Below are 576,716 nucleotides of genomic sequence, written 5' to 3' on the forward strand. Positions count from 1 at the left end.
GCTAAGGGGTACATTCATGTGATAGAAATGAGGGAAAAATTAATAGAAATTGAGCTCATGTTAAATGTTTGTAAAATTGTAAATGCCAAAATGTATTTTCTGTATCTACCTTTTGCCTGACACGTGTCAGGAAGTTACTAGACAGAGGGGGGAATGTACCAGTATTGGGAAAGGCCTAGAAGATTTGATAAAGCTATGATTATTAATATATTTCAAAAATTGGGTGAGGGGCAAATCTGTGCAAGGACTTGGTTTCTGTCTAAAAGCAGGCAACTATTCCAATGTAAATTAAACTAGCTAAAAGTAATTAAAAATTCAATAGGAGAGGAGAACTAGGCCTTTCTCTGTCTAAAGACAGATCTACATGATTAGATAAGCTAGCTAAGATGGTAGGAGGCATCTACCTTCATTAAAGGAGGCACCTTGCCACACCTTGCTGGGGGAGGTACCTTACAGGGACATTCAGTACATTGGAATTACATAAACAAGATGGAGGTCATAGGTATAAAAAGTCCAGTCCATGTGCTGTATCTTGGGGGGTGGTGAATTGGCTCAGACCACCCTCCCCCCCGCATGCCATTCTGGCTGTAACTATTTTCTGTATTTCTATCTTTTTAATAAACTTCTTTAAATCGTCAATAAAATAAAATAAAGTATACTACAGCCAGGTGTGGTGGCCTACGCTTGTAATTCACCAGGCTTGGGAGGCGGAGACAGGAGGATTGAGAAGGTTCGAAGCCAGCCTCTCTGGCTTAAGAGACCCTGTTTCCAAATAAAAACCTAAAAATAGGTCTGGGAGTGTAGCCTGGAGGTAGAAGGGTTCCACCCCAAGTACCACCACCACCAAAAAGAAAAAAAAAAAATACAAAAACAAATGCAGGGCGTGGTGGCGCATGCTTGTAATTCCTGTGCTTGGGAGGCAGAGACAGGAGGATCCCGCAGGTTCAAAGCCAGCCTTGCTGGCTTTAGAGACCCTATTGCCAAATAAAAATATAAAAAAATTGGTGTCTGGGACTAAAGCCCGGAGGTAGAAGGGTTTCCAGGAACCCCAGTCCCACCACCAAAAAAAAAGTATACTACAAAGCCATAGTAATAAAAACAGCTTGGTACTGGCACAAAAACAGATACATAGACCAATGGAGAAGAATAGACTCAAAAACAATTCCACATACTTACAGCTGATTGATTTTTGACAAAGTGACCAAAAACATACACTGGAAAAAAAGATACCCTGTTCAACAAATGGTGTTGGAAAAACTGATTAACCATATGCAGAAAAATGGAAATATATTCTCTCACCCTCTACAAGAATCAATTCAAGATGGATCAAAGACTTGGAAATTGGACCAGAGACCCTGAGGCTCCTTGAAGAGGGCATAGGTCCAACAGTAACACACAGACACAGGTTAAAAACTTTATCAACAAAACCCCAAAGGCACAAGAAACTAAAAGGTGACTCAATATGTGGGATTGCATGAAACTGAAGAGCTTCTGTACCGCAAAGGAAAGTATCAAGAACCTCAACTGAGAGCCAACAGAATGGGAGAAGATTTTCACCACCTACTCCTCCGATAGAGGATTAATATCTAGAATATACAGAGAACTGAAGAAACTCAGCACTAAGAAAACAAATAACCCAATTAAAAAAATGGGCAAGTAAAATAGACACTTCATGAAAGAAGAAATTCAAATGTCTAATAAATGCATGAAAAAATGCTCAACATCATTAGCAATCAGAGAGATGCAAATCAAAACTACCCTGAGATTTCACCTAAGTCTAACTAGGATGGCCATCATTCAAAACATAAAAATAAATGCTGATGAGGAGGTCGAGAAGTGGAAACTCTAATACATTGTTGGTGGGATTGTAAATTAGTGCAAACACTTTCGAAAACAGTATGGAGGATCCTCAGAAGAATGGGAACAAATTTACAATATGATTTGGCAATACCACTTCTGGGTATTTACCCAAAAGAAAGGAAACTAAACTACCAAACTAATGCATGCATATCTATGTTCATAGCTGCACAATTACAAAACTATAGGATATGTACACAATGGAATTTTAGTCAGCCATAAAAAAATCAATTACATCATTTACAGGGAAATGGATGGAATTGGAGGACATTATACTAGGTGAGATTAGTTAGTCACAAGAAATAAGAAATTTGATGCTCTCTCTAATATGTGAAAGCTAGGGAGAAAATGGGACATAGGAGGAACTCTAGATGAAGAAGGTGATTCTGTAGATGAGCAAATAAGGTGACCTAACAATATATGTATGTATGTATGTATGTATGTATATATATATGTATGTATATGTATATATATGTATATATGTATATATGTATATGCGTATATATGTATATGCGTATATATGTATATGCGTATATATAATATACAGTATGTATATATATATGTATATATATATATATATATATATATATATATATACATATATATATATATATATATTTGGGAATCCCAAGTAAGGAACTAGAAATGAAATGAAAAGGATCATATAAAATTATCTCCACAAAGTGTAGAGCATTGGCAAGCTGCAGATTCTGCGGGAAGTGGGCAGTTGGATAGCAGCAGGGACTCCATAGGAGGAAAGGAACAAGCTTTGCTAGGAAGTCATGTTATAGGGACCTTGCCTGGAGGATATCTTGTGGGAGAGGGCCTTTCTGTAGCTCCTCATGCCCCCTGCTTATGTCTGTGGCATGGGTTTTATCCCCTAAATATCTCAATAATGAGTTAATCCCAATTTCTTTAAAAGAATAAAAAGAAGCTGGACGTGGTGGTGCATGCTTGTAATCCCTGCGCTTGGGCGGCAGAGACAGGAGGATCGCGCAGGTTCAAAGCCAGCCACACTGGCTTAAGAGACCCTGTTTCCAAATAAGAAGCAGAGAAAATCATAAATCTACTGGGGATTGAACCCAGAGGCATTTTACCTCCAAGGCTACAGCCCCAGCCCTTTTTATTTTTTATTTTGAAACAGGGTCTCCTTGAGTTCCTTAGAGACTTGTTAAGGCTGGCCTCAAACCTGTGATCCTCTTGTCTCAGTCTCCTAAGCCCTGGGTTTACATAAATGTGCCACTGTGCCCCATATATTAAAACAAATTTCTCTCCCTCCCTCATCTCCCAGCAACTTACTTCCCTTCCTTGGTCATATCCGCCATTATCAGCTTTTTAATAAATGTTCATGGATTTGTGAATTTTCTCACTCACTCAAATCTGTGCCAGAGTCAGTTCTCCAGGTCCTAACACTGTCATGAAGAAACATCCTGAACAGGGAAAACCTTTGAGTTGCCCGATGGGCACATTCCTAGCTGAGGGGAGTAAGTGACATTCTGTCTTCATTTCAGCCCTCCTGCTCTAAACAAGTATCCTTTATGTGGTTTGTTTAGTTTCATATATTACACAGTTTTATAATTTTTGTTCGTGTTTTGCTATTTAAAATGTCTCCTAAGCTCAGTGTTGAAGTTCTGTCCAGATTTCCTTAGGTCCTGGAGGTTTTGAGATTCCAACTGAGAAAGCACTTGTGTTAGAAGCTCCATTCAGGGTTGAGTAACAGTGCCATTTTCTGTGAGCTCAGTGTTAACACAGTAACAGTATCTATTAAATAAAGTGAGTTTAAACAGAAACACGGAGACTTCCGGGAAGATGGTGACCGAGAAAAGCGGGGCTTAAGAGCCCCGCTAACAACAAATCTCCATTACCACAAAATCAGCACCTTTCATAGCCAGAAAAACACCATCACCAGTGAAACAAAAAATCACCAGGCTCCAGAGAGAAAGAGGACTGAGAACAGAGCCACAGAGGAGATAACCGGCCTCGCGCCCGAGGACGCGGCAGACGCAGCAGCAGCGCAATACTGCCGGCGGCACCGGCGAATTCACGGGACGGCTACAGCAAGCCGAGGTGAGCCACTGCAGAACAGCCAGGCAGAGAGCGTCTAAAGCTCCCAGTGGCTGAGCTCAGCACACGCTGCAGGGATTCAGAGTCGAAATCAAAACCAAGAAGAAAACGCCAGCCCCATAGCCGAGGGTGTAGCAGCGGCGCCATATTGCCACCGGCGGCAGCAGCAGCAAATTCAGCGAGGCCAGTACAGCTACATCTGCGTACTCAAGAACAGTGAGTCAAATTGCGGGACACAGAGGAGAAATCCCAGTACTGTACGCCCTGGGACTTGACCCAGTGGGGGAGGGGCGGTGGCAGAGATATCACACCATAGGAGAACGTGCAACCTGGCACCCCCCACAGTCTAAAGCAGCCTCTATCGACTCTCTGGGTCGGAGACTCTGTGATAAAAACCAGTAAAGGAGTAGTGGGGTCCGAGATACTACTGACTCAAGATCCAGAACACCTTAAGGGAAGTCATAGTGACCCAAGGGAAGAACCCAGAGAAGGCACAAACATCGGAAATCATGGGAAAGAGGAATAATACTGGAGCAATGAATGCACACAACCCCACAACATCAGAACCCGATAAAACTGAAAATCAGAGATTTCTAGAAGATCAAATCAGGAAAATAACTGTAGAAATAATAGAGGTGCTTCGAAAAGAACTCAGAGAGAGCCAAAAAGAGATAAAGGATGCAATTAATGAAGTAAAGGCCTCAATTCAAAGCACAAACAACCGATTAGAACACATGGAGAACAGAATCTCACTCTTAGAAGATGAGCAATCCAAAATGAACGCATAGTTTCTAATCTAGAAAAAAATATCCGACAGCAGGAATCTGACATTGAAGAAATATGGGCCCATTTTAAGAGAGCTAACCTAAGAATAATTGGAATAGAGGAGGGAAAAGAAAGTGAAACCAAAGGGATCAACAATCTCTTCAAGGAAGTAATAGCAGAAAATTTTCCAGAAATAGAGCAAGAGGCCGATACACAGGTCCAGGAAACTTATAGAACTCCCTTTAGACAGGATCGGAGAAGAGGATCCCCACGCCACATAATTGTCAAAATGACCAATGTGGAAGCCAAGCAGAGAATCTTAAAGGCAACAAAAGCAAAGGGCCAAGTGACATTCAGAGGCAAACCAATTAGAATCACTCCAGACTTCCCAAACCAAGTTATGAGAGCCAGAAGGGCTTGGAGTAACATATTCCCAATTCTGAAAGAAAACAACTTCCAGCCAAAAATTTCCTACCCAGCAAAACTTTTTATCAAATTAGATGGAGAAATAAGAAGCTTCCATGACAAACAGAAACTGAAGGAATTTATGTCTTCAAAACCAGCGCTAGAGAAAATACTCAAAGAGATTAACTACAAAGAAGAAATAGGTAACACACATCAGAACTAGAGAAACAAGATTTTCCATCCAACAGACAACTAAGATTGGTTATCTGTGGAGATTCATTATTTATGTTAGTCTTTTACCTATCTCTAAAGGGTATTGTTTGCCTTTATTGTTGTTAATTTTTAGGATTGCTAGTTGGAATATTAATATACCTTCAGATATAGCAATTGGAAATATTTTATCCCATTCTATTAGTAACTGTTAACTCTGTTTACATTGTCTTTGGATATACAATTTTTTTTATTTTTTAGGGAGTTTGTATACGCTTCTGTTGCCTGTGCCATTGAAATCATAACCAAGAAATCACTGCCAATTTCAATGTTGTGAGGTTTAATGACCCAGATTTTCTCCTAAAAGCTTATAGTCTTAAGATTTATATTTAGGTCTATTATCTATTTTGAGTTAATATTTGTATATGGGATTAGGTAAGGGTCCAATTTTATTCTTTTCAATGTAATTATTATTATTATTATTATTATTATTATTGTTATTTTTTTTTTGGTGGTGGTACCGGGGTTCCTGGAAGCCCTTCTTCCTCCGGGCTACACTCCCAGACCTATTTTATATTTTTGAAACAGGGTCTCTTACGCCAGCAAGGCTGGCTTCGAACCTGCGTGATCCTCCTGTCTCCGCCTCCCAAGCGCGGGGATTACAAGTGTGCGCCACCATGCCCGGCAGTGTAATTATTATTTTTTAACAGTATTTAGTTAAAAGATTAATATTTCCACCACCAAATGTTCGTGGAAACCTTGTCAAAAATAACTTGACAATATAGGGAAGAATTTAGCTCTAGGCTTTTATTTAACTCCAATGGTTTATATATCTGCCTTTAGAATAGTACTACACTGTTTCAATTATTGTAGCTTTATATGGTTTGAAATCAGAAAATATATATCTTCTAGCTTTGTTCTTTTTCAAGATCGTTTTGGGTACCTAGAGTCCATATTCCATATTAGGATAGATTTTTTTCTGAAAAATAAATATATAAATATATGATAGTTTCACCTAAAAAATAGAAAAAACATATTCTCTGGTAAGAAAGAAAGTAAAAAGAAATATTGAAATGTCATCTTTAAGTCATCAAAAGCTTGGTATCAGACAAATGAAACTGTTATGTGAGATTACCATTTTTAATTTTAGCTAAATTGCCATAATACTAGATGTCAACTACTAAGCCAAGCATGGGAGGGAGGGATAGGGAGAGAATGGGGTGGGGATTGGGTGGGGGCTGACTGGGAAAAGTGTGCAAGTATGTCTACAAAAGTATGTATCCTACTATGATGTATGAATACAGTGCACCAATAAAAAAAAACAGAAAAACATAAATAAAAAAAATAAACAGAAACACACTTGAAACAAGGTTATGTATTTATCAGTGGACCAAAAGGTGACGTGGGTAATTAATTTCATTGTTATTCTCCAAATGTGGACCTCCTAGGAAGGTAATTCCATCTTTTCTTTAGAATATTGCTTCATTGTTTTCTAATTCAGTTGTCACAGTGATTTTGTAGAATATTACTGCAAAAAATGAGAATCTATTGTATACATGTTATTTGTATTTCCTCCCTCCCTCCCTTCCTTCCTTTTCATATTGGCAGGTGATCCCAGGGCTATTCTGAGCTACACCCTCAATCCTGAAACAGGATCTCAGTAAGTTGCTGACTGTCTAACCAGGTTGCTGAGGCTGGCTTCCAACCTTTGATCCTCCTGTCTCAGCCTCCCAAGTACTGAGATTACAGGCATGCATTACCACACTCAAGTTCTTCCTAATTTTAAAGGAAATACTTTCAATTTTTCTTTATCCTGTAGGATGTGAGGTTAGTTTTACATCATAATGTTGCTTTTATGATGTTGTAGTAAGTTCCTCTTACTCCTAATTTCTTCATTGTTTTTAATATAAATAGGACTTGGATTTTGTCAAATTCTTTTTCTGCATGTATTGCGCTGATCATATGATTTTTGTCCTTGGTTCTTCAGTGTGGTATTACATGCAAATTGTTAATATTTCTTTTCACTTATGTTCATCAGGGATATCAGTCTGTAATGTTTTTGAGGTATCTTTATTTGGTTTTGGTACTAAGGTGATACTGGTTTCAAATGATGAGTTTGAAAGTATTAATCTCTAGCTCATGGAATAATTTCAGGCGCATTGGACTAACGCCCCTGAAAACACCCCTTTAAAGTGCTTGTAGCATTCACCTGGGATTCATCTGGTCCTGGACTTTTTTTTGTGGGAAGATTATTTATTGTTTCTTCTATCACTTTGCTTTTTATTTATTTGTCTCGGTTTTCAGTATCCTCTTGGTTCAATGTATATAGTTTATATGAGTCTAGAAATTAGTTGATTTTTTTCTAAGTTTTCCAGTTTATTGAAATACAAGTTTTTGTTTGTTTGTTTTGGTGGTACTGTGGTTCCTGGAAACCCTTCTACCTTCAGGCTACACTCCCAGACCCATTTTATATTTTTATTTGGAAACAGGGTCTCTTAAGCCAGCAAGGCTGGCTTCTAACCAGCGAGATCCTCCTGTCTCCACCTCCCAAGCTAGGGGATTACAAGCTTGCGCCACCACGCCCAGCTGAAGTACAAGTTTTTAAAATAGTTTCTAATGATTCTCTGGTTTTTCTATACCATCCATAGTGGTATCTTCTTTTTCATATCTTGTTTTAGTAATTTGAGTCAGTTCTTTCTATTTTGGTTAGTTTGGCTAAGGAATTATAAATCTTGTTTTATATTTCCCAAAACAGCTTTTTTTTAAAAAAAAATTGATCCTTTGTGTTGTTTTATTTTTTGTTCCATTGATTTCTCCTTTCATTTTAATTATTTCCTGACTTCTACATTGATCTTCTCCTCAAGTACATTAAGAAAGAAGGCGATGGCTCAGTTCTCCCTGAGAAGAGTATGATGGCTAAGACATATTTTCGTTTAAATTCTTTATACTGATTGTAGCCATATATCTTAATGGGGTAAAGATGGTAGAGGCATACATGCACACATCACTCATTTAGCCCTTCCCCAATTCCCACCCCATTCCCTCCTCCTACCTCCTTCTCATGTCTGGCTTACTAATTGACTTTGATATGTTTATGAATATACATCATGTACATTAGGAAATTTCCCTTTTTCTCCCTCTCATTCCCCTCAGTTTGGTCACTTTTTTTCCTCATCTATTGTTATTCCTTCTTCCTCTAAATTTCTGACCCTTTTCTCCCTATCTTCTGCATATTAGGGAGAGCATCCGATTTCTTATTGTGACTGATTAATCTTAGCATAATGTTCTCCAGTTCCATCCATTTCCCTGCAAATGGTGTAATTTTGTTCCTCTTTATGGCCCAGAAAAATTCCGTTGTGTACATATCCCATAGTTTTGTAATTCATTCATCTGTTGATGGACATCTTGTCTGGTTCCATAGTTTGGCAATGGTGAATTGTTCGACTATGAACATAGATTCACATGCATTAGTTTTGTATCCATTCTTTTGGGTAGATATGCAGAGGTGGAATTGCTGGATCATATGGTAGGTTTGTTCCCATTCTTCTGAGGATCCTGTATACTGTTTTTCAAGGTGGTTACACTAATTTTCAATCCCACCAAAAAGTAAAAACTTTGTTAACAAGACCTCAAAGGCACAAGAAATTAAAAGGAGGATCAATACATGAGATTTCATTAAACGGAAGAGCTTCTGTTCAGCAAAGGAAACTATTAAGAACCTCAACAGAGAGCTGACAGAATGGGAGAACATTTTTGCCACCTACTCCCTCATAGAGGACTAGTATCTAGTATATAGAGAACTCAAGAAACTCACTGATAAGAAAACAAATAACCAATAAAAAAATGGGTAATTGAACTAAATAGACACTTCACAAAAGAAGAAATTTAAATGACCAATAAATGTATGAAAAAATGTCATTAGCAGTCAGAGAGATGCAAATCAAAACTACCCTGAGATCTCACCTACCTCCAACTAGAATGGCAATCATTAAAAACAAAACAGTAAATGCTGGTGAGGATGTGGGGTAGGAACTCTTAAGGCATGTTTTTTATAAAGGAAAAAACAACTCGATTTATGAATTATATCAATGGGAAGATGTTCAGTTTGAAAAGAAATTTTCAAAAAATCTTTAGGGTTTTTTTATTTTATTTTATTGAAAGACACAGTGTGGGCTGAGTCATGTGTGGTAGCATATACTTATAATCCAAATTCTTGGGAGGCTGAGACAAGAGGATAGCAAGTTCCAGGTCACCTTCTAGAAAATGAAGATACCCTGTTCCAAAATAAAATAAATAAATAAATAAATAAAAATGGCCTGGAGTGTAGCTCAGTGTAGAATGCTCCCTGGCTTTAATGTCCACTACCACCAACAAATAAAACAAACAAAATAATGGAGGCTGGTAGTTGCAAAGAGAGGGCAGGCAATGAAAATGGCAGAGTGGATGGGAACCAGGAAAGAGTCGGGACTGGATTCTGACACTGCTGTCAATAGAAAAGACTTTGGATAAATTATTTTATTTCTTTCATTAAATTGTTTTGAAGTTTAAATGAAAAAAGTAGTTCCCAAAAAGGAATAAAGCAAGAGTTTCATAGAGAAGATGTGACATTATCATTTGTAGGTTGAGAACTCTATCAGGGTGGTAGCCTCTAGTTAATAATTGTGGGCCTAAAACCTGCAGAGCCTCTGTGTACTGCAATTTATTTTTTCCTGCTTTGTAGTCAAGGCCCTGCGACTTTATTGGAAGAATCTAAGGCAAAACCAGTATATTTAGAATACTTAAGAGGAAATAATTTTTAAACCTGGAGGCTTTTTCTTTCTATAGAACAGTAATATCCCTAATTGCCTAAAATAGTTTTAATATGCAGTTAGTGAGTTGATTTAAAATAATTTTTAATTTATTCTCCATTATCATTCTGTTTTCTAAATTATTTCTGGATGAAATCTTAATTTTTTTCATTAGCTAAATTATTTTTAAAATGTTAAGTATATGTACATTAGTAAAATTACTAAATAATTCTTGTGTTATTGTTGGGGAATTGGAATTGAACCCCGAGGCATTTTACCTTCCAATCTACCAACCCTTTAAAAAAAAATTTTTATTTTTTTTTAAACGTTCTTGCTAGGCTGCTAAAAGTCTCACTAAATTGTTAAGGCTGATCTGGCACCTGCGATCCTCCTGACTCAGCCTCCTAATTAATGGGATTACAGACATGTGCCACCATGCCTGGTTTATAGAATTCCTTGACATTTAGCTGAATTTTGTGGATTAATTACATGGTCCTTTCCTAAATATGGAATACAAAGGACTACACTTTAGTTAACACTTTCCATTAAAAACAAAATTACATAATTTATAGGGAAATGGATGGAACTGGAGAACATTATGCTAAGTGAGATTAGTCAGTCACAAAAAATAAGAAATTGGATGTTCTCCCTAATATGCGGTAGCTAGGGCAAAAGTGGCTCATAGGAGGAACTCATAGATGAACTCTAGATGGAGGAGGAGGAACTATAGATGAGTAAATAAGGTGACCTACATGAGGGGAAAGGGAGGAAAAGGAGGGAAATTCCCTAATGTACGTTCACAATCATATCAAAGTCAATTACTAAGCCACACATGAGAAGAAGGGAGGGGAGAGGGAATGGGGTGGGAATTAGGTAAGGACTAATTGAGTGATGTGCATTGTATGTCTCCACCATTTGTATTCCATTAAGATGCACATTGTACCAATAAAAAAATGATTACTAATAGGTTTGTTTAAGATGATGTTAACTAGCATTTTTGATATTTCATTTGACTTTCTTGAGACGCTAAAGAACATGCAGAATTTCAGTATTTTTACTTTACAGTATCTATTTTATTTTTTTCATGCACTTACATGAATTTTTTTATATTTAGGTAAGAATTCATACTGGGAAAGCATTCATATTAATAGGTATTCATGACATGAACTTACTTTTAGGTGATAATACTTTCTAAAGTGAAAAAAATAGTGAAAGAGTGCTAGGGAATCATTTCACTTTTCAAATATAGTGATATTTTTACACACTTTTTATTTATTTATTTATTTACTTATTTATTATTTATTTATTTTTTTGTGTGTGGTACTGGGGATGGAATCCAGGGGCATTCTACCTCCAAGCTACTCCCCCAATCCTATTTTTTATTCTTTATTTGGAAACATGATCTCACTGAGTTGCAAAGGGCCTCACTACGTAGTAGCTGAGGCTGTCTGTGAACCTTGATCCTCCTGTCTCAGCCTCCCATATGGTGGGATTACAATTGTGGGCCACTACTTGGCCAGTAGTCTCTAAGTTTTGTAGAGTCTGTAGTTATTTCTAATGCTATAGGTTTTAACCTTTTGACTCATCACAAAACTGATTTCTCTTGAAACTACCATTAATTTCTGTTTAAGGGAAGCAAAAACATCTTTCAAAAGTTGTGTTTTTTTCATTTGTTTTCACATCCATCACAAGATATTTTTCTCATGGGTACTTCTCTATTCCTGAATAATTAAGTAGTTCTCAGTGTAACAATACCTTCAACTTTCTCATTGTAGAAAATCTGGTATTTACTGACGTTGATAGTGATTTCTCAACTGAATTACAGCAATGAAATAGCTTTAGAATGGAAAGATGGCATTGTATATCCGCATAATAGTTATTTTAAGAATTACATTTCCCACTGCTTTTCCCCCCTTAGACTTAATTTTTTAAAGAAAGACATTATGTACATAAAAGATAACTATTACAAAAGACTAAAATGTCAGGGGATTTCTCTGTCTCTCTGATCCATATCCTGGCACTTTATCTCAGAGGCTTGTCTGCTTTGTGCCACTGCCAAGTTCATGCATAATTGTCTTGACAAATGGCATACTCATTAATATTGTACCTTGTATTTGCCAACCATATAAGCCATGTGCTCCAGGCAGTGAAGTCCAGAACCAATTTCTTGCTGATGGTTATAAACCATTCCTTAAAGATGTTGTTTTGACCAATGGTGGGTCAAAAATATGAATATTTAAGCTAACAATTACTTGCATCTTGGCAAGCCAAGTATACTTGTGAATTGTAAGTGGCTGTTGGTATTTCTGATGTGTGTACCCTTTTGTGTGCTGGGCCAGCAGTTTCCTGCTTTGGGGACTCCTCTTTTGTCAACTCTGTGCTCCAGAATCAATTAGAAATACACATTGTGATGATTGTTCTAGAAAAGAGTTTGTTTACTTTCTGTTCTTAAAGGTTATTAAAGTGCCCAGAGTAGAAGCAGGATTATTGTTCATCAGAATCTGCAACCATTTGTAGGAATTAGGTGCATCCAATTCAGTGAAAAGTAATAACTGGGTCTCAGTTGGCAGAACTCAAGGAAAGGGTATGGGATTCTGTCAGTTCAACTTTGTGTTAAAGGTCCTTCCTGGCATTTCATGTTACTGCAAGTTAATGATTGCAAAACACACTGTTCCTTTTAAGGTGTGTGGTTGCATTGCCCTACTGTGCAACTTTCTTTAACTGGAGCTCACCGTAACAGTTGTTGAGCACTTTGGTCTGAGAACTATTCATTCATTCATTTGTGGAGCCATCGCTTCTTTTGTGCAGGTTCTTTGTGTGCCTGACCATATCATTTCAGAGAGTTATTTTCTAGTGGACAGTTACATATGCCACAGGTAGTTGGTATCGGGATCATTTGACATTAGAAATGTAAATATTTTTGTTTTAAAAAGCAGATTATTTTTATCGATTTCACTCAAGCCAGCAGGAGATGAGTTTCCATCATGTCCAGATAGTTTCAGAATTTGTAGATCCAACATAAATTGTTCTTCTGCACATCCATACTGGCCTCTTGGTTATCTTATTTTTTTATGCCTTAGACAAAGTTTCTACCAGAATAAACTGTTATTTTCCAAGGTAGATATTTCATTATCAGTTAGTTGACTTAATTTGCATGTTTTTTTTTTTTTTCTGTATAGCTTTTCTCTCAGAAAGAATCTCTGACTAGGGTGACCAGGAGCAGGGCTTATATGGTTTAAACTTTAATCCCTTTGCCCTATTTGGTCTAGTTTCAACTGTGTTCTTGGCTTCTCTACCTCCTTTGGCTTGGGTAATTGAAGCATTCTGTGAGCTTGATCTTGTCACTTTCTCTAAAAATGGGTTGGATTACTGACATTGCATCTCCCTAATGTAGAACATGCTCCTTCTATTAACATGACCTGAAACTTCTCCCCTCCATTATATTGAGTCACATTTCCCTTTCAGTTAATGCCATTATCAGATTGCTGAGGTGAAAACACTTTCATTAAGGCCTATTACTATTTTCCTGCATTATTAAAAGTCTAATACAGCTGTTGACATACCTATGTTGGTTCATCAGAACTAGAGAAAATACCATTTATAAAATAACTCAAAATCTTGAGCTTATTCCCAACACATAGTTACTGCAGAGTGATACTGGTGTACTTTGGGAAAGAATCCAAGAAGGTGCAAGAAAGGCAGTTTGGGGTTGGGGTATAAGAAAATCTAGACTTAATTTGGGGGCTGCTAAGGGTTTCCTAGCAGGGAAGTGATCTGGTCATATGTGTGTTTTTGAAGGTCATTTTGGAGTGTCCAGAGTGGAATGGAGGTGATAGTCAAAAAGCTGCAAAAAGGGGCCAGATGACATGAAATAGTGGAATTACAGTCTCTTATTTGCAATTTTCAAATCTGAAAAAAAAGCACTGAGAACATTTTTATATTAATATGGTGCCAAGTCTAAGTTAATAGAAAATCTGAACTGATTTGACTTGTGAGTGTTGGTCCTGATCATGCTTATCTCCACTGTTTTCTGATATTTTTGTTTCTTTTTTGCATACAACTTTGAATTTAATTACATTATGAAAATGTTAAAAAAAACTAGAGACAACCTGTGCATAAAATTATTAAAATGTAAAAAAAAAAAAACCCCTAGAGCCGTGCATGGTGGCACACGCTTGTAATCCCCGCACTTGGGAGGCAGAGACAGGAGGATCGCGCAGGTTAGAAGACAGCCACGCGCGCTGGCTTAGGAGACCGTTTCCAAATACAAATGTAAAAATAGGTCTGGGAGTGTAGCCCGGAGGTAGAAGGGCTTCCAGGAACCCCAGTACCCCAAAAAATAAATAAATAAAATAAAATAAAAAAGCCCCTAGAAACAACCTGTGCATAAATTGGCAAGATGTATTATTATCAGTACTACAGAAAATAATTTATATAAACCTGATCATGATATAGCTCCTAGGTATCTTAATATAGGTGAATTCTACCATAGATACCCTAGTGATATCTATAGCAGGTTGTGTTGTGGAATTTTTATAGTGACAGAAATGACAAAGAGCTAATGAAAAATAGAAAAACGTTGCATAGCCAAAATTGTAAAAGTGTTGAGTGTACATTAATAGAGTGAATTGTTTAGTAAAGATCTAAAAGTGAGTCAGTGAATGGTTTATTGTTTATGATGTAATGAAGAATATACCATATATACTGGGTGTCAAAGGTAAATAGTGAATATTCTGGGATTGCAGAAATTTAAGAAGCTTCAGAATATAAGGATTCAAAAAGTCCTTGGTGTGAAAAGCTTTGTTCATCAGAAGCTATCTGAAAATTTCATAGATGAATTCACAGTATTTACTTGAAATTTTAGTCCTGAATAAATTTCCTGTGTTGATAAAATAGTATTGTAGCAGTGCTAGATTTTATTTATTTATTTATTTATTTATTTATTTATTTATTTATTTATTTATTTATTTATGGTGGTACTGGGGTTCCTGGAAGCCCTTCTACCTCCGGGCTACACTCTCAGACCTATTTTATATTTATCTTGTTTGAAAACAGGGTCTCTCTGAAGCCAGCATGGCTGGCTTTGAACCTGCATGATCCTCCTGTCTCTGCCTCCCAAGCGCGGGGATTACAAGCGTGCGCCACCACGCCCGGCTAGCAGTGCTAGATTTAAAAAAAAAATTAATAATGAGTGATAAAGAAGCATCAATCAGCCGGGCGTGGTGGCGCACGCTTGTAATCCCCGCGCTTGGGAGGCGGAGACAGGAGGATCGCGCAGGTTCAAAGCCGGCCTCGCTGGCTTAAGAGACCCTGTTTCCAAATAAAAATATAAAAATAGGTCTGGGAGTGTAGCCCGGAGGTAAAAGGGTTTCCAGGAACCCCAGTACTACCAAAAAAAAAAAAAAAAAAAAAAAAAAAAAAAAACCAAAAAAAACCCCCATCAAACACCAATCAGTTTTAAGGATGCTCACCAAAGAATAAGTGTTCTTGCATATGTTGGTGTTATAGGCATAAAGATAAAGTTGGCAGAAGGTGGGACAAAAAACCTACCTCAAGATGTTTGAAAGGGGCATGCAATTTCTTTAGTCTTATTACTAATGTAAGAAAGAATATTGCTAGAGGAATATTTTCTAGGCAGTTCAGGACTATTTTGTACCAGCATCAAAGCTCACTAAAGAGAAACTGGACTGGAAGAAAAGTTAAATTTGTTATTCTTAGGCAGTTGTTCCATGCAGCCTACATTTCAACTCCCTGTGTAAAGTAATGTTTTTGATATTTGATTTTACAATACTGTGACATCTCTAATACATCCTGATGACCAAAAAGTTTTATGCTTCTCCCTCCCCTTATAAAGCAACCTGAGTATGATAGTTCACACTTGTAATTCCAGGTGCACACCTGTAATTGTAGCTACTGCCTGTAATCTCAAATACTCAGGAGGCTGAGGCAAGAGGACTGCAAGTTCCAGGCCAGCCTTGGTAACTTAGAGAAATGTCTGATATCAGCTGAGTTTGAATTAACTTTTTCATTTGGTGCTGAGGATTGAACTCAGAGGCATTCTACCTCTGAGATATACCCCAACATATTTATTTATTTATTTATTTATTTATTTATTTATTTATTTATATTGGGCTCAGATGGAAACCACTGGCATCTCTGAGCTATACTCCCAGTACCATTATATTTTATTTTTTGGTTGAAACAGGGTCTCACTAAGTTGCTGAGAGTCTGGCTAAGTTGTTGAGGATGGTCTTGAAACTGTAATCCTTCTGTCTTAGCCTCCCAAGTACTGGGATTACAGTCGTGCACCATTATGCCCAGCTCTGTTTTTTTTTTTTTTAATTCTGAAATGATCTTGCTAAATTTCCCAGTGCCTCAGTATGATCCTGAGGCTGGTTTAGAACATGCAGTCTCCCTGTCTCATCTTACCAAGTACAGGAATTATAGGAGTATTATACCACATCTGGCATGAACTAAGTTATAATGAATGTTTTTTTAGAAATGGTTTCTTCTGACAAAAGTTTAACAGTATTTTGTTATTATTATCTTGGTACTTGGGATTGAATGCAGGGACATTCTAACTTCCAAAGACACTTCCCAGTCCTTTTATATTTTGAAGCAAATTTTTGCTATGTTGCTGAGTCTTGCTGTGTTGCAGAGGCTGTCCTCAACTTTTGGTCCTCCTTTCTTAGCTCCCTAAGTACTGGGATTATAGTACTTAATTATAAGTACTATGATAATTATGGCTACAGTATGGCTTTATTTTATTTTTAAATTTTTTTATTGGTGCATTGTAATTATCCTCACATCGAGGTTCAAAGTAATATAAACATACATGCGCATATCACTTAGTTTGTTTCCACATTCCACTTTCTCATGCTTCTTCCTTGTACATATTAGTGAGATTGACCGTGGTGCCTTCATGTGTAGATAGTTGAAGGGGACTAGGGGAGGGGGGTGGGGAAGAGAAAACAAAGGACTCAGGAAAGAAACAGTTTAACATAGCATAACATTTTAGCTTTAAATGTATTAAAGATTTCTTTCATGGGTACAACCGAGAAACTTATATTTGGAATAGAATCAGGCATTACCAATTTTCTAGGAAATATAAATGTCTTTGGAACCTGGCATTGAGTGATTGGCACTGTGCTTATGACAGTTGATTTGTAGCTAGGGGAAAAAATTGGAAAGGCTAAGAAGTTTTGTATGGCATGATTCCACCTCCATTTTTATGAAAAAAAAATTGGGTAGCTGGTCTCTGAACACAATTAATTAAACTGTGTTTTGGCAACGTTATATTTACTCTGGTATTTGTTCTTGATATAAGTGGGTTTAATTCAGGTCATTAGAATGTCTAGAGCTCAACCTGATGGTTATTTCTAATCTTTTTCTTATGAAGATGATTCATTTTTTGCTAAAATAAAAATTTCAAGATATAATAGACGTCAACTTTGAAAATTTAGATAAAAGTGTAAAGATAAAAGATAGTACCAGGAATGATTTCTATTTGCATTGTTCTATAGCATGCATGTGCTTAGAGGTAAATACTTTTTTTTTTTTTTTGGTATCAGGGATGCAACCCAGGGTCATTGTATTGCCTAGCTATAACCCCAGCCCTAGTTTTTAGTCTGTTTGTTTATTTATTTATTTATTTATTTATTTGCAGACTAGGGATGGAAACTAGGGGCATTTTACCTCTGAGCTTTCCCCTCAGCCCTATTTTTTAATTCTTTATTTTGAAACAGGGTCTCACTGAGTTGCAAAGGGCCTTGCTAAGTGTCTGAGGCTGTCTGCGAACCATGATCCTCTGTTCTCCGCCTCTTTAATGCTGGGATTATAAGCGTGCGCCACCACGCCCGCTGGTAGATGCATATTTAAGTAGTTAATTATATATAAAATTTTATATCTTAATTATCATAAGTCTATAGTTATATCATTAAAACTCATTGCAACTGTTCTATTTAATGACTATGACATTTTATTGTATGAGTCTGCTATAATTTGCTTAATCATCCCCTTGTCTTATGACATATATGATGTTTAGTATTACAAATAATAAAGTGAAGCTTCTTCATGGCTAACATCTGTCTTTGTTTACATTATTTTCTTGTGATAAATTTCTAGAAAAGTCATTACCTTGACAAAGAGTGTGGAAAATTTTAAGTCATTTGTTAGTGCTGAATTGCTACCTGGAAAGGTTGTGCCAGTAACCCTCTCATTGTACTTTAGGAAAGTGCTTGCTTCCTGACAGATTCTTTGTATTTAGTTAGCAGGAATAAAAACATAGATTTGCCCTTTTATGAGTAAAAGTTACCGGAAGCTGGCCATTTACTCACCATTATATATTTATTCATTTGTTTGTTTGTTTGTCTGTTTTTGGTGGTACTGGGGTTCCCGGAAGCCCTTCTATCTCCGTCTACACTCCCAGACCTATTTTATATTTTTATTTGGAAACAGGGTCTCTTAAGCCAGTATGGCTGCTTCGAACCTGCGCGATCCTCCTGTCTCCGCCTCCCAAGCGCGAGGATTACAAGAGTGTGCCACCACACCTGGCATGCTCACCATTTTTTAGTAGTATAAAACATATAGGTGTGCACTGACTCTTTTTTTTCTTGGTAGGTGTTATTTAAGTACCGCATCTGAGTTTGGGGATGTGCTTGATCATGCTTGTGTATTGGTGACCTTAGCTGGGTCCTGACCACTTTACACTGACCCTGTTCATTAAGGTAATTGTGCTTTGGAGAAACTCTTGGTGCAGGAGTGTTTGTGTGCTACTTTGATTTTCCTTTATCCACAAGAGTAATGCAGGTTGAGAGGACACTAAAATATATATATATAATTAATTAATTCTAATAACATTTATTCACTATTTTACCAGCTCTAGTCTTATTCTAGAGTCATAGTTGTAAAGAAAGTTTAACAGCATTCACAGTGTGGTTTAAATCAGAAATGTCCAAACAAACCTAAATATAATCCATGACCATAAAATAGAGACATCAGATACTATTTGAAGTTTTAATTTTTTTTTTTTGTGTGTGTGTGGTACCAGGGATTGAACTCAGGGGCATTCTACCATCTAGCTATATTCTCTCCAGTTCTATTATTTATTTATTTATTTATTTATTTATTTTCAGTACTGGAAATGGAACCCAGGGGCACTCTACCTTCCAGCGACACCCTCAGCACTATTTTTTATTCTTTATTTTGAAACACTGTCTCAGTAGGTTATGGGGAGCCTCACTAAGTAGCTGAGGCTGGTGGCAAACCTTTGATCCTCCTGTCTCAGCCTCCCAAGTACACATTAGAAGCATGTGCCATCACACCCTGCTGAAGTATTAAATCTCAAAACACCCTTGTAGAGAGGTGGACTGGACCACCACATCCACTGTTTGGACGTTCTAGGCTGCTGACTCCCAATAGTACTAATAAAAAATTATAGCTGTTATTTATCAAGGACCTATCTTGTTCCTTAATTTTTGTACTCCTCTTACCAAGGCAGGATAAATGTTATTTTTATGTTGATAAGTCGAGGGATATAAGGTAGAGAGAGCAGGCAGTTTACAGAACAACACAGCGTATGATAGATGAGATGGGGTTCGACACGAGTGTGGTGAACTCCAAAACAGATGCCCTTTCTACTTTATCACTCAGATCTTTGCATGATGGGTGTGAAGAATGATAAAAACAGTAGAGGCTTGGGAGGGTGGTAATAATAATGCTGACAAAATTCATCTGTCATTGTTAAAGCATGGAAGCTGATAGAACATTGCTCACCTCACTGTGGAGGCGATGGGTAGCATCCTCTTCATGGTGGTGGATAGCAGGGTTGTCTTTCGATGCACCTCGTTGTCCTTAGCCTTTCCTGTAGGAGGACATTCAGGGAATAAATATCCAATGTATTTGAACAAGCTTAGTAGCAACTGTAGCTGTCACTTATGAAGTGACTGCGTGTCAGGTGCTATTCAAGGGGCTTATGTTTATGAACTCACTTTATCATCAGTGGCACACTGAACTTGTTTGAACATGGTAATACCAAGGTTGTGACTCAGGAAGATTGAGAACAGTAACTTGAAACTGAAAGAACATATACTAGAGTCAGGAAACAGGAATCTGTTATCACCTCTGACTATGATTGGCTACATATCCTTAAGATTAATAGTTCATTTCTGACTTGGTTTCTGTTGTTTGTTTTTAGTACTTTTCTTGGTATATTGCATTTATACATCATACTGAGTGATAGTAATAAACAGGCAAATAACAGTTGGTGTGTTTCCCTCCAGATCCCAGCCCCCTCCTTTCTTTTCCCTGTACTTAAAATTGAGATTGGTATTGATAATTTTATACATAGCTGTTACCTTCAACTGTTACAATTTTTTATATCTTTATCTCCCTACTCCCTTATTTTAATCCCCTTAATTCATTGGAGTCTTTCCTTTTCTAGTCTTTATTCTGAGAATTGTCTCCCATTTTGTAGGCTCTCTGAAGACTCTGGATGGTTTCTTTTGCTGCTCTGAAATTTAAATTTAATGCTATCCATTTATTCTTGTTTTAATTTCCTGAGCTTTCAGGGTCTTATTGAAGAAATTTCTACCAGTACTTATATGTTATAATGATGGTCCTATGCCCTTGTTAAGCAGTTTCAAAATTTCTATTCTAATTTTTAGGTGTTTGGTCCATTTTGAGTTGACTCAAATTGTGCAGGGTGAGATTTAATTTTAATTTTATTCTTCTACATACGGTTAACCTTTTTTTTTTTTTGGTGGTACTGGGGTTCCTGGAAACCCTTATTACCTCCGGGGTACACTTCCGGGCCTATTTTTATACTTTTTTATTTGGAAACAGGGTCTCTTAAGCCAGCACGGCTGGCTTCGAACCTGCACGATCCTCCTGTCTCTGCCTCCCAAGCGTGTTCCACCACGCCTGGCTGGTTAACCACTTTTTCCAACACCATTTGCTGAAAAAGACTCTTTTCTCTGGCATATGCCTTTGGCACCTTCCTTATGTATAAAATATGGACTTTGGGATAAAATGATACCTGAGATCATTTCTCTTTTTATTTTATTATTTTGAAGACTGAGTATCTCTTCTTTTTATATAAAGGTTGCAATCCTGTTTTAGAAATTAGTGTGTATATTAAAACAATCTCAGAATAGTTTTGTTTAGGTACAGAATTTTCTACATGACATACATTCTCATCAACAGTGTACAGGGGATCTCTTTTCTCTATATCCTCTTGAACTTGTGTTTTTTTTATCTTTTTGATAATAACCATTATAATAGATGTGAAGTGATACCTCATTTTGGGTTTAATTGCATTCTTTCAAATGACTAGTGATTTTGAGTGGTTTTTTATATATCTGTTGTCCAGCTATATGTCTTCTTCTTTTTTTTTTTTTTTTTTTGGTGGTACTGGGGTTCCTAGAAGCCCTTCTACCTCCGGGCTACACTCCCAGACCTATTTTTACATTTTTATTTGGAAACAGGGTCTCCTAAGCCAGCGCGCGCGGCTGGCTTCGAACCTGCGCGATCCTCCTGTCTCTGCCTCCCAAGCGCGGGGATTACAAGCGTGCGCCACCACGCCCGGCTATATGTCTTCTTTTGAGAAATGTATATTCAGATTTTTTCCTTTTTTCCAAATTGGGATATTTGTTTTCTTACTCTTAGGTTGAGTTCCTTATCTATTTTGGTTTTCCCCATTCTATAGATTGATATGATATATGGTTTTCCCCATTCTATAGATTGACTCTTTCCTTCATCGATTTTTTGAAACATTTTATTGATGCATTATAATTATTACATAATAAAGAGGTTTCAAAGTCATACAAACAAATATACGTATAGGTTTTGGTGAATTTCTCTTCGAGTCTCACCCCACTATCTACCCTTCCTTGCACACAGTGGTGAGGTTGGTAGCAATACCTTTATATATGGATATACTATCATTTGTACTGTTCCCTTTCCTTCCTCATGCTTCCCCTTCCCCCTTTCCTCCTCTCTCCCCCAGTTTCCTTCCACTATGCTCCTTGTTTTTCTCTTCATTTGACTCACCTTCTTTTGTTTTCCATTTTCATTTTAGCTTCCACATATGAGAGAACATTTATATGGCTTTTGACTTTCTGAGCCTGGCTGGTCTCACTTAGTATAATTTTCTCTAGTTTCATCTATTTCCTGCAAATAGAACAAGTTTGTTCTTCTTAAAAGCTGAATAAAATTACATTGTGTGTATATATATACCATATTTCCTTTGTCCATTTATTTGTTAATGCACACCTAGATTGGTTCCATAATTTGGCTATTGTGAATTGTGCTGCTATTAAAAAGGGTATGCATGAATCACCATAATATGCTAACTTTAGTTCCTTTGGAAAGATACCGAGGAGTGGTATAGCTGGGTCGTGTGGTGCCTCCTTTCCTAGTCCTTTGAGGAACCTCCATATTGGTCTCCGTAGTGGTTGTGTTAATTTATACTTCTACCAACTGTGTGTTGGTGTTCCTATTTCTCTACATCCTCTCCAGTTTTTACTGTTTGTATTCTTGATTATTGCCATTCTAATTGGAGTTAGATGGAATGTCAGTGTAGTTTTAGTTTGCCTTTCTCTGATTGCTAATGATGTTGGAAATTTTTAATGTATTTTTTTCACCGTTTGTATTTCTTCTTTTGAGAAGTGTCCGTTCAGTTCAATTGCCCCTTTTTTATTGGATTCTTATATAACTTTATGATATTAACTTCCATACAAATTACTGTTAAGGTTTGCATTTTGAGAACTCATCTCTATTTTCAAAGCATACCTTTTATTTTTTCATGGAAGTTACCGCATCGTTTAGCTATCTCATTTATATTTAGCTTCCTAATGTCCAATCCCTCTGCCATCAAAAAAACACAGAAAATCATCTAAACAAAATATCTAGTTTGAATTTACCATTTCAGTGAACAGCTTTGCTGTTTTTTTTTTTGTTTTGTTTTGTTTTTTGTTAGTGTTGTTACCTCATCTCTAGAACTCTCTGGGTCACATTTGTCTCTTAATTCAACTCATCTTTCACACAGTGGGTAATGAGTTTAGCATCTTATGAAAAGGATCTAGTTTAATCTATTTACTATGAGATAGGTATTACTTGTTTATTCTTCAGGTAAGAAACTCGTTTTACAGAATGGTGAAATAATGTGTCCACATGGTGCTGAAGAAGTGGACTTCGTATAAGAGCCATATGAGTATCTCTGCAAAGATCTCGCCCCTTGCCCAGTGTGTTGTGTTGACTTCTCTTATTGTTAGTTTTCTGTTATGTCTTTTTGAACCAATGCCAAAATACAGAATATCTTTATTCTTACTTTTGCTACATTTTGTGGCTCCACAATCTATATGTACTTGTGACTAGGAAGATTTTATGAAGAGGGTGGAAGAACTTTTCAGTGCGTCAATCTAAAACAGACTTTAGAAGACATTTTTCGAAAAGCACTGGATAGAATGTATGTTAGACCATAGTGTGATCTCTCTGGTAATTTCTCAATCCTCTCCGTATTAAAAAAGTTACCTTGGATGATATCTAAAGAAATGGCCTTTTTTGTATTCTAACATACTTTATTTATGAAAATAGATTTGGCTCTTGGGTTAGATATTTATTTGTTTAAGTATGTTTTTCATTTCTAACATATAAGCTAGAGAATTTGGGTTTATTTATTCAAACATTCATGTATTTATTTATTTATTTATGTACTGGGGATGGACTCCTATTCCTTTTTTAAACTTTGAAACATGTTCTCTGTCCCGCTAATTTGTTGAGGATCTCCCTATGTTCCTGAGGCTGGTTTCAAATCTGTGATCCTCCTTATTCAGCCTCCTAAATTCTACAATTACAGGTGTTTATTACCATGCCCAGATTCATGATTGTATTTTAAAAGCATTGATGTTAGGTCTAAGTTATTCAGATAAAAAATAGAAGTTAAGGAAAGAGACTGAAAAGATATAATTTGACTTGAACTTTCTTGGGCCTTTTTAATTGAAAAGTTCTTGAATTGCTCAGGATTGAGAACTTGGTCAAATGGATACTCATCATAATTTATGCAAATTTCGTGATCTCTAATTTCTTTGGTAAAATGGTTAGGAATAATACCTACCTTGCCAGGCATGGTGGTACATGCTTGTAATCCCAGTACTTGGGAGGTGGAGAGGATTGTGCAGGTTCAAAGCCAGCCTCAGCTACTTAGTGAAACCCTGTTTCCAAATAAAATATAAAATAGGTCTGGGAGTGTAGTCCGGGAAAGCTCCAGAGTTCCATCCCCACTACTACAAAAAGAAAAAGAATAATACCTTACAGCATAGTTGAAGGAATGATATGAAAGAGCACTGTACAATAATAGTATGACTGTGTTTTGAATTGGTATCATATATATATATGGGGATGGAACCCAGTAGCATTCTTCTACCTCCGTGCTACACCTCCAGCCCTACATTTTATTCTTTATTTTGGAACAGGGTCTCACTGAATTGCAAAGGCCTCACAAAGTAGCTGAGGCAGTCTGAGAATTGCTCTCCTCCTGTCTCAGCCTCCCAAATGCTGGGATTACACGTGTGCGCCACCGCACCCGGCTTCTCCTATATTTTACATAAAAACATTTTTCTTTTCATAGAGAAATATGATAGAAGCAAGAGGAAGGACTTCACTTCTCAGATAAAAAGTGGGAAAACTATCTTAGCCATTGATCTTCCCTTGTAAGAAATGATAATAGAACTGAAAATTGTTTGGGTAAGGAGAATGTCAGTGAGAAATACAGACAAGGCCTAAGCAGCTTGGAGGGAATGGAAAGCATTTTTCCTCGTTGTTCTGGAGATGACTTTAGTACAAGCTCCCTCAGTGAGGTAAGATCAGAGCTGAGTTACCTTGAAGCCCTTCCTTGGGCTTAGAGAGGTGTGCCTTAGCCAGTCCAACGGCGAATCCTGTCCAGGTGTAGGGCCACAAGTTTTTCTTTGTGACTTTTAAGCTGTGGATCATAGGTGCCCATCTGCTCCACTAAATAGCCATTCCTGGGAAACTTATAAGCAGCCGGAATTCAGTAAAAGGGCTTGTTGGTGCAGCCCCCCCGGAACAAGGCAGATGTTTAAATGGCTCTCATCATAGGCCTTGCAGCAGAAGGCAGCTATGGAGAAGTAACTGTTAGGGCACAAGAATAAAGGGCACAGAGGCATAAGGAGGTAGAGGTACAATTTCCTTTCATTGAAATATCCTCTCTTCCCATCTAATCAATATTTATAACATAATTTTCGTGAAACTCCACCTAATCACTCCAGCCAGAAATGACCTCCTCCTCATCCCTGAATCTACGCCCACACAGGTTTGCCATCTATAAACTCTGGGACCTTGTCTTAGCCTTAGCTGCCTCTGTAAACTGCAGGTTTCAAAGAGGATTAAGTGGGGGAATTCTTGGAGATTATCATTGCAAGCCATGTGGCTTACCTGGGCTTGGCCACCTCTAGCCTGCCTAGAAACATGACTCCAGGGCTCCACCTGGCCCCGGAAGCCCTGGCCCACGTCACCAGTGTCCACTGCCCTCAATATGTCCCAGGCTGCGAGGAATCACTGAGTTGAATCATGGTGTGTCCTGTGATCCTCGGATCATCCCACTGCTCACTTGGCCCAAGAACACCACATGAGACTCAACAGTGACAGGGGAGAGCCAGCACAGAAAGAACTTGGCTGGTCCAGAATCCTTCCTATTGTTTTAACTCTTTTGCCAGCAGCTGTAACGTTTGGCCAGCTATATTTGGATCTTTGTTACCTCAACTGAGAGGTGAACAGCTTATAGCCTATATACTAGATGATTGCTGGGGTAGCTTTCAACTGTGAAGTATTGCAATCTTGTTAAATCCCAGGCAACTTTCTTTCTTTTCTCCTCTGTCCCTCCTTCTTTGGTTCTACTCTGTCTTTTGGTAGCTCTAATGTTCCATCTCTAGTGAGTTCGGACCTGTGTGTAGTTTATTGTAGATGTGTAGTAGAAATTTTTCTTTTATAACATAAAGATGTAATTGATGGGTTGCTAGAAAATTACTAAGTTTAAATGGCATACAAAGATAGTGAAATTTTGCATTTATAAAAACAGTTTCAGCTTTTTATTGGCATAGTCTTATCACATTGTATAACATTTCTTTTTGCTTTCTTATATTTTGAGGTACTGGGGATTGAACCCAGGTGCATTCTACCTCTGAGATACACTCACTAGCCCAATTTTTTTTTTTTCTTTATTTTGAAACAGGGTCTTGCTAAATTGCAGAGGGACTCACTGGGTGTGGTGGCGCATGCTTGTAATCCTAGTACTTGGTAGGCTGAGACAGGAGGATCAGAAGTTTACAGCTAGCCTCTGCTACTTAGTGAGGTCCTCTACAACTTATTGAGATCCTGTTTCAAATTACAGAATAAAAATATAGGCCTGGGGTTGTAGCTTGGAGGTAGAGAGGTAAAATGCCCCTGGAGTCAATCCCCAGTACTGCCAAAAAAAAAAAAAAAAAAAAAAAAAAAAAAAAAAATCTAAAAATGACTTCCAGATTTTTTTGTGCCACAAATATTAAGCCTCTGTCTCAGTCTGTTTTCTTTTTTTTTCTTTTTTTAAAATTTATTTTTTATTGGTACAATGTATTCATACATAATGGTATAAAGAAAATACTTTTGTAGACATACATGCACACATTGCCCAGTTAGCCCCTACCTGATACCCACCCCGTTTCCTCCCCATTCCTCCTTCCCATGCTTGGCTTAGTGGTTGACATCTAGTTTTATAGCAATTTATCCAATATTAACGATGATAATCTCCATAACAGTTTCATTTGTCTGATACCAAGCTTTTGATGACTTAAAGATAACATTTCAATATTTCTTTTTGCTTTCTTTCTTACCAGAGAATATTTTTTTCTTTTTTTTTAGGTGTAACTATCACACATTTATTTATTTATTTTTCAGAAAAAATCTATTCTGATATGGAATATGGACTCTAGATACACAAAACAATCTCGAAGAAGAACAAAGCTAGAAGATGTATATTTTCTGATTTCAAACCATATAAAGCTACAATAATTGAAACAGTGTAGTACTGTTCTAAAGGCAGATATATAAACCATTGGAGTTAAATAAAAGCCTAGAGCTAAATTGTTCCATATATTGTCAAGTTATTTTTGACAAGGTTTCCACGAACATTTGGTGGAGGAAATACTAATCTTTTAACTAAATATTGTTGAAAAATAATAATTACATGAAAAAGAATAAAATTGGACCCTTACCTAACACATATACAAATATTAACTCAAAATAGATAAAAGACCTAAATATATATCTTAATACTATAAACTTTTAGAAGAAAATTCAGTCTGTTTTCTGATGCTGTATCAGAATACCATAGACTGAGTTACTTATTAAAAAAAAAGACACTTTTTCTTTATGGTTCTGGAGTCTAGGATGTCTAAAGTCCAGGAGGTGCTGTCTTTGGAGAGAGCTTTCCTTAGAAATCATCCAGTGGAGGAGGAGAGTGGATAGGGTCTGATCTTATCCTATTATCAGGATCCTACTCCCACCATAATCAGTTTATTCTGTGTTAACAGAATTAATCTATTCACGAGGAAGAGCCTTCCTGACCTAATCACTTTTAAATGTCTCACTCCCTCTTTTTTTTTTTTTTTTTTTTTGCGGGTCTGGGGATGGAACCTACGGACATTCGATCTCCAAGCTATATCCCCTGCCCTATTTTTTATTCTTTATTTTGAAACAGGGTCTCACTAAGTTGTGGAGGGCCTCACTAAGTAGCTGAGGCTGGCCACGAACCATGATCCTCTGGTCTCAACCTCCCCCGAATGCTGGGATTACAAGCATGCGTCACCACGCCCGGCTTTGTCTCACCTCTTAATACTGCTGCAATAGCAAATGAATTTCAACCTGAGTTTTGGAGGGGACGTTCAAAACCAGAGCAGCCTCTGTCGACATATTTTCTTAATTGATCTACCTGCTGTGTGGGGGTGACAATGGGGATACATTTAGTAGGAAAGTGGGGAGCTGGTGGCAGATACAAAGGACACACTGCTCTCCATAGGGTAAGAGTTGACTTGTGCTTTGCATATTTGCTTCTTACAGAATCTGTGAGAAGGGGTGTCTATGATGGTTTGCTCAGCTCTCAGGAAAGCTACGCATCTGTTCCCGTGCCTGGTGAGGAAGGTCGGTGCTGTCTGCAGAGCCCATCATTATCAGGCCTGGGGCTCGAGGCCAGCTGCATCAGAATTGGTTGCCCAAGGAGCTCCAGGTAGTGTGATAGAGCTGCTGGGAAAATCCTACCCTCGGGATGACCACACCAACCTCACCCGGAAGGTCCTCTCTAGGGTGGGCCGGAACTTGCACAACCAGCAACACCACCCTCTGTGGCTGATGAAGGAGAGGGTGAAAGAGCACTTCTACAAGCAGTATGTGGGCCGCTTTGGGACCCCGCTGTTCTCAGTCTATGACAACCTCTGTCCAGTGGTCACAACCTGGCAGAACTTTGACAGCCTGCTCATTCCAGCTGACCACCCCAGCAGGAAGAAGGGGGACAACTATTACCTGAACCGGACTCACATGCTGAGAGCGCACACTTCGGCGCACCAGTGGGACTTGCTGCATGCGGGGCTGGATGCCTTCTTGGTGGTGGGTGATGTCTATAGGCGGGACCAGATCGACTGCCAGCACTACCCAGTTTTCCACCAGCTGGAAGGCGTCCGGCTCTTCTCTAAGCACGAGGTGAGTTTTGAGATGTTTCTCATTGCTTAAGGCATTGTGGACATTTTGTGTTCATGTCACTGAAGAGTGTCTCAATGAAAGTAGAGTCTTCTCTATTGGTTTTGGTGCATCATCCGCCATAATGGTGCACTTTGTCCATACCGTCCAACACCCATGTGTTTGAAAATTTGTTGTGCTAGTAACTACAGAAATTGATAGACCTTTGTTTTTACTTGTCTGAACTTATTCTTTCTCTGAATACCCGCCTTCTTTTTTCTGGATTTCTTCTTGTGAGTGGATAGTCTTTGGCTCAAATTCACCCTTAATCCAAGATCATAAAGATGCAACCCTGAAAGCTGTGGTAAAGTTATTTCAGTTCTCAGAAGAAGTTAATTATGTTTTTATGCTGTTAGAGACTAATATACTTCTGTACGTTAGGGGCTTGGATTGTAAACTGTGTTCTTGTCCCAGAGCTTTCTTTTGTCTTCTCCTGCTTTGTATGATGTGCAGTGTCCTAATCACTGCCTCTCTTGAAATGTGTGTTGGGTGTTATGCTACTAGATTGTATGCATTTTTTGCCAGTTATAAAAATACTGCAACACCATTTATCGTGTGTGTGTGTGTGTGTGTGTGTGTGTGTGTGTGTGTGTTTGTGTAAAATTTATTTTTTGGTACTAGGAATTAAACCCAGTGGTGTTCTACCTCTGGGCTTTACTTCCAACTTTATTTCATTTTTTACTTTGTAAAAGGAAAAGGAAAAAAAAGAGGGCCTCACTAAGTTGCGGAGGGCCTGACTATGTTGCTGAAACTGGTCTCAAATCTGTCATCGTCCTAGTAATGAGATAACAGTATGGTGCTCTAACTCAGCTCACACATGTATATATATTATCTTTTTATTAGCGCATTGAAACTATACACCATAGTGAGGTTCTACCTGATACAAGCATACATGTACACGCCTGGTGTGTTTTCCTCCAGATCCCATCCTGCTCCCCTCTTCCTTCTCATACATGTTAATGAGATGGGTAGTGATACCTTCATATATAGACATAGCATTATCTGAACTGTTTCTTTTATCATTTCTTATTTTCCCATACCCATCATTCTCCCTCATTTCCCTTCCCCTAATCTATTTGTTTTTCTCATTAAACTGAAGGCTTCTTATTTTATTTTATTTTATTTTTTTATTCTTCTGTGTGGGATGATTTGTTTTGAGCCTACGGGGAACAAGCAGGCCCCTGACTTCTTCAAGTCCACATTTCTTTGCCTCCAGTTCTTCCGTATCCAAAGATAGGGAACCAAAGACACGCCTTTGTTGGAGGATTGAAGGCTTCTTTGTTTCCCATTTTCTTCCTAGTTTCTATATATGAGATTCCACTCTTGAGTTTCTGAGACTGGCTCATCTTACTTAGTGTAATATTCTCTAGTTCCATTTTTCTTCAAATGACTTGCACATTATGTCTATATTTGAAAAAAATCTCCATTTTTATTTTAAGAAACAAATGTATTGTGCGTATTACGGCTCATACCTGTAATCCCAGTCCTTTGGAGGCTGAGACAAGTGGATTATAGATTTGAAGCCAGTTTCAGCAACTTGGTGAGACTCTGTTTCAAAATAAAAAAGTGCTGAGGAATAGCTTTTGCTGGTTTTGGAAAATTGCTTTGGTATTTATTTCCAAAAGGTAAAAAGTAGTCAGAGCCTGGGTGCTGTGCAGGCGCACTCAGGCACGGAGGGGCTGCAGCTATTACAATGCAGAGTTCTCTCTGCCCTTTGTTCTAATGATTAACCTATAGTAAAAGCCTTTGGCCCTAAAATATATATAGAGGCAGTCAGTGCCTCTGTTTACTCCTCTTCTTTGTGACCTGGCCTGGATATAGGAAAGATAAACTTTGTGGGCTGCTTTCAAGCACCCATAGTTGATGAGCATCCAGTACTGCCCAATACAGTAGAGGGAAAAGCCACGTAGATTATTGACCCCTGCACTTACGTACTGCACTGTCTGGAGACAAAGCGGTACCACCTGCCCAAGAACTAAGTTACTAGCACATTGCTTTGGTAACACTATAAGAAGATACCTATACAAAATCTGTCCAAAGGCTAGGGGTGGAAATGGGGTCAGAGTTCCATTTTCGGCCTCTCTGGCATGTGTGCCAGCAAGCTGCTTTTTTCTTCTCTTCTCTTCTCTTCCCTGTGTGTGTGTGTGTGTGTGTGTGTGTGTGTGTGTGTGGTGGTACGGGGTTCCTGGAAACCCTCTATCTCCGGGCTATACTCCCAGACCTATTTTTTTATATTTTTTACTTGGAAACAGGGTCTCTTAAGCCAGTGAAGTTGGCTTCGAACCAGTGTGATCCTCTTGTCTCTGCCTCCCAAGCGCAGGGATTACAAGCGTGTGCCACCATGCCCAGCTTCTATTTTTTTTTTTTTTTTACTGATTTTGTAATCAAGATTTGTTAAAGATGCACCACTCTGCCTATTAGTTTTAATTTTTCTGTTCAACAAACTTTAGTTGAATAAGAAAAAGAGCCTATAGCACCATTTAAACCATAATGTAGCTCAGAGGTAGAAGACCCATGGGTTTAATCCTCAGTACCAAAAACAAAACAAAACAAAAATAGAAAGAAATAGTTGTATGATAAAGGCAACAATTCAAAAAATACTATGTACATATAGGAAATTATCAATACCAATGTCCATGACATGTGGGAGGGGAGGGAGTGTGCTGGGACCTGTGGGGACACACACCCAGGTGCTCTGTGCCTGTATGTTCCTATCACTCTCTACCTCATTATCATGTGTAGTTATAATGTACCAATAAAAGTATTTTTTAAAGGAAACAAATGGAATTAAAGTAGGCTTACAAAGTATTTTACCTATTCTTGTAGCAATTTTCCTTCCAAACACTGTTCATTGGAACAGGAGGAATTATTTTGGTCCCCATATTCCCTCTTGATAATATAAGCTAATAAGGCTGTTAATATGAAAACAAATAGTATAGGGTCCTTAGGCTAATGAATAATTGTTGTTTTATTGAGTAAAATAAGTCATTTAGCAGGAGACAACTCAATGAGACAGTCCTCTGTTCACTCCTTTCCTTTCAGCTTGCCTTAGGACATGCTATTATCCTATGAATGTATGATAATGTAACAATAGCTTAGTCTTGACACAAGGCCTTCAAAGTTGGATCTCAGGGGAGCTTAGATGAACATTTTTGTTTTTACTACTTGAAATAGAAGAATATTTTCTAGGGTAGAAATAAAAACTATTAAGGATATATTAGGAAGCTAAAAGGATATTAAAGACAGGCCAGAGTCTGGGAAATTTGGTCAAGTGATAGAATGTCACTTATAATTGATCTTCAAGAGGAGCTGCAATTCCAGCAATACACCAGAAGGTCATGGCATTGGGCAGGTGATCAGTCCAGCTTACTGCATTAAAGAAATCATAAAGGATTGTGCACACTGACGTGTAGACCTGTATGCAATGAGAGAGGTATTGGAGGCTGTGATATGTATACTAGCATTTTAATGGAGGGAAAATCCAGGCTACAACAGAATCTGGAATAGGAAGTGGACAGGGAATTTGTTCTTGCCTTGGTCCGTATTTGTTTTGGATTCCATCTAATATGGCAAATAGCAAGCATGGCTAATATTATCTGTTAATGTTACTGTATGTTCTGATTTATAGTTAAAAATTAGGCACTCACATGTATGAATCCGTTCTCCTTATAGTTTGATAACGGTGCTTTTATGTTCAATGTTTTATTTACTCCTCTTACTAAAATCCTAGTGAGGTAAGTAAGTCTCTAATATAAGGAGTCTGAGGTCTAGGAAGGTTTAATGACCTGTCTGAAGTTGCGCAGTCACTGGTAAAGCTGAAACAGGTACAGGTCTTCTGGATTTCTTAATCTGCTGGCTGTCAAAGAACTGCTTTGTGAGCAGAACCTGCTTGTTACCCCAGGGATGCTTTGATTCAAGAATGGTTAGTGGGGTGTAGAAGGGCGGTAGTTTCTGAATTTCTGCCTTCTGTTGAAGTGTTAGTACTAAGCCTGATCTAATCTTACCTACCTCTAGAGAATATTTTTGTCCTTTCTATTTGTTCCCCCATAAGTAGGAATTTTTAGACACTTGCAATCATGTGTTCATGTAATATTAAACTTATATTATTATCTTTTAAAGTCTTATTATTTATTTATTTATTTTTGGTGGTACTGGGGTTCCTGGAAGCCCTTGTACCTCGGGCTACACTCCCAGACCTATTTTATACTTTTTTATTTTGGAAACAGGGTCTCTTAAGCCAGCACAGCTGGTTTCGAACCTGAGCGATCCTCCTGTCTCCGCCTCCCAAGCGCGGGGATTACAAGTGTGCGCCACCACGCCCAGCCTAAAAGTCTTATTATTTAATACTTCTTGTATTCATGTTTCTTTAACACAAATTTCAACAAAAAGAAAAGTGATTGTAGAATTAGAGAGTAAAAGAAACAGTGATAAGAACAGGAAAGATATAAACAATTACAGTATTTTCGTTTAACTTCAGTTGTTGGGAAAATCCTTTTGTGCTTTGCAAAAAAAATGTCATGAAAACTACAAATGGCTAAGAAATTGGAAGGATCAAACACTAGATAAATATGCTAGGATTTTATATCTATGGAAAGGATAGAAATATTGAGTAACTCAAACTTTGTTGAAAAAGTTACACTGAAGGATCATCTATACTTTGTAAAATGATAAGAGTGAAAAAGAAGGAATATATAAATGTTCTCCAGTTAAGAAAATTCAGCATAAAGTAAAAAAAAAAATACGGTGAATAGAAAAACTAAATTAAGAATATAAACATAAGTTCAAATATATCAGCATTCACAAATTAAAATGGTTAGTTAAGCTTAGCAGTTAAAGAAACTCATCAAATTGGACATGGAAAGTAAAATGAGAAAGATATATCCAGTAAATACATATCAAAGAAAGTTGGTGCAGCAGTATTAATATTAGATAGCATAGAATTTATGGAAAAGGTAAATAGGAATAAAGGCTACAATATATCACATAGGAAGCTTAATGACATGAAATATAGCAATACTGTTTATTAATAACTACAAACACCACACAAATACATGTATATGTATCCTAATGGAAGGACACAAAATTAATAAATATACTTCCCAAAATACTATAAATATACTTTAAAAAAAGTTGGACTTGAATCTCAACAAGTTCTAATCCAACTACTATATTGATAGGAAATACAAGAGATAGAGAAACATGTGGAATTACACCATGTAATAAACCAAATCTAGACTGTGGGAAATTTTACAGTAAAGTTAAGATGTGATCTACTGAATTAAATAGAAATCAAAAGTAAGAAGCCGGGCGTGGTGGCGCACACTTGTAATCCCAGCATTCGTGAGGCTGAGACCTGGAGGATCATGGTTCGTGGACAGCCTCAGCTACTTAGTGAGGTTCTCTGCAACTCAGTGAGACCCGGTTTCAAAATAAAAAATAAAAAATAGGGCAGCGGGTGTAGCTCAGAGGTCAGTGCCCCTGGATTCCATCCTCAGACCCACAAATAAATAAATAAATAATAAATAAATAAATAAATAAAATAAAAACAGATGCTTACATTAGTTAAAAAAATCAAAAGTAAGTACTTAGAAATATTTAAGCACTGTCAGTATTTAATAATGTTTAGGCCATTCTATTCTAGCATGTTGTCAGTGGACTACTTTTTTGAACACAGAAAGAAGAGAAAAAAGAGAGATATACCATCTTTATAATTTCAGAGGTAGGAAAACAATATCCTGAAGATAGTTTAGCAATGGCAGAAGGTTAATCAAATAAAAAAACTTTAAAACAGTTCTCATAGTTGGGAATTTATAGTAAAACATAAGTGATATTACATAAGCAAGAAGATAATGGCTTCTACATTAATTGTTCCAGGAAGAAATTATACTTGGCCTGAAAGTAAATGCAAAATTCATTTCTGGATGAATTAATCCATTTGACAAAAGGAAGTCTTTCAGCTGGGTATGGTGGAATGTACTTGTAATCCAAGTCAATCAGAAGGCTGAGGCATGAGTAAGTTCCAGGCCAGCCTGGGCTACTCAGTAAGACTCTGGCAGAAAAAAAAAGAAAAGAAAAAAAATTAAAAAGAAGGCGAGAGGTGTAGCATGGTCATAGAGTGCCCTGGGGGTTCAATCCTCAGCACTGAAGGAAAAAAAAAAGTCTAAAGTTTTGGAAAATATGCAGGTGATTTTTTATTATCATCTTGGTAGGACACAGTATCTAAAACACAAGGGGAGAAAAGTGTTAAAGTAAACTACATTAAAGTAAATTTTTTGTGCAATAAAAGATTCCATTAATGAAGTTAGAGAGGAAGAGAGACGCTACTTGCTGAGTAGTGATGTTTATATAATTGACAGAAGATTGGCATTAATCATATTTAATATTTCAGCCTAAAAAGTAGAATTTAGTACAAAATGTTCTATAATTCCAAATTTTGGTAAATATATGAAGCCATGGAATGCCTTGGTCCCACACCTAATGTCCTACTCTTACTTATATACTATGATATCATTCTTTCTTTAAATTTAATTAATTAATTTCTTTATTTTTGTGGTACTGGGGATGGAACCCAGGGGTATTCTACCTCTGAACTATACCCTCAGCCATATTTTTTATTCTTTATTTTGAAACAGAGTCTCACTTAGTTGCATAAGACCTCACTAAATAGCTGAGGCTGTCCATGAACCATGATCCTCCTGTCTTAGCCTCCCAAATGCTGGGATTACAAGCGTGCTCCACCATGCCTGACCTTTTTTTTTAAAATCTGTGGTACAGGCGATTGAACCCAGGAGCAATCTACTTCTGAGCTATACCCCCAGCTCTTTTTTATTTTATTTTATTTATTTATTTTTGTTTTGGAACGGAATTTTAATAGATTACTGAGAGTCTCACTACATTGCTGAAGCTGATCTCTAACCTGTGATCCTCCTCTGTGAACCTCCCCAATACTGGGATTACAGGTGTTCACCACTGCACCTGTTTTGTAGATATTCTGGAGTGTGTCTTGCCCATCTGGAAATAGATGAGAATGTTTGTAATATTACTAATGTTAGTTCCATACTGGAACAACCCAAATTTATACCAAGAGTATTAAAGAGAATATTAAAGAGAAATAAATTGTGGAATATTTATGTAGTAGTAAGCAGTGTCATTTATCTATGGAAATGAATAAATCACAGCTCTATGCATAAACATGGGTGAATTTGTAATGTGAATATGTAAAGTGAAAGTAAATATTTTGTAGTATTTCAATCAGAGGTATAATACTTATCAGGAAGAAATTTAGTGTGTGTGTGTGCATGCATCTGTGCACGGGTTACTGGAGATTGAACCTAGGAGCATTCTACCTCTCAGCTACACCCTCCCTCGACCTTATTTTGTTTATTTTGAGACAGTGTCTCACCAGGTTGATGAGAATCTTACTACTCACTGAAGCTGTACTTAAACCTGTGATTATCCTCACCTCCCAAGCACTGTGATTACTAAAGCTTTTGAGGATAAGTTTTCAATACAGTGTTGAGGGAGTCAAATAAGTTCAATGGTGGTAAACTATGGCATCTTTTTTATATAGATATTCCAAATTTGCCCAACAGCAAAATATGTCTAACATTGCAAGTTCCTGTGTATTTACTTGTGTTCTCTGTCCTTTTATTTATATGCACAGGCCTCCATTTTTTCAATTAGATAAATATATAGTTAGGCGTGAAAAAATACATAGGTGTAATGAGCATTAAAATCAGCATAATGATTACTTATTATGGGGAAGAAGGGTGAGTGTGATACAGCATCATATTTTTTGAAAATTTACAAAGTATTATTATTGTTACAAGTATTATAGAAGGATTTGGACTAAATTATTTAAGAACCACTTTTCTCTAGCTTCAAAACTAACTTTAATTAAAAAAAAAATTTTTTTTTTTAAGCCTGGTGTGGTGGCACACACTTGTAATCCCAGTACTTGGGAGGCCAAGACAGTAGGATTGCAGGTTTGTAGCCAACCTTAGCTACTTAGGCCCTTTGCAAATTAGACCCTATTTCAAAATAAAGAATAAAATAATGGGTCTAGGGTGTAGCTCGATGGTAGAATGCCCGTAGGTTCAATCTCTAGTATGAGGTAGAAAAAAAAACTAACTTTTTTACAAAACATTTTTTATAAAACATTTATTAAGATATTTATTTTACAAGAGTTGCAGACTTTATTGTATTTGGCAGATATACAAGAAGGAGCCCATACAAATCCTGTTTCTATTTAATCTTATTAAAAATTATTACTTAAAAAAGTGCATACCAAGCTGGGCATGATGGCTCACGCTTGAAATTTCAGTACTTCTTCTTCTTCTTCTTTTTTTTTTTTTTTTTTTTTTTTGGTGGTACTGGAGTTCCTGGAAGCCCTTCTACCTCTGGGCTATACTCCTAGACCTTTTTTTTTTTTTTTTTAATTTGGAAACAGGGTCTCCTAAGCCAGCGCAGCTGGGCTGGCCTCAAACCTGCGTGATCCTCCTGTCTCTGCCTCCCAAGCGCGGGGATTACAAGCGTGCCCCACAGAGGCTGAGACAGGAGGATCACCGTTTTTGGACAGCCTCAGCTACTTAGTGAGGTCCTCTGCAACTTAGTGAGACGCTGTTTCAAAATAAATAATAAGCCAGGCTTGCAATCCCAGCATTTGGGAGGTAGAGACCAGAGGATCTTAGTTCTATACAGCCTCAGCTACTTAGTGAGGCTCCTTGCAACTCACTGTGACCCTGTTTCAAAATAGAGAATAGAAAATTAGGGTTGGTGTGTCGCTCAAGAGATAGAATGCCCCTGGGTTCCAACCCCAGACCTGCAAAAAAAAAAAAAAAAAAAAAAAAAGTACATACCTGAATTAGTACTCCAAGAAGTCTGTTTTCCTACTGTGCTGAAGTTGCTTTGTCCAATTTCACTAGTTTCACTCATTCATGATCTCTTTAGATGACATAAAGAGTTGTATAGGAATTACATGTTCTGTAGTTTATTTTTCAATTTTGACAGATTTTTTTACTCCCTCCCTTTCTTCCTTTCTCCCTCCCTCCCTCCCTTGCTCCCTCCATCCCTCCCTCCCTCCTTCCCTCCCACTCTTCCTTCTTTACCTTCCTTTTTGTCTTTTCTTGGCTTACAACCTCTGGATCAGTTTCAACTACTTCCTCCTGAAGTTAAGGTGACTTGTGAAGAGCCTTTTCTTTGTTTCTGTCTTTATTTTTTATTTATTGTTTTGAGGGTCTTGGGATGGAACCCAGGGGCATTTGACCTCTGAGCTATACCTCTTGCCCCATTTTTTATTCTTTATCTTGAAACAGGGTCTCACTAAGTTGCAGAGGGCCTCACTAAGTAGCTGAGGTTGACCGTGAACCATGGTCCTCTGGTCTCAGCCTCCTGAATGCTAGGGTTATAAGCATGTTCCACCACGCCTGGCTTGTCTTTATTATTTTTAATGCATTTTGTAAATGCTGCTTCTTTTTAAGAAAGTTTAAGAATATGTGCATCTATTTTGTTTCTAGGTCTCCTGGTTAGTAGTTCTAAAACTTGATTGCATTACTTAGTCCTGATTCATAACCAGATTTTATTTTACAGGAATACTAAAAATAGAAGAATTGTGTAGCAAATTTTATGAAGGCAAAGGACTTCCAGATGATTTTCTTGCTACTTTCTTGGGTCTTACAATATTCCTTTCTTCATGAAGTGAAGGAAAGAGTATTTTCATTACAGGACTGTCCTGGGCAAAGTAAAACATTGCTTATTCATTAATAAAGAATTGTTTATCTGAAGTCCTCGAATTTTGTGAAAATTTTAACAATCTGTGAAATGTAACGCTTTAGCTTTTTTCCTTAATGAACATAGTTATGGGGAAGTTATAAATATTCCTTGTAGAGTGGATATCTTTCATTTCGAGCAACCTCTTTGGCATTTTATTTGTAGTTTCCTTGTCAGAAACTTGCTCTTATTCCTCATTTGAAAATTTTACTTTTGCTCCCTTTGATATTCCCCCATACTTTCCTGATGGTTTTTTAGAACCCTCCTGTTCCTGGGCTTCTCTTTCCAGGCTTCCCTACTGTTCTTGTTGTGAGCAAAAGGTAGTCTCTTTATTCTTGCTTTCTGCCCTGAATCACTTTTCTGTCTTTTTGTGAATGACAGTTTTATTCTCCTCCATGTGGTTATTGGGTTTTCTTAATAGCCTCATGTGGAGGGACTTTATTGAAGGCATTTGAATTTGCCCTTGATAGATTATAGTCACCATGTTTTTCTAATCTCTTTTTTAAAAATCTTTTAGGCAGGACTCCCCCTGTCAAAGACACATTTACATTGAAACAGCTTTTCTCTAATTTTTTCCCCCTTTGCCTAAATGTTTGCTTAGTGGTAGCTCTTGACAGTGAAGTAAAAGGCACTTGGTTACAGCAGGAGTCCATGGTCCACTGAATTTGAGTAATACCCCATTACTGGAGGACAAAAGAGGCATTAGAGGACCTTTTGGAGAGAACATCTTTTCTGTGGCACAGAGATATAGCAAGCAATTAATTCTTGTTTATGATAAGATAGTTTCTGTTAGTCTGAGACCTGTCACTGCCCTGTAGTATTATTGCCCCTGACCTTTGCCCTAGCTTTCTGCAACTCAGGCTTGAGGTGTTAAATCATGTGTCTCTGATGTCTTTAACTGATTAGTCAACTCTTCAAGGTGCCATGCTGTTTTTGTCTACATCTAACCTAGAATCCTGCACAGAGTAAACAGTTCTTAAATGTGGACACTAAAGAGTGTCTCCCTTGTTCTGGACTGACAGCTTGCACTTTGCAAAAATTGACAGCTGTCACATGTAACAACATGACAATTCACTCCTCTGCGTTTGTAGCCAGCCATTCTTAGAGCTGTTCCTTATGCTCCAGCCTTCCAGAAGAAGTTGTATCAGTAAGGACCAGGTTATAAGAGAGAAACCAAATTGTACCTGGAACAGGGAAAGTATAAAGTTTAGAATTATTGCCTATGATACATTATGTCAATGAAGGATTGGCTAATGTAATGTAAGTAGAACTCTAAACAGTATAGGACTAGTAGCAACTGCTACCCCTAGGACTGATAAGGAGCACTCAGGAAGAGCCCTTATCTTGTTCTCTCAGCTGTGGCTCAGCACTGGCTCATAATTAGTAGTAGTGCCATGCTGTGGAATTGCTGGATAACCACACCCTGAAATTTGCTGAATATATTCCTTCTAGGGTGCTGGCAAAGGCTGTTTTGGGAGAGTTGTCTTATAGGAAGCAGTGTGCTATGAAACTGACGGAAAGTGAGCAGCTGTCCCTGTGGGAACCACTGGGTGAGCTGAGTGCTGGCCCTAGCCCTGCAGGTTGGGCACTAGAACCCAGGGGACCTGCCAGAATTCCTTTGTTTGCAGTCTTTCCTGTGACTTCTACTGACAGAGCTCAACATTGTGTCAGCTAATAAAGGAGTATATTCAATATTTCAAGGGCCTCACTTTGTTTTCATAAAGCAGGCAATGAAGTATTGGTTTGTGGCATAGAGTCAATAGATTGATAATGGACAAAATTGGTTTGCTCCCTTTTCTGAATGTCCAGAAACCTTTATGGAATAAAACCTCTATTTATCTAATGTATGGGTTGCTAGGGTAAGTCACATTTAAGGAGGCCAGAATATTTGTTCTTAATTCTAATTTAATATTTCTGAATATGCTTAGGTAGTGGGGAAGCTCTTTATTATTTCTCAGTACATGGAATACATAAAGGATAAAGGATGTTCTGAAGGGTAAAAGCCTATGCTTCTGAACCAGTAATAGCATCCACAGAAAAATAGATGAATATTTTTTATATCCCTTTCTTCCCCAAACCTCAGAAAATCATTGCCATTTACATTCTACATTTACTGTTGAAGGCTAAGAGGGTCTCATTAGGCTTTACTGAATCCACAAAATTATATTAACAATGTCTTTTTACCAGCCTAAGTGATGTGTGAAAATAGCAAACATATTTTTACAGTGATACTGTGCTCTTTGCCAGTAGACTTTACACCTTGCCTGGGACTGCATTTCTTTACCTGGTACACATTACCAAATGCTACTTATATGGATGGAAGGGCATGATTTCACATTTTAAGCTTGGTCTGTGCAGGGCAGTAGGTGAGAGGCTTTACTAGCCACCCTCACAGTCACCTAGCCGTGCTGGTATTGGAAAATTGCTCTCACATTAATATCCAAAATGTAAAAAGCACTTGGAGCCTGGGTGCTGAGTGTCTACTCAGGCAGGGAGGGACTGCAGCTGTTACACTGCAGAGCTTCCTGCTCTCTCCGCCTTTTGTTCTAATGACTAACCTATACTAAGAATGTATAGGAAATTAAGTCCTTTAACCTTAAAAGCCCTAGCGAGAATTGAAGCTTTTAGCCCTAAGAATAAGCAGAGGCAATCTGTGCCTCTGTTTACCTTCTCTCCTTTGTGACCTGGCCTGGGTATAGGAAAGGTAAACTGTGTGCTGCTTCAAAGCACCCATAGTTGATGAGCTACCAATACTGCCTAATATTAGAGGCAGAAGCCAGGTAGATTATTGACCCCTGTGCTTAGTAAGTGAACTGCCTGGAGATAGAGAGGCACCACCTGGGGAAAAAAAAAGTTACTAGTCATTGCCTTGGTAACACTGATATGAATATACCAATACAAAATCTATTTAAAGGCTGGGGTGGAGAGTGGGATAGGGTTCCACTTTCAGGCTCTCCAGTGTGTCGAAGGTACACTGCTTTTCTGCTCTTCCCTTTCTAATTCCTACTGATTTTGTAATAAAATTTTGTTCAAGTGCACCAAGCTGTCTATTAGTTTTAATTTCCCTATTCAACAAATTCTAGTTGAATAGAGGAAAAAGAGCTCACAGCACCATTACAACCCTAACACTAGCAACCTGTGACACTGACATCCTTTTGAATTGTATGATCAAATCCTTGAGTCTACTCCTAGGTGTAAGAGAGAGCACTCTTGAAAGCAGCTATTTGCTGCCTTTCCCACATCTTTTCTGTGTCCCCTGTCTGAGTTCCTGTCCTAGAACAGACTGTGTGTGTGTGTGTGTGTGTGTGTGTGTGTGTGTGTGTGTGTGTTATATACTGGGGATTGAACCCAGGGGCATTCTTCATCTGAGCCATACCTCCAGCCTTTTTACGTGTGTGTGTGTGTGTGTGTGTGTGTGTGTGTGTGTGTGTGTGTGTAAAACGATGCATACATGTACCTAGTACTAGGTAAACCTCCCACCAACTCCCACCCTCTCCCTTCCTGCTTTCCCTGAGCATTGTTGAGATTGGTACTAATACTTGATGTGTGTACATCTTGTTCATTGAAGTGTTTCCTTCACCAAATTTTCCTCCCCCACCTACCTCCCTTTTTTAGGCCTCCTCCATCACTCCTTTGTCTAGAGTTAATTTTTTTTTTTTTTTTTTTTTTTGTGGTGCTAGAAATTGAGCCCAGGCATACTCTACCTCTGAGCTATACTCCCAGCCTGATTTTTTTTTTTTTTTTAAACATGGTCTTACTAAGTTGCAGAGGGCCTCACTAAGTAGCTGAGGCTGGCCATGAACCAGGATCCTTCTGTCTCCGCCACCCAAGTACTAGGATTACAAGCATGTGCCACCATGCCCAGCTCTGTCTGGAGTTCATTTTGTATTCCAATTTTTCCCTAGTTTCCACATATGAGGGAAAACATTTGAACTTTAATATTTTGTGACCTAATCTCATTTTTTCATAATATTCTCCAGTTCCATCCATTTTCCTGCAAATAACATAATTTTGTTCCTTATGGCTGTATAGAATTTCTTTGTATGTAGATCCCATAATTTTATCATCCATTTATCTGTTGATGGACATCTATGCTGGTTCCATAATTTGGCTAGTAAATTGTGCTGTTATAAACATAGGTACTCATGGATTACTGTATTTGTTTGGTTTCAGTCCCTTTGGGTAGTTACCTAGGAGGGGTATGGCTCTATCATATAGTAGTTCCATTCTTAGTCTTCAGAGAAAACTCCACACTGATCTATGAAGTAGTTGCACTAATCTGAAATTCCACTAACAATATAGCATAGTTCCTATTTCTCCTCATCTTTGCAAGGTTTGAATTTTGTTGGTATTTTTGATGGTTGTCATTCTAATTGGAGTTAGTTGAAATCTTAGTGTCATTTTGATTTGCATCTCTCTGCTAATGATGTTGAACATTTTTTCATATATTTTTTGCCATTTGTATTTTTTCTTTTGTGAAGCTTCTGTTTTCATTTGGATTACTATTACTTCTTTTAGTGCTAAGTGTCTTGCGTTATTTGTATATTCTAGATATTATTCCTCTATTGGAGGAGTGGCTGAAAAAGATCTCTCATTCTGTCAGATCTCTATTAAAGCTGTCGATGGTTTCCTTTGCTGCACAGAAGCTCCTCAATTTAATGCAATCCCACTTATTATCCTGATTTTAGTTTCTTGTGTTTTTGGAATCTTATTGAGGAAGTTTCTACTAGTACATCTGTGTTGAAATGTTCATCCTATGTCCTCCTCCGGTAATTGCAATATATCTTGAATTGACTCTTGTGTTGGGTGAGATTGGATTTATTTCCATTTATCTATACATAGATAGTTTTACCCACACTATTTGTTGAAAAGGCTATCTTTTCTTCAGCACATGTTTTTGTCCTCTTTGTCAAAAATCAGTTGTGTAGATTTGTTTTTACATCTTTGATTTTTATGTTAAAACCGTGTTGTTTATAATCCAATAGCTCTGTGGTATTGAAACAGGGGTTTCTTGAGAGGAAACCCGGTGAGTTCTTGTCTACGGTGAGCGAAGAATGACACCCACAGACCTCAGGAAGTGGAGTAAAAGGTTTATTAGAAGCAGCAGGGAATGGGGGGAGAGTGGCTGAACATCCCCAAAGGGGCTGGAACTCTGGGTCCAGCAGCTGCCTTCAGGACAATACTTGCGAGTAGCCCAAGCCAAATTGCCTTCAGGTGCAGGCTGCTTTCTTCCAGAGTCCAAGCGATCTGTCAGAAGGGAATAGAGAAAAGTGGCCGAACACCCCAAAGGGGCGGTCGGAACTCTGGGGTCCAGTAGCTGCCTTCAGGGTCACTACCCGAGTGTTGCCTGAGCCAAGTGCCCGTCAGTTGCAAACTACTTTCTCCCAGAGTCCACGCGATCTGCCAGAAAAGAGGTACAGGTCACCCATAGGGGCCTGGCCAGCCATGATGCCCAGCAGAGGCCTTCAGGTCACTACTCGAGAGTCGCCCGAGCCACGTGCCCTCAGATGCACTCTGCCTTCTCTCAGGGCCAACACGACCTGCGAGAGAGAGAGAACAGCTCCCCAAAAGGGGAGGGGATCCCGAGAGGGAAAGTCCCCCCATTTGTCATCCGATCAATCAGAGGCCTGACCGCTTGAAAGTTCGCTTTTGGTTAGGGTGACTTTTGGGATTTCTGGGAAGCAGCTCTCAGGATTTGCATAGGGTATTTGCAAGTCCTTTGAAGGGTCTCATCTCCTTTCATTCAGTAGGAGTGTCCGACTTGCTCTGTGCTGGCTTCTGGGTTTGTTGATTAGTAAACAGATGTCTTTTGTGAAGTTCTGGCCTTCTTATCTCTGAGCCTTTGGAATTTTAGGCATTTGTCGCCCCTCAAGAAACTCAGGAAATTAACTTTCTCTAACAGAGGCCTTTTCCCTATCTGCCTATTTCCTTTCTATCTTCTCAGTATAATTTGAAGTTAGGTATTGTAATGCATCTTGCATGATTCTTATTGCTGAAAATTACATTAGCTATTCTGGGTATTTTGTTTTTCCTTTGAAATTTAGGAGTGATTTCTCTTAATCTGTGAGGAATGACATATGTAATTTGATAGGCATTTCACTTAGTCTGTAGATCCCTTTTGGTAGACTGGTCATTTTAATGATATGCTTTTTGCTTTTTTTCTATCTCCCCCAAAACATGAGGGATCTTTCCATCTTCTAAGGTCTTCTTTCTTTAGTGTTTTGTATTTTTTAGTGTAAACATCTTTTACCTCCTTGGTTAGGTTTACTCCTAGATATTTTATTTTTTTTGGAGGTGATTGTTAACAGGATTATTTTCTGGGTTTTTATCTCAGAAAATTCATGGTTGATGTATTTTGTGTCCTGATTTTGTGTCCTGCTACGTGCCTAAATTTGTCTATCATCTCCAGAAGTTTTTTGGTTGCATTCTAGGCTCTTCTAGGTGACATTCTAGAATCATGTCATCTGTAAATAGATGATCCCAGTTCTTTTTTCTTACTTGTATTTTTTTATTTCCTTCTTTTACCTTACTGTTCTGGCTAGTTTCTAGTATTATATTGAAAAGTAATGATGATATTGAGCAATATTGTCCTTTATTTTAAAGGGAATTCTTGTGGGGTTTTTTCTTCCCCTTTCAGTATGATGTTGGCTTTTGGCTTTCTATGATTATTTTCTGTAGTTGTGGTTTTTTTTTTTTTTTTTTCTCTTTTAAACAAGAATGGGTTTGGGATTTTCTCAATTTTTTTCCCCAGCAGCTGTTGATTTGATCATGTTATTTTTATTCTTAGCTCTATTTATGTGGTGAATTATATTTATTGTACTATATATGTTGAACCAGCCTTGCATTCCTGAAATAGAACCCACTCTGTCGTAGCATTTTTTGTTGACATCGTTTCACATATGTCTTGTTAGTACTTTGCTTTGGAGCTTTGCATCTAAGTTTGTCAATAATATTGGTCTATAATTTTCTTTGCTTGAGCTTTCTTTATTCAGTTGTGCTATTATGGTGATACTGGCTTCATAGAATGAATGTTGGAGAATTCTCTCTTTTTGTATTTTATGCAATAGTTTGAGAAGCATTGGGCTTAGATCTTTTATAAAAGTTTTATGAAATATGGCCAGCAATCCATCCAGACCTGGGCTTTTTGTTGATGGAAAAGTATTTATTCCTATTTATTTCACTTTCTTTGCTTGCTATTGGTTGGTTTAAGTTTTCTATATCATTCTGATTCAATTTAGGTAGGTTGTATGTGTCTAGAAATTTGTCAATTTCTTCTAGCTTTCTGATTTATTGGAATATAATTTTTCAAAATAGTTTCTGATGATCCTCTGGTGGTTTCCATGCTGTCTGTGGCGATATCTTTTTCATCTCTCTCTCTCTTTTGTGGTACTGGGGGTGGAACTCAGGGACATTCTACCTCTGAGCTACCCCCCAGCCTGACACTTATTCTTTATTTTGAAACAGGATCTTACTGAGTTGCAAAGGTGCTCCACTAAGTAGTAGCTGAAATTTTCCATGAACTGTAATCATCCTGTCTCAGCCTCCCAAATGCTGGAATTACAAGCATGTGTCACCACACTGTGTTTTATCTCTTAATTTATTAATTTGTATTTTTTTTTTTTTTGGTTAAGCTGGCTAAGCGTTTATCAGTCTTGTTTATCTTTTCTAGGATCCAGATTTTTGATTGCTGATAGTTTGTATTGTTGTTGTTAATTATTTTTATTTCTGCACTGATTTTAATGATTTTCTGTCTTCTACTGGTTTTGGATTTGAATGTTCCTGGTTTTTGACCTCTATGTTAGTCATTTTGATTATTATGTGACATGGAGAGACTTTTCTCTGATCTTATTTAACTGGGGTTCTCAATGTCTCATGAACATGTGTGTCTACTTTGTTTTCAGTGTTTGAGAGGTTCTCATTTATTATTCTTCTCGAGAGAGTTTTAATTCTTTTTGTGCTTCTAATCCTTCTTCTGTGTTTATTATTCTTTTTTCTTTTTTTTTTTTTTGTGGGTTTGGAGATGGAATCCAGGGGCATTTGACCTCTGAGCTACACCCCCTGCCCTATTTTTTTTTATTCTTTATTTTGAAACTGTGTCTCACTAAGTTGCAGAGGGCCTCACTCAGTAGGTGAGGCTGTAGGCGAACCACGATCCTCTGGTCTCGGCCTCCTGAATGCTGGAATTACTCCACCATGCCTGGCTCTATGCTTATTATTCTTAGTTTTGCTTTTTTTTTTTTTTTTTTTTTTTTAATGGTACTAGGGTGGAACCCAGGGGCTTTTCTACCCCTGGGCTATACTCCCAGACCTATTTTGTATTTTATGTGGAAACAGGGTCTCACTAAGTTGCTGAGAGCCTCAATAAGCAGCTGAGGCTGGCTTTGAGCCTATGCGATCCTCCTGTCTCAGCCTCCCAAGCGCTGGGATTACTAGGGTATGCCACCATGCCTGGCTTAGGTTTGCTATTTTAAAATATCTCAGATCTCTTGGTCATGTAGTCATATTGCCTTTTCTGTTGTTGATTGCATGTTTGTTTTGTCTTCTCTATGTTGCTGACTGCATGTTTAATTTCAATTGGGTTGTCTTCTAATAGTGAGACTTTTTCTAGTGATCTAGTCTTATGATTATTTTTTTTGTACCAGGGATGGAATCCTGGGATATTGTACCTCCCTTTCTTTCTTTCTTTCTTTCTTTGTTTCTTTGTTTCTTTCTTTCTTTCTTTCTTTCTTTCTTTCTTTCTTCTCTTTCTTTCTTTCCTTCCTTCCTTCCTTCCTTTTTTTTTTTTTTTGCAGTACTAGCCAAGGAACCCAGGGACATACTACCTCCGAGCTATACCCCAAGTCCTAATGTTTTAATCTTTTTATTTTTTTTAAACAGGGTCCCATTGAGTTGCAAAGGACCTTTCTAAGTAGCTGAGGCTGTCTGTGAACCTCAATCCTCTGGTCTCTGCCTCCTGAATTCTGAGATTACAAGTATGATCCACCATGCCTGGCAACCCCCCCTCCCCCTTTATTTGTGGTTCTGGGGATGGAACACAGAGGCATTCGACCTCCAAGCTACACCCCTTGCCCTATTTTTTTTTTCTTTATTTTGAAACAGGGTCTCACTGAGTTGTGAAAGGCCTCACTCAGTAGCTGAGGCTGTCGGCGAACCACGATCCTCTGGTCTCAGCCTCCTGAATGCTGGGATTACAAGTGTGAGTCACCACGCCTAGTCTTGTTATTGGTTTCTTTTGAAGTTTTTATCTATTTTCTTTCATAGCTTCTTTCTGATTCCTTTTGAGGATATCATTTTCTTTATTGTTTCTATTTCATTTTTAAGTTTTCGATCATATCTTTAATTAAAATGTTTGAATTATTCATCTGCCATTCTCTATGCCTCTGAATTGGTGACTTCATTGTTGTGCAGTTGTGGAACTCATTGTTTCCTTGCTAGTCTTTGTCTTGTTAGGATTCTCAAATTTGTATTTTTATTGTATTTGCTGCCTATATCTAATCTATTTCTCTTTTTGATACATTGTGTTCTGGAGGTAAATATTTAATTCATGTGTTTTCTTAAGGGGCTCTGGTGTAGGTAGCCAGTTACTGTGCACTGGCCTCTGTCCTCATAGCGCCCGGATAGAGTTGGCTAGAGGTTTTTGTGATTTGAGCTTGTTTAGATGTCTGCCTAGGTTGTATTCCCCAGGAAGATCCTACCCTTCAATTGCTCTCATTACTGGAGCTGCCTGAGGTCACAGGAGATCCTGTGCTTCACAGGTTTCATGTTTTGCTTAGAGTTTATTATCCCAGTGATTCCCCCTGTTGTCCTTCTAATGGTGGTCGCTTGAGATCCCATAGGCTGCCTGCTTCTGGGACTCAAGAGTCCACCTGCTTAAGTTGTGCTGTTCTTTTTTTCATCCCCTGCTGTTCTGCCTGCATTTTGCCAGGGGCACAGTGTTGCAGTGTTCAGTGCGAGTTCCACCTGCTGCCATCCAAACTCAGTGTTACAGGTGATCACAACATTTAGCCAAGCTTTATCACCCTGAGAGACCTCAGCTGCAATGTGTGTCCTGTTTTACCACCCCATTCCCCTGTTGATTTGCCAGCAGTCCACAAGCACAAGATTGCAGGCCTTCCGATTCTCAGTGGGGAAAACTGACACTTTCAGCCATTTCTGATGGCATTACTAGTAGATTGTCAATGTCCAAGGTATGGTTTGTCACGACACAAATAGGGTATAATCTCAGATGTAGGGGTAATCATTTTTTGTTAAGTCTTTATCACCCTGAGAGATCTCTGCAGTCTGTGTCCTGTGTGTGTCTAACCCTCTGTGAGGAAAGGGGAGGCTCTGCCTATCAGTGTATAGACATCTTCTCACTGGCACGCTCTCAGGCCAGTGGTATGAGTGTTCATCATTTTCCACTGTGTTTTATTGCCGTAGGATATGGTTATTAGGGCTGCAACTCCAGATTTCTGTGTGGCCTCATGCCACTGGTACCATTAGGGACTGTCAGGAAATTCTCACTTCCAATATGTCTGACTTTAATGTTTCAGGGTCTGCAGGGATCCTCTGCACTCTCTGACCCTGCAAATTCATTATTTTCCAGAGATACCCCCCATAATCACACAGCTAGAGTAACAATGATTTACTATTAACGTGTTCTTTCAGTATTTGAAATCTATAACCAAACAGGGTATCACTGAAGATCAGGTCTTGTCCTTCTGAAGAATAATGGTGATTCCAACTTTCAACTGTGTTCTAGGATTTAGCAGCTTTTTTTATATGTTCTGATTATATTAGGGCTCTCCAGGGCAACACACTAGCAGGATATGTGAGTGATCTGTTATAAAGAAATGGCTCTTGTGGAGGCTGTAGTTCTAGCTTCAGCCTGAAGAATTGTCTAAACGTGGAGCCTATTGTGTGAATTCCAGCCTAAGTCTAAGAACCAGGAGAGCCTGTGTTATACATTCCAGTTAAAATCCAAGCCTGGCCAGGCGTGGTGGCGCACGCTTGTAATCCTCACGCTTGAGAGGCAGAGACCGGAGGATCGCGCAGGTTCGAAGCCAGTCTCGCTGGCTTAAGAGACCCAGTTTCCAAATAAAAAATATAAAAATAGGTCTGGGAGTGTATTCCGGTGGTAGAAGGGTTCCATCCCCGGTACCACCCCACCCAAATCTAAGCCTGAATTCATGAGAAGACCAATGCCCCAATTTAGAAACAGAAAATTATCTCTTGCTATACCCTTATTTGCACTTAGGTGTTGAGTGGATATCTAGATTAAATGAGGCCCACCTCATTGGGGAAGATAATCTACTTTACTCAGTCTAGCAATTCAAGTTTTATCTAGAAACACCCTCAACAGAAATACTTAGAATAATAGTTGGCCAAATATCTGGGCATCCTGAGGGCCAATCATTTTGACATGAATTAATTATCACACCATTACTTGGCATTCAGATTTTATAGTGGAACACTGAGCATCCCCAGCCAATTCCTGTAACTGCTTAATTTTATTCCATAGATGCCACATTTTAGTAACTCTCCTGGTATACCACTTAGTTCATAGCAATTTATCTTTCTTTGTACATAAAAATGTAAAAATAGTGAATGAAACTTTTTGCTCTTTATGGCTGAATTAAATAATTTTTAATTTTGAAACAGGGTCCCATTGCATTGCAATGTTCCTCATTAAGTAGCTGAGGCTGTTTATGAACCGCGATCCTCCTGTCTCACTCTCCCAGTTGAATTTTCAATCTTATCTTAGAGCTTCTCTGTAGGCCTTCACAACATATCTGGAAAATTTCTGTTTCTTGTTCCAGTGATTGTGATTCTGGAAAAAATATCACCATTTGAGCTAGTGGGTGGGGTATCAAATCCTGGTTCTGCAACTCACAATCTCATGACCCCTCAATTAACTGACAACTTTGAGCCTCAATTTCCTTAAGTAAAATGAAGACAATGTCTGACCAGTAGTAAGAGACCCCATTACCATGCTGCCTTCTGGGCAGCAAATGTTAGCTGCCCAACCTATCCTTTTCCTTCTTTCTGAATTAAGTAGGTATCTACTTGAATCTTGTCATTCATTCTGATATCTAATCTTGTCTTTTTTAAGCCACCAATATCTTCCTGTGCCTTCCCATGGCTGAAAGATTTTCAGTATCTTTTCTGTGCTCTTCTTTTGGAGTAGGTGATAAAATTTAGATGGGGCCTTGGTCCTGTTATATTTCACTCACTGGCATCATGAATAAACGGTTTAGCCCCCTGAAGAAGAAAGCACAGTCTTTTCTGTTTTATCTGTCATTATAGCCCCGTGAAAGGATGATGAGAGATATTTATTTATTTATTTATTTATTCATTTATAGGTGGTATTGCAGTTCCTGGGAGCCCTTCTACCTCCGGGCTACACTCCCAGACCTATTTTTATGTTTTTATTTGGAAACGGTCTCTTAAGCCAGCGTGGCTGGCTTTGAACCTATGCAATCCTCCTGTCTCTGCCTCCCAAGCGTGGGGATTACAAGTGTGTGCCATCATGCCCAGTGTAGAGATTATAATTTAAAGTAGACAACAGAACAGGTCACTTTGTCTTCTAAGTGGTGATTGTCGTGAGAACCTGTACACACCAAGATAGTGTGTTTTTTGTTGTTGCCATTTTTTTTTACCTCACCATGACCAGACATTTAATCTCTCCTGTATTTTGTATATAATTCCATGTAACTTCCTTGTTTTAATGGATCAAAATTTTGATGTTTTCTTTGTTTAGATCAGAACTTGGCAGAATATTGCTTTACTTCTTTCTCCTGTTGGTATCCTAGGAAAAACTTATTAAAAGAGTACTTAAAAGTATACTTGTTATGGTTTGTCAGGGTTATTAAAAGCAGACAAAACACTTCACCAGATTTCTTAAGTGCCCAGAAGCATTTGGCAGTATCTTTGGGGAGCTAAAGGTTCAGGTAACTGTTCAGTGATGTTTCATTGACAGTGCTGTGGAGTGTGACATCAGCTGACACCAAGAAAACAAGTGCAAGGAGTCATTGGAATGGAACTTGCCTCCACAGATTTTTGTTGACCCGGGTCTGTCGAGAAATGTATTTGGGTCATGAAACAAGGAATTGGTATTCTCTGTAATGTGTTCAACTTGAATTTCTGCCTTGAGTGTTGAAAGACTTGCACAGGCCATGTAGTCTAGTAAGGACCTCTTTGAGTTTGAGAATGAAGGTCATGTTAAGTGAAAGGAGCATTCTCTGAGAAAGCTTAGAGCAAGGGACATGTCTATCAGAAGCTTGGGCACTCTGACAGTCTGGAGTTTGGTCAGCTGCCGGCAGTCGCTGCTTCTCAGCCACAAGTATATTTTCATAGTATCTTGCACCACAGAGCACTGACTGTCTCAGATCTCTTCCCAGTACTCCACTGGCACGAAGTCTCATTGCAAGGAGAGGAAATGAGACAAGCAGCAGGGAGAAAATTGTCTGCTTGTTGCAGTCCACAACTTTGATGCATTCCCTCCCCTGTGCTAATCTCTGTAACTTGATTAATTGGCATGTGGTGCATTACAGAATATCCAGAGAATGACAAAGCTGGTTCAATATCAATTAGCTAAAACAGGAATGGACTTCCCACAGAGGCCCTAGGACAGAGTTGTATTTAACTGGGCCTTTTCAAACACCAGTCTTCCCAAGTGATGAGCAGCAGAAGATCCCACTTAGGGCCCAGTTGTTTAAAGAAATTAAAAACTGTGGAAATTAGCAGCTGAAATCCACTTGGATGAGTCTACTCTCCCTTTAATATGTCTGTCTATTCATCTCACTAAGACATCCCAATCCTTCCTCCAAAGTGGTTTGAATACTTAATATTTGTTGAAATGATTTAGTTGGATTTGAATAACGTAATTGAATTTGCTTGCTGTGTTCATGGGAAATGAAGGCTTGGGAGTTCCCCTGGTAAAGTATGTGGATATGCTTATGTTTTGAACAGATTCTTATTTCTCTGTCTCTGAACCAAGTATTAATAAGCAAGGGGCCTGCCAAGTATGTGAAGCAGTATTCCTCAGAGTTACCGGCTGTATCTGTCACACTGTAGATGATTGGCTTCTCCTGGGGCTCAGAGGTCATAAGCTTGATGACAAGCTTTGGTTGAGCTGGGTTGGCTATAGATTGCCTTTGTGTTTGGATGCCATGTGTTTTTGGGAACCTCATCCTAGACTGGGTTGGTATAAACCATCTTACATGCTGTTCCCCTTTTTTTACAGCCTAGTGAGAGAGACAGATAGATAAGTTATAAACTCTGCACTGCACGGTCAGTATAGTGAGACAAAGATGGCCAAAACAAAAAAAGAGAAGTCTCTACTCCTAGGTAGTAAAAGGTGTCCTAAGCCATTATGGGTATACAGGGAGAGATGAGGGATACTGTGCTTTAGGTGGAGGGAGTAGCAGTTTTGAGGATACCAAGATCTGAAAGTGACAAGTCCCTGGAACATGTATTGCTGAGTAACTGAAACTTGGTGAGGTAATAGGAGATGAAGGTAGAGAGGGAGGCACAAACTGCTTTGTGCAGGGCTGGCTTCCTGTGTAAACTTTTTGGCATTTGGACTTTATTTTGAAAAGAATGAGGAGTGTTTAATCATTTTTAAGCTTAAGAGGGATTCAATGAGATTGTCATTTTAGAATAAAAAATCTGCAGAACAGCATGAGGAATGAGCATGCAATGCAAGATTGGAGCTGGAAAGACTAGTCAGGAGGCAGTTGTCATCACTCGAGAGAGATCAGTGAGGGCCAAGCCAGCGCATGGCAAGAGGAGAGATCAAAAGCCCGTGGAGGAGGTAGAATTCACTGAACTTCATCTCCGCATGCAGGGAAGTGAGGGAAAGGAAACGCTGTTTACTTGAGACCTGAGCTTGATTTCTAGGTACCATTCCCCAAGTTAGGGATTGCAGGAGGGGAAGTATGTTTGGTGATGGGGCACCAGAGAGAGTTGAGTCTGGGGTATATTTAGGTGGAGGATTTGCACATGGAGATTCCCAGTAGGTTGGTGCATATATGTCTTTGTGCCCCAGCACAGCTGTCTAGGTGGAGATGGGCACTCAGGATCCATCACTGTATAGGTGATGGCTACAGCTATGAGTTTAAGTGCCTTCATCTAGGGGGCAGTATGCAGAGTAAGGAGTATCAAGGGCTAAAAATGAGGTTTGTGGATTACAGATTTTTAGTTACAGAGGGTAGAAATAGAACCTCTATAAGACCAAAAAGGAGTGACTAACATAGCTGTGAACACGAAAGGCCACTGTAGATAGTATCATCTGGGTTTTGAGTTTACGGTTATTTGGTGGGCTATTTCTGTTAAGGGAAGAATTGAATGTGTTCATTAAGGAGTCAGAGTCAGAAGAAAGATTACAAGTTCAGGAGAGAAAGGAAGACTCTGAGGGATTGGACAGGTGTATCTCGGACATGGGAGAGGGTTACTAAGATTTAGAGCTTGATCACAGCAAGTTGTGCGTTTTTTTTTTTTTTTTTTTTTTTTTTTTTTTTTTTTTGTTGGTACTGGGGTTCCTGCAAGCCCTTCTACTTCCGGGCTACACTCCCAGACCTATTTTATTTTTGGAAACAGGGTCTCTTGAGCCAGCCCAGCTGGCTTCAAACCTGCATGATCCTCCTGTCTCTGTCTCCCAAGTGCGGGGATTACAAGCGTGCGCCACCATGCCCGGCAAGTTGTGCTTTTTTTTAAGTGAAAGATTGAAGCCCAGTTGTAGCAAAGGCAAACATGTTTATGAAAAGGAACTAACAACTAGACTTTGGAGATTTTTTATGTATGGATTCTCTGTTCTCAGTAAATGGAGGCAAACCTGTGTTTTACCTAAGTGAAAGTAAGGCAGGTGGGAATAGGTATTTTAAGGAGTGAGATTCATTATTAGTGTTGCCTCTGAAGTTAATTGGAGAGAACAGATAATACTTCCTACTTTGAAATTTGGCTCTTGACTCAGCATGTGCTTATTGAGACAGTTCTAAATTAATCAAGTAATTAGGAAGGATAGCATGAAGTGTTTCTAATGTTGAAGGTACTGTGCTGATGATACTGCTCCAGAGGTCATGCTGGTCCAGAGCACTTTCCTAGTGCTCTTACAGTGGTTGGATGGAAGTCATGGTTATCCACCTTTCCTTACAATAAGAGCTGAGCCTGATCTTGGGGCTTCAGTCTTCCTTTAGCATGCTAACTTCTGCCAGAAGAGTATACAGTCTACATATCCAATTTTGTAACATATATTTTATTTTAGAATAGTTTTAGGTCTACAGAGAAATTGCAAAGACAGTAGAGAATTCTCAAATACACCCCCCACATTTTCCTCTATTATTAAGATCTTGTATTAGTATGTTACATTTGTTAGTTAATGTGCTCTATTACTGTAACCCATCTGTGAGCTAGATCAGCTTTTGAGGAAAGTTTTCTTTTTGCTCACAGTTTGAAAGTTTTCAGTCTATGGTTGCTTGATCCCATTGTCCTTGGGCCTGTGGCAAGGTCATACATCATTGGGGTAGCATGTGTTGGAGGAAGGATGCTGCTCACCTCATGCTGCAAGAAGCAGAGAGAGGAGGGGCTGGTCCCACTGTCCACTTCAACAAGACACCTCCAGTGGCCTAACTTCTGTTCACCAGTATAGAAGGTCTACTCACCGTCTAAGGGTTCTACTCTCTTCCAGTATTGCCACAGGCTGTTGACCAAGCCTTATTGGAGTACATTTCAGATCCAAACCATAGCAATGAACTCCTGGCATGCACCATCAATAGTGGCTTGAATCAATTTCTCTATGTTGTTATCTATATTCATTTTTATTTATTCCCAAACCTTCTCCCTATTGCCTTTTCAATTATTTTGGCAGTGTGAGGTGCAAGAAGTTGATCATTTTAGAAAGCAGGGTTAAACCAGAATATCATGGGCTTTTTTCTTTCTGGTGCCTTTGGGATTGTCTAATCTAAAGTCTTATTTGTCCCTTTTAGAATTCTCACAATTGAGAAATTAGGTGCAGAAAAAAATAAAAATCAACTAGGATTTTATTAAGTTTATATGACCCTGGTGTCAGTTATATGTGTTCTTAATTTAAAAGGTATTATTGTCTAATAAGTATGGATAAATTATGAAAAGAGTGGCTTATTTTGGCAATAAATTCTTGACTGTGGCCAGTGATAATGGAGCCCTCTCTTCTTTGCCTCTAGATGGCACTGATTTTATACTTCAACTGTATACTTTAAAGCTAAAGAGTTCACAATTATAAAATATTTTCGACTAACAATATGTCTGCTCACTTGCACACTGTTTTCACTTCTTTCTGTAGAATACAGAGCTCGGGCCAGGTGTGGTGGCGTACGTTTGTAATCCCTGCACTTGGGAGGCTGAGACTGGAGGATCGCACAGGTTCAAAACCAGCCATGATGGCTTAAGAGACCCTGTTCCTAAAATAAAAAAACTATAAGAAATAGGTCTAGGAGTGTAGCCCGGAGGTAGAAGGGTTTCTAGGAACCACAGTACTACCCCCCCCCAAAAAAAAAAAAAGAAAGAAAGAAAGAAAGAAAAGAAAAGATTACAGAGCTCGGAACCTGTATCCAGTCATTGTAAAACCATGAAGAAGTGATGAATTGCTTATAGAATTTGTCTGTAATTTTGTAAGATGAATGGAGACTTTGTATCACCAAATCTGCAGTGAAATCATTCTGGACAATATGCAATACATAATGAATCTGTCTGTTGTAACCAAGTCCTTTTTTTTTTTTGGTTATGAGTGGACAGTTGTTCTAAGCCATTCTTCCGGGTAAAATATAGTTCTTTGGCATCTACTTCCTAAGAAAAGAAAATTCTAAAATCTTTAAGAAATCTTATTATGTGTATTTTCCCTTTTTACTACTGGGGATTGAACCAAGCGGCATTCTACCTCCTAGCTACATTCTCAGCCTTTTTATTTTTTATTTTGAAACAGGGTCTTGCTAGGTTGCTGAGAGTCTTATTAAATTGCAGTGGCTGGTGGTGAAACTACAATCCTCCTGTCTTAGCCTCCCAAGTAGTGAGATTACATGCATGTGCCACCCTGCCTGACTCATATGCAACTATTTAGCAAGTATCTCATATCTCCTAGGCACCTTATTTTGACTCTCAAACACATCAGTTTGTTATTATTTCTTATAATAAAAATCCCTTTGTGCCCTCAACTGCCAAAGAACACTCTTTACTTGTTTATCAGAGAATTACTTGTCTTTCTTACCTAATTAAGCTACTGACCTTTTCTGTCAAATCCTTTCTGAAAGGAAAATAGCTTGCAGATATATTTTATGACCTGAGCAGAGCACATCAGGTGGCCACAATTCATTTGCATACTAGGGTGGAGTTTTTAAAAATGCTCTTCCTCCCAACTCCCCTTAGAAAATGCTTGTTTGCACAACCTGAATTCATAGTTATGGCCTCATTTCTTCCATGTACTCAATTGCTCTCCTTAAAACTACCTTGTTCATCACCCAGCCATTAGCATTACCTCGCATCCTCTCCTCATTACTCAAGACTCTTTTGCGTGCCTTTGATTCTGTGCACAGCAGTGGTGTTATATGGCCTGTCCTGTGGGCGCTGGCCTTTTTTGCTGTATTACCTCAGACAAAGATTGTTTTATGAATCTCGGTTAACTAAGTTGGTGATATAAGAGTGGATGGCCAACTTAGCAACTCTTGTAAGATTTCAAATCTGATTAAAATGATTTTTTTATATTTGTTTTCATGTTATAATGCAGATATCTCTTATAGGTTGAAAGCATTATTCCTCTCTCTTATTTTCCTCTCCCCAACATTGTCTTAACTCTTTTGCTACCACAGTTTCTTTTTCCAGTACCCACCTGGCTTATGTAATTTGCTTATAACATACTAATACTTGTTTTCTTGTGAGGTTATGCTCCCCTAACCCTGTGCATGGGCCTGGACACCGCATGCAGTTAAGGCAGGTGGTGTTTCATCAACCCACTGCATCTAATGTAGAATGTAGTGAATAGGGATTCTTGTGCATCTCAGATGCTTAAAATGTCCCCATAGAATCCATGAAGGACCCTTCCTTCTCATGAGTCTCCATAAACATCTTAGCTTATGGTTTATTTTAAATATTTTTTATGACACAGCATCTTTCTGAGATTTTCTTTTCCTTTTCTTTTCTTTTCCTTTCCTCTCCCCTCCCTCTTTTCCTTCCTTCCTTCCTTCCTTCCTTCCTTCCTTCCTTCCTTCCTTCCTTCCTCCTTCCTTCCTTCCTTCCTTCCTTCCTCTCTCCCTCCCTCCCTCCCTCCTTCCCTCCCTCCCACCTCTCTCCCCCTCCCTCCCTCCTCCCTCCCTCACCCCCCCCCCCCCTTGTACTGGGGATTGAACTCAGAGGCATTCTACCCTCAAGCTACATCCCCAGCCTGATTTTGTTTCTTACATGGAAACAGGTTCTTACTAGGTTGCTGAGAGCCTTCCTAAGTTGCAGAAACTGGCTTTGAACCTGTGGTAATTCTATTTCAGCCTGTGAAGTACTGTGATTACAAGATGTATCACCATACCTGACTATCTTCCAGAGTTTTATCAAGTGAATAACAGTATCACAAACCCATATATTTTTCTTCTGAAGGGTTTCTTCTGATCAATTCTCATGTTTGAGAGATAGTTATTTTTAATATACTTTTTACTGGTGCGTTGTAATTATCCATTATACTGAGGTTTAAATGGGTAAAAACATATATTCATACAACACTTGGTGTGTTTCCCTCCACATCTCTCCCTTTTCCCCTGTTCATATTACTGAAATTAGAACAACACCTTTAGTATGTACATAACATTCTTTGAAATGTTTGCTTCATCTGGCTCGTTTCCCCTCCCCATTTCACTTCTCCTTTCCACTATTTTACTGGCCTATCTCATTTATCTGAAGTCCCTCTTGCTTCTTATTTTCTCTCTAGCTTCCACATATGAAAGCAAACATTCTATCCTTGACTTTCTGAGATTGGCTGATGTCACTTAGCATAATATTTTATGGTTTCATCCATTTTCTTGCAAATGACATAATTTTGTTTTTTTATAGCTGAGTAAAATTTCATTGTGAATATATATCTTATTTTGTTTTCCATTCATCTGCTGACAGATACCTGGGTTGGTTTCATAATTTAGCTTTTGTGAATTATGCTGTTATACTTGTGGGTATACATGTATCAACATAGCATTCTGACTTTAATTCTACTGGAAAGATACTGAGGAGTAATATACATGGGTCATATGGTAGAGTTCCATTCCTAACTTTTTTTTTTTTTTTTTTTTGGTGGTACTGGGGCAGAACCCAGAGGCTTTCTACTTCCGGGCTATTCTCCCAGACCTATTTTATACTTTTTTGGAAACAGGGTCTCACTAAGTTGTTGAGAGGTAACCTCACTAAGTAGCTGAGGCTGGCTTCGAACCTGTTTGATCCTCCTGTCCCAGCCTCCCAAGCGCGGGGATTACAAGTGTGCGCCACCACGCCCGGCCTCATTCCTAACGTTTTGAAGAACCTCCATCATACTGATCTCTATAGAGGCTGTATTAATTTGCCATCCCAGCAAGTTTCTCCCATTTAGTATTGTTGGTATTCCTGGTGATTGGTATTCTAATTGAGTTAGATGGAATCTTAGTGTAATTTTGATTTGTATTTCTTTATGTTTCCCTGATTGCTCATAATGTTGTATATTTTTCATAAATTTATTGGCCATTTGCATTTCTTCTTTGAGAAATGTATATCTTTTCTTATCCTTTATCATTTGTGAGGATTATTTATTTGTTCAACTCACACATTTTCTTCCTGTATCGCTTCTCTTTTACCTAGGTTCTCTTCTGTTTCTTTAGTTTAGGAGGAAAGGGCTGAGATAATCAGTGTCAAGTGCTAGAGTAACAATGGGGACCCCAGGAATACCAGCCTCTCCATAATCTGCATTGCCACGGGATTCATGTGATTTCTGAACATGCAGTGCCTTCGTGTGAATATTGAATAATGAGCTTTGCCATGCCTTACAGGTGTGTGTAAAGAGTCTTCCTTGAATAACCCAGAAATTGTTCACATTGATGCACAGTACAGATGCTTAGTACACTCTATGGAAAAATCCTTTTTTTTTTTTTTTTTTTACGAGTCTGGAGTGGAATCCAGGGGCATTTGACCTCTGAGCTATACCCATGCCCTATTTTTTACTTTTTATTTTGAAACAGGGTCTCACTAAGTTGCAGAGGGCCTCACTAAGTACCTGAGGCTGTCTGCAAACCATGATCCTCCAATCTGAGCCTCCCTAATATTGGGATTACAAGCATACACCACCACACCTGGCTTCTATAGCAAATCTTAAGTGATCATTTTTTGAGGAATTTAGAGTTCCTTGTTCAATAAACATGATTAATTCAGGTGGACTTTCACTGTATTATGTAGACTGCCTAAACCAATATACGTGTGAGATGCCACTGTAGCTCAAATCTGTTCGTTTTATGTCTAGCTCTTAATTCTATCTTATTCTTTTATATTAAAGCTGAAGAGTGATAATGTATATGCCACCATGGAAGTACCCATGGTGTTTGGAAGGTGGCATCCCAAGGCAGAGGTTTTGGGTTGAATCCAGGCTCTGCCACTCACTATGTAACGGTGCACTTTGCGTAACCTCTCTAACCCTCAGGGTTCTTATTTGGGAAATGGGGAAATAATAAGGATTGTGAAGATCACGTGAAACCATATTATAGGTACGATGAGCACCCAATAAAGTGGCAGAGATCTCTTGTGGTTAGACAGTAGAACTGTAAGCAGCAACAAAGGTTGTTATAGGGCGATTGTGTTCATCACAGGGATCAGAGAGAGGCAGGACAGGTAAATATTTAACATCTATATTTAAGCACACTGTATGGATGAAACCAGTGATCAGTGGCTATTTTTACATGGTCAAATAGAAAAACCAAGCTTCTACATGAGTCCAAAGTAACACTTTGTAATTATGTTGTCATCTAAACCTCATTTTTCTTTCAGATGCCTAGGACTTATACATAGATGTATATTATTTTGACCATTTGCCTTTTTAAATTTGCTCTTTCAATAAAAGAATCCTTTTGGCTTTCTAACTTTTACATTTAATTAGCTTTTTAAATCCATTTTTTACATATAAGCTTGATTAAAATTAGTGTCTTGCACCTCTTTTCTCCTTTCTGTTTTGCATCTCTTGGCTTCTATAATCAGGGTAGAATTTGTGTTCTGTGTCATTTGGGGTTGTTTAAGAGCATTTAAGAAAATGTCAGAAATAGGAAAAGTTCTAGTGTAAAAGTAAATGACAGCCTATTGTGTGCAGTTGCTGGAAATTTAATGTCCCCAACACTGTGGTATCTGTCTCTCAGATGTAAAACTACGTGAGAGACCCCCGGAGAGTCCCTGAAACCAGCAGCCAGCTCATTGGGTTAGTCCTGGCTGGATATTTATTTGGCTAAATGATCTTAACTTCTTGATATCTTCACCTCTTTGGATTTTAATTTCCTTATTTGGGGTTGGCTTAGTTGATCTTTAAAGTTCTTTCTAGCTTCAATATCACATTTCCATTAGAAATAATGGCTTACTCATTAGAGGTCTTACTATGCAGGTGGTTACATAAATTACTGCCTTTCTTTATTTCAGAGTTTTCCAAACATTTGTATTTAATGTAAGTTATAGATATGTTTTGCTCATATTTATATACTGCATGCATTAGTAGATTTTAGTGGATTTTAATAAATAGTCGTAAAGTGACTGATTATTTTACATTACATTGTTGTAAGCTATTGTATCTATGGAGTTAGGAGTTTGATATGGTAGTTACATATTTTCCTAGTGCACATTGATATTAATGCATAACTGTTAAAGTGCCCTAAGTCGTTATCTTATTTATTTATTTTTTGGCGTCTGGGGGATTGAACTTAGAGGCATTCTACTTCCTCGCTACACACCTCCCAACTCTTTTTTACTTATTTATATTTTTGAAACAGGGTCTCTTTAAATTTGAGGCTGGCCTCTAACCTGCGATCCTCCTAGCTCAGCCTTCCAAGTACTGGGATTACATCCACTGTATGCAGCCCCTAAATCTTCTTAATAGAATGCGTGTCACATTTTGAGAAATATTGGTTTGTTTAGGCTTATTGCTTCAGCTATCTCCATATCCCCTGATGTTTTTGTTATGTTTTATGTAGCTACATGGATATACCAGCCCTTCTGCTTTGTTGAAACTAGCTTGGATGCAATCCATAATTGAATTCTGTAGTGCACGGTGTACTTCCAGGATTATTAGGGGCCAACTATGGGATCTTGGAAAAGATTCACACACTCTGAGAAATGTAGAATGCATCTCTGTGCAGTGGTGATGGTGTGGGGGCAGCTGCAGCAGTGGTAGGGTCTGGGTGGATGCAGGAAGGGTCATGTAGAAAGTAGAAAGTGCTTTTTAAGCAACAGTGCACTTTATGTTATTGTGAGGTATAGTTAATGTTATTAAGCAAGTGCATCATGTTGGAGAAAGGCACCATGGATGCCCGTGGGTTCCGCAGCTGTTTCTCTTGTTTAAGGCCTGAGAACTGCCTGGATGCTCACTTGCCATCTCTGCTTTGCCGTGTTGATCTGAGAGGGGCAGAATGAAGGCGGCTTCCTTGAGCATTGGCATTCCTTTAGAGGGAAAGTGTTGGCTTTGGTTTTGTTGCCAAGAGTGGCGCTCACCCTTGGTTTTAGCTCATGAACACCAGGGAAACAATCACATTAGGTGAAAGCTTAAGGCTCTGGCTTCTTAAAGATTAAATGTGTCTTTCTGTCTTAAGTTGAAATTTGAGAGAGGATCCTGTTTTTCTCTGCTAACAATGCAATGGCATTGGTGCTTCAGAATGCAGAGGATCATAGACCTAATTTTGGACTGTATATGTTTATGTGTGTAAAATCATAAAGGTTTTACTGCTTTCATGGGATGTTAGAGTCTTAAGTGTCTAGTTAGGAAATATCTAGTTAGATGTCATCTGATGGAAATCTGTTTTTCATGTGCTTTGTGTAAGTGACGTGGAGTAGGGGTGTTTGTTTTCATACCAAGTGTCACTTTGAAATAGCCATGTTGTTAATTCATGTCCGTGTGTGGTTAACATTCAGTATCCTTACATAATAGCCATGTAGAAAAATTCTCTTCCTTTTTTTGTGCTTTTTTTTTTTTTTTTTTTGGTGGTACTGGGGGTGGAACCCAGAGGCTTTCTGCCTCCGGGCTATACTCCCAGACCCATTTTATATTTTATTTGGAAACAGGGTCTTACTCAGTAGCTGAGAGCCTCACTAAGTAGCTGAGGCTGGCTTCGAACGTGCGTGATCCTCCTGTCTCAGCCTCCCAAGTGCAGGGATTACAAGTGTGCGCCACCACACCCGGCATTTTTTGTGCTTTTTAAACTTTCCTCATGATGCTCACTTTGACATTTAAAGTGGTACAAATACTGTATTTCATTGTCTGGAACTCAATGATCTACTTCTTCTGAAATAGAGTGCACCTTTTGCCCTATGTTTTTTTTTTTTTTTTTGTGGTGGTACTGGGAATGGAACCCTTCTATCTCTGGGATACACTCCCAGACCTATTTTTTTAAATATTATTTTTAGGCCGGGCGTGGTGGCGCACGGCTTGTAATCCCTGCACTTGGGAGGCAGAGACAGGAGGATCGCGAAGCCGTGGCCGCTAGCTTAGGAGACCCTGTTTCCAAATAAAAATGTAAAAATAGGTCTGGTAGTGTAGCCCGGAGGTAGAAGGGCTTTCAGAAATCCCAGTACCACACACACAAAAATAAATAGCCGGGCGTGGTGGCGCACGCTTGTAATCCCCGCTTGGGAGGCGGAGACAGGATGATCGCCCAGGTTCAAAGCCAGCCGCGCTGGCGTAAGAGACCCTGTTTCAAAAAATATAAAATAGGTCTGGGAGTGTAGCCCGGAGGTAGAAGGGCTTCCAGGAACCCCAGTACCACAAATAAATGAATAAATAAATAAATAAATATAAATAAATATTATTTTTATTTGGAAACAAGGTCTCTTACGCCAGCAAGGCTGGCTTTAAACCTGCGTGATCCTCCTGTCCCCGCCTCCCAAGCGCAGGGATTACAAGCTTGTGCCACCATGCTCGGCACTGCCCTATGTTTTTAAAACCCAGGTTATGCCGGGCGTGGTGGCGCACGCTTGTAATCCCCGTGCTTGGGAGGCGGAGACAGGAGGATCGCGCAGGTTCGAAGCCAGCCGTGCTGGCGTAAGAGACCCTGTTTCAAAAATATAAAATAGGTCTGGGAGTGTAGCCCGGAGGAAGAAGGGCTTCCAGGAACCCCAGTACCACCAAAAAAAAAAAAAAAAAAAAAAACCCAGGTTATTTTTACAAGATCCCATACTAGTATGCTTTTCTAGATGAATGACCTTTACCATTGTTCTGATTGTTCTTTTAATGTTCTTTTAATTATGAGAGGATTTTTTAAAATAGTTGAACCAGATCATGTAACAAGACTTTGAATTTTCCTGCATTACAAAGCATATCTCTTGGAATCTGGGCCTTTATGACACTGACCAGATATTTTGTTTGTGTGAGTTGACATTTCCCACCTAGATTTACATTTTAACTATTAGCACCTCATCCTTCTTTTATTGATCCAACTTGTAATAAAATGTTCATTTGTTTCATTGTTTTAGTTCACCTCTCTTTATTTCCCACTAATGAACTTGTCCTGGGAGGAAAAATCAGCTTCATTTTTATCTGTAGGAATATCCAAATACCATGTGCTAAAACAAAAGAATGTTGGCCACTGTATTTTTTTTTTTTTTGCATTAGGAGATACTGACATTTGAATTATTTCCCATTCCCCCTTTTTTTCCATTCAAATTACTTCTGTTATTTTCTTTATAACTTGAAATGTAATCTTGCTCATTGAGGAAATCTATAAAATATATAAAACAATGAGCAGAATAAAAATTATGAGTAATCCTTATGCCTAAAGTTGATATAATCTTCCAATGTTATTGTTTGGTTTTAAATCTTGCATTTTAATGTTATTGCTATGACCCAATAATACTCTTATAATAAAATAATGTCATTTCATGTGTAATTTTTATAAAGGAAAATTAGTATTGTTTGCTAATTTAATTATTGTATTTACTAAATTCATTGGAATTAATGAAGAATAATGTTCATGAAAACTAGATTCATACAGCCTCTTTTCCATAATTATGTTTAAAAGACATGTTGTTGTTGTTGTTGTTGTTGTTGTTATTGCTGAGATTGTTTGTGTTTTTGCTATGGAGAATTGAACCCAGGGGCATTATACCTCCCAGGTTCACCTCTGAAGTCTTTTTGATTTTTTTTAAAAATAGGTTCTTACTAAGTTGCTGAGGTTAGCCTTGAAACTGTGCTTCTCTTGTCTCAGCCACCCAAGTGCTGGAATTAAAGGCATACACCACCATGTATAGTTCGCTGTTATTTTTTTAAACTGATTTTTAAAAGACTATTATAATCTTTCAATTAACTTCCTCAAGAGAGATTAATTCCAGCTCTAGTAACTCAAAATATTTCTAGATTTATCTTCTATTCCATCATTATAGATTGTCAATGATACATAAACTCCCTTGCTTTGAGTGATTTGGCTTTTGGACACAATAAAAAAATCATTTGGATATAAGGCTAGAATTTGAATGATCAATTGGGGGGGAACTTTTTTTTTTTTTTTGAACTGGAAATTGAACCCGGAGGCATTCTACTTCTAAGCTATACCCCCAGCCTGATTTTATTTCTTACCTGGAAATAGGGTTTTACTAGGTTGCTAAGGCTAGTTTTGAACCTGTGATCCTCCTAGCTCAGCCTCCCAAGTACTGGGATTACAATGTGCGTTACCATGCTTGGCTGGGAGCAGTGTGTGTGTGTGTGTGTGGGGGGGGGGTATTGGTGATAGAACCTCCGGGCTATACTCCCAGACCTATTTTTATGTTTTATTTGGAAACGGGTCCTCACTAAGTTGCTAAGAGCCTCACTAAGTAGCTGAGGATGGCTTTGAACCTGCGTGATCCTCCTGTCTCTGCCTCCCAAATGCTGGGATTACAAGCATGCGCCATCACGCCTGGCTCTGGGTAATATTTTTTAAAAATTAAGAACTAGCTCAGCTGCGTACAGTGGTACATGCCTGCCATCTAGTCCTTGGGAGGCTAAAATGGGGTTTGCAAATTTAAGGCCATCGTCAACAACTTAGAAGACCCTGTTTCAAAATAAAAAATAAAAACGGCTCAGTATATAGCTGAGAAGAACAATGCCTCTGCGTTCAACAACAACAATAACAACAAAAAAGAACTAGCAGTGCTTGTGAGGCTGTGGCAGGAGGATGGCAGGTTCACGGCTAGTGCCTGGGAACTTAGTGAGATCATTTTTCCAAAGAAAAAATAAAATAGGGATGGGAATGTGGCTCAGAAGTGGGACACTCGTGGGTTCAATCCCCAGTAGCACAAAGAGAGAGAGAGAAAAAAAAGGAACTAGGTGTATCATGTTCAAAACCCTGGATTTGATTCTCAACAACACACACACAGACACACACACCCATACACATACACACCTTCCTTCAAAAGTACAATGTAAAAAATATAAAGAGGATGCCCTGAGGGGGCATCCACCATGCCCTGAGGAATTTATAACATGATTCTGAAAGCAGTTTATAAAGCTAAGTCCTAGAAATTTCTTTATCAGGGGCAACTATATAACACAAATAATTTTGTTACAATTTTTAGTCATAAAGAAAGTGAGAGGTTTCCCTAGGGGAAGAAAAAGTAGACTGAACTTCATGCTGGGAGCAGGAAGCACACATGGGATTGTGAGAGTTTCTTGGGCATTTTCACTCCTCAGAGTTTCTGCCCAGAGACCTGACTCTGTAGTAGTGATAGTGGCATGATGGGAAAGTTAGATTCAGGACTCTTGTGCTTCGGGAAGTGAGAACATTGTTCTTATTACTTGTAGGGCTCTGACTACAGTCTTTGAAAGCACCCTCAGTCTGGGCCCTTGGGCGTCCCACCAGTTTACATCAACCAATGGAGATTACCACACACCTAGTAACACATAAGAAAACAGGCAGATTACTCATTACTGTGTATGAATTTCAGCAGGTACAATGCTCAGTTGCTTCAGTGCTTGAAATTCCTGGGCATGCAGTATAAAATAACTGAAATGTTTAAAAAAGTGAAATGTGAACTTTCAAAAATGTATAAATTAAAAAAAATATTCAAAAAAGATCACACATTAGATGGGAATTTTTTTTTGTACTAGGGATTAAACCCAGGGATATTTTATTCTCAAGCTAACCCTCAGCCCTTTTTATTTATTTATTTTGAATTTTGAAACGAGATCTCACTAAGTTGCCAAGGCTCACCTCAAACCTACAGTCTTCCTGTCTCAGCCTCTTAACTATTGGGATTACAAGTATGTCCTGCCACGCCAGGCTGACGTGGGGCATCTTAAATGGGTTTACTAAGTGAAAGTGGCCAATAAGAAAAAGTTGCATACTGTGATTCTAACTCTATGACATCTTGGAAAAGTCAAAACTATGGAGACAGGCAAAGATCAGTGGTTGGCAGGGCGATCATGTTAGAGGGCAGTTGAATAGGCAGAACATGGATACTTTTTATGGCAGTAAAAGTGCTCTGCACAGCAGTGTAATGGTGCATACATGTCATTATACATCTGTCAAAACTTGCAGAATGTACAACTCTAAGCAAGCATGAACCTTAATGTAAGCTATTGGCTAAGAGCGGCATGCTGTGCTGTGGTAGAGTCGTTGATTGTATCAAGTGTTACTCCTCTTGGGGGGGGGCGGTGAATAGGCAAAGCTATGTATCTGTAGGGGCACAGGGTATATGGATATCTCTGTACTTCTCTCTCAGTGTTACTGTCAACCCAAAACTGCTGAAGAAATTAAGTTTTTTTTTTAAAAAAATGAGTATTCGGATTTGAAATAGGACTAAATAGAACATGTAATATTGAAAAATGTGTTTGCTGAAATTAAAAACATGCCCCCCTATTGGAATTCAATCCAGAATTACACACTGTATTTAATTGTCATGACTTTATCTCTTTTATTAAACCAGGACAGTTTCTTAATCTTTCTTTGCCTATCATGACTTTGACACTTTAAAGAGTACTGACCAGGTATCTTATAGGATGTCCCTTAATTTGATATTATCAGATTTAGATTATGCATTTTGGCAACAATAGTATGGTAGTTATACTCTACCATCATTTGTACATTATTTCATGCACATAGTATTGATATGTGTTGTTTTGGTTATATTAACTTTAATTACTTGATAATCAAATCTAACATCTTTTAGCTTTCTGTGCCATAAAGTTGTAAGTTTTCCTTTAGTAAGTAGTAAAGTTTTTGAAAGAAGCTGCTTTGATACTATGTAAATATTCTGCTTCTCATCAGTATTTTTCCCTATTAATTTTAGAATCCTTTGATAATTATTATCTAAAATTACTATGATTTTTGCCAAATGGTTATTTCTTTATTATTTCTTTTTGCTATCGATATTTTTCTTTTTTATTGGTGCATTGTAGTCATACATGTTAATGTTATTATTTCTTCTAAACATTAGAGTTTAATTGTAAGAAAGACTTGTGTTTCCATGTTTATTCAATATTTGTTTATGAATATTTATTTATATGGCCCGAAATCAAATGCCAGCCTTGCTGTGTTGCTCAGTGGCCCAGGTCTGGCCATCGGAGCCCCTTCAGCATTCTCATGTGTCCTCTGACATGTGCCTGGCTTGATAGTCCAGATTCAGTGTTTACTTGCCCTGTCCCAGGCCTGGTGTTGGTTATTTCACCAAGGAGTTAGTTAAAATATTCTTTAAATTTATTCTTTACTCTTCAAATTTACATTGGCTAATTCTTCACTCTGGTCAGTGTGTCATTTATTTAATTATTGTGTTGTTTTTACTGGTTGTATTTCACTTTGGGTTCTCCCCAGCTCGGGTGGATTTGATTTTCATTGTTGTGAGGCAATAGAATAGTCACATGATTCTAAAAGTCAGGGCACTGCAGAAAGGCTCACATAGAGAATTTTTATTTTCCCAACCTGCTATTCTTTATTCTTCATTTCAATTCACTTATTTTTCATCCAGTTTCTACCCACTTTGCTGTCATTTTTTAACTTCTTTTTTTTGTTTAGCACTGATGTATATTTTAGTGTTTAACTTTATATGTTACCTGAAAGGCATATATGCTATTTTGTACTTTGCTTTTTTCACTTTCTATTATTTCTTGGATTTCATTGCATATGAGCTCATAGAGATCTTCCTCATTGTTTTTTGGGGGGGGATATGGGGCATTGAACCCAGGGGCATTCTCCCTCTGAGCTATACCTCAGCCCTATTTTTTTATTATTTCCCTTTAAACAGGGTTTCACTAAGTAGCTGAGGCTGTCTGTGAACCCAGGATCCTCCTGTCTTAGCCTCCCAAGTACTGGGATTTCCATGTGTGCCCCCACACCCAGCTTCCTTATTCTTTATTACATCTACGGTGCTCTTGCCGTATTGGGGGTGGAACCCAAGGGCATTCTACCCTCGAGCTACATCCCCAGCCATATATATCCATATATATGGATATGTATAACGTATATATACACTTTATTTTGAAACAGGGTCTCACTGAGTTACAAAGGGCCTCAGTAAGTAGCTGTCAGCGAAGTGCGATCCTCTGTTTCATCCTCACAAATGCTGGGATTACAAACTTGTGCCACCGATCTCTTTAATATGAGACTTTGTTTCTAATTTTTCAGGTTCAACATATACTACAAAAATAATTTGCCAATGTATTACCTTAGGATGTATATTTTTTTGGTAAAGAGCTGTGAAGAGGAAGACCGGGTCAGGAGGTGAACACAAGTGTTCTTTAGTGAAGTGCCAAATCCACCTCCAAAGTGGTTCTGCCTATTTCCATTACACCAACTATGTATGAAAGTATATTTTCTGAAGTCTCACCAAAAGAATATCTTTTCTAGCATCTTAATTTTTGTCAAGGTGGTAAGTTGGAAGTAATATATCAGTGTTGTTTTAGTTTGTATTTCTCTAACCTTGTTTTTTTATGTGTGTATTTAAGGGTCATTTTCGTGTGTGTGTGTGTGTGTGTGTGTGTGTGTGTGTGTGTGCGTGTGTGTGTGCGCGCACACACACGTGCACATTGCTTGTTTCTGTATTTTTTTCTTTTTTTAATTAAGTTTTCTGTCTTTGCCATCTTTTAAAATTTTCTAACACATTAGGGCATTAGAAATAGGAATAATATCTCTGTGTAGTGTGTGTTGCCTGAAACTTTTTTCTTTGTTTGAATTTCCAGGTGTAGAAGCTTTGTGTTTTATTTTGTTGTTGTGGTTGTTTAATGTGTGTGTGTGTGTGTGTGTGTGTGTGTGTGTGTATTCTGCTTGATTTCAGAATTGCTATGCTTGCAGTTTTACTGTTTTCATTTGATGTTCTACTCTGCCCACTCCTTTGTTTTTAGCATTATTTTAGGTATATCTATTGAAAAGTTATGTTGTTGGGTCATACTTTGTGACCAAATTTAATTGTTTTTTTCCCATCTAAGAAATTAAGTATATTCATATTTATTGATATGGCTAGTAAGTTTGATTTCAACTCTGTCATAATATTTTATAGCTATGTATTATTTAATATTAATTGTGCTTTTTCTATAAGATATGGAGTAATTTGTTCTTCAATTAAATTCTTCTTGCTCTTTACAAGGGTTATATTTTTTTTTTAGTGGTTGCATTAATACTTGTACCTTTTAAATGTCCTCATCTCAGTATTTTCCTATTTAATTTTTACTATCTAATTTGTCTTAAAGATATTCTTTTACTATAGCCTCTACAATAATCATTGATACTATTTCACTTTGATTTTTGATACATTATTTTTACTTTGTCAGACATATTGTTATATTTAACATATATGTTAAATGCTTAACATATGTGTCAACTTAATTCCCAGCTTCATTTTAGTCATACCTACAATTTTGTTGTATTTGTATTTGTGTGCTCTGCATTAAGTTTTTTTTTTTTTTTGCTGAGATTTTCTTCATTACTTGTTGCTTGTATAAAGGTGTTTCTTTGATAAACTTTTCAGGGGCTCATTGGTAAGGTGATACTCCTTGTGTTCATATGTGTTTCAGTCTTTTCCTGTGGACTTGATACTTAAAGGAAAACATTGATGGATATTGCTGTATGTATTTAAGACTTGAAGTGTTGCTCCACACGTTTAAATACTGAATATGTGGCTCCATTGTTGCCTTGTTTCATATGTTGTTTTAAAGAGCCTCCTGCCAGTGTGATTGACTGCCTGCACTTCATAATTATTTAATTTTTTTTTTGCCTAGAGGCCATGTGGATTTTTTTTTCTCTGTGTTCTTCGAAGTTTAATAGTTTTACTAGACCATGTCTTGTATTTTGTCCTTCCAGCTTCATTTTCTCAGGCATCAATTTTATTTTGTGCCCATTATTTGTATTTTATTGTTTAGTTTTTATCTTTGGAGAACTCAAATTACAAAAGTGCTATTTCTTATTTATCTGTCTTCCTATTTTGCCACTGCCTCTTTGACTTTTTTAATCACATTATCCTTTTCGCTATTATTTCACTGCTTTTTTTCAACGTCCCTTATCAAACCTTTGTGTTTAGTAACTCTTGTATACTTTGTAGTTAAGACTTTAATTTTGACAATTTTATTTTTCTTCATGATTCAAACAGTTGTCCACAGGCCTGTAATCCCAGTCCAGGGGAGGTTGAGACAGAAGGATCACAGGTTCAAAGCAGCCTTAGCAACTTCCTGAGGATGTCAGCAATTTAGCAGTACATTGTTTCAAATTAAAAAATAAAATAGGGCTGTGGGTGTAGCTTGGTGGTAAAATGCCTCTGGGTTCAATCCCCAGCCCTCCCTACACACAAACACAGACACAGAGAAAAATTCTCTTTTCATTTTTTTAACTCATATTTGTGTCTCAAGTAATTATTTGTATCCCTACAAGTTTGTTAGAGCATGTTCAATTTAGTTTTCAATATTATTTTTGTCTATTTATGTTTTAATTTTCTCTTGAGGAGAAAGAGGGTGGATTTTCATCAGATGAACAGTATAAATTTGCTTTGTGATTTTGGGATCATTCTCTATACTTTTACCAAATTTTCTATTTATTTTTATTGATTTTTGATTGTGTAGAAAACTTCTTAGTTCTCTGGTGCCCCCTTCTGTTAGTGCAGCAAAACACATATTTCACGTATATGTGCTGGGGGAAGGGTTGGGGATGGTTTTATAAGTCCTCTAATGTTCTTAGGGGTGTGTGTGTGTGTGTGTGTGTGTGTGTGTGTGTGTGTGTGTTTAAGATTTTTCTTTCCAACCTTTACTATGTAATTTCAAACATTGGCTTTCACTTTTTTTCATCCTTTTCTCTTCCATTGCAATCAAGCCCTTTATGGTCATTACTTTGAATTAGTATAGTCATTTTTTTTTTTTCTCTTTGCTCTTCACATGTCTCTTGGGACACTGTTGTGGAGTAGCGTGACCTACTCTGAGAACAGGTGTTTGTTTGAATCAAATTTAGCACCTCACTCCTTTTATTCTTCTCTCTTTCCTTCAGTTTTTCTGGGCTTGTCTTTATTTTATTTATTTATTTATTTATTTATTTATTTATTTATTTACTTATTTATTTTTGGCAGCACTGGGGATGGAACCCAGGGGCATTCTACCTCTGAGATACACCACTAGTCCTATTTTTTATTCTTTATTTTGAAACAGGGTCTCACTGAGTTGAAAAGGGCCTCACTAAGTAGCTGAGGCTGTCCATGAACCGCAATCCTCCTGTCTCAGCCTCCCAAATGGTGGGATTATGAGCGTGCGTCACCACGCCCAGCTTTGGGCTTTTTTTTACTTACTTTCAAGGCTTACTGTGTGGTGGGAATGTAATAGCATTCTCCCTGGGCCTGTCTTTTTACGTAGTTATTTTCATGTTTCATCATTCTGTTTCTCAAGTTATGCTGAGGGCATGGTATTTAACAGTTTTATTTGTAGAATCTTCTGTTGCTCTAAATTATTGTCAGAGGACATATAGGAAGACAGACCTTGGCAGCTCTTCTCGTTTCCAGCTCTCATAAGAATAATTGGAAGCTAAGGTGGCAGGTTTACTTCTGCAAAGACCTGTTTGATTTTGCTGGACACTTAGAGAACTCAGCCTGGGATTGCCTTAGTGCCTTTTCAGAGCCTGACGCTCTCCCTACTGCCCAGGAAGTGTGACGTCAGGCTGCAGGTATATGTGAGGACATGCTTGTTTTCATCCTTATAAGGTTAAGTCCTTTAGAGCTGTTTCTTAGACTATCTTGGTCAGATACTGAGTTTTCCTTTTGTCCCACTTGCTGTCCTAAGTTGTCACAACCAATGTTCAGTTTTTCAGTTGATTTTTTGGTAGGAACATATTCCCTGGGACTTTGGGCCACCTTTTTTCTGGCTTCATGCTTTTTTAAAGTTTTTTTTAAAAAAGTAATTCCTTTCTATTTCGTGTGTGTGTGTGTGTGTGTGTGTGTGTGTGTGTGTGCGCATGCGTGTGTTGCTGGAGTTGAACCCCATGGACATTTGATGCCTTTGCTACACCCCCAGTCCTATTTTATGTATTTAGAAACAGGGTGTCACTAAGTTGCCAAGAAAGTTGCTATGTTGCTGACCTCAAACCTGCACTTCTTATCTCAGCCTCCCTGGGACTGTTATTACAGGCTTGTGCCACCACCCATGGCTTATTTTGTTACTTCTTTGATGCTCTTAACTATTTTTGTATTTTAGTAGCATTTATCAGGAGGTTTGGTTCTAATCTTCCAACTTAACATTATTTGAAATGTCAGTTGATTCAGAGTGTGTGTGTGTGTGTGTGTGTGTGTGTGTGTGTGTGTGTGTGTTACTGGGAATTGAAACCAGGGTTGTTTTACCTCTGAGCTATACTCTCAGTCCTTATTTTTCATTTTGAAACCTGGTTTTGCTACATCACCAAGTGATGGTTTCTATCATCCTCCCAAGTACTTTGATAACAGACCTGTGCCACCATGCTCAGGTGATTAATTTTTTAAATAAAACTTTAATTTTTTTACTTCATGAACTTTCAATTGGAAAGGATGATAGATTAATTTGCTTAATTCTCTCTTGACCAAGTCTGCTAGCAGATAAAGTGATCTGTATTACCAAGAATGTAGATGCTTTATTTTAATAGAGCAGCCTATAACTAAAATCTGTGATTAATAATGATAATAAAGATGATAATGAAGAAACTTTATTTAGTCATTGAAGTATACCAAGTATTCTACTTTTTGTTATTTTGTTTATCATAAATGAGTTAATGTAGTATTACGTTATTATATCGGTCATTACCTGAGGCTTATATTATTTCCCTAAGTTTACATGGGTAACAAGTGTCAGAAATACATATCAATTCTGTCTTGGCCTTTGGAAGTAGAGAACTAGCAAATTCCAGTGGGTCTCCTGCCATAATGGACTTCATAGGATTTGCTTCTTAGATGATACTTTCTTGCCTCATCTCAGGTCACACTGGAAGATCACTGTGCTGTGGTTAGGGATATAATTTTTGAGAATGAAAAGCTGATTCACTTTTGTTTCCAACAGAATTGAGGATAATGTCTGATAGAAAATGACCGTAGCATCATACAGAGGTAACACAGAGGTATCTTTGCCAAGATCACAACAGTGTCTTTTTTTCCTTCGGGGCTCTCCATAGCCTGTAACATAGAGTTTTTCTCAGAGTTGCTTCTAAATGGATGTTAATTTCAATATGCTTATTGAGTATAAAATATAATACTTATTGTCACATTATAATTTAGATTAATGTGTATTTTGTGTAGAATTTCCATGTTGCATTAGATTGACCAAGGTATGGTTTTATGTATTTATTTATTCCTCTTGGTTTACAGTTATTTGGTGGTATAAAGGATGGAGACTGTCTACAACTCTTTGAACAGAGTTCTCGCTCTGCTCATAAACAAGAGACACATACTATGGAGGCCACGAAGCTCATCGAGTTTGACCTTAAGCAAACACTTTCCAGGCTTGTGACACATCTTTTTGGAGATGGTAGGTATCACATAACTTTGTTGTTGGAGGCTTAGATGTCCAACAGTTACCATCTTCTAAGTCACTGAGATTGTATCTTGATGTTTTTGATCTACATTGCTGCATAATTGTTTTGGTTATAGTGAGATAGAATCCACATAATTTTTGGTTAGTTTCATTTGAGGAGCAGGAGTGCATTCCCTAAGGAGAAAAATGATTGGGTCTTTGATAAGGATGATAATGAGTTAGGATCAGTGCCATTAGTGGGGTAGAAGAGAATATACTTGCTAATGAATGTTACTGTATGACTCTATTATTATTAGCGGTTCAAGATTCTTCTCTGTGAATGAGTGCAGTGGAAAATTTTACATATCAACATGCTGATCGCTGTTATCAAAAGCAAAAATATGAAAAATGAGTAATTTCCAGTTCCTGTAGTGACTTTCCTAGAGGAGAAACAGTATTGTTATGGTCTGGACTCTAGCTTCAGTCACATGCCTTCAGTTGTTCTTCCAAGAAGAATCTTTGTTGGTGATATCTCCTTCCCTTCCAATTACTTACAGTTTAATTCGAGATAATATTTTGTTTGTTTTAAGAAAGATGTGGAGAAGTTTCACGGAATTCCATAATTTTGACCTCCATTTAAGAAACGCTTGGGGACTGTGTATGTAGTTCAGTGGTAGAATTCTTGCCTAGTACACATGAGGCCCTGGGTCTTATCCTCAGCTCTGCAAAACAAAACAACAGCAACAAACCCAGATTTCTAGAGGTATAATTGACACCAAATATAAACCATACATGTTTAAAGTGTAGACATTGATGAGTTGACATTTAAATGAACAACTTCGTACACTTGTTTTGACAATTTTGGAATTACCAATTAAATCAAAATAATGAACATATTCCTTACCCCTGCCTTTCTAATGTCTCACTCAGCTTACAGGTGATACACTTTCTGTTGATAGCAGTTAGCTTGCATTTTCTAGTTAATGTGAGTGAAATTTTATATTATACACTCTTGTCTGAACCGTTTTACTTAGCATAATTATTGAGATTTATCTATGTTATTATGTATGTCAGTAGTTTATTTATTCTTTTTTTTTTTTTTTTGGTGGTAATGGGGTTCCTGGAAGCCCTTCTACCTCTGGGCCACACTCCCAGACCTATTTTTTAATACTTTTTATTTGGAAACAGGGTCTCTTAAGCCATTGTGGCTAGCTTCAAACCTGTGTGATCCTCCTGTCTCTGCTTCCCAAGCACGGGGATTACAAGCGTGCGCCACCACGCTCTGCTGAGTTTATTCCTTTTTATTGTTAAGCAGTATTCCATCTCACAGTTTATTTCCTCATTGGTAGACATTTAGGTTGTTTTTGATTACTACAAATAAAGCTTATTTATATGTATTTATACATTCATATACGAATATTTATGTGGACATACACTTTTATTTCTCATGGATAAACCCCTAGAAGTGATATAACTAGATATGTTACATTTATGTTCACTTTGTCAAGAAATTACCAAGCTTTTTTCTGAAGTGGTTGTACCATTTTACATTCTCACCTATAGTGTATGAAAATTCCAATTGCTCTGCATCTTCAGCAGTACTTACTATAGTTAGTCATTTCACTTTTAGTCATTCTAAAAGCAGTGTAGTGGTCTCTCAGAAAAGCATTCAGCAAGCATACAGAAGTTCAAAAAAACAAGCAAAACAAGAGTAAAATGGCTCAATATGGTAACACATGCTATATCTAGAATTACCATTAAGTAGATGAAAAATACTTAGGAACCAAGGGAGAACCAGTGAAAACCACTGTGGGATATCCTTTATAGTTTTTCACAAGTAAAATCATTGAAAAAAAAAAACCCTGACATTTTTATGCATTGGCAAGGAAACAGAGAAATAAGGCATAATATAAAAAATTCTGGCCTCATGCAGGAGTGGTAGTCACCATCCCCTAGCTCCGATTTCAGTACCCGCTGATCTTGCTTCACCTCTATTTTTTCATTCCACCGGATTTCCGTATTTGTATTGTCCATAAATAAAAGGGAGGCAGAAAATTACAATGTCCCAGATGCCCTATTTCTGTTTATGAAATACTAGCCAAGTCAAGGGAACAGTGAGTGCAAGCCTGGGGCAGAATGTCCTGATACACATTAACTTGAAAGATACTGGCTTTCTCTTACGCACAATGGGAACTGGAGCAGCCTGGTGTTATTTGTAGAGTTATTTTCTTGTATGTACACCAGAACAGGTACTCCTTGGGATGCTGGTCATAAAAGCAGACTAAGCAAGCTGATGCTGATGATGTTACTGCTTCTGAAGTCTGACATATAAAATTCCTTCCTCAGTGGCAGTGGTCAAGGAACCGAGGGCACCGTGGAAAGGACACATATTTCTAGTCCAGTCAGCTACTACTGCATAAAATACTGTGAGTGATAGGAGGCTTTGCTTGGCAAAGCACTTTGAGGGAAGAGGTACTTTGTGTTCAGACTGCCAGCACTAAACTCTTCTTGGAGCCATTGCTGATCTCTTGTAAGCTTTCTCCAATAAATCATGTGTCTCACACATTGTCTCTGGGCACTTTTTTTTAGCCTTTACACAACCTACCCCATTCCCCTGGCACAACTTGGTCATGTTTGTGACAGCTCTTTACATGTGAACTCAGCTATGTTTTTAAATTAAAAAGATCTCAGCCGGGCGTGGTAACACACTTGTAATCCCAGCATTTGGGAGGCTGAGACCGGAAGATCGCGGTTCACGGACAGCCTCAAGCTACTTAGTGAGGCCCTCTGAAACTCAGTGAGACCCGGTTTCAAAATGAAGAATAAAAAATAGGGCAGGGGTGTAGCTAGGAGGTCGAATGCCCTTGAGTTTCATCCTCAGACCCGAAAAAAAAAAAAAAAAGATCTCATTGTAATTTATGAAGACCTGCTACTCTGTTATAACTAGGTTTGTTAGAATAACTTGACTACCATATTGTCTAGTTTGTAGTTCATGCAATATTTAAGAAAACAATAAATAATTCTCTATATTCTTTACATATATGCTTTTTTCTTATTTTGTGTGTGGTACTGGGGCTTGAACCCAGGAACATTCTACTTCTGAGTGACACCCCCAGCTCTATTTTATTTATTTTGAAACAGGGTCTCATTAAGTTGTGGTGGGCCTCATTTTAAGTTGCTAAGGCTGGCTATGAACCTGTGATCCTCCTGTCTCAGTATCCCAAGTGGATTACAAGTATACAGCACCATGCCCAGCTGATACATACATTTATAAAAAGAGCATATCAACTTCTATATTTTATCTAGGAGTTAGGGGAAAGTATTAGGGAGGGGATAGAAACCAGGCTTCAATTTTGTTCATAATGTTTTATTTTAAGAAGTTATTTTAGATATGACAAAATGTTATAATTTGATAAACTGAATAAATGGGTATATGAGTGGTTACTATTTTCCATTTCTAGATAACGTATAATGTAATAGTGAAACAGGTTTCAGATAGAGATTGCTGATGCGACAGTCCTATTGAATAAGCCAGCTTCTCTCTACTTTCATGATAAAAGAAAGGAATTGGGATATTTTTAGCCACAATGTAATCTATTTAACACTGAAATAGAGAGAGATGAATTTATGTTCTCACTGTTTTAGAAACAGGGCAGATAGAACGAATTCTGATATTTTTAAGGAGATAGTGTTTTGTCTCACCTTTACAGTGTCAGGCTCATCTGAAATTTTCCCTTTTCACACTGTGGACAGAGAGCATTGTGTTTAGAGTCCTATCCATTTCTGTAATCAGATGATTTCATGTTTGTGAGATTTAAAAACGGGATTCCCACTGGATTTCTTGGATCACAGTACAGAATAAGCTAGACATAATCTCTGTCTTTAAGGAGTCACGGGTCTTAAACCTCTCCTAGGAAACATTGAGAGTTCTGGGAGCACACAGGAGGGGTGCATCCTCTGAGCAAGGGCTCCAGGAGCTTCTAGGGGAGGGGATAAGTAAGAATTGGCCAGTGAAGAGGCTGGGGACTAAACCAGGGGAGGTGGGGGAAGAAAAAAAGGAAATGATAGTAGGTGAGAGACAAATGCTGGTCATTGAAAACAAGCATAACATGGTATATCATTAAGGAAAGAAAAAAAATAGAAGGAAAGCAAAACGCCCATTGAGAAATGGTAGTGTGGAATAAAAAATGTTACAACGAAATTCTTCTATCTAATTATTCTGAAATATTGAACATTTAGCATTTCATCCCCAAATTTTCTAACTTTTAGAAGTTGAATTGGCGCTGTTTTATATGAGAATGAAATAACAAGTGAAATGTGCCTCCTAAGTTAAAGAAGTTTACAAGTAAGAAGAGTGCTAGTTATGGCTACTTTGTCTTGATTATGTCTGATGGACTGAGATGTTCTTTTATCCCAGACTATGGCCGAGTTGTCATGCTGGTGTTGAGGGTGGCTTTCACATCCTCACTGAGCCTCAGCGGATATTTTAAAAAGAGTGCACTATGCTAGACCTTGTGTCACTTGGGGATATACATTTCACTGAATGTTGCCCTTTCGTTTGTGTTATTTTTAATATTCGAAAATTTCCAGATCACAGATTTCCTTATAAAAATGATTCCTGTGGTTCGTGACTTTTCTTAATATAGTGCCCGTTTTGACACAGTCCCATGCTCGTAAGAATTGGGAATCTTAAGTTTTGGAATAGCAATGACATAGCTTCTCTTTTCTAGGCATATATTTGCTTTAGTGTTTTAAAAGTTTGTTGACCTAGATTTTTCAGTTTCTGGTTTTATTTCATATCAGTGTTGCTCTTTTCATAAATCTTCATATTCACTCATTTTTCTATAAGATCAAGTTAAAATAGTTGAGGAATTATAGTAAAACATTCGCCTGAAAAGACATGTTCACATGCACTAACGTCTTACTTGTAGAAAAAGCCTATGTGCGTGTGTGCGTGTGTGAGTGTGTGTGTGTTTCCAGACATGATTGTTTTTTTTATCTCCATTCACACAGTAACTAAACACCCTGAAAATGCTGAAAGGCACATTGCCCACATATCTGTGCTGTGCCCCAGGGCCTCGTTGCCATGTATACTGCTGATAGCCTTGGTCAGAAGAGATGTGTGAGCCTGTCCCTGGGTGATTTGTCAAGCTTATCCTACCTGCTGTGCTGCTGCTTTGTTTTTGTATGTGTGACTTGCCTAGGACCCTTGAATCTGAATGCCATTTAGATTAATAATATTAATGATGATAATGAGGATGGCAGCAATAGAGATAGTAGTTAAGTAGTAGTTAAGTATTTATTTATTTATTTATTTATTTATTTATTTATTTATTTATTTTTGTGTCACTGGGGTTCCTGGAAGCTCTTCTACCTCCGGGCTACACTCCCAGAACTATTTTATACTTTTTTATTTTGGGAAACAGGGTCTCTTAAGCTAGCGCGGCTGGCTTCGAACCTGCACGATCCTTCTGTCTCCGCCTCCCAAGCGCGGGGATTACAAGCGTGTGCCCCCATGCTGGGCAAGTGTTTTAAACTCTTTGCTGAACACCTTTACAATTTTTTTTTTCTTTTGACCTGCTTCTATGATGTAAGTATTATAATCTCCCTTTTTCAGGTAAGTGAACCATGATACAAGACATTCATGTGCCATTTGATGATCATACATCTGAGAAGTATCAGAGCCATGTGGTCCAGTTTCTTGTTAGAGATTAGCTCTTAAAAAGATGGGAAGAACTCATTTTAATAATACTTCTGAGATTGTGGGGCCTGTGATAACTATGATGTCAAAATAATCAAACACACAAAAACTGGCCCCTCTCTTGTTATCCCCTTCTCAGTCTTTCTTTCCCTGTCTTTCTTGCTCTCTGGCTCCTCCTGGCCAGGTTTCTGGTAAAGTTTCTGTTGACTATGTCATATCCATTTACGTTTTGGGTGGCAAACATTGCTTAAAAACTTCAGCTTCACTCCTTCTATTTAGGTAATGAATGGGAACTTTGTTGCGGGCCTTAGAAATTGTCAGTGATTCTTTTTATATTTATTTTTATGGTCTAGGCATCTCACTTATTATTATTATTATTGGATTCTTTTCTTCTTGAAAAGAAAAATTAAAAATTAGAACATGCTATTTCCTTGTGGCAATTTGTTATTATTACAGCTGCTTTAGTTTCAGGGTTTGGTTTTTTTCTCTCCTTCTAACTGTGGTTTATTATTTTCTGCTAACATTTCAATTGTATCAGCATCCTAAGGCTGTTATAAGAGAGGTTATCATTTTAGAATTAGAAAGGAATGAAGCAATCCTTTAGACTACTTATATGCTCATGTAGTTCATTGTTGTTTTTCATATTTCTCAATTGTTTTCTGTATATTTTGTGTCATGTTTGGCAGATCATTTCTTTTGGAGGAACTAAGGTAGGGATTTAGGATTATTAACCTTTTAATTTCTCTTTTTATCCTTTAGGGTTTACAGACCTTTTTGCTACAGTCTCTGCTGAACCTTGGAACTTCCCTACATAGTGCATTGGCCTTGTAGCCCCGTTTTGTTTAGTCTGAAGGAAAGATGAATTGTGCTTCTCTGCTGCTAGCTAGATAAGTCTCCTCGGGGTGTCATCAAGCTCCCTCTTTAAAAGTAAAAATGCCTCTGCTGGTCATTGAAATGCACCTCCCTGCTGGGTGTGGTGGAGCACACATGTATTCCATTACTTGGGAGGCTGAGACAGGAGAATCACAAGTTCGAAGCTAGCCTCAGCAACTTAGGCCCTCAGCAATTTAGCAAGACTCTGTTTTCAAATATAAAATTAAATAAGGCTGGAGGTATAGCCTGGAGGTAGAAGCCCCTGGTTTTAATCCCCAGCCCCACCCAAACCAAACCAACCAACAAACAAAACAAAAGAAATGCACCTTATCCCCTGTAAGGATGGGAGTGCAGAAAGCCTCTAGCTCTCACCTTCTTGGTGGACTCATTTGCTGCTGAGAGCCTCTGTGCCTTAGGACATACCCATCCCAGGGCTGCCCGCATCCAAAGGCAGAGTGTGACAGGAGAATACAGGCCTTCCAAGGGACAGTTCTGATGTGCTGTCTGCTCTGTATTTCTGGCAAGGATAAAGATTTATCGGGCCTGATTTCAGTTGCTGGAGGATGGGATTAACCACAAATGAAATGCTGGTCCCTGTATCCATCCTGTTCATACCACCCTCTGTCCAGAGGTGTTGACCCTCTGCCACTAAAATAACCTGCCTGCCAACCCAACCTGCATAGGGACCTCTTCATCTTCCCACCCACCAGAACATTCTAGGATACTGTGTTGTGAATGATGTCCTGCTCAGGAGTGAGGTTCTGGGATAGGGTAACGAGGATCTCCTGTGTTCCATAGCTTTCTGTATTTTTTTCCATCCATTCATCTTTGTTAATATAAATGAAGTGAAAATGATGGACGATTAGGTTTATAATTGTTATTTCTACTTCATTTCTAAAATTGAATCAAGTTTAGAAATGCTTTTAAAATTCTCATTTGACTTTACTGTTTGAACCGTCTCTTTTGGGCTGGCTGGTGTTATCTCTTTAGGAGAGGGTGGTCTTTCTCAGAGGACTCGTAGACAGGGATGCGGCAGCTCAGGCACTGCATTCAAGTGGTGTTGAGTTTCCTGTGCTTACTGTTCATCTTTGGCTCTAGGGATCATTATGCCATGGGGATGTGAATGAGGTGTCTTGTATTGTGCTAGTACAGGTGCTCAGTAGAAATGGGATATACCTTAGCAATCAAGGCAGAGAATGACTCATAATTTTTTCACTCTGCCTTATGGGATCCAGTTACATGTCTATTTAGCCACTTGAAACTTCTTATTTTTTTTTCTCACAAATGCCCTGTTCTTTTTTATTTTAGTGTTTTTCTAACTTGCTATTTATTTTGGATAGGTTCTATTGCTGTATCTTCAGGTTCACCATTCTTTCATTGTGCAGTGTTTCATTTGTGGTTAATCCTGTCCTCCAGATTTATCTACATATGTGCTTCAGTTGGCTCTTTTTATATTTCCTCTGTTTTTATGTAACATTTTCAGTCTTTCTTTTAGCTCTTTGAGAATATCAAGTATCATTGTAATATGTATTTTAATGTCTTTCTATTAAGTCTGTCATCTGTCATTTCTTGGTAAATTGCTATTGAATTTTTCCTACTTAATTCACTTCCTTCTTCCTGTTTTCTTTCCTTACATTTTCTACTGAAGGTTGAACCCAGAAGCTTTCTACCTCCAAGCTATACCCCATCCATATTTTATTTTTTATTTTGAAATAGGTCTAGGTAAGATGCCGAGGGACCTCTCAAAGTTGCTGAGACTGACCTGAAACCTGCAATCCTCCTTTCTCAGCCTCCCAGGTACTGGGATTACAGGGTTACACCACCATACCTAGCTTAATATTTCTTTTCTTCTTTGCAGGCTTAATAATTATCTGTAGGATGCTAACATTGCTGCTTTTACCTTTAATGCACTGAGAATTTTTGCTTCCCTAATAGTATTTGTGAGTTTTGCTCTAGCGGCCTTTAGAGCACTTTGATCCTTTTGGGTCTTTGTTTTAAGCCTTGTTAGGCAGGATGTAGTGTTTAGTATGGGATTAGTTTTATTGATGTGATATCTTCCATAGTATTAACACAAATGTCTTGTCAATTATGGTTTCCTGCTTGGCTGTTGGGAACTGGCAATATTCTTGGTCATGTGATTTCCTGGTATTATTCCTTCTGATCCTTTCTGGTAATTTATGTCCTTGCCACAGGTAGTTTCTCCCATACACAGGCACAGGTAGTTTCTCCCATACACCGCACAAACTACTAAAGGGAATCTTCTGCAGATGTACGAGTTTATGCGCCTTCTGTCTTTATTCTAGTCGGTGTGACTTGTCCACTCTGCCAGCTCTGTCTCTTCGACTTTGGGAGATTGTTGGGCTCTTCTTATATTTTCCTTTCTTCCTGGAACAATTTATTTCTCACCACTCAGGTATCAGCATCCTTGGCTACCTGGTGTCTAGTGTCTTGAGTGGCCTTATTTCATATACTTTTGACCCTCCATTTTCATGGGCTTCTGAGTGATGGATCCAATCAACTGTGAATAAAAATATTTTAAAAAAATGTATGTGCCAGGCGTGGTGGCGCACGCTTGTAATCCCCACGCTTGGGAGGCAGAGACAGGAGGATCGCGCAGGTTCGAAGCCAGCCGCGTGCGCTGGCTTAGGAGACCCTGTTTCCAAATAAAAATATATTAAAAAATAGGTCTGGGAGTGTAGCCCAGAGGTAGAAGGGCTTCCAGGAACCCCAGTACCACCAAAAAACAAAACAAAACAAAACAAAATGTATGTGCTGAATACTTACAGACTTTTTCTTGCTAGTATTCTGTAAACAATATAACAACTATTGATATGATTTTTTTAGGTTGTATAAATAATCTAGAAATGATTTAAAGTACATTGGAGAATGTGCATGGGTTATATACAAATACAATACCATTTTATATAAGGGACTTGAGATATAGCAGAAGGTTTAATGGCGATCTGTTAGATTTACTAACCATCACTAATATGGGGGCTGTAGCTGATACAACTTGTATGGCTTCAGTTATTTAGAGCTATAGCCCGGCTGCATTGGTGTGATAATTTTTATCATTCTTTCTACTTCAGCCTGAAGCTCATCCCAGTCTAGTTTCTAGCCTGAAGATTTCAACCATCCTTAGGTCCAAGGCCAGCAGTATGTTATCCTGAAGAGGGCAAACTCCTAATTCTTCTCTCTGGTTGTGTCCCAGAGCCCAGGAAACCCATTGAATCCTCTTACTGCACTGCACTTTTGTTCTGTTTTTGTGCCTGTGGAGGTGTTTTTCTTACCTTTGCACTTGGACTATGCCCTTTTTCCCCCTTATTCTTTTTATTCTGTCTGTCTGTTACTGTTGTGTACGTTAGAACAAAGGGACTAAGCCAGGTGTGGTGGTGCACACTTGTAATCCCAGTACTTGGGAGGCTGAGACAGGAGGATCACAGTTTTGTAGCCAACTCAGCTTCTTAGTGAGGCCTTCCACAACTTAGTGAGACCTTGTTTCAAAATAAAAGAATGAAAAATAGGGCTGAGGGTATAGCTCGGAAGTAAAATGTCCCTGGGTTTAATCCCCAGTTCTGAAAGGGGGAAAAAAAAAAAGGTCCTGACACCTGACGTTGCATTCTGCATGAAATGCCAGTTACCTTGGAAAACAATTTACAATGTTTATTGTTTGTTTTAATATTTCATAAAAAGTAGGGGTTCTCAAGATTATTATCTAATTTTTATGTCGTTTAATTTTAAAAAATTGCCCACTGAGTATTTATTGTCAAGGCACTACACCTGTATGCTACCTTTTCTGCATACTTTTCTATGCTGAATTGTCACAGTAAATTTGTGAGGTAAGTATTATTCTTATCTCAAACAAAATATAGGCAGTGAGATATACACTACATTGTCTGAGATCACTCCACCAAAAAGTGATAGAGTTGGGATTTGATTCTAGACTTGTGGTAGCTTTTTGCTCCCTGGATGCCCCACCCATCCTAATCTTTATGACTGGATTTATGAAGACTGGGTAAGCCTGTAAGACCTCTCTGTGTAGCTGCAGGAGTTTGAAGGTAATTTCTTTGAGCATGCACTTGGGAAGAGGATTGTCTCAAAAGGCTTGTGTTATGGCTCAGTATGAAGCTGGGATGCTGTTAGCTGTCCCCTTTGCTGTTTGATACATACCAGGGAGTGTCACTTGTCCTCATGCTTTGACCCCATATTCAGATTTTAGGATGAATGGTCAATGAGTTGTGTTCTACTGCATTCCTAACCTCATTGTAAGGTAGAGAAATGATAGAACAATCTTCAGATCCAAGCCCAACCAAAAGGATTCCTTTGTAGAAGGGTCCCTGGGCAATAGCTTGAAACACTTCAGAACACTGGCTTTTCTGCCAAGATTAGATTTACAGTTTGGGGATCAGTTATACCATCGCTAATAGTAGGAGAAATTGCTAACCTTTTATTTTCCCCCTATTACTCTGTATATGTCTTAGCAGAGGGAATCGTTGTGGCTGAAATACTTCTGATATCTTCTACTGTGTGCTTGGGAGGGCCCACGCCAGAGGAGTTTATTGCCCTCTGTGAGAGGGAAAAGGTGGGGTTTACTATTGACTTTGTAGTGGGAATGATTTTATTCCACTTAGCAGTGTACAGCACTGAACTCCAGTGTATTTGACTATGTGGACCTCTAGTATTTATATGGCACCCAAAAGAGTCACAGTGGTGGCTTGCCAGGTTTGTAAGACCCAAGATGGAGATGAAGTGTAAGCCATGGGTGACTTTGTGCTGTTTGTGAGGTGGGCTTTGGAAATGGAATCAGTATTCATATTCCCACATGGATGCTTCAAGCCTTAATGTGTCTCTTCTTCCTCATAACTGCCAGCCACGTGGCTGCTAGATCCACAAGACACTCTTCTTTTGTTAAGAGAGAGAGAAGAGATGCAAGTAAACTGCAAGGAGTGAGGAAAGCAGCAGGAAATAGGGAACTTGTCTGTGGGTACTCAGCTGCAGCCTCAGCTAAGTGGCAACTGCCTCAGAGGGCCAAGTGGGGGTCTTCAGCTGGGCCCTGAGCTCTAGTTTGACTCTTTCACTAATTAGGTCTGTACCTTGGCCTCTGTGAAAAATATTGAGCTGATGCTAGCGCCAGTGTTGTATCACACCTGTAAGAGAGCAATTTAGCAATACTTATTATAATTTTAAGAGAATCGACTCTTTGGCCCAACTGGGTATTTTGTTGCAGCTTTACATTCAACAACATAACACTGGAAAAGCTCCAAGTATACAGCCATCAGGGACCTCTTATATAAATGTGAGAGAGCCAATGGTGGAACATGTTGCAGGAGTAAGAAGACAAATGTAGTGCTCCCTGCTTTCACACGAAGAGCCCCAGACATGCCATTAGGAGAAGTAAGCGTGGTATGGAGTGGTGCACAGTGTTTGTTATGTGATTAAATGGAATATAGACATGGGTATTTTGAATCTTCTTGTATCTGACAATAAGAAGGAAACCTGCCTTTACTGTGATGGTTCAGGAGGGTGGAGGGAGACAAGGGCAGGGATGCATGTGAGGCTTCTCACTGGTGCCTTACAGAGTAGTAAGCTTTGTCCTGTTAAAATGATTTCAAACCTCTGAACATATGACATATTTGGTTTATCTTAAGAAAGCCTTTAGAATAGAGCAATATTAAGAAATCAGGGAAGAAAAGTGGCCTGTACCACATACTCAGTTTAAAGGGCTAGGCGCCCCAAACACAATCTGAATTGCTGGGATTACCAAGTGCACTTGATTCCAGGAGGTGGGTAATTGGCCTCATTAACTTCTGCTCTTCTAGGATAAAGCCAGTTTTTCAAGAATTTTTTTTTCCAGCCAGAGTTTACCATCCTTTTTCTGTCTACCTTCCTTGGATACATACTGTATTCTGTTTAGCAATCACGAGGACGAGCCCTGGCTCCAGATTGCTGCATTTTACTCTTCCTCTGCTACCAACTAAGGGGAAAACCTATTGAAAATTTAATGCCAAACAGTGGTGATTAATTGCATATTTGTGTAGTCCGTTTTAAAAATTATTTGCTTCAGTGGAGTGTAGCCTTGGATGGAATAGAATATACTAGTATATGCTCTAGTTTAGGCCATCCGCTTTCCAAGGTTTAGATTGTTCTGCCTGTGGAAGGCAGTTCTGAAGGCAGCATCCCATCTCTAAATACGAGGAGTCTGAGAAACAGTCTTTAATTAGCCTTGCACCAGGAGAATATGAAGGTGGGTTGGATTTTTTTTATATTTGCTCTTTAGAGTATTTGCTCTTTAGAGTATGTCATACAGACTGTTCAGGTATTCTAGCATTGAACAGGAGGCCAAGATGGGTGGGAAATGACCACACACATACACACACGCGCCCACTCTGCATTTTGACTCCAAGTAGTCTTGCCAAGGGTGCAAGACTGAGAGACTGGTAAAGGAGTGTGCAAGGTACAAAGCAGCCTTCCTCCTGAAGGCTCTGGCAGGGAGGGGCTTGCGCCGTTCTGCAGCATTGAGAAGGAGCTGCCTTAGGGTTCTTGGACGTGCTCATACCACTGTACTGACAGAATTTCCACGTACGTACCATTTAGGAGGCCACTCTTGAAGGACTTTTAGGATTCCATCCTTCCTCATATATAAACAAACTCAGCTTCTCATTATGAAAAAAACAACAACAACAACAAAAAAACCAGTCCTTATCCAGATCTCTGAGGAGGATCTCTGCCTTTTAGAAAAAATTATGTCCCTGCAGGGTCTTTTCTTTAAAACAACTTAGTGAATAGCTACCATTATACATGATGTGGGGGTGAGACAGCTAGAATCCAGAGGTAAATTAATGTGCTCCTAGTACAGGACCAAAGGTAGAAATCTGGGACCCAAACTCAGATTTGGCTTAATGTTTTTTTACTTGGCTCTAGGTTGAAAATTAAAGTATATATTTCTTTTTAAATTTTTATTGGTGCATTGTAGTCATTCATCTTAGTGGGGTACAAGAGAGTAGAGACCCTGTTTCAAAATGAAAAAAAAAAAAAAAAAAAAAAAAACGTGTTGAGGGTGTAGCTTAGAGGTAGAATGCCCCTGGGTTCTACCCCCAGTACCACACACACAAAAAAAGAATAAGAATAAGAATAAAGTATATATTTCTTATAAGTTGCTATAATCTTATGGAGTTCTGAAACCATTTTAAAAAGCTCTGAAGTTGGACATGGCCATACTTGTCATCCTTGTACTTGGGATGCTGAGGCAGGAGGATTACCGGTTTGAGGCCAGTGCACAGTAACTTAATGAGATCCTGTTTCAAAATAAAAAAATAAAAAAGGCTGAGGGTAGGTGTAGCTCAGTGTTAGAACACCCCTGAATTCAATCTCCAGAACCACAGAAAAAGCCCTGTCTGAGCTTCATTTATAATGTGACTAAGAGCCAGACAAGGCAGCACATGCCTGTACTCCCAATACTTGGGAGGCAGAGACAAGGTGGATCTCAGGTGTGAAGTCAGCCTCAGCTACTTAACTTAGCAAGGCTCTCATCAACTTTGTGAGACCATTTTTACAAATAAAAAATAAAGAGCTGGGCGTGTTAGCTTATGTTTGTAATCCAGCTACTTGGGAGTTTGTTCATGTGTCAATGTAATTTAAATTTAAATACTTAGAAAATATTAAAATATAGTATTTTTATCAAAATTCCACATTATTGAATATAATTTACTTTCAGATATTTCCTTTTTGTTTGAAATAGTGCCGTTGGCTTCTCAAAAAATGGGGTTTGGTGGATTTCAGCTTTGTCTCTTTATGTAAAGGAGGTAAAATGTATAACCAAAGAAATCCTCTTTAAGAACAAAAAAAATGGATGGCATATGGATTTGGCAGTTTTTTGCCAGATCATATGGATTTTATGAGGAGCCTTGGCAAAAAATCTGAGTGGGAGAAAAGCAACAAAAACTGCCCGATCTCATCAGATGCATCCTTAACAATTTGTATTTTTCTTTCTAGGTTTTACGTTACTATGAGGGGGATCTGGTCCACAGATCATTAATATTTATCATCTTCGTGGGTTCTGAAAGTCTGCCTAGCTGGCTTGCTTTCTCATGTTTTGCTGTGGGTAGTTTTCAGTGTGGAGCAATTTATTGCTACCAAAGGAGATACCTATAGGATGACTGAGCAGAGAGAGACCAAGGGTAAGGTCTTAATCCACAAGCACTAGGGTCGGCACAACATAGAGGCATTTTATCTTTAGAATTTGTTTGATATTACAGAAAGTTCTAGTCCAAAGCTATATATATATTTTTTTCATTATGGAAGCAGTAAAGCAAAAGCCCCTTAAAAAAGGCATTAAATAAAAAGAGGTTCCTGTGGAGAGGGAGGCCCCCCCCCCCCCCCGTCACTTTCTGGTTCCATCCTTGATCTGGCCGGCACCAGCAGCACTGCTGCAGATGGGTGTGTATACCTGGGCTCCTGTCTCTTCTGGAGCCTGCTGTCCCATAGATTCTATGGAGTAGGAAGTTTGGGCTTATACACATTATCCATGGGATGATTTTAACCATGGTTATTTTGAGTGATCTAGGGGTAACTAAGATGTTATAGGTATAAAACATACAGCTACATGAAGTAAACTTTTTTTATTTTTTGTGGGTCTAGGGATGGAACCCAGGGGCATTCTACCTCCAAGCTATATTCCCTGCACTATAATTTATTCTTTATTTTAAAACCGGGTCTCACTGAGTTGCAGAGAGCCACACTAAGTAGCTGAAGCTGTCCGCGAACCATGACCCTCTGGTCTCAGCCTCCCAAATGCTAGGATTACAAGTGTGTGCCACCACGCCCGCCTTTGAAGTAAACTCTTTTATCTAGCCTGTCCCAAAGAATTTGTGTGTGTGTGTGTGTGTGTGTGAGTAGTAGTAGTAGTAGTAGTAGTAGGTATTAAACCTAGGGACATTTACCTCCAAGCTACACCCCTAGCCTTATTATTTTTATTTTGAACCTGAGCCTTACTAGGTTGATGAGAGTTTCACTACTCGATGAAGCTGTCCTCCAGTCTGTGACCTTCTTGTCTCAGCCTCCCAAATACTAGGATTACAGGTGTAGACCACCAAGCCCGACCAAAAGAAATTTTAAAACAGTCATACAGGAAAATCAACTTGTGCAGAATTCACTGAATATGTGCAGAGAACTTAGGTATTTATTTATATAATGATGAGAACATCACCTTGATCCCGAGGCTCTGTTTTTGTTAAAATTCAAGCAAAGTATAGAAGTCTTGTAGACAAAATTTATTTTCCTAAACTGTCATCATGAAATTATTTGTGTTTACCTGCCAAGAGTTGACAAAAAGAATATACAAAACGGTTTTCTCTGCAGGTCTTTCTGCCTTCAGCTTCAGGTCCCAAGGATTCACACATTTTTGTTTGCTAGCGTGATTGTCTCTGGTGCTTTTTATAAAAATATTGATATGGGACCGTAGGTTTCAAAGAAGGGTAAGCACACAGGTGTACAAGTATCTTCTCAGTATAGTTGTAATTAAGCAACTGCTCTGCACAGATGAGCTTCACACAGACTACTCAGGTGACTTGTAGACATTTCCCCAATGCTCAGCAACACAGCTAGCTTTTTTTCTAGTTAGAAAAAGTGTTGGTGAGATCCACTCAGAATTAAAAGGGTGACTATGTGCAACAACATGGATGAATCTTAAAATATGTTGAGTAGAAGATAATAGGCAAGAGAGTCCATTCTGTATGATGCCATTTTCATGAAATTTTAGAGAATAAAAAATCAGTTATAGCAAAGGAATAGATCAGGTTGCCTGGGCATATGAGAGGCCAGGAGAAGTGGAAGGGCTATGGGCAGGTGGGGAAGATTACAGGGGGCACAAAGAAACCTTTGGTGTGACAGGCATGCTCATTATTTTGATTGAGGTGAAAGTTTCCTGAATGTATATATACATTTTTGACATTTATCAAGTTGTTTACTTTCTACATGTACAGTTTAATATTTGTTAATTATACATACATATATATATATATATATATATTATGAGGAAATACTGTTGCAAACAAAAATCAGTTCACACTTTCCATAGAGAGCATGTAACTAGGAAAAGAAAACTCAACTACAACAAAACAGAAAAAGGTACCTTTTCCTTTGGAATTTGGGGCACAGGAAAGACCCTTTGTTTCATAATTTTGCTCCTATCTGGTATTTAATTGATGTGTATGGAATAATTTTTATTGTCAAGGTCAGGATTCTGGACTTTTATTGTCAAAATCCTGGGTTTGGCACAGTTATCTGCTGTGTGAATTTTGGTAAAACACCTGAACTCTAGTCCCCCCCACTTCCTTTCTGTGAAGTGGTGTGTTTGAGACATAGGTGCTCAATAGAAAGAAGGAATTTTTGTTACTAGTTTTAATGATGTTGCATTCAGGTTTCCACAAGATTTAAAATGCAGATAGTTTTAAGTAAGAACATACATTATTTTGAGATGTTACCATTGAAAATCAAGTCTTCTATCAAGGCTGTAGTATTATCTGAAAGAGGAGAAAGGCCTTCTCATGAGGGGAAGGGAACACTGTCAAGGGCCTGCTATTTCCTGACGGGTATGGAGCTGCCAGGGGACCTCTCATTTGGTGTCTCTGCTTTTGAGTGACCCATTGCTCTTTTCAGGCTTCCACACATGCGCGCGCGCGTGTGTGTGTGTGTGTGTGTGTGTGTGTGTGTGTGTGTGTTAGTTACTGAGATTTAACCCAGGGACATTCTACTTCCTCTGAGCTATACCCTCACCCCACTTTCTTTTTCTTACTTTGAGATAGCATCTTCCCAGCTTCCTGCCTGTCACACTAAGTTACTGAGGCTTGTCTAGAACCTGAGATCTTTCTATCTCTGCCTTTCAGGTTCTTAGGTTACAGGTATGGACAACTACTCCCAAATGAGAATTACCTACTTTTTTTTTTTTTAATAATCTTGGCCTAATTTTTTCTTCTGCCAGGTGGTTGCAAGGAATTGAAAGACGATTGATTTGGTTTCAGAGGGCCCTGAACTACACACAGTGGTTTTTATATTGGGAAAGACATGCCCAGTTTTTCACAAGTAATAAGATTTATTGCCTCATGCTAACATGTTGTAAATTAGTTTATTTGCTGTTTATTTTACTCAGAATTTAGTAATTGGTGTCATTAGGGGAAGGGCAAATTTGATCACAAAAAGGGCAGACTGGTTTGTAATACTGTTTGCTTTTCTCTGGCATCTCTGCAGGATTGGAGATAAGATGGGTGAACTGCTACTTTCCTTTCACTCATCCTTCCTTCGAAATGGAGATCAACTTCCATGGAGAATGGCTGGAAGTTCTTGGCTGTGGGGTGATGGAGCAGCAACTGGTCAATTCAGGTAGAAAAGAATCTCGTATTTAATTTTCAGGCTCTTACGTAAACACGCTCTCCTCATGTCCATACTTCTCCAGCAATAGCCTCACAGTCTTTCTGTCTTCAGTCACTCACTACATTCATCTCCGACACTGAACTCTGGAAGAATTCCCTTTTCACATTTCATTTTGCAAAGGGGTCTTTGGAGATCTTGCTTGTTGGTGCTCGGATACTAGATTCGTACTTTGTGATTTTATATCTGTTCATATGTTGCTATGTAATTGCCCTGATAGCATTTGATGTAGGTCACGTGAGTATAGCTTTGTCTTCCAAACTATTTCAGAACAATACTATCACGTAATCATTCTTTGTTCTCATTGCATTCTGTAGATTATACCAAATTATTTCATAAATACATGAAAACATATAAAAACACTGAGGTCCATTATACTCTGTCCCTCACCACCCTTGGCATGGATAGTGCTGTTTGCTGAGGGAGAGTGAAAGATGAGGGTTCTGATCCACCATAAGTATAGGATATATGATGAGAAAGCTCTTTCCAGATCCTTTCTGCAGGACCTTTGCTTAATAAATGATTGCTTCTAAACATAATTTCAGAGATGGGAGGTTTTTCTTAAATCACTGTCTGAATTTTATTTAAAAAATTGTAGTATAAATTCTCTAGGGAAATTTAAGGTATTTTAAAACCCCTGCATTAACAGTGAACACTAAAAAGAGAGGAACTTTGTCCTGTTCTTATATAGGTGCATGTACTGTGTGGCCTTGGGGACAGTTCTGGCTTCTGGTAGGTTGCAGGGCTTTCTGCAGCAGAATAAATAAGAAAGACCTTCTGGGTGCCTAAAAACATGTGCATAACTGGGCATGGAAGGACACACCTGTAATCCTGGCTCCTAGGAGGTTGAGCCAGGAGGTTGGCAGGTTCCAGGAGAGCCTTAGTAATGTACTGAGACTCTCAGCAACATGCAAGACCCTGTTTGAAAACAAAAAATCAAACATTTCAGCTGAGAATATAGCTCAGAGGTAGAATGTCCCTGGATTAAATTTCTGTGCCACAAAACAAAGTAAAACAAAACAAATAAACCACGTGTCCATAGCCGGTGTGGTGGATGTTAATACTTGAGAGACTGAGACAGGAGGATCATAAGTTTCAAGCTATCCTCAACAACTTAGTAGGACATTCAGCAACTTTGTAAGACCTTGTCTTAAAATAAAATAAATAGATAATAAGACTTGGGATATAGCTCAGTGGTAGAGCACTTCAAGGTTCCATCACCGTATCACAAAACAAACAGGCAAACAACAACAGGTCATGGATGACAGGTCATGGTCATGGAGTCGGGGAATGAGGATGAGGTGAGACTGAAGAGACAGAGTGACAGGAAGTATAGAAGCTTTTGATATTGGGAGACTGGATGTCTGGCCTTGTCTTCTTCCTGTCACCAAGTGAAGCCCATGGTGCTGGGTGACACAGTGTCAATCATTGAAACAACTCATTTGGCAAGACAGAAAATTTATTCACAAAGCACAAGTACCAAGGGGGCAGGAGCTCAATTTCAGCTCTACTTCCATGAGGATAGGGTTTAGGGGTATTTGTAGGAGAAAGAATAGGATGGTTTGAGGTCTGGGGGAAAGTGATTAGAGACATCCTTGGACTTCATGGCTTTTCATAGGTTGTGTGTTCAGAAAACTGCAGTGTTACCATGATCTGAGGGTGGAATTTTTGCCTTCTGAGGTCAGACAGCTGACAGGCCCAAATGAAGGGTTGTTGGTTTCAGTTGGTTTGAGAAAGACAAAATCAGCTTTCAAATTCCTGGAAAATTCTTAAACCGTTCTTACACAGTGGCTGTACATGAGAGATATTTCTGATAGCAAAGCTAATGGGAATATATTGCTTAGATATGTGACCTCTAAAATTGGTGATCAAAGCAAGTAACTAAAAGTGAGTTGGGCTGGAGGGTTCATTAAGCTTTTCAGTGGCTTCATGCCTCCTGCAGTCTTCTGCACTTAGGCCAGCCCACAGATTCCTTCCCATTCTGCTGAGGGCATTGGGGGAAAGCCCCAAACAATGCATATGCCCACTGGCAGTTTTCAAATATTTGAAGGGCTTGCCAAGAAGAGAGGGACCAGCAGAAGTCAATATTAGGGCCCGTGAAGGTTGTGAGAGTTGCAAACTGGTACCTAAAGCCCAGATTTTAAAAAAAAAAAAAATCTCTGTTAATAGCTGTCTTCAGGCAAGTTGCTTATTTCCTGTGATCCTTGGTTTTCTCATAGTTGAAATTGGCCAAGAATGCCCTCTTCATTTCATTAGGGAGACTGAGGTAATGCATATGAAGTGCTTTGCAAGGAAAAACATTTTGCACATGGTAAACATTCAGTAGAATTTAATTGCTGATAGTGTAAAATTTAAAATTCTTCTAGTGGGTAGAGCCATTTATCAACAGAAGCCTCCCTTAACAGGAAGTATTTTAACAAAGACTATACTGCACATTACAGAATCAATTTCTAACTTAAGTGGAACTAGTAACTTCTTTGATCTATAGACATCTCAATTTGTGAATCAAGATCGAGTGATTGGTTTCAGAGGGAACTAAAAGGAGGAAAAAATGAAAGGGGAAATCTGCTATAGAGGTACATGCATTTCAATAGAATAGTGGGAACACATGTAAGATTTGATGTATCTTTGAGTAGGAGTTGACTTCAGTTACTCCTGTGGTCTTTTGTTTGTTTTGTTTTGTTTAGACAAAAGATTTGAATGAATTCAGACTTTTTTCAGGAAGTACCTGGTGTCAGGGGGCCAGAGCTAAGAAAACAAATACTGGTTATCAACTTACATGTCACTTGGAAGTTTGTGCTCTTTTACATTTTCCAGTGTCTTCCATGTTTTTTATGAGTTTTATTCACATAATACTTGGCTAGATAAAGGGATCTGAAACCCATTTCCAAGTCATTATTGCACGTTAAGGAGACTGCTGTTCTATAATTACATCAGCCATATCAGTCATTCTTGAAGGGAATGGCAAAGGAAACAAAAAGATCTAAGATGCAAATATGTCTCATTGATTCATAGTGATTGTAGGAGGTGCTTCAGGGTTTTGGGAAACTGTATGCATACAATTTAAACTAAATATCTTGCTAGGGAAGGAGACTAAAGGAATAAGAGACAATTTCACAAAAGAAATTCTTTGTAAGTTTTGCTATTTTAACTTGAAATTATTATGACAAACTTATGCTCTATGTTCTTAGACTTGAATGTGTTTTGACTTTTGTAGTTGAATTTTAAACTGCATGCCTGGCAGTCTCAACCACAGACTATTTGCAAATGCAGTTGATTGTTTGCTGAATTCCTGCGGCCTGGGAAAAGATTGGCTACATATACATCTACAATCTAATACAGCTACCTGTACATCAAAATCAGTTTTGCCATTCTTTCTGCCTTTTCTCTTAAATTTTCTTCCTTATTTCCCCTCTTCTTTCCTCCCACTCCCCCTGCTCCTTCCCATTCCATTCTTTTGCTTTAAGAGAACTTATAAGAAACAATGCCACTGATGGTTATAGTTTCTTTAAGGTTCTTATAGAGGTTCAGGTCAAGTGTTGAACTGTGCAGCCACAAAGAAGCTGCTGGTGGTGCAATGATGGTAGCAGACATCCTTTGAGCCCCTACTGTATGTCCACCTCTCAGAAAGCATGCTTTTTCTGCCTTTTTCTATTTAACCTTGATAACAAAGCCCTGAAGTAGTTTCTGTCATCTACATTTCACTGAGCCTGAGAAAGGTGATCTGGATCTAATGGCCAGTTCTTTCTGGTAAGAACCAACTAGTATGTAATGATACCCAAATAGTAAATTGTATGATTTTGAAATGACTGACATTGATTTTTCTTTTTTGTTGTGTGTGTGTGTGGCCAGGGGCATTCAACCTCTGAGCTATACACCCTGCCCTATTATTTTATTCCTTATTTTGATCCAGCAATACCACTTCTGGATATTTACCCACAAGAATGGAAACCAAACTACCAAACTAATGCATGCATATCTATGTTCATAGCTGCACAATTCACCATTGCGAAACTATGGAACCAGCGAAGATGTCCATCAACAGACGAATGGATTACAAAATTGTGGGATATGTACACATGGAATTTTACTCAGCCATAAAGAAAAACATAATTACATCATGTTAGGGTCCGAGATGCGCCCCCTTGCCCAAATAACGAAGAACTCACCAAGGATGTAACACACAGGCAGAGTTTTATTGTGCTGCAGCTCTTTGTACTGGCTAGCCAGTGGTCGGAGCTCTCTTACAAGCCCGCCTGTGGTTTGAGGAACTGTCCAGGTGGCTACCAGGGAGTGCCCTGGCCGAGCCAATGTCCAGCCTCACCAACAGAGAGCAAGTGGTCAGAGTCGACCCTGAGCACACTTCAGGCTCTATATTTATAGCCCCTGGAGGGGTGGTTACACACGTCACAGCCCGCCAAAAAGTAGGATACAACCAATCAAATAAAAAGGTAAACAAGTACAACCAATGATTTCAAAAGAAAGCACACACACACTTGAATCACAGCAAATAGTTTTAAAGGACAGCCTTTCTACGTCACCGCCCGCAGAGGAGTGACTTTCTCTTTTATGTTTGGTTACTATGGTAACCTTCAGCTCGGCCCATGAGTACCAGGTGTTTTCTTTAGATAAGGCTGTGGCGGGCTTGGGACTCACTTCCAAGAAAAATAGCTTCACTCTCTAAACTTACTTTATACTATTTTAAAATATCTCAAACTTTAAAGAAACAACTCTTAGCATCAAGAATTTTGAAAGACAAGTCTATCCTTAAAATAATTTCTAATAGTAACCTAGGTTTTTAAATTAAAACAACTTTTAACATTAAGGTAGCTGGGGCATAACCAAGCAGTTTCACAGAAGCCAGAACTCAGGCAGTTATCATAAGCAGGAACTTACAAGTTGTACTTAGACCTAACTTTATATTGGCAAGTGGGGATACCGAAGCAGAAACTTGCAGTTTTATTCTAAGTTAATTCTATATCTTTATATTTTAATTTTATAAGGAGAGGGGAATGTCTCCTCACAGCACTCTTACATGTTTTTGTTACTCTCTTACTTCTACAAGGGTCCTACTTTAATTCTAATATCCTACTTTCTTATTTCTAATAGATTCCATATACTAATATTGTCAATATCTTAGATTCCTCTTCCTGCATTCCTTCAATCATTTACAGGGAAATGAATGGAACTGGAGGACATTATGCTAAGTGAGATTAGTCAGTCACAAAAAATAAGAAATCAGACTCTCTCTCTAATACTTGGAAATTAGGAAGAAAATGGATTATAGGAGGAACTCTAGAAGAAAAGGAGATTCTATAGATGATCAAAGAAGGCAACATGAGGGGATGGGAGGGGGAAAAGAGTGAAATTCTTTAATGCACATGATGTACTTTAACAAACAAATCAATGTCAATCACTAAACCAAACTTGAGAAGGAGGGAGGGAGAGGGAATGGGTTGGGAACTGGGTAAGAACTAATTGGGTGATGTGTGCATGTATGTCTCTACCAACTTGTATCCCATTAAGGTGTATGAATACAGTGCACCAATAAAAATATTAAGAAAAAAAGAGGTTGAACCTAGTGGAAGGAAGTTAGGTCATTGGAGGCTTTCCTTTGAAGGGAATATTGGGACTGTAGCTCCTCCTTGTTTGTCTGTGTTAGTTTTCTGGTCATTATGAAATGGAGGCTCTTTCTGTACCAAGTGATTCCTACATGAAGTAGTGCTTTGCCACAGGCCCAAGGGCCCTTGTCAACTGCCCATGGCTTGCAATGTAGAAAATACATTTTTAATTTTTTTATAATACTAGAAATTGAACCCAGGGTCATTCTTCCTCAAATCTGTACCACAGCTCCTGTTTTTCTATTTTTTATTTTTAAAAGGGTCTTAATTAGGTTGATAATAGTCTCAATACTTGTTGAGGCTATACTCGAACCTGCAATCATCTTAATCTCAGCCTCTCAAATATTGGTATTAAAGGTGTGCACTACTACCAGGCTTAAATTTTTCATTTTTATTATTTGACTATCTCAGATATTTTGTGACAATAATGGCAACCTGACTAACTTAGGTAGATAAGATTATAACATCAGAGCATGGCCTTACATATAGTACCATTTGTGATAGCAAGCTTTGTGGTATGAAAAGAGGGAGGTATATCTCAGTTGTTTGAGTGGGGGCTTCATAAAAGTCATTGAACTGAGTCTTGAGCAGTGATTCTCAGATGTGTCATTAGTCATCACTTAGCTTATTTAATATGTCTACTCAGAGAGCATCAGAGTCTGTAGGCTTGCCAAAGGGTGGGGGAAATATGGTTTAAATAAACACGCTAGATAATTCATGTAAAGGACTCATATTCAGACCTTTTTTTTGGGCATTACTGGGGATGGAACCCAGGGGCATTCTACCTTTAAGCTACACTCTTAGCCATATTTTTATTCTTTATTTTGAAACAGGGTCTCACTGAGTTGCAAAGGGCCTCACTAAGTAGCTAAGGAGGTGGTCTTTAAACCGCAATCCTTCTGTCTCAGCTTCCCAAATGATGGGATTACAAGCATGCATCACCGTGCCTGGCTTCAGACTATGCTTTCAAAACTCTGCCTTTAAGGTAGGTCAGTTAGTTTCTCCAATTTTATATGTGTACAATTAAAGTTTAATGAAATGTACAATTTAAAAGTATGCCATTTAACTCATTCTTCACGTAAGTATATGTCTGTGAAACCATCACCACAATTAAGATAATAAACATTTCATCACCAACCAATGTTAACTTCTGCCTTTCTTGTAATATGCCCTTCTCTCCAACTTCAGCTTGTCTTCAGGCAACTACTGTAACTGCTATCCTTTTAGATTAGTTCACCTTTCCTGGTATATTATATAAATGGAATCCTTATATCAGCTCATTTTTAATTATGTTTTGTAGCGCTTCATTGGATAGACATACCTCCATTTGTTTACCCATTCTTTGTTAATGGAAATTTGGATCGTTTCCATTGTGTACATTAAATATGGAAGTGCTGTAAATGTTTCTGTAAAAGCCTTTGTGTAGACATGTCTTCATTTCTCTTGAGGAGAAACCAGAGTCCAGTGTTCTGTAAATGTCAGTTATATCAAAGTAATTGCCTAGTGTTTCTCAACTGCTTTATGCCTACTTATTTTTTCTCTTTATATTCTATCAATAGCTTAGAAAACTGTTTCCTACTAATATTATGAAGTTGTCTGTTTTGCCCTTTTATTCTGTCAAATTTTTTTCATTTTTTAAAGTTGTGTTATTAGGTGCATGCATTTTTAGAGCTGTTACGTTTTCTGGAGGAATTGTTCTTTTTATCATCATGAATTATCATCTATCTTTATGTCTTATGATTTTCTTTTTCTTGATGAGTGTTTCATTTATATTAAAACATCCATAGTAGCCTTATCTTCTTCCCTCCCTAGTTTTCTTTAGATTGTTATAGTTGCATATATTATGTCCATATACATTGAAAACCTAATCAATCCTTACATTTCTTCCTTTAAACAGTCACATGCAATTTAATGAACTTTAGACTAAAACACTATTCTTGGTGTTTATTTAGCTATTTACTATTTTTATTGTTCTTCATTCACTTTAGAGCATTCATATTTTTCTTCTAGTATTTTTCCCCACCTCAGTATAAACAATGTTTTTGGTATTTCTATGTTATTTTCCTTTTGGTATCAGAATTGAACCTGGGAACATTCTACCTCTGAGCACCCCTACACCTATTGTATTATGTATTTTGAAGCAGGGTCTTGCTTAATTGCTGATGTTTGTTCTTGACTTGCAGTCCTCCTGTTTTAGCCTTCCGAATATTGGGATTACATTCATGTGCCACCACGCCTGGCTACCTTGGTGTTTCTTACATACCATATCTGCTGCTGATGAATTTCTTAATGTTCCTTTAACTGATCTTGTCTTTATTTTTCTTTATCAGGAAGGCTTTTTTTTTTTTTTTTTTGGTACTGGGGGTTGAACTCAGGGACAGTCTACCTCCGAGCTATACCCCCAGACTGATTTTTTATTCTTTATTTTGAAACAAGGTCTCACTAAGTTGCTGGGGGCCTCACTAAGTAGCTGAGGCTGTCTGCAAACCCGTGAACCTCCTGTCTCTGACTCCCAAGTACTGGGATTCCAAGCCTGCGCATTTTTATTGACTATGGAGTTATGAGTTGAAGGATATTTTATATCTGAGCAATTTAAAAATGCTGTTTTATCATCTTTTGCCTCTATAGTTTCTTTTTGTTTTTGTGTATGTGGTGCTGAGGATTGAACCCTGGTGCAATTCTACCTTGAGCTACACTTCCATCCATTTATTTATTTACTTATTTATTTATTTTGGAACACCATCTCATTTATTGCAGAGGACCTTACTAAATTGACGAGACTGGCCAAGAACCTGTGATCTCCTTGTTTTAGCCTCCCAAGTACTGGGATTGGAACATGTTCCACTGTTCCTGGCTTGTCTCTGTTGTTTCTGAGGAAGAAAAACAACTATTTCAATCACTGTTCAACTGCATATACTGTCTTGTCTTTTCTCTAGCTACTCTCAAGATTTTTTCCTTTATCCTTGGTTTTCAGCAGTGACCATTTGATATTTCTAGGTATAGTTTTCTTTGAGTTTAATACTCACAATAAGTTTTTTTCTTCTTCAGTTTTATGCCAGGAGATGCAGATCTGCTCCCCTCCCCCATCTTTTGCTCTCTATTTTTTTAGAATGGGTAATTTTGATTTACCTGTGCTCATGTTTGCTGCCTCTATTCTGTTATCTTCATTCTGCTGTCTTGATCCTTTAAAACGATTTTTTAAATTTTACGTTTTTGTGTGTTTTTAAAACGGCATAATGGCATTTGGTTTTGATTCTAACTTTATTGGTTATCACCAAACTGATTCCCAAGGGGTTTGCGTGGTCTACACTCCCTTGAGTCTCTGCCTGCAGGTTCTTATTCTACTTCCTTTTGAACCGTTGACCTTAATCTATGTATTTTGCCTGCCAATGACTTTAAATTAGTACTTCACCTTGTTTTTGTTCTGTGCTTACCTCATTTTTCCTAAGGTCGAAACATACTTTTATATATTTTTTGACATTTATAGTTTTTAATGTTGTTTATTTTCTACTGGGGCTCATTTTTACATTTCTCTCTATTTTTAATGTGTTTGGTAGGAATCCCACATTTATGCTGGATATTAATCATTTGTCATTTCCATATATTACAATTATATTTTCCAGATTGTGGATTTTCTTTTTTTTTTGAGTTGTTCTTTCATAAAAGGAATATATATTTCCCTCTTGAGTAGCTTTAGGTTTATTTTATATCATATCATTCTCCAAAAGAGTCACTTCATCAGCAACTGTGAGTGGGTGTAAGTTGACATGTTCCGTGAAGATATGTCTTCTACTTGTCATGCCTTATTCTGGTAGTTTAAGTCTCTGATGTTATCTCTATATCATTCATATTTTCAGCTTTGGGATTCTAAATATTTAATGACTTTCAAGCATCTACCTTCTCTTTCCCAGTGCTCTGTCAAACTTGGTCCCACCCTATGTGACAGTTTCTCTTGGCTGAAAAGATATGTTTTAGGATGCACTTGTTTGACTACAAAATACAGCTCTGAGCTTGCCTGAGGACCCCATTCATACCATTTCATAGAAGTGGATTTGTTTCCTGGTATAATTTTTAGGTCTTCCTAATCCTGCTTTTAATCCATGTCACCCCTCAGTTATTTCTCTTCCTGTAATAAAAGTAAAGTCTTTAGCAGCTAGATTCCAGTTTTGGGATATGTCTACTCTTGTGATGTTTTATAGCTAGTATGATATGCTTTGCATACTGCCATTGGTGTAATGTTTACATATAGAAAAGTTTTGGAACTTAAAGTGATTCTTTCCTCTACGAATGTTCTTTGTAAAGATAAAAGTTTGTTGTTGTGCTTTGTTTTGTTTGTTTTTCTTTTTTTAGCTAGCTATTGTGGCGCACACCAGTGATTCCAATGCTTGTGAGACTGAGAGAGGAGGAATGCAGGCTGGAGGCCAGTCTTGGGAACTTAGCAAGAACCTCAGCAATTTTTGAGACCCTGTTTCAAAATAAAATATAAATAGCTGGGCGTGGTGGCGCACGCTTGTAATCCCCGCGCTTGGGAGGCTGAGATAGAAGGATCGCACAGGTTCGAAGCCAGCCTCAGCTACTTAGTGAGGCTCTCAGCAACTTAGACCCTGTTTCCAAATAAAATAGAAAATAGGTCTGGGAGTGTAGCCCGGAGGTAGAGAGTCTCTGGGTTCCACCCCCAGTACCACCAAAAATCAATCAACCAATCAGTCAATCAATAAATAAAATATAAATAAATAAAACATTCTAGGAGTATAGCTCAGGGTTAGAATGTCCCCTGGGTCCAATCCCTGGTACCAAATTTAAAAGAAAAAATTTTTTGTATTTTTGGAAACTATAATTTCTATTTAATTCCCCAGTCCTTCTCCCTCCATATGGGCTGAATTCTCCATTTCCCACTACTGTCCTTCTTCTTTTACATCTCCCATACCTGAAGCTGTAATCTGAATGACACTTCTTATCTATCCATTCTCTTTGGACACTTTGAAGTTGATGAGGGAGATTGTGAATATCCAAATAAGAGTTGTGTAGATTTGGCCAGTTTGCACTGTTGAAAAATGGCCATTTCTTTCCTCAGGTTCTATTATTGTTCCTGATTCATTACTTCTCCCTGTATCCATGCACTTTGCTTATGACTTTAAAGCACTTTCCATTGTGGGAAGAGGATACTTCTCTGTCCTATAGATCTGGGGCTTGATCCCGATACTGCTTTGGCTAATGAGATATTAGCAGATGTGATATACAGAGAGACTTGAAATGTATGTGGCCATGATTTTTGCCCTTTTTTTTTTTTTTTTTTGGTCTCTTTTCTGAAATGCTCTGTATAGTCGGCTGGTTCCAAAACCATGAAAAAAATGAGGAGTACTCTTGGACCCATTGCCCAGGCCTCAGCCCAGCCAGACTCAACCAACTGGCCCCAGCTCCACAGATGCCCAGTGGTGTAGCATGCCATTCACATGTTCTCGGGACTCGTCAATCAGCTGCCGCTGACTGATGGAATGAATGTTGTGGTTGTCTCGTATGTTTGTTCTCAGCTTTAAGAAGGGCTCATGGTTCTCTCCTCCAACATCACTACACAGAGAATTCAGGACAATTATGGATTTCTTTCAAGCATTTTCTCTACACTCCCCTTTCTAACTTGTGGGAAAGTTGGTTGAAAAGAAGTTGACTTTTTCTACTTCCCTCCCTCAACAGAGACACCATTGAAATAGTTTCTCTGTATTTTAGTGTGGTGTTGTGGTGGCTCTATAAACCAGGCGGAAATTAGGAGTGATGTTTGTCTATAAAGTCCACCTCATGGGAAATTTTGAAATGTTTCTTACATATGGAAAATATTGTGTGTGTGTGTGTGTGTGTGTGTGTGTGTGTGTGTTTCCCTGCACATGGATATGTGTGGGGTGCTAGGGTTTGGGGTCCGTTGCCCCCCAAAGGCTCATGTATTTAAAGCTTGGTTCCCGGCCCATGGTGCATTTGAGAGGTGGAGGAACCTGTATGAGATGGGACCTAGTAGAAGGTTTTTTAACCCCTGGGGGGCATGTTTTTTGAGCTTATCTTGGCACCGAGCCCCCTCCTGTCTTTATTTTTCCTTTCTGGCTGCCCGGACGTGAACAGCTTCCTCTGCCTCATGCTCTTCACCATCATGTGCTGCATTGCCACAGGGCCCAAAGCAAAGGGGCCAACCATTCATGGACCGAAACCTCCAAATTGTGAGCCAAAATAAGGCTTTCTTCTTTTTAAGTTGATTATTCAAGGTATTTGTTCAGTAATGGAAAGGTGACTAATATAGTGTGTTTCTAATATAAGGTTTTTTAAATTTTAATGCCTGCTGTCTGAATATAACCAGTCTCACGTAGAAAAGATTCTGGAATCACTAAAATGTCAGCTTCATGGGCACAGGCTTTTTTTTTTTTCCTGTACTGGGGATGGAACCTAGGGGTATTCTACCTTCTAGCTACACTCTCAGCCCTATTATTTTTATTCTTTGTTTTGAAACAGGGTCTCACTGAGTTGCAAAGGGCCTCCCTAAGTAGCTGAGGCTGTTCACAAACCGCCATCCTCCTGTCTCAGCCTCTCGAATGCTGGAATTACAAGCATGTGCCACCAAGCCCAGCTGTTTTGTTTTGTTCTGATCATTGTTGTGTTCACAGTTCCTAAAACACTGTTTAGCACACATAGGCACCAATATACCTATATAAAATGAATGGTTGGCTTTATGTGTAGGGTCCTTCCTTCTCTCCAGTGTCGTTCATTCTTTTTCCAGTCTTATAGAAACTCTAAAATATGAAGGAAAATTGACCTATTCCAGCCCTGCCCTTAGCTCTTTCTGCTCTTAGCTGTTCTGTGCAATTCCTGGTTAACAGCGCTGGTTCTATGAGAAGCACAGGGCTCTGAGTTCTGCTCTGGCTCCATTTGTATCTGGCCGAGCAGGAGATCTGGGTGAGTCCTGTGTATCTCAGTTTCTTTGTCTGTAAGTGAGGTGGCTGAAAACACAATTCCCAGATTTTATTTTAACTCTAAAATCCAGAGATTTGGCCTTCTAAACAAACCAGATATTTTTTAATATTAATCAAACCCACAGGGAATAGTGTTTTGTTTTATAGCACCACATGGAAAATTGCATACCAGTAGGACTTTGCTGTCTTGTATATGGTTGGTTAATTTGGTTTTCCCCCTCTTAGAGAAATTCTCAGATACACACATACACACTGCTCATATAATTAAATTTTATTTAAACTATTTATGAAACTCTTACTTTATGGGGTCACTGTAACTTTGCAGGCAGATTGTGATGGGTTCCCAGTGGCTCAATTTTATTTTCTCCCTTGCAAAAAGGCAATTTAGAAGTTTAGGAATTATTTATGGTACTGTGGGGATAAACACAATCTACTAAATTATTTTTCTTGCATCATTTTTTCTCAAAATTCATTTCTGTATTTTAGGCTCGTAGCAACATCTTCATGAAATGCCCATGGAAAAAGTGAAATAGCACCATTTGTCATTTTATTTCAGATTTTAAAAGTGAAATTAACTACTTTTGTTTTGTCTTTGGTAGTAAAGGTTGAACTCAGGCATTTTGCCTTTAAGCTATACTCTAGCCCTATTTCATTTTTTATTTTGAAACAAGGTCTTGCTAAGTTGCTGAGGTTGGCCTTGAATCTGTGTTGGGAATACATGGTCTGCACCACCATGCCTGAAAAATTGTGATTTTAATTAGTATGTTTCGGGAGTTGAATACTACAAGATACCCCCCCCCCCACACACACACACAATTTTATAGTCAGGTAAGTATGTAAAATGATAGGTTGAAAATTTGAACATATTCTTTGCTAAAGAGCGTCTGAGTTAGGAAAAAGTAGATGAAAGTGAGAGGTGAAATACTGCATAGTTTCCAAACTTATTTGTCCACAAATTTCTTTTCCCATAAAGGCCTTTTTGTTGAAGATGTCTCCAAATAATTACAAAAATGCTCATGTGTTGACTGCTGGGGTTGACAGTACACTAGGATGCTAATAGATATCTGTTTGGGGAAAAGAAAGGAGCCACTTTTTTTTTTTTTTTTTTTTTGGGTGGTACTGAGGTGGAACCCAGAGGCTTTCTAACTCCGGGCTATACTCCCAGACCTATTTTATACTTTATTTGGAAACTAAGTTGCTGAGAGCCTCACTAAGTAGCTGAGGCTGGCTTCGAACCTATGTGATCCTCCTGTCTCAGCCTCCCAAGCGCAGGGATTACAAGCATGCACCACCACGCCCGGCGGTATACTACCTTTAAATACATGGGATTCCAAAAGATCTGGAGTGTTTGAGAATAGAGAACTTCATCAAAGTTTGGCAAGGTGGAGTCGTTTAGAGCATGATGTTAGTGGGTAGAGCCAGAAATGCCTGGAGTGTGAAGAGCTGTCCATGTAAAGGTAAGGAGTGTGGGCTCGCTGCTATGGGTATTGAGACAGAAGGGTTTACTTGGGAATGACAGAGTAGAAGGAGGTGGCCCTTATATTTATTGTGTATATTTCTAGGGTGTGTATGTGTGTGTATGTGTCTGTCTGTCTGCCTGTGTGTGTCTGTATGTATATGTGTGCGGGCTCTCCTTTCTCTTTTTTTGCTCTGCTGAAATTTTTACTTTTTGTATCTTTCATGTTTTTTTTTTAATACAAATATAAACATACTTTTCTTTCTTCTTAAAAGCAAAGGTCAGTGTACTGTCGTCTTTTGTATTTTTTTCTCTCGGTTATTTCAGAGCTATTTGAGTGTTGGAAGGCATAGCATGTTCGTTCCTATTCACTGGTCATGTTTCCTCATTGTCTCTATGAGCCCTGATGTAGTTAATCAGTGCCCAAGTGATAGATGTTTTGTGCTGTTTCTAATCTTTTGCTATCAAACAATGTTTCTCTGAATACACTGTTTACATGTCACATATGTTCACGTGTAGGAGCATCTATGGCACTCACTTCTTGTTTATATTTTTGTGGTGCATTTTAACTGCACATCATAATGGGGTTAAAATTCATTCCAACAAGCACACAGGTCTTGGTGTGTTTTCCTTCAGCTCTCCCCCTGTTCCCCCTCCTCCCAGTATACAATAGTGAGACGGTAGTCATTCCTTCCTACATGAGAATAGTTTCTTTCATCAGTTCTTCTTTTTCTCCTTACCACTTTCCTTCCAATATTCACTTCTGCTGTTCCCTTGCTCTCTCTCTCAATTATCTAAAGTCTCTTTTGTTTTCCATTTTTCCTCTAGCTTCCACATATGAGAGAAAATGTTCCACTGTTGACTTTCCAAAACTAGCTGATCTCATACACTTGATATTCTCTAGTTCATTTCATTTCCCTGTTAATGCCCTATTTGTTGTTGTTGTTGTTCTTTGTGGCTGAGGAAAATTCCATTGTGGCTCTTGTGAATTGTGCCACACGAATATCCACATATCACGAGAGTATTCTATTACAGCTATTCTACTTCACAGTATCTTGACAAATGAATTGAAGTCAAAATACTGTGGTATTCATTTCTTGAAGTATAACTGCTAGGCCATACAGCACATACATTTATACATTTTAGAGACGTCATGCCTATCAAGGAGAGCTGAGGTGAGGCAGCCATATTGGATAGGTAGGTTGAAGGGGAAGCAAAAGGGAGGAGGGAGGGCTGCACTACACGTAGCCTGGGGACTCAGGCTGTCACTTCACAAGATCGACAGAGAAGGCTATGTAGGGTACTTTGCACTTCATATGTCTGAGTACTTGTAAGACTGTCTCGGTAGAATTATCTAGAAGATAGTTGGACCTGAAACATTAGAGAGGTCTTTGGGAGATTTTGGAGTCAACAATGTACTTAAAAGCCATACAGTTAAGGTAATGTATAAAAAAAATCATTATTAAAAAAAAAGACAGGATTAGGAGTATAAAGCTCCAGAAAAAAATTCTCTGGGGTTCCTTTTTCTGTTGAATTGACTGGAATTTATTGGCGTAATAGAGCGTTCTACATGGTTCAGGTCTTTACTTCACTCATCAGCATTTACTGAACACCTGATACTACCAGCTAGTGACAGAAATAGAAGTCGAAAAGGGTCCCTGCCCTCCTGGCACTCACAGTCAGGTGGGGGCCTGGACCGACAGCATGGTGCAGTGCCTTCTGTGAGGAGGGCAGTTCTCTATGCTGTGCAAATAGTAGGAGGTGGCATCTGGGGTCTGCAGAAAGCCCTCCAGGCTTGAGACTTGAAGACAGGTGGGATGCAAGATGAGTGAGGGCAAGTGAAGGAATGGGGGACATTGTGTTCTGGGTCAGCCATACCCAAACTTGTTTGGCCCGGGGCTGATGCCCTTGCATTGAGGCTGGGCCCTGGCCTCTGCTGCAAGGACTCCACTAAGCCTTTGGGTGCAGAGTAGCAATAGTCATAGGTGACCAGAGAAGTGTTCCGGAATTCCAGTGACTACTTATAGACTTGGAGAATTTTATGTGATTTCCATGTGCTATGAAGCATTCTCTCTCCTTTTGATATTTTTCAACCATATAAAAATGTTAAATTCATTCTTAGCTTACAGGCAATATAGAAATAGAGGGGTCAGGGACCACATTTGTCCCGTGGGCAATAGTTTGCTGATTCCTATTCTGGATGAGAGGACAGCAAGTCAAGATGGTGAGGCAAGATAAAGCACACACTACTTCTGTAATACCCTCTTCTTAGTGGTCTCTTTGACTGCAGGGTCTTTGTATGCCCATCTATCCTACAAGCAATCCGATCTTCCTGAGCTATCTATTTTTGTTCTTCTCTCTTTTTTATTTATGTATATGTATATGTGTATATCCCCCTTCTTATCTTATACTTGGGATTGAACCCAGGTGTATTCTACTTCTGAACCTCACCCCCAGACCTTTATTTATTTATTATCTTTAAGTTTTGAAACAAGGTCTCCACCAAGTTGTGGAGGGCCTCACTAATTTGCTGAGGATGGCCTTAAACTTGCTATCCTTTTGTCTCAGCCTCCTAAGTACTGGGATTCCAGGTGTGAGCCACCATGCCTAGCTTTCTTGTGCAGAGAATACCCTCTGATGATTTCCTAAGAACGCTTTCAAGGTCCCCAGCATCGTTCCCCTCTACCTCCAACTTCCCTTCAGGAGGATCTCAAAAAAGTTTTGCTATACTGATGATAACATAGTATTTAGATATGACTGGAGGTAGTATAAACACTTTAGGGCTTTCTAGGCCACTGCCCATTTTTCTTTATGCATATATAGTTTGTTTTCATTCTGAGCTTCTTGTATGTTTCCTGGAAGAGTTACTTTGGGATTAATTTACATTTAAAAGTCCTATATTTTCATTTTATTTTTATACCTGCCACTTCAGGTATAGGGAAATAAATGAAAAAGTCATCAGATGTTGACTTCCAAGGCTTTATTACCTCAGACAGCTTCATTATATTTGTGGAAATCTAGTGTGCTTTGAAGGAATTTATCTAGCTTTACTTGCAATCTGTGTATGTTTACATAGAATGAACAAACATTGCATTACGTTCCCTGAAAATTCAATTATTCCTGTCTCTAAGAAACATGTTCTGCTTAGCATTTAATTCTCAAGTAAGTCAGTATGATGGTTCTTGAACTATCCTCAGATTTAGGGATCTTGAGCTCACAGCATGCTTTTACAATTAATGGAGAAATGGCCAGCAAGACTTAATGATGTCCTTGGCCTTGTACTTATGCTTTTGGAGGAATTCTGTCTCATTGTCATCAGGCTAATATAAAATCTCTTTTAGATTTTATTTTATTTTCTTAAGAATTAAGAGACAATGTTAAGGATAAAGTTCTACAGGATTAGCATTTTATTTTAGAATTTACTATGCTACTTCATGGTTTATTTTTTTCAGGGAGCAAGTTCTTGATTATCTATTTTGGACAAAGTACAATAAGAGATATAAATGGTAACAATGTGGGACTGGTATTTATTGTCTTTTTTTATTGGTTGGACTTTATATAACCAGCAGAGATTTGTTTAAATGTTACCTTTCTTCTGCATTTCTGCATTTACCAGCTCTGTATATAACTCCAACAAATGTTCTTTACCATATATTGTTCTTTATCATTATATTGTTATTGTAATTAGGTGATCTCTCTCTCTCTCTCTCTCTCTCTCTCTCTCTCTCTCTCTCTCTCCTCTATCTCTCTCTCCCTCCCTCTCCCTCGCTCTCTTTTTGTCCTTCTAGGGATTGAACCCAGGGGTATTCTACCTCTGAGCTAACCCCCCACCTATTTTATTTTTTTATTTTGAAATAGGGTCTCATTAGGTGTGGAGAGCCTCACCAAGTTGCTGTGGCTGGCTTTAAATCTGTGATCCTAGCCGGGCGTGGTGGCGCACGCTTGTAATCCCCGCGCTTGGGAGGCAGAGACAGGAGGATCGCGCAGGTTCGAAGCCAGCCGCACGCGCGCTGGTTTAGGAGACCCTGTTTCCAAATAAAAATGTAAAAATAGGTCTGGGAGTGTAGTCCGGAGATAGAAGGGCTTCCAGGAACCCCAGTACCACCAAAAAAAAAAAAAAAAAAATAATAATAATAAATAAAATAAAAAAATAAATCTGTGATCCTCCTGTCTCAGTTTCCTAAGTACCAACACACCTGGTCTTAAGTAGTCATGTTACAGAAAGTCCTATCACATGTCTCTGCCTCATAGTTATATGATAGTTGAGTACTTAACTTCCCCTTTTCTTTTACAAGGTTTTACTCTCCATGAACCGACTTAGTGGTTATGATATTAAATATACTGTAGGAAGCATGTCTTAGAGTTTAGATTTCAGAAATGAAGATGGATGAGATGGGGTGGGGTGGGACGGGGGCCCACAGTGCCAAGGGGAGTACTTTGAGGCAGGCTGAGGGCACTTCACATGGGGTCCTTGTAGAATGAGGAACAGTGGGCATGGCTCTGTAGTAGGAATTGAGAATGTCTTGGAAACATAGATGGGGACCTGGATCAGGAGACATGGAGGCCATGCTTGAGAATTTGGAACACAGCACCGTGGACAGTTTCTAAAAAGAAGGCACGTGGTGAGGTCAGCGTGGCCTGTCTGGTCCCGCTCGCCTTGGCCTTGGCCTCTCCCTTTCTCTCCACTCTTGCCTGGCAGTCACTCGTCCTCAGAGGAGCTGCTGCATGTGTCATGCATGCCCTATTAGTGTTTCCGCACTGGCCCTTGGCCTTCCTAATGCTCATTTTTTCGACTGTGCTGTCATTTGTTTCTTGCTTTGCTTTTTCAGTATTCAAATGCCCTTTAAGGGAGATTAGGCTTCTGTATTTCTTTATCATCAGGGTTTCACATGTACCTAACCTTTAGTAGGTACTCAGAAGATATTTATTGAATATGTGGATGGATGGATGCATTTATTTGCATGGAATAGAGCTGGGAGGCAGAGAGATTGGGCAGGAACCTCCTCCAAGAGCCTGGGTGAGGAATTTGAGAGCTTGGATTGTAGCTGTGGCAGGAAAGGGGCTATAGATCCTGAAGACCTGCAGAAGTAGAACTGAGAAGGCCCAGTGATTATAAGATGAAGTGGCAGGAAGGAAGCAGAAAGTTGAGGATGGCTCCTGAAGGCCCCTGATCATGTCATCTCTAGAAGCTTTTTTGGGGGTGAGGGGAAGTCATGCTAAGGAGCTCTGATTAAAAATCATCTTAACTGAGGATTGCCTTGGTTTGCAAAACTCGACAGCCAAAGGTTGTACAGCAGAGTAAATAGTGAGCTCTAAACATCCTTCACTTAACTTATTTACAAATTTATAATAGCTCAACAAACACTATAAGATAATGACATTTATTGACAAAATGAAGGGCTAAAGATAAAGTGAAACTAAGAATAGAAAAATAATAAAGCTAGGATACAGTTGCAACAAAGAAACATACATTTCTTTTAATTGCTAGAAAGAGATATAAATTTGACTCTCAGCTCCCTAATGGTTAAAGGAAAGAGGGAAACAGAATTAATTAGTAGTACCTACAGTGTTTGCAAAATAAAAATATAAATGCATTTCTTTCAAGAAACACCATATTCTTGACACAGAAAGCTGATAGATAATTTCACCTTATTTGTGAGGCAGAGCATTTAAAAAAAAAAACAATTGAATTTCAAAATACTCTTTTTGACATCCTTTAGTCCCTTCTTACTAGTGTGATAGGTTTAGAGTTGATCAAGTTAATTGTGAAGCATCTCTATAACAATGATCTGCTTATTATTTCCAAACCGCATTAGCTTTTACAACTTGCTCCCTTGTTGAGTCAGTACACCATGAGTCCTGTGTGCGTGGCAGGTTGCCGGGTGCCCTGGATGACACAAAGGTCTGTAGAAATTTTAGAAGGAACCCACAGTCCTGGTGGATGGTCTGGGGATAAACACATGGAGACTATGTTAAGTGTCAGAATTGAATAATTAGATAACTATACAGTAGTGCTAGCAAAATTCCTGATTCACTGCTACATATGTACTTAGACATTAAATGGTATCTGAATCCAGAAGATAGTAAAACCAGTATGCGCTCGAAGAGCTCCGGGAGGCTTGAAAAAGTAGGAATGATAGGTATGCTTAATGCTAGCATCAATATTTTTATTAATTAATTTATATGTTAAGTTAGAAATTGAGTCATTACGTGATTCTTTTAATAAATTTTGAATTAATACAGTTATTTGGAGTATTATAAGTATTATGTTCTTTTTTTTTATAAAAAAGTGTCCTGAACAATTATATCAGTTCATTTGGGTTTACTAAAGATACCCTTCATTCTTTGGATCTATGGATGTGCTTTTTTTTCTATTGTTCTAGATGCTCAACTATCAAAATTCCCTAATGTACATGATGTACATTTACAAACATATAAAAGTCAGTCACTAAGCCAAACATGAGAAGGAGGGAGGGGTAGGGAATGGGGTGGGAATTGGGTAAGGGCTAATTGACGAATGTGTGCATGTATGCCTCCATCATCTTGTACCCCATTAAGATGTATGACTATAATCACTAATAAAAAGTAAAAAATAAAGTAAAATTCAAAATAAAAAATAGTTCTTACATCTTAATTTACTTTCTTTTATTTCAAGCTCTTCAGACTCTTCTGAGAATGTATGCATGTGGTTTTCAAGGTATCATCTGTAATGGTCATCTGTCCTGATAAGCTCTGTATTATCTTTGCTCAGATGATTCTCATTGCTCAGAGGGTAAAGTCCAAAATCCTTAGATAAGGTGCCCCTGGAGGCTGTTTCTGTTATGCTGTGGTCCTGACCACCTCTTAAACCACACAGGCCCACTAACTTCCTGGTGTTTGGCATTCCTGCTGTGCAGGCCTTTTAGTCCTCCCTTCCTTCTAGGATTTCTGGAATGAGTGACGCGATGGGCACGTGTGCCTCGTATCTCCTCTGTAGTGAGGATATATAGTGAGGATATGTAGTGAGGATATGGTCATAGCAACTGACCATGAGTATGACTTCTTATAGTGCCTAATAATAGCCTCCTTTCCCTAGATTGTACATGGCATGAGGATAAGACCTTGGGGGTGATCACAGAGTCTTGTGTTTGAAAAATGTTATCATTGCAAGGAGGTTCCCTTTTCCTGTCTTCATTCAGAACTGCCTTATTATTGCTTATTTTTTATTTGCTTCTTACTCTGCATATGGTTACCAGGCAGCTTTTTGATTTTTAAATCGTTGTAGAAGGTTCCAAACATCCATTCCAAAGATGACACAGACCTCTATTTATTGCCTTTCAAAATATATACACTTTTAGTGCCAAGGGAAGATTTTTGAAGCTTGGGTATGTGTTAGTCTTCAGGGAACCAGCAGGCAAGGCCAGGCTGTTAGAGTGTTAGACGAGCAATGTCTGATGTAGTGTGCTGAGCATTTTCAAAGCAGAGTAATGGAGGCAATCTCAGAAATTCTAAGCAGCAGCATTGTAAAAGCACAGAAAAAGTGTGGCTTTCATTTCATTGACCTGAAATCAGGTTGTTTTCTCTATCCTTCTCCAAATTGGTTTTTAGTACCTTACTACTCTATGTCATGTAGGTTCTAAATATTTTTATAATGCAATTCCTTGGAGATCTATAAGCTTTCTAAATTTCATTGCTCTTAATTATAAGACACTGAAAATGAAAAAGAACATAGGGGATGTGAAATGGTAGAAGTTTTATATGCAGCATCAGGAAATATTGGACAATAGTCTTTTACTATGGTGAACCCTGAAGGAATGTTTGACCTCTCCAAGGCTCAGGGTCTCATTTCTAGAAGGAAACAATTAGAAATGCTATTTAAGTTTGTTTGTGCATTCAGCTTACACTTGCTTCTGTGTGTCAATCTTTTTCCATTTGTCAAGTATTTTTTGCATGTCTACTGTGGACTAGGTACTCTCCTATGTCCTTGGGGTACAGAAGAGTGAAAAAAAATGAGTATTCTTGCCTTCTATTGCTTTAACAAAAATACTTTAAAACAATTAAAGGGGGGGGGAGTTAATTTTGGCTCATGGTTTCAGGATTTTCAATTCCCGGTCAGATGGATCCATGTCTTTGGGTCTGAGGTGATGTAGAACAGCAGGGGTGCAGGATATGGCTAAAAAACCTGTTTAGCTCATGGCAGCCAAGAAGCAGATACAGGGAGAGGAAGGTACCAGGGACAAAATAGACTCCCCAAAGGGATATCCCCAGTGACATACTTCCTCCAACCATGCCTGCTGTCCCAGTGGTCCAGTCAGCTATCAGTGGATTATCCACAAAGCTCCAACTCTTGATGGGGCTGCCCTGGGAATCAAGACTTGACGCATGAGCTTTGGGGGGGCATTCCAACATCTAAATCATAACATTTCATCTCTGGCCTGCAGCAGCTCATGCCCACCCCACAATGCAAAGTTAAGTCCATCCGCAAGAATCCTATTGTTTAAATAGTTTCAGCAATGTTCAGAAGTCTCTTCTGAGACTCAAGGCAAACTTAGGGGCAAGCCCCTAAAAAAATCAAGTTAAACACTTACAGTACACAGTGATACAGAGTAAACATTTCCATTCTATAAGGGAGGAATAAGATGGTAGAAGGAAAGGACGGGCCCAGAGCAAGATGAAAACCCTGTAGCTACACCTCTGGTATTCATGACACCTTACAATGGATCCCAGAGAGCATGGGCAGCCCTGTCCTATGACCTCTCCAGATGCAGCCCACATGTCCTTTCTCTCGCACTCACTCTGCTTCTCAAAGCCTTTAGCTTTTCTTAGCAGACTTTCCATGTAGCTGACATCTTTAATTTCTTGGGGTCTTTATCATCACTTTAGTCTCACTAACAGCTTCTTGCATCACCCTCTCAGAAGCTGTCTTATCTAACCTTATCTAACCCTGACACAATATTTCCTGGCCTCTCAAGGTGTTTTTTTTTTTTTTTTTTTTTTTAATCTGGGTTCAAGCCTCTATGTCCTTGTAACTTCAGGATTTGCATTCCTGCAAAATTAGCACCACATAGAATATGACATGATCTACCACCAGCTGAAGTAGTACCTGAGCTCCCTTGGACCATGGTTGTGGCAGTTTCTGATTACCTGAGCATTCAATCCCAGTGAAACAAATCCTGCAGAAACAACTTTGTAGGCAGTCCTGTGGGGTTAGAGCATTCTAGTACTCTCTTCTCAAAGCAGTCTTTTAAGCAACTCTTCACTTTTACATCCTTGAGTTTGTGATGGGTGGAGTCTTGTTGATTCCTGACATGCCCTCAAAGCATCTTTCCTACCGGTCTCAGTGTGCAGTACTTGGATTCTCTTTAATGGTGCTAATCTCTTCAGCAACCACACGGTCCTTCATCCCATTTAAACACATTCTTTTTCTGGCCAAACTTCAAGTTTTAAAAATATTTACTCTGCTCTGTGCTCCCAGTTTTCAACGTAAGCTTGGATATAGGCAACGAGCAAAACTCTGAATGCCACTGCCTGAATACTATTGTGCCTTGAATTTTTTCTGCATAGTCTATCGCCTTTGAATTTGAGCCTTGTTTAAAATCTCAGGACAAGGATAACATGTAGGCAACTTCTTTGTTAGAATGTAACACATGAAGGGCTGGGTGAGCTCAGTGGTAGAGGCCTTGCCTAGCATGCCTGAGGCCCTGGGTTCAAACCCTAGCACCGCCAAAAACAAACAAACAAAAAAACAAAAACAAAAGAAAAAAAAAAACAAATGTAATACAAAAGAATGGAACCTCTAGTCCAGTTCCCAGTAGAGTTCTCATTCCCATATGGAACCTCATGTGCACAGTCTTCACTGTCTGCATTCCTGTCCGCATTCTTCTGAAATTACAACAGAATTTCCATTAAGCTTCCTTTACAACATCCTAAAGCTTCTCTAGTCTGCACATCCATACTTTTCCAAACTTCTTATACAAACCATCTGTGAAGGCTTCTGACCCATACAGTCCCACATAGTCACAACAGCAACTCCACTTTTGGTACCAATTTTCTGTGTTAGCTTTTTGTCACTGTGACCCAAATATCTGCCATAACATCATAAAGGAGCAACAGCTTGCCAGGTGTGGTGGTGCATGTTTACAGCCCCAGTACTTGGGATGGTGATAAAGGAGGATCAAATGTTTGATGCCAGCCCAAGCAATTTAATGAGACTTAACAAATTAGAAAGACCCTGTTTACAAATAAAACAGTGGTGGGGGTTTAATTTAAAGGTAGAAAGCCCCTGGGTTTAATTTCCAGCATGAGGAAGGGAGGAAGGAAAGGGAAGGGGAAGGAGAAGGAAAAAGAAACTAGGGAAAAGTCTGTTTGGCTCGCAGCTTCAGAGCTTCCATCCATGCTCAGCTGGCTCTATTACTTTGTGCTTGAGGTGAGGCAGAAGAGCATGCAGGAAGGCTATGGTAGGACAGTGTTTATCTCATGGTAGCTGGAAAGCAGACAGGAAGAGCCAGGGACAAGATACAGTCCCTAAGAGACACCGTCAGTGACCGGCTCCTCCAACCACACCTCACCTGCCTACAGTGTTCACCCGTCTCAGTAGCCCCTTCAGCTTTTGATGGATTCTTAGCCCTCATGATTTGATTTATTCCCCCAAACTCCACCTGTTAACATGTTGCATTGGAACATTTCATATCTAAATCATAGCACTACCCCCTTCTAGCTTTCATTTTCGGAGCATTTGAGGGGTCATTACCAGTTTTTGGAGGTTCTGTGTGGTTAAAGAGGGGTGCCTAGAGAATATGATGAGTGAAGAGATGGGTAGAAATATTAGCAGGCTGAACTGCAAAGTGAATGGCTCCCAAGGCATTTCTCACAGTCCTGAAGTGTTGACAGGAGGACAGGCTGCTGCTCATCCCTATCCTGCCTCCACCTGTTCCCATTTCTTAGTGTGTGTGTTACCAACACAAAAGCAGCAAAAGGGAAACTGAGCTAGCCTACCTACCTGGGCTTGGTAAAGAGTCTTACTGCTATTAGATTCCTCTTCTAGTTATGGCAATCCAAGTGCTCTCTATCCTACCTATCTTCAAGACAGTTCAGTCATACCTATTTTTCTCACAAGGCTCTCTTCCACCTTCCTCCTTTTCTCCTACATGAATCTTCAGCAGTGGTCTGACCAGCAGCTCAGTGTCCCAGCACACAAAGAGCATGCTTTCCCTCCTGCAGGCTGTTATGTGTGTGTTCTGAGCTCAGAGGCTGGCTCATTAGCTCTTACTGAATGGCACTGCAATCAGAGCTGAATGGACTCCTCTCCCAAGGCTTGGCCACTAGGATCAGAGATTGCTTCTCCTCCTTGAACCTCCTCAGTCTTCATTGCTTCATCCATGCCTGGAGCGTGTGGGCTCACTGTCTTTTATTGATCTTGTCTGCCATGCTAACACAATGCCCAGCATATAGAACATCCACTGAAATTATTGAGCGGACTGTTACCATAATCTCCTGTGATATTATCTTTTACCTTTTAGTATGATTATTTGAGGATTTTTTTTCATTTTCTAGATATTAGCTCCTTGACAGCAGAGCCTGTGAATTGTTTATTTATTTTTAATCCCCTGAGTTAAAAATCCCCTGCATGAATATTTAATTGCCTGAAAAAAAGAGTTGAATTTTCAGAGAGTTGAATTTGAGGGATGAAAACAAACATGTGTTTTTATTTTGTTCTTGAGGAAAGGGAAACTGAGTCAAAGTAAAATAACTCATGAGCTGATAATTCAGACAAGGTTATACATGGAGGGATATAGCCAACAGATCAGTGCAAAATCCAGCAGTAAAATAGCATTACAATTTTTAAAAGCTTCCAAATCTTTTCATTTACCTTTACACATCTGTCATACAAAGTATGTTTTGTGTGCTGGAAAGCCTTCTGAAGCCGGATGGGTTTGGCATCTGTAGAAACTGGAGATAGGGTGTTGGATGGCTCTGATGTGACTTCCCCATGGCTGCCTTGCATCTTCTGCCCTCCTGCTCCCCGTCCTGATCCTGTGGGGGATTGGCTCCAGGGCACAGCTTGTGAGTCTGATCCTGCAGCCAAGTCCCTCTGGCTTTCTTCCCCTTGGCTCCAAGTGGACTGACTCTGCTTTCTGCTCCTTGGGTCTGTCTAGGTTTTATCCTTTGTAATAATTTAGGTTACATAGTTCTAGTTCATGGCTGGAACTATAGCTCTAGCATGATGGGAAAGGGTTTAGGGAAAGAACTGCCTATACCATATCTAAAACACCCCAGGCCCTACCATAGCTGGGGATGCCAGGAGCCTGGGGGTTCCTGCCCAGGGCTGAGGAACACCATCGCGCCAGAGGGGGAGTGCTTTCCAGCTCCTTGGCTAGCCAGACCAAGGGCCTCTGCATCTAAAACATCTCATTAAGTCATGATTGGGAAGAGAAGTAGTGATCTGCTCCCACCCTTGACATGTCTGCCAAGAATAGTGAATTATCATTATTATTATTTTGTATGTGTCAGGCACTGGGGATTGAATCCAAGGGCATTCTGCCTCTGAGCTATACCCTCAGCCCTATTTTATTTTTATTTTTGAAACAGGGTCTTTCTAGGTTGATGAGAATCTCACTACTTACTGAGGCTGTCCTCAAACCTGTGATCCTCCTGTTTCAGCCTTCCAAATACTGGCATTACAAGTATGATCACCACACCCAGCTGGTGAATTACTAACAGTATAAAGTCAGAACTTTGTTTTCCTTGTGGCAGACCCATCAGCCGTGGACAGTTATATAACATACTCAGTGCACATGGATACTATTGAGGCTGGCACTTCCAACCAGAAGCCTGCTAAGTGAGGACATTTTTATTGTTTCTTCTATCTCGTCAAAATGTCTGTTGTTTCTTATTCCTACGAATGGCAGGGAGTAAAGGATTATTTATTTCCCTTGATATTTTTCATTTCAAGAATCAACATGGGCAGATTTATAGTGTTCACAAAACATGCTGGTAGCAATTTGATTGCAGGAAGAATGAAATTTTGCTCAGGCAAGTGCAAATTTATCTGTTGTTGCGAGAAGGGTCTGGCCTATATAAATGGTGCAATTCTACCCTGAAGATAAATTTTAATAGGGATGGTAGTGGGTTTTTTTTTTTTTTTGTAAATTCTCCTTTTGTTTTCTCAGATGCAATAGATTAAAAATTAAAAAATGAAGTTTAGTAATTTGGCAACATGGAATCTGTTTTCTTGTGTTGCTTTGTAAAATGCTAACATTGACCCATGATACTTAACAAAGTTGTTGACACTGGAGCTTGTGGACAGCATTAAGAGAAATGGGAATCCTCTGAGAGCAGTTGATGAATCTGATTCTTAGACCTATTGTACTTCTAAGAAAAACAAATTAGTTTCATAGATTTCTGAAAATGGTAACTCTCGGGTACTTCAGAAACAAATTTGAATTCAGGCAATCTAATTAACCTTTAGCTCAAAATGTTGGTATTTTCACTACTAGCTTAAATAGAGACTGCTCTTCAGGGTGGCCTCAAAGTACTCAGTAAAAATATTCAGATATTTTTACTTATCTCTGAAAATTAATTTATGGCTTTGCGTGTGTGTGTGTGTGTGTGTGTGTGTGTGTGTGTGTGTGTGTGGTACTGGGGATAGAATCCTTCTACCTCTGGGCTACACTCCAAGACCTATTTTATATTTTATTTGGAAACAAGCTCTTTTAAGACAGTGAGGCTGGTTTCGAACCTGCGTGATCCTCCTGTCTCTGCCTCCCAAGCACAGGGATTACAAGCGTGCGCTACCATGCCTGGCTAATTTGTGGCTTTTTAAAATTTGTCCTGCCCATGCTAGTATACTAGAACACTGCTCTCGTGCCTGGTCTTGGCGTGCGTTAGCCAGACTTTTGGAGCCTCTTTCCTCTGCTGTGCCACTGGCTCACCTACCCTGCTGTGATTTCAGAGAGTGTTAAGTGCACAGTTGCATATTGGCCATGTTGCGTGTCCAAAGCATCTTGACCTCAGAACATTCCAGAGGATTCATTTTACTACCTTTACACTTCCTTTTCTTTTGTTGTTGCTGTTTTTGTTTGCAGTACTGGAGATCAAGACGCAGGGCCTTGCACATGCTAGGTAAGCTCTCTACCACTAAGCTACGCCTCTAGCCTATCTTATTTTTTATGTTGAGGCAGGCTCTCAGTTCCTCAGGCTGAGCCAGGTGTGATGGTGCATACCTGTAATCAGTACCTGGAAGGCTGAGACAGGAGAAATTCAGATTTGGGACCAGCCTCAGTAACTTAGCAAGACTCGCAGAAACCTAAGAAGACCCTGTTTCAAAACAAAACAGTATAAAGAGGGAGAAGTGGAGCTCAGAGGTAGAATGCCCCTGCATTCAGTCCCTACTATAGGTAAGTTATTTGATTAATTCATTAATTGCCCATGTGATCCTTTTGACCTCCTACTGAGTAGCTGTGATTGCAGGCAGGAGCTACTATTTCAGGCTCTCTTACTTCTTTTTATGAAGACACCTTTTTTTGTTAAAGTTTATCAAACTCTTCAGAATTAAATTGTTCTGTGAGGTTTATTTTTATTTATTATTATTTTTTTGTGGTACTGGGGGTGGAACCCAGGGGCTTTTCTACCTCTGGACTATACTCCTAGACCTATTTTTATAGCTTATTTGGAAACAGGGTCTCACTAAGTTGCTGAGAGCCTCACTAAGTAGCTGAGGCTGGCTTCAAATCAGCGTGATCCTCCTGTCTCAGCCTCCCAAGCGCGGGGATTACAAGCATGTGCCACCACCCACAGTGTTCTGTGAGGTTTAGCAGCAAACCCCAGCAATCTTCCATATATTTCTTTACCCACTGCCTTCTCCATTTTTGCCTCCTAGAGGCCACCAGTCTCAACTCTGAGTCAACTCTGCCATCACTCTCTATGTTGCTAAGAAATATGCTCATGTTGATATTTGTGTTTCATATATTGTCTTCTGCAGGTCGTGGTGGCGCACACTTGTAATCCCCGCGCTTGGGAGACAGAGACAGGAGGATCGCGCAGGTTCAAAGCCAGCCTCTATGGCTTAAGAGACCCTGTTTCCAAATTTTAAAAAGTATAAAAATAGGTCTAGGAGTGTAGCCCGGAGGTAGAAGGGTCTCCAGGAACCCCAGTGCCACCAAAAAATAAAAATAAAAAAATAAAAATCATAAAATATTATCTTCTGATTGCAATATGAAATATGACAATTTATCCATTTCTTTTTTATTTTAAGATCAAAGCCCAAAAGTCTTCTTTTTCATCCTCCAAACTTTCTCTATTTATAGGATAACACTGGATAATCAATACCCTCTGTTAACATCATTTTATTTTTACTTTTTTTCTTTTATTAGTGCATGACTAATACTACTCCTAGGTGAAATATTTAGTAAACTATATTTGCAGTCTCTCTCTCTCTCTCTCTCTCTCTCCCTCTCCCTTCGCCTCCCTCTTCCTTCCCCTCTCCCTCTCCCTCTGGATCTGAGTGAGTGAGATACTGGGGATTGACCCCAGGCCATTCTATCTCTGAGTTACACCCCCAGCCCCAAATAGTTTTTGTTTTGAAACAAGGTCACGCTAGGTTGTCCAGAGTCTTGCTACTTGCTGAGACTATCCTTGAATCTGCAATCCTCCTGTGTCAGCCTCCTAGGTCCTGGGATTGTAGGCATGTACCACCACACTCAGGTGTGTTACCTTTTCTCTTCTACATATCATCTATTGGATTTTTTGTTCCATTTTCTATATGATTTTCATTATTTCAAAACCACACTGTTCAAATTTTTGGCAACTACTCTCAGTACATAAACATACACCATTCTACGCATTTTATCTTTTGGAGATATCACTCCCGGAGCATTCTGACCTGCTCCTGTCTGCAGGTTCATCTTTACATCTGGCACTCGGCTGTCATCTTGGTGTCTCGCATCCAGACTCTTGGAAATGTCCTTTACTGTTCCTCATGTGTGGGATATACTGTTTCCTGTGTAGCATATTATTCAGAGTTTCAATTGAAAGAGACACCACACTATTTTAAACAGAAAGGGACGTAAAACAAGATTGGGGCTTTCCAAAATAATTGGACGGGTTGAAGGACTGGGTTTAAGATTAGGTTTTCAGGAATGCCTCAGAACTAGTGAGCTGCCCCAACCTGCTCAGGGATATAGCTTCCTCTTCCTCATTAGCATAGAAAGAAGTCAGGAGGTCACTCCAGTGAGTGCTCACCTGAATAATATTCTGCTATCGCTGCAGTCCCAGGATTTGAACCAGTTGTAATAACCATCTCTTCATACCCATGCAGCTGATGACTGGATGCTGGAATACTTATAGAAAAATCCTCTTAGGTTGGGTGTGGTAGTTTGTGCCTCTAATTCCAGTACTATGGAGGCTGAAGAAGATTGCAGATTTGAAGCCAGCCTCAGCAACTTAAAATACCTTTGTTTGAAATAAAAAATAGCCGGGCGTGGTGGCCCACGCTTGTAATCCCCGCGCTTGGGAGGTGGAGACAGGAGGATTGCACAGGTTCAAAGCCAGCCACGCTGGCTTAAGAGACCCTGTTTCCAAATTTAAAAAAGGATAAAATAGGTCTGGGAGTGTAGCCTGGAGGTAGAAGGGTTTCCAGGAACCCCAGTACCACCAAAAAAAGTAAAAAAATAAAAATAAAATGGGTTTGGGGGTATATCTTGAAGGTAGAATACCCCTAAGTTCCATGCCCAGTAACCTTTCTGCTCCCCCAATCCTTTATTATCTCTGCCATGCTGACTAGCATAGTCAAGGCTCCAGAAAGGTAGCTTCCATTTCTATTTCCCAAATCTTTACTTGAAGGTGTCTAAATGGATGATCCTAATTTTCTCAAAGAACCCAGTCGTCAGGGTGACCAGGAAATGGAAGTTCCAGTGTCTATAGTGCAGAAAAGCATAGAGGAGTAGAAAGGAATGGTGGGTACTATTCTGCTCTGCCCGCCTCACCTCGCCAGGAATGTGTGTGTGTGTGTGTGTGTGTGTGTGTGTGTGTGTGTGTGTGTAGGTGTTTCCGTGTTTACTCTCTTGTTTTGATTGATGAATCATATCCTCCACTGCCTTTCTGAAAAAGAATACAGAAGACACATTTCCTTGACTCCTTGCATATGTGAAAGTAATTTCCTCTGCCCTGACATCTGCACAGTAACTTGTTAGGTTATATATATATATTTTTTTTTTGGGTGGCACTGGGGTTCCTGGAAGCCCTTCTATCTCCGGGCTACACTCCCAGACCTATTTTTACATTTTTATTTGGAAACAGGGTCTCCTAAGCCAGCACGCACGGCTAGCTTCGAACCTGCGCGATCCTCCTGTCTCTGCCTCCCAAGCGCGGGGATTACAAGCGTGCGCCACCACGCCCGGCGTTAGGTTATAATTTTTATGCACATCTTTCCCCTTTAGGATGTTGACCATCATCACCAAGATTCTAGCATTCTTGTTTAGAATTCTTCTAAAGAGATTTTAATTTCTGATCATTTATTTGTGACCAGTTATTCTCCTTGGGATTTTAAGTTTTTAACAGCTATATTTTTGAGTAATTTCTATTAACATGAAAATTTCCCACTGTAAGTATACACTTTCAGGATTATTTAGTAAACTTGCAGAATTTTACAGCCATCACTACAGTCCACTTTTAGAACATTCCTGTCTCCTCCAAGTTTCCTCATGCCCATTTGCAGCTGGTCATTATTCTGTCCCCCAGGCCCCCAGCCCCAGGCAAGCACTGTTCTACTTTCTGCCTCCATAGATTCGTCTTTGCCCGATAGCTTTTCTAAATGGAGTCATTTTTATGTGACTTTTTTCCCCACAGAGCATTTTTTGCAGCTCGTCCTTTTACATGTCTCAGTAGGCTGTTCTCCTGTTGTCTCTACTACTATATATTTATCTGCTCAGCAGTTGATGGGCATTTAGATTGTTTTCAGTATTGGTATGTTATAGATAATGCCATATATGTCTTTGTGTGGACAAAGTTCTCTTTGGTAGATAATCAGGAGTAGAACGTTGACTTGTATGGTAAGCTTATCACTGACTTTACAGGTAATGTGGCACATGCCTGTAACCTTAGTACTTGGGAGGCTGAGGTAGGAGGATCAAAGGCTCCAGGCCAGTGCATAGTAACTTAGTGAGATCCTGTTTTAAAATTTTTAAAAAGTAAAGGCTTTTGATTTATTCCTGTGGTCGAACGCTTCTTGGCTCAGTCACCTATATGAGTGAATGAATGAATGAACGAATGAAGAACAAACCTGCTGAACTGTTTTCTAAAGTGACTGTACTATATTACATCCCCACCAGCAATGTATAGGGCTCTTTTTTCTATACAGCTTCACCAACACTTTGTATTACTGCTGATCGTCATTTCTTTGCATATATAGGGATAATACTGATAGATTAATTAATTAATTAATTTAGTGGTGCTAGGGATTGAACCCAGAGGCATTCTATCTCTGAGCTACACCCCCAACACAATTTTTTATACATTATTTTGAAACACAGTTTCACTAAGTTGTGGAGGGCCTCACTGAGTAGCTTAGGCTGGCCTTAAACCCGGATCCTCCTGTCTCAGTCTTGCAAGTACTAGGATTACAAGTGTGCACCACCACACATGGCTTTTTTTTTTTTTTTTTTTTAATCAGGATTTGCTAAGTTGCACAGGGCCTCACAAAGTTGCTGAGGCTAACTGTAGACCTGCGATCTTTCTGTTCAGCCTCTCAAGTGCTGGGATTACAAACCAGCTCCAATATGCCCAGGCTGATAGTTTTAATATACATTTTATTCCTGAAGAATTGTGTTCAGTGTCTCTTCATGTTCTTTTTAGCCATCTGTGTATATTCTGTGATGGAAAATGAATTCAGATATTTCCTACTTTTAATTGTGTTGTTTTTCCTATTATGAATAAGAGTTACTCATATATTCTGAATATAAGATCTTTATTATATGCATGATTTGTTAAGTTTTCTCCTCATCTGTGGCTTGTTTTATCTTCTTAGTGTTGTCTATTGAAGTATAGTAGTTTTTTATTAAATCCAACATATCGTGTGTTTTTTTTTAATTTTTGTAAATAGGTTTTGGTTGTTATTCTTGAGAACTCGTTGACTAACCCACGTTACCAAAATTTGCTTCCATATTTTCTTCTGGAAGTTCATTGTTTTATCTCTTGTGTTTGGGTGTATGAGACATTTTAATTTAAATATTGTGTCTGCCTTAAAGGAAAGTAGTGAGTTCATCTTTAGAAAGTGTATATCCATTTGTTCAGAGGCACTTTCTAAGGACACTATTTATACCCCATCAAATTGCCTTGATACATTAACTGATAATGTTTTCACTGTATACTATACAGTCAAGATTATTTTATAGCCTGTTTAAAATTGGGTAATGTGAATTTTTAAACTTAGTTCTCTTTTTAACATGTATTTGTCTATTCTAAGATTTTTTGTTGTTGTTGCAATCCAAATTTTAGAATCAGCTTGTCAGTTTTAGGGGGAAAAACTTTCATAGGCAATGCTTTGATTCTGTAGATCATTTTAGAGGAAAATTGCCATCTTAATAACATGGGCTATCTCTACATTTATATACATCAGATGTTGGTAAACATTTTCTTAAAGTGATAGTATGTATTGTATTCTCGTGTGCCATACAGTCCCTGCACAACCTCTCAGCTCTGCAGTTGCAGAGGGGATATAGTGTGGACAATGAATGGATTTGTGTTCCAGTAATACTGTATTTGCAAAAATTGGAGGCCGAACCATGGACCTTTGACTTTCATGGTCTTTCATTTCTCTTAGCAGCTTTTTGTAGATTTCGGTGTACAAGCTTGTGCACTTAATTTATTAAATTTATTTTTCAGTATTCTTTTTAGTGTTTTATGAGTAGAATTGCTTTTTAAATTTCATATTCAGGTTGTTCATTGCTAGCAAAGGGCCTCACTAAGTAGTAGCTGAGGCTGTCCTCAAATCACCATCCTTCTGTCTCAGCCTCCCAAGTACTGGAATTACAAGTGCATGCCACTATGCCCAGCTTGCTTAGTGATTATTTTAATGATTGTTGTTCAACTATTTAATTCATTAACTTATTAACTAGTTTATCCATTTACTCAGCAGGGTTTATTGAACACCTATGTATTGTTCCCTAGAAATGCAGAAGAAAGTTCAGGGGCCAGATTTCCAGTCAGAATAGACAGAAATAGTTTCTTATGCTGGTACCCTACTGAGTGTGAGGAAAAGGCTGTGACTCAGCACAGTACGCATGTTGGTCAGCAGCTGGTTCCACCATATGTGCAGGCCTCACACACCCCTGGATAGACAGTCATGACCTTGACCAGCTCACAGGCTGACATATTTGAGTCCAGCCAGCCAGTCTGGGTGGGATAACTGGGAGACTTGAGCCGTCTGGGGGCTTATCCCTGGGTTGTCCTCACAGAGAAGGAGGAGCCTCTCCAGAGCCAGGCCTTACCAAACCTACCAGATCACTTTTTCACTTTGTGCCTTCTCTATTTCAAACAGCCTTCCTAACTTATTTAATTTCTGTTGATAAGAACACTCCTTAATAGATCTCAGCTTTTTCTCAACCTATCAGATATCTACTTCCCTCTTTGATTTATAAGCCCTTATACTACTAGGACTATATGAAGTATTTTCATGTTAGAGTGAACTCAGTAGCAGGAGCAGTATCTCTAACCTTTTTAAGATGCTTGGAAAATTTCTAAATGCACAGTAATCCCAAGACAAAGAAAAATACCTCTTCTACAGACTAAAAGAAAAGCCAAGCAAGCAAACAAACAAAAGCATTTTGTTCAGAGAGATCAATGACTTAATCATGTGTTTACATGATTTAGATTGAACAAACTTGAAAGGAATGATCATCTTTTTATAAAGTGAAGGGTTTTAAGTGTCCTTAAAGAGGCAACTAGAAGAATTGTACAGATGACACTGAAGGATTAGGTTAGATATAGAAATGACTCTCACATTTAGAATTTCAGGGAGATTAAACTGAGGTACAAAAAATAGGTTGTACTTTATAAGCTTAATGAATAGATTTTCATATCTCGTTGGCAATTCTAAATCTAGTCCTCTCAAAAGGAGCAGATTGATGGAGACATTCTGAGACAAGCCCACTCTTATCCCACATATCTCTCAACTCTTATTTATTTAAATGCAATAACAAGGTAAAAGACTTTACTTAGTTTTTAATAGTGTATTAGGATGCACACTGAACGTGTTTTTCATCTTCAGAGACCTCAGCAAAGCCTCTGTTTGAAAAAGTAGAATCAATGAGAAGAATTCTGAACAGAGCTAGGTGGTATTGCATGTGTGCTTTGGTGGCTTTTGTACTTATATTTTTGCTGATTGGCTTCTAACTAAAACTGGCTCAGCACCTCACTGTCATAGCAGAACCCTCGTATTAGCTTCAGACTATGTCTCCAGTTGATTTTCTATTCTTACATATGACTTTTTAAATTTCCATTAATTCTGCACAGATGGACCCATGTTTCATTGTCAATCTAGTGTTCTCTTCTGTAGCCAAGTCAGCCAAGGTATTCCTGGAAAAGCAAGTCTTTATCCTTTGTATTTGTCAGAAATCATTTGACAAGCCGTAGGAGATACCATCTTTTTTTTTTTTTCTTCTCTAAATTCCCCTTATTGGAAGATTTTTTTTTTTTAGCTAGTACCACTAGCTTTTTAATTTTTTCACATATTTGTCATAAGGCCTCTTCCTTCCTCATTGTATTATTATTTTTTTAATTATTGGGTTCTGTCCTGATTTTTTTCACATCAAAAATACGTCCTAAGCACCAGGCGTGGTGATGCACACTTGTAATCCCTGCGCTTAGGAGGCGGAGACAGGAGGTTCGCGCTGGTTCAAAGCCAGCCTTGCTGTCTTAAGAGACCCTGTTTCCAAATAAAAATATAAAATAGGTCTGGGAATGTATCCAGGAGATAGAAGGGTTTCCAGGAACCCCAGTGCCACCACCAAAAAAAACAAAAACAAAAACAAAACATCCTGTTGTAAAGGAATTTGTTTTATTTTGGTTTTTAGTATATCTCAATAATCTCATGGCAGGTAACCCTTAATTAGTTATACCTGCCTCACTTTTCAAACCTTTGAGTACTTATACTCTTATACTTCTTTTTTTTTTTTTTTTTTTTTCTGAAGAAAACCGGGTCTCACTATGTTATCCAGGCTGGCCTCTAACTAAAGGGATCTTTCTGTCTCAGCATCCCAAGTAGCTGGAACTCTAAGTATGTGCTACTATGCCCAGCCCTTGCATGGTGCTCATGCTTACTAGACTACTGCAGTGTAAGATGTTGGATAATTGCAGCCTTTGGAATGCCGCTTTGCTCTCTGCCACTGTAACACCATGCAGCCCACTTCTTTTTCCTGTAGTCATCCCCGGCCCTCTGCTTCATTTCTATTCATTCTTTAGATTCAACCTGCTTCTCACCTGCAAACCCTTCATAGATCTGGCTTCTCCCTCTCCATTTCTTTACCTGTCCCAAACCCAGGCCAAGATGGGGGCTTTCTCTGTATTTCTAAACTGTTTTGTGTACATCTCTCTAATGCCATTGCCACAGCTGCCTGATGGCTGAGTTTCTTTACTATTTCTCCCTCTTCCCTGGATTTTGAGCCTCCTTAAAGGCAAGAACTGTATCTTGGTCAACTCTGTGCTCTCAGGCTTTGCTCTAGAAAGGTAATCAACAAATGTTTGGTGGAAGAAGAACACATAGTATTTTGTGTGTGTTTGTATGTGTGTCTGTTTGTGCCTCAAGGTGAGTGGTGGTCATTGTTTTTCCTCAGTTTTCTTTCAGTTTTACATCAACCTGGAGAATGTGTGACTTCCTAATGGTCCTGATGGCTCCCCCTATCCAGTGAGAGCTCCTGCTAAGGCCTGCTGGCAAAGTGATTTAACCATTAGCATGGTCATTTTCAACCCCAGGGAGCTTGAGAGATGTGCAGACCCCCCCCTCCCAAATATTCAGGCTCTTTGTGGAGTATCTGGGATTTACAGTCTAGAGCAGCATTTGTAGTGACTGGCACAGGGAGTTGTTGGCCACCCTCAGAGAAGCCCTGGTCTTGGGAATGGAGCCACTGACCTCTCTTCATGTTCTTTGAGCCCATGAGCATGTGGTCACCTCAGCCATATGCTGCAATGGCCTCTCTCTCTACCAGCACAGCCTGTGACCTTCCTGGCAAGAATGGTGAGAAGCACATGGCCTTCGGTTCCTGCAACAGATGTCTTTTTGAAAAATTGAATGTGAATGAAAGTTTTATAAAGGGACAACGGGATATTGGAGTTCTTTAGTCATTTGAATAATTACTCTCTAACTGATTGATTATTAAGACTTACATATTTAATAATTTGTTTGAAGTAAATTTTCTCTCTGTACATGGTGTAAGTTTTTGAGTGTTGAATTTTATAATGACTATATTCCCCAGATGGTCACCTATTATAACCAGTGTTTAAATGGATATTTAAACTTTAACAGTATTTTACTACAAAAAAAAAAAAATAATGTTTAAGCCTCAGAAGCCCTGACTTAGGCTATCCCATTTCTAAGAATTTTTTCTTAACCACTGCCCAGATAGTTTCTCATTGCAGTATCTGCAACACTTACACCCTTGTAAGCTACTAATATTTTTCCACGAAAAAGTTCTGGATATTCAACTAAGACATAGTATTCTGAGATGTTAATAAAATATTTCTCAGCAATCTACTACTTCCTCAGCTGTCTCTGGTAGGTCCTCTTCCTCTGCCAAATCCTGAAAGTATGAGCTTTTGATACTGACAGCCTCCTCCCAGGTTACATGATATAGCTGAAAGAGATTTCTTTTTTTCAGTAGCTTCCTCTCTCCCCTGTGGAGGTATCTGGCAAATCATTTAACCACCTGATGATAAGTTTTCTTGTCATAAGATAATGAGAGCAAAAATTGCCATTTACTTTTATTTTAAGGCTGTGAATATTCACATGGTTCACTGGACTCTGTGAGTTAGAATATAAGAAAAGAAAGGTATTTTCATTGTCTATAAAACAGAAGCTATCAAATAAATATGTTCCCTGTTTCCCAATTTTTACCTCCCATGCACTGACCACGAGATCCTCCTGTGGGTGAATCAGTTTATAACTGTAGTTACTCTTGAGCTGCAGGTTCTGCCTGATTTTAGAGGGTGTTTCTCATTGTGGGCTTAGTGTTCATGACCTGTGAGACCTAACCGTCCACATCTTTCTGTAGACGCTCAATGCCCTTGGATGGGTTTGATCTTAGCTCCTCGATCCAAGGACATTCTTCTTAACGGCCTTGTGCCTGTATGAAATTTCTAGGTACCTTTAGTACCTGGCACAGAGGTAGTACTAAAAACATAGGCACGGTAACTGTGAACTGTAGTTAATCTTCTATTAGTTAATGATATGAGTTTAACTATATTGACTTGGTCAGTGTATTTGGAAAGATAGTTTCTCTTGGTTTTATGTGGAACTGTGGAGCCAAATTTGCTAGGCTTTTATCTTGGTTTTGGCACTTCCTGTCTGGATAAAGTTGAAAAATATATTTAACCTCCTTATTGCCTTGGTTTACTTATCAGATAAATGGGGATGATAATATGGTGTTAATTAGTATTTATCTCTCTCAAAGTTCTTGAGAAAAAAAGACATATATGTAAAGCAACTAAAATAGTTTGGGCACATAATTACGTCTTGATAAATTTTACTTTGATGATGATGATAACGATGACGAAGACGATGGCATTTCATCATCATTACATTTCTCTTGACCTGTGTTTCCTTCTACATACAATGAGTAGGATTGCACTAAAGATTCATTTCTAAGAAACCTTAAGCCTTTACTATTTTATGGTTCTATTATTTTACTTGTGCCCTTTGAATAACTACAGGTGTTCTTTGCTTTAAGAAAGTTATCAGAGGTCATAACAAGCCACATTTCAAAGTTTGTGTTTTCTTAATAATATGGTTAAGTTTACAAGGACATTGAATGTAATATATGCTGGTGCCCTGATTACCATTCATTTTTCTGACTGAGACACTGAGGCTGGTAGAAGTCAACAGCCACCAAATGTTAGGGCTGTAAGGAATTTCATCTCTGAAATGGTCTTGCCTGCCCCCCCCCCCCCCGCAGAAAGTCTCAACCTAGGAGTTTGGGAAATATATTATACACATCCAAATAAACTCTTCTGGCTAGGTGTGGTGGGGCACACTTGAAATCCCAGCATTCAGGAGACAAAGGCTGGAGGATGCAGTTCACAGAAGGCCTCGGCTACTTAGCGAGGCCCTTCACAACTCAGTGAGATCCTGTTTTAAAAATAAAAAAATAAAATAAAAAATTAAGGCTGGGAGTGTCACTCAGAGGTAGAATGCCTCTGGTTTCATCCCCAGTACTGCAAAACAAAACAAAACAAAGAAACACAAAAACAAATAAACTCTTCTAAAAGCTACAATGTCGTGGAAACTCTTTGTGTCAGTAGCATCAAAGCTTGTGCTTTTCTAAGTGGCATTTTCCCCTTTTTTAAGTAGGGGTGTGTGTGTGTGTGTGTGTGTGTGTGTGTGTGTGTGTGTGTGTGTCTTGCTGAGGATTGATAGTATGGCTTCAGTCATGCTAAGCAAGTGCTCCACCACTGAGATATACCCCCAGCCCCTAAGGGGAGTTTCTCAACCTGCAATGCACTACAAAATAATATTTCTACACTGTGAAAAAATTACATACTGGTAGTACCAAGGGTAGCTTGTGGTTTCAGAGCTTGCCAAGTGGTTCTTCTTTGTGTTGACTAGAGAGAAGGAAAGAAATAAACAACAAAAAAGCCATACACTGAAGGAGTATTTACGTGGTGGTAAAGTATTATTGTTATCTTGTTAGAAATATTGATTCCCTTTCATATTCTCTTCAAGTGCTTTATATTTAAACAGAGAACTATTAAGGATAATCCATAATATTGTAGAAAGAATATTTATTTTCAAAAATATCATTTGGCCGGAAATCTTTAAGTCTTTCAAAAAGGGCTGTTCATTCAAAAAGTATAATGATGTCATTCTGAATACCAGTGTTTAATCTGTCATTTTTTCCTATATGTGCAGAATAGTTTAACGATTCCCTGCACACTTGGCAATCTATGTCAGTTCCAGACAATTAACAAATTATTCACATTTTCTACCAGAATGGGATGCCTATCATCTTCAGTCATTTTCTGATCTTATACAGGAAAATTATGGGTGAGAAAAGAGTAAAAAGATAATTCCTTTTTTTAATATAGGATCTTGTGTGGGAAATGTACCTATCAAAATAATGAAAGTTAAGGATTTCTGTGTCTGGAATTTGCACTTATAAAATATAGATGTGTGCTGACTTCGCATCAATAACCCCTATGTTAGCTTTTGTCCAATGGAAAAAATTGGAAAATCTATCTTCCTGCCAATCTCTGTCTGTTGCAGTCTAGTCATTCCAAGCCTGATGATATTTGGGGCCTTGAAAAGGGCCCAAGACCAACATGAACCCCATACACAAATGCTTGACAGAAGCCTGTCTTTAGCCATTGCTATGCTTACTCTGACCATGCTTGGAGGCCCTCGGGGACAGGCTGCAAGCTGGCCGGCAGCTCACATCCTCTTCTGTTTTCCCTCACATGGCCATCACTTCCCTGTTGCTCACTGAGGCTCCTCTCTAGTGCCCAGCAGTGCAGCTTTGACCCCTCTCTGTTCCCCTCAACTCATGGCTCCCTATCATGGAGCCCCAGGGGTGGGTGGAGGGATGACAGTAGCTAAGTCTTCCTTGAATACCTTCTTGGCCTTTTCCCTAGATAGCTGCTCAGAGCTGAGAAAACCCTTTCTCACCCCAGCATGTCAGGATCCAGCAGCTAGCTGCTAATTGCCACTCCAGCAACTTACAGACCATCTGCCAGCTCTGGAATTCCGTTATGTGAAATATACTGTACACTGGCCATGGTGTCCCTTCAGGGAGTCAGTGATGCTGACTTTGTTCAGGGGTAAACTGAATGACACCTCATGAAAAAATAAAAGGTGATGGGGAAAATATATGTTTTTTTTTTTACCTCTATAAAAATGAGGTTTAAGCCAGGTGTGATAGTTTTTGCCTATAATCTCAGTACTTGGGAGGCTGAGTCAAAAGGATCATACATTCAAGGCCAGCCTCAGGAACTTAGTAAGACCCTGTTTCAAAATAAAAATAAAATAGGTCTGAGGGTGAGAATTGGAGGTAGAATGTTACTGGGTTGAATCCCCAGCACTAAAAACAAAAACTAGGTATAGGTTTGGAGGACAGGATAAATAAGTAGGTCTTTCACAATCTTTCTTTTTCATTTGAAGGAACCAGATTCCATGATCAGCTTTTTTGAGTCTTACCTCCTCAGAACTTGACTATTCAGTCAGGGCTCTTTAGTATAGCTTAAAGACTGTGTGAGTTACGGATTTAGGTGACCTATATCTGGATTCTGGTTTTGGCCCTTATCAGTTATGTGACTTTATACTTGATAATTCCCTCTCCTACTCTCATTCTTAACTTATAAAGGTGAGCTAATATTGGTACTAACTTTGAAAAAGTTACACAAATTAAAGAACAGTGCCTGTAGCACTTAGGCCAATTTCTGTTGCAGAAAAAAAGAATTCTATATGTATTAGAATTTAACATATTATTTACTATCTTATCAGTCCCTTTCTAAAAAGAATTATTTTTTAGTTAAGAAACAATTTCTTCAGTATACTGTCCAATTTTATCTTTAAGCTAAACTCCTATGTGCAGTTGTTTAAAAACTGTTTGTCATCTTATAGATAATATAGAAAAAAAGGGTAAGGTTCAAATTGTTTTATCTTCATGTAATTTTTATTTTAATTTCTAATGAATGCATAAAGGCTTAAGGTGGATTTTTTATGTAGTTTGTTTTGTATAAATGGATCAGGCTTTGTTCAGTCTAAACTCAGAAACAAATTTGGAAACTAGTGCTATGATTTTTAAAAATGCTAAGAAAAACCAGGCTTTATTTTTCCCCACCTGACTTTTCTAGAAAACAGACTAATCCATAATGTCCTATACATATTCTGTCCTTTAAGGATGAGTGGAAAATAAATAAATAAGAATAAGAATAAGAATAAGAATAAATTTCTTATTCTCTTAATGTGTGCTCATGATGCAAATTTGAGCTCTCTGAGTTTTTCCTGACCTCTTTACTTTGCTCTAAATAACCTTGGGCACCTTTGAGTAGTCTGGGGCAGGCTGTTCTGTTTATAGCATCCAGTCTATTGTTACCTTGTTCTCTTTCCCTTCCCTTGCTCCTTTCTTCCTGCTCTTACTCATCAGTCTATACCAGAGCGTGAGAGTCCATGGTAACAATGAGTAAGCCCCAGTCAGGGGTTCCAGACACTGAAAGTCTGACCTAGAAGCAGCAGTAGAGGGCGCTCGGACCCTCATTTCTTAATAATGGAGCCTGCACCAAACATCCTTCATTTAAGGAGCTAAAAATGAATTGCACATATTAATTAAGTCTTGCTAAGGCCTTGTTCGGTGATCCAATGCTAAGTGCCTAAAATAAGTAGGTCTTATTTTAATCTTTGTGAAACTGGGTATAAGGGAATTTCCCAAGACTCTATAGAAAGTGTCAGATTTCAGTTAAAAAAAAAAAATCCTGGATCTTTCTCTTACTCATCCATACTCTGGCTAATATCCTAAATGTCCCTTCATTTGGGAAGAAACAAAAGGAAACTTTTCCCAGGAGTTTTCATTTATCTTGTATCACTCCTTTAATAAAAGATACATGAGATGAATGCTCTAAATAAATTGGCTGCTCCCAGCACGTACCTCCTACTGGAAATTAACCCTTTGTTAAAGAAAGCTATTTTAGTAGCTCTTTGCTTTTAACCAACAAAGACCCTTAAGAAAGGAAAATGAAAAATAAATAACGTTCCTGGAATCCTATACCATAGTGCAGGCAGATCATATTCCATGTGATCTTGTTCGCTCATATTATGTGGTGATTAGAGTAGGGCTTCAATCAGCTGGAGGATTCCCCAAGGCAGGGTCTCATCCCACCAGTGCACATGGCGTGCCCCGTCTGACACCAGGGCAACTTGAGAATTGAGCCAGAGACACTGCAGTGTGGTGCAGCAGATGCGCACTGGTGGTTGCCATGGAGATTGCTAATACTGCTGAAACTCAAAGAAAGGGCACTTGCCACAGCTCAGGAGTCTGCCTGAAAATGAATGAGAGACAAGCAGAATTCAGAATAGGCCCTCAGTTACCTGTCCCACGTGGAGTTTTAATTCCCTTTCCTTCCCTTTCTCTTTTTCAAAGACTAGATTGAAAACAAGGCAGTGTTATAAAGCAGGCTCAGACTCCTCCGACCTCCTTGCAGCCTGACATATCCCTGAGATAGCTGTATATTAATGACGATGCATGACTAATAGGATTGGGGCTGGGGGCCTGGTGAAGCCCGTGGTGGCCCTTCTGGAGCCTGTGGGCTGCTTGTCACTGGGGTTTAGTAGGCACCTTGGGATTTGTCTGCAGCATATGCGCTGCTGTTAATGATTGAAAAATTACCACAACAATTAGTCATGGATCGCTGAAGGCAAGGCCCCCAAATGTGATGGACAATGTGATTAAATCCATGTATGTGACAATTAACTCTCCTGCAGGTTTATCCACCAAGGAGAGTGCCCTAGGGGTTAGAGCAAAGGGGAATGAGAATAAGGAAAAACAGGAGAACAAAAAGGAGCAGGAGGAAATAATGCAGCAGAATGGACCTGATACAGCTGGCACTATTGGTTTTAATCTGATTCTGAATTAATCACAGTTTGATTAATCCTCGTTTTATTGCACCTTTATATTGCCCATTTATTTATATCTTCCTTAATTTTATGGAGGCATGACTGATTAAATTTTGCCCATTTCATGTTTTTTAAATTTTAAAATCAGGTCTCTCCACGTAATGTGATGTTCTAGGTGGTCCAAGGTGCAATTATCTCGTAAAAGCGAAGCAGGCACCAGACATAGCATGTCATGAATCCCCTTATGTATCACAGCTGAGTAACCCAGAATAAATATTTGTTTGCTCAATATTCTGCCTAAGCAAAAAGGCGCCTTGTGATGTCAATCTGGTTGTTTATCTAGGTGGAAAAAATAAGAATGCACACACCCCCAACTTTGTTAAATAGGAAAGGCACAAATTCAGTTTTTGTCTTTTGTATACAAGAAAAAAAAATGTTAGTATTTGGATGAACTGTCTGCAAATATATATTCAGAGCATAAAAGGGAAATGTTTGTGTCCATAGATATATTTTTCTGTGGAATTGTTTTTAACCATTCTGTGGTGTTCTTGTTTTAGATGTTACTTTTGGAATTATCCATATCTGCATACAAAACACTGCATTTAAATAATGCCACAGAGGTTGTGACACAAACCAGCACAAGCAAAGACTCACACTTTGTCCCTCAATTCCTCACTCCTGATTCATGAGAAAGTGTCTCACGCTTTACAAAACACTGCAGTATGCTGTGCACCCATGCTCCTAGCTACTAGAGAGGCGGACGCAAGAGATTGCAAGTTTGAGGGCAGCCTGTGCAACTTAGTGAGACCTTGTCTCCAAATAAAAAAAAATTTTTTTAAAGGGTAGGGTACACCTGGGTTCATTCTCCAGAACCAACCAACTGAACAAAAACAAAATAAAAACCACAAAGTATTTAATTACATATGTATATATATTAAATATGTATATATGTATGCACACACAAGGTATTCCATATTTTAGAATTACTTAGAGCTAATAGAGGACTCGGGGTATTTTTTTAATGTTCACACTCAGTTGATTTATTTTTGTCACTTGAATATTAGCTTGATCTACCTAGGCATGTGAGGACAGATGATTTTGTCTCTCATGTGGGCAGCAGTTTCTTTCAACATAGAAAAAGAGGAAGTAGTCAGCACTAGCAAAGCTTTTCTTGTCCCCCAATGCTGGTGTCACTTTGTTTATTTGTTTGTTTTGCATTACTGGGGATTGAACCCAGGGGCATTCTATCTCCGATCTACACCCCCCAGTCCTACTTTTTATTCTTCATTTTGAAACAAGGTCTCACTAAGTTGTGGAGGCCTCTCTAAGTAGCTGAGGCTGGCCAGCACCTGCGATCCCCCTGTCTCGGCCTCCCGAGTACTGGGATGACAGACGTGATCACTTTTTATGCACTAACCATGAAACCCAGTCTAGTTGTGGATGATTAGGGAACCACAGATCTCCACCCCCACCCCCTTGTTACCAAAATGTGTGTTCTCCCTGTCAGCTTTCCAGTAACCAGCCTTTTGGTTCTGCCTAGGATTGATGTGAACGATTCATTTGTGAAACATCCTTTATTCTCTCCCAACTCTAGTAACTACATACTTTTTGAGCCACCATAGCATTTCTGTTTTTTCCCCCCTTGTATGTGTGGTACTAGGGATTGAATCCAGATGCATTCTGCCTCTAAGTTATACTCCCAGCCCTATTTTATTTTTTTATTTTGAAACAGAATTTCATTAAGTTACTGAGGGCCTAAGTTGCTAAGGATAACTGAAGCTGTGATCATCCTATCTCAGTCTCCCAAGTATTAGAATTACATGCATAAACCACTATCCCTGGCTGCATTTCTGGTTTCTTAATGGCACATACCACTGTCTACCTGTGTCAATTTCTGCCAAAGCTTTAAGGACTAGGACTAACCATTAGTCCTAGTCTCTATTTATCTGCCTGTTTTTTGTTTCTTTATTTGTTATTTATGAACAAGTGTCATATTCTGGGCAATGTGTTTTGTACATGAAGAGGAGATAAAGGCAGAAACTGGAGGGACTCAGCTGGGGATGGTGGCACCTGCCTGTGTTCCCAGCACTTGGAAGGCTGAGACAGGTGAAGCACAGGTTTGAGATGAGCCTCAGCAACATAGTGAGACTCTGAGCAACCTATTGAGACCCTGTTTCAAAACAAAAATTAAAAAATAGGGCTGAGAGTGTAGCTTAGAGGTAAAACCCCCCTGCTTCAATACGAAAAAATAAAATAACAACTCACAGACACTTTTGTTTTATGCTGGAGGCAGACTGTAGAAATAAGATAGCTAAGCCGGGCGTGGTGGCACAAGCTTGTAATCCCCGCACTTGGGAGGTGCAGGTTCATAGCCAGCCTCACTGGCTTAAAAGACCCTGTTTGCAAATAAAAAATAGGTCTGGGAGTATAGCCTGGAGGTAGAAGGGTTTCAGGAACCCCAGTACCACCAAAAAAAAGGAAGAGAGAAATAAGATAGCTACAAAGAGAATTATATACAAGGTTGAAATTGCAAGTAACACAAGAATAAAACTAAATAAAAGGCTATGATTGTTTGCAGATAGGAGAAATGACTTCTCTGGAGATTTGGGGGAATATTTTGTGGAATTTGACTTAGTCTGTGAAGAGGTTCGTATTTCACTCATAGCCAATGGCCAACAGACTAGATCTGTTAGTTCTCAAAGAGTGTTAAGTTGGATGTACAGGATGGCATAGAAGTATATTCTAGGCCACATTACTACTTTGGATATAACAGGGGAAAAGAATTTGATTTGAATGTGTGCTGTGGGAACAGTCAGGAAGCCAGATCTTGGAAGTTCCTAAAGGTTCACTTAGCCAAAGAGTTTGGGCTTCATTTTATAGTCAGCGAGTTGAATAACCATAATTTAGTCACTAAATATAAAAAATTGGATTCTCTCCCTAATATGCGGAAGCTAGGGAGAAAATGGGTCATAGGAGGAACTCTAAGCAAAGAAAGGAGATACTGTAGATGAGCAAATAAGGCAACCTAGCTGCGGGGCTGCAGGGGGGAGAGAGAAATTCTCTAATGTATATGGTGTACATTAACAAACATATCAAAGTCAATCACTAAGTCAAACATGGGAGGGAGGGAAAGGGAATGGGGCGGGAATTGGGTAAGGGCTCATGGGGTGATATGCATGTACACCTCCACCATCTTGTACTCCATTAATATGTATGTAATGTACCAATAAATTTTTTTTAAAAAAGGATAAGAGAATGTATCATGGAAAATGCATTTCAGACCAGGTAACTACTCTGCTGATAGCCCTTCAAATGTCTCCCGCAGAGCTTCAGGTGGAATCCCACTCTAGCCATGGTCTGCAGGGCCTCTGACTCCTGCTCTGACAGCATGGGCCATCCACACCTTCTTTACTCCCAGTATTCACACTGTTTTCTGTTTCCTGAATAGACTGACCTTGTTTCCCTGTTCTTATCTGCTCTCTGGAGCTGAGATATTCCTTCCTTGAGGCTTTTTGTGAACAACTTTTACTCCTTACTTGGGGCTTAGAGAGCCCCTTCCACTGTTTGCTTCTCTCTCAACCTCCAGTTCTCCTCTCTGTGCCCCAGCCCAAGTGGCTTGCTGTCATGGGTGTTGTGGTTGTTTCCTTGGTTTGGTTTTCTCCCTTTATTTTGCTCAGAAAGTCACTCTGACCCATGGTAACTCAGGGAAACTCTCTTATCCCTTGTCCAAGAATCCAGCCATAATTATTCTTTTCTTGTCGATGATTAGTTTGGTGATGGGCATATGACCCAGCACTGGACCAATGAGACATATTAAACAATCCCTGGGTGCTTCTGAGAGAAGTGTCCTCTGTTCTAAAAATGTATTATAGGGTGAGATGGTATCCTCTTTGTCACAGAAGATGAAGGTTCAGGAAGCAAAGTTTGGTCCGCTGCCCAAAGATAAAGCCAACATTTAGAAGACGGCAGCCCAGGGGACTACAGAGAGCCCGAGTCTTGATGGAGTTAGTCCAGAACCCTCTCCAAGTCTACTTATTTTGTGAGATGTTATTTTCTTCTCAGGTCCCTTTCAGTCTGGTCTGAAACATTCGAATAAAGGTTTTTATATCACCCTGCTTTATTTTCCTAATGTCCGTTGTCAATCAGAACTATCCTGTTTATTTTCATATTTATTTTCTGTCTTCCTCACTAGAATTTAAGCTTCATTGGCTATTGAATCCTCAACATCTAGCACAGTGTGAAGGTATTAGTGGGTGATGAGTAAATATTTTATTAGATGAAAGAATGAAGTAGCCTTGTAGAAAATATCATAGATAGGGCTGGTTGGAGGCTCTTGAGATGTCAGAAAAGTTTAAAGGAGGACACAAGAGTTAGTGGTGGCAGGGGAATGGGGCGGGGCCGAACTAGAGTGATGTGACAGCCTGACTGGAAGTTGGCAATTGAGGAACTGTGTTTCCCCAAAGGGAAACACATTTGGGGAAACAGCAGGAGGAGTGGATTCACTCTCAAGACTCTAACTAGGGTTATTAGGAGAGAAGGGTAGGGGATGATATAGAGGAAGCACAATTAGAATTTCTGGAAGAGAAGAAAGTGAATTTTTTTTTTTTTTTAACTAGGGATTGAACCCAGGGACATTCTAGCTCTGAGCTACACCCTCGGTCCTATTTTTTTATTCTTTATTTTGAAACAAGGTATCATTAAATTGTGGAGGGCCTCACAAAGTTGCTGAGGCTGGCCACAAACCTGAGGTCCTCCTGTCTCAGCTTTCCAAGTACTAGGATTATAAACATGCACTAGTACAACTGGCTAGAAAGTGAATTTTTGAAAAGTAGAATTTTAAGTGCCAGTTAGGCATCAGCATGGAGCTCTGTCTGGTACTTGAAAATGCAGAAATAAAAACTGACCACTTCAATAATCCAAGGAAATCATCCCTCACTTTTTATAGAGATAATCATGGAAATTGATGCTATTTTCCCTAGTTTTCATTCATGACTCAAAGCAGTATCTAGGTCCCATTCAACTCTGTGTTCTAAGTTTTTGTTGCATGTGTCTATCATAATACTTGGTACATAATTTCATAATTTAAACAACACCAACCATAAATGAAAACCTTGATTATCTTTTGTTGTAACATAAGCATAACTAAGCATAACTACTCCTAAGAAGAAGTAGGTGGTTAGTGATTCCCAGGAACTGGTATCCGAGCAGAATGTTACCCCAGAACAGTCCCCCCACACACTCCCTGTCTCATTTCCTGTTTTATTTTGTTACACTTTCCTAAAATAACTTTTTTTTTGGTCCTGTCTATGAAAACAGGTCACTTGTCTTGCCTTACTTCTTTGTCTTCAGGACATACAACATAGTGATTAGGAACATGTGTTAAGGAGGCAGGTTTTCTGAGTTTGAATCTTACCTTACTACCTGGGTGACCTTGGGCGAATTATTTAACCTCTTGGAAACTCCATTTACTAAATATTATAAATTAATTATTTTTTGTAGTTAACTAGTATCTCTTGATGATCCAATGACTAAGTCCATAAAAAATGCTTAAACAGTACTTGGCACATACAAAGTGTCATGTCATTATTAACCTGGCACATGAAGGCACTCAACATATATGCATGGGATCCAAATGAAAGAACACAGATTGATGTGGCCACAACAGAAGCTTAAAAATTGTTATTAGCCTGATCTGTGACCAGATACTGTTAACCCTGTCTGTCCCTTGGTAGCTTTTTCCAATTCTAAATAAACTTCAAGAATGTTAAGAGGTAAAAAAATAATTCTCAGGGTGATGATAATATATCTTTCACTTGTGTAGTGCTTTTACAGATTATTTTTTCATGATCTCATTTTTCTGTTATGAAACAGGAAGCCTAGTTAACATTCCTTCATAACTAATAGCACATACATAAGTAGAAATGATACCTCCTCTTTCCTGTCCTCTGGCTGGAGCTGCCCATCTTTACTCCCAGTAAGTGCTACCAGTAAATGTGGGATAATTGCTCAGAATCCTCAGCAAGAGAAAAGTGTTCAAACTACCATGGTTCTTTCAAGATGACTGAGCACCCTCAATTTAAAAGTAGAAAACAACTAACACCATTATTAAAATCTTTGGATTTGTTGGAAAAGTACTTCATCAAGGATGACTTCTCTATCTTTCCCCTAAAATTGGTGATAGTTTGAGCCATCTCAGGACCTAGTGTGAATGGCTTGGATTCACCAGATGGTGGCTTTCTCTCATTTCCTTTTGGAAGATGTTAATGCTCCAGAATTGTCCCCCTTTCCTACAGTGACTTGAGGAAAGGTTGCTGAGGCCCATGGATGAGTAAGACAGAACCCTAAAATCTTGCTGCAAATACAAGTTTTTTTTAGAAACTTTTATTTTTATTATATAAATATATAAATTATTGGCTTCATCATATATTTATGCATATATATATATATATATATATATATATATATATACACCTATATTATTTGTCCTATAGTAAAATTATAGCATTTAAGAATTATCTCATGCTAATGCTAAACCTGTGTATCTGCTTTCTGGATATGCTTGGGTTGTGTACTCAGCCTGGAGTTGCTCAGACCCAGGTTGAAGATGTGATCATCTGGGGCATGTTTGTTTCTCTAAATGCAGGTATTCTTATTTGCAATCCCTTTATTTGGAAATACTTGGGCTACAGCATTTAGCATGTTGTCTACAAAATGTGTTAGGTTTGTCTGCTTTTTCTTGTTGGCATAGTTATGTTCTCCTCATTCTATTAAAAATCTGTTATATCTATTCCTGGGAATACCACCACAAGCAAGGCAGAGTGACCTAGACTATGTTTATGGAGTCAGGACCAGGAATTTAGCTCTACCTTTTTCTGATATCATATATATGACCAGGACACAATCTTCTTCAAAACCCAGTAAGAGGAGGGTTTCCAGATAGTCCTCTGGTTTTTTCTCCTAGTATGATAATATCATTTCTAATACATAGTTGCTGATTTTTTTTTGTCAGTTTTATCCCTCTCTTCCCCTCTCCTTTCCTCTGTCCTCTCCTCTCCTTTCTGTCCTCTCCTTCCGCTTTTTTATTTCTTTCCTTCAATACTGAGGCTTGAAGCCAGGGTCTTTCATACAAGGCAACCACTCTACCACTGAGCTGCATCCTCAGCTCTCAATTTTATTACCTTTCTCATGGTTTAGTTCCTTTTATTCTTCTTCTTTCCTTTTCTTTCTTTCTTTCTTTTTTTTGATACAGGGGATTTCTCCTCTGAATGAAACCCCCAGATCTTTTTATGTTTTATTTCAAAACAGGGTCCTATTAAGTTGCTGAGGCTGCCAAAGAACCTGCAATCTTCCTGCCTTAGCCACACATGGACTGGTACTATGGGCATGTGACACCATGCCTGACTCTTGATTCCAACTTTTGCTTGTGTATAATATATCTACAGAAGTTATAGCTTCTTATAACAAATCTGTTACAGTTCATATCTACGCATATTAAAACAATTGTCAAAGCCCTGTGCAGTGAACCAGTTCAGTTGGTATTGTATATATGAAATTGCAGAACAGTCTTTAAAAAGATAAAATTTGTGTCTGAAATATTATAATGACTACATTTCAACTTAATTTTTTAAAGTTAAAAATACCAACTTTAAAGCAGTTAAGCAAAAACCTGCACAGCTACATCTACATATACCAATCTCAGGAAGATACCAGTCAGCCATATTGATATACCCTGTTATAGTACAGTGGTCTTCTTATGAGTGGGGAAAGGGCAGGACAATTGGAGGAGGCAGGGACCAGCATTCTGGTTCCCTCAAATTCATGTGTGTGGGTTCTCTACCTCCACATTCCAGTTAGAACTCACACACTGACACAGGTCATATACAGACATATGCATGCATGCACACACATATGCACACACTTTATTGAAGTTTTCTTGTCTTTGAAGGTTAGGTCTCTGCTCTCAAACCTTAAGAAAAGGGAACTAGGCTGAGTAAGGACAAGTAGTAATGGTTCCACACACTGAGCACTCTCCCATCAACAGATAAAGTGACATCTAGAAGACAAATGTCATGCATGAGGATATGGGACATTGTTATCAATCTCTTACTGTGCCTAATCTACAAATTAGCCTTTATCACAGATACGTATGTACAGGACAAAACAGAGCATTTCTTGGAACCAGTGCATTTATTGGTTCCATATTGTTCACGGCTTCAGGCATTCCCTGTGGATCTAGGAGTGTGTTTCCCATGAGGAATAGCCATACTTCCTTGGGACTGGGGGATTCTGGGCAGCTGTGCCTGCATTGTCACAGCCATAGGGCTGTCAAGACATGGCTGGAAAACACTTTCTCTACTCTACCCCTCAACTCAGTGCAGTACCTTAATTTATCTAACAGCAAATCAGACCACATTGTATATCTTACATTTAAATATTCCCAAGGCATCTGATGAAGTCTCCTCAGAGGCTTTGTAAGTAACAAGGAGAAATGTAGGATGGGTAGGGGAGTAATACATTTAGTTATCTTATTCTTTATTTGAACAGATCTTGCCAAAGTGTACATTATTGACTTAATGTTAACCTGGAGGAATATTTGTAGTGGAGTGATGCAGAGCCCTGTCCTCGACTTGTCTTGTTCATGATTTTTATCAATGACTTTGATGAAGACATGTTTATCAAATTGGCAGCTGACTCTAGCCTGGGAGGGATAGCTAATATGATTAGTGTCTTGATCTTGAGTCAAGAAAATCTTCATAGTCTAAAATGGTGCACCAGAAATAACCCAGTGAAAAATAGTAAAGTTAAATATAAAGTCTTCAAATTAGGTTTCAAAAATTAATTGCACAACTCTGGGGTGGGGAGAAGAGGAGGATATAATTTGTCTCAAATTTAATTTGAGTTAACTTATGATCAGGCTGTTGAAAAATATAGGTGATATTATTAGAAGTACATATGCAGATGAGGACAATAACACAAAGCAGACTACATGTGGATGAGGTTCTTCCACCGCCCCTACCTGAGAGTCACTGGAATTCAAAGATGACCACAGGGCGCACCTATTTTAATGAGTTAAGTGAAAATTTTAAACTGCAGGTTGAGAGATGTAATTCATGGATAAATTCTTTGAAATATAAATGACTGTTTCAAAACACATTTTGAGAAAAGGCTGAAGATCTAACACTTCCTGGTTCTCTTACTCCAGACCCCACCCCTGCTAACTAAAACAAAGCTACCAAATGGGTATCTCCTTTCTAAAGTAACTAAAATCTTTCCCCTCCTTTTCCTCCTGTGTTATCTGCCTGGTGAATTTCAAGTGTTTTAAAAACTCTCTTTGTATATGAGATTCTATTCCAGGTACCTATGGGAAACTTTAAAAGTGAAAACAACATTATATGCTTATGTGTGTAAATGCATACATTTGTGTATGTGTTTGCACGCATGTGCTAGTCTGTTAGTTGAATCCATTCTGCAAAATTAAAAATGAAAGCACTCTTTAAATTTCTCTTTGCAGTTAGCCTGCAGCATGGTGTTTACTGCCAGCAGGAAAAGCAGCTAGTCTTTTATGCATGTCTTACACCTCCCTTTCAATTCCCCATCTCTTCCCCCTAGAAAGAAATATTCTGGCACCAGCAGCTTTTAGTCTTGGTTCAGAACGGCTGCCACCTGCCTCCAGAGCCCAGGGGAGCCCTCTGTGCATTCCTCCCAGGCACACCACATGGAAGCTTGGACACAGTGCAAAGAGGCTGGGGAGCGGGGGAGGGGTGGCACTGGAGCATGGTGAAGCTTTTAGCAACAGCCACCTCTCTGCTGCCTAGTCAGGCTGCCCTGGTGTTGTGAAGGGGAATGAAAGGCATGGGCCATATTGCAAGCTGTCACTTGGAAACAGAACAAGTTGTGAATATGACCACAGTTTCTTTTCCCCCTTTCTCTTTTTTGGTTCCACTGAATTCATTATTCTGAGGCTTGGGAAGGAGGGGGGGGCTGTCTCCAACAATTTATTACCACTAGTCCAGGATTTATACCCCTTAAGTTAACTCTTCAAAAGAGAACAAATTCAGTGTCATTTCTCATCACCAGATTCATTACCTTTCAGATTCACAGTTTTATTTTTTGCTTTCTTTTTGTCACAAACAGTATCAGGAGTACTTCAACTTCCTTTAAAATTTCTCACTGGACATTTGACTGTACCTGAGCATTTTTCCTTGGGAATTTTGGTATCTGTTAGCATACATTCTGGTTAGGGGTATTTAGGCAGGGATTGAATGGGAGGATCTATTGGAAAGACTGCCTTGCTTCCAAATATGCTCTACCAGTTTGCTCTGTGATATCTGTTTTCCCAGTCATAGATACAATCCTAGGGATGGCTTCTTGCTCCTTCTTAAGTATCATTGGATAGCCCTAGAAGACTATCCTTTTCATAAAAGAGCTCATCAAAGGCTTTCTTGAGGGGAGATCTTGCCAAAGTGGTGACTCAGCCATATGAAATTGGGAGGGAGGAAAGCCAAGGAAACAGCGACCTGCCTTATGAACCTCAGTTTTTTGCTGGTAATGCAAACAGTACTATCAGTCTCATAAGATTCCCACCTTAACTGTTTATGTGGAATCAAATGGGAAATGAATATAACATTTAAAGAATTCTAAAAATCTAGGAAGTATAGCCTCCATTTTATATTTTGAAATCAATATTTGTCTTAGAATCCATATCATCTTCTAGTATCTTAGTTTAATTTTCTTTTTCTTTCTTTCTTTCTTTCTTTCTTTCTTTCTTTCCTTCCTTCCTTCCTTCCTTCCTTCCTTCCTTCCTTCCTTTCTTCCTCCCTCCCTCCCTCCTTCCCTCCCTTCCTTCCTTCCTGTCTTCTTCTTTTTCTTTCTTTTTTTTTCTTTTCTTTTCTTTCTCCCACTCAGGGGAGGGGAAGCTGATGGGTACATACTCTAAAATCCCTGCCCCTACTTTTCTTGGACTAACAATTCTGGATAGTATTTTGTGTGTGGATTTGAGACTATACTCACAGTTCCAACCCCTAAAACTTTTATTTCAGTTTTATTCATTTTATCGCTCTCCCTACTTCTTCACTCCATCTTCCTGGAACCAACTTCCTAAAAGATCCACCTGTGACAAAGTCCTTGTTTTAGGCTCTGCTTTTGAGGCAACCCAAAGTCATTCACCCTGGATTTTCCCCCGTGTGTGTGTGTGTGTGTGTGTGTGTGTGTGTGTGTGTGTGTGTGTTACTAGGGATTGAACCAGGGGCATTCTACCTCTGAGCTACATTGCCAGCCCTATTTTTATTCTTTACTTTGAAACAGGTTCTCACTAAGTTCCACAGGGCCTCACTGACTAGCTGAGGCTGGTCTGGAATCTGTGATCCTCTTAGCCTCCCAAGCACTTGGATTCTAAATTGAGGGGGTTTACTGACTCAGTAAAGTGGGCACAAGAGATGGAGAAGGAGAAGGGGCTGGTGGGCTAATGAAAGCATTAAGACCACGATGACCAGGAGCTGACTTGATAAAAAATAAATCTAAATATGCATTTATAAACTTTTAGTGGTTCATACATAATATACAAGTGGAGTAGATTCACTGCAGGCCACAGAGGCAAAAATACTTCAGGTGAAACATGGGGTTGCCAAGTAAACTTTTAGACAAACATTTTGAGAAGCAATTTGTTGTTGGATGGGCAAAGGGGAACTTGTAGAGGTCAGTGTTTCAAAAATAATCATGATGATGAGTTGAATTTATAATGCTGTGAAAGAATCATATTAGCAATTAATGATAATAACTTGCTAATGGTTATGTGGCATTGGTATATTGCCATTCAGAAGTTAGAAGGAAAGCATGATCTCCCTCATCATGTATTTTCATCTAATAAGAATTAGAATATAAGGTTTCAGGTTGCGTGTCAGCTTTCTGTCACTCTGTAATATACCTGAGATAATTAACTTATAAGGAGAAAAGATTTACTTTAGCTCACAGTTTCAGTGCATGGTTGGCTGGCTTCTTTGCCTTCAGGCAGAATGTCATGTGGTGGGGAATCATGTGGTGGAGCAGAACTGCTCACCTCACTGTAGACCGCAAGAAGATTGAGAATAATAGAAAGAAGAATGGTCTGAGGGCAGATACTCCCTTCAAGGGTGTGCCCCCAATAACCTACAGTCTCCAAGTAGGTGCTATCTCTTAAAGTTTCTACCCCCCCAATTAATTGCTCTGATTAATTACTCTGAATTAATCAGTGGCTTAATTCATTGAGTAAAGCTACATTGAGGACCAATCGGGTCTTCAGCATGAGATTTTGGGAAACATTTAAAATGCTAACCACGACAATTTGTAACACAGTTCCATAGAACTTGCACTGATGGAGATGTTCTACATCTGTGCTGCCCAATATGGTACCCACCAGCCACCAGCCACATGTGGCTGTTGAGCTCAGTTTGCATGTGAGTGCAGCGGCACAATTCAGTTTTTATATTATCTAGTTAGCTCAAATTGGCCACATGTGCCTATTGAACCATGGGGTTTAGAGCATAAATAAAGGATACAAAATATGGAGGGCTTATATGTAACCTCCAAGAAAACCTGGGACAGTCAGTAGTTGCAGGGAAATATAAGTAGTTGGCTACACCCTTGATTCCCATAGGGCCCTCACATGCTGGAAATCACAGGTCTGACATGAATGGTGCTAGAGAGAAGACCTTCCAGCTATTTTGAAGAATATAAATGTGTTTCTAATAGGTCTCAACTATTGAAAAGAGAGTGATAACAATAACGTGTGTGTGTGTGTGTGTGTGTGTGTGTGTGTGTGTGTGTGTGGTGTATGTGTGTTATTGGGGATTGAACTCAGGGACATTCTACCTCCAAGCTACTCCCAAAGACTTTTCATATTTCTATCTTATGTTTTTGCTTTGTTTCTTTGAAACAGGATCTTCCTATATTGTTGAGAGTCTTATTACATTGCCAGGGCTCTCTTCAAACTTATGATCCTCCTTTCTCAGCCTCCCAGGTAGAAGGGAGCAGCACTGCTCACACTTCTGAGTGTGCCTGGCTCTTACGCACTTTGTTTCTTTTGGTTTTCAGGGCCTTCTGTGTAAAGGCCCCTTAGCCTTAACAAGCAGCTGGAGTTCTGAACCTAGAAGTAGCCCTGGAGGAGCCCCTCCTCATGTAACCATTGGTCACAGTATAGTTATTTATTTCACAGAGGAAGAAAAACCATGGCCTTAGAACTATTCTCTTTGAATTAGTTGAACATAGCAGCTGCAGAAGTAGCTCAGCATTACAGCACTTGCCTAGCATGCACGGGACCCTGGGTTCAGTCCCTAGCATTGCAAAATGCATAAATAAGTGAATCAGTCAAACTTACCCTGGTCCTAACGTGGCCCTGGTATTTGCACCTCCTGGAGTGCTGTCTCTGTCTATGTCTCTCTTTGTGCCGTGTGCGTGCATGCGTGTGTGCGTGCGTGTGTGTATGTGTGGTGTGTGTGTGGCTGTGCGCACGCCGGCGCTTATAATCCTGGGTATTGAATTCAGGAACGTGGAACATTCTACCTTTGAGCTATACCCCAGTTTTAAATTTTATTTTGTAACAGGTTTTTATGTATTTGTGGAGGGCCTCACCAAGTACCAGAGGCTGGCCATTTACCTGTGATCCTCCTGTCTCCTATTCTTAAGTTCTTGGATTACAAGTATGTGCCACCATGTCCAGCTTCACTTTTCTTTCTTGTGAGATGGGCATATTTGCTCATCTCTCATTTTTTAAAGTAAACCATGAGATAATGTATGCAAAAGCAGTTCATAAGTGAAAAATGTTATTTTGGTGCTGACTATACAGAACTTAATTAGGTTATATCTTGATCAGCAATTTGGGCCTTTGCTTAGACTTGGATAGTTTAAATACTGTAATAGAAAAGAGGGAAATGCTTACATTACCATAGGTCTTGTCATCTTCATACTGTTCATGTTTAAATGGGGGTGGAGTCTGAAGTATTTTTCTGGGAACAGTAATTATGGTGGTTAACATAGCTCTTGGGTGAAGCTCAGCAGATTTTCTCTGTTCATGGTCTGATAGTAAATATTTTTGGTTTTGTAGGCTACTGTCTTCATTGTTTCTTCTGCTATAGCTTTTTTCCCTTTTTTTTCCCTCTTCTCTCCTCCTTCTTATTAGTCTTCCTCCTCCTCTCAGTTAAAAAAGATATGAAAAATAGCAACTAGGGATATAGTTCAGTGGTACATCTATTGTCTTCAATTTGTGAGGCCCAGAGTTCAATTGCCAGCATTGTAAAATAAAAATAAAAATTTTAAATTTATAACATTTTTAGCTCACAGCCATCTAGAAACAGGCTTTTGGCTTGATTTGTCTTGCAGCCTATAGTTATCCAACAACTGCTCTATAGGTTCCCTGTCCAGCATTGTAACCATCAGCCACAGGCGTATATGTAGTTTAGTTAAAATACTTCTACTCTCTCTTTTAGTTAGGTTGGCTCAGCATTTGTGGATCTTATTTGTCTATTTAAAACACAACTTTTTGTTTTATTGATCTTCTGGATTATTTTTTTTGTTGTTGTTTTTGTTGTTGTTGGCTATTTCATTATTTTCTGCTCTTTGGCTATTTCCTACCTTCTGCTTGCTTTGGTGTTAGTTTATACTTGTTTTTCAAAGCCCTCCAGTACCACAAAAAAATTTTTTTCCCTCTCAAGCTGGTGTCCAACAAATGTCTAAGACAATTTTGGTGCTTTACCCAACTGTCTACAAAGACTGCAGAATTAATGTACAACCAGTTACAACCTCCAGCCATATTTAAAAAAAAAAAAAAAACTACCCTAAAAGAAGGACCTTTGGCCACTCTTGAAAAAGTATAAAATGTCAGAAGATTAAAAAGACTGGGATTTGGAAACTTGTGATATCTTTCCCCAGTAATCATTGTTTGATCTCCAAATGGCAACCTTGCATTAGCAATGGACAGATCATACCTGATCATATGTTATTACTTTAAATTATTATTTTAAAAATCCAAGCATTTATGCAGTAAATGTAAATAGAAACAAAAATATGTACCACCTTATATCAATAAATTATCACATCTATAAAAAATAAATAAAATTTCTCCATTTCTTCACTAATCCACTCTTCACTTAGAAGTATATCATATGCTCTTCGTGTGTTTATGTGATTTCTCTACAACTTCTTGTTGTTGATATATAATTTTTGTCTGTTATGATCTGAAAGGATTCAAGAAATATTAATTTTTTAATTTGGCAGTTCTTCAACGCTTCCATGAACAACTGAGAAGAACAACATATTCAGCTATGTTTGGATGGAGTATTCTGTAAATATGTTAGGTCCAATTGGTTTATAGTGTTCTTTAGGTGTGAATTGGCTTTACTAGTATTTTTTTTGATGACTGATTTAATAGTGTGAGAGGTATGTAAAGGTCTCAGGATTATTATTTTTTAAATTTTTTATTGGTGTATTATATTCATACATCATATTGGGGTAAAACTACTGAGATCATTTCTCACAGACTTAGAAAAATCAACCCTTAAATTTATTTGGAATTACAAAAAGCCAAGAATAGCCAAAGTAGTTCTCAGCAACAAAAACCATGCAGGAGGCATCACAATACCTGACTTTAAACAATACTACTAAGCCATTGTAATAAAAACAGCATGGTACTGGCACAAAAACAGATACATAGACCAGTGGAGCAGAATAGAAGACCCAGAAACAAGTCCACACACTTTCAGCCAATTGATTTATGACAAAGGGTCAAAAACATGCACTGGAAAAAAGATAGCCTGTTCAACAAATGGTGTTGGCAAAACTGGTTAACCATATGCAGAAAATTGGAAATTAATCCCACTTTCTCCATGCCCTCTTGGCTTTCAGTATTTGGGTTGAGAAATATGGAGTGATTCTTTTTGTTTTACTTCTGAATGTCACCTGCCTTTTTTCTTTGCATGCTCTTGGGATTCTCTTTGTAATACATTTTGATTATAATATGGCATAGAGAGAACAGACCCAAATTGTTAAGAGGTGGAAAAGGAGATGTCACCATTGATAATGTAGAAATCAAGAAAATCATGAAACTATTTTGAAAATGTAAATGCCAATAAAATAGAAAAACTAGACAAAAGTGACAAATTCCTAGACACCTACAACCTACCTAAATTGAACTAAGAGGACAAAGAAAACCTAAACAGACCAATAAGAAGCAAAGAGGTAGAAACAGCAATAAAAGGTCTCTCATTAAAGAAAATTCCAAGTCCAAATAGATTTTTAGCTGAGTTCTACAAGATTCTCTAGGAAAATTAAGTCTAGTATTCATCAAATTATTGCATGAAAGAGATAAATAAGGAATATTACCAAGCTCATTCAATGAAGTAAGCAACACTTTAATCCCCAAATCAAATAAAAATACAAGAAAAGAAAATTACAGACCAATATCATTAGTGAACATAAATGAAATACTTAAAATTCACATTCAAAACTGCATCCAGAAATAGTTAACCATGACCAAGTGAGTTTTATTCCAGGCAAGGAAACTTGGGTCAACATATGAAATCAATATATGTAAACCACCACATTAAAGAGCTAAGTACAAAAATCGCATCTTTGTCTCAATGGATGTATAAAAAGCATTTGACATAATGCAATACCTTTTCATGATGAAAAAAAAACCACTGAAGAAATTAGGGGTACAAGGCACTAACCTCAGCGACATTAAGGCTCTAGGTGATAAAATCTCAAAGCCAGCATCATTACGAATGTGGAAAAACAGAGAATTTGCCTTAAGATCAGGAACAAAACAAGTGTGCTTACTGTCTCCACTCCTATTCAATACAGCACTTGAAACTCTAGCCTCAGCAATAAGTCAGAAGAGAATCAAAAGAATACGAATAAGGAAAGAACTGAAATGATCTCTTTTCCACTGTTGGCATAATCCTTTACTTAGAATCTAAAAAAAAAAAAACTCAACCAGAAGATTTCTACAGGTGGTAAATAGCTTTTGCAAAGTAGCCAAATACAAAAACAACTTATGAAAATCACTAGTTTTTCTATACACCTATCATGAATTCACTGAAAATGCAATCTAGAAAATAATTCCAGGACTTCCGGGAAGATGGTGACGGAGCAAAACGGGGCTTACGAGCCCCACTAACAACCAATCTCTATTACCACAAAATCAGTGCCTTTCATAGCCAGAAAACACCATCAGCAGATAAACAAAAAATGTAATTTTAAGGGACAGAGAAAAAGAGGGCTGGAGAAACGAGACACCAGAAACCAGACCGCAGTGCTGCAGCCAGAGCCGCTGCGTGAAGCGGTGGGCGCCATTTTGCCTTGCAGCACCAGGCTCCAGAGAGGAAGGGAACTCATAACAGAGCTCAGAAACCAGACAGGAGATATGCCAGCCTCACACCCGAGAAGGCGGCAGCAACGCCTTACTGCTGGCAGCAGCGGCGAGTTCACCGGACGGCACCAGACCAACGCACTCAACAGCCCACCAAGCTCCAGAGAGGAATGGCGGACAGCGAGCCGAGGTGAGCCGCTGCGGAACAGCCGGGTGGGATTCGGCAGATTTCTCGGCGCAGGGAGCATCTAAAGATCCCAGGGGCTGGGCTCAGCGCACCCTGCAGGGACCCAGAGTGGAGTTCAAAAACAGAAAAGAAATACGCCAGCCTCACGGCTGAGGGTGCGGCAGCGGCACCATATTGCTACCGGCGGCAGCAGCAGCAAATTCACCGAGTCCACGACAGCTCCATCTGCGCACTCAACAGTGAGTCAAATTGGGGCCCCTAGAGGAGAAATCCCAGTACTGTACTCCCAGGGACTTGACCCAGTGGGGGAGTAGTGGTGGCAGAGATATTACACCATAGGAGAACGCCCAACCTGGCACCCCCCATGGTCTAAAGCAGCCTCGATTGACTCCCAGGGCCTGAGACTCTGCGATACAACCCAGTAAAGGAGTAGTGGGAACTGAGATACCATAGACTCGAGATCCACAGCACCTTAAGTGAAGTCGTAGTGACCCAAGGAAGAACCCAGAGAAGGCACAAACTTCCGAAATCATGGGAAAGAGGAATAACAATGGAGCAATGAATGCCCACAACCCCACAACATCAGAACCTGATAAAACAAAAATTCAGAGATTTATAGAAGATCAAATCAGGAAAATAACTGTAGAAATAATAGAGGTGTTTCGAAAAGAATTCAGAGAGAGCCAAAGAGAGATAAAGGATGCAATTAATGAAGTAAAGGCCTCAATTCAAAGTACAAACAACCGATTAGACCACATGGAGAATAAAATCTCGATCCTAGAAGATGATCATTCAAAAAATGAACGCATAGTTTCTAATTTAGAAAAAAAAATCCGACAGCAGGAATCTGACATTGAAGAAATATGGGCCCATTTTAAGAGAGCTAACCTAAGAATAAGTGGAATAGAGGAAAGAAAAGAAGGTGAAACCAAAGTGATTAACAATCTTTTCAAGGAAATAATAGCAGAAAATTTTCCAAACATAGAGCAAGAGGTCGATACACAGGTTCAGGAAACTTATAGAACTCCCATTAGAGAGGATCAGAGAAGAGGATCCGCACGCCACATAATTGTCAAAATGACCACTGTGGAAGCCAAGCAGAGAATCTTAAAGGCAACAAAAACAAAGGGCCAAGTGACATTCAGAGGCAAACCAATTAGAATCACTCCAGACTTCCCAAACCAAGTCATGAGAGCCAGAAGGGCTTGGAGTAACATATTCCAAACTCTGAAAGAAAACAACTTCCAGCCAAAAATTTCCTACCCAGCAAAACTTTCTATCAAATTAGATGGGAAATAAGAAGCTTCCACGACAAACAGAAACTGAAGGAATTTATGTCTTCAAAACCAGCGCTAGAGAAAATACTCAAAGAGATTAACTACAAAGAAGAAATAGGTAACACACACCAGAACCAGAGAAACAAGATTTTCCATCCAACAGACAACTAAGATTGGTTATCTGTGGAGATTCATTATTTATGTTAGTCTTTTACCTATCTCTAAATTGTATAGTTTGCTTTTATTGTTGCTAATTTTTAGGATTTCTAGTTGGAATATTAATATACCTTCAGATATAGCATTTGGAAATATTTTATTCCATTCTATCAGTAACTTTTAACTCTGTTTACATTGTCTTTGGATATACAATATTTTTTTTTATTTTTTAGGGAGTTTGTATATTCTTCTGTTGCCTGTGCCATTGAAATCATATCCAAGAAATCACTGCCAATTTCAATGTTGTGAGGTTTTATGACCCAGGTTTTCTTCTAAAAGTTTATAGTATTAAGATTTATATTTAGGTCTTTTATCTATTTTGAGTTAATATTTGTATATGGGATTAGTAAGGGTCCAATTTTATTCTTTTTCATGTAATTATTATTTTTCAACAATATTTAGTTAGAAGATTATTATTTCCTCCACCAAATGTTCGTGGAAACCTTGTCAAAAATAACTTGACAATATATGGAAGAATTTATCTCTAGGCTTTTATTTAACTCCAATGGTTTATATATCTGCCTTTAGAACAGTACTACACTGTTTCAATTATTGTAGCTTTATATGGTTTGAAATCAGAAAATATACATCTTCTAGCTTTGTTCTTCTTCGAGATTGTTTTGTGTATCTAGAGTCCATATTCCATATCAGAATAGATTTTGTCTGAAAAATAAATAAATAAATGTATGATAGGTTCACCTAAAAAAAAAGAAAAGAAAAAATATTCTCTGGTAAGAAAGAAAGCAAAAAGAAATATTGAACTGTTATCTTTTAGTCATCAAAAGCTTGGTATCAGACAAATGAAACTGTTTTGTGAGATTATCATCGTTAATATTGGATAAATTGCTATAAAACTAAATGTCAACCACTAAGCCAAGCATGGGAAGGAGGCATGGAGAGGGAACGGGGTGGGGATCGGGTAGGGGCTAACTGGGCGATATGTGCATGTATGTCTACAAAAGTATTTTCTTTATACCATTATGATGTATGAATACATTGCACCAATAAAAAATTAAATTAAATTAAAAATAAAAAAGAAAAGAATTCCACTTATAACCTCAAAATGAATAAAATACTTTGGGATAAATTTAAGAAAGTAAAACATGCCTATGATGACAATTATAAAACATTACAGAAAGAAACTGAAGATCTTACAAGATAGAAAGACCTCCCGTCCTTTTGGATATGCAGAAAAAATATAATCACAATGGCCATCCTACCAAAAATTATCTATATATTCAATGTGATTCCTATTAAAATACCATTGCCATTCTTTAAATACCTAGTGAAATCAGTCCTAAAAATCATATGGGAACCCAAAGACCTAGTACAGCCAAAACAGTTCTTAGCAATAAGAACCTTTCTGGAATACCTGATTTCTAATTATATTACAAAGTGATAGTAATAAAAGCAACACGGTGTTGCGGGGCTTGGTGGTGCAGGCTTGTGTTCCCAGCATTCGGGAGGCTGAGACCTTAGGATCATGGTTTGCAGACAGCCTTACCTACTTAGGGAGGCCCTTTGAAACTCAGTGAGAGCCTGTTTAAAAAAATGAAAAGACTAAAAAACAGGGCTGGGAGTGTAGCTTGGAGGTACAATGCCCCTGGGTTCCATCCCCAGTACCAAAAACAAAACAAAACAACATGGTTTTGGCATGAAAACAGATCAATGAAACATAATTGAAGACTCAGAAACAAAGCCTCATAGTTATAATCTGTTGATATTTGATAAAACCATCAAAGGCATATCCTGGCGAAAGGACATCATTTTCAGCAAATGGTTTTTTGAAAACTGGTTATCCATATGTAGAATAATTGAATTAAACCTCAGCCTCTCACTATGTACTAGAGTCTACTCAAGATGGATCAAAGACCTAGAAATTAGACCAGAAACTGTGAAATAGGTAGAAAAGGCCATAGGACCAACGCCCAACATACAGGTATTGGTTGGAACTTCCTTCATAAAACCCCAAAAGCTGAGGATTTTTTTTTTTTCCTATGGTGGGACTGAGGGTGGAACCCATGGGCTTTTCTACCTCTGGGCTATACTCCCATACCTATTTTTTAAAATATTTTATTTGGAAATAGGCTCTCTAAGTTGCTGAGAGCCTCACTAAGTAGCTGAGGCTGGCTTTGAACCTGTGCAATCCTCCTGTCTCAGCCTCCCAAGTGCTGGGATTACAAGCATGTGCCACCATGCCCAGCAAAAAGCTCTTGAAATTAAAATAAGAATTAATAAATGGTTGGCATTAAATTTAAAAGCTTCTGTGCAGCAATGAAAACCACTAAGAGGCTACAGATATAACCTATAGAATGGTAAACCTATCCCTCTGATTAAGAACTAATATCTAGAATATACGAAGTGCTTAAGAAACTTAACACTAAGCAAAGACAAAACAAACAAAAATAACCTGATCAATAAAATGAGTAACTTAACTAGATAGATACTTTTCAAAACAAGAAACACAGATGGGCAGTAAATATGTGAAAAAAAAGTTCAACATCCCTGGCAATCAGTGAAATGCAATTCACAACTATGATGAGATTTCTTCTAACCAGTTGGAATGGCAATCATCAAAAACACAATTTATAATAAATGCTGGCGAGGATGTGGGGAAATAGAACTCCAATACACTCTTGGTGGGACTGAAAACGAGTACAGCCCTTACAGAGATCGTTGTGGAGGTTCCCCAGAAGATAGCAAATGGACCCACCACCATATGACCAAGCAATTCTGCTCGTGGACATCTTTCCAAGGGAATTGAAGTCAGAATATTATAACAATACAGGAATATTCATGTTCATCGCAGCACAATTTACAATAGCCAGATTTTGGAAACAGCCTATGTGTCCATCATTAGATGAATGGATTACAAAACTGTGGTCAATACATACACAATGGAATTTTACTGAGCCATATAAAGAAAAACAATTTTGTGTTATTTTCAGGGAAATGGATAGAACTCGAGAACATTGTGCTGAGATTAGCTCATCTCAAGATTGAATAGTTGTATGTTTATTCTGGATATAGAATTTCAGAAATAAGAGTTCTTCAAGTAGAACAACAGACACTCCAGTGGAATGACAGAGATGGTTTAGGGAAGAGAGGAGGGAGGATAGAGACCTAAAGAGTGCAACTGTTGAAATAATGCAAGGTATGTAGTATACAAAATTACCAATCTTGATTTCAAAGACATTTACAGGTATGGGACGGGTGGCACTGGAGGGAAGTGCTCCCGGAGTTGTGTACAGGTAAGTTTCTGTGACTCTACCCCAGTATGATGTATAATTGCAGTGCACCAAATAAATGTATAAAAATGAGATAAAATAAAAAAACAAATAAATTTGTCAAATTTAAATAGAAACAGAATCTTTTTGTTTTCCTTCACAAAATAATTTTAATACTTTGTGCCTGGGCTAGCAGCATCTTGCACTAGAAACAGAATCTTATTTTCATAGTCATATTAGCCACATTTCAAGTGGCTGGTGGCCACCAAATTGGACACATACGTACAGAATGTTTCTAAGAACACTAAGTGCTGCTGGGCAGCCCTGCTGTGATTTGGAGTAGAATCTTAACTTTTTCCACTAACTAGCCTTCTAGAGTTAGACTGGTTATATGTTCTTTCTGAACCTTTGTTCCCTCACTGTAAAATGGTATTTTATACCTCTCTCAAGGATATGGCCAGGATTTAATGAGTATAAATTACTTAGCACAGAGCCATTTACACTCAGTAAATGTTAGCTATTAATATTATAGAAGCAAATACATTTCTGTTATTGTTATTTTAGTAACGCTTAACTTTTGAAAATGTTATATTTTTCAAAAGGAATTATCAAATTTTGACCAAGTTGTTTGTAAAGTAAAAGATTATGTTTTGCCTTTAATTTTAATAGTTCATCAGTGAAAGTATTGCCCTCAGACTTGACCTTTGTTACTACTCAGAATAGTTATGTTCCTGTTGTCAGTTATTTCTGTGACTGTTTTCATTTTAACCTATTTAGGTAGGTTCTCACCCCATAGTAATTTCATATAAAATCCATGATAAATATTTGTTGAGCTTAGTGGTAGAGTAGAGAGAAAGGTTATCTCACGTGGGAGAATGCACTGCAGTCACAATTTCCAAGTAAATTTTTGTTTTACTTTTGCTTGTAAAATAATTATAGCCAACACTGTATTGATTTTGTTTTCCTCATCCAGTGCTCATGTGTGACTCATAGTTTAGCAACAAGTTTTCCTTCCTTCCTTCCTTCCTACCTTCCTTCCTTCTCACCTTCCTTCCTTTCTTCCTCCCTGTACTGCGATTGAACTGAGGGGTGCTCAACTACCTCCAAGCTATACTCTCAATGCTTTTTTTTAATTATTTTAATTTTAATTTTGAAACAGAGTCTCACCAAGTTACTTGGCCTCAAACCTGTGATCCTCCTATTTCAGCTTTGCAAGTATTGGGATTATAGGCTTGTGCCAAAGCACCCAACTAAGACTTCTTTTATATATGTAATGAGCCAAATGTGTTAACACTTGGCTATCATAGGATCCTTAGTCACTTAAGCTTGGTTTTGTTTTCTTTATTCATGTCTATTCAGCTTTCAATGTGTTTGTAGCTTGCAAATGTATGAAAAGGCCACTAAGAGCTAATCCTTTTGTCTTTCCATGCAAAGTAATCTACTTTTATTCTTGCTAAAGACAGAATGTGACCAATGGCATTATTATTTGTGATCCCAAATAAACATTTGATCATTGAATCTTGTGATTTATAAACTAAAGTCATGTGTTTTTTCATGGTATATACGCTATCTAGTTAGAATCCTAGAAGATCATCTTGTTAATGGACATGAGGATGGGTTAGATGTTGGCTGCTCATGTCCATGGGTATGCACAATAATTTCAGAGAAGTTACAAAGTGAGGAATGTTTATAAAAATGATATTCAGCTAAAATAACACTGTTTATACAAAGAAGACCTTTTGTTTTTCAATTTGTACATGCAGGTGTTCTGTTATTTCCTTTCAGAGATGCACCTGGGTCTCTGGGTCTCTCAGGCAGATGGACTCCTTGTCATTGTGAGATGACAAGGACCGAGGGGTCATATCAGAGACTTTCCAGTCTCAGGGTCTCCAGGTGGTATCCTCTGCCCATTGGGCATGGGGTAGAGATACACCCAGTACTGGTAGGTAAGGTCCATATACAGGTGCCCAAACTTCAGGAACAACCTGTCTAGATTGTCAGTCTTGTGAAGGTAAATTCCACACAAGAACCCAGTGACTTCATATCCTGAAACAGAATTAGTAAGGACCAGTCTCTAATAACCATGGACAAAAATAGAATCAGTGGTATTAGTAACAACTGCATTATAATTCCTTAGCAGCCGTGTGTGTGTGTGTGTGTGTGTGTGTGTGCGAGAGAGAGAGAGAGAGAGAGAGAGAGAGAGAGAGAGAGAGAGAGAGAGAGAGAGAGAGAGAGAGAGATGTGGTATGTGTGTTTGTGTGTTTGTTGCTACTTTTGTTCCTCCCACCTCATGGATGAAGTAGTGAAGAGTCTCTGAAAGTAGCTAGCCTGAGTCACAAGTTGTAACCAGTGGCAGAGCTGGGTTCCACGCAGGGCTCTGAGGTCACATGCCCTGGTCTTGTCACTGGTGTAGGTTTGCTTCCTGTCTCTGCCTCTTACTGACTGCTGACATAGCACATGGTTTTAATACTCTGAACCTGTCGAAAGGAGTGCTTAGACTAGCCTTATCCAGAATCCATTCAACCATTGAGGAGCTGTAATTTGTATTTAAATCCAGGAGTCATCAGCCTCCCCTTGGGCACATGCAGTGTGGTAAGACTCCATAAATATCAAATGAGCAATTTCAACTCCATGTTACTCCACGCAGGCAGGGGCACGGGAGCTGGCCTCTTGGGATATGCCTGTCTTGCGACTATTCTCTCCTTGAGGACATGTCCTTCCTTTGGGAGTATTTTTTTCTGGATTTTATTATTCATTAGAAAACAGGGGTTATATCAGTTGTGTCCTAGGATAAATGTGTTTTTCCAATGTCCAGAATTAACCTTTTGCTTTTGCATTAGCCCTGACCGTCTTTTGACTTCTGACTCTTTTCCCAACTTTCCCTTAAAGAACAGTCATCAAAAAATCACAAGGTTTGAGGAAGGGAAAGCAGACATCCATTTGTGAGAATGCTTCGCAGCCTTTCTTTAGTCAGAACACCATTCTGTCACTTGTGTAGATTTTTGTTGGTGGTTCTATGGATATTAAGTGTCTGGGTTTCTGCCTCTGCTCTCTGGTTTAAAAGTTTAATGTCTTCTCTGGAACTGCTTGCAGATTTCTAAACTAATATACTTAACATTAGTTTCCATGAACAGAATTATCTCTTCTCTAATGGTATTTGACAGCACACAGTGCCCTCAATATAGCATGATCATAATGCCTCTAGTGAGTGAAGTATATTAGAGAAGAAAGTATTAAAATTTTTTGTTTGTTTTTCTTATATCTTCTCATTGAAAGAGATCATGTTCAATTGAGCATAAGAGTTTAGTTGTGAACTTGTTGAATTTGAGGTGTCCCTTGGAGATCTCATGTCTTTGCAGAACTGAGTAATTATCTTTGAGAACATCACCGATTTTAACTTCTGTTGCAGCCCCTGGCCCTTCTCTAGCTGTTGAATATCTTCTACTGTATGTATTTCAGTCTGAATCCATCATTTTTTCCTGTTCTCTGCAAACACACACACACACACACACACACACACACACACACACACACACACCTTGTTGACAGGTTATTTTTTTAATTTTTTATTGGTGCATTATATTCATACATCATATTTGGGTAAAAAAAAACTTGTGTGGACAATCATGTACACATCACCCATTTAGCCTCTACCCAATTCCCACCCCATTCCCTCCCCATCCCTCCTTCCCATGCTTGGCTTATGTTGTCATTTGCTTCACTGGTCTTCAGACAGATCTAGCAGTCACTAATCTCTTCTAAATTTTATTAATTTTATTATTCATTGCTATCATATAGATCATGACATTATTGTATATTTTAATAGATTTCTATTATTGCCTTTGAAGTTGAGCAACATATAATACTGTGATGTCCATAATATAATTTTTAGTTAAGTATTATGTATATAAAATAACAATATTTTTAACTGTGAGGTTTGATGAATTTTATTGTGTATACAGTCACATAATTATAACAGTCAAGATATAACAAGTTCTCTCATTCTAAAATATTTCCTTGTGGTTCTTAAATTGTGTCTTATATTCAACTCTGCCCCAAGCAACCATTTACTTGCTTTCTGTCTTTATAGTTAGCCTTTTCGTGTGTGTGTGTGTGTGTGTGTGTGTGTGTGTGTGTGTGTGTTGGTGTGTTGCTCAAGACTGAATCAGAGGCATTCTACCTCCGATCTACACCCCATCCCTATTTTATTTTTTAGTTGGTATCAGGGTCTTGCTAGGTTGCTGAGACGAGACTTTGCTAAGTTGTTGAGGCTGGCTTCAAACCTGTGATCCTCCTATCTCTGCCTTCTAAGTACTAAGATTGCAGTTGTGTTCCACCACACCCCACTAGAATTTCATACAAATGGACCTGTGCATTCTTTCACTGACTGATATTTTAGAAAATCACGTGATATGCATGTCAATACTTTGTTCTTTATAATTACTGAGTAGTATTTCATAGTGTAGCTCTATCATAAAGTGTTTATTTATTCATCAGCTGATGGACGTTTGTATTACTTCCAGTTTGGAGCTATGATTTATAATACTGCTATAAACATTCAGGTATACATCCTTGTGTTGATGTGTGTTTGTTTCTCTTGTATAAATACTTAGGAATGGGAATAAAGTGTCATTTATTACTTGCTATGGTTTGAATATCATTTGTCCCCTCCAAAGCAGGTGTTAGAATTTAATTTACATTGTGAGGTATTAAGAGGTTAGAAACCTAGTCAGACCTTTGAGAGATTATTAGGATTAAAGTCATCATAGTGGAGCCTTCATGATTTAATTGTAGTGGTTATATAAGAAGAGAGAGAAAGAAACAAGAGGATAAGCTGGAATGGTAGTGCATGCCTGTAATCCCAGTATTTGGGAGGTTGAGACGGGAGAATCACAGGTTCAAGACCAGCTGCAACAATTTAGGGAGACTCTCAGCTACCTAGTGAAAAGAAACCCTACTTCAAAATAAAAAATAAAAAAGGACTAGTGGTGTAATTGAGAGGTAGAATGCCCTGGAGTTAAATCCCCAGTACCACCACTACCAAAATAATAAATAAAAACCAGAAAACACACACACACACACACACACACACACACACTTTTCCTCATTTTGAGATACCCATGCCATCTCAGTACTTTGCCAGCAAGAAAGCTATTACTGCATGAAGCCCCTTCTCTTTGAACTAGAACTATTAGCCAGAATGAATGTTTTCTTTAATTTACTTATTTCCTTTTTAAAATGATGTACTTATTTTTATAATTTTCCAACTTATTATCAGTAGAAATGTGACTAAGATAGTAGTATATGTTTAATTTTTTTAAATTCATAGCTTTACTGTAGTTCTATACCATAGTGAAATTCAAAGTGATAGATTCAGGTGTGCCCATACCTCTTGGTGTGTTTTCCTCTGCATTTAGACCCTCCCCCTTCTTTTCTCACCATACAAGCTACTGAGATTGGTAATGGTGTAGAAACATAACCTTATTAAGTCTGTTTCCATCATCATGCCTCCTTTTTCCCCTCTCCTCCCTATTCCAGTCCTCTTTTACTATTCTTCTGATATCTCTGTTCATTTTCATGAAGCCCCATTTCTTTACTGTTTTCTCTCTGATATTTACATTGGAGAAAAATGTGGCCCTTGAATTTCTGAGTCTGGCTTATCTCATTTAGTATGATGTCCTGCAATTGCATCTATTTTCCTACAAATGACATAATTTTGTTCTTTATGGCCTAGTAAAACTTAATTTTGTGTATATATACTACCATTCTTATGTATTCATCTGTTGATGGACACTTAGGTTAGTTCCACGATGTGGTTCTTACGAATTGTGCTTTGCTAAACATGGGTATGCCTGTGTCGCTATAAAATTTTAACTTTAATTCTTTTGGAATTTTATAAAATAAGGTCAATTGTCTTTCAAAGTGAACCCACCATTCTCTCTTTTCATCAGGCAGCTGAGAGTGGTAGCTTGCTGCCTCCTGGGGTTTCATACCTGTACATAGTCTCCTGCCATATTAAATCAGGGTTGGTTTATGAGATCAACAGCACACAGCAGAAGCAATGGCATGTTACTTCTGAGTTGAGGTTATAAAATACAGTGAAAGTCTTATCTTGGTTGGCCATTTACTCTCTCTTGAATCACTTGCTTTGGGGGAAGTTGGCTATGCACAAACCTGTTCAGAGAACCACGTGATTAGGAACTCAGGTTTCTGGGTAACAGGAATAAACTATTTCTGAGCCAAGGAAAAAACTGGTTTCACCTGCCAACAGCTGTATGAGTGCTTGTGGAAGGAGAACTCCCAATCCACTTCCTACCTCCAAATGACTGCAGTCTTGGGTGTCGTCTTCACTGCTGTCTCTACTGCAACACCAAGATAGACTGAGAGTGAAATCTACCACTGAGCTACTCCTGAAATCCTGACCATCCTCGTGATAACTTAGTATTTCTTATCTTAAGCTTCTGTGTTTGGAGGATAATTTGATTAAGCATCAATTGATAATGAATACAGTGAGCTTCATTTTCTCTTCATCCTTGACATTTGATATCCTGAGTTCTTTTAACTTTAGTCGTTTACAGAGATGTAGAGGTATATCATTGTGTTTTAAATTTGCATTTCTCTGAGCCCATATTTATGTTTTTAGTGGCTACTTGTAAATCTTTTTTGAGGAAGTCTTTGTTCAAATCTTTTGTTCATTTAAAATTATTTATTTATTCATTGATTTACTTATTGGTTCTGGGGATTGAACTCATGAACATTCTACCTCTGAGCTACACCCTTTATTTTCATTTTTTAATTTAATTTTATTTTTTGTGTGGTACTGGGGTTCTTGGAAACCCTTCTACCTCCTCCAGGCTACTCTCCCAGACCCATTTTTATATTTTTTATTTGGAAACAAGGTCTCTTAAGCCAGCAAGGTTGGCTTCGAACCTGCACGATCCTCCTGTCTCTGCCTCCTAAGCCTGGGGATTACAAGCATGCGCCACCACACCTGGCTTTATTTTTATTTTGAAACAGGGTCTCATTGACTTGGTAAGGGCCTTGCTAAATTGGCGAGGCTGGCTTAGAATCTGTGATCCTCCTGTCTTAGCCTCCCAAGTCCTGGGATTACAGGCATGCACCATCATGCCTAAATTTTTTGTTTTATTTTATCGTCACTGGAAATAAGCTGCACAGTGTCCACAAGAGAAGAAAACCCTTATGGGATACAACCTCCATAATTGTTGTTGTTCAGAATTAAATAAGCTTGGCAGTGACATTTTTAGCAGAGTTTTGATTGTTTTTATAATCGTACACCATTGATGCTAATCCTCCAGGCACCACTTGAAAGCATTTCCATGTCATTCATCAATCATTTCTTCTATACCTCTTGTCAATCACTGAGACTTGTAACCACACTACTTTCCCATGTTGCCTGATTCCTCCTCTGCCCCGACAATGTTTTCTCCTATCTTCTTCATTCTTCATACATATGTAGCATTCATTATTTTTTTTTACCTGTTTCTTATTTTGTAATTATCCCTAATTTTCATTTCTGTCTTCATCTTACCGTCTTTTTTACTAGTCCCCTCAACAACTACTGCTTTTGTACTTACCAGATGTCAAGGAGCTAATACTATTCTTATAACATTTCATAATTTGGTACAAGTCATAGCATTTCTACTGGGATGATATTCAATCAGATCAGCAGAATTTTTATAACATCCACCTCACTGGGGTTTTGTAATGATTTCATAAGATAGTTTGTATCTTGACTTTCCTAACTCTAGAGACAAGTTAAAGGATAGACTTTGATAAGAATAAATGTATTATATAAACTTTTTTTTTTTTTTTTTGCAGTACTGGGGATTGAACCCAGGGGCATTCTCCCTCTAAGCTACGCCCCAGTCCTATTTTTATTCTTTATTTTGAAACAGGATCTCACTTAGTTGCAGAGGGCTTCACTAAGTAGCTGAGGCTGGCCACGAACCTGCAATCCTCCTATCTCAGCCTCCTACGTATTGGTATTACAAGCATGCATGTGCCACCACGCCCAGTGTATATAAACATTTATATATAAATATACTGCTCTTCTTGTCAAAATGGCCATTTCTTTACAGCTTAATTTTAAGCACAGACTCTAAATCTACCAGCAATATAATATTGTCCAAAATATTTGAGTTTCTACTATGTTTTTTTTGTTGTTGTTGTTTTTGCGGTTCTGGGAATGGAAAACAGGGGCATTTGACCTCCAAGCTACACGCCCTGCCCTGTTTTTTAGTTTTAATTTTGAAACAGGTCTCACTAAGTTGCAGAGGGCCTCACTAAGTAGCTGAGGCTGTCCGCGAACCGAGATCCTCCAGTCTCAGCCTCCCAAATGCTGGGATTATAAGCGTGCGCCACCACGCCGGGCTGAGTTTCTACTGTTTTAAGCATTGTTATTGATCTATAAATGCTGATGTAGGCAGTTTGGCATATTTTCTATGAATTTTAAGATATTTTCTGTTGAACAAGTACTTAAGCTTCTACTATGTTTTAGGGGTAGTATTGTACAATGGATGTGAAATCTCTATTTTCATGAAAATGACATTAGTCAAGAATCTTGTAGTCCAGGAACAACTTGTTAGAGAGACAGGCATGGAAGCTGGGGAGGCCTGTGTGGCAGTGTTGGATATAGCAAGAACTGTCCCTGCAGAGCACAGTGGTAGCTCCCAGGGATGCCACATTAGTTTTGCTTGGGAATGCTAGAAAAGGCTCCTGGAAGAATAATACCACCCAGAATTTGGAAGGCATAGTAGAAACTCACCACAGGGCAACAGTGAGGAAAATATGTTTCAGAGTGTGTAGGATGAGGTAATGCACAGAGGTATCTTGTGTAATTTAAGTACAAAAAGGTTCAGTATGCTCTTCTACACTGTGCAATACTATGTGCTGCTGGAATCAAAACCTGCAGTTTTAGAAGGAAAGGACTGTATCTGGTATTGTCTCTTGTAGTTTTGTTTTCCTTTACTTCAGCATTGACCTAGGTTGTTTATGTTAGCTCCATTAGCACATTTTCTTCTTTTTTGGTAAATATCAAATGGACTCATCATAATGTTATTTCAGTATCTTTGGGTTATATTATTGGAGTCTGAAGTAATGTAATCTAAAAAGATACTTTAATTTGATATATTCTCTGTTGCTAAACCAGTTTGTTCTCTCTCCCTGCAACCTTTTGATAATATAATGTACTTAGTGAATGGAGCCAGATTGCATTGTGTTGATTCCCCAGACCTTGCTCTCTCAGCCTCTGTTTCTTCATCTATAAAATGGAGACAATATATTAGTTCTTCACAGAGTTGTTTTGAGAATTTAAAGAAAACAATGAGCAGAAAGGACACAGACTGAAGATCTCTTACATGGTAGATACTCACAGACATTTAGGAAGTCATTCTAACAATATTATATCTAAGTAGGTTGTAACCACAGGTAAATTATTTTTTGAAGTACAGTGTCACACAAATATTTTACTTCTATTTGCATGTATATTGCCTGTTGGATTAGTTACATACCCCCTCTATTTTGTGACGATTCTACTTCAGTTGAAGACATCTTGGCCAGTGTCTTCTGATAAAATGACAGTAAAAGAGGCCTGAATGCCTGGTATTAATGGGGACATTATTAGAACTGTGGCAAAAAAGTTCATCCTGAGGCACTGTTGGTTGGGGATATTTCAATACCTCTTGCATTGTTTGTTTATCTCCAGTTCTTCTTTCTCTTTCTCTCTCTCTTTTTCCTCTCCCCCCCCTTTTTTTTTCCTGCAGTCTCAGGTGGGCTTTATGAGGAAGGTTTACTTTAGCATATATGTTCAAAGCTGAAGTAATTAATGATTACTGTTTTTGTAATGGGTTAAATATTGTTACCTTGCCAGGTGTGGTGGCGCATGCTTGTAATCCCCATGCTTGGGAGGCAGAGACAGGAGGATCACCACGCAGGTTCGAAGCCAGCCTTGCTGGATTAAGAGACCCTGTTTCCAAATAAAAATATAAAATAGGTCTGGGAGTGTAGCCCAGAGGTAGAAGGGTTCCATCCCCCCTCCCCAGTACCACCAAAAAAAAAAAAAAAAAAAAAAAAGCTGTTACCATAATGCTTTTAAGACAAAGAAGGAAAGCTTGGTGATCAAGCAGCCATCCAGTCTGAATTTGACAAATGATGCTTAGAAAATTCAGGAAGCCTGCTGAGGTTGCACAGCTATGGAACTTAACTCCAGGTCTGTCTCGTCTGGTGCACTATGTTGCTTCGCTTCTAAGCTCTTCACAGATCAGAAACTGCTGTGTTTAGGTGTCCTTGGATGCCCCGCAGAGACTTCCTTTACATGTTTGTGAGGGCAGTCCCTTAGTGGCTGGGCAACCACTCTCACTCCTGCTACACCTGCTAATCCTCTTTTCTCTTTCTGTTCCCCATCTTTCCTACTTAGGGTCTTTTCTTCTCTTGTATCTGTCACATTTTGTCCTTTTTTATATGTCTTATATATTAATTTCCATATTGCCTGCATGAATTTATATATTTGGTATATTTATCAGCATTTTTTAGCTGATAAATAATTTACCTGTGGTTACTACCTGTGGTTACAAAATACCTGACAAGAACAACTTAGAGGAGGAAATAATTATTTGGGCTCATAGTTTCAGAGGATTTAGTCCATCGCCAACCAGATCCAAGCAGAAATGTCATGGAAGAAAGATGTACCAGGGACAAAAACGTTCCTCAAGGCCACACTCCTGGTGACCTACTTCCTCTGCTCATGCCGGACCTCCCTACAATCTTCACTGTCTTCCAGGAAATCCATTCAAATTATTCATCCCTCCAACGGGTTTATCCACTGATAAGGCCTAGGCCCTCACCAGCTGCTCATTTTACTTCTGAGTTTTGCTGCACTGCCTTCCACGTTAGCTGCTGGGGGACAGTCCAGATCCAAACCATAGCATTTGGTGAATGACATTTCAGGTGAAGTGGAGAGGCTTTGTTCATTTCCTTCTTTTCTCCTAGAGCTAGGTCAAGGTGTCCTAACAGTCTAAAACTTAACCGAAAACTGTATGTGGGAAAACAATGGAAAATAACCCTATTGCAGGTTCCTAATAGTTCAGATTAATCTGTTTGACCCCTTTAAACAAATACACATGTTGGCCCATAGAGGAGGGTAATTGCTCTTCTTTTCAGAACATACTCCCTAAAATGACTAGCTGCTTGAGGTTGTGTGTGGTGGCTGATGAAGGTCAGTCGGAGTGGAGAGCTCTGGTGTTTTCCCTACCTACCTCTCAGCGCCTTTGCTTTCTAACCCGCTCAAATAATAAAACCTTTTCCAACTATAGAAACTGCAGAGGTCAAAAATGTGACTCAGGTTAAACCCAGTGAAAGTTACAGCCACCTTAAAGTAGAATACACATTTTTTGCTTTTGAACCGAGGCCCATTGCCAGTGGAAGATGCAAATATGTTATTGTTCTCTGCGTTTGTTTCATCTTTTCTTTCCTTTTCTGCATTGTCATAATTTCCAAAGTTTATTGTTTTTCTCTGTTATTTCCTCCCCTTGGTGACTCCTGTCCTCCCAGTGGAGCCAAAAGAAATTGTACATGGGGCTTTGATATTTGGCCAACTGTTTTCTATAATTAAAGGTGAATTGGAAATGGAAACGCCACCTCTGCTCTGCTGATGCTTCTGGGGTCTAGTCTAATAGAAACAGGAAAAGGTGCAAAAAAAGAATTGTGAGTGAGGTAAGCATAGAAGACAGAAGTGTGCTATTCGAGATAAAGAGTTCCCCATTGAGCATAAATTCTTCAGCTGTTGTGTTGTCTCCTCCAAATTTGCTCTGTTATTTGGATCAAAAGATAATCAGTAAATTTTTTTCAATATTATGAGGTAGTAGTTCAGGCAGCTCAGAACTGACTTGATCCACACTGATTATCTTTCCAGTTAAAATCATCAAGAACAGGGACCATAATCGAACAGTTTGGAATGTGAGAGAGATTTTTACTTAAATTCCTATGCTCTATTCAGGAATAGTAAATGGATTATAATGCATGTATCAGCCCTAATTGACTGGCTGCCTGGAGTGTAAGACTCAGAAATTAGACTAGACTGGCAATCCCACTGAAATGTCGCAGAATTGCTCGGCCCCACCTAAGCAGCCAGTCAACTCTTCTCTGTGTGCATGGGACAGACATTCTGCCTCATTAAAATCAAACCCAATTACTGTGACCTGATCTTCCAAGCGGATCCCTTTTCCCCATTCCCCAAATTATTCTTCTGATACCTTTCTTCCTAATCATGTGTTCACACAAAATTATATATCCCCTTTCTCATCTGTTTTTTGGGGGGCACAGCTTGGTGTTTGGATGTGCTGTGTATTTTTCCAGTTGCTCTTCAGTGGACACATCGCACAAGTGGGTCTTTCTCACTTCCTTGTTTTTAGATGATAGTTCTTGTGCTGCTATGATATGAGATTGTTACTGACACCTTTCAGAATATATGTCAGCAAGATAGGGAGGAGTTTGAAAGTTAGTGAATCAGCTTTTCTTAAAACCTAGACAATCAGAGCTGGGCGTGGTGGTGTACACTTGTAATCCCAGTACTTGGGAGGCTGAGACAGGGGGATTGCAGGTTCTCAGCCAATCTCAGCTACTTACTGAGGCCCTCCACAACTAGTTTCAAATATTTTGTTTCAAAATAAAGAATAAAAAGGAGGGATGGAGGGTGTAGCTGCAAGGTACAATGCCTCTGGGTTCAGTCCTCAGTACCCCCCCCCCAAAAAAAAAACTGGACATCTATGTAGAGCCTGAAAATGATGAGAATGTGCTTGTTTTAGTCTGCTTGGGCTGCCAAAGCAAATACAGGCTGGCTGCCTTAAATGGCAGAAAGTTGTTTTCTCATAGTTTTGGACACTAAAAGCACAAGATCAAGGTGTTATGAGGGCTGGTTTCTTTCTTTTTTCTTTTTTTTTCTTTTTTTTTTTTCTTTTTTTTGATGTTACTGGGATTCCTGGAAGCCCTTCTACATTCAGGCTACACTCCCAGACCTATTTTTTATATATTTTTATTTGGAAATAGGGTCTCTTAAGCCAGCACAGCTGGCTTCGAACCTGTGGGATCCTTCTGTCTCCGCCTCCCAAGCGCGGGGATTACAAGCGTGCGCCACCTCGCCCAACGAGAGTTGTTTTCTTCTGAGGCCTCTCCTTGGCTGGAGGCTCCTTGGTAGATGACTTTCATCTCCATATTTTCCCATTGAGTCTTTCTCTGAGGGTGTCTGTGAACTAATATTTTATTCTTATAAGCACAGCAATCAGATTTTATTAGGGCCTAGCCTACTAGTCTCACTTTACTTATTTGTTTAAAAGCCTTATCTCCAAGTACAATTATATTTTGAGGTACTGGGGGTTAAGGTTTTAACATATGAGTGTTTAAGGGGAACACAGTTTAGCTCATAACAGGAGTGAATAAGCTCTGATGTTATGACTGTGAACAGCATTCAGTGGAAAAATAAGACTAAGGGTAACCTCCTCATAAGATAGCACTGAGACTTAAATGAAATCTTGCAAGTCAAGATTTTTTGTATTTTTTAAATTATTTATTTGTTTATATTTTGTGGTACTGGAGGTAGAACCCAGGTGCTTTTTCCACCTCTGGACTATACTACCAGACCTATTTTATGCTTTATTTGGAAACAGGTTCTCACTAAGTTGCTGAGGGCCTCACTAAGTAGCTGAGGCTGGCTTCGAACCTGTGCGATCCTCCTGTCTCAGCCTCCTAAGCGCGGGGATTACAAGCGTGCGCCACCATGCCCTGCAGCAAGTCAAGATTTTTAGGACTCCAAGTCTCTACTTATAAATATGTTGGCATCATTATTATATAACATATAGTAGATATGATTAGTATAATGTAAAAGTAATAGTGTTATTTGATATACACCCATCCAAGGAAAAACAGTGTTTGAATTTAATGCTTGTTCTTAGAGTCCCAGAGAAATCGGGTTATGTAGAAAAGGACTTCGGTGTTGGGAACGGGGAAGGGCCAACCACCACAACTCTGCTGAGTTCTAAAGGAGTGGGCCTGTTTGACTGGCCTTTGATGTGGAAAGAATGACAAGCCCAACAGTGACTGAAATGATTGGTTGGCATGGATTAAAATGTCAGAAAAATGAGTAAAAGGTACATTGCATCTTTATTTCTTTAATAATAGAAATCAAAATGTTTCTCCAAACATCAGTCCACCTCTTCAGTGAAAAGCTTGTATTAAGTATTGTGTGGTTGGTCTCCTGAAGGGTCCATGACTAATGTTAAGACTTGATATAAGCTGAGTGGGGTGGCACATGCCTGTAATCCCAATTCTTGGGAGGCTGAAATAGGAGTATTGTAGGATGGAAGTTAGACTCTGTGTAACCTAGCAAGACTCTGTTTCAAAATAAAAAATAAGATTAGGTGTGTAGCTTAAAGGCAGCATGCCTTTTGGTTCAATCTTTAGCAACACACACACACACACACACACACACACACACACACGATATAATCAAGTCTTGAGGGTTGTAACCTCACGAGTGGATAAATTTATGGAGTATATTGACTGAGTGGTAACCTAGGTAGATAGATGGAGTGTAGTGGACAAGGTTGGCCTTGGAGACTATACCTTGAATAGTCTTGCTTGTGTCCTTGAATCCCCTTGCTTGTTTTCTCTTTTTCTTCTGGCTTCCACAATTAGCAAGCAGAGCTCTTGCTCTGTCCCTCTCTGCCTCCTGCTCTGTTGCCCTGAGCTGCACATACCATGTCTAATATGGACTAAACCCTGAAAATCTTCACAACTGTGAGCAAATAAAAATTCCTTCCTCTAAATAGTGTGGGCAGGTGTTTTTGGTCACAGCAATTAGAACTGACTGAAACAGCTATTATTGTGGTTTAAAACAAATATAAAAAATGGTGTTAACATGGAAAACAAATGCTGGGAGTATCATTCCAACTTGTTATCATTCCCTAAATATATATCAAATGTTTTCCTCAATGTTTTTTTCTGATTGATAGCTAGAGATGTGGGTCATTTTATCATTCACAGTTTTATTTCACATATAGTTTTCAGTAATGTCTGTTTTAAAAATGTAAGTTATGAATTCATTCTCCTATGCCCTAATTTAGTAATTCATTAACCTTTCATTGTAACAGGAGCTGAGAGCATCTTAAGCATCTTAAGGCAATTAAGTGTTTTACATTATCGTTCATTGTGAATAAACAAATAGTTTCTAGCCCTCTTTCCCCAGACTGCCATAATTTAGCAATAGTAGCTAATTATGCAACTCAACAGCCAGTTGTGAGGAGGATAAATATCACTTCCAAACAGCTCTGATTTTGCTTCCTGTGTTGGGGACTCTGGAGGACAGGGTCTCTCTGAGGATGTTTAGAACTTACATATTTGTTGAGTTAGGCAATTTAATGTTGCTTGTATTTCCACTACATAGAATCTAGGACAAATTTAAAAAATAGAAAATGATTAATTTCTTTGATATCTCAGAGTTCTAAATTGGAAACACTACTTCCTCATGATAAAATAGTCAATTCTAGATTATTTTAGAATCTTGAGGCAAGAATATTTAGGCTCTTCCCCTTATCCCTACCTTCCCACTCCCCCACCCCCATCCATGTCATGAAACCTTTGGCTGTTGCATTTTTTAGAGTCATTGTTCAAGAATTTAGTAGGAAAAGGAAAATGCCAGGGTGAATGAGATTTGTCAAGTTAACTATTTGAAAACAAGAAGTTTGATGGAGCTTATTTTTTCTCATCTTACTTTATCTCTTCTTACTTTTATGTTTCTCCTCTGATTATGGGATGCTTAATGGAGGTGTATATTCATTGCTTTCACTAATGCCATCAGAGTGACTACATGCACCAAAACCTCAGTGAATGCTGGTTAAGTAGAAATGTTGAATCAGATTTAGTATCTATTCATTTGTTACTACTAGTTTTTAGTTTTAGTTTTTGCAAAGAGTAGAGTTGGCTTTATCTTGCCTATGACTAACTCATCCAAACTTCATAAAAACAGCTATCACTTTACCACTAGGATTTAGTCACTTTTCAGATTGAATTCCTGTCGCTTCACAGCAAGATAGCAGCATGAAGAGAAGGTCAAGATTGCTGAGTTAAGAAGGGATGTGCTACAATTACGTTGAGAATACCTACAACCTAAATGAACCAGGATGCTAGAAATTGACATAATGGTCATGGCTTTTCTACTGAAGCAAATAATGCCTGTTTTTTTTTTTTTTTAATTTATCGCAGGTGTCTTGGGGAAGGTATGCATAGATTAAGACTGTTTGGCAGTACCCCCAAGGGACCTTTGAGTTTGGAGCAGAGCCTTTTGTCAGAGTGAGAATCTTGGGAGTAGAAAGAATTGAAGCAAGTTGGACACTGCCATGTCTTTGGCATTGTTACAGGGAGGCCCAGCCACATCTTCATAGGTGAAGATTGCACTTCAGTGTCCTTCAGAGTAAACTAGTGCAGTACAGTGGGTATCAAGGAATGGTAAGGATGATGTCAGGGGGCTTGATTTCTCTTCTGAGATGTAGTAGAGATTGGTTCTGTTACCTTGGTAACAGTCATTTCATTACTGTGGGCCTCAACATGCTCACCATAAGATGGATGAGTTTATGGATTGATAGCTAATTATTGCTGCCCTTCATTCTGTGCATTTAAAAAATTCAGAGTTTCCTAAATCCAGAACTCCCATGGAGTTCTCACTCTTTGCTGAGGTTTAGACTTTGAGATCATTTTCTCCCCATTTGCTTCCCTTTGGCTTGTTAATGTCATTGCATGTTGAAATAGAAAACTGGTACAAAGCCATTTATCCAGTTCCGTGTGCCAGAATATCTCTGATGAGATCATATGTTGCTCTTTTACTTTTTAGAACTGAATCTGACTCAAAGAGTAGTCACTAACTACTTAAACCTCGTGCCTAGCGATGGCCTACATTTTCTGTACCTTTTTTTGTTGGTTTTCAACTTCCCGTGTGTGATTGTTTCATTTTCAGTGCCTTCTCTCTGCACAAATTAATATAAGGAGCATCCAGACTTTTGGCAGAAGCAAATGCCAGTAGTACCAAGCTGACTTAGCAGTTCTAGGGTCAGTGTCTTTTGCAAATGTGTTGTTTTATGAAGATATCATTTTTACAAGGGTCTTCGCATCAGCAGTTTTGCCTCTTGACCTCATTTAAAAAGCTTGTCTGATATCTGATCCAATTCTCTTTTATTCAGAGTTATGCTCCCACCCTCCACAGGAAACTTTGTTTTTCTCTAGCTTGAAAATTCTGGTACTTGGAAATTCTAGTGAGAATTTCTGGTAACTCAGGTATTGCATTTGCTTCAGCATCTTGAACAAAGGGCAAATGTGGAGGCTGTGGGGATATACACAGAAATGCTGATTTTCTCAAGGCTGCTAATAGATGCCTGAGATACATTTGAAGCAGAAGGTAGTCTAAATTCACTTGAAGAGGAAGAAAGTGCCTGTCCTAGATAACCTAAGGGATTCAAGGCCAGGCAGACCAGAAGAGGGTGAGGCAAAAATAGGTGCCTTCAGTGGAGATTCAAGGAGGAGAGGTTTGTGCCGTTTCCCCATCTGAGAAAGGCAAGGTGCAGGTTTATCTGGCACAACAGTGGCTATGGAAGCTACCCAGCTGCCATGATGAAGGAAAAAACTCTGGAGTTAGATCTGGGTTTGGGGCAAGTCATGTGCTTTGGTTATAAGCCTTGGGAACCAACTCTGGCAAACTTACAGTAGAAAATAAGGGAGGGAGTAGATAGAAGGAACACCGGGAAATGCACAGACTGGTCAAGAGTGGAGCCCTTGGGCCTCAAAGAGAAGAGAACCAGGTGGCTCTGGCATCTCCATCAGCAGCTTCTAGGTGGCACCACTGCAGTGACTGGAAATAGAGCATTTTCTTTGTGATATTTTATTTAAGATCCAAATCCCTAAGAAAGAAGATTCCTTTGGTCTGGCTCTTATTGAGGAAGGTTGGGGAAAGAAGGGCGGAACACACTGTTGAACAAACATAAAGTTAGTTCACTCAATGAGAACTGGGCTTCTCTTATTAAAATACAAAAAAGGCAGCCGGGCATGGTGGCGCACACTTGTGATCCCCACACTTGGGAGGCAGAGACAGGAGGATCATGCAGGTTTGAAGCCAGCCGTGTGTGCTGGCTTAGGAGACCCTGCTTCCAATTTAAAATGTAAAAATAGGTCTGGGAGTGGGAAGGGCTTCCAGGAACCCCAGTACCACAAAAAAAAAAAAAAAAAAAAAGGCTTAGGGTGGCTAGAAAACCAAACCAGTGGGTGAATATGTTTAAATGGATTTCGCCCCTGACATTTTAATATCTAAAGCTCAAAGACTTGAAATAATATTTGAGTATCTCAGCTTGGTAACCAAGAACACCAAGGGACTGTATGAATGTGTTGAAGAATTAGTATCCTTTTTTGGGAAAAGAGGTACTAGGAACTGAAGCCAGAGGCATTCTACCTTTGAGATATACCCCTAGCCATTCTTATTTATTCTGAAACAGGGTCTTACCAAGTTGCTGAAAGTCTCCCTAAGTTGGTGAGGCTAGCTTCCAACCTACAATCCTGTCTCAGCCTCCCAAGTACTAAGATTACAAGCATGTGCCACCAAGCCCAGCTTATTCCTCTTAAATCGATTGGACCACATGAATTTATCTCTCCAAACAGAGAATCTACTGTTTCTTCCTTCCCACAACTCTCTACCCTCCTCTTCTGCCCTTACAAAGGAATGTTAGTATCTGCATACAAAGCATTGACTCACTTCTGTCTGAGGTGGAGAGCATAGGAGAAAAACAGATTCCCATGGCTTGAGGTGTTTCAGTTGGTCACTTCCACCTCATGCAGAAACAAAGACCAATCAGTAACTTTCTCCTCCCAAAGAGAGGAGTCAAGAGTCACTCTACTAGACCCCTCTCTACAGATGGAGACACAAGGCCAGCAGAAGGAGAAGACACACTACAAGTCCATCCTGATAGTATGAATCTTAACCCTTAAGATTAGAAAATGCTTCATTGTTGGTCTAATAGATGCAGCGTTGAGATGAACAGATATAGTGTCGGAGTGGGTAGGTCTGGGGGCAGCCAGTCCAGCCACTTCCCACTGGGCCAACCATCTTAACCACCTACTGTTTTCTCTTTACTGTTCTGCCAGCTCTACCTCCACATTTTTTGCTTGGAATCAGCAAATATATTTCCCTAGTTCATCACTAGCACCTCCCACAACTGCCTAAGATTCCCAGTGTGTGTCTGCCTACTGAAGATTAGCATTTAATATGTTCATGCCTGGCAATGATCTGCTTTGGGAGCACGGAGAAGATTTAGCTAACTGACCTGGCTACTGGTGAGAAAAGACATGTGCTTTCAGTGGTTGATCACTTAGGCATTCCTGAAAACAGCTAACTGGAAAGTCATTCTGAAAGTTCATGGACAATATGATAGCAGGGTGATTCTAACTATAACAGCAAATCTTCAGAGTTTTCCACAGAGAGAGGCTAAAAGGCTAACTATATATTTAAAGACTACCCCTTTCCTGGATGTATGTGTACTGTCAGTGGCTTTGATTTTCCAACACAGAAAGACTTTTTTTCAGTTTTGTACATTTGAGTGCACGCATACTGCTGTCTGGAGTTTCTGATCTTTCTAAAAAGTGATTCACACAAACACCTAACCTCTCCAACCCCTTTTTGCCACCTGCCTTCTCTGTGAATACAGTGCTCACAGCCTTTCAAAGACATAGGTTTCAGAATTTGGCAGCAAAAATTGGATGGCTCCTAACACATTATCAGTGTTCTTGATAATAGTTGCTTAACTCTGCCATGCTGGACCAGCTTTCCCTCTGTTACCTGTGGTCATGCTGGCTAACATTTACTTAGGAACTGGGTACACAACTTAAATATTTATGCTTACTGACCATTTGGGGTTTGAGGTATCATCTCCTACATAGTTTGTACTTGTTCATAAATAGGAAGATTTTATTTTTCCCTGCAGTACGGGAGATTGAACCCAATAGCATTCTACCTCTGAGCTACACCCCAGCCCCAGTTTTTATTCTTTATTTTAAAGATATAGCCTCACTAAGTTGCAGAGGGCCTCACTAATTAGCTGAAGCTGGTCCAGAACCTGCCATTCTCCTGTCTCAGTCTCCAAATACTGGGATTACAAGTGTCCACCACCACACCCAGTTTTTTTTTTTAAGTCTGGTATTTAGTGTTTCTTGACTTCTAAAGGCTAAAAATGAGTTTAAACATATTCTTCTTAAATACATTTTCAGCTATTAATTTTTAACACTTTATACGTCAAAAAACAGTTAAAAGTGAAAGTTCCCAGATAAGAGTCATTGGCAGGCTGGGGTTGAAGTTTGGGGCTCATGATGGTTTTAAGAGATTAAAAAGGGGGAGGCAAAAATATTGATATCAGTGATAATAGCTGTCCAGAGAGGCAGAGATTGTAACTTGAGTTTAATTTCTAAATGAGGCTCTTTTTTCAGTGGCCTGACCCAGCAGTCAATGACTTCCTGGAAGGGAGGTCAGACTCCAGAGGTGAGGCTGGTATTTATGATGGCACATGGCGAGAAGACCAAAGAAACAGCAAAGGGACAAAGGAAAAGCAGAAAGCAGGGAAGAAACATTCCTAGCCTCTCTATCTTAGGGATTTTATGGCAAGGTCTTGTTACTGTGTTCGAAGTACAGAGGTTTATTTATAAATGTTCAGTCTGTTAAAGACCTGACTGTCCAAATGGGTTCCTGGGGCCAGAGCATATGCCCAGCTGGAAAAGAGTTTCCTTTTTCTTCCCAGGTTAAGAGAGTCTCGTAAGCAAGCGATAAGGAGTTCTGGGATTCCATATGCAAATATGAAAACTTAATAAGTTATTAGCTTTTATTAGCACAGGGCATTCGTTTAAGCACAGTTCCTTTTTTAGTTCCTTTAATTACCTAGCACTGCAATCTATATCACATATCACACTATATATATATATATATATATATATATATATATATATACACACAATGTTACTGGGAGACTTAATGATTCTCTGAGAAAAAAAAGGAAAAAATGAGAAATATCTTGAACATAGTTGGGTCTGTGATACAAAATGTAAGTGCAGTGTATTAATGAGATGCAACTTTTGCCTGGAGAATCGGTGGTCACATGTTGAGATCTTTGTACTCCTGGAAACCATGGTTAAGAAGGAATCATCTCAAAGTGACTTCTCAGCATAATCTCTCTTGTTGTCTGAGCCCTAATTTTTCTCTTATCACTATTGTCTTATATGAGATGAGCAGATAATCTAGCAAGAATGACTGGTGAAGCCCGCCATGATGATGCACGCCTGTGATCCCAGTACTTGGGAGGCTGAGACAATAGGATCACAGATTAGAGGTCAACTTCAGCTACTTAGCAAGTCAGTCATTTTGTTTTGTGTTTTGGTACTGGGGATGGAACCCAGCGGGCATTCTACCTCTGAGCTATGCTCCCAGCCCTATTTTTTTGTCTTTTTATTTTTGAAACAGGATCTCACTGAGTTGCGAAGGGCCTCACTAGATAGCCAAGGCTGTCCACAAACCATGATCCTCCAGTCTCAGATGCCCAAATTACTAGTGTGTGCCACCATGCCCAGCTAACAGCAAGTCAGTTTTAAAGTAAAATAGGGTTGGGATATAGCTCAGAGGTAGAAACACCCCTTGTTTCAGTCCTCTGTTATCCCCCCTCAAACAAAAAAAGAGGGGACTGAACACTGGCATCAGGAATGCAACTAAAGAGCAGAATGTGGAGAGGCCAGTAGGGAATCTGGAATGACAGAGGAGATCCCTCAGAGGCAATGGGCTGGGCTGGGCTGGGGCTGGAGTAGGAGCAGGCGGCGGGGTACTGTGGAAGCTCATGGTCTGAGTACAGCAGTGACAAGAGCACTTGGTGGATGAGGGCCAGGGCAGGGGTGAGAGGACTCAGGGATTGAAGCTGGCCCAGCGATGTCTGGAACTAGGAGATCCCCCTTGCAGCAAGCTATAGAACTCTGAACAGTCCTGCTGTCATTGGTACCAAAGGCTTATGGAGATCTCAAGGGGCTTTTTGGAGGAAGAAGCGACTGCATTTAGTGATATACAAGGCAGGAGTCAACTTACATTTTCTGTACAGTAGTAAGTGTTCTCCTGGTGTGAGCCAGTCTCCAGCTGGTCATGGTCACTACTCCGCTCTGCCATTGCAGCCTGAAGGCACCATGGACAGTGCTTACACAAGTGAGCATGGTCACACTTGACCCAGTGGCCAGAGTTTGCCAAATGTGTAGTGGTGGAAAAGCAATTTTAGCTTCAGGGAACAGGAATGAATATTAGGTATAGACTGGTAACTTTGTCACCAAGATGCATTTCATTCAACCAGAATGAAAACAAATCATTTCTTACAGAGCTTGTAAACATGGATCATCTCCCAGTTCAGCTGCTCCAGCCCTGGTTAGTGTAGGCCTGCAGGATGCCTCCCTGGCCAGGGCTCCAGCTAAACCTCTGTCTGATGAAGGGCTCCTTGCACACATTATGCAGCTCAGGAAAATGTCAGAGAGGACTTCTGTGAGCACTTTGCAGAGATGAGCTGATCATGGTAGAACCCAACGGGGGCCAGGGTTTCACGACTGCACTGTGGCTCAGAAAATGGAGAATAGACTGGAATGCAGGGAAAATGGAGCCATAAAGATGAGGCAAGAAGTCCCAATCCCTGTGAGTGACATACTTTTTCAGGATGTAGAGAGTGAGTGAAAAAAAAACTATGGAGACAGTCAAGCTGGAGGCAGGAGCAGGAGAGCCGTGGCTATAGGCAGAACAGTGAGAGCTGTTAGCTTGAGAAAAGGGGTAGCTCTTTTCTGCGGTGCCTGCTGGAATATAAGTTAAAAACCAAAACAGCAACAAAACAAACAAAAGGTTACTGAGAACATTATACATAATACAGCATCTTTATATACCAAGCAACACATGACATATGTATACTCCTCTGTGTACTTTTATAGATACATAGTTTCTGGATTGTTTTTTCTTTTACTCAGAATATATTATGTCTCCCAATTTTTTAAATACCTTTTTGGTGTATTCTAATTATGCATCATACTAAGGTTCAAATTGATACAAATGTACATGCCCGCAGCACTTGGTGTGTTTCCCTCTGGATCCCACCCCCGCTGCCTCCTCATCTCCCCGCATCCATGTTAGTGAGGTTAGTAGAGATACCTTTATATATGGACATAGTAGTATTTGAACTCTCTCCTTCCCCAGTTATTTTTTCTGCCCTACTACTCTTTCCCAATCCCCTTCCATTCTTCTCCTGGTCTCTGTTCTTACTTATCTGATGTCCCTTTTATTTCCTATTTTCTCTATAGTTTCAGTGAAAACATGTGATTCTTGACTCTGAGACTGGCTGATCTCACTTTGCATAAGGTTCTAATTTAACATGGAGCCCTGCATGGCGGTGGCACCTGTAATTTTAGCTTTCCATTTGATAAGGCCTGCCAGTGTTGGACTGAAGAGACTGTCAACTAGGTAAATGGAAAGAAGGTGTAATAATCACAGGATTCTCACAGGGGAGGAAAAGGTTTGGGTTTTCTGTCTTTCATTGGATTGTTTTTTTTTTCTTTTCTTTTTCTTCTAAAGCCATCATATATGTTTTTAAATGTGTTATAGAAATTAGATGAATTAAAGGAGACAGTGGAATAAAATATTCAGAAGTAAATAATACATGTTTATAAAGGAATACTGAGGTTAAAGAATATATGGTTTAAACATCAATACAGAGCTCTTTTTCCTTTCAATCTCCATATCAGATAGGTTCTTGATCTTTGGCAAACAGATTCATGTCATCTTGAGACCTTTTAGTGAGTCTCTCTCTAAGTGGGAATCCTCTTATGCATCTAAGCAACCTTCTGGTACCTTTGGTTTCCTAAAGAATTATTTGAGGTATTCAGATTCTCCTTATTGAGTATTCATTTTCTCCACTGAATGTCACAGAGAGGTGTTCTTGCCTCTCTCCACACCGTGGCAGGGTGGTGCCCTAGCCACCTGGCCAGCCTGGCTGTAGTGGCCATGGTGTTGAACTCCTAGAGTATCCACTGCTCATGTTGTTGAATTCCTGCAGTATCCACGGCTCCCTTTTATTTTGAAAAGATTTTCCCTCATATCACAAACACCCCCATATACACACACACACTGATATCAGGAATTGACCCTAGCAAGGCATGCTACCACCAAGCTACACCTTCAGTCCTATTTTATTTTTAATTTTTGGACAGAGGCTAAGTTGCTGAGTGAGAAGTGAGTGAGGGCCTCACTAAATTGTTGAGGCTAGCCTTAAACCTGCAATTTTCCAATCTCAGCCTTCCAAATACTAAGAATACAGGTGTGTACTATTATACCCAACACAACTTTTTTTAAACCAGGTCATTAATGGCTTTTTATAGAGTGAAGCATGACCATTCTGTCGTCAGAGTTGGCAGATACGTTTGGTGGTCACTTAGCAGTTCCTTTACTCTCTCCCTGGAGGACACCCTGTTGTCCAGTTCCCAGGAAATTCTGTCAGAGTTGTCAGCTGGAATAATTTCTCCCCATTTAGACCCCAAAGAGCACTATCTTTTGCTAAAGCACTATCTGTCTTCCTCCTAGTCTTTCAATTCCCTATGTTCCCCAAAGCAATTTGTCTGGGGCCTTGCACATCATGGCACTTAATATTCTGTTGAGTGACAAGGAACTTTGAGCCGAGTGCAAAGCCTGTGACTTCTTTGTCTCTGTAATCCCTGTGCCTAGCACACTAATCAGTGTTTGCTGAATGAGCAAATGGATGTGTGAATGGGGAATCCAAGTGTGAAGCTTCACCACCTGTGTGGTAGAATGGATTCCAAGTATTGCTCCCAAGCTTTACCATCATCCTCTTGTGCTTTCGGGAATTCATTGCCAGAGGAGCCCAACTCTCAAAAATTAGGCAGATGAGAGATGAGTTTTGTTTACTAATGGCTGGTAAATGTCCAGTGACTGTTCTGTCTACATGGGGCTTTTGTTTTCTCTTTTCTGGTACTGGGAATTAAACCCAGGGGGCATTCTGTGTCTGAGCCACACCCTCATCCCTTTCTATTTATTTTGAAACAAGGTCTTAATACCTTGCTGAGGGTCTCACTAAGTTGCTCAGACTGGCTTCAAAACTGTGATTCTCCTGTCTCAGCCTCTCAAGTACTAGGATTAGGCATGTACCACCATGCCTGGCTTTCTTAGATTTCACAGATGTGGCGCCCTTCATTGGGTCTGGCATCTAAGATGAGTTCTTCTCCTTAGTCTTCCTCACTAGGGCTATGGTAGAGGGCCAGAACTGCTTCCTGAGCACAGAGGGGATTAAGGGTCCCTCACTAATGCCACAGCAGGAAAACAGCCAGGCAGTATTAGGTGACCTGCATCCCCACTTCAAGTTGGCCAGGCTTCTATCAGACCAGCAAATACAAGGGAGGACAAAGAGGTAGAAACAATAATAAGAAGGAATCATAGATGCCAAGTATTCTGTATGTGAGAAGGAATTTGAGAAATATTGAAATTTCCCTGCAGGTGAAAATGAGAAGAATGAAAGCAGTTGTGCTGGTGAGAAATAACCTATAAATTATACTATTTTAAATGACTTCCTAGATAAATATAAATCATGCAGTTACTTAAAATCATTTTGAAGGCAATGATTTCATTTTGTTAATGTTAATAAATCTTCATTTTCAGGTGTACATGCCTAAAGGCCTCAAGGCTCTTAAACACACAATAATCAAAAAGCTAATTAATCACAAATGGGCACCTTTCCCATATAACTGTAGGAATAGTTACAATTAAGAAGTAACACTCTGTCCACAAAGTAGAATAAAAATATGCACATAGACAAGAAACTTCATTTTCACATCTAAAAACCAAAGAGAAAAACAGCAAGAGTCTCATTTCCTAAGCTAGATAAATTTTGTTTGTTTAGGGCAAAACTGAGGGTGAGGGTCATTTTAGAGAACCATGCCCGTACTTGAGCCCTCTTTGTCTTCCTTATTAAACTCACTTTGGTCTCATCAGGCTATTGAATCTTGCCTCATACATCTATCAACCGTTCCATCTTTTCGAGATCTAGAAGCCTGAAGCATTGGCTTCATATCTTCAAGTGCCTGCTGATAACCCTAAATAGAATAGGGATAGGTTCAGAGCTTGTAGGAATGATATATGTTTTAGTTCCATCAGTTTTAACACTTTTCAGTTCTATTTAAAGAAACAATAGAGCCCTAAATGTACAGGGGGGAGGGGGAGATACACCAACTGATATGTGTGTGTACATTTACACAACTGAATCTCACTATGATGTATAACTACAATGTGGTATGTGCATGTCACACACACACACACTTTATCTATGGCATTTGGGGCCTTACCCACACAGTCATGCAGCCACAAGAGGTGGTAATTCCAAGAAGTGATTAGTTTCAAGAGTCAGAAACCCAAGTAAGTTTGAGAAATGATTATATCTTTTTTGTCAAAGAAATAGTGTGTTTTGAGCTTCATTTTGTAAAACTTCAACTATGTAACCTGATATGTGCTTTTAGTGCATGTTGACCCCTCCCCTGGCATCTCCTTTGGCCAATGGTGTAAAGATTGTGAGGCTGTCTTCCCACCAATAGGAGCACAGCACAGCACAGAAGGCCCCATGAAAATAAAATGGCAGCAAACTCCCTCCATGTTGTTCTTGCACATCTGGCTTTACTGGTGGCAGGATTTCTTTGTGTAAAAAGTAAAATTCTCCTTGCCAAGCTGCTTTCAAATACATGTCTTTTTTTTTTTTAAACAATGCCATAAAAATTTGCTTCTGACAATAGGAGGGGCGAATTTTAGTTGTTTACTTAATTGGGAGGTCCGTGGAGTGGCCAGAATTTTGATACAACTGGATCTAGGTCACACATCTAATTAGAGCCGGTACTAGAATATACTTCAGGTTCTCTGACTCCCAGGACAATTCTGTTTCTATTACATGTTGCTACCTTTATGCTACCTCAATCAATATCAGTCGAATTAAAAGCAAAATAAAACCAGAAGAGCATGTCTCTTCCTTGGGATTACTGTGTTAACTTATTCTGATTTTACCTCTTAAGACCTGTGTAATTCAGGTTCCTGAAGGTTCCTTTGGGCTTCTTCATGAAGAAGCAAATCATTTCTGCCTACCTGCCTATATTATGACGTGTGTCCTCGGCTAAGCTACATGATTTGTGTACTAATTATCTGTTTATCCATTTATTCTGAAAATGTTATTTAGCATTTCCTAGGTAAACATGATATGCTAGGCAATTAGGATGCAAATGTAGTGAGGACATTGACAATTGTAGATAAAGGTCAATTCATGCAGAAGGCCTAAGAAATATAAAAAGCACAAATATCTTCATTTCTTTATGCTTTCAAGCAACAATGTAGAGTAAGTACATATTAGATGTAAGGGACCATGGTAGGTATCATTGTTGAGCATATGAAAGTAGAATGATACGTGAGGAACTTCAGATGGTTCAGTATGCCAGAAGTGTAGGGTACATATGGGAAGATATGGCGGCCGAGGGGAAATGTAGGTCAATGTCTAATCATCAGATAGGCTGGAGAGAGAACCTGGGCAGGTTTGACACAAAATGATGCAATTTTTATTCTGAAAGCTCTAATTATAGGTACCTAGGTTGGGTTGCAAAGGATGGGACTCAAGACTACAAAAGCAGATAGAGGTTATGGGAATATTTCATTGAAGGAAAGGATGGATAGTACTAGGTAGTGGCTATGAGGGTAAAGAGAAGCTGGATTCAAAAGAGAGTCCAGAGGTCAGAATGAGTAAAACTAGTAACTTATATACATGAGGCATGAGGGAAGGATAGAAGTCTAGAGTCCAGAAAGATTCTGGATAAGGAATTAAAAAAATAGAGGTGGAGGTATAGGTCATAGGTAGAATGTACCTGGGTTCCATCCCCAGTACAGCAAAAAGAAAAAAAATATATGTATACTTATATCTATTAACCAAAAATTTCAAGCTTTCCCACAGACTTCTTTTTTCAATCAAGATGGATTAAGCCCACTAAATCTGATCTTTTCCAATGACTACAAATCAAATCTCTAGATGGAATGTAAAAAGCAACTGCATGGGCCTCTTAGCAAGGAAACAGAGTAGAATTGGAATTCTGTCACAGCTTAATAAAAACCAGTATGGAAGTGAGATTTTTTTTATTATTATTATTATTATTTGAAACGTCTCACTAAGTTGCTGAGGGCCTTGCATAGTTGTTAAGGTTGGCCTCAAACATCCCTGTCTCGGCCTCCCTGGTAGCCTGTGCCACCACCTTCTGTCTGGCCCATTGCCCACACTTAATAAAAGGAATGGTCCCAGGTTTGAGGAAGTACTGGTGAGGGAACTGATCTTAGTCCTGGAGGTCGTGGCCCCTGAGTTGTTGACCTTCAGCTGGAGGTTGGGGAGTCACTTGGAATTAGCCAGGGGAGATGGAGCATGCCCATAGTGTACTTCTGTGTGACTGCAATTCCATTTTTTGTTCTGGTGCTGCCTCCGCCCCCTCTGTACTGCTGCCTTTGCCTCCTGGCCTTCTGTTCCAGAGCCTCTTCTGTGTATCGAGGAGGCAGTGGGTTGAGATCGCCATAGTAACTACTATTTATTAAGCAGTTTTGTTTACAAGTTTCCTTAGCAGCCTTCAGCCATAGAAAATGAACATTAGGTCCTTGGGGCTGGTTGCTGTCTAAATTGGCACTTAGGCCCTGATCAGGGTTCTGCCAGGTTTCCACGGTAAGGAAGGCTTTATACACCATTACAGATTCTACGAGTTCCAGAAAACATGATTCTGTGAGGTACTTCACAGATTATAATACAATTATAGAGCGGGTCAAATGTATTGTTTTATCCCTTTACTCAGTTATCTATGTTTCTCCCATGGTACACAAAGTTTGAGGTTGCTTATAGGAAAACACACTCTACAGTAAAGTATAAAATTAATATATAAAAATCAGGACAAAAAAATAGAAAATAAAATGAGTCCAGGACCATCCTAGTTGTGTTGTGTTGAAAAAATAAAAATAAAAAAGCCTGTAATTCCAAATTCACAAATATTGGGCCAAACCCTTAAATGATACGCAAGTAATCCACCAGCCATCTATCTAAAACAAATTAGAATTACAGTGAATTTCTTTCCAACCAAGTATACATTTTTAATGGAAGAAAATGTACCTTTGAGGAATAAAAAAGAGATAAAATTCTTGATTGTTTCAGAGATGCGGGTAGCCTCGTCTAGCACATTCTGTAATAGCAATGGGGGTTACATAGTTGAATACATTATTTAGAGTAGCTTGGCCACCTTTAAAAGCCTCAACATCTATGAAAATCTTTTAAATGTCTAAAAGTTTTTCAGTATGAATTAAAAATCCAGATTTTCTGTGTTCAGATAATTCACCCTATTGTTGGCTGAAACTCTTCTTGCTGATACACAAAGCAGTCATGCTTTCAATTTGAAAATTTACTAGTGCTGTGAACAGCTCTACCTGGTGAAAAATATTTTCTCTAAATTTGACGCCAAATCTCTTTCTAAATATTCCTTTACAGTCTCATGCTGGCATCCCTGTGTGAACTCTCATGAGATTGAAATAATTGTATTGTTAATCCTCCCTCAAATGACATCTGTGGCTTTTAATTAAGGATACATTGTAGTATATTTGTAGATAGGGAAATAATTTGCAAATAGTAAAATTTAAAGAGGTACATCCAACATTAAAAACAAAAACTTTTTTATAGTTTCAAAAATAAGGTGCTGCAGTAATACTTCTCATGGATGATGAATGAAGCCTGCTTAGAATTCCATAATCCTTTTATCAGTAATTACTCCCCATTGGTTGAAATCTTCATGTGGTGAGAAAGCACTAGTTCCTGCACTCAGTGACAAGGCTTATAAATGTCAAGGGGATATTGCCAGTTTTAGAAAAAGCAGTTGGTATGGAAGCCTGACTCAGCACTCAGAATTGTGTGTATTTTATACATTTACAGTTTTATGACTTTAATCAGGTTTTATACCTGGAGGAATATCTTACATTTACTGTAGAGTTTAGCATGCCATTTTAAAATTAAAAATAGCAGCAGAAAAATATTTTAAAATAGAGTTGTATTTAGTAACTTGAATCATTAATTATACTTGGCACCGTACTCCACTTGGAGTCGCACAGCATTATGTATATAATTTAGTTTGCTATCTGTGTTAGTAAGGGCAATTAAGCATGAGCCGCTGCCACAGAAAAAAAATGCCCTCAAATTGTCAGGCACTTAGCACAACAAAAGTTTATATCTTGCTCTGTTGCTGGCTGAGGTGACAGCGGCCAACGCCTCCATTTCTAACTCAGCATAGCAGGGCCCTGGCAGCTGCGATAGTGCCATTCAGTCCTGGTGCTGGGTCAAGGAGGAGAAGCCTGGAGGTGCCACGTCAGCTCTCGAGTCTCTCAGCCTAGAAGTGACATCTGGCACTTCCACACTGCTTCATTGTTCAGCACTAGTCACCCGGCCTGGTGTACTCTAGGAGGATCAGAGAGTGCAGCACTAGGACATTTGCTGAACATCTCTGCCAGGCCATTTTGGAAGGGACAGACAGTAACAAGAACAATGACAAAAAGGTTCTCCGTAGCACAGGTTTTCTCTAACTTTTAAATGGATTTTAATTACAAATGTAATTTGATTAACTTATATAGGTGATACAAGTACAGAAGCAGAATGATGTAATCAAAGATGTTCTTCTTTGTTAACTCATTCTTTTTTGTTTTGTTTTTTTCAGTACTGGGGATGGAACCCAGGGGCATTCTACCTCCGAGCTACACCCCCAGCCCCATTTTTTATATAATATATGTGTGTGTGTGTGTGTGTGTGTGTGTGTGTGTGTGTGTGTGTGTGTATTGCAGTAATGGGGATGGAATCCAGGGGCATAGTACCTCCGAGCTGCACCCCAGCCCTATTTCTTAGTCTTTTTATTTATTTATTTTTTTTGGAACAATGTCTCACTGAGTTACAAAATGCCTAAGTAGCTAAGGCTATCCTCAAACCATGATCCTCCTGTCTCAGCCTCCCAAGTGCTAGGATTACAATTGTGCACCACCTTGCCCAGCTTACTAGCTTTTTTATTTTTATTTTTTTGGTGGTACTGGGGATGGAACCCTTCTACCTCTGGGCTACACTCCCAGACCTATTTTATATTTTATTTGGAAACAGAGTCTGTTAAGCCAGCAAGGCTGGCTTCGAACCTGTGGGATCCTCCTGTCTTCACCTCCCAAGTGCAGGGATTACAAGCGTGTGCCACCATGCCTGGCCTCACTAGCTTTTAAATTCATATTTTCCCCACTTAAACTTCATCACCTCTTTTCTCCCAATTTGTAAAATACCTCCCAAATTTGTTTATGTATTGCATGTGTATTTACATATGTAGACTATACATTGAAAGAGAATCTATAAAAGATTGTGTGTATTCATCATACAACTTTGCATTTTTGATTAAACAAAGGTATAATACATTCACTCAGGAATCCAAAAGTTAAACTTAAAACTGATTTCAGTGGTGCATGTGCTACTCTGAATCTATTTTATTTAACAAAGATTCATTTATCTGCATTATGCACAGGAGTTTGTGAGATGCCTGTCGTATAGAAATGAGTTGCTCTAGTGTGATTTTGTTCTGGAGAAGCTCAAACTCTAGTATTGGAGACAGAAATGTGTTCTCAAATGCATTGTGATGATGGTATGCACAAACCTGAGTGCAGTAAAAGTCTCTATATTTGGCACAGCTTGGAAGTTGGGAAGGGCTATTTGAGCTGAATCTTGTACATTTAGATAAAGGGGCAAAGGCATAAAAGAACAGGGTAAATTGAGAGATGCAGTGATTTGTTAGTGATCGAGCTGCACTTTCTAGCCCATTAACCCCTGGTCCCATGTCAATGTTAAGCACTTGAAATGGGCTACTCAAATTGGTATTGAAGTAAAAATATACAGTGGATTTCAAATACTTAATTCAAAACAGGAATATAAGCTAGCTCATTTATAATTTTACATTAATTATGTGGTAAAATGTGTATTTTAGATATGTTAGGTTTAATAAAACATATTAAAATTTATTTCACTGTTTCTACCCCAAATTAAAAATTACCTATACTACTTACATTTCCTTTTATTGGTTTGGCTAATCCTAGCGTGTAACTCATAAAGGAAGGTGTCTCAGAAATTAATAGTATGTGGGGTGACAGACAGATAGTAGGTATGGAAGGTCTTGGTGGGGGCAGTTCTCTAAGCAGATCGGTCTTTAGTTGTTTTAACTGCGAAATTTCAAATGTGAGAGTCATGAGGTCATATTTGCATGTTAGCCAGCTGTGGGCTGTGTGGAACCATGGTGCTACAGAGGTTGGCATATACTAGTCTGAAGGCTTTTGCAGCATCCAGGGTTGCATAAAGGCATTGCTACTAATTGAGGCAATCAGAAGCTGAGGTTTGGAGAACGAAATGAAGGGTGACTCTTGGGTTTCTATCTTGGATGACTGGTGGGCAGTTTGTATCACAAACATATTTTGAGATTTGGAGAACTAGGCTAAGTGTTGTGGGGAATAGCTGTGTTTCATGTTGGGATTGGTGATATGATATGATTGTGATATATTCAAAAGAGGTCAAAGTAGATGAATTTCAAATCCCTAGAAAGAGGTCAGAGCTACAGAAATATATTTGGAAATAGTCAGGTGGTGGCTGAAACAATGAGATTGTATATGATTGCCTAGAAAGAATAGCATATTGGAAAAGAGCAGAAATGGTACCTAAAGAACATCGACATTCCGGCAAAGGGCCAGAGGAAAATAGATGATTATAATTGATTGTATCAAGGATCATTCTTTTTAAATAATTAATGTTAAAAATATAGAATTTCTATTAATTGTACTGTGAATGTTGACATTAAAATATATATTTGATAAATGATAAAATTTCATAATTATATAGTAAATATAATATTTCTATTACTACAGATGTGAATGTTGACATTAAGCCAGAAATATATATATATTTGATAATTGAAAGTTTGTGGTAGTTATACAATATTTATAACTAATAATTCCTGATTAAATATATTTCTTTCTCTTTATTTTATTTCTTTATTTATTTTTTGGTGGTACTGGGGTTCTTGGAAACACTTCTACCTCCAGGCTATACTCCCAGACCTATTTTATACTTTTTTTAATTTGGAAACAGGGTCTCTTGGCTTTGAACCTACACAATCCTCCTGTCTCTGTCTCCCAAGTGCAGGGATTACAAGTGTGCGCCACCATGCCTGGCCTAAATATATTTCTTATTGTTAACATTAATGAAGAAATTTATTCCTAATACAATAATTCCTGAAGTAAACAAGAGCTTGTAGCAGTTGCAATATTAGCACTCTCATTAGATATTCAGAAGATTTTTATATTATTTGGGACTGATAAAATTCTTGAAGCGTTTGAAAAAATTGTTTTTGCACAAAAGGAGTAGAAGGATTATTTTATGGTAAAATTTTAGCTCTAAAATGTTTTAATACTTTTATATGGTACATCATATATAGGATTCTATATCTAATAAAAATAATTTTAAAAAGTTGTTCAAAATCTATGAATAGATGTTGACTAGATTCCAGCCTTGAGAAAGCAAGATGTTTGCTATTGCATCCATGTCGAGTGCATGAGTTATGGCTTGTCTAAGCAAAAGAATGGTATTATCAGTATCAGAAGCAACAAACTTGTTATAAGATGGGTTATAGGAGGCAGCTTTGGATTTGGTAGCTAGGGGTAGCTAGACTTGACAATTCCTATAAAAGCAATTTAATAGAATGGTGTGATAGAAGCAGTTAAATTTACTTGTGCTGGGAAATAAATGGAAGTTGAGAATGTGGGAACAATGAGTATAGACTACTCATGTCATTTGCAGGAAGATGGATGGAACTGAAGAATATTGTGCTCAATGAGATCAGCCAGTAGCAGAGAGTCAAGGGCTGATGTTTCTTCTCATATGCAGAAACTGGAGAAAAAATAAGAAATAAAAGGTACAACAGATAAATGAGGAGCGGGATCTATAGATCAGAGGAAGGAGATAGGGAAGGGAAAAACAAGGCTTGCTGAAGGAAACAACCACTTATGTTGTGTGCACATAGGAATGTGTCACAACTAATCTCACTAACATTTACAGGGAGAGTTTGGGGTGGGGTGGGATTCAGAGAGTAACATACCAAGAGCTGTGTTTACGTATGTTTGTGTCACTTTGAACCTCACTATCATGTATGTATTTACATCACACCAAGGAAAGCATATTTAAAAAGGCCCATGTGCTTTATTATTCACATAGATATGAAAATATACTTTATTTTCTTAGATCCATAAATCATTTTTATAATTTCCTTTTGAGTTTTATTCAAACTTTCAATTAGTATTTATAATTAGAATTTAAAAAAATAAAACCTTGTCCAGGGAGAAGAAGTGAAATAAGAGGCTGGGGGTGTAGCGCAGTGGTGGGTAGAACACTTTCCTCATGTGCATGCATACAGCCTGGGGTGCCAAGAGAAGCTGTGATATAAGAAGTGCTGGCAGGACCCAGGTTAGAGAGGGCTCGGCTGTGCTGAGAGATCTTTATACATGTTGATGGGTTAAGAAAGGATTCATGGTTTTAGATGACTGCTGTGGGAGGAACAAAAAGCATCAAAAGAGCTGGGCATGGTGGGTCCAGGGCAGCCTGGACAATGGAGCAGGACTCCCTGCAGCCTAGTGAGACCCTGTTTCAGACAAAAAAATAAAATAAGGCTGGACGTGGGACTCAGAGTTAGAACTTCCCTGGCTTCAATCCCCAATACTACAAAAATTTTTTTTAAAAATTAAGAAGTTTGAAAAGTTAATTTTCTATCTATCCTGTATTTTCAGTGAAGCCAAGGAAAAGTTATATGTAATAAAAAAATTCTGTGTTTCAAGTATCCATTCTTTTTCCATAACACTCTTACAGATAATATGACTTTCTGAGCTTAGTACCCTATGCAATTAAAAAAAAGAAGTAAAATAAAGGTCCCCTTGCATTAGAAAATTGTACTATCTGACTAAATACTATCACTGTCGTCTCCATTGTCTCTCACTGGGTAGATACAGGTGTGGTCTTAATGGTGAGAGGTATTGAGAATGTGGAAGATACATCATTCATCATGTTCCTTTGAATAGGTACATGAGATTAGAAAACATCACTCAAGCTCAGAAGTTTTAGTCATGATTTTCAGTGGCTTCTTGTAAATGGCTGCATAATCCTGGCCAGATCTCCACAGTGTCAGGTTCTTAGTAGTTTTCAGAGGAGGGAAACAGCAGTACCCCTTCTTCAGCCAAAATAGACCTGTGCCCGAGGCTACTGCTGCACCCTGTGATTCAAGAATCCTAAATTTAAGTTTGATAGCAGTTAATTTTTTAAATTGAATTGAAAATTAAATTGAAACCTAAATTTAAGTATAGTTGGGTTAATTTCTTGTGTCAATGTGGTGCTGTGGATTGAACTTGTGGACATTCTGCTTCTGAGCTACACCCCCAGCCCTGTTTTATTTTTTATTTAGTAACAGGGTTTCACTAAGTTGTGGTGCTGAGGCTGGCTATGAACTTGTGATCCTCCTGCCTCAGCCTCTCATGTACTAGAAATTACAGGTGTGTGTCACAACTACCATCTTTTAAATTTTTATCAATGTTATTATTTCTGGGCTTGTTTAACAAAAAGCTGCAATTACACTTGGTATCCAGATAGTCACACTTTTGTCTGGATTCTAGCTCTTGGTGGAAATAGTCATATGAACTTAAATTTGCCCAGTTAGGAAAGTGCTGATGTCTCTGCTTTCTTCAACTGAATTTACATAGGTATTTCTTTGTATTTGGCAGTGTGTGAAGAAATTGACCTGTCCTGCTCCTACCCTTAAAGGCCATATTTTTAAAATTTTTATTAAAAAAAATGTCAAGCATTCTTCAAAGTACAGAGAAGCTCACAGCTTCTAAAAGATGACACGGCCAACAGAGCTGCCGCCTGCTGCACACACTCCCTGCCCCTGGTGGCAATATATGAACGACATGTTTATCTGCCTTCTTGCCAGCATTTTTCATTGTCAGACTGCAATGGTTGCCAATCTGATGAGTGAAAAATGATGGAGCCATATTTTTCCAATTATACTTGGATTTCCTGAAAACAGATAAGCCATGGAGGATAAGTTCTTAAAGGAATATAGCTCCAAATGGAAGTAAAATATTGATTAAAGATCATGATAAATTTATTAAAATTGAAAATGAGAGAATACCGACATGTGTGTATGTTAGTGATTCCGAATATTTTGCACATCCTGTTGGAGTTTGATTGATCACCAAATGATGGATTTGGCTGCTGCCTCCACAGAAATCAGGGTAGGCTTCTTTTGACAGGTATTATTTAGCAACATGAGTGATAGTTCTTTTTCTGTCTCTTTCCTCAAAAAATCCACACTGAAGAGGGGCTCTGGTTCTTAGAAACTTTTTTACATACTTGTAGATGTTCTCAGAAATCTGTTCCTTCATTCCTTTCTGTTTTTGTTTTTCTATTTTGTTTACTTTTCATTTTAACTTCACGATTTTAATTTCTGAAATGATTGAGTTTGTTGGCTTGAAGAAGATCCAGATTTTTTTTTAGCTTTTATTTGAGATTTGGGTTTTGGTGCTGACAGGCAGTGGGAAGTTGTCTGCATTGACATTTGGTACCATTTAGTATTCAGTGGGAACAATTGACAGTTCCCACTGAAGTTGAGAAGCTGTGTTCGATATATCATATTGGCCTTGCTTAAGAAAAATAAATAAATAAATATGGGGATAGTCTCTGAAGCCACTGGGCTATGAATTTATGAATGGAGAGGTGGTGTTTTATTAATTCCTATTGCACCCTTGCATCTCGGGCAGTGTTGCCATAGATGTGCACACCATATAGCCATTGAATGAGCACATATCAGATTTCCTTTTATCTTCTTTTGTAACAGAAAGCCACAATACTAACTTCAATATTATATATAGGGGGGGAGTGAGGTGGAATCCAGAGAGAAACATAGCAAGTGATATAGATTTCTATCACTCTGAATCTTATGATATGTAATTACAGTGCACCAATTTAAGAAGCAGAGGAGGTACAGGAGAAAAGAAAGAGGAAGAGGGAAAGCTGACCAAGACCCTAGGATTAAGTAAACGTCCAAGGAAGTAACTGAATTTCTTACAGAGGCAAAGCTGGTGATTATCAGTCTTAATTATAGAGCCTTCCAAAATTCATGATTGAACAACCTGTTTCAGTGCATAGTTCCTTAGACATTCAAGGATTCCTTACTTTCTAGCCTAATTTTCCCTTACTGAACCTTTGCAAAGTTGAGGGACATTATCTCCTTCCTATTTTTAAATGGTGTGTCTATGTGAATATCCTCCTCCAGAGTTTATAAAGTTTACAGAGTTAGCAAAATCATTTTTATAAGACAAGGATAAGGTGTCACTGACCCGAAGAGTTTCATGTCATTCAGAGATTATGTACCTCTTCGTTTATTCCAGGTTTTTCTAGTGTCCCAGAATGTGAAAGCCGATCCACAGTCAGGATAGGTTAGGCCATTGCTGTGCTAACAGAAACCCCCCCAGAAATCTAAGTTACTTCATTCATCAAAAATTTATTTCTGAATCAAGGAGAGGCCAGTGTAGTATTCTCCACCCACTGTCATAACATCTGACTCCCCAAGTCCCCATAGCAAGGGAGAGAGAGCAGAGACCCCAGAGGGTTTCATATCCTCTTTGTTTAGATGCTGATGGTAAGAATGAAGTAATATGATCTGACTCTATCTGCAAGGGCGGTTGAGACACATGGCTGCCTTAGTATTCAGGAAATAAAAAGTGAAGAAGGTGTGGTTTCACATAGCATTTCCTCTCAGTAGATTATTCTTACAGGCCCAAGTGTGACTTGACAATTTCTTGATAAAAAGGGGCAGTCTGCATCATTGTTCCACGGCTCAAACTCTACCAATTTGGTCTGTCTGATTAACACATTTTGTTATAAAAGTTTCATGTACTCAGACTGGCGGAAGTATGTTTTCAGCTTCGCCAACCGATATCTTATTTTTATCCAACTCTCTTCCAATGTCCTTTTAAGTTCCCCCTCCATCTGTTTTTCCTCTTATATCCCTTATCCATGGCTGAAAGATATATTGAACTTGCTTGGAAAGACTGAACTATTTTATTGAACAAAACGATGGATTTGGGGCAAGATTTAATATTAGAAATAAAGGAACAGATTAACAGAACCCATTTAAGCCCCAGTATCTTATTTCCTTTTCTTTTCCCCATCATTTTTACTATTTTAACAGGTGCTACTCTAATTTGATTCAAGTGAAAAATATCTCAAGCCTTTATTTGCTACAAAAAGGCAAGGAAAGCAGAACAGAAGAGAAAACCGAGTCATGCCATTTGGAGAGAGGGGTGGATAACTTATGATATATTTATAACCATTTCACTTAGTGAACTGGACTCAGCTATACTAAGCGTATAGGATAGTTTTATTTTTCACACCATTGCCTTCAGCAAGTTCTGTCAAAGTCTTACTCATCCAAAATGAAAATTCATGGGCTCCCGTGGCTTTCCTGGTCATTCGCAGGTACAGTCCAGTCCAAAGGCAAAGCTTCCACTTTCTATCCAACTTACAGCTTGGGCCTCTCTCAGCTCAGACAAGGGTAGAGGTGTGAAATGCGATGATGGTGGAATAGGAAACAAGGGTTTCATAGGTCTGGGTAGGAAGTGGAGAAGAGAGGCAAGGGGCTGCAAAGGACTTCTTTTTCTTGTAGGGTTGAAATTGGCAGCGATGACTTCTAAGTGTGACCCATATCCAGATCTGAACACCCTTTTTTATCTTGTGGGAGTGACTTTGTGGATTCCTTGGAGATTATTTACTAGTGACTTTTTAAGGCCCATGGATGGGTGATGTCATATCTGGCTAGTGACTGGGTCCCACACAGGGTCTCTGCTTTCAGTAGTGTACCTCAAGGCTCTTTCTGCTAAAGTTACCTGGTCCATTGCAGGATACCTGTTGGATAGGGTACTTTTCATGGCAGGCTACAACAAACTCACACTTCTTCTCATGTTGGCAAGTGCAGCCTTTTTCTTTAGCTGCACAATGACAAACTTTTCCATTGCATTGCTGGCCTTTAGAATTTTTCAAGTGTGGGTGAGGAAGAGTCTCTTTGTCCCCGAAATCCAAGGAGACACATGCCAAGTCCTCCAGATGGTTCCGTAAATCCCCCACTTATTTGACAGGCTGGTTGTTTCCTCTCTTCCCCTGGAGGTAAGGAAAGACAGTTGCCTAATAATAACTCTCAAAAGGGTCATTTTTCCAACAACAAGATGGATTTTTAGTTTTTACTCATCTATCCTGAAGGTGAATAATGAGCAGACCAGTCTCATTGTCTCCTAGCCTATTGCTGTCGTTTGGACCTTGAGTGTCCCTCAGAGGCCTAAGTGTTGAAGGCTTGGTCCCTGTGGTGTTGTTCTTAGGAGTTGCTGGGACCTTTACGTGGTAGGTCCTTGTGGGAAGTCCTTGGATCATTGGAGATGTGCCATTGAAGGGGATGTGGGCCTCAGCTCCTCCCTCTCTTTGTTAACTGACCATGAGATGAATGTTTCCATTCTTCTATGCACTCAGCACAGGTCAAAAATTCTGAGCCAGTATATCACAGATCGTGAGCTAGCATAGACCTTTTCTCTTTGTAAGTTAGTTATATCATGTCTTGTTATGGGGGTGAAAAACTAACTAACATACATATGTAGCATCTATTTTTCTTAGCCTTTGGAACCTCTACTGACAATGGGAAATTTCCATTTAACACACTGCTTTATATTCAAATCTTTGGAAAGGACAGTGATACCCTTAGGAAGGGAAGGATCAGGGACAACCCAAAGGACACAGGGAGCTGTGAAACCAGAAGAGGACACTAGAAGAGGGTGTGTACTACACTTCAAGGGCAGAAGGGTACAGGCAGAACAGATACACTGACAGGGCATGAGCACAGACTATACACAAGGCAGCAGTGAGGGCCATTTTGATTCATGGGCAGAGGGAGCCACAGAGGATCCTAGAGTCCCTCAAGTTGAGTATCAGGTGCTGTGTTTGCAGAAAAGGATTCATTAGCACATGTTATGAACTGTGTTTATTAGAGACAAACGTATATGTATATGTTTACTGAGAACTAGAGAGTGTGTGTGAGAGATATTAAATAACTTATTTTAAATCACTAGCTAGTAAATGTTGGTTTGTATTCATTCATTCATTCATTCATTCATTCATATACTCATTCACTCATTTTTAGTACTGGGGATTGAACCCAGGAACATTCTACCTCTGAGTTACACCCCCAGCCCTTTATTGATTTAAAAAAAAAATTGAAATAAAATCTTACTCAGCTGCTCAGGCTGGCCTCAAACCTCCAGTTTTCCTGTCTCAGTCTTCCAGATACTGAGATTACAGGTATGTGCCACCATTCCCGGCATAAATGTTGCTTCTTAACCACTAGTCAGTGTTGTTAGCCTGTCTCTTCTGAAGATGAGCTAATAGCATGTGATTAGGCTAATGGTAAGCTTATGCTTATAGGGTAGGAAATGTTGGCAGCTTCCATAGTGCCCAGTTTTTCTCCAAGAAGGCAAACAATTCCCAGCCATTCGACAGCAACTTTTTGCCATTGACTCAAGGTATGCTTGTACTACCAAGGAGCAAGTGCAGGGAACAGCCTCCTAAGGGTCATTCTGGAATGCAGGCAGGCGGGTGCTCCTGCTTCCTGTGGACACGCTCTCCTGGGGAATTCTGGCATAGGAACAGCACACACACCTGGCCCCTGCTTTACCTAGAGCTTTATCTCTGCTCAGTTTTTTCATTCTTTTCAGAAACAGTGCCTGCATAAGAGAACTGTCCTGTCCATTTGTGCACAGATGTTGCTCTGATCCTGGGAATGGGTGTTCTTCCTGCCTAGTCCCGCTTGCCAGTCTAGTTTTAACAACTTGGAAATGTCCAGACAATGTAAGGGGTTGGGGGAGGAGTAGGAGACTTGACTGTGACTGGAACAATAGGCATTAAAATTATTTAATTCAGATATCCACTCAATGCTGTTTATCAAATTTAAAACCATCCGCTAATTAATGACACACTTTGCCTTAGGAGTGGTGAGGTGTTACTTGAGTAGTGTTTAATAGACAAGGGGAGCCTGAATAAAGGATGAGAGCGCAAAGAAGTTACAGAGCAGCGCTCCAGCACTCTCCTGCCAGCTGAGCTTCCAGAGGACAGGGGAGGGTTTCTCAAGTCTGTTTACTTGTAACAGCCAAGGCAACCTTGCTGAACTTGTACTAAATTGTGAGGGAGTGGGATGGGATGGGATGGGTCAGGATTCACAGATGTATAGATTTTGTACCTGCCTTTTTTAAAAAAGTGAATTATTTCAGGGTAATTATAGATTCATATGTAGTTGTAAGAAGGAAAGTAGAGAGTTCCCCTGTCCATTTTTATCCAGTTCCCTCCAGTGGAAATATTTTGCAAAATGTAGTGCCATGTCTAACCATATTATTAACATTAATGCAGTTTATTGATCTTATGCAGACTATGCAAAACTATGCTTGAATTTCTTTGTATGCATGTATATATTTAGTGCTACATGATTTTCTCACATGTGGGTTTATCAAGATGCAAAGCAGTTCTACCACACAGTCTGTTATTTTTTTTTTTTTTTTTTTTTTTTTGCGAGTCTGGGGATGGAACCCAGGGACATTCGACCTCCGAGCTACAGCTCCTGCCCTGTTTTTATTTTTTATTTTTTGAAACAGGATCTCACTAAGTTACGGAGGGCCTCACTAAGTAGCTGAGGCTGTCCTCGAACCGTGATCCTCCAGTCTCAGCCTCCCGAATGCTGGGATTACAAGCGTGCGCCACCACACCCGGCTACACAGTCTATTCTTGTTTCCCTTTTATAACCATGCCTACCCTTGCCCCCTCCTGCTCCACTCAGTCCCTAACAATCGCCTATCTGTTCTCCATTTCTAACATTTTATCAATTCAAAATGCTATAGAAATGGAATCACATAGTATGTGAGCTTCTGGTATTGGGTATTTTTATTAGTGTAATTCCCTAGGACATCATCCAAATTATTGTATCTATCAATGACCCGTACCTTTTTGTTGCTAAGTATTATTCCATTTTGTGTATGTATCACAGTTCTAACCATTTGCATGTTGAAGGGGAAACAGTACACTTGCTTGTGCTGTGATTTTTTTGGTATTAAATGGATTGGCCCTGGCCTTCTACTGATCAGTTACCTTTATCTAATACTCTTACCAAATTCATAGAGTAAAAACTCTGAGTTGAGGTTTACAAAGTGTTAATCGAAACAAGTTTATTTGGTATGTTTTTCATGCCATTACTTACTTCTCATTATTATAGTTAAATTCCTATTGCATATTTGGCTTACCTATAATTAGGAAACCATTTCATTAGCTGATATTTTGTAATGTTTGCTGGCATTTCACATGCATATTTCATTAGTAATGAGTGGAAAATGTCCTTTTAAGACTGTGTTAGAGCATGATCCATGTATTTTTAGATTTTGTTGTATTTGCACACATTTGAGTGTTTCGGGCCCTGGAGAATACCAGGTTGACATTGACTGCATTCTTCCAATCAATCCTTGATTGCTTTGGCTGCTCAAGGGATTTGCCCTCTGGTAACAAACACTTTGTTAGAGTATTTGTCCTATAAAGAAAAATGGGTTAGTTTTGATGAAGGGAACTGAAACCAGCAGGTTAAGGTTTAAAAATAAGGAGGAAAAAGATATGCACAGAGTTTGCCCAGAAAGTTTTCATTACTTTTCCTTAGGTATTTGGGAATAGATAACCAGGCGATGGAGGTAATCTCAGTATTTGGGAACACAGAAGGATTGTGAATTTGAGTCAAGCACACTGTAATTTAATGATACCTTGTTTCAAATTTTTAAGAATACATAAATAAATAAAAAGGCCTGGGGATGAAGCTCAGAGGTATAATGTTCCTAGGTTCAATCCCCAGTACCAAAAAAAAAAAAAAAAAAAAAAACTTTGAATCAAGCTGTTTAGCTTTGCTAAATTTTGTGTAGTGATAATCAACTTGGCCTCAGCCCAGGAGTTATAGTGACCACTGGATTTCTATTTAAGCTAATCCTATAGGATACCTTTTTTTCTTGGCGTAGATAGATATATAACCCATTACATTTTAGAATACTAGAGCAAATCAAAAGAGGAAGCAGTTCTTGACAAAATACTCTTATTGATTTGTTTTCTTTTTGAAAAGGTCAAATAATATTTCTCCAGCAGTGAAACAACACAATTAATATCTACCCAATAACATTCACTGATAATATTATACGATGTTTCCATATTGACAAGTGATTTTGATGCCCCAGAGTGACAGCCACAGCACATGAGATGGAAGTCAGACAGGAGATCTTCTCTGAGATTTTCCTCGACACTCAAGTGGAAGGAACTGTTGTTTCTCAGTTACTTTTCCTGTGGGAGTGGGTTGTAGTTTGATTTTTTTTTTGGTTTGTTTTTAAATGTCATCTTTTAATTATATTTCGGGTAATGATGAAGAGAGATGCAATTTACTTATGAGAATAAATCTTAAAAGGCTCAGTGACTCCTTTATCTACTGCTTAAAACAACTCCCACTAGTAAAGAATATTTCATTAATTGTCATTACTTGGGAATTATGGAATTAGAACAGCTGACATTCCTTTTATCATTCATATATTTAAGTGACAGTGGCATTACTTATTCTAAATTAAGTTCCTTTTCTGGTGAAAAAATTATAACAGTGTGACAAGAAATAGAGCACTATTAAATTTAATTTGGGGAAACAATTTTTCTATTGGAAGTATAAAAGCAGCTATTAACAATACTTTCTTAACTGAAAGAGATGAGTATATCTAAATACTTAAGGAATTTTAGCAGTGGGTTAAAATGTTTATAAGGTATATTAGTGGGTTTTCATGTTCTCCACACCCAGATACATAAATAGGTTGACATATAGACATATAAGATATACAAATTATATAATATTTATTGTATATAATTAACATACAGTTACATGTCTATATATAATGTAAGTATATCAGCCACTCTTCTTGCTATGGAAGCTCTTGAGCTTTATATTCATTGGTCAGCAAAGAGCTGAGCCAAGTGACTTCATAAATCTCTTTTTATGGTAATTGGGATTAGAGCAATAAAGGGTCATGGTATCTGTCCATAGGAATTTATTTACCCTTCCATCCAAAGGCATGTCTCCAAGGGTCTAAGAGTTCTTATAACGTAGGCTCAGGGAATTTACTGAATCTGTTCCTATTTTATCTCTTTTCTTCCCCAAAGACTTCTTTTCACCAGAGTAAAATCCCTGAATTCTAATTAGCTTTCTGCTTATGGCCCCATTTTGTTAATGATACATTTGAAGTAATAACCTACAACTCTGAACAGTGTTGGGTAGTGTTTTCTCAAACACCTTTTATGGGTAATCTCACTTATAAAAATTAGTATTTGAAGAATCCAAATTTAGTTGAAAGTATTTTTTTTTTTTTTTTACGGTACTGGGGATGAAACCCAAGGACATTCTACCTCTGAGCTATACCTTCACCCCTATTTTCTAGTCCTTTTTTTTTTTTTTTTTGAAACAGAGTTGTGAAGGTCCTTGCTAAGTAGCTGCGGCTGTCCTGAAGCTTGAATCTCCTTGGTCTCAGCCTCCCGAATGCTGGAATTACAAGTTTGCGCCACCACACCCGGCTGAAAGTGATTATTTAATTGTCATTTTAGTACACTTAAAAAGTGATTCAATTTCTTAAATGTCTCACCCACAAATTTGGGGGAGTATATAGTACCTGAATTTCTGCATCCAATTCAACTAAAAATAAAAAACACAACAAATAAACAAAACAACTTCTGTGTAAAAAATAGAGAATATCCAAAGCTCTTAAACTATTATGAAATCTGAAAGAAAACTTAATATGTTGTTTAACAATACTTAATTTTCTTGAGTTCTATTATGTTAGTTTGAAATTTGAGGGAAATAGGTGAAAAGTATTAATACTCTACTGGAGAGCTAGTCAAAGGAAGATATGGGTAGTAGGATGTGAGTCCTTGCTTAAGTATATGTATGTGGCGTTTAATTTAGCCTTTATTTCTGAATAAATGCTAACAAAGGTATAACTCTATATTTTCACAGGCTTCTGAATTCCTGCACAGCATAGCCATTTTTCCAGTTCAACATCATTTTTTTCTTTCTGCCTCTATATGTTTGCTTTTATTTTTCTCTCGTTGAAAGGTTCAAGGCTAGGCTCAGCAACTTAGCAAGACTCTGTTTCAAAATTAAAAATAAAAAGGACTGGGGGCATAGCTTGAAGGTAGAATGCCCCTGGGTTTAATTCCCCAGTACCTTAATGGCATCTTTGAGCTATAATAAAGAATCTAGAAATGCCTACCTCTAAAATCTTTTTTATGGAAGTTAAATGTCTATGATTTGGGCCATTTTTCATAGTATTTCCTGCTGCTTGCAGCCAAAAGCATTTCTAAATACTTAGTTAAATTTCCAAGGAGGGAAGGAGAGGGAATGGGAGGGAATCGGGTCAGAGCTAATTGGGTGCCGTGTACACGTATGCATCCACCGTCTTGTACTCCATTCAGATGTATGACTATAATGCACCAATAAAAGGTTGAAAAACTTCTATAAATTAAACTCTCTAAATGTAATATAAACAGACACTTTTAAATATTTACATACTAGGGCTTACCTCTCTATGCAGTTAGAACCTGGCCACCACCATATAAATTAATCCAAACTAGCTCATTGGGTGATGTGAGAAAACCAAGTGCCACAGCCAGCAGGCAGCCAGCAGCAGACTCATGAGTGAGCGCCAGCTGACTGCTTATCTATGAGCAAACCCAGCTGAGCACTGAGGAACCTTCTACTTGAGCCCCAAGGGTCAACTGAAATTGAGCTAAATGAATAGTTATTTTATTTTTTTATTTTTATTTTTTTGTGATGTTGAGGATGGAACCTAGGGCCATTTTACCTCTGAGCTACACCCCCAACCCTAGTTTTTTTTTTGTTGTTGTTGTTAATTCTTTATTTTGAAACAGGGTCTCACTGAGTTGCAAAGGACCTCTTTAAGTATCTGAGGCTGGCCTCGAACCGCGATCCTCCTGTCTCAGCCTCCCAAATGCTGGCTAATAGTTATTTTAAAAAACTGTGTTTGACCTGGGCATGGTGGTTCATGCTTGTAATCCCTGCGCTTGGGTGGCTGAAATTGGGGAATCACACAGGTTTGAAGCCAGCCTTAGCTACTTAGTGAGGCTCTCAGCAACTTAATGAGACCCTGTTTCCAAATAAAATATAAATTAGGTCTGGGAGTATAGCCTAAAGGTAGAAAAGCCCCTGGGTTCTACCCTCAGTACCACAAAAAAATAAAAAAATAAAATAAACAACTCTATTTAGGAGTGGCTTTTTATGCAGTAAAAAATAAATCATGTAACTGATGGCCTGTGGAGACCTCTAAAACAGTGCCAAATGGGGATCCGGAGTCCCTGCTATGATACCTGGGCAGCAACACCATATCACTTTTATAGTATTCCAGCTGAGTTCCAGAACCTGAATCCAATCGTGAAACATTACACAATCTCTACTTGAGGAACGTTCTATAAAACAAATGGCCTGGATTCTCTAAAATGTCAGTCATGTGAAAAAGGGCAGGTAAGGAGTGGTCCTAAATTAATGGAGAACAAAGAGACATGGTGTGTAAGTGCAATATGAGATCCTCAACGGGACCTGACCTGGAGGGAAATAATGCTTCAAGGATGTATCAGACAGTTGACAGAATCTGAATATGGGTTACAGATTATGTGAGTGTGAATTTATCTTGAATTTGATAGCTGCTGTGCTGTAGACATAGGAGAATATCTTTGTTCTGTGCTATTGACTAGCATATGTTCTCAATATAATTAGAACCTGGCCACCACCATATAAATGAACCCGAAGTAGCTTATTGGATATTGCTGTTGCCTGAAATTGTATAAATCCCAACTCCAGGGCCCAGGAAGGAAGGTGATGGTCCAAAGCAAGCTTTTTGATTGAGTGTTATAGTTTATTTTCTATAAGTTGATGAGAATGCAGTCCAGCCCATGTTGTATTAAGGATCATTGTTGTCACAGCCTCTAGAATCTAATCCACAGTCTGCTCTAGGCCTTGGAAAACTTCTTTAAAATGAGAGGTATACCTTTAGATCGTGTGAAGGACTTATTGACAAAATTTTGTAAAAGCAGGGATATAAACAACTAGAGAAATTTTTCAGTCAGGAGATCGATCTGTGGGATCAGCTTGAAAAGTCTCTCACCCAGTGACATGTCACAGGGGAATGAGTTAAGAATTGCAACTGGAAAGTAGGGGATGGAGGACTACATCCATAGTAGGAAGAGAAGAAATCTGAATCCATGTGCTGTGTTGGGCTTCTAAGACTGCCTCAGGATGTGCAGTGTCTCAGTGGGATTCTGAGCTGCTTTTATTCCTCTTCTCTTGTCATCATGACCAATGATCATGGGACATAGACTCCTTTTCCCAATGCAATGACTAAATATTAGTCCTGTCTGCTCACTCATAGGTCTATGTGTATACATTTTTAATTTAACCCTATTCCATTTATTAATTCTTGTTTTAATTTCCTGAGCTTTGTGGCGGTGTCTTACTGGCTTTTTTTTTTTTTTTTTTTAGATTATTGTGACTGGAATTGTTTTGTTGATTTTGTTTCTGGTGGATTCATGGCCTATAAACAAGCTCCTGGGTTTTTGTTTGTTTTTTGTTTTTGGTTGTTGTTGTTGTTGTTGTTGTTGTTGTTTTGCAGTACTGGGGATTTAACCCAGAGGCATCCTACCTCCAAACTACAACCCCAGCCGTAATTTTTTAGTCTTTATTTTGAAACAAGGTCTAAGTTGTAGAGGGCTTCACAAAATAGCTGAGGCTGGCTGCAAACCTATGATCCTTCTGACTCAACTTCCCAAGAACTGGGATTACAAGCATACACCATGTTTGGCTTGAAAACCGCTACTGATTTTTAAAGATTGATTTTATACCCTGCTATTTTGCTGAACTTATTAATCAGCTCTAAAAGTATTCTGGTGGAATTTTGGGGGGACTCCTAAACATATGATCATGTCATCCATAAGTAGTGATAATTTCAGTTCTTTGATTCTATTTATATTTCTTTGATTTCTTTTTCTTGCTTTATCACTGTGGCTAGAGTTTTGAGTACTATATTAAAAAGAGTGGCCAGGCGTGGTGGCACATGCTTGTAATTCCAGCATTTGGGAGGCTGAGACCAGAGGACTCCAGTTCGTGGACAGCCTCAGCTACTTTTTTTTTTTTTGGTGTGTGTGTGTGTGGTACTCAGGGTGGAATCCAGGGGCTTTTCTACCTCCAGGCTATACTCCCAGGCCTATTTTATACTTTATTTGGAAACAGGGTCTCACTAAGTTGCTGAGAGCCTAACTAAGTAGCTGAGGCTGGCTTCGAACCTGTGTTAGCCTCCTGTTTCAGCCTCCCAAGCACTGGGATTACAAGCGTGTGCCAACACGCCCAGCCTCAGCTACTTAGTGAGTCCCTCCACAACTTACTTACTAAGGCCCTCCCCTGTTTCAAAATAAATAATACAAAATAGGGCAGGAGTGTAACTCAGAGGTTGAATGCCACTAGGTTCAATCCTCAGACCACACCAAAAAAAAAAAAAAGAAAGAAAGAAAGAAAGAAAGAAAGAAAGAAAGAAAGAGAAAAAGAAAAAGAAAAAGAAAAAAGAAAAGAAGTGCTAGTACAGGACATCTTTAGGTTGTTCCTGATTTTAAAGGGAATTTTTTAAGTTTTTCTCCATTAAATATGATGTTGATGATGTTGGCTAAAGTTTATTGTATATTACCTGAGTTTCTTCTATTCTGACTTTCTGCAGTGTTTTTAACATGAAAGGGTATCAAAGTTTTTCAAGTATTTTTCAGCATGTCTTGAGATGATCATGTGATTTTTTTTTATGTGTTAAATTGCTTCTATCAATTTGTGTATATATATATATATATATATTTATTTATTTTTTTTTTTTTTGGTGGTACTGGGGTTCCTGGAAGCCCTTTTACCTCCGGGCTACACTCCCAGACCTATTTTTACATTTTTATTTGGAAACAGGGTCTCCTAAGCCAGCGCGCGCGAGGCTGGCTTCGAACCTGCGCGATCCTCCTGTCTCTGCCTCCCAAGCGCGGGGATTACAAGCGTGCGCCACCACGCCCAGCTCTCTCATGTGTATTTGATGGTATTTAGCCCAGGCATTTCTCAAGTAGTGACCAGAAGGCATCTGCTGAACATGAGGGCTGACCGAGGACCCTGGAGGTGATCTGCACCTTTCTTCCCACAGGTCAAGTGGACTTTGGGAGAAAGCAGTTTGCAACCGTCAGCGCATCTCTACTCACCTTTATGTTGTGTGCGAGTATCATTCTTTGTACTTCATAGACAAGAACTCCAGAAAGGAAATTTCCATTTCACTGCCTTCTATAGGCTTGGGATTCATCTCTTTTTGTTTCTTGAGAGCCTTGAGGTGTAACACTAGGTTGTTTATTTGGTGACTTTTGTTTTTCTTGTATGGTCACTCAATGCTATAAATTTTCCTCTTAAAACCATCTTCAAAGTGCCCCATAGGTTTTGGTATGTTTTGTCTCCATTTTCATCTAATTCTAGGATTTTATACTCCCCTTATTTCGTCTATGATCCAGTTCTCATTCAAAAGTGAGGAAGATGGCGACCGAGAAAAGCGGGGCTTAAGAGCCCTGCTAACAACCAATCTCCATTACCACAAAACCAGCGCCTTTCATAGCCAGAAAACACCAGCACCAGAAAAACAAAAAAACCACCAGGCTCCAGAGAGAAAGCGGACTGAGAACAGAGCTCAGGGCCACAGAGGAGACACACGCGCCCGAGGACGCGGCAGCAGCGCCATACTGCCGGCGGCAGCGGCGAACTCATCGGACGGCTACAGCAAGCCAAGGTGAGCCGCTGCGGAACAGCCAGGCGGGATCTTTCGGCGCAGAGAGGATTTAAAGCTCCCAGTAGCTGAGCTCAGCACACGCTGCAGGGATTCAGAGTGGAAATCAAAACCAGAGAAGAAAAAATACGCCAGCCTCATGGCCGAGGACGTGGCTGCGGCGCCATATTGCCACCGGCGGCGGCAGCAGCAGTGAATTCGCCGAATCCAGTACAGCTACATCTGCGTACTCAAGAACAGTGAGTCAAATTGCGGGCCACAGAGGAGAAATCCCAGTACTGTACCTCACTGTACCCAGTGAGGGAGTGGTGGTGGCAGAGATATCACACCATAGGAGAACGTGCAACCTGGCACCCCCCCATAGTTTAAAGCAGCCTCTATCGACTCCCTGGGTCGGAGACTCTGTGATAAAACCCAGTAAAGGAGTAGTGGGGTCTGAGATACTACTGACTCGAGATCCAGAACACCTTAAGTGAAGTCATAGTGACCCAAGGGAAGAACCCAGAGAAGGCACAAGCATCCGAAATCATGGGAAAGAGGAATAATACTGGAGCAATGAATACCGCCCACAACCCCACAACATCAGAACCCGATAAAACAGAAAATCAGAGATTTCTAGAAGATCAAATTAGGAAAATAACTGTAGAAATAATAGAGGTGCTTCGAAAAGAACTCAGAGAGAGCCAAAAAGAGATAAAAGATGCAATTAATGAAGTAAAGGCCTCAATTCAAAGCACAAACAACCGATTAGAACACATGGAGAACAGAATCTCGCTCTTAGAAGATGAGCAATCCAAAAATGAACACATAGTTTCTAATCTAGAAAAAAATATCCGACAGCAGGAATCTGACATTGAAGAAATATGGGCCCATCTTAAGAGAGCTAACCTAAGAATAATTGGAATAGAGGAGGGAAAAGAAAGTGAAACCAAAGGGATCAACAATCTCTTCAAGGAAGTAATAGCAGAAAATTTTCCAAACATAGAGCAAGAGGTTGATACACAGGTCCAGGAAACTTATAGAACTCCCTTTAGACAGGATCGGAGAAGAGGATCCCCACGCCATATAATTGTCAAAATGACCAATGTGGAAGCCAAGCAGAGAATCTTAAAGGCAACAAAAGCAAAGGGCCAAGTGACATTCAGATGCAAACCAATTAGAATCACTTCAGACTTCCCAAACCAAGTTATGAGAGCCAGAAGGGCTTGGAGTAACATATTTCCAATTCTGAAAGAAAACAACCTCCAGCCAAAAATTTCCTACCCAGCAAAACTTTCTATCAAATTAGATGGAGAAATAAGAAGCTTCCATGACAAACAGAAACTGAAGGAATTTATGTCTTCAAAACCAGCGCTAGAGAAAATACTCAAAGAGATTAACTACAAAGAAGAAATAGGTAACACTCACCAGAACCAGAGAAACAAGATTTTCCATCCAACAGACAACTAAGATTGGTTATCTGTGGAGATTCATTATTTATGTTAGTCTTTTACCTATCTCTAAATTGTATTGTTTGCCTTTATTGTTGTTAATTTTTAGGATTTCTAGTTGGGATATTAATATACCTTCAGATATAGCATTTGGAAATATTTTATCCAATTCTATTAGTAACTTTTAACTCTGTTTACATTGTCTTTGGATATACAATATTTTTTTTTATTTTTTAGGGAGTTTGTATATTCTTCTGTTGCCTGTGCCATTGAAATCATATCCAAGAAATCACTGCCAATTTCAATGTTGTGAGGTTTTATGACCCAGATTTTCTCCTAAAAGTTTATAGTCTTAAGATTTATATTTAGGTCTTTTATCTATTTTGAGTTAATACTTGTATGTGGGATTAGGTAAGGGTCCAATTTTATTCTTTTCCATGTAATTATTATTTTTCAACAATATTTAGTTAAAAGAATATTATTTCCACCACCAAATGTTCGTGGAAACCTTGTCAAAAATAACTTGACAATATAGGGAAGAATTTAGCTCTAGGCTTGTATTTAACTCCAATGGTTTATATATCTGCCTTTAGAACAGTACTACACTGTTTCAATTATTGTAGCTTTATATGGTTTGAAATCAGAAAATATATATCTGCTAGCTTTGTTCTTCTTCAAGATCGTTTTGGGTATCTAGAATCCATATTCCATATTAGGATAGATTTTTTTCTGAAAAATAAATATATAAATATATGATAGTTTCACCAAAAAAACAGGAAAAAATATGCTCTGGTAAGAAAGAAAGCAAAAAGAAATATTGAAATGTTATCTTTAAATCATCAAAAGCTTGGCATCAGACAAATGAAACTGTTATGTGAGATTATCATTTTTAATTTTGGATATTGCTATAATACTAGATGTCAACCACTAAGCCAAGCATGGGAGGGAGGGATGGGGACAGAATGGGGTGGGGATCGGGTGGGGACTGACTGGGCAATGTGTGCATGTATGTCTACAAAAGTTTGTATCCCACTATGATGTATGAATACAGTGCACCAATAAAATAAAATTTAAAAAAAAGTGTGTCATTAAGTCTCCATGTTTCTATGTAATTTATTTGGATCTTCCTGTTGATTTCTACTTCCATTCCATATGACCCGAAAATATGCAAGGAATTATATTACATTTTTAAATTTTTTGGTTTTAGCTTTGTGACCCAGAATATGGTCTGTTTTGGAAAAGCTTCCATGGGCATGTGAGATGAATGTATATTCAGCTTTTATTAGATACAATATTCTATTAGGTCCATTTTTGCTGATGTTGTTGTTATTGTTGTTGTTGCTGGTGTTGTTTGTGGTACTAAGGGTTGAACCCAAGGGCATTTGATCTCAGAGCTACCTCCTAGCACTATTTTATCTTTATTTAGAAACAGAGTCTTTTCAGGGTGATGAGAGTCTTACTATTTGCTGAGGCTCTCCTTAAACCTGCAATCCTCCTATCTCAACCTCCCAAAAAATGGAATTAGAGGCATGAAACACACACCTGGCTCTAGGTTCATTTGTTTTCTAGTGTTCTCTAGATCTGAAGAGTCTTTACTGATCTTTTTTTCTGGAAGATGGAACTAGTAATATGAGAGATGTGTTGAAGTCTCCCAATATTATTGTGTTGGGGTCTCAGTCTTAGTGTCCTGAAGAATTTGTTTCATAACAGTGGGTGTGCCTATGTTTGGGCATAAATGTTTGCTATCATTTTATCTTCTTGTTGGATTGTCCTCTTTTTGTTTCTTCTGCTAAGTTTTGGCTGAAAGTCTGCTATGTTGGATATGAGAGTTACTACTCTTTCTTCTTTTTTTTGGTCTTCATTATCATAGAATATCTTTTTCTATCCTTTTACCTTTAACCTGAAAATATCTTTGCCTGTAAGGCAAGCAAAATATAGTTGGATTTTGGCCTTTAACCTACATTGGCTGTGTGTGTGTGTGTGTGTGTGTGTGTGTGTGTGTGTGTGTGTGTGTATTTCTGTGTGTCCGTGTTACTGTTACTGGGTATTGAGCTCAGTGATATTCTACTACCATGCTATAACCCTACATTTTTTGTTTGTTTGTTTTTGTTTTGATAGGGTCTTGCTAGATTGCTGGGAGTCTCACTAAACAAGTCTATGCCTTTTAATCAGAGAGTTTATGGTTTAGACATTCAGTGCTATTGTCTTTTATTTTTTTAAGTATTTTCTATAGTGCTAGCCTGTAGTTATGAGTTATTTTAGTTTCTGCTTTTGTTTAGAGTTTTTTATTTCTCCATAAATTTGGAAAGATATCTTTGTTGGACATAGCAGTTTGGAAGTTATTTTCTTTTAGGGTTTGAAGTAAATCGCACCAGGTTCTCTTGGCTTTCATGATTTGGGTGAACTATCTGGATTGATTCTTACTGTTTCCCCCTGAATGTCACGTGCACTTTTGCTCTTGATGCATTTAAGATATTCTCATTCTCTCTCTCTCCCTCTCTCTCTCTCTCTCTCTCTCTCTCTCTCTCTCTCTCTCTCTCTCCTCCCTCCCTCCCTCCCTCCCTCCCTCTCCCTCTCCCTCTCCCTCTCCCTCTCTCCCTCTCCTTCTTCTATCTTCTATCTCTATCTCTATCTCTATCTCTATCTCTATCTCTATCTCTATGGGGATGGAACCCAGAGGCATTCAACCTCTGAGCTACACCCCCTGCCCTATTTTGTATTCTTTATTTTGAAACAGAGTCTCACTAAGTTGCAGAGGGCCTCACTAAGTAGCTGAGGCTGTCCAGAACAGTGATCCTCCGGTCTCAGTCTCCAGAATGCTGGGATTACAAGTGTGTGCCACCATGCCCAGATAAAATTCTCTCTTTGATCTCTCTGTTTAACATTTTGATTATTATGTGGCTTGGAGCAGTTTTTCTTTGATTGTATCTTACTGGGGTTCTGGATGCGTCCTATCCATGGATGTCCATCTTGTTTTACATTGAATGATTCTTGTATATTTAACTAGTCTTGCTTGCATCCCTGGAACAAACTTCATTTGATCATTGTGTACAATCCTTTTGATTTGCTGCTGAGTTTGACTTCCTAGTACTTTGCTGATCATTTTTGCATTTGTGTTCACAAGGGATATGAGCTATGATTTTAGTCTGGTGAGCCCCTATGAAATTATGTTTTACTCTATGATATTTAGTTTTAATTCATCTTCTTTTGTTGGCATGTATAATCCCTGAAAAGGATAGAGATATCTTCTGGGAATTCCCTTTCATTTTTTATAAGTGAACCAAGAATGCAGTCTGCCATTTATTAGTATGCCAAGTATTAACAAGATAGGAATGTCTGAGGAGTCCAAGAAAGTAGAATGTGTTGATACTCTAACACCTTTACATTTTCATCTATAGCACCAAGCACAGCAAATTCAATATGAGATATTATATTTTATCTCTAAAAAACATATGTATTTGAACTGCTACGTGTAGTTTGGTCTAATTCCTGTTTTGTACAAGAATATCACTCAGTTCTCCAAAGGGTTAAATAGGTGATTGACCTATTTAGTATAGATAAAAGAGTAAATATCTTTTTCTGGATTCTCCTGAGAGTGTAAGAGCTATTTTATCACTGCAATAGCATCTTAAATAGGCTCAAAAAAATCATATCTGATTTCATTTAAAAACAGCTCACATTCTAACTTAATTATTCTAAGCCTTCTAAAAAGATTAGTTTTAAAAACTATATTTTCTAATAAGTTGAGAGATAACCACTTAAGCATGTGATGCTATTTGAAATTTAACTCTTTTCCCTGATTCATTTACCTTCTAGCAGTGAATGACAAAAGTATAATGGTTTAATGAACCCTTTTCCTGTGGCCCAGGATCATCTCATTCCTGTGGATGAGGGATGTAGGCTGCACTTGCCTTCGTGAGACTGTAGCACTTGGCTGCTGGTGTGTCCGTCCCGAGTCCATACTGAGGACCTAGCCTCTCTCATCCTTTTCTCATGTTGGTGCTATGCAGGTTTACTGCATGACACAGTATAGGAGTAAGGACTACAGGGTTGGGGGTTTGAGACGTATCTCTACCCAACCCTAGTGCCTTCCACAGACCACACAGGTGTATTGTACCTTCTGAAGTGTGGCATGGAATAATGGCATATATGATTAGTTTTTCCACAGTGCCCTTTGCTGTCCACCCTAGACTCTACACCTAGCACAGCCATGTCCTGCCAGTAGGACCCCACATTGGCTGGAGGTACAGAAAAGAGGCTATGTGCAAAACCTCCATACTCAGGCTGTCTCTTGCATGTGCCTCCCTCTTTCTCTGCAGCTGCAGCGGTAGAGGCTAGAGGGGCCACTGCTGCGAAGGGACAGCTGTAGGATCAGAATCTAGGCTCCAAGACCAATTCTTTTTCCCCACCTTCACACCTATGACTTCTTCCTGCATGCTTTTCTACTTCTAGTCTCCTCCTCCTCCTCCTCCTCCTCCTCCTCCTCCTCCTCCTCCTCCTCCTCCTCTCCTTTCTTAACTCTCTCATCTCTGAACTCTTCTCCCACATTGTTTTTCTTCCCTACAAAGACTGGCCTTCTTAGAGAGGTTTTCAGCAACACCAGTATAAATAAAAGTTTCTTTCATGGCCTGTTCAGTCGAGTACAGAATTTAATTCATCAGAATACCCAACTATTTCCTATCCTGAGTACTCTCTTTAATTGAGGATTTTCTGCAGTCATTTCTCTGCTCTGACGACTCTAACTTTACCAGGGCCCTTTTCATTTTAGAATGAGGGGAAATATTACTTTAAACCCTGTCAGCCCTTGAACACCTGCAAACAAATTACAACTGAGGAGTGCCAAATACCTGAAAATTATACTAGGCTTGGCTGACAGTATCTTAAGTATCTGTTTATTTATGGCTTGGTTTCTTCCATAAAGAATCTGAAGTGCCTTATAAAAGTACATATAAGAGGATAAAATAAATGGTTGAGATAATCAGGGCAAAGAGCAAGTAAGGACAGGAACACATAACCAGGGCAAGAGTCGCAGAGGGAATTGCACCCTGAACACGTTTGCAGTAGTCGAGGTGACCTGCAGGTTTGGCTCCAAACTTCTATGGGATCAACTTGACAGTGAATTATTGTGAACAGTTATGTACTGCATACATTAAAAACAATCCAGTTGTTCAGGAAACAGAACTTTTCTGTTTCCAAGATCCAATCTTAGTGTGGGGTCAGTATATATCTAAAAGCCTCACGTTGAAATCTATGTATCAGCCAATACATCAGCCTTAGCAGGAGGAGTCCCCAATACTGTCTTCATAACGTGATGGGCCAGTGGACCAGTGCAGGGATGTCAGTCACAAGAAGCAAATACAGAGAGTACAGAACAAGGGATTTTTGTTTTGTTTTGTTTTTTAAAACAAGGTGTTTTAAAGGTAAAATTTGGTACAGCTTAGCAAATGGGCACCATGTCCTTTCTTGCCAACTTCTATGCTAATTGTCACATGCAACCTTTTTTTGATCAGATTTGTTATAATAAAGATTTAAAGGAATGGACAGGAGGTTGGACTCCAGATGTCCAGTATTCCAAACGAAGGTCTGTTCTATAAGCTTTGACACACAAGGTAGTTGGGATTTCAGGGCAGATGGAGTTCATCTTAGCATTGTCACTCTTTCTAAAGCATTGAACTTTTCTTCCCATCATCTCATGAAATTTTATTAGAATATTTCTACTGTGAGGACTTTTTTGACCCTCAAAGATGTGTGATTTGCCTTCATCTCTCCTCACACGGACAGTATATATCAAGCCTACTACCAACTATCACACTGATCAGTCTCTCTTCTCACCTAACACGAGTTCCTAGAAAACAGTCCTACAGTCCTCTCAGGTAGAACCAGTCTCCTGTCTTCAGAAGAGAGTTTTAGGCTGTCCTTATTGTCAGCCAATTGGGACCAAGGCCCTAAGTCACCGATACCCACAACATGACCTTAAACATTTCAGCTTGGTCCTGCCAATCACCCATGTGGGTTGTTGAACTTTTTAAACAAAACAGCTCAGGAATATTTGACTTCAGCAGGGTAGCTCACCCTGGTGAGCCTTCTGAGAGAAGTAATTGGAAATTATATCTGGAAAGTATCTGACAGCTTTGATTTTTTTAATGGAATTGTATAGTAGCCAATATGATTAGTGACTTTATTGAGACTAATTGATAAGCCATTCATTGTGGCAACAACTGCATGGCAAAACCCCTATCTGTTGTGGCCATTTTATATACAAGACACTAGAAAAACGATTCAGCATTATTCCCAGTATGCACCGGATCTCTGCACACAGACTAGCCCTACCTTCCTTTGCAATCCTTGGCAGATGTAGTTTCCAGCTGATGGTAGTCTCTCTGCTGTCCCTGTCCCATTCAAAAGATAAGCCACATATTTTACCACGCAGGTCTCCTTCAACTATGGGACATACCGTGGCTGAGTCCAGACTGCCATCTCAGTGGGAGCTATGTGAGTCCTCCTTTCTTGAGCCATATGTCTGGACTGAATCCTCTGAGTGTGCTTGCGTTTTATCCCGAGGCCTGCTGTGCTTTGCAGCTCCCTTCTTCCATCTGATAAAGAGTAGTTAATGGAGAATTGCACTGGGCTTTTTTCCCCATAAATTTCAATCATTTAATCACTTGACTCATACTTTTATTTTTTATTATTTCTGCTATTTCTATCCTAAAAAATGTCATGGTATTTAGATTCACCTTTTAAATGGTATTTATTCCTCTTAATTTTGTTACTGCTAAGCATTTTGTGATCATCTACATTTCCCACCTGTGAGACTGGTGTGAGCAATGGCTTGTGCTTTCATCTCTCTCTGTCTCCTTCTCCAACCCTTTATCCTCCTAGCCCCTAATCATAAACATTGTACGGATTCTGCTTTCAGAACTCTGGCTCTTTTATTTTCCCTCAGAGACGTCATCTGTTCTCATTGTCATACTCTTCAGCTTTGTGCTGTGAGAATGACTCACAGAATCTACTACACAGGAAGTGTTGGTTCTTCTCTTTAGAATAAACAGATGTCTAAAAACTGCCATTTGTGTAGTTTAGTGATGGACATGACATTATGTTGGGACTGTTTTCTAGGAACTCATATGTTAGGTGAGAAGAGAGACTGATCAGTGTGATAGTTGCCAGTAGGCTTGCTGTACACTGTCCTTGTGAGGAGAGATGAAGGCAAATCACACATCTTTGAGGGTCAGAGGAAGGTCTTCACAGTAGGAATATTCTAATCAAATTTCATGAGATGATGGGAAGAGAAGTTCAATGCTTTAGGAAGAGTGATAAGTGTAAGAAAGACAAAACACATTAAGTCAAGGATATACCACATTTAGAGAGCCATGCTTAATTTCAGATCTAGGACAGGAGATGTGCTTTGCTTTAGGGTTTATATTGTGCTTCCCGATTTCACGATTGTTAGCCTGCAATCTGCAGATTCCTAGAGGTCTACAGTTATGTTTTCAGTGAGAGTTTTGCAGTGGAACTTCTTAATTTCGTGTGTTTAAAAAAATTGTAAGCATATTCTATGCTATTTGAATCACTGTTCCTCAAAGAATAGTGCTCAGAGTGCTGCTGATCTTAAAAATATTTTTAGTTCCTGGTGAGATATCATAGATGATGAGAATGAACATTGAGGAAGTGATGGCAGTCTGACTTGATATCACCAGGTCATCCAAGTGTAGGATTTTTGTGTCAGTATATTGAATTTGTAGTCATACTTTTAAAGGTTAGATGAATTTTGAGAACTATATGCAGTCATATAGCTACCCTACAACGGAGACAGAGAAAATTTTCATTCTTCAAAGTTTCCTTATTTCCTGCCCTAGCCAGCTACTACTTTGTGATTTAACTCTAATTTCACCTTTTCTAGAATATCATTTAAATTAAATTATATTGTCTGTACTCTTTGGTATTAGTGTTCTCCTTTTCACTACTAAGCTTAATGCTTTTGAGATTCATTTATGTTGTATTAATAAGTATTTTGTTTTTATTGCTAGGTAATATTCCACTATATGGATATACCACAGTTTTCCCGCTTACTAGTTGGTGAACATAGGGTTCTTTCTGTTCTGAGATTATGAATAAAGCTGTTAAGAGCATTTGTGTGTTGATCCTTCAGTGCACATATGTTTCTATGTCTTAGGCAAATTGCTGTGTTAGATGCTCAGCATGTATTTAACTCAGGCTTGACTTTGGGGGATAGATACTTCTTTGTTGTGGGGTACAGTCCTATGCATTATGGGATGTTTAGCAATATCTCTGGCCTTAAATAATATCTTTGGCCACAGATAATAACACTAGTTTTCCATGCTTATGACTGTATTGGTTCTTGTATAAAGACAAAGGCCAAAACAGGCTGCAATAGGGACATAGAAAACCAATTTACTAATCACAGGATTTTTCTAAAAGGCTAGTATCAATGGGACAAAAGAAGGATACTTTGTTGTTTTTTTTTTTTTTTTTTAATAACCTCCTAGAAAAAGCCTGCACATCCCAGTCCTTGGGAGGCTTAGACAGGAGGATAGCAAGTTTATGGCCAGCCTCAGCTACTTAGTTAGGCCTCCTCAACTTAGTGAGACTTTGTTTCAAAATAAAGAATAAAAAAAAAAAATAGGGTTGGAGATGTAGCTCAGATATAGAATGGCCCTGAGTTTAATTCCCAGTACTGCAAAGATAATCCCCAGTACTGCAAAGAAAAAGAAAAAGTCTGAACAGAAGTTACTGCATTTCAACTAGGCATGAAATTTTCTATACAGAGTTAATATCGCTAATCAAAATTCAAAAATATAGCTGGCCATGGTGATGCATGCCAGTAGTCCCAGTACTTGGCTGAGATGAGAAGATTGCAGGTTCGAGGACAGCCTCAACAAATGGTAAGACTCTCATCAACCTAGTGAGACCCTGTTTTAAAAAGCTCAGAGGTAGAATGCCCTTGGGTTTAATCCTCATTTACACACACACACACACACACACACACACACACACACACACACACAACTTCTGGTCCAAAGCATTTCTGATAAGGTACACTTACCCTGTATCTGAAATATTTCTCATCACTCTAATATATAAAGGTGCATATTGTAAAGCTACCCCCACCTTTCTCTCCATTTACTCTTTTCCTTCTACCCACCCCAAATTAAAAACAAAACAACAACCAAAAAAATTACCCCCAAACAAGGAACTGCTATTTTTAGTTTTTGAGTCAGAAGCCATTATAATAATATTTTATTATATAAACAGCATGATTTATTTAAACAATTCTCTATAGTAAATATTTGAGTTGTATGCAGATAGTCTTTTGCTATTATAAACAGTACTCCAGCAATTAACCTTATAAATTTATAATTTTCCATGAATAGGATATATACTAGAAGTTAAACAAAATTAAAAACTCAGAAACATCCTATCAGCAGTGTATCAGAATTTGCTTTCCCTCAACTCTATCAGGTGTGTGATAGAATATTTTTATTTTTCTCACTCTCATAAGTTAAAAGATGGTAACTTGACTTAGTTTTATCTTGTGTTTTTCCTCAAGTAAGTGATTGATTTGCTTAAGGACCAGTTTTATTTTCTTATCTATGAATGTGTTTAGTTTCTTTGCTTGGTTATAAACGTAAAATTATGTTCTTTTTCTTACTTACTCTTTAGGGTAAGAAAAAGTATTTTTACTTTTACTTCAGAAACAGTCTTGAGGGATCAGAAAAGAAGCAAGGGGTATGATGGATAAAAGAACAATTTACTGGATGTTATATAAAATCAGATACTCTAAATCTCCAGCTCATTCAGTTACAGATACTGATCTATGATGAGTCTTTTTGCCTGATTTGATAATAAAATCTAAAATATATAATGATTTTAAAAAGTGGGAGGTACAAACACTCCTGGCATTTATACTCTCAACTTTTTGTGTTGTGAGTTTTTTAACTTGAAAAGCCTCTAACTACTATAGAAATATGTTTTAGAACTTGTTGGTTAAAGGATTCAAAATTTCACTTAGAAAAAAAGATATAAACTAAGGAGATCTGTTGTACAACATGATGACCATAACTAATAACAATGTATTGTTTACTTAAAATTGCTGAAAGAATAGATTTGAAATTTTTTTACCACACAAAAGTATATAAAGCAATGTTTATATTAATAGGCTTGATTTAGTCATTTCACAGTGTATACATGTTTCAAAACATGTAAACAATCAATAAATATAATTTTGTTAATTTAAAATATATAATTATTTTAAAACTATCACCCATCATAATCTTTGAACATCACATTTTATTTTTATATTTCACATTGCAGTCCTCATTTGTACCTATTTTAAATAGGAACATCAGAGTAAATATTTATTATAGATGTTTTTATATTTCTTTATATTTTATTATTTAATAAACATTTATGTAATTATAATTATAATGAAAGCTTTAAAATATATTGTAGTATTTAAGCAGTTGCCTAATTTTGGACACTTACATTGTTTTCATGTTTTTGCTCTACATACTACTGCTCCAAATATTATTCTTCATTTATCTTTCTACCTTTGTCAAATTATTTCCTTAGGATAAATTCCCCAGTGAAATCATAGGAAATAGAGTATGAGCATTTTGATGGATTACTGTATGTATTGTCACATTTTTTAGATTGCCATAAAATATATGGCATAACCAGCAATAAACTAAAAATACTGAAACCAACTACATCACCAGGATTGGGAATATTATCTTTAAAATTTTTTTATTTTAGTAATATGAGACATTATATTAGTGTGATGTTAGTTTTCGTGTCTTTAGTTGATCACTGCCTCTTTAAGATTTGTATACTACCATGAATTACTATAAAATACTTTCTTTTATTCATTGCTGCTCTTTGAGGTGGCTGGCCACTTGGTCATTGGCCGTTCATGCTGTTGCATGACCACCTTGGCCCTGCAGTTAAATAGCCCTCCTGGCCCTTGCCTGAGTGATCATTTGTATTGGGGAGCACACTTAGCCAACCACTCCCCTTTGTGTACACCTTCTTCCCCACTAAGCCTTTCCCACTCTTTATTGTTTTCATGATAGCATTTTGAAGACTTTTTATTCATTCACCTATAAATAAGACTTGTGATGAGGCTTCCATTTCCTTGAGGTTCTTCTTATCCTTGCCGTTTCATTTGTGAATGATGGTGGTGGTAGCAATGACCAGAGCCCATCAGCTCTGCTCTTGTGCTCTTCAGTGTCTCACCTACCCAGGCTTGCCTTGTCTATCTTCAAACCACTGCTCAGCCTTCCTGTGCTGCACCCTCTCCCCTTGCTGTTAAAAACATTCCCTTAATCTGGATCCTCCTGTTGCCTTTTTCCACATTTTCAATCTGAATTATAATTCTTTCCATCCCAACACCCAACCCTAGTAACAGATTATCTCACGCTGACTGGCTTCAAACAACACAAAATTTATTGTCTTAGTTTCCTTGCTTCTGGAATCTAGGTATGGATCGATGACATCCCCAGTTTTTTATCCCACCAGGTTGAAATAAAGATGTCAGCAAGGTTGTGTTCTCATCTCAGGCTTGGGGTCCACTTCTCAGGCCAGCAAAATGTTGGCAGAATTTGGGTCCTTTGATTATAGGAGTGAGGTTTCAGTTGTCTTGCTGACTGCCAGGGTGTCTCAGCTCCTGAGGCTTCCCTGAGGTCCTAGTCACATGACTCTCACAATATGGCTGCTCTTGTGCTCACAGCCAGCTGGGGAATCTTTCTCCGGTCTGCCAAGATGGGTCTTATATAAAGTAAGTTACTCACATGACTGAAAGCCCATCCTTTTCATGGGTCATACTTACACTCAAGGGAGAGATTTCCACAGGGCTAATGCATGAGGGGTGGGCATCTCACGGGCCATCTCAGCCTACCGCAGGATCCTACTCATTCTTTAGTGTCCATTTGGAATGACATTTCTCTCATAAGTTCTTTTCATAAGCTTTTGCAGCAGTAGAAATTGCTCCCTTATCTTCCTCAGTATAGTTCATATCCTCTCTCTTACCCAGACTCATATATGGGAAGTGAACCCTTAGAATTCATGGCATTGCCATAATCTGACCAGGTCAGTTTTCTTTTCAGAGAAAATGGTGTTAGGAAGGCATTTTACCTTGTCTTGTTGTTCTCTATACATTGTTGACATAGCTCTTACTAAGAATAAATATTTTGTAAAAATATATTAATAATATTAAAGATATTAAAAATAGTAAGCATTATGGGTTTTTGTTTGCTTTATTTTTACGTACTTTTATTCGTGCATATAGTCTCACATCATAATGCAATTCACAGTGATAGTGGCATACATGCTCACACTTGGTGAACTTCCTCCCAGCTCCCTTCCCATCCTCCCTTCCCAGTACAGAACATTGAGATTGACATTGATATTCTCACATATTGTACTTAATGTCAATGGAAGTGATAAAAGACACAGAAACAGGTTCACACACTTATATCCAATTGATTATTGGATGTGCCAAACACATACATTGGAGAAAAGATAGCCTTTTCAACAAATGGTGTCGGGAAAAGTGGTTATCTATTTGTAGAAAAATGAAATTTAATCCCTAAGTCTCACCTTGCATGAGAGTCATCTGGAAATGGATCAAAGACCTGGAAATTAGACCAAAGACTTCAAAATTAATAGAGGAGGGCAGAGGTACAACACTCCAACATATAGACCTAGGTAGAAACTTCCTCAATAAGACCCCAAAGCTCAGGAAATTAACTAGAATTAATAAATGGGATGACATTAAGCTAAAAAGTTTCTGCTCATCAAAGGAAACCATCAAGAGTCTAAAGAGAGAGCCAATAGAATGGAAATCTTTGCCAGCTATCCCTCTAGTAGAGGACAATATCTAGAATATACAAAGTACTTAAAAGACAACACCAAAAATAATATAATTCAATCAAGAAATGGGCAGTTGGACTAAATAGATATTTCACAAAAAAATGCAATGTCTCTTAATATATGAAAAAAGAGTTCAACATCATTAACTATCAGGGAAGGCTGAAACAGGAGGATCATGGTTCGTGGACAGCCTCAGCTACTTAGTGAGGCCCTTTGCAACTCAGTGAGACCCTGTTTCAAAATAAAGGATAAAAAATAGGGCCGGGGTTGAAGGTTGGAGGTAGAAAGCCGCTGGGTTCCATTCTCAGTACCGCAGCGGCGGGGGCGGGGGGATAAAATCAGGGAGATGCAAGTCAAAACTACACAGATTCCATCTAACCCCAACCAGAAAGGGAATCATTAGGAAGTCAAAAAATGCTATGTGCTGGCAAAGATTTCTTGTATTAAATCCACTTCATAAGATGTGGAGACAGGAACGCTTCTACACTGTTGGGATTGTAAATTAGTAATAGCCGCTATGGAGATCAGTGTGGAGATTCCTCAGAAAATTGGGAGTAAATTCACTATATGATCGAGCTATACCACTCCTGAGAATCTTTCCAAAGGGACTGGTTTGGTTTATTTTTTATTTTTATTTTCTGGTGATACTAGTGGTTGAACCCAAGGGCATTCTACCTCCGAGTTATACCCCAGGCCTATGCATGTATGAATGGATGGGTGGATGGATGGATGGGTGGATGGATGGATGGGTGGATGGTATGTATTTGACAGGGGCTTAACTAGGTTACTAAGAGTCTCACTAAGTTGGTGAGGCTGGTCTTGAACCTGCAGACTTACTGTCTCAGCCTCCCAAGCACTGAGATTACCGGCATATGCCACCACAACTGGTTACATTATGGTGTTTGAATAAACTAGAACTTCTTAATGGCCTGATATACAATTTCTGAATGTTTGTGGTTCATTGTGGAGTGTTTTGAATATGGATCCCTGTGTATCAAGACACTTAGGGACAAAGCCTTTCTTTTCTTTCTCTTCTGTAATCTGTTATAGGGGCTAAATGTTTGAATCAGAACAAGCAAGCCTGGTGTGGTGGCGCACACTTGTAATCCCCGTACTTGGGAGGTGGAGACAGGAGCATCACACAGGTTTGAAACCAGCCTTGCTGGCTTAAGAGACCCTGTTTCCAAATAAAAAATATAAAAATTAGGTGTCTGAGAGTGTAACCCTGAGGTAGAAGGGTTTCCAGGAACTCCAGTATCACCCCCACCCCCCCAAAAAAAAAGAACAAGCAAAGTTTATTGAAAAATCATAATTCAGAGGCTGGAACCAGGGCTTAAAAGAGCTTGGAGTCCTTTATTCAGAAATGGAAGCCAGTAGTACAGACCATGTGACTCCAGAATACTTCTGTGAGGAAAGTAAACATGAGGGAAGGGGAAGGAAAGACTGGGCACCTAAGTGGCTGTGCCCTCGGCTGCTCCCCAGGCCTTTGCCTCTGGTGGGACCCAGTGTTTCTGTGTATCATCTGGAAGAGATACCTACCTGTCTATTCCTTTGATTTCCTAAACAGTTGCTTTGTTTTCTATTTATAGCTGGTGCTCAAGATAAAATCGGCTGGGCTTTTGGCCTAGGGTTAGAAAGACTGGCCATGGTTCTCTATGACATCCCTGACATCCGCCTCTTCTGGAGTGAGGATGAGCGCTTCCTGAAGCAGTTTCGTGTATCAGACATTAATCAGAAGGTGAAATTCCAGGTGAGATGACTTTTAAGAATTAAGTAAGTAATAATAAAAATGGACACCAAGGATTGAGAGGACTGGAATGTTAAAATAATGTGAATTTGAAAAGAAGTTTTTAAATAGATGATCCGAAACAGACCTTCAGAAATTATATGCAAGAGTAAAGAGGTTTATCAATCTTATTGGGCTACATAGAGAACTTGTTCCTGACCACTTTGTCATTGTGGAATACCCATTTTATCACTGATATTTTTATCTTAAAATTTTCCTTTTCATATATGAAAATGGGTACACCTACTTAAGATTTGTGTTTGCAGTGTATAATTATCATTTTACTTATACTCTATGTCTTTACATTAAAAATGTATCTTTTATAAACAAAATAGAGTTGAACCTATTTTTGTTTTCCATTTGTTCCTCCATTGCTATTTAGTTTCAACACTTTGTACCATTTTTAAAAGCTACTCTAGAGTACCGTATTCATAATTAATTCATTATACTTTACCATGGATAAATATTATATAACTTTATGAAACAGTAGCCTTATAATAGTGCAATTCTAGTTACCTTTCCTATTTTTGTATTGTCAAGTTTTATTTCTCACATAACATAATCCCATAATGCATTGCTCTATTCATTTCAAATTGTCAGTTGTCTTTTAAAGAAATTGCAACTTTATTGCTTTGTATTTCCCTTGATATCTACCCCCACTGATCCTCATTCCTTTCTTTACCTCATGGTTTTGTCTTTATGATCCATGTAAAGAATTTCCTTTTTTTTGTATTGGAAAATAAATTGTCTCAGTTTTTGTTTGTCTGGAAATGCTACCCGTTCACCTTTATTTCTATAGAATTATTTTCATGTGTATAGATGTCTAGGTTGCCAGATTTCTTCTACCACACCCCCACCCTTCAGATCTTTGAGCATGTCATTCTTTTTTTATTTTTTTACTCTGGTTTTCAATGACTTGACCTAAGGATGATTTTCCGTCTGTTACCCTGCTTAGAGGTTAGCTGTGTTGCTGTCTTTCAAACGTTTTAGAAAATTACTGTCTAGCCTGTCTTCCAGCATTTCTACTCCACGTAACATGAATCCCCTGTCCTCCAGTTTTCATTGGCATGGTGATGATTTCCTTCAAAGCCTTCACAAGCAGGGCTTTTGATGCCCATCTTTCTGCCATCAGCATGTTCATGAGGAGCTGGATATTCTCAGTGCAGGTTTTCTCCACCATATTGGTTTCTCTTTAGCTCATCAGAGTCTTTAACATCTATATTTCTAACACAGTATGTTCAGGTTAAAGTAGCCTTTTTATATCATGTTGCTTATATTTTTAAACTTTAATACTCATTGATCAATTCCAAGACCACTTTCATATTTTTAGGTCTTTGTAACAAGCATTACCTTACTTCTGGATGCCTGTATCTTACTTCTAGGTGCCAAAATAAATTAATTTTCGTTAGCCATGGTGATGAATTGCCATAAACTCAACAACTTAAAACAGCATGGATTTATCATCTTGCAATTGTAGAGGGCAGAGAGGCAAAATCAGTCAGAGGGGCCTAGAGCTGTCAGAAGATCTGGGTCCTCCTGGTGAGAGTCTGTTCACTTGCCTTGTGGGGCTGCAGTCCGCCCTCCACCCTCATACGGGGCTTCGCACCACATTGCCTTCCCTCTGCTGCCGCTGTGAGCTCATTACCTTCTCTCTGCCTTTTTAGTTTCCTTTTACAAGACTCTGATTTCATGAAGCCCAACAAGATAATTAAGGGTAATCTCCCATCTCAAGATCTTCTCTTAATCACTCCTTTAACAACCTTTTTGAATGTAAGGAAACATGTTTGTAAGTTCGACGATAGGGACATTTTAGGGAAGAGGGACATATTTAGTCAATATCATTTATTCATTTTTATGTTTTGACTCATCAAAGTCAATTGCTTACCTTCAGATATAGTAGTTTTGTTGTATGGGATAAGTGAAGCAGTTATTAGTGTTGGCAATTTGTAACTATTTACATAGAGTGATCCTGTTTATATATATCATAGTTTACTGTATTGTATTATATATGGATTAAGAGACTTGTTTGTCACTTAATGCAGCTAGCCTGTAATCCTAGGCAGGACTTCTGCAGAGAATGGAGAGAACACCTGAGGAAAAGACTTCTCAGCACCTCAAGTTTTTGAGTTTTTGGCTTCTCTGGCCAGGAAACTCTGGGAGCCCTTTGGGAATCCTGCTGTGCCGGGAGTAAAAATGTCTCTTCCTTTAGGCATCCCTAACTTATGCCTCAGGCGCTTGGGTCTCTGCTGTCTCTTCCTCTGCGTTTCCCAAGCTCTTCTTGTAAAGCATCCATCCAGCTGTGAGGGTACTCTGCTCACTACTAGCAGTGGCTTCTCATGGAGACACCTCATCTGCATGATGCTTTTCTTGAATACTTTGAAAACCACTGTCTAACCCAGTGTGGTGAAACAAGCCTGTAATCCTAGTACTTGGGAGACTGAGACAGGAGGATGGCAAGTTCGAGGCCATCAGTGCACGGTATTTTAGCAAGGCCTTGTTTCAAAATAAAAAACGAAATAAGAGTGGGGGTGTGGCTCAGAGGTAGAATCCCCTGAGTTCAATTCCCAATACAATAATAATAATAATAATAATAATAATAAAAAGAGGGAGGGAGGTAGATTTAACGAAGACAAGGAGGGAGGGAAGGGAGGAGGACTGGAGGAAAGGAGGGAGGAAGGAAGGAATTGTTGAGATCTGGTTAGTAGGAATCTTGGATTATTTTGTGATTTCAGGTTTCACTTTTTATTTTACATATTTTGAGTTAGGTCTTGGCCTATTCTGGCTCTTTAACCTCCCTGGCTCTGTGCTTGACCTTAGTGGATGGAGAGTATGGTCATTTTGTCACACAGTACCTCCTTGCTCTGTACCAGAGATCACTGCCCAGCAGTACAGCTTCCCAGGCTGTGTTCCTTTGGGGTATTGATGCCTTCATTGTGTGCACACCTGCCAGCTCTCCTAAAGTGACATTTGCAGCTTGGGTGCCTTGGACCAAATATTCAAGATTTCAACTTTCATTTGTTGTTTAAATGTTTTTAATACAGTTCATAATTATAAACTCAATACTTAATCCTATTCAGAATAGTGCTTGTGTTGAAAATTACTCAACATTGTACATTTTATAAACATAGTTCACTTTAAAATCATTAATTGCAGCCCACTTCCCATAGCAGCTTACAAACAAGTCAGTGATACTGGCTCTTTGCTCCCAGCTTAGTGGTTTTCTGTTTCACTTCTATGGCACTAACATTTGTTTCAGCCTTCCTCCATGACAGAAACTGTTCTAAAGACCTGAGCTGCCTTACTTTAGTCAACAGTCCTCTGAATTTATCCATTAGTACTCTCCCCATTTTACAGATGGGGAAAAAGGCCAAGTACTTATCTCAAGAGTAGTGTCAGCATGGTGTATTGCTCGGTAAGGGATTCAGGAGGTATTCCCTGATTTTTACCTTGGCATCAAATTTGTAGGTGGATTCTTTAGAACAAAAGGTTTCAATTATTCTAATAAATCTAATAATCAGTATACAACTTACAGAAAAATAAAACATTGATTTTAAATGGCCCGCTTTCATTATCAGCAAGCTGCATGTCTTAAGGTGTCTCAATTCATCATTAGCAAACTGCATATATTAAAGTTTTTCAGTCTTCAGTGTGTGGATGAATCTCCTAAACCTTGTTAAAGATGCAGAGTCTTAGTCAGTGTGTCCTGGGCGGGGCCTGAGATTCTGAATTTCTAGCAAACGTCTAGGTGTCACTGATGCTGCTGCTTCACAAATCACACTTTGAATCAAAGTGATGATGCACAGAATTATTTATCTTGTCAGAATCTCCACTACTACATCTGTAGAATAGATCAGCTCTTCTGACAAAGTGACTTCATCCTCGGCTCTCATCTTAAGTTTAGTATAACTTTCATAAACAGATCTATAATTAATGGTGCCTTAATTGTGAAATTCTTTTCTTCTTGCCCTGAGTTTTGTTGTCATGAATTTCACACAGTTGCCATACTATTAGACTTTTTTTTTTTAATGAACTGCCTAAGGTCCCCTCCCTTCCTCCTTTACTTTTTTCTTTTTCATTTCTCTGTGTATTTGTCCAGGTAAAGAATCTGTGTGAATAAACTCATATAGTTTAAGTGCATATTTAAAAATTATAGTCAAGTCAGAGTTTTGTTTGTGTGTTAGAAGCAATCTGTAAAGGAAAGGGGTTACTTTTCAAATCAGAAAAAAATAAAAGAGACCAAAAACAAAGAACTAAAATAATTTGGTAGTTATCAGCAGGACAGTAGTATGAAACGTCCTCCCATTACCTCAGTCATCGCTGAGGTCAGTCATGTCTAGACGCCTGGAATCAACAGTGCCCTTTCCATGGCAGCAAGTATTAGCAGTGAGCACTGTGTTGTATGAGAACTTCCTAAGGCCAAAAGATGGTTTACTTCTTTTTTCTTATTTATTTAGATCTCCCAGCAATCACAACTCAACACAACACTCATCTGTACATAATCTATTAGAACCTTCTAATAATTGCCATTTGTTGCCAGGCATGGTGGCGCACGCTTGTAATCCCCGCGCTTGGGAGGCGGAGACAGGAGGATCGCGCAGGTTCGAAGCCAGCCGGGCTGGCTTTAAGAGACCCTGTTTCCAAGTAAAAGTATAAAATAGGTCTGGGAGTGTAGCCCTAAGGTAGAAGGGCTTCCAGGAACCCCAGTACCACCACCCAAAAAAAAAAAAATGCCATTTGTTAAGTGCTATATGCAAATAATGGAACTAAGTACTTTGCATGTATCATAGCTTGTCTGCACCAAAAGGAATGGGGCCATTCCTTCTTAAATCCATTTTGCAGATGATGAAACTGAGACCTGGCACCACCAAATAACTCAACCAAATAACACCACTCATGACAGAGCCAGGATTTTAACCAAAGCCAACTCCCTACAGTTGCTAATATTGAAATAGTAAGCCGGGCGTGGTAGTGCACGCTTGTAATCCCAGAGCTTGGGAGGCTGAGAGAGGAGGATCGCACAGGTTCGACACCAGCCTCAGCTACTTAGTGAGGCTCTTAGCAACTTAGTGAGCCGCTGTTTTCCAAATAAAGTATAAAATAGGTCTGGGAGTATAGCCTCCAGGTAGAAAAGCCCCTGGGTTCCATCCCCAATACCATACACACAAGACAAAGAAATAGTAAGCTCTGTTATTGCATATACCAAGGCACTATGCTATATACTAGAGTCAGCAAGCTGAAATTTATAGTGCCTGACTTTGATTTTTTTTTTTTTTTGCACTACTAGAGATTGAGCCCAGAAGCACTCTACCACTGTGCTGTACATCACCATCCTTTTTTTTTCTTTTTTTACTTTTAATTTTGAAATAGCATCTCGCTAAGTTGCCAAGGCTGGACTTAAACTTGTGATTCTCCTCCCTCAGCCTCCTGAATAGCTGGGATTATATTTATAGGCTTGTGCTACCTGACCAGAAAGTTGTTTTTAATGTAGAGAAGGAGACGTATTTATGAAAAGACCCTTAAAAAATATGTGGAACAATAGTTGAGCTATACACAGGTGAATGTAAAATTTTACTGATAATAACCAACTACGCTGGTCAAAAATTTCCTCTTCCTTTTTTTAATCCTTTTTTTTTCTAGTTAATTCTCTAAATACTTTTGTGTCCCTCCAGAATTGTATAAGGGCTTGATCCTGTGATTACGTGCTAATCTCTGAGCTTGGAATGCCTCCTAGATCTGATTTTGCTGTCATTATCATAAATGGCGTCTGGTAGAGACTTAATGCAGGATTTGCAGCATTTTTCTCACTCCATTCCCATATAAATCCAACTGTGAGAATCCCAGGAGCTTCATTATGTTGCAATGAAGTTAATAGGTCTCAAACATTTTTACTATTTCCATGTGTATATTTCCTATCTCACCAAAAGTTAATGTATATTAAGCATTTTCTTTCGCTGGAAATGAGATTTTTATCCCAAAAGAAACTAGTAGAGATAGAGGAAGAAATGGGAAGATGGCCAGCCATAGGATCTTTTATGTGTTGAGTGAGCATTGTTGAATTAAAAATGAGGTGAGCCAGGTCAGGTGGCACATGCTTATTATAATCCTAATAGTTGGGAGGCTTATACAAGAGGATCACAGTTTCATGGCCAGCCTCAGTTACTTACTTAGGGAGGCCCTCCAAAACTTAGAGAGACCTTGTTTCAAAGTAAAGAATAAAAAATAGGACTTGGGGTATAGCTTGGAGGGAGGATGCCCCTGGGTTCAATCCCCAGCACAAAGAGAGGGGGGAGGAGGGAGGGAGGGAGAAGAGAAGAGGGGGGGGCGAATACAGTAATAGAATCGTCATTGGTAATCACTATAACATTTGTATGTAAACATTTGCAATACCCTAACACATAGTGTTTAGTCCATTTTGTTCATATTTTCACCAGTACCACTATTACTATCATCACCACCACCACAAAAGCTACAAAACATGTGCTTTTCTGAGGGAAGCAGCCACAGCCACCATAATTATACAGTTTGCATCTGCAGTTTGCTTTGCCAGCACTGGTGTTACATAGCCCCAGCCTTATGACACTAAGATGTCTCATGGGCCAATAGTCCCTGGAGTCCTATGGATTGAAGCTTTGAGTTTATGTGGAGCCTTTGTCATCAGAGATCTGTGGACTTGGAACTACTTTTATTTTTGTGAAAATAGTTGATTTTATACATATTTAACATTTTAGAGAATTTCAATCACAATTTTTTTGTTTATCAAGGCACTTAAAAAGAAAATGAAATGCATCCTTAGCATCGTCTTGAAGCTTTCTTGTAATATAGATTGCAATGATGTGTGTTTTGTGGCCTTTATATATAGACACATTCTACATCTTAGTTGTATTTTCTTGACTATTAACATAATGGAAATACATGTACAATAGCTTCCTGTTGATCAACATGCTAACCTTAAATCTTGCCAACATCTATAAAATCTGACAAATTATGGGCAATATATTTTAGGAAACATATATCTAACTAGAAGAAATGTTGGTATTTCCCTTACTAGGATCAGAGGGATTCTTTATGCTTTACAAAATCATCTAAACTGGATACTAATAACTGAGAGGTCATAAAGTTAAGAGTCTTAGATCATCAGAATAGCGACAAGAAGCAAATAGAAGTTTGAAAGAACTGTTAGAACAGGTCAGTTAAGTGATAATGGGCAGGTCAACTTTTATTTTCCCTAGTTGTGAATATGGAAGAAATTGTAACAGTATAGTAGTGGGCATGCTTTCAGCTTCAACCAAGAAAATGTATGATTTAAAATGTATGAGAGGAGAATCACAGGTTTGAAGCCAGCCTCAGAAACTTAGTGAGACCTTGTTTAAAAAAAAAAAAAAGTAAAATAAAAAATACTGAGGGTGTAGCTTGGAGGTAGAGCATCCTTGGGTAGATAGATAGATAGATAGATAGATAGATACATACATACATACATACATACATACATACATACATACATACATACATTTCATGAATAAGTACAATGACAGCAAGCTCTCAATGATGCCAGGCCTCTTGAACCTGAACATTTTTTTTCCTAAGGTCTGTCCTCTCAGGCTTGAAAAATGGTGACAGGAGCTCTAAGCATTTTGTCTTACAACCCTAAAGGCAGGATATGAACACTCGTGTTTCCTTTTTAAAGTGTGAGGAAAATTTGGGGGGAAGTTCTCAGCAGTCTTTCCTCACATTTTATCTTCAAGGTAATGGGAGTAGTCTATAAAGGTAGCCTGCTATTTTCTCCTGTTTAGACGGAGCTCTTAACAATAGGTTTATACTTTTGCATTCTTTCACAACCAGCAATGTCAGATGGACACAATAGGCTCTGTCTATTGTAATAGACATCTAACATGGCGGCAGTAATAAGAGATATAATAGATCTCTTAATACTGCCGCCATGTTTTAGACTAGAAATTGTCATTTGTGCAATGTAATGACAGAGGCTACTGGAAAAACTCTTTGTCCTAAAATTGTCGTCTTCTGCTGATAAATGCTCGAAATCTCCCTTTAGTTTAATTCTTTGATTCCTAGTCAAACATAAAACGTTCTTTTTGCCTAGAACCACCTCTGCCTACTTTACAGAACAACTCAACAAGATTAATGGGCAGGATGTGGCTATGGAGCACTTTTTCCTGTTTAAGATAGAGTGTAGAAATCAGGGTCATCGTAGACCATCCACCTATGTTAACTATACTGGCCAAGAGGGACAAGAGCTAAAATGCTAACTTCAAGGTCGATCAACCTGGGAATGAGATCTGCAGAGCTATCAAAGAACTAATAAATGTTGATCAGAGTCAATTCATATCAACGTTCTGGGACCAAATTAAATCAAAGTACTAAGAATAATAAGTCAAGAAAGGTAAGTGTAGTTGTTAGATGCACAAAAGAACAAACAAGTCTCTCCATTGTTTCTATTAGAGGTATGTCATGCCTTTTACTCAGAGGATGAGAGGGGCATTTGAGTTCATCGGAGATGTTAGTACTTACAAGCTGCCCATGTCTAGACAGAGAAATGAGACTTATTTTGTTATTGCATTGTGGGGACAGCTTTGCAAACTGTGTACATTTCTGCCAGTTTTTATTATCATGTGTAATCTTGTGATTTTAAAAATGAAAAACATGGTTAAAGAAAGCAGTAATTTATAGAGTGGATAGCTTAATTATTCTTTTTTTCACTTAGCTAAATAATGAATCACATTTTTTTCAGTGTGAGGAAAGAATTTATATTCTATAGGGCCCCTTTTGAGATGTATAAATTGTAAGATAGAGTTCCCTACCAATAATAGTGAATTATATATAAGTGACTCTTATAAGAGTTCATTTGGCAGGATTTGAACTCCAGGTTAACTGGTATTTGAGAAGCAATTTTATATTTCTTTTTAAGTCATTTTTAAAAATATTAATTGCCTTAAACGTGCACTTCTACATTTGATTTGCTAATGACAGCATACACCTGTGAGCCCACTACCCTATATACCTGTATCAAATCCTTGGATTTGTGCCAGATTCATTTAAAGAGTAAAGCCGTTAGCAGTCAAAACATACCTGCCTCCCTGATGACATCCCTTCCTGCTCCCCTCCCCAGACACCACTACTCTCTTCACTTGCCCATTCTCATGTTATTGCCCCTTTTATATATGTGCCAAAACAATTTGGGGAATTGCTTCAAAATTTCTTTCACATGGCCAAAGCAGTTTAAAAAATAAAAATTCAGAGAGGTTTTTTGAGAACTTTGATAAGAAAATTCTAATATTTAAATGAAAATTCAGAGGTCCAGTAATATTCAAATAACCGATGTAAAAGATTCACTTAATTTGTTGTTAAGCCTTTCTAAAAATTTACAATAATAGTGAGAATGTGGTAGTGCTACAAGGTTAAATATATAGACTCACAGAATGCAGTGAGGAGTGGAGGAGCACTCATCATGATAGAGTTATGATCACTGGCAAGAGAAGTTGTGTGCAAATGGAACAGGGATCATCCAGTATCTATTTAGTAAAAATGAAACTTGACCCCATATTCTTAATTATTCAAAGACAAATTCCAGAGGGTTTGTAGATCTAAATGCAAAAGGGAATTTATTAACTTACTGCCTTGGAAAACTCATTTTACCATGAGTGATTCTTTGGTTCTTATTGGAGCAAATTGAATTGAGGAGATTGAACTAAATGAACTATAGTAATGTAAAATTAAAGCCTAATTAAATGTCTAATCTTAAAGTTTTTGAAATGAGTATTTATTTGAAGTGGTTGCTATATGTCTTTTGTAAATCATGCTAGCAAATTAAGTGGTTGCTGTATGTCTTTTGTATATCATGCTATCAAATTAGGGATATTTTCTTCTATTTCTAATTTGCTAAAAGATTTTATCATTAACAGCCATTACAATTTATCAAACCCTTTCATGTATTTTGAGGTGGTATTATTATTTAGCTTTATTCTGTTACTGTTGCAACATTTAGTAGTTGATTTTGGAATGTTAAACCAATTGTATTCCTGAAATACATGTGACTTAACTAGGTCAGGGATGCACACCGGTAAGACCAGCACTTGAGCGTCGAAGACTGGAGGACGGCAGGTTTACGGCCAGCCTCAGAAACTTATTGGGGCCCTCAGCAAGTCAGTAAAACCCTTTTTCAACTGAATAAGGGCAGATTGGGTGATGTGTGCATGTACGTCTTGTACCCCATAAAGATGTATGACTACAGCACCAATAAAAATAAAAAATAGGGTTAGGGTGTAGCTCAGAGGTAGTAGGAGAGCCCAGAGAAGAAATACATATAACTTTATTGTATTATCTTTTCATATAGTTGCGGATTTGATTTGCTTAAACTTGTTTATGACTTCTAAATCTGTGTTCAGGAATGATATAGGCCTGTAATTTTTTATGTGTTTTATTCTTCTCAGGTTTTAGTATTATTCTACCTGCATAAAGCTAGCTTAGAAGTATTTCCTTTTTGTTATCTCTAGTAGAATACATTGAAGGTTTGTGTTATTTCTTTCTTACGTGTCTGTTCAAACTTATGAGTGAAATCATCTGGAGCTGGGGGAAGTTTTTAATCATAAATTAGTTTAAGAGTTTCAGATTTTCAATATATTTTATATCAGTTTTGATTAATTATTTTTTTCTAGAAATTTTTCCATTTCATCTAAATATTAAGATGTATTAACATAAGGTTGTTGCTAATATTCTTTTATTATCCTGACATTACAAGCAATTTATTTTAATTAGTTAATGTTAAGTATAGTTACTAACATTTATCAAATTTTATGTCCATTCTTGCACGTGAAGCCTTCTCTTAGAGTTTGCATTTCTTCTTCATAAACTATATCATTTAAACATTTTTTCTATGAAGGGTCATTAGTGGTATACTCTTGTTTTTTGCACATCTGAAAATATCTTTGTATTCCCCTCATTTTTCTTGTTCTTTTCTTAATTTTGTTTTCTTTTATTTTAGTTTTCAGTGTTGAGGCTTTACCTGGGCCCTCAAAAATGCTAATCACAATCTCTTTCACTAAATTACACTTCTAGCTCAGTTGACATTCTTAAAAAATTTTTTATTGGTGCATTGTAGTCATATATCTTAATACAGTACAAGATGTTAAAAGCATACATGCACTCATCACTCACTTAGCCCTTACCCAGTCCCCACCCCCACTCCCTCCCCTCCCTCCTTCTCATGGTTGACTGACTGACTTTGTATGTTTATGAATGTGTACATTAGGGAATGTCCCTCCGCCACCCGCTCACCCCTTCAGTTACATTGCCTTATTTGCTCATCAGTAGTTTTTCCTCCTTTATCTAGAGTTCCTCCTATGATCTGTTTTCTCCTTAGCTTCCACATATTAGGGAAAGATTCCTATTTCTTACTTTTTGTGACTGACTAATCTCACTTAGCATAATGTTCTCCAGTTCCATCCATTTCCTCACAAATGATGTAATTTTGTTCTTCTTTATGGCTGAGTAAAATTCCATTGTGTACCTATCCCATAGTTTTGTAATCCATTCATCTATTGATGGGCATCTTGGCTGGTTCCATAGTTTGACAATTGTGAATTGTGCAGCTATGAACGTAGATACATTAGTTTGGTAGTTTTGTTTCCATTCTTTTGGGTAGATACCCAAAGTAGTATTGCTGGATCATATGTTAGGTTCATTTCCCATTTTTGGAATCCTCCATACTGAGGATCCTCCATACTGTGTATCAGAGTGGTTGCACTAATTTTCAATCCCATCAACAATGTATTAGAGTTCCCACTGTTTTGAATGATAATTTAGCAGAGTATAAAATTATTTAAGCACAGTCATTCTGCTTTAGCACTCTGAAGATACTACTCTAGCCCTTTGTTCTGGAGAAATCTGAACTTAATCAAATTCTTGTTTCCTTGTAGGTAATAATGCCCTTTGTCTTAAGTATTGTTTAAGACTTTCTCATCATAATTGATGTCTTCCAATTTTAATATCGTATATCTACAAATGGATTTATTATTATCTCATTAAGTATTCAAAGAGTACTTTTATTCTAGGTATTTATATCTTTACTAAATTTTAGAGAAGTTTGAGTTATTAACGATTAACTATCTTGAGTAGTGCTTTTCCTCAGTTTCCTCTATTACCAGTGTGTATGTGTGTGTGTGTGTGTGTGTGTGTGTGTGTGTGTGTGTGTTACTAGGGGTTGAAGCTATGGGCATTCTATTACTAAGCTGTACCCCCCAACCCTTTATTTTTTATTTTGTATTGTGGTCTTACCAAGTTGTTAAGGCTGACTTTGAACTTTCTATCCTCCTGTCTCAGCCTCCCAGTCCTGGGATTACAGGCATATACCACGACACCTGGCTTATTTGAACACACATTCATCGTTCCTCCCGTGTACCAGCTTTATATGCCCTCCACTTGTGCTCTAATGTCCCCTGCTGGAGAACGGGCCATTTAAGCCTTTTAATGATATTTTAGAGTAACTACCTCTTCATTATATAGTCACCAAGTCAGTGGGGTTTGGACTTAGTACCTGATCAAGAGTATTAAATACTTCTTTTCCCCTAGCCCACAGCTTCCTATACAGGGGGAGGTGATTCAAAGGAGGAGCTCATAGCAGCAGCACGATGGCAAGTTGAAATGAGATGCTGAGAATGTAAGTTCCTTAACATTGAGGTTTTGGGCTGAGCCTCCTTGTTCACCGAAGCCAACTTATGTGGCCTGTGTCTGGCTGTCATACTCACCCAGCCTTTTCCTTGCTGGGAAGTTTCTTGGCACAGTCTCCACCCACAGATGTGCCCAGGTTTAGAAACTGTTAGAAACTCCATTCTTTCTCTTCCAAAACAACAAAAGTATACTTTTATGTGAGTCAAATTGATACTTTTTTTTCTGTACCGAGGATTAAAGGGGGGGCATTCTCCCTGTACCAAGATACACCCCAACCCTTTTTATTTTTATTTGGAAGCCATGTCTCACTAGGTTTCTGAGGGTATCACTAAGTTGCTTGAGGCTGTCCTGAACCTGTCTCAGACTCCCAAGTACTGGTATTAAGGGCATGAATCCCCATACCCAGTGGTATTCTTAAAGTGACAGCCTTGATTTCTATGTTGTAATTATAGTAAATACATGGAGCACAAAATTTCAAGCACACAGTTCATTCACATTAAGCACATTTACTTTACTGTAAAAGCATCAGCCTGTGCCCATTAGATAATTATCCCCTCTCTCCTCTTTCTTTAGCCTCCAGAAACTACCATTTTACTGTCTCTATGAATTTGACTCTTTTGAATACTTCATAAAAGTGAAATCCTACAGTATTTGACTTTGTGAATAGTTTAATATAATGTATAATTAGTATATATTTATATAATGTCTTCAGGTTCATTTGTGTTAAAGCATGTGTCAGAATTTTCTTCCTTTTTACAGCTCAGTAGTATTCCAGTGTGTACAACATTTTGTTTATTCATGTTTACAGGAGCATTATTCACAGCATTGATTATAAAATATAAGTGTATAGATATCTCCTTTTCATTTTTTATTGACACATTAAATTGTACATTTTTATGGGACACTATGTGGTAATATATGCATGAATTATGTGATATTAAAATGAGGGTAAAACTTTCTCTCCTTACAATTTATATTTGGCTGTATTAAAATAAAAATATGCCCGCTAGGCATGGTGGCACACACTTGTAATCCCCGTGCTTGGGAGGCAGGAGGATCGCGCTGGTTCGAAGCCAGCTGCACTGGCTTAAGAGAACGGTTTCCAAAAATAAAAATATAAAATAGGTCTGGGAGTATAGCCTGGAGGTAGAAGGGCTTCCAAGAACCCCAATATCACACACAAAAAACACAAATATCTCCTTGAGATTGTATTTTTGATTCCTTTCAGTATACACTTAGAAGTAGAATTACTGAGGCATGTAGTAGTTTGTGTGTGTGTGTGTGTGTGTGTGTGTGTGTGTGTGTGTGTGTGTGTGTGTTTTACTGGAGATGGAACCCAGAGGCTTTTCTACCTCCAGGCTATATGCCCAGACCTATTTTTTATACTTTATTTGGAAACAAGGTATCACTAAGTTGCTGAGAGCCTCACTAAGTAGCTGTGGTTGGCTTTGAAGCTATGTGATCCTCCTGCCTCAGCCTCCCAAGTGCTGGGATTACAAGCGTGCACCACCTCGACTGGCAGTAGTTGTATTTTTATTTCATTTATTTATTTTTAGGAACTATCATACTGTTTTTCATAGTGACTACACCATTTTACCTTGCCAACAGTGTACAAGGGTCCAGTTTCTCCATATTCTTTTTTTTTTGGGGGGGGGGTTCTGGGGATGGAACTCAGGGGCATTCTACCTCTGTGCTACAGCCCCTGCCCTATTTTTTTATTCTTTATTTTGAAACCGGGTCTCATGGAGTTACAAAGGGCCTCACTAAGTAGCTGAGGCTGTCCGTGAACCACAATCCTCCGGTCTCAGCCTCCCGAATGCTGGGATTACAAGCGTGCACCACCACACCCGGCTCAGTTTCCCCACATTCTTATCAAAACTTTTTTCTTTTGTTTTTCATAATAGCCTTTTTAATGGGTGTGACATGAGATCACATTGTGGTTTTGATTTGTGTTTCTCTAGTGATTGGTGATATTGAACATCTTTTCATGTGTTTTCTAGGCATTTGTAAATCTTTGGGGAAAGTGACTATTTAAGGCCTTTGCCTATTAAATAGAGTTGTTTTGGTTTTTTGTCTTTATTTGTTTATTAGGGAAATAATTTGTAATTTTTGCTGTTGTGTCACTAGGAACAAATTAGTGGGAACACAAAAAACATTGTCAAGCATCATGGTTAAAAAGTTTCTTTTTTAATATTTTTATTGGATTGCATTCATACATCATAATGGGATTTAAAAAAAAAACTTGTGTGTACATACATGCACACATCGCCCAGTTAGCCCCCACCCAATCCCCACCCCACTCCCTCCCCATCCCTCCTTCCCATGCCTGGCTTAGTGGTTGACTTCGATATGTTTAAGTACATCATGTGCTTTAGAGACTTTCCCTCTTCACCATCCCATGCCCTCAGTTAGGTTGCCTTGTTTGCTCCTCTATAGGATCTTCTTTTTCATCTAGAGTTCCTCCTATGACCCATTTCTCCTTAGCTTTCGCATTAGGGAAAGCATCCAATTTCTTATTTTTTGTGACTGATTAAACTCACTCAGCATAATATCCTCCAGTTCCATCCATTTCCCTGTAAATGGTTTAGAGTTCCCACTTCTCCACATCCTCGACAGAACTTGTTGTTGTTTGTGTTTTGATTGCCATTCTAGTTGGAGTTAGTGAAATCTCAGGGTAGTTTTGATTTGTACCTCTCTGATTGCTAATGATGTTGAGCATTTTTTCATGCATTTATTGGCCATTTGAATTTCTTCTTTGGTGAAGTGTCTATTTAGTTCGCTTGCCCATTTTGTTATTGGATGCTTTGTTTTCTTAGTGTTGAGTTTCTTGAGTTCTCTGTATATTCTAGATATTAGTCCTCTATCGGAGGTGTAGGTGGCAAAAATCTTCTCTCATTCTGTTGCTCTCCTGGGTCCTTATCCTTCAGGAAAAATCCTGCCAGATGGTAGAAATACCTCAAACCAGAATTTGAGTTTAAGATCAAGAAGGAGATAATAACATGGCATCAGGGAATAGGGTCAAATCTTTAGCTTTTAAAATCCCTACCTCACCAAGTCTGTGCGTACATGTCACTGTCACTGTGGAGTACATTCTGATGTGAGACTGTAATGCACCAATGAAAGTAAAATAAAATAAAATCCCTTCCTCTCCAAGTGCTTTGCCCATGTATGCACAGTCACTGTGGAGTTGATGATAACGTGAGACCATAATGCACTAATGAAAGAAAAAAATAAAATGAACCCAAATCCTTTCCCTAGAGTGTTATTCACTTTGGAGTTCTTGAGCAGCACCCGCCAGAGGGGCCCCCTCTCCGGCAGGTCGCTCTGCAGGCGTGGGAGGTGGTCAGGCCTTCCCCCCGGGGGTTGGCACTGGCTGCCCTTCCTGCAGTGGGATAGCTGGTGCCCAGGAAGACGGCAGGAACGGAAGCCTCCCTTTCTTTGTTGGAACGTGGCTATCTTGGCTAATAATATGGAGTACCTGCTTCTGTCTGTGTCTGTCTCTGTCCGCCCAGCTTCCTTTTCTCTGTTTCTTGTTATCTTCTTCTCTCAGTTGATCTCTTTCGATCTTTTAATAAGTGGTTCTGATTAAAGTTAGATTTCAGCATAGCAAGGAAGAAGTGGTCCTAGGCTGCCTAGAATCCACTAAGGGGTTATTTCCCCATGCTGAAAATTGAAGCCATAGCTGCTATGTGTGGAATTTGATAGGATTTATCCCAAGCACAAAAATACTATCAGTTATTCGTTTGGAGAACATTTCCGTTCTTGTGCCAGGCACCATATTCAACACTGGGGATACCAAGAGTTTAGTTTCCTGCCCTGGGATAGTTCATACACGGTGAGGTGGGGGTGATATATATACTAAAGTAGACCGGCTTCCCAGGGAGTCTGCATTTAATGGGAGGGGTCAGGCCAGTAACAGGAGGGTAAGGGGTGTGGATGAAAGGCTGGTGGTGTGATGCGGCCATAGCCTGTGGTGCCATCCAGGTGTCTATAGGGAGATGTGCACAAGGGCCAGCTGAGGACTTAACGCTTGGGGTCTTCTCTGGAAGACAATTAGCAATATATCTAATTTCATGGTCAGATCTCCACATTAGCTAGATTCCAGTGCTAATAACATATAATATAGGAATGGAATGAGTCCATAAGACTAGGAGTCCACTCGTGGCCTGGCACAGAAGAAATGATGTGAGACCAATTAAGGAAGTAGTAGAGAGAGAAGAAAAGGTAAAATGTGAGCTCAAGAACTTTTAGAGACAATACTGAAAGGCCTCGGGGTCCCCTGTGAAGCAAAAGTTCATTAGCATCTCCTTTATCCTTTAAATTGAACTCTGGCTGCCTATGAGAGTACAGGGACTTTGCACCATGCTACATCTACTGGTACAAACCAGGACTGGCATGGGCAAACTGGGTGGCAGTGCCACAATTAAAGACAAGAGAGAAACTGGGTGATTCCCAGGACTCTGCCTTAGGGACTGGCTATATAAGAAACAAAAGAAAAGCAAGATTTGGGGGAAAAAAGTATGAGTTCAGTTTAGGCCAACTGAGTACATGAGTATAAAACTGGGTACTTTGTTATTGTCGCTTTGATTGTCTTCATTTTGAATAAGTGGAACAGCAAGTCTTCAGATGAGTGTTTGATTACACAAGAGGCTGGGCCCCAGGGACAGCTCAGGCCAGGGCAGAAATTAGAGGTTGGTAGGGGTATCTCTGCTGGAGGATGAGTTGGAGCTGAGAGTCCTTTTGAGAGGGTGGCCCAAAGCAGGGCAGGATGGGGGCAGTGGTGCGTATCATTTGGAGCTGGTGAGCAGGCCCAAGCATGTTGTGGCACTGGGGAGTTGCCTTTAAGAGGCCAGAATAGCCAGGCATAGTGGCACACACCTGTAATATCAGTATCTAGGACTATCACAGGTTCAAGACTAGCTTTGGTTATTTAGCAAGACTCTGTTTAAATAAATAAATAAATAAAACAGGCTGGGAGTGTAGCTTAGAGGTAGATGCTTCTGGGTTCAATTCTCAGTGCTACAAATGAATGAGAAATTAAAGAGGCTACAGCACAAAGACCGGCAAATAAGAGTGCAAGCAGGGTGCCTGCTCAGTTTTCTGTACTGTCTACTCTCATTTCCTGAAGATGCTCCAGGCTCTTGAACCTTGCTTTAGGACAATTACATAAATGCTAATCTCATGGAAGGCCAACCTCACATTATTTGAAAGAAAAATCACAATTCTTTTAAGCTTTTGATGATCTCTTTTCCCAAATGTGTCTGTATGTTAAACAGCAAATATTTTTCCTTGACCAAGGACTGAAAAGTGAAGAACAAATTAGTATAAAATACTCTAGTAAATGCTACCCATATTTGAATATTTGGAAGATCTTCCTAATGCGTTTATTTTAGTGGAAATGGGAAGAGAGAATGATATTGAGAGTTCACTTGCATTATTTATTTAAAGTTTTGACAGTCTTAAATATTATGGTATGCCCTTTGCTTTCGGGTACAATGGTATAACATTTCTTTATTTCATTCTTCTGTACAAAAATTTACATATTAAACCTTGTATTATCATAACTTTCACATCTTCTAGGAGAAATTTAGTTGCCCTCATTCCATGATTCAGATATCTAGTTTTGTGTGGGTTTTATTCTTGTCACCCAGCTCCCAATTAGCACCTTGTTAACTACACAGCTGCTGCAGAGAAATTGTATTGTGCCATTTAACCTTTTAAAGAAAAAAAGAGTGGAAAACATATTTGTGTTAACAGATAAATCAACCTCAAAAAGTTGTGCCTCTGGGTGTGGAGGCTTACCATCACAGGCAGAACCTGGTTGCTTAACTGTTCCTGGAAACGGAACAAGAAAGATTGTCGGCAGCTCTTGGAAGCAGAGAGCAACATTTTGTTTTGACCACAACTGTTTAGACACCTCCAACTCCAAACTACAGAAACCACGCCTGTGATTTTTTTTTTTTTTTTTTTTTTTTTTTGGTGGTACTGGAGTTCCTGGAAACTCTTCTACCTCGGGGCTATACTCCCAGAGCTATGTTATATTTTTATTTGGAAACGGTATCTCTTAAGCCAGCGAGGCTGGCTTCCAACATGCGTCATTCTGTCCCCGCCTCCCAAGCATGGGGATTACAAGTGTGCGCCACCACTCCCAGCAACCTGTGAATTTTTATTTCTTCCCTCTCCCTCTCCCTCTCCCTCCCTTCCTTCCTTCTGCATTTTACCTCTGAGCTACATCCCCAGCCCATTTTAATTTTTATTTTGAAACAGAGCTCCTCAAGTTTCTGAAGATAGCCTTAAACGTGCAATCCATCTGTTTTAGCCTCCCAAGTACTGGAATAAGAGGCGTGTACCACCGCACCAGGCGTTCTACTCATTTCTTTATGGAAAAGGCACTGAACCATTTCTATTGCTTTGCCACTATGAAATAATTCTCATTCATCTCCTCATCCTGGTGTTAGCTTTATTTTACAGTATAAGAGAAATAAATAGATTCACTGGCTGTTCCATTTGCAGATTTTTTATGAAGATGTGGTAACTTTACACTCAACTGGTTATTCATTTATTATGCTTACTTTCACATACCACATCTATTAAAGGCAAATATGCAACATTAGTATGTAAATTGAACTTGGGTGCTGAACAAATGAGCCTCAAATGTTATTTATTGACTAATTAGTTTTATTGTAATCATAGGGAAGCCTATAGAAATGCATAAAACTATTCACAGTGGACCTGCATGGATGTAAGCAGATGTCAATTTCATTTTGGTTTGACTTAATTCATGCATCCTTTGTGACTTATGGTGGTAATACTTTCAAAATGATTTAGATGCTTATATAACTATTAAGTAATAATAATTTAATAGAAAAGATTCTTGAATCATATAAAAAGGTAAGCCTCACAGAAGGACATGGAGAATCCTACTTTCTTTAACCTGATTTACATATAATGCAATGTACATGTGTATTGAAGCATGACATGGTACCTCATTCACATGTACAATTTTTATATTTTTATGTATCCGTTGAAAAAAGGGCCTGGGGCTATAACTCAGTGAGTAGATGCTACTTAGCATGAACATGTCCTGGGTTCGGTCGCTAGTATAAAGTAATTAATTAATAGATTAATTTTTAATAGGAAGGAAGTAATACTACCCTTCAACAGAAACAGTTGGTGCTATAGCTCAGTGGCAGAGCATTTGCCTAGCATGTGGCAGGCCATGGGTTCCATCCCCGGCACTACAGAAAAAAATAATAAACAAAATAAGACAGAAACTCAGGTATAGGTACTTGAAGACCTATCTTAGGACTCTGTACGCTTGGCATTTTCAGAGATGGCAGTCTTCTTCATGAGCCCTTGTTTGTAACTGTGCCTATCCACTCTCCACAGTGGCATCTTATCCCTGAGACAACCCTTATCTGTGTGGTCTAGTGACTCTAGCCCCTGTCTGGGTCATTCTCTCCACCAACCTAGGGGCAGTACCCAGGTTCAATAGTTACATGACCTTCTGTAAACCAAGAAGACATTTCCACCTGACTTTATGAGTTTGTTCCCAACCACACCTGGATCATCAATCCACCATTCTTTGATACTGCTCACTATGCTTACCATAAGCCTCCCTCCTCCATGCACCCCGGCCCCTGTGCCCTCTGTCTCTTGCCCACTCTGCCTGCAGCTCCCAGGTCTCACCTCTCGCTCCATCCAGCCCATACAGAGCCTATGGTCACTGTGCCCACCTTTTTCCTACTAGCACTTTTAGCTCCCTCCCCTCTCATTCCTGCCAGCCTCATCAGGCCTCTATCTGATCTCAACCCCAAAACCAATCTTTTTCTTGTTTGGACATGTTGTTTTTATGTTGAACATACCTTAACAAAAAAGACTAAATGAATGAATGAGAGTTGATTACCCCTCTCGAAGGGCATGGTTTCCTGCTGTAGAGAGGTTTGTGTGGCAACATCGTCTTTCCATCTCCCTTTCCCAATCCTTACCAGTAATCTCACCTTGTTGCTGAAGAACCTTAAGGCCATCTGTCACGATTTCCCTCCTTATCCCCTTCTCCACTTGTGATTTTTTTTCTGTATGCCTCCTAGATCTACCCAGTCAGAATATCTACCACTAGCATGCATGCATCCATCCTAGATCTACTCAGTTAGAATATCTACCTCTAGCTTGGATCTGGCCATCCTAGATCTACGCAGGCAGAATCTGGGATGGGATCCCAAAATCTGTTCCTTCTCATGCGCTCATTGTTTCTTATGTGCCTTACAGCAGATTTGGTTCCCCAAAATCTGGTTCTTCTCATTTTCAGCCATCATGTTAAACATACCTTTAAAAGTGATATTGAGCCGGGCGTGGTGGCGCACGCTTGTAATCCCCGCGCTTGGGAGGCGGAGACAGGAGGATCGTGCAGGTTCGAAGCCAGCCACGCTGGCTTAAGAGACCCTGTTTCCAAATAAAAATGTAAAAATAGGTCTGGGAGTGTAGCCCGGAGGTACAAGGGCTTCCAGGAACCCCAGTACCACCAAAAATAAATAAATAAATAAATAAAAAATAAATAAATAAAAGTGATATTGAAAGAGCCATATTGCGCTGGGCAGGGTGGCGCACGCTTGTAATCCCCGCGCTTGGGAGGCGGAGACAGGAGGATCGTGCAGGTTCGAAGCCAGCCACGCTGGCTTAAGAGACCCTGTTTCCAAATAAAAATATAAAAATAGGTCTGGGAGTGTAGCCCGGAGGTAGAAGGGTTTCCAGGAACCCCCAGTACCACAGGAAAAAAAAAAAAAAAGAGCCATATCATGATGTTACCATCGTAACCTTTTTAATATGGGCCCATTGCTTAGAGAATGGATCTTGAACGCCTTAGCATTATATCCAAAGTATTTATTCACTAAATTGACCTTCCTGTTCTGTCCCTTTTGCTTCTCTTAGGGCCATAGATTCATTGATTCAGCATCTTTCTATTAGAGTGTCTACTGTGATCCCAGTGCTATTCACCTGTCTGTTGGTTCCTTTTCATTTGTCTTAGATTCTTGGACAAATTTTTGCACGTTCTAGAGTCACTGGGAATGCTCCATATCTTAAAAGAGTGCTAGGCTATAATAGTATAAACATGTATAAAAAAACACAGAAATGTGCACTTACAATTTATGCATTTCTCTATAGGTAAATTTTATCCTTCCAAATAAATAATTTTATTATTTTTAATATTTTATTTTATATAAAAATAAATAATTGTTTACAGTGGTATTGAAGTGAAGTTCTGAAACTTCCTTTTATTTAGTCTAGCTTAAGTGAAGGCATAAATATGTTGAGAATAATGGAAATAAAGTTTCCTGGTGTTTGAGAAAGAAATTATAGATATGGAAAAAAGAAAGGCAAGAATAAACTCTGTTAATTTACTTAGAACCAGAGGTATTGAAATAAGCTCATGTTTTTATATAGAAAATATAAGAGAGAAAGAGAGAGAGAATGAAAATGAGTGTTTGGTCTAGTTCTACCCATTGTGAAGGCCCAGAATTAACCATGGTGCCCATATCTTAGTTTCTAAATACCATTTTTCCATTAAGGGGAAGTAAGGTTTCTTGTAAAAAAAAAAAAAAATAGGCTGAATATATGGCTAGGGCAAGAAAAATAAAAGATGCTGAGCCTCGAAATTTTAGTGAAGTCAGTGTGATTTTTTTTTTTTCTTTTTACCTTCACGGTCACTTCTGAAGGATTGAACTGCATTCTTTTTTTCCTTTAAACTGTTCATAAAACTGTAGGGGCACGGTCACTGTATCTCTGACAAGCATGGATCCAGGAAATAGGTTATACCAGTATCTCCCACTAGCTTGGATCGAAAAAGATCTTGATTGCCATTTTTATCTTTTATAGTGTCCATGTGCAACATGAACCTTAGTTCATGTTGGTGCTTCCTGATATGGGATAATATTCTTATTCTGCTTGGATGAAGATTCATAGTAGTTGGTTCCCCTGGTAACTCCTCCAGCAGCTTCTTCTGCAGCAGTGTTTGGTGCTAGTGTACAATATCGAGTTCTGGGCCCGGGCCTCAGACCTGCTCCGTACCCCACCCCTACCAGCTCAGGACTGGCCTGATCTCACTGGGCTGTTGCCACCAACCCTGGCCAGAGCTCTGGGTTACAGTGAAGCTGTCTCAACCAGACTCACCTTCACACTGTCTAGTCTATGTGCCCATCTACATGCAGGAGCTTCTGTGCCTGGCATGGGTAGACTTTAAGTATCTTTTTTTTTAATAGATTGCACAATTTAATCTTCTCATTTAATATGTTATTTTCCCTTATTCACAGGTAGAATCACAAACCCATGCTTCCTGTTGATAGGTCATGAGTATATTATATATAATATAAATATATATATTTATTTCATATTTATTATATATATTTGCGGTACTGGGGATTTAACTCAGGGGCATTCTACCTCCAAGCTACATCCCCAACCCTATTTTCTATTTTTTTTAAATTTTTATTGGTTCATTGTAGTCATCTTAATGAGATACAAGATGGTGGAGATACATGCACACATCACCCAATTAGGCCTTAACTAATTCCTGCCCCATTCCCTCCTCCTCCCTCCTTCTGCTTGGCTTAGTGATTGACTCTGATATGTTTAGTAAAGTACATCTTGTGCATTAAAAAGGATTTCCCTCTTCTCCCCTCCTATCCTCTTTGTTCTCCTTATTTACTCATCTATAGAATCTCCTTCTTCATCTAGAGTTCCTCCTATGACCATTTTCTCCCTAGCTTTCGCATATTAGAGCATCCAATTTATTGTTTTGTGACTGACTAATCTCACTTTGCATAATATCCTCCAGTTCCATCCATTTCCCGGTAAATTACATAATTGTGTTTTTCTTTATAGCTGAGTAAAATTCTGTTGTGTACATATCCACAGTTTTGTAATCCATTCATCTGTTTCTGCACAATTCACCATTGCCAAATTATGGAGCCAGCCAAGATGTCCATCAACAAATGAAAGTATCTTTTTATTAAATTTTTCGTGTGTGTAGTAGTACTAGAGTTCCTGGAAACTTTTCTACCTCCGGGCTACCCTCCCAGACCTATTTTATACTTTTATTTGGAAACATGGTCTCTTAAAGCCAGTGCGGCTGGCTTCGAACCTGCGTGATCCTCCTGTCTCCGCCTCCCAAGCACGGGGATTACAAGCGTGCATCACCATGCCAGGCCTTTATTATTTTTTTTTTATTGTAGTCATACATCTTAATGGGGCACAAGATGGTGGAGGCATACATGCACACATCACCCACTTAGCCCTTACCCAGTTCCCTCTCCATTCCATCCCCCTCCCTCCTTCTCATGTTAGGCTTAGTGATTGACATTTATATGTTTGTTAAGGTACATCATATGCATAAGAGAAAAAAATAAAAAGTTACTAAAAAGAGAAATACAAGCTGAGTGTGGTGGCGCATGCATGTAATCCCAGCATTTGGGAGACTGAGACAGGAGGACCGTGGTTTGCAGCCAGCCTCAGCTACTACTTAGTGAGGCCCTTTGCAACTCAATGAAACCCTGTTTCAAAATAAAGAATAAAAAGTAGGGTTGGGGTGTAGCTTGGAGGTAGAATGTTCCTGGGTTTTATTCCCAGTACCAAAAAAAAAAAAAAAAACCGAAGCAAAAATAAAAATGGTGAGACATAAGCTCTGAAGCTGAGTGCCTAAATTCAACTTCAGACTACCCACCTTTACTAGGTTTAGGTTTCTTTTTTTCTCATCTATGAAGTGGAAATAATATTAATTCCTATCCATAGGATAAGGCTGTTATGACCATTAAGGAGTTTAAATGTAATTGAAATCCATAGCACAATGCCTGAGAGAAAATGTTAAGTAAGCTGGCCAGGCACCATGACCCAGGCCTGTATTCCCAGTACTTGGGAGGCTCAGACAGGAGGATCACAGGTTTGAAGACAGCTTCAAAACTTGGATACACCCAGGAGAGTCATAAGAGAAACTGAGGAGCCTCAGCAACCTAGTGAGATACTTTTTTAAAACTAAAAAATTAAAAAGGGCTGGAGATGTTTGTCAGAGAATGATCCTAGATTCAATCCCCATGACCACACACTGCAGGGACAGAGGGAAGGAGATATTAAGAAAATCATAACATATCTATAAATGCTCATGTTAATATGTTAAATAAATGATTTGCACATCCTTAAATGAGTATATTAAGGGCATGCCCGTAAAGTCACCTTCTGCCCTATCATAAGAGTTGCTGTATAAATCTAAAGGTTAGGAGTGAAAACCTTGCTGTATAAAGCTAAAGGTTAGGAGTCAAAACGCTTGACAGCTCCTTTCACAAGAATCACTTTGCCCACAATATAAGATTAGAATGCCTATTTTCTGGGCTTAACATAAAGTTATTTTTCCCCTAGCCATTATTTTTCTTTTGTCCATTAAAAGATACTTTATGAGCCAGGTGTGGTGGCACACGCCTTTAATCCTAGAAGTTGGTAGTCTGAAGCAGGAGGAACACAGGTTTGAATTCAGCTTCAACAACTTAGTGAGGCCCTGAGCAACATAGCAAGATCCTGTTTCCAAATAACTAAAATAGGACTTGGGTTGGAGTTGGAAGGTAGAACAAGAACCCTTGGATATATTTTCTAACACCAAAAGAAAAGAAAAGATAAATTACTTTACATTATACATGGAATATGTGCATCTGACCATCTGTAACTAGCATCTCTGTCTTGTTGAGTTACTGATTATTTAATCTCTATGATTATTTCTTAAACACATAAGAAGTCATCATGGTGACATTGTCACTTACTTTCAAGATACATATATGACTGATTTGAGTTTTTAACCAGAAGCAACATGAATCCACTTAGAGGCTTTCTGAAATCCTCTTTCTGCCCACTGTGGCCTCTCCTCATTTCTCCATTTTGGTGCATTTGCTGTTTTGTTTCTAACTTCCTGTTGTATTCCTAGTCAAAAGAACAGTGTTTGAAGTGGCTTCACATGCATTGGATTTTTTTCCCCAGCTGCCTGGGTGCTCTGTAAGACAGGAGCCGCCACTAGTCCTGGGCACACACCACACAGCAGGTTGTCTATAAACAGATGATGAAGGGCGGATGCCCCAAGTCCAATTGTGAAAATGGCTCCTGGCATCTGTTATTCTGTATACCTTAGTGGTTGCAAACCTCTCAAACAACTGTGGTCTTTTTTGGCATCCTCACATCAGTATTGCTGAACAAGTCGTATCTGTAACTCTTAGTATTTCCCCAAATGTGTGTGTGGGGGGGGGGGGTATTTGCCTTGTGCTCTGGAGCCCTCCTCCAGCCCACAGCTGCTTTGCTAAAACTGCTATTAATGCTGAAGAGGGCAAGAAGAGAAAGAAGGGCATGGTGAGGTGCCCTGCTTGTGCACACTGGGGCATGGACTGGTTCCTCCTGAAGGAGTTAGGCTATTTCCCAGTGTTCTTTTATAAGTGACCACAGCAAGGTAGGCATGGTGGCATGTGCCTGTAATCCTGGTTGTTGGAAGGCTGAGACAGGAGAATCGCAGGTTGAAACCCAGCCTCTGCAACTAACTCTAACTCTAATCCTCAGCAACTTAGTGATACCCAATTTCAAAATAAAAAGTAAAATATGTCTGGGAAACAGAAACAGAGTTCCCTTGCAATCCCTAGTACCATTAGAAAAAAAAAATCACAATGAGATACTTGCAGCTCAAATTTACTTCAATAAGTAAGTCTCAGAAACAAATGCTCATATTATTACAATAAATACCGACTGCCCTTTATTAAGCATTTATGTACCCACAGTGACTGTGCTAAGTACCTTACATGTATTTTTATAATATTTTTTTTTGTGGGTGTGAGGATAGAACCCAGGGGCTACACCCCTGCCCTATTTTGTATTCTTTTTTTGTAATTTTTATTGGTGCATTATATTCATATATCATATTGGGGTTAAAAACTTGTGTGTACATACATGTACACATTACTGATTTAACCCCTACCCAAATCCTATCCCATTCCCTCTCTGTCCCTCCCTCCCTTGCTTGGCTTATTGGTTGACTTTGATATGTTTAAGAACATTGTGTGTTTTAGAGATTTTCCTCTCACCCCCCTCCTTTCTCCTCCTTTAGGATTTCATATTTAGGAAATCCTATGCTCCTCCATAGGATTTCCTTTTTCATCTAGAGTTCATCCTATTTTGTATTCTTTATTTTGATAACAGGGTCTCATTAAGGTGCGAAGAGCATTACTAAGTAGCTGAGGCTATCCGTGAATTGCGATCCTCCGGTGTCAGCCTCCTGAATGCTGGGATTACAAACATGTGCCACCACACCCGGCTTTTTTTTTATAATATTTATAATAACACTGTAAAGAAAGAATTAAGAATGGCCTCAGATTTAGAGAATTTAGAACTTTTCTGTCATTTCAAAAACAGTTTTTATAATCAAAACCAAGAGGTTCTTTATTTGTTACCACTCCATGCAAACTTTATACAACACATGCTGTTTTAGGACAGAGCCAGTACAACCTGGAAAGCAGATGGCAGTCCATTTACCAGGGAGCTCAGCTGGCTGTGCTGGGGTCTCAGGTTCCGGTCACCTGAGAGTCTCTTTCAGGTCTTCAGGCCTGAGCTTAACCAGTGCTCAACCAGAACCGAAGGTGAGGAATGGCCTGAGAACACCAGCACAGCTGGCTGGGTCAGCGTTCAGCCTCATTGGCAGTGGTCGGCATGGCCAGGAGGCAAGGCTCTTTGGCAGAAGAAGCTGTGAATTTTCAGTCTCAGATGCTGACAGTTGTGTTCCTGAATTTGCCAGGGACCCGATGTGGTTGTCAAGGTGCCCCTGGCCAGAGGCCTGTGCCTGAGTGTTGCCTATCAGGTCTTGGACATTGCACCCTGTACCTGGTGCCTGTGTGTTCCCTGGTCCCCCGAGTGTGCTGTGTCATGCTAGTGTGTGCTATGAGAGTCACACTTGCACACTGCACATCATGCTGGACTATAGTGAGCTACACCAGGTATGCTTTGGAAGTTAAGTTCCTCTTTGGCTTTAATGGAACCTTATTTTAAACATGTGTGCTTCATATAATCCATCCCTGATTTCTTTTCTTTTCTTTTCTTTTTTTTTTTTTTTTTTTTGTGGTACTGGGGATGGAACCCAGGGCCATTCTACCTCCGAGCTACATGCCCAGCCCTATTTTTCATTCTTTATTTTGAAACAGGGTCTCACTGAGTTAAAAAGGCCTCACTAAGTAGCTGAGGGGCGTGTACAAACCACGATCTTCCTGTCTCAGCCTCTCAAATGCTGGGATTACAAGTGTGCGCCACCACACCTGGCTTCCATCTCTGATTTCTTAAGTGTCCATGTAGGGACCAAGCAGAATCACAAAATTATGGATATACAACAAGTCTTAGGAAAGTAATAGAAAAATTGAAAATCTAAAGTAAAAAATTTAGAGATATACAAGGCTATTGATAAAAGTTATAACATGAATTAAGATTTACCTATACATCTTCCCAAAAGAAATACAAAGGAAAGATACAAACAGAAAAATCCATTGCATTAAATGGATAAGAAAACACCATGCCATACCAGTCAAAGCATTAGCCAGTACATAGAAGGGAAGTGGGACTTCAAGAGAAAGCAGATTCCCTAGCCAAGAGACTAGTATCTGGTGGAGTAGAGAAATATGCATAGCCAGAAGGAAAAAAAGCCCCGTAGAGAGAGCATATGAACTATAAAGGAACTTAAACAGATTTTGTTGATGTTGTTGTCATTGTTAATATTTTGAACAGGACTGGTAGATCCTTCAGTCACTTCCAGGACTAGGAATTTTTCTTTATTTGTAGTTTCAGGTGGTCCTGGACATGGAAAACCTCAAGAGGCACAGGTTATAATTTTATAACATCTTCTAAGAATGAAGTTGGAGAGAAGTTTTTGGCATCAGTATATCTGTTCTATAAGCCTAAAAGTAGAAGTATCATTATAAATTTATAAATTATAAAGTAGAATATAAGGAACAGATATCTAGTTAAATTATGTGGGATTTTATCCCTAAGTTATACAACAATCAGGTAGAACCATAGGAAATTCTTTTTGGGTGACATCCTTTGATACTAAATAAGTTTTTATGTATACTGATGTAAAACTCTCTGACTAGTCTAACTTATCACCAGATTAAAAAATGACACACTTAAAAAAAAAAAAACAACTTTGAGCCAGGTGTGGTGGCACATGCTGGTAATCCCAGCATTTGGGAGGCTGAGATAGGAAGATCATGGCTCAAGGTCAGCCTCAGCTACTTAGTGAGGCCCTTTGCAACTCAGTGAGACCCTGTTTCAAAATAAAGAATAATAAAAAAAAAATAGGACTGGGGGTATAGCTTGGAGGTAGAATGTCCCTGGGTCCCATCCCCAGTAAAACACACACACACACACACACACACACACACACACACACACACATCCTTTTGAATAAATTCGGATAGTTTTTTGCATTGGTTGAGATTATGAGGCCCAGAACAATGAATTTCTGCTGTAGTTGAAGCTACAACAATGTTCAGCCTTTCAGATTCCATGATGATTCAGATTTCATGATTTACTGGCTTATTTTTTGACAGCTTGAGTATTTTCAAAGCGGGGCAAGCTGTGAAGCTCACATGGCACTGTTTGAGTGATATTAAATGAGTGCTTAGCCACGGCTTTAAGAAATAATTGTGCTGCAGTGTCTGGTGATTACGAGTCCTCGCTCATTCATACCAGTGACACTCTTTAAACAAACGTCTCACCAGTGGAGGAGTGTTCTCTTGCTAAAAGAAAAAGTAATTGGTGGAACAAAATGGCTTAGTCTTCCAAATAGGTCTCTGCTCTTCCTTAGTGTCTACAAAATGAATGAAATTAGAATAAAGGAGAGCATTCCTGTCTCAGTTATAATCACCTTCACCAGCATATGTACGTGTGCATGCACACATGAGCATACACACACACACACACACTGGACTTGAGTGTGCAGGTGAAGGTGCTTCAGCCTCGAATTCCTCTCAAGGTAAGACAGTAGAGAATTAGAGACAGAGGCAGCTCCTTCCCTGGGTTGCCACTCCCTTCTGAGAATTCTCCTTTCCTTCTTCCATTTACTTTCATAAACCCACTAGTGTTAGTTGTACAACAGATGTAGCAGAATTCACCAGCCTTTCAGAAGGCATTGTGTAGTTTTTGCAACACCCTTGCCTCCCCAATCAAAACAACCAAGCAAATGTCTTGGTTTCACTTGTCAACAAACCTATGTCATTCATACTCACAGTGATAATTACCCTGCAGAGGAATTCCATGTGTTTTAAAAGTGTTTTAATGGCCTTTTTTTTTAAATATTCCCTTATTCCCTTTCTCTCCTTTTCTGTTTCTTCTCTTCACTCTTCACCCCGTCCTTTTCTGTGTATTTGTGTGTGCTTCTTTGTGCATCTCTACATACACATGTACATGCGTATTTCAAATGCATCCTCTGGAGATAGATGTTAGGCCTGTCCCTGGTGTGTTTCCTTGATGCTCTTTTATCAGCATGCTTTGTGTCTCTTAACCTTCCATAGATATGTATCTGCCCTCACATAGTATTTAATGAAGAGGCCTTTGACATAAATCTCTGAAAACAAACGTGCGTCGTGTGCATTGAGAGCAACCAGGGAAGCTCGTCTGTGAAATGCATAATTAGAAAACAGAGCACTGTGTTTGTGCATGTGCCTGAGAGTGGGGAGAGAGCCGATGGTGTTAATAAAATTCTGATTTTCAGCTCCTTCTTCTCTGATCAGAATAAGAATTAGGTTATGCGGAAACTAAATGACAAGAGAAGCACAGGGAAGAAAAATGCTTTATTTTTATTACTGTAATATCCTTCTTCCCATATTCCTTTTCATTCTGAAACACAGTGCTAGAGTTCTTTAGGAATAACTATACACACAAAGAAAACAGAATTGTGTGAGGCAGGTAAGTATTTAGTTTCCTATAGACCTAAAATAAAGCCTATATTTCTATTTTATGTTGCTTTAATCTTTATTTAAAATTTTAATTGAAATAAGGTCTTTCTTCAGGTGTAGAATTTGTTGATTTGATATGCACGCACATTACCACCGTCAGTTTAGCACATCTGTCATCACTCAGACTTAAATTTTTGTCTCTGTGTGATTGTATGGTCAGGACACTTAAATCTGTTTTTAATCAAATTTCTTTTTTTTTTTTTTTTTTTTTTTGGTGGTACTGGGGTTCCTGGAAGCCCTTCTACCTCCGGGCTACACTCCCAGACCTATTTTTTACATTTTTTCATTTTTGGAAACAGGGTCTCCTAAACCAGCGCGCGCGGCTGGATTTGAACCTGCGCGATCCTCCTGTCTCTGCCTCCCAAGCGCGGGGATTACAAGCGTGCGCCACCACGCCCGGCTGTTTTTAATCAAATTTCAAGTAGACAATACAATGTTAATAATTATCTTTACCGTGTTTGACATTACATCTCCCAAAAGTCTTCAGCTTATAACTGAATATTTATCATCTTTGGCCCACATCTTGCCATTTCTTTTCTCTACCAACTTGTGCCCTGGTAAGCACTTTTCTACTCTCTATTTCCATGTATCATGCCCCTTAGATCTAGAATGTCCCCCGAAGAGCTCGCACATTAATGTTCACAGATGATGTAATTAAGTTGCTTCAGTGTGTAAATCCATTGTGATTGGTTTACTAGGCAGTAACCTAGACAGGTGGCTGTGGTTGGAGAAGGTGCACCCCTGGGAGAGCGGCCTTAGGGACTGTGCTTTGGTCTTTGATTCCCCTTGTGCACTTTCTAGCTTCCAGCCTCCATGAAGGGAAAGCAGAGGCTTGCTCTCACCCTCAGTCTGCTTCCTGCCACTTGGACTAAAACTTCAAGATTTTCAAAAAGCTGTACGCAAATACATCTTTCTTCCTCTAAGTGGTGTGGCCAGTTTTTTTGGGTTATAACAGTGACACTGTTGACCAAAACACTTTAATTCAACCATTTTTAGATTCCATATATGAATATCTTGTCAAATTTGTTTTTCTGTGTCTGACTATTTGAATATAATATCCTTCGAGTTTATCTGTGTTGATCACACATAGCAGGATATCCTTCCTTTGTGGCTAATATGTGTGTGTGTGTGTGTGTGTGTGTGTGTGTTGACTTCTTTATCCATTCACCTTTTATTGAAACTTAGATTGGTTCATATTTGGCTACTGTAAATTATGCTTTAATAAACATGGTGGTACAGGCATTATCTTTTCTAGATCCTGATTTGGATATAGACTCTCAATTGTAAGTACCACATCATGAGGTACCCCCAATACTGTGCCAAGTATAGCTGTGTCCGTTTATAGTTGTACCAATGGTGGAAAAGGTTTCCCTTTTCTTTACACACTCCCCACCACGTATCATCTGTCCTTTTGATAATAGCCATGCTAACAAATATGAGGTGGTATCCCATTTTGTTTTTGATTTGCATTTCCCTGATGATCAGTATTGTTAGGCCTCTTTTCATGCATGTCTTGGCTATTTTGTTTGCCTTCTTTGGAAAGGTGTCTATTTGAGTCTTTTGCCCATTATCTTAACTGAGTTATTTGGGATTTTTACTATTGATTTAAATAAGTTTCTTATATTTTTTACATATTAGCCCTATGTCAGATGTATAATGATAAATCAAAAACTCTGAGACTTTCTAAATTTAATTATAAAGGCAAAAGGTGAAGGCTACTGGTAGGGTGGACAAGAGAAGTTAATTAGTAGCTGCCAAAAAGACTATTTGTATTAAAAGCTTGCCCATTGTGGGCATCAGGGACACTGTATCCTATTCAAGTATGGACTCTTCAGACTACTGTTTTCAACTAAAGCAGAAGCAGTAATAGACTTTCTCCTATCCCCAAACTTTCTCCACTTTTCCTTTATCCTACTTCTAACCTATAGCTTTAGGTTACAGTGCTTTCTTTCTGTAAAGTTTATAAAATTTCTCTTAGTTCTAGTCCAGATGACATTTTTCAGTTGCTACCTAGCCCTGGAACTGGTTATTTTTTCTAGTTTTCATCTGTATTGATTCAATAAACTCTATTATTTCATGTATAAATAAAATGCAGAATTTAATTTACTAGTAGTTTGCAACTGTTTTCTCCCATTCTGTAGATTGTTTTCTTTGCTTTGCAGATGCTCTTTAGTTTGATGCAGGCACATGTGTTTATGTTTGATTTTAATGCCTGTGCTTTTTGTGTCCTAATCCTCCCCCCCAAAAAACATACATTGCAAAGACCAATGTCAGAGTATTTTATTCCTAGGTTTAGTTATAGAAGGTTAGTGGTTCTGGCTCTTACACTTAAGTCTTTAATCCTTTCTGAATTGATTTTTGTGTGTGGGACTAAACAACCATTCAAGTTCATTCTTTATCATGTGACTATCTAGTTGTCCTAGGACCATTTATTGAAGAAACTATCCTTTCCTTATTGTGTATTCTTGGTACCCATGTCAATGATTGGTTAACCACCATATATATTGGGGCTTTTTTTGAGGCTTTGTTCCTTTTTTCAAAAATGCTTTTGACTATTTGAGGTCTTTTGTGTTTACATGTGAATTATACTATTGTAGATTCTCTTTTGTTAAAAAAAAGTGGTATTGAATTTTGATAGGGATTACACTGAATCTTCAGTTTATTTCATTAATATTTTATCATTTTTATTGTACAAGTATCTGAGATTATTACTCAATTTTATTCCTAAGTATTTATTTCTTTTGATGCTATTGTAAATGGGGTTGTTTCTTTTATTTTGTTTTTGGGTAGTGTATATAAACTATAGAATTTTGCCTGTTCATCCTCCAACTTGATTGAATTCATTTATTGGTTTTAATAGTTGTTTTTGTTTTTGTTTTTTGTTTTTTGTGGTACTGGGGATGGAACCCAGGGACATTTTATCTCTGAGCCACATCTCCAGCCCTATTTTTTATTCTTTGTTTTGAGACAAGTTCTCACTAAATTGCAGAAGGCCTCACTAAGTAGCTGAAACTGGTCACAAAGATCCTCTAGTCTCAGCCTCTCAGTACTCGGATTACAATCATGCACCACCATGCCTGGCTTGGTTTTAATAGTTTTCTTTTTTCTATGAAACCTTTAACATTTTATGTGTATAAAATCATTTCATTTGCAAACAGACAATTTGGGTTCCTTTTATTTATTTTAATTTTTTGGCTAGGACTTCTAGTACTTTGCTGAGTGAAAGTAGTGAGAGGGAAATTTTGTCTTATTCTTGATCTTAGAGGAAAAGCTTTGAGCTTTGTATTGTTGAGTAAGATGTTAGTTGTAGACTTTGCATATATGACCTTTATTGTGTTGAACAATATTGTTTCATATCTAATTTGTAAAGATTCTTTGTCTGCCTCTTTTGATATGATCATATCATTTTTTAAAAATTTTTTGTGGTATCAGGGATGGAACCCAGGGGCTTTCTGAGAGTGTAGCTCAGACCTATTTTATATTTTATTTGGAAACAGGGTCTCACTAAGTTGCTGAGAGCCTCACTAAGTAGTTGAGGCTGACTTTGAACCTGCGCGATCCTCCTGTCTTAGCCTCCTAAGTACCAGGATTACAAATGTGCACCACCATGCCGGGTTGATCAGATGATTTTTATCCTTAATTCTGTTGATGTAGTGTGTCATGTTTGTTTATTTGCACATGTTAAACCACTCCTACATTCCAGGAAAAATCCCACCTAATCTGCCTTCAGGTCTTTTAATGTGCTACTGAATGTATTTTGTTAAGTATTTTTGCATTTATGTTCATCAGGGATATTGACTTGTAATTCTATTTTCTAGATTTTTTTGTAGCATCATTATTTGCCTTTGGTATGAGGGTAATGTTGGACTTGTAAAATGAATTTGGAAGTGTTCTTTCCTCTTCAGTTATTTTGGAAAGATTTGAGGAGTGACATTAATTATTTAAAGTCTTAGTAGCTTTATTTCTGTGTTAAAGACTACTGGGACTGTCTCTTCCTCTGGAAATGGCTTACCTCCTCCCTTCAATGTGTATCCATTTTCCTAAAGAAATCTATTTGTATTTTGGGGGGTAAAAGAGATTACTGATACTTAGAATTGGCTCCTTTATTTGCTAAATTTCTAGTCATTGTAATGTGGGTAAGCCACATTGTTTAGAAGTCACTTTATAATGTATTGGCTATAAACCACTATTGATTGAAGAATGGGATTACTCAAAATATATGGCTAACTTGTAGATATTATTTAGCACATGAATAATCTTTAAATGATTTGAAATAGGAAAATAAAATGCCTTAATATTAAAAATATACTAGCCGGGCATGGTCCTGCACACTTGTAATCCCTGCGCTTGGGAGGCTGAGACAGGAGGTTTGTGCATGTTCGAAGCCAGCCTCACTGGCTTAAGAGACCCTGTTTCCAAATAAAATATTAAAAAAACAGGTCTGGGAGTGTAGCCCGGAGGTAGAAGGGTTCCATCCCCAGTACCACCAAAAAAAAAAAAAAAAACAGAAACTAAATTAATGTTTAATCAACAAATTAATATCTGGCAACACTTAAGGATGTATTTTGGTGGAAAAAGAGGGTTAATGCACCATCATTTCCTTATCATCTCTTTGATCTTTGTAAATTTATTTAGCCTCTTTTGGACCTAGTGTCCTTCATCTATAAAATGAGAGCACAGTAATTCCTAATCCAAAAATTTTATATTGAGTAATAACTAAAACAGTAAACATAAAACTATCGTACATGCATGAGTTTTTTATTATTATTTTGCTGTTGTAGAAGTGCTAGTTACAGTTAATAAAACTTTTGGATGAATAGAATCATAACATGTGATTTGTTTTAATTGGGGATATTTCAGATTAGTAAGGAAAAGGTTGAGTCATGAGCTAATAGATTCCTATAAATGAACTACTATTTCCAAAAATACTGTTTGCAGCCAGGCTTGATGACATGCTTGTAATCCTAGTACTTGGGAGGCTGAGACAGGAGTTTTGCAGTTGGTGGCCAGCCTCAGCTACTCAGTGAGGCCCTCTGGAACTTAATGAGACCCTGTTTCAAAATAAAGAATATAAAATAGGGCCGAGAATGTAGCTCAGAGGTAGAATGCCCTGGGTTCCATCCCCAGTACCACAAATAAATATATATTTTTAAATCATAACACATAATTTGTTTTAATTTGTTTTAATTTATATACATATATAATATATATAGCAAACATTTAATTTTTTAAAAAATCTGTAGTAGTCAACCCATAATTACTTTTCATTCTTGCTTCAAAACCCAGCCTTTCCACCACTACCTATTTCTATGCAGTTACCATGACTAAATTTGGTGATGCAGCTTCCTTTACTTGAAGATTCATAAGACTCATTAGGATCTTAAAGGGTCTGAGAAGCCTTGGAGTTAAAAAAACAAAACAAAACCTGAAACCACTATATTCCAATCTTACCATTTCTTTTAGTCCATTATCCCATCCTGCCTCAAGTTCATGAGCTCTGGAGGTGGTAGATTGAGCCCTGCCCATATCTCCCTAATGTGACCTTCTCACTACTGTGGTAATTACTATCTACACATTAGTATTTTCATTTGTAAACAGCAGTCATATTATCTCATAGGGTCACTAAATGGGATAATATGTTTTAAAATACAACTTGTTGAATGATATATGTAAATTATGAGACAACATGGTATAAGAAATATTTTTTTAAAAAACTTTGATTTTTGTGGGGTGGGAGGAGAGGGGAGGCTGAAAGTACTTGAGGCCAGTAATTTTCACTGCCCATTTATTCTCTAAGGAAAAAGATAGCCGGGCCATGTCATGATGGGTTTTCCATATGGACCCCAGAGTAGCCTCATTCCCTCCTGTTACTAGTATCTGACCACAGGGTCAACAAAGCAAATGTGTGCACAGGCCAGGCAGTGCACACAAAGAAGTAAGGGGCCATCCTCGTGCACTGACCCATGCCTCTAACCCTGGCATTTGGGAGGCTGAGACAGGAGGACTGCAGGTTCAAGGCCAGCCTCCGCATCTTAGTGAAGCCTTCAGCAACCTAGTGAGACCCTGTTTCAAAATAAAATAATAAAATAGGTCTGGGGGTGTAGCTTGGAGTAAACTACCCCTGGGTTCAATCCCTAGTATCACACACACAAAAGAAGTAGAGGGGAGCAATGCATGGCTTTGCAGCCTGTAATCCCAGTACCTGGGAGGCTGAGACAGGAAGATGGAAGGTTCTAAGCTATCCTGAGCAACTTGGTGAGACCTTCAGCAACTTGTTTCAAAATTAAAAGGGTTGGAAATGTAGCTTAGGGGTAGAATTCCTCTGGATTCAATCACCAGCGCTACAAATTATATATATATATATATATATATATATATATATATATTTTTTTTTTTTTTTAAAGAAGTCAGTGTCAAAGGAATGGAGTTGTCATCTCTCTTAAATGGGGCCTCTGGTTTTTTGTCACATAGAATGTCCAAGCCCATTGCTGCCCCATCTCTTATTTCTAAAAGATGTCTGAAATCCAGACAACATTAAATTTTCTGATTTTTAAGTGTAAAACACAAAGTAACACATGGATCCATGAACTGTTTTACAACCTCTGCATTAAAACAAAATCACAGGTAGCTCTGCAGCTGAGATCTTGGGCACTACCTTCTCCTTCCCCTGCTGACTCACCCCTTTTGGCTTTGCTCACATCTGCCCTTTCCCTTTTCTAGGAAAACAAAAACCATAAAAGACCTGGTTTCTGTTAAACTAATGGGATCCACTGGTCCTGCCTATCATATCTCCCTTCTCATTGGAGAACTCTCTTTCCTCTGAGTTCTCTCTGCCCTGTAATCACCATTTATTTCATTGGCTACTTTTAGCCATGCTTTATGGGTTCTTTCATATGTGATTCCTTGTGGGGATCCACCTGTCTGTGCTGTAATCCCTGGTGACCTTCAAGGCCTTGGGGGCCTCAGTCTGAGGTCTGTCTGCATCCTCAGGCCACACCTGCCTTTTTCTCTATTCCTTTATTTTTTTTTCAGATCTTGAACTTTCTTTTTTTTTTAATTTATTTTTTATTGGTGCAATGTATTCATACATCATAGTGGTATAAAGAAAATACTTTTGTAGACATACATGCACATCTCACCCAGTTAGCCCCTACCACGATCCCCACCCCATTCCCTCCCCATCCCTCCTTCCCACGCTTGGCTTACTGGTTGACATCTAGTATTATAGCAATTTATACAATATTAACATTGATAATCTCACATAACAGTTTCATTTGTCTGGTACCAAACTTTTGATGACTTAAAGATAACATTTCAATATTTCTTTTTGCTTTCTTTCTTACCAGAGAATATTTTTTTCTTTTTTTTTTTTTTAGGTGAAACTATCATACATTTATTTATTTATTTTTCAGAAAAAATCTATCCTGATATGGAATATGGACTCTAGATACCCAAAACAGTCTCAAAGAAGAACAAAGCTAGAAGATGTATATTTTCTGATTTCAAACCATATAAAGCTACAATAATTGAAACAGTGTAGTACTGTTCTAAAGGCAGATATATAAACCATTGGAGCTAAATAAAAGCCTAGAGATAAATTCTTCCATACATTGTCAAGTTATTTTTGACAAGGTTTCCATGAACTTTTGGTGGAGGAAATAATAGTCTTTTAACTAAATATTGTTGAAAAATAATAATAAATGAAAAAGAATAAAATTGGACCCTTACCTAACACATATACAAATATTAACTCAAAATAGATAAAAGACCTAAATATAAATCTTAATACTATAAGCTTTTAGAAGAAAATCTGGGTCATAAAACCTCACAACATTGGAATTGGAAGTGATTTCTTGGATATGATTTCAATGGCACAGGCAACAAAAGGGTAAATAAACTCCCTAAAAAATTAAAAAAAAATATTTTATATCCAAAGACAATGTAAACAGAGTTAAAAGTTACTGATCCTCTTCCAAGAGTTCCTCCTATGACCCATTTCTCCCTAACTCTCACATATTAGGGAAAGCATCTGATTTCTTATTTTTTGTGCCTGACTAATCTCACTTAGCATAATGTCCTCCAGTTCCATCCATTTCCCTGAAAATGATGTAATTGAGTTTTTTTGATGGCTGAGTAAAATTCCATTGTGTACATATCCCATAGTTTTGTAATCCATTCATCTGTTGATGGACATCTTGGCTGGTTCCATAGTTTGGCTATGGTGAATTGTGCAGCTATGAACATAGATACACATGCATTAGTTTGGTAGTTTGGTTTCTTTTCTTTTGGGTAGATACCCAACAGTGGTATTGCTGGATCAAATGGAAGATTTGTTCCCATTCTTCTGAGGATTCTCCATACTGTTTTCCAAAGTGGTTGCACTAATTTGCAATCCCTCCAACAATGTCTTAGAGTTCCCACTTCTCCACATCCTCGCCAGCATCTGTTGTTGTTTGTGTTTTGAATGATGGCCATTCTAGTTGGAGTTAGGTGAAATCTCAGGGTAGTTTTGATTTGCATCTCTCTGATTGCCAGTGATGTTGAGCATTTTTTCATGCATTTATTGGCCATTTGAATTTCTTCTTTTGTGAAGTGTCTATTTAGTTCATTTTCCCATTTTGTTATTGGATGCTTTGTTTTCTTAGTGTTGAGTTTCTTGAGTTCTCTGTATATTCTAGATATTAGTCCTCTATCAGTGGTGTAGGTGGCAAAAATCTTCTCCCATTCTGTTGGCTCTCGATTGAGGTTCTTGATAGTTTCCTTTGCTGAACAGAAGCTCTTCAGTTTCATGCAATCCCATGTATTGATTCTCCTTTTAATTTGTTGTGCCTTTGGGGTCTTGTTGAGGAAATGTTTGTCTGTGCCTATGTGTTGTAGTGTTGGACCTATGCCCTCTTCAAGGAGCTTCAAGGTCTCTGGTTTAATTTCCAAGTCTTTGATCCATCGTGAGTTGACTTTTGTACAGGGTGAAAAAGTGGGATTAACATCCAATTTTCTGCATATGGTTAACCAGTTTTGCCAGCACCATTTGTTGAAGAGGCTATCTTTTTTCCAGTGTATGTTTTTGGCCCCTTTGTCAAAAATCAATTGGCTGAAAGTGTGTGGACTTGTTTCTGGGTCTTCTATTCTGCTCCATTGGTCTATATATCTGTTCTTTTGCCAGTACCATGCTGTTTTTATTACAATGGCTTTGTAGTATAGTTTAAAGTCAGGTATTGTGATTCCTCCTGCGTGGTTTTTGTTGCTGAGAACTACCTTGGCTATTCTGGGCTTTTTGTTATTCCAGATAAATTTAAGGACTGATTTTTCTATGTCTGTGAGGAATGATCTTGGTAGTTTAATGGGCATTGCATTAAATCTGTAGATCACTTTTGGGAGGATGGCCATTTTAATGATATTTATTCTGCCAATCCATGAACATGGAAGGTCTTTCCATCTTCTAAGATCTTCTTCGATTTCTTTTTTCAGTGTTTTATAATTTTCTTTGTAGAGATCTTTTACTTCCTTGGTCAAGTTTATTCCTAGGTATTTTATTTTTTTGTGGGAGATCCTGAGTGGAAGTGTTTTCTGAATTTCTTTTTCAGTGGATTTATGGTTGGTGTACAGGAAAGCTTCTGATTTTCTAAGATTGATTTTGTATCCAGATACCTTGCTGAATTTGTTGATCAGTTCTATAAGCCTTTTGGTTGAGTTTGTTGGGTTTTCTAAATATAGTATCATGTCATCTGCAAATAGTGAAAGCTTAAGTTCTTCTTTTCCTATTTGTACTCCTTTGATTTCCTTTTCTTGCCTTATTGCTCTGGCTAGAGTCTCTAGTACTATATTGAAGAGAAGTGGTGATAGTGGACATCCTTGTCTCGTTCCAGTTTTTAGGGGAAATTCTTGAAGTTTTTCCCCATTTAATATGATGTTGGCAGTAGGCTTATTGTAGATTGCCTTAATAATGTTCTCTATTCCTTTACATTCACACCATGGATCAGCTCCTGTGGGACTATTCTCCAGAGTTAATTCTCTATCAGATCAGACCTTTGTTGATGATATTACTGATACTTTTAGGTTAGTTTTTACTATGTTGCTCTTTCAGACTTAAATAGGAAACAGGCTTTCCCCATCCAGTTTCTGTTCTGAGTGTTTCTCAACCTCCCAAAGAGTTGTATCTTATTTGTCTTTGTAATCACAATGCCTGTCTAGAGCCTAAATCTGATGGTTCTCAACTTAATTATCATTTGACCTATGATTTTTAGATTTTTGAATGGTATGACAGTAATGAAGCATTTAGTAGAAACTGTACTTGGAATTTTTATATCATTTTTTTCCTTCAATGCTGGGGATTGAACCCACATACTAGGCACGTGCTCCACCATCCTCAGCCGTGGAAATTTTTATTTGAATCTCTTCCTTGGCTAGCGATATGAGTCCCACCCTCCCTCCTGATGTGGGACAGCAGCAGGTTGTTGCAGATCCCAATCAGTACCTTGATCACAGTGGGAGATCAATGCTACAGCATGTTGTGTTGCCAGTATTTTTCAGATATTGTATTTTGTGTTTTTAGACCTGTCTGCGTCAACATTCTTCCTGCTACGATCCAAAATAACTGACCACACCACTTAGCAGAAGGAAGATTTATTCACTCACAGTTTTGGGAAATTTGGGGGTTCGATCCACATGAGGCCAGAGTCTGCAGAGCTTATGGCATGGTGACAGGAAGCAAATAGAAGGAAACAGCAAGCCTCTGCTCTACATTGTAGAGGTCAGAAAAAAGGAAGCAAGCCAGCAAGGGGACTCAAGGACAAAAAGCACAGTCCCTAAGGCCACACCCTCAGGGACCCACCATTTCCAGCCACACCCCACCGGCCTAGGTGACCACCCAGTAAAGCCATCACAATGCATTTACCCACTGATGAGATTATAACCCTCGTGACTTTATCACATCAACTCTGAGCTCATTAATTCATGAGCTCTTCCAGGGACATTCTATATCTATTCATAACAGCCTCTATAATCTCTACAAAATTTCCTCATCTGCATATGCACATGAGATATTTAACGCTTTGTAATAAAATAGGCTTTGTGTTAGATAATTTTGTCCCACTATAGCCTAATGTAAGTGTTCTGAGCATGTTCAGGGCAAGGTAGACTAAATTGTGATGTGGTCCATGGGTTAGGGGTATTAAATGCATTTTCCATGTATACTCTCAACTGATGGATTCATTAAGGTGTAATCCCATTGTAAATTGATAATCTGTATATAGTAAGGAAGGCAGAAAAGAGCTCAGGAACTGGAGCTGGCTCACCCAGTTCCACCCCACCCCTGCTCAGCTGCTGCCTACGTGTAACCTTGGGCAAGTCTCTTAGCCTCTCTGTGCCTGCTTGTCTGCCACAAGACTTGGTGTGAGGATTAGTGAAAAGCATTAGGATGGCATTTGCCACATAGAAAGAGCTCTGTAAATATTAACTTTTATTAGCCATAGGATTAGCATTCATATGGTAGGGGCATAAACTGTGCTCAGTGGAATACTAAGCTCATAAAACTAGTTTGTCTTTGGCAGAAATCTTCTTCACAACAACAGAACAATTGTCTTTTATTTTGAAAACAGCAAACACCCTGTAGCTTTGCTCAGCAGTGTTACACATTTCAGAGCCTGTTCAATTTGTAGGCTGACACGGTCACTGCTGCAGATGAGCTGGACTGCAGCAGTCACCCTGCAGTGGCTCTTCCAGCACTAGCTGATGCACACTGCAATGTCCCACACCAAGGAGTGCCTTGCAGGATCCTGTGAAGAGTCTGGATGCTGAGATTGGGCACACATAATCAGGAAAATGTTTTATGAAAATAGATGCTGAATGTATATCCTTTTGGCAAATCACTTCCAAAAAGATTTTTATTTTTCTCTAGTTTATGGATAAATATGTATCATACTGCTTCCTGTGTATAGATGCAGAACACATTTGAAAAATTGAATATTCCATACATATAAATGAGCTGGTGATTCTCCGCAACGAGAAGCACAAACTCTCATGCCAAGCAGACAGGGTTCACATCCCTGCTCCACTCTGATGAGCTTTCGGACTTGGAGAAAGTCACTTAACTTCTGCGAGCTATAGCTTCTCTTCTGTGAACTAGGAAACCAGTAGTATTTACCTCCTAAGGTTGCTGTTGAGGATCATATATCAAAATATATGTAAGCTTCTCAGCTCAGAACCTGGCACGCTGCAAGGCACAGTAAATGGTACAGAGTACATTTAACGCTGACGTCCTTCAGAATGCATCTCAGTACCAGCAAATGCAACAGTGAAGAATGAGGGATGTGTGACTATGGCCTCTTACCAAGTGGGAGTAGACTTCAGCAGTGACTCCCAGTGGTTCCCTGGGGAGCTTTCTGAAGAGACTGATACCAGGTGCTACCCCAGAGATGTAGATTCAGTCAGTTAGGGGCTCAAGCACCCAGGCATATATCACAGTTCATATATCTACAGTCTGCACAGAGATGTGCCATTGGTTGACCAGGGACCCGCTGGAAGTGCAAGCATCCATTCCGATCCTTCTCTGCTCTTAGAAAAATATTCCCAGCATATAATCTGCTTAGAAGAGATGGGACTAACACATGAGTCATATATGCCTTTTGACCCCTACGCTTCATGTATATAATATTCATCTTATTAGATTTTATATCAGCCAGTACTGGTATAGTTGGGTATATTGCACTGACCTGATCAGCACTTCAGTTTTATTGAAGGGGAAAAGGTTTTGCTTCACTTTTGCATATAGCCTGTTTTATAAGCATTTCTAGTTGGCCTTTCTCTTTTGCTGTTTTTAAGCTCCTATTGTATTTATTTGTGTGTGTGTGCGTGTGCGTGTGTGTGTGTGTGTGTGTGTGTGTGTGTCTGTCTGTCTGTCTGTCTCTGAGGATTGATCCCAGGGACATTCTGCCTTTGAGCTGCACCCCAAGTCCTATGTTATTTTTATTTTAATATCAGAATGCCTCACTAAGTTGTTGAGGCTGGCCGCAAACCTGTGATCCTCTGTCTCGGCCTCCCAAGGACTAGGGTTACAAGTGTGTGCCACCCCGCCCAGCTTATTTTCAGTGTTTTACTTTCATTATGGGGAACTGATCCCAAGGCCTTGTACGTGTTAGACAAATGCTCTGCAACATCCCCAGTACTATTTTCCGTTGTTTTTTGTTTTGTTTTGTTTTTTAATATTGAGCCCATTGCCTTGCACATTCTAAGCACAGAGAAAAATTCCTGGGGAATTGAATTAACCATGAAAAATTACTAACCAGTCATCATGATCAGCAGTGAAGATTTATCATTCAGATGTAATTAAATTATCCATATGAACTACATTTTAAAAAAAACATAGATATAAGACACAGATTTCAAAACTTATTGGCTTACCACCCCCTTCTCAGAAAAAAAAAGAGATTATTCAACATACTGTTCCACCTCTCCCTTATTTTTATTCAATGCCCTCCAGTTGTACTCAAGGCTTCTGCCACCCCACGGATTATTCCATGCTCATCTCCCTTGCTGAGAAAGTATCCCTTATTCTGGGAATTTGTAAAAAAACAGTATATATACAACATCACACTTTGACAATAAACCCAGACTTCTGTTTATTGAAACATTGGGAATAGCTGAGGGAGTTCTGATAATTAATACCACTGAACCTTGGATAGGAAATTCCCACCCTCTCTCATCTTTTCACAGAATTATAAATTAACTTCTGGGAACTTAAGAGGAAAGGAATACCATACTTCAACGAAGTTTGGATATCTAAAATCATACTAAGAGACCAAGGCCGGCCATCAGCAGGAAGAAGGGAAAACACAAAAATTGAATGATCCTATGCTAAATTATCAGTTTCTTCTATTTGAGAGTTTATTAAATATGACAAGAAATCTTACTTATATCCACAAGTTATAATAACTTCTCTGGAAGACCACAGAAACACAAGATATGACTTCTGTACTCACCAGGTTGATTTTTGGCTTGAATTTTTTTTTGATAGACAACCCAGCTGCCTGCTACCACTTAGGGGTCCTGATTGCATTTTAAATTCAACATAGTAAACATATCTCATCTGTGTCATATCATAGGGAGGTAAAAGGGACCCCCGCTAGTGTCTCTGTGCCATACTGATAGGTGTTTCTGCTAGATCCATATTTACTTGCCCCAGGACCTTCCTGAATATCCCAACTAGTCTTGTTACACTTTGAATTCTCATGGTACTTTGTGTGTTTGTGCTTCCTCCCTAATATTTCCTTAAATGATGTTTAATTTAATATTTAGGCCTGGCTGGATGGCACACTCCTGTAATTTCAGTATTTATAAGACTGAGACAGGAAGATTGCAGGTTTGAGGACACCCTCGGCACTTAGCAAATCCTGTTTTAAAATAAAAAGGACTGGAGCTATAACTTGGAGATAGAATGCTCCTGGGTTCAATCCCAGTACCAAAAAAACCTAAAATATTTAAATTAATTTAGTCCATCCTTACCTCCCCATCACTTATTAATTTTATTGTAAAAAGGAATATTTTACTAATCATAGTATCTCGAGTTTTTCATGTTTTTTGCATATAGTGTTCAATAAATATTTGTCAAATAAAGAAAACTGAAAGACTAGTTATTTGATGTCAAAGTCTGTGCAGACAATATACTTTTCAAGTGTTTCCATTTTTATATCTCTGCCCAAGCATTTCTGACTGTGGCATTTTTTTTCACTTGGCTCAAATCTTTAAGAGATGCCACTGAACTATCACTTGTAGTATTTGAAAATCCGTGGAAAGTTGCAATGAGACCTCAAAGTGGAAGACTCGCCAACCCTGAGACAGACTGAGCCCCCATCCCATGCTCTTTGTTCACTGGATTTATCTGGTGCCTTTGCTTTCAAGCTGGGCAGGCATTTGCCTGCTCCCTGTGGGGTCCCATATTTCCCACTCACATTCACTAGCCAATAAGAAGCTGGAAGCGGAGCTGACACCATCTCTGGTCTTGACATACCCTGCTTGTATCTGCCCTCACTTTCCTTCGGCAAGAAAATGCTTCATCATATCCACCACATGAGCAGTATTCCTGGCCGCCGACAGGAGGCCCAGAAAGCAGGAATGTGGCAGGTACATGGTCCTCTGGAAGACCACGACTGATACTCCAAGGACCGCCTATCCCATTGAGCCTCACAGCTCCTATCTGATTTCCAGCTCACAGCCCCAGCCCTTTGGACAATCAGTTCTTGAATCTTCCTTTCCCTCCTCCACCTCTGCTCTCTTCCTCATCTCCTTGTCACAGGCCAAGGGAGTGAGCTGACGCAGCCTTCCTGGGCACTGGCAGGATCTGCTTCAGTAGCAGCACACAGGCAAGCGAGGTGGTAGGCACAGGGCGGGCAGACTTCTCTTGTAGAGAAGTCTAGTGCCCCCACGCTGGCTAGCCAGTTCTCTTGGAAAATTTCCCACTATGGCACCTCCATGCAGCAACCACACTTTCTCCCACCCCCCACCCCCCACCCCCGGCCTCCACGCAGTGACATAGTTATATTTGTGAACCAGGGACTAGGGGGTCGGGGTGACAGGTAAGCAACTAGATGCAGCAAAGAGAAATTAGAGAATATGCTGCAGATTTGACCCTCCAATAGAAGTGAGGAAGCTGCTTTCTTCCTTTCTCCCTGCCCTTTTCAACCTCCCTCTCCAAGAAAGAAAGAAATCAAGTAGGAAATAAAAGACATTCAGAACCTTGGGAAACTCTGCCAAGAAGAAATTACGTCCTATCTAGCTTGTCAAATTCAAGTTCTTCATACCTTCCATAGGAACAAAGGCTGCCTAGATATTACCTGTCAAATGAGAGTAACTGTGAAGGATTACAAACCATTTTGAATCCTCAGGTTATTTGGGGAGGAAATTATTGAAAAATAGCCCATAGGAAAATGTTAGATTCTATTTTATTCAGGCTAGGACTAAATTTCTCAGGACAGCCAAGAGGAAACGGGGACAGAAAGCCAGTGGAGGAATCCTGAACCCACAGTGCAGGGCTGGGAATTCCTTCTCAGTGCTATCATCAGTCAACCCTGATTAATGATGTCCTTGTAGGGCAGCGGGTGGCTGGACCCACTGCAGATAAGTGTCTGGCTAAAGACCCAGGCAAGGGAGTCATTACCACATGGCGTGTGTAAGTGACTCGCCCTCCAGCCCTGTCCCACCAGCTCACATGCCTCATTGCTACGCCCCTCTTTGACAAGAGTCTCTTTGAAACCACTGAGTTTTATCTGAGGAGGGAGGAGTGGAAAGAAAGTTGAAGACTCCTGGGTCTGGTGTCTTTTCCTTTGCAGAGTGGGGGCACTTTAATAGAGTTTTAATACTTGGTGAGTGTTTGTTGAGTATATAAGACAAAGAGAATTGATACCTCTGAAATTTCCCTAAATGAATGGGGATTTGTGTTAGAAGCAGCTTTGCCTCAGATCAATACCCTTTTCTGGGTCCTATTTTTTATTGGTTTCTTTGTGTGAATTTATGTTGTGACTGACTTTTCTGGGTCTTATTTCTGCCGTTAGGCTCTGCAGGTAGGATTGGTTAGGATCTGGGCTGATAACCACATAGAGAGCACAAGTCTTCTTAGTCAATCTTTGTTCCCCTTGTTGCCCATCATGGTCTGGGCAAGAGAGGGAAACCTGTTGGTTTTTTAATATAAATAATTGAATTGAATAAAATGTTAGGTAAAAAACAAACTAAAAAGTCAAAAGGAGAGCAAGAAGGAATCATGGAAACAGCAGCTGCAGAAAGCAGCTTGCCCTCTAGCACTGAGGAGCAAAGGAAGGGCTTGGGATTGATGCACGCTAACAGCTTTGCAGAGGCCTGAGGACCGAGGCCCAGGCCTCTGAAGAGCAGCACTAACATGGTCCTGGCTTAGCAGCAGGACGCAGAACACGCGAGGTGCGACAAGGGCAGGCAGGATCCCTCTGGACAGTGAGTGAGTGGCAAGCAGGTGTCTCTGAGCTCAGAGGAGGGGCCCGCCATGCTGCCCCCACCTCATTGGAGATGGCGTCAGCGGCTCTGCTGACATCTCTAAGGAAGGGAACAATGAGGCTGGTGCTGGAAAAAATTGCAACGTGGATTCAGCTCTGCCAGCAGTAGTGACATTTCCACATGCTGGGGACCCTTACAGAGCCAGGCGACCTGCAGAAGGAGCGGGTCCCTTCTCCCTCCTCCAGCCTCCTGTCTAGGGCCAATTGGCAAAGCCTGACAAGGAGCCTCTGGCAAATAGAAACACAGAGTGCAGGAAGGTGGGTTTGGAGCTGGGCAGCAGGAACTCCTTAACTTGCACACAAGGTGAACTGCTTCACTGGCCTAAGCAAATCCCAAGACCCTTCGTCCTTGCTGCCCTCAGACTGGTACTTTCTAATCTTTTTCTTGCTCACCAGCTGAATGCTTAACGCATTGACTCTCCTGAACAAATCTGAAGACCTTCAGCATTTCCAGATTTTCATTTTCTAATCCCTCATCCTTTCTGCCAGAAGAGATCTATCCCTTAATCCTTTGGTATATATATTTAAGGGGGGAAAATGCCCCAACCCTACCAGCAATCATTTGCTCTTTTCAGTCGTTTATTTTCTTGTGTCAGCATCTCTCGGATGGCCCTTCTGCGGGTTGGTTTCCTGCTTCTCTGCCCCAGGAGCCAGCTTCCCGGTACCTTGGCCACAGCAAAGTTGGTGAAACCAGGAGCAATGGAGAAAGCTGCAGGGCTTTCTGATTCAATTCCACAGACAATTGTTTCCATTGTGTATCCATCACTCTGCTTAAAAGAAATGGATAAAATGTAGTTCCTGCCCCTGAAACTCATTTAAGCAGGTGACATGAGCAGGCAGGCAAATTCTTCTGTAGATTACAGCCATAATGATAAGTGGAGGGAAGGAGCCGGAGAGCAACTGGATGTGAGTTCAGGGGTGGTCTAGCCACGAATGAATGAAAAAAAAGGCAGCGTGTGCATTTACATGTGGTTTATGTGGTGACCTGAACCTTTTGGAGATAGGAGGCTGAGCCATTAAGGAACTGCCTAAAGTTAAAAACAAAAACAAAAACAAACTAGCAAGTTGTAACAGATGAGTGTCCTCCCCCATAGGTTTCTTTTGAAGATGAAGTAAGTATATGTATGTGGCATCTGAAAGCCCTAAGTGGTAACTATCACTGTGTTGTTAATCAGATGAATTTTATGAAAGCTTACAGAGGAAAGAGATGGGGATAATTATCAGATCTTACCTTGTATAGCATTTTCTAATTCATAAGCTCTTTAATAAAAACTGTCTCAGATTTGTGAGAACTGACTTTCAATTTTTTTGACTTTACAATGGTGTGAAAACAATAGGCATTCAAGAGAAACTATACTTTGAATTTCAAGTTTGGATTTTTCTCTGGGCTAGCATTTGGAGATGCTGGGCAGAATGAGCCACTGCTCCCAGTTGGCCCTGCAGTCCTGAGGGAAAATAGCCACAGTCTCCGGTGTGCTGGGCTGTTAAGCCTGGATGCTTGGTAGGTCAGGTGTGTTAAATGTGTTTCCACCTACTGTATTTTCAGTTTACAATGATTTAACAGGACATGACCCATCGCAAGTAGGGAAGCATCTTTAAATATTACCCATTTACTTTTCTTAATAATTCAACAGTTACAAATATCATTCTTATCCTGTGGAGGAATTTGAGTGTCTAGGAATGAGAAGTCCTAGGTGACAACCCTTGTGGGTTAGGCATATTCAGGGAGGCCTTTTGGGAAGAGGGGTGCCCTGGAGGTTGTGCTGTGATTTATGGATGTGGGAGAGACTCACATTGCCTGTGCTCGGGTCCCCTCCTGCTCATTCATCCCCCTGCACCCTTAGGCACAGCAGCTTCCGCACTTCCTTTCCCCATCCGCAAAATCTGGAGAGCACCATCTGCCTCGCTGCATGTGTGGATGGGAAGGGAAAGTTGCAAACCCTTTTTGTCATAGACAGGTAACCAGCATACATCACAGATTTGGGAGAAAAGAAGAAATCTGAAAATTTGGCTTCCTGGTCAGTCTTATGCACAGAAACATTATTATTCACTTTGCAGAAGAAAAATTAATCATTAATGGGCTTGGAATGTCACCTCTTGATTGATGATTTGGCTTGCTTGCAACCTCAGTGATGCTGTGTAGGGTTTATTTCATGGTACGCTAAAAACCTGATTTTTTTTTTACTCCAAATAGTTAAAAATTTTATTCTGAGGGCACAACTTGGGTAACCAAGGAATCTCCAAATTTGGGTCAACTTGGATAACCAGAAAAACCTTAAATTTAGGTCATACTTAACCTTTTTAAAGTTTAGGCAGGACAGTTCAGCTAATAATTTTTATCAGATTTCTCTCCTCAATCTGGTTAAATCCAGCATTTCTTGGATGAACTTGACAATGACTTAGGTCTTTCAAGGTATTTCTCATGACAGCTTGTGAGGCAATTTTGATTTGACACCAGTGTGTGAGATGCTAGCACCTACTTTTGCAGATAGGAAAACCTGGCTGCCGAGAGTCCGGCATTTGTAGCCACTCAGAGGGAAGCAGACCTGGCCTGGAGCTGCTGCCCCATGTGGTGGTGCAGGTCCCTCTGCAGGCCACTCCCTGATCCTGGGGGCAGGGCCTCAGACCTTCAGGACCCCAGGTTCACCTCCCTGGACTTAGGCATTACATCTGCCCTCTGTGCACACTGTTAACGGACTTGTTTGGATTTGACATGAAAGAAAATAAAGCTCTACATTTTTCTTCAAAGCAGGGAGGTTGAACTCATTGTTTTATGTGCTGAAGTAGATGCTAATACGAACAGCTGGAATTTTATTTTAGAGGAAAACAACATGTAAAGAGAATCAGTTACAAGGACTATAGCTAATATTTTCCTTGTTATGTAATTTCTCTGGGCAGTGCCCAAGCATATGGATTCTTTTTCCTTTAATTTTATTTATTTATGTAATATTTGGTACTTCGAGTACATTTAATGTTTAAATTATAGAGGATAACAGCACAGTGGATACTCATGAGGCCACCACCAGTGATGATGAATGTCGCCAGCCTCTTGTGTCTGCATGGCGTGGGCTTCCTCATTGCACTCCTTCTCCATCCCTCTGCCCCCTTGCCTAGAGCAGCCGTCATGTTTTCTCTTAATAATTTGGATGTCCATGTTTAGCTTTTTCATTTTTTCTCTATTTCTAGACTGCTTTCTAGAAGTACCAAACCAGTGAATGTTTTCAGAAGTAATTAATCCAGCCAAACTCACATCCAATGAGATGGAGAACAGTGTTCCCTACACAGACCTCTGGGGTAGATGTCTGTGCCCTGGGAAGAGGGGTCTCTGCAGAGCAGCAGCTGAAACAGTCTTAATCCTTTGGCACTTATGTAGGTCGGAAAGAAATATGAAAACATAATCCTATCAAGGGATCTGGCCCCAAAGGATCTAGACTAGGTGGGGTGGGAGGTGAGGAGAGGGACAGAGTGAGAAAGAAAAGAAGCAGCAGGTCGGAGCCAAAGGAATCTATCTCTTCTATGAGGAGAATTTTGATCTTTACTCCATTTTCAACAGCCATTGGAAATTGTCCTAAATTCCTCAGGTTCGTTTTTTATTTGCTCAATTTCCTCCCGAGACTGGTACAGTCAGAAGAGCAGCTCTGTATGAATTGAGGCAAGTTAAAATTACTTTTTCTAGGTAGCCCTCAGTTTTAACATGTAGAAATATGTTGCCTATCAGAATTTGGGGGGATTTGTTAGAAATTGAGATGATGTAAAATTAGAAAGAAGCTGCAAGCCTGATCATAGAGTCCATGTTCTAAGGACATACCACTTTGAGGTTAATTTAGAGGTGAGGGTTATCTTAGTCCATTTTGTATTGCTGTAACAAAATACCTGAGACTGGGTCCTTTGTAAGAAAAGAGGGTTATTTGCTGTATGATTCTGGTGGCTTGAAAATCCAAGCAGAACAATGCCCATATCTGGCTGTTTCACAGGGTGGTGGAGGGTGTCACATGCAGGAGAGCATGCAACAGCAGCAGGAGGCCTGTGCAGAAGACACCAGGAACACAGAATGGCTTCCTTCCCTTCCCTTCCCTCCCTTGCCGTCAATCTGTATTGGAGAGCAAACCCAGAGCTTCACAAATATACTCGGACAGCACCAAGCTATGTCTCCAGCTTCAGTGCCTTGCTGTATAACAGCTCACCCTCTTGGTAGCTACTCCAATACTGTGGAACCTAACCCCCTTCCAGGAGACAGACATTACTCCCTTCTGAGGTTGGTGCCGCTGTGACTCAATTACCTCCCCTGCCACCCTCAGAGGTTCCATCTGCCTCAATGCTGCTGCATTGGAGAATTAAGCCTGATTATGAGTTGGGCACGGAGAAACCATTCAAACCTTAGGGCTTCACACACCTAGCCTCCCATTATGTTTTGTTGTTGTTTTAACCTGTGGCCTCCGCTCACTTTAAATGAGGCAAAGAAAGGGATGCGTTTGCCCTCCCTCGTAGTAAGTGTGATTAGCCGGGGGGAAGTATACAAGTCATAAAACTGTATGTGAGCTTTGCTATACATTCACCCATTTAATGCCTATACTTCAGTGTTTTTTAGTATATTCACAGAGATGTACAACCACCTCCACAATCAGTTTTAGAATATTTTTGTCACCCCAAAAGATTTTAACTTTTTTGGCACTTTTATCCTGTGTAAAATACTTGGCCAGATATGGTAAGGTGATGAAACAGAACTTAGGGCCCTAGGCCTTCATCCCTCTGTAATGTAATACATGTGGTATTTAAAGATGTCTGACACACCTCCTTCCCTCTCCCTTCCCCTTCTTTCTGTTGGTTTCCTTTCTTTCCTTTGCCTTGCCTTTTGTTGAAAAGTATCAGATTCAGACTGGGAACTCCAGGGCTTGTGCTGGTTCTCCTGCATCCCACAGAGTATATTGGGCAGTGTGTAAAGGTCAGACACTACACGTGCATGCTGTTTAATAAAAGTAGCACAGTCTATCTTCATGCTTTCTGGGTTTTATTTTGGTTTTTGTTTGTTTGTTTGTTTGTTTTGTTTTTTTTGCTTTTTATACTGGAGATTGAACCCAGGGGTTCTACCTTAAGCTACATGCCCAGCCATTTTTAATTTTTAATTCTAAACAGAAACCCACTAAGTTGCTGAGGTTGGTCTCAAACCCATGATCATTCTTTCTCAGCCTGCCAAGTACTGGAATTGAAGGCATGCTCCACCATGTCCAGCTAACATAAATTTGAGAGGATTAAAGGGAGTTCATTAGAGAATTGGGGCCCATGATTAAAAAAATTAACAATTAATTAAATTAATGTTACAAATGATTGTTCTGCATGGTTCTATTGTGGAAACACTTTGTTCTGCAAATTTTCAAAACGAACCCAAATTCTATCAAAAAGTTAAAAGCAAATATAAGGCCGGGCGTGGTGGCGCACGCTTTTAATCCCTGCGCTTGGGAGGCAGAGACAGGAGGATCGCGCAGGTTCGAAGCCAGCCGCGTGCGCTGGCTTAGGAGACCCTGTTTCCAAATAAAAATGTAAAAATAGGTCTGGGAGTGTAGCCCGGAGATAGAAGGGCTTCCAGGAACCCCAGTACCACAAAAAAAAAAAGCAAATATAGAAAAGTTTCTATTAAAGTTGTGAAGAATGTTTAAAATTTGTGTGTTTCATGTGTTCTCTGAATAAACAGAATGAAAATTGCCTGGATAGGAACTGTTCCTACCTCTGACCAAAACAATATAGGCCTGGCACTCAGTGAAATTAAGTAAGAATAAAAACAAAATATTGGAACAGTGGGGAAATCTGTAAAGATCAAGACAACATGGAATCATGAGTTTAAACGATCTGAATTCATAATGTCCAAAATTGCCAGCCAGATTTGTTTTTTGTGTTACCAAATGAATAGATGAATTTAGAGTAAGGGCTGTCAAACATTTGGATATAAGACCAAGTCATTGACAGCACATACTGTTTTTATAGGTAGAAGTGACTTTTAAAGTTAATTTAGATAAGAATACAATCGCATGCAGGGTAAACAGACTGGAAGTGCTTATACATCAAGATAATTAGTCTAAAAGCTCAATGAATCATTTGGAAAGGAAATGTCATGTAAGGCACCATAGGGATAAATGTTAGATTTGTTCTTATTTACATAAGTGTTAATTAAGATGAATAGACTACTTCTGGAAACAGTAGTCAGCAGCCTATTTCCTATGAGCCTTTAAGAGACTGAATGTGACCTCCTCTTATTCCTGCATTGAAATCTAACCCCCATAATGGTATTAGAAGCTGGAGGTCTCTGGAGACTTTGAGGGTAACTAGGTCACGAAGATGGAAGATGAAGAGATCTCAGGAATGGGAATAGGGCCCTTACAAGAAGGGGTAGGAGAACTTGTCCTTGTGCTTCTGTCTCTTTCTCCAACCCGTACCTCTGCCACCATGCAAAGAAGCCTCGAGAAAGCAGCTGTCTGTATGTGTGAGCCAAGGAGAGGGCCTGCGAGCCCCTGGTGGCACTGGCACCCTGAACGGTAGCCTCCAGAGCTGTGGGAGATGAATGTTTGTTGTTTATACCCATGCTAGGTCTATTTGTGTTTAAAGCAGTCTGAACTAAGAAAGAGCCCTTCGTTTTAATACGAAGCCTTACATCACAGGGGTTAACAACCTAACCTGGCCTTAGCAGACCTGCATTTGATCTTGGGTCTGCCATATGCTGGGTATTTGACTTTTGGCAGATTAAGTAAGGTCTCTAAGCTTCAGATTCCTTGCTAACAGTAGAATTGCAGTAGTGGCCACCTCATACGATTGTGCTGAGCACTAATGAGATGATACATATAAAGTACCTAGGATGGTCCTGGGACCCAATGGATAGTAACTAATGTTGATAATATAATTGCAATAAAATTCCAGGGCATGTATGTTCTGATCCAGGAAGAGAAGCAGTGACCCTAAGGGCTACAAAGTCATTTGACATTTGTAGAACTCTGTAGGGGACTTGTGCACGCAATGACAGAGACCCACGTCTGTTTGACTGCTTGTAAAAATAATTTTCTATGCCAAAAATGAAAAAACAAACATAACAACTTAGCCTAAAGGAAATAAAAGTAGAGATTGACAAAATAATGATTGACTCATACAGAAAAACAATCTGTTGTTTTATCTCAGTAAAATTTAGAAAGAGAAGGGAGGTTAAAGGGGAGATTTTGATGTAGAAGCAAACGTCACTGGAATAAAAGTATGCTGTGATGGGCTATGTCATCAATCGACCACGTAAGGTCATCTTCTTTGAGAACATTGGTGACACATTTATGGGGCTGGGGAATTTTTATTTTATCATGAAATGGTAAGAGAGCCTTTAAGGATTTGAAGCTCACAAGGTTTCTGGAAACATTTGTATTTCAGATATGGATTGGGGTGGTAATCCGGGAACAGTGACCAATTAGGATGGAATAGACTGGAGAAACCAAGTCTCACTCTTTAGACCTCTCCTCTTCTGTCCCTTTGCCAAGCTGACAGTTAGCCATGGATAGCCACCAGGCTTATGTATCTGTTGAATTGTACAAATCAACATTTTGGCAAGAAAACGACTGCATGTGTGTTTCTGAGTGTCATCCATTTCACCTGCAGCACTGTGTGCTAAAGTGGGTGAAATTTCCACTTCATAGATGAAGAAACTGAGCCAGGTTTCCTCAGTCACATGTCGAGTGCAGAGTACCGCAGGCAACGCCAGCCCTGCCTGATAAAGATTCCACGAGCCGCTTTTCAAATCAGGCAGTTTATTTACTTACATGGACACAGAAAGAAGAGAAGCCTAAGGTGCCAGCCCTTACACCTCAAAGAGAGACAGGTGTGAAACCAAAGGAGGTCCTGTTTGTTGGTTAGGGCCCCCACAACCAGGCACCACAGAGAGTGGCACTTAAACACCGGCAATTTACTGTCTCCAGGTTCTAGGGGCTAGAACAGTGGAGGCCTTGGCAGGGTGGTAACTTTGCGGATGCAGTCCCTTCCCCCTTCCAGCTCCTGGTGGTGTGTGGTCCCCTTGTCATTTCTTCACTTGTAGCACATCACCCCAACTCTGCTCTATCTTCGCTTCTTCTCCAGCATCCTCCCTATGTGTACCTCTCTGTCCAAATTTCCTCTTCTTGTATTGGAGGAGGGTTCTCCCTGTGGACTTCTTTTTAACTTGATTGCCTCTGTGAAGACTCTATGCTCAAGTAAGCTCACACTCTGAGATCCTAGGGGCTAGGACTCCAACGCATCTTTGTTCATGATTCAATCTCTAACAGAACAGGTGTTCACACATCAAATTGTGAAATGTCCTGCTGCTGAGAGGTTTTATATTCTGTGGCCCTGCTCTGAGGAGGGCGAGGCAGGGACCCTCATCCCTCTTCAGACCCAGGAGGAGATGAGGAACTGCCTCCTGACATCCTCCCAGGGAAACAGGGAGGCAAGGAAAGGTTGACCTCGGAGCAGCTCTTTCGCAGTCCAGAACACAAGAGGAGCACAGACATCCTTTTGCTATAGATGAGCTGCAGCTCAAGTCCTTGGCCCTGTGGCCCCTGAGGATCTGTGCATGGTCTCCAGGACGTCATGGCAAAGCCTTTTCTCTAGCTGATCATATAGCTGGTGATGGTGAGGCAGAGGCTAAACAGGTGTGCCTCACACCAGTTCATGGTCTCTGTGGCTTGCCATCTGCCTGAACCTACCACAGTCTTCGTCAACAGATTGCTAACATGTGGATGATGCCTTGAGGTTGAGGTCTGCTTCACCCAGAAAGCAGACTCTGAGATGGATTAGCATGCCTGAAGCTCAGCATCAGGTGGCCTCAGCATCCAAACCAGCAGGAGGGAAGAGGCAACAGGGGAGACTGCAACATGACAAGAGCCGGGGCCGACTCACAGGCAGGCCTGAGTCTGGGGTGGCTTCAGAGCTGAGGAAGGGGTGTCTTCTAAGTCCTGCCCAGAAAAGTCCACTCTTAAAATATAAGTGGACATGACTGGCATTCTGAGTAGTCACCACAAGACAAATGATGATACCTGCGTGTGTGGTCTTAGCATCATCAGGCTCATGGTTTACAGTGTGGATGTATAAATACTAGCAAAATACAAGCTTGCTATTTTTAGCTCTCTTAGTGTACTCATCGCAACTGTATTTGAACTGGGTAACACAGTTTTGAGTATGGCTTATAGTCAGGCTCTCTATTCTGACTCAAGTTCTATACAAAAATATTTTATTTATTTATTTATTTATTTATTTATTTATTTATTTTTGGTGATACTGGGGTTCCTGGAAGCCCTTCTACCTCCGGGCTACACTCCCAGACCTCTTTTATATTCTTTTTTATTTGGAAACAGGATCTCTTAAGCCAGCGCGGCTGGCTTTGAACCTATGCAATCCTCCTGTCTCTGCCTCCCGAGTGCGGTGATTACAAGCGTGCGCCACCACGCCTGGCTACAAAAATATTTATTTTTGAAAATATGTTTTTTTGCCGGGCGTGGTGGCGCATGCTTGTAATCCCCGTGCTTGGGAGGCTGAGACAGGAGGATCACACAGGTTCGAAGCCAGCCTCAGCTACTTAGTGAGGCTCTCAGCAACTTAGTGAGACCCTGTTTCCAAGTAAAATATAAAATAGGCCTGGGGGTGTAGCCCAGGGGTAGAAAGCCTCTGGGTTCCACCCCAACACCATAATATATATATATATATATATATATATATATATATATATATATGTTTTTTTGAGGCCTAAGGGATTGAATCTTTCATCATATACGTAAGAGAGGTCTGTATATTCTTTCCTCACAAAGTAAAGGAGTGCCATTGTGTGAAGAGAGAGAGGTAAGTAATGTTTCTGGAAGCTATACTTTACTAACCTTCTTCAAACACAAAATGATACAAATCTAAGAAGAGAAAATGATCAAGTTGTAAGCATGCCCCAGTGCTCCCTGGGAAAAGACATTGCTATGGGCAGGAGACAAACACAAACACAAAGTAGAGTATGAGACAGAATACTGGGGGCTCCAGGAATGCACGAGGCAGGGAAGACTGGGCTGTGTGAGCACTGGAGCAGGGTCGGGACTCCAGGGCTCAGTGTGACGGGCTGGGCCACAGCCTGTGCTCTGCTAGGAATTGGGGCAATGTGCAGGCATGTCCCCTAACCTCGAAGAGAGGGCCAGAGCCACGCCTGTTGCAATCAATAGTTCATGAAATAGTATATTTTAAAAAAGAAACAAGCCAAAGTATAAGTAGATAAAACTATTAGAATCTCAGAAATTACTAATAGTCATTTTATAATTTATTTGGAAACAGGGTCTCGCCTAACCAAGGAGCTGAGGCTGGCTTCGAACCTGTGCGATCCTCCTGTCTCAGCCTCCCAAGCACTGGGATTACAAGCGTGCGCCACCATGCCCTGCTAGTAATAGTCATTAAAATAAAGAAGAAAAAATTAAACAGATGAGACTAGACTCAGTAGAGGGCAAATTAGTAGGTAAGAATCTACTCTCAAAGAATGCAGCAGAAACACACAAAGCAACCTAAAATCAGTCAGGTAACAGAAATGGAAGACTGATTCAGAAGCCCTGTGATAAGTATTTTTACACTTCCAGAAAAGAATGAAAGGACTGGCCGAGAGGTAGTGACTGGGATTTTTCGGAATTGGAATAAGACCTGAACTCTCTGATTGAAAGCACACTCTGTGTGCTGAGCAGAATAAATAAAGATAAATGCACACCAGCCTCATCAGAGTCAGACTGCAGGGCCTGAGCGATAGAGATGGGAGGCCCCTGGAGCAGGAACACCGACTGACAGCTGACTTTGTCACTGCTCACAGGTACCTAGAAGATACTTTACAGTGCTGAGGTGAAACAGCTATAAACCCACAGTTTTGTGCCCTTCCAAACCATTTATATGTGAAGGGTTTTAGACATGAAAATACTGATTTTGCTTCCCACAGATTTCCAGCAGGTTGTGGGGAGGATATTCATTGGAGAGAGCAGATGTTCAAAGGAAGTGCTATCTTTTGGATCAGGAATGCCCCCCAAAGTCCGTGTGTTGGATCCTCAAGTTCGTGGTGCAGTTGTGGCGGAACCTTTAGTGGGTGGAGGGCATCTTCTTGAAGGGGAACTGGGGCCTCGCCTGCTTTTCTCCTTTCTTCCTGCCTGCCATGGTGTGAGCTGTGTGCTGCTTCTATGACGTTCTGCCTATCACAGGACCAAAGGCACTGGGGCCAGACAGACACCATGAGCCCAAATAAAGCATTCCTCTTTTAAACTTGGTCATCTCAGGTATCTTGTCACAGTGACAGAAAGCTGGCTACCACAGAAAGGAAGGGTGTTGGGGCTGAGAAAGGCCTGAGATTTTATCTCAGTGTAGCCTGCCACTGCTTCATGGGCAGGGACAGAAGACTGGAGACTCCTGCCTTAGGGACCAAGGACTTGGTTATTCCCAACAGGGAGACAGCAGGAATTTCCTGTTCCTGTTGCTTTTCTACTCTCCTCAGTCCACAGGGGGATGTGCGCTGCTGGGGGATGCTGTACACACGGGAATTAACTTTTGACTTAAGTAACTTACTATGTTCATGTGCTTTTTTAAAACACTAAGAGGAGGAAGAAAGATAGGGATAGAAGGTATTGAAGAAAATGTAGTTTCTTGTCTTATCTACACCTCTAATCCTGGTACTTGGGAGGCTGACTCAGGAGGATCTCAGGTTCTTGGCCAGTCTCAGCAACTTAGTGAGACCCTGTTTCAAAATAAAGAATAAAAAATAGGGCTGGGTAAAATGTCCTTGGATTCAATCTCCTGTACTAAAAAAACAATGCACATATAACATAGAAATATAATTTACAACTTCTTACCAAAAAAAGGGGAAATTGATCAATCCAATAGAAGGTAAGAATGGAGAAAATTTATGGAAAAAAAAAGACTGGTTGTCAGAAAACATAAATGAAGATGGTAGAAATATAACAGCAATGAAAATAAAAAGATTAAACTTAACTACTAAAAATACTACTCTAGTGACTGCTCTAGTGCTCACAACCTTGTTCCAGGATCTTATACAGGAAGAGTCAGGAGCAAAGAGCTCTCCACACTACTGTTTGACTTTTTAGACCAAACACAATCATCGTCATCGTGCTGATGACCCCGAGGATCATGCCCACAGCTGGACTGGCAATATTGAACATGAATAACCATTTCTCCTTAAAACTAGTCTTTTTAGCTGAGCATACTGGTTCACTCCTATAAATCCAAGTACTTTGGAGGCTGAGACAGGAAGATTACAGGTTTGAGGCCGGCCTCAGCAACTTCCCAAGACCCTGTTTCAAAAAATAGAGGAGGGGTGTAACTTAAAGGTAGAATGCTCCTGGATTCTATCCTTAATACAAAGAGAAAGAATGGAGACAAGGAGGAAGATAGGATGGATTAGTCTTTATAAAATTATTTAGTGGATACATAGATGATAGTTGTGCATATTTATGGGATATATTGTAATATTTCAACCCATGATTTTATACCAATTCTTACTTTTGTTTCCTGGGACAAGAATCTACTATCTCTCCATCAAGGAACCTACCTGCATCCTAAGTCACGTCTGGAGTTCTTTTAGGCAGGAAAAGCAGCTGTGAAGTCCACAAGGATGAGGGTCTGCCAGAATACGCCTTCTCTTAGCAGGCCTGGAAGCCATGAACAGCATGCAAATGCTGTCTCAAAGTTTACTCGGTCCATATACATAAAATCCAGGAGAAACTAGAGTCACCCCTTTTTTTCAAAGAATTACATAGATTACATAATTCCTTTCAGGAACATTTTACTGGAACCAGTTGATCTTATTTCTTGGAATATTTCTTTTCATGTTTTTCTCACTTAGAACATGAATTGACACATGTATTTGGGTTTGTTTAGCACTGTTTTTGAAACATAATTGTTGATAAAAGAAAGGGGGATCTGTTTAAAATGTGGTTGAAGAGACTGGGATAGTGTAACTCAATGGTAGAAATGTGCTTAGCAAGCAAGGTGTGGTGGCACACGCCTGTAATCCCACGCTTGGGAGGCGGAGACAGGAGAATCGTGCAGGTTCGAAGCCAGCCGCACTGGCTTAAGAGACCCTGTTTCCAAATAAAAAATATAATATATATAATAAATATAAATATAGAAGGGTTTCCAGGAACCCCAGTACCACCAAAAAAAAAAAAAAAAAGGAAATGTGCTTAGCATGTGCCTAAGGCCCTGGTTTCCATTCCCAACATTACTCCCCCAAAAATGTGATTAAATAAACATGACTTTTGTTGCATTATGAAACAATATTTAAAAAAGAAAACAGCCTAGCATAGTAACACACATTTGGAATCTCAGCTACTCAGGAGGCTAAGGCAGGAGGATCACAAGTTCAAGGTCAGCCTTGGCAATTTGATGAGACCCTGTCTCAAAGTAAAATAAAGGCTGGGGATCTCTCCCAGAACACTTATGAACTCAGTCCTCACTTTAAATAAAAACAAAGACAAAAACAAAAAAACGACCAAAACAAAAAAGCAAATAAATAGAGTTATTGAATTTTAAATGAAATTCGTCTTAGGAAAAATACCTAAAGGACATAGAGAGCCGGGTGTGGTGGCATGCACTTGTAATCCCAGTACTTGGGAGGCTGAGAAAGGAGGGTTGCAGGTTCGTAGCCAGCCTCAGCTACTTAGGCCCTCTGCAACTTGGTGAGACCCTGTTTCAAAATAAAGAACAAACCAGGCATGGTAGCACACTCTTGTAATCCCTGCGCTTGGGAGGCTGAGACAGGAGGATTGCACAGGTTCGAAACCAGCCTCAACTACTTAGTGAGGCTCTCGGCAACTTAGTGAGACCCTGTTTCCAAATAAAATATATATAATAGATCTGGGAGTATAGCTCAGAGATAAAAAGCCTCTGGGTTCCATCCCCAGTACCACCCCCCCCAAAAAAAAAAAAGAATAAAAAATAGAGCTGGTGGTGTAGCTTAGAGGTAGAATACTCCTGGGTTCAATCCTCAGTACCACACAAAAAAAAGAAAAATTAATATCAAAGAGACTGAAAAATATTTACTAAGCAAGTGCTTTTAGTACTTTAGTACACCTTTTAGGAAGGTGTTGTAAGACATTCTGAGTTTAGGCAAAAAGCCTTGATGGAAATGAACAAGTCTTTAAAGGTAAAGTGTACAAAAATGATAGAATTAACTTTTATATACCTAACAACATAGCTTCAAAATAAGTAAAACAAAACTAATAAAATTACTGGGTAAGTTTATTATAAAGTGACAATCGTAGGAAATTTTACTATTTCATTAGAAACGAATAGATAAAAAAGATCAAGCAAATAAAATATCAGAAAGGATACAGAAGATTTGAACCTCTGATAGGGTTGGAGAAGAAAGAGCGGCTGAATTGATGGGCTCTCGTCACTGTTCCTGCAAGCCATGCCGGATGTGCTCCTGTTGACACCTGCGATGTGACAGGGACAACGTGAGATGCAGAGATTCAGAGGGACAAAGAGAGGTAGTTAGACACCCCACCCTCAAAACACCATGGCATTCAGGAAACACATCAAGCAAGTAAGTGCACAGAGATGATGCTGAAAGCCCCGTGCAGGAGAAGGACAGAGTACCAAACCAAGGCCAGCGGACTCTGGAAAGATGTGAACCTGAAGCGCCAGGCTAGAAGTCGGGGAAGGGGGTGGAAAGTGGTGTGTGGGGGAAGTAGCTCGGCGCATTTAATAAACCAAGTAAATCAGGCTGGACTGAGCCTGGATAGCCTTGGAAATAGATACTTTTAGGAATCACTATCAAACTTTTAGGAATCAATAGGAACAATAAGAAGCCACTGGGTGGTTTTTAACACCACCATTGATTGTAAAGAAAAAAAAAGAAAAGAAAAATCCTGCACTGCTGAGGATGGAACCCAGGGCCTCATGTGTGCTAGGCAAGCACTCTACCTCTGTGCTGTCCCCCAGGCCCCCAGTGGTTAAATACCTAAAAGTCTAGCTCACTTAACTATGGATATGTAGTTTTCTTTGGGTTTTCAGAACAAATTTGGATTTCTCCCACTGAAAATAAGTCCTAGTAGGTCTCTACATCTGAGGCCTACCAATTAAGGGAGTGAATGCTTCCTTTAGTTAAGTCATGATTTGTAACACTTGTTAGGTTGAAATAGATTGCAATGCAGTAAGTCATTGGGTTTCTCTATTTAACTCTATGGTTTTTGAAACCTTCCTTACCATAACGCATGTTTTTCAAATGTTCAAGAGACTGTCTCCTGGCTGTGACTGCCTTACAGCATGTTGACTCTTTTCCCAGGCTTGCGGACTCAGGTGCTCAGCTGGGTGCCCAGCACCTTCTCTCATTGCCCTATGACCTTGTCTTGCCTCAGAGCTCAGCAAGTGTGGTACCTCTTCTTGGATTAACTGAAGAGGAGTTTCATACTAATCCTTGGCAGCCTGGGTCTCTTATCTCCCAAATTCTCATATTGCTTAAAAGACAAAAAAAGAGTATTGTCAAATGGTGGCACACACTTGTAATTCCTATGCTTGGGAGGCTGAGACAGGAAGATCACGCAGGTTCGAAGCAAGCCTCACCTGGCTTAAGAGACCCTGTTTCCAAATAAAAAATATAAAAATAGGTCTGGGAGCATAAACCAGAGGTAGAAGGCCCCTGCATCCCCAGCACCACCGAGAGGGGGGGGGGGCAACTTGTATAGCCACTAAACTCTGCTCTCTTGTGGTTCAGTAACCCATGATTTATTAATCACTGCATCCTGACTTTGTTCTAGGAGTGAAAACATAGGGTGTCTCTCAGGAGTTTCTAGCTATATTGTACTTGTTTAAAATGTATATTCTAGCTGGGCGTGGTGGCACACACTTATAATCGCAGCACTTGGGAGGCTGAGACAGGAGGATCACACTAGTTCAAAGCCAGCCTCAGCTACTGAGTGAGGCTCTCAGCAACTTAGTGAGACCCTGTTTTCAAATAATGTATAAAAATACGTCTGGGAGTGTAGCCCGGAGGTAGAAAAGCCCCTGGATTTCACCCCCAGTACCACAAAAAATAAAAATAAAAAATAAAATGTATATTCCAAACTGATTCATTTGACAACTTTATTGATTTTTTTTTTTTTTTGTGGTACTAAAGTTCCTGGAAGCCCTTCTACCTCCGGGCTACACTCCCAGACCTATTTTTATAGTTTTTTATTTGGAAACAGGGTCTCTTACGCCAGCACAGCTGGCTCCGAACCAACGCGATCCTCCTGTCTCCACCTCCCAAGCGCGGGGATTACAAGCCTGCGCCACCATGCCCAGCGACTTTATTGATATTTTAAATTGAATAATTGTTTATGTATTTAGTTCCTTAGAGATTTTGCCATTTAAAAGGTTTATACTTTCTCTGAACAATGAATAATTCACCAAAGGCTTATAATGATACCAAGTTTAGCATAAATCAACTTATAAATTTACCCTTCAAAAATATGTATAGCTTTACCAGATATTCCCTTATGATTTCTCAGTTACATAATGGAACATTTTTTATTTTAGTCTATAGTAACTTACTAACTAAAGTCTATATGTGTATGTATGCATGCATGTGTGTGTGTGTGTGTGTGTGTGTGTGTGTGTGTATGTAGAGAGAGAGAAGGAGCAAGAAAGTATGTCCTTATATGCATAAGCATGTATATAAATGCAGTAACTTTTAAACATCTGAGTTTCGCTGGCACATGCTTGTAATCTCAGTAATTGGGAGGCTGAGACAGGATGATTACTGGTTTATAGCTAGCTCCAGCATTTTTTTGAGGCCCTCTGTAACTTATTGAGACTCTGTTTCAAAATAAAAAGTAAAGCAGGGCTATGGTGTCACTCAGAGGTAGAGTGCTCCAGAGTTTAATCTCAAGTCCACACATACGAAAATACTGAGCCAATAAACCAGGAAAAAAAACAGAATAAAATGATAAAATGAGGAAATAGCTATGTTTTTGTTTATCACATTCTTTAAGGTATAATTGGAAGCCACCCCTAAATGACTAATTCTCAACCTGGTGTCTTATCTTAATAATTAGAAATTCTGACAAGTAATGACATTACTAATTGAAACATTAGTTTTGACAAGCCCTTACTTATTTCTCTATTAAGATGGCTTCCTGAAAGTATCACAAGAAGTTAATGAATCACATGTTAATTAAATTTGAACTTTTCTCCTCTAGTATTCAAATGGAAAAAATGAAATATGATATATTCAAATTGCTTTATACTAAATTGAACACTAATGGTAATATAAATATATGGTAATGTTTCACATGAATGTGATAAGAATCTATAGCATTTATAATAAATTTGCTAATTCTGAATATTGATTTATCTTTAAGTTCATTTTGTTCCTGAAAATTCAAAAGCTAAAATAATGTTTTACCAGCATTTCCTAATTAGACAAGTGAAACTTTCTATGAAAATTCTATTTTCATTCAACTAACAAGTTCATCTATCTTTTCTTCTTTTGTTTTGTTAGCCTCTTAGCAAATATCCTGCTGTGACAAATGACATTTCATTTTGGTTGCCCTCGGAGAATTACACAGAGAATGATTTCTACGACTTAGTCCGGACGATTGGCGGAGACCTGGTGGAAAAGGTTGATCTTATAGACAAGTTTGAACATCCAAAGTAAGTGAAAAGCTTTCTGATTTTATCCTTTAAAGTGTCTGTGTGATGAATAGCATGTGGAAACACACACAGTCGACTTTCACCAAAACCCACTGCACCTGAAACAAAATGTCTTCTGGATTCGTAGTGAATGTAGAGCTTTTGAGAAAACCCTCATGTCGGTCCTCTCTGAAAATCTTTCTAAAACACATTTTTGTTCTTTCTCGCCTTCCTAAAGGGAGTACATGAGACAGAATGTTTTAAAGGTCTTATATACGTATGTATATGGTCTTGTGTTTGGAAATGGTTTCTTACCCCACCCTATCACACTATCACATTCACATTCCGGGTACAGAAGAGATGATGCAGAGGAAGAGTGGCTTGTGGGCTGCAGGCTCTTTTGTTCCAGAGACTCAGCTCTGCCTTCTTGGAGTTCAGTCTCATGGGAAAAGCAGACATGAAATAAATAATTATGCTGATTTGGAGTATTATAAGGGAAACTTCATTGGACATAGCTGAAGAAGTAATTTGGGGAAGTCAGGAGAGGCCTCTTTGAGACACTGAAGCTGAGAGTAAAAAGTATGAGCAGGAGTGAAGGGATGGGGAGGCAGTGGTCCAGAAAACAGGTGAGAATCACAGGGGGAGGGAGGGCAGACAGAGATGCATGTGAAACGCTGGAGGCAGTGAAGACCATGCAGCTCCAAGGACTAGCGCTGGCCAGAGGCGAAGAGACTGTAGGGAGGTGTGTTACAGGGCCAGGTAGGGCCAGCACATGCAGGGAGCGAAGCTTGGGGGGCTGTCCAAAGTGCAGTTGGAAACTCTGGAAGAAGAGGAGCAGAGAGAGGTAAGTGATGTAATCTAACTCACCTTTCTGACTTGTCCCCTTTAGTGATCTGCTGACTCACTGCCGTTACAGGAGAGCAGTCACCAAGTCTTGTCTCCCCTCCTGTTTCAGACAGCTGTGTCCTGTCTCTGACATCAGGGCTGTGACTCCCTCATTCCTTCCTGTCCTGCAGATCCCCACCTCTTTGCTTCTCTTCCTTTTTTAATATCATCTTTCCCTGGTAAAGATGCTCAGTCCTCACTGCCACTTCCCTCGGTGACAGGGGTTCACATCCGAGTTTACTCAAGGACTGTGGAAGCCATGTCCCCAGCCCTGTGACTGTTCACAACTGGCTCTTTCTACTTGAGTGGATGACTCTATGGTTGGGCATTACTTGCCTCTTCTTTTATTGAGGATATTATAAGTATTGCTCAGTTGTCTTGTGGTGGGTTTGTATGTTTGTTTGTTTGTTTGTTTGTTTATTTTGTATTGGAGATTGAACCCAGATACAGTCTACCTCCGAACTACACTTACAGCCCTTTTTATTTTTTATTTTAAAACAAGGTCTCACTAAATTTGTGAGGGACTTGCCTCCCTCCCAAAGTCTACACCTGTTAAACATAGGATTTGCCCTTTCTGATGCCATTGTCCAGTCTTGGCAATAAGACTTTCTTTCAACTCCAGATGAGGATGTGTTCTTGTCGACCTCTGCCACTCCAGACATGGCACTCTATATTCTCCTCCTTGCTCCCTCCCATATGGCTTCCACTTTCTTTCAGCAGCACTTGGCAGCCTCTCATATATCTTGGAGCCTGCAGATGATATCTGTCTTCTGAACTTACAGAATATAGAAGATGTGGGGTACCCTGAAGCCTGGACACCATGAAGTACCATGTTCACCTGAACCTTTATATAAGAGAGAAATTTTCAGCAGTTTTTATGTTGATACAGAAAATCTGGCTTTTACTTTTATAGAACAAGAAAAATATTGGAATGAGATTAATTACTAAGTAGAGTAGTAACCAATATGACAAAGACATGTGACATTTAATTAGTCTCCACTCTTGTTAGTATACAGAAAACCCTCTGGAATCGCAGGATTCAGAATTATTCTTAATTTGTGGCTTCACAGCCTCTTCCTTCCAGATGTGTGCTTAGTTCCACCCCTTTCTCTCCCATTCTCTGTGTTAAATGTGAGCCATGTGTCCTTTTGTGGTTGAAAATGGTCAGAACCTACTAACTTACAGAGATGTTAGAAGCAAGGAAGCAGAGAGAAGTTCCCGTGGTGCTGGATGTTGGGGTCAGTGTGGCTTTGGCAAGGGTGGGGCAGGCTGGGGGATGGAGCCCTTTTGACCTGTGGATGACCTGTAATGTTGGAGGTAAATGCTGAATGGCATGCTAATCAGAGAGGCTGCAGTGAGTGTAGAGCATCATCAGCTGTGGACCCAAACAGGCAGATTATTTATTGCTAGACTGTAAGTAGAAATTCTCCATCCACCTGACTCTGTGCTAACTGATGGAAGGCGAATTCATCCAGTTCTGTCTGAAGAAGATAGTGCTTTTGAATAGAAAATTTTTTTAGCATATAAAGGAGTTTATTTAAAAAAAATAGAAATACAGAAGATAGTTACCCCTGTGTAACATGAGGGGGTGCTCCGAATGAAACCACCCTTGAATAGAAATTTGAAAACAATCAAAAGTTACTTCTCACTGGCATGGGTCTTATCATCTCCTATGTAAGCCACTTAAGTGCTAGAGTTGCAGGTATGCACCACCACACCCGTGGAGCTCTGTCTCTTTGCATATAGAGCCTAGTGAAACACAAAGGATACTTTCTGAGATTAAACAAGTTGTCAAACAAATTGGGTATCATTTTTTTGAACCAGGAAAGATCCCAAGATGTTTCCAGGAATCATAAACTGCTGAATATGAGCCTAATTTCATAATGTTGGATAACTGGAGAAATTTTGTCTTGATTACAAATAACAATTTGTGCCCTGAAGGAGGACGGATGTTCAGGTTGGAAGAAAATGACATTTTGTTCTAGCTAGTCATTCAGAACATTCTCCCAGAGGATCTCTGCAACTTAATCGTTGGGCCACTTAATGTGCAAAAGAGTTCTCATAGCTCAGAAATTTAATGCAACAAAAAATATAACTGTAATTACCTCTGGATGGGGGGGAGCTGGGCCATTGTATGTGGTTTCAGGCCTTGGATTATTGTACTCGGTGCCTTTATTGACTCATGAGAAAACTTGAGAAAGTAAATTGCAAGTGTCACATATGTGCCTGCTATCCCTTCAGCACTTCTATGAATACATCGATCATCTTTAATCTCTTAAGTTCATGCAACTTAAGGAATTATAGTATAGAGTGTTTATTTCTTTCCATTGCACAATTGCTCAAAACATTTCTTTACCTGGGGCATTAGAAGGAGTTAAAGAAGAACACAGGGAAGCCTGGCCATTGTCTCTAACTGCTCACACTTCATTTGGATATGCCAGACAGTTATTTATGAATTGTGGAGACAGACTGTAAAGTTGACCTAAATAGGACAGATTTGGTCTGGGCTTAAGGCATACTTTTTTGAGAGTTAGAATTGGATTGTTTATTTTTTATCAAGTATTCAGTTTGTCTTCAAGTAGAAAGTAGTAGTGAAAAATACTGCCTGCATCTGCAGCAGGGGCTCACTTGAGAGGGAGGTACACTAAAGTCCCCAAACCAGTAATGCATCTTGCTTCTGGAGCGGCTATATGACTGTTTATACCATCAGGCAAGTCAGGGAATGGACACTAGAAGGCAGCACCCTGAACTACATAGGTCTTTTTTTTTTTAAGGTTTTCTTTTTTTTTTAACAAAATTTTTATTGAACATAAATGGTATACATTTAAACTATATTTGCTGCCCTCTCCCCCCCCCCCGCCCCCGTTTTCCCTTCCCCCCTCCCACCAATGGTTGTCCAGGTTAACCATGTCTTATTCATAATTTTACACAGGTTCAGATGTAGACCCTCATTAATCAAGATCAGCCTTCCTCCTCTCCTATCTTTCCATTCAAACTTTGCTGATATTTCCCCCCCATTATCTGGAGTCCCACTGGTATCCTCTATGTTCCCTAGTTTGGGCATATTAGAGGAAACATATGTACCTTCTCCTTCTGTGCTTGGCTGATCTCACTTAACATAATGTTCTCCAGGGCTTCCTATCTTCTTTCAAATGATATAATTTTGTTCTTCTTTATGGCTGAATAGAATTCCTTTGTATGTATTTCCCAAAGTTTTGCTATCCATTCATCTGTTGATGGAGATCTGGGTTGGTTCCATATTTTGGCTATTACAAATTGTGCTGCTATGAACATAGGTATGCACATGTTGCTGTAGTTCTACATTACTGGCCATCAGGGAGATGCAAATCAAAACTACACTGAGATTCCATCTAACCCCAGTCAGAGTGGCAAACATAAAGAAATCAAATAACAACAAATGCTGGCGAGGATGTGGGGAAAGAGGAACTCTTTTACACTGTTGGTGGGAATGCAAACTAGTTCAGCCACTATGGAGATCTGTGTGGAGATTCCTAAGAAAGGTGGGAATAGATCCACCATATGCTCCAGCTATACCACTCCTGGGTATCTTACCAAAGGGGTTGAATTCAGAGAACTACATAGGTCTTTAAAAGTGAGCCTCACCTCTCTTCCTCCTTACTTACTACTGGTAGTCTTTCTACTGGTTACATTTCCTTTTGTGACCAGTCACTTGCAATTTTAAAAAATTTGACATAAGTGGGTATTCCTGAATACTTGCCACCATTTTTCACAGAATTCTAAAGAGGCTTTTTGTCATGAGAGGCACCTTCTCAGCATCGCTGGCCTGGCTTCCTGAAGATAATGAGGATTTAGGCCAGGTGTGGTGGTGCACACTTGTAATCCCAGTACCTGAGAATCTGATACAGGAGGTTTGCAGGTTCTCAGTCAGCCTCAGCTACTTATTGAGGCCCTCTGCAACTTAGGAAGACCTTGTTTCAAAATAAAAATAAAAAATAGGGCTGGGGATGTAGCTGGGAGGTAGAATGCCCCAGGTTTAATCCCCAGTACAAAAGAAAAAGAAAGAGAGGAAGGAAAGAAAGAAAATTAAATTGAGAATGTATGTAAGAATGCATCTGAAAACTGAGCATGGTGGTACATACCTCTGAGATAAGAAGATGACAGGCTTGAGGCCAGCCTCAGCAATTTAGCAAGATGCTCAATAGCCTAGCAAGACTGCTTCAAAACAAAACGACCTGAGGTTGTAGCTCAGAAACAGAATGCTCCTGGGTTCTATCCCTAGCACCAAAAGAAAGAAAAAGAAAAAAAAAGGAAGATTATATCACAATCAGAACTGCAAAGGTCTTGGGACCTGGAGCAGATCTAAAAGCCAGAGACCATCCGCATCAAGCTGCCTCTGACTCTGTCCCTCCCTTCTCTTGGCAGCCTTTGTCCTTCGTTCCTCAACCCATACATGCATGTTTACCTCTCTGCCTTTCCTTCATGGCCTACTATCTTTGCCGACCAGTCCTCAACATCATCCCAGGACAAATTTGGCAAGGAACTGCCCTAACTGGTGGCAGTAGCTACCCTTACCTCCTTGGGGTAGTCCTTTGAGGCCTTATGGGATTCAGGACAGTCTGTGGATGGACCACTGTTGGGTCAAGAATCCATTGTTGATCTTGTCAGTAATTAATAAACAGCCCAGCTCCACTTGATACAATAGTTTGGACCATTTTTTCCCCAATGCCTAAGTACTGTTTTTCTCCTTTACCCATCCACCACCAGTCTGCTCCACTTTTGGAGCTCTGTGTGTCTGTTCCTTTTTGTTGTCTTGTTCATATCATTTGTTCTCTCTTGGCATTTAACCTTTGTTAGGCTCTTCTATTGGTGGGAACCTCTGAAGGACCCAGGCCTGGCAGCCAGTATGGCTAGAGTGTTTGTGTCCCCTCAATTAATGTTGAAATGTAATCCCCATTGTGATGGTATTTAGATGTTGTGCCTTCAAGGAAGTGATTACGTAATAAAGGCTCTGCCCTCGTAAATAAGGTTAATGCCCTTGTAAAAGAGGTTAGCTGGGCAAGGTGGCACATTCTTTTGTGTGTGTGTGTGTGTGTGTGTGTGTGTGTGTGGTACTGGGGTTTCTGGAAGCCCATCTACCTCTGAGCTACACTCCCAGACCTATTTTATTTTTACTTGGAAACAGAATCTCCTAACCTGCGCAATCCTCCTGTCTCCGCCTCCCAAGCATGGGGATTACAAGTGTGCGCCACCACTCCTGGCTAGGGTGGCACATTCTTATAACCCCACTACTAGCCAGGTACAAGGCCAGCCTTGGCAACTTAGCAAGACACTATTTTGAAATGAAAAGCTCTGGAGCACAGAGTTAGAGTACCCCTGAATTCAGTGCCCAGTAACACACACACACACACACACACACACACACACACACACACACACACACACACATTTCCAGGAGCTACCTAGCCATTCCATCTCTTTCACCATTGAGGACACAGTATTCATGCCTGTTGCCCTTTCATCCCTTCCACCCTGTGGAGATACATAAAAGAAGTCATCTATGCAGCAGAGAGCAAGCTTCTACCAGATACTGAATCAGCTGGCACCTTGGTCTTTGACCTCACCTATAGAACTATGAGAAATTAATTCCTATTGTTTATAAATTACTCCATCTGGGGCATTTTGTTATAGCAGCAGAAATGTTCTGAGACAGATCATTTCCATCTTCCCTCAATGTAACAGTGGAGGGACGCTTACCACACAGTGCTTCATAGATGGTTAATCCTTCATTTCTTAGAGAAGCTTTTACTAAACTACTAGGAATAGTTTATGATGTAGTAAGTAGTTTAGTGTAAAGAACTTGGAATATATACTCGGAAGTCTTGGGCTGAGTTCTGCCTTTCACATGTGTGGTATTGGGATTCTCTGAGCTTTAGTTTTCTCATCTACTACCAGAAGTAATGTTTTCCTTAAATGGTAGCTATGAACATTAGATGAAGCTTTACATGTGAAATGCTTTGAGATTATAGAGTTCTGAAAACATGGCAAGTTGTTAAAGCAAATAATAACTTCTACAATCAACCTAATTTAATTTTGTTTGTTGGTTGGTTTTTTTTTTGTTTTAATTGGTGCACTATAGTCATATATCTTAATTGACTACAAGATGGTAGAGGCATATATGCACACATCACTCATTTAGCCCTTCCCCAGTTCCTACCCCATTCCCTCCTCCTCCCTCCTTCTCATGTTTGGCTTAGTGATTGACTTTGATTTGCTAGTTAATATACATCATGTACATTAGGGAATTTCCCTCTTACCCCCTCCCATTCCCCTCAGTTAGGTGCCTTATTTGTTCATCTGTAGTTTCTCCTCTTCGTATAGAGTTCCTCCTAAGACTCATTTTCTCCCTAACTTCCACATATTAAGGGGAACATCCTATTTCTTATTTTTTATGACTGACTAACCTCATTTAGCATAATGTTCTCCAGTTCCTTCCATTTCACTGTAAATAATGTAACTTTGTTCTTTATGGCTGATTAAAATTCCATCGTGTACATATCCCATATTTTTGTAATTCATTCATCTGTTGATGGACATCTTGGCTGGTTCCATAGTTTGGCAGTTGAGAATTGTGCATCTATAAACATAGATATTCTTCAAAATGAAGAGCAATCTGAGGCTGGAAGTAGTGGCGCACACTTGTAATCCCAGTATTGGGGAGGCTGAGACAGGAGGCCACAGGCTCAAAGCCAACCTCAGCAGCATAGCCAGGCTTTCAACAACTTAGTGAGACCCTGTTTCAAAATAAAAAAAATAGCGCCGGGTGTGGTGGCGCACGCTTGTAATCCCCGCGCTTGGGAGGCAGAGACAGGAGGATCGCACAGGTTCGAAGCCAGCCGCACGCGCTGGTTTAGAAGACCCTGTTTCCAAATAAAAATGTAAAAATAGGTCTGGGAGTATAGCCTGGAGATAGAAGGGCTTCCAGGAACCCCAGTACCACCAAAAATTAAAAAATTTTAAAAAATAAAATAAAATAAAGCAGGGTTGGAGTGTAGCTCTGAGGTAAATGATTCTGAGTTAAAGTTCCAGTACCACAGGAAAAAAAACAATGACAAAAGAAGGAGGGGGACAGCTGAAAGACTTGGGTGGCTGGGAAATTCTGGTAATGAAGGGAAGTAGAATGAGTTCTTCGAATAAAACTGCCTTCTGCAATGATGCATGTTCTTCCTGAGACTTAAGGAGTATATTTTTAATCAGAGAAATAAAAGTACTTTGTAAATTGGCATAGGTGGTGGTCAGTAGAGTTATGCAGTCAATATAGCTATTCTTTGGCCCTCTTAAGGGGAAATGCTTTGGATCCTGGCAGGTGGAACAACACATCTGGTTTGCAAATCAATCCTGGTCTTGTTCTCTTTTGATAGAGCCAAATAGGTAGAGAAATTTGAAGTTAAAGATGGCCCAGCAGTGGACCAAGTGATAAGGTAGTTTATCAGAAGTGGCATCCTCTAGAAATAGACAGCATGTGGTGCCAAGGAGGTGGCCGCAGGCGGTCAGGCCGGCTTTAGAAGGCTCCTGCTCCTTCCCTTTCCTTTTCTATCTTTACTGCAGTGCTGGTGGCATGGGTAGTAGAGCTTTGTAGTTGTGTTTTTCAGACAGCCGAGAAAGCAATTCCAAAAAAAACTATTTTGAGCCTGGGTGTTTGTTTCTCCTTCCTTCCCTTTCTCTCAAACCTACATTTTACAGTTTTCCACAAGGGCTGCATTACATCACCATCACACAGAAGCCCTATTTGCTACCAATACTAGACAAATTAAAGCACACGTCAGTCACTGAACACCTTGTTCGGCTGTGTCCTCCAGTGCATCACTGTTTGCAGAAGGATTCTTTGGGATTCCTGCAGTACCACCCTTGCTGGACCCCAAGGGATGCATCTCTGCCCAGAGGAAAGAAGAGACAAGAGAGACTGCTGGTGACCGCTAGGCAAGGACAGAGGCTAGCTGCTTAATCAGCTGCATCTGTAGTGACCAGCTGTGGTGCACACCTTCAGAAAAATAACAGTGAAACCACCCTATCCTCTTTGTTTCAAGTTAACAGTGTTCTGTTTATTTTTGGATATTGCCTTCACTTGGCATCCTCTTTACCTTTTGTAGTGGTCTTGTAGTGGTCACTGGGGTCTGAACTCAGGTCCAGAGGAACTATACCTATGAGCTACATTCCCTAGCCTCCACCTCCTTTTTTTTTGAAACAGGGCCTTGTTAAGTTGCTGAGACTAGCCTCGAACCTGCGATCCTCTTGTCTTGGCCTCCCAAGATCTGGGATTATAGGCCTGTGCCACCGGGCCTGGCTGCAAGATGCTGTGGTGTGATTATCATTTGTCCCCTCAAGGCTTCAGTGCAGCAGTGTGAAGAAGTCGGGCCTAGTAGAGGGTGTTTGGGTCATGGGGCAAGGTCTTAATGAATGGGTGAAGCCATCTCTGGGGACTGAGTTCTCACTCTCATGATCTTGAACTTGTTACAGCAATAGAAGTTTGCTACAAAGCAAGCCCAACTCCCTCAGTTTTCTCCTACTTCCTTTCTTGCTGTGTAATTGCTTCTGCAGGAGCCTCCTTTACCTTCCATCTTTCCACCATGTATGGAATACCACATGGCTCCTAGCAGATATGGCTGCCTGATCTTGAACTTCTCAGCCTGAAGAACCATGAGCCAAAATTAACCTCTTTTTTAACCCCTTTTTAAAATTTATTTTTTGGTGGTACTGGGGTTCCTGGAAACCCTTCTACCTCCGGGCTACACTCCCAGACCTATTTTATATTTTTATTTGGAGACAGGGTCTCTTAAGCTAGTGTGGCTGGCTTCGAACCTGCATGATCCTCCTGTCTCCACCTCCCAAGCATGGGGATTACAAGCGTGCACCACCACGCCCGGCTAAAAATAACCTCTTTTTTAAAATTTTTTTATTGTGCACTGTTTTTATACATCATAATGGGATAAAAACTTGTGTAGACATACATGCACACATTGCCCAGTTAGCCCCTACTCAATCCCCACACCATTCCCTCCCCATCCCTCCTTCCCATGCTTGGCTTACTGGTTGACATCTAATATTATAGCAATTTATCCAAATTTAACAATGATAATCTCACATAACAGATTCATTTGTCTGATATCAAACTTTTGATCACTTAGAGATAACATTTCGGTATTTCTTTGCTTTCTTTCTAACCAGAGGATATTGTTTTCTTTTTTTTTAAGGTAAAACTATCATACTTTTTTTTTTCAGAAAAAATCTATCCTAACATGAAATATGAACTCTAAATACCCAAAACAGTCTCGAAAAGGAACAAAGCTAGAAGATGTACATTTTCTGATTTCAAACCTTATAGAGCTACAAGAATTAAAACAGTGTAGTACTGCTATAAAGGCAGATATATAAACCAGTGGGGTAAAATAAAAAGTCTAGAAATAATTCTTCAATATATGGTCAAGTTATTTTTGACAAAGTTTCCAAGAACATTTGGTGAGGGAAATAATCTTTTCACTAAATATTGTTGAAAAATAATAATTACATGAAAAAGAATAAAATTGGACCCTTACCTAACACCATATACAAATATTAAATAAAAATATATAAGAGACCTAAATATAAATTTAAAACTATAAACTTTTTGAAGAAAACCTGGGTCGTAACACTTCACAACATTGAAACTGGCAGTGATTTCTTGGATATAATTTCAAAGGCATAGGCAACAAAAGAATAACAAACTTCCTAAAAAATAAAAAAAAAATTATACATCCAAAGACCATGTAAACAGAGTTAAAAGTTACTGATAGAGTGGGATAAAAATATTTCCAAATGCTGTATCTGAAGGTATATTAATATTCCAAATAGAGATTCTAAAAATTAGCAACAATAAAAGCAAACAGTACAATTTAGAAATAAGTAAAAGACTGAAATAACTAATGAATCTCCAAAGATTTTAACCTATAAACACATGAATATATACTTCTTTGCTTAGTTGTCTGCTGGATGGAAAATCTTGTTTCTCTGTTTCTGGTGTGTATTACCTATTTCTTCTTTGTAGTTAATCTCTTTGAGTATTTTCTCTAGGGCTGGTTTGAAGACATAAATTCCTTCTGTTTGTCATGGAAGTTTCTTATTTCCCCATCTAATTTGATAGATAGTTTTGGTGGGTAGGAAAGTTTTGGCTGGAAGTTGTTTGCTTTCAGAGTTTGGAATATGTTACTCCAAGCCCTTCTGGCTCTCATGACTTGGTTTGGAAAGTCTGGAGTGATTCTAATTGGTTTGCCTCTGAATGTCACTTGGCCTTTTGTTTTTGTTGCCTTTAAGATTCTCTGCTTGGCTTCCACATTGGTCATTTTGACAATTATGTTGTGTGGGGATACTCTTCTCTGATCCTGTCTAAAGGGAGTTCTATAGGTTTCCTGGACCTGTGTATCGATCTCTTGCTCTATGTTTGAAAATTTTTCTATTATTTCTTTGAAGAGATTATTAATCCCTTTGGTTTCTCCTTCTTTTCCCTCCTCTATTCCAATTATTCTTAGGTTAGCTCTCTTAAAATGGGCCCATATTTCTTCAATGTCAGATTCCTGCTGTCTGTTTTTTTTTCTAAATTAGAAATTATGCATTCATTTTTTGAATGATCATCTTCTAGGAGCGAGATTCTATTCTCCATGTGGTCTAATCGATTGTTTATATTTTGAATTGAGGCCTTTACCTCAATGATTGCTTCCTTTATTTCTTTTAGACTCTCCCTAAATTCTTTCCGAAAGTCCTGTAATATATCTACAGTTATATTCCTGATTTGACCTTCTGGAGATCTCTGAATTTCTGTGTTATCAGTTTCTGATAATATGGGGTTGTGGGCATTCATTGTTCTATTGTTGTTCCTCTTTCTCATGATTTCAGAATTTTGTGCCTTCCCCGGGTCACTACGATTTCACTTAGGGTGCTCTGTATCTCGAGACTGTTGTAATCTCAGCCGCCACTACTCCTTTACTGGGTTGTATGGCAAAGTCTCATGCCCAGGAAGTTAATCGAGGCTGCGAGAGACCGTGGGGGTACCAGGCTGGGCGTTTTCCCACAGGGAGCTGCGACTAGGGTATGATATCTCTGCCACTGCTACTCCTTCACTGGGTTGGACTGCAAAATATCTGACCCAAGGAGATTATCAAAGCTGCGCAAGTCCCTGGGAGTGCAGTACAGAGATTTCTCCTTTAGGGGCCACAATTTCACTTACAGTTATTGTGCACACAGATCTGGAGCTGTGGTGGGGCACGGTGGACTCTCTGTCGCTGCTGGCAGTATGGTACTGCTGCCACACCCTTGGCCGTGAGGCTGGTGCTATTGGCAATATGATGCCGCTGTCACGCCCTCGGCAGTGAGACTGGCATATTTCTTTTCTGGTTTTGAGCTCTGTTCTGAGTACCTGGAAGGCCTGCTAAGCTTGGCCACTGGGAGTTTTAGACGTTCATTGCGCTGAAAGAACTGCTGAATTACATCCAAATGACCCGCAGCTGCTCACTTCAGATCCTTGTTTACCTTTCATCTCTGGAGCCTGGTCTTGTGAGGAAAGGTGGCGCTGGCGCGTCTCCGCTGCCGCATTGCGGGCGTGATTTCTGGTCTCTGGTTGTTCTTCTAGTCTTTTTTTTTTTTTTTCTCTGTCCCTTGTGTTTACATTTTTTATTTCTCTGCTGATGGTGTTTTCTGGCTATAAAAAGCACTGATTTTGTGGCAACAGAGATCGAGTTTTTCAATTAACCTCTTTAAAAAAAAAAAAATCACCCATTTCAGATATTCTTTTGTAGCAACCGAAAACAGATGTCACAAAAGAAGAGTAACTCACAGTCTTTGCTTCCTCATTCCTCCTTCATGAGAGTTAATCATATTAAAGTAAGCTAAAATATATGCCAAGAGCAACCCGTGGAAGAAAAATAAATCATAGAATTACTGGCAGAAATGGGAAGGAAAGTAGCCCTAACCTACCATCTTGAGCAATTATGAGTAATTATTAAATTTTATTAATTTAAATTATTAAATTATGAGTAATATCTAAATTTTTGGGAGTCTTTAAATTTATTACCCCAATTCACAAAGTCACTCATTCCTCTGGCTACCGCCCAGATCTGATGTCCACAGCCAGCAGCAGGTGTCTTCCCAGTGCCCCTGTCCACCCCACTTATCCACCTGCATCAGCTACCTTTCTGTCCCATAAATGGCACCACCTTGAATGTGTCATGGTCCTCATAGACAAGACGGATAGTGTCTTAGGAACCAAGAAATATATGAATTCAGAGACAGCTTGACCCTGCCCAACCTCAGCGGAGCAGTTATCTAATGATAGATTTTTGGACTTAAGTCTCTAAAGATGGACACAATGTTTGTAAAGAAGTGTCAAGAATATACAGGCAAGATCTATTAAAGTCACTCTTGAAAAATTGAGATTTTTGAACAGCAAAGATGGGCATGGCAGAGCTTGTTGGTCTTTTCCTCTGCAACCAAGAGCTAGGCTCCAGCATTAAACCAGGCCGAGGCTACAAGTCACACACTAGTAGAGGCTAGGGAGCCCCTGATGTTACCTGATGGTACAAACTTCATCCAAATTCCAGGAAATCTGTCTTCTGAGGGATGTTTGGTAGAGGACCAAGTGGACAGTGAATACTAGAGGTGTGTGGTGGGGGCAGTCAATGGGCCGCAGAGAAACCTGACTTAGGGAACCACAGTCCAGCCCCTAGTAAAGTCTCTAGTAAGGCTTAGTTATTGAAAATGTGGAGGCCAGTTCCTTGCGGTAGGCAGAGACCCTGATGTGCAGCAGATTCCCTGACAAGACGGCCTAGATGCTCTTCCAGTGAGTGACTGGCCAAGGGCTCCTGGTCCTCTCTTCCCTAGAACTAAAGTTGGGATTGGTTCCAGAAAAAGGCTGAATCTAAGAACAGGGATCTGTGTATGGTTAAGTCAGAAAACCCAGGGCCTAGCATGTCTTTTCAGGGGCTTCCATTTGTGTGTGTTTTGTTCTGTTCTGTTGTGCTTAGTAGTCTCTGGCCTCATATTGACCTATTGATCACATGGCATTTGGAGCCAGGAAATGTATTGTCATGGCTAAAGTTTAATTGGGTATCATGTGAGGAATAAGCAAGGTAGAATGTTTCATGAGGTTTATAGGAAAAAAGAACACCTCAAGGCAACTAAGTACAAGTATGTTTAACTGTCTTAAACAAGTAAAAAGCACTAGTTTGGATTCACAGACTCAAACCTCACTAGCCTGTAGGTGTAAAAGAGGGCTCCTGTGTTTATGCTCAGATATCCCCAGCATGCCACCAGTACCTACTCTCAAGGATCTTAGTCTGTGTCTGCAAGCCCTAGAGTGTCTCACAAACAAGCATCCAGGCTGAGCCCCATCTTCCTGGCCATTTCCCTGGCAAAGTGCCTCTCACAAGTCTTCCGTTAGGCTGGCTCCTCCAAGCAAAGGTGTGGAAATAAAGGATTGGAGATTTCACCTGACCAAATCTCAGTTGAGACAAAATTTTTGTCCATGAGAGTACAATTCATAAAATCAACAAAATGCCAGTTTGATTATAATCTTTTCTGAATATAGTATTTTACAATATAAGTCTTATATTCATTATTTCTCAGAGAGAAAAAACCCACAATAATCTTTGAATTCTGTGTTACCAGCACTTCCTCCTAAAGGAAGCTGACAATTCTAAGAAGAGGAGAAAGGAAGCTGATAGTGAAAATTAAGCAGGTGAAATATTTGTACAAGAGCTCATAGCTGTGGTCTAGTCATCTATGAAGAATTTCACTATAATAATTGCTTATCCCAGCATTCATTAAATATGGTCATTTCTCCTAGCAGATCGTCTCACCAGAAATGTGCACGGTATGTAGTTTGTGAAATTCTGCGGCGATGGTGACACAGTCATGTCTACCATTCTCCTCCTAGGGCAATTGCGACTTTCCATCATACTCATACATCTTTCCACCATTGAACTGTGAGATACCATCAAGCACAAGGGCTCTAGCCTTCTCCTGTAGTGGGAGCATATAACATAGTAAGTACTGAATATACCCTTTGATGAATGAATAATACAGAGACATTTCATAATGACATAGGTAGTGTTGTGTCTTCTCAGGATGGAACTGACTTAACTTGTTGTACAAACTAAGTAGTCACTTCAGTTGGCAGAAGTTTCTAATTGGGTGACCAGAACTTTGTACTGTCAATTAAAATGACTACTTCCATGAGAGACGGAATGGAGTGGGTAGTATTTCTTAGAAACAAGACTTGGATATGTGATAAGTCGAGTTCCAAGTAAACTACAAGTTTAAAAATAATTTAGTTCTGGCCAAATGTTCAGATAGGAAAAAGGAAATAAAGAGGAGAATAGCGATTTTTTAGGAAAGTTGGTCATATCTTATACAAAATCCGGTTTATGGCCTGGAGTATACCTCAGCTGTAGGGTACTTGCCCAGCATCTCTGAGTCTTCTGGTTCAGTTCTCAGCCCCCACCCTGTGACACACACACTACAGTTTAAAGCTATGAGTTTCTAAGTTCACATAACTATAAGAAGCATGAAATCGTTCACTGTTACCTGGGAAAGCCCTTTCTAATCAGAAGAGGATAAATCACAGGGTTTGAGTCAAATTATAATGTGTTTGAGTGTGTGTTTGTTTGCCACAGATAAGGAACAAGGAGAATTTTTGAAGGAAGCAAACAAGAAAAGAAGAAGAAAACTTGTCTGTCCAGGGAAGAAACATTAGGTCTCTTGAACAAGAAGTTTCCAAACTACTAGGTACCCAAACCATCCTTTTTAGAGAAATACTAGGAGTTGACCCCGGCATGGGCTGCCAGAATCCTCTTCTAGAAGTAGCTACTCTCCCCCATACACACGGTTAACAAGGAAGCCTCCATATTGGTAAAGTGGGACTTTGTCCCTTGGCACAATTGATTGGTCCAAGGATGGGCACCCAGCAAACAACCCTGTCTCCACAATGTTTGGGGGGAAACCAAAGAGAACTTAGGTTCTTCACATTTTGCCTTCTCTTGTATTTATTCTGCCATTGTTAGTAACTGGAGAATACTCAATTTAATGGAGAAGATTATATACACACACACATATATATATATATATATATATATATATATATATATATATATATTGTTTTTTCATGTCTGTGGAGCAAACAATCTCCTGACTCTAGAAATTAGGCTCTAGTCTTCATAGATGTATGTCCACTAGTTGTAATTTGGAATGATGCTGTGGAGAACTTTCACTTTGCTGCTGTTTGCCTGTTTTTATTCCCCCCCCCCCATCATTCATTTAAAGTTTGGAATAAGACAGCTGACATATCCTATACACCCACTTAGAAGAGGAATTATTCAGATGTGTGATTACAGATCCAAGCTCCACAGAACAGGAATGGCCCAGTTAAGTCTCATTAAATTCATTTCATAAAACATAGCCCTGTATCTAACTTAAGAAAGATATGGAATGCAAATTAAGACCTGAGAATATGAATGGAATTCGACCCGCACTTTGATCAATATTTCCTAAAATGGCACACGAAGAGGGGGAGACAACCCCTCTGAGTTGCATGTACTTCTCTTCTATTTGGTGTGGCAGGGGAATCTCTTCACCTACTACATGGAATTGTCACCTCCAAATGATGAATCCACTCCTTAGGAACAAAAGTGCAATATACTATAAAGTAAATGCTGTTCTTGGAAGTAGACCTGACTGCCACTCGCCTCTCAAGTTGAAAACAGCTTTCCCAAGATGAGGTAAAGCAGGCCACTAGCTGGGCATTGTGGTGCACAGCTGTAATTCCAACTACTGGGGAGGTGGAAACAGGAGAATCGCAGATTTGAGGCCAGCCTGGACAACTTAGCAAGACCCTTTCTCAAAATCGAAAATAAAAAGGGCTAGGAGTGTACCTCAGTGGTAGAGTGCCCCTGGGTTCAATCCCTAGTGCCAGGGGGGACAGCAGGCCAGGAAAGGAAGGTATGAGAAACATATGGCTGGGAAAACAGAAGAGTTGATTATATTTAGAATGGTTTTGTCTAACCTAGATTTAATCAGTGAATACTTGTTCATTAAACATCTCAGTTTCAGTATTCCTATTCTTAGAGAACCTATTTAAGTGTGAATCCCAAATAATGTTATACTATCTCTGGTGCAGAAGTATAGCTGGCAATATTAAACAGATCAAATTCTTGAGAAGACTAGTCTTAATGGAAGCTATTCTTAGCCTAGTTTAAGTAAAGGAGATCAATATAGATATTCAAGATTGAAAATTTCTAATAGTTAATAGAAACCCAAAATCAAGGTCCCTTTAACCTTCAAGGCAAAGTTGATTCAAATGTCTCTTGGAAAAAAAAATGTCTGTCAGATTTTATCCAGGGTCCTCCAAGTTTGTGCCTACTCTTCCACATCCTTTCAGAGTGAAAAACTATGGTACCGCCACGCCTGGGTACCACCCTGTGCTGTAGGCAGCTTTGCTGGGCAGTGGCTGGACCAAATCAAGGTCAGAAATCTGATGCTATAATATATGACTATATTAATGCATTTATAAAGTATAGTTATACTTTAATAATACTTTCATTTAACTTTCATGCTGTAATTTTAAAATGGCAAGGCAAATATTGCACTCACAGTTGCAAATTTATTTAATTAAGATTATGGGCAACCATTCTGACACATTTTGAATAAGTTTAATTGTGTATGTTTAAGGTATACAGCTTGATGTTATAAGATACATTCAGAATAAAATGGCTACTATAATGAAACAAATTAGCACATCCATCATCTCACATAGTTAACCCGTTTTCTCCCTTGTGGCAAAAGCAGTTATGATCTACTCATTTAGCAAAAGTCCTGATTATAGTGCACTATTATGAACATGTTCCTTAGACTCTGCATTAAGCCTTCCCAGTTGTTCAGCCTCCACGTTGGCTGCTGTTTTTAAAACCAGTTTTCTACCCCACCTTCCAATAAATAATGAAGGAATTATATCAATTAAATTATCACATGGGTGTATTGTATGGAAGAATAAAGCCAAGCAGTTTATAATATATCAGAAGAAGTATGTCTTCATAACAGGAGGGGCTTTACCTCATTTCACCTGCATCCAAAATCTTAGATTCAGGAACGTGCTCTCTAAACTGTCCTTCATTCAGAAGCTATCTCTATAGAAGGCCTACTCCAAAGTTTTTTTTTTCTCCCCTTCTTCTTCCTCCTCCTCCTCTTCCTTCCACAAGTGAAATTCATACAACAAAGCAATCTTATGTGTGTGGGGGGTGCTTACTGGAAGTTAGACCTAGGAGTATTCTGCCTCTGAGCTGTAGCCCCAGCCCTTTTTTTTAAATTTTTATTTTGAAGCTTCTCACTGAGTTGCTGAGGCTGAAGTATTAGTATTTGAAGCCTTTCTTTTAATAGCAGAGTAATTTTCCATTGTATGTACACATCACCCATGGCTACTATGAATAATGCTACTATGAATGTGTATGTAAAAATATGGTATGGGAGCCAGGCATGGTGGCACTTGCTTGTAATCCCAGTACCTGAGAGGGTGACACAGAAGGATCACAGGTTCACGGACAGTCTCTGCTACTTAGTGAGGCCCTCTTCAACTTAGTGAGACCCTTTTAAAAATAAAGAATAAAAAATAGGGATGGGAGTGTAGCTCAGAGGTAGAATGCCCCTGGGTTCAATCCCTAGTACAGCAAAAGAAAGAAAGAAAAGAAAGAGAAAGAGAGAAAGAAAGAAAGAAAGAAAGAGAAAGGGAAAGGAAGAACACACACACACACACGAGTACCTGCTTTCAGTTCTTTTGTGTGGTAATTCTAAATGTGACTTTTTGAAGAAATGCCATACTGATTTGCACACCAACTGAATCATTTTACATTTCCATCAGCAGTGTAAGAGAATTCCTCTTTTCCAAATCATCACAAATACTCAGTTTTTATTCTCTTTGTGTCTCTCTTCTTCCTCCTGTCCCTCCTTCTTCTTCTCTCCTTGTCTTTCTGCCTGCTTCCCCTCCCTCCCTCTTTCCCCCCCACCCCTTTACCTGTGGGTGTAAGGTGGCCTCTCTTTGTGGTTTGGATTTTCATTATTTCTAGTGACTAAATGATGCTGAACATCTTTTCATAGCTGCTTCTTCTTTGGAGACACAGGTGATCAAATCCTTTGTTCCCTTTTCATTTGGTTGTCTTTTTTGTTGTTATTGAGCTATAACAGTCCTTTATATATTTTGGACACTGCATCCTAACCTCTTGAAGGTACACAGTTCTTTCTTTTTTTATTCCCTTCCTCCATTTCTTTATCACATATTGAAAGTGTTTTATTTTATTACTTGAAGTAATCAATCTTTATTTTAGGAAAGAAAGATATAAAGAATGCAATTTAAGCTGGTTAAGGTGGCACATGTTTGAGACAGGAGGATCACAGGTTCAAAGCCAGCATCAGCAATTTAGTGAGACTGTCAACAACCTAGTGAGAACTTATTTAAAAGTAAAAAAATAAAATAAAATAGATCTGTGGATGTAGTTCAGAGGAACAATGCCCCTGGCTTCAATCCCTAGTGCTACAAAAGAAAAGAATTTATATACACAATTTAAGTTTTCCATTATCCTATACATAGGGTTAAGTACTATCCACATTTTTTATTCTTTTTCAAATATTTTTAAATGTTTTAGGCAAACACAAATACATATACATTAAAAGAATCCTGCTACCATCATAGACTATTTTAATACTTTTTCTGAAATGGAGAAGTGATATTAATCTGCATGTGTTTTTCAGAGAATGTGTTATATATTTGTTAATCATTTGTGTTTCTTAATTTTTCAAATATGTTTTGTCTATTTTTTTCTGTTGAAGTTTTATAAATAAAACATCTCAGATCAATTGTTCTAAGCTACTTATATGCCCAGAAGATAGGTCAATTTTCTCTCATTTGTTACAAATCTTTTTTGAGATTGTTTCCTACATTTCATTATCCTTTATGGTGTTTGAAGTACAAAGATATTTTATGGTTTGTTTGTTTTGTATTGTCATATCTACCATTTTTTCACTGATTTCTTCCATTGCTTTTATATCTAAAAAGTTCCTATCCACCAAAGAATCATTTAAATACTTACTTACATTTTCTCTTAAAATTTTTACATAGTTCCATGTGGAATTTATTATGGTACCATAAGATGAGAGTTTCAGCTTGTATTTTTTACAAAAGTTAACCAACTCTCTTATACCATGTATAAGATGAATTGTTTGTAATGAATCTGTTACAAGACATGAAACCAATTGTCTTGCTCAGTATTTTAAGGGTACTTTCAACCCCAACTTGTATAGGAAGAAGGTTGTCTGTGGCTTGGTTTACTCCTGTGTTCTTATTCTTATCACAAGACAGCCCTGCTCCTTTTTCAGACCACAGGACCATCCCCTGGTCCCCTTTCTAGAGCCTGTAGTGCCGTGTGGCCCAGGATAACGGGGAAGCAGAACCTGGGCCACCTGATTTCTGTCAATCTTTCCATGGACAGACTTATAAGGTCCTCAGATTTTCCCATGCCTTCTAGTGTTTATAGCTCACATTAGCTGCAAAATGTGATTTGGGAGGTTTTGTTTTTAGGGAGGGTTCCGTATCCCTTCTTAATATTTGCTGGAAGTAGTGAAATGTGTCATTGCTCAGGACTGACACCTTGGGAGACTGGTGTCTGCAGCTTGGCCTTGGGCATCCACCAAGCAGCTTCCTGCATCGTCACTTCTCGGCTCTGAGACTTTGCTCTCTAGGCCTCAGAGGTGAGAAAACCTCAGAGGTGAGGAAGCGTTCTCTTCTGAAAGGGTTTAACAGCAGGTCTACCTTAAAAGGTTATTTTGCAGTGACACATATGAAGTGTACAGTGCTGATGGTGATGATGATATCCTAGTGGTGAGCTTCATCTGGGAGAAACTAAGTGTGATTAAGGGCGAGCAGTAAGTGCCCACCAAGAATAGCACAGTTCTTGTTAGAAGGCTTTGTGTGTTAGTTTATGTTGACTGTAGTAAAGTATATATTTTCAGTAGACATTTCATTGCTTGATGATAGCATAATCCAAATACTAATGTGTCTTTTCAAGGTCTAATTGTTAGGGATACAAAGAGGAAAAAATAAATTAAGCAGGTGAAGGTACAAGGAAATGAAAGTGATGGGGTTTAAGATCTGTGAGAGGGTGTTGGGCACAGTGGATCAATACTGTGAGGCTGAGACAGGAGGATCACAGGTTTGAAGCCAATGCACAGCAATTTAGTGAGACCCTGTTTCAAAATAAAAAAATAAAGAGGGATAGGGGGTAGCTCAGAGGTAGAACACCCCTGGGTTCAATTTCCAGTACCAAAACAAATAAATAAATCTGTGAGCAGAATTTTCATAGCACCTTACAGAAATACACATTTTTTTCTTGAAGCACAGGAAGTGCTATATGATATAGGTAATACCTTTGCTACTAGAGAAAAAGTACAATAGAAGAGGCAAACGATGTTCCTGGTAAGAAATGGCAGAGTCAGCATTTGCAGCCACCACCTCTGTGTGCGGGTGGTATGTGGTGAAGCCTGTAGTCTGGGCTGTAGCATGGGCAGGCCCTGCGCCTTTGATTCTCAAGGTTTCAGTTCAGGCCCAAAATCTATGTCATGGGGTCTAAAAGAGCAAAGGGATCTATCAGTAAGCCTTTTCATTTCTGTGGCCAAAACACATGACAAGAATAACTGAAAGGAGGAGAGGTGTATTTGGCTCATGGTTTCAGAGGTTTGGTCTGTGGCTGGCTAGTTCCAAGGCAGAAGTATCATGGCTGCAGGATGTGGCAGATGTTCAGTCATGGTGGCCTGAAACAGAGAGAAAGAGGAAGGGCCCAAGTCAGATCTAGTCCTCATGGCCGTTCCCTCAGTGACCCACTCCTCCAGGGTGCCCACTTCTGAACTTTGCTACACTGGGGCCATGCTTTGAACACATGAGCGTTGGAAGTGGGGGGAAGACTTCAGACTCAAACCAGAGCAGTGATCCGCAGAAGATGGAGTGCTTTCTATTCTGATTTGAATCCAGTGAGCAGTTCATTTAATGATGTAAGCAAATACTAAATAGTTGCTGTCTGTGTTCATGAAATAAGGGATCTCAATCACTTTTAGGAGGTAACACTACTTTGTCATCATCTATTGGTGTTTTAAAATCTATTTCATGGTAAAATGATTCCCAAAACTCATCAAATACTAGACATATGTTTTAAAATAGCATTGCTATACCAATTTACAAAAAAGTGATGTGTTTCTTTTGGGATAGAGTTTCACAGAACTATGATAGGTGTTTTTTTTTTTTTAACCAGTATTTTGGTTTTGTGATGTCTAATGAACATTTAAAAATTTTAAATCTTCTGTGAACTTCCAATATTGGATATAGCTAAGAAAATGTCAACGTTGAGAAGGAAAACTAAAAGTAAAAATCTCTGTGAGGAAGTGCCATCCATTTGACAGTGATGTTGAGATCATTTAGCTACAGAACCCTGAGCTAGGGCAGCTGAGACCCTGACAGTGTAGCAGTCACTATTTGGGGTGTCTTTATTGCTCTCAGTGAGTCCCCTTCTCTTAGAACTATTCCTTTCTCCAGAGCAATGGTCTCTGCAACCATTTTGTGCTGTGAGGCATCTCCTGCACCCTTGAGTTTCTGCTGACTGGACCAAGACTTGACTTGAAGAGAATTCACAGCTGGGGGTGGTATTACATTTTTCTTTTGACAGTGGCATGTTACACATCATATGTTTGCCTTGAGAAGCAGCAAGGCCAAGAATGGCAATCTACAGAGAAAGCTTATGTACAGAGGGAAGGAGAGAAGGGAGACCAGCAGAGTCCAGAGAAGAAAATGCTGATAAGAAGCAGTGCTTGTCAAAGCCTTTCAAACACATCTCAGTTCAAAGGAGCTTCAGGCAAATGCATGGGGAAAGACTGAAGACTAACAGATGCTCGTACTCTGTCAGCTTGGACTGCATAACAAATACCACTGACTGTGGTGAATCTCCTTAGAGTTCCGAGGCTGAAAATCCAACTCAAAGTGTCAGCAGGGTTGGTTTCTCCTGAGACCTTTCTCCTTGGTTTGTATAGTGGCTTTCTTCTCCCTCTGTCCTCACATGGCCATCCCTCTATGTATGCTTATGTGCTGACACCTTTTTCCTCTGAGGACCCGACCTCAGATTGGATTAAAGCTAATCATGACGATGCCATAGAGGCTCAGTTACCTCCTCAGAAGCTGTTTCCCAGTGCACCCACATCCAAGGTGCTGTAGGCTAAAAGTTCAACATGTGAATTAAGGGTAACAGTTCAGCCGTGACAGCTCCCACAAGAACTTTTATGGTTTTCTCTGGATTTTAGATTCAGTCGGTGCCATGAAAGCAAGGAGAGCCCTTGTAGAACAACTTCTGCCTGCATATGCTGTACTTAGTACAGGAACACAGTGCCCTCCAATCACTCTCTGATCCTGTCTGTATTCTAATGCAGAATTTAAAAAATAATACTATACTTCATTCACACTTTTAAATTACAATGAAAGAAACTACTTGAGGTATTGGAGGCTTCCTGAGAGATATACAAGCTGGTAGGTGAGACATAAAGCCACCCCAGGCTTCTCATCTCTGAGGCCTCAGAGACGGTGCCTCAGGAGAAGGTCCCTCTGGTGTATCTCAGGAAGCTCTGAGCTCAACCATGGCAGCCTGGGCACAGCACTTACCACGTGGGGCAAGAGGCCGGGCTTTACAGCTCGTTTACCTCACAAGCACTCAGTCAAATTGACAGGAAAATCAGGTTTTTTTTTTTAACCTGCTTTGAAGGAAGATGGAGGAAACTTCTGTTTCAAATCTCCATCTCCAGAAAACACGAGGCAAGGGGAGCGTTTATAAAAGAAGAGGTGTCAAATGGACAAAAGAAGGGAAAGCAACATAGGCAGATTTATTTATTTATTTTTTATTTATTATTTATTTTTTATTTATTTTTTATTTTTTGGTGGTACTGGGGTTCCTGGAAGCCCTTCTACCTCCGGGCTACACTCCCAGACCTATTTTTACCTTTTTATCTGGAAACAGGGTCTCCTAAGCCAGGGCGCGCAGCTGGCTTTGAACCTGCGCGATCCTCCTGTCTCTGCCTCCCAAGCGCGGGGATGACAAGCGTGCGCCACGCGCTCGGCAACATAGGCGGATTTAAATAGACAGAGTACCTGTGGTCTCAGCAGGTCTCAGCGTTCTTGGCACCTGTTTGAGGGAGGGGCTGGGAGGCAGCCTTTAGGCCTTTACCCTCAGCATAAAGAGATGAGGGACGTAGAAGTTATCAGGAGGTCTGTTGATCAGGGGGAGTGTTTCACCTTTTTTTCGCTTTCTGTTCATAGCACATCCAGCTCATTTGATGACGTGAGCAAACACCAAGTGGTTGCTGACTGTGTTCATGAAATAAGGGCTAGCAATCATTTTTAGGAGATAACGCTATTTGGTCATCATCTGTTGGTGTTCTCAGAAGAGAGACTTTGACCATAGAATCACCACCAGGACAGGGGCCTTTTCTGAGTCGAGCTCAAGCTGCTCATGGTGGAACAGCCAGCACCCATCCTTGGTCCAGTTCTCCTGTCACTGGAGGAGGACTCCAGGAGGTACTGGAAAGGGAGACCTCAGCTCAGAACAGTAGTGCCAGATATTGAGGCACAGAGATGGTTTAGGAAAGCAAGGAGTCCACATTAAGGGAGAATGTAGGCTTTCTCTAGGGGGAGAAACAACTCCTTGGTCTGGGGTATTAATATTTATAGAAGCACAATAGCTAAGGGTAGAGTCAAGACCAAGTTTTACAATTCCTTGCCAGTTTTCCTTGACCTCAGATATCATGGCACATGCCTATAATCCCAGTACTGGGGAGGCTGAGACAGGAAGATCACAGCTCATGCTACTTTCTTCAGGCAAGGACCTATGCCCAGAGATACTGGCTAGATTCTCACAGGTTTCTTGTTTTTGCAATTTCAGCATCTCCTTTAAGACTCAATATTTTTTGTATTCCCAAATTCCTATCTCAGTAGGATGCTGGGCTATGGAATCATGTACCCAAGCGGGATGACTTATCCAGGGTTAGCAGAGTTAGTGTGCATTTCCCATAATAGCACTCATAACTGGCAGGCAGCCTGTTGAGCTTGTCTGCAGCAAGATAAAGTCTACATCTTGAAGAGATTTCTCTAAAATGCATGAAATCCATTGGTGTAGGAGACTTGCCTTCTATCCCCAGTTTCCCTCTCATCTGGACAAGCCACCTCACCTCTGGAGTAATAACCCTATCTTAAAGGTGGTAGTGTAAACCCAAAATGAAATGAAGTGTTTAAACCTACATCCAGATACTTTCAGGCAAGGTGATGAGGAGCCTTTTGTCTCTTGGCTAGATGATGGGTTGGTTGTTGTGTTTGGTGCTGGGCATCAAAGCCAGGGCCTCTCACAGTCCATGCATGTGCTCTACCATGAGTACAGCCTAGTCCTGGAGTTTTCATTGTAATGTGTGTTTCTTCAGCCTTCTTTTATCAGTTAGTGTATTCCCAGTGTCCCTTACTCTTTCTTTGTATTTCATGTCCTGTTATGAGAGTATCATTTAACCAGAAGCCATATTGTTCTCAATGATTTGGAATTTGCCTGTGAAGTATTATAATGTTTATATTCTTCTCTTAACTCTTAAAGTTATATGCTCACCTGGGAATCATGTCAGACATATTTAGGAAATCTTTCAGGTTTTCAGGTGTGAGAATTAGGTTTCTCTTGCCTGTAATAGAGGGAGAACATACCCTGGGGCCATTTGTATAAATGCCCTTTGGGAAACCCTATGGTAGCTGGGAAAGGTCACATTCTGTTGTAAATCTGGGAATTTAGTTAACTTCACTCCCCTCTTTAATCCATGTTTGGTTTTAAAAGTGGGTCCCTAGCCGGGAGTGGTGGTGCATGCATGTAATCCCTGCACTTGAGAGGTGGAGACAGGAGGATCACGCTGGTTCGAAGCCAGCCTCGCTGGCTTAAGAGACCCTGTTGCCAAATAAAAAATATAAAATAGGTCTAGGAGTGTAGCCCAGAGGTAGAAGGGTTTCCGGGAACCCCAGTACCACCAAAAAGAAAAAAACAAAACCAAAAAATGTGGGTCCCCTAAGAACAGTGTCTCTTGACATGTAGAGTTTGGAAGGGTATTCTGTTGCACTCACTGAATAACCAGCAGGGCTCTCTTTCAGAACCAGCTGTCACCACTGAAGGTGGTTCCCTTGCCCTGTGTCTGGGTACATGTAGCTACTTATATGCCTGTTCATATTCTGGGTATCAGCCTTCAACCTGGAGCTCTTTGAAGGGCCACCCTCTTCCCCTGACTTCAGAGCATTAATACCCTAAGTGGGTCCCAAACTTTACCTAAGATAGTCTCTTTTACACAGGCTTAACTCATCCTGTGTATTTCTGAATAAATCTTTTATTTTTAAAAAATCAGCCTCAAATTGGCTTTATCTGTTTCATTATTGGTCTTATTTGTTTGGTTTCGTTTGATTTGGTTGAGTCAGGATCTCCCTAGTTGCCCAGGCTGGTGTTGAACTCTTGGGCTCAAGTGATCCTCCTGCCTCAGCCTCCCAAGTAGCTGGAACTACAGGTGCACAGTACCCAGTTAAGTTTTTAAAGATTATATTCCCAAAATAAGATTAAACTTTTTTCAAGGGTGTCTTTCAAGTCTCTCCTTCTGATATTATATGAAGTCACCTTTCTCAGACATGTGTGTGCATGTCGTGTAATATAAGCACATGCTATGGTTGAGTGTATTGTGTTATATACTGGTACAGTGAGAGGACTATAGCTCAGTGAGTCTAACTCACACATCTAAAGTCACCTAAGTTATTAAGTAGTCATGTCAGGACTTAAAAAACAGATCTATCTTTTCTTCACATCATACAGAATGACCATGTTAAATCCTCAAGTTGGCCATCCCCCAGTCGAAGTGAGTGAAGTTTATTCCTTCCAGATCAGGGTAACAGCTCTGATGCTGGGCTGGCTCACAGAGCTGCTATGCTAACAGCAGAGGTTGTGTCCCAGAGCCCCCACCACTGTGCTCCCAGGGGAGGCTGGAGACAGGCCCACTTCTCGTATGGGAGGAGAACTGTTAGAACACCAAACAAGTGTGTTGGGAGATTGTCCTACTTTCAAAACATTTGTTTCCCTTGGTGTACTTCCTACTCAAAGCAATATGTCACTGAGAGAGAGGTGTACCAACCAGTTCAGTTCAGGGAGCATCTCTGCTGTGTGTCCACTGTTTACTGAACTGTCCATTGTATTTTGGGATCTACTGTTCTACAAACACACCCTCCCATGTGTATTCCCTTGATGCAAGGTGCAGTAATGAAATTCAGGATTAATGTCAGCCCTGGAAAGTAAAGTAAAACATGAATACTTACTCAAAATGGTTATCTTTATGTTACCACACATACCAAGCATAAAGATCAAAGATCCCCTACACAGAGAACACTGGACAAACACCTTCAAGATACAGTGTAAAGTTATTTTCTTTGGAAAAACTGTTCATGTTCTCCCATCCTCCAGAGAGACTGGTTCATCCTTGGTATTCCCCGCACTTCCATCAAAAAGTCACTAAACTAATAGGATACTTGTTTTTTCATGTCTCTCCCACTAGACTATAAGCCCCTTGAGAATAGGAAACCTGATGATGCATTATCCTTGGTGTTCACCATAATTGGACAGTTAAAATATATTGAATAAAGAAAATCCCCTGGACTTACGCTAATACTGTAGGCAGATGGATAAAAGAATAAAGTTCAGGTGCCTCAACTAGGGAGATGACCAACTGTGTGTGTCTGTGTGTGTGAATATCTCTACCTGTGTATGTACACCTATGTTTTAATACAGTACAACACATGCACAATACATATTTTAGGCATCTCTAGCTTATTCTTTGAGTAGAAATAAGTTTATTACTATGAAGCACTAGACATGTAGAATGGTACAGACTAGGGCCTGAGCTCGGCTGGTCCAGGGCAAGCCATGGAAAGTGCTTTCCTGAACACTGGAAATCCCCGACCTGACTTTTGTGTGTGTGTGGGGTACTGGGGTTCCTGGAAACACTTCTACCTCTGGGCTACACTCCCAGACCTATTTTTATACTTTTTTATTTGGAAACAGGGTCTCTTAAGCCAGCGCGGCTGGCTTCGAACCTGCACGATCCTCCTGTCTCCACCTCCCAAGCGCGGGGTTTATAAGCGTGTGCCACCACGCCCGGCGCTCCGACATGACTTTTTAAAGTTATTTGTCCATTGCCTAAGCTTTCTGACAGTTTGAATTAAAGACAAATGGTGGCTTCCTCCAAAGTAAAACTGTTACTTTGATGAGAAAAAAAACCCCTCAAGTTTAAAGCTTCTCAGAATGTCTTAAATTATTCTTTCTCCATCTAAAGCAGTAGCTGAGAGTTGACATTATAGCACATCCTGTCTTCTCCCTACATGTGGAATCTAACCCAGCACCTCGGGAAGAAGAATGGAAGATGATTTTTAAATGTTAAAAGAAAAAAAAACTGGAACTTCCTCCTGTGCATCTCACCCCAGCTTCTAAGGCAGACCTTGGGTGCCTGCTCTCCAGGATTAGATAAGAGTCAAATTTGCAGAAGTGTAAACACTGAAAAGAAGGACATGCTAGAAAGGCTTGTGCTGTGTGGGTGCTTATCATTATAAAGGCTCAGTTTGATCATAGGGCAGGCACAGAAAGATGGGACCAATGTTGTATCCCACTGGGCTGGGTGTGGAGGCACATACCTGGAATTCTAGGACTTGGAAGGCTAGGACAGGAGGATTGTAGGCCTGAGACTAGCCTCAGCAACTTAGTGAGACCCTGTTTCAGAACAAAAAGTAAAAAGGGCTAAGGGTATAGCTCAGAAATAGAATCCCTCTGGGTTTGATCCCCAGGACCTTCTCTTCCCACACATACACAAAAAAGATCTTATTGGGACCCTCACTGAGTCCTGAGGGTCCCGATAAGCCAGCACTAGATAGCCATGATGAGAGAATTCATCTGCCTGTGGTTGGGTCTGGCCTGCATCTTGACATGAGCACGCCCTTATTCCATGGAGATGAGACTGAAGAAAGTAGCATCAAGGGTTTAGAGCATGAGCTTCAGGAAGAAACTTGATGAGGATTTTTTCCCCTGAAATATTTATTCAAGATTAATTAAGGAAACAAATGGCTCCATTCTATTTTAAAACATCAGTGAAAAACCCTTAACTCCCCTATGATCTGTCTGCACATACCCACAAATTCTCTTCCAGGAGGAGGGAGCAAATGTATGTGGGTGAGACGAAGAAGAGAAGTAATAACCTGGCCTTGATCAAAGCGCCTTGTTATGGTGTTCCCTCTGAAAATGATTTCTAATCAATGAGCACTACCACAGTGCACCAAGGAGCAATTACCCTACACGTGTTTTACTCTGAGCTGTGATTAGAAACACGATATGAGATCAGAGGGGCATAAAATGGATATAAGAAGGAACAACCTCAAATAAGAGCTGCAGCGTGCAGGCTGTGGGATATTTAATAAGCATGGGGTTTGCTCCAGGTAGCGATGGCAGCATTTGTTCATTCGGTTGGTAAACATTTCCTGTCTATTTTGGGCATCACTGATAGCGTTAGTAGTGATGCTAAGATAACGTATTACATGCTGCCCTTAGTTACAAAGATAGAGCATAAGCTGCTATTCAGAGGCATCCTGGTAGTCGAGGTAGATTTAGGAAATGATACCTTCTCAGCAGCAGTCGCTTTACTCAGTGGTTGAAATCTGGTTTTTAAGTGTGAATTGGCTGGTGCAGTCTACCCGCCTGAGTGGCAGTTGAACTTAGGCTTCATTAGTCCAAGATGAGAAACCAGGATCCAGAAAAAGGGAATGAGAGATTCGACTCAGAATAGTCCTAGCAGTGCTGGTAAACCTTGAGGGGAGGCCAGGATCAAGTCGGTGGTAGTGAAGACCACTTGGACTCTGCAGAGGACAAATGACTGTTTTCTGGAACATTTCCTGTACCTGGGAGAAAGTTTCCAGACTCTTGAGAATACTGGGTGAAAGTGTGCACTGAGAAGGAGGAATGTTCACTATGGTGACTGTACTCACAGAGGTACTGTCCAGACCATCACCACTTAGCATAGCACAGCCACCCTTGGGCATGCTCCTTCCTTTCCTTCCATCCCCATGGTGCCTATCGGATTCCTCCCTCCATTTCTTCTTCTTTCCTTCCCGCTTCCTTTCATAGCACTGGGGATGGGACCCAGGGCCCCACACATACTAGGCAAGTGCTCTACCACTGAGCTACATTCCCAACACCACTGGTTCCCTTCAACTCCTATCCTCAGACAGCTGATAAAATGCTAGCAGGCCTGCTCATGTGAGCTTAAAAACTCACTCAGGCTGGGCGTAGTGGTGCACTCTTGTAATCCCAGCGCTGAGGAGGCTGAGACCGGAAGATTGCACAGGTTCACAGCCAGCCTCAGCTACTTAGTGAGGCTCTCAGAAATTTAGTGAGACCCTGTTTCCAAATAAAATATAAAATAGGTCTGGGAGTATAGCCCAGAGGTAGAAAAGCCCCTGGGTTCTACCCCTAGTACCACCAAAAAAAAAAAAAAAAAAAAAACCCAACAACAACAACAACTCACTCAGCTCTTTGCCATGAGATTCTCTTGAAAGCAGTCTTGCCTGGTGTGCTGCTCCACAGAGAAAGCTGGGCGGTACCAAGGCTTGATGCCTGTTCTAAATTCAGTATCACCGGCTGCTTGCTTTCTTACCATGTTCCCAAGGCCTTTATTCCTACTCCCAGTAGGTAAGAATACAGTTTTTTAAATTCTTAGTATTGGAAAAAGATTGAGGGAAGCCAGAGTGAGGGGCAGCATTACTGCAGTGGCCATTGTCTGAATGCGTTTACAAATGGGAATATCTACACACGTGAGGCCATCAAAGACTCACCTAAATGTAACCTAAAAATAGATTGAACAAACTGCCACAGTAGACTCAGCTCTGATGATTTGGAAGAAGTATTTAGACACAAAATTTTACCTCGTGAACATCGCTATGTTCAACTAACATGGATAAGAACATCCTCCCCAGCATTAAGGATGCTGCATCCTGCAAAGCTTTCACCCATCAGCAAACATTAGCTACCTTTGAAATAGCAAATGACAGTCATTCTGCCTCTGGGGTAAAATTAGGGACTGGACAGTGCATTTACCTGCATGCAGACAGAATGAAAACAGTCAAAATGTGTTCCAAGTGTCCAATGAGGAATTTGACCAAGGCTCTGGGCCAGTGCATCTGCTGTTACTTTAGATTTACTCAGAATCACATGCAAAGTAAATTGAGCTGTGTGGTTGATTTGAATATTACCTTGAAAAGAGTATAAAGAGATTAACAAACCCTAAGGGATGAGGGACAAGTGCCAGGCTTTTCTTCTGTCCCCATACATACAGACTCATTTAGGAACAACGGGAATAAAAGCAGATCCAAGTCGAATGGCACATAGTTATTTTCTTGCCTCATCACCCCCTAAAATTCCTCTATGAGAACTGCAGCAAAAATAAAGCTGGTGTGTTTGAAGGTACAGAGGATGTAAAAGTGGGCCTGCCCGTGACAGCTGGGGGCCAAGGGGCTTGATCCATCTGAATTCACCTTTGTCTTGACAAAGGTGCGATCTGGCACAATTAGCTGCCTTCAAGTTATGTGGTGCTGCATGAAAGTGGTGCAGTTAATTGCACAGGCCTCATATGTTTCCAGAGGCTGTAGGATAAATAAACCATGCCTCTCATCAAAGAGCCTTCTCAGTGTTACCATTTCAATACCATGTGGTGATTGGCTGTCTCACACTCCATTCAGTGTGTGAGGCATTTTTACAGGTTGTTTTTACTGACAGTGTAACAGTACTTGGGGATGAGGATGATGCCAGGGACCATCTTATAAGGGGATTAAACTGGTGTTTTACTTTTTCTGCAACTTAATCCTACATTCATGGTGCTGTAAACACTTTGCAAACATTATCTTTTGACAATTACAAGACAGGTCTAGAGAGGGAATCCATGCTGTTTAACCACATTGTGGTATCTTTCCAAAAGAATTAAAGTCAAAAAACTATAGTGATACATGCGTATTTATGGTTATAGCAGAGCAATTTACCATATCTAAGTTATGGAAACAACCTAGGTGTTTGTCAGCAGATGAATGGATTATGAAATTATGGTGTATACACACAATTGAACTTTACTCAGCCATAAAGAACAAAATTGTGTCATTTGCAGAAGAATAGGTGGAACTAGAGTGTATTATTCTAAGCAAGATCAGCCAGTTGCAGAAAGTCAGGGGTCAAATGTTTTCTATCACATGTGGAAGCCAGAGAGAAAACAAGAAACAAAGGGGATTGCAGATGCATGAGGAGGAAGCCAGTAGAATACGGAAAAGGAATGGGGGAGGGGGGTGGGGTGGCATTAGGAGAACTGATGAAGGAAGCAGTTCACATCATTCTCTGTTCATATCTGAGCTGGTATTCTTCAGTGTAATCTCCCGTAGTTTGATAGATTATGATGATGTTTTTAGGTGGAACAGGAAGCTGGAACTGAGAAGCCGGAGAGGGGCAATAGGGAGAAACAGGATAAAAATGACAAGGTTTTCTTGGTGTTTCTTAACTCTGATGACTTAATGACATTCCTATTCCCATGCCTTTTCACTGTTTTGAGAATGTATCTCATACGGCACCTAATATTTCAGGCTGCAAGACTGTAGTGAAAATTAGATTAGAGGGAACTTGGAGAAGTCACCTCTGTGAACCCCTCTCCCACCTGTTCAGTGAGGGGCTGGGATCCTATGGTCCCACGGTCTGGTCCAGCATGACCAATCTGGGGTCTGCACCTCATGGTCTCACACGTCAGTCAGTCAGTAGGCCCTCTGATCCAGAAAAGAGAAGGGGTTTAAAAGAGAATGCCTAGTAAGATTTGAAGTCTGTATCTGTTTACTCTGTTCGACTTTTCTGAGCTCCTTGTATTTTCCCTCCCACTGAGGGAGGTAAGACAAAGGCCTGAGTGCTTTATTTAGCCCTGACTAGTTTGAGACACAGAAGCAAGAGAATAAAAACCGTGTCCCACACGCATTGGGGGTTCATTTGCTGTCTGCACTCTTCACCCACAGTTAGTGAGGCAGAATTGTTCGCTATTGTTCTGCTAGAGAGCTTCTTCACTTTCCTCTTGTCTCGAGTGAGCCTGACTTTAAGCCTTTTTCCTGCCTCCTCCCTTCCTCCATTCCTGATAGGGACCAATGTTTTATTCATCCCTATTTCTTTAGTATGGTCTTTGGAACATAGCAGATAATCAGAATATATTTGCCAATTTCATTGGTGCAAAAACTAGGCCAAGAAGATGAGAAGGAAAACACAGAATTAAAACTGAAAGTTAACATAATCAACTGTCCTCAAAATAAAATGAAAATTAACATCATAAGCTAGGAAAGATAGCGCATGCACATACATTTACCAGGCTCCGCCTAAGAGATCCTTTTCCTGCATATATGTGGGCTAGTGTTATCCAAAAAGTTGGATATATTATCACCTGTGATTTTTGTGTCACCATGGAGAATGTGTAACATATTTTATCAGACTCTTGCAAATCACTGTTTTCTTCATTCAGAAAGCTAGAGAAGCTCATCCTTTATACTTCAAAGCAGCATGACTTAAACAAAACAAAAGCAGATTGAAAGTAAAGCATGTTTACCTATGGAAGGTCCAGGATGAGGAGTATATGCAGGTGAAATGCAGACTTTCACTTGCACAGAATAATCAGTGAATGATGCCACACATCCAATCACCCAAACAACCGTCTGGCCTCTCCCTCTCTTTTGTTTTTTCTTTTCTTTTTCTTTTTTTGTATTGTTTTTGTTTCTGAGGATTGAATCCAGGGGCATTCTACCTCCAAGCTACACCCCAAACCCTATTTTTATTCTATATTTTGAAACAGGGTCTCCCTAGGTAGCTGAGGCTGTCCTTGAACCTGCGATCCTCCTGTCTCAGCCTCCCAGCTTCTGGGATTGCAAGCGTGCGCCACCACACCCAGCTCCCCTGTTTTCAGCTGTCACTGGCAGCAGTTAACCCAGCAGCCATGCTGGGGTGTCTGGAGAACTTCTATAAAGAAAATGTCTAAAAAGAGAGCTGGATTTGAATCTCAGCTGTGCCCTCACTTCTGTCATCTTAATCTCTCTCTGCCTCCATTTCCTTATCTGCAAAATGGAGCTAATCATGTTTTCTCCTGCATTCAGATTGTTGTGAGAATTAAATGATTCAGTGTCCATAAATTACCAGTCACACTGCCTTCTGGTCTTAACCACAGTTCTAGTTCTCATTGTAAACAAATATGCCGTTATTTTTTTTTAATTTTTATTGGTGCATTATATTCATACATCATATTGGGGTAAAATACTTGTGTGTACAGATATGCACATATCACTGACTTAACCCCTACCCAATTCCCACCCCATTCCCTCCCCGCCCCTCCCTCCCTTGCTCGGCTTAGTGGTTGACTTCGATATGTTTAAGTACATTGTGTATTTTAGAGATTTTCCTCTTCCCCCTCCTTTCTCCTCCTTTAGGTTGTCTTGTTTGCTCCTCCATAGGATTTCCTTTTTCATCTAGAATTCCTCCTATGACCCGTTTCTCCCTAACTCTCACATATTAGGGAAAGCATCTGATTTCTTATTTTTTGTGACTGACTAATCTCACTTAGCATAATGTCCTCCAGTTCCATCCATTTCCCTGAAAATAATGTAATTGAGGTTTTTTTTTTTTTTTAATGGCTGAGTAAATTTCCATTGTGTACATATCCCACAGTTTTATAATCCATTCATCTGTTGATGGACATCTTGGCTGGTTCCATAGTTTGGCTATGGTGAATTGTGCAGCTATGAACATAGATACACATGCATTAGTTTGGTAGTTTGGTTTATTTGTACGTAATCTGAGAGACCTCCAACAAATCCAGAGAAGTTTTCTTTGAGAAAGCCACATGCTCCAAGTAGGAATTAATTCCTCCATTAAATGCCATATCCTGAAGCCCCTTAGCAGCCAGGAAACCTCTTCTCCCAACCTACAAATGCCTGTGCATCTTTGAACTTCAGCAGGACAGGCATTTTAAGTGGTGCCCTTGGTCACTGCCATCACTTTTTGGCCAGAACAGGTCCCCCAGTCTTTCCCCAGTTTGAGCTTCCAGTCCTCCAGCCCTCTGGCTCCCCTTGGGCAGCTTACTTCTTTCCTGGCCATAGTGTTAAGGCTCTGAGCTCTCTGGGTCCTTAGGGGGACCCATACGTGATATCCCTCTCCTCTATGGCTCCAGATCCACTCACCGTATGGGGAAGCGTTTGAGGCCGTGGGTGTGTAGGTGAATATCCTTTTGTGATTCCCATTTTATGAGTCCCAGAGCTCCTTCACCTCCTCTCTGGGGCTTCCTTTTTATCTTTTACCCTCTTCTTTCTTTTTCTCTTGTCCTTTACCCTTCAAATAATTCAAATCCAAGAAACTTTTAACCCAGCTTTATTTAAAATACTGTATCATTTCAGCTCACTAGTCTTTTTTTTAATTTTCTTTATAGAAGTTCTCAGTTATATAAAAATATTACGAGCATATGTAGTGTCCACCTCCTTTCAGTAGCAAACACACCCCATGGAGAGAATTTGTCTCTATTTCTCATGGTCTACCCCCAGAGCTCAGACAATGCCTGGCACCTAGTGGGCACTTGGTAAATAGTTGATCCCAGCAACTCTGGAGGCTGAAGCAGGATGATCTCAAAGGCCAGCCTGGACAACTTAGTGAGACCCTGTCTGAAAAATAAAAAAAAAATCAAAAGGACTGGGGATGGAACTCAGTGGTAGAGCACTCCTCGGTTCAGTCCCCAGTAAAACACACACACACCCCACACACGTAAATAGTTGTTGAACGAATGAATGCTATAGAAAACAACATTGTCCTGTGTCTTTTTGGTGTCTCTAGGTCAATAATTCAGGCTGAAATTTAAGAAGAGATCATTATTTTGTTTTGACAGACTTATTCCAAAATTTCTTTTAAAAAATCCACTAAAGTGATGCTGGGCGTAGTGGTGCACGCTTGTAATCCCCACACTTGGGAGGCGGAGACAGGAGGATCGCGTAGGTTCAAAGCCAGCCTTGCTGGCTTAAGAGACCCTGTTTACAAATAAAAATATTTTTAAAAATATAGGTCTGGGTATGTAGCCTGGAGATAGAAGGGTTTCCAGAAACCCCAGTAACACCAAAAATAAAATAAAATAAAATAAAATAAAGGAAGACAAAAAAAATTCACTAAAGCGCACCAAGCCCCAGTTTGTCAGAGGGTAATTTTTATAATTATAAGTGGTGCCTGGTAAATCTTGAATTAATGAGTCTTGCAGAGTTATGGCTGATGTGAAAAGGTATATAGTTAGCATCTGTTTGTTCTATGCATATCTCTCTCATCCATGCTGTACATATATTTTAAGGAACATTTCTTTGGGTGCTGTGTTTTTCTCTATTTATGTCTTCACCATAAAAATATAAATAGATCATTTATCTCCGGTATCCTTAAAGTAGCTTGCATCATTTCACTCTTTTAAACTTTTACATAACCAAAGTTTCTGTCCCTAAGATGCATTCTTTGGAAGTCGAATGGTTGAGAGTAACCCTGGAAGGATCAAGGCCAGATTCTAGTGACCCCAAAGGCCCGTGTACAGGGCCAATTGCTGTGCTTGCATATGGTACTGGGTCTCCAGTCCTAGTAACACCATATGAGAATCCTGTGCCTTTAGCCCTTATTGGCACCAGACCATATATTATGCTTAATGGGTAACATACTATTTAAAGAGATGACAGGTTTATAAAGTGAATGTCTCAGCTATTATTGTCTTAAGGATGAGAAAAGCAAAGCAAGGCTTAAAGAAATTAAGTAACTTGTCCAGAGTCCACACAAGTAATTAGTTGGGAACTTCTGGAACCTATGGTCTTATCTGCTGGGCTCTGGGACCAATAACTCCTGTGGGGACCCACAGGACAGCTCAGGCAAACAGTCTAGTTTTCATCTCAGCTTATGAGATTAAAGCAGTGGCTGTTTTTCAAGCTTCAAAAAAAAAAAAAGTTATCATTTTCATTGCCTTTTTGGTAAAAAGACCCCAGGCTTTTTCTGTGAATGAGGATCCCTAGGTTTCCCACTAATATTTTGATCACTGGGAGTGGTCGACAGATATATAATTGGGCAAGCAAAGGGAAGGGCCCCAGTGCTACGCCCATTTCTTTCCCTATTTGGAACTTTTTTCAATCTAAGGTCTTTTCAATCTAGGTTTTTGGTAGGATTCATGGAGCAAAACTGGCAGAGGGTTGGGGGCATTCAGAACAGGGTAGATGCGATCTGTGTTTTGAAGGGCTCATGGAATTTTTCCTGGTACTGATTTGAAAGTAGGACACATCTCTACTGGATGGCTTCTACTAGAAGAGGCCTCGTGTTCTTCTGGATCGGGAAACTGCTGTAAAGGAAAGAGCTGGAGTTTAGGATCATATTTTGCGAGATTAAAGATGGCAGATTGAACAGAAGTTCATCTCATTTGCCTTCAAGATGCTAGTACAGTAGCAGTAAAGGTTTTTTATTTTTTATTTTTTTGAGATGTAAATTCATTAAGGAGTAACAGTACGTGAGAGAAAATATCAGACTACAGAGGATAAACTAATTGAATTCCAAGCAACAGCCCTCACCAGGTATACTTGTTGAGTATATACTGTGTGCCAGGCACACTTCTAAACATACATGTCTTAATGATAAAATCCTACTAGTATCCTTATTAGGTGGATAATCATGGCCCTCTTTTTACAAATGAGGGGTCTGAGGCGCTCAGTGCATACTGATTTGCCTAAATGTATGCAGCTAGTAAATGTCAAAACAGATTGAGACTCAGGCAGGTCAGGCAGGCCACACTCCTGTTCCCTGCCCCAGGCCCAGAGTAGATAACAATTCCACAGGAAGGTGGAATTGTTAAAGTAACAGGAAACAAAAGGTTAAATGGGAAACAAAACACCCATCTCAGTTCGCACAAATTTACTCTATGATGTTTATGAAAATGACAAAAATGACCTAGTAACATTTTTCTCAAAACATATCCCTGTCATTAAACAATGCATGTCTGTAGTGCCCAAATGAAAATCAAACCAAGAAGTAGCAATAAAAATATTCTATGTTAAGATACACTGATACCTACCACAAGAATCAACTAGAAGAATCAAAAATGGATTGCTTCTAGGGTACTGTATGGCAGAGGAGAAGGTGAGGACTGCTGTCTTTCAGGATAAGTCCTTCAAATTATTTGACCTTTTAAATATGTGCAAATACAACTTGGATAAAAATGAAAACAAAATTTTAGAAAGGAATAAATACCTTGCAGTACCATTATAGAACAAATCTGTTTTTATCTTCCCAGGAACTTCATGTCTTTTTCTCCTTCCTTCTTTCCTTCCTTCCCTCTTTCTTTATTTTGAAACAGAGTCTCATTAAGTTGCTGAGGCTGGCCTCAAACTTGTGATCCTACTGTCTCAGCCTCCCAAGCACTGGGATTACAGAGGTGCATCACTACACCTAGCTCTTCCTCTTTTTCCAAGGACAGGTTTGTATCCTACACAGAAATTAAATTTTGAATTTTGATGTGCAGCAGCATTGACTGAAGACTGTTTTCTCAGAATCACCCAGCTGCCCTTCTGCCCTTTCATTTCTTGGTTGCTAACACACACAGAAGGAGGAAAAAAGTAAGGAAACCTGCCTTGATGCATCATGATGTCCTTGCCTGGACTCCTCACCCCTGCCTCCTAGCAGATTGTGACAGAGCCTGGCAGATCTCTCTTTTACCATGTTGGCCAATAGCAGCTTCAGAGAGATTAAATTAGAATTTTAAAATATTTTCCTGGAGTTGATGCTTAAAATATTTATCCTGAAAAGAAAGATGTCAGACTGTTACATCCTCGGTGAGTGATAGCTGGAATTGCAGTAGTTGCCCTGAGAGTTAGAATACTGCCTCTCCCCTTAGGATTAAGACCAAAGGACAGAGACCTTTGGTGAATGCTTCTGCCAGCATCTGTGGGCCTCACTGCTACCTAATGGGGGCACAGCTGATGGCCAGACCTAGAGTGTTGGGAACGTGGTCAGACACCTCTGGCAGCGGTGCGAGGAGGCAGCAAATGCATCAGGACCACATTCTGAGGATCAGTCATCCACCCTGGCAGTGATGGGCCATCTCCCCAGATGTCTATAAGGAAACGAGGGCATCCCAGATGTTAAAGGTGTCCGTTTAGCACCCAAAACTAGAGCAAGAGGCCAGTATCTTGAAAGTCAGAGTTTGGGGTTTGTGTATGTGAGAGAGAGAGAGACAGCGTGCATATTTATAAAGCATGCCATATGCCACTTGTTCAGTGCAATATGCCATTTTATTTTTATCTCTTCTTTAGAGATAGAGAAAGCCTATTAATTAGTAAATCTAGTCATGTATACATGTGTTGATAAATTGATTTTAAAATGCATTTCATTTCTGACGGAACCTCAGACATTAATGAACCCAGATCCTTTTATTGAAGTATCTCTGATTACTTAACAATACAGGTTGAGTATCTCTTAGCCAAATGTTTAGGACCAGAAGTGTTTTAAATTTTGAACCTTGGAGTTTTTGTATACATAATGAGATATCTTGGGGATAAGACCTAAGCCTAAACACAAGTTTCATTTATGTCTCATTTGCACCTTGTGCACAAAGTATGAAGGTAATTTTAATGCAGTATTTTTGGTGTGCCTGTGACCTGCCACGTGGGTGTGGAATTTTCCACATTATGGCATGATGTTGCTGCTTAAAAATTTTGGATTTTTCGAGAATTTGGGATGTTGGACTTTTTAATTAAGGATGTCCAACCTGTAGCTTTTTTCTATTATATGGTAATTGTGAGTTTGCTTTTTTTACAAAGTATATTAATATCCTATAATCATCCATTGAATAGTACAAGTGATTTTTTTTAAATGAAAACCCTACTGCTCAAAAAAATATTTGGATAAAAAAATACTTTAGTACTTACTATTTGTTAAGCTGAGCACTTACCTCAGAGAAGGCTGGCTGTCATGGGTACAGTGATGCCTAAGGCAGTTTCGACCTTTACCTTGCAGTGTGTTTTGGAGTGGAAAGTCAGAAGGACTGATGGCAGCAATGCACATCTGAGAAGAACCGCGTATATGAGAGAAGCAAGCGGCCCCTGGGGGCTCGGCAGGGATGAGAGGTTATTGCCAGGGTCAGGAAGAGACAGAAATGAGTTGAATCCCAGGGATTTGTCCTGTTGTATCCATAAAGTGAACCCATCTCTAGCCTCCTTTCATTCGTCACTCATTCAACAACCGCCGGTGCCTAGGATGAGTCCAGGTTGCAATGGACACTGGGGATGTATCAGCCCCTCCCTTCATGAAGGTCACAGGGAAGGATTCGGGGAAAGGTGAGCTACATTCCTGTGCTCCCGCTCTTCCTCATTTCCCATGGCCATTCCGGCCTTTCTTGTCACCGGTGACAGTAAGGCAGAGGGCTGCCGTGGGTGCTGTGTGCAGTATCAACAGCGCCGTGGGTGGGCCTGCCTTGATGGGTCGTGACATCCTTGCCTGGGCCACCCTACCTGCCACACTGCACCCCTGACTCCTGGCAGATCTCTGTTACAGTGTTGGCCAATAGCAGTTTGAAATCGATCGAGTCAGAATTTTTCAGAGTTTTCCTGGAGTTGATGTCTAAAATAGTTATCCTGAGAGGAAAGACATCAGACAGATATATCTTTGGTGAGTGATAGCGGGGACTGCAGTGGATGCCCCAGGGTGAGGATTTTGTCCCTCCCTGAGGATTAACTGAGGACTTGGTGAGGAACATCACAATACCAGAAAGCTTTTAGGGCTTGAAGACCTAGAACTCTGGGAGGTGGAGTCCCCAGTATTGTAGAACTGTGCAGACGGTATTTACACATTCCCCTTGCTTGTGTCAGAAGCCCCCGACTTCCCTGCACCTGAGACCAGGCGGCGGGTGAGTCCCAGCATCTGCCCTTTCGGGAAGTGGTGCTCCGCATTGCACGCTCTCCTCTCCCTGTGACTTTCTAGGCAGATGGTTTCTTCCTTAAACGCAGCTGAGCTTACTTGAGTTCCCAGAATAAGATACATGAAGCTTTTTTTTCTTAGTGTTTAAATAATCACCCTACTTATTTGATTCATCTTTTTTATTCATTTTGGTGCCCAGGATCCCACCTTTTTGCTATAGTGGGTAGCTGTATTCATTTCCTGTCAGCTGTGGCAAATTACCTCAAATGTTGTGATTTAAACCATACACATTTGTTATCATACCGTTTAGGAGTTCAGGAGTCTGAAGCCCGTTTCACTGGGCTCAAGTTAGTGTGTGGACGGGGCTTTGCTCCTCTGGAGGGAGAAGCCATTACTTACCTTTTCTAGCTTCCAGAGGCCATGTGCCCTCCTTAGCTGTGCCCCTCCCTCACATTACTCTGACTTCTCCTGGCATCCCATCACCTCCTGTGACTGTGACCCTCATGCCTCCCTCTTATAAGGACTCTCTGAATTATATTGTGCTCACTCAGATGATCTACATATCCTAGGGTCTTCGGCTTAGACACAGTTGTGAAGCTCGTTTTGTCATGTGAGGAAATACATTCACAGGTTTCAGAGACTGGGATTTAGCTGTCCTTAGGGGACCATTCTTTTGCCTACTACAGGAGCTAATTAAACATTTTTAAAAGTTAGCTGGCTGTTTCTTTATCCTGTATCTGTCCCTAAATATTTATGAATCAGATTTTCAAGATGTTTAACTTACTTAACCTATCATAAATTAAGAAATTTTAAAAAATTGTTAGTTCTTTGAAATATCAAAGAGATGATTACGTTACCTGTGTGGTGGTTGAGGGTTATCACTGAAAACTGGGCTTGAACTCCAGGTGTATGAGATATAATCCTACGGAGTCTTTAACATGCTAGAAAAACCAGCATCTCTATTTTTCTTGGAACTTCTCCTTTCATATCTAAATAACAGGGATGAGGAAAGAGAACAGTCCCTTTGTTGTTGCAATTATTTTAGATTCTTGCCCTCTCCATTCCCAGCTCTGGATCTCTGTGCACACCATGACCCCTCTATCACATGTACCTTCTCTAGCTGGTTGCAGTCTCTTGCCTGCTGCACAGCTTTCTATTTTTGTGACAGAACACCCTGGCTAATCAACCGAAAAAGGAAGAAAGGCTTATTTTGGTTCATAGTCTTAAAGGTTTCAATTCATGGTTGCTTGGGCATGTTGCTTTGGGCTTCTGGAAACATTGTGGTGGGACCACATGGCAGAGGAAGCCTGTTCACCTCATGGCAGCCAGAAAGCAGAGTCAGGGAGGAGTCGGGGATCCCAATATTCTCTTCAAGGGCACACCCCCAATGACTTAACTTGCTCGCATTAGGCCCCACCTCTTGACGGTTCCATACCTCCCCATAGCCCCAAGGTCGGGAGACCAAGCCTTCAATGCATGGGCCTTTGGAGGGCACTTCTGAACAGTATCATTTTTATTATTACTTGGCAAGGATTGGATGAACACATCTTTCAGAGTTTTTCATCCCCAATAATTAAAACCAGAAAAGCATGAAGGCAGCCATTGAGCTATTCTAATGTATTCTTCTGGGTTCTCAGAAAGTCATGGATGTACACTAGTGTACACATTTATGTCTTAACTTTATGAGTTTACACTAGTATATACATTCCTATGCCTTAACTATGTTAACTGCAGTATCCACTTGTATAATTACTTCTTTAAGAAATGCATATTGCACAGCTGTTATGTCATTATACCCATAATGGAATTCACGTCATAGAAACTAGAGGGATGCTACCCACAATTTTCTATTAAAGAATGATTTTTTTTCTAAATTGAGATAGGTTGTTAGCAAAATATATAACTAGATTTCTGCCCTAGAAATTTCCAATGAGACAAATTTAAGGAGAAATTAAGCATTTCTTCCCAAGACAAAACCAAGTTATTAGATAATTTTAAGTTTGTATCAAATTGTTTAATCATCCTTTCCTTTGATCCACTAGTAAAACTATTTGATATGTGTTCATATCCAATTTCAGATTTTTATTTCACCCTAATTGAATTACTGTCTTAGCTGTTGGTCTACCTGCCACTGCTGTTCTTTTACTCTGATGTGTTTCAGAGACTATTCCTTATAGTGCTTTGTAATATACTGGGAGACCTTTATGCAAAATGCCCATATTAAATTAAGTTCCTTTACCATGGTCTTTCTTAGCAATGTCTGAACTGATTAGTAATATGATTTATTTAGAATTATAAGCCAACCATTGTGATCAGTGCACTTGCTTGGGCTCTGGCTTTCTCTACCTTTTCTCTGCTTGTCCAGGAGGTTGATTATGGATTCATCAAATGTGAGAGCTGAGAGAACAATTGTGGAAGTCATCTAGTCCTCCTATCTCATTTTTTTTCAGTCCAGAGAGACAAGAATTTTTCTAACCAAGCCCAACTCAGGTATTTAGTATAAGAGCTAGGAATAGACCTTAGTTCATTTGGAAACTAAAACGGAAAAGAAGAGAACTCTTATTTTCTTTGCACAAGGACAAATAATCTATTCCTTAAGGAATTCACAGTTTAATGAGGTGGCATTTGGGTGAGCAGATAATTACATAGTTATCTTCTAATTCCCTACCCATTGCTTGGACCCGATGTTTGGTTGGAGTGGAGGGTAGTATAAATATTTGGTAGACACTTTTTCAGCTTCTTGTCCACCTGCACAGTTCTAAAGTGAATTACTTTTGGTTTTGATGCTTGTCCTTTCATTTGAGTGCCTGAGCTAGGCTAGACACCAATGTCACTTAAATGCTCCATACCACGGTGGGAATCATGATCCTATCTTCAAAACTTATGGTCTAGTTGAAGGAGATGAATACATAGAGAACAAAGATGTGTGAAAGGAACTGTGATATAAGTATGACAATTTATATGGAGGACACAGTTTTATTCCTGCTAAATCTACCTAGAGTTTTCACAGATATTTTATGTGTTAAATAATGGAATGAACTTGAAAGTGCACCTTCCCAGGGCATTTACATTTTATTTATTTTTTTTACTTTTTGGTGGTACTAGGGATGGAACCCTTTTACCTCTGGACTACACTCCCAGACCTACTTTATATTTTATTTGGAAACAGGGTCTCTTAGGGCAGCAAGGCCGGCTTTGAACCTGCGCAATCCTCCTCTCTCCGCCTCCCAAGCGCGGGGATTACAAGCGTGCGCCACCACACCGGGCGGGCATTTATGTTTTAAAGCAGGTTACAAATCCCGCTTGGCTACCTTACTGTCCCTTCCTACTTTACTTCCTGTCTCTTATGTTAGATATTGTGTCCCAAATGTGCCATTTCTGAAAGCAGTCCTGCTGGCGGACCTAGTTTTGTGCCCTGGGATGGAATGCAAGGAGAAAACCATTTCCCAGTCCTGCGCTCCCTGGTGCACAGTCTGGTTGCCTCTGTATTTATTAGTTCATTTGCTCATTCATGTGTTCATTGAGCTGAATGTCTGCATGGGGGCAGGCACTATGAGAAGGGAAATACAGACATGGTTGATGTTCTCAAAGACCTTATGGTCAAGACTAGAGAGAGAAACTAACTTTAACAAAATAACACATGTAAATGTGACATGACAACTGGGAAAAAGAATATAAAGTGATGGAGAAGAGATTGAAAGTGAGATGGAAGCAAGAAGAGCGTTCAGAGCTGAGGAGCATTCTCATCAAGACTTCCTGGCAAGAAGAAGCTTGGAGCATTAGAGGCCGGAAAGAAAACCAGTGGGGCAGGGAGACCGGAGAACGTAGCAACAGAGCTGGACAGATGGGTAAGGCCAGGCCCTGCTCGGCCTCACAGGCCATCTGTGGATCTTTCACTTCGTCCAGGCAATAGGAAGCCACTGAAATGTTTAAAGCAGTGGGTGTTACCCACGGTGCAAAATTCCAGAGAAGGTGAGACATCTCTCCATCTAAAGTCAAAAGAGGGGAAGCAGGGTGGAACTCAGAAAGGAAGAGAAACAGAGAAGAGGGTGGGTGCAGATGCTGTAGGCTTCTCCATTTGGCAACTGGAAGTTGATGGAGTTCCCATCTGGTAGCTTCTATTTTTTTTTCCTGTGAAGCAGGAACAAGGACTCCCCTGAATATGAATGAAGGGGAGGCTAGGTCGCAGTGTAGAGGGGGAGTGGCTGGCTGGTATTGGAAAATGGTGGAAAAACTGTGGGAGACTGTGGAGAAGTGGATTCTGTGGAGGAACCACGCTATGCCAAGCCATCGTCCCTCCTGGCACAAATCCTTCCAGAGGCCTCATGGTACAGATTCATCCCAGAACTCTTCCTTCTTGGGGAAGCTTCTAGTGAACTGACCCTTGAAGAGTCAGCATATGCAGCTGGTCACAAAAAGATATTTTACATTGAAGGACAACTGTTTTTCTGTTGTTGCTTACATTTTCTTTTGGGCTTATCTTTGACATGAATCAAGGTTATTGTAATTTCTGTTGACTTCTTACCATGGGTTATCTGCCTAACATTTTTATATGTACAGAGTTATTTTTAATCTTTTCTTCTTTGTCAGCTCTTTTATCATAGACTGTACTTTTCATTTGTTATATTTTCCCCATCCTCCTGATGCATTCCAAACAATGTTATTGCTGTTCTGTATATATTATTACTTTAGCTTTGCAGGGACTTCCCTGTGAAGAGCAGAATGTAGTTTATGAAATCTGACAATCATATTCCAGTAGCCCTGTGCTACCTGTTAAACCCACACAAGCAGCTTGTGGAAGTGGTGACCCTCACTGCCTGCATCCAGAGCTTTGTGTTGCTCTAGCATTTGGAAGGAGCCTTCCCGTCTTTTCCGATGGCGCCCTGGAGGGAGGCTTTGCTCACCCAGCCTCTTTCCTTGCTGGCTTTTACCTGGCGAACTAACGCAAGGATCAGGTTCATTCAAAAGTGTGGAAACATGGGCCGGGCGTGGTGGCGCACGCTTGTAATCCCCACGCTTGGGAGGCGGAGACAGGAGGATCGCGCAAGTTCGAAGCCAGCCGCGCTGGCGTAAGAGACCCTGTTTCAAAAATATTAAAAAAAAAATAGGTCTGGGAGTGTAGCCCGGAGGTAGAAGGGCTTCCAGGAACCCCAGTACCACCAAAAAAAAAAAAAGTGTGGAAACATAATTCAAGAGTCTTGATTCATTCAGGAGTGTGAAAACATAATACTAAGGCAGCTATTTATTGAAACTCTAGTTATCTAAGTGATACTAAACAGCCTTTTAAATCCCTCTCATGAAAAACTAGCCTTGTATAATGGGCATGGGGCATGGTCAAGAGTGAAGATTCTCAGGTTGCCCCACCTGGGCTCAGTGCTGGGCTTACCACTGGTTGTCCCTTTGAGCAGTTTGTGACTTCTCTGTGCCCTGGTTTGCTTCTCTGTTAAATGGACATGATGGTCTTTACCTCATGTTACAATTATAAAAATTAAATGAGTTGGTTGGCATCAAGCTCTTAGAACAACACCTACTTAAATGCTAACTGTGTCCGCCTAGACATGGTGTCAGTGCTCAGATGTCTGTTGTCTTCTGTTAGCAGTCTCATCTAGTTTCTCCACAATGTCTAAATTAATAGATTTTATAATAATATTTTATAGTATAGGAAAATGCACATGTCACCTGCCACATGTTCCCCTTACATTAAAAACAAGCCCCCTGGGCACTGAACAGCCTTTTGATATAAAGAATATCTTTAGCCCGCTTGACACAGATAAAAACACTTTCATTTTCAGCTGTTTTATACTATTACAGTGGAATCGGATGATAGAACTTTTAAAAATGATTCTTCCTAAAGTCTGTTTGGAAGGGATCCTTTGCTATAAAGATCTGCGTTATTCAAAGCCTCTCTCTGCTCACTTAATCCGAAAGCCCTGACATGGTAACCAGAGACGGCTAACTCTGGGGGCCTCCAGCAGATTGCCTTCTTCAGTGTCTGGTGTCACTAATGACTCAGAGAATGTTTTCCGAGATTAGAAGCAATCCACTAAAGAAAAAGTGGAGAGGACTAGAGAGCTTAAAAGAGTGAAGAGGAGGGACGTGAGAAAACCTAAAAAAAGACAAAAGTTGGTGTGGAAGAAGGGGTAGCGCAGGAGCTGAGGCAAATTTGTCATTCCTCTCGGCCCAGCTTCTTTGAATCGTTTTTCCAGTACGTGAGAAATGAGAAATCCTGGCAAAAGAACAATGACGATGTCTTTGAAATGATGTAAGGAAAACCAAAGACAGACATGGAGTTGAGTTAGACCAATCCTGCTCAGTAACCTCCAGGAACTACTTCTCCAGCACTGATGTTGGCGCCTAGACCATGCTGCCTCCTTGACTGGAGCTGCCAAGGATGGACTGTCTGCTCACTGCCCTGAGACTTGTTGGTGGGCGCTTTGATGACCCACGGCTCATGGTCTGTTCACAGCCCATAGTTGCTATCTTCCTTGCTCCCCTAAGCTCCTCAGACCCCTGAGCCCTCAGCAGCCTCCTTCAGCCTTTCCAGACTCTCAACTCTCATCACGCCCACACTAGCCAGCCCCTTGGCCTCCTCAACCTCAGCCTCCTCAGTTCTCCAACCATCCTCAGCTTTTCTCAGCCCCCCTCAAACTTCTTAGCCTTCCTCAGTACTCAACCTTCTCAGTCCCTCTCAGGGCCCCTCTGTCCTCCCTAACCCTTCTCAGCTGCCCTTAGGACTCCTCAACCCCCTACCTCCCTCTGCCCTCCTGAGCCCTCATCAACCCTCATCAGATGCCCTCAGGCCTTCTCATCTCCCCCAACCCTCTTAGCACCCCTTGTCTCCTCTGTCCTCAACCCCCATAGCCCCTTTAAGGCTCCCTCAGCCCCCCTAAGCATAGCTCCACTGCTGCAGCTCAGCCATGGAAGCATATTTGAACACAAATTGTGGCACTTTGGGGTTTTAAAGAAAAATGAAAACTTTTTCATTTTAGAAACGGAAAACATAATATCTCTTGTGTCAACTCAAGCCAAGTTTCCTGAAATGGCTTCATCTCTATGCTAATTTTATGCTGAAAATAGGAACTCCCCTGTGCTGGAAAAAGAGGGAAAAGGTCAGGAAGTCAAAGACTTTCAGAGGTGTGAGAGTCAGGTGACACCCTCATGCAGCCCCACTGTGAAAGTATCCTCAACATGGTGGCAGCCACAGCTGAGAGCCTAGGCCTCCACCTCCCACCCACAAAGCCACCCAGCCTAGCCTCGTACCTCTGAATGTTTCCCCTCAGTCTCGCACCAGTGGCCCCAGTATAGACTTCCCTTGATTTCCTTCATCTTTTAAAATGAAGGATTGATTTATGAGAAGCATCATCTCAGAAGCACAAAGTAGCGTCTGATTCCATGATTGTAACTTCTTTGAGTAAGTGGACATGGTGTTATGTTTGGTTTTAGAATTGGTTCCTCTTGATAGACTATGAGATGTTAAAGATCAGCATCTCTATACCTCGACCACCAGGGTGGAGCTTTCCACAGAGGGGCCACTTAGTATCCACCTGTGGAGGTTGGTGACTGTGATCTCTGGAGATTCCCATGGGTCTGCGGTCCAGCAGCTCAAAGGGGAAGTGGACAAAGAGGAGGTCTGAGGGACACATAGTTTCCTGTATCCTTTCACATACCATGATGCTGTTTGTCTGTTTGTAATAAACAATTCATGATGAAAAGGGAATGGTCTTGTTGCTGCAGGGCAGAACTAGGACCAGGCAGGGAGACAATGGTAAAGGATTGTTTCCAGCTCCATTTCAAGAGCTTTCTAAGGAAGGGGCCACTTGTGAGGGAGCAGGTTCCCACCATTGTATGTGCTTTAGCAGAGCTAGGTGGTCACAGAAGCCTGCTGTCCTTAGTACTCCCACCCCAAGACTCAGCGGGTGCTGATGGCTCCCCTTGCAGACTCCCCTTTAGGCCTGCATCTGGAGCCCCAGCTGACTCAGGGGAGAGAGGGAGCAGTCGCACAGCGTGAGCATGGGCAAGGATGGGCCATGGCTCTGAGGCTGTCTCTAGGCTGCAGGGGCACTCAGCCACCATCATGTTGGAACCTATGGGACACAGCTGTGAGAGTGCTGGCTGGGCAGCCATACTAAGGCCAGAATGCAACTCATCTTCAAAACGGAAGAGATTTCTTAGAGATTTGGCCTTGCATCCTCTTGAGGACTCTGCAGTGAGCCAGTCAAGGAGACAAGAGAAGTGTCGGTGTGTGGGCAGGGTCATTTCTGTCTGCCTGGTAAGGGGGCAATCAGCTTTGTGTTCCATTGCATATGTTTGCCCCTTGTAGGGTAAGATGTCTGAGCTAGAACCCTGTTGCCTTCAGCAGCGATTTCAGTGACCTGGAAGAGAAAAAAGTACTTGATAAAGCAGTTTCTGGAAAGCTAGGGAGCTAATTTTAGCAGACTGGGAAGATACTGGAAATTGTGTATCTATCTTTAAGAACGTCCTTTGAGATTTACTATAAATTATTGCCTTTTTAACTCTTTCACTAAGTGACCCTGGCAGAACTCAGATGGACAAGTAGGAAGCCAGTCACTAGCATCTATTAAGTAGCCATGTCGTTACAGGTGAGAGCTCCCTCTGCCTCCAGAAGGCAAATCTGCTTCCCCTCAAGTGGAAGGAGCTGGTGGTGCAGCTGAGCATCCTTGGGGAGTAGAAAGTAGATGGCTGGAATCATAGAGGCACTGGTATTAAGGGAGCCCAACGGCAGGAGATGCATCATGCCCCATGGTGGGATCTGGAAAGAGGGTAGGCCACAGGTGGCCACAGATGGTCTAGACTGTAGTACTTGAAAAGGCTGTGGTGTGCACTGATGGCTTGTATTCAACTAAACAGGCAGTACTTGGTGTCTACTATGTACCGTGCTGTGTAGTAGGAATGATGGGTTATACTAAGAAGAATACAATAATTTTCTTAGAATGCATATTTCTTGCTTAAAAGCAACAGAACTAAGAGGTAACAGTGTTTTTTGCTTGTTTGCCATGCCCTTTATACAGAGCAAGAAACAACTGTATGTAGTAGACACTTCCCAGTTAATGGCTACTGTGAGTCCTGAGTGAGCCTGGAGTCAGAAGAGGTACCACCTGGATGCCCCTATGAGGAGAGCAGCCAGCCTGACTATAAGAACAGTATTGAGTCCTCTCATATACAGTGTCTAGAGCTCTAGGAATTTTGTCAAATGGCAGGAGAGAGAGCAATTTAATAAATATTTCGTAATAAAAGGTTTGCTATGTGCCAGGCATGCACAGTCCTAGACACAGGAGATACAAAAGTAGAAAAAGAGACAAAGTGTGATTAAGATCCCATCCAACAAAATCAAAATTTGGAGAAGAAAAAACTGTCATTCAAGATTACAAATGAGTTCCTTTAATTATTGTAATCTCAGTTACTTGGAAGGCTGAGGCACAAGGGTCCCAAGTCCAAGGCCAGCCTTGGAAACTCTGTGACACTCTGTCTCAAAGTAGAAGTAAAAAAGAAAAAGGCTGAGATGTAATTCAGTAGTAGAGCACTTGCCTAGCATGTGCAGGCCCCTGGGTTCAATCCCCAGTACTGCAAAACACAAACAACAAACAAACAAACAAACAATAACTCTACCCAATATCCAATGTAGAGCCAGCCAGCTAAATTCCTAAAACATAAAATCATAGAATGTCAGAGCTAGACAAGCCCTTAGAACAATCCGTCCAAATCTGTTATTTTATAAATGGAGAAATAAGAGACCCAGTAAGATACTAGCCGTATTTAGCTAAGGTTTATTTTTTGCAGAGCTTACAGTGGGCAAATGCACCTTAACTTCAGTGAGTTAGAAAAGACAGATGCGATTTTCTCTAAAAATATTTTGGCTGCTGGTGACTGACTTTTAGAGCAAGAAAAACACTTTCTAGTGTTGATGTGGAATTATGCCTGTGGTGTGTGGGTTTCCTGAGTTGCCGAACTTTTCCACAGTCTCCTGCATGATTGTTTCGTAGCCCACATTTCTTTATTGCCCATCATCAGAGCAGTTCTCCTTGCTGTTTCTCTGCCTGGCTTCTTCAGAAGTCTCTGTACACAGACAATAAATAGTGGGTCTGAAAACAGATGAGAGGTTTGTAATTTGCCTTTTTCCCTCAAGGGATGATGTGGGGTTTCATAGCTTCGGTTCTGTTGAATTTTGCTTCTAAATGGTGATGACTTGCTTATAATGTGAGGTTTGTTTTTTTGCTTTATATGCATTTTATAACCATTCACATATACAAATGTTTCATTTCTTTTTTGCTCTTTACCACTGGACAGCAACAAGTATCATAAATGATATTGTACTTATTCACATGTGAGAATAACTGCCTTTGAGGAAGCGTGGCAGATACCCAGCACACTGTTGGGTTGTTTAAGTGTCCATGTGAAGGAGATAGTTGATGGTCATTTTGGTCAAACAGCTCAAGAAACAGGGAACATAGTCACTAAAATCTGATTAAAGAAATTGATACTTAGATGTTTTTCACTGCTTGATACAAAGATATTAGTCTTTATGTAGAAAAAACAAGCACAAATATATGGCTTTGACGAAGGCATTCAAATTGTTTTTTGTTGTTGCCATTATTGTTTGTTTTTGTAGTGCTGAGGATGAAATCCAGATGCACCTGCATGCTAGACAAGTCCTCTACCACTGAGCTACACCCCTCACCCCAGAATATTCAAGTTTGAGTCCTGCATTGGCCTCTCCATTGCTATGTAATATTATTTATGCATTTATGTATGTATTTTGTGTCATTAGGGATTGATCCCAAGGACATTCCACCTCTGTGCTATACCTGCCCTGTTTTATTTTTATTTTGAAACAGATTTTGCTGTTGTTGAGGATGTTACTAAGTTGCTGGGGCTGGTCTCAAACTGAAATCCTCCTCTCTCAGGCCTCCCAAGTACTGGGATTACAGGCACGCCCCACCATGCCTGGCTGATGCCATGTAATCTGAGGCTGGTTATTTAACTTCACTGGGCCTCAGTGCTTCCCACAAAGAATATCCAAGAAGGTTACATTTAATAATCAGTATAAAATACCTACCACAGCACTTGAAAAGACAAATGTGAGCTCTCTTCTAATAAAGAGTAACCCTGGATGGAGAAATGGGAGTTATGCCCTAACAAACCCTGTTTCTGAGGCCTCCCTTGGCATTGCCCTCTCTGGTAGGTACATGAGCATGACAAGCTAGCTTCCATCACCAGATCCTAGAGGAAGCAGCCACTTGTCCACTTTAGTAAGTTTGCTGAGGATATTGCTCAGTACTATTCCTTCTATAAATGTCTTAAGAGACTTGTGTCAAGCAAAATTTATCTCACCTCAAGGTTCAGGTGAATTAATCTGAAGAATTTTGTAGCTGACCATTAGCCCTTTCCCTGAGATGGGGAGAGGCTGTGCAGGCTCTTCTTGTCAGCCCCCAGGACTTGCTATTTACATTGCTTTGTTGTTCCCTGCTCTCAGTGGTCCTATACTTACTAATATGGTAATTACTAAGCCTTACCACGTTATGTTAGGAGACAGTTTCTGAGGCTGCTACTTGTTTGTTTCATTTTGGGATTGTTGTTTTTAATTTTATAATGGTACTGAGGATTGAACCCAGGGGCATTTTACCTCCAGTCTACATCCGCAGCCCTGTTTTATGTTTTTATTATGTGAAACAGGGTTGCTAAGTCTGGCATCGAACTTATGATCTTCCTGTCTCAGCTTCCCAAGTATTGAGATTATCAGCATGTGCCACAAAGCCTGGCTTACTACTTGGTTTTACAGGAACAACTCAAAGGTTCCCAAGTCCTGCCCTCCCGCTCCCCCCAGCTCCTCAGGCGGTTCCTAGTCAAACCTAGGATGAAAGACAGTGGTCGCCATGGCACTTCTGGCCAGAGCGGGACGCTGGGCTAGTGAAGAAGAGGCTGGTTGGCTCAAACACGCCCGCCTTGCTCTACACTGCATGCTCAGATCTCTTCCCATGCTTTCATAGCATGTGACTTTTGAAGGGGATGAGGAAGAAGTGAGGATGTTAGGGGAGTAACATCCCACCCTGTGTTGATTCTTTATATTTATTCAGTTTCAAGCATCATTTAGTGAATATTTTCTTATGTGAGACTCTTCAAATTTTCTGTAGAAGTAAACAAGATACAGGTACTTATAAATCGATTAAATACAGCATGATAATAATATATGCACCCAATCATGGGTGATTGTGCTCATAATGCACATGTATACAAAGGGTATTTGGTGGTAGGCCTGGCCACAGATGATTTGTATTGACAAATCATATTGGGTTTTTCCACTCAACATAAATCAATCCCAACCAATTAATTGCCATGTAACAGACAGTATACACCAGTAATTATTGCAGACATCATGGTTCAGGATATACTGTATTCACATGGCTCCATCCCCTTACCAACTTTTACCTTCCAAATAACAGAGACCATGTCTTATTATTCTTTTTTCTTTAATTTTTTTTTTTTCTGGTACTGGGGATGGAACTCAGGGCCATTCTACCTCCAAGCTACATCCTCCATTCTATTTTTCTATTTTTTAGTCTTTTTTTTTTCTTCTTCTTTTTGTTTTCTTTCTTTTTTTTTTTTTTTAACTGGAGGTGGAACCCAGGGACATTTGACCTCCAAGCTATACCCCCTGTCCTATTTTTTATTTTGAAACAGGGTCTCACTTAGTTTCAAAGGGCCTCACTAAGCAGCTGGGGCTGTCCTCGAACTGCAATCCTTCCGTCTCAGCCTCCCGAGTGCTGGGATTACAAGCGTGCACCACCACGCCTGGCTCTTTTTGTTTTTTGAAACAGTCTCACTGACTTGCTAAGGGCCTCCTTGCTAAGAAGCTGATCTCTGCCTCTCAAATGCTGGGATTACAAGCTTGCACCACCACGCCCGCTCTTATTCTTTCTATCATAGTAGGTAGTCCACAACTGATACACAATAAATGTGTAAGGGATGTCTTAGATGAAGGAGAGTTTTTGATGAATAGAATATTCAGAATGAATGAAATGTTACAATCTCATATTTTATGAGGAATGGCATTTTGGACAAGTTGTTATTACTTGTAGATGCTTTTAGAAACAGGACCGGATCCCTTGCCAAATGCTGTTGAGTAAGATCCTACTTCCACGGATAGATTAATGTTCCTCACTACCGTGCACATCACATTGTTTTGGTTTTTTTGTTTGTTTGTTTCTCTGGAAAGCCATTCTACCTTTAAGCTACACTACCAGAGTTTGTTTTATTTATTTATTTATTTATTTTTGTTTTGAAACCAGGTCTTGCTAATTTGCTGAAGATCCCACTCAATTGCTGTTTAAAAGTATTTCCATTCGTCCTCTGATTTACATTTTTTCTTTTCTTAGCAAAGATTCTGTTCTACTGGTGGTGTAAGGCTTCAACTGGGACTCTTCATAATTATTACAACTTGTAATGAAGATTGAAATCAGTTGGCCTTAGTGAATTCATAGGTACCCAAAACATTTTATTTTTAGTGTCCTTATTATGCCCACCCAAGATTATATATTCAGAAGTCTACAGTCTATGCCTGACTATATAAAAGATTGGAGTGTTCACACTGTATAATAAATAATGAGTGTCAGTGAACTCATTATGGTAAATCCTTAGGTAATTACTCTCTGCCTTAGTTAGGGGACTTATGATAACATAGGCTAAAATTATTCCATCTCAAGACAAACCCTGAGGTGGCTGTTAGAGTTAAATATAATTCATTTGCAGCGTGTTTATTATAGTTAAATTTAACTAATTTAGGGCCTGTTGCTGGCCAACAGCTGAGGAGGAGGATGTCTCAGCGTCCATGAGTTCCTCAGAGAGAGAAATGAGGCTCCTCAGCAGAGCTTTCAGAACATGACGCAGGGCTTACTCCCACTCCGTCTCTGTCCTTCCTGTCCTCAGAGTTGGATAGGGTGCCTTTTTTTTTTCCTGAAAGTGGTTGTCTAATAAGAGGGAGAAGGAGGGAGAGAGGAAGAGGAGGGGAGGGGGAGAGAGAGAGAGAGAGAGAGAGAGAGAGAGAGAGAGAGAGAGAGAGAGAGAGATTGTTAATAGGGATTGAACCCAGAGGCATTCTACCTCAAAGCTATACCCTCCCCCTAGCCCTTTTTATTCTTTATTTTGAAACAAGGTCTCTCTAGGCTGCTGAGAGTCTTGCTCCATTGCTGAAGCTGGCCTCCAAGCTGCAATCCTCCTGTCTCAGCCCTCTAGGTACTGGGATTACAGGCATGTGCTACCATGCCCATTTTCTAATGAGCTCTTGAGGTATTGGGTGGATGTGGTGTGGCAAGAGGAAATATCAGTGTTAAAATGGGTTCTGTTCTGTTCTTTTCTCTGCTCCTGTTGAAACTTCCTGAAGTTACAGAATGAACCATGGTATCCAAGGTAATGGTGCCAGGACAATTTCTCAGCAGTAAAGCTCCTTTCTTTATGCCCCTTCCTCTCAACATCACAGGGCCGACTTGGACCTTAGTTCTTCCTTGTCCTTTCAGTCTGAAAGAAAGTGCATGGGGTGGGGGTGGGGGTGAAAGAAGGACTTCCTCACAGAACCAAACACTGGCTTAACCTTTTAAAGATGCTTCTACAAAATGAATACTTTTTCGCATTGATTTTGCCTCATGGGAGCTTTTCTGAGCTAGTTGTTTAACTGTACCAAAGACATTGCAGGGACACCCATGGGAGAAATCGCGGCACAATAAGAGGTGATGACTTCTGAGCTGTCAGCTTTTTCCAAGAACAAAAGCCACAAATCACTGCAGGTGGACTCTCCTCCAGAAAGCAGGGACCAATCCAGCAGAGGAAACAAAGTTCTGATTATCATGAGGAATGTGGATTGCAGGAAAGCACTGTCCTACTTTTCCATAAAAATATCATGTTTCTACTCTGGAAATGCACACACTGTTCTAATTGCTCAAGAGAAAGTAGTAGTTGGGAAATGTTCCAAGGAGGATGAGAAAATGAACTCAGGAGTCAGTAGGTAGCTGTGTTAAAGTGGAATTGGAAAAGCATGTCCCCTTCAGTGGGAAGACAGGAGCAAAAAAAAAAAAAAAAAAAAAAAAAAAAAGACAACATTGAAGTCTGTGGAATCTAAGGTAGGCTCAGGAGTTTCCTTCACCACATCCAAAGTGCAGGTCAACAGGTAGGCACACCCACCTGCGCCCAGAGGCCACCCTGATGCTCCATCGAGAACCACTGCCCCACCCCAGCTTCCTGTCACATCCTGACCCCTCAGTCCCAAGGTGGCACAGCTTGCAAACAGCAGAGCTTTCTGACCCACAGCTGCTTCCCTTGGACCAGGCAAGACTCTCCTGAAAACTCCCTTTTTCTATTTCACTCAAGCAGATTTTGGTCATGGAAATTATTTGTGACTTTTGATGGCTAATCTGTGATATAAAAGTTAAACTGTATAGGTTACATATCTTTGGGGACAGGTTAACTTTTCTAGAATTCTGGCCTCAAGGGAAACATTTTGGTTGCAGCCATGAACATTCTGGAAACAATGATAGACAAAGCTCTTTACTTCCCTCCTCTTCCTCCTCCTCATGCAAGCCCCTCCCCTCTAAAAATAGCCTCTGCAGTCTTATTGCAGCTGAGTCACTGCTTGGCGTGACGGGGCTAGGATGCAACCGGACCTGTCAGAATGAGGCCACAGTGATGCATGGCAGAAGCCAAGTTTGGTTGCCACTGACAACATGTGCTCCTCTCACATCTTGCCATGGGGGTGGGAGGCAGAACCACGTTTGCATGGTGATAGTAATAGACAAGATGGGTCACTACACCTAAGGAACCCTTCTGGGTTCTGCTGCTGTGACACAAACTTTCTAACCATCTCTTAGTGGAAGATATGAGTAATTAACATAACCAAAGACCTAAGGAGACTGTACCTGAAGGGAACTTATATCATCCACCTTGGCAGTTTCTTATCAAATCCATCTACCAACCGAGTCCTGGCACCTTCCCCAGTCCCCCAAGGAGAGGAGGATGACCAAATAGACCTTTGAGGAAGTCAGGGAAGCACCAGCAATTCAGGAAGCACCCTGTTTTTCCCATATTGCTTAATAATTCCAGTCTCCATACCAGCTTGCACCATGAGGGCAGAAGTCACATCTTCCTCCTCTGGCTGGCTTCTCCATGTGTGGTGTGCTTTGGGAGATCAGTCGTGATTCTGGAAATGAAGTAAGCTGGCTCTGCCTCCAGCTGCTGCTTCCCCGCTTCTGCCATCAGAAGGACTCTGTCAGGATGACACTCTTTCCTCTCCTTCTCAGGGCACCACAGGAACAAGGCTGCATGTTTGGGCCTGCCACCCTGGTTCAGGTTTCTGGGGAGGCATGAGGAGATCTGCATTTGCAATGGTTTTTATAATGGGACTCAGGCAGCAAGTAATTCCATACTCCCTGGCATCTGTGCAGAACTCAGCTAACCTCATGTGGACTGAACTTGTGCCAATTCTGTGGAAGTGAGGGCAGATAGAAGAAACGTGCAGGATTTCCAGGAATGGAACTGCTTCACCACTGTGCCAACGATGCTTGTTTCTGGTCAGCTCATACCTATGGGCAGTATAGAGCAGTGCTTCCCAAACAGGGTGCCGTAGCACCCAGATGTACAGGCTCAGGTGCGCAAATATAACGATTTCCCTAGCTCTGTGAACATACCTATGTATGCGATGTGGAATGGACTTTAGATACAGATACAGACATATACTAGATATAATGTATATATGTATCCCAGGAAACTACAAGTATATAACTAGATCATCTCTGGATGGGAGGAATATAGTCTCCTTTAATTATTTTACTCACTTTTTTATTTTAACTTTTAATAAATGGATATGAATTTGTCATGTAATTTTCAACCCAACCAAATATTAGCCAAAATGTTGACATGAGACCAAAATTGGTGATCCAGCCAGATTTATACATATGTTGTATTCAAACACTGACTTATAAACCATTTGCCCTGAAGATGTTTCCTCTCCCTTCTCTTTTCTTCTCTCCTCTTCTCTCTCTTTCTCGTTCTCTCTCTCTTCCGCTTAACCATGACTAATTTCAGGCAATGTATTTTCATCTAAAAAAAAAAAAAGAAATAGGAAATCCGATGTCACAAATCAAAGAAATTGTTGAATCTTGAGAGTTTCACACCATTTGTTTGCTTTGCCTCTAAACCTAATATTGGTAACAGCCCAAATAGCCAACTTTCTTCATTTTTAGACTTTCTCATACAGTTCACTTCCTGCAAAGGATTTACTTGATGGATCAAGCACAACCTCCTGGCCAACAGGGAATTCTAATTGGCCAACTTGGAGAACACTGATGGTTGGACTTTTGGACGGTGTGGGCTGTGTTGCTGACTGAAAGCTTGGCATTATTTCCCTGCAGCCATAGAGCCATAGATAATTTGATAGTTGTGTGTGTGTGTGTGTGTGTGTGTGTGTGTGTGTGTGTGTGTGTGTGTGTACTGAGGATTGAACCCGGGGCATTCTATTAGCTCTTTTTAAGTTTTGTGTGAAACAAATATAACTGTGTTGCTGAGGGTATCACTAAGTGGCTGTGGCAATCCTCCTGCACTCCTCCCAAGTACTGGGAGTACAGGCATGCAACACTGCACCTAGCTAATAGTTACCTTTTAAATTTGCCAAATGTAGCGGGTGTGGTGGCCCATGCTTGTAATCCCAGCGCTTGGGAGGCTGAGACAGGAGGATCGCACAGGTTCAAAGCCAGTGAGACCCTGTTTCCAAATAAAGTATAAAAATAGGCCCGGAGGTAGAAAGGCCCCTGGGTTCTACCCTCAGTACCACACACACACACACACACAAAAAAAAAAATTGCCAAATGTTTGTGGTCATTCAGATTTTTTTCCCTCACACTTCTGTGAATACTGTATTTCCTTATGCCTCAGCTCTTAAAGGGGTGAGTGTAGGCAGGAAACACTGCTGCCTTCTCACACAGGCATGCTGTAGCCTAAATGAGATCGATATTGTTTAGTTCTTCTGGGAGTACTATTTTTGCCGGTTCCCAGTATTATAATACAATTCCATATTTGGAACTGTGGCATTTTATACTCAGATGAATTTTTCTCTTTTGTTTTTTTTAAGAAATTATCTGGTTTAGTTCCTTCATTGCAGAAGTGAAAATCTTAAGGCCAACACAGGTAGGAGAAGGACCCAAAAGTATAAGACATGGCTAGCACAGACCTGGGGTCAGAGCCTATCTCTCTCTTTATCACTTCTAATGCTTTGTGGGTTTTTTTTTTTTTTTACCTAAGATCCTCAGTCATTATGGGGAATTTTGAAAATATTTTCTAAGGTAGCCCTGTGGTAGATGATGGAGCACTTGCCTAGCATGCATGAGGCCTTGGGTTGTATCCCTAGTACTGCAAAAAAAAAGGGGGGGGGAGGAAGGAAAGAAGGAAAGAAGGAAAAAAAGAAAGAAAGAAAGAAAGAAAGAAAGAAAGAAAGAAAGAAAAGTTTCTAGTCTTTTTTTTAAGGAAAATACTAATAAAAACTATAAAACCTGCCACAACATCCATGGTCAATAAATTTTTGGTGAAGAAGGTATTTGATAGGCTCCCATATATTCACCTACTGAGTCAATAAACATATCAGATAGATAGATAGATAGATAGATAGATAGATAGATACATACATACATACATACATACATAGATACTAGATGGTAATAGTATGTGTTCTCTCAGTCATCCCAAGGACTTGATTATATGTCTGAAGACTCTGTGGCTCTGTTCAGAAGAAACAGCTCTGAGAGGATTTAATTTAACTTAGAATTTTATTTAACTCAGAACCACTCTATCTATATAGCTACATCCCCAGACCTATTTTGTTTTGAAACAGGATTTCACTAAGGTGCTGAGGGCATTGCTAAGTTTCTGAGACTGGCCTCAAACCTACAATTCTTCAGTCTCAGCCTCCCAAGTACTGGGATTACAGGCATGTGCTGCCAGGCTCAGCTTAATATGCTTCGTTTCAATAAAAACTTCTGAGGATTATTGCGGTCAGAAGGCTGTGCTTGTATTTTGATATTGACATAGTATTAGCTACAGTAACCGTTCAGTCATGTGTATCAAATAAAGTGCTGAAAAGAATCCTTTTAAATTAGGATAAACCATAGAACAAGTCTAGTAATTGTACACTACATCTTCTTTGTTTTAGATTCATGTTTTTAAGCTTCTCACATTTCATTTTAGAAGAAAGACTTAGAAAACATTAAGGAAAGTACAATATAAATGCCTGGCAGAGCTGATCTATACCAAATTAGAGTAAAAAGTCCATAAATAAATAAACTGGATTGATTCATAAATAACCTACAGAAGACCCTTTTTCTTTTATCATGGCTTCCTTTGGTTAACATAGCCAGTAGGAAGTTAAATTTCATTTGCTTTTGCATGCCACAGTTTTCCTGATCACCTTTCCCACATATTAAACAATATCATGGTCATAATCATGACATATGCTGCATTAAACTTGTAGCAAAAATTATTTTTTTCTCACATCTAAGGGAAATTTTACTTTTTTAGTGAATGAAGGAAGAACTTAAAGTATAAATGAAAATAAAGATAACTGCTGTTAAATTTGGTTAGGCTCATATAAAATAAAATAGTCAATACAACCTGATTCAAGTTTATGACATGTTTCGTGTAATACAGTCCATTTACATGTGCAATAAGTTTTTCTTAATTTCACTTAAAATGTCGGCTTCGGTTATCAAGGAAACTGGCTCAGTCAGACCATCAGATGAATGAGGAAGGATTTTGTTCCTTGTCCTTTACTGATGATCGTATTTATGTGATTCTTCTCTTTCGGTCCTATGTTCTCAGGTGGGGCCATAGACTTCAGTTGCATTTTGTATTTACTAAACACAAATAATATACATATTAAATTGGACACATATTCAGAAATTCAGATTTATGTAATCTCCACTTTTAAATACTGAGGCTAACAATATATTTTACTGCACATGCTTGTGGTACCCTGGGTTGAGATGTGTTAATTCTCAATAACATTCCAGCAGGACTGTTGCAGACGGCAAAACTAGCCATAAGGACACATACAGCATCACATTAGAGTATCTGCTGCTTGCCTTATTATAATTCATTAAATGATTGCAAATAGGATTGTATTTAGAAAAATCTCAAAGCAGTTTTAAAAATTCTATATGGAGCCATATGTCTGGATATGAAAGTTTTATTTTGTTCAGTTGTCAAATAAATGCTCCCAAGCTTAATAGGGCTTAGTTTATATCTTCATTCTGTGTTAGTAGGAGAGAATCTTAGTATTCAACCTTAAACTTATACCCCACCTTATGACTGTAAGATTCCCTCCCTCAGTCTGGGATTGTCCCAGTTATTTGTTGCTTCCACAATATTTATTGCTTTTCACAGTCAATATAGACAGACTTGAGCCAACTCAAATATTGTCTCAAGATTTACCTAGTACAAAGAAAATTCCATTTGATAAAACCACAGAGTATAGTTATTCCTGGAACAACCAGAAGATTATTACTGTTGGAAAGAATTAAAGAGCTATCTCAAACTCAGAGGCATATGTTTATTTAAAGTACTCATACATCTAACATTGTTCTTGATTAATATCAAAAGATGCTCTTTTCATGAAAAACATTTTAAATGGTAAAAATTTTAGACAAAGTTGATTATCTTGGATATAATCAAAGATGATTAACTTTTATACAAATTTGTGAATCAGAACAACTTCTTTATCAAACCACGTGTCTTCCTTTCTTTTTGTATGGCATGCTATACATACTGAGGCACAAAGCAGCCATAATTAAAAAACATAAAGCATAAAGGATTGGTTCATAAAAGAACTATAAAGTAACTAACTCTTGTGCTAGAACATTCTTTCATCTCCTCCCATCTCCCTTTCTTCCCACCTTTCTCCCCTGCACTGTACAAATGCTTCTGCCTCTGCCTTCCTCCCTGCACCATAACATCTGTCAAAAGCTTGGCAGCCAGCCATATGATCAAATTCTGCTGTCCAGAATTCTGTAACAACAGAGCATTTAAGTCTCTGTTCCAAATACTTGCTGACTAGTAAAGCCAAAGCAGAGTCACCTGTGTGGGAGCAAGTCCTACAGGCACTGAGAAGGTCCTTATTAGTGACAGTGGCCTGCAATGATGCTTTGAGAAGTTAACCTGGCTTCAGTGAACAGGACAAAAAGGATATGACCCCCAAATTAGCAGAAGGGGCCATTCCCAAAGTCTCCAGTCACTGTTCTTTTTCATGTTGAGTTTGGGTGTGTGTGTGTGTGTATGTGTGTGTGTGTGTGTGTGTGTGTGTGTGTGTGTGTGTGTGTATTTGTCTTTCTGAACTACATACTCAGCCCTTTTTGTTTTTACTTTGAAACAGGGCCTAAGTTGCTGAGGCTGGCCTAGAACCTGTGATCCTCCTGTCTCAGCCTTCCAAATACTGGGATAACAGGTGTGTGCAACTGTATGTGGCTGAGAGTGTATATGATTCTAACACTTCTAGTCTGTCTTGCACCTACTGGAAATGTCTGTCAACGATTTATTGAGAAATTACCGAGGGTGCGAAATGTGTCTTATGTCGGATGCAAAAGAGGAGAGCAATATCTGGTGGCCACAGAGAGAGTCTAGGTTCAAGTGATGACATTAAAATTTCAGTGAAGCCAGGCATGGTGGCGCACACTTGTAATCCCCGTGTTTGGGAGATTGAGACCGAAGGATTGCGCAGGTTCAAAGCCAGCCTCAGCTACTGAGTGAGGCTCTCAGCAACTTAGTGAGACCTTCTTTCCAAATAAAGTATAAAATAGGACTGGGAGTATAGCCCAGTGGTAGAAAAGCCCCTGGGTTCCACCCCAGCACCACAAAAAAAAAAAAAAAAAAAAAAAAATTTCACTGTAAGCCAGGCATGGTGGCCCCTGGGTTTCATCCCCAGTCCCACCAAAAAAAAAAAAAAAAAAAAAAGTGAAAATTCTAACAGATGTGGAAAGCAAGATGTAAAATTGAGGGTGCACCAAGGAATTAAAGACTTCAGAATTTTGAGCTGAGAAGGAAGAACCCAGGTGGCACTGGTAGAAATAGGGAATTCTGCAAGAGAAATTTCAAGAGAGAAGTTGACAGATATACTTCTTTCAGATGAGTTGAGTGGAAGTTTGGGGACAGTTTGTCAAAATCTTTTTCTCAAAGAAGAGACTCTCACATCCCCTTCCCCTATTTTCTGCCCAAGTTTTCTGGAGATCTGATTCCAGATAAATCACTGTCCAGCAGAGAAAACAAAACAAACAACAAACAAAAAAGTATGGACCTAACAAGGATACAAGTTGTAAAGAACTTTCCATCAGCCCCTCTGTGGGCTTGAGAGAAGGATGGGAGGAAGATAGGAAATTGGAGACTGACGCCTCACGGAGCTGGTTCTCCTGGCCCATAGAAAGACACATACAAACAGGATCAAGCCAGGACGGCTCTCCAAGCCACCGAGCTCACATCAGGAAAGATACACTTTTACAACCTGTGTCATCAGTTCTGCACCCGGAGCCACTGCCATGGACAGCCTCTTGGTTTCTAAATAAGTAGTAATGTCTAAGAAAGAAGACTCCCCACGCTACACACTCGCAGCTTCCCTTGGCCACACAAGGGTGGCCTGAGTGCCATTTTCTTTCTGTCACTGGCCTCTGAGATTTGAAACACCTCCCATTCCTGAACCTGTAAAAGGAGCTGCTTAGCTGCATGGCGTGTGAGCTAGGAGGAAAAGACCCTAGTATGTGCCCCATAGACTCCGTGTGTTACCAAGAGAATATGGTAAATAATAGGTTTTCTGTTTTGAGCAGCTCATTTTCCAAACTTTAGGAGTGAGTTCTCTGAATTTCCCAAGGCCTTCTCTGAAAGCTGTACCTCAGGAGAGAATCTGAGGCTGTCTGCCACGCACTTCCTGGCGTTTTTGCTCACTGTCTATCTGGTAACCCAATGAATTAGGCTGTACCTTACCTGGATCCAGCAGTGGTGACCCTTGGATCCCCAAAAGGGATGTCTGAAACACATTGATTTGTGGTCAGAACAGTAAGCAAAGCTCTAGGAACATCCTGCCAGAGGCCTGTCCTTAGGAAACAGCTTTGCAAATTTTTTTGCTAGTGGAGAGATGACACGCTGGAGCTGACCTTCTGTTGAAAGCCAAAGAAACCACGGGACAAGGCGAGCCTCTTACGTTCTAATGTTGCCTCTAGGCTAAGCTTCTCAGGGTGATACCCTCCGCCTCCCTAGAGATAGTGTTTGTACAAGGCATTAAAACTAGGTCTTCACGTGATGGATAGGGGCCGCTGGGGTATAATCGCAGCCAAAATGCACCCTGGCGCTAGTCACCAGCCTTCTCTCATCCTTTCTTTTGTTAAAATAATGTACCAATAAGCTGGGCGTGGTGGCGCACACTTGTAATCCCAGCATTCAGGAGGCTGAGACCAGAGAATCACGGTTCGTGGACAGCCTGTTACTTAGCGAGGCTCTTCACATTTCAGTGAGACCCTGTTTCAAAAATAAAAAAGACTAAAAAATAGGGCTGGGGGTTTAGCTCGGAGGTAGAATGCCCCTGGGTTCTATCCCCGGTACCGGGGGGGAAAAAAAATAGTAAGCACTACTTCACTGGCATGTTCTTCTTGCAGATGCCTGGGCTATTTTGTCCTCAGTCTCCCTGCTTTTAAGTTCTTGTAAGTGGACCCTCCTCTTCACCCCTCTTGTCAACCTTCCCCGGGTGGCTGATTTTCCACAGAACTGATTGCTTGGGTCTCTTCTTGCCCCAGCATCCTGTAAACAGTGCAGTGGCTTTCCAAAGATTGGACATAGTTGAGAGGACACTATTTACCAGTGAATTTTTGCATTGCAAATGTGACAATGTACCAGTGAGTTGTCATCATAAAGAATTTCTCTTTGCTCATCCTTGTATAGTCCCTGTAGCTCCAGAGAGCAGTTGTCTCTGTAGAGGAAAGAGTCCCATTCCCTGTCTCCTGGAATGCCAGTTTCCTCCACACTCCTCTCTTTGACCTGACTCAAAGGAAACTCCACAGATCTGTTTCCTTTATAATATCCCCCCCCACAGTGATAGATACCATTTTACATAATTATGTAAAAGAGTTTAGCTTCTTTTCAACTTTCCAGTTCCTAAAAGCCATACTTTTCATAATCAAAAATTTTTTCATTGAAGTTTTTTTCAAACTGTTGTTCTCTAAAGCTAGTTTTTAGTTTTCTCTAAAGCTAGTTTTAGAACTAAACCAAAACTTTAGTTTTAGTTCTCTAAATCTACTTAAACCAATATAGAAATAGCTCCAGCCAGGTGTATGTGATAAAGAGTCAGAATTAAGGCTGCCTAGTGACAGACCTGCTACAGCTTTACTGCCCTGGTCAGAAAGTGGTATGGGCTCTGCTGAAAGGATGCATGTGAAATGACCTTGATTTATGCAGCATTTTTATTTTCGGTGAATTTTCAGTAACCAAGTGCCCCAAAGAAAAGAATGCATAAATAAATCATAGCGCTTCACCCTGATGGAATATTATATAGTTGTTAAAAATTACACTAAGTTGCAAAAGAAAAACAGGATACTATGCTAAGTAAGATTAGGCAGTCTCAGAAAGTGAAGGGTTGTATTTTTTTTTTTTCCATCTGTGGAAGCTAGAGAGAAACTGGGAAACCATATGGACTTTAGATAAACAAGTCAAGATACCAGTTGAATAGTGGGAGGGGATTTGGAAAGGGATGCGGGGAGGGGAAAAGGGAGACTTGAGGAAGGAAACCGGTCGAATAATGCTACGTTCACATATGAAATTATCAATACCAATATGTACATCTCAATAATATGTACCTGGAGGGTTAGGGTGCTGGTGGGATCCGGAGGGAAACTCTGAACCTGAGCTTCATTATGAGGTATAATTACAGTGTACCAATACAAGTATATTTTAAGAAAATTCTCACTAGATTTAACAACCCTGAACCAAGATTGGGTCAATAAACCAAATAAACTGAAATCAGAAAAACAAAAAACAAATTATACCTATGTATGGTTGCAATGAAATATACATATTTGTATTGAAAGGAAATATAAGTATGTAAAATGAAATAATTAATTTGATGGCAGATGAAACCATTTTTTTAATTCAGCCATACATAAATATAGAGCATTCACCTTATGCCAGAGACTGTGTTAAACCTGTGTATATTTTAACATAGTTTTGTAATATGTCAAATTTTTTTAAATGTTAAGGTAAGGTGGTGGAATTCATTTTCAGAGATCCTTCTGGGCAGCACTGACTGTGTGTGAGGGGCTCCACACTGGATCCGTGCAGGGCGCGCTGGGCTGCACTCCAGTAGCTGTGATCCTAGAGAGCCGTGGAGGCTTTGCCCCCCTTTGCTGTGCATGCCATTCTGCCATGATGATGGCTCAACAGATGCTGAGCCCCGTTGTCAGAGTCTAGGCAAAGCAGAGGCCAGCTGGAGGCTTTTCACTGTTGCAGGTGGAAGGCGGTGGCTTGGACCGGGAACACGGGCAGAGGGAGGTCTTGGGGCCTGTTCTGAAGGCAAAGCACAGGGGACTTGCTGGTGTGGGGGGTCGAAGCAGGGAGAGCCAGGAGACGAGGGTGGGCCCTTGTTTGGGACAGAGTAACGGGGGAATGGTAATGTCACTCTGGAATGGAGTCAGAGTGGGTTTTATGTTGTGGTGAAGTTTTGCTAGCTCTGCCTGCCGTGTGTTAAGGCAATCTGGAAGCCACCGCTACCTTCCGGAATCCTATGCCTGAATCTTCCAGGCAGGAAGGTGGCTGCTTGAGATGATGGAGACTCAGTGGAGGGGCTGACAGCTCCCGCCTAGTCCAGCTCTGCAGCACAGTATCAGTTTGATGAGAGGGCACACCATGTCGCCTGAGAATGAAGTTTCCTCCCTCTCTCTCTCCACCAGCCTGCCTTTCAGAGTTTTGTGAGCCATTTAAAGTTGAATTCAGACATAAAGGTGTCACCACAGAGACCTGCATTCCTGAACAGTGAGGACTGTGTTATAATCCTGACCCAGATCCTCAGAGGATCGCCTGATGATCCCTGATGGCTCTGTTGATAAGGCCCATGGACTGGCCCTGGCCCAGCACTGGCTGCACCCTGCCCCTGCCATTCTCTGCATTAGCATGCAAGGTGGCAGGGAAGCTTTCCTCCAAGAGGGAAACCAAGGCCTGTCCTGATGCATCTCCCAGGATCTAGGAAGTTAAATGTGTGTTTCAGCCTCTGAGGATTCTTGCCAACCAAGGAGGTACATCTGTTTTCATTTGATTACTCCTCCTCCTGTGTAAGCCATACTATGCTTTGTTTCCAAGGGGCATTTTCTTCATGGCTACCCTGGATTAAGCCAACCATTTAATGAGAAGCCACAACAAAAAGCTTGTTTCTCCCCTCCGAGCCTTGCTTGTGCTTCCAGCTAATAAACTTCTTCCCTTCCTTCCTCTGAAGTGTCAGTCCCTACCAACTACAGGAGACATCTTACACATTAAATGGAAAGGAGAGGTGGAGTGGGTTTGGAAGGTCAATTTAGGTACCCGATCTAAGCCACCAGGTAGGCATTTTTCTTGCTAATAGGAGCTTAATTGTATTCTGTCCATGAAAGGACACCAAAGACAAGTTTCTGTGATTTCCAGTACTCTATTAAAACTCCCAAAGCCATTCAAAGTTGCCAGTCCACTAGCTAGGGAAAGATATCTAAGTCTTTCCCCATAGCACATCAAAGGAAATTAAGGGGAACTAGAGAACAATTTTCTCTTGTAATTTCTCTTCTTGAAGTGAAGAAACTCAGAACCCTTGACCCAAACACCAGGGTGTTCTTGGAGGATGCAGGAGCAGTGAGCCTCCTGAGCACAGGCAGCCCAGGCAGGTGGCAGAGCCACCCTAAATGCGGGCTGAAAGCCAAACGGTGGGCCCTGTTGTTTAGGGACAAACCATTTGCTAGTTCTTCATTTCTACCATTTCAGGGAAGAAGTTTCCCACTTTGTATGTATAATTGTTTTTGCATAAACCAGTTGCCATTATTAAGCCAGGTACAGAGTCAGAGAGCCCCCTCTCATATGCTGTGAGCTTCCTCCTGTTTTTCCCCCAGACTGAAGTATTGAAGTTGTGTGGGATCCCACATCTAATTGGGGGTTTTAAAACTGCAACTGAAGTGAGCTCCTGGGCCTCCTTGTCATACCCCCCAGGTCACTGCTGTAGTGAAGCAGCTTTCCTCCCACTGCTTCTGTGGCAGCTCCTGCTGCACTCAGTACCGTGAACTTGGTCTGAGGAGCAGTGTAAGCCAGAGAGACTCTGGGCCAGGGAAGCCTTTTTAGGTAGTGCTATTGGACTATAGGAGCAGGGTCTGGAGCCAGGGTAAAAGAAGCAGACAGTTTGGGGAAAGAGGGCCCCCTATTCTGGACTGAGTTCAGGGAGGCCTTGCCAGGACCAGAACTGAAGTCACAAGGCCTTCTTGAAGAGACTCCTATTAGGTGCCATCCTATTTAAATCTAGTTACCTGAAAATATTCTCCCATTTGTAGTTGTTGCTTGTTTTGTTTTGTTTTGTTTTAGGTACTAGGGATAGAACCCAGGGATATTCTGCCTCCAAGCTACACCCCCAGCCCTTTTTTATTTTTTATTTTGAAATAAGGTCTCTCTAAGCTGCTAAGTCTAACCTTGGACCTGTGAACCTTCTGTCTCAGCCTCCCAGATGTATGCCTTTCTATTTTAAGATGAGAAACCCTTCCTTACCTTAGCAAGAAAAATTCAGACTGTCATATTTAGAGGCTGTTATTTAGATGGCAGGCTTTTAGTTTACAGTTCCGCCAGTGTCATGGGGGGAGATTCAGATCCTGTGCTGCTCAGGACTCCTGTGTGAAATGTCCTGGGCTGAATTTACGTCACCTACACGCACTCCCAAGAAGACTGTGGTGGAGGAAGAGATTGACCTCTGATTCTCCCACACTCCCTAAGACAGTGCTCAGCCGTGGTGAGCACTGTAGCTGTCTGTAGAAGTCACGCACATTTGATTTTGTTGGTGGCAACAGTCTTTGTTTTCATGAACCCAGGCTATTTAAAACTGGTCTCAACTTTAGCTTTCAAAGTAAGAACTGTCATGTGAAAACACAATAAATAATTTTGTGGGGTTCTTGGCTTCCATGGCAGAAAAGAATTTCAGAAAATAATTTCAGCATATGCTAGTCAGAAAAAAAGACAAAGGTTTATTCAGAGAAGTGAACTTGGCAAGACAATTTACTTCTTCAGAAGGGTGTGCAACCAACATAGAGTCCAGTTAGCAAGCACACCAAGCAGACAGTCTGCTAGGCTTTTATCCCTAACAGAATCCTGCCCCTCACACTGACTTAGAAAGGGCTTGGGTTCATAACTATGTATGATTAGCTGCCTTCCAAATAACTTTGAAACAATGTTTAACATTCAAGAGCTGAAATGGATGACCAAAACTAACATATTTGACTTCTGGGAGATTCCTGGTCAACTAACAGTCAACTATGAGCTAACATGAAGATGGTTGAGTTGTAGAAAATTCAGGGAGTAGAGCATACAGACATGTGTATCAAAACAAATGCCTCTATTACATTTCAAACTTTGACATAAAAGATAGTTTTTACTTCTTACAATTCCTCTTTTATTACAAATTTTTTTCTTTTTTTTCTTCAAACTCCTTAGGGGTACTCGGCAGACATGGGGCACTATGGGGTGGTGGTCTCTCTTTTTTTAATTTTCAGATTGACAAAAGGTGAGAATTCCTTTGGGATCAGAATCTCATGGAGATGGGGTATGGAGCTGTTGGGGTCTGACAAAGGGTGAAACTTCCTCTAGGATTTTCATATCTCAGGAATTTGGGGTGAAGCTAAGGATTATGAAATTTTTAGATCATCAAAGCCATATTTTTCTTTCTTTCCCAATTTGTCTCCTTTCTACCTAATATTTTTGTTTCTTTTATCCTACCTCAGAAGTAGCCCTTGGTGTTTCCTTTGGCAACACATACAGTCTCTTGGCCTCAGGTTGTCTTTTCTGTCAAAAAATATTGGCAAAGTACATTGCACCACACACCAAGCTAGGTACTTTAAAGTCAGATTTCAAAATGACTTTGATAATGAGATTCTTGAAAATTTTAGACTGAAGTAAAATACACAAGCAGAAGCTAATGGGCTTTAAAAATATACTGCTTAATGGTTAGAGATTCTAATCTGCTTATTAATAACTAACATTACCAGAGGACTGGTAAATTATTTTTATAATATATAAAAAATCTACAGAAGATGCTAAAATGAAAGATTTTATTTCCTTTATGTTATTTTCATAAAATTTTCAAATATATGATGAACATGTAGGGTATGATATATGTTTTGCTTAGGTATCCTTATATATTGATCCTTATATATATCCTTATATATTGATTTTATGATATATATATCATAAAGGCCAAATCAGTAGAACTGTCACCAGGCTCAGCAGCTGGCCACCAACCCTCATGGGGTCATGGTCTGGCTTTTAATCATGCCCTCTACTCCATTTTGCCATCAGAAATGAGAATCCATATAGATTCAGGGTAATCAATACTATATTTTCTCTTTCCACATCCCAGTGTTTTGTGTTAAACCCTGCACAAGAGAATGTGTATTGCATCTGTTTAGCAAAATAAATATTAACAGGTTATTTTGCTCTTTGACACAGTAATAGCAAACTCAGCCTGGCATTTAACGTGTGTGTGTCTGTCTGTCTGTGTGTTTGAACGCATTCTATCTCTGAGCTACACCCCCAGCCCTATTTTATTTTTTATTACAAAAAATCATCTTGCTATGTTGCTGAGGCCTCACTACATTGCTGGGGCTGGCCTCAAACCTCAATCCTCCCATCTTAGCCTCCCAAATACTGGGATTACAGGCATTCACAGCTACTCCCAGCCTTGGCATTCATCTTTAATGACCCCAGGAAAAATGATTTTTAACTTAAACAGCCATGGAGATAATGGTCCAATGTTTTCAGCTGGAATCTATGAAAGAGAAATTGGTGCCATCTGAAAAGACATTTGCAAAATGATCTCTCTAGTTTCCTCTCTTTTTCTCTTCTTTCCTTTTCTCTTATTTCCTTTTCTCTTATTTCCTTTTCTTGTCTTATCTTTTCAGAAAACCCTCACCAGCACTGCCCTTTGGCCAGTAGTCCTGGAGTGACCTGATGAGTCATGGGGAATGGTTGCTTAGCTTGTACACGGGGAGAGAGGGATGAATGACTGCTTCCCACAGTGTGGCTGCTGAGCAAGATATTAATGGACAAGGTGGCCACTGTGCTCACGTTGCTCCTTCCGAAGTTTTGCAGCACTTTGGGGAGTCATTTATCCTCAGAAGTTGCAAGGTAGCCTATTTTCAAATAACCCAGAGTGAAAATTGAGTTATCTGATTGCTGTGTAACAAACCACCGTAAAACTTTCTGAGTTTACACTAATTTTATTATGCTAATTTTATTAAGCGCATGCATCCCTTCTCTGTTCAGTGACATTGGAATCTTGTCTGAGAACAAAGACTGGGAGTGATATGGTGACTGGGGTGCACTGAGACACTTCCCTCATAGGGCTGACAATGGACACTAGTTATTGCCTGAGACTTGCATGGGATTCGTACTGGAAAACCCGTGACCTCTCCCAGTGGCCCAGGTTCCTCCCTACAGTGATGTTTTAATTGTTAGACCCCTTACAGGGTGGCTGGTGACCTCAAGAGTGAGTGAGCATTTGGGAGCCATCCTGTTTTTGTCGCCTAGGCTTGAAAGCCACATAATAGCACCACCCCTCTCACTTCCCAGGAGAGAGGATATAGCCTGTACCTCTCAAAGAGAGGATTCTAAAAGTCACATTGGAAGAAGATCAAGCAGGATCAAAAATATTATGGCCTCCATACTTGAGAAAGAGGTTGTGCCATGCTCCATCAGTTTTCTGTAAGGTGGGGACTCTGGCTAAAACACATCAGAAAATGTGTTTGTAGGTATATAGCTAATCTTGTAGTTGTTCTTCCAGTAGCTGGGGTCAGTGTATGCTAAACCTTGTATTTGAACAATAGGTCTCAAAGCTAAGTTAGTAGTAGATAAACAATACCAGTATTTTCTAGATACTTGAAAATTAAAATTTAACCCAAAAAGCTACTGCCACTCTGAGTCAATTACATGATGACACCTTAGATATAAACTAGCTTTTCTCTTGAATAAGGATGTTACAGTGATCAGAAATTATGGGAGATATAGATTCCTTCATATATAAGTTTTTTTGAGTCCACAATCTGCTAAAGTTTTTTTTAACAACTGAGTTGTTTGAAGGAATTAATAATTCCATTTTGTTCATCTGTTTAGCCATGATAAATAAGACCAGATAAAAGATTGGGTATAGCCGGGCATGGTGGCGCACACTTATAATCCCCGCGCTTGGGAGGCGGAGACAGGAGGATCGCACAGGTTCGAAGCCAGCTGCACTGGCTTAAGAGACCCTGTTTCAAAATATAAAGTAGGTCTGGGAGTGTATCCTGGAGGAAAAGGGCTTCCAGGAACCCCAGTACCACACACACACACAAAAAAAAAGATTGGGTATAAATGTGTAGCACGTCTCTCAACAGGTGTACATGTGTATTTTTCTTCATATTCTAAAGTAGTTGCCAGTGAGTAGTACCCCTGAGTTCTCAATTAACAGAGGACTCCTTGTGAAATGCCATGTAAGTTCTTCTACTTTCTATCTTGTTTCAACTTCTCTTATTTGCTCTTGAACAATTTCTTCTTTCATTCTCAGGGAAGGGAAGGCACAGACACTGTACTTACCCAAAAACTGTGTGAACGTGTGCACTTGACTGGCATTTATCCTGAGGCTTTTTTGTGAGCTCACATCCTCAAATAATAAAAAAAATCTCTTAGCTCCCAAGGAGACATAAACATTTGTATAAGAATAGCTCCTGCTTCACAGAAAGCTGCACAGCACAAACTTTTGCAGTAGTACCACAGCGAGCGAGATGCTGATTCTCTGGCTCATCTCTGCCTTCCAGAAAACCAGGAGTTCCCTACAGGTCCCTTGCTCATTCACTGAAGCTGTTAAGTATTGATGGACTTAAAATGTAAAGGAAGAAGAGCTACCATTCATTGAGCTTCCTACATGCTGTGTGCTGAATTGTAACCATATTATTATTTTATTTGGTCTTGATGGTAATCCTTTAAGGTACCTTTCATTATCCCAGTTTTACAAATGAGAAAGTTGAAATCCAGAGAGGATAAGTAACTTTGAGAAGGCCAGCCTCTCCAATTACTCTCAGACATTTACAGAGGTTAAGTTAGAAGCAGCTCTTCCTTTCTTGCAAAAATAAAACTAATACAAAACTCAGAAGATATAAACAAAAATGTGATGAGTTTATACACATAGAAATTTAATGCTTCTGCTCAATAAAAAGTACCAAAAAAAAAAAAAATAGATCTAGGATGTATAACAAACTAATGGAATGTGGAGGGGAAATTACCAGGCCATAATAAAAAGCCAATTTTCCTAATAAAGAACTGTTTTCAGTTGGAGAGAAATAGAGACTGCTAGTGAACATAGGAAAGGATGTACAGGATCAGTCAGGGTTAAAGAAATGCAAATTAGTAGCCAGGAGTTACACTTTTTCACCTGTCAGATTTGCAAAGGTTTAAAAAGTTGCTAATACATTTGGCTCATTGTGGGTTCCACAAATGTGGATTCAACCAACCACAGATTGGAAATATCTGGGAAAAATTACATCTGTACAGACCATAAGTAGACTTTTAAAAATTATCCTCTAAACAATACAGCATAACAACTATTTATAAAACATGCATATTGTATTGAGTATTAAAAGTCCTCTGGAGATTATTTAAAGTATACAAGAGATGTGTGTAGAGTCTATGCAAATACTACACCATATGGGACTTGAAGAGTTCCTGTGGTGGGTTCTGGGACCAGTTTCTCATGGATACTAAGAGGTGACTACTCGGTGCCATCAAATGTTAGGGACACAGGGACCGTCTATCTATATTATCTGTGGAAGTGCAGCCGCACAGCAGTTTCATGATATATGTCAAACCTAAAAATACACATATTCTAAGTCGGGCATGGTGGCTCATGCTTGTAATCCCGGTACTTGGGAGGCTGAGACAGAAGGATCCAGGTTTGCAGCCAGCCTTAGCTACTTAGTGAGGCCCTCGGCAACTTAATGAGACCCCATTTCAAAATAAAAAATCAACAATCAGACTAGTGTAGCTCAGAGGTAGAATGCCCCTGGGTTCAATCCCCAGCACCACAAAAGAAAAAAGAAAAACAAAAGAAAACACACAAATTCCTTGACTCAGAATTTACTTACTGTACAAATATCTTAACATGGATGTTCAAAAAGATGCATGTACTGATATATGCCTTGCAAGGATGCATTTAATGCCAGAGGCTGTTCATCAATAGAGATCAGGTTAAGTAAATTATACAATGATTATATGATAGAATACTAGTAGTTGATATTAAGTATTCTATATACCAATAAGTAAAGATTAAAAGAATAAAATTATGAAATATTCTATAGACTACTATTTCATTGTGTGTTTGTAAAAGCATACACTTTTTTATACATAAAAAGTGTCTAGTAGCTGGGTGTGGTGGCACATGTTTGTAATCCCAGCATTTGGGAGGCTGAGGCAGGAGAATGGCAAGTTTTCAGGCAGCTACTTAGTGAGGCCCTCTGCAGCTTGGTGAGACCCTGTTTCAAAATAAAGAATAATAAAATAGAATTGAGGGTATAGCTCGGGGGTAGAATGCCCCTGGGTTTAATCCCCAGTAATGCCAAAAAAAAAAAGGAACAAACTAAATTGTTAACAATTATCCATGTAACTAAGAACCCAAATTTGGAGTATTTTCTGCTTTTCAGTATATATCCATATAATTTAAATTTTTTCTATGAGCATATATTAATTTTATAGCAAAACACTAATTTTGAAAACTCCAGTATGGAAGATATTATTTATTAGGACCCTATTTGCAGGAAGCAGTCTGTGTTCGTGGATCATCCTATGTTGACAGATAGAACTTAACCAAGCATAGAGAACAGATACCAATGACTTAATAAATAGTAAACGTAATGAAATTTTTAGCAAAACCAATTAGAATCTCTTGGGAGCAAAACTCTGGCTAGATAACTATTTTCAGCCTAGTAGAAATGGGGGGGGGGGACCAGCATGGTTTTCTGAGAGCTTGTGCAATTCCATGTATATTAACCTCTCCCCCTTTTTTATCTACTTACCAAAGCAACACATCATTGTCAAAATTTGGACAATACCAATAAGCTCATATGAGTTTTCTTTTTAATGAGCTAAAAACTTAAACATGGAAAATTGTAAAAGAACAAATTGATGGTAGACCTGATGGTTGATAGAATGGATTTTGAGGGGTTTTTTTAAACTGAGTTATATGAGAGGTAAAGAGCTGATGGATGAAGACTTGGAGAGTTCATAAGAGTCTGAGAGGCGAAATTCAGGAGTCAAGTCATTCTTTGAAAAGTGCTCCAATTTCTATGTAGGATACAGTCCCACTTGCTACAGAAGGGAATCCTAAATAAGTATTGCCTTAAACTTTAGATATGAAAAGGCTTGTAACTCCTTTATTTTATCGTTGAGAAATGTGGGTCCAGTTTATTCATTAATTCAGTTTAAGAGTATCAGATATTCGTCGTGGTACGCCTTCCACTTCTTTATAGCATATGATGTAAGAAGAATACTTTGCTAAGACATTGCTCATTATTCACCAGAGAAGTAAGTATGGCTTTCAACAAACAAAGACAAGTCATGAGATAAAACTAAAATCAAAGATTCGGCTTTGAAGTTGTTTCAGGTCATTATTTTAATGTTGTGTTCACACAGAACCTGTTTTACATTCATTTGCAGACTTCAAATATCTAATTTCAGGGTGAAGTTTACTGAGTGACATTAGAGCCCTCTAAACTGTCTTTGGTTTGGTGCAAACTGAGAGGTCTAAAAAGAATATTAAACTAAATCCTCAACTTAAAAGCAACACTTACTTTTTAATTAAAAAATCTTCTGATATTTGAATCTTCTTAACAGATTCTTGTCTTGCTCCTTAGTTAGAACTCTGCATGTAGAAAAGGAACTCTGGATTGAAGTAGAGAGCAAAAGTAAAAACCAAGTAGTAGTAGTAGTAGTAGTAGTAGTAGTAGTAGTAGTAGTAGCAGTGGTAGTCATGAGTGTCACAAGCCATGATATTGGGGGGGAGTACCTGGTAGCCAAGAACATTTACTATAGAAATAGTTTATCAATAAGGAAAGCTTCAGTGGTTAAGAAACCCTTCTGAAATGTGGGGCCCTGCCAAGGTTTCTCTGGGGGTCTTAAGCATTAGGCAAGTCATTGAAATCAGGATCTTCAAGCAGCATTCCCCCCACAGAAATGGAACTTGGGCATCAGGAACCTCACATCACATCTGCCAGGTTCGTCAGACCTGACCACCTCACTAGTGTGTCAGAGAGGACCGCCAGACTTACAGTGCAGTGGCAAATAACTTGAAAATCTCTGTGATTTTACTCAACTAAAGTATATCTCTACTATGGCCACCTGTGGATGAGACACCTCTGTGTCATCCTTACATACCAGGTTGGGCTACAGAGGGCCCACTCTCTGTTTTTCTTAGGATAGCTTAGGATACAGAGGAAGGCCAGCCCTCCCGGTAAAAAGCAATTAAGAGGCCCTCTGAGCTGCAAGGGGGCAGCACAAGCAATGGCCCATGTTCCTGGAAGGACGGGAGGTGATAAGGGGGAGTGACAGGACTTCTTAGCAAGGACTAAAAATCAAGATTCTAGTGCATATGTACACTTTGCTGGGTGGTAACTCATACTGTTGAGATGGGCCATATAACAAAGGGTTTTATAGGATCTTTTGGATCCTAATGAGATTTTTAATAATCTTATTTAAGTTATGATATGAATATAGAATGTCCCTTACAAAAGCTCATGTTTTGGTAATAAAAAATATTCTGAGGTAAAATAATTAAATTGGGTCTCTAATCTCATCAGTGGACAATCCACCAAGGAATTAATAATTTGAATGGATTCATAGGTGATGATTTAGGCAGGTGGGGTGTGGCTGGAAGGTCCCGGGGTCTTGGAGACTGTATCTGCTCCTAGTCACTTCCTGTCTCTGCTTCTTGGCTGCCATGAGATGCGCTGCTATCCTATGCCACATGCCATGACATCTGCCTTGGAGTTGGCCAACTATAGGCTGAACCTCTGAAACCATGAGCCAATAAACCTTTCCTCCTCTGTGCTATTCACGTCGGGTATTTTGGTCACAGAGATAGAAAACCCTGTGCATAACCCATAGCAAGAGCCACTGTGGGGTATTGAATGTGATAGGATTGCATCTCAGCCTGCTTCTCAGAATCATTCTGGCTAATCTCACCCCACCTTTCTCCTTGGCTTCTCTGCTGGTCCCCACCTCACTCCCTCCCCTTAAGTCTACTCATGCTACGGGATGTTTGATTGATATTTGTAAGTTGCATCAGTCCCTCATGCAGAAATGTTTGGAGGTTTTAATTGTCTATACTTTTGTCTTTTGAACTAGTGTATAAACCAGTAGCCTCAGAACCAACTAGTGACTTGTTATACGTAGCCACTCAGGCCCCTAGACCTACAGTCTGCAACCAAACACGGTCCCAGGAGATGAGTATGCACTTTAAAGTTTGAAAAGCACATATTCAGCATACTCAAATTTGGCAGCACTTTGAATTACCTGGAAAGCTACAAAAATTTCGAATACCCATTTCTCAGGTGTGGTGTGGGGCCTTGCACCAACATCTTTTTTTTGTGTGTATGGGGGTAGGGATGGAACCCAGGGTCATTCGACCTCTGAGCTACACCCCATGCCCTATTTTGTATTCTTTATTTTGAAACAGGGTCTCACTAAGTTGCAGAGGGCCTCACTAAGTAGCTGAAGCTGTCTGCGAGCCACGATTCTCTGGTTTCAGCCTCCCAAATGCTGGGATTACAAGTGTATGCCACCTCTCCCAGCTCCAACATCTTTTTAAAGCTCCCGGGTGAGTCTGTCAGAATTTGAGAACCCCTGATGTTTAGGAACTCAACTGTAATACCTCCCCACCTTAGTTTGCCATCTTTCAATCTGACTTTATCAAATTTACCTTTGGTCCCCAAATAATACACTCCACCTAATAAGAAGCATTTTAGCCTGTTATTAAAAGTCACCAGATATTATATATGCATGTGCGTGTGCATTCTTGTTTGCCTGCAAATGTGTGTTGCTAGTAATTGAGCCCAGGGTCTTACACACACTAAGCACATGCTTTACCCCTGAACTACACCCCAACCCCAATATATGCCTCTTCTAACAACTTGGAGAAGGCTTAGGACAACCATATTGTTATGGTTTGGATCTCAAATGTTCCCTTAAAAGCTCATGTGTTGAAAGCATGTCCCAGATGCAGTAAGATACTAAGGTGGGCCATGGCTGGAGGAGGCGGCTCACTGGGGGTGTGGCCCTGAGGACTAGATCTGGCCCTAATGCGCTCCTGTTCTCCCTCTGCTGCTTCCTGATTGCTGGGAGATGAGTGACTTTTCTCTGCAATGCCATTTTGCCATGATGTTTCTGCCCTAAAACTGGCAGACTACTGACTGAACCTGACACCATGAGCCAAATATACCTCTCCTTGGAAGTTTTTTTCCTTAACTTTTATTGTTGCATTATCATCTCACCTCATGTGTAGTTCACAGTAATAGTGACATACATGCACACAGCACTTGGTGAGTTTTCCCCTGGCTCCCTCCCCACGCCCCTTTTTCCCCATACAGGCTACTGAGATTGGCATTGGTATTTTCACATAAGAACATAATGTCAATGAAAGTGATTCCTTCACTGATCCTCCTTCTCTCCTGTCCTTCCCCTAGACCACCTCCCTGACTCCACTAGAGTTTCTCCTCCATTATCTGAAGTCTCTCTGGTATCCTGATTACTCCATAGCTTCCGTACATGAGAGAAAACATGACCCTTCACTTTCTGTGGCTGCCGAGTCTCAATTAACATAATGTTTCCCAAGCACATCCATTTCCTGCAAATGACATAATTTTGTTCTTCTTGATTTCTGAGTAGAATTCCATTGTTTGTATATCCCATTATTTTATAGTTTATTCATCTATTGATGGACATCTAGGTTGGTTCCATAATTTGGCTATTGTGAATTGTATTGTTATGACCATGGATATGCATATATTACTGTAGTTCTCTGACAGTTCCTTTGGAAAGATACCCAGGAAGTGCTATAGACAGATAATATGGTGGATCCATAGCCAATTTTCTGAGGAATCTCCACACTGATCTCGATAGCACCTGCACTAATTTGTAATCCCACCAGCAGTGTAGAAGAGTTCCTATTTACCCACATCCTTGCCAATATTTATTGTTGTTTGACTTCTTGATGATTGCCATTCTGACTGGGGTTAGAGGGAATCTCAGTGCAGTTTTGATTTGCATCTTCCTGATTGTTAATGATATTGAACTTTTTTTCATGTATCTGCTGGCCATTTGTATCTCTTATTTTGTGAAGTGTTTATTCAAGTCAGTTGCCTATTTATTGATTGGCTTATTTGTTTACCTAGTGTAAAACCTCTTAAGTTCATTGAGTATTATAGATATTACTCCTCTGTCAGAGGGATAGCTGGTAAAGATCTTCTCCCATTCTGTAGGCTTTTTCTTTAGACTCTTGATGGTTTCTTTTGATGTGCAAAAACTTTTGATTTTAATGCCATCCTAATTAATTCTTGTTTTAGTTTCCTGTACTATGGGGGTCTTGTTGAGGAAGTTTCTACCTGTGCCTATAAGTTGGAGTGTTGAACCTATACCCTTCTCTAGTAGCTTCAAAGTCTCTGGTCTAATTTCCAGGTCTTTGATCCATCTCAAGTTGAGTCATACAGGGTAAGAGGTAATAGTTTAATTTCATTTTTCTTTCTTTCCTTTTTTTTGGGGGGGTGGTACTGGGGTTCCTGGAAGCCCTTCTACCTCTGGGCTACACTCCCAGACCTATTTTATATATATATTTTTTTTTATTTGGAAACAGGGTCTCTTAAGCCAGTGAGGCTGGCTCCGAACCAGCGCGATCCTCCTGTCTCCGCCTTCCAAGCACGGGGATTACAAGCGTGTGCCACCACGCCTGGCTTAATTTCATTTTTCAACAAATGGATAACCAGTTTTCCCAACACCATTTGTTAAAAAGGCCCTTTTATCCAACTTATTTGTTTGGCTTCTTTGTAAAAAATCAATTGGCTATAAATGTGTGGGTTTATTTCTCTATCTTCTATTCTGTTCCATTAGCCTATGTATCTGTTTTTGTTCTTATCAGGTATTTTGGTCAGTGCCAAAGTTGACTAAAGCATACATCTAAATTTTGCTTTGAAAGTACCATGAGTACAAATAACACAGATACAAGTGCATTTTATGTGTGTGTATATGTATGTATACGTGTATGTGTCAGTAGAGTAGTTATCTGCTTTGAATACTCTCGCTGTGTCAACTCACCTTGAGATCAGTGACACATATTTGAGAGACACTTGAATTGTCAGACAGATGTAAAGAGCCCTGACCTCCTTATTACCTTTTCTATTGCAACACACAGGCCAGGCTGGCCATTCACACAAAGAGTCCTAGCTTTTTGGAGAGGACTTCTCTGTAACAGAGGGGTTCTCACCAATTGTCCCAGAGCCTTACTTGAAGGAATATTTTCTTTCCCAAATGACTTCTGAAGTGGATAAACACTATCCTTCATGTTTTTATTCAAGTAAGCTATTAATTTTCAACAAGAATTTTATGAGCACGGCAAGTAGCAGTTGCTTTTCCACATGAACATTAAATAAGATTCAAGCTATGAAGAGCTTACTGTAAAAGGCCCAGAAGGATCGGTGGGATTTGGTGGGCTGCAGCAGACAAATGGCCTGCCAGTCTGTGACAAGTGTGCAGTCATCATGGGCTCCAACCTGGGAGGCATAGATCCACTAACTCTCCAGGATTACCTGGGCTCTGCCCCAGGAGCCCTCAGAGACTTGGAGCCCTGCGTGCGCCTCTGTCTGCAAAGGCTGCTGCTGATCAAACACATGAAAACCTAGTATTAGTGGCATGCACCTGAACTACCATCAGTCACCTGTCCCATGGGGCTGCTGCTGCTGCATATTATATCTGCACAGCCCAGAGGCACAGGGCACTCCTCACTGGGGGAGCTGTGCAGACCAAGAGTCTTGTCCTGTCAATACAAGTATGAATCTGAATGAAGTATGTGCCAGTGCTTCAGTGCTGAGCTCTTACTGGGGAGGAGGGTTCACACCCAGCAGCAGCTTCAGGCAGGTGCAGAACAGGTTACTCTATGAGATGGCAGAAGACAGACAGCAGGTTCTGACTCACCAACAACCATTTCAAGTGCTGATATCCAGGACCAACAATTTCATTGCTAGTAACCCTTTTGCTTCTTTCTTTCTTTCTTTCTTTCTTTCTTTCTTTCTTTCTTTCTTTCTTTCTTTCTTTCTTTCTCTCTGGTTTCATTCCTAAAAGAACAATTAAGATAGAAGAAAAATTGACATTAAAATGAAATTATTTAAAAGCAGAGATTGGTAAACTTTGTCCACTCTAAGATAATGTGAGTAAATAAAAGGCTAATAGAAATTCCCTGTGTTCTAGTAACTATTAGGTTGTGTTTTACTGGGTTACTCATGGCATGTGGCCGAATGGTGGTTCCATTCATTACTCATATTTATTAACATATATAGTAAATATTAAATCAATATTGTGAGCAATAATATAGATGAGAAATAGATGGGTGTCTTGTCAGATCTGAAATATAGTGGGTTGTGTGTATTTTTATACCTCTTTAAATTTTATATTGAGAGAGAGAGAGAGAGAGAGAGAGAGAGAGAGAGTGTGTGTGTGTGTGTGTGTGTGTGTGTGTGAGTGTGTTTGGTGGTACTGGAGATGGAACCCTTCTCCAGCCTATACTCCCAGACCTATTTTATATTTTTATTTGGAAACAGGGTCTCTTAAGCCAGCGAGGCTGGCTTCGAACCTGTGTGATGCTCCTGTCTCCCCCTCCCAAGCACGGGGATTACAAGTGTGTACCACCATGCCCGGCTATATTTTTTATTTTTTATTTTTTTAAAGATTTAAGGAGGTTTATTTAAAAGATAGAAATGCAGAAGATAGTTACAGCCTCATGTTGTAACACGAGGGGGTGGTTCGAACAAATTCACCAAAGATGCAACATGTGGACCAGACTTTTTTATACACATGACCTCCATCTTGTTCATGTAATTCTGACATAGTAAACGTCCATGTAAGGTACCTCTTGTTACCCTGTAAGGTACCTCCCCTCGCCGAGGTGTCTTTCACAAAGGTCAATCCTCTCCTCCCATCCTAGCTAGATTATCATGTAGATCTGTCTTTAGAAAGAGGAAGTCCTAGCTCCCCTCTCCTATGGACTTGCTAATTACTTTTAGCTAAGTCAATCTAAGTTTCTATAGCTGTTTGCTTCCTGACTGAAACCAAGACCAAGTCTTTCACAGATTTGCCCCTCACCCAATTTTTGAAATATCTTAATAATTAGAGCTTCCTCAAATCTTCCTAGGCCATTCCCATTACTGGTACATTACCCCCTCTGTCTAGTAACTTCCTGACACCTGTCAGGTAAATATAGAAAATACATTTTGACTTTTATAATTCTTATTAACAGTTAACATGAGCTTAATTTCAATTTTTAAAAATTTTATCACATGTATGTACCCTTTAGCAAAGGAATAAGGATGTCGAGTCAGTCATAAACTGCTTGTAGCTGAACAGGGACAAAGTTTGGGGCCCCAGCTTTAGGGTAACATTCATGCATGTAGTTGGCATGGGGGAATCAGATGAGTCTGTGCCGTGTGGACTATGACCATCCAAAGGGCTTCAGTAGATGTTCCTCCTGTGTGCTCATCCTACCATCTGACGTCTGAAAGCTTCAACCCTATGAGACAACACTCAAAATACAGGTTAACAAGGATAACCTAAACATAGCACTTAAATGAGAAATTGAAACCTTTTTTGCTGACTTAGGCTGAAACACACAAAAGTGGGATGTATTTAGTTTATTTTGTGCCATGTGAATCTAGGAATTAGTACTGTGGAGACGTGAAATAGGCTTTGGGGTAATTTGAATAAAGATTTTAGATGACTTCTTATATCATTAGGGTACTGTTTTTGAATTTTAATACACCTATAGATGCCAGTATCTAATAGAGTGGCTTGAGGCTGAATAATAGAAAAATTGGTATTAAAAGACTTTGACTGATCCATTTTTTAAAATCTTGACTGTTGAGCTATATGAGAAAATATTGTTTTTGTATCTTTCACCCATATTATCAGTCCTATGGGAGAATTATGATTTGCCCAGCACTGTAACATTAAGGAATTTTCTGTTGCCACTGTGTCACTGCAGCTAGAGGCTGTAAGATAACATCCTTTAGCAACTGAACATGTAACAATTGGAAAAAGACCAAAAATGAGCTGCCTCATTGTTTAATTAATCCAGAAAAATGAGTAAAATTAAGAAAAGTGAAAAGACACAAATTTGAGTGCCTGTATAATCCTGGAACTTAATGGTTTTAACTCTGTAGATGACAAACTTAACCACATAATTTAGAAACTATGGGCCAAACATAAGTTTAATTAAAATGGCCTCCAGAGGTCTAAATAGAGGTAGGCTTACTAGAAACCTACTCCTTTTAACTATTAAAATCATTCTCACATATGCAAACAAACGTACTACAAACACGTTACAATTTGCTTTAACCCTCTGATTTTCCTCTCCTGGTCCTTTCTTTCACATTTGGGACAATCTTAGGATAAACCTTACCAAATGTTTTCTTAGTCTCACAAAATTTTGTTTCTGTGTATTTACCAAACAAAATATAAAGAAATAGATCTATAGACTCTCTACATCTGTCTTTTGTTGCTACATACAAGCAAACCCAAAAAAAAAACATACCATTTAATAATGTTGTTTAGATACCAGCCATTTATTTTGTTTATGTTTTTTATTGGTGCAATGTATTCATACATCATAATGGTATAAAGAAAATATTTTTGTAGACATACATGCACACATCTCCCACTTAGCTCCTACCCGATCCCCACCCCGTTCCCTCCCCATCCCTCCTTTCCATGCTTGGCTTAGTGGTTGACATCTAGTTTTATAGCAATTTATCCAATATTAATTATGATAATCTCACAAAACAGTTTCATTTGTCTGATACCAAGCTTTTGATGACTTAAAGATAACAATTCAATATTTCTTTTTGCTTTCTTTCTTACCAGAGAATATTTTTTCTTTTCTTTTTTTTTTTTTTAGGTGAAGCTATCATACATTTATTTATTTATTTTTCAGAAAAAATCTATCCTGATATGGAATATGGACTCTAGATACCCAAAACAATCTTAAAGAAGAACAAAGCTAGAAGATGTATATTTTCTGATTTCAAGCCATATAAAGCTACAATAATTGAAACAGTGTAGTACTGTTCCAGAGGCAGATATATAAACCATTGGAGTTAAATAAAAGCCTAGAGATAAATTCTTCCATATATTGTCAAGTTATTTTTGACAAGGTTTCCACGAACATTTGGTGGAGGAAATAATAATCTTCTAACTAAATATTGTTGAAAAATAATAATTACATGAGAAAGAATAAAATTGGACCCTTACCTAACATATTTACAAATATTAACTCAAAATAGATAAAAGACCTAAGTATAAATCTTAATACTATAAACTTTTAGAAGAAAATCTGGGTCATAAAACCTCACAACATTGAAATTGGCAGTGATTTCTTAGATATGATTTCAATGGCGCAGGCAACAAAAGGGTAAATAAACTCCCTAAAAAATAAAAAAAAATTGTATATCCAAAGACAATGTAAACAGAGTTAAAAGTTACTGATAGAATGGGATAAAATATTTCCAAATGCTATATCTGAAGGTATATTAATATTCCAACTAGAAATCCTAAAAATTAGCAACAATAAAAGCAAACAATACAATTTAGAGATAGGTAAAAGACTAACATAAATAATGAATCTCCACAGATAACCAATCTTAGTTGTCTGTTGGATGGAAAATCTTGTTTCTCTGGTTCTGGTGTGTGTTACCTATTTCTTCTTTGTAGTTAATCTCTTTGAGTATTTTCTCTAGCGCTGGTTTTGAAGACATAAATTCCTTCAGTTTCTGTTTGTCATGGAAGCTTCTTATTTCTCCATCTAATTTGATAGAAAGTTTTTCTGGGTAGGAAATTTTTGGCTGGAAGTTGTTTTCTTTCAGAGTTTGGAATATGTTACTCCAAGCCCTTCTGGCTCTCATGACTTGGTTTGGGAAGTCTGGAGTGATTCTAATTGGTTTGCCTCTGAATGTCACTTGGCCCTTTTTTTTTGTTGCCTTTAAGATTCTCTGCTTGGCTTCCACAGTGGTCATTTTGACAATTATGTGGCGTGCGGATCCTCTTCTCTGATCCTGTCTGAAGGGAGTTCTATAAGTTTCCTGGACCTGTGTATCAACCTCTTGCTCTATGTTTGGAAATTTTTCTGCTATTATTTCCTTGAAAAGATTGTTAATCCCTTTGGTTTCACCTTCTTTTCTCTCCTCTATTCCACTTATTCTTAGGTTAGCTCTCTTAAAATGGACCCATATTTCTTCAATGTCAGATTCCTGCTGTCGGATTTTTTTTTCTAAATTAGAAACTATGCGTTCATTTTTTGAATGATCATCTTCTAGGAGCGAGATTCTATTCTCCATGTGCTCTAATCAGTTGTTTGTAATTTGAATTGAGGCCTTTACTTCATTAATTGCATCCTTTATCTCTCTTTGACTCTCTCTGAATTCTTTTTGAAACACCTCTATTATTTCTACAGTTATTTTCCTGATTTGATCTTCTAGAAATCTCTGAATTTCTGTTTTATCAGGTTCTGATGTTGTGGGGTTGTGGGCATTCATTGCTCCATTGTTATTCCTCTTTCACATGATTTTGGAAGTCTGTGCCTTCTCTGGGTTCTTCCCTGGGTCACTACGACTTCACTTAAGGTGCTGTGGATCTCGAGTCTATGGTATCTCAGTTCCCACTACTCCTTTACTGGGTTGTATCGCAGAGTCTCAGACCCTGGGAGTCAATCGAGGCTGCTGTAGACCATGGGGGGTGCCAGGTTGGGCGTTCTCCTATGGTGTAATATCTCTGCCACCACTACTCCCCCACTGGGTCAAGTCCCTGGGAGTACAGTACTGGGATTTCTCCTCTAGGGGCCCCAATTTGACTCACTGTTGAGTGTGCAGATGGAGCTGTCGTGGACTCGGTGAATTAGCTGCTGCTGCCGCCGGTAGCAATATGGCGCCGCTGCCGAGCCCTCGGCCGTGAGGCTGGCGTATTTCTTTTCTGTTTTTGAACTCCACTCTGGGTCCCTGCAGGGTGCGCTGAGCCCAGCCCCTGGGAGCTTTAGATGCTCCCTGCGCCAAGAGATCTGCCGAATCCCGCCCGGCTGTTCCGCAGCGGCTCACCTCGGCTCGCTGTCCGCCGCTCCTCTCTGGAGCTTGGTAGGCTGTTGAGTGTGTTGGTCTGGTGCCGTCCGGTGAACTTGCCGCTGCCGCCAGCAGTAAGGCGCTGCTGCTGCGTTCTCGGGCATGAGGCCGGCATATCTCCTCTCTGGCTTCTGAACTCCGTTATGAGTTACCTTCCTCTCTGGAGCCTGGTGCTGCAAGGCAAAATGGCGCCCACCGCTTCACGCCGCGGCTCCGGCTGCAGCACTGCGGTCTGGTTTCTGGTGTCTCATTTTTCCAGCCCTCTTTTTCTCTGCCCTTTAAAATTACATTTTTTGTTTCTCTGCTGATGGTGTTTTCTGGCTATGAAAGGCGCTGATTTTGTGGTAATAGAGATTGGTTGTTAGCGGGGCTCATAAGCCCCGTTTTGCTCCATCGCCATCTTCCCAGAAGTCAAGCATATACCAGCCATTTCAAAACCCATTTAAAATACTTAAGTGTTACTTCTAAGGCATTGCATTTTGCATTTTCCCACTTTAATAATTGAATTTCACTAGTACCTTAAAACCTTAGTTTTGCAAAAGGAATAAAAATTAAAGACAATGTATATCACCTTTGATAATCACATCTCGCAGGGGTCTAATTGCACAGCTTTTTGGGAGTTTACATTTTAGCTAAGACTGGTTGAAATTAAAACTTTGACCTATAACTTTGGTGCAACCAGCAAAAAGAAAAAAGTTGGTTTCCTGAAAGGAGCTGAAATCTTTAGTTTAACTGAGAATGGGAGAATTGGAGGTCATCCTGGAAACCACAGGCTGCAGGCTGAATATTGGGTAAAAAAAAATAGTTTGGGGACTGGTCTGATCTGCCTCTCACCCTAGTTAAGCTCTTGGACCTTGGGCCTGGAAAGGAGGGCAATGCCTTAGATCTGGCCTCCGAGATCTCACTGTGATCACCTAAGGCTCTTTAGTCTTAACTCAGGTGGTGGGAGTGGGGAGGAATCACTGGGAACCTAGGGTCTGGGGACCCCCAGTTCCCTCCAGAACTGGGGGCACTCAGCTGTTTAATGGTCCCCCTTTGTTCTGTGAGCCAGCCCTTGGAGGGCCTTTTTGGCTTTGTGCTTGAGGGCATTTATGCCAGAGATACCCTTGCTCTCCACCCCTTAAAAGAGACTTGAGCTTAGGCTTCTGTGCTCGGCCAGACTTCTTTCATGGCTTTTGCCCATCTGTCTTTCCCTTTTCAAGACCCTATTAAACTGAATTGGCAGCCTGCAGTAGTAGACTTTGTCTGAGGATGGCCTCCCCTTCTACTGGATAAAAAAATTGACTATGACTGCCCGCACCTATTGTTTGAGTTGGTGATATAGCTTTAAACTCAGCCCATAAAAGCTGCTTATGGCTAGATCCAACTTTAAAATCCCTTCTCCCCATTGGAGGCTAATCTGGGTGGTCTCGAAGGTTAAAGAACAGCTGAAGATAAGCTACTTCAATCCATCTTTCCTCCTTTTTTACAAAATACATCTAGTTGCCAAATAGTGTTATAATTTAAACCTCCTGGACAGGGCCACATGTCTCCATCTCCCAGCACATACTGTGGCCATACTCGGGTGCAGAAAAAATGAGAGCTTTCTTTAGTGTTTTGGGATTAAACTTTTCCCAGTTTTGGAGAACACATGTGAGTGGAGATCTGGCGTTCACTTTGGATTGCTGGGATCCCATCAGAGAGAAAGGCTGGGGTTTTAGTGGCCTGTATGGGCAAGGTCGCCCCCCCTACCCCCAGATTCCCAATCTAAAACCAATTACCCTAGCATAGGATATTGCTGGCATCCCATCCACGACAGAGAGGTATTCTGTGCTCAGAAGGTCGTCTTCCTGTCCCTGCACCCTGTGTGTGGTGGGTCCTTGAGGGTGGCCTCATTTCCCACCAGTTTGCTGCCCACTGGGAGGGTATTAAATGGGAAGGGGCTTTGCCACCCTTTTCCCTTGCTCCATATTACTCTGTCCGATTGAGCTGTGTGGCCCTTCTTGAAGGGTCCGAGAATCGCCCACCAACCCAAATAACGAAGGACTCACAAGAGATGTAAAATGCAAGCGAGGTTTATTGTGCTGCAACTCTGTCCCGGCAAGCCAGGGGTCGAGACTCAGACACTATGGTTGAGTTTCGACCCAGAGCTTACTCCAAAATCTGACTTTATAGCCCCAGGAGGGAGTGGTTACATATATCAGGGCCCACCAAAAGGTCAAAAGTCCGAGCCGCCAACCTTAGAATACAACCAATCAGATACAAGGACAAACAAGTACAACCAATAATTTTAAAACATGCATCCACACATGTCAGAGCCTGCTAAGGACTGCTTATCTCCCTTATGGTATGTGTTCGTTCCCTAGGGCTACCTTTCCCACCCACCTTGGCTGGGCCAGGCTTATCTCTGCCCTGAGGAATCTGCCTGGAGAGCAGATTAGCATGGCCTTGTTGAGTGCTGATCTGGCTCAGAGATATGGGGATCGGGTCCCACGGGGTCCCATGTACAAAGACCTTGGCCAGCAAGCTGGAGATTAGAGGCTTTGATCTGGTGGATCCCCTACCCTGGTCCTTGAATCCTGCAACCTGGGCAGCTGGGCTTAGTTAATGTCTCATGCTAGGGGGGTTCTTCCAGTCTGCTTTCCAGCACCCCTACATTCTCTGTCCGGATGAGATTCCCTGCATTCCTTAAAGCAAGTAGCTTAGCCGGGGGCATACAGCTGGGATGCCTGTGTGCATGGAGCAGTGAGTGGCCTCACAGTCCACCAGAAAGGCAGTGCGGGCTTTAGCTTTAGCCACCTCCCTTCTGACCTGCATCTGACCCCTCTATCCTGCCTGTGTCCCCCTTCTCTATCTCGATGAGGTTTTCTAGCTGAAAATGTTGCTGTTTTTTTAAAAAAATCTTATTAATTTTCCTCCCTGAAAATATTCTCCAATTTCTGAGGGGCCTAAGAATCCAGAGCTGCCCTCAGTCTGGAGTGGCCTCCTCTTGAGCTTCCTCCCTTGAGGGCTTTCTTATGCAAATGGGCTGTATCTTCCTGTTGAATGCCAGACAATGCCTCCTGGGTGTGGCTCTTCACCTAGCAGGCCTGCCTGGCAGTTAGTTATCTGGCTGAAACTTTTGACTAGGTTTTTTTTTTTTTTTTTTTTTTTTTTTTTTTTTTTTTTTTTTTCTTGAGCTCTTGGAGAAGCTTACCCATTTAGGCTATTGCTGCTGGGAGTCACTACCATCTTAGAAATGGGTGCTGGCTGACATCTCCTGTTTGGGGAGCTTTCTGAAGGTGGGCTATGGGCCTTTCTTTTTAGATTTAACAGTTTATAAGGCTTTTAAAAGAGTGTCCCATCTGTGATGTGGGCAGAATGGACGGGCATTCATTGGGCCTTTCACACCTACGCTATTTAATGGGGAATTTTCCCCTCCCCTGGAGATTCTGCCATAGCTAGTCCGTGGCAGGGGTGGTTCCACAGTTCCAGAGAGCCCGTTGGCACCGGCAATCCAGTAATCCACCAGGATCTGGTCCCATTTTGGGGAGGGTTACTGACCTTCAAGATGCAGTGGCTTTCAGGCCACTGTCAGCTGGAGTCGCCTTTGGCTCAAAAGATAGCCTCGTGTGGGCGCCAAAAATTTATGGTTTTGAGAATATCTTACAGTTTGGGGAAACTGTCCCCAGGGACCCCTGTTAGGGTCCTGGACACAATTTCCCTCAAACCACCACAAGATAAAAAGATAAAAAAAAGCACAGGTTCTTATCCTGAGCTAAGGATAAATACACATTAGCCTGGACTCCTGCTAAATATTTAAAGAAGTTTATTAAAAAGATAGAAATACAGAAGATAGTTACAGCTTCATGTTGTAACACAAGGGGGTGGTTCGAACGAATTCACCCTATATTAACTATTTTTTAACCTAGCCCAGCCTTTCTTCAACTTTTAATGTATTGTACTGTAGTTCTTGAAATCATACAAAATTGAAACTTTGGCATAACTTTTAAAAGATAACTAAAATACTAGGACTTTTAAAGCTAAAGGTATTTATTATTTTCAAATATTTAATGAAAGGTAAACAAATTAACAACAAAGTAAAGAATACTTTAGCATTTTTCTCTCTGTTAGAAATTGTTCTAGCTGGGCGTGGTGGCACATGCTTGTCATCCCTGCACTTGGGAGCTGAGACAGGAAGATCACACAGGTTTGAAGCCAGCCTCACCTCCTTAGTGTGGCTCTCAGCAACTTAGTGAGACCTTGTTTCCAAATAAAGTATAAAATAGGTTTGGGAGTATAGCCCAGAAGTAGAAAAGCCTCTGGGTTCCATCCCCAGTACCACACACACACAAAAAAAAAAAAGAAAAAAAAGAAAAGAAAAGAAAAAAGAAATTGTTCTATAGTTTTAACTGGAATACCACAAAGTAAAATATTCCCGAGTATTCTGCTAGCAAAACCTATACTTGACCTGATTTCTAGTAGCATTTTTCTTCCATGTTAAAAATTACTTTGGGATGGGGAAAGTGATGGCTAGAGAAGTAATAGTATCTATTTTGATCAGCCTCAGTTAGAGTGTTCTATGAGAACTTTTTTAAAAGAGAATTAATACAGAAAATCTTTTGTTCTGTTCTTATTATCTATAGTGTTCTGTGCCCTTTTTGCCTTAGAGAGTAGAGTGGGTAAAATGAGCTTTCATCATCTCTCTTTGATAATAGCGATGTTTTTCTAATGAGCTATAATCATGAATGATCCTAGAATTTGGCAGAAAGGCAGTTCACTAATTTATTGAATTAGTGTAGGTCAATTCTTATAGTGAAACATTAGAAGGCACAGGAAATGTGGGATATAAATAGATTGTCCCTAAGCCACATCTGAGGAGAAATGCTCAACTCAACATCTCCTAAAAATAATATCAGGCCACAACACAAAGCTTGTCCATGGTTCCTGGTGACTTAGGTTTAACAGTTAACTAAGATTTGGGACAGATTTATTTGGGACTTCCCTCCCTTCCATACACTGCTAGTCCCCAAACATTTTAATCAAGGGAATGAGTGAGCCGTGAGAGGCCCAAGCTGGCAAACTCCTGGAGCGTCCTGGGATGGGCCTGTGGGGCAGAGGACCATCTGGAACTGTCTCTTGTGCCTACTGAGATGGCACTGTTCTCATACTCACCTCTTGGTGGCGCCATAAAATTTCACACAAGAAGACTTTGGCACAACTCACATACATACTGGTTTGGTTTTATAAATAACAGGGTTCCAGCATTAATGAGGTACTTCTGCTTCAAAGTGAAGTGAGATCTCCTCAAGTTTGGACACTTTCACAGGCAAAACTTCACCTGGAAACAAAGTCTCTTCCTTTAAATTCTCATTAAGTGAAATTTGGATAATATTCAAAGTCAGAATAGCTGTGGAGTCTTATGGAGTATATATGATGGTTCTGAAGAGTGACAAGTCGCTGGTAGCCTCAGAATGGGAGATGGCCATCCTGTGTTATGATTCTGAGGCCAAAAACTTAACTAGAGTTAAACATCACCAGTTTCATTCAGCACATTTGTGTCATATGCTTACCAGGAGCTGAAAGATTTCCATACTTGTTTTTATGAAAAATAACTTGGTCCATTCAGTCTGGTATAACAAAGTTCCATAAACTGGGTAAGCTGTAAATAACTTGAATAGCTTAAGATTCAGTAAATTGTTTTGTAAAATAAAGTTCATGGACCCTTAATAGTCTCTAATGGGCTAACTAGTAAGTCTGGTGGCAGTTTGATAATTTTAGAGAAAAGGTGAAATAAAATATTTCTTGCAATTTTGGTAGGCATTTAATTATATTCTTAATTACAGGATTCTACCTGGTATACCTTTTCTGCCACACTGTAGGCATGAGAACCATCACCTTTTCTATTTCTCTAAATTTCATCTTTTCCCCATGACCTCCCTTCCTTCCATCACATACAATACACACCAGATTGGCTGGAAGTCTTCAGAACATTCTGGAAAGGCACTTTTACCTAACACCTTCATCACATGTCCAAACTTAAGCCTGAGAGTCCCTTCATGGCAGACAGCTCCTCTGTCTGAGCAGAGCTGGCCACAAGGTCTGTCAGTAGGGCTCCAGACTTCATCCCATGTCCTTCTGCCCAGCCTGTATCCCAGAGCACTCCCTTAGAGGTCCCGCCACCCCTGGGGAGTGTTAAACAGGCTCAGCCTCCTGAGATCCTCCAGACCTCTGTTCCTAATCTGCCTCTAATCCAGCTGCTGTGGCCTCTTCTTCTGTCGCCATCCTCCCCTGGGCAGGCTTCTCCTTGATGGATCTTAGAAACAGTATGTGGTTCTCCTTACTGTGGGTGAGCGGGATGGAGTGATGTACTAACAGTAGTCAGACCGCTTTCATGATGAACAACTCAGTCCATCCAGGCTGGTAAAACACAGTGCTGCAGACTGGGGTGGCTTCTAAGCAACAGAAATCTGTTTCTTATGATTCTGAAGGCTGGAGAGTCCAAGGTCAAGATGCCAGTAGACTTGGTGTCTTGGTTCCTGGTTTATGGATGTCTGTCTTCACTGTGTGTTAACATGGCAGAAGGGGCCATGATCTGGGGTCTCTTATAAGGACACTAATCCATTTCATGAGCTCCACTCTCATGAGCTAATTACTTCCCCAAAGCTCTGCCTCCTAATACCATCACCTTAGGGGTCAGGACCTGAACATATGAGGGGAGAAGGGGCAAAAACATTCAGTCCACTGAAGTGATAAAGAGGTTGAATATCGCAATATGTATTGCAAGGATTGTCATGGTCACTATTGAGAGGACATTTAGTTAAAAGAACAGAATTCTGCACAGATGTATTTTGTCTCATTTACTTGTTAATATTCACATATGCCAAATTTGCCTTTTTTAGCAATGATTGGGTCAAGGGTTTAGAATCATTCATTAAAGTCTCAAAATAGTGAAAATAATATGTAGCTGATAGCACCGAAATCAACTACAAGCAGTAGTACTTAATAGCTTTGTAATGTGGCTGTAAATGGTAAATCTCTTAAGTATGATGATGTTTCAAAAGGAGCCAAAAATATCTGTATAAGAAGTTTAATAAAGAATGTTGAAACTTTGAACTTATTTGCCCTGGGGAGCCATTCAACTCTAGCCCTTGGTAATAGCTCTGAAATTCTGTTAGTTTTCTCATTTGTAAATGGAGGTGGTAAGCCAGGCATGGTGGCGCACGCTTGTAATCCCAGCATTTGGTAGGCTGAGACGGGAGGATCGTGGTTTGCAGACAGCCTCGGCTACTTAGTGAGGCCCTTTGCAACTCAGTGAGACCCTGTTTCAAAATAAAGAGTAAATGGAGGTGGTAATAGTACAACTTACCTGCAGAGAGGGTGTGAGGAATAAATGAGTTAAATGTGTATAGAATGCCAATGTACATATTTATGTGTTGTGTTATTACAATTATTATCATTACTACCATAAAATATAGTGATCTCTTCATAAACCTGTTGAGTTTTCTAAAAAGGATTAAAATCAGACTAGTATTGGTACAAAAGTGATCAATTTTGCCAGTAATGGTGAAGAAAGAAACAAAACTGGTCAGGTCTGGTGGCGCACGCTTATAATCCCCGCGCTTGGGAGGCTGAGACAGGAGGATCACACAGGCTCAAAGCCAGCCTCGGCTGCTTAGTGAGGCTCTAGCAACTTAGTGAGACCCTGTTTCTAAATAAAATATTAAAAGAAAATAGGTCTGGGAGCATAGCCTGGAGGTAGAAAGGGGTTCCACCCCCAGTACCACGAAAGGAAGGAAGGAAGGAAGGAGGGAGGGAGGGAGGGAGGGAAGGAAGGAAGGAAGGAAGGAAGGAAGGAAGGAAGGAAGGAAGGACGGAAGGAAGGAAAGAAATTCCCTCTATTCTTTCTGAGGTAAGAAAGGCAAGACAGAAACAAATTAAGGATTACAGAATTCTTAAAGAGCCCAAGCTAATAGTTTTTGAGCCTTAGAAATAGCTTCATTCTTTGGATAAAGGGAGCAGCCAAAGATGCAGGCCCTGCAGGGATGGGCTTCAGAGCCCAGGCTGATACAGACTGCCCCCCAAATCGAAAAATTTAGAACACCAGCTACTGCAATTATTGGCTACTGGAGTAGACTCCCCTGCTTTTCAATCCCTGCAAATCTAGTGCTGGCCAGCAGGGCTGGCAAAGGCTGCTATGGACCTGCAGACTTGGCCAAAGCCATTCCCAGCACCAACCCAGCACCCACTATGGCCCCAACAGTGACCCCAGGGCTGAAGGGGGCTGAACAAGAAGAATTTTCAAACCTCCCACCAGCACACTCAGACTGTCATCAGCATCAGTGGGGCCAGTGCAGGCCCCTTAAATTCCTCTAAGGAGCCTTGGATGCCCTGGAGGTCTGGTGATACAGGCCCTGAGGAGAGGGCCATTGGGCCATCTCATCAGTGGAGCCCACTTAACTGCAGGGAGCCTCTTTGAGCAGGCCAGTGGACCAGGAAGACTTTATACCAGTGCAGCTTAGCTCCTATGTAGAATCAGAGGCAGTAGGCCCTGCACAGGAGGGACTTGCCTTCTAGAACCTGGGCAGGCAGTGGCAGCTGTGAAGTGACCACTTTAGTCACCTACCCCCTCCAGACTGCAATCTGCTCTGGGAGCTGATGCTGGCACCACCACCTCCACCCACTTCCTCTGCATGGAATAGCCAGAGCCACAGAATCTGTCAGTGGACCGGCTTAGCCAGGAAGCACCTTCCACAGCCAGGGAGCAGCATTAACAGCAGCTAGCCCTGGCAGCCTTTCCCACCAGCAAGTCCCATCCCAAAACAAAATCAGCTCCAGCATCCTGCGAAGGCCCAGGAGTGTGACTGAGCCTGGCTCAGTTCCCTGTAGGAACCAGCAGCAACTACTGCTCTGACCCCCAACACCTGCAGTACCCTTAGGGAAAAAAGAGAGTCCTCAGGTCTCCTCAATAGACCCATCCAGCACCCCAGCAAGGACAGCACTGAAGGCAGGAGCCCAGACCTGGGGTACCAGCAACCAGGAACCACTGTCGGGCTTTCCCAGCAGAACACCATAGCCCTCTATAGACCAGAGGCATCAGGATAGACCCAAGCTACAAGGGTGCCAAATTAGGTCGTCAAGAGCCTGAGGGCGATGCTCCAGTGAGGCCCAACCCCACTACATAACCAAACTTGGTGCCTAAGCAGTGCGCACAGCTCCTGTGTAGACTAGGGAGTGCCTCCAGGCCATCCCATGAGTGTCCCCCACCTCCTGTCCACAGCAAAGAAGAAGTGGAGCCCACCATAAGCACAGGCCCCACCTGCTCTCAGGTCACACTCTCAGGATCACGGTGTCTACCACCCAGAAAAAGGTGGCACACACACACACACACAGCAGACTACACAGATCTTAAACTGTACCATAAAGGTGTCGAGAAATAATACAAGTGATCTCAGTGTAACCCTCCCAAGCCCCGCCTCATAAAGACTAAAGGATAAAGAAAATAGACTATACAACACAGGGCCCACAACCATGTAGAACTGAAGACTCCTTACCTGAAACTTCACTACTACCAAGACCAAGTCCCCATTCACAGTGAAGGGGTTTTTGTTGTTGTTGTTTTGGTTTTTTGCCTTTTGTTTTGTTGTTAGTATTTTGGAGATTTCTTTTGTGAGTTTTTTTCTTTTTTGTTTTTGTTTCGTGTGTTGGGAAGGTGTTTTCTTTTTTCTTTTCTCCTTTTATTTGTATTTTTATATTATATTTCTTTTTTCTTATTTGTTTGGTTTTCTTTCTTGGCTTTTGTTTACTTCTTTTGTTTTGTTTAGGGTTTCATCTCACTTTAAACTTCCCTTTCCTTCCTGTGGATGTATCTATGTATGAGTTACTCTGCAGTCATTTTCCATCTGTGTTGTCACATTCTTCTTCACATTTTTGGTATATTTTTCTCTTCCTCTCAACTATTCATTGCATTATTGATGTCACTGTCACCATTTTCCTTTCCCCATTTAATTTTTATCTGTTCTGAACCATCTCTATTTCCCTACCTTCTTCCTCCTCCCACTTTACAAAATAGTAGAGTGTCCACTTGGACATAAATGTCTAGACCTGGAGTGAAAATTCTACTCCAAAGAGAGGATACCTCAGCAACAATAAAATACTAAAGAATAAATTTAACCAAGAGGTAAAAGACCTCTACAATGACAATTATAAAACACCAAAATAAAAAAAGAAATTAAAGAGGATCTTAGAAGAGCAAATGATCTTTCATGGTCTTGGGTAAGCAGAGTAAATATAATTAAAATGGCCATTCTACCAAAATCAATCCACATATTCAGTGCAGTCCCTATTAAAATACCATGGTCATTCTTCATAGGTCTAGATAAATTAGTCATATAATTCATATGGAAAAACAAAAGACCTAGAATAGCCAAAGCAATTCTCAGCAATAAGAATTATGCCAGAGGCACCACAATACCTGATTTCAAATTATACTACAAAGCAATAGTAATAAAAACAGCATGGTATTGGCACAAAAACCAGACACATAGATCGATGGAACAGAATAGAAAACTCAGAAACAGCCTCATATTTATAGTCAGTAGAGTTTTTATAAAGATAGCAAAAAGCATATGCTGGAGAAAAATAGCCTTTGCAACAAATGGTGTTGGGAAAACTGGCTATCCATATTTAAAAGAATGGAATTTGTCTCATTCAACATTTTACTGCACTACACTCCAAAACGACTGACCACACAACTTAGAGGAAGGAAGATTTATTTGTTCAGTTTTGGGAGATTTAGGGCATCTGTGGGAGGTCAAGATATGGCAGCAACCAGAGGAGAGGTCATTCAAACCTGCACTTTCACATTGTGGAGCCTGGAATCAGAGATAGAGAGAGACAGCAGGGGAGAAGGAACCATATAATCCCCAAGTCTCCTGGGATCCCTCTATAGCAACCAAGATCTATTCCAGCGTTAATATATTGTTTCCCTGAGGGCTCAGGGGAATTTATAAATACAAACCTTTACAGAATTAAACCCTAACTTCTCATCCTGCACAAAAGTCAACTCCAGATGGATCAAAGACTTAGAGAAAAGACCAGAAACTTTGAAACTGCTAGAAGAGGGCATAGAACCACTACTCTAACATATAGGTACTGGTAGTAACTTCCTCAATAAGACCCCAAAAGCTCAAGAAATTAAAACAAGAATTAACAAATGGTATGTCATTAAATTAAAAAGCTTCTATACAGCAAAGAAAACCATCAAGAGTCTACACAGAGAGTCTATGGAATGGGAGAAGATATTTAGAGTCTATGGAATGGGAGAAGATATTTGCCACCTACCCTTCTGATAAAGAACTAATATCTAGAATATACAAAAAGCTTAAAAACTTAACACTAAAAAACAACCCATTAAAAAAATGGACAATTGAACTGAATAGACATTTCTCAAAAGAAGAAATACAAATAGCAAAAAGTTCAGCATCATTAACAACTAGGGAAATACAAATTAAAACTACACTCAGATTCCATCTAACTCTTATTAGTCTATGTGTCTGTTTTTGTGCCAATACCATGCTGTTTTTAGTACTATAGCTCGGTAATATAATTTGAAGTCAGGAATTGTGATGCCTCCTGCATGGTTCTTATTCCTGAGAGTTACTTTGGCTATTCTGGGTCTTTTGCTTCTCCATATGAAACTAATTTTTAATGCCATTAAATATTCTTTGGAAAGATTTAAAAAACTAATAAAAAACACAAATTATAATAAATGCTGGCAAGGATATGGGGAAATAGGAACTCTAAAACACTGTTAGTGGTACAGCAAACTAGTACAGCCATATGAAGATCAGTGTGGTGATTCCTCAGAAGATAGGGAATGGAACCATCGTATGACTCAGCAATAGGACTCCTGGTCATCATTCCAAAAGAATTAAAGTCCGAATATTATAATAATACATGCATATCCATGTTCATAACAGCAAAATTTACAGTAGCCAAATTATATAACCATCTAGGTACCCATCAACAGATGAATGGATCACAAAACTGGTATATACACACAATGGAATTTTACTCAGCCATAAAGAACAAAATCATGTCATTTGCAGGAAAATGGATGGAATCGAGAATATTATGTTACATGGGATTAGCCAGTCTCAAATACTGAATAGTTGTTTGCTTTCTCTTATATGTGGAAACTAGATAGAAATTCAAAAATAAGATTAACATCAGGCAGAATAGACTTCAGTGGAGTGATGGAGGGAGTTTTGGGAAGGAAGGAGGATGGACTGAGACATAAAGAGTGTAATAGTTGAATTAACGCTATGTATATATTCAGAATTAACAATTCCAATCTCAGAGACATGTGTCGGGAAGGGAAGGGACCCACAGAGAGGAGGAAGAGCCCAGAGGGATGTGCATGTATGAGCATGTATGAGCATGTTGTATGAGCATGCATGAAGCTGTTCAGTGGCTTGTTACTTAAGTCATTATTATGCCCAGTTGTGCTGGAAAATGGAAGGAGTATTCTTGGATTATTGCCAGCAACTTCACTACATGACTAAAAGGAAGGGGTTCCTTGGAAAGAGAAAGGCTGAGCCTGAATGCCAGGCTATCCACTGGCAATCCCTAGAGGGATGTCAACCAGATGGTCTCTCACTCCACTTAGTACTGAAAAGAAACCATGAGAGGAACATGCCTGTCCAGTGCCTGTCCAGTGCCCTGTGCAGAGAAAGAGACAGTGGACACCACACTTCCCTACTCTAGAGCAAGGAAGGAAAGGGTGCTCACATGGACATTTTTTAAAATTCTTATTGAGATGTAACATATATCCTGGAAAATGTACCCATCTTGTTCATTTCTATGAATTTCAACAGTTATATATACCTAACTGCCATCCAAAACAAGATATAGGACATTTTTATCACCCCAAAAAGTTTCCTCCTGCCTCTTTCTCCTCAGTCCCTCTTCTCTTGCCACCCTCAGAGGTACCACATTGCTTCCTAACTTCTGATACTATCTGTCAGTATTACTTGGTCTTGTGCTTCATAGAAGTATAATTATATTTACCCCATGATTTTTGAAATGAAAGACAAGATAGTATTTCATTGTGTCGGTGACCCCTGCCAGCAGAGAGCCTCTCAATGATTTCAAGGACTTACTTAACAAGACACAGAGATACAGTTGATATTTTGAATAGCCTGAACCTGTCACTGAAATGTCACACTTTTTAACTTTGAAGGTAGGTGCCAGATATTCATCTTAAAAAAAAAAAAAACTCAAATCAGGTGAAGCACAGTGCATGTAGTAATCCCTGAAAGTTGTATATTTGTTTCTCTTTGCTCATTTGAGAGAAAAATAGAAAGCATTAAAGGTTAAGAATTGATAACTACATCTAAACATTACTATAGAATCTGAAGACTCATGATGTAGAAACAAAGGCAATCAGCACCTAGATTGCCAATCTCCTTCCTCCTGAGTCAAACCTACTTCATATTCTTGCTCTGGAGTGAGGTCTTTTCTGATCATGGACTTAAAAGCAACAGATTCCAGAAGTAGTTTCGAGGGAGGAATTTAGCTGTGACCAGAGTATTGATCTCACAAAGCCATTGAATACTTGCCCTTAGGCCAAATGATGGTAATTGCTTTTCAGGATTTTTTATTCTAGTAAAAACATAGTAGAGGTTGCAGTCATCATTAACATTAACGAGCCACAAGCTCTTCTCCATACTCCACCGTATATTCGCTCCTTTCTGTTGCACTCCAGGTAACCCTGTGACATGGGCCCTGTTGCTGTCCCCATGACCACTGAAGAAATGAAGGCATGGAGAGCTCAGTGACCTGTCCAGGGTGGCAAAGCCATGACATTCATCGTGCCAGGGAATCCAGGGCCTGTGGCTGTGTCCTGACCCCAGTGTGAATACAGAAAACAGAATTACAGGACAGGCTCCCCATCCCTGGACAGTAAGAGATGCCTCAGTGCAAGGTTCTGTGAGCTGTTATTTCGTGGTTTTAAAATGTTGAAGATGCTGGAAACAGTGGCACAGGCCTATAATCTCAGTACTTGAGAAACTAAGACAGGAGGATGGAGGTTCGAGGCTAGCCCCAGCAACTTACTGAAACTCTGTTTCAAAAATAAAATAGGTCTGGGGTTATAACTCATAGGTCCTGAGTTTAATCCTCTGTATCAAATAATAATGATAATGAGTTGAAGAAACGTTGGCTAAAAGAAATACAGCCATTTGTGAAATGACTATTACTTTATAGGTGATTACCTTATAGGACCACCTCCTCTGTGAGCTTCTTCAAGGAGGGGCTTTCCTCAGTTTCCCTTCGCCCTCCTTCCTTCTTATCCACAAGGACACCTCGTGGTTGTGCTTCTGAAGCCAACTTTCTTCTGGCCCTGGGACCCACATCTCCAGCTGCCTTCTGGCTACCCAGCCTGGTCCATCTGCTGAGCCCTGCATGAAATATGGATGAAATGGGCTTCACTGTGTCCGTCTGATTCTTCTCTCTGAACCTGGCATAAGATGTCAGCGCCGCCTTCCATACCCTCCTACACTGCTCACTTACGTCTGCCTTCTCCTCCGCTGGATAATCACCCTGCGGCAAGTTCTATTACCTACTGCGTAAGCCACTGCTCCCTCACTCCCCAACTAGTTTCCCTCTGCCTAGCTCCTTTAAGTCACCCCAATGTGCTGTCCAGGTAGAGGGCAGGCGTGACGCCTCCCTGAGAGAATATATGGGACTTCTCTATTCTCTTTACACAACCAAGTGGCTTGGTCCAGTGCTCAGAGTCCTGTTGGTACCATCATGTTTTCAGTTATTTCCTATTGTTTTCTGACTTAGACAGTCTCTGTTCAACCCTTTCGGAATGCCCCCTTCATGAATAGCTCCCGTGCCCCAAGCCCGAGCTCACGCTGACTTCCATCCTGCTCTCTGAGCTCTTGCCTACCCCGCATTGCCTATCTCGAGTGCCCCGGCCCCAGGCAGCACTTGTCCCCTGGCTTGTGCTTGCTCCCTCCTTTTGCCCTCAGTCTCACTTTGCAGTTTACTGTCATGGACAGAGCATCACCATAGTCTCCTGAGTTTAGCAGTGGTACATTTGTCTTTCTGTATCTGTGAGATGGCAGCTCTCTGAGACCAGGAACTATGTCTTTATCACTATCATAGTAGGTCAGTGGTCAATTAACCTAGTGGCCAGTGATCAACATACCTGGCCAGTGCTGGCCCCATTATGTTAGGTCTCCTCCCCTTCCCACTATGGCGATGGTTTCTTAGGACCTTGAGGGTCACTTGCCCGGGCTGGCAGCCTATATTACTTACTCTGCCATGAGTCCTGACGATAACCCAAGAAGGATCTTTTAAAGAAAAGACTGTTTCAACAGGTTTCCAACAAGGGAAACTATATTTAGTGTGCCTTTGAATGAGGTCTTTGGGCACTAATCTCATATAATCTAATAGTTGCAAATCTCAGGCCATGTTTTAACTTTGTTGTTGTTCCTCTTGTCTATGAAAGAGAAATACATTCCACAGCTACTGCTATTAATTCTATTACTATGTCTCCAATTATGAGATTTGTCAAGCACTGCTGATGAAACAACCGGACCTGCAGTTGGTGCTTTGGTGAGACTCGGACGCACTAGTGGAAGGTGCAGTCTCTGTCCATCGACGAAGCTCTTGTCACTCACATGGTGCAGTCAACAAAGCCCTCCCCAAGGCTGAGGGGATGAAACTCAGATTTCCCCAGCATGCCTGGATCAGCCAAAATGTCTTGTTTTTATTTTAATAGAGAAACAGTCAGACTTGAAACTGTAAGTGATTACTCATTCCTAACTCACTCCTATTCTCTTTTCTGTGTCCTTTCCCCACTCTCTTTTATTAGAGACCTGCTGGATAGCATCACCTTGTTGCCATATTTGCTGAATGAAGTGAATGCATTCCTGCTGTTTCCCATCCATCTAGAATTCTGTCTAGAATTAGCAGAACGGGCCAACTTCAAGCCACACTGGTGATGTGGGTTTCACTTATAAAGGCAGCTTCTCCTTATCATTTGGGGAACAGCCATTATTTCACTATTACATAGATTTGAAAAACAAATTCAGCATCTGAAAATAAAGTGGCATCAGGGCCTCCAACAAGCTAGCATCAGAAAACTTCATTACTAGTTCAGGCTTCACCACTTAGGAGCATAAGGGAAGGCACAGACCAGCACAACTGGATTAGAGACCATCTGGATGATTTCTGTCAGCCACACTCTCAGACTCGAGCACAGGCACCAGGATACTTGATGAGAAGGCCAAGACTAGAAGCCGCATCTCTTTGGGTAGAATCTAGTACCAGTCTTCCCCTTGTTTTACATTGCCAAGCAGTAGTGTTCGTAGTGTTCTTGGGAGTGGACCATGGATAATAACCTTCCCACCCCCCAAGGAAGGGAAGGGCATTAAGAGCATATGCCAGCCTACTTGGAAGCACATCCCTGATAGTGGAGATCAGCTCGTTGCCCGCCTTGCCATGCCCACCCAAGTGCAGAGTTCATGGAGCCCTCACAAGGGCCCTCGTCAAGCGGAGGGGCCCGAGATGATTGAAGCAGTGTCTGTCCCCGAGCTCTCCACCTCCCAAAACAGCACCAAACGTCCTACACACGGTTATGATTTAGGCCTGGGAGCCCAGGGAAGGAAGGTATTGACTACTAAGTCTGTACTGCAGTGAAAAATATTATGGAATGTTAGAAGTGCCTCGCAGGGAGGGCAGCATTGGATGCGCGAGAGTCCCAGGTGGAAGAAGTTTGGAGGGGGGGGCGTGTGAGAGAAAGAAAATATGCAGGCCTGGGAGTATGTCTCATGTTTGTGAAGCATGAACACCACTCTGGCATGGTGGTGAAACGCTTCCATACAAGGGCTTTGTACATTGTCCTAGAGGCAATAAATAGTCATTGTAGAAAATAATAGCTTACTTTCGTTAGAAACTTTCATTCCTTAGATTTGCCCAGGGTATAGAATTTTCATGTGGTTAAAGCCTAAACCTTCATTTGCATTGGATTAATTATTGTTCTAGTTTCTCGCCTAAGTTCATTTTGTCACATGTGAGGGCAAAGGGAACTGTCATTGGCCAGGTTGTGGTTATTTATCAATGGGCTCTAAGTGGTCATGGTCTCCTAGGAGGCAGGAATACATAGCTATGACCCCAGCAATTATCTTGAAGAGAATGGAATGAAAGAGGGCTCAGTTGTTAAAAGTACTTCGGTTAAATTTCACAGAGATCTGTGATTACCAACTGAACGCAAAACCTCTGACACACAACTCAAAGCAGGCTTCCTGCTGAAACTGAGCCTGTGAAAGCTCATCAGTCCTTCTATACCCACCCCACCCTTTTCCCTTCATGTACTTGTGTGTGTGTGTGTGTGTGTGTGTGTGTGTGTGTGTGTGTGTGTGTGTGTACTGGGGTTCCTGGAAACCCTTCTACCTCCAGGCTACACTCCCAGACACCTATTTTTTATATTTTTATTTGGAAACAGGGTCTCTTAAGTCAGCGAGGCTGGCTTCAAACCTGCGCGATCCTCCTGTCTCTGCCTCCCAAGCGTGGGGATTTCAAGCGTGCGCCACCACGCCCGGTGACCCTTCCCCCTTTAAAGATTAGCTTATCAGCCCAGTGTGGTGCTGTACACCTGTAATCCCAATACTTGGGAGGCTGAGACAAAAAGACCACATGTTGAGGTCCGCCGTAGCAACTTGGCAAGACCCTCTACAACTTAGTTAAGCCCTGTTTCAAAACTTTAAAAAGGGCTGGAGATAGAACGAAGGTAGAACACTCTGAGTTAAATCGCCAGAACAAAAACAAAACAAAAAAAGTCTAGCATATTAGCATTTAGCATATACCTAAAACCAGATGCTAGCCCTCCCCAGTCATAATGGGACACTTCCTCACTTGCTCTGCGCAACAGCAAACAAGCCAGAAGGAGGGTTTTTATGGCTGCTTCATTAATTAAAAGTCTCCTGCACTTTTATGAGGAAGACGATTTTGTTTCTCTTAATCACTCTTTTGCTTTGGCTGAGCCAGAAAGCGTGAGTAGTACAAGATGTGGAAAGAAACAGATGGGATGAGCCAGAGAGGCCCAGCGGAGCCCCATGGTCAGACATGGGGAGGCTCGGCAGCAGGTCCCAAGCAGAGGAGACGGGGCGCCGCTCCCGAGCTTCCCCACCTCGCTCACGATGCCCTCACACCTGGCTGAAGGAGGGCAGGGAATGAAGCGTCCCCAACTGGTTTAGAGATGTACTGGTGTTCTCTGTTGCAGACCATAAGTCCATCTAGCATATGGAGGGATTCTGATGAGCACAGTAGAGTTCTTAAAGTATTTCTGATTTGCAGTAATTGGGCACCTACATTAGAAAAGTATTCTTTCCTTTGGTATAAATTCTTGAACTCAAACAAAAAATAAATCTTGAAAGTGGGCCTCACTGGGAAGGAAAGTTTCTAAGAAAATGAACAATTGAGACCTGGAAAAAAGATTTGCTCCCCTTTTATTCATTTATGTCCCAGGAGAGAGAGAGAGAGAGAGAGAGAGAGAGAGAGAGAGAGAGAGAGAGAGAGAGAGAAAGAGAGGAGAGGAGAGGAGAGGAGAGGAGAGGAGAGGAGAGGAGAGGAGAGGAGAGGAGAGGAGATGCTAAGCACATCCCCACCGGGGAGTCTTCAGCCATCCGCCCTACCTTCCGCTCTTCTTAGCCAAGTGGGTTTTCAAGCTGTGCGTAGTACTCAGGTTAACCAGCGCTCCTCAGCTTGCTCAGGCTGATAGAGAAATCCTTTGAAACCATTTTCTCCTGTGGGCTTTTAAGGCTACTTGTGCCAAAGTACTTCACTCATGTGGCTGTTTTCATTTAAGATCCTTGGCCACTGCTGGTCAGCCCAGGGCCTTTCTCATCCCCTGAGAAGAGCAGCTGAACCATTGAGGCAGCCCCTCTCACCAGCGGTACTCTGGCTGTCCCATAGAGCAAGTAGGAAGCCCTCTTGGCTTTCTGAGCCTCCCAGTTTAATCCTATTTACATTATATACCACCAGCAGCCTCCCTCATGATAAGGACAGATCAACATTGCTATGTGGTGCCGTGTGGTCAAAGCCATGTCCCTTACATGGTTGGATGACTCGTGGTGGGATCACTATGAAAGCCAAGCACATTGCTAAATGGGACTCTTTATATAGTGAACTTCTGCTCAGGCAAGCACAGAGTAACAACGACTGGATTTACTCTCCCATCTGAACTATAAACTAGGCAAAATATATAAAATGGTGTTTCTCAGATATTAGACATAAGATAGTGCAGGATGGTTGTCCCCAAGAGAAGGGACAATGGAGGCAAGCCTGGCAGTTGCCCCACCTCACTACCTGGAGAGAGTTTGCAGGCCATAGCATAGGGAGGGGTTTGGAACTAAGCCCAGGGGTCTCTAAGTTCAGGAGACAGATTTAGAAATCCAGGGAGACAAAGTAGGTGCAAGTAACCAGGCAGCATACTAAAGAGGAGAGAGAAAGAGGGAGAGAACAGAAACTCAGAGATCAGCAAAGGATCCCAGCCTCCTGCCCCATCCTGTCTTCAGCTGGGCACTGAGCAGCACATCTGTGTGAGCATGACACTACACTGTGCACGGGGCACCCAGAGGTGGCAGCATTTTGGTTACAAAGCATCCATGTCAATGTTGTTGTATCTAAACAAACGGACACAATACACAGCTCTATTTCAATTACTGAAGCAGAGGAAGCCAAGGAGACTGTGCAAGTAAAGAACGCTGTTCGTTTTGGCAAGTGATAAAGATGTGTACATTCTAGCTATCATAGCAATAAAACCAAGTTTATTTTTTGCTCATTCTTCTGTCAGGCATACTTGCTCACCTTACAAACGAAACAGAGGTCCAGAGATATTAACACTTAGGAAAATAGGTTTCATTAGTGCCACACTTATTTTTCAATACAGATGATACCCTGCTCATGGATCAAACACAATTGCCCAGAGAAAGGCAGCAGTACTGACTGCTGCACGAGCCCGGTGTGTCCGTGGGGAGGCCTTGCATGTGAATGATCCGTTTGCAGGGAGGAAAGAGTGCCACTGAGTCTTGCTGCTCTAAGACAGCTTTCACAGGAACCCTCCATATTGCGTTTGTTTCTTTGCTGAGGATCGAACCCCAGCCTCATGTACGCGAGGCAGGCTCTCCACCGCACTTGGATCCCATGGGCCCAGGGTGAAGTGGGCCCAGGTGTGGCGCAGCTCTCGCCCAGCCAAGTGGCTGTTCTGGATTGCCACGATGAACTGCATATCGCCGCCGTGCTCTGCCATGTTTTCCAAAGCCGTGAAATTGAGTCCATATGTTTAACTCTCTCCTTGGCTGATCGCCTTCTGCAGTCGATGCATACAGTACAACAAAATTAAATTTTTAAAAACTGTTTTGAAGCAAACTTGAATGGCAGAAAATAGCGCTGTTGTGTTGGGAGCATATGTGAGCATATAAACCCCATTGTGCATGTGGTTGTGTGTGTGTCTGAGCTGTGCTCGGGATGCCATTTATAAAATATTTATCATAGTTTCGTTGATTAGGTTCATTGACAGCCTTTGTTACTGAAGAGGCGCCAAAGCACTTTGCTAATTTAGGAGGCATTGTTAGAGAATAATAGTGAGAACCAAGGCAGACGCCCGTGTTGGAATCCAGAGGAAAAGTGGGCAGGTCCGTTGAGCTTAGCAACAACACACAGCCGCCTCTGGGCCGAGCCTGTCTTCTCCCAGAGACTCCACCAGAGGACAGGGAAGGAACCAGAGGAGACTCGTCTGTGGAGTGTATCCCTTGCTAACCCTGCACTGGTGGCCACTGGGTGGGGAACAGACCTTCTAGCCTAGACCTGAACGATGTGGCCACCACTGTCTCCATCTCATCTCTTGCCACTCCTCCTGGATCATCACCAACCTCCCACCCCAAAAAACTAACTTACTAAATCACTAAAGATGGAACCTGGTAAAGATAATGCTTGGTAAGAAGAATTGTAAAAATTCAAAAAGACAAAGCCAACAACAACAGCAAAATCAGGACAAATCAGGAAGGCTTGTGTGAGCTCCCCGGCGTCCGTAATGGCTGTGGTTTCTGAGGGAGGCTTGAGGGAGTGAGTGCTCGCGTGGGAGCTGATGTGAGGAAAGCAGTTGAGCGTAGTGGTGCATCTCATGTGCCACGCACCGTCCTCACTGCATCCATACAGATTAAGTGCTGCTGATTTTACATTTGAGGAAACGGAAGTCCAAACTGGCTAAATATTCTGCCCAAGGTCACACAGCTGGGTCAGAACCAGGATTAGACCCAAAAGGTCTGACAATAGAGCCTACACATCTAAACTATTTCTTTGTAACAAAACCTCTTTTACCTAACTGAACCAGAATATGTGTGATTTTCCCCCTCACCCTCAATTCATGAACTGAGCAGCCAATCGAAGGCTGAGCCTATAATCCACTCAGCCTGTGAAAATCTCTGCCCAAGACTGTGTGTGGCTTCCTGTTTTGTAGTTGAAAATAAAATGGTTTTATAAAATTACAATTTACTAAGTATATTGCAAACATTGGGAAGATTTTATCTAGAATCTTCCTGTCAGTTCTGACCCACTTGGTCCTTCTGTTGTGATGCAAAGCTCACCAGTGTTGCTCCGGAGGATCGCAGGAATGTTCCTGACTGCCTGCAACCCGGGCAGAGAAGTCAGGGTTTATACTGTAGTCAAGATCTAAGACTTGTCTCTGGCCACCCCTTCCCCACACCTCACTGGATGCTAACATGGGATTTTGGAAACAGAAGACTTCTTTTTTTTTTTTTGCAAACCGAGGCAAGCAATATGGGAGTACACTCCATGCTCTTGTGTGCAAACATTGTCTCAGGCTTCAACAGAGGTGAGTTTTCTGTGGAATCTGTAGACCTCCTGGGGGTGGGGCCAGCCGAGGGCTGTCGCTGTCACCAGTTCATCACTGGTGTGACACTAACAGGAAGCGTGTACATCTTCCCAACACAAGGGAATTTCAAGTTCAGGTTCCACAGCATCATTCAACACATCTGAAAACTTGTACTTGGTTTTATATATCGCAGCCCATTGAGAAATAACCTTGTAAAGCAGCATGTTTCCCTTTACACAAGACAGCTTCCAAATGTGGCTTTCTTTTAATGTGACACAAACCGGTTGTGGACTGTCTCTAATGTATCATAGAAATTGCCATAACCACGTGTCATGTCTTTCCAAAAGATGCTTAAGAAAACTGGGCGTGATGGTGCCTGCCTGTAATCTCAGTACTTGGTACGCTGAGATGAGGATCACAGGTTTGAGGACAGCTTAATCGAGTAGTGAGAATTTCAGCAACCTAACAAGACCCTGTCTCAAAATAAAAATAAAATAGTGCTCAGAGTTAACATGTGACCAAGTTCAATCCCTAGTACCAAAAGCGATGCTTAAGAAGCACTATACTTTCCTATTAAGTGGTGATATGTAAATGGTTGTTCAAGCTCTATGGCTCTACATGGCTAGATCACCTTAGACTTGCAATGCACACAATAAAAATAACACCACTGCAATACCAGCAATTAAAATGAAAACAAGTACATCACACACATTTAAAACTAGCTGTACAATTTTCATCCTGATGTAGGCGCTTAAGGAGAAGGTAAAGATGAAAACCTAGTTTCCGGGCATGCACGGTGCTTCTGGGGGAGACGTCTGTGTCTGGGCTGACGTGTCCCTGCCACTGGGGCTTCATCTCGCCAGCAAGACAACACTTAGGAGTCACTGGAAAAGCCTTAGGGGTCACAAGAAAATGCATAGACAAACAAATAAATAGGTTTGTCAGGGTTCATAGAGAGAAGCTTCAGAAGAGAAACGAGTATTAAAGAGAAGGTGTCTTCAGTGTATTTACTCAACATTTATCTTGTGCCTAGTAGATGCTATGCAATGAAGCAACCATTTTCAGGCCCTCTGTTTTTTTTTGTTTTTTGTTTTTTGTTTTTCTTGGTTTAAACCCAGGGGCAAGCTACAAGCTACACCTCAGCCCTTTTAACTTTTAACAGAATCTTACTAAGTTCCTGCACGTCTTGATAAGTACTTGAGGCTGGCCTCGAACCTTCAATCCTCCTGTCTCAGCCTCCCAAACCAATGGATTATAGGCTTGCAACACCATGACTGGCTCTTAATAGCCTTTTGGGGAAATTGTGGATATTCTAATTTGACAGTACAGCCAAAGTGGACAAGTAGTCACTTTGTTTTTGTTTATGTGCTTGTTTAAAGGGTTAAAGGGTTGCACTGGGAAATCTGAAACAATATCAATGCATTCATTGACTTGTTGCAGTGAAACCCATTAGTCTGTCATGTCACTCAAATGAATCTTTTACTTGTGCTTGATTTTGTGTATCACACATCAGTCAGTTAGAAAATTTGTTCACTGACTTATGGATTTTTTCCAAATGGTGACACATTTCATTATCCAAGATCAAAGAAACACATTTATGAGTATCACCCTTCCGGAGCATCAGGAATGTCTTTAAGTATCGGGAAACACTGGTAGGTAGATGTTACCCAAAGTTTAGATTTTCACTTGAAAGCTTGAATTTCATCACTGAACAAAAATGTCATCAGTTTTCATTTTGTCTTTTGAGGAACCTCTACACTGATCTCCACTCATTTGCAATCCCACCACCAGTGTGTAAGGGTTCCTATTTCCTCATATCCGAGCCAGCATTTATTATTATTTGTATTCTTCATGATTGCCATTCTAACTGCTTTTGAAGTAGCAGGTTCACTTGCAATTATTACTAGACGTCTCTGCCATCTGGGGTATGTCAGTACTTCTTTCATGAAAATTAAAATAAAAAAGGTGCTCTGTGGATAAAGCTCAGTCCTCAGCTCCAGCACTCTCAGGCGTGTTTCTCCTCGAAACAACGTCACATTTCAGTATGTAGAAGTGCATTGTGCGTATATTCTACCTAGTCACACAGAGTATAAAAAAGCTAGATACTCAAGAGTTAAGATGTAATAAAGGTAATGTTTACGGCTTTCAAAGTAAGTGTGTGTGTGTGTGTGTGTGTGTGTGTGTGTGTGTGTGTGTGTGTGTGTGTATTTCTGGGGATGGAGTCCAGGAGCAAGCATTGCATCTCCAAACTATATCCCCAGCCCTTTTTATTTTAAAACAGGCTCTTGCTAAGTCATTGAAGTGGCTAAAGGAGCTTTTAAAGAGTATCTTTCCCCCAGGTATTATTGGGAGAAACTTAAAATATGTGTGCATTTTTCCCTGAAAGTTTCAGATGGGAAAAAAAAATCTAATGACTACTAGTACATGTTCCCGTGACCTTGATCCGGGCTAAGTCACCATGAGTTTTACCCGCCTGTTGCTTTTGCTCTAACAGTGTTAAGTGTCAACATAGTGAACAAGACAAAATATTATTATTATAAAAATGCTTGTACCCTCTAAATGAATACCTAAAGGGGTCTCAGGACTTCTACAGGTCTGCAGAACAGTCTTTGCAAAACTCTGCAGTAGATACACGGTCGGACATGGACAAGCCTTTCTTCCCATAGAAGAGGAAGACAGATAATAAACACAAAAACGCTGGGGATGCTATAACCAAAAGAAAGTAGGCCGTTATGACAGAGGAGCTGTTTCAGATGGGGTGGTCATAGAAGGCTTTCAGGGCAGGTGACATTTAAGCTAAACTTAAGGACAGGAAAAGTAAGATGGCCTGGCTCAGGTTCCAAGACAAAAGCATACTACAGTGTTCAAGAGACAGAAAGGACCACAGCTGCTGAGCAAGGAAGGGTGTGTTGGGAGAGAAACGCAGCAAGGTGGCCAAGGGCTACACTGGAACAGGCCTTAGAGCCCAGGCCTCAGGCTAGGGATGGAGCACAGTGCTAGGGCCCCGCCCAGCATGCACTAAGCCTTGGTTTGATCCCCAGCCCACCACCAAAATTAAGCCAGGTCTGGAGCTGGATGTTATCTAAATAGCACCCGTGAGGATGCTCTTAGAGGATGTGAGCCAAAGGGAAAGGTGGCCAGCCCCTGGTTTGGCCCCCCTAGGCTGCAGCGTCACCCCCCCCACACACACACATACATACCTCTTTTTTTCTCCAAGAAGATGTAAGCAGATTTGGAATTCTAACCTCTGGTTATAAAATTGCAAATATAAGTAAAAGAACATCTCAAAAGTTTACATATAGCACAATACTCATTTTATGAAATCAAAACAACTTCTAAAATCATCATAGTTGTGATAAAGCTATAGAAAAAGGAAGTCAAGTGACAATAAATAGAACTTCAGAAAATGATCACATGAGGGGCGGGCACCTAGGGGTGAGTTGGGGGCTCCACAGAGCAGGTCCTTATAAAGCTCTGCTCCTGCTGCCATGGGATGTTCTGTGGATGTTTAGTGACTGCTCGTAAACACCTATGGTAAAGGGTGGATGAGTGCCCGCAAGCGGGCTGTGAGTGGGTAAGCCCTAAGGATGTCAGCTTGACTGGCCCAAGGATGTGCTCCTGAGGTTCAGGGCTGTAGCTCAGTGATAGATGCCTGCTTAGCCTGCATTAAGCCCTGAGTTCCATCACCAGACCTAAAAAAAAAAAAAAAAAAAAAAGATGGAAAAGAAGAGAAAACCAATCTGACACCTGTATTCATATTTCCTTTCTTCATACATCAAGTTGACTTTCTAGCATGTTGGGTCTGTGGCTATATCACATATCTGGTGTAGCATTGTTGGTGAACACTTGGACCTCGGGGTGGGCTGCATGGATGTAAAACCTTCTGTAAGACCAATTGTGCAAACTCAGCCCCATCCAGCACCCCTCTAGACTCAGTCTTCATCTGCACCGTGGAATCATGGCCACATCTCCCGTGGGGTCATGGAGAACCCTTAGGAGGACCTTGCCTGTGAGCTGCTTATTCCAGACTTTCTCCACCGCATTGCGAAGTAGGGGGGGAGTGGGGGAGAGGATTCTCTTTCCTGCATATTCTTACTGCTTCTATCCATTTGTTTGTTTGTTTGTTTGTTTGTTTTGGTCTTCCTATCTTTCTTTATATAATGAGGGAAAACCAAGAATGAAGCAGGTTTGTTTTTTGTTTTGTTTGTGAGGGAAAAAGTTGTTGAATCTGTTCTTAAGGATGTTTGAATTAAATTCTCTTGCCTGAGGATAGTATTTTTTATCTTAGATGACTGTTCTTAGAACAGCAGTAAGAAAACAAAATGAAATTGGGAGACTATGCTTTCTTCCTGAAAAGAGGCTTCAGGGCTTTGGGCCAAAGTGTGGTGGCTTCAAATGAATTTTAGAAGCAGCCTCAGCAGGCGGCCTCTGTTGAGAGCCTGCTGGTGACAAACATCCCCTGAGGACAGCGGCACAGCCTGCAGAGTGGTGTGGAGCCTAGGCCACACTGGGCTGCCCACTGCCCAGGGGCCTGTTAGAGGAGGAGGTGCTCTGGGAACTGAAGGGCCTCCACACGGTGACATGGGAGGCCACTGCAGGCAAGGGCTGTCGACTCCAGCACACATTTCCCCACACTGCATGGTTTCAGTTCTGACAGGGGTTTGGACTCTGCTCCTTTATTCAGCTTCTACAACTGAGATCCTTTTCCTAAAGTAGGGGTTGGCACAGGGTTCTCAGCCCTGAAAGACCAGAGTTGGAAGCCACAGGCTTCATCCTTGCCAGATTCAAGAGGTACAAAGTGCTTCTAGGTCCTATGATGAGGAGGATCTAGCAGGGACAGGAGTAAGCCAGGCAGAACGTGACATGGGAATGCCATTGCTGTGGCTGTGGCTTCCCTTTGTGGCCATCAGGGAAAAGCCAGGAATGTAGTAGCTGCATTGAACATACAGCTCAGGATTATCTGTGAGCTTTCGGGGTGATTGGTAAGTTAAGAAGTGCCCTTTGGGAGACACTGGAGGAGGGAGGATAGTGAATGTGTCTGGCAGGAGCACAGCCCATCCTGTGACCTGGAGCATGGTGCTCTCCCAGGGTACCAACCAGGACTCAGACTGTCTTGGATGGAAGGATTTCAGAGGCCCCAGAATCCCACACTTGCACTTGACTAGCCTCTATTCCACCCTCAAGCTCTGTAGCCCATGGTATTTTAGAACAGCTCTGTTGTTAGGAAGCTCTTTTATAGTGAGCCGAAGTTGGCTTCCCATCATTTCCGCAGATCAACCCTAATTCAGGTCTCTGGGGTAATGCAAGACAGGAAATTCACGTTCTTTGACTCAGCAGGTACTTGCTGAGAACTACACGTGGCAGGTGCCACTCTAGCAGCTATGCAGAGAGTAAAGTTAAGGATTGCCCAGTGCAGAGACCTGACTTGAGGGCTTCGGTACTCGGGCAGGTGAGCACCTTCGTCCAAGCTCCAATTTAATCACTAATAAAATAGTTTATAGTACCTATGCATCTCGTGGGTGGCTGGGAAGAGCCCTCCCCCCCATACACGATGAGCAGTACGTAGGCTGTACCTGACACATAATAGTTGTAAAATTCAGCTTTCTGTTGCTATAATGAAATACCTGGCACACGTCTGTAATCCCAATACTTGGAAGACTGATACAGGAGGATCTCAGGTTCAAAGCCAGCTTCAGCAACTTAGCAAGACCCTGTTTCAAAATAAAAAATAAAATAGTGCTGGGGGTGTAGCCCAGAGGCTCAACCCCCATAGTGCCTCTACCCCACACACAAAAAAAGAAATACCTGACATAGGACACTTATGAAGAAAAGGAAGCATACTGAGCTCACCGTTTTTGAAACTGAAAGTCCAAGTGGCATATGCATGCTCTACACTGGGCCGGCCCTGGGCTGCATCAGAAGGGCTTGTAGGAGCAAACCAAGCAATTGCATCTCGAGCCAGAAGGACTAAGAGGGGTGGGGGGAGCTGGCTCCTTTTATACCAGTCCTGTGTGAGAATTCAAAGGGTCATAGGAGGACTACCTTCCAAGAGCACCAACCCCACTGTCCTAACTTCCTCCCACTAAGCACCACCTCTAAAGTTTCCACCACCTCCCAATAGCAATAATCTGCAGACCCGGCTTTCAACACACGGGCCTTTGGGGTCATTCACGTCACACCACGCCATAGCAGCCGGTATTCAATAAGGCGACTTCTGAAGGCTTAGCACTGTTAATATTATTCAGCACAGGTGTTACCAGCGTAGGAGAGGTGAGGAAGGACTGACTGCACGTGCTTATTGACAGAACCCCTGTGCCCAAAGGTAGAGCCTCACAGTGCCATAGCCACTCTGAGGCTGGAGTAAATCGTGAAATTGCACGTCAGGGGAGGCCTCCAGAGCCACAGCCCTGGGCAGGAATGGGCTATCTAGTGCAGAGTTCAAGGGGCTGACGAGGGGATGATGATCTGAGGAAGTGTCAAATGGAGAAACTTAGTTGTGTGCACAATGCAGAAAAGGGTCTAGTTCTGAGGTCTTCTGTGGATAGCGGCAAATAGGGCTTAGCTGGTGGGAGAAAGCATATTATTCTCAAATGCCAGGTGGAGCAAGGCCAAGACAGAAAATGTTCTTGTTTCTCAAGTTGCTAATGAACTTAATTATTTTTATTTAACTTCCTTATTATTTTTCCATTTTTTAATTAACGTGCATTTAGTACAATGAAAACCATCCTTTTGTGGACAGTTCTGTGAGTTTTGACAAACACATAAGCATGTACTCAGTATATCCAGGTATCACCATCCACGACATAAAATACATCCCACTCCCCCCAGTTTCCTTTAGTCACCCTGCCTCCCACTCTCAACTCATGACAACCACATGACCACTTTTGCCTTTGCCAAAATGTCTTATAAGTGGAATACTTTGGTGCCTGTGTTTTCTAGCCTGATTTCTTTCACTTAGCACGAGGCCTTGAGATTCATCTATGTTATTATGTATATCAGTGGTTAGTCCCTTTTTACAGCTGTTGTGCAAATCAACCACAGTTTATTTCCCCATTTCCCAGCTGAGGGGCAGTTAGACTGTCACAAACATTGGACAAGTATAAGTAAAGTTGCTATAGACATTCACCTGCAGGTGCTTGTGTGGGCATAAGTTTTCACTGCACTTGAGTGATATACCCAGGAGTAGGGCAAGTACTCAGGCGGGGATTGCTGAGGGTATATGATAAGTGTTTTTATTTATTTATTTTTATTTTTTTGGCAGTTGTGAGGATTGAACCCAGGGGCATTCTACCTTCAAGCTACATCCCCACCCCTGTTTTTTATTCTTTATTTGGAAACAGTTTCTCACTAAGTTTCTGGGCCTAAGTAGCTGAGGCTGGCTGTGAACCTGAAATCCTCCTGTCTCAGCCTCCCAAATACTGGGATTACAAGCATGCACCACCATGCCCGGCTATGATAAGTATTTTTAAAAACCAAAAATCTGTTTCACAAAGTGACTATATTCCCACCAGCAGTGTATGAGAGTTTCATTTGTTCAGCCTCCCTGCCAGAGCTTGGTTTTTGTCTTTTTTTTTTTAATTTGCTTATCTGTTTATTTTTAGCTACCCTAATAGGTAGAAAGATAAATTACTGTAGTTTTAATTTGCACTGTGTCAGTATCAAATGAGGTTGACTATCTTTTCATGTGCTTTTTTGCATCTGTGTATCTTTGATAAATTGTTCTTATCTTTTGCCCATTTAATTTTTTTCTTTTTATTGAATTCTGAGAGTTCATTATATATTCTAGACACAAGTTCATTGTGACATATATTATTTAAAGATAGTTTCACCCAGTCTATAACTTTTCTTTATCTTAACAGTATAGTTTTAAAGAGCAGAAGTTCTTAATTTTAATGAAGTACAATTTACCAATTTTTTTTCTTTCTTTCCTGGATCATAGGTTCTGTCTTATTGTCTGAGAAATCTTTCTGAAATCAAGATCACAAAGCTGTTTTGATGATATTTTGTAGTTACAAGTTTTACATATAAGTCTAGTGTAAGTTTTGCATAAGGTATAAGATATGAATTAAGTTGGTTTTTCAGTTTATTTGCTTCTTTGCTTTTGATGTAAATATCCAGTTAGTCCAACACCACGTTGAAACAACTCTCCTTTCTCCTTTTAATTGTATTTTTATCTGTTTCAGAAATCAGTCGACCATGACCATCTTCCTTCTGGAAACATAGTTTTCAATATTTTCTCCAGAACATAACTTTTTTATCATGGCCCTCTCTTAAAACAAACCCCCATTTCCCTAAGTAAACCTTTTATATTCTCCTGAAAAAAGAAAGAAAAGAAATCAAGGGAACAAGTATGTGTGAGTCTATTTTTGGATTTCCTGTTCTTTTCATTTTATCCATGTGTCTACCTTTTCTTCAGTACTGCAGTGGCTTTTACAAGTAGTTACTGACGTTTATAAAGCAATTCTTTATTGCTTTATAGTAAATCTTCAAATCAGGTACTGCAAGCTAAAACTTTAAGTATCCTAGTTCCTTTGCTTTTCCGTATAAGTTTTGGAATTAGCTTATTGATTTCTACTAAGACTCCTATTCAGATTTTAAGTGAAATTTGGTTGAATCTATATATTCCAGACTAACTAATGTCTAGGAAGAACTGATGTTTAGAGATAGGGACTTTAAATCCTCGGCTGTGATAAGTCCCAACACTTAGGCCTTTTGATTTTTTTTTCATCAGTGTTCACACTTTCAGCATATAGGTCTTATACTTTGCATTTTGAATGTTGACCTATACTTTACATTTTTTAGTGTAATTAATAATACGTTTATAATTATTTGTTATGAATTAATTATTTCTTTGGGAATTTATAATACTTAGCATATTGGCAAAAATGCATTTAGTCTTTAATCAAACAAGTGGCAGTTATTTTCTAAGGCATTAAGGGAGAATGTGAGGAAAAATAGAATGTAAAACTTGTCTTTAAGAAGCTTATAATCATGTAGGGAATATATGATGCTTCCCAAATGAGAATAACATCAGGTAAAAAATGCAGGTCATGCCTGTGTCCTCCTGAGCTCTCCTGTAACTCTACAGGTGATATGGGGGAAAGTCAGGGCCTGTTTCCAATTTAATGGCAATTGAGAAGGCCTCTGACTAGGGATAGGAAAATGGCCTACCTTTTTCTTTATTTATTTGTATTTTTTGGTGGTACTGGGGTTCCTGGAAGCCCTTCTACCTCTGGGCTACACTCCTAGGCCTATTTTTTACATTTTTATTTGGAAACAGGGTCTCTCAAGCCAGTGCGGCTGGCTTTGAACCTGCGCGATCCTCCTGTCTCCGCCTCCCAAGCACAGGGATTACAAAGTGTGTGCCACCACACCTGGCGCCTATCTTTTTCTTAACGCCACCCAGGACTGCACCCACTTAGGGTCTAACCCCAAAGACACAGGCATGACCTGACATGCAGGATGGGCCTGAACTCCAAGCAAGGGAGATAAGAATATGAGGTGGGAGAAAGTGAGGGGGATGCATGGGCTAATTAAAAGAGACACTAATGGAGAGAAGAGTTGTGTTCTGCTGTGTGCAGTGCGGTAGAGCCCTCTTCTTTCCTGCAGGAAACCTCAATGTCTGGAGCGAAGGGAGGGACCATAGGATATTGTTTCTGGGTTTCAGAAAAGAGAAATGAGGGATGATGGAAGAAGCTCCTAGAACAGAAAAATGGTTTAGATTAGCAGGAATAGAGGAAACAAACATTCCAGGCCAGTGGAAGAGACTACGGATTATGAGCTGAGAATAGTAATACTTTTCACCTAGGTGGAATGGAGGTTCTTGAAGGGATTGGTGGGAAGAAACCAGATGAGGCTTTGGGGCACGTTTCCAAGGACCTCGGTGCCAGGCTAATGAGTTCGAACTGAGTGTGATTATCAGTAGAAGTGAGAAAAGTTTTGAGCAAGGAGAAAATGAGACCTGAGTATTGAAAATAGTTTTTGAGATGGTTCCTATTAAATAGTTCTAAGCATGGCCTCTGTAGCCTGGCTCCTGGGTTCAAGTCCTAGCGGCTACCTTTAGGTGGCCCCACCTGGCCTCTTGGCGCCTCAGTTTCTGCATCTGTAGGAGTATTAATAGTACATACTTGTAAAGATAGAACCAGTTAATACATGTAAAGCTCCTGGAATTGTGCCTGGCTTGTGAGAAAGCACTGCAAATGTGTTAGCTTGTATTGCTATTATCATCCTCAGCGTCATTATTTTAGGAACATTAATTGGAAGGAAGGTGGGTGAATTTGAGTAGTTCAGTGACTATTGCAGAAGGCCGCACCAACACTGTAAGACCTGACTTAAGTCTCGGTGTGTTGTACCTTACCACCGTCACACCTGCTCCATGTTCTCACACAAATGATTGCTCTGCTCTTCTGGGGTTTTGATGGATGTTTTAAAGAACTTTTTAATCCTCCTTTAGGATTAATCACATCCTGGAAGACCTTCACCTGGATATATGATATTATATATGTGCATGCTTAGAGCTGTACTTCCCACAGGTGGACTCTGGGGAGGAATTTCAAGCAGCAGCAGGCCCCTGAGCAGAGTTGCACAGTCCATGGCTGGAGCCCATCACCAAGACTATAACTGTGAATACTACAGCAGCATGGGAAAATGTCTACAATGTTAAATGAAATAAAACCTAAAGTTGTACATATGACAGAGCAATACAAATCATGGATTCATTTGAGAAAAAAAGCATACAAATGACAATTTAGGTGGCAAGTATATGTGCACATTGGTTGTTTTTCATTGTTTTTGCAGTTCCTTTAATAGTATGTAAAAAATAGAAAGAATAAGCTGGGCAGAGTGGTGCATGCTTGTAATCCCAGCATTCGGAAGACTGATACCAGAGGATCCCGGTTCGCTGACAGCCTCAGGTACTTAGCGAGATTTTTTACAACTCACCGAGACCCTGTTTCAAAAAATAAAAAGACTAAAAAATAGGGCTGAGGGTATAGCTTGGAGGTACAATGCCCCTGGGTTCCATCCCCAGTACCAAAAATAAATATATAAAATAAATGAAATAAAACCTAAAATTGTACATATGACAGTTATAGCAATAAAAATTTCTCCATATATATGGAGAGAGAGAGAGAAAGAGAAGGAAGGAAAGAAAGAAAGAAAGAAAGAAAGAAAGAAAGAAAGAAAGAAAGAAAGAGAAAGAATAAAGAATAAAGGAGGGGACACATACCAAGAAGCCCCTGTGGCTGAGAGGCCCCCACTGTGGAGCAGCCGTGATCACAGCAGAGATGGGAGCTGTAAGTAGAGTATGTCAGTAGTTCAGGACCAGCATGGTCTGCAGAGCCAAGATACCCTCTTCTCTAGCCCCAGAATAGACCAGTTTTTGTATAATTGGAAATTCTAGCCAATGGCTCTCACACCAGCAGTCAGGGACAACAGGCTATTCCTTCCACGTGGTCCATCCTTCTCAGGGAACATGGGGTGAGAGTCATGTCCTCAGGCTGTCTCATTGGTGGTCGCAGTTAAAACAAGCCCATCTCACATTTCAGCTGTACATCTACCAAGTGAAAGTGGTGTGACCCTGAGGAAGATACTTGACCTCATTGAGCCCCCGCTTTTTATAAACATTTATTAGTGTATTGCAATTATAAATCATAGTGAGGCTCAGTATGATGCAGACATGTGCACTTCTTGGTGTGTTTCCTCCTGTATCCCATCCACTCCCAAATCTGCCTCCCCATTTATGGTCATGAAATTGGTAGTGATACCTTCGTATGTTGCCACAGTAGTACTTGAGTCTTCTCCTTCCTCAGTCTTCCCTTTTTCCCTTCCTCGGGGCCCCTTCCACTATTCTACTGGCCTCTCTTTACATTTATCTAATATCGCCTTTGTTTCCTGTTTTCTCTCCAGCTTCCATGTATGAGAGAAAATATATGATTGAGACTGGCTCAACCTACTTAGCATAATGTTCTCCAGTTCCACCCATTTTCCTGCATATGGCATAATATGTCTTCTTAATGGCTGAGTAGAATCTGTGTGTATTTACCACCTTTTCTTTATTCATCCGTTTGTTGACACAAACCTAGGTTGGTCCCTTAATTTGGCTATTGTGAACTGTGATGCTATATGGGTATACATGCATTGCTACAGTATTCTAATTCATTCTTTTGGGAAAATACCAAGGAGTGCTATAACTGGGTCATGTGATGGTACTGTTCCTAGTCTTGAGGAACCTCCATACTGATCTCCATAATGGTTGTACTAATTTACTGTCCCACCAACTACATGTGAGTTCCTGTGCCCCCAAGTCCTCACCAGCATTTTGTTATTGCCTGTATTCTTGATGCTTATTCTTGACTGGAGCTAGATGGAATTTCAGTGTAGTTTTGATTTATTTTCATTTTGCTGGTTGCCAATGATGTGGAACATTTTTTCATACATTTACTGACCGATTATATTTCTGCTTTTGAAAAGTGTCTGTTCAGTTCAATGGCCCATTTTTCAATTGAGTTGTTTTGGAACAGTTAAGTTTTCTGAGTTCTTTATATATGCTAGATATTAGTCTTCTATCAGAGGAGTAGCTAATGAAGATTTTCTCACATTCTGAAGGTTCTATATTCAGACACTGGATTATTTCCCTTGCTGTGCCAAAGTTTTTTAATTTGATGTCATACCATTTAATTATTCCCAATTCTGTTTCCTAAACTTCAAGGTCCCATTGAGAAAATCTCCACCAGTGCCTATATGTTGAAGAACTGGTCCTATGTTTTCTTCTAGTGATTGCAAAGTTTCTGGTCTAATTTACAGGCCTTTGATCCACCTTAAGTGATTTTTGTGCAGGATGGGAGATAGGAATCTAATGTTATTCTTCTACATATGGCCATCCAGTCTTCCTGCACCATTTGTTAAAAAGTCTGTCTTTTCTCCAATGTGTATTTTTGTCTACTTTGTCAAAGTCAGGTGCGAGAATTTGTCACTGTATCTTCTATTCAATTGTATTAGTCTATGTATCGTTGTTTGTGCTAAGACCATGCTGGTTTTGTTACTATAACTTTATAGTATAATTTGAAATTGAGTACTGTGAATCCTCCAGCATGGTTCTTATGGTTCAGCATTGCTTTTGCCACTAGGAGTCTTTTGTTCTTCCATATCAATTTTAGAACTGCTTTTTCTATCTTTGTGAAGACTGACATTGGTATTGGAGATTGTAATGAATCTTTACATAACTTTTGGTAGTATGGCCATTTTAACAATATTTATTCTGCTTATCCAAGAGCATGGGAAGTCTTTCTATCTTCTTTTTGGCTCTTTGTAAAATGGAGTAACAATCCCCGCTTCCCTTGGACTGTTACTAGTAGGGAAACAGAAATAACATTGCTTGGCACCCAGGAAAGTGCTCAGCGAACAGCCATGACTGCTGCAGCTGCTTTTGTAATGTGGGCTGGCGGGATGTTGTTCTCATTATTACTTTTTCCGGAGAGAGCCGTCATCCAGTTGGGGCAGCTCTGTGAGGCTGGGTGCCATTCCTCTGCCTGTGCTCTTTCTTTCCCTTCTGGTCTCCTGGAACGTGGTGTCCAGGCCTGTTCCATGGCATCTGCTGCTTTCTCCGTGGCAGCAGTGTCATTTACATTTGTCATTGTTTTCGGCAGGAGGCTGAGTGGCTGGACTGTGGGAAGGGCCAGGCCAGGGCCTCTCTGTTAAGGAAAAATCTGGTGTAACTGAAGAAAGCCCATTCCCCCACATCCGCTTGGTGAGAGCTGGGCTCCGAGTCCTCCACCCTGCTCAGCACTACACTGCCTTGTTCTTTGTGTGTTGGTCCTTCCACAGAGGCAAATTTTGGTACATGTGGATACTCACTACGTAATTAATAAATGCCCCAGTTAACTAATTAGGTCCAAATGTAGTGAGTTTGAGGAGTTCACAGCTTAAGTGGCCACAGGATCTTACCTTCAGAGACAATTTCCAGTGCACTGCCACAACCTGGGAAATTTCCTCAGGTTTCTGTCACATCTTGCTCATTGTCCTGTGTCCTCAGCACTTGGATAGGTCACACAAAGAATGCCAACAGAGAATGATTTCTAAATGAGCTTCCTGTCTTAAGGCAAAGGTCAGTTTGCCTGTGCAGTCAGGAGGGCCAGTAGGTGAACGAAGCTGTTACTGGGGACACGATGGGAGTGAAAGGTAGCTTGGAGCTGAGTTTGCCATGGGTGCTTAATGAATACTAAATAATTGAGAGAATAAAGGGAGAGGTGTGCAAACGCCACACTGATGGACCTGAGACGAACTGAGGGGGTCTGGGAACATTTGCAAATCGGCCATTGATGTTTCATCAACAGTATTGCATTCTTTGTTCATTTCAAAGATGGCGGGAGTTTGGGTCACAGCTTCATAGGAAACCCAAATGGAGGGATTACGCCTGGCCTGCAAACTCATCCAATAATTGGGGTGCATTCCAAAATCATCTAACAGCTGGGAATGTCCTGGTACGGCTCGCAAATGTGCTTAGAAGGGATGCGGGTGCTTTCAGTCGGTGACATTCGGAGGGAAATTATGGATTTCAGAGCATTACAGCTTTATTGGTTTTTTGTTTGTTTTGTTTTATGTTTTTGTTTTTTGCTTTGCCATTTTTGAAGTAAGGTTTACGATAGCTGAAATGACTGTTTATTCATGATGAGGAGGGGGTGAGGAAGTACAGGGAGTAATTCTACTCTTGGAGAAAGAATGCCTTCTTCAAAATGAGTTTTGCTGTTGGCAAAGCTGAGAACATATTCGCATGATTCTCCGCCTGCAGTAAGTGACAGGAAAAACACATTGGGTGCCCTGGATAGCTATAACTGGTAACGAATAGCTTTAAATCACAAAGAAAGCTTGCTGTACACAGCTCACAATAGCCTTTTTGTAGGGGAGGGGGTAGGATTGAATCCAGGGGCATTCAACCTCTGAGCTATATTCCTACACCCCAGCCCGGTTTTTTTTCTTTTTCTTTTCTTTTCTTTCTTTCTTTCTTTCTTTTTTTTTTTTTTTTTTTTGGTAACAGGGTCATGCTAAGTTGCTGAGGCTGGCCTTGAACCTGAGATCCTCCTGTCTCAGCCTCCCAAGTATTGTGATTGCAAGTTTGCATCACTTTACCCAGACAGCTCATAATACTTTGGAAGAACCTAGCTGGAGAAAAGACCTGGAAGCTTGGTTTAGAGGGCAGGCCTGCCCAGAGCCTCCCATGGTTGAGTTTCTTCAGAAAATGGCCAGGTACTTGCCCAGTGAGAGCTGTGCTTTGGGGAATGTCCTGCTCTCTACTGTCGCGCTGGCCCTCCCTGCCATCACCCTGTGTGGTGGGGATTGCAGAGCTTGCCGTGCTGGGCTGGGTGCCGGCCTCACACGTTCTTCTTCCATTGACTGAGAGACATAGGAAGGGAAGCGCCCCTTTTCTCCAGCAGGGGCTGGCGTCCTTGTGGCCATCGTCTGTCCTGCAGCCTGCCTGACCACCACACTACCCGGGAACCGGCTGGGGCCCCAATGGCTTCTAGCACCTGCGGTGGGCATGCTGCAAGTGGCTCTTATTTCCTTTGTTCACAACTTAACTGAAGGGCACTTAAGCAGAGCAGGTCCTAGGCAGAATTGATCTTCCTTGCTGCAGGCGCGAGCCAGGCCCGGGCATCTGGTATTGGAGTGTGTAGTGTCTCACCTTCCTCTCTAGCTAATGGAAATGAATGGTCTGTGCTGATGAATGAGGCCTCTCAGTCTCTGGTGGCACCTAGTTAGGCCCAGGACCATCCCGGCCCTTCCGTGGTTGGGCACCCTGAGCAGCCCACACCAGAGTTCGGGGCAGAGGACAGTGCAGAGGATCATCCTTGGTGGGACAGGGCAGCAGCAGGGGCAGGCACTTAGTCTCAGGAGCTGGGAGTTTTAGAAACAGCAGCATTCACCTGACCATTTTTGCTTTTCAAAGGTGAAGTTTGTGCTCATGTTATTTTTCTCTTAAGGAATGGTTTGGCTACTTTGCAATGCTTCGGACTCCTCTGAATACAGTTCTGCTTCTCTCAGCTTCTTGCTTTCCCCTGAGGGGTGGATATGCCCATTACCCCCAGGTGCCTTTGCCCACTTTTTGTTTTTTTTAAAGCACAGGCATTCTTGCTTTGTTTTTGTTTTGGGTTTGCTGGCTTGGGTGTCACAGGCCTGTAATCCCAGTATGTGGGAAGCTGAGACAGGACAATCGATCATAGCTTGGAGGCTAGCTTCAGCAACTTAGTGAAACTCTGTTTCAAAATAAAAGATAAAAAAGGGCTAGAAGTGTATCTCAAAGGTAGAATGCCCCGGGGTTAAATCTCTTGTCACACACACACACACACACACACACACACACTCACTGTGTTGCTTCACCTACTCTTCAGGCACCTGCCGGCTGCCCAAGGGAGACTTCTGAATCCCTCTACAGCAGTTTCTTGGCCGCAGCACAATCGAGAGGCTGGGCTGGGCCGTTCCTTTGTGGACTGTCCAGTGCACTGTCAGGTGTTGAGCAGCTTCTCTGGTCTTCACCTGCTAGATGCCAGGAGCAACCCTCTGTCCCGCAGAGAGAATGTCTCCAGAATAATAAGCGTCCCCCGTAGGCCAGTGAAGAAGCACTAGTCTACAGGATTCATGACAGTGCAGCCCACCTGTTTTACACAAACGCCAACCTACCTGGCACACGGGTCATTCTTAGATATCAGACTCTATTATTTTCTAATTTACCCATCGATTTACTATCGATCCACCCATCTGTCCCTTCAGCTAACCATCCAACCATACAGTAGTAGTACCTCTAGTGCTAGACATATTCAAATTTAAATTCAAGCTGAATGGCTTACTGTAGGATGGTGTTCGCCTTCTGTCACAGTGAAAATAATGCCTAAGATAACTGAAGATGAGGGAAGATTTTCTCTGGCTCACAGCTTCAGAGCTTTCCATCTCTGATCCTAAGTCTCTTGGGCCTGCTGCTTTGGGCTGTGGTAAGGCAAGGTATGGTGATAGAAGTGTAGGGTGGAGAGAACCTACTCATCTCATCGTAGCCAGGAAACAAAAAGAAAAGCAGGAAGGGGCTGGGACTTCACCACCCCTTCTGAGGCACTCCCATGACCTCACTTCCTCCAATAGGCCCCGCCTCTTAAAGGCTCCACCTTCTCCCAGTAGCTCCACAGGCTAGGGACCAAGCCTTAACACATGGGCCTTTGGGGGCACTTAAGATTCAAATCATAGCATTGACTTTAGATTGGACTTCTTTGAGCCTTCTTTTACTCGTCTTTAGGAAAGGATGGAACAGCACCCACCTAGAGCAAGATAGAGCAGAACGGCAGCTAGCCTGGGATCCCTGGACACCAAGATGGACTGGAGCAGGGGGAATGGTAATCTCTGATGGCAGAGATTCCAAATGGAGAGTAAAGGCAGAAAGCTAGTCAAGAAAGGTGGAATTGAGCCGGGCGTGGTGGTGCATGCTTGTAATCCCAGCATTCGGGAGGCTGAGACTGGAGAATCGTGGTTCAAGGACAGCCTCCGCTACTTTGTGAGGCCCTCTGCAACTCAGTGAGACCCGGTTTCAAAATAAAGAATAAAAAATAAGGCAGGGGATGTAGCTCGGAGGTCGAATGCCCCTGGGTTCCATCCCCAGACCCGCAAAAAAAATGAAAGAAAGAAAGGTGGAATCGAAATACATGTAGTGAGGACTGTGAGTGCTCAGTATACACTTGAAGTGAGTTGGTAAGGGTTAGATCTGGAGGCCAGAGTGAGGAGAGTCCAAGGTGATCCCGAGGTTTTGGGAGAGCTCACAAAACCTGGGAAATGATATACTGGGATCAGAGTAATAGAACCTGGGAATGGAGAAGGAACTGAGGCTGGGCTGGTTAAGTCAGCCTCATGAGTGGGCAATGTTTGGAGGTGCTTGGCAGATACTGAGAAATGTGGACTTGGAGGAGAGGTCAGCACAGGCCTCCTCTCTTGGGGTGATCCTTGAACCATGTGCTTAGGTAAAGCAAAGGCCATACACAGAGCAGGGAAGAGGGCCAACGTCGAGCCCCTTTGAGCACCCACATCTAGGCAAGCTATGTGGGAGCAGAGGGTGATGAGGTTGGAAGCAAGAGCCGATTCCAGGCCCACAAAGCAGCCGTACAAGATGCCTGGGGTTCACAGAACAACTAGTGCCATGGGAGGCTGAAAGAACAGAGCATCAACAGGAGATTGGGAAGCCAGATATGGTAGGCGCAGGCTTGTAACCCCAGCATTCAGGAGGCTGAGGCCGGAGGATCTCAGTTTGTAGACAGCCTGAGCTACTTAGTGAGGCCCTTCACAACTTAGTGAGACCCTGTTTCAAAAACGAAAAGACTAAAAATAGGGCTGGGGGTGTAGCTCAGAGGTGAAATGCCTCTGGGTTCCATCCCCAGTACCGCAAAATAGATAGATGATAGGTAGGTAGGTAGGTAGATAGATAGATAGATAGATAGATAGATAGATAGATAGATAGATAGGGCTGGGGATGTCTTTCAGAGGTAGAATGCCAGCTGGTCGTCATGCCACACACTTGTAATTCCCGCACTTGGGTGGCGGAGACAGGATCATGCAGGTTCGAACCCAGCCTCGCTGGTTTAAGAGACCCTGTTTCCAAATAAAATAGGTCTGGGGTATAGCCTGGAGGTAGAAGGGTTCCATCCCCAGTACCACCAAAATTAAAAGGAAGAAGAAGAAGAAAGAGCAGGTTGGGGTCAACCGCACCATAGAAAAGTCTAGATGAGTAAAGATGGAGGAATGACAGATCTTCAAATGCTTCAAGGAAATGGTGACGGAGCCTCGTTTCTCAGGGATTAATAGCAAAGGCAAGAAGTACAATGCATCATTTCAAGAAGTTGCTCAGCAAAGACAGGATACTAGCCTTTAAGTGTGTGTGTGTGTGTGTGTGTGTGTGTGTGTGTGTGTGTGTACATATATGCTGGGTTCTGCAGTACATGCCTGCAATCCCAGTACTTGAGAAGCTAAGACAGATGTATTGCAGGTTAAAGGACAGCCTTAGCAACAAGACCTTTAGCAACCTAGCAAGACCCTGTTTCAGAGGTAGGACACCACCCCTGGGCTCAGTCTCCAGCACTGCAAAAAAGAAGTGTTTATAAATATATTTTTAAGGGAGATGCAAGGTTTTTGGGAGGGGGGGATTAAAGAGGAGTTAGTGGCCAAGAAGGCAGGATGAGCCCCAAGGCTTTACTGTGGGGGTTCTTGGGAGGAGGTTGGTGGGGAAGGAAGGGTCTAGAAGGCAGAGGGAAGGGCTGGTGGGAAGAAGACACCTCACCTAGCCCCGGTCTTAGGTCTGGGTGCAGAGAGGAGTAGTCTTTCAATTACAAGGTCCTTGCCCAACTAGAATTGGGTGGCTGTTTTGGGACTTACCTTCCAGAGATATGTCAGGCAGTCATTTGTTACCATCAGTGACTATGTCCTAGCACAGGCCAGAAGAGGAATTAAGCTTCCTTGTAAGAGCTTCTATTTCAAGTAACAAAAATGTTCATCACAAAGGACAGATTATGCAGGAGTTGGCGATCTTTCAGAGGACACGAGCTAAGTCTTCACTTATTTACTCGTACTAAATGCTTCTCTTGTTAGCAGTAACCTTATGTCCTCTGGTCACTGTGAATCTGTAATGATAACTGCTAGATTTATTGTGTATGTTTATTATGTATCAAGTGCTGTTCTAAAGGCTTTACATGGATTAACTCTGTTAATCCTCTCAGCTCTCTGGTCATTGAAAGATGAGGAGACAGAAGCACAGCAAGGTTGAGTGATTTGGCCAATGTCACACAGCTGCTGAGGATGATAAACTCCCTTCCTAGTTTCCTTCATTCCCCTTCCTGCCTGCTGCTTCTTTCCCTTCCTCTTCATCTTTATTTTTAGCTGTTCCATCTTTCCATAAAGGGAGACTCTGTTCCTCAAGACTCATTTCCATTGGCTTCAATCCCCGCCCTTACAGGAAGCATGACCCCAGACCCTCCATATTCCTGCTTGCCAGATCCTCCCAGGGCCTCCTGTGCTCACACTGTGAGCTCTGGCCCTCTGGATTAGAAGTCCGGGTCCCATATTGAATATCTTTCACATGCAGGAATGTGGCTTTTAATTAATAGTTGTTCTCTGTCTTACGCTTTGATCTCCTGAGCATCCCTGGATAAGTGGTGCTGTGGTCCAAGGAGGCAGAGGCAGGGCCATCGATTCCATCCTTAGCCTAGGGAGCTTTCAGACTAGGTGTGCTATTGACCTTGTTCTGTCTTCTCCATTAAAAACCAAAGGACAAGCCAGGCGTGGTGGTGCACGCTTGTAATCCCAGCATTCGGAAGGCTGAGACAGGAGGATCGCAGATCGTGGTTCGTGGCCAGTCTCAGTTACTTAGTAAGGTCCTTTGCAACTCAGTTTTGAAATAAAGAATAGTAAGACACTGTTTCGAAATAAAGAATAAAAAATAGGGCTGGGGGTATAGCTTGGAGGTAGAATGACCCTGGGTTCCATCCCCGTACTGCACACACACACACACACACACACACACACACACACACAAAGGACAAAGTCAAATATGGTGGTACACACCTATAATTCCAGTACTCTGAGACAAGGAGCACAGGTTCAAGTCCAACGTTGGCAAGTTAGCAAGGTCCTGCTTCAAAATAAAATTGAAAAGGACAGGAAGGTAGAATGACACTAGGTTTAATTCCCAGTATCCTCCAAAAAACTGAAGAACATAAATATAAGGCCCTCTGGTCCCTCTTGGGCATCAACATTTTCAGTCAAGTAGTCGAGGTTGGGAGACTTTGCCTTGCCAATGAATCCACAGGTCTCCTCTGGGCCACACTAGCCCAGGCCACCTCAGACCCCCATGCGGTCCATCCAGGAGAGCCTCTGTGTAGTCTAGGCCAGACCAACCACGCCTCGGCCCTGTCAACCCAGTGCTGAGGCAGGATTCCAGACTCCTTACAGTTCTAGTCGCACCCTGGACCCTACCCTCTGATGCTCTTTTCTTTCTTTTTAGATTAAAAGTCACTTAAATAGCACAGCAAACCTTGCTCTCCACTCCTCCACTGTCATGTGCCAGCCACTGTGCCAAATGCTGGGGACACCGGAGGAATGAGCAATCCCTGGAAGTGACATCTTTATCAACCAGCAACTCCAGTAGGCGTTAGTTCTGAGGGGCGCGTGCAGACGTGGCTCACGCAAGCCCCTGTGCAGCTGAGGTGAGGGAGTGCTTCTGCCGTGCCTGGCGAACAGTGGGTGCTCAGCCAGGGCCAGCCATTGTAGCACTCGCCTTCTGCCACCTTCTAGGATCAGGCCACACGTGCGGTGTTCAGGAGTGCTTCCTAATTAAAACACAAGTGAAAATCCCTGTTGAGTTAATTGAGAGAATTGGAGAAGTTGGACAGAAAAGCAGATATTCTTGGTGAGAAGGTGGTGCATGTCACCATGGGAGGAGAGTGTCTTGAAGAAAACGGAGTCTCAGGCCTGTCAAACACCTGTCCCAGGAACCAACCGGGCTCCTCCAGCCCTGTCCCTGGTCTCCCAATGGCCTCTATTGACTCTCCTCCTTGACCCACTCTTTTTTTTTTTTCCAGAAATAGAACCATTTCTTATATATACATATACATACATATAAACATAGATACATAGATACATACATACATACATACATACTAGGGTACTGGGGATTTCTACTGAGTATACCCTCAGTCTTTTTTTCTTTTTTCCTGAAACAGATTCTTACTAATTTGCTGAGACTGGCCTCTAAACCTCTGATCCTCCTATCTCAGCCTCCCAAGTACTGGTATATAGGCATATGCCAACACACCCAGCTCCATTTCATACATTTAACTTTTATTTTAAGAATTTTCAAAGCCTATTCTCTGTCTATTCAGTTCCAATCACTTCCACAAAGCTACCAATGCTTCCCAGGTGTCAGGTACTGTGCTAGGTCTGGGAAGCACAGGGCAGGACAGAGGAGGAACTGACTGGGTGCAGGGTGCCCCACCAGCCTTACCTTCCCCGCCGCCCCCAACAGTAGGACAGGTAATGTGAAGGGTTGGACTTGGATTCTCTCTTCCGAAGATTTTGTGTGATTTTAACTTATTTGCAGATAATTAACCCTTGGGTCGAAAAACCCTACCCTTCTGCCTCTGCGGAGATTGAAATTAGATTTTTGAAGGGAAGCAATCGCTGTGTAGAATTAAAAGCTTCTTGATGAATGCTGCCATCATGACATGGGGAGGAAATTACAGTCACACTTTCTGCAATGTAATTAAAAAACCAAAAAAGCTAAGATGAATGAAACGCTCACAAGTGAAAATGGGATTTGGTTTTCAACAGAGGAAATTGGTGTTCGTGAGTCATGGGTGGAGCAGGTCCTGAATCATTTCAAATTTCAGCAGGAGATCACACGTCACATTCTCTTTAACCTGTGCCTTAACCACAGCCCAAGAAAGGGAATTTTTAGACTAAAAAATATACAGGGCTTTTTTTCTTTTTCCTTCCAAACAATTTACTCTTTCCAAAATACCAAAAATTGCAAAAATTGTGTGTATGTGTGTGTGTGTGTGTGTGTGTGTGTTTCTGAGGATAGAACCAGGGAGGAGTGTTACCTCTATGCTCCACTTTTTTTATTTTGGGACAGAGTCTTGATAAGTTACCCTGCCTTGTGCCTGCAATCCTCTTGTCTCCCCCTGCCCCATCCCTCAAGCAATGGGATTCTAGGTGTGCGCCATCATGCCTGGCTCCAAATATTTAACTGATGTAGGTGGGGTTTTCTACTTTCTTTTCCTGCTCTCCACTGGAATATCCTGATTTTAGTCACCCTGTTTCTCTAGTCCTCAGTCACTTTTACCCAAGAACATATGTAGATCAGTAGAAGGTTTTGCTGTCAAGACCACGGAGTCCATACTATATGCCTCATCTTGCTTTTCTTCAATTATTACTCAAACCAGAGAGCCTATTGCTGCTATCCAATGATGGGCCCTTAGAGCAGGGGAGATGCTGGCTATGGAAACAGAGAGCCTGGGTTCCAGTTCCTGGGTTCTGGCCCTTCTTTTGTAACCCTATGAAGCCAGCTGACCCTCTGAGTTTTATTTTCTACATTTATTAAGCAGGGATTGGAATAGCTTTATCATTAGAAGAGCTTCATTCCTTATAAGAATTAAATAAATGGATGTGTGAAGGTCTGATGCATAAGTCCACAAGATATGCCAGCCATTATAATCACTATTATTGTCGTAGGTATAATCACAGGATTCTAAAGAGCTCAGTTGGATTATTGACAGCTAAGGTACTTGGGATTACAAAACTTGTTGTGGGCAATAGCCAGCATTTTCTAGCAAGTTCCAGTGGCATATGTATATGTAACAAGCAATGGGTAATGTAGTCCCGTGTCACTCTCACTAGAATTCTGGAAGGGCTGGCCGGAGCTCTTGACCTGTCCTAGAGGCCTATAATACCTTGCTATCCCAGACCTGCCCCCAGTGTCCTCCTTCTGGAGGACCAACCTGAAGGTCTGGAGGTCCATTCTCCTGAGAAAGGAAGCTCCAGCCAGCTTGCCTCCCATAGAGAAAGGAAGCAGGCCTTAGGCCTTTCTGTCTGCTTTGCACCATGAGATGAAGCAAGGAGGGTGTCAGGGAAACCCATGCCTCTGTGGGTGCTAACTTCACACACAAAGCTGTTCGCTCAGCCTAGGTCCCAGGATTCCACCTTCTTGACGTCCCTCTCCTTAGAGCAAGAGGGCAGCCATGGTGTTAATGATGACAGAGACCATGTACATAGCTCTTGATAGGCTGGGGTGTCCTCACTAACAGAGTATGTGCTTAACATGTGTGAGGACCTGGGTTCAGTCTCTAGCACCAAGAACTAAAACATAGCACTTAGTGCCAGAGAATATCGTAACTACCTTGTAAAAAAAAAAGAGAGCCTGGGTTCTTGTCAGTCTTAATAATAACTCTTTTTTATTGGGGTTATATCATGCTCATCTTCTAAATAGAGAGGTACAGAAAGAGGACCTGTCTTTAGAGCCTGGAGGGTTCCTCTCTAAAGATGGGAAAGATAAATGACAGTTAAGGAGGGAGGGAAGTAGATAGACAGGAAACTATCTATCTATAATATAGTATACTAAATCTATCAAAGATATATAATTCTCCTCATAATTGTTGCCTCTAAAAAGACCAGCTCAGTAAAGTAGCAGGCTTCAAGAAGATTCAATCCACATTATTCTAAGACAGGTCATCTGGTTGTTTGGTAGATTATATCAAAATTAAGAAAACATTATTACTAGTTTTAAAAACAAATGTTAGAAATGTATATTTTTAATTTAGCCTCAGGGGGGTTGTTTTGCTCTATTATCCCCAGCTATCTATTATAGAATTGCTATCTATCTACCTAGCTATGAATGGTTCTGAGGCATTAGACAACTGACTCAGAATCACAGAGCTGGTTAGTGAGTAGGTCCTTTGAGTATGTCAGCTGCCATTTCCACATTTCTCCCATGATCCTCCACTTGGTGTGGGTGGCTTACGAGATCAAGTGGTGGACTGAACCAGGGAAGGTACGAGGAGCTGAATGAACAAGGGCTCGCAGCTTTGGACGAGGCAGCTCGGGCCCGAGCCCCGGCCCCACCAGCTCCACTGCCTCTTCCTCTCGAGTTACTCGGCCTCATGGGTCCCCATTCCTCTTGAGGCTGTTGTAAGGATTAGGCAGAAAGAAGGTGCAAAGTGTTAGCACCTAAGTGGTCATGGTGAATATAACGAATAGCACATTAGATAACATTGATTATTTTTCCTCTGGAAATCTTTTTTGCCTAATACAGCGTTAGCATCCCTAGTCTAAAATGCTTGAGATTAAGTTTTCAGATTTGGGGTTTTTGGGGTTTTTTTAGATTTTAGACTGTATAAACACAATGAGATATCTTGAGGATACCACCCAAGTCTAAACATGAAAGTCATTTATTTTCATATACACCTTGAACACATAACCTGAAGGTAGTTCTATATGATATTCTTAATAATTTGGCACATGAAACAAAGCTTGTATATTATCTTGAACCATCAGATTTGTGACATCATGTCAGTGCTTAAAAAGTGTCAGAGCTTGGAACATTTGGGATTTTAGGGGGTTTTGTTTTGGTTTATGTTTTGATGGGGGGTGCTTATCTTGTAGTAGAACAGTGCGAAGTATAAAAAGCCATTGTAAAGCTCTTAACATCATTACTTACACTATATGCCAGCAACAGCAGTGATGTCCTAAACCCTCAAACGCACTCTCTGGCCAGGCACCTCCACCCACAGCCTATTAAGCCCTGTGTGACACTGTACTCTGTGTGATCTCATATTATCTTTCCAGAAACTGAAAGGAAGGTCTTGTGTTCTGACAGTCATTGATGTTCTTATAAGAAACTATTCTTAAGAAGGCTAGAAAGCTGACTTGAATCATTTATGAAGGGGGAAAGATGTGTTAGTTATAGTGTTAGTCAGCTTTTTATTACTATGACAAAATGCCTGAAGAAAAGAACTTAAAAAAAAAAAACACTTATTTTGGCTCATGGTTCCAGAGGCTTCAGCCTCTTGTCGGCTGGCCTCATCGCTCTGGGCCTGTGGGAAAACCAGACATTATGGCAGACGGATGCGGTGCTCAAAGCAGCTCGGAAGCAGGGGGTGGGGGTTGACAGGAACAAGATACACCCTTCAAATACCCAGCCCTAGATGCCTCCTTCCTCCAACTAGGCCCCGACTCCTAAAGGTGCTGCAACCACCTGGGACCAAGCTTTTGATGTGTGAGCCCCTTGGGAGACATTTCAGATTCATGCTGTAACAGCTATCCATTGCTGCATGATAAATTAACCCCCAAACAGAGTGGCTAAACCCAGAAGACACTACTTACCTTTACAGTCTCTGGAGCCAGTCACTAGAGCCTGGCAGGCTGGCACTGGCTCTTGAGTATCTAGTGAGATTGCAGTCAAGATGTCATCCAGGGCATCTAGTGAGATTGCAGTCAAGATGTCATCCAGGGCAGAGGGACTCATTTCTCAGCTGTGCCAGGAGAGTTCAGTTGTCACCGCATGTACCCCCACAGGACAGGATGGCAGTTGACTTCCTCCAGCAAGTGATCTAAGATGGGGCAAGGCAGAGGCCATGATACCGTCCATAGCCTATCTGGGAAACTACACTCCATCGCTTCTGCTATGCCCTGTCGAGCACACAGGCCAGCCCTGGCGCAGTGTGGCAGGGACCACATCAGCCAGGAATCCCAGGAGTGGGGATCTTGGGGGCCACCTGGCTGCTACAGGTGGGACATTCTCAACGCTGTGGCTAATAGTCCTCCTCATCCTCATCTTTGCCCTCCTCATAATCTGTCGCCTCAAAAGAAACCAACCCAGCAAGGAAGACAGACTTTTAGAAGACTCAGTCTACATTTACTAAATCATCTCCCTGGTTATTTTGTGGATCAAAGTACAAAAGGCTCAGCTGATATATTAGATTTAAAACAAAAGCAAAGCACTTGTATCTCCAGTTTAACCTAAAGGGAGCTCTCATATATATATAGTGATATGTAGCCCTGTTATTTGTCATTGAAATGTCTGTAGATCTTTAAATAGACCAGAATTAAATTGACTCTTTTATAAATTTAAAACCATCATAAGTGCTAGAACACTTCTTTTTTAATCCAAAAAGGCGAGTTATCAAAGAGTGGTGGTTAAATGCCTAACAAACCAATTTACTGCTTCAGCTGCTATAATGTAAGAAGAATTGCATTCATCCCCCTCATCCCTTTTCTGTCCCAACCATTCCCGTTACTTTTGCCCTCCTCCTCACTCCACACTAATGTAGATGTTTGGAGGAGTCATTGATGTAAACTCACTCTCCCCTCACTTTGCCCTGTGAATTAGAGTAAGGAAATGAAGTCAGCATCACAGGTACCAGACTCAGCAGCACAGTCGAGGCCGCGTGGAGGGAGGCCCGCAGCGCCTTCATACAAAAGTAGAACCAGGCAGCTGGAACTCACACATAGACTCCAAACCACAGGAAGGCATCTCAAAGAGCAGTGGGAGAGGCCAGAAATAGAATGTCGTTCATAATCAAGATCCTCTGGGAAGGCAAGCAAGCCCTCTCCCCCTTTCTGGAACACTGTGTATGGTGGATGGTGTTGGTTGGCCGAGCTAATCCATACTCAGTCTCTGGCCAGTGGAATAAACAGAAGTTTCCAGGTGAGTTCTTCTTGCCTGGCGCTAACCAGATTCAAAGTTAGCTACTTGCCGCTGCAGTGCTGTGAAGGGGCCAGTGCAGCCATCTTGCAGCATTAGCGAGCGTGCATGCTTGCTAAGGATGGTGGAACAGAACTGAGGAAGAGCCGAGGTCCCTCCTGGCACATTCACAGCTGCTCCTGGCCACACACCTCCAGAATTTTGAAATGTGTTTAAGCCAGGTCAGGGTTTTGTTTTTGTTTTGCTTTGTCTTGTTGGGGTTTTTTTTCTTTTCTCTTTCTCTTTCTTTTTTCTTCCTTTCTTTCTTCTTTCTTTTTTCTTTCTTTTTTTTTTTTTGTTGTTGTTGTTGTTGTTGTTGTTTAAGTAGCTGAACTCCTCAGAAGTGACACAGTGTGCCTGGGCTCTAAAGAGATAGAATATGTTGTTCTCTTGCAAATTGGTAAAAAGGAAGTAGGATCCTAAACATCTGTGAATAGAACAGGATCTCTGAATGTGCATGACTACCATCTAAAGTGAGGTCAGTGAATGAGGGGATCAGAGCCTGTCCAAGGATGAATTACAAACCAAATGCATCATTATTTCCTAGAAGCAAAGGGGAAAGGAGAGCAACGTGTTTCCTGTTTACCAGATTCAAAGTTAGCTACATGATGATAAGGGGTGTTTTTATTGCCAGGACCCACTAACTTCTATGAAAGCTTAAAGTAATTTTTTATCATTATTTCTGCAAAATGTTTTTATTAAAGGAAACACCATATGGTAACAGCAAGAAGAGTTAGTTACAAGTCACGAAGCTAGTCACAGATTTTTTTCCAACAGTTAAATGCAAAATACTTATCACAGACCCTACATTTTTTGGGGAAAATGCAAATTTCAAGACTCCTGAACCATAAAACTTCCACAAGAGTTGTGTATTTGTCATTGTTGTTGTTGTTTTCACTTTCTAGAATAAAAAACAAAAGACTAGGCTTTATATTCAAACATTTTTAACCGGGCATGGTGGTACATACCTATAATCCCAGTACTTGGAAGGCTGAGGCAGAAGGATTGCAGATTTGATGGCCAGCCTCAGCAACTTAGCAAGACTGTTTAAAACACACACACACATAGAGAGGGGGGGGGTGTCTCCAACTGGTAGTGTAGCTTGGAGGGTTCGGTTCTCAGTACCAATTTTTTTTTTCTTTAACCACTAGTAGAACACAGACATTAACTCACCAGAATATCTGTCAAGAGTCATAGCATTCCATCACAAAAAGAGCTTCCACTATCCCAGCCTCTGGCAACTACTCATCTGTTTTCATCTATATAATTCCATAATTTTATGTATATAGAATCATACAGTATGTGACCTTTAGAGATGGGCTTTTTGTGCTCAGCTAAATGCCTTGAGATCCACCCAAGATATTGCATGTATCAAAGAGCAAGAATCCAAACTTCCAGATCAGTCATTTCTAACTTTGACAAAGTAGAAACAGTGGCCTGTTGTTGGACCAATTATTCCCAAGGGATACTATAATTAAAACCAAGCAGTGGGTTTTATAATTTGGTTTAAATCACTTACAAATTGCTCAGAAAGAGGAACTGTGGCCTCGGGCCCTTGGGACACTGCAGATCTTACACAGAATACAGGACCAGCTCAGGGAGACATATGCAAGACAGGCATGTGTTCCACAGAGCAACAGTGATCACTCTACCCCTGACAGCCAACTTCTTACATTAGTCCAAAGGAATGTCCCTTCTAGGTCTTCTGCTATCATCCTTGCTTTGAATCCAGGAGGGTAGGAAGGATCCCAGTGCACACCACCTGTTCCATAGCTCTGTGTGTGTGTGTGTGTGTGTGTGTGTGTGTGTGTGTGTGTGTGTGTGTAATTACTAGGGATTGAACCTAGGGGCATTCAACTTTCAAACTACACCCCCAACCCTGTTTTATTTTTGAAATAGTCTTGCTAAGTTGCTGAGGCTGGACTTGAACCTGCAATTCTTCTGCCTCAGCCTCCTAGGTCCTAGGATTACAGGCATGTACCATCACACCTGGCTCCCAGTTACCTTGCTTTTAAGTAACAGCTGGAACAATCTATTTGGTTAATAATTTGGACTTCTCAGTGGTAACTATAGGCAAGTAGGGTGTCACTGGGAGAAGTAAGCAATTGAGGGGTTGCTTTTGGTTTCTACCTGTCCCCGGTCCCTTCCTCTCTCTGCTCTGCTTTCTGGATGCCACGAGCTGAGCAGCCTTCTTCTACCATTGCCCTGCTTCCGTGATGTTTCTGCCTTGAAGCCAGCCAGCTGTGGATGAACCTCTGAAACCATAAGCCAATAAGCCTTCAACTCCTAAGTTGTGCTTGTCAGGTAATTTGGTCACAGGGATAAAAAAAAAGCTGGCTAAAACATGGAGCCCAAAAGGCCCCCAGCTCCAGATGCTGTTGTCTGGATTTTCCTGCTTACCCTGCTCTAAGAGTGTTGCATTGCTGTGCTCTACCTGGGCAAAGAGAGAACCCCTCTTGGAGATTTGCCTGTATTTCCAGTAAGCAAATGATACATTATCTAAGGAATGAAGGTCAAGAATACAACTCAATAGTTTGTAAGCCGAGGGGCATTGCCCTCTGAGAGACTTTGATGCTCCAGGATCTGAGTTGCATTTCTCTCCCAGGCTTTGTCTTTTCTAGACAGTGATGGCCAACTTGGCCCTTAATGCACTGCTCTCCTTACCAGAAGCCTTAATTGAGTCAAAAGATGCATCAGCACCTTCTGCATCGAGTACAATGACAACTATTGAGCCTCTGAACATCACATTTTGAACCAGGCTGTTCCTCCAGGGGCCACAGCAGGGTGTCCCCCACCAGCCTAATTATATCCTCTAAGGCCCTCACTAAAGAGTACCCTGATTCTTCAATATTTGTGTGTGTGTGTGTGTGTGTGTGTGGTTCCAGGGATGGAACCCAGGGACATTTGACCTCCTAGCTACACTCTCTGCCCTATTTTTTTATTCTCTATTTTGAAACAGGATCTCACTAAGTTACAGAGGGCCTCACTAAGTAGCTGAGGCTGTCTGTGAACCACAATCCTCCGGTCTCAGCTCAGCCTCCCAAATGCTGGGATTACAAGCATGCGCCACCATGCCCAGCTCTTCAAATTATCTAAGCCCAATATAAATTGGAGGAGGATGACATTGACTGAACACCAGGCAAGACAAGAATCTCATTTTCAAGTTCTTTCTTGCACCTGACCCTGCGCTGCTCCTGCGATGCACAGTCACCCAGTGCCACATGCAGTGGTGCTCAGGGCTGGCGGATGCAGTGGTCATGGGGAGATCCATGGCACAGCAGCTTTGGCTCTGGCATTGCCTCCCTTCCTTCCCTTCTGAGCCTTCTGCTTGTGTTTCCGGGTCCCCTGTTGGCTCTTCTTCACTATGCACAGAATTAGGATTCCAGGCAGCCTGAGGGCATCTCTCTAGGACTATGGCTCAGCTCACATCATCGTAAGCACCTATACTGTACCTCTGCTCCCATGGGTGCCATGGGTTCAAGACCCCCTGGGACTTTGCCACAGCCTCCCAGCCTGCCCTGCTGAGCACCTTCTCTCTAGGTATCAGTGTCTCCATGTTAATTGGGCTTCAGGGCTATTTCCTATCTCTGGTTCTGAACTCAACCTCAGTCACTATCTATTCTGCTTAAGAAAGAAGTTTCTGTGCAGATTTGGCTTTGGGAAAGATTGACTTGAGTCTTTAAATGCAAGATAATGAGTACCTTAGAGCCAGCATTTCCCCCCAGAGTTTCCTTGAAACTCTTACCCTGTTAACCAGTTCCTTTCCTAGTATTTGCCACCAAGATGCTCACTTAAAGTGAGCTGGGGGGTGGGGGGCCACCGACTTCTCACTGATCAGTTCAAAGTGCAGTTCACACCCTCCCACAACTTTGCATTTGATCATAACGCTGTCTCCCATCTCACGTGTTGTCACCTTCTTCCCAGGTTTCTTATCCCTTTGATTCTAAACATAGTTTGCACAAAAGAACTAAGTCTCACAAATGACTATGAGAAGATGGATACCAATTGCTAAGAATTTCAATAGGTTTTTTTGCGGGTTTTTTTGTTTTTGTTTTTTGTTTTGTTTTGTTTTGTTTTGTTTTTTTGCAGTACTGGAGATGGAACCCAGGGGCTTTCTACCTCTTGAGCTATACTCCCAGCCTGATTTTTAATTCTCTAAGTTGCAGAGGGCCTTGCTAAGTAGCTGAGGCTGGCCATGAACCTGCAATCCTCCTGTCTCAGCCTCCTAAGTGCTGGGATTACAAGCCTGTGCCACTACGCCCAGCTCAATAAATTGTTTTTTATTAAATATATATTATAGATATAGATATTCCCCCATTATATTGCAGTACCTTCTGCACTGCATATATATAAGCATTGACATCAATAATTATTTTGATAGTATAATTTTTATTTACCCCCACACAAACTTTCCTCTTATTTTTTATTTTTCTTATTTATTTCATTTTATTTTTTTTATCCAGAAGATTATTTTGTTTTGCTGGTTCAGTTGATTGGTTGCTTTTTTTTTTATCTTCTTACTACCTTACCACTACTTTCCTACTGGTCCCATGATTTTTTTTTGCAGTTAAGAAACCTGGGAACATTGTTTGAAAACAGTAAACTTCCTATCCAATAAGAGTTACTTTAAATAGGGGGAGGGATTATGGTCTTCACAGTAATTCTCAGACATAGAACAAAAGAAGCAGGTGTCCACAGCCCTGCTGAGAAATGGGGTCACAGTACCTCTGAGAGAATCTGTGCTCACCGATGGCCAGTGAGTTACCTCCACTTGTTTATGTATTTAGAGGGGTGGGAAGTATATATAAAGTCCCCCTTTCTGTAAGGGATATGTTCTAAGATGTTCTGCAGAAACCTGAAACCATACATAGTACCAAACCTACCATAAACATACTATGTTTGTTCCTACACATCCATATCAATGACTTCAGTTTATAAATCAATCTAGGTATTCAGGCATGGTGGTCCATGCCTATAATCTCAGTACTTAGGAGGCTGAGGCAGGAGGGTTGCAGGTGTGAATCCAGCCTCAGCAACTTAGCTAGACCCTGTTTCCAAATAAAAAAATAACTAGGGCTGGAGCAGTAGTTTGAAGGTAGAATGCCTATGGGTCCAATACCCAGCAGCATAAATAAACAAAAGAACAAATAAATAAATCAGGCACAGTAAGAGATTAAGCACAGTAACAAACTAAAGAAATTATACCAATATGCTGTAATAAAAGTTAACTTAAATTCATGAGCTACTTATTTCTGGAATTTCTTATTTAATATTTTCAGCCTCAGTTGACCGTGGATAACTGAAACCTCCAAAAATAGATAAGAGGGAACTACTATATAAGGCTCATAGGACAGAGGCAGGATATATGGCTCTAGCAGATCAATAACAATATCAACTTTTACTGCTCTGTAGCCTCTATTTCATAGTTTGAGTTTTGAAAATTCCTCCCAGCTGTATTCTCAAGCCCTCTTGAGAACCTTCAGGCAAGTCCTTCAGGGATCCCAATATCTATTAAATGGCAATTTGAGCTCCTTTTGAACATGTCACTTGTCTTTCTATGATGGGACAGCTTTAAATTGGTGACTTTCATCCTTCACGCTGCCACGTTGGGAACCAAGGAGACCTTCTTTCAAAGCCCCACCTTGTCTTTAAGACTGGAATTGGCTGCAGCCCACCCTATTAATTATTAGGGGACATTAGTCATGAGCTCAGGAGAGCCACAGATAAGGCTTTACATCCTCTTTTCTTACAAAGGCAGAAAGGCCACAGTATTGATTTATAAAAGCACTTTATCAGTGCTCCTAGTTTTGTTGCCTATTTGCAATTGAACACAACAGCTTGATGATTAGAAGGTGAAATTCATGGTTTGTAATAACCTTATGAACATTTCATGCTAGTATTTGTTGGTAACAAGCATGGCTTAGAACAAAACCATTCTCCTTCTAATGCAACTCTTGAAGGCAGATTGCTTTCATGGTAAGGTGGCTTTGTAAGGGGGACCATTGTTGTTAGATATATTGAGGCTTGGAAAACATACTCATTGAAAATATACTGAGTTTAAATTAGTTGGTTCACTATTGTTTTAGTCAGCTCTCTGGTACTATAGCAAAAAGACCTGAGACAATCAGCTTATAAAGAGGAAAAGTTTATTTTGGCTCACAGTTTTAGAACTTTCAGTCCAAGGTTGGCTGGCCTTGTTGCTTTAGGACTATAACAAGGCACCACCTTATTGTAGCAGGGAGCGCATGGTGGAACAAAGCTGTTTAACTTATAACCTGAACCAAAAGAAAAGAAAGCAGTGTCCCCCAACCTCCTATGAAGTCACACCCCCAACTACCAAAGTCCCCACAACCTCCCAACAGTGGCCGGGGTGGGGACCAAGCCTTTAACACATGGGACTTTGGGAGATATTTAAGATCTGAACCATAGCAACTCTCCTGGGAGGAAGTAAAAAAAACAAAAGTATTATACCAAGAGTTAGTTACACCATTATACAGTAATAGCTCCTATTCATCGAGGGCTAATTACAAGAACATTTTTTGTTCATGTAATGCTCACTGTGCATTCTCCCTCAATCTCCTTCTACCCTGGTCCATTGTACAATAGTCCTTCTACCAGGTTTAAGCCAGTTAGCACTCAGTACTTCCTCATGGCAGGGATTGGTTTGGGGATGGATGATAAACTGAGATTGGAGGTATGTGAGGGAAGATGTGAGATATCTGAGGGCTTCTAGGAGTGCTTCCCACTCTCACAAAAGCTCCTCACTGTCTGGACGAAGCCCAAGGGAGATGCTTTCCTGTGTGGGTGGGAAGCTAGACATGCTGATACAAGTCTGCAGGTGATGCTGCTATATGCAGGTGAGCAGAGCTGAAAGAGGCAGAGAATCTGAGCCAGAGCCACTGCCATAGGCCAATCCTCCACCCGCACTGCTCCTACCCAAACCTTCACTCAACCAACTGAGTTCTCCATTCCTTGAGGCTATTGGAACTGTTGGGAATTCTGTTACCACAGCCAACAGTGTATTAGCATTGATGCTGATCAATCTTTTAGTAACTTACCCGTTATGACAATCCTCTGAGATGGGTACCATGGTAGCCTCTTTTTATAGATGAGGAAGCAGATTCTTTGGAGGGCTTAATAGCTTCCCTGGGGCCTAGTAAGGGTTCAGTAACTTCCACAGAGCTAGTAAGTAGTAATGCTATGATGCAAACCCATTTTTGTATGATTTTTACCTGCCTCCTGCCCAGAGGTTTCCATCCATTGCGAGTGTGTCCTGGGGCGCTTTCCTGGAGGCTGCTCTGCCTTTGAGCCCCAAGCGCATGAAGGCCAGAGCGCAGGGCCCTGCAGTGTCGCTGGGGTCCAGGGCAGCCCCATGGCTTGGCACACAGCCATGGAAACCACACAGGAGTCAGCACGTTAAATCTTTTAGTCCTTTTTATTGCCAAATAAAACACACATGCAGAAAAGTGCATAAAACATAAATACACAGTATAATGAGCAATTGTAAAGATAAAATCTCAGTCAAGACCTGTTTGGATTTGGCAGTTACAGGTTGGAGCAGAGGGAACAGCGATGCTCTCCCAGCCCTGCCTGTCATGTAGCATGTGCACCCTGAGGAGAAGTACTAGTGTTCAGACCATAGTCTGAACATCTACACCCCACAAAATGGTATCCTAGAAAATAGCTATTAAAAGCATACCTGGGTTTCTGAGTTAAGACCTGACAGCAAGGAAACTATTATTAGTTCCATTCTACTTCCTGGCTCTTGTGATAGCAAATGCTTGGGGAAAAAATGGCTTCTAAAAGTTGTCCTAGAAACCCAAAGTCTGGAATGGTTTCCAGAGCCCTAGGCAGAGGGAACAAGTGTCCTCCCAGCCATGGTCTCACCCGGGCACACTGCATTTGTAGCAGGCCAACCTAGGTAGCAACACCTCACTATATTGTCTGTCCTGTAATGATCCTTTTTGTTTGTTTGTTTGTTTATTTTTGGTGGTGCTGCTGGGGATTGAACCCAGGGGCATTCTACCTTCGAGCTATACTCCCAGCCCAATTTCTTATTCTTTATTTTGAAACAGGGTCTCATGAAGTTGTAGAGGGCTTCACTAAGTAGCTGAGGCTGGCCACAAACCTGAATCCTCCTGTCTCAGCCTCCAAGTACTGGGAGTGTGCGTCACCATGCCCAGCTTCTGTAATGATCTTTTTACTTTCCATAGATAGCCCACACTAGAAAATACCAGTTTCAGTTTATGTCTGTCTCTTGTAATTGATTCTTTATTAATTTTTTTTAAAAACAATAAAACAGAAGAAAGCACAGAATGTCCATTTGGTACAAGTAAGAGGATACATAAATCAGTGGGCCTTTAGACCCACATTTTCTACCAAAGTGAGCCCCGTGTGCCCAGCATAGGACCGTCAGAGAGCCCTGGGGATAGCTCACCACTGAATAGAACCCAAAGGCCTGTGATGTGGGACCTGCCTCTGCCTGGCCTCCTGGAGCTGCGAGGGGGACTAATCAGGACCAGCCTCTCCAATTCATATATTAACTGTTCTTTAGAGTCTTCCATTTAAAATACAAAAAATATCTTCCAGCTTAGATGACTTCTTTCATTACTTTAATTACTTATCTATTTGATACCTCACATTCCCAGGCAGCCAGCACATAATTAGCTCTTTACACTGCTGAGACCAGCCTAAAGCCAGGCTGGCTTTCTGCTAGGAGCAGTTAGAGCCTGCTCTTGTGAACAAGGACAGTGGCATGGTCGCCTGGAGGTTCTTAGATGCTGCGTGGAGGAGGAAATTTAAAAGAATAGCTTTAAAACCAATGGCACCCAGTTGATGTGTTTGAGATTTACAGGTTCTTGTCTGCTTGTCGTATGTCCTTGTGCACTTTGAGTGTAATCTAGGCAGTGGCTTTCTGCCTCCCTTGTCATTTGGGTCCCGCCACTCAGAGGACCCCAGCCACATAGGGTGATAGGACACTTAGTTTTTTCAAACCAAAGTTCCTTTCAAAAAGTACTTCCTCAGGCCTGCAACTTTGGTGAATGGGTGCTGTGTGGGAAGGACTACCACAGGGTGTGAATGCCAGGTGGCAGGGGTCACGGGCCATCTGAGAGGCTGGGTAGCACCCGAGGACAGGTGGGATGGATGCTCAGATACATTGAAGCTCACAAGGGAGTCACTTGCCGAAATCACACATGTGGTCTTGAGATTCTGAAGGAAGAAAATGGTACATAGTCACCTACCAACCTTCTCTTTGTTGCTAAGTAATCTCTTTTCATTGATGCCCAAAATATGTTATCAGCACAGTTCTTAGATTTCGAAGATATCTCTCTTTATTAATTGTCAAATTTAGAGATCAGTCAAGTGCAAAATCTATATCTAAAACCCCCATTTTCTCTAATCCTGAGTTTCTTTCTTTCTTAAATACTATATGCTTCATTCTGGACCATTTCTTAAGCTCAAGAGTTTATCTGAAATGGTTCTAATAAACTATGTTCAATATCTGCCTGCAAGCCAGGTCAGCTGCCTTCCTGGGAAAACTCCCTCTGTCCCTCCCCGGTCCCAACTATGGCCCACTCACCTCTGCCTAGTCTTTCTGTCCGCGCCCCTGCTGTGAGAGGGAGTCTCGGCCTTTCAAAGCTGTGGGCTTTCTGGATCCTTCCCTGTGGCCCTCCCTTTTTTTCATAGCTGGCTGAAGAAGAAGATGACACCTCCCATTTTGAACAAAAGCTAGAAATAGTGGGAGAGATGGTATGTTTGGTACAAAGGGCACAGCCAACTGAAATGCAATAAATAAATAAATAAATAAATAAATAAATAAATAATAACCTCAGGAGCTCTGGGAATCAGCCTCACAGCTAATATGCTGGCGGATCTTGACCACTTCCTCACCAACAACAGTGAGAGAGGCACAAGGTGGACCAGGCATCAGGGGCACGGGCGGGAATCGAGGCCAAGAGAAAAATTGATAACAAAAGCCAGCACTGATCCTCAATGCGTGCCAGGTAATTTGCTACCTGTATTGTGCACAGTATATCGCGTTGTCCTAAAAGCACAACTGAGGCCCAGAGAGGTCAAGTAACTTGTTCAGAAATACACTACTAGTTATTTACAGAGCCTGCAAGAGTAACAGCAAAAATCATACTAATTCAACTCTGCCCAGCCAGCCCCATTCTTCTCATTCACTCATTCAGCCAGTGCAAGTGCAGGGCCGCCTGTGGGCTCCATGGTCCTCCGCGGGACACCTGCTTTCCAATTTACCTATGGTTAGCCTGAAACAGTGACAGATTGGGTGTGTGGGTGTTGTGAGGGCACCCCTCACCCCTCTTCCTCTGCCACGGTCAGATGTCATTGAGAAGTAGACATAGGAATTGGCAGTGAAGATCAAAGAACAGCTTTACTAGTGATATGGCAAAATAAGCAAATATGGCTCACTTTATGCCCACAGTCAGGCTCCCCAGCGCACCTTCCCTGGAGCCCCTCCCCTTATCTCTGTGGGGATGGACATGGGGCGGGTCCTTAGCAGAGTCCCAAAGCCCTGGTTTCTCCTCGCCTCCTCTCCCTTCTGGGGCAGGGGGCAGCAGGATAGACTGCTTTGGAAAGCCAGCGAGAAGCTGTTGATGGCGCTCCCAGGGGCCAGGGGCAGGAGCGCAGAGAGGGGCTTTGGGACTGAGCTTGCAGGGACTTCTGTGTCTTCATATCAACAGTGGTGGCAACATAATTAAGCTTTTTCAGCAGGGGTGTCATTATCAGAAATTTTTTTTTTCAAAAGATCATGCCAGCTACTGGGGGTGGGAGCAACAGTGAGGGTAGGGAAGGCCAGATATAGGGAGACAGGCTCAGCCTCCTGCAGCCTGCACAGGAGGTACTGGGATGGTAGGGCTAGGAGGGGCCTCTCACTGCCTCCTGCTGGCCGCTCCTCCTCAGGACAGATGCTGACCTCCATGAAGAGGAGGCGGCAACGGGGCAGGAGAAGCCAGACTGCTGTTCAGGGGCCTCTGGCCTGGCCTGAGCCTTCTGAGCTGAAGGCCGCAGTGTGGAAGCTGTTTTCTCTTTGAGGTTCATTCTCAGCATGAAAACTTCTTCCTTTTGCCATTTTTACAGCTTAGGAAGTAAAAAAGCCACAAAGAGATTTCTCCTCCCCATCCCAAAGCCGTAACCGAGGTGCATCTGTTGGCAGCCTGCCCGGCTGCCCTGCACTGCGGAAGGTGTGATTGTTAATGAGAGAACAGAAACAGAAACACTTAGGGCCCAAATTTGTGTGCTGACTTCACTTAACACCACCATAAATGTGACCCAGCCGACCGAGCAGGCAGCCCTTGGGGGACCCCTGAGCACCAGTGACATTGCTCTCTGCAGGTGTTCCTCTGCATAAGGAATGCCCACCTCCATTCAGCAAACATCTATTGAACCAGTGTCGGATGCTGAGGACACAACAGCAAGCCAGACAGACAGAGTTCAGGCTCTCGCAGAGTGCGGGTGGAGGAGGTGCACAGACAAGGAGCAGGCTGTCACCCTGCCCGCAGCGAGGTGGAGCTCGGGCCGTGGACAGAGCAGAGCTGGGGAATCTTTTCATGGAAAGACCTTCTAAGCAGAAACCTGTGGAATGACAGGAACAGGAGACATAAAGGAGTGTCAGGGGTGTAGAGGGAAGGGGGAGAGCTGCGGCATTCCCAGCAGCCCTGAACTTGCCCTCATGGGAGTGATGACTGGGTGCTCCTCTCTTGGGACCCAGCCCCAGCCCTGCATGAGACACACTGCTTAGCAAGCACAGTACACACAGCATAGCAGCCCTTGCTCACGTTCCTGGTGAGACAGGATTACAGTCGCCAGAAAGAGGGAGGCAGCGGGGATACTGAGGTCCAGGAAACATGGCTATGAAGGAGAAGAAAGAAAAATGATACTCAGTTTTGAGGCTCAGTGTAGAGCAAGTTGTTTTGAGATGGGCTGGACTTCAGCTTGTCTAAGTGATGATGGGAGGAGAGGGAAGGGCCCCAGGAGAGAAAAGGAATGCAGAAACAGGGAGAGAAGGGATCCCTGGTAGCCGCAGTCCCCCGGGTGTGAAGGCAGTGGAATGCAGCTTGGTATGGTGGGGTTAGGCTGGAGAAGGGTCAGAGAGGAAGAAAAGGATTGGTGTAAATGCCAGGCAAGTTGTGCGTTTGATGGCAGGAAGTTGAAGGGGCCTCTTAGTTTTTATTTCTTCCCGGGAAGAAAGATAGGTAATATTAGAAGATGACTATTAGCAAGGCGTGGTGGTGCACACCTGTAACCTCAGTACTTGGGAGGCTGAGACAGGAGGATCACACAGGTTCAAAGCCAGCCTCAGCAACTTAGTGAGACTCTGTTTCAAAATAAAAAGTAAAATAGGTCTGGGGTATAGTTTGGAGGTCAAACACAACTGAGTTCAATTCCCTATTACACACATACACAGTCTTTTCTCACTACCTTTGCAAATATTGCTTTGCTAGGCGCCTAATTAACTTAACCAATAACTGTTTGCTTTTTTTTTTTCCCATTCTAAGGACTTCATAAACAAAAGACACTAGGTGGGCTTCAGGGGGCTGGATTGAAATCCTAACACCATATACAATATTGCCTCTGAGTTGAGCATGCATTGTAGGGCCAAACTCAGTCATACAAATGATATTTTAGAATAAAACTATCCATGAAGTTCCATCCGTCAGTGATTTCAAGTGCCTGGGAAAGTCGTGGCAGTTGAAGCAGTTCAGTGTGTCAGTCAGGGGAGGGAAGCCAGCAGTGGCTGGTAAATGACTTGAGCTGTAGACTTAGGCTTTCTGTCTCTATTAGTTTATTAGGAGAATAGTGTCTTCCAACCTTGGGTCAGGTGCTGCTATCCCATTCATTTGGTGGTCCAAAATAATACCAGTACAGCAACTCCCAACAAGCAATAGACAACTTTTTCTCATTGAGCCAAAAGTAAGCTCAAGAATGAGCTGGCTGGGCGTGGTGGCACATGCTTGTAATCCCAGCATTCGGGATGCTGAGACCAGAGGATCGCGGTTTGTGGACAGCTTCCACTACTTATAAGGCCATTCTCAACTCAGTGAGACTCAGTTTCAAAATAAAGAATAAAAAATAGGGCTGAGGGTGTAGCTTATAGGTTGAATGTACCTGGATTCCACCACAAAAAAAAAAAAAAAATGAGCTATTATGCCAACTGCCTTCAACCCTGTCCTCATTTCAAAGATAGCCAGTAAATCTAAGGCCAATCACAGATCCTTCCTGCACCTCTAGTGGAATACCTCCCCCACACCCAACTCCAGATTGCCTCCTATAAGGCAAATGAATAAAGACTTGTCCTCTGCCCAACTCTGGCTCCATGGGTGGGCCCAGTGGGTGGGTGTGCTGGCCTGGGGCACCCCCAGCTGGACCCTTGTTTTCACAGCCATGCGCCATGGCCCAATTCCACACACAGTGAACTGACCTTGGGGGCTGCCAAGCAGTAAGTCGCTGCTCAGTCATGATAACTCATTGGTACGCACGAAAAGGTGACTCTGGCCTTCATTCTAGTCTTATTTCCTCGACCCCATTTTGTGCCAAAGTGCCCTACTCGATGTTTTTTCTCATGACACAGTAGTACATTTCTCCCACTCATCACCCTGTCAGTGCTGGATGATTAAAAACATCCTCCATTCAGCTCTGTCCTGGCGCCCAGTGGTGGTGTCCTGAAGTGCCACACTCACTTTATATCTCCCTTGTGGTATGCAGAGATCCCAAGGAGGGAGAGATCAGTGACTTACAGGAAACACACGCGCTTCCTCTCTCTCCCCTCCTCCTCCAAGATGTCATTTCCAATGCATCGGGACGCCCGGCTCTCTGTGCCCCTCGCCCCACCCCCTTTTAGGAGTCGGTGCGGCGTTAGAGCTAAACGATGAGATGTATTTAATTAAAAGACAAATGGCAAAATAAGGTTGTGGTGGATGCTTCCTAATTGTGGTCTGTTAGATTTTAATTACTCCTCATAAATTGCGAAAGCTGATCCGCTGTGTGTCTTCACACACTCCTGTTCTTCTTAATCACAAAGACATGTTCTCAGCTGCTGACAGGATGGGCCTCATCATCAGCGCGGTGTGACTTGATCTTACAAGACAGTGACTCAGCAGCTTGCCGAATCCAATTAGCAGCTTTGGAGCTGCTTATTCAGAACAGCTATGGCCAAGTCTGGCTTCCGATGCCTCCAACAGCCAGGTCTCCCAGGCCAGGATCTGCTGCCGTTAGCAGCCGCAGTCATGGCTGGGGAGGAACAGACCAGAACAGGTGCCGCTTCCGTCGGAGCTAGAAAGGTGCTCCCCTGTACTCTGCTCCTCCGTACCAGACACTGACACAGAAGTGCTTGGAGACTCCCAGAACCGAAGAGCCCAACATCTCAGCTACCATCTAGTCCCAGTAAAGGAATGAGGCCCAGAGATGTTGGGGATTTACTCAAGATGACACACGTCGTTAGGGGATAGGCCCACATCACAGGAACGCAGACCTCCTGACACCTAGGCGTTGTTCTTGCCTGTGCCACCATGATGCCCAGCGCCATCATAGGAAGGGGGGGGGGCACACATCCTGGAGAGGCCCGGCCCATGAGGGTGAGCACACGGACGGCCATGCTGTTTCTTCGTTGTTACCGTGAGCAGAGTACTATAAGAGTGAAAAAATACATGGAATAGCTGTGTGGAAGTGCCCACAACAAGTAGGGACTTTGGTTTTAGGCACCTGAAAGTCCCTTTAGTCCTGATTTGGAGTCATCGAGGGGGTGGGAGAGAGAACACACATGTTCTCACACATGTATAAAAATGAATCAAAGTCACTTATGCAAACTAGGGTGGGGAGTGGTGGCCAGAGGGGACTCTGACTTGGACATCTATTTATTTGGTAGATAAAGGGAAAAGGCACCATCTTAGACATTTTAGCTCGAGGACCCAGAATTTATATTTAAACTGCTATTCCAGCTGTAGAGTTCTGCTCAGGGTCTGCCAATAACAGATCCCACTAGAGTGACTTTCTCCTCAGACACTTGCCTATGGTTTGTTTGTTTGTTTGTTTGTTTGATTTTTGGTGGTACTAGGGGTGGAACCCAGAGGCTTTCTACCTCCGGGCTATACGTCCAGACCTATTTTATATTTTATTTGGAAACAGGGTCTCACTAAGTTGATGAGTGCCTCACTCAGTAGCTGAGGCTGGCTTTGATCCTGTGCAATCCTCTTGTGTCAGCCTCCCAAGTACAGGGTTTACAAACTTGCAACACCACGCCCGGCTTGCCTATGTTTTTTGAGTTACAGACTTTGTCATTGAAATACACCTGCGCAGGTACCTAGAGGCTGCACTGAATGGTTTCTTTCACTGAACCACAGAAGTAGTGGGTAGCTCGGAGCCGCTAGTGAACCAGCTTTTCTTTTATCACCCGTCATCTTCCCGCACAACAGGAATGCATCTCATGGCTGTGTCCTGTCTGTTGAAAAGGGAACAGTAGAGCTGTCATCTCTCTCTGCAATGTTTGGATTTTTCCTGTAGCCAGACATTGCTGCAGAGAGTGATTGACCAAAGCAAAACCAATCAGCATACATCTTCCCAATCGAGCACGGTCAGCACAGACTCTCCACTACCTGGTTGATGTCCTGCACTTGAAGGTGCTCACAAGCCAGGGTGGCATGAAGTACCTCTACAGTGTTGACCACACGGTGCCCAAATTTAAGAGTTTCTGTTCATTTCTTTCTTTTTAAATAACTCCAGGGTTGTGGAACATTTTATTAATTAAATGTATGGATTGCTCCTTAAGCTAATTAATGCTTAAAATGCTAAAAATAATTATTTTAGTAGCTTTCTTTGAGCATTTATTTTGTTACAAGTACTGTGTTAGTATTTACTCATTTATTATGTATGCATGTATTATTATTTATTTGGCGATACTGGGGATCGAACACAGAGGCAATGTACCTATGAGCTACACCCCAGCCCTATTTTATTTTTTATTTTAAAACAGGGTCTTGCTAAGTTGCCGAACTTGTAATCCTCCTATTTCAACCACCCGAGTACTGGGATTACAGGCGTGTGCCACCATACCTGACTTCTGTGTTAGGATCTTACACACATGTACTCATGTGCTGCTGCATACTGTCTTAGTTAGCCCCTTCAAAGCTCTGATAAAATACCTGACAAGAACAACTTAGAAGAAGAACAGTTTATTTTGGCTCAAGGTTTCAGAGGTTCAGTCCATGGTTGGTCAGCTCTAAGGCAGACACATCATGGTGAGGGTTTCACTCCTGGTGGCAGGAAGCAGGGAGTGGGAGTGAGAAGGGAGCCAGGGACAGATGCAGTCTTCAAACCCCAGTGCCCCCCTCCTCTTGCCATGCCTCATCTCTGAACCTTTCTGCATTTGTGACCAGGCTTCCAGCACATGAGCTTTTTGGGGGTACAACAAATCCAAACCCTAACACATAATGACTTCTCACTTAGTGATGGGCCCATGCAGGTGGTCCTACAGGACTATGTAGCCCATGATGTCATAGCTATTTTAGTTTGTATAAGTACACTGATGTTCACATAGTGATAAAATGATCTAAAGATGCGTTTCTCAGAATGTGTCTCTGTCATTAAGTAATCCACAGCTTTGTAAAGTATGTTTTATTTGTCCACTTTTAAAGATGTAAAGACTTAAAGGCTTAAAGATTTGGCTCATGTGTGCTGAGACCAGGTCTGTGAGACCCCAGAGCTGGACACAGCCCTTTGGCTGCATTGTTTCACAGGGTGTTCCAGTGACCAGAAAGGTTTTTTGGGAAGCCAGGGACTGCTAGTGATGACAGGTCAGCAGGTCAGCTTTCCTGAGATATTTACACCACTTAGGGCAGTCCTGGGATTCTACAATGAAGACTATCCCTGGAAAGCTGGGGCATCCACACCAGCTCTTGAGGACAGTCTTGAATGAGAGTAATTCATACTTGTTTCTGGCTTCTGGTTTCCACTTACTCAAGTTTAGTTTCCTTCTTCCTGAAATATACTTTTCCTAGGTCTTTCCTTGAATCATAAATGTTCTTATTTTGTCTCACTTTGAAGACATTTTAATTATTGCCATTCTAGAATGAAAACTTACATAGATATATTGTAACATTTCATTGGTAGTGTATCATTGCTATCTGACTTTTTATATCTTTTGAAAAGCCTTTACCTTGCTGTTCTTTTATAAGTTCTGATTATCTTTGCTAGTTATTTTATTTTTCTCTTTTAGGGAAGGGGGACCTTCTTCTTTTATTTGTTCAAGGTCATCTTTTTCTTTCAGATGTTCTTCAGTTTGATTGCAATTTATATAATGAGGACTTTTTTGCCCATCCTATTCAGGGCTTATTGTTTCTCCTGAGTCTGAGAATCTCATTAATTCTAGAAACTTTTCAGACATTGTTTCTCCATATGTTGCTTTTCTTTGTTTTCTCTATATTCTATAAGTCTTTGTACTCTGTCTTACATGTTTCTTAACCTTGCTCGTAATTTTCATTTCTCTAATTCTTCCTACTCCATTTGAAACAGTCTCCCAGATCCACCTTCCATTTTATTGATCCTTTATTCAGCTGTGTCTAATCTGTGTTTGTAAAATCTTTGAGATGTTCATCTTTCTTTTATGACAAAGGACTCTGATATATACTGGGTTGTTCCAGTGCGTGTTCTGTAGTTTGGGCTGTGAGGTTTGGTTCACTGGACCATTTCCTGAGGAGATCCCATGTGGCAAGCCCTCTTCCTTGGGCTATTTCTGCATTTTCTTCTGCCTCTATTCTAGGTTTAGCACCTCCTAGGATCAATTTTATGTTTATTTCTGAGTGTTTGAGAATCTATACATTTTGGACCCCAAATCCACAAAACACAAACTTGGATGTGTGATTTTTCAGAGGGAGGCTCCTTCTCCATGTTCTCAAAATCCAAACAGAGACACAATTCCTTTTCTCCAATTTGTGCCATGGATATATTTTCCCCTTAATCCACTGTCACATCAGGGAGGCTGCCTTTTAGGGCATCCACTTTGGCCAGGAATCTTAATTCTAGCTCCTAGCTTCATATGGGCCAAACCCTTCATCTTCTTTTCTCAGATGGATATTGAAATCTAGACTCCAAGTTCCAGTAACTGATAGCACTCCCTCCTCCAGGTAGCTGAAGCTTTGGGCACTGGCTGCCATAGTTTGCTCTCTTTGCTCTGTACCTGGAGATGTTTCCCTCACTCTCTCCTCAGCTATCTAGTTCTTTGAAATGTCACTGTTCCTGTGTGTTAGTCAGCACCGTTGGCTGTATGTAGAAGTAGGTTCATTATTTTTTCTTACTCCCCATCATTCTATAACTTTCCCAAGTTATACTGTCTTACTATGGCCTGCGATCTGAGGGACGGATTTTGGTAGGGAAAGAGACAGACGTACTCTCTGATCACCTACCCCAGCAATCCGTTCAGAACACACACTCTGCCCAGCCTTCACTCATTCCTTTACCTGACATGAGGGAACCTAAAGATGCAACCACACCGTGGCCGTGCATCCCAGTGCCCCCTGAGCCTTCTGGTGAGGTGTCTGGACATTTTGTCTTTGAAGTGAAGCTTTGGGTGGCCTTATTGAATTTCACCAAAACATTTATAGTAGACAAAATGCAACTTAAGAAAATTGATTATGTTTCTCTGCAGTATTCCATAAGTGTAAGTCTGAACTCCCCACACATACCCAACCAAAGTAAGGGGGGAAAGTGCACACTTTTTTCACAGAGTATCAAAGTGGACAACTGCAACTCAATAATATCTTGAAATAGTTTATTGACTCTGACTTTTACTTTATTAGTATTGTGTTCCAAGTTGCTGACAATGCTTCATCCACATGACTTCAATTTTTCCTAACTGAGGGAGTAGTTAGAAGCAAATAACATTACTTCTGTTTTATTGAGATCTGGAGAGGTCCATAGTTTTATCCAAGTAAAAAGGATAACCAGACCACCAAAAAAGCAAAACAAAACAAAACAAACTGCCCCAGCCTCCCCTTTGCCCCCAGGCAAAATTGTTTTTTTATGGAATCACATTTTAAAGCGATTCCCTAAAGTTTCATCGAGGAAATAGCCTATGAAATCTACTAGCGCTTTGAAATAGGGGTATAGCTGAATCATTGGCCACAAGCATCTGGCAATGTCTCTAAGACTTAAGAGCACAGCCTTGGAGGCATCTGGACAACTAAGCTGAAATCTCACCTGTTACCTTAGCCAAGCCACCTTTAGCCTCTGTGAGCTATAAGTTTCTCACCTGCAAAATAAGGAAAATGTTTCCCATTCGTTATGTTTGGACTATAGTAAGAACTAAGTAAGTAATGCATGTAGATTTAGCTCAGTGCCTCAGTAACAGCAAATGGTCCGTAAGTCATAGCCATTGTTCCCCATGTGAAGCCCAGCCTCAGAAGTCCTTTAAGAATATTATGCTGGGGTAAGCTCTGCCTCCTTACAGTACTGTGCTCTTTCCTCCTCTCAGGCAATTTGAATGGTGGAATCGATGGAGCTTTCCTCTTGTTTTAGTCGGCAGTTCTGATCCAAGCTGGCATCTTCATTCACTCAACTCACCACCTACTGCTGTGTCTTCTGTGTTTTCCAGCTGTGACTTCCTGGCCTCTTCAGCCTTAAATTTTTTCTCATTCTGGCTTTTTCTCTTTTTATATTTTCTATTAATTATTAGGAAATCAAAACATTAAACATGAGACATGTTCTTTCCGTAATTTTTTCTCTTTTCTTTTATCCTTTTTTCTCCCTATACTTTCTCTACTTTGTAATAATAACTATTAAATTTTTTTCCTTTTTATGATAAAGTAGTAGTCCTATTTCTAGAAGCATCCTGGAATTTAATTGGTAAATAACTTGCTGCTATGAAAGCCCCTTTATAGGCAGCTGTTGGTATCTATAGTGGACATTAATAATCTGAGCAGAATGTACCTTGACAAAAAGAGGAGGAAAATTTAATGACAGGGAAGCCAGTGAGGTCCCAGCCAGGCCATATTCTCGCTTTGTTTTTGTGAAGCCACTGCATCTCCCCGGGCCTCTTCCCTGCTCTGAAAAGGAAATGGCGGAATGTTTACCTCTCGGGCTTGTTGCGCAGATCACAAGCAGCGGGATCATGTGGGCCTGTGGGCTCTGGAAGCTGCATAACGTTATCATTGTTAATTGTGTTTATTATTGCCACTGGTATTATTAACAAAGGATCTTCAATTTTACAAATCCTGTATGAGCGATTGAAGGCCCAGAGCTTTTTTAAATTTTAGCCATATTTGGAATTTCAAAATGGCTTTCTTTTTTAATATATTTTTATTGGTGCATTGTAATTATACATCAAAATGAGCCTCAGAGTGATAGAAACCTACATGCACACAGCATTTGGTGTGTTTCCCTCCAGATTCTGCCCTGCCTTCCCCCCCCCATTCATATTATTGAGATTGGTATTGATAACTTCATATATATATATATATATATATATATATATATATATATATATATATCATTATTTGAATTGTTCCCTTTATCAAGCCTTTTCCCCCAAGGCTCCTTCCACTATTCTGCTGATCTCTCTCATTTATCCAGAGTCCCTTTTGTTTCCGATTTCTCTCTAGCTTCCACATATGAGAGAAAGCATGACCCTTGACTTTCCAAGACTGGCTAATCTCACTTAGTATAATATTCTCCAGTTCCACTCATTTTTCTGCAAAGGACATAATCTTGTTCTTCTTAATGAATGAATAAAATTCCATTAAAAATAACCCATTCCAAAAAAAACAGGCAGTTGAATTCAATAGATACTTCTCAAAAGAAGAAATACAAATTACCAATAAATATATGAAAAATGTTCAACATCATTATCAAGCAGGGAAATGCAAATCAAAACTACACTGAGATTCCACCTAACTCCAATTAGAATGGGAATCATCAAGAATACAAACAATAAATCTATTGAGGATGTAAGGGAAAAGGAGCCCTTATAAACTGTGGCTGGGATTGCAAATTAGGGCAGCTGCTATGTTGATCAGTGTGGAGATTAGTGTGAAGATTGGGAATGGATCCACCAAATGACCCAGATATACCACTCCTGGGAATCTTTCCAAAGGAATTAAAGTCAGAATGTTATAGGGATATATACATATCTATGTTTATAGTGGCATAATTCACAATAGCCAAGTTATGGAACCAGCATAGGTGTCAATCAACAGATGAATGGATCACAAAACTATAGTATATCAAAATGGTTTTCAGAGTAGCTATGTAAGATTCTGAGACAAGTTTCCATTGGTGTGCTTTTCTCTTGTTGAATCTTCACGTGAATAGTTGGCCTGGGATGCTCATATCTTCCCTGTACGATAAAAATGATCCATCAGGAATGTGCCATATGTGTGATATAGTTCTAAAGAAATATTTCAGAAACTTTTGAATTCAAGCAGATACCACACCCCCAATGGTCTCTGTTGAAGGCCACCTAAAGATGTCCATTTCTCAAAAGCTGCTTAAAACTAATTCCTCTCTCTCTCCCTCTCTCTCTCTCTCTCTCTCTCTCTCTCTCTCTCTCTCTCTCAAAAAAAAAAAACCTTGGAAATATGTCTTATTATTGATAGTTAAACTTTCCTTTAATACACATGTAATAGTATTAAATTACATTACTACTTCTCACCAATTTTAATCCCAAATGTTGTTTAGCCATGTACAATAACAAAGTCCCCCTTTTATCATGATAAAAGTAAGTAGCAAATTATAATTGTGAAGTGTTTAACAAACCTGTTAACTCTCAGTAACACTGTGAGGCAATTGTAATGTCCACTGTAAAACAGGAAAACTGAGGCTTGAGTACTTAAAGGATTTGCACTAAGTCACTTGTCTTGTAAAGAGGAACTGGATAAGAATGCAGGTGTCTGACCTTTTCAGACTGCTTTATGCCCTGCAAAGATTTCTCTGTCTTTAGAAGAATGTGTGGCTAAGCAGGGTAACTCATGCCTGTAATCCCACTACTTAGGAGGCTAAAAAAAAGGATTGCAGAATTGAGGCCATCTTTGGAAATTTAGTGAGACCCTCAGCAACCTAGCATGACCCTATTTCAAAATAAAAAATGAAAAGTGGCTGGGCGTGGTGGTGTATGCTTGTAATCCCAGTGCTTGGGAGGCTGAGACAGGAGGACCGCACAAGTTCGAAGCCAGCCTCAGCTACTTAGTGAGGCTCTCAGCAACTTAGTGAGACCCTGTTTCCAAATAAAATATAAAATAGGTATGAGAGTGTAGTAGCCCAGAGGTAGAAAAGCCCTTGGGTTCCAACCCCAGTACCACCAAAAATAAAAATAAAAAGATAAAATGTTCTGGGGGTGTAGCTAAGAGATAGACCACTCCTGTATTTAATACCCAAGATATAGAAAGCCCCTGGGAAGGAAGGAAGGAAGGAAGGAAGGAAGGAAGGAAGGAAGGAAGTTTGTTTTCCCCCAAAATAAATTCCAACCACATCTTAAACAAACTTCACTTGGATTTGTAACTTCTGAAATGAATTCAGGCAAATTGCTGCCTCTTTTAAGCTGTCTTCTGTGAAGGAAGTCTCCCTTTCCCCCACTCCAGAGGCAGGAGGCAGAGGTCGAGGGATAGGATTCTGATGACCACTTTAGCTAGAACAGCTTTTGCAGCAGACTGGCTCAGCTGGGCATTGAATATGGGCACTGAATATGGGCACTGAGTTCGTTCAGGACCGAGTTTCTCAGAAAGGTGGGCAAAGGTTTTGGTTGTAGTTCTGCAGCCACTTATCTGCAGCGATTTTTTCCCTTTTTATGAAATAAACTCCTTTAAGTTCCTGTTCACGGCGCTAAAAATGGAGATTCCTCTCCAGGAAAAAATCTAAAATGATTGACACGGACAAATGCCTCTTGTGCAATTGACACTTTATTACAAGAACCCAGGAAAATTTATATCCTTCACCGGTGAGATTAATAGTTTAAAAAAAAAAGAAGTGTAATCAGCACAAAACAATAGTGAAGGACATGTAAACAAAGTAAAAAGACACTAGTCTGGCATTCAGGATTAGCTCCAGATCCTGTGACCAAATCCAGCCCCCTGCCCTTGCAGACAGGCGGCTCCAAAGTGCAAATTCCAGAAGGCACAGGCACACCCAGGGCTTGGAGAATACGGCCTCTCATGGAATCTCCTTTAACTCTTTTCGGAACTTTCCGTTCCTAGGGCTTAGTCCATATGGCTGGCATGGGGAGATATGGCCATCCAAGGGGCTGCGATGGAGGTCTCCCGGGTTTCGTCTGCATTGCCATCCAAAGTCTGAAAGCTTAAACAAGCTCACAACACAGGTTAGCAGATAAACACCAAAAAGTAACATGAAGTTTTTAGATTTAGTTGTCAGATGTACTTCTCTAGCTGCTGAGCACTTTTCCTCAAATGATAGGCTTATTAGAAGCCTATTCCTCTTTTAATAATCCATTTTCCTATCTGCAACTTCCTTTTCTTTTCTGATTACCCTGATTCTCTCTTTCCCATTTGGGACAATCTTAGGATAAGCTCTTCTTCATACAAAAATGCTTTCTTATTCTCACCATATTTCCTTTCTTCACACTTACACATTTATTATATCTGTCCTTTGTTATGACATATTCATTTCTTAACCACGTGGTGCCTCCCTGTCTCGGGCAGCACACGTACTCGGTGTAAAGGTCAAGAATCTTCCTAGCCTTTGGCTCTATTGTATCAGGCAGTATTGGCTGCTCATCTACTAGGATGCTTTGATGTCACACACAAAGTTTATCTTCTCTGTATCTAGGCTGGATCACAAGGAGAGGGGGTAAACAGAGGCACCGGTTGCCTCCCTTGCAAGTTTTTAGGGCTAATGGCTTCAGCTGACTCTTAAGGCTTTTACTATAGGTTAATGATTAGAATGAAGGTCAGAGATAGAGAGGAATTCTTCACTTGTAATTGCTGTAGCTGGAATGCTACCACAGCATCTGAACTCTGACTAGATTGTATTACCGTTTGAGCAAAGCCGAGGGCGTTTAAAGGTTCAGACAAATTACTAGAAAATTTATTTTCCACGGACTCAGTTTCTCCCACAGTCCTGATCTTACATCACTGGAGCAATTCATGTGGAAAGTTAAAAGAATCATTACCAAAAGAATAATAGTTATGAAAGAATATCTAAGAGTGGGGAAGTACTTTGGCCAGAGACAACACTTTCCCTCGGGGCACTGCTTTCTTTAAGCCAGCCAATTTTTGTGTGGGAATATCTTCACACAAATGCTGAGGAAAAGGAAGTAGAGGCGGCAAGCTTTGCTTTGAGCTCTGCTAAATTATGTGGTTTAATTTAGGGTGTATAGATTAGAAGGCTTTGAGGAACAGAGAGGGGGGAGTTCTCTTACTTAAAAACAAAATACCTAAACCAAGAGTCACTCAGTTGGTGACGCTCAAGTAGCAAAAGTGGACTCTGAGACATTAGCCAAGTTAAGAACCAACCCAAGTATTTGTCGACAGAGGGATTAGGAAAATGTGGTAAGTACACACAACGGAATTCTATTCTACCATAATGAAGAGCAAAATTATCTTATTTGCAGGAAAATGGATAGAAGTAGGAAATATTATGCTAAGTGAAATCAGCCATTCTCAGAAAGCCATGGATGATATGTTTTCTCTCATCTGTGGAAGCTGGAGAGAAAACATCAGGGACTGTAAGCAATGCAGAGAGACGGGTAGAGTAGTTGAGAAGGTTAGGGAGGGAGTTAGAGAGAGGAAGAGGGAGGACTGAAGAAGGAAACAGCTCAAATAATACTGTGACAAAATGTGAAGTGAACACACCAACCTCACTAACTCATGTGTGGGGAGCGGGGTGAGATGTATGCTTTGACTAATACCTACGTCCTGTGCCAGACTGCGGCCATCAGGGACAGACAGTGTCTAATGAGTTTTGTGTTACCCCACCTTTAGGTCCTCAGCACCTAAAGAATACATGACATTGAGAGTATTTTTACTGTTTATTTGCACAGTGAATTAATGAGTAAATTGGATGGATGGATGGATGGATGGAGATGGATGGATGGATATGGATGGATGGATGGATGGATGGATATGGATGGATGGAGTAATGTTAAACATGACACGAGCTGCTTTCACAGTCACTTCCTGCTCTCCCCACCACTGGCCCTGGCGTTCCCTAACTAAGACCACCATGTTGTTTTGCTGTTGGTAGTGAGGTGTGGAGTTTGAGAAACTGTCATGGGATAGAAGAGCTAGAGTAAATCCAGGGCCAACAAAGAGAAACACAGGACCCGTTTGTCAGCTGGGTGGAGAGGCAACCCCCCTCAGCTCATTCTGTGGAAGCCTGGAGTGGGCTGACCAGACGTAATCTGATGTAAGGCTTTATAGAAGGAGCTAAGCATGGGCCAAAAGATCTCTGAGGTCCTTACCTTAGATTGTACAATTTCATACAAAATGTGATGTGTATGATGCTTTTTAATCAACATATCTCTGCTATCTTCCAGTCTAGAATTTTGCAGGTAAAGAGGAAGTTCTGTCTGCCAGCAAAATCCCTAGTTTGTCCCTCTCCTTCTCGATCCCTCACTCATTATTTATCAGTAGTTAACACTATTAAGTAGACCAAGAGAATCCCTCCTCAAAGGTATTTGAAAAGAAACATCATTGAAAATAAGTGTAAATTTCTCTTTACTAATCTATAATTCTTTCAAAATTAACAGACTTTGAGTCTTAAAATAAATTACCATGTTTTACCTATTAGTCATTAAAGAAATGAAAGGTATACAGCATAGCAGTCATGAGTAATTCAACTCTTAAAGAGTGGGAGTTGACCAGGTAGGCAATGTGGTAGACCAGGACATCTTGGTATTCTCTATTGTTTGAGGGGGATGAAATCTGAAGTTAACTAAGGGCTAACCTTTTTATTCAACAAGGCAAATTCCGCCAAGCGTGGTGGTGCACACTTGTAATCCCCGAGCTTGGGAGGCGGAGACAGGAGGATCATGTAGGTTCGAAGCCAGCCACACTGGCTTAAGAGACCCTGTTTCCAAAAACAAAAAAAAAACAAAGTATAAAATAGGTCTGGGAGTATAGCCCGGAGGTAGAAGGGCTTCCAGGAACCCGAGTTCCACCAAAAAAAAAAAAAAAAAAATGAGGCAAATTCCTTCCACCCTTTCAGAGGATTCCCATAGGGACCAGATCCAGATCCAGGACATATTTGCTTTGTCTGGTTGCTTAATGATTTTTTTTTTTTTTTTTGGCTGAACCTTCTAGCCAAAAATATCAGATCCTGCTCTGTGACCCCAATCCACCCTGCAGCTTCCACACTATCATTTCTGTACTTTACCCTCTATACACCCAGATTGGCTGCTACTTGTTTCTCCTTGGATTTGTCCACGTGTACTCACAATTCTGTCTGCGCCCTTTGCAAAAATGGCTCTACTTTACCACTTCCCCGTGTGCCAAACTCACATCTCATCCTTCCAGCTCTAGTCCAGTTGGCACCAGTGGGTGAAACTGTTCCAATCTCTCTTGGGCATGGTTAGCCACCCTCTGCAAATGCCATAACCAAAACTAGCTTCACCCTGTGACTCAATACAGCCTTTCTTCTCCTGATGCATCGTGCATCCTTCAAACAGGTCCTCAGAGGTTCATTTGGACCTGGAACTTGCACTGAGTAGCTCTTTGTCAAAATGGATGGGGGAAAATACAATGACCACCCCTGCTGCCAGTGCCACTGGTAGAGTCTTACCAACTCCAGTCTGCACCTTGCTGCCACCTGTCAGAATCCTACCTGTACTTCAAGGTCTAGATTCAATCCCATCTCATCACAAGCCTTTTATGACCTCTGAATTGTTTATGGTTCATGCAATTTATTTAACATCCAGCATTAACAACTTCATCTTATTAGCTATTTTTTCCTGTATGAATATCTTAACACCCAAGTAAACTGTGAGATAGTCAGATGCCACTTAACAATGGGGTTACATTCTGAGAAATGCATTGTCATGCAATTCTGTTGTTATGCAAACATCGTAGAATGTGCTTAACAAACCAAGATGCCTGGGACCACTGTTCTATACATGGTCTGTCCTTGACTAAAACATCATTATGCAGCTTATGACTCTTTAGCCTAATCCTTCTTTCTGTTACTTTGAAATGTTCTTTCCCCCACACACACACTGCTATTACGTCTCATGCCAGAACAGGCACTCCATGAATATTCATGTATTGATCCAGCAAATCATATACCTGTTTGTATCTCCCATAATGCCTACCTCAGCCCAGAATAAATAATTGCCAATCAATTGGCTGCCCAGAATAAATAATTGCAGATCAGTTGACTGAGTTGGAATGTAGCACTTCACCTACCACAAATATTCCATTTTGTAACCTAACTCATCTGCCAAAGTGTCGGCATGATGGGGAAGCTGCCTTCTAACAGTACACAGTTAAAGTTAGCTCTGTTGACTCCAGCTTGGCAGACCTAAGCCAGAGGATGAAATCTCTTCCAAATTTTCCACACAACCAAAAAGCACAGAGATTTGGAAATCTGTGCAAAATATGACATTGCTTCAAGTTTGTTAGAAATGTAAGAGAATGATTTGGAAAACAATGGAACAACTGAAAATTTTTTGTCGGTAAGACCAAACCCTGCAATAGCGTTATGAAGGGGGTCGTAGAAAACTTCATTTGTATAAAGTCAGGGCATATTAGTTGCTAAGTTAATGGAACCATGTATGCAGATGCACCATCTGGAGGGACAGAAACAAGTCACGTTACACCTACGGCCATGTCCTGCCGTGTGCACATCCATGAACAGTTGTTTGTTTTGTTTTTGATTTTCAATATAATGTGAGTTTCTAACTCCAATGTCTAGGAATAGTCAACTAAGTTATTTGGGCCAAACCTCCTCCTTGAATTTCTTTTTTATTGTGTTAAAATGTTCATAACCGAAAATTAGCCACTTCACACATTTTTAAGTGTACACATCAGTGGCAATAAGTACATTCACACTGTTGTGAGTCCTAATTCTTCTTTCTGTTACTTTGAAACACTCCTTTCTCCCCACACTGCCACTGTGTCTTACACAGAGCAGCTACTCCATGAATATTCATGTATTGATTTAGCAAATCATATACCTGTTTGTAGCTCCCATAATGCGAGCCTCAGCTACATCCCCACCATCCATCTTCAGAACTTTCTCATCTTCCCAAAATGAACCCCCTCCCCATTAAACAGCTGCCCATTCCTCACCTCACGCACTCTCTGGCAATCCCTGGTAGGTCATCAAAGCAGAATCATACAGTATTCGTCCTTTTGTGTCTGAGCACAACATCCTCAGGGCTTATCTACCCTGTCCTACATCAGCGATCCATTTTTACAGATGAGGAATTGGCAGTTCAAATAATTTATATGTTCACTCAGGTCTTTCTGTGTGGGCCAAAGTAAAAGCAAATGCTTCATAATATTTAGCTACATAACTAAAAATATCAATTGTTAGTTATAGCCTGAACTATGCTAACCACCTTACCAATGTTTCTTTCTTCAGTCCTTTAAAAAAACACACATATGAGTTTATTTTCTATGTGGTATAAAGATCACCTAGATTCAGGATTAAGAACTTGCCCAACATACTGTTGCTGAGAAGCAGTAGCACTACATCCCTGGGCTCTCCCTAAGACATTCCATTAGAGGATTTCCCCAAAGTAGTTATTTTCATACAGACATGCATAAAAAGACCAGAACTTGGGCCCCATCCTGCAGGAAGCAAAGACACAAACTTCCTTGGCAGGAGATGCTCAAAGTACCAATGAGTGGTGGGAATAAAAACCTGGGGGTACTTTGAAACTTCCCCAAGGACTTGGCAAGCCCTTGATGCTAAAAAGTACTCCTTCCCTGCAAAACGTGTGTCTCTAAGGAACCCTTAAGTTGCTGAAGGTGGCTGGCCGGGAGCGTGGCCCGGGCAGGGGCGCCCAGCTAGTTTCCCTCCCGGCCTCCTGGCCTTGCCTCCATATAGGCCTGGACCGGAGCTGTCTTCCCCGAGGCAGTAACTGTCAGAGGAACCATCTGGTCCGTTTTCTCGTGACTGACTCCAAGGAACAGAAGTCCCTCTGGGAGGAAATTGCAAGCTCTACAACATCAGCAGCGAAAAGCAGCTCTGAAGCTCATGAGCTGTAAACTGGAAGGGGAATCCTGCTCAGAATGGCCCCAGGAAGAATGAGAAACATGTGCCAGGAGGATGTGGGAGGGGGGATGGAGAGGGGCCAGAAGATGTCCAGAGTGCCTGTTACCGCTGCTCAAGCCCCATTGGCTCCAATATTTTCAGTATCACCTTGTGCCTCTGCCTCAGCCCCTCCCTTCCTCCCACGTAGGCCTGGGAGTGCTGGCCTTTCCCTCAGAGCATCCTTTGTCCTCTGAGCTGATTTGGGGGATGCTAGAGTCAGAGCCTGAGTTCACTTGGTCCTCACAGTTTTGATCTGCATTTTCTTAATGGCTAAGTGATATTGGGTACTTTTTCTTTTTCTTTTTTTTTTTGAGGGGGGGGGTGTCACTGGGGATTGAACCCAGGGGGTATTCTACCTCCAAGCTACTAAGTTGCTGAGGATTTCACTAAGTTGCTGAGGCTGGCTAGAACCTGGGATTCTCCTGTCTCTGCTTCCCAAGCACTAGGATGACAGGCATGTGCCATGGTGCCTGGCACTTGTGTGTGTGTGTGTGTGTGTGTGTGTGTGTGTGTGTGTGTGTGTGTGTGTGTTATGGGCCATTTTTTTCCTTTTTTTTTTTAAAGGTCTAGAAATGGAACCCAGAGGCATTTGACCTCCATGCTATACCCCCTGCCCTATTTTTTATTCTTTAATTTGAAACAGGGTCTCACTGAGTTACAAAGGGCCTCACTAAGTAGCGGAGGCTGTCCGCGAACCGCAATCCTCTGGTCTCAGCCTCCCGAATGCTGGGATTACAAGCGTGCACTACCACGGCCGGCTTGTATTCCTTTTTTAAGAAGTGTTTATTTGAATAAATTCTATACTTTTAATTGGAAAAATTAAGGTTTTTAAGGGTTTTTTAGTTCCTTATACATTCTAAATATTAGTGCCTTATATTAATCAAAAGTAAAGTAATTATTAAAAATAAAAGGCAACTCAGAGAAGTCCATTATAGTTAGTAGACCCTAACTTTTATTGTCAGAATTTCATTTTCTTCTCTTCCTTTTTGACTTTTCCTTTTTTAATAGGGAAAGTAAGGGGAAAATATGAAGGGCTAGAGGTATAGCTCAGTGTGTACAAGGCCCTTGGTTCAACCCCCAAAGCCAAAAACAAAAAGATTTGCAAGATTTGGTTTCCAGAGCATGTATTTAAATTGTACACAGTTCAGAACAAGAATTCATTGCTGTCACTGATGCATAGATGTGCATTATCTATTTGTTGTGTTCTATAGGAAGGAAGCGCTTGCTATCCTCTGACCAAGGTCAGATTCCAAGCCCATAAACAGAAGTTAAAAGAAACGTAAAAGATACCATACTGCATCCATCCTCGGAAGTTTCCTTTCTTTCTCCAGTAAACCACACAAGTAGAGGAGGAGAGTGGGACAGACGAGTAGGAACAGCGGCCCTCCTCTGTAGTGTCACTTTCAGCAACCTCAGCTATGCACGATCAACCCAGTCCAGAAGTATTGAGTGGGAGATTCCAGAAATGGACAACTCATGTTTTAAGTCGCATGTTGTTCTGATTGGTGAGACTCACTTTCATACCATCCTGCCTCCTTCTGCATAGATATGAACCATTATTTGGCCAGAGTATCTATGCTTTGTATGCTGCCCGCCCTTTAGTCATTGAGTAGCCTTCTCAGCTATCAGATCAACCATGCAGTATCACAGTGTTGGTCTTTAGGCTGCCTTTATATTACTTAATAATGGTTCCAAAGCTCAAGAGTACTGATGCTGGCAAGTTTTTAATTAAATACTTGTAATTGCTACATTCTATTATTGTTATTATTGTTAATCTCTTAACATTCCTAATTTGTAAATCAAACTTTGTCATGATTAAATATGTACAGGGAAAAATGTGGCATCTCTAGGATGAGGTACTATCCAGGGTTTCAGGCATCCCCTGGGGGCCTTTGAGTGAAGAGGGTGACTACACTGAGCAGGGACTCAGGCAGGCCAGGCTCTGTATCGACCCTCTACATGCCTCCCGCTATAGTGCCCACGTGCCCGCCCAGGAAGTGAGTGTTGTTGGCCTCTCTTTACAGTTGAGGTCCCGGAGGCACAAGGGGTTACCTAAACTGCCCCGAGTCTCACAGACGGCAAAACACAGAGTAGGAATTGGAACCACATCTCTCTTTACTATAATGCTGACTTTTCTCGATCCTCCCAGCCCTTCCCCCCACAGACACACACCCCATTGAGTTCTCTGTTTTCAGGAGTGGCCAAGGAACCAGTCTGCCTCCCTCACCCTTCTCCCCTCACTCTGGACCTCTCGCTTGAGTCTAACCTCTCCCCACCATCCCCGTTACTAAAAGCATTGCATGAATCCGCCATCCCAAAAGTACACGGTGTTTCTGATGTTGGTACAGGTGGGGGCTGCAGGCCAAGTTTTAGCATCAGACAAGCTTAAGTCAGATGAAGAGTGAGGCAGGGAAACCCGATTTTGTTACTCTGCAAATGGAACCTCCCCCTCGACAGCATCTTCCTCCGTTGAGTAATCCCTGCACGAAGAGGTGGCGTCTCCAGCGACTGCTGGTCATGCGTGGTCTATTCTGGGAGGTGTCGAGCACGCCATCCAAGAACATGCAGTAGCTGCTCTGTCACAGATGGGAAAGCAGACTATTGTGGATGTTGCAGGAGCTGGGTTTGGGCTGGATCCCATGGTGGGGGGGTATTTCAAGTTCAGAGCCTGGTTTGTTGCCAGGATAAGCCAAGCAGTTGTATAATGGAGTGCTCCCTCCCCCTCCAGCACCCCAGCCACTGGCCCTTCTTTCCAGGGAGGCTCCATAGCCGTGGGCCCTTTACAAGCTCCTTGGTGGCACACTTTGAACTGGGATCAGAGCTGCTCCTAGTAATACTTTTGATCATTGTTAGTTTTATCACTTAGGAAGGAAAAAGAAAGAAAGATTTGGGAAGGGACCTCTTTTATTTTATTATTTTTATTTTGCTTTCGAATGTTTATTTCTTGGATTTCTAAGATCAATTTTTAAGAACAATTAATTGTCCCACAAATGTGAATATTTAGGAAAGACAGTAATGTTTGATACATAGAGACATTATGTAATAATCAAATCAGGGTAGTCTGCATATCCACCACCTCAAGCATTTATCATTTCTTTATAGTGAGATCATTCAAAAATCCTCTTTTCTAGTTATTTTGAAATAGTCAGCGTAATATTGCTAACCACAGTCTGCTGTGCAGTAGACTCACTCCATCTAGCTCGCCACCTGCTCCTCAGTCCCTCCAGTCTCTGGGGGCTACTCTTCTACTCTTGTTTTCGTGAGATCACTTCTGATTTCACATCTGAGAGAGAACATACGAGACTTGTCTTTCTGTGTCTGGCTTATTTCAATTAACATATTGTCCTCCAGGTTCATCCATGTTACTACAAATGACAAGATTCCTTCTTTCTTAAAACCAAGCAGTGTCCCATTGGATGCGTCTGTACCACATTTTCTTTACTCTTCATCCCTTAACAACCCCTTGGGTTGACTCCCTATCCTTGGCTGTTGAGAATGGTACTAGAGTAATGGAAGTGCAGATGTCTCCTTATCATACTGATTTTCACTTCTTTTGGACCCATTTTAAACACTTATAATGTTGACAACTTTCACCGATCCAGACTTGATTGTTCTCAACACCTGCTCATTCTTGTCTTTGATAAAACTTAGGGCTTTGGGAGAAGAAGACATCAGAAAATAGGACCCCTCCTCTGTCCTTTCCCAGGGTTCTTTCCAGCTCTCTCTTTGACCCCTGTAGGGCTGCCCTGTGACCTTGACTCTCGGTGACTGCGTGGCCAGCCCTCCTCAGTCCCTCTTGTCTCAGGTCCTGGCACGACTGAAGGGCCTCTCCCGGCCAGGCTCAGGACTGAATGGTGGCACTGAGGCGGCTGCCTGGGGTCCACTTGGTTCACGTTCAGTGTCTTCATCTGAGAGGCAGAGGGGCTGTGGTTGACTCTGCTGTGTCAGAGGCCTGGTAAAAGGGAATTCCAAAGACTCTGAGGCTGAACAAGCCCCCTCAATAGGCAGAAAAGCAATGTAATTTCCGAGAGAAGTGAGATGTTTGATCCCTTCCCACACAGCCAGTGAGAAGGAGGGAAAGGGTCTAGTCAGTCTGCCCAAGGCTAGTGGTTTTCCTGATAAGATCAGCATATGTCTCAGCAACCATCATGCAAGTAGGCCCTGCTGCTAGCATGTCTACACATTCCAGAATTACCCAGCTGCTCCATGGAGGCCAGGTCAGCCACACTATGGTAAAGGAGAAGACAAAGGTCATCGTCTGAGTGGCTTATCCATGACATGCATGGTCTCCATGACATGGTGGACTATGTGCTGCCCACCACCTCTGGGGGTGCTGAGAGTGACACCCCTCAGCCTTCTCTTGGGTCTGCGTGTGCCTTGCAAACCAGGTCAGAACCTGACTATGCCAAGGCAAAGGCTCCTCATGTGTCTGCTTGTCAGACCCACCTGGGGAAAGCCAGACTCTCGGGCCCCACCTCCAGCTGCTTGAGCCACTCCCTGAGGTCTAGCTCAGGGTACCGAATCTGTTGAAAGCCTTCTTCCCAGGGGGATTTGATGCATCTGATCCAATGGGAACCAGTAGACTGCATCATCTCCCAACCCTAAAGCATTTAAAAGATGTAAATCCTTAGTAGGAAGTGATGTTTCTGTAGTAAGATGAGGTAGGGCCTGCTCTGAGCTCAGCCCCACACTGGGGTTGAACAGCCTGGTCCTAGCAGGCCATAGAGCTCCCACAGGCATCAGCAGTCTGTCACACCCCCGTCTCTGTTCTCTTCCTTCTCCAGGACACACAGGACCAGCCACTGTTACCGCATCACCTACCGCCACATGGAGCGAACCCTGTCTCAGAAAGAGGTCGGGCACATCCACCAGGCCGTGCAGGAGGCCGCAGTGCAGCTGCTGGGTGTGGAGGGCCGGTTTTGAGGTCCACGCTTCACCCAGGTCGTGGCCCTCTCGGGGCTCCATGATTTACTGGAGGAGGAAAATATATTGTTTGCGAACTGGAGCATCAGTCATCTTTTGATAAATGGTCATTTTTAGGACTTTCAGGAAATAAAGGATCACTCTTGAGAAAGTGTTGACATAGCATTTGTCTTTTATTTGGAGGAAGAGGGAGAACAAGAGCAATAAAATAGGAGCTCCTTCCTATTCCTTTTAGAAATGCTTGGCCCATTGGCTCTCAGTGTGTTTAATTGGTCCCTGGGTTCCATTAAGCACCGAGCATGATTTCTTGCCTGGCAGGCTCTTCCACCCATGTAACGAGGGAAGGTGCACAGCGGGACATCCCAAACTCCGGCAGCAGTGCAGGCATACCTCGCTTTATGATGCTTCGCTCCATCGTAATTCACAGGTACTGTGTTTTTTGCAGATTGAAGGTTTGTGGTAGCCCTGTGTGGAACAAGTCCATCCGCGCCAGTTCCCAAGCAGCTCAGGTGGTCACTGGGATTTTTGAATAGTAATAGCAATAAAGTAGTTGCAATTATGTATACAGTTTTTAAAACATAATGCTGTTGCACACTTTACCAGTAGGATTCAATTTCATATAAAAATAACTTTTATATATATTGGGGGGAAAAAATCATGTAACTCATCTTATGATGGTAATGGCTTTACTGCAGTGGCCTGGACCTGAACCCAGGATGGTGCCAAGGCAGATCTGTACAGGAAGCCTTTTGAATCAGCTTCCATTCCTTTCTCCCTTTCCTCTTTGTTTTGTAAAGGGCAGGCTTCAAAGAGGGCACTTGCGAAATGCCAAGGCTGCCCTTGAAAGTGAAGAGAGTCAGGTCTCTGAGCTGGGCACGATACCTATTTGCTTTTCATAAACCCGTGGCTTGGAATCAGGCCTTCGGCCCCAGGGCTTGGGCCTAGCTGCCTTCTGCCCCACTGCAGAGGAAAGAAGGGAGGGACAGCCACCCTTGGTGAGGGAGGCGCACCGGCCAGGTCCTCCAACTCCTTCCAGGTTCCCTCCCAGCAGGAGGCAGGCCTGGCTTCCAAAGGTGACCTTTAGGAAGACCGTGGGGCTTTGATGTCCCCCTCCACCCAGGCCGCTTTGTAGTCTGCCTGTTCACCCATGGCCGGTTTTAATAATCAGATGCTGTCCCTGGAAGATGCTGGAGGCTGATGAGGGCTGAGTGCTGGGATAAATATTTGATGAGGGTTGGCCATTACCAGTGAGCGTGTGGGGAAGGGGCTGCTTTCCAAAGAGAAGGAAAGGATGGCTTTAATGGCATCTTGCCTTATTATTAATTTGGACTTTGCCCTTGAGTTTTCCAGGGAATTTGAGATTCATACCCCAAGCCTGGAACTACAGCCCTGTCCAGGGTCCTGGGGCCCACTGGACAGGTGAGATCCCTCCAGCAGGTCAAACCACCTGAGGACACAGAATGTGAGCAATCACTTCTTCTTCAGCTGCATTTCCCAGAAGACTATATCTGATCTATCCTTGGGCTACATTTCTGGACAACCCTTTCATCCCCTTAACCCATTAGGAATTCAGTATTTTCTAACAAAAGAAGCTAGGTAGGTACCATGTAAAAGCTCTGATGCTGCTAGGTATGATTGCGCATACGTATAATTCCAGTATTTGGGGGACTGAGACAGAAGGATTTCAAGTTCAAGGCCAGCCTTCAAATTTCAGCAAGAGGCAGGACGTGGTGGCGCACGCTTGTAATCCCGCAGTTGGGAGGCGGAGACAGGAGGATCGATCGTGCAGGTTCAAAGCCAGCTGCGCTGGCTTAAGGGACCCTGTTTCCAAATTTTAAAAATAGGTCTGAGCTGGGCGTGGTGGCGCACACTTGTAATCCCCGCACTTGGGAGGCTGAGACAGGAGGATTGCACGGGTTCAAAGCCAGCCTCAGCTACTTAGTGAGGCTTTCAGCAACTTAATGAGGCCCTGTTTCCAAATAAAATATTTTAAAAAAAAGGTCTGGGAGTGTAGCCCGGAGGTAGAAGGGCTTCCAGAAACCCCAGTATCACCAAAAAAAAAAAAAAAAAAAAAAAAAAAAAATCAGCAAGATCCTCAGAAACTTAGTAAGACCCTAATTTAAACTAAAAAAGTAAAAGGGCTGGGGGTAGCCGGGCGTGGCACGCGCTTATAATCCCCACACTTGGGAGGCGGAGACAGGAGGATCGCGCAGGTTCGAAGCCAGCTGTGCTGGCTTAAGAAACCCTGTTTCCAAATAAAAATATAAAATAGGTCTAGGAGTGTAGCCTGGAGGTAGAAGGGCTTCCAAGAACCCAGTACCATCAAAAAAGGGGGCTAGGGGTATAGCACAGAGGTAGTTCCTGGGTTCAGTCTCCAGTACCCCCCAAACAACAACCAAACCACCTAGTGCCACCCCACGGTCCTCAACCTGAGCAAATTTTTGTCGTCAAATGCTGTACTTGTGCCGAGCCCTACAATGAGCCTAAAGGGAGCTGACATTCTAGAGGTTCACAGATGTCTTTCTTAAACATCCCCCTCAACACTTCATGGGGAAAAAATCAACTTATCTAAATGTTACCAGCAACCAGCAAGCCGGGCATGGTGACACATGCCAGTAATCCTAATACTTGGGGGGTTGAGACAGGTGGGTCTCAAGTTCAAGGGCAGCCTCAGCAACTCAGACCCAATTTCAAAATAAAAAGGTCTGGGGGTGTAGCTCAGAGGTAGATAGCCACTGGGTTCAACCCCCTATTCCCGTAAATCAACAAACACACATACGTATGCATGTTACCACCAAGAGAACCGAGGCCTAAAGAAAACATGAGACTTAGCCAGGTATGTCACTGGGGCCGCACTCTCAAGTATGTGGCCTCCAAACTAAGAACAGCTGTCTGAACGTAGTTACTTGGATGTAGGGTCTGTGCCCCTCTCCTGTTCCCTGGGCCTTCGTTCTGCTTCTGTGAGAACACATCAACTTCAGTGGCTCATGAAAACCCCCTTGGGGTCTTCGCATGCTGGAAATGGGCCTGCTCTCCCAACAGGAATCCCCTGGCTTTTGACACCTTCATGTGACTCGCACAGGAAAAGAAAAAAGAAAAAAAGGAAAGATAAATTAACCCATACTATGAACAGCCACATTGCAGTTCCCAAGACACACAGTTCCCATGAAGTAGAGCACTGTGGCCATTGGCACCACTGCCATGACTCTGGGAGGGTCAGTTTCCTCCTTGGTCAGCTGGTGATCATGGAGGTTGAGGGGAGGACTGAGCAAGACACTTTGTGTGCCACACTTAGCACAGAGCCCAGCCAACATCAACCCAAGGGCTCCCCGCTCTGATTAGAATTCAGGGAGAGGAAGAGGAAACCATGATCCATTAGAGCTAAAACAGGTCCCAAAGGTATCTACATCTCTCCCAGTCTACACACGAGCCTGAAGTCCAAAGGGACACAGTGACAGGTAGGGAGAGCTGTGCCTCCAACTGGGGCTTCAGGGTATCTTTCCTGATGCCATGTTGTATCAGCCATCCTGGGCCTGTCTGCTGTGGACAGCTCTTTGGAGCCTTGTCATTCTTGTTGTCTGTGGTGGTCCTGAGAAGGGTCTCTGGAAATCCTGATGCCTGTTTCCTCAAGATACAATGGAGGCAGGTATGGTGGTCATGCCTGTAACCCCAGTACTTGGGAGACTGAGATAGGAGGATCACAGGCCAGCCTCAGCAACTTAACAAGGTCCTCAACAACTTAGTGAGACCTTGTTTTAAAATAAAAAATAAAATAGGATTAGTGTTGTAGCTCAGAGTCAGAATGTCCCTTGATTCAATCCTCAGTACCACACACCCAAAAAAGAAAGAATGATAAAGTGGTATGACTGCAACCAAAATACCCGACAAGAACAGCTTAGAGCCGTGCGTGGTGGTTCACGCTTGTAATCCCAGCATTTGAGAGATGGAGACTGGAGGATCGCAATTTTCAGACAGCCTCAGCTACTTGTGAGGCCCTCCACAACTTAGTGAGACCCTGTTTCAAAATAAAATATAAAAAATAGGGCTGGGGGTATAGCTAGAAGATTGAATGCCCCTGGGTTCCATCCCCAGACCCCCCCCCCCAAAAAAAAGAACAGCTTAGAGAAAAGATTTATGGTTTCAGAGGTTCAATCCATAGTGGGCCAGCTCCAGGGCCAAAACATCATAGCAGAAGCACAGTGTGGCAAAGACAAGCTTCTCAACTTCTGGCAACCAGAGGCAGAGAGAGAGTAAGAGGATGGGGCCAGGGACAAATATAGTCCTTATACCATGCCCCAAGACACCCACCTTCCCTGGCCACACCCACCTCTGAACCTTGCAGCATTCAACACATAGACCCTTCAGGGGATATTTTAAACCACATCAGCATATGATGGATTTCTCTCCTTTGGAACATCCTTTAAAATGATGTTCTAAAATCCCATGTCCCAGACCTGGGGCCCAGTGTCCTAGTCCTGCATTATCTACCTGTCCCTGTGACAGGACTCTGGGACGTGAGCCATGCCAATATCAGCAGGTGTCGGAAGCTCAGATGCCATGGTCATAAGTTCTGTGACCAGTTGGAGCTCGGGGTAGGGCAAAGGATCTGTGAGCCCAACAGCCACTTAGACAGTTGTCCTCTCTCTGCATCTGGCTGTCCCTGCCAATGGAGGGCCTGTAGATGGACCCTGCACTGTGTCTTCAAGCTGGTTAGTCCTGGAACCATCAGGGTGGTCAATGATGGCCCCACAGTAGACAGGGGCTGATGATCAGGCAGTCAAGAAATGAGAAAAGAAGCCCTTTCTTCCTGCAGGGTCTTTCTTTGCTTTTTTCATATACAGGAGAAAACAAATGAGTGAACTCTTAAGAATAAATGACAACCTCCAAATTCCCCACAGCTTGCTCTGCTCACCCAGACAACCCTGGGGCACATGTGTGTCCTTGGTTGCCATGCCGAGGTTTTCTTTTTCTTTTTCTTTTTTTGTGGGTCTGGGGGTGGAACCCAGGGGCATTTGACCTCTGAGCTATACCCCCTGCCCTATTTTTTTATTCTTTATTTTGAAACAGGGTCTCAGTGACCATCGTCACTCCACTTGTGTTGGCAGCCGGGTCCCTTTGTATATCTGCAGGTCACATGGTCAGCCCTGAATCTGCAGGCTCAAAATCCACAAACCCAACCAACCATGGATCAGAACTATTCAGGAAATCATTCTGTCTGTACTGAGTATACACTGCCTTTTCTTTCTTGTCAATAATCTCTAAATAATATAGTATGAGCTGGGCATGGTGGCACACACCTGTAATCCCAGTACTTGGGAGGCAAGATAGGAGGATAGCAAATTAAAGCCTAGCCTCAACAACCAGTGAGACCTATTTCAAAATAAAAAACAAAAAAGGGGCTGGGGGTATAGCTGAGATAGAGTTCCCCTTGGTTTGATAGAAACGAGGAAGGGAGAGGGGAAGGAAGGAAATTGTATAGCTATAATCTAAAACAACTGACCACACAACTTAGAGAAAGAAAGATTTTTTTACTTAGAGTTTGGGGTTTTATGAGATTTTGACTTGAGTCCACGTGAGGCAAAAGTCTGAGGAGCTCAAGACTTTTGGTGGCAGTAACCAGAGAGTGGGAGAGAGCAAGGGCTCTGCTCTCACATCATGGAGGCGAGAGAGAGAGAGAGAGAGAGAGAGAGAGAGAGAGAGAGAGAGAGAGGAGAGAGAGAGGAGAGAGAGAGAGGGAATTCAAAGATAAAACACAGTCCCAAGGCCACACCCCAGCCACTAGGTCCTCAGCCACACCTCCAGCCACACCCCACCTGCCTAGGTCTCCACACAGTAAATCCATTATAATGGATTCATCTACTGATGAGTTTACAACCCTCATGACTTAATTACGTCAACCCTGAACATTAATACATGAGCTCTTCAGAGGACATTCTATATCTAACCACACACATGACCTTTGCACAGTATCAGATATAAGTAACCTAGAGATGATTTAGAGTGTGCTGGGTCTTATGCACACACCATACCATTTTATATAGGGACTTGAGCATCCATGGGTTTGAGTGTCTGTGGGGGATGGTGGAACCATGCCTCCTTAGATAGGGAGATGGTTCTTGCTGTTTTCCTGGCTGTGGGGGGCACACCTGTGGCTGATAACGCTGCTGGTGGGGCAAGGCTGGCTGCCATTTGTGACGTTCAGGTGCAGCGCTCTGCGGTCGTTCAGCCCTTTAGGGAGTGAGGGCCCCTGTTCCATAGGTGAGGGATGGAGCATGGATGAGGCAGGTGAGGCCCAGCCCCGGCAAGGTTCACCTGCCTCCTCCTCTCGCTCCATCCTCACAACCCCAGGCGCTAGCACCACCCTCTGCCCAGGGTCCTGGGATGACACGAACATCCTCAAGGCGATGTGGCAAAGCCCAGACTGCAGAAGGCCTCTGACCCCCCGCTGGGCCTTTGCCTCTCTTTCCACTTCTGTGCGCTGCCTGGCACATCTGCGCTCAGGACTAGGAGTCATCTGGATCCCAGCAAAGGTGGATGGCCACAATGGTGTTGGTGACCCGCCGGCATGGGGCTGCAACCTCCAGGACAGTAGCAGCAGCCACAGACAGGCCGCAGGACCCTCCCAGTCAGGGGCAAAGCCATGTGACCTGGTCCTATGGGCCCAATACATGTTCCGTGTAGAGTCACTCAAGGGCCCTCTGACCCCCAGTGGCAAAGTGGTCAGTAGTTACAATTGCTTCAAGTGACGGCTTCAGGGTGACAAGTGACCGAGAAAACTCCAAAGCTGGATGGCGTAAGGCTCCTACAGGGGCAGGCTGTGTCCAGCTCTAAGAGGAGGAAAAGCGGGAGGGAGGGAATATGCTCACCCCCAATCTCAGCGGTCACTCTACAGCACATAGGCTCCTCATTTTCAAAGTGAATTCTGTACCCAGAAATGCCTCGTTGCCTGACAAGCAAAATAAAAACGTTAACTAGAAAGCGGCCAGCACTGCATTCGGAGCAGGGCTATGGCTGCGGGTGGTTTCTGGCCGTGCAGATGAGGCCGCCCCGCTCTGGTCCTGCTCTTGCAGACGTCTGCGGCCCCAAGCCAGCTCTGCTGTAGGTGCATCAGTATCACTCCTGAACCTTACTCTTTTCAAGGCTAAAATGGAGGCAATGATCTTTGCCCTTCCTATCTCAGCTCCAGTGTGAGTGGCCAGCAAACAACTAAAAGGCCGTGTGTGTAATACCTCAGTCTAGCTTCCCAAAAATGGAGGATGCTAACCACCATGTCTGCTTGGGAGCTGGGAACATGAGGTCCAACCTCTGCCCAGGCCCAAGGCTCTTTCACCAGTGGGCAGTAGAATTGGAATTTAGGGCCCCCTCCCGGGGAGCCTGGAGCCCACAGCTTCTCACTGTGAAAGGGGCTGGAAAGGCACTGACAGAAAACTGAATACCTCCCATGGCCTTCTCTCCAAGTAGGAACGTGTGTGTGTGTGGGGGGGGGTAGCTTCAAGAGGGTTTGAGGGTTTCACATTCTCACACATCAGAATGATGGAGAGCACATTGAAGCCAACAGGAGAAGTCAAGGTGGGCATTTGAGACTAGTGAAACTTCAAGACTCGATCCAAAAAGGAACTGAGTGCATTACACTTTCCCATCAGCACCCCGGCCTATCACCCTGGCTGCGACTCTAGCTTTGAAAAGTTCAGGACAAGAGCATGGGTGCCCCAGGGCTGTGAGCAGGCCGTGGCTTAGTGCCACAGTGTCCTTCTCTTGACGTCATTGTAAAGGCATCTTTGAAATCTATTTTTCACAGCTTCTAATTTATCCCGAGTGTAACATTTCAAGGCCTTTGCATCTATACAGTCAAGCTCTTTGTATTCAAGAATTCCACATCCTTGGATTCAACCAACAGAGGATTGAAAATGTTCCTTAAAAATTAGACCTCTACTGAACATTTTCAAACTTCTTTATCAGTGCCTAAACTAAATAACAAGATTTTATATACTGTCAGTAATCTAGAGTTGATTTAAATTATATAGGAGCATATAATGAGGGTCTATGCAAATACTTTGCCTTTTTGTAGAAGAGACTTGGGCATCTGAGGATTTGGTATCTGAGGTGGCAGCAATCCCTCGCCTAGATCTATACTAAGGAATGCCTGTACTTTGTTATTAAGAAGAAATACCACCCATAAAGGAAAAGAAAGAAGTAGGCGCCAAAGTAAAAGAAACTCCTTGTAAGAAATGGTAGTAGTTGTTCATATAAGAAAAATAAAAGAATCTCAGCCTCCACTTCACACAAAATTAATTTAATTTGGAGAATAGACCTAAGTATAAAAGCCAAAACCTTATCACAAACCCTAAAGAAGAAAACATAGTTTGGATGTGGTGATACATTCCTGTAATCCCAGTACTTGGGAGGCTGAAACAAGAGGATGGTAGGTTCAAGGCCTGTCTCGGCAACTTAGTGAGATTCTCAACAACCTAGCAAGAGTCTGCTTCAAAATTAAAATAAAAAGGGCTGGAGGTATGGCTCAGAGGTAGGATGCCCGTGGAATCAATCACCGGAACCACAAGGAAAAAAGAAAACTTAAGGAACTATCTTTGCAACAAAATGTTTTGGAGAGATGTGCAGACTTGAACCAAACACATCACACACACACATAGGTAACCAATCAAGTGAAAAGATGGTCTACATTGTTAAGTCATTAGGGAAATGCCTTTATGAAGCTGGAGAAGAGAGAACTGATCATCAGCAGAAAGAGATAATTGGAGTGAGCCTGGCCCGGGGAGGAACCCACTGCAGAGGGGAGCCAGGGGGTGTTTAGGGGACAGAGACATTTTGTATCTGAAGAGGAGTGCAGGTTACATGGATGAATACATTTCTCAAAACTCATCAAACCATAGGCTTTAGGAGCTGTGCCTTTCGCCCTGTCTAGATTATACCACAATTTGAAAATGAGAGGAAAATTACTCATGCTACATCTCACAACCAAATGAGTACTACAGCCCCACCGCTGCGTGTGGTGCCGAGGGAGCAGGGCTTCCAGAAGAGGCTGCAGAGGAGTGATGCTGAAAGGGCCAGGAACCAGCTTGTCCCTGAGCTAATGAGTTGCCGCTGCAGTGCTCCCTCCAGGAGGGCGACAGCCCCAAGGCCAAAGCCACAGGGCGGAACCTCCAGGTGCCAGAAGACAGGTAGAGAAGCAGGGACCCTGACACCCCAACTTTTGGGAGCTGCATTCTGGGGCCTGGGATGAGCTCAGTGGCACAGAGAAGAGAGGGGAGGTGGAGCTGATGCTGCAGAGGAGCCTCGCTTTAGCCAGGTTGCTTCTTCCCTGAGTCCTTTTGAGCTGCAGCAGCAGGGTGCTGGAGCCCACACTGGGCCCGGGCTCCAGCTGGGGCACTGAGCGGTGCTACACAGCATCCTCCCAGCAGGAGATCCCGGTGACCACCAGGCCAGGGGCTCCCCTGCCTGGGGCTTCCTGGCACCACAGAAAAACCCTCTCTGGCCTGGGGAAGTGGGCTCCACAGGACTCCCTCTCTGGCTTCCAGGCTGTCAACTGCTGGCACTGGGACTGGGTGGGGAGACCACCCCCAGCCTTGGACTTGGGCCTGCATGGCCACATCCCTGGGGAGCGGCCAGGAGGATCATCATTCAGCCCGTGTCTTTAGCTCCTCTCCCTCCCCACTAACACATCTAAACTGAGCTAAGCTGTCCATGACCTAAGGCGCAGCTAGATTAAAGACACCCTGGCCATCAGCTGTGAACTGTGGGTCTGTCATGGATGGGCTGGGTGACTTGAAGGAGCTCTGAACTTCTGTGACTCAGTTTACCTAAGTGTAAGGTGAGGACAGCGATCATACTCGTGGGACCGTGTTGAGGCTTGAGTGAGCTGAGGCATGGGGAGCTCTTGGTTCTCGGCACCATATACCGTCACGGGTGAATTAGTTTTAGCCTTTACCAGCTGGTGCCGGGAACTGTGCCGGAATTAGATAGTGCTGATGGTGGTCCAGCTCTGGGAATCTACAAAAAAAAAAAAAAAAAAAAAAAAAACACTGAATTTTACACTATGAAAGAGAAAATCTTATGCTATGTGAATTATATCTCAATAAAGAAGTTATAAAAAAAGAAGTCAAGCATACATTTACCAGGTGACCCAGGAAAATCCCATTCTGAAGGTATTTCCCAAGAGAAATGAAAGCACAGATGAGATGGAATTGGGACTAACTGGACAGCCGAGCCAGCGAGCGAGCGTCCTCTGCAGCTGCAGCTCCCTGTGTCCTCTCTCCCCTGGGCGGGCTGCTCAGAATTCAGCAGGCTGATGTCAGTACAGGGCTTGGAGCAGATTTGACCAGCTCTTTATAACCAGCAGACTGTGTGTGTGTGTGTGTGTGTGTGTGTGTGTGTGTGTGTGTGTGTGTGTGTGTGTGTTTGGCTATTAAACTGAAGTGCCCTCATTCCTGCCTCTCAGCACATTAACCTTGAAGCCTCCTGCCTCTCCCTGGGGCAGGGGCTGGGGGCTGGCCTCCCCAGCCAGTCTTTGTGGACTGGCTCCAGGCTCACTGTCCTGGAGGGCGGGCACCTCTGCAGAGCTTGTTGGAAATACAGAACTCTGGTTCCCTCCCCAGACCTGCTCAGGCTGACTGTGCACCAAGCCAGCCACAAGCACAGAGCAACCCATCCTTTCAGAGCACGCAAGGTGGGGCTGCCTGACACTAAGCTTCACCGAGATTCTGCATGAAGAATGAAAAAGAAACTTCTACCACCCCCCCATAACCTTGAGAGTCCTTGTTAGGGGTTGAATCTTGTGCCCCAAAAGAGATGTTGAAGTCCTAACCCCACTACCTCAGATTGTGAGCCTAAGTGGAATAGAGCTGTTTCAGGTACAATTAAGACGAGGTCACATGCAGTCAGCTGGACCCTACGGAGCCCTACCCCAATATGACTGGGCCTTATAAAATGGTGGCCATCTGAAGGCAGAATCGCAGAGAGCATGTTCTGAGATGGTCAAGGACTTCAAAGCTTGCCAACAAACCACCAGAAGCTACAGGAGGCTAGGAAGGCTTCCCCTGCAGATCTCAGAGGCAAACATGACCAACTCAGCCCTTGACTCCAGACTTCTGGTCCCCAGAAGACTTTACATCCTGTTGTTTTAAGTACTTAGTTTGGGTGATTGTTATGACAGCCCTAGGAACCTCATACAATGCCTAAGACAGAGGGACCAGTCCCCCGGTCCTGGAAAGAGCATACATCACAGATGCTCCCCATCGACTTAGGGAGTAGCCACAGCTAGCACCTGGGGTGTGTTGAGGCCAAGGGAGCCTGCAAGTCCAGCATTCCAGGGGATGGACCAGGCATCCCGGCAGCCCCTTGGGGGGTGCACGGGCAGGCAGTGGAGTTGAGAGTCGAGTTGGTTGAGCGTCAGAGGAGCCTCCCAGCATGAGAGCTTGAACTGAGGCAGGCTCAGCTAAGATGGGGCCGTCTGTGGAGAGAGAGGCCCGACCACAATTTCTGCCAGCTGGTGACCTCAGTACATGGACTTCCCATGACCCCATGAAGAAAGGAAGAGAGATTCTCAGGGGCTCACATGCACATCCGCACCCTCAGATGACAGAGCCTGGCTGCTCATGGGACCAAGGAACAGGGATGAGGTGACGGAGGTCGTTGACTCCAGGGCCTGGAGGGCTCACGCCCCGCCCTGTGTTGGTGGGAGGTTGAATGTCCTTTGAGGAGCGTGGCTGCGCAGCGCCTCCTGACTTATCTCAGGTCATCGCATCCTCAGGTCAGACCAGGAAAAGGAAGTCTTGGTCACAGAAATTCAGGAAGAGGCAAGTAACATCTTTAATTACTTCCTCTATCACTTTTGCAGCTAGACAGAATTCCACCACCCCACTCCCTCTCGCTTCCTCCCTCCCTCCCTCCCCTACCCACTGCTCGGCCCCCTGGAGAAGACGGTCTGGCCTCCATTCATTTAGACCTGGATAATGGAATAAAGCCTCAGTTCCCACCAGGGGGGACACACTTGGCCCCAGTCACCTGCTCACCTCTGTCGATGAGGGAAACAGCACCTGGCAAATCCATTCTCCCTGGCCGGGGCAGCAGGCCAGGCGCTCCTGTCACCTGCAGGAGTCACCTCAGGACTTGGCGGGCAGCAGGCCGTGGGCCTCGTAATAGCACTGGGGAAAAAATGCCATGCAGCTGCTCAGTCCCCGGGCCACCACAGAGGACCACCCACGAGGGAGAGCTGGACAGTGCCACTTCCCGGGCTCAAGCTGGCTCCCTCCCTCCCGTGAGCTCCAGCCAGTGTTTGCAGGTGACTGCCCTCCCTCACCCCGCACCCCAGGCTATGGCGAGGGATGAGAACTCTCACCGTTCATGTACCACATGGACCTTGGCCTCAGAAAATGCTGTTTAATAAGATCATCTAAAGTACATTTTAAAAACAAATAGGTAGTTTATAAATTAAGAGCTTGAGCATTGCATTTGGGCAGATACAGGTTCAAATGTGGTAACCCTGAGTACAGCCCCAACCAAACAAAGCCACATTTTGCAGAGTGGAATACTGGATAGTCATAAGGATTAAATGACGTGTGTGTGTGCAAAAGTTGACTGCGTTGGGCCTGGCAAGTAGACAGATAATGGGAGAATGCATATGTAGCTGCAGGTTCCTGAGAGCTGCACGCCCCACTGACGTGACTGGGAGGTCTGGGCTCCATCTCCAGTACTGCAAAAAAAAAAAAAAGTGGCACTTGGAAGTGTCCCAGAAGATCTGACCTGAAAGGAATTTTTGAGAGACTGTTTTGTTCAGCAGCCCCATTTTAGAGATGAATTGCTGAGGCCTACTGGGGTAAAATGGCTTGTAGTATTATTTGAGGTGTGTGTGTGTGTGTGTGTGTGTGTGTGTGTGTGTGTGTGCGCGCGCAACTGAGGATTGAACTCAGGGGCATTCTACCACTGGACTACACTTCCAAACCTACCTATTTTAATTTTTTATTTTTTGGTGGACCTGGGGTTCCTGGAAGCCCTTCTACCTCCAGGCTACACTTCCAGACCTATTTTTATATTTTTATTTGGAAACAGGGTCTCTTAAGACAGCGCAAGCGGCTGGCTTTGAACCTGCGCGATCCTCCTGTCTCTGTCTCCCAAGAGCGGGGATTACAAGCGTGAGCCACCACGCCCGGTGACCTATTTTAATTTTTAAACAGGGTTTTGCTGTGTTGCTAAGGGCCTCTAGATTGCCAAGGGTCTCTCTAAATTGCTGTGGCTGGCCTAGAACTTGCAATTCTCCTGTCTCAGCCTCTCAAGTACTGGTATTATAAACATGTATGGCCATGACAAAGTACTTGGGTAATTTCAACTATAAATAGAATACCCAACCTACACTGGCTGCAACAACTATCTCGTAGACCCAGAAGTCTGGAAAAACCGGGGCTGGCTGCTGGCCCCATGCTGTTACTGCCAGCCCGTCATCTTCCCCTTGTTCTGCGCTGCCACCCACCATGTGGTGGCCATGTCTGCCCCTCGTGGTGGCACTAGGGCTGCGGGAGCATCAAGCAACCTACTCTCGTGCAATGATCTCCAAAAGCTGGAGGGGAGAGAGCAAGGGGTCTCAGTTTCTCTTCACACATTTCTTTTATCATAGGGAGAACATTTCTCCTCCTTCTCCTCAAGTCCCTTAGCCAGGATTGGGCCCCATACATTCATTCCAGGCCTGGCACTACTCCTGGATGTCAGCACTATGGTGGGCTGCCTCCCCATCAAGCACAATCCTTAATAATGGAGTGAGGCAGGCAGGTTGGGAGATTGAGACAGGAGAATCCTGGGTTTGAGGACAGCCTCAAGAACTTAGCAAGACCCTGTTTCAAAATAAAAAAATAAGAAGCAGGGCGGGGACTTCCGGGAAGATGGCGACCGAGAAAAGCGGGGCTTAAGAGCCCCGCTAACAACCAATCTCCATTACCACAAAATCAGTGCCTTTCATAGCCAGAAAACACCATCACCAGAGAAACAAAAAAATCACCAGGCTCCGGAGAGAAAGCAGACTGAGAACAGAGCTCAGAGCCACAGAGGAGATACACCGGCCTCACGCCCAAGGACACAGCAGCAGCGCCATACTGCTGGCGGCAGCAGCGATTTCACCGGATGGCTACAGCAAGCCGAGGTGAGCCGCTGCGGAACAGCCAGGCAGGATCTTTCGGCGCAGTGAGCATCTAAAGCTCCCAGTGGCTGAGCTCAGCACACGCTGCAGGGACTCAGAGTGGAACTCAAAACCAGAGAAGAAAAAATATGCCAGCCTCACGGCCGAGGGCATGGCAGCGGCGCCATATTGCCACCAGCGGCAGCAGCAGTGAATTCACCGAGTCCAGTACAGCTACATCTGGGTACTCAAGAACAGTGAGTCAAATTGCAGGCCACAGAGGAGAAATCCCAGTACTGTACTCCCTGGGACTTGACCCAGTGGGGGAGTGGCGGTGGCAGAGATATCACACCATAGGAGAACGTGCAACCTGGCACCCCCCATAGTCTAAAGCAGCCTCTATCGACTCCCTGGGTCGGAGACTCTGAGATACAACCCAGTAAAGGAGTAGTGGGGTCAGAGATACTACAGACTTGAGATCCAGAGCACCTTAAGCGAAGTCATAGTGACCCAAGGGAAGAACCCAGAGAAGGCACAAACTTCCGAAATCATGGGAAAGAGGAATAACACTGGAGCAATGAATGCCCACAAATCAGGAAAATAACAGTAGAAATAATAGAGGTGCTTCGAAAAGAATTCAGAGAGAGCCAAAAAGAGATAAAGGATGCAATTAATGAAGTAAAAGCCTCAATTCAAAGCATGAACAACCGATTAGACCACATGGAGAACAGAATCTCGCTCTTAGAAGATGATCATTCCAAAAATGAATGCATAGTTTCTAATCTAGAAAAAAATATCCGACAGCAGGAATCTGATATTGAAGAAATATGGGCCCATTTTAAGACACCTAACCTAAGAATAATTGGAATAGAGGAGGGAAAAGAAAGTGAAACCAAAGGGATCAACAATCTCTTCAAGGAAGTAATAGCAGAAAATTTTCCAGACATAGAGCAAGAGGTTGATACACAGGTCCAGGAAACTTATAGAACTCCCTTTAGACAGGATCGGAGAAGAGGATCCCCATGCCACATAATTAATAATAATAATAATTGTCAAAATGACCAATGTGGAAGCCAAGAAGAGAATCTTAAAGGCAACAAAAACAAAGGATCAAGTGACATTCAGAGGCAAACCAATTAGAATCACTCCAGACTTCCCAAACCAAGTCATGAGAGCCAGAAGGGCTTGGAGTAACATATTCCAAACTCTGAAAGAAAACAACTTCCAGCCAAAAATTTTCTACCCAGCAAAACTTTCTATCAAATTAGAAGGAGAAATAAGAAGCTTCCATGACAAACAGAAACTGAAGGAATTTATGTCTTCAAAACCAGCGCTAGAGAAAATACTCAAAGAGATTAACTACAAAGAAGAAATAGGTAACACACACCAGAGCCAGAGAAACAAGATTTTCCATCCAACAGACAACTAAGATTGGTTATCTGTGGAGATTCATTATTTATGTTAGTCTTTTACCTATCTCTAAATTGTATTGTTTGCCTTTATTGTTGTTAATTTTTAGGATGTCTAGTTGGAATATTAATATACCTTCATATATAGCATTTGGAAATATTTTATCCCATTCTATTAGTAACTTTTAACTCTGTTTACATTGTCTTTGGATATACAATATTTTTTATTTTTTAGGGAGTTTGTATACTCTTCTGTTGCCTGTGCCATTGAAATCATATCCAAGAAATCACTGCCAATTTCAATGTTGTGAGGTTTTATGACCCAGATTTTCTTCTAAAAGTTTATAGTCTTAAGATTTATATTTAGGTCTTTTATCTATTTTGAGTTAATATTTGTATATGGGATTAGGTAAGGGTCCAATTTTATTCTTTTCCAAGTAAGTATTATTTTTCAACAATATTTAGTTAAAAGATTATTATTTCCACCACCAAATGTTCATGGAAACCTTGTCAAAAATAACTTGACAATATAGGGAAGAATTTAGCTCTAGTCTTTTATTTAACTCCAATGGTTTATATATCTGCCTTTAGAACAGTACTACACTGTTTCAATTATTGTAGCTTTATATGGTTTGAAATCAGAAAATATATATCTTCTAGCTTTGTTCTTTTTCAAGATCGTTTTGGGTATCTAGAGTCCACATTCCATATTAGGATAGATTTTTTTCTGAAAAATAAATATATAAATATATGATAGTTTCACCTAAAAAAAATAGAAAAAAAATATTCTCTGGTAAGAAACAAAGCAAAAAAAAAAATTTAAATGTTATCTTTAAGTCATCAAAAGCTCGGTATCAGACAAATGAAACTGTTATGTGAAATTATCTTTTTTAATTTTGGATAAATTGCTATAATACTAGATGTCAACCACTAAGCCAAGCATGGGAAGGAGGGATGGGGAGAGAATGGGGTGGGGGCTGACTGGGTGATGTGTGCATGTATGTCTACAAAAGTTTGTATCCCACTATGATGTATGAATACAGTGCACCAATAAAAATAAATAAATAAATTAATTAATTAAATTTAAAAAAAAAGAAGCCGGGCATGGTGGCGCATGCTTGTAATCCCCGTGCTTGGGAGACAGACAGGAGGATCACGCAGGTTCGAAGCCAGCCTCTGCTACTCAGTGAGGCTCTCAGCAACTTAGACCCTGTATCCAAATAAAAAATATTAAAAAATAGGTCTGGGAGTATAGCCCAGAGGTAGAAAACCTCTGGTTTCCACCCCCAGTACCACAATAAATAAATAAATAAATAAATAAATAAATAAATAAATAAATAGTTAAAAAGGACTGGGGTGTAACATGGAGGTAGAATGCCTTGGGGTTCATCCTCACTACCTGCAAAAAAATACAATTTTTTTTTTTAAATGGAATGGTGAAGAGCAGTTACCCTTGGCCCAGGGTCCAGCTAAACTAAAGTTTGAAGTGCAGACTGAACCTTGCTCTGAAGGTCAGGACAACCCAGGACTGGCTCTCTTTGGCTTCTGTCTCTCGGAGCCCTTAGACAGGAGGAAGTGGAGCCGGCCTGGGCCAATGAGGTGATCACAAGAGCAGACGGACTTCCGCTGGCTCATCCCTCAGGGCCCTTCTGCCGGGTCTGTCGAAGAGGGCAGAAGACATGTGCTTATGGATTAACCTGTTTGGATATTGGTATTCAGGACAAAATGATTGCCCTCCCAAGCTGCTGCTTTACAGGCGTGTCTACTCACTGCAGGGCGCCTAACCTTACAGCTCTTTACACATGTTAATTTATTTATGTTCATAATGCCTAGCAAAGTAGATGGCAAATATTCTTTCCAATGCTTGAGAGTCTTGGGCACCCAGAGAGGTGCAGGGATTGGTTGAAACTCGCACAGAAACTCCCAGGGGCTTACCTGTTGTTGGGATCAGAAGGGATCATCAGAAATCAAACCGCTAAGCCCTGTGTCACTTTTTTAAGCTAAGTATCAAGAAAGCAATTATGGCTGACCCGAAGGCTTGGAGGCCTAAAGCAACCAGGTCATCTTGAGATTGCACGCGGCTCCTCGGGGCTGGGGCCCGGGTTTCAGGAGGGGAGATGTAAGAGAGGTGCTGGAGGGGAGGCCGGTGCTTCCGACACCAGGCTGCGCAAGGGCCGAGCTGTCCACAGCAGAAACAAGACCAGACCCAGAGCCATAGGCAGCCAGCCGCAGACGTGTTCCTGATGCTGCCAGGATTTTATCACCACGAAACTCATGCTGTTTCTCTCTTTGAGGATCCCATGTGTTAAAATATTTTCATCTACCAAACAACTGCATTTGTCAACTAATACTTTATTCATGTTCCCATTTTAAAAATTATTCAAAGATAATACATCACTGCCAGCCACAGCCTCTGATCAGCAGGCGATAACCCTTATTCCCATCCTGGGGTGATTTAATTTCTGCCCAAAGCAAAGAAGCTTGACATTTTAGGTAGCTTGAGCTGCTTCCTTGTGGAAAGGTGGAGACTTTCTATTATACTTTGTGAAATAGTCAAAATAGCTCCCAGACCCATCACTAATTCATGGAGCCCTAGGACTCCAGGGACCCCTGTTGGGAACCTCCACATCTTATCAGGCAGAAAATGAGATGCACAGGGAATCGCTCTGTCCTGGATGTTACTGGGAATAGAGGTTTTGTTGCCTGACTACACTAAAATTTGGGAGATTGGTGAAGGAAAACAGGTTTATTCAAAACTGGCCTTGAAGAAGACAAAAGAGACCTTTTTGCCTCAAATCTCCACCTCCAGGGGACTCCTGGGTACAAGGAGCTTTTATAAGAGGAGAGAGGGCCGGGCATGGTGGCGCACGCTTGTAATCCAGCATTCGGGAGGCCGAGACAGGAGGATGGTGGTTCACGGACAGCCTCGGCTACTTAGTGAGGCCCTTTGCAACTCGGTGAGATTCTGTTTCAAAATAAAGAATAAAATAATAGGGCTGGAGGTGTAACTTGGAGGTAGAATGCCCCTGGTTTCCATCCCCAGGATCGCAAAAAGAAAAAAAAATAGAGGAGAGGGGGTACAGTGTATCAAAAATCAGGAAATAAACATAATACAGATTCAGTAAGGTTGTGCTAAGCAGAAGCATTCACAGTCCCTTCCCTTGGTGTCCTCGGCCAGGGAGTCGCTTCTCAATCTCTGTGCTCAGCAGCAGTCACTCTGGATATAAGGAAGTAATATGGGTAAGTTGCTTTTAATTTTCAAGGGGTTCTGCTTCACAAACTCTTACCAGTAAATGGTGAAAATGTGGATAACTGGAATTAAGCCCCTGCCAGCCAGGAGCCTCAGGCAAACCACTAAAATTCCCCCCCCCCCATTTCTCAGTTTACTCATAAGGAAACTTTTTTTTCCTGAAGGACTGAGAAAAGAAGGAGAGGACAGGGTTCTTCATCCCAAGCAATAGAAACAAGCTCTTCCCCTGTTATGCAGAAAATAATGTATGAAAAGGACACTGGAGCTGGGCACAGTGGCACACACCTACCTGTGCTTTGGCGGCTGAGACAGAAGGATAAGAGGTTCAAGACAGCCTCAGCAACTTGGTAAGACCTGCTTCAAAATAAAAAGGGATGGGGTATAGCTAAAGGACCCAGAATGCCCCTGGGTCTAATCTGTAGTCCCATTAAAGAGAAGAATGCAGGAAGGAAGGGAAGAAGGAAGGAAGGAAGAAAGGAAGGAAGGAAGGAAGGAAGGAAGGAAGGAAGGAAGGAAGGAAGGAAGGACTATGAACCATTTTGGCATTTCCTCCATCAGTTAAATACAGAATTGCCATGCAATTCCACCATAACCCAACAATTCCACTGCTAGGTGTATGCCCCCCATGAATTGAAAATAGGTGTTCAAACAAGAACTCATACATAAATATTCATAGCATCTCTCTTCATAATCTCCAAAAGCAAGAAACAATCCAATCTACATGAAGAGACAGATTAATAAAATATGGTATAGACATATGTGCTAGTCAGCTTCTCATCACTGTGACAAAACACAGGAGACAATCCACTTAAAGGTAGAAAGCGTTGCCTTGGCTCACGGTCTCAGAGGTTTCAGTCCATGGCCTCCGGCCCCACTGCCCTGGGTGAGGCAGAACTCAACAGCAGGGAGCACAGCAACGTCCCCCAGAAAAGCTCTGTGCTGGCTAGGCAGCCGTGTTCAGAGGTGAAATAATTGAATCCTTCAGGCTCTGTCCTTATCAGTGGGTTAATTCATTTGAAGCGTTCATCATTTGATGGATTGACTGGGTGCAGATGGAGGAAGTAGTTGCTGGGGGCATAGCCTTGGGGATTCTATCTCCACCTGTCTCTGGCCCCTCCCTCCACCCTCCTCCTCACTTCCTGTCTGAGTTGAGCCACTTTCCTCACCACGCCCTGCCTGCAGCCAGCCTTGGACTGGACCTGAGAGAGTGCAAGACAAACAAAACTTTCCTCCGCCAAGTTGCTCTTGTTGGGTATTTTAGTGACAGCAATCCGATCACTCCCCCAAGCCCTACCTCTGAACACGGCTGCACCTCGGACCAAGTCTTCATCACGTGAGCCTTTGGAAGACATTTCAGATTCACACTGTGACAACATACAATGAGATGTTATTCAGCCATAAAAGGAACGAAGCACTGATATGGAATGGATGAGCGTCATGCTTTGCAAAAAAAAGCCAGACTACGTACATCACCCAATCATAGAAATATCCAGATTAGACAAACCCGCACAGACAGAATGCAGGCTGCTGGGTTCTGGTAACCCAAGGGAGGGATGGAATGTGATTCTGCTTAATGAGCACAGGGTTTCCATTTGTGGTGATGAAGAAGAACTAGACAATAGTGATGAATGCGTCACACTGAGAAAACTCCTAATGCCTCTGGGTTGTACACTTCAAAATAGCTAAAATGATACATTTTATGGACATACAGAGAGGTGCCAAAATTTAAAAATAATAGTAAAAAAGGATGCTGGGCAAGTGGCAGAGTGGCTGGGTGAGCTGGGAACCACGCCCACCACTGGCCCCCTGATTCGGATGCTGCGGCACCAGCACTGCCACCCACGCCCAGAGTCTCTGTCTCCTGCAGGCGCTCTAGCTGCCCTGCGGGGGGCCCAGGGTCGCTGGGACTCTGACTGGGGAAGCCTGGATCATCGTGTAAGGAAGGCTGAGCAAGCAAATCCTGGCACTTTAATCTTCTACTGTGCCAAACAGTCCCTGCCTCCCACCAAGATGGAAGGGGGATTCTCCCAAACACTGAACGGAGGAGGAAGGCAGTGTGACCAGTGTGCACCAAGGCCATGTCGGCCTCAGAGATGGTGGAGAGGTCGCATTTAAAGTGCCTGTTGCGGGGCATGGTGTGCACTCCTAGAACTTGAGGTTCAAGGACAGCCTCAGCAATGTAGCAAGACCCTTTTTCAAAATTAAAAATAAAAAGGACTAGAGTTGAGCCTGCAAGGCTGTGAGAAGCGCTTTCTACATCAGCCTGGTGGAAGGCTAGACAAGTGCCTGCTCCACAGGGAGTCTGCCCTGCTCCAGCTTGACTGCTCTCATCCACTCTGCGGTGCCCTCAAATGCTTCCTTAACAACAACCAAAGAGCCATCCATGGTGGTATACACTTGTCATCCCAGTATTTGGGAGACTGAGACAGGAGGATTCCAGGTTCAAGCCAGCCTCAGCAACTTAGCAAAATTCTCAGCAACTTGTCAAGACCTGGTTTCAGAGGTAGAATGTACTGTTTAATCCCCAGTCACACACACACACACACACACACACACACACACACACACAGAGAGAAATTTTTGTGCAAGCTTTATACATCAGTACTCACAGACACACCCACATACATGCACACCCATACTTACATAATCAGGAATATATCTTGTTTGTGCCTCGTTCCATATTTTGGGCTATCACTGTGAAAAGAAAAAATTTGACCCCAATCTAATGACTTTCGATTTCAGTTGGATTCATCTAATTCAGTTCTTTATTTATCTAATTTAATTACTTCACGATCTTTACATTACTGGAAGAGGTCTTTTGGAGACTTAATATAAATAATAAAAGAATTCAGAGAGATGACTAAATACATATATGAAATGAACAAGATACCATATGCTTAAACCTATGAATACCTCAACCAGCAATTCACTGGCACATAAGCGTGCAAATGAGAAAAATTGTTGAAACATTTGAGGTTGTATTTTTATAAAACAGTGTTTAAATATTTGACATCACTTACTAATGCTCTAGAAGAACAGCCTACCTAGTTTGAATGATGTGTTAGTTTGCTAGGTTTGCTGTAAGAAAGTACCAGAGACTGGTGACGTCACAGATTTATTTTCTTGCAGCTCTGGAGACATATCCAAGATCAAGACGCTCACAGGTTTGTTTTTTTCTGAGCTTTTCTCCATGTCTTAAAGGTGGCCACCTTCTTCCTGGGTCTTCACATGGATGCTCCTTTTTGTCAGTATTCTAATCTCCTCCTCTTATAGGGACACTGGTTATATTGCACTAGGACCACACGAAGATTTCATTTTATCTTAACTACCTCTTTAAAGAACCAGTCTCCATTAGAAATCAGGGAAATGCAAATTAAAATCACACTGCGATTTCATCTCACTCCAATTAGAATAGTAATTGTTAGGAATACGAATACTTGGGAAGCTGAGATGGGAGGATTGCAGTTTTGAGGTCAGTGTACAGTAATTTAGCAAGACCCTATTTCAAAATAAAAAATAACATAGGGCTGGGGGTATAGCTCAGAGGTACAACACCCCTGGGTTCAATCCCCAGTACCAAAAAGAGAAAGAAAAAAAATATATAAACAGCCCATGCATAAGTCCAGAGCTCTGAGGACAAGTGGGGCTGGAATAACAATTTGACTATGAGTATAGTGATGGTCTGGGGGAGCCACAGCTATCACTGTGAGCTGTTGATGCAGAGTCTGACTTGCCAGGGCCAGTGGGGACTTCTAAATCCAGCATGAAGGAGTTAGGCACCATGAGCAGGATCTTGTCTCTGCCAACAGGGAACAGGACCCATCTCTTCCCCTCCCTTGGGCTTGGGTTCCTATCGCATGAGGACAGGTGGAGAGAATCAGAACTGGCCCCTTAAAAAGAAAGAAAATTCTTATGCCTTCCTAGTATTGGCTGAAAATATTTCTAATGTTTGGGAGGCTGAGACAAGAGGATCACAGGTTTGCAGCCAGCCTCAGCTACTTAGTGAGACCCTGTTTCAAACTAAAGAATAAAAAAATAGGACTGAGGGTGTTGCTTGGAGGTAGAATGACTCTGGGTTCAATCCCCAGTAACTTCAAAAAAATATAATAAAACTAAATATGGGGTTGGGGTGTAGCTAAGTGGTAGAGCATGGGCTTAGCATAGGAGAGGCCCTGGATTTGATCCTCAGAACCAAAAAAGGAAACGGAAAAAAAGAAATATAAATGTTTAAACTGCTATAACAAGTCACCATAAACCAGGTGGCTGATGAGCTCATAAGCAACGGGCATTTATTTCTTCCAGTTCCAGCAGCTGGAAACACAGTCACGGCTGGCCAAGGCGAAAGCCGCTTTCCTGAGTGCATGGCGCCAAACCTCAGTATGTCCTCAACAGCCAAGAGCGATCGCCTCTCTGGCTTTTCCTATGTGCACTAAGTCTATTTGTGCTGCTATCACACAATTCTTGAGACAGGGTAACTTATTTTTATTTTATTTTATTTATTTATTTATTTATTTATTTATTTATTTATTTGGTGGTACTAGGGGTGGAACCCAGAGGCACCTCCGGGCTATACTCCCAGACCTTTTTTATATTTTATTTGGAAACGGGGTCTCGCTAAGTTGCTGAAAGCCTCACTAAATAGCTGAGGCTGGCTTCGAACCTGTGCGATCCTCCTGCCTCAGCCTCCCAAGCACGGGGATTACAAGCATGCACCACCATGCCCGGCCGAGACAGGGTAACTTATAAAGAGAAGAAATTTGGCCAGGCGTGGTGGCGCATGATTGCAATCCCCGCACTTGGGAGGTGGAGACAGGATTGCGCAGATTCGAAGCCAGCGGCGCTGGCATAAGAGACCCTGTTTCCAAATAAACATATGATAAAAATAGGTCTGGGAGTGTAGCATGGAGGTAGAAGGGCTTCCAGGAACCTCAATACCACCAGAGAGAGAGAGAGAGCCCGTGAGGGTCCAGCCTCTGCTTCCAAGATGGCACCTGTAACACTGCATCCTCCAGGGTCTGGAACGCTGTGCTGTCTCACGGCAGAAGGTGAAAGGCAAAGAGGACGAATCTTCTCTGTCAAGCCCTCTTAAAAAGGCACCTAAGTCCATCCATTCACAAGTCACCTCTTAAATGTCCTTCCTTCCTTCCTTCTTTTTTGTTCTCCCTCTCTTCCTCCCTCCCCCTCCTTCCTTCCCTTCGTTCCTTCTTCCTTTCTTTTTTCCTTTCTTCCTGCCTTTTTCCCTTCCTTCCTCCCTCCCTCCCTCCCTTTCTTCCTCTTTCTCTTCCTCCCTTCCTCCCTCTCTTCCTTCCTTCCTCTACTGCCTTCCTTCCTTTCTTTTTCCCTTCTTTCCTTCCTTTCTCCCTTCCTTCCTCCCTCACTTCTTCTCTTCCTCCCTTTCTTCCTTTCTAACTCTTTCTCTTCCTCCCTTCCTTTCTCTCTTCCTTCTTTCCTCTACTTCCTCCCTTCCTTTCTTCTTCCCTTCTTCCCTCCCTTTCTCCCTTCCTTTCTTTTTCCCTTCCTTTCTCCTTTCCTCCCCCCCCACTTTTTTTTTAAATTAGGAATTAAACCCAGGGGCATTCTACCTCTGAGCTATACCTCCAGCCATTTTTATATTTTTTTATTTTGCAACAGGGCACTCCTCATGTCTCAACCTCCCATGTACCGGCATCACCAGCATGTGCCCCCATGCCCAGCCCTACTATCACTTGGCAATACTTGAATTTTGGAAGGACCAAATCCAAACCATAGCATTCCTCTCCTGGCCCCCAAATTCATGTCCTTCTTACATGAAAAATGTATTTTCTCTGTTCCAGTAGCCCACAAAGTTTTAGTTCATTTCAGCACCAACTTAAGAATCTAACATCTAGAATCGCAGCTAAATCAGATGTGGGTGAGACTCAAGGCAGGATTCCTTATGAGGCAAAATTTCTTCTAGCTGTGAGCCTGAGAAATCAAACAAGTTACATGCTTCTAAAACACAATCCGCCGGGCGTGGTGGCGCACGCTTGTAATCCCTGCGCCTGGGAGGCGGAGACAGGAGGATCGCGCAAGTTCATAGTCAGCCTCGCTGGCTTAAGAGACCCTGTTTCCAAATAAATAAAAATATATAAAATAGGTCTGGGAGTGTAGCCCGGAGGTAGAAGGGCTTCCAGGAACCTCTCAGTACCACCAAAATAAATAAAGAAATAAAAATAATAAAACACAATCCTAGGACTGTGGAATCCAGATATCTTCATTACAAAAGGAAAGAAGGGGGTATCAACAGGTTCAAAACTCAGAAGAGCAAATAATATCATATCTCAAGGCTGCAGAATGATCTTTGACTCTGTCCTGCCATTCAGACTCGCTAAGGTGAGGGCTGGGACCGCCCAAACCCCAGGCGGCCCCACCCCGTGGCTTTGCTGAGTGCTGTCCATTCCGCAGCTCTCAGGGACTGGAACAGGGTGAGTGTCTCTCCCGGCTGTTGGCTGGTGTTGCACACTGGTGTCAGTCTTGGAGTCTGAGACTGGAGGACCAGAAGTTCTGATGCCCGATGGCAGGAGAAGGGAGTCCCAGCTCTGCAAGAGAGAAGGTAAGAAATTCACCCTTTCTCTGCCTTTCTGTCCCATCTGGGTCCCCGCTGATTGGACAGTGCCTTCCCACTTTGGACAATGGATCTTCACCACTCCGTCCACCAAATCGCATGCCTCTCAGACACCCTTGGGGCAACCACATCATTCCAATCAAGTGCAAAACCAAGCCCGGCATGGTGGCACATGCTTGTAATCCCAGTACTTGGGAGGCTGAGACAGGAGGATCACAAGTTCGAGGACAGCCTCAGAAAGTACTGTGACTTTCATCAATCCAGCAAGATTGTTTCAAAATAAAATAAAAAAGAATAGGGCTGGGGGTATGACTTAGAGGTAGAATGCCCCTGGGTTCAATTCCCAGTACTACAAAACAACAAAAACAACAAAACCACCTGGATTTCACTCTCAGCAGAGTAGTACTCACTGAAGCATTAGGAACACACCGTGCGTTAGGAGCTGAATATCCCTTAATCTGGTCATGTTGACTCCCTAAAATCAACCCTCTTAACCCCAAATCTTGTTGTGAGGGCTCCACCCTCATAACCTAATAATCTTCCAAAGCCCCCGCCTTTTAATGCCACCACCCTGAGGGTTAGGAATTCAACTTAGGAATTTTGGAGGGCATAGTCAGTCCTTTGCAAATGCCGATGCTTAGAGCTATAATGCAATTATTAATTCAAAGCAAATTAAAGAAGTAAGTGCCTCATACCTCTTTACCCCCAACTGGCCCCACTTTGAGAAATACCAGACAGATGGCTTCTGACAACCCTTTTGGTTCTAACACAACATGATGTTCTGAGCCTGCAGTGGCGAGAGAGAAGGGCCCGACTAATGCAGCGGGGTAAGAGGGGCCACCGGGAAGCAGTCACCTGAAGATCCAAGGGCGGCAGGGGAGGCAGCATTTAAAAATAAAAAAGACAGAAAAAATAGCACTGTGCCTAAAGAAACTAAAACAAAATGGGGGTATAAAGGACAACCTTACAGCTCTGATGAAAATAAACCCTTTTTTAAATTTGAAAAAAGCTCAACTTTTAATCTTTTCTGACTCACTTGGTCCTATACCTAAGGTGCTTAGGGAAAAAAAAAAAAGAAAAAGAAATGGTAAAAGATCTTTCTAAATACAGTATTGCACCACACACTGATGTTTTAAGTCAGAAATGGACCACAGGTAAGATGGTAGTCCCATAACATTACAGTAGAGCTGAAAGTTTTCTATCACGCAGTCCTTTTCCTGTATCTTTTCTATGTTTCAGTGTGATTAAACATAGAATTATGATTCAACTGTGTTGCAGTTGCCCCCAATACTCAAGACAGTAGCATGCTGTGCAGGTTCGCAGCCGAGGAGCACCAGCCTAGGTGTGCAGTGGACTGTGCCATCTAGGTTTGTGGAAACGTGCTTTTTGGTGTTTATATAACACAAAGTCACCTAATGACACGGTTTTCAGATAGTGTCTCTTACGAGCCCTATGACTGTTATGATGATGTTGGTTTATATTTGAAGAAGCTAATAATGCTGGTCCTTTCATTCATTACCAAAGCAGAAGGTAACACATGCTTTAAAGCTACTCACCTCACATGGTTTTGTGCGTTCCCCTTTAGTGTTTTGTCCTAACCATTCAGTTTTTTTTCTTTTCTCTATGTATTAGTCTGCTTTCCGTGACTGTGACAAATACCTGAGATAATCAACTTAATAAGAGAAAACCTCCAAATCACAGGCTTGGAGATTTCAGATCAGAGTCAGTTGGCACATTGTTCTAGTGGGGAAGACCTCACTACAGGCCCATCCTGATGGGAACATGTGGTAGAGGAAGCTTCTCAGCTCTTGGTGGCCAGGAGGCAGGGAGAAAGGGGCTGGGATTCCAAGGGCCCTTCCAGGACACACCCCCAGTGACCTGCCTTCCTCCCAATAGGTCCAATATTGCAGCAGGTTAGACATCAGTCTTATAACTCATGGGCCGTTGGAGGGGGTCACTGTTTCAAACCATAGCACTATATTCTTAATTTTGTATCCTTTCAAGAACCTGGGTTCCAAGATGTCTTTTTCTTTGTTGCTTGCCACTGAGTGTTAGTTATAATTTTGTTGACTGTGCCAGGCGTGGTGGCGCACGCTTGTAATCCCTGCACTTGGGAGGCGGAGACAGGAGGATCGCGCAGGTTCGAGGCCAGCCGCGCTGGCGTAAGAGACCCTGTTTCAAAAATATAAAATAGGTCTGGGAGTGTAGCCCGGAGGTAGAAGGGCTTCCAGGAACCCCAGTACCACCAAAAAAAATAATAATAATAATTTTGTTGACTGTATAATAATACATTGCCTGGCTATACCACAGTTCGCACAATTATGCTCTCTTATTTTATATATAAATTGCTATCTGTCATCAGTATAAAAATGCTGCAGCGAACACCTTCCTGCACACAGCCTTCCTTATCTTGTAGTTTGCATGAGCTAGATTCCCAGGTGAAAATTTCAGAGTAAAAGTGTGCTGTTTTATTTTTTTAAAAAAATGCTTCTGAGATTGGAAGTGATACCCTTAGATAAGGTCAATATTTTCCCTCTCCTACTCTTCCTCCCTTGATCTCCTTCCACTATTCTACTAGTTTCTCTCCTTATTTATCTAAAGTCCTATTTTCTTACTAATTTCCACATATGAGAGAAAACATAGGACCACTGACTTTCAGAAACTGACAGGTCTTACTTAGCATAAGATTCTCTAGTCCCATCCATTTTCCTGAAAAAAAAAAAAAAAAAAACCACATAATTTTGTTCTTTATGGTGGAGTGAAATCAGTGTGTGTGTATATATCACATTTTCTGTGTCCATTTATCTGTCGGTGGACAGCCAGGTTGGTTCCATACTTTGGCTAGTGTGCATTGTGCTGAATTAACATGGATACGCACGCATCACTGTAACATTCTGAAAAGATTCTTTTGGAAAGATTCTGAAGAGTGGTCTAGCTGGCTCATATGATGGTTCTAATCCTCATCTTTTGAGGAACCGCCATACTGATCTCCACAGTGGTTGTACTCATTTACAGTCTCATCCGTGGAGTGGGCTAGGGAGAAGGGATCTGGAGGTATCACACCAGTGCTGTGGCATGTCTATTTGTCTCACTTTGAACCTCATTTTGATGTATAATTGCAATGCACCAATAAAAACATAAAGAAAATAAAATGCCTCTGATTATCTAAGCCGAGATTTGAAGATTAAGATCAAATGGTAGATTTTCAAGAGATAATAATGAGCACAAATTTTAAATCCTGTGGGAGAGGCAGGGGCTGTGTCACCTGGCTTAGACTGTCCTCTGAACACAGGGGTGTTGGGTGCTTGTCTTTCTAAGCCTTTCTAGATGCCCCAGGCAGAGCCACTGAGGGCTGAGTAATAAGAGCAAGTCAGAAGTGCTGGTCTCAGATCCACAGAGGCAGCAGCTCCAGCCCAGGTACAGATGAGAGTTGCCAAGGAGATCTCTCTGAGCTTCCCCTCTTTTGCAGGTTAACAGTCCTGAATCTGAGCTGGATGGTTGGATAGAATTAGTTCAAAACAAGGAGAGAAAAGAAAATCATTTTCAAAGATAATTTAACTGTTAACCTCAGGAATCGGCGCCAAGCACAACACAGAACATTCTGGTCCATTCCTCTTTCTGTACGGCCTCGCGGTTTGATATTTTCTCTGAAGTGCATTTATTTCCATTTTGCTTCAATAAAATAGAACCACCTCTGTGTTCCACTGTGTCTAATTACATTCAACCTGTGAAGTGTCAAATGTCCTTGCCACACGAGCTCACTGGGCACCAATGGGAAATGTGCTAAGGCATAATAGGCTGATTATTGTGATCATGGAGAAACTAGGAACGAGGGGTCTCAAACTCACATGCCGAAGCCCTGCCATGACTATCACCGCCAGTGGGACTTTCAGAACCTAGGGATATAGCTACACAAAGGAAGTTGGAAGCCTCCATCACTTTTCTTACTGGATATGACAATCCCGCTGGCTTTTCTCAGCCTTGAAAGCCAGCCTCTGGGATGCTGAGAACTGGATCCCGAGGCGGGTGGCTGCAATTCATTGGGAATGACTTTGCAAGACCAGGATTCTGGGTGCTGCTGCTTCATACCAGTGCATTGTCTACGGTTTGCAGCAACAAACCAATGTGGCCTTCTTTATAGCTTTGGGCTAATGAGACAGAACTGCAGCAGTTACCACCTAATGATGTGTATAGTTAGTGTGACTCGGAGCCCCAAGATAGGTGTGCAAAGAATAACAGACCTTTCCACATTTGGGCTAGAATTATGGGACTTAGCAGAGTACTGTTGGCAGAGGTGTGTCCACCTGGACTTTGATCATTAATACACGCAGGTGTTGCTGGATTCCCGAGGCGGGCGTCTGGCTGCTGCCGCTCCCATGGCACACCAGGGACAGAGGAGTCCTGCGTGTCTGCCTGGAAAGTTCACAGGACTGCTTCCTTTTTCGAGCTTATTTACCTCTTTAAGAGGCTTGTCTGGTTTGGGAAATAGATGTGGCAGGGGCTTTTCTTTTAAGCTTATTGTGTTGGTCAGATTTTCATTTTCATAATAAATACTACTATTCCATAATAAATATAATAGAAAAATAAATATTATTTCCATAATAAATCCATAAAGGTGGATCACTTTAAAGAAAGGAAAGGTCCATTTGTCTCAGTGTTTTGGAGGTTTCAGTCCATAATCAGTTGGGCCATTGCTTTTGAGCAACATGTGGCAAAGAATCTATTTATCTCATGTGGTCAGGTAGAGATGGGGGGGGAGGTGCAGGCTGAGGCCCAGTACCCCTTTTAAAGGCACACCCCTAGTGACCTATTTTTCTCGTACTAAGCTTTACCGCTTAAAGGTTCCACCAACTTCCCATAGCAACATGGCTGGGGACCAAGCCTTTAACTAGCGGGCCCTTGGGGAACATTTGCCCAAAACATAACATCTGTGCAATATTTTCTTTCTTTTTGTTTCTTCAAAATGCTCCATGAATTATCTTTTCCCAGTGCTTAGGGTTTCCTACAAAATAAAGAGGCTAGAAATAAGTTACTTAGTTACTTGGATTATAGATCTGCTTATAGTAGAGCAATAAATATACAGATGTGTGCACGTGCTCTTTCTCCCTTTATCTCTCTCTTTCGTTCTTTCTTTCCCTTCCTCCTATCTATTTTTTTCTCCCTCCCCCATCTTTCATTAATATATTTTTGTGGTTTAGGGATGGAACCCAGGGCCTCCTGAATGCTAGGAAAATTCTCTACCATTGAGCTACACCCCAGGCTTTTTTATTTTGTTTTGACGCAGGGACTCACCAAATTGCCTAGGCTGGCCTCCAACTTGGAATTCTTCTACCTCAGTCTCCATTGCTAGTATTTTAAAATATCACCCTGCCAAACTGCCTTCCTTGCCAATCTTTGTGTCTCCATAAAATGAAAATTTCCATCCAAGTGTTTTCTTTCAAATAAAATTCTCCAGTATTAACAGTCTCTACCTGTAAAACAGCAGACATTATCTCCAGGAGCCCTACGGCAAAGGGGTGAACATGCCCACTAGGTAGATTTTGGTTTTACAGAAGATGACTGAAACTCCATTAGGAGACAAGAAGAGAGGCAGCCTGGCTACCTGGCAGTGACGCAGCTGGGGAGGGAAGGGCTGTCCTCCTGTGCCACAGCTGTCTTCTTATTCTGTTCCATATGTGAGCAAATATAAACAAGGTCTGGAGCTAGGGATATCTCTGAAAAGAAGAACACAAAGAAGGTTTGGGTTGGGGGCTAAGACCAGGCAGGAGAGGGCAGGGTAAGTGCCCACTTTTATGATGCCCACCCCAGGCTACATGAGGCCCCTTCAGGATTTTTTTTTTAACTTTTGGAAAAGACCACCTACTACTTTTGACTGCATGTTTGTGTGTTAAATTTTCAACCAAATTCAGTAATTACAATAATAATAATACATCAGGACCAGGTTGAGTTTATGCCAAGAAAGCAATGATGGTTTGACATGAGAAAAACTGCTAAGATAATATAACACATTGAAATGTGAAAGAAGATGTGTCCTAGGATGTTGGTAGCAACATTATTTGATTGAAAAATGCAAACATTTTAAGTGTTCATGAGTAGAATAATGGATACACAATCCATGATTTAGCCACACAAGGGAGTAGCATGCAACAGTGACAGTGCATGACCCAGTGTCATACATGAACATGCACAGAGGTCATCATGTGGCAAATTGCATGAGTGTGTAGATTGAGATACATTTGTATTAAGTATAAAACACAAAAACCAATTTTGTATACTATGTAAAGGTACAAGCCTATGTACTACCACAGTAAAGAAAAGCGTGATGATTACAAACTTTAATTTTGGGTTGTGTTTAGAGGTATGTGGGGAGATAATTAATGCAGTCAGAGACTGGCAGCCAGAGAGCTTCAAATGTATTGGTAACGTTTTATTTCTTGTATTGGGTGGTGGATGCATGATAGTTCATGGAATTATTCTACATACATTGTGTCCCTCCTAAATATTTTACAATATTTTCAAGTAAATATTTAATTAGTAAAAAGTGGAAGTAATGAGGGGAACCAGTATATGGATTTATTTTTGATCTATGAAGATGCATCGAATAAAGGAAAATCTCATTTTAGGATTCATAGCTCTGGGAATGTACACATATACTTTAGACTTTGGGAAAACATTAAAAACCAAGAATATATATATATGTACACTGTTGACAGATAACTGAATTTAAATTCTGAGTATTAAAGTCCCAGGGAAGTAAATTCCAACCCACTGGCCAACACGCAGTCCCTCCTGCTACCGCTGAGGTGGGTGGCTCTGTCCCCTGAGGATGTCCTCCTCAGATCCCTGGGGATGTGCTGAGCTCAGATTTATATGGCCTTCTTTAGAAAATGGGAAGAGTAGGTACTGTGGTTTGGGTGTGCTTTGTCACCCAAAGGCTCATGTGCTGGGTCTTTGGTCTTTAATGACATAGCGTTGAGAGGTGGTGGATCTTTGAGAGGTAGGGAAGGCCAAATGGTTGGTGACAGGTAATGGGGTTCTGCCCTCAGAAGGAATCAGTGTCCTTTTGTAGGAGATGCAGTGGGGAGAGTGATCCTGCTGGAGAGGACAGCAGCCTATCCACCTCTCCCTCTCCCTCATTTTATGCAGGATAGATCAGATTAACACAACTACGAGGTCTTGGGGTAAGATGCCATTGTAGCCAAGAGCTCTTCTGCTTGTCACAGGTGAATGGCCAAGTGCCTATGAATAGCCTTCTTCCTGGAGAGAGGTCCCTTCTGCTATAATCCCCTCCAAAAGAATGAATGTCTCTCCCAAAACTATTGCTGAGAGACAGAATCTTAAGATGTGGTGAGGTCATCAGGGTTCTGCCTTCATGAATGTGTTAATGCCATTATCCTGGGGATGGGTTAGTTATCGTGGGAGTGGGCAATTTATTATGAGAGTGGGTGGGTTATCAAGGGAGCAAGTGAATTATCGTGGGAGTGGGTGAGCTATCACGGGAGTATGGGAGTTTTCCCAGGGGCAGATAAGCTATCATGGGAGTGGGTGAGTTATTGTGGAGTGGGTAAGATAGCAAGGGACTGTATGAGTTTTCTTTTTTAGTTTTTGTTTGGTTTTATATATACTATCATTGGTGCACTGTATTCTCATATCATAATATAGCTCATAGTGATAGGTACATAAGTACACAGCACTTGGTGAGCTTTCCCTTGGCTTCCTCCCCTCTCAGTCCCCTTCCCCATACGTACTGAGACTGACATTGATAATTTCACATACATATGCAACTTCAGTGGAAGAGTATTCCTCATTAACTCTCCCTCCTCCCCCATTCTTCCCTATACCCCCTCCACTGCTCCTCTGGGTTTATCTTCCATTATCACAATCCCTCTGTTACCCTAACTACTTCCTGTCTTCCACATATGAGGGAAAATATATGGTCTTTCCCTTTCTGAGACTGGCTAATCTCAGAAAATTGGGAATGGATTCACCATACAGTCCAGCAAATCCACTTCTGGGTATCTTCCCAAAGGGACTGAAATTAGAATATTATAGTAAATATGCTTATTATTGTTTATAGCAGCACAATTCACAATAGCTAAATTATAGAACCAACCTAGGTGTCCATCAACAGATGAATGGGATATACACACAATGGAATTCTACTCTAAAATTCAGAAGAACAAAATAATGTCATTTGGAGGAAAATGAATAGACCTGGAAAACATTATACTAAGTGAGAGATGTGCTGAATTCTCCCAATATTATTGTGTTGTGGTCTGAGTTTGTTCTGGAGTTTGTTTTATAAAAGTGGGTGTGCCCACATTTGGGGCATAAATATTTACTATCTTTATATTTTCTTGTTGTATTGTTCTTTTATTTACTAAGAAATGACCAGCTTTGCCTTTCTGATTAGTTTTGCTTCAAAGTCTACTCTACTGGCTATGAGAATTGCTACCCCTGCTTGTTTTTGGTCTCTATTTGCATAGAATATTTTTTCTATCCTTTCACCTTTAGCCTGTGATTATCTTTGCCTGTAAAATGAGCTTTTTGCAAGCAGCATACAGTTGGATTATGGTCTTCAATACACATTACTAATCTATGCCTTTGAATCAGGGAGTTTAAACCTCTGACATCAATGTTATTATTGAGAGATGATTTTTATTTCCTGTAATTTTAAGTCATATTTCTACTTGATATAGTATTATTTCTTTCTCTTCTTTTTGGTGGTACTGGGGTTTCTGGAAACCCTTCTACCTCCGGGCTACACTCCCAGACCTATTTTATACTTTTTATTTTTGGAAACAGGGTCTCTTAAGCCAGCACAGCTGGCTTTGAACCTGCGTGATCCGCCTGTCTCTGCTTCCCAAGCACGGGGATCACAAGTGTGCGCCACCACGCCTGGCAATATAGTGTTATTTCTACTTTATCTGATGAAATTTGTCCCTTTTCTGGTGCTGGCATTGAGTTGTGGCTTCCTCTTTGTGTTTTATTTCTTTAAGTATTTTCTCTAGTGATGGCTTGGTAGTCATGAATTCTTTTAGTTTCTGCTCGTGTTGGAACATTTTTACTTCTTCATAAATTTTGAAAGATATCTTTGCTGTATACAGCAGTCTTGGTTAGAAGTTGTTTTCTCTCCGGGTGTGGAGTGTATCATACCAGGCTCTCCTGGCTTTTATGATTTGGGTTGATCTGTGTTGTTTAGACCTTAAATGTCACCTGTTCTTTTGCTCTTGATGTATTTAGCATTCATTCCATAAATCTATATTAGTCATTTTAATTATTATGTGATGTGGAGAAGTTTTTTCTGTTATCTTGCTGAATGACTCCTGTACATGGATGTTCATCTCATTTTCTATTTTTTTGGGAAATTCTCTGATATAATTTCTCTGGAGATGTTTCCCCTGTTTTATGCATTTAGACCTTCTTCAATGCCTGTTATCTGTAAGTTAATGTTAAAAATAATTAAATAATTAAAATAATCTAGTAATTTAAAATAATTTTATGTTTTCCCAGATTTTTTGAATATTCAAATCATGTCATAGTGTCTTCTCTATATTGTTGACTGTGTGGTCAGGTTTGAATAAGCTGTCTTCTAAGAGTGAGACTAGTCTCACTCATCTGGTCTAGTCTGCCAGTCATCATTTCTATTGAGAACTTTCTTTTCATTTCTTGTCCCCTTTATTTTGCTCAGAAAATCTTTTTGTTTATTAGTTAGGGTCTCAATGTCTTTATTGACATTTTCCCTCATTTTCTATACACTGTCTCTGATTTCATTTCTAATGGCTTTAATCATTTTAAAAATCAAATGCTTAACTCCCTTTCTGGCATTTTCTCCAGGTCTGTATTGGTGATCTTCATTGTTGTGGAGTTGTTGGAGTTTATTGCTAACTCATTGATCTTTGTTCTTATGTTTTTAGGATATTTAGGTTTGTGTCTCTGTTGTGTTATTATCCTCTTCTCTTTTGTGTGAGAGCCCTGTGTGTATTCTTTTCCCCTTTATAATAAGTCCTGTACTGGGGGAGGTATATATTTTCCTCAATGAATTTGTGTCATACATTCAAAATTTTGAGTTATTCCCTCAGAACCTCTTTAACAAGGTAAGTACTCAGCCAATTTGGGCAAGCAGCAGTTTCTGATTGCCTGAAAGCTTCTATAACTTCAGGCCCAAACGCAACATGGCCAGAGACTAAAAATCTTCCAAGCCTGTGGCCCACCTGGCTCAGCTTTGTGTCCCAGGGACACAACTGCTACTGGTCACAATCATGTGGAATGCTTTGGACCCCTGGCCTCTCGCCTGTGTACTTGCTGGACCCAAACTCAACAGGGCCTGAGATTATGATATTCTGAGCCAGGCCGAATGAGGCTTAATGCCTCAGGGATAGCACTGTTTCTATGCTGTTTTCGATCATTTGAAACACTGTCAGCTGCTAGCCTCTGTGCTCATCCAGCACCAACTCTGTTGGCCAAGTGCTTGGACCATTCCCAGCCCACAGCATAGCTTTCTAAGTTAAATTGCCCCAGGGATACTCTGCTGCTCTTCCAGCTGTGATCATGTAAAACCCTGCTGGCTCCTGATCTCCCTCCACTCTGTGGAGAGAGATTGTACTGTTCTGAGCCTGGGATGTTGGTGGCTGAGTTATTTATCCTCAGGGAAACCATTGCTGCTCTGGCAGCTGTGATCTCATGTGACCTTGAAGGCCTTTGACCTCGATACTTACAGCACCCAAACTCCACCAGGTGAAGGTTTATAGCTTTCCAAGCTCTTGGGCATGTCTGGCTGAGTTATTTCACCCCAAAGACACTACTAATGATGATCCTATGCTGATCGCTAGATACCTGCAGGGACTGGGTTTACTACTGAGTCTCGGTTCCACCCAAGAATCCCTAAGGATTGTCTTCCAGTTCTGCTGTGTCTGACTGCAGCCACCACCCCTACCTCTGCAAGGATGGTGTACAAACAAATAGACCCCATGAGTGTGGTTGTTGCTATGTGAGCCCCCACATCTATGAAGGCTCCTACTGGGATGGTTTGTAAACTCACTATCTTTTTTTTTTAATCGGTGCACTGTATTCATACATCATAGTGGGATACGTACTTTTGTAGACATACATGCACACATTGCCCAGTCAGCCCCCACCCGATCCCCACCCCATTCCCTCCCCATCCCTCCCTCCCATGCTTGGCTTAGTGGTTGACATCTAGTATTATAGCAATTTATCCAAAATTAAAAATGATAATCTCACATAACAGTTTCATTTGTCTGATACCAAGCTTTTGATGACTTAAAGATAACATTTCAATATTTCTTTTTGCTTTCTTTCTTACCAGAGAATATTTTTTTTTCTATTTTTTTAGGTGAAACTATAATATATTTATATATTTATTTTTCAGAAAAAAAAATCTATCCTAATATGGAATATGGACTCTAGGTACCCAAAACGATCTTGAAAAAGAACAAAGCTAGAAGATATATATTTTCTGATTTCAAACCATATAAAGCTACAATAATTGAAACAGTGTAGTACTATTCTAAAGGCAGATATATAAACCATTGGAGTTAAATAAAAGCCTAGAGCTAAATTCTTCCCTATATTGTCAAGTTATTTTTGACAAGGTTTCCATGAACATTTGGTGGTGGAAATAATAATCTTTTAACTAAATATTGTTGAAAAATAATAATTACATGGAAAAGAATAAAATTGGACCCTTACCTAATCCCATATACAAATATTAACTCAAAATAGATAAAAGACCTAAATATAAATCTTAAGACTATAAACTTTTAGGAGAAAATCTGGGTCATAAAACCTCACAACATGAAATTGGCAGTGATTTCTTGGTTATGATTTCAATGGCACAGGCAACAGAAGAGTATACAAACTCCCTAAAAAAAAATTGTATATCCAAAGACAATGTAAACAGAATTAACAGTTACTAATAGAATGGGATAAAATATTTCCAAATGCTATATCTGAAGGTATATTAATATTCCAACTAGAAATCCTAAAAATTAACAACAATAAAGGCAAACAATACCCTTTAGAGATAGGTAAAAGACTAACATAAATAATGAATCTCCACAGATAACCAATTTTAGTTGTCTGTTGGATGGAAAATCTTGTTTCTCTAGTTCTGATGTGTGTTACCTATTTCTTCTTTGTAGTTAATCTCTTTGAGTATTTTCTCTAGTGCTGGTTTTGAAGACATAAATTCCTTCAGTTTCTGTTTGTCATGGAAGCTTCTTATTTCTCCATCTAATTTGATAGAAAGTTTTGCTGGGTAGGAAATTTTTGGCTGGAAGTTGTTTTCTTTCAGAATTGGAAATATGTTACTCCAAGCCCTTCTGGCTCTCATGACTTGGTTTGGGAAGTCTGGAGTGATTCTAATTGGTTTGCCTCTGAATGTCACTTGGCCCTTTGTTTTGTTGCCTTTAAGATTCTCTGCTTGGCTTCCACATTGGTCATTTTGACAATTATGTGGCGTGGGGATCCTCTTCTCCGATCCTGTCTAAAGGGAGTTCTATAAGTTTCCTGGACCTGAGTATCAACCTCTTGCTCTATGTCTGGAAAATTTTCTGCTATTACTTCCTTGAAGAGATTGTTGATCTTTGGTTTCACTTTCTTTTCCCTCCTCTATTCCAATTATTCTTAGGTTAGGTGTCTTAAAATGGGCCCATATTTCTTCAATATCAGATTCCTGCTGTCGGATATTTTTTTCTAGATTAGAAACTATGCGTTCATTTTTGGAATGATCATCTTCTAAGAGCAAGATTCTGTTCTCCATGTGTTCTAATCGGTTGTTTGTGCTTTGAATTGAGGCTTTTACTTCATTAATTGCATCCTTTATCTCTTTTTGGCTCTCTCTGAGTTCTTTTTGAAGCACCTCTATTATTTCTACAGTTATTTTTCTGATTTGATCTTCTATAAATCTCTGATTTTCAGTTTTATCAGGTTCTGATGTTGTGGGGTTGTGGGCATTCATTGCTCCAGTATTATTCTTCTTTCCCATGATTTCGGATGTTTGTGTCTTCTCTGGGTTCTTCCCTTGCATCACTATGACTTCACTTAAGGTGCTCTGGATCTTGAGTCAGTAGTATCTCAGACCCTACTACTCCTTTACTGGGTTGTATCACAGAGTTTCCGACCCAGAGAGTCGATAGAGGCTGCTTTAGACTGTGGGGGGTGCCAGGTTGCACGTTCTCCTATGGTGTGATATCTCTGCCACCACCACTCCCCCACTGGGTCAAGTCCCAGGGAGTACAGTACTGGGATTTCTCCTCTGTGGCCCGCAATTTGACTCACTGTTCTTGAGTACGCAGATGTAGCTGTACTGAATTCGGTGAATTCACTGCTGCCTCCGCCGGTGGCAATATGGGGCCGCTGCTACGCCCTCGGCCGTGGAGCTGGCGTTTTTCTTCTTGGTTTTGAGTTCCACTCTGAGTCCCTGCAGCGTGTGCTGAGCTCAGCCACTGGGAGCTTTAGATGCTCCCTGCGCCGAGAAATCCCGCCTGGCTGTTCCGCAGCGGCTCACCTCGGCTTGCTGTAGCCATCCTGTGAATTCGCTGGTGCCGCCGGCAGTAAAGCGCTGCTGCCACGTCCTCGGGTGTGAGGATCTCCTCTGTGGCTCTGTTCTCAGTCTGCTTTCTCTCCGGAGCCTGGTGATTTTTTTGTTTCTCTGGTGATGGTGTTTTCTGGCTATGAAAGGCGCTGATTTTGTGGTAATAGAGATTTGTTGTTAGCGGGGCTCTTAAGCCCCGCTTTTCTCGGTCGCCATCTTCCTGGAAGTCCTAAACTCACTATCTTGATAAGCCTGTTTAGCCATTCTGGTCCCTGCCAGAAGGGACTATAGTTTCTTGGTCCTAGTGAGTTCAGCTACAGCCATAGGAGTTTGCAAGCTGTTTTGAGTGGAAGTTCTGGAGATCCATGGTGGTCTTGAGGAGGATGGTTGCAGCCACTCAAGTCCCAGCAGGAAGGGTTTGTAGTTCCTCTGTTCAGGCACATTCAGCTGCAGCTACAGGAGTTCTCTGGGTGTTTGGCTGGGTGGTCTGAGGTTTGCAGTCTTAAGGTTTTTGAGTGTTGAGAGAAGAGTGTGATTGCCTTTTCATGTTGGTTTCCTGCAATCACTGGCTTGACAGGATTTAGCTTCTTCTTTGCTGGACTTATTCTCCAAGAGCCACTGTATTCTGGCAGCCGCCAGCTCCAGTGTGGGCTTGCCAAGAAGGCTCCCGCCTCCACTCTCCACTCACCAGGTGAGATGTGTGGAGCTCTTTTTAGTCCTCTGCTCTTTGTGCTGTTTCCAACTCGACTATGCTTCGACTGTCTTTCTTCTGTTGAGTTCCGACTGCTTTTCTTCTCTTGCCAAGAAGCAGTCTTTCCACTGGTTGAGTTTAGAGTCTCAGAGCAACCAAAATGCCCTGCCTTCCTCTGTTCTGCCATCTTTGATCCTCCAAATGGGAGTTTTTGTCAAAGTGGGTGTGCTGTTGTGGAGGGTGGTGAGTTATTGCGGGAGTGGGTCCCTCCTAAAAGGAGGGGTTTAGTCCAATTTCTTTTCACTGGTCCTTTCACCAAGTTATGACCCAGCATAGATGCCCTTGCCAGCTGCAAATATTATGCTTTTGTACTTTTCAGCTTCTAGAACTATGACCCACATAAGCTTGTTTGTAAATTGCCTAGTCTATGATATTCTGTTATAATAGGAGAAAATTGACTAAGGTAACTTACTGTCCCCATGTTATAGCATCAAAGATGCCTCCACTGTGGGTCTGCATCCCATAATGTTAGGGTTTGGCCATGAAGGATACAGGAGAGGAAAGAGAGGTTCCCCTGCTCCAATTGCCCAGTTAGTTTATACCTCTCACCTGGAGGCCCCACTTCTTATCTGAGCAAAGGTCATGAGCCACCTGCCTTGATAGATAGACCCAGACTCCTTTTGGTCATAGTCTTTCCTTGTCTTCAGACAGATAGGCAGACAAATAAATAAAAAGATGAGAAACATATTAATTAACTAATTCTTCCTTTCAACATATTCTTTTATCTATTGCTATAGTAATAGAGCGAAGGGAAAATGCATAGGGCTTTTAACCACTTTAGTTACTTCAGGAAATTTTCTAAACCTTCTAGATTTTTCTTCTCCCTTGCTTGAAACTATATTTGTACCCACCAGATGATGTTTATGAGGTACCCAGAATATGGAAGATGCCCCATAAATAATTATTATTAATATTTATACTACTAATATGCCAACCCCATTAATATATGGATTAACCCAAACTTGCTCTAAGAAAACTTACATCCTGTTAAGTCTCTTTCTGCTAGATAACAAGGGAACAGTTTTGTCTTAGATGCAAAATGGGATTTGTCCAGGGCCAGGTATTTCTAGGATTGGCCCAGCTAAAGAGCTGCCAAATGACTTGGTTTCTAATGCACTCAAGTCCTGAAAGCTCTCAACCCAAGGTAGGTATTTGCATGACCTTGTTACAGGGATGACCAGGCTTCTCTTTCTACCTGGCTCAGCTAAACCCATTCAGGTACTTATGACTTTATACCAGTACCACTAGCTCTTCTACCCCATGGAGACCTGGGTATGAAAGAGTGGGAAGAGAGGAATGAGTTTGGCCATAGGCCCTGCGGGCACAGACTGGTGGCTGATCCTACAGAAAGAGGAGGCTAAGGGAGATGCTTGAACTATGTTTGGAAGCCCACAGAACGGAGATAGAAGGCATTGGAGGCATGGCTGCCTCCCGGGCTCCAAGTGAGCAAATGTTTGGGAGTGAGGGTGCCAGAACAAAACTGCCTGTGCTGTTGTCCCAGTCCTTGTTCAGCTCAAGTCACACATGTGCTAAGAGGCTTTTGGCTCCAGGCTGCTGGTAGACACTGGCTGACAGATTTGGGATCTGATAAGAGGCTGTTGATTTCTTTCGTTGTGCAGTGTCGGAGATGAATTTTAACAGTTAAAATTGGGAAGGAAAAAAAGAAAGAAAGAAAGAAAGCCCTAGAACTTTGCCAGCATTGCAACACTGGCTGTTTCTTCTGACGGATTTCTTGAAGCTGTCGACTGCCTGAGCTGGAGGAGCCTATTTATAAGGGGCCTCATTGTCCTGTGCCTTCTAGGGGAGCCAAGAGGTATGTGCATAGCAAAACCAAAAAGGGGTGTCCCTGGGATGGCTGGCCCTTTGGAGCTGTGAGTGACACCCGCGTCCTTGGGAATCCTCTTTCCTCTTGCATACACAATCACCCTTCTGGTAGTAGAGGAGCTTCCTTCCCTCAGGGTCATCTCCTGAGGGCAGTAGCCTCAGGCAGCTTGTTAGGGCCTGAGGTACATGTGACCCCAGCACAGTGTGTTCAACTGCCCAACCAGAGACCATGTTGATAATGATGATGATAATAATTGTCCTTTAAAAAAAAAAAACATGCTGAAAAACAAAGTTACCTTTCTCAAGGAACTCTGATGAGAAATTAAAAAAAATTAAACTTACTCCATAAGGATATGTTCTTTTGGAAGCCACTAAAACTGGCACCATGCAAACCCAAGACTTATAGCATCTGCCATGTGAGGGATGGGCTTAGATGCCTCTACAACCAACGTGTCCTGTGCCTGACTTCTCTGCATGTTAGTTCTCCATCACTGAGACAGAGTACCTGAGATAACCAACTCAGAGGAAGAAGAGTTTACTCTGGCTCACGGTCTCAGTCCATGCCACATGGCCTTGTTGTTCCAGACCTTTGGTGTCACATCATGTCATGGTGGAGGATGTTGGTCACTTCATGGAATCCAGGAAGCAAAAAGTGAGAGACTGGAAGGGGCTGGGGAATTCTAGTGTACATTTGGTTTTGGGGACTGAACCCAGAGCATTCTGCCTTTGAGATTTATTCCCAGCCCTTTTATTTTTTATTTTAATTAATTAATTAATTAATTAATTGGTGGTACTGGGGTTCCTGGAAGCCCTTCTACCTCCGGGCTACACTCCCAGACACCTATTTTTATATTTTTATTTGGAAACAGGGTTTCTTAAGCCAGCGAGGCTGGCTTCGAACCAGCGCAATCCTCCTGTCTCTGCCTCCCAAGCACGGGGATTACAAGCATGTGCCACCACGCCCGGCCTATTTTTTATTTTAAATCAGAGTTGTGCTAAGTTGCTGAGGGCCTCACTAAATTGCTGAGGCTGGTCTTGAGCCTGTTACCCTCCTGTCCCAGCCTCCCAGGTACTGGGATCTCAGTGGTGCACCACTGTGCCTGGCTTCACAGCATATTTAGCATCAGCGTTCCCCCATCTGTGTGAGAGGGATCTCACTCCTGCAGGAGGGAGACGGGACCTTCCTGTTCTCAGCCTTGACTGTACCACTGGGTTTGCCATGGGTGAAATCATACTGGGACATGTAGATCATGGCGTTTGGGTTAGTGAAGGGGGCAATGGTGGCGATCAGATTTACTTTGATGGAGTTAAAAGGATCAGTTTCTTGCCATATTTGTTAACTCTGACCTTCATCATCATGTCTCAAGGATGCAGCTGGCTCTGTATGAGAAGATGCGGAAGATGTGGCTTCCATCAAATTATATTCTCTGTCCTCACACACACACACACACACAGCCTTCCGGCCATCAATACCCCCACAAAAGTGGGACATTTGTTACAATTGATAAACCTATATTGACACATTATTGCCACCCCAAACTCATAGTTTATAGCTAGAGTTTACTCTTGGTGTTGTGCATTCTTTGGGTTTGGACAAGTGTATAATGACATGTATCCACCATCATGGTATCACAGAGTAGTTTCACTGTCCTAGAATTCTGTGTCCTACTGTTCATCCCCAGCCCCTGGCAACCAGCAATATTTTATTGTTTTCATGATTTGCCTTTTAGGGAGTTTCAAGTAGATTAAATCATAATAGTATATAGCCCTTTTAGCTTGAGTTTTTTCACTTAGGAGTATGCATTTTGTAGCCTGCTGCTAGTTCATTTATTTTTAGTGTTGAATAATTTTTCATTATCTGGAGGTACCACAGCTTATTATTTTACCTAGTGAAAGACAACTTACCTACTTCCATATTTTGGCAGTTACGAACAAAGCTGCCATAAACATCAGTGTGCAACCTTTTGCATGAACATATGTTTTATTTATTTTTTATTTATTTATGTTTTTGTGGGTCTGGGGATGGCACCCAGAGGCATTTGACCTCCGAGCTACACCCCCTGCCCTATTTTTTATTCTTTATTTTGAAACAGGGTCTCGCTAAATTGCAGAGGGCCTCACTAAGTAGCTGAGGCTGTCCGCGAACCGCGATCCACCAGTCTCAGCCTCCCGAATGCTGGGATTACAAGCGTGCGCCACCACATCAGGCTATGAACATATGTTTTAATTACTTTGGGTAAATAATGGGTGAGACTACTGGAACTTATAACTGCAGCTTATGTTTCGGCTTAGTGGTTTTCAACCCTTGAAGGCTATTATAATCATGTAGTGAATGTTATTAAAAAAAAAACCACGATGTCCAGCCCCACCCATGAAAGGCCATCTAAATCAGACTTAATGAGGGAGAGACTCCGCCATTAGGTGACCCATCCGGTGTTCTAAGGTGTAGCCAGTGTTACAAATCACCTACCTAGAAACTGAAGCAAGATTCCTGTTTCTGTGTATTTCTAGGCTTTTCTATCCAGAGAAGAACATTGAGGCTTTGAGAGCAAAAGGGAAATGGTTAAATGACCACCAGCTGCTATGTTTTGTGATACATTTTTATTAGTGGTCTTCATTTGAACAAAAATCAATTGTGTTTTCCCCAGAAAGTCTCTCATGCGATGTTAACAGCGCCCCTTTTCACTCCCTTTGATGGGCATCAGGCCCCAGAAGGTCTTCTTTTACAGAGCTCAGCTTTGCTGAGCCCTTCCAGCCTACCGTGGACATTCTAACCAACTCCTACTTCTCCCAGCTCCCAGGGGCACGGGTTCACGGTGTGAGAACATGGGCTTGCTATGTCCAAGGACGGAAAATGGTCCAACTCCCTCCCGTTTTGATGATCCCCATACCTGGCCAGCTCCTCATGGCTAGTAGTGACACCTGTCACTGTCTTGGGGCAGTATGGAGGTCACAGGTGCCTGATGTGGAGTGGTCTGCAGGGGCCCTCCAGGACAGTAGCTTACAAACGTATGTTTAAGCAGTAAAATGTTTTCTATTGTTTAAATATGTACTCCAGTTGGCCGTGGTGGCGCACGCTTGTAATCCCCATGCTTGGGAGGCGGAGACAGGAGGATCGCGCAGGTTCTAAGCCAGCCTCGCTGGCTTAAGAGAACCTGTTTCCAAATAAAAATATAAAATAGGTCTGGGAGTGTAGCCCGGAGGTAGAAGGGCTTGCAGGAACCCCAGTACCACCAAAAATAAATAAATAAACAAACAAACAAACAAACAAACAAACAAATAAATAAATATGTACTCCAAAATTCATGCAATGGAAACCTGATTCCCAATGTGGTGGTGTTGTGGGGTCTTGTGGGAGGTGAGTTGTGAGGTCTCTGCCCTCATGAATGGATCAAAGCCATCACTGCAGGAGTGGGCTCTTTATAAGGGCGAGTTCTATCTGTCTGTCTGTCGTCTGTCTGTCTCTCTTTCTCACCCTCTGTCACATCCACAGCTCAGTTGCACCAGGGTGGTGGGGTGGATTGCAGACAGATAAATAAAAGTGCCTGTAGACAGCATGCAAGACCTATGGCCTATTGGGGAGAGCTTACAAGAGATCATGCCTGCTCCAACAAGAGCCCAGGGGCAACAGGCTGACAGATAGCACCCCGCCCCGCAGGGTGCCTTCTCTCCTCACGGTGTTCTGTCTAGGGACAGCAGACTGGATGAGTGACACACATCCTTCGCACAGTGCCCTCAGTAACATGCCAGGCCCCGCAGAGAGGGGCTGTGTCTGCCAGGCTGCAGAAGCCTCATCAGCATCAGCTCGCTGGGTGGCTTGTTTGAAGCCGCATCCCAAGGAGTAGCCATTCTGACGCACAGGCAAGAAAGCAACTTTCTGAGAATAGCGCTAACTTGCCCCGGTTCTCAGTCTATGAGAGAGAAAGCCAGTGTCCTCCAAGATATTAGGAGTCTGGATTATCCAGCCCAGGTTTGCTCTTACTGTTCCCTTAAATTGACTAGGTTTTAGAGAGAAGAAAGATGCATTCAGGGGCAAGGTGTTTTACTGCCTCCCCTTTCTGTAGGGGTGATACCTCCTCTCTTGGCCTCTTGCTTTTTCATGGGTTGATACAGCAAGAAGTCCCTTACTCACTGACATGGTGGTGCACGCCTGTAATCCCAGTGCTTGGGAGGCTGAGACAGGAGGATTGCAGGTTTGAGTCTAGCCTCAGCAACTTAATGAGACCATGTTTCAAATAAAATAGAATAGTGCTGCCATTAAAGCTCAGAGGTAAAATGTCCTTGGGTTCAATCACAGAACAGTTCCCCAACAAGCACACAAATAAAAAATTAAATTAAATTAAAAAGAAGGCCCCTAACAAGTGTTAGCATCTTTCTATTGGACTTACTAAGGCAATAAATTTGTTCACTATACACTACCCAGTTTTAGCCGGACATGGTGGTGCATGCTTGTAATCCCAGTGCTTGGGAGGCTGAGACAGAAGGATCCAGGTTCACGACCAGCCTCAGCTACTCAGTGAAGCCCTCTGCAACTTAGTAGACCCTGTTTCAAAATAAAGAATAATTTAAAAAATTGGGCTGAGGGGTATAGCCTGGAGGCAGAATGCCCTTGGGTCCAATCCCCAGTACCACACAAATAAATAAATAAATAAATAAATAAATAAATAAATAAATAAATAAACAAACTACCCAGTCTCTTATAGCAGGACAGACCTGCTAAGATACCCTTCCAGTACAATAGATCAAAACTGGTGGACTAGGCCGGGTGTGGTGGCGCACGCTTGTAATCCCCGCACTTGGGAGGCAGAGACAGGAGGATCGTGCAGGTTCGAAGCCAGCCGCGCGCGCTGGCTTAGGAGACCCTGTTTCCAAATATAAAATGTAAAAATAGTTCTGGGAGTGTAGCCCGGAGGTAGAAGGGCTTCCAGGAACCCCAGTACCACAAAAAAAAAAAAAAAAAAAAACTGGTGGACTCTCCCAGACAGCCATCCTCCATAACCCCCAACGACCTGGCCACTCAGGCACCTCTAAAGGCCACAACCTGAGCCCTTATTTTCCACGGATGGAATGGGGGTGCCTGCCATGGTGAGCATCCATTAGGCGTGTCCCGTGTGGGAGGTGCAGTGTGCTGCCCTGCAGACAACCTAGGGTGTTCCCACCCCCATCATTGTGCTCCCCTCCTGTGCTTCCCCCCCCTTCCTGAGTCCTCTCTTTGGCCTCCATGTTGCCCTCATCTCTGCCCCAGACTAGCTCTGAAGGACAGATGTCTTTGCAGCAGCATCTCCATATAGAGACCAGGGAGCCAAAGGTCTGCCAGCACGTTGCAGTACCCGAATTCCAAACCCAGCGTTTTTTCTGAACTCCATCAAGGGGAATATGTGCGGGCATCAAGGCCCGAGCAGAGCTGGCGTCTCTGGGGAAGGCCTAATCGAGCTTTAGGAGAATAAGACAGACACAGGGAGTAGATGTCCTGTGCCTGAAGAGGAAGCCACAATGAGTGCTGCTTTCCAAGTTTGGGACTGTAAAGAACTTCAAGCCCGATGGATGAAGACTGCAGAAGAAAGGGAAGAAATGGAGCTGCTCTCTGGCAGGACAGCGTGGATTTGGTAAGGGGCGGGTGAGGCCGAGCGATCCGGGCGATGAAACGCAGCAGCAGCCAGTGGTCATGAAATATGCATGGATGGGGAGCGATGCTGCATTCTGCAGTGCAGCACAGGGAAAGGGAAGTTTCAAGAATACTGTAATAGCAAAACCCTCCATTAATTATCGGGAGCAAGCTGTAACGCCGGTTCCTATGGCAACAGGGTCCCCAATGGGTTTTGTGCTTTTTTTTTTTTAAGCCGTTCCCATTTACTGTGGTACATTGCATTTGTTTTCCACCAGAGGTTTTGTGCTTGTCCTTTGCAAATGAATTCATCCTGTCCTCGAAGCGCCTGGAGAGGGGACCGACAGGTTGGGGCCTGGGGAGAGTTAAAGGTAATGCAACTGAGGTAAATGCTCTGTATCAGTGGCTTTTGGGAGCCCCTCCACTTTGGGGATTCAGGGCAGAGCCAGGGGCTTGAAGGGAACAACTAGAAAGTGTGGGTGCTTGGGGGGAGCTATTCCAGCCCCGTTCCCATGCCCAGGTTTGTACCACGGTAGAGTCCCGGGACTTAGCTGGGCTCTCCAGCAATGTGCCTGCTCCCGCCGAATTCTAATACATAAAGCTCTGGTTCAGAGCCCTCTGCGATAGGGATGCGATGGGGATGCTGGAAAGAACAGTGGCCTGGTTTTCAAGGGAGCCGGACCCATTCCCAGAGAAGCGCTGCAGCCCTCCTCCACCTGAAGGCTTGCTCTCTTGCTCCAACATTGGATGTCACTTCTCTCCTGGCCTGAAAGAGTATTATTTGCTGGCCTTTGAAAGCAGTTTGTGTAGGACAAATGCTCCTGTGATTGCCTGGCTGCATGGACTGCTCTCCACAGGAGTGTTCATCCCAGGCCACAGGAGTGATGGGGAGCCACTCGGGGGCCTGGCCAGGGAGGTCAGCGGTGGCTTCCTCGATCCTGCTGTCGCTAAGGAAGGGCTCTTATACTTTATTTTTAAGGCCAATTTATAAAAATTTCATTGGCACATTATAAGTATACATTATAGTGAAACTCAAAGTGAAATATATTCCTATGTGCATGCAACATCTCTTAGATCGTTTCCTTCCTAACTGTGTCTGACTGCCAATTTTGTTTTGTTTTATTTTTTGTACTTTTATTGGTGCATTATAGTCTCACATCATAATAGAAATCATATTGACAATGACATCCATGCACAGGGCGCTTGGTGCCCCCCACCCCGCCCACCTCCCCATCTGATACTTTATGGAAACAGTTTGCTGCTCAGACAGGAGAAAGGAGAGCGCCCATGCCCTCCCTGCGGCTTAGCCCGTGGCTTGGGTGGCTTCATGAGGGACGTGTGTGTCTGCTGAATGGCCCAGGCTTGGGAGTCAGCCTTGCCAGCCAGACAGTAGAGGCCTCCAATCTGTGGAGCTATTCTGGGCCAAAAATAGGTTCCCGCTGCTCCAGAAGTACTTTTCTGGCTCTACTGAGCATGCTAAGTCGCCAGAGGGACGTGCAAGCAGCATTTATGAGGAGAGCTGGCTAGATGCCAAAAGGGGGATCAAAGCAGAATTCTGTGTGGCATTCCACCTGGAGCCACAAGAACGGCTTCTCTGTAGTGAGCCCACCGCACTCGGGAACGAGGGTGCGCCCCAGAGTCAGAGGGGCTTCGGGTCGTCTCTCCTGCTCATCAGACCTCCTCATTCAGGTGCCATCTTTAGGGCTGCAGAGCCAGGCCCCTTAGCCAGCCTCCCAGCACAGGTGGGAACAGAAGACATTGATAAGCTTACTGGATTCACTGAGGAATGTTTACGGAGCGTCTCCTCCGTGCCATGCGTGGTGCTAGGTAGGCCTCTGTGCTCATCACCCCTGTCAGTTCCAGGTGGGAGGAGTATTCCCCGCACCTCGTAATGAGGAAGCAGAGGCCCCAGGGGAGTGAGCCAGGTCCCAGGCCACATGGCTCCTCCAAGGCAGAGCTGAGGTCAGAAGCCATGTGTGTCTGTCCCCAGAGCCTGTGCCCACACCTTACTCGATGGCCTCTTGCGGGGAAGGACAGTGTCCTGTGGCGGCCAGGCCCTCGTACAGTGGCCGCCCCAGCAGGCCCCCATCAATGTCTGGATGCCCAGAGGAGATACATCGTGACCTACCGAGTGTGCAGGGAAGGACATCAGACATTCTTGGTCGGGCTTGCTGTGGTTTGAATGTGGTATGGAGATGGTTTGGAGATGGAAAGCCCTTCAGAAGAGCTCATGTGTGGAAAAAGCAGAAATATTGGAGGAGAAATAATTGAGTCAGGACTCAGACCTCATCAGTGGAAAAATCCATCACTGGATTAATAATTTGAATGGATTTGCTGGGTGGTAATAGTAGGTGGTAGGGTGTGGTTGGAGGTGGGTCACTGGAGGTGTGACCTTGGGATTATGTCTGTCCCTGGTCCCTCCTCCCCCATCCCCTGCTTGCTTCCAGCTCCCCTGAATGACTGTCTGCCACCACACACTGCTGCCATGTTTCTTCATTGGAGCTGGCCAACTATGGGCTGACTTCTGAAACCATAAGCCAAATAAACCTCCTCTTTTCTACGTTGATCCTGTCAGGTATTTATTTGGGTTACAGTGAATAAAATAAAATGACTAATACAAATGTGTTCTTCAAAAATTAATGTGTTGGAAACAATCTCCAAATTGTCTTAATAGTGTTTGGAGGCTGGGCCTTTGGAAGGCAATTAGGGTTAAATGAAGTCATGAGGGTGGAAACCCCCTGATGATATTAGTGACTTTATAAGAAGAGGAAGAGACCTGAGCTAGCGGGCTTGCTCTGTCTTGCCATGTCCTGGTGCAGCAAGGAGGCCCTCCACAGATGCTGAGCAGGGGCTAGCCCCATGTTCTTAGAATTCCGAGCTTCCAGAACCAGGAGCCAAACAAACTTTTAATGCTTATAAAGTATCCAGTCGGGTATTTTGTTACAGCAACAGAAAATAAACCCAAGACAGGTTTCCTTTAATCTTCTTGAAATATCAACTTTTGTGTCTTCTGTGTGGATACTTTTGCAAGCTTAGCAGCACTTTTATAGAATTTTTAAGTCAATGTACACTCACATTTTGGGGTACATGCTCAAATTTACTGATTATCGGATGTGAGCAAAATGAATTGCGTCTACCATTGGAGATAATGACCTAGGTCCACCCCAGAGCTCCTGGAGGGCCAGAAAGGACAGCTTGCTGCAAGCGGCCTTGGCCTTCCCTTGCCATTTTCCCTAGCCATTTTTTTCTTTGTTTCTTAGGATCCTTCCAGGCATCATTCAACTAGACCTGGGAGCACAGGAAACCTCTGCATCCATGGGCGATTGGACGTGCTCCCCACCGGCGCCATGGCTGTTTGTTCTCTCCAGGGCTCCAGGGACGGGGAGACGAGAGGGTTTAGATTGAACCACACACGCTGCAATCCTGCTGGGGGGCATCTCCACCCTGAAGGGTCCCTTTTCTGAAGTGAAGCCTTCCTCCTGGGGGCCAATGCCTCTGGAATCCCCGCCTCCCGCTGAACCTGGGGAGCTTAGGGGTGGAGTACGTGAGAAGCACAGAGTCCCTTCATGTTCACCTCAGAGCGCCCCCACCCATCAACAGGCTCCAGTCTGATTACGAGCTCTGAGGCTCAGTTCCTTGTCTGCACAGGACTCCATTGCCTTATGGCGAGTCAATGGAATTCCAACCTCTCCAGAAACTACCCAACAGGACCAAAGGACTTGGCATACAGTAGGTGCTCGGAAATGCTGATTTCCTTCCCTTCACTGCCATTAGTTAGCTGGTGTTACTTAATCCCTGGTTCTCTTCAGTTTGAAAGTGAAAGATGATGCCCACTGTAGACTTGTTAAAACACTCGTGCAACTCCGGTGATAACCACCAACTGGGCAGCTCAAGGCGGGCACTGCCTAGGAGGCGGGCACACGCGTGGTGGCCGCGCCCCGGCTTCGGCTGCCCACCGTTTGCGCTGCACACGCCTGTGCGTTTGCTTGGGCTCATTTGTTTAACCTCTTGTAAGGTGAGGGCAATGATAATACTTACCTCTCACTAGATTTTTAGGAGGACCAAGTGGGACATTTATGTGAAATGCTCAGCACACAGCTTTAGTCCAGAGTCAGTGCTCAGTAAATAGCAGTCGCTGGTAATGGCCGAATCTCACCCCGTATAATGCGGACCTGCCAGGCTCCTGGGCGGATTCACATGGGATTGTTAACAACAGTGCAAGGTGGTGACGCTACTGCCTCCCTTGTACGGGTGAAGAGACTGAGGCTCGGAGGGGCTGAGCAACTCCTCCGTGGTCATAAAGAACGCAGTGATGGAGACCCCTCACCGCCCCCCCTGCTTACCCATCACTCTCCTCTCCTGTGCTAACTACCTGACCCCATGCTGCCTGGCCCTGGGGAGGCTGCAGGAGGTGGCTACTGCTGCCCACCTCCAACCGCACGCACAGGGCAGTGGCAGGAGACTGTGAAGTGGGTAAAGCCGGGTTCTCAGGGGTGGGGGCTGCGGTTCTCTGACTGCCCCGGATGGCAGAGATCAGCAGCTCTTTCTGGCCACCACTGCTAGCGAGGTGGACTCACAGCGAGTCAGGCAGCAGGGGTTTGAGGAGCCTGCACTTTGTGCTAGACATGTTTTGTTGCAATAGTCCGTTCTCTAAAAACCATGGACTCCACCCCAGGAACTCCGGGGGTGGTGGTGGGGGAACTGACTGCCTTCTCGGGGGTTTCTGAACAGTGCTTTGATTTTCTGATCTGAAGTAAAGATGAGACCAGGGGCCCCCGGAGGCTGTTCTTGATCCCAGACTGATGAGACACTCCAAGCAGACACTGACAGCGGTGTGGGCCCCTCTACCTTTCTTTGTGCGCTGGGCTTTGGGAGAGCCACAGTGAGCTCACTGCAGCCCAGCCCTGGGCAGGGTCCCCGGGAATGGCATCCTGCGCTTGACCAGGCACCTGAGGACCCTTCCCTTAGAGTATCACCTTCTGCTACACGGGCTGTGTGCGAATAAAGGAATCTCAAGCACCCACATCTCTGAGTTCACACTTGTAAAAAACTGGGTCCCAAGAACTTAGCTGAGTTATAGCCCAAGAAGCTCTGACAGGAATAGGGAGGAGGAGAACAATATAATCAGAGCTCTGTGGCAAGAGCCGTGTGACTTTGTCATTTGATTTAACCTCTCTGGGCCTGTAAAGTGGGAATGAGATTATTACATGAGTTTGTTCTGAGCCTCACCAGCCATGGGTGGGAAGACTCTGGGCCTCTCTCACTACTCAAGATTAAGAGAAGCAGCAGCAGTAGCAGGTGCTGGCAGCTGTGGACTGATATGAAGGATGCGGTGATGGGTCCTTTAGCTCTGAGCCCTCTTGTTAGGGAGGATTCTCTGAGTCTTGCAAGCATCCAGACCCTAGAGCCAGGTGAATCTGAGGCCTCAGGGCCCAGCTGGGTGACCTTCGTGGATATAATTAACCCCTATGGCACTGCTCCTCTGCATACTGGTGCTGGTGGTAATAATGGTCCCTACACAGACAGGTGAACGTGGATTGAAGAAAAAGGGTAAAGGGCCGGGCGTGGTGGCACACACTTGTAATCCTAGCATTTGGGAAGCTGAGACATGAGGATGGTAGTTTGAGGACAGCCTCACTTAGTTGAGGTCCTTTTCAACTACCTGTTTCAAAATTTAAAAAATAGGTCTAGGGGCACAGCTTGGTGGTAGAATACCACTAGGTTTCATCCCCAGTGCTGAAAATAAAGAAGAAAGAAAGAAAGAAAGAAAGAAAGAAAGAAAGAAAGAAAGAAAGAAAGAGAGAAAGAAAGAGTAAAGGGCCCCTAACCATCAGTTCTCACATGTAAGTGTATGTATGTATGTATGTATGTATGTATGTATGTATTGGTACTGGGGATTGAGCTCAGGACATTCTACCTCTGAGCTACACCCCAGCCCTTTTAAAAAATTAGTTAAATAACTAACCAATTAATTCGTTGTTTTGAAATAGAGTCTTGCTAGGTTGCTGAGGGTCTTGCTACGTTGTGAAGGCTGGCCTCGAACCTGTGATCCACCTGTCTCAACCTCTCAGGTGCTGTGACTATAGGCAGGAGCCACCACACCTGGAAGCTCCTGTGTTCCGTAATAACCACTGGGGTCTGCGTAAGTGCACACACCCCTGGAGGAGGTACCGGGAATGTGTGCTGCGGGGGATGAGATGGCAGCTCCTTGAGGAGCTGGGGTGAGGGCACGGGCCAGCTGGGACACCGAGGGGCAGGGGGCCCAAGACCCCCCTCTCCTGCTGTGGCAGAGCCTTCAGCTGGAGGGAAGGAAAACAGGGAGTCTTTCACAACTTGGAGTGCAAAATGTGCAATCTATTTTCCAAGTCAAGTACACATCTGTTGGGTTCTGACCTTGACAGGTGAGTTTGACACAAGGATGTCTTGTGACAGGTTAGAGAAGACCTGGAAATATAATAATAATCGTTGCTTCTATTATTTTAAATCAATATATTAGCCGGGCGTGGTGGCGCACGCTTGTAATCCCTGTGATTGGGAGGCAGAGACAGGAGGATCGCGCTGGTTCGAAGTCAGCCTCGCTGGCTTAAGAGACTCTGTTTCCAAATAAAATATAAAAATAGGTCTGGGAGCATAGCCCAGAGGTAGATGGGCTTCCAGGAACCCCAGTACCACACACAAAAAATAAAAGAAATCAATACATTAAAAGTGTACATTTTTATGGGGCAATGAATGATGTTTGTATATATGTATACATTATTCACGGCAGGGCAAACATATCTATCTCCTCCAATAATACTTTTTGTGCATTGAGAATATTCAAATTCCTTTCTTTTGCTTTTCTGAAATGTATGATGTGTTGGGTACAGTGGAACATGCCTGTAATTCCAGTATTTGGGAGGCTGAGACAGGAGGATCACAGGTTTGAGGCCAGCCTCATCAACTTAGTGAGGTCCTCAGCAACTTAGCAAGACTTTGTTTCAAAAAAAAAAAAAATAGCCAGGTGTAGTGGCGCATGCTTGTAATCCCCATGCTTGGGAGGCGAAGACATGAGGATCGCGAAGCCAGCCATGCTGGCTTAAGAGACTCTGTTTCCAAATAAAAAAGTATAAAATAGGTCTGGGAGTACAGCCCGGAGGTAGAAGGGCTTCCAGGAACCCCAGTACCAGCAAAATAAAGAAATAAAGAAATAAAGAAATAAAGAAATATAAAATAAAAATAAAATAGGACTGTGGATGTGGCTTAGAGATAGAATGACCTGGGTTTAAATCCCATCCCCCCATATACACATATGAGAAAGAAAAAATATAGTATGGTCACACTACTGTGCAGTAGCACACCAGAATTTATTTCTCCTAACTAATTTACACCCAGTGACCGGCCTCCTTCCCTCTGTGTTCCCCGCCCCTGCCTCTGGTAAGCCCCACTTTACCCTCAGTTTCTAGAGCTCCACTTTCCCATATTCCACAAGTGACTGAGATCATGCAGAACCTGCCTTGCCATGCCTGGCTTATTTCACTTAACATGAAGATCTCCACGTTGTCACAAGCGAGAGGATTCCATCCTTTTTTATTTCTGTACATCAGCTGCGACCCTGTCGTCGAGGGGAGACCCGCGGGGGCGGCCTGTCCCTCCTGCCTGCAGGTGTCCCCAGCTGGGAGAGTGGAGTGTTCACGAAGCTGCCAATGTGATTAGCCACCTGCCCCAGGCTCCCTGGAAGGCGCCCGTCTGTCCCGGTTTGATTTCCTCGGAGTCAGTTGCCTGTCGGGCATTTGTTGTCCAAGGGCTGTGCAGAGTCATTTTTCTACCCAGGGTGTCATGTCGGGCTAGGAAGTGAGAAATAATGTCCCAGTTATAAGGACTGCCGGGGGAGGGGCGGCAGGGAGGAGCAGGGCCGGCTGGGGGGAGGATTCGCCTCTGTGGTGTTTAATGGGAAAATGGGATATTTCCCAGGCAATTGCTTTTAAGTGACTGTTGAAATTAATGCCTCGTTTCAGCAGCACATCTTCGTGAGAACATTTGCTCTCAGAAGAAAAAAAGAGAGAGAGAAAGAAATGAGCAGGGCAGAGCCACGGAGTTGGGGTGGCGGAGGAGTGTGCGCCGGGGACTGAAGTGGCTCTGGGTGAGCGACGGGGACCGGCCAGGCAGGAGCACACCCTGCCCAGCCTCCTCTCCCCCCCGGGGCCGAGGCAGGGAAGCTGAGGGCAGGGCAACTCCGGACCCACAGAACCCAGCTCACCGGGGTTCCAGCTCAGGCCTGCTGTACCCCGGGATCCCCAGGGGGAGGCCTGGAGGCTCAGGGTCCTAAATGTGGCCTCTCACTGGCTTTGTGACCACAATCTCAGTTCTTCTGCCCCCCCTCAAACTGTGAAATGCTAGGGGAGCCCTGAAGTGATGACCATAGCCATTCTCCATCCAACACAACCCCCTGAGCAGGGGGCGAGGATCTGTGATCGTGGTCAGGGTTGTCGGAACCACGGTCTGCAGTTCTGGAGTTTGGGCCCCCATTTGAAGGTATTGTCTGGATTCCTAAGATTTGTTGGCAGGGATTCCTCAGAGCTGATATGCACCCCTTGTTTGTACCCCGAATACTAGAAGTGAGAGCTCTGAATCCTTTCAACATTATCGAAAGCTACCAGCTACCTCCCTCCCACTCCAGGCTGGGTTCATGAGGTTGAAGCTTCATGCCCAGCCCATCCGCCTGGATGCCTAGAACGCTCCCCCCTGCCCTTGAACTCCACTGCTGGAGTCTAGGGAGAGTCAGTGGCTCCCAGACTTGGCTGTGTTTCCGGCCCGTCCACATGGCGGGGAGGTCAGCCTTGCTGTGCTGCAGGGGGATTCCTTGGGCACCTCATGTCCTGGCACCTGCCCGAGGCCTCTGCACACCCCAGCCCTATGGGGCAGGATGGACGGAGAGGCCTTTTTGGCCCAAGGAAAGGAGCGACCACTGGACCACCAGAGGCACATAGAAAGTAGAAACTAGGATCAAACAGGGGGAAACTCCATGGACTTGGGAGAAGAGGGAAAGAGCCTGGGTCAGGCGGGCTCGGGAGGGCTTGACAATGCCGGTGGGACCTGGACTACAACCCCCCTGCACTCCCTGACTCCAGGATTCCATGAACAAGGGAGGCAGGAACAGCCTCTAGACCTCCATCATGAGGGCTGGGGAGGACTCTTGCCCATCCCTGGACCCCAGGCACATCACCTTCCCACTCAGACTAACTCCTTCGCTTATGAAACGTGTCAGGGGTAAACTGAGGACTGACTTTGCTGGGGGCTTTCGGTGTGCAGCCAGGTCTATGTGAGTAATAAAGCGAGCTCCTCATGCTGCCTTTCCCGACCCTGCTGAAGAAGGACAAAGGATGACAGATGAGCGAAGGCCAAGGGTGCTGAGGAGGTGGGGCTGACTAGGCTTCCTGATCTCCAGGACCACACAGGATGCCCAAGGCAGTCCGTCCAGTAGCTCATTCTGCTGAGCCGAGCAGTAATCACTTCGCTGGGCAGCACCGGGCTTTCCCCAGAGTACCACGGAGCAGCTGCACGTGTGCAGTGCTTTGCTGCGTGACCAGTATGGATGGAGAGTTCTGACTAGCTGGGCTGTGGTGTGAAGCCTACAGTCAGGTGGCTGGGAGAAACTTGGGAGGCAGGCCACTATCTTTAACCAGGGTAGACAGAAAGGTACCTGCAAGGTCAGTGTGCCCCAAGTAGGCGCTCCCTGGTACCGAGTGGGGGGCACCAGGGGCTTCACCTGGCACAGGAAGGCGCCGCAGCTTCTCCTGTCAGAGGAAGTGCAGGCAGGGTTAGAGACTAGTGAGGTGGTCTTGGGCCCCCTGGCATCTGGGGAGTGCCAGCACCGCTAGCAGGTGCATTCTCACCGACTGTCCCCAGGCCGGAGGATGGAGGAAGGGTCAGAGGTCCCATATGGCGGCAGGCGAGGGCAGGCAGTTCCTTGCAGAAGGAAGGCAACCACCCATCAAAGGAAAACTACTGAGTGGGGCTTCCCTGGAGGTCTCCCGACTGGCATGGTGTATGGTGACTCTGTGTGCACTCCTGGTGGGTATGTACCTAGGGGTGGAGCCTTCGAGGCAGAGGTTCTGTGCACACTAAGTTTGTAGGTTTGCTCACAAAGATTTCTGTAGAGATTGTATCCGTTCGGCCTCAGTAGGGTACAGGGCTCCGATTGCTTCACATTTTTGTTAACACCATTTTCTGTGTTTTTTATTTTAGCAATTCTTGTGTGAATTTATTGGTCTTATAGTTGTAACTTGCATTCGCCTGGTTTCTAATGAAATTTGAGTATGTTTCTATTTTTTTAGAGCCATTTAGATAACCTTTTAAATGAAATGCCTATTCAAAGATTTTGTGTATTTTTCTATTTGGTAATATGTCTTATTCCTTTTGATTTGTAAGAGCCGTAGGGGGATAATTTCTTTGAAAATGGAAGACCTTTGCTGGGTGTGGTGGCATATGACTGCAATCCTAGTACTTGGAAGGCTGAGACAGGAGGATTTCAATTTTGAGGGAACTTAGCGAGAATGTGTCTGGGTTCAATCCCCAGTACCAAAAAGAAAAGGAAGGAAAAAAGAGAGGAGGAAAGAAAAGAGAGACCCTCTATGGGGTGAATGCTTGAGTCTGCACTTAGAAATCTTGTGCTTTTTAGAAGCCCTAGGCCACTGAGACTTAGAAATCCCAACAATGAGGTCAACGACGAGGTCAGTGGAAGCACAGGGAGTTTGGTTCCAGCTTTTCCACCTGCAAAGCTTCCTCAAAGGACCAGAAGGTGACAGCTTTTTCTTCCAGTTCATTTCATGCTGGGTGGGGACAGGCAAGGCCACCTGGGGGACTGGAGCCAGAACAATGGGTGAAGCGGCCTGTGGACCATGAGGAAGGTGGTAATGGGGCCGTGAGGAGGGGCTTGTGTGCCGTCCTCGGGCTTCTTCCATAACTGGCCGCATCAGCGTGTTCACTAAAACCAATGGGATGAAATTCCGTCTACAAGGGACTGGTCAAGAAACCACAGTGGGAGGGGACTTACAAGTAAGACAGGTGCACATCTGCAGAATCAGTTTGTTCGGCCAAGAAAAATGGGGGCAATCTGAAAAGCCAAAACTTGGAACAGAAGTATCTCTGGCAGTTACCAGATGAATGCAGATGTGCCCCCAGGCACGCTCTGGGACTTTGCTGCTCAGCTGCTGTCCTAGGCATGACGCTCAGGGTTCATCCCGAGTCCACTCTGCAGAGGATGGTCCAGCCACCACTGCCCTGCCAATGCAGCACCAAGGCAGACTCTTGCCCTCTGATATTGTGATAAAAGGGCATTTCCTCTCCTTCCTTCCTTCCTTCCTTCCTTCCTTCCTTCCTTCCTTCCTTCCTTCCTTTCTCTTAAGATTGAACCTAAGGGAATTCTACCTCCAAGCTACACCCTTAGCCCTTTTGTTTGTAATTAATTAATTAATTAATTAATTTTTTGGTGCTACTGGGGTTCCTAGAAACCTCTGGGCTACACTCCCAGACCCATTTTTATACTTTTTTAAATTTGGAAATAGGGTCTCTTAAGCCAGCGTGGCTGGCTTCGAACCTGTGCAATTCTCCTATCTCCGCCTCCCAAGTGCGGGGATTACAAGCGTGCGCCACCACACCCGGCTTATTTTTTAATTTTGAAACCGGGTCTCACTAAGTTGCTGAGGCTGACCTCAAACCTGTACTCCTCCTAGTCTCAAACTCCCAAGTACTGTGATTACAGGCATGTACCGCCACACCCAGTTGGCATTTCTCTCTTGATTTTTATTTGACATAGTGTAGTATAGCAATATAGACATATTTATCCTCAGTGAAATTAAAGTGAAACACAGGAAAAATTTTCTTGGCATTCATTTATGTAATAAATTTATTCCAAGTACTTACATAATGCTAGGTGTCATGTCAGAAGATAAAAAAAATTACATAACACAGGGTTTTCCCTGCAAGAAACTCACAATATTGTGGGGTAAACAGAAAAGTAAATTGTTAATTTCAAGGTGATATAATGGTTATGAGACAGAGGTTTACAGAGGGGAATGTAGCTAGCATCCAGGAGGGAAAGAGATGGGGGTGATAAGCCTTGGGAGAAGCTTCCTGAAACTGTTAATGCCTACCTAGTTTGAAACAAGGTAGGGATCACAAAACCCTGTAATGCACCAGAGAGGAGGGAAACTTTCCAGTTTTCTATCCTTTTTAAGTACCTTGCATTATACCTAGGACCTCATGACTTAGATTAATGGACTTTTTTTGTTTCTCATTTTTGAACATGAACTCAATGCAAATTAATGAAAATAATGTAAAATGTGACTTTGTGTGAATTAATATCAGTAAAAATGAGCTACTTTTCTTTGTGATTGCTCACCTGTGCAAACAATTGCCATTTTTTAAGTAAAAAATGGGAAGAAAAACAGTTTCCATCCCTCTACAAAGTGCAGTCAGGGCTCATAGATTTCAACATCTTGCTCCTGCTGGAAACCCCAAGAATGGGCAGCTGTGTAGCCCGGGTTGGGGTCAACTCAAGCATCTGTCATGCTGGATTTCAATGGAGATTCCTTGAGCAGATGGGGACCAAGAAGAGGAGAAATGGGAAATAGCAAAGACCGTAAGCTAGGAGTCTTACCTAGAAAGCTGTGAGTCACTACATAAGGAGTCGGGGAAGTCAGAACCTTTTTCTGTGCTCTTCTTGAAGAGCATATGACAAAATATCCATTGAATCAGCTGAGATGAATTTGGCTACAAATAATAGAAACCCTAATTCATCACGAGTGAAATAACTATGTGGTTATGTTATCACATACCATAAGGAATACGGAGGGATAGCTGTTCCAGAATTGATTAATTCACTGGCTCATCCATGTCTCAAAGAACCAAGTTACTTCTACCCTTCTGCTCTGCCATCCTAAAAGTTTTGGCTTATCCTCAGAGGTTGCTGTTCTAGTGGACCCAATTGCATCATGCCCATGCCTAAAACCAATCATTTGCCAGGGGAAAATCATTCTCTATGAACTACCACCCCTAGGGGAGCAGTCTGGCCTTCCCTGAAGGACTTGGTAGCTGGGACAAGAATGAACAAAATTGAATTGTACTTAAAAGGAAATGGATGGATGAGCTGGGGAGGCGACCACCATGTCCACACGAAACAAGAGCTCTGTGCTTTCTCTGTGGACCTGGGGGCACAGCATTGGGGATTGGGAGATGGCCTCTTTGGTCATCTCATTTTGTCTCCTGGCTAGCAAGTAGACAATCAAATCACATTATCAAGTGGGCAAAGTGTAATGGAGAAACATGTTTTTTATAGTGAGGGTATTGGGGAACAGAGCAAATATGAGCAGGAAGGAGGGCCCTAGAGAAATCTGAGGGACGCTTCAATCTTGCTTCTGCTCTGTATGGCCTTTCTTTTCTGTGTCTTCCCTTCGTACTCAATTCAATGTTCCACCCAAGAGACCCAGTATTTCCATATTCTCCTCTCTGCCTCGTCAAAGCATAAAATACATTTATACAAGGTTGATAAAACCAATGAGCACAGAATAGAGATTTAAAAGGAGACATTGATCCCAGCTCTGACCCCACCTTCCAGCTTTTAAACCATTTTTTTTTATGGTACCGAGGATTGAATTTTGGGATATGTTATCTTTGAGCTATGCCCTCAGCTTGACTTTAGTTTGAAACAGGGTCTTGCTAAATTACTGAGTCTGTCCTTGAACCTGCTCTCCTCCTGTTTCAGCCTTCCAAGTATTGGGATTACTGGCATGTACCACCATGCCTGGCTTTTTAAACCAGTTTGAGCATCAATTTCCTCACCTAAAAACAAGAATGATACTACACAAGTTGCTGCTGCTGTAGTTATTATTCTTAATTGAATCACAGCTAGATGTATTTTAAGCTAACAATGTTAAAAGTCTCAAAGGATTAATAGATGTCCATTTTTCACTAATGGAGTCCAGCATGGATGATTCTGATTATCAGGTGACTCTCCCGGTGACCAAGAATTCCTCACTTCTTGTGGCACCATTGTCTTCAGCATGTGGTCTTTAAGGTTCTCATAAGAAAGCCATGGCTGCCTTGACTTGGCTTGGGACCACTGTACTGTCAAAGACTAGGACCTACCTAGATCCTAGGGGCCAGCATGGACAACTTTGCTGTGCACTTAGGCAGAGATGGAGTGAGCATAGCGCTCACCTCTGCCACATCATTGTTATTATTGCCTTTATTATTGTTAATCTAGTAAGTTGAAAGGACAGTTATCACTTAGATATATCTATGGCCCCTAACAGTTCTTGGTGCTCACCGCCATAGTCCCAGGAAGCCGTTTCTGGGAGATAAGTAACCTTAAATGCTGGCTGGAGGCGTTGAGGGAACAGACAGTTTTCTATTACTCATGAGAGTAGTGAAGTCTGGTGACTTCATCTTCACAACCTCTGTCATAGGGCTGGAAAGAGCAGGTGCTGCCTCAGAAAGTGGAACTTACAGCAGATGGTGTTTTTACCTGGTGTTTTGGGTGTCTTTCCTACTCTCATGTTTCTTAGCTTCCAGTTTGCGTTTACTCCCAGTATCCAGAACCCATACTTCTTTGTCAGATGGCTGCCTCATGTGACTAGAGTGGAAGGTACCTGAAAATGGATGTCCCTCTGAGACAGCCTTTATATTAGTTCATTTTTTCATTATTATAACAAAGTAACAGAGGCAGGCTAACTTTATAGAGAAAGTAGGTTTGTTCAGCTCATAGCTCTGGAGATTGAAGTGCACAGCACCAGCATTAGCTTGGTTTGGGTGTGAACTTCATGGCAGATGACAGAAGCACATAAGAGAGGAAAAAAATCACATAGCCAGATAGGAAGCCAGAGGGCTGGGGTCCCGCCTCCCTTCTGACCTAAGCCCACACCCTCAGGTGGCCTATGGACGTCTCGCTGGGCCCTCCCTCTTATAGGTCTCATCTCCCAACATCGTCACACTGGGCGGCAAGCCCTCAACACACGAACCCTTGAGGGACAAACTCAAACTCAGCCCTGAACTGATGACTAGAGGGGCCGTCGGGCTCTAGACTGCTCCAGGGGAAGAGCAGGTCGCCCCGCAAGCATGGGGCCTTGCCTGATTCTGCACCCTTGATTGACTTCCTTCATCTCTCTGTCCTGTCCCCTGGTTTCCTTTAGGGGACACTGCCTCCTAAGTCACTTTCTCATGAATCCTCATCCCTGCCTGGGTCAGTTTCTGGGGAAACAACCTGAGACAGGAAGTAAATTGAAGAATCAGAATTTGAAAGATCGCAGACCCTGTGGAACCAAAAATGCGGAGAGGATCTTTGGGTAGATCACTTGTTACACGTGCAAGTCAAAAGATCACAAAGGCTGACTTTGGCATGACATGGGATCCCTGAGAGAGGCCTTGCCAAGGTCACGCCCCTTCCCAGGAGCTCAACTCTCACCACTTACCCCTTTGCAAACATGGAGGTCTGGTCATCTCGGCCCAGACAGAGCTCCCCAGTTCCAGCCCCAGGGGCGACCAAGGCTGCCCTAGGCTCAGTTTCTGCTTTTTCCCCCTCAACCCCTCACCTAGGCATTCACTCCTTAATCAATATTCTGAACCCCAATTCTGCACTCTATTTTAGAGTCTGCTTTCAAGAGCATCCAACAGGTTATAGTCACATTTTCCTTCCTCAGTAGCCAGCTCTCCTGGAAGGCATTGGCGATGACACAGGCTGCAGGCAATGCCGGACTGGGCTTTCAAGCCCTCTGAAGAAGTGTCTGCTCAGGGACAAGGAGAGAGAAAGCCTCCAGGGAGCCATCTGAGGATTGTGCAGTAGCTGGGGTCAGCTCCTTTTGATGCACACAGAGGAGTCAAGGGGCCTTTTTGGTCTACACAGGGTGCAGGCTATCACAACCTCAGACCAGCTTCATCCTGATCCAGAGATCATCCCTGAATCCCCCCTCTCCTGCAGTCCCACATGCATACCCTGAGCAAGTTATCAAGTCCTGCAGTCTGGGCATTTAAAGTGCAATTTTCTTATATATGTGTATATATGTTATATGCGTTTATTGGTTCAATACAGTCTCACATCATAATGTAAATCATGTTGACAGTGATATACATGCACAGAGCACTTGGTACCCCCTTCCCCCCGCTGATTCCCCATCTCCCCCTTCCCCATACAGGGTACTGAGACTGACACTGGTATTTTCACATAGGTGCCGATGGCAGCAATTCCTTCCGGGAACCTCACTCTTCCAGTCTTTTCCTCTACTTCCGTCCTAGTCAAAGCCACAATCCTCTTTCTCCTGGGGTACATGATCCATGACTCTTTGCAGTTCATTCTCTATACTATGGCCAGAATAATTTTTGAATAATGTTATTTTGCGCCTCTAAGATTTTCTCATTGGTTCTTATTAGAATGACTAGCTTTTGATTCATAACCATCTTTGCTCATTTGATATTTAGGTGCCATTCCTTATCCCTCCAAGATATAAAATACATGGATTTTCAGTTTCTGCTCTGATTAAACCATCAGCTCAGATCCCTCAGTCGTAAGTTCTTTCTTGTGTTGAGTTTGTTGACCTCCTTTTTGGGGGTTGGACATCTTCAATGTTTGGTGTATTTAGGTTGTGTGTAGAAACCTGTATTTGCTATTTGTTGTGAAAGTACAGCGTGGTTTCAGCAAGCCCTTTGGGGCAGAAGCAGATGCTGTAGCTTTGGCTTACATTGAGGGGGATATAAGTAAGGGGCTTGCTGTCCCATGTCCCGGGTGTTGTCAGCCACCTGGACTCTGACCTGGCCCTTGCCCCAGCTTTCACACTGACAGGTCCCATGTAGAGGCAGGGGCATCCCTGCCTGACCAGGGGACCCTTCCTGACCATGCAAACTAAAGGAGCCACCCTCACAATCTTCTCCTTCATTGCACTGATCACAGGGCTTCATTAAATATTTACTCATTGTGGTCAGCCTCAGCTACAAAACCAAGCTCTATGAGGAGGAGATCGGGTCTGTCTGTGTTCCTAGATCTCAGCATTGCACTCGACACATGTTTATTTCAGGAAAGAATTATTGGATAATGTCCTGTTTGGGCTTCTATGTGAGATTTTATGGAAAGAAAGGGTTCTTAGCTAAACATACTTGGAAAATGGCTGCAAGAGAGGGAGCCCGAGGAAATGGGCAGCGAAGGACGTTGTGCTTCCATTTAGATTCTGGGGCAAAAGAACCCCGGCTGGCCCCTCTTGCTGAGGAAGCAGCAGCTTTGCTTCCTCCTGGCTCTCTCTGGAATCTGCACCTTTCTGAGAGGAAGGAGCTCCTTCACCTGCACTCTGCTGCCAGCTGCCTGCTCCCAGCAGCGAGAGGCGGAGCCTGCAGAAGCTGCTGCAGGACCTTTAGGAGACATTGGAGGACTCCCATTAGTCGCTGGGTTGGGGGTTGGGGGGCTCAGCAGAGGTGGAAGGAAGGAGGGAGGGAGGAAAGGCTCCCTGCTTTGCCACTTTGGAGTCATCCCTGGAGGTCAGCACCCCACCCAGCCCATTAGCAGGGTGGGCCATCTGCACCCATCTGCCCCTTCCACTTCATGGAGGTGCCGCTGCAGAAAAGAGAGAGGATCCTGTGACATTTGAGGAAGAGGGGGTTTTAGAGATGGGAAGTGGGCCAAAGCAGAGCTGACTGGTCCAAGGTCAGGCAGGCAGAGCACTGGGGCCAGGATGTAAGATTCTTAATTCCCAGAGCGTTGGGACTGCACCAAAACTCAACTCCTCTCCTCTTCTCTCCCTTCCCCTCCCCCCTCCATTCCTCTTCCTCTCTCTCCTCTCCTCTCCCCTCCCTCTATTCCTCTCTCTCCCCCCAGCCCCTTTTACTTCATTTCTGTTCCATCTTGTACCCCAGCCTCTTCGTAGCATTCCAGCCTTGACTACACCTGCAAGGCCACCCGCTGCACCACCAGCCCCTACCCCTGACCCGCCCCCTTGCAACTTAACTCTGCTAGGGCTGAAGGTCTTGCTGGCCTCTTGCTGGTCTCTGATCATGTGGCGTCACCTGACCACAGCTCCTTCAGTGGCATCAAGGAGAACTGGGAAGCTGTGGTATCGAGAACAGGAACAGGCCGTGCATGGTGGTCTATGCCTGTAATTCCACTTCTTGGGAGGCGGAAACAGGAGGATCACAGGTTTGAAGCCAGCCTCAGTAACTTAGCAAGGCCACCAGAAACTTAGCAAAATAAAAATACAAACTACAAAAAGTTCTGGGGTATAGCTTGGAGGTAGAATGTCCCTGGGTTCAATCCCCAGTAAACACCTCCCTAAACAAAACCAAGAACAAGCTTCAAGCCCAGGCTCCCCAAATAAGAACGAGAGCTGAATTCCCAGATTCCACAGCTCTATCCTGGAATGAGGACACTCTGGGGGCCCTTGGGCTATGTGTGGGCTTCATTAGGCAGGCAGCTCAGGCGGTGGCGTCTTTACCCTCTCCTGCCCCCTTCCTCCGGGTACCTGATCTCCCCCAGGCAGGACTGTTGCTCCCTTCTTAACCACCACCATACCTCATCAGCTCCCCGGTGCCCAGCATACCGTGTCACAATGATTTGCTCATTTCTGTCTCTTGGTCTTTCTGGGGATCATCTTTGGGAAGAATCTACCACCAGCAGCTGATGATGCAGGTGCTGAGAAGGGTCTCAGTCACTGGTAGTTGCCTGGGATCTGGCCATCTGGGATCCCAATTTGGTACAAAGGGAAGAATGGGAAGCAGGACATGGCTCCTCCACCCCCAACCCCTCAACCCACCTGCCACCTCCCACCCCCAGCTGGGGCTGAGGGACACAAGGGGCAGCTGCTCAAGCCTTGTTAGGTTACAGAACTTCAAACCAACCTGAGCCCAGCAAGGGCAGAGCCCAGGATGGGTTGGTAAGGAGAACAGCAGGGGTAAGCAGGCTTTGGGGGAGCATTACCGACCAGCTGGGGACCTAGCTTTAAAAATGCTTTTATTAGTGGATTGTAATTATATTTCATGGTGAGATTCAAAGTAATAAAAAAAATGTACATACAGCACGTGGTGTTTCCTTCCAGATGCACCCCATGCACATGTTAGTGGCTATATATATATAATGTAGCATTATTTGAATTGTTTCCTTTATCAATTCTCCTCCCCTTTCCCTCCCATTCCCTTCCACTATTTTACTGGTCACTCTTATTTTTCTAAAGTCCCTTTTGTTTCCTATTTTTTATTCTCAAGCTCCCACTTATCCCACTTATAAGAGAAAACATATGACCCTTGACTGAGACTGGCTGATCTCACATCGCACAGTATTCTTTAGTTCCACCCATTTCCCTACAAATGACATGCTTGTTTTTCTTTATAGCTGGGTAAAATTCCATTGTGTCTAGATAGCACCTTTTCTTTATCCAGTCATCTTACAGATGAATTTTCTAGAGTGTGTTCTGTGGGAAGTTGGACCCATGATTTGCTCTGGGAATAAAAGGCTGGAGAGGTCAGCCAACTTTGGGAACCGCTACTTCTTACAAATATACCTATCCCTCTTGTGGCTTCACAGTAGTCTCGGACGCGTCGAAGGCTCCGAGCAACCCTACCAACGTGAATTTAAACGGTAAAGACAGATTCCACGGGGGGCCTCCCAGGGACCCCAAGTTCTGCAGTGTAGGGTGGGCGGGGCGGGCGAGGCTGTGGCCCCGGCTCCTCACAGACGCCTCCTTGCGCCAACGCTGCACCTCGGGGGCGCGCGGTCCCGCCCCGCTGCGCTCACGCGGTCCTCCCCTCTCCTTTGGATTTTGTTTATGCCTATTTGCAATTTCTGAAAACACCAAGGCATAGTTGGAGCCCCGAGCCGGAGCTAGCCAATGACACGTCGCGCTGGAGCATTACAGCATCAGCGAGGCCGCCCATTGGCTGGCTGGCCCTGAGGAGATGGCTGCGGTTTCGCCGGCCCCTCCTGCCCTCGCCGGGGCGCAGCGCTGCGGGAGGGCCTCGTGCTCCCCGCGGTGCTCCGCCCTGCCCCGCCCGCCTGCCGCCTCCCCAACCTTGGCTTTGCAGCCGCAGCCCCTGCCTGTGGCGAAGCGACCCCCAGATGCCATGGTCTTACCAGAGTGGTATTTATGCTCACTGCGGGGTAGGGCTGCATCCAGGATCTGTGCTGGGGAGCTAGGCCCTATTTTAGAGGCAGCCCGGCTCCCCTTTGCCGGGTGGAGGCTCCTCTGCCGTCCCCAGCCCACACCAACCCCCTAGGCTTCTAACAGGCCCCATGCTGTCAGCGTCCTTCACGTGGTACTTGTAGCAAATGCTGTATTGTGCTGCAAGGCCACCCCAGTCCTCCTTTCTACCATTATATAAAATCCTCCCGGTTTTTAGTCGGGCACACGGTTTCTGGAATGAAGACTACATTTCTCATTCCGCGGCAACTAGATGTAACTAAGTTATGGCCCATGGAATGTTTATGTTCACTTTCAGAAAGTGTCTTTAAACAAGGAAGGGGTGTGTGTCCCTTCTCTGTCCTGCTGGCTGGAATGGGGACTTGCTGTCTGGAGTTCCAGCAGCCAGCTTGGCCTGTGAGGAAGCCAACTAAGGACAGTGGACAGCAAGATCAAGATGGCCTGGGTCCCCGATGGTCTTCAGGATATAATACCAACCCTGAGTGGCTTCTGGACGGATTTTTTAAAAAAAATGTGTTATCAGATACATTTCTTAAGTGTTACTGATACCTTTGGGGGGGGATATATTGTATTAGTTGGGATGGTCCTCCAGAAAAAGAATTTAAAAAGAGAATTTGTTTTAAGCACTTGGCTTTTATAATTATGGGGCCGGCAAGTCCAAAATCTGCAGACTCAAGGAAGAGTTAACGCTGTAGCTCAAGCTTATAAGTAGAATTCCCTCTTCCTCAGAGGCCCTCTGTTTTTTCTCTTAAAGGCCTAAACTGATTGATGAGGACCATCCACTTTATTGAGGTCATCTGTTTTGCTCAAAGTCTACTGATCCAAATGTTATTCTCACCCAGAAAATATCTTCGCAGCAACATTTAGATTGATGTTTGGTACAGCAAAAACAAAAACTAACACCCCAAAGAAAACTTACAAGACCCCCAAACAAAACAACAACTAGACACTCTATTATGGACTAAATTTTGTGCCCTCCCCATACATTGAAGCCCTAAGCCCTGGTATCTCAGTATAAAGAGTCTTACAAGAGGCAAATAAGTTAAAAAGAGCCTTTTAGGGTGGGCTGCAATCCAATCGGACTGGTGTCCTCTTAAGAAGAGGAGATTAGGACACACTGGGAGACACAAAGGTGCACCTGCGCCAATGGGTGCCATGCGAAGAGGCATAAAAAAGAAAGTAGTGAGGACAGAGGACTCTGGAGACACCAGCCTTGCCAACACCTTGGTCTCTGGGTTTACCCCGCAGATAGACTTCAGTTGCTTAAGCCACACTTCCGAGGGGTTTAGTTTGGCAGCCTAACGGACACACAAGTGAACTGTTTCAATGAATGGCACAAAGATAAACTCTCTGCAATGAACCATCACAGTAACCAGGCTGTATGTACTTGGCAGGCAGGTAGAATTCCCTCATCTTTGAGGATTGTGCAGGTTTCTATGCCTGGCTAAGGAGCTTGGGCCTTAGAATTATTCATACTGGGTGGGGACTAACGGTGGCAGCAGAGTGCCCGGGTCATATTTGGGTTTTACAAAGATCTCTCTACTCCAAGTGTGGTGGTACATGCCTGTAATCCTAATACTTGGGAGGTGGAGACAGGAGGATCACAGATTTGAGGCCGGTCTCAACAACTTAGTGAGACTCTCAGCAACTTGGTGAGACCCTGCTTCAGAATAAAAAGAGCCACTGGGCGTGGTGGTGCACGTTTGAATCTCAGGACTTGGGAGGCTGAGACAGGAGGATCGCGCAGGTTCGAAGCCAGCCTCAGTACTTAGTGAGGCTCTCAGCAACTTAGTGAGACCCTGTTTCCAAATAAAATATAAAAAGAGGTCTGGAAATGTAGCCCAGAGGCAGAAAGCCCCTGGGTTCCATCCCCAGTACCACAATAAATAAATATAAATAAATAAATAAATAAATAAATAAGTGGACTAGGGATATAGTTCAGAGTTAGAATGCCTCTGGCTTAAATATGCAGTACCAAATAAATAAAGAAATAAATAACCTCTCTGGAACCAATGATCAGTAAAGGAGAGTGGGATTGCACTTTAGGACAGTGTTTAGGGGCTTCTACCTAAGAACAAAAGGAAGATTCCAAGGGCCGTGGTGGAGTGGGAGATGGCAGAAGAATTCAGCAGTCATCGGCCTGCGATAAGGAAGAGGCTGGTTTTGGATGAGCCCCGGAGGCTACTTTGAGGCTCAGAAGATGAGGATGCCTCCAATTGAAGTGGAGAGTAGGGACGTTTTCTTCTTTTCTGGTGGTTGGATGTGGGTGCAGCATCAGACAGTGCACCGGCTTTCATGTATTTTTGAATTGCATTGCCTGTGGGGCACTCCCGGGAGATTCCAGGAGGAGGTATGTTAAGCTAGTGTGGGGATCAAATCTGGCTGGAAATTCAGATAGCCGTGTCCAGGACGACCCAGGAATTAGATGTGTAAGAATAGGGCGTCTCCCCACCGTACCTGAGTGTCTCAGCCTACCTTCTGGAACATGCATGGCTTTCTCCCTCCATTCCCCTTCCTTCCTTCCCACTTCCCCCACCCCCAATATTTGAGCCATCTGGAAAAATCTGGCTGTTGTTCTAAGGGCAGATTTGCCTAGGAAGAAAAAGCTTTTGTGGGGCTTTATCCAGTGAACCCAAACCCATTCCCAATCAGGTCCCTGAGCAAACAGACTGGGTCAGGAATGGTTTGAATCTTTAGGATCCAAATAAATCTCATTTCTTGACTTACAACCCTGGGCAAGTCTCCGCCAATTTCTCAGCACTGACCATGTGCTCAGGACCAGGTCCCTGAGCCTTCTGGTTCTATCTGAGCCTCAGCATCCTCCTTTGACAGAAGGCGTACCTATATCTACCACACAGAGTTATTATAACAAATAAAATGAAATAACAATTGTGGAGGGCCTCCCACCGTGCCTGCCTCAGAGTAGAAAGCCAATAAATATTAGGGCATTCTGCATCTGAAAACCTCGCCTCTAATTACTCTCTGTCCCTTCCCAATTAAATAAAATAGCAGCAGCAGTAACAACAACCAGAAAATGCACTCCGAGGTACTTTTAACCATTTCCTACTGGAGAAACATTGGCGTCCTCAGTTAGTTAAAAATATCAGGCTCCTTCTGTGTCAGAAGCTCCTGGATCTTGGGTAAAGCTGTGCACCCGTAGATTAGTTTGTTTCTTTCCCTCTGTGTCTTGTTCTGAAGGGCTCTGCTGCTGCCTTCAACTCGGGAATTCAAGGAGGAATGTGTGGTGTCTCACCCCCATCTATTAGGTGTGACAGCTTGCAGGCAGGAATGGAGTTGCATTTAACTCTTTGTTGCTCTAGTACCCAAAGGGAGCAGCTCTCCATCTATAAAGCTGTCATCTCCCCTAAGAGAGAGCTCCTTTTTAGCGAGGTCTTGGTCTTTTCTGGCTTCCCAGAGAAATGCAGAAATCTCAGGAAGTCCCCATGCTTTTCCCTCTGGTCTTTTGGTTACATAAGAAAGCAACACTCCTTAGGTACTGCTACCTGGGAATGACCCTCCATTCAGGGGCCACATAGAAGCCTTCTGATGAGGCCTTACAGTTTAAAGATTAAAAAAAAAAAAGAAAGAAAGACAATGACCAATGAGCATCTCCGCTTTGAGAACCTCGCATGAACTAGAGGCTGAGGTTCTGGTCCTGCATTGATAGAAGCACAGAGCTGGTTCTCATCCCAGGGTACAGTCCGGAACTGTTTTCTGGGCAAACCTCAACAGGACAGTGGTAATGGCAATGATGCTAACGGTGGTCGTAAAATCCACAGCCGCTCCCATTTATTTCCCCATTTGGCTGGTAAAGTTGGCGGATCACCAACACCTCTCTTGTTTACTGTTTGCCAGGGACCTGGCAAAGTGCTTGGCATGCATTATCACACTTACTTTTCCCAGAAGTCCCAGAGATTGATGCTTTATGTATGAGTGGGAAGGTAGAATACAAAGACACAAAGAACCGGCCAAGACCCTGCAGCCGGCAGCAGCAGAACCCGACCCTGTGCCTAGGTCTATCTGCCCCAAGCCAGGACTTTTTACCTGGCACACCATCACATTTCTCTCCTGGGCATAGGTCCTTTGCTGGCGGGACCAGCCTTGTCCCTTTCTCTCTGCCACATCCAGTCTGAGCCAGGCTGCCTGGCTTCTCCCAGGGGCTCTTCCTCCCAGGGCTCCTGAGCTCTAGCTGCAGGTGGAAGGAAGGGGCTATGGGCTCTGCAGCTCTGCCCAGCCAGGAGGATGGAGCTGGGAGGCGGGTTGTCTATTGATTGACTGAAATTGGATTTGTTGACACAAACTGCCAGCATTTCACAGTGATGAAAGGATTGCCCACCGGCCTCATAACAAGCGGAGATTTCCCAGAGGGCCGCCAGGGCCGCTGGTGTGGTTCTTTTGTGAGGAGAAGAAAGCAATTAGGAGAATGGTGAGGTTGTTAGGTCTTGTTGTTTCTCTAGGCTCCTGCGCTGAGGTGTGCTCCTGGGGAGGGATTCCAGGCTCCCAGCCCCGTGGATTCTGTTTGTGCCTCTTTTCCTGCGTAGAGCCAGCCGGGGACCAACACAGCTTCTGCATGCTGACTCTAAAGCATATGGCAAATTCACACACGGATTCGGGTCACCAAAAGAAACCAGCAGGTGGAAGCCGCTTTAGTAGACTTTAAAAATAACAACATCATTGGGGTATAAACACAAAATCCTGAATTCATCACACACACACACACGCACGCACACACACACGCACGCACGCACACACGCACGCACACACGCACGCACGCACCTCACTCTCTTGCTTTCTCCATCTCTGTTCATGTTTTGTCACGATAAAAATATTCCGACTTTCTGACTCCTATGGTTTAAAAAACATTCAGGTAAGATGGCCAGCTGGACACATCTGCGATGGGCAGGGGATGTGTTTTGCTGAGATGCACTGACTCAGTGGCTGTTTGCTGAAATCAGAACTATACACAGGCACAGGGGAGGTGTTTGGCAGGGAGAAGTGACAGAATATCAGGGATAATGTTACTTTATATTGTACAAATGCTATTTTTTGTTGTGGAGAATATACATAACATAAAATGAATGGTGTGACCATTTTTAACTTGAGTCCAAGGCCATTAAGTACAACCATCAGCACCAGCCATCCTTTCCCTAACCCCTGGTAACTGCCACACTGCTTTCTGTGTTTATAAATGTGGCTTTTCTAGGAACTTCATACGAGTGGAATTTTACATTTGTTCTTCTTATTTCTCTTAGTATGATGTCCTCAAAATGCACCCACATGGTAGCATGTGCCAGGATTTCCTTCCCTTTAAAAACTGAATAATATTCCACGGTGTATAGGCCACATTTTGTTTCTACATCATCCATCCATGGACATTTGTGTTGCTTCTGTCTTTTCACAATTATGAGTAATGCTAATATGAATGTGTGTATGCAAATATTTGCTAGAGACTCTGCTTTGAATTTTTTGGGTATATAATCAGAAGCGGGATTGTGAGGTCATATGAAAATTTTGTTTCATTTTTGTGAGAAATTGCCTTACCTTGTTCCACAGCAGATGAAGCATTTTACCATTTTACATTCCCACTAATAATGCTCAAGAGTTTGAATTTGTTCTTTTCTATCTTTATTATTTTCTAGAAGCCATACAATAAGTGGTTAATATAAAAAATCTATAAGGAACTCATGCAAAACAGTAGAAAAAACAGCCTGAGAATAGAATAACATCTAGAATAATAGAAAAAAAAAACAAATGACAACAAATAACAAAAAGTTTGTTCAAAAGGACTTGAACAAACTTTTTCCAGTGAAGACATATAATCACCAACAGGCATATTAAAAAGGTGCTTGACATGACGAAGATCAAGGAATTGAAAATCAAAACCACAATGAGCTATTACCTTCTACCTGCTTATTATTTTTAAAAAAGGCAAGAGAGAAGTGTTGGTGAGGATGTGGAACAAAGATAACTTTTATGCCTCATTGGTAGTAATGTAAATTGGTACAGCGTTTATATAAAACAGTATGGAGAATCCTAAAGAAAAAATAGAACTACCTTATCAGGTAGCAATCTCAGGAAATGAAATCAGTATCTTGAAGAGATACCTGCACTCCATCTTCCTTACAGCATTATTTATAGTATCTGAGACATAAAACTCACCTAAGTGTCCACTGACACATGAATGGGTAAATAAAATTGTGTGTGTGTGTGTGTGTGTGTGTGTGTGTGTGTGTGTGTGTCCCAAGGGGTACATTGTTTTTAGCCTTTAAAATTAAGAAAATCCTGCCATTTGAAATAGTATAAAACTGGATGGCATTATGTTAAATTAAATAGGTCATGTACCAAGAGACAAACACTGCATGATTTTACTTATATGTGAAATCTAAAAATATCAAAATCATAGAAACATAGAAGGGTGGATACCTGAGGCTGAGGGGAGAGAGATGCAGAGATATAATGACCAAGGATACGAGCTTCAGTTATGCACAGTAAATAAAATCTCGAGATCTAATGTGTAGCACTATAGTTAAGAATATCGTATTGTATACTTGAAACTGGCTAAGAAGGTTGATTTTGAATGTTCACACCCTAAAAATGGTAATTAAAATGCATGACAGATATATTCATTAGCTTCACTGTAAATATTTCAGTGTATGCAAATGTCAAGTCATCAGGTTTTATACTATATGTAAATATATATTTCATTTATATTTATATAATTATCAATTATGCCTCAATAAAATTGGAAAAAAGAAAGGATAATGTGATAGGAAGAAAAATGGCTTCCAAAGGTGGCCACATCCTAATTCCCAGAGCCGTGACTATCTTATGTTACTTTTCCAGGGGGAATTGGGCTGCACAAGGACTTGGGGCTGTTAATCAAGCAACGTTGGGATGGGGAGATTAATCCTGGATAATTCAGGGGAGCCCAACAAACCCCCATGGGTCCTTGTGAGTGGAAGAGGTGGGCAAGTCAGGGGAGTTGTGACCATGGACTCAGGCTGATTGGATCTGATAGAGACTTGTTTGGCCACTGCTGGCTTAGGGGCTGGAGGAAGGAGACTCTCAAAGACAAAGAAAGCCCAATGTGAATTAAAGTGGCTGGGGGGCGCTTAACTTAGAAAGCACTAGAAAAAGAGTCCATTATGAACTGATCTCAGCTGATTTTGTGGGAGTAAATGGGCATTTTAGAGGGAAAATGTGGGCATCGAAAGGGCAGCGAGTGGGAGCTCGGCAGAGTCAGGAAAGAGAAAAGTGACCGTGGATCAGACTGTGTGGAAGCAGTGAGGCCAGTTGTGTATGAGAGCTGGGAATGACTGAAGTTGGGATTCTCCCCTCCCATGGAAACTGGGAGGCGAGGCCTAACCTCAGGTGTTAGTTAGAAGAAACAGTAAACTTGGGGTCAGCTCTGGGTTTCCTCAGGTAAGCACTTTAGGCAGGAGTTGGGGTCATCTTAGGAATATGGCTTTGAGCTTTTAGAAACTATGTGGGATTGCAAAATTATGAGAAATACACACAATGGAATTCTACTCAGCTATAAAGAAGAACAAAATCATGTCATTTGCAAGAAGATGGAAAGACCTGGAGAACATTATGTTCAGTGAGATCAGCCAAGCACAGAAGGAGAAGGGACATATGTTTTCTCTAATATGCCCAAACTGGAGACTATTAGGAATACCAGAGGGACTCCAGATAATGGAGGGGAAATCTCAGCAAAACTAGAATGGAAAGGTAGGAGAGGAAGAAGGCTGAGGTTGATTAGTGGAGGAGCTGCATCCGAATATGTGTAAAAGTATGAATGTAGCATGGTCAACCTGGACACTCATTATTGGGGGGGAAGGGGAAGTTGGGGGAGGAGAGGGCACTAATGTATGCTATTTTCAATATGATCCACATAAAAATAAAATAAAATAGCTGGGCGTGGTGGCACACACTTATAATCCCTGTGATTGGGAGGCTGAGACAGGAGGATTGTGCAGGTTTGAAGCCAGCCTCAGCTACTTAGTGAGGCTCTCAGCAACTTAGCGAGACCCTGTTTCCAAATAAAATATAAAATGGGTCTGGGAGTGTAACCCGAAGGTAGAAGGCCCCTGGGTTCCATCCCCAGCACCACCAAAAATAAATAAATAAATAAATAAATAAATAAATAAATAAAATAAACTATTTGTTCATTCTTGGCTAGTTAAGGATTAGCCAAAAGAGGGCTCAGCAGGCCCTGGCTAAAGGTTAGTGAAACACAGACTCTTCGTCAGGGTCAGGGTCATGAGCCAAAGGTTTAGGCAGCCTCTAGAAGCTGCAGAAAGTAAGACATCAGGGTCTCTTGTAGAGCCTCCAGAAAGGCTCTAGAACACCTTGACTTTCCCCTTGTGAGACCCATTTTAGACTTAGGACCTCTAGAACTGTAAGATAAGAAATCTGTGGTATTTCAAGCCACTTACGATTTGGTTTGTGCTAATTTGTTACACAGCAGAAGGAAACTTAATACAAACAAGCAAGGAGATAAGTGGAGAATCAATATCCAAAGTATGAAGAAGGGATGTACACGAGAAGGAGATAAATGTTCCTAAAGTGAAGGGTTTGCTTTAGGAAGAAGTAATCACTAACCCAGGCAGAGTGCTTTGCTTGTCCTGGCCTGGTTTAAGGTCTTCGGCGTGAGTTTTCCAGAATCCTCTGAAATTGATACCATTATTATCCATATTTGCAAGTGAAAAGAATGGCAATTTAAAAGCTGTCTCAAGTCACTGCAGTGGGACCTGGTGAAGGAGCAAGGGAGAAGACAGATGTGTTGGACAGCCACGTCATCACGGTAGGCCCCTGACAGCTGACATGGCCCCTTCCGCAGTCTAAAACAATGATTAGTGGTGGCAGGCTCTACAGTTTTCTCTGCCTGTGCAGCTGCCACTCTTAGCCTGGTTGTGTCTCCACAAGGACCAGAGGGCAGCTGTGGGGTACACAGTCCCTGAGTTCTTGTTGAGTAGATAGTAAACCAAAGTGAAAGAGTCATCCCCACACCTTGAACCTGGGTTGGGTATGTGTCTCCTTTGAGCTCACCAACAGCTGGGAGGTGTGGCCTCTCTTTCTAAAGCCTTCACCCACCCTGCTCAGGACCTCTGCTTTTTCATAGCCAGGCAGGGGAGGAGAGAGAGCCCTCAGGGATAAAGGACCTTCAATGCCAAGGTCAAGACGTCAGACACTTTGAAGAAACAAGCAGATATGCTTTTCTGTGTTTACCTGACAGCAAGAAGCAGGAAGAATTAGTGGAAGACCTTACTTGAAAGTTAATAGTGACTAAAAGGTGGGAGGAACCCAAATGTCTATCGATGGTGGATGGATAAATGGGTGTATCTATACAATGGAATATTATTCAACCATAAAAATGAATGAAGTATACAGACACACCACCAACATCATCGATGGACCTTGAGGATGTTACACTAAGTAAAAAAACTAAGCTAGTCACAAAAGACTATATATGATTCCATTCTTATGAAATGTCTAGAATAGGCAAATTTCATAGAGATGAAAAGTAGATTAGTGATTGCTAGGGCCAGAGAGAGATAGAGAAGGGATTGCTAAAGGGATTCTTTCTCAGGTAATAAGAAATTGCTCTAAAATTGATGCGAAGATGGTCATACATATTTGTAAATAGGGTAAAATCCATTTAATTGTTCACTTTAAAGGCACTTGAATTGTATGAATGAAGTTGTGAATGAAGTTGTCAAAAAATTAATGAGGGAGACACTTCAAGCCAGTGAACTGCCTGTGCTACCTAATGATGGGGCATCTGGGAGTGAGAGGCCAGGAGCTGGGGCAGCAGACTGGTACCAGGCTGACATAGCCAAGGATGGACACCCAGAGCCAGCCTGGGAGTCAAGGTGGGCACAGATTCAAACCAGGCAGGGCTTCGGCCTTCAAGTTTCTCATTCAAAATGTGTGAGGTCAGAGGTCAGTGTTCTCCAACCCAGGTTACACCCAAGGCCTTTCTCTCTATGGTACTCCACCCTGGACCTCAGGATGAAGGATGAGGAGCAGGGAAGGCGTAAGGAGAGAGGCCCAGAGGTACAGACACTGCCCGCTACTTGGAGCAGCCAGGCAGAGCTTCTGCGACTTGCCCTTTGCAGTTTGAAGATCAGGTACAGGCACTGCCTCTGGGGCTTCTCTTTCTGAGCCTCTCTTTGCTGTAGGGAAGAGCATCATCTCTGGTGCAAAAGGAATAGCTCCTTGCCACACCTGTAGTCTCTTGGCAGGTAGGGGCTCCTGGTGCATATGACGTGAGGAGGACAGCAGGTGTGAGCAGGGGGCAAGCAAAGGCAAGGGGCAGATCTAATTTATCCTATTCATGCTTGCATGAAATCAGCAAACATTTGCCAAGGGTCAGGCACTGCTTTGGTACCATTTAGAGAGAGGTGAGCAAGGAGGACAAAGCCTATGCTGCTATGGAACTCATATTTTAAAGCCTCCCTCTCCTAGATGGTAGGCACTAGAGCAGTGGCTGCTGAGCTCTTGAAATGTGACTAGTCTGCACGAGAAGTAACTAAGTGCAAAATACACACCTGATTCCAAATTTCAGCCAAAAACACAAATTATTTCATGAATGTTTTTTCATATCAACGGCATGTTCCAAGGTATTACTTTGGATATCTTGGGTTAAATAAAATAAATTATTGAAATTAATTTCATCTGTTTCTTTTTGCCTTTTTAAATGTGGCTACTATAAAATGTAATGTCCCATAAATGGCTCCAATTATATTTCTATTGACTAGCACTGTTCTAGTGGGAGATACAGGCAATAAGTCAACAAGCGAATAAACAATATATAATAATCGATAGGATGGTCTGTTGGGAGCCATTAAGGCCTGCCCCTAGACTGGTGCCTCTGACTCAGCTGACTGTCCTTCGCCCAGAGTCAACAAGGTTTGGGGTTATGGAAAGTTCAAAGAGGTCTGAGAGAAGATCAGGTGGTGATGACACGAGGGTACTGATAGGCCTATCTGTAATATGTGTTTTGTATTGGTCTTTATTGTATTCTGGTGGTGGTAGCACGAGAATGTTGATTGACCTGTAGTTGTGTATAAATACCTCTGGAAAAACAAAGTCGGCGTCGGCGCAATAAAGATGAGATTGACCCAGAAGTTGCGTTGGCCAGGAGCGTCCGCGCAATAGAGAATACTGACCCAGGCATAGTCGTCGACCTGTAGGAAATATTCACCCACGAACAGGGGTCGACCAGTAGAGATAGTGGGCTGGCGGCTCCCTCACGTTAGAGTTCAAAACTCTTCATCCTCACGCCTCACTTCAGAACCTGTACTCTTACCGGCTGGCTCTGGCAATGGTCTCCCTGAGAATCTGGTGTCTGTACAGACTTGGAGAAGAAGCAGAAAAAGAAAAATGTGGCTGGGGCAGGTGAACAGGGAGAGCTGGCTAAAGAAGACTGGTGAGGCAGGTAAACCACGGCCTTGAGCAGCCTTGCGGGCTGTGAAGGTCAGGAATCTATAGGTCTTGGTGACTGGATGGGCATAGGGAATGGATAAGAAAGCAGGGTCAGGGGCCAGATGTGTGTGTGTGTGTGTGTGTGTGTGTGTGTGTGAGAGAGAGAGAGAGAGAGAGAGAGAGAGAGAGAGAGAGAGAGAGAGAGAGGGAGAAAGTGTTACTGAGGATTAAATCTAGGGGTGTTCTACCACTGAGGTACACTCCCAGCCCTTTTAAATTTTTATTTTATTTATTTATTTTTGTTTGGAAACAGGATATTGCTAGGTTGCTGAGTCTCACTACGTTGCTAAGGCTATCCTCAAACCTGCAATCCTCTGATCTCAGCCTCTCAATTACTGGGATTACAGGCATATGCCACCCCGTCTGGCCCACATGGATGAGCCAGCGTGACTTGGTGTGTGTTAGTTGCTACTGGTTTGTCTAGTTGAAATGGAGACAGGAACTATGATGAGTTCTGAATCCTTATCATTCTGCTACATTTCTTTTTTCAGTGCTGCCAGGGAATTCGAAAGGTGATGTGCAGTTTGTATTTGGAGATAAAGTTTAGATCTCAGAAGCAGAGCTGGGGCTAAAGCATGGAATAAAAGGCCGTCGTCGAGGAGAGCCTAGAACCCATGTGCATGGACGTGCTCCTGAGGGCAGTGAGAGGTGGGAAGGGAATGAGAACTGATCAGATCTAGTTTGAGCCCTGGCTCTGCCACTTTCTCTCTTTCGTACTTCCTCACCTATGTAATGGGTTGAAGATGACCACACGAGTCCTTTCATTCCCTTTCCCTAAAAAGCACAGAAAAGGGATGTTCTTCTGGCTCCCCACCTTGACTAATAGGAGTGGCAGCATCTAACTTGCTCTTTTGGAGTCCTGAGCCACTGTGCAAAAAATTTTCCTCTCTCGAGGCTGCCATATTGTGAGGAAGCCCACTCATAGAGCGAATGGATGGGGAAAGAGAGAGTTGCCTAAAAAGTCTCCATCTGTCCCAGTTGAAGTCCAAGTCACAGTGGAATGGAGACAAGATCTCCTCCCTCTACCCCATCTATATCCACAAAATGATGAAATGCAAGAATAATAAATTGTTTTAAGTTAGTAAATTTTAAAGTATTAGGTATGCTATTCAGCCACAGATAAATAGGTAACGTGGGATAATATTCATATTTCACTTGATTATTAGGAGGATGACATAAAATGCGAGGCCCAGTTTCTGGCACTCAATATTCCTTTTATTTTTCTTTGGATGGCTTATACTATAAAGATTACATTGAAGTCCTATTTTATCTCCATTAAAAATGTATGGAAATGACTATCATGAAATCTCAGGCCACATTCTCAATACTGTTGCGCATTATTCCTTCATTTATTTCAAGTTCAAGACACATTCTCCTGCCCACTCTTCCTAGAATTTAAAATTCCCATGGAGATTCATTGCCCTAGAAGGACCACCATAGGTGTGGTAAGCACAGCACTGGTCATGACAAGCATATCCCTGCCCTTTGGATACACCACCACACTGAACACACGGGTAGCTGGGACCCACACTGCAGGCTTTTAGAATTCTGGTTCTATTATTTAGCAATTTACTGTTATTCCCAGTTTCATGATATCGCAGTGTTAATCAAATATACTACCCCTTTTTGATCCAAATCCTCTATCAAAATGTTGGAGAAGGCTGCAGTGAGGTTAAAGCCAATAGATATCTCACTATATGTTGACATTTGTTCACTAATAAGCCCTGCTGGCTATGTTTGTTCAACTAGTTATGTGTGAATCACCCAACACTTCTGTCATCCATCCCACAGTTTTTTCCATCTGTTTATGGGAATATTTAATTTGGCTTTTTAGCGTGTGTTATCTACTTTTGTTCTGTTGCAATAGCTGACGTTGGTTGCTTGACTGTATTAGGTACCACTGTGGGCAAGACCCACGTCCTGCTTTTCCTCAGTTGACCTTTGTGTTGAACGTGTGGCATGAACTCATTGAACTTCTGAGTAAGCTCTTTCAGTCATACCACTCAATCAATCTGGCCGTTTTCTTTTTATACTTGTTCTGATCCCATAGAACATTTTTTGTTCATAATTACTAAATAAGTAGAGTATATGGGGTTATTTTAATTTAATTTAAATTTATTTAATAATAAATTTATTCACTTAAATTTTTGGTTTAGGTGAATCAATTACGCTAGGTTGAATCCTTAAGAGTTGGATTATAGAACTTATTATAATTATTATAACTTATAATTATTATAAGGAGGAAGAATAGCTAAGGAAGGCTTGGCTTTGCCATAGAGAGGTGAGATAAGATGTAGCCCATCACGTGAAGATGCTTACTGAGGGTGGGCTGATGCCCGAGATAGGCTGGCTGTGCTGAGAGATAAGAAACAGTTGTTAAGGACGTGGAGAAACCAGAACCCTTCTATACCAGTGATGTGAATGTGAAACGGAGCAACCATTATGGAGAACATTATGGAGAGTCTTCAAAAATTAAGAAAAGAACAAACATGTGATATGACAGTTCACCTCTGGGTACATATTCAAAAGAATTGAATTCACTATGTTGAAAAGATATGAATCCAGGTGTAGTGGGTCCATTTGTAATCCCAGCATTTGGGAGGCTGAGACAGGAGGATTATGATTTGAGGACAGCCTCGGCTACTTAGTGAGGCCCTTTGCAACTCAGTGAGGCCATGTTTCAAATTAAAGATTAAAAAATAGGGCTGGGGGTGTAGCTCAGTGGTAGAATGCCCCTGGGTTTCATCTTCAGTACCACAAGTAAACGATATGTGCACGCTCATGCTCATTATTCACAATAGCCAAGATATGGAAACAAACTAGATGCCCATCAACAGCAGAATGAATGAAGAAAATGTGATACTCTTCACAGATATTCCATTTTATGGAATTCTGCCTTAAAAAAAGAATTAAGCCATTGAGACAAGATGGATGAATCTGACAAAATAAGTCAGAAACAGAAAAACAAATATTGCATGATTCTACTTACATGAGGTTTGTAGAATACTCAAAGTCATAGATGCAGAGTACAGAATAGTGGTGACTAGGGGCTGGAAGAGGGAAATTAGGGAAATTTTCCATTGTCATGAAGTTTCAGGTATGCAGAAGAAATAAGTTGTAGAGGTCTACTGTACAGCATAGAGCTTTTTAAATTGCATTAATGCAGTCAATAACTACATTAATGCAATTAAATTTTGTTAAGAGGATAAATTCATCATAAACAAAACAAAACAAAAAACAGAGACACAAGGAAACATTTGGAGGTGATGAATGTGCCTATTATCTTAATATTGTGGTGATGGTTTCATGGATTTATGCACATATTCAAACTCATCAAATTCTTTTTTAGTAAGTACATGTAGATCATAGAAACTTAGTAAAAAACTTTTGTTAATATGTTGTTTAGCCACTAAGAGCTGGGATCATCAAGGATGATTTATTAGGGTCAAATTAAAGAAGAGATTGTTTTGTGGTTATATTTGTTCATTTTTCTCTATTTTTATCACTTGACTTATTTATGATCAATTAAGTAAATTTTTAAATTTATGTTTTGTCTTCTCAAAGCAATATTTACAGAGGCAGTGTTAAAGAGTAATTGAGATCCTGGACCAGATGACCTACACTCAAATCCCTACTACTCCGTTCATTAGCCCAGGCTGGTTATTTACAGCCTCATGTCTTAGTCTGATCCTATGCAATGTGGGGATTTTTACAGAATTTGTTGGAAGGGTTAAATTAGATAGGACTTATAGAATGCTTAGAATAGGACTTATAGAATGCTTAGGTCTTATTAGTTAAGAGACAATTGTTATTGTTTTCTTGGGGCTCTATACAAATCCTGAAAGTGTTCATTCTTAAATTGAAAGAGCTGTTATGCAACTTTAAGAAATACAGTGCATAAATAGAATCAAGAATAAAAGTCACATGATCATCTCAATAGATGCAGAAAAGGCACTTGATAAAATTCAATATCCCTTCATGATGAAAACCTTGAATAAATTAGGTATAGAAGGATCATACCTCAACATAATAAAGGCTATATATTACAAACCCAAAGTCAACATCAAAATGAATGGGGAAAAACTAAAAGCATTTCCTCTAAGATCAGGTACAAGACGAGAGTGTTGTAAAAACAGATCTACTGAATGATCCATCTATTCCTCTCCTGGGTGTATAGCCAAAGGAAATGAAGTCAGCATGCAGAAGAGTGAGCATGCCTAAGTTTATTGCAACACTGTTCACAATAGTGAAGATATGAAATCAGCCTAGATGCCTGTCAGTAAATGTATGGATAAAGAAAACAAGGCATATATACACTGTGGTGCATTATTCAGCCATAAAGAGGAATAAAATCGTGTTGTTTGAAACAAACTGGGTGGAACTGGAGGGTATCATGTTAAGTGAAATAAGCCAGATGCTGAAAGACAAGTATCACCTTTTTTCTCTCATGTAGAAACTAAAATAACAACAAAAAATGACCTGAAAGTAGAAGAGGACTGGTGGAAGTGGGAGGGAAGAGGGGAGAAGGATATATGGATATGACCAACACACAATATATGTATGTGTGGATAAGATCACAGTGAATCCCTTTGTACAATTAATGTGTTAATAACTATAATGAAAGTTACAAAAAGTTAAAAAGGAATACACATGAAGATAAAGTGCCAAAAAATTATAAGCAATTCAGAAACTTTTAGAATATGCCCCAAATCTTCAAAAAGCAAAGAACAAATTGTTCATTGAAAGTCACAGAAAGAGTAACATTTACTGATTTCTGGGCTTGCGCTATTTATGCTAGTGATTCCCAATTTTAAAATATCACCTGATGTATAATAGGCCACAGAATAAGCATAAACCTCATTCGGTAATGTTATGTTTTTCCCAAAAGTTACTGAAAAAGCTTAAAAAGTCTGAAAGTCTCTTAATCTTTTGTCATTGGGACTTTACATGTGTGTTGCTTTTATAAATTGTAATTTTAATTTTTAACCATAAATTGCTGGTATACAGATATGCAGTTGACTTTTATATATTAAATTTTAAATCTATGAATTTCACTAGATTCATTTGGGGTTTCAGGGATAGAGAAACATATCTGGAAATATAATCAGCTTTTTAAATTTTGTATTCCTTAAACATTTTATTTTTTTCTCTTGTCATTGAATATTGTAGAAATTCAGTAAAATGTTCACTGGCAATGGACTGGCGAGTGTCGTGTCATTTTTTTATTTTATTTTAAAGGGATTGATTTTAGTATTTCACCATTTAGTATGAGGTATACTATAGGTTTTGTATATTTAAATAAATTCAAGAAAATTTTCTATTTTTAGTTTGCTAGTATGTATTTTATATTTTTAATTTGCTAGTATGCTAGTATTTTAAGAATCATGTACTGTTGTTTGCTAATTAATTTCTAACTTATCTAGTTGAAGGGTTTTAAATATTTTCTGGATTTTTTTCCTTTCTCTTTTCCTTGGAGCCTTTTTTCATGAATAGCTGATAAGCTGATCTTTACACTCACGCCTATGGTCATTCATTCTTCACCCAGAAAAACGTCATTAAATGCCTACAAATTGCAAGGTGCTCAGAGGACACAAAAGTCCACTGAGTAAGAGAAGAGCATCAGCAAATAATAGAGACTTCCCAGCAGCACTTTGTGATTCCTTCAGGGTTTGGAATTACTCTTTGGAGGCAAGGAGCCAGAGTAAAATAAATGATACTATAAAATGACCTGAGATGATAGCGGAAGGGAAGAACTACTGCCTTGTGGAGAGGTCTCTATCAAGCATCGAAGACTGATGAAACCAAGGACACAAGCAGAGCTCAGAATCGTCAGCATTCGGGGCCAAAAGAGACAGCAGGGCCATTCACATGAAAATTATGTGCTGTTTTCGGGCAGACGCCGCTGTTTGTAGTTCCCACCAAGCATGGAAGTTCCTTGGAGCGCCCTGGCTGGCGAAGGTCTGCTCTAATTGTTAAAACGCTCCTTATGAAATTGCGGTGACCTCCGCATCCTGGTGGTCCTCAGTGATCTCACTATGCCCCCTGCATCCAACAAGGATCCCCTCCCACCTCTATGAAAGGATGCGAGGACCCTGTCTCCGGGGACTCCTCCCATCCAGAACAAACACTGCCCGGCCTTCAACAGCAACTCATGAGCGGTCCTTCTCGGGGGCTCACCACTCCTCCCCTGGGCACACAGCATTCAGCACTGCTGCTCCTCACAGCCGTGACATCTCTGCGGCTCAGCGGAGCAGTGTCAGCCATGTTGGCCCCCTCCTCTCCTTCCCACTACCACCTGTCCTCCCCGCTGTTCCCATCTTCATTTCTGGAAACAATTCTCACTGTCCTCTTTCAAAGCATGGGCACCTTAGAGAGACACATAGCTGTCCTGACAAGTAAAGGTGCCCCAGAAAAGTACACACCACTCCCTAGTGGGAAAATGGGCCACGTGAATAATAACTACCCCAGTGCCCAGAAGAGCAGTTCTATATGATACAAACACATTAGAAATATTTCTCTCTGGGCATGGTTGTGCATGCCTATAATCCCAGTACTTGGGAGGCTGAGACAGGAGGATCACAGATTTGAGGACAGCCTCAACAATGTAGTGAGACTCTTGGTAACCTAGCGAGACCCTGTTTCAAAGCAAAAATAAAAATGGCTGGCAGTGTAGCAAAGAGGCAGAATGCCCCTGGTTTCAATCCCTAGTACCACAAAAAAAAAAAAAAAAGTTACTCTCTATAGGCAAGGGAAGAAGACACTGTGCTCAAAATAACTCTTCACAATAAATAAAACAATACATTTCTGTCTGTCACAGCATTCTCCATTGCTTCTGAAATGCAAATGTCAAACATGTATAATGTCAAAACATGGTTCTGGAGTAGCAATGGGGCCTTGGGCAAATTACTTATCTTCTCTGACCCTTAGCCTCTCCTTCAGTTCACCCAGTTTCCTCTTCAGCTCTGCAATGGGCATGACACTTGTGAATCTGCCTCCCAGGGAGAAACGCGTGTATCAGAATCTCATAGACTGTGACCTTCTGTCGGAACGCAGGGCATCATTGTCACACTGAATGTGGTTTTGGCAGAGTGAGAAAACACTGTCAAACTCACACGATCCGAATCACAAGCAGCGTTGATGCTAGGGCGGTTAAGTTTAGCTGCCTTACAAATCCATGTGTCCTGATTTTGTATTCTTAAATAACTTCAAATGATTTGCCCAGAATGCTCTAGAAACCAGTAAGACTCTCAGAACAACCTGCTGAACATGGTCTTACTTCTCACTCTTCTTAATCAAATACAATCACCTTACGGCCTTCCTGAAGCACTTATATAAAACAAACATTGTTTTTACCAATTACTCCTGTAGTCACTCATCCCTTGTCTTAGTGTGTTTTCTGTTGCTGTAACAGACTACCCGAGGCCGGGTAATTTATAAAGGAAGAGGGTTTATTTAGCTTGTGATTCCAGAGGCTGGATGGCCAAAGAAGGGCCAGTGGGTACAGGTGGAAGAGACAGTGATTGAAGGTTGATCTCACTTTATAAAAACCCACTCTCATGGAAACTTGACCAGTCCTGTGTGAGAGAGAATCCACTCATTCTTGCATGATTCAGCCTAGCACCAAGACAAAAACATCGCTGTCCCTACCTAATCATTTTTTAAAGGTCCCACCCCAACACCTCCATATTAGCAATCACATTTTATTTTTTGCAGTACCAGGAATGGAACCCAGGGGCATTGTACTTCCGAGTTACACCCCCAGCCCTAGTTTTTTAGTCTATTTATTTATTTATTTATTTATTTATTTATTTATTTAAATTTTTTATTGGTGCATTGTAGTCATACATCTTGATGGGATAAAAGATGGTGGGGACATACAGGCACAGATCACCTAATTAGCCCTTACCCAATCCCTCCCCCATTCTCTTCCCCTCCCCTTGCCCTCTTCCCATGCTTGGCTTAGTGATTGATTTTGATAAGTTTGTTTAAATACATCATGTGCTTTAGAGAGTCCCCCCCCCTTTTTTTTTGTGGGTCTGGGGATGGAACCCAGGGGTATTTGACCTCTGAGCTACACCCTCTGCCATATTTTTTACTCTTTATTTTTGAAACAGGGTCTCACTGAGTTGCAAGGAGTCTCACTAAGTAGCTGAGGCTGTCTGCAAACCATGATCCTCAGGTCTCCACCTCCTGAATGCTGAGATTACAAGCGTGCGCCACCATGCCCGGCTTAGCAATCACATTTTAACATGCAAAAGTCAAACCACAGCATCCCTTAGACGAGAACTCTGAGGAGTGGCTGTCCAGGCAAGAAAGCTGACACCACAGAGTGCAGACACCCAGGAAAACCAGTCTCCGCTCCTGAGGTTCCGGTCCCTCCTCTGATCTCTGATCCCTGCTGCCTCCTATGCTGGGGTTCGCTGCCTCAGTCTATTTCTTCTGACCAAGGGAGAATAAAAGGCACTAATACAGTCAAGGAAGCAAGTAATTACTAATACAGCCCAATGCAAAAGGGACTTTAAAAGGCACATCCTATTTTTTTGAGAATCATAACTACTGTAAATAATTTCCCCATATTTTATGTAAGTAGAATTTTTTAGTAAACAGTGAGATTATATATATATATATATATATATATATATATATATATATATATATATATATATCTCCCATCCAAACTGTATGCAATTAGCATTTAGAAGATCATAATTATAGCCTGGTTGGGCTTTTTGGTAGGTGCTAAAATTGATTTCTTGGCTGAATTATTTTGCAATAGACTTAAACCACTAATTGTACACCTAAATGAAACTGAGTGTGAACAAATCAAATAACTTTTATTTTACCTTGGATAATAATTTATTGATGCAGATAAAACTCCTTAATTAAATCTGGCATAGTTAGACCTGTGGAGGCTCCACATAAAGACACTTTGTCACCATGCTTTAGTGATTATTTTAATTTTAGGATTATGCACCACAATTCTTAGAGGATTGTGTATCTATTGATGGGCACAGAGGCAGCAAGTTGTTTCAGTTCAGTACCTCTTTAAATCCCAGGAGAATTTAGTATAGATCTTTTTGTAGGACATGCTACTTATTTATAAATTATAATTAAATGCATCCAAAATAGAAATTTGCCTTACTTTTCCTGAAAATAGCCTCTTAATTCAGAAACTTCCAAAGTCCTTCAAAAAGAAGAGAATAGGTAAACAATGGTGACATGCTTTTATCCAATCAACACAACTTAGTTACTTGATCAGAGATAAACCGTTTATGTAGAGGTATTAGTTTCTTTGGCTGCTATGACAAAAGTACTATATGCTGGGCTGCTTAAAATAACTGTGAGAGTGGCCGGGCGTGGTGGCGCACGCTTGTAATCCCCGCGCTTGGGAGGCAGAGACAGGAGGATCGCGCAGGTTTGAAGTCAGCTGCGTGCGCTGGCTTAGGAGACCTTGTTTCCAAATAAAAATGCAAAAATAGGTCTGGGAGTGTAGCCCGGAGGTAGAAGGGCTTCCAGGAACCCCAGTACCACCCCCCCAAAAAATAAATAAAAATAAAATAACTGTGAGAAATTTATTGTCTCATAGTTCCAGAGGCCAGAATTCTAAGATCATGGTGCCCACAGGGCCATGTTCCCCAGGAAAACTGCAGGGGATCCTTCCTTGCTTCTTCCAGCCTTGGTAGTTTATTGGCCATCTTTGGCATTTCTTGACCTGTAGCTGTTTAACTCCAATCTCTGCCTTTGTGGTCACTTGGCACTCTCCTGTGTGTCTCTGTATTATTATAAGGACAGCAGTCATATTGGATTAGGGACCATGCTACTCCATCCTAATTTAACTATATGTTTGCAACAATCCTATATCTGAATAGAGTCAAATTATGAGATATGGTGGTGGAGACATCAACATCTTTTTTGAGGGAGGGGAGAGGTAAACAATTCTGCTCTTAACAATAAGAACAAACTTAGCAATTTGAGAACAATAAGAACAAACTTATCTGGTTTGAGACCAGCCTCAACAACTTAGTGAGGACCTCAGTAATGTACTGAGATACTGTTCCAAAATAAAAAAAAAATAAGGTTGGGGTGTAGGGGTGTAGCTCAGAGGTAGAATACCCCTGAGTTCAATACACAGCGCGTACACACACACACGCATACACGCACACACACACACACACACTAATGGTACAGCACTGCATTATTCTAACAGGATCTTCTAGTGTCTTTCTCTGAGGTAGTTTAGCTAGAAATCACTGAAATTTCTAGAAGAGAGAGTATGAATTAGCTCAGGTTTTCAAACTATGGTTTGTGGGGCCCTTGATGTCACATACAGCACCCCTTCATCCTTGGAGAATATGTTCTGTGGCTCCCAGTGGGTGCTGTAGCCCCCTCCTTTTGAAACAGGGTCCCGCTAAGTTGCTAAGGACCTCAAAACGTTGCTGAGGCTGGCTTAGAACCTGTGATTCTCCTGTCTCAGCCTCTCAAGTAATGGGATTCTAGGCACGCATCCCTGCGCCTGGCTAGGTGAGAGCGTTCTAAGGCATCTGGGTGCTGGGAAGCTGCTTCTCTGTAGCAAGAAAGAAGGAGCAGCTTGTACTGCCATGGAGGGGTCAAGGAAATTTGAGGGTCCATGCTTTTCAGACTCAGTGGGAACTCTCTAACCGGAGTGTTTAATGCTAACGGGTGTGTTTAGTGTCTATGATATCTCTGTTTAGATGATAAGTTTCTGCTAGAGTGTCACTCACCATGCTAAACAAAAGGGGATGGCATCTGCTATAGTTTAGATCTGGAACATCCCCCAAGGGCCCATGTGTCAAAAGCTTGATCCTTAGCTTGGGGCTTTTGGAAGGTGGTGGAAATTTTAAGGAGTGGGTTCTAGTGGGAGGTCTTCTAATCTCCGGAGGCATGCCCTTAAAGGGATTGTGAGACCCTTGTCTCTTCCTCTTTTTTAGTTTTTTTTTTTTTGCTTCCTAGCCAGGAGATGAATGATTTTGCTCTGCCATGCCATTCACTCCCATCAGGATGTGTTGCTTTCTCACAGGCCTAAAGCAATAGGGTCAACTGTTCAGAGACCGAAACTTCTAAACCTGTGATCCCAAAAAACCTTTTCCTCTTTATAAGTTGATTGTCTCAGGTATTTGTCAGAGTGACAGAAAACTAACAGCATCTATCCCTCTTTTAGTGGGAAAAGTCAACTTCTCTTGGTGGCATTAGTAGCGAAGGATGAAACTATTATCCTTCAAATATTTAGAAGTTTACCACACAGTTTACTTAACGTCAAGACAGATGAGGAGGTTTGATGGCAAAGAGTAAGGGACAGGGGTTTAAGTGGTTACTTGTCAGAATGGGAAAGACAATCGGTGTATTCAGAGCCCTGGAGACTAGTGGAGACAAGGTGACTTCAAGGTTACACGATTCTGGAAAAGACTATGCAAAAAATGATCTCGTGGCAGGACGATGCAATGCTCAAATGTGCATGTGTAAATCTGACCTTGTTGTTGACAATTAAAAAGAAACAGAAGATTTGATTTCTGTCTCTGGCTAGCATGATCTTTCTTATAACAGAGAAGTATACAAGCCCTTACAACCAAAAATAACCAGAATAGCAGAATAAGATGGATATATATATATATATATATATATATATATATTATTCATATATGTCTGTGTGTGTGTATATATATATATATATAGATATACATATAGATGGATATATATGATATATAGATATATTTATATATATCATCCATATCATATATATATATATTATATATATATATATATATATATATATATATATATATATGAAGAAGTCTTTTGGGAGGCTAAGTCAGGAGGCTCGCAGGTTTGAGGCTAACCTCAGCAATTTGGTGAGGAGACCTTCAGCAACTTAGTGAGACCCTGTTTCATAATAAATAAAATAAGGCTGGAGGTGCAGCTTGAAGGTAGGCTACCCCTGGATTCAACCCCCAGTATCAACAACAACAACAACAACAGCCTTTGGAGGCACTGATAGGTACTGAGGCAGTCAGACTTGAGGATCCGACATCCAGAGAGAAGGGGAAACTGTTGATAAGAGCCTAACATTCACCAGGGCTTCCCTCAAGGGGCCCTGGATGATTCCTAAGATGGTGCCAGGTTGAGTGGTGCTAAATGAAGCAGAATGCCTCAACTATGAGCCAGAGAAACTGAGCAAAGCTTCCCAGATCTTCCGAGGACAGGGGAGGAGAAAATCGGGTTTCAAAGCCATGAAAGCAAAACTCAAAGAGACAAGACCCTGACACAGAAGACAACAGAGGCGAGCCCGGTGTAACTCCATTTTTTTTTCCTCTTGAGGTACTGGCCAGTTTACTTACAGCAAAAGAGCTGAGAAGACAAGCGGGAAGTGGTGGCTGTGAGGCTGAAACCTAACAGATTTTAAGAGTCTCATGGTGCTGGAAAGACAAGGCTTTGGATCTGAGGCCTGCAACGAGGAGGGGCCCTGAAGGCAGCCCAGCCATCAGGTGGAGCCCAGAGGGGAGGGTGGATTAGAACGAGACCAACGTTCTGAGGCTGGACCACGATTCCATCAGCTCATTTGCAGATTAGATGAAGGTGCCCTGCCCAGTTCTGTCTGTGAGAAGGATGCACTCTTTCTGAAAGAAGAAATGTTGCCCAGTTTTTCAGACACAAGGCTGATATCCAACCCAAAGAGAAAAATTAGACAGCAGAAAAAGACTCACAGCTAACAGATATTGGAGTTTGTCAGAGATTTTAAAATAACCGGGGCTGATAGATAAAATGGCTAAAAGCATGAAGAAGCTGTTGCTATACACTACAGTGTCACTGTAAAAAGGAAAGAGCCACACACAAGAACATGTAGCGTCCCGCTCACATGCCAGGCACATGGTACAGGCCTGTAATCCCAGTACTTGGGAGGCTGAGGCAGGAGGATCACAGATTCGTGACCAGTCTCAGCAGTTTAGTGAGACCCTCGGCAACTTAGGGAGATTCTGTTTCAAAATTAAAAATGAAATGGCCTGGAGGTACAATGCCTTTGGGTTCAATCCCTGGCAACACACACACACACACATACACACACACATACACACACACACACACACACACACACACACACACACGGTCCCAATGACATACCTCCTCTATGACTTTAGAGAGGTCAGATGGGGACAGTGACAGGGAGGAAGGACAGCGAGGCTTCTAGGATTCTGGGTGGAAAGTGTGTTTGCCTTATTAGTGTTCACTTAGGCTGTACGTACTTTTTAAATAAAAGCTAAGAGAAAGACAGAAGCAGCTGTAACAGCAGCAGTTATTGAAGGTAGAAATAACTGTTGTTAGAAAATAGAACTCGGATGGCACTTCCCACCTCCGTTGCTACCCTTCTAGTTGAGCCTGCGCCACCTTCTCCTGTCTGGGTCACTGTGGAGCCTTCCTACCTGGTCTCCCTGCTACCATGGTTGTCTTCTGAAGTCTATTTTCAACACAGCTTCCAGAGTGATCCTTTTAAGATTAAAGTTCATTATGTCACTGCTCTGTTTAAAACCCTCTCATGGCTTTCCCTTTGTCCCAGGATAAAAAGTCTTACTTGGTTAACCCTGCCCTGCAGAGTTGGCCCCATTGCCTTCCTGATTGTGTTAGTCAGAGTTCCATAGCTATGACAATATACCTGAGGAAACAAACTTATAAGAAGGAAAGGTTTATCTTGACCCACAGTCTCAGAGGTTTCGGTACATGTGGATCGGTCTCATTGCTGTTAGGCCTGCGGCAAGGCAGCACAGCACGGCAGCATCGCCTGGTGCTGGAGGCTACTCACCTCATGCAGGTAGGAAGTGAAAGAGAAAGAGGAGGGGCCGATATCTTTTCCAAGGGCCGGCCCCACTGACTCGGCCTCCTCTCCCACCCACATCTTCAAGGCCGCATCACTGTCCGTGGGCACCACAGGAGGGACCAAGCCTGTACCACCTGGCCCTTTGGAGGATGCTTACCCAATCCTTAGCACTGACCCTGCCTCTTGCGTCTGTCCACACTGGTCTCCTGCATCCCTCAGCAGGCAGCAGGCTCGTGTGGTAGGCCTTTGCGCTGGCTGCTCTTCTGCCCAGGCTCCCTTTCCTGTGCAGCTCACTCGCATGTCCATACGGCTGATAGGGCTTCTCCTCCATCTACCTTCCTGGAACTCAGCCTCCCTGACCTTGACCAGCTGCCACAAGCCCCACCGTACGTATCGCTGTCTAACACAACATATAATGAGCTTGCTGATGAGCTCTCCCCAGCAAAATTAGACTGCAGGACAGGGCAGGTTTTTGTTCATCGGTGTGTCCTGATGTACAGAGCTGGACGCAAAGAGATGTTCAGCAATAATTATTCAATACATTTTGATGATGCAGAAGCAACCTGGTGATTAACAGGTAACTATAAAAGAGGCTAAACCAGATCTCGGGTTTTTTCCCCCTCTGGGCCATTAGTGTTTACAAGCTGTAATTAAGTGTACATGTAGATACCAATAAATCTATGCACTCTCAATGGGTCTGTTTCCAAGCTCCTTGTTAAACTATCCTGTTTAGCTTAGCATAAATATAAGAGCTTTGGTACTGGATGGAACTAGGTTTGCCTCCTCCCTGCCCTGAACCATTCTCTGTTTAAATGGTCCTGAGCAAGTTGCCAAACCCCTGTGGCTCTCCGTTTCCTTGTCTATAAATTTGGGGATAAATAATGCTTATCATGTTTTATTTAATGAGATAAAAATGTATAAACCCCCCTTCTCTCAACAATTATTTATTGAATACCTACTGTGTTGTAGATGCTCTTATTGGTCTGGGGGAACAAGCCATTCATTCTTCACTGTAGATCTATTGAGTGACAGACAATGCACTCTAACAGGGGAGCCATGCTGTACAAAACAGAAGTTTTGTCTTCCATGGGGTTTGCATGCTAGAGGAGGAAGATAGACTAATTAAACAACAACAACAACAAAAAAAAGTTAGATGGTATGATGGCTAATATTATGTGTCAGCTTGACTGGGTTAGAGGATTCCCAGATAGCTCATGAAACATTTTTCTGGGTGTGTATGTGAGAAAGTTTTAGAAAGAGATTGAATTTGTAAACTGTCCTTACTAATGTGGGAAGGTATCAGCCAATCCATTAGAGACCTGAGTAAAACAAAACACAGAGGAATAGCGTATTCTTGTTCCTGAGCTGGAATGTCATCCTCTCCCACCCTGGGACGGTAGAGCCTCTGGATGTTGGGCCTTCAGGCGCTGAGACTTACCCTAGAGCCCCTCCCTGACCAGAGGCTCCCTTCCCTATAGTTGATAGGGCTTCTCCTCCATCTACCCTTCCTGGAACTCTTGGCCTCCCTGACCTCGCAGATGGCATTTCATGGAACTTCTCGTCTTTCCTAATTGCACAAGTCAATTCCTATATTTAATCCTCTCTCTCTCTCTCTCTCTCTCTCTCTCTCTCTCTCTCTCTCTCTCTCTCTCTCCCCTCCCCCCCCTTTTGTACTAGGGATTGAACTCAGGGTAATTCTACCTCTGAGCTCAATTCTCAGCTCCATCATATCTTTTTATTTGTGGAAGAGGGTATTGTTAAGTTACTTAGGGTCTCACTATGTTGCTAAGGCTGGCCTTCACCTGCGATTCTCCTGTCTTAGCCTCCCAAGTACGGGGATCACGGGTGTGCACCACCACACCCAACTCTCCTCTTATATCTGTCTCTATACATCCTACTGATCCTGTGTCTCAAGAGAACCCTGATGAATACAGATGGTTATAGATACTTTAGAAAAATATACAGAAGTGGAAGGGGCTGGAGAGAGTTCCTGGGGGGGGGGGCAGATCTCCATTTTACCACCACAGGCATCTTGACATGGTGGCTGATTACTTTGTACCCCAAGCAGCATGCGGTGCAGCCTGCATCTCCAGTCTGCAGCAGGCGTCAGGTGGCCTCCATGGACTGTGAATCCTGATGTTGATCATGCTGTTGCCACTGAGGGAGAAACGTCTGGACTCAGCGCCCTCTGAGCCTGTATTGTACCAAAAAACTCAGTTTACCCCATAGACCCCCAAGTGTGTCCATGCAGACTCGCAGGGATGCCAGGTATTCAGTCTTACACAGCAGATGTCTTTTCTCTATTGTTCAGCAGCGACAAAGGCTGAATATTTACAGAAGGCAGAAAATTGTTCTCGTGCCTGTTTCTAAATCTGTACAATTTGAGAACTTGGGTAGACCCAGGTCCAGAGTGTATAAAATGCTCACTTTATGACTGTTGTAGGTGGACAGGCATTTTGGAAAAGGAAAGAAATCCATTATCTCCCTTAATGGATGTCATATGAAGTTTCTACTAAATATTGCATAAAATAAACTTAAAACAATTCTCTGTGCTGACTTTATGATGCAGTCTATGGCTCTCATAAGAGAATACGTGATCACGGAGAGAAATGTTTACCAAACCAAAAAGTAGGAGTCATTTATTTAGTCATTAACTGTGAGACTGGCAATGTTAAAACTGTCGTGCTAAAGAAATTCATTTCTTAAACACACACATATCATCATGCACATAACTTAAAGGCGGGCACCATCTTTCCTTGCAGCACCAGGCCCCAGAGAGGAGGGGGACTCAGAACAGAGCTCAGAACCAGAGAGGAGATACGCTGGTCTTACGCCCAAGGACGCGGCAGCAGCACCTTACTGCCGGCGGCAGCGGCGAACTCACCGGAAGGCTTCAGACCAACGCACTCAACAGCCCACCAGGCTACAGAGAGGAGCGGCGCGGACAGCGAGCTGAGGTGAGCCGCTGCAGATCAGCCGGGAGGAATTCGGCAGATTTCTCAGCGCAGGGAGTGTCTAAAGCTCCCAGAGGCTGGGCTCAGCACACCCTGCAGGGACTCAGAGTGGAGCTCAAAACCAGAGAAGAAATATGCCAGCCTTACGGCCAAGGGCGTGGCAGTGGCGCCATATTGCCACTGACGGCAGCAGCAGCTAACCCACCGAGTCCACTACAGCTCCATCTGCGCACTCAACAAAAGTGAGTCAAATTGCGGCCCCTAGAGGAGAAATCCCAGTACTGTACTCCCAGGGACTTGACCCAGTGGGGGAGTGGCAGTGGCAGAGATATCACACCATAGGAGAACGCCCAACCTAGCACCCCCCATGGTTTAAAGCAGCCTCGATTGACTGCCAGGGTCTGAGACTCTGCGATACAACCCAGTAAAGGAGTAGTGGGGACTGAGATACCACAGACTCAAGATCCAGAACACCTTAAGTGAAGTCGTAGTTCTTCCCAAGGGAAGAACCCAGAGAAGGCACAAACTTCCGAAATCATGGGAAAGAGGAATAACAATGGAGCCATGAATGCCCACAACCCCACAACATCAGAACCTGATAAAACAGAAATTCAGAGATTTCTAGAAGATCAAATCAGGAAAATAACTGTAGAAATAATAGAGGTGTTTCGAAAAGAATTCAGAGAGAGCCAAAAAGAGATAAAGGATGCAATTAATGAAGTAAAGGCCTCAATTCAAAGTACAAACAACCGATTAGACCACATGGAGAATAGAATCTTGCTCTTAGAAGATAAGCACTCCAAAAATGAATGCATAGTTTCTAATTTAGAAAAAAATATCCAACAGCAGGAATCTGACATTGAAGAAATATGGGCCCATTTTAAGAGAGCTAACCCAAGAATAATCAGAATAGAGGAGGGAAAAGAAGGTGAAACCAAAGGGATCAACAATCTCTTCAAGGAAGTAATAGCAGAAAATTTTCCAAACATAGAGCAAGAGGTCGATACACAGATCCAGGAAACTTATAGAACTCCCTTTAGACAGGATCGGAGAAGAGGATCCCCATGCCACATAATTGTCAAAATGACCAATGTGGAAGCCAAGCAGAGAATCTTAAAGGCAACAAAAACAAAGGGCCAACTGACATTCAGAGGCAAACCAATTAGAATCACTCCAGACTTCCCAAACCAAGTCATGAGAGCCAGAAGGACTTGGAGTAACATATTCCAAACTCTGAAAGAAAACAACTTCTAGCCAAAAATTTCCTACCCAGAAAAACTTTCTATCAAAATAGATGGGGAAATAAGAAACTTCCATGACAAACAGAAACTGAAGGAATTTATGTCTTCAAAACCAGCGCTAGAGAAAATACTCAAAAGAGATCAACTACAAAGAAGAAACAGGTAACACACACCGAACCAGAGAAATAAGATTTTCCCTCCAACAGACTAAAATTGGTTATCTGTGGAGATTCATTATTTATGTTAGTCTTTTACCTATCTCTAAATTGTATTGTTTGCTTTGATTATTGTTAATTTTTAGGATTTCTATTTGGAATATTAATATACCTTCAGATATAGCATTTGGAAATATTTTATCCCATTCTATCAGTAACTTTTAACTCTGTTTACATTGTCTTTGGGTATACAATATTTTTTTAATTTTTAGGGAGTTTGTTTACCCTTTTGTTGCCTGTGCCATTGAAATCATATCCAAGAAATCACTGCCAATTTCAATGTTGTGAGGTTTTATGACCCAGATTTTCTCCTAAAAGTTTATAGTCTTAAGATTTATATTTAGGTCTTTTATCTATTTTGAGTTAATATTTGTATATGGGATTAGGTAAGGGTCCAGTTTTATTCTTTTTCATGTAATTATTATTTTTCAACAATATTTAGTTAAAAGATTATTATTTCCTCCACCAAATGTTTGTGGAAACCTTGTCAAAAATAACTTGACAATATATGGAAGAATTTATCTCTAGGCTTTTATTTAACTCCAATGGTTTATATCTGCCTTTATAACAGTACTACACTGTTTCAATTATTGTAGCTTTATATGGTTTGAAATCAGAAAATATACATCTTCTAGCTTTGTTCTTTTTCAAGATCGTTTTGGGTATCTAGAGTCTATATTCCATATTAGGATTGATTTTTTCAGAAAAAAAAAATAAATGTATGATAGTTTCACCTAACAAAAAAGAAAAAAATATTCTCTGGTAAGAAAGAAAGCAAAAAGAAATATTGAAATGTTATCTTTAAGCCATCAAGAGCTTGGTATAAGACAAATGAAACTGTTATGTGAGATTATCATTGTTAATTTTGGATAAAGTGCTATAATACTAGATGTCAACCACTAAGCCAAGCATGGGAAGGAGGGATGGGGAGGGAACGGGGTGGGGATTGGGTAGGGGCTAACTGGGCGATGCGTGCATGTATGTCTACAAAAGTATTTTTTTTATCCCATTAAAATGTATGAATACAGTGCACCAATAAAAAAGAAAAAAAAAGGAAAAAAAAAACAAAATAAAAAATTAAATAGGGTTGGGGTGTAGCTCAGAGGTAGAAAGTCCCTGGGTTTAATCCCCAGTACAAAAACAAGCAAACAATCTTTTGTTTACAAAAATATTGTTCTGTGGGCCATGACTATACAGGCAAAAGAAAATAACAAGCACTGATAATTTTATTTCAGAAATAATCCCTGCTCACAGTTGAATTGGTATCCTTTAGGACTTTTTGTATTTGCAGTTTACCTACATATATATTTTCCTTTTCTAGAATAATTTTGAATACACTGTATAAGTATGTATGTATGTATTGGTACTGGGGATTGAACCCAGGAGCATTCTACCTCCAAGCTACACCCTAGTCCTTTGAAATAGGGTCTCCCTAGGTTACTGAGAATCTCACTAAGTTGCTGAGGCTTGTCTCGAACCTGTGATCCTTCTGTCTCAGCCTCCCACATACTGGGATTATAGGCACATACCACCACATCTGACTTGAACACATTTTTATAATATGCTTTTTCACTTAGAAATATATTCTGAATGTTGCCTTTCTTTTGCATATTGTTCAGAATGGCTGATTCTTCTTAATTCCCTTTTCATCACACCCTGTATCAAAAATGGTAGCCAATCCTGCTGGCCCAGCCTTCACAGTATAGCCACAAGTTTGCTACTGCTGCAACCTCAATCCAAGGCACCATTATCCCACACTTGAAATCTTGTGAGAACTTCCCAAAAGGTTTCCTCTTTTTTTTTTTTTTTTTTTTTGACCTTTTCCTTTAAGTCTGTCCTCAGCATAGGAGCCAGTGATCTTTTATATCCTTGAGGTGGGTCATGTCAGTCCTCGGCCTCCTGTTACTGCATTGAATCCTCTCACTTAAAATAAACTCTGAAGTCTTTGTTCCAGCCCAAAAGGCCCTTGGTGATCCTGCCGCCCTCACCTGCCTTTCTTTCTTCCTTGCTCACTCTGCTCCAGCTGCGGGCCTTCCTCGCGTTTCTTCAAGTGAGTATGCTCCATCCTTGGGGCCAGGCGCTTGCTATTCCTTCTGTCTAGAACACTCTCTCCCCAGATATCTGCACAGTTTGGCTCCACACTTCCTTCAGGTTTTTACTTGAATGTCACCTCAGAAAAACTGAGACGGGTTAAATCTTACAGTTTTCTTGAACAAGATAAAGGTTGTAGAACTGGGCAGCATTCCAGACTCAAGATGCTCTGGAATCTCCGCCCCTGCCCCGTGCAGATTGTACTTATATCTAGGAAGTGACATCCAGAAAAGACCTGATTGGTTGCAGTCAGCATTTGCCTTATTTGGAAATGGTCTGATCAATTGGCAGCCTGTGATTGGCTGAAGCTAGACTATTGAGATTGGTTGAGCCTCAGTTGTTTGGTTACGAGGGTATACCCTTAGGTTAGGTGATACTTTGTTTACAGTCAAGCTTGGATAGAGTTCACTATGTAAGAAGGCTGCTTTGGGACCAACTTTATCAACCAGGTATTAAGACAGGTTTAGGCCAAACTTATTTCGGCTTCACACTTCTCAATGAGACCTTACCCAATTATCCCAATTCACATTTTTCTGCTCCTCAAGCCCTTTGCCACATGCATTTTCCATCTTCCTGCTCTGTTTTATTTTCTCCACAGGACAATATCACCCTCCAATGTGCTACATGTATTTTCATGAAAAAAGTGTTCTGTCTGATGCTGCTATCCTCCCAGAGCTGGGGCTCTCTCAGGACAGGATGGCTGCCTATTTGGTCCATGTGCTCTCTTCATCTCTCCAGCACTGCCTTTCACAAAGCAGGCCCTTAACAGAAATTTTTGGAATGAACGACTAGTATGTTACCTCTATGGGTCATGGTGTATTTAGCCAGCCTCTGTTATAGGGCATCTCGTGTGTGTGTGTGTGTGTGTGTGTGTGTGTGTGTGTGTGTGTGTACACACACACACACACACACACACAAATATATATATATATTTGGTACCCAGGGGAGTCCTACCTTTGTGCTGTACTCTCAACCCTATTTTATTATTATTTTTTTATTTATTTTATTTTTGGTGGTACTGGGGGTGGAACCCAGAGGCTTTCTACCTCTGGGCTATACTCCCAGACCTATTTTCTATTTTATTTGGAAACAGGGTCTCACTAAGTTGCTGAGAGCCTCACTCAGTAGCTGAGGCTGGCTTTGAACCTGTGCGATCCTCCTGTCTCAGCCTCCCAAGTGCGGGGATCACAAGCATGCACCACCACGCCTGGCTCTATTTTTTTTTAATTTTTTTATTTTGAAACAGGGTCTTACTAAGTTGCTAAGGCTGGCCTCGAACCTGCATCCCATTTTAGCTTCCCAAGTGCTAGGATTACTGGAGTGAGCCACCACACCTGGCTTGTATCTAATTTTTCTCTGCTGTTATAGATCATTCTGTAGTACATTCCTGTCCATTCACTAAGCCTTTTGGTTCATTTAATATATTTCTTTAGAATGCATTCTCAGAAGAGGGTACACATTTTTAAAGCACCCTATGCATACTGCCCATTTGCTTTCCAAATGCTTGCATCTAGATACTCTCACATACCCTGAACAACTCTAAGTAATATCTGGAACTTCTGCATGTGTGAATTCCCTGTTTCAACAGCAGTTTATCAGGAGGTACGGGAAAGGGGTTTGAGGACTCTCGGCAGTGGGAGTAAAGGAACTCATTTAACCAAAATCTTCTCTGTGCGCATGCTGTTAGGAGCCCAGATGCACGTTGTTCCCTGTCTGGAAGACACCAGTGACCCGGTCAAGGTGCTGTTACTGGTGAGCCCCTTAGGCCACCCTGAGAGATTATGCTAAAGGGCAACACCTGGTGGGATTCAGAGAATGGAGAATGCAGGACGCAAAGCTCATTCATCTGGCCAGTCAATTAATCATTCACATACTATTAGTCCTATAAGAACTCTGGCCACTGAAGCTTCCTTGAAGCTTTCCTGGTTGGCAATATTCTGTGTCTACTGCCATGTATGGATAGTGGGAGGGTGATGTGTCCTGGGCACACAGAAGCTTCATGTACAGAAACCTCTTTGACACTGCCTGGTGTGTGTCTTCCTAAACTATGGCTGTGAGTACAGCAGCTTTCAGTGAGTTCCATGAGTCCTTCCAGTGAACTATTAAAACAAGAGGTGGCAGAAGGGTGTGGTAGTAGTGCATGCCTGTAATCCAGGACTTGAGAGACTGAGACAGAGGATGGTAGGTTTGAGGCTAGCCTTGTCAATTTTGCAAGGCCTTAAGCAACCTAGCAAGACCCTGTTTTAAAATAAAAAACAAGAGCTGGGCGTGGTGGTGCACGCTTGTAATCCCATGCTTGGGAGGCGGAGACAGAAGGATCGCGCAGGTTCGAAGCCAGCTGCACTGGCTTAAGAGACCCTGTTTCCAAATAAAAATATAAAATAGGTCTGGGAGGGTAGCCTGGAGGTAGAAAGGCTTCCAGGAACCCCAGTACCACCAATACATAAATAAATTAAATAAATAAATAAATAAATAAATAAATAAGAAGGGCTGGGGTGTACCTTGGAGGTAGATTGAACCTGGTTCAATCTCCAGTAAAAACAAAAACAAAAACATTTCCACAAACAAACAAACAACTCTCAAAAACCCACGAAAACAAAACAAACAAAAAACATACCCAGAGGAGGCTTTGAAGACCTTCTGAGCTGGCACGTGGTCTCAGAAACAAGGGCCTCCCTGAGTCTATCCCTGTACCTTGCAATTCTAGCTCCAGGTGGGGCTCCCTCAGCCTCTGTGCTTTCCCTGGACAACAAATTCATTTCAGTTGTTCCACTGTAACCCCAGAAATAGCTACATGCCAACATGGCTTATTCCAGATATCAAAAATGTTTCTTGGAGGAAACAACACAGTTCCCCAGCTATTCACCTAAGAAGAGTTCATGCACGATCACAATGTAGATTACAGATATAGTAAGTTTGTAGAAACGTGCATGCAAGCGTGCAACCTGCTTTCTGGACCATTTGCACACACAGGGCAAGGTCATTGCACTTGTTGTCACATGGAGGATTCATAGAATAAAGCCAGTGGCTTGTGTTTGTGCTTACTCTGGCCTTTCAGATGAAACAAATCCTTAACATTGGCAAAGGGCCTGACAAGCATTTAGTATTAATTAATTCTTAGAAGTCTCTGGGGAGAAGGGAAGTATTCTTGGGAACTGACAGTATGGATTGTCTCATTAGGCAGGTCACCATTCTCAAGCCCTGGGCCGCGTCAGCCCCGGTGCTCTCTCTGCCTGAGCTGACCTGGGGCCTCACGGGGTGCTAAGGTCCGAGGCAGGTAGGGGAGGCCACGGCCTGTCCTGTATGTTGGCGTCTTTTCTTTACTGCTCACTGCGAGCTTCACTCCAGGCTTTAAATTCCAGGTTTTCCCTACTTAGTAAATGGGTGGGTTAGGGCTTGCCTCCCAAATTTCCATTGGGATAAAAACTGAGGCCGCTGTCTGTTGTTGATGTGGAGTACAACTTGCCTGAGCTGGACACTTGTCCTGAATAGCCTCTACCCTTTTCTAGGTAATGGTTATATTTTTAAGAACATCATTACTTTTGCCCATGGAAGGCAGTGTTTATTTTCTTCTCTCTGATGCTTCCTACCCCATCCCCAGGAAACAGGTCGGAGGCATGGACGGGATGAGTAGAATCCTTTTCCAGACTATGGGCACCAGATTTACACTGCCCACTGAATGTAGAAAAAAATTGGGATGCTTGATCTCTATGATGTTTGGACCTAAAATATCCCCCAAAGGCCATGAACTCAGTTTGCTGCCTGGGCTGTGGTACTACTGGGAGGTGGTGGAAATTCTAAGATGTGTTCCTAGCTGGAGGCAGCAGGCCACGGGGGCTGTGCACTTTGTGCCTGTCCTCTCTCTCTCTCTCTCTCTCTCTCTCTCTCTCTCTCTCTCTCTCTCTCTCTCTCTCTCTCTCTGATTTTTAGCTACCATAAGGTGAGCGGCTTTGTGCCATGGTGTGCTTCCTGCCATGATATTTAGTCTTGCCATGGGCTCAAAGCAAGGACCATGGATGGAGACCTCTGAAATCCTGAGCCAAAATAAATCTTTCCTCTTTAAGTTGATTTTCTCGGGCATCTGTCAGAGTGACGGAACACTGACTAAGACAACTGTTGTCTTTGTGTTATGTTCTTATTTTTATTATACTTAGAACTGATTTAGGGTCAAAGGAAGTATCTATCCTGTATTCTTCTTCCAGTTGTCCTGCACTAGCTCTTTCAGCAGGGGCTTCTGTCTTCTTCACTGCATTGGGCAAAAATCTTCCTTTTAGCCACTTTCCTCTTGTTTGATGGGTAGATATTACTATAATCCACTCATATCCCATTCTCTTCTAATTTTGGATTTTAGTTCTCCACAGCCTTGAATTTAAGTGTGGCGAGGTAATGGGTTCTGGACCATTACATTAGAAGGTCACACATAACGTGTGTCCCTTCAGGGTTAAGAGCCTGATTCATTGGCCTTCTCTTCTCCCACCACAGGGACAGTGGAGCCTCATGAGGAAATGCAGCTGTCGTAAGATAGGACAGAGTAACTTCTGCAGCAGAGCTTCCCTCCCTACCACCAACCCATGTTGGACATATAACACTAGGAGAAAAAGCCTCCATGTGTTCAGCCTTTGGGTTGTGTTGGTATTTGCTACTATCATTTCACCTAATCTATGGGTTGGCAAACTAGGGCCCATGTGCCGGTGTGGCCCTCCACTTGTTTTTGTAAATAAAGTTTTACTTAAAATACAGCCATGCCCAATCATTTACATATTGTCTACAGCTTCTTTTACACTATCATGCCAGCAGTGAATGGCGTGACAGATACGACATGACCCAGAAAACAGCAAATGGAACTGCTTAGCCCTGTAGAGAGAAGGTTTGCTGATTTGATTCTTGCCTATCCTGATACAGTCCGTGTAAGCTTTTCAAATTATTAACTGGACAACAGAGAAGGTGGAATTTGAAAGCTGATTCTAAAATAGTGTCAGACTTAGCCGGGCGTGGTGGCGCACGCTTGTAATCCCCGCGCTTGGGAGGCTGAGACAGGAGGATCGCACAGGTTAGAAGTCAGCCTCAGCTACTTAGTGAGGCTTTCATCAATGTAGTGAGAACCTGTTTCCAAATAAAATATAAAATAGGTCTTGGAGTATAGCCCAGAGGTAGAAAGCCTCTGGGTTCTACCCCCAATACCACCAAAAAATAAAATAAAATACAACAAAATAGCGTCAGACTTTGCATGATAACCAGTGCAGCGTAACTGGCAAGCACTGATGGAGTGCCAGTTATATGTCAGACTTGGGAATGCTTTTCCTTCAGGCCTTAGCGGTTCTGGGATGGAGAAGGTGCTCCTGTCCCTTTTTGGGGGGTGAGAAGGGTACTAGAGATAAAAACCAGGGGCATTCTACCTCTGAACAACTCCCCTACCCCTATTTTATTTATTTTTTATTTTTATGTGGATCAAATTGAAAATGGCATACATTCAGACTGTGTTGGTGCCCTCTCCCACCTCCATTTCCCCTTCTCCCCTCCCAACAATGAGTGTCCAGGTTGACCATGCTACATTCATACTTTTAAAATTTTGTGTGGATCATATTGAAAATGGCATACATTCAGACTGTGCTTGGTGCCATCTCCCCCCCACTTCCCTTTTCCTCTTCACAACATTGAGTGTCCAGGTTAACCATGCTACATTCATACTTTTATATATATTCAGATGTAGCTCCTCCATTAATCAACCTTAGCCTTCTTCCTCTCCTACCCTTCCCAGTGGAATTCTACTCAGCTATAAAGAAGAACAAAATCATGTCATTTGCAAGAAGGTGGAAAGACCTGGAGAACATTATGTTAAGTGAGATCAGCCAAGCACAGAAAAAGAAGGGCCATATGTTTTCTCTAATATGCCCAAACTAGGGAGTATTGGGAATACCAGAGAGACTCCAGATAATGGAGGGGAGACCCATTTTTATTTTTTAATTTGAAACAGAGTCTCACTAAGTTGCTGAGGCTGGCCACAAACCTGCGACCCTCCTGTCTCGGTCTCTGGAGTACTGGGATTGCAGGTGTGTGCCACCACACCCAACTTTGCTTCTGTCCTTTCTGAGTCTGGATAGTAAAGACTCGAGGTGGGAAAGAGATTGTGCTGTGACAAGAGATTGTGCGTGAGTTGAGAGTTTTCTCACCATTTTCTCCACTAAAATCATTCATTCATGTCCTGAGCTGCTGGTGTTTACTGTGTATGTAGTTGAAGAGGCAGCACAGGAAACATATTAGGCAACTAGCATGTTAATTGTTCAGCGCGGAGTGGTGAGGACACCAGGGAGGGTTCTTCCGTCTATTTACTCGACTCTTGACAGAGTCAAAGTGCTAACTGGTATAAATCTCTGAGACTGAACTCAAGTCTAGGTTAAGAATTGCTGACTGACCTGCTGGAGTACTTTGGAATCTTCTTCCCTAGGGAGAAAGCCCTGCAACAATCTCTTTACACTCCAGGCTTGCATAGCAGGTCCCAGACCATTGCTTTAGGCAGAGTCTTGCTGCGTAGTCTTGTAACACATAAAAGAGCTTTGCTCAGGCACATCTTCCTCTGGCTCCTTTTATCTGATCCTCCCCTGGCAGGCAGCCTGGAAAGAAGCATCCTATTGATCATGACAGCACTATTGGAGCTTGTGAATTTCTTCTGGACTCTGGGGTTGAGAGGAAGGGGCTGGTGGCACTGGGTGGGAAGTAAATGAGCAGTAGATACACACAAGCTGAAACGATAGTAAACGTGGACATTGCAGTCTGCGATTTTATGTGAAAATTTGCCTTCCCCGCATTTGTACCTCCAACAAATAGATTTCGTACCCAGTTTGAGCCATCATCTGATTTCAAGTTCGGTTACCTAGGAAACAGAGGGCACACTGCTGGGACAGTCAGCCCGTGTTCTGTGCCGACCAAAGCTATTAAAGCCCATCAACTTGGCCTCTGAGAAGCACTGAATGTGGACAGTTTCAACTTCCAGTCAGGTACTTATTTATTTATTTTATAGCCTCAGCAGCAAAATGAGTTATTGAACCATTCAGTCTATTGATTGGGACAGCTTACCCCCCACCTCTCCCGGACGCCTGAGGCCCCTGCGGAGCTGGTGGCAGCTCAGAGGTCCTGATGGTGAGTCCTCACCTGGGGAAGCCAGGCAGCATCAGTCCTCCAGCCTGCAGGGCCTGGGGCCAGGGCTGTGGTCAGACATAGCACCCCATGCTGGTGGTTCTCGCAGAGTCTTTGAACAGGTAAAGAAAGCTATGAACCAGCCCTCTCATAGAAAAGTACACATGCACATAGAACTCTGTGTGCAAGTTAATGGAAGAGATGGACTCCCAAACTAAATACCTTTGATTTAATGTAACTCTGCTTGGAACACACTTTTTAGTTTTGAAAATAAAACAAACTTCAAATGTGTCCAGGATTCCATAAGCTAGTGTCCTAGTGTAGGACTCACCCAAAGGACCAAAGGAAAATGGTATTTCATTTGTACATCCTAGGATACCTCCCTGGCCTCGTGGGCACTCCAGGACAGATGGTTCTGAAAATGGTGAACTTGACACAGACCATGCTACGCCTCTCAAGCCTGCTGTCTGATTTTTTTTTTTTCCCCGGTACTGGGGATGGAACCCAGGGGCATTCTACCTCTGATCTACACTTCTAGCCCTATTTTTATTCTTTATTTTGAAACAGGGTTTCACTGAGTTGCAAAGGGCCTAAGTGGCTGAGGGTGGCCTCAAATCATGATCCTCCTGTCTCAGCCTTCCAAATGATGGGATTACAAGCGTGTACCACCACGCCAGGCTCCTGCTGTCTGATTTTGCATAAGTTGTGAACTTGGAATGATTTTCATCTTCGTGTGTGTGGGGTGGGTGTTACTGCGGGTTACTTGGAGTGAAGCTCAAGGACATTCTACCTCTTAGCTATACCCTGAGAACAATTTTCTTTTTTATTTGGATACAGGGTCTCCCTGAGTTGCTGAAAACTTTGCCAAGTTGCTGGGGCTGGCTTTGAACCTGCTATCCCTCTGTCTCAGCCTCCCAAATACTAGTATTACAGGCATATTCCACCATGCCTGACTTGAATTTTAGCTTTTTAAATAGAAATTTTAAAAAGATGATTAGCTTTCCTGGGAGCAATGGTTGCTCAAGGAGTTCAGGACATCATTTCTTGGCTGAAAAAGTCTAAAATGTTTACTCTCTGGCCTTGCACAGAAAAAGTTTCTAACCTTGATTTTCTCATGTAGATGTGTGTGTGTGTGTGTGTGTGTGTGTGTGTGTGTGTGTGTGTGTAACTTCAGAGGCCCATACTGGCTCTCTCCACTTTGATATCCCGTACCTTTCAGGTTTAGGACTCAGCATGGGTGCTCTGCCAATTGCCAAGAAGGTTCATCCAGAGTGTGCATTCAGGAGCCAGGGAAATAACCACCAGGAGCCCGTGAGCTGGCCCTAGACTAAAACCCTAGGCACTGTCTGTTCCTGTGTGTTGCTAAGGTATGGTGGGGGCATGACATTGCTTTGTGTCCAATCATCCTCAAAATGTTTGCCTGTTTGCCTTTCCCCAAAACATAGTTATCCAAGCAAATGTCCCTTTGAGGAAGACTGGGTAGATCATTACCACGTTCACCTGCCATGTTGTTTAGCATCCTGTCATCTTCCCTCCCTCCCTTCTTTTTCCTCCTGTACTGGGAACTCAGACTCTCTTTTAGTCAGGGAGTTCTGAATCCAAAATAGGGATCATCTCTGAAAACCAAGCAAATTCTACTGATTGGGATATATCCCTCAGCCTCCAACTCCTCTGTACTTGATTTTTTGTCCAGATGGGATGATGTCCTTACTGTTGGCCATCTCTTTTGCCCCTATAGGCCCCATATTTTATGAATTCTTTCTAGCTCCTTGTGGGTTGGGCCCCCTGGCTACCCCTCTGACCTTGTCACTCACTGTGATAATCGCTTCCATCATGCTTCTGAGGGTGTTGGGAAGTGGTCTTTGTTGCTGTGAGGTCCTCTTGTCCCTCTGGGGTGCTGAGCTCTGTGGCAGTATCTCATGCAGAGACTCCACCGACTAACAGCCCCCAGTGCTTGGGAAAAAGTGCATCTCTTGAACCTTCCTGAGGACCACATTCCTCTGCTGGGACTTCCAGCCCCCTAAGGTAAAGCTAGGTGAGCATGCACATTTCTCTGCCTTCCATCACTGAAGGTCTGGCTTCTCTACCCCACACAACACAGTTATCACTTTCACCATGCTCTTGGAGCCATCCAGCAGCAGGTCTGCACCTTCTCCTGGGGTGCTCACCTGGATGGTCCATCCTGGGCCCACAGAGAGTGCACTCCCATTGATAACATTTTTAAAATTAAACCTCACATTCTGCTCTCCAATCTTTCACTGGGCTTCAGTCCCCTGAATATTCTTCTCATTCTCTGGTTCCAGTTGGGCTGGATCCTATACTCCCTTAAGGCTACATTCCCTTTCCTCCTTTCATATCCAGCATGTCCATAGCTAAATTATGTTGAGACTTGACCCTAGTTATAGGACTTATGGACAGAAGGGAAGGTGGGTCACATCCTAAGTGGGGAGCACATGCTTTGTTGGGAAGAAGCCTCTGTATCAGCAAGCAAGAAGTTGGAGCAAAGTTCGCGTCTGCAGGCTCTGAGAGGCTAGAAGGATCTGGGCTTGAAGATTTTTAGCAGGGCCGTTGCATGGATCAGAGTCCCAGCCCTTCCCAAGCAGGGCCTTGGCTTTGGTGCAGCAGCCTTGCTGGGTTACAAGTTTTTCTGAAACTTGGTTGCTCCTGAGATTAAATTCTTTGCCTCGTCTTCAGCCTTCTCTGCCATCCCATTATAGGAGGGTGAACTTCTTTATAGACTTCCAAGAATGTCCCCTGGCTTTGAGATGCAGCTTTTGATTGCGGGTTAATCATGTTCAGCTCTTCATTATCTTTTTCCAGAAGTCAATCAACTTTAGCAGTAGTTACCCATTTCTATTGCCCTCATAAGAATGATCTCCCTGTCTTTCTCAAATTCCTGATACACTACACCAGCTAATGCATTTCCTGCCAATGGTGTGCCATCTCACTCCACCAGTGAAAAGTCTCATGGTTGTATCTGGTGACAGGAGCTGTATGGGCTCAATTTTCCACCAGAGTGGGATTCCCATTTTCAGTCTGGTGGCAGGTGATCCAGCTTCAATGTCCCACCTATGGGTCTGCTTTCCTGGACTCCCACATATTGGTCTCTAGGACACAGCCTTCAAGTTGGATATTATTGTGCAGGGTGTTTATGGGGTAAAACTCTGGGGAGCCACATCCATTGAAAGAGAAAGGGAGGAAACAGAACTGGTCAGAGGAAGGGGTCAGGCTGTGTTGTAGCAACCAAGAACTTAAGTGGCCCCTGAGGGAGCTGCAAGGCTGGAAGGGCCCTCCAGAGTGGTCTCACCTAGAGTTCTTGGTGGTCCTCATCACTGGGAATAAGCCTCTCTGGAAAGGGCATGATCTTGGGCAAGGGGAAATCTTTTCAACTTAAGCACTTTAGTTCTGAAAGTCCATTTTCTGGTAGCTCTTCCAGCATCTGGGAGAATAAGTCTTTCTTTCCTGGATGGATTCTGGGTAACACACTACAGGGTCCACTATGTCTGGGTTAGATTACCTGACCTCCAGGCCCAGCCTATCTACCAACTGTGGCTTTGAATGACTGTTACTCTCCCTGCACCACAAGTTTTCTAAGGTTAAAGGAGGGATATGTCTATTTTAGAAATCATGGAATGTATATACATCAGAGAATAGAAAAGGTTACCTGTAGGTTCCCCACCCAGAGATGGACACCTATACCCTGAAGTGTTTCCTGTATTTTTATTCTACTATTTTAACATAGTCGTAACAATGTACAACTAAATTTTGTGTTCTTATTTTCATTTAACGTTGTGAAATAAGCACACCACAAACTCTTTGTAAATATTAATTTTAAGGACAAGTTGTTTCTTGTTATCAAGTTAATAGGTACGAGAGAACGTGTAAGAAAAATCACCATCACCTCTTCCTTTAAAAATAACAACTAAAATTGTGTTGCATAATCCTCCAGTTTTTATATGTGTGTTTATGAATTAAACCAACGCAGGTGTCAGTCAACAGATGAGTAGATAGAAAAAATATGGTATATATACACACAATTGAAGTTGATTTAACCAAAAAGAAGAACAAAATTATATCATTTTCAGCAAAATGGATAGAACTGAAGAATACTGTGCTGAGATCAGCCAGACTGAGAAGTCAAGGACCATGTGTTTTCTCTCGCATGTGGGAGATGGAGAGAAAAAAAAGAAAGAAAAGGGACCTCATGCAGAGAGGAGAGAGCCGGTTCTTTACAGATGAAAAATAAACCTCAACTCCATGTTGAAAGAAGTATGTGTCCTAATTACGCACATACTGCCACCTGCTTAACTCTTCGAAAGTCCATTTGCCACAGTATTTGTTACTCAGGACTGTCACTCATGAACAGCGTTTTCTCTGGGACACTTTCAGTCTCTTGCTCTCTCTGTTTAAACCTCTTCACAATAACTCAGAAAGAAAGGTATTGTAATCGGTCCTCTGTATCTGTGGGTTCCACACTCATAGATCCAACTGGAAAATACTGGAGGTGTGTGTGTGTCGGGGGGGGGGGGGATTCAGTACTCTGTACTGAGCATGAACAGACTTTTCCCTTGGCAGTATTTCATATTCAGTACTTCCTAAAAACTATTTGTAAGTCATCTAGACATGTTTTAAAGTATACAGAGGACTGCATAAATTTTATGCAGATACTATGTCATTTTATGTAAGAAACTTGAGCATCTTCAGATTGGCATCCATGGGGGTGCTGGAACCCATACGCACTGGGTGCTGAGGGAGGACTATAGCTGTCACCACACTCCTGCTCTCTCTATGGAGCCCTTCTTCCACCTCCCAAGCAAAAGTCCTGGTCCTTGTGCACCATTTCTCTGTTCAGTGGTCCCTGTGGCTTCTTGAAAACTAAAACACAGTTATTTCTTAGCAGGGGATCCTTCCAAGACAATACATTAACTTTTCTAAAGGATCAGGCTTTCTCCTTCACATACTTTAAGAGATACCAAAGGCGGGGGGACTCTTGAACTTTGACTATTCGGAATCTTCTGGAGCTTCTGTCTCACACCAGGTAGAGACAGGCAGTGTTGGCTGATGGCAATCCCTGCTATTTGTCAGCTGATCAAAAACAGGCAAGATGGCTGGGTGTAGTGGCGCATGCTTGTAATCCCCGCGCTTGGGAGGCGGAGACAGGAGGATAGTGCTGGTTCGAAGCCAGCCTCGCTGGCTTAAGAGACTCTGTTTCCAAAAATATATATAAAATAGGTCTGGGAATGTGGCCCAGAGGTAGAACGGTTTCCAGGAACCCCAGTACCACACACACACACACACACACACACACACACACACACACAAACAGGCAAGGTGGAGCATTCAAATGTTGGTTGCTGGTCTCCACTCAGGGCTTCTAACCTGCTGTCATCCACAGGCTTATTTATCTTATTTTATCTTTTAGTAATTTTACTAGCACATCACAATTATGGTTCACAGCAAGGTTCAGTGTGACACAAACATGCACGCACACAGCCCTTGGTGCATTTCATGCTACTCCACTGCCCTCCTTCTTCCTCCCTGTGCACGTTAGTGAAATTGATAGCAATACTTTTATATACTGCCATTGTATTATTTGAACTATTTATCTCTGTTGCCACAGTGTTTGTATTTCTTTGTAAGCCTCTAGAGGAATGGGTTCTGCTTCGTGAAGAATCCTGAGGCATTCTTAAAAAGCCCTGTGTGATATAGAAAGAATTCTGCTCTCTCCATGTAATCAAAGGAAAGAGAATTACTATTGGTGAATGGCAATGATCATCATAAAATAAGGGTTCCATTTGTAATGGTGGGCAAGACTCTGGAGAGACGGAGTTCTCTGAAATATGTTGGTTGTCAGGTCCGGCACTACTTAAAAGCACCATCGTGTTGGCCTCTCGGGCGAAAGTGGTGTGTCATGTCTGGGGCCATCCTATTGCAGCCCCTACTGCTCATGTGTTTTTCTTCACTGCAGAGCCTGGAAGGCTAAAAGCTCTGCCTCCTGCTCCCTGCTGCTACGGGCTGGAAGGAGAGTGAATTAAGCCCTTCCAGTTCCATGCTGTATTATTTATCTAGTGCTGAGTAACAAAGTCCTCCAAAACTCAGCAGCTTAACAAAGAAAACATTTATTCTCTCTCCCGGTTCTAGGGGTCGGCTTGGCGGGTGGGTCTGACTCGGGGTCCCTCCAGGCTGCAGCCAGCTATCAGCCGGAGGAACTCAGACATTGTGCTCAATCAGTGTTGGCCAGAGGCCTCAGCTGCTCACCGTGTGGGCTTCTCTAATGGGCCACTGGGCCACTGGGATGTCCTCAGAAAAGGCTTCCTTGTCTTACTTTCCCCTACTGTGAGAGAAAGAGAGGGAGTGTGTGACTATGGTAGAAGTTATAGTGTCTTCTTTAATACAGCCTTTTAAGTGGCTCAGCCTGCCACCCACCTATCCTTCCTTCCTTCCTTCCTTCCTTCCTTCCTTCCTTCCTTCCTTCCTTCCTTCCTTCCTTCCTTCCTCGAGACCAAGGGTATTCTTTCTTGAGCTCAGCCCTTTTATTTATATTTTTGTTTTGTTTAAAATAGGGTCTTACTAGGTTGCTGAAAGTCTTACTACATTACGGAAGCTGGCTTCAAACCTGTGGTCCTCCTTTCTCCGTTTTGCAAGTACTGGGAGCATAGGCGTGCACCACCATGCTTGGCTGTGACAGCATTTCTGCTGGGTTTTGTTCTTGAAATGGGCCATCCCTGATAGGAGGAGCCTAGGCAAGGATGTGGATACAAGAAGGCAGGTAGTATTGTGGGTCATCTCAGAGAACACACACACACACACACACACACACACACACACACACACGAAGCTGTATTCTGCTCACATGGCAGCTTTTGCTAATGAGCCAGGATGGGAGGGGCTTGCTGCATACGATAGGTCTGGCCTGTCTTCATGGGTGCTGAGAGGCATTGTGGTGACTGTGACAGCCCAGTTCAGCACTGTCTAGTCCCCAGCTTCCCGCCGGTGACAGCACTGGCCTCCTGATCTCTGCATCTCAGCCCCGGCCCAGTGCGGTTGCAGACAACTCTTCCTGGAGAGGCCTGAGAACCGTGCTTCCTGATCTTTGTTTCTTAAGTTCTGTGGTTGATTCTGTGGATTCAACTATGATTGGTTGAAAAAATATCTAAGATATTTTAAAAAAACCTAGCTGTGCCAGGCGTGGTGGCGCACGCTTGTAATCCCCATGCTTGGGAGGCAGAGACAGGAGGATCATGCAGGTTCGAAGCCAGCCACGCGCGCTGGCTTAGGAGACCCTGTTTCCAAATAAAAATGTAAAAATAGGTCTGGGAGTATAGCCCAGAGGTAGAAGGGCTTCCAGGAACCCCAGTACCACACACACACACACACACACACACAAAAAAAAAAAAAAAAAAAATCTAGCTGTACTCAACATGTAAAGAATTCTCATTGTTATTCCCTAGATAAAATAACAACTACTTACATGGTATTTGTATTACATTAAGTATTATAAATAATCTAGAGATGTTTTAAAGTATAAGGGAGGATACATGCAGGTTGTATGCATACACTACGTCATTTTATGCAAGAGACTTTAGCATCCATGAATTTTGGCATCCATGACACATCCTGGAACCAATCCCCTATTAATACAGAGGGGCAGCTGTTTTACATTCCCTTTCATTAAAAAATAACTAGCAGCAGTAGTTTTATAAAACTATTTCTCAAACTGGACTGTGACTGAGACAAACAGGGATCACCCTCTCCAAGCAGTAATGGCAAACATTGTTGACCAACATTACATTCACTTTTAATTTTTTATTGCTATACAGTAGTCATGCATATTTGTGGACTGCAGTGTCACAATATAGGTATAAATGTGTAATGATCAGATCAGGGCAGCTGGCATATCTATCACCTGAGAAATTTAGCATTTCTTTGTGTTGGAAACATTCAAAATCCTCTGTACTAGCTAGTGTGTGTGTGTGTGTGTGTGTGTGTGTGTGTGTGTGTGTGCACGCGTGCATGCGTAAATGGGGATTGAACCCAGGGGCATTTTAACTCTACCCCTATTTTATCTCTTATTTTGAAACAGGGTCTTGCTAAGTTGCTGAAATTGGCCAGGAACCTGTGATCCTCCTGTCTCAGGCTCCTAAGTACTGGAATTATAGGCATGTGCCACTGTGCCTTGCCTTACTGGCTATTTTGAAATATTCACTTACTTTTTTTCAAACCCAGTTATCCTATTGTGCTATCCAACTGCACCCCTGTGCCCACTACACATCCTCTCTCCATCCTTTCCTCCTGCACACTCGCTCCAGGCTTAGACCCATATCTTAGCACTATACCACATTGGGGCCACCCAGACGTCATGTAGTGTGTGGTCCTTCCTTATAAAGATGCAATTGGTTAAAAGGACTTTGATGCCTGTTCAAAAGGCTGATGAGGTCTTATGTTTCTTCATAGCATCATTTGTAATATTTATGAGACATTTAGCAGTCAAGAGTCTCTAGCTCTAGGCACAGCTCTAGAGTAAGAGCCAAGACCAGTGAGTAGAGATCAACAAAGCCATCCTCTCTAATTTCTCCTGTTGATACCTGAATAAGTGCCCTAACTTCAGGGAATATATATATATATATATATATATATATATATATATATATATATATATATATATATAGTATATTTTCAGTACCAGGGATGGAACCCAGGGCATTCAACCTCCGAGCTATACCCCCTCCCCTATTTTTTATTCTTTATATTGAAACAGGGTCTCACTGAGTTGCAAAGGGCCTCACTAAGTAGCTGACTCTCTCTGAGAACTGCAATCCTCTAGTCTCTGCCTCCCGAATGCTGGGATTTAAAGTGTGCACCACCATGCCTGGCAGGGAATATATTTTTAATACTTACTGGAATTTTTACCCAAGATGCAATTTTGTCAGGCTTTACAATGACAAAACCAACTCCTCCTCTATGCCAAATATTACTGTCATAGTTCTAGAGTGATGACAATAAAGTCCCAATGAAGCCTGCTTGCTTCTGTACGTCTGCTATGGGAATCCAAGGCTCTGTGGAAGTCCTAGCTGGCACACAGTGTTATGCCATTTCCCCAAAGAGAGTTCTACCTATGAATTCATTCAACAAACTTTTCTCTGGCATAGTTTATGCTCAGCATATCAAACAGGCGATGGAAGTCTTGATGCCACCACTAGCAAGCCATGGGCCCTGAGTGCAGGAACACCAGGCACTCAGAGGTTGAATGGATGAGCTATTTGCAGATAGCACCTGTTGAATTAGGGCTTAAGTTTGGGGGTTACTTCTCAGGAATGGAGGACAGGGTGTATTATAGGGAAAATACTGGATGAGTAGTGAGAAAAACCAATGGAAATAACCGTAATTCTTTTTTTAAATTGGTACATTGTAATTATACATGACAGTGAGGTTCAGAGTAATGGAAACATAAGACACACAGCACTTGTTGAGTGTCCCTTCAGATTCCATCCTGCCCCGTGCAGAATATTAAAATTGGTATTTATAGCTTCATATATGAACATAGTATTGATTGAATTGTTTCCTTTATTTAATCTCTCCTTTGACCATCCCCACTTGCCTCCCCAAATTCTATTCACTCTTCTACTAGCATCTCCCCTTATTTATCTGAAGTTTGTTTTGTTGCTCAATTTCTCTCTAGCTTCTATGCATGAGTGAAAACATATGGCTCTTTACTTTCTTTTATTTTGAAGATCTAAATGAGTTTATTAAGAAGATAGAAATACAGAAGACAGTTTCAGCCTCATGTTACTCAACATGTGAGGGTGCTTTGAACGAAATCACCGGCCCTTCACTTTCTGATGCTGGCTGATCTCACTTAGCGTAATATTCTCTAGTTCCACCATTTCCCTGAAAGTGACATCATTTTGTTCTTAATGGCTGAGTAAAATCCCATTGTATGTATGTATGTATATATATTTTTTATTTTTGGTGGTACTGGGGTTCCTGGAAACCCTTCTACCTCCAGGCTACACTCCCAGACCTATTTTATAATTTTTTAAAATTTGTAAACAGAGTCTCTTAAGCCAGAACAGCTGGCTTCAAACCTGCGCGATCCTCCTGTCTCTGCCTCACAAGTGCAGGGATTACAAGCGT

The 576,716-nt window shown here is 41.4% G+C and overlaps 1 protein-coding gene across 1 annotated transcript; it reads left to right on the plus strand.

Annotated features, from left to right (window-relative positions):
- Window positions 1-28,217: 28,217 nt before the first annotated feature.
- On the plus strand, window positions 28,218-460,386 carry FARS2 (phenylalanyl-tRNA synthetase 2, mitochondrial; the record flags this gene model as incomplete). Its single annotated transcript, XM_080710010.1, has 6 exons — window positions 28,218-28,832; window positions 74,595-74,754; window positions 92,558-92,689; window positions 224,905-225,065; window positions 290,309-290,460; window positions 460,248-460,386. 6 exons carry the CDS (start codon window positions 28,218-28,220, stop codon window positions 460,384-460,386), a joined length of 1,359 nt encoding a protein of 452 aa, XP_080566136.1.
- Between the last annotated feature and the right edge of the window lie 116,330 nt (window positions 460,387-576,716).

This window comes from Muscardinus avellanarius, assembly GCF_963383645.1.
Source record: "Muscardinus avellanarius genome assembly, chromosome: 14".
In the NCBI taxonomy this organism is placed as follows: Eukaryota; Metazoa; Chordata; class Mammalia; order Rodentia; family Gliridae; genus Muscardinus; species Muscardinus avellanarius.